General features: G+C 43.6%; 2 protein-coding genes across 11 annotated transcripts; both read right to left on the reverse strand.

Moving 5' to 3' along the window:
• Window positions 1-4,645: 4,645 nt before the first annotated feature.
• On the reverse strand, window positions 4,646-10,503 carry Bhlhe40 (basic helix-loop-helix family member e40). Its single transcript, XM_057786392.1, has 5 exons — window positions 9,870-10,503; window positions 9,632-9,701; window positions 9,254-9,361; window positions 8,234-8,357; window positions 4,646-6,457 (listed from the first exon to the last, which is right to left on the reverse strand). The coding sequence occupies exons 1-5, from the start codon at window positions 9,947-9,949 to the stop codon at window positions 5,604-5,606; spliced, it is 1,236 nt and encodes a 411-aa protein (XP_057642375.1). The 5' UTR covers window positions 9,950-10,503; the 3' UTR covers window positions 4,646-5,603.
• A 112,791-nt stretch (window positions 10,504-123,294) lies between these two features.
• Window positions 123,295-465,405, reverse strand: Itpr1 (inositol 1,4,5-trisphosphate receptor type 1). Of its 10 annotated transcripts, none has more exons than XM_057761405.1 (62): window positions 465,233-465,405; window positions 464,302-464,377; window positions 441,158-441,265; window positions 436,894-436,964; window positions 334,923-335,038; window positions 324,476-324,562; window positions 321,830-321,988; window positions 319,371-319,469; window positions 317,874-317,957; window positions 317,625-317,771; window positions 310,143-310,238; window positions 308,472-308,516; window positions 304,726-304,880; window positions 297,121-297,220; window positions 295,966-296,126; window positions 295,467-295,608; window positions 292,828-292,986; window positions 289,399-289,571; window positions 287,971-288,090; window positions 286,417-286,611; window positions 284,004-284,255; window positions 283,372-283,513; window positions 282,464-282,617; window positions 281,265-281,452; window positions 279,034-279,172; window positions 278,375-278,429; window positions 276,411-276,576; window positions 276,110-276,280; window positions 275,604-275,669; window positions 274,863-275,000; window positions 271,660-271,785; window positions 269,572-269,772; window positions 267,660-267,911; window positions 266,253-266,378; window positions 265,438-265,566; window positions 260,244-260,364; window positions 257,035-257,219; window positions 253,975-254,123; window positions 252,982-253,093; window positions 248,704-248,736; window positions 240,663-240,698; window positions 239,442-239,489; window positions 233,839-233,971; window positions 231,288-231,478; window positions 201,589-201,769; window positions 199,155-199,408; window positions 192,919-193,119; window positions 191,361-191,471; window positions 188,938-189,033; window positions 185,854-185,976; window positions 184,533-184,637; window positions 180,851-181,043; window positions 175,092-175,214; window positions 168,045-168,220; window positions 163,359-163,523; window positions 158,368-158,563; window positions 156,769-156,861; window positions 155,487-155,626; window positions 154,874-155,039; window positions 150,880-151,040; window positions 131,811-131,972; window positions 123,295-124,657 (listed from the first exon to the last, which is right to left on the reverse strand). In XM_057761405.1, exons 3-62 carry the CDS (start codon window positions 441,247-441,249, stop codon window positions 124,571-124,573), a joined length of 8,247 nt encoding a protein of 2,748 aa, XP_057617388.1. In that variant the 5' UTR covers window positions 441,250-441,265; window positions 464,302-464,377; window positions 465,233-465,405; the 3' UTR covers window positions 123,295-124,570. The 10 variants fall into 10 exon arrangements, with proteins under 10 accessions (XP_057617388.1, XP_057617379.1, XP_057617370.1 ...); XM_057761396.1 differs by having other exon boundaries at window positions 239,442-239,492; XM_057761387.1 differs by having other exon boundaries at window positions 282,437-282,617.
• Between the last annotated feature and the right edge of the window lie 17,641 nt (window positions 465,406-483,046).

Raw genomic sequence — 483,046 nt, forward strand, 5'->3', positions numbered from 1 at the left:
CTGGGATTGCAACTATCACCACACAGGTTTATGTGGTGCTGGGAATGGTACCCAGGATGCCGCACATGCCAAGCAAGCAGTCTATCAACTGGGCTGTACCTCCAGCTCCATGTTTTATTGTTGTTGGTTGTTTTTATTTTTGTTTTAGACAAGATCACGTACCCAGAACTTGCTGTGTCCTGGATGTTGACCTTGAACTTCCAATCCTCCTGCCTCTACCTGCTGAGTGCTGGGAATCTAGGTGTGCACAACCCTGTGAGTCTGTGTTTTAGTTCTTTAGGCAACAGTCTGTTCTTGGGCATGTGATGGAGCAGTGGGGGGTGCATTAATGTAAGGCACTGGGTGAAAAGTTGGGCAAATGACTTTGGGCTGAGCTTGGTAGTTTGATTCTTCCAGCAGGCATGCACAGGGCTCCTGTGAGGCTGAAAAGAGAGAATGCATGTCAGAGATCAGCCCTGTAGTGGCTCTAGTTAGAGGTAAATTTGGCTGGGTGCACACCTTTAATCCCAGCACTCAGGAGGCAGCGGCAGGCAGATCTCTAAGTTGAAGTCCAGCCTGATCTACAGCATGAGTTCCAGGACAGCCAGGGCTACACAGAGAAACCCTATCTCGAAACACCAAACAAATAAACAAGCAAAATAGTAAATCTGAACTTGAATGAGAATATGGCTTGTCCTTAACATAATAAGTCACCTCAGGTAACGTGTTTTCCTTCTGGGCTCTACTTTTGTCATTTGTAAAAGAGACATGTTAAAAATAACCAAACAACAACAACAACAAAAAAAACCATTGGGCTACAGAGATGGCTCAGTGGTTACGTGTACTGGGTGTTCTTTGAGAGGACCAGGGTTCAGTTCTCAGCACCTAATGGCAACTCACAACCATCTCGAACTTGAGTCCCCTGGGATCTGATGCCCTCTTCTGGCCTCCAAAGGCACTAGGCATACACGTGATACATATACATACACACAGGCAAACTATTCATATACATAAAGTAAAAATAAATGGGAAAAAAAGTTTTGTTTGTTTAAAAGTGGGCTCAGTGGATTAAGGCATTTACTGCCAAACCTGATGACCCAAGTTCAATGTTCAGGACTCACAAGGTGGACAGAAAAAGCCAATTCCCACACTTTCTCCTCTGGCTGCACCCCCCACCACAACCCGTACCTTGCCTAAATAAATAAATAAATAAATGCAATTTAAAAATTGTTAGAATTGCTTTAGCTGGGCACAGTGGACATATTCTAATCCCAGCACCTAGAGGCTGAGGCAGAAAGATCATGAGTTTGAGGCCAGCCAGGGCTACGGAGCGGGACCTTATTTTAAGTTTTAAAAGTCGGGGTAGTGGTATATTATTGCCCACTCTCCACAGCTGCTACGAGAAGTAAAATTCAGCCAGCTCATGGCTCTAATGCTGGTGCCAAGGAGCTGACACAGTCTTGGCTACAAGGAGGATAGAGAGCTAGAGCCAGTTTGGGCTACATGAGACCCTGTCTCAAAAACAAAAACCAGAAAGAGAGTCACACAAAAATGCTTAATAGAGGTCCTAGAACAAGGAAAATATTCAAAATAATGCAATGATTGTAATTATTTCTTTTACTATTTTTTATTTTTACTTTTTTAAACTGTTAATGTAACAAGAAGGACAATGTAGTTTTGTAGTTAAGCAATACACTCCACAACCTAAATGCTTAGGTTTAATTTGCATTTTACTACCGGAGCTGAGTGACTCTGAGCAAGTACTTAACTTCTCTGTGTCTTCATTTCATTCTCAGAATCACGAGGAGGATTGCACCTACTCCAGGCAGGTGCTGTGATCACTGTGTCCCTGCACTTGGATCATTGTATCTTTGTCCTTGTACTGGGAGTGCTCTGAAAAGTGCCTGCCTGGCACATAGTAAACACTACAGGCGCTATTCAGGACTAGGCTCTGTGAACGCTGTCTCTTTGATTCTCTGGAACAGTTCCACAAAGCCCACAGGACCACTACTCCACTCCGAAGCTGGGTGACCATGGGCAAGCTACCTCCCTTGTCTGCGCCTGCTTTGATTTATCTATCAAATACATTATTATGACTTCTAGGTTGTGAGGGTTGCATTAGCGAGGGATGAGCCCTGGGAAGCTTGTCGATCCCAGTTAATTAGGCCTAGAATCCAGAGCTCTGCCTGAAACCAGCTCCTGCCCCACCCTGCGCTCCCTCCCCTCCCTGCCCTCGGATTCTGTCCCGCTGCGCACCAGGGGGCCGCGGCCTTGCCCGCAGCCAGGCCCTATTTCTGGGGACCGAGCGATCCCGAAGCCTTGCCAAACTTCCCCGGGGATCGGGTTTCTGCTGACGCGGTGCCAGGCACGTCTGCTTCCAGGAACCGGCAGCCGCATTTAGCCGCGGGCCGCACATGAAAGGCTCTAGTCGGAAACGTGACGTCGTGTCAACAGGCGCGGCAGGTCAGCGCTGGGTGAGACCATCCCGGCAGCCCCGCCGAGCACGCCCTGACTGAAGGCGGCCAGATCCCAGGCCTCTGCGCTCCTTGGCCCCAGAGTCCATGCTTCACCCCTCACGGCTCTCTCTCTCACACACCCGTTTAAACAGAGGCCTTCTTTGTCCCCAACCGGGCTGAAGGCTGGGATGTGAGCCACTTCACACACCTTCCTGAACACCCTTGGATCCTCTCCCGAAACCCTGCTTTGGAAAAGTTCAGGACGCTCTGGAGGCAGAAAAACAGACGGGCAGCTGTGCCTCTGGGGGGCTTCACGTGGCAGCCTCTAGAAGAGACATTCTGGGTTGTCAGCCTGTGCAGCCCTCAAATCTATTCTTAGTTCAGGGTGCTCGAACCACTTCCTGCTGTCCACAGCTACTCCCTGAGTCATAGATTGGGAGAGAGTTGCGGGGTGGGCTTAGCGGGCCCGGGGGCTGCAAGAGCAGACTCCCTAAGGCAAGACTTAGGGACCGTCTGAACCAAAAGCTACTGTAAGACTCGGAGTCCTTAAGTGTCTAGTCAGGACAGGCATGAAAGGGTCTTGACAGAACACCAGGTTTTAGAGGCCTCGGTCCCCCCAGGTCCAGGCTCCTGGCCAGCACTGTGTGGCTTGGAGACAGTTGTGCTCTTCCATCAGGCACTGAAAACTCACTTTCATTTACAGACCCCCAGGAGTCAGAAGTGACATTTGAAAGGCAGGTGGTGCTGAGACTCCCTGGGGTTGGCTTCCCTGGAGGGGAGTACTCCAGACAGACGGTTCTGGATGATTCAGATACTCTGGGGCCTGGATCATGTCCATTGGGAAACCTCAGGACAAATCAAGATGATGAGAAGAAAGCAAAAATACTCAGCTAGGCCATTTCCCACCTAATTATTATTTTTAAATAAGAGCACCGATACTCATTCCTGCACACACCCAGAGAAGAAGTTGGAAGACGGTAGAAAATAATTATGGACTGTTGCCTTCAGCAGCACTGTATGGGGAATCCATTAGAACTTTCTAGATTTCAAAGTGTTAGCCAGCCTTGGGAAAGACGCACTATCTCCAACCAATTATTATTGCTTAATAATCCATTAAATCTTTCCTCAGTGTGCATAGCCCTATGGCAGCCTCCCCAGACACTCCAGCCCCTGAGCTCGTACCCTGGATTTTCTCGTCAAGTTCCAAAGCTGCGTGGGGTAAGTGGTTGTTGCTTACCTCTGGAAACAGGGATAGAATGAGTGCAGATCCCTGGCAAGAGTTCATGAAAAAATAATAAGGACTGAGGATGTGGCTCACTTAGCAGACTGCTTGCTTAAGATGTGTGAGGCCCCGAGTTCAATCCCCAGCACTACATAAAACCAGGTGTGGGGGTGGGGACCAGAGGCATGCCTCTACTGCTCCAGGAAGCCTGACTGTGATCTCCGCATTCAGAAGGTGCAAACAGGAGATCCGTTCAACACCAGCCGTGGCTACAAATCAAATTTAATGCCAGCATGGGTTATTACATGTGACCCTGCCTCAAAATGAGTGAATGAATGAATAAATGAATAAATAAAAAAATAATCCAGCATTTACCGATTACATGGACTTGGCTTATTCATAATGCCAGGAACATGAAAAGCTGAACGCAATTATACCGAGACTAAGTAGGCACTGTCTTCAAGCAAGGGGCGGAGGAACCATGACACTAGGGTATCTTTCAAACCAAGGAGACCATTTCTCTTCCACAGGAAAAAGATTATTTTATTAAGTATTTTTAAAACAACTACTTAACATTTACTTAGATAAAAATATTTACAGTTTCACACCTTCAGGAAGGTTCCAAAATATAAACACTGTAACCTCTCCTCTCTCTAGAGAAAAAGAATTATTCTTCTCTTCAAAAACAGGAATACATTCATTTTTCTCACTGTGTAGATCAAGTAATTATACAAATAGACCTCTGAAACATTTTCCTTTGTCATATATTTATATAATATATATTTATAACAGCTTTACAAATAAAGGCAACGATTTTTTATGCCCAAATAAAAATGGGAAAAGAAGTTAAAACACAAGCATAGTGCATTTTGAGAAGCTGGTGCAGGGCTGGCTGAGCAAGTCAAGAAAACAAGGACTCTGGATCAAAAATAAAACTTCCTTAAAGGAGACAGAATCCTTTTTAGCAATAGGGCCACTCCATATGCTGCCGGGCAAGAGGAATTAGCCTACAGAAAGGATCTCGGGATGCCAAAGCTCTGCCTTGGAGAAGCTCAGCTTGGTTCGAAGCTTGAGGAAGGACTTGAGACCCGAGTCTAGCTGAGGAGTAAGTGTAGCAATTGATGACTTAGCTTTGTACATTTTGGTACACTCAGGGCATTTGCCATCTCTGAGACCCTCCTTTGGTTTCCTGGACAGCTCACCGTAGAAGAGAGACCTGGAAAACAGGTGCCACAGGTCTGAGACCAGTCTGGTCCACCTTGGTTCCCTAGCAGCTCAGCTTGTACAAAGGGGGCCATTTTCAGTTCCGTACTAAGCTAATCACCACAAAAGCCTGAGTTAGGGAACTGCATTCATTGTCTTTATTCATCGGAGGCAGGGGTGGGGGAGGAGACCTGCAGAAATTTGCCCAAACCACTACCGTGACATGCCAGCGTCGCCTACCTCACCACCTTAGCAGAGAGCTCGGTCTGACCACTGTCAGTCGGCTCTGAGTCACCTCGACAATAAAGAGAGAAGGGTGGGGTCCTAACAGCTGGCTGGAAGCTGAGCTCTGGAAAGTCCTCGTTTGAAACTACCTTTTCTCAAAGCCACAGACAGACCCAGCTCCCAAACTGGAGTGACTCACAGATGGAGCTTTTGAAGCTTATGAAAATCCAACTGATTTGTATCAAAGGGGGCTCTTCTATGGGTAGGGAAAAGCCCAGAGAACTGACTGCTACAGTCCTGTCATCTGCTGTCAGGTCATCCCTTTCATGTCTTCCCTGTGTCAGAAGGAACTTAATGTCCTATACATACAAACACACACACACACGCAAGCACGCACGCACACACACTCACACACACATTCCGAATCTTTTATGTGGGTCTGCACGGTGGGCCGACCTTTGTGGTTTTGGAATTAGGGAGGAAGGAAAGCTAAGCAGCAGGAGATCTCTTTCAAGAGTTCAGTCTTTGGTTTCTAAGTTTAAAGGGGGGATCTGCTTCAGAGCCTGGAGCAAGGCTGAAGAGTCAAGGGACGAATGTGCCAAGGGAGAAGGGAGTCTCTGAGGCAGGAGCAAGGGAGTCGGGATTTTGTCTGGGTTCATGAAGCTGGAGAGGGCTGCTGCAGAGGTGTTGAGGCCTGGGTATAAGACCGGCACAGAGGTGGGGTACCAGCATTTCTCCAGCATAGGCAGGTAGGCAGTTGCCGACGGTGGGATGAGATAGAAGGGCAGGCAAAAGGGAGGCTGATGTGGGTGCGGTCCCAGAAATGGGGAACTCATCAGGTCACTGCCAGCGAAGTGGCCTTCCTCATCTGAGAGCTGCATTCGGCTCTTTTTGGTGGGGGGCTCTTCAGATTCTTGTTTAATTGTGCTCACTCGGTCTCCCATGGTGAATCTGCGACTGTGATCGCTTTTGAAGTATGACTGGTCACTGCGCAAGTCACCCTTTTCCAATTCCCCTCCGTAGCCACTGTCTGTGTCCGTGTCACTGCCGCTCTGCTCCCCACTCGAGGGGGCAAAAGTCCGCTGGATGACTGGCACACAGTTTTTCCCAGGCCCTTCCGACCCCTTGGCCAGGAAGCTGGGTTTCTCTTTGAAGTCCATGGCTTTGGGAGCCGAGTCCGATGGCTTCCTGGAAGTACCACCCTGCAGCAGCTCAGCAACCACGCGGTGGAGATGAGTGACAAGCTGCGAAGACTTCAGGTCCCGAATGTTCTCATGCTTGGCCAGGTACTGAAGCACCTCCCGGGCACAAGTCTGGAAACCTGAGCAGAACATTTCTTGTCCTGCTTCGATATTTCTTCCCGACAGCTCACCTGGAAAAAAAGACCCAGAAAGAAGACTTTTAAAAGGTTTGTTAAAAAAACAAAAACAAAAACTGTCAGTCAATTTATTTCCAAATCCAAAAGTAATATGGCTATAGGATTATGCTGAAAAGTATAAAACATGAAATCCACACATTCCTACCACTTAGAGACAGTTTTTTTTTCTTATATGCTTGGGCTTTGATACTGAGCACAGTGGGGTACCAATAGGCTCCATTCATTCCCCTGTCCCTAAATAAGATTTTTAATGCCTTTATAGTATTGCAGAGAAATAGACCTTGTTGACTTGTACGTTAGTATCTATAGGTTTCCTTGTGACACAAAACAGTGAACATGCTAGTGTATTTATAAGTTCAACAATTATACTTTTTTTTTCTTCTGAGGCAGTCTCATTCTAGCCTAGATTGATGTTGGGTTTACTCTGCAACCCAGGCTGGTCTTGAATTCATATTGAGCCTATCTTAACTTTCAAGAGTGCTGGGATTATAAGGCTGAGCTACCACACCCATCTCCAGTCAACTAGTATAGTAACCATCTCATGAAAGAAGGCAGCTAGCAGTCATACACAATACAGAAACGATACCACCTAAAGAAACATCTCCCCCTTGTAAAGACAGGGTTTCCCTATTTTGTCTTAGATGGCTTGGGAATTCACTATGCAAAACAGGTTGGTCTTGAACTTATGGGGCTCTATCTGTCTCTCAAGTGCTAGGACTAGAGACGTGCATCACTGTGCCGTAAAAGCTGTACCTCATGCCCGGAATCCTGCCACGTGGGAGGTTGAAGCTGGAGGATTGCTCCTGAGTTTTAGGAAAGCCAGGACTACAGATTGAGACCTTGTCTCAAAACAAGAACAAACCAGAGCGACAACAACAGTAAAAAAAAAAAAAAACCCACAAAACTAAAACTAACAACTTCCGTATACACAGAAACCTAACCTATTGAACAAATAGTTGCATTTCCCCTGTGAACTTTAACTGGGAAACTCTTTATTTGTAAGTCTTTTCCATATACTGTATCCATGACTCCCTAGAGATCAGTTCTGATCAACTTTCTATATTTAGAAAGAAAGCTGGCAGACATGCTAGCTTGGTTTTTGTGATTCTCATATTGGCCTTGGCCAGGACAGAGAATGCCTGAGGGGTGCGTGTAAGGATTCCCCCTGGCCTGACCTGTACGATCTGGAGGGGAGAGAAGACAGTGTCACCGAGTCTCTGAAATTCCGTGGAAATAAATGATGAAACCAGTGGTTTCGTTAGATTGTGCAATTTGCCAAGATACCTAGTGGCTATTCAGGGAACCACAACGAAATGCAGGGGGAAAAAACCTGCTGTCATCCTGTCAAGACTACACCCCACATCCAGAGGCAAGGAAACAAAGAAACAGGAAAATGCTGGGGGCAGACCTGTGTTCTGTTCACCTATCATCAAGGGCTCAGAAGACCAACTGTAAAACACTCACTCACAACACAAATCACGAGGTGCTGGGGCATTTTAAAGGGGAATGGGAAAGTCTCCCAGAATCTAGACACTCTCAGGCCAAAATGTCACAGGAACGTTTCATCACTGAACTAATATGTATTCATTCCAGGTGGCACACAGTGGCATTCCGAATGGAAAGTATGACTTTTAGGAAAGAATAAAAAAGCATCTCCTCCGATGAATGTGCAAAAGTGAACAGTGGCAGGCGGGTCAGAAGCCACAGTGAGTCCAGGGCTCTGTGTGCTGCCCTCTTGGGAGAAGATGCTAATCAGACCCCAGCACTTACCAGCTTGCAATCCACTCTGAAGGGCAATGATTTTTTGCTGCTGCTGATCAATTAGATTGGTCAGTGCTTTCACATGCTTCAGCGTAAGCTCCAGAACCACCGCTTTCTCCAAGTGACCCAAAGTCTGGGGAGGAACAAAGAACTCCTGTCACCCCTGAGGTCAGAGAAGTCCCCCGCAGACACTTACTTGTGATGAGAACTGGGTGTAAACAACAACAGAGACAGGAAGAGCTTTTCCTGCCTCACTGCATTTCAAGTTTGCAGATGTTTGAACATATACATATAGACGATCAAAGGATTCAAAAAACTAAACACGTGTCATCTGTCTTTGGGGGCATTTTGGTAGCTGTTACAGTCTCAGGAGTGAGCTGACAGATAGATTTCTCCAGCAGCTGGCCTGACCTTAACTCCGGGGACTCCGGAGATAACATTTCTCTGTTGTGGTGTCAACCCAGGGAGGGACGTCTACTGTGTCTGGCAATCCGGAGGCTTTCCCTCTGTGTGTGTGTGTGTGTTTCCCGGACACCCTTTCAGAATGTCCAGCTCAAGCAGGCTCTTCGTCTTCCTTTCCAAATCCTTTTCCCGAAGGAAAAGCTAGAAAGCTTTTGGCTACCACTTAAGGGTATGATGGGAAGAAAAAGCACACATTAAAAAGTATGTCATCTTAGGGAAGGAAGATGGAAAAGGAAAAGAGCTTAATTGTGTGTGTGTGTGTGTGTGTGTGTGTGTGTGTGGTTTGCTCCTTTAAGTCAGGCAAACTACAAGGCGGTGAAAAAAAATCACCAAAAGGAAGCTGTGCTAGTGTTGGAGCCAACTTAAAGAGGCCCCAGAGGGTTCTGGTTCTGCCTCTGTCTGGAGGTCCTGGGACTGGTGATAGGTTCTCTCCAATCCAGAGCTACCCGGAGCTTTGATCCGCCCGTCTAGCCTGCAGTTCCACGTGACGCCTGCAGGCGGCGAGTGACCCCCATCCGCCCTCTGGGCAGAAGAGCTGGGTTGGAGCGCAGCCAGCTTCTCACTTACTGTAAGTTTGAGGTGTTCAGGTAGGAGATCCTTCAGCTGGGCAATGCACTCATTAATCCGGTCACGTCTCTTTTTCTCAATCAGCCGATGCGGCAATTTGTAAGTTTCCTGCAAGGAGTACATGGAAGAGATGGGTGCCTGGGGAAAGGAACATAAAGTCTCCCTTCCTCCCCGCCCAGCAGTAGGAAAATAAATCCTGCAAGGGCGCAGAGACGCACCCAGAATCACCTTCTCTGCCCCGTCTTTCCCAAGTCACTCATTTGTGACAATGAGCTCACCACATCTTGAATCCCCCAGTAAACCTCCAAACAAGCAAACTTCTTGGAAACTCTGTGCACTTGAGAGGTTACGGAAGGGGGTCCCCAGGGATGCACCTACCTTACTGTCCTCGCTCCGTTTTATCCCCCGCCTGGACTTGTACACTTGGTACATGTGGGCAAAATCCATCCTGTTGGGAGAAGGGCCAGAAAGAGCCGTGACTCCCGAGTGCGCACTGGCTGCAGGCTCCCTATTGATGCAAGAATCCCCCTATGTTCCCAGAGGTGCCCCAAGCTGAGAGCGGAGCAGAACACAAGGCTAAAAGCGGAGACCTGAAGGGGTCACACTGCACACTTACCCTGACAGGTCTCCATGCTCCAGTCCTGGCGCTTTGGGCAGGCAGGTTGGAGGTGGTTGCGCGCTGGGGATCCGCTCCATGATGCGGCGAGCCGGGGCCACTGCGCGCTTCTGTCTGCACTTAGCAGAGCGTCTAAGGAAGGACTGTCCTGGAAGCGAGGACCCGAGAGTCTCAAGGGGTATGTTCCTCTGAGCTAGCCTGAGCTTCCTTGCAATGCGCTGGACTGACAGGAGCCGGAGCTTTGAGGCACCGCTTAGTTGGGGGCGTGCATGGCCGGGTGTCCCCGCGGCTTCTGGCTCCCGCTCTGCGCACAGACTGGCGGTGTGTGCTCGCTGCGCTGTCTGCGCCGTGCGAGCCAAGTGAATGAGAAGTGGGGCGGGCGGGGAGGCGGGAGGGAAGGGGGGTTGCTTAGGGCGGAGCGGGGAGGGAGGGCTGTTGGAGGGGACGAGCCGAGGAGTAAGGAGAGGCTGCGGGCTGGGTTAAATGGGAGCGAGTGGGTGGGTAGAAGCTACGTGTTCTACCCTGTGACTCCAAGCACGTCTGGCCGCTGCCGGGGAGGGAAGGAGCGACCTGCCCGCCCTCCCCCGGCTTCATCACATGAGTCTCACGTGTTGGACAACGCTCAGGCGGCTGCGAAGTGCCCCCCCCCTCCCCGGGCCCCAGGTGTCTGCGGCTGCGGCCTCCTTTCCCCGAAAGAGGGGGTGGCAGCGCAGCCCGAGTCCTGCCCAGCTGGGTGGGGGGCACGGAAGCTGGAAGGAACTGGGGGGGGTTGGTAACGTGGGCGAACCTGCCCCAGGGAAATGAAGTAAGTTCCCGTCTCCTGGGAGGGAACGGGGGAGGACGGATCCGCCCGCGTCTGACTCAAGCCGGGAGAGGAATATCCCCTCGGTCGCTCCAGCCCAGCCCTCTTCCTCCTCCCCCGCCTGGCCCGCTCCTAGGAACCGGTGTGCAGCGGAGGGAGTCGTCGTCCCCCTCTTGGCCTTCCCCAGAGGCTGGGGTTTCTTTCCGTCCCCGCTTCCCAGCCCCCTCGCGCTCAGCCCAGTGTCCAGGAATTGCCCGCCTTGGGGAGGGACCGAGGGCGGGGCGGATGTCACCCCATGGGAAGCAGGCAGGCGGCCAGGAGCTAGGGCAGCCGAGGCCGCCGCCGAGCACGCCGCGTGCACCTGACCGTGGACCGTGTGAGCTGCGCCGGCCTCTCACTCTCCCGGGAGCTCAGCTCCGGGGCGCAGCCTGCGGGTGGCCCGGCACCCGACTGGCGCGCACTCATCTCCTCCCGCCTTTCAGGGTGCCTCACTGCCCCCACCCACCCTGGCTAGTCAAGCACAGAAAGATACCGGGCACAGTGCCCGGCGTTCCCTCCCTTCTCTGCCCCCTCCGGAGCAGAGGCGTCCGGGTCGCCTCCCCTCCGGCTGCAGCGTTACACAACCGCGGCGACGGCGCCTGCCCTGCAGCAGCGCGGGGCGTGACGCTTCACGTGGCCGGGACGCGGGCCGTAGCTCGGCTCCCTGCAAGCCTCTCTGCGCCGGCATCCAAGCTGTGACCCCCGCGCACAGGGGCTGCCAGCCTGCATGGGATCCCGCTGCTAACCAGGAACTTGGGTGGCGCTGTTGGCGGTCTTTTCCAGGACAGGAGGAGAAAGAAGGGGGGGGGCACCCAAAAACCTCTTGGTCGATCACAGTGAAATCTCCAGATTTATGAAGTGCACGTTCGCTGAGCCCCTTTCCCATTGTTAGGAGTCGTGCTTGTGGCTAGAGACAGCGGAGAATCAACACGGATTTTGACCTTGAATTTACAGGGACCTTGGGAAGGAGCCAACGAGGCCAATCTTAAAACAGCCTTCAGAAGAAAAAAAGTCTGTCGGGGCCACTGGCAGAGAATAAAAGATGAGGTTTTAATTTAATACTAACCAAGAGGTAGTAGAGGTTAACTCGCAGGCCCGTGCGTGAGAGGCACAAAAGGTAGCTCCAGCGGCCCCAGCTCTCTGCAATCTCTTTAGCGGGCTCCCCCTCCCCCGCGGGGTCCCCCGCTCCCTCCCCCCACCTGCCTTGGAAAAGTCTGGTCTCTTTGACCTTCTAACAGCCCGGAGCTGGGAAAGCATCTGAAAGGCAGAACCTGCAGCGCTGTAAGCTACGCTGACACAACAGCAAGGGGCCAGTGGAAATTGATGACTAAAATAAGGCCTGGCTGGGGATTTCACTGACCTCTGCGCTCCCCTGCCCTGCAAACTCGGGGAGTTGAGAGATGACTGTTAACCTTCCCCACCGTGCTTGGGGTCAGTCACCCCGCTGCGGAGTGACCTGGCTTAGGGAACTGGGGGAAAATAAGGTCACTGCTGGGACGGGCTGCAGTTTTTGGGGGGGTCAGCCTTAATTGGCAGTTTTCTGACGACCTGGAGAACTGGGATTCACATGTTGACCAAACTGGGAGTGCATTTCCTTCAGGTCGCTCAAGCTCCCACTTCCTGTTTATGTTTCACAAGCGTCAAACCCATTAGCAAGTGTGAGAAATGATTGCTTTTCTAACTGTTCACTGGCTGACCTCACTTTGGGGCTTAGAGATCCATCCCTCCCTGGACGGATGTTATTTGGCGGGTTATCATCAATCTCTTTGGAGGGAATAAATGCTCCCACCTTCCTGTCAGGAGGTGGGCAGCAGGAGCTGCGGGTGGGGGTGGGGGAGTGCGACCTTCTGATGACTCTAATAAGGAGGAAGTGTTGTCATGGTTGCCTCAAAACCGTAGTTCCACCAGGAAATAAGTTCTCTCAGAGGAAGGAGCTTGAGCCCTCTCTTGCGCCGCCCGCCCTCCCTCTCCTTCCCGCCCCTCCCCCGCCCAGGAGTGAATCCCAGCAATCCTGCCTGCTTGGTTCTTGGCTGAGGAAAATATCATCCTTAAAATTATTTGAGTGATCGGTAATCTCTGTTTTTACTTGCGGTGCAGTTAGAAATAACAAAATGTGTGCATTGCCCTCTTAAAAAATTAAAAAAAAATATTTACAGGCTCTTTATACATCTTCAGGTAGGCCTCGACCTCCCAATTCTCCTGTCTCAGCTTCCTGAGTTTTGGGGATTATAAACATCGACTAATTTTTTCTTTTTACTTGTTCCATATATAGTCTCAGATTTCAGTATTATCCCCATCCTGCTGTGTCTGGATTTCTTTTTAAAATCTCAAAAAGAAAGGAAGGGAGAGGGAGAGAGAAAGAAAATGAAAGAGCAAGAGAGAGAGACAGACAGACAGTGTGGTTTGAGGCTGGTGTTGTAGCTTGGTAGAGTGCTCCCTTGTCAGGCAGTAGAGCCTGGGTTCTGTACCAAGCAGAGCATAAACTCAGGCATGGTGTCACCACTTGACTCTAATCCCAACACTTGGAAGGAAAAGTAAGGAGGATCATAAAAAGTGATTTTTTTAAAAAAAAAATATTTTTTTATGAAAATTTAGTTTGAGCTAATGAGACCTTGTCTCAAAAAATAATATAAAAGAGAAATCTCTTGCTTTTTCCCTTGCATAGTGTTAGCTATTTGAAAAATAAGTCCTCCCAATATGTACCTTTCCATCAGAAGAGTATTACTGCCTCAGACTCTCACCCATTTAAAACAAATAGAGACAGCTTATTAGGAAAGGAAAGAGGCACTCCCGAGGGTGGGCTAGCACTGGTGAGCCAAGACAGCCAGATGCTTAAAGTCTTTTTTAGATCCTTTCTGGGTATGTGTGTACCTACTGTGTGCTAGTTTTCAGGCCATATGCTAAGAACTTGGTGTGTGCTGCCATGTTCTTACACGGCTGATTCGCTGTAGCTCAATCCTTTTAGCACGTGTCCTTACTGAGAGAGCTCTAAGGCTCGGGACCAGGTCTTAAGGCTAGATAGCATATGCTTTGGGAAACTGAAGCTGAGGGATATTAAATAACTACCCTAGGTTATATGGTCTGGGATTATGTGGGGGTAAGAATCCAAATTTGTTAGACTTCAAAAGCTGTACACTCTCTATTAAATTTTGAAGTTGTACAATGACAAATTGACTTTATCAGTAAATCTGAAATAACATTCAGGATGATTAGAAAAAAATCACATTACATCGAGATATGAGAATTTCACTCTGCGATTTAAAAGTAGGCATTATAATCTGGTGTGGGGCGCACCTTTAATCCCAGATCTAAGGATCCAGAGGCAGGAGGCTCCCTGTGGCTGGTCTATATAGAAAGACCCTGTCTTAAAGGGAAAAGAAAGGAAGCATTATGACACTTCTAACTACATTTTAATCATCCAGCTTGAGAAAGATGATTTAAGTCAAAATACCTAATCCTGCTTGGTTGGTTTGGTTTGTTTGGATGTTTTTGTTTTGTTTTGTTTTTTGTAAAGGCTTTGTTCTCACTTAAGGGCTGCCTTGTGGAACTGTACCAGTTATGTCCTGCTCGACTCCAGGGGGAGCCATTCCCATTGTAGTCTGTGGGAGAGACCCTCCAGAATTGTCCACTCCCACACTGAACACACGGCAATCTTGCCATTTGTGTCTCTTCCCCCTCCTATCCTGTTTCTTATAACTGCGTAAAGGTGAGAGTTTTGCACAGGAGATAAGCTCTTTTATTTCTTGTTTGAGCAGATCACACAAAGAACACTGCCTGATTATGGAGCCTGATTTCTTTTCTTTCCTTTTTTCTCTCCCTCTTTCTTTCTTTTTCCAGTTCATGGCAACAAATACATTTTATAAGGGCAGTAGTTCAGTTGTTAGACTGCTTGCCTAGCATGAAGGAAGCCCTGGGTTTGGTCCCCAGAACCATATAAACTCAGTGTAGTGGCATATACATGTGGTCCCAGCACTGGGGAGGTGGGGGAAAGAGAATCAGAAATTCAAGTTTATTTTCTGTATGTAGCCAGCCAGAGATACACGAGACCCTATTTCAAATGGAATATATATGTTCCATTCTAATATACACATCTTCCATATATATGTTATCATGACCCAAGACACGTAAACATCCATATGTCTCAAATACAGTTAAACCAGAGTCGGCAACAGCTACAATTGAGTGATGGACTTTTCCTTTAGAGACATGTGTCCACTCACCCTAGAAAGGGGTCCAGTTTGGTGACTCAAAAAGGCTGCATCCCCAGAAAACCCGCCCCAAAATGGGTGACATTGACTCCCAGAAAACCTGCAACCCTGGAACTCTACACAGTTTGCAGACAGCTCAGGAGTCAAGTATTTCTTTCCGCTATTTGGCTGATCAGAATCTGCCCCCACCCCTTACCCCTCCACCCTCCACCCCAGTTGTTTACTCCTTTCCATACTGTTAAGGGAAAGCCCTCGAGCATTCTCCAAGTTTCTGTACTCTGGGACACGTGACCTTTTGTTTACCTGCAGCAAAAATTCAACCTGCGGGAAGGTTGCGATTTACAAGAGCCTGCCATACCTACTATTATGCTTTCACCGATAAAGCTGAATAGCCAATGTCTTGCTTGCTCTTTTGAGACAGGGTCCCTTGGCTGGCCTAGAACTCCCTATGTAAGCCAGATTGGCCCCGAGCTCATAGAGTTCTGCCTACCTCTGCCTCCTGAGTGTGCTGGGATTAAAGCCATGCACCTAACATAATTGTCCAACTATCTGTTGCTCCCCTCCCTCACCCCCTTTTTGGAACAAGATCTCACCATGTACCTGGAGGATGATCTGGAACTCACTATGAAATTCAGGCCATTCTCCCATGCCATCTACCTGCTTCCACTTCCTCAGTGCTGAGTTTATAGACGTCCACTCAATGCTTAATCTGCTGCTTACTTTGAGACATGTGCATAAGAAGAAGAATCCAGGCCAATGCATTTGCAGACAAGACAAACATATGTCATATAATCTGACATTTCTTAATCTAATTTACTTGATTTTTTTTAAAATAAGGAGATTATTCTGGCCTTACCTCATCATGTCGGTTTTGGAGCATACCAATAAATCCTGGTTTGGGAGTTTAGAACTTGTTCTGTCCTTGGGAAGAATATTGTCAGTTTGCTTTGTCCCTCCTCTCCAAATAAGAAGAGATGAGCAGTGTTTGCATCCTTGAAAATCTGTCAGGATGCTTATAAAAATATAAATAAGGGACTGGGGTTGTAGCTCAGTCAGGACAGGGCTTACACGAAGCCCTCGATTCCATCGCTCATTCAGTCTCCAGCGCCACACGTGTAAGGAGGTTGTGGTGACTGCACCATCCTTGGATACCAAGCAGACTTTGCTGCAGAACATGTCTAAAAAAAGTCACGGATGGGCTTAATGGTGTAGATGTCTCTATCAGGGACACATCTACTAATTCTGTATATGTTCGCCCTTTTTAGTCTCTCCTCTTAAAACAAACATTTCATTATTCCATTGAGAGGTAAACAGATAATAAAGTCAACAGCTTTTTAAAAGTTTGACTCCTGAATGGGGACTAAGTGTGTAAATCTGTCACTTGTTACTGGCTGCTATGCTTTTGATCTTATTGCCCGCCCCCCCCCACCTCTCAAGTCATATCCTTGGTTGCCAGCCATTACATAATTGAAAAGTCGCAGAACCTTTAAGAGAGCTGGGACCTAGTAGAATGGAATTAGGTTATTGGAAGATGTACTTGAAGCAGGTTTAGGGATGCAACCCCTGACTCTCTCTTTGGCTCCTAGGGCTGAGCAGCTTTGCTCCACACTCCGTATCATGGAGTTCAAACGCACCATAAACTCCAAAGCAACACCTCTGAAAACATGAACCAAAATATGACTGTTGTTTTTAAAAGCACATATCATCAATTCTGACAATGTATTTCGATCACACTCACATTCCAGACTCCTCCCAGATCCACCCCCACCTCTCCAGCTATCTGTAGCAGGCTTTCTCAGATGGCCAACAAGTCAAGACATAGACACTTAATATTAGTTATGAAAGCTCAGCCTTATGCTTGTCCCACATAATCAACCTGTTTGTCTTCATCTATATTTTGCCTAGAGGCTTCTTACTGTCCTTTCATTCTATATGTCATACTTTCCCTGTTTTCCTCCAACACTGTCTGTCTGTCTGCTGCTTGGTTGACTGGCCCAGGGCATCTCCCTCTCTTTCTCCCTTGTTTTCTTCTCTCTCCAGCCTCTAGATTCCTCCTCCTCCTCCTTGTTCTCTGCCCTCTAACCCTGCCTATCCCTCTACTGCCTAGCCATTGGCCATTCTGCTTTTCTATTAGACCAATCAGGTACCTTAGGCAGGCGAGGTAAAGCAGCAACACATCTTTACATACTTGAAGAAACGCAGCATAAACACGACAACACATCTTTACCTAGTTAAAGTACTATTCCTCAACACCCACCAGCTTCATGTTCTCACTCATTTGTTTTTAATCACCTTGAGTACAGTTTGTGTTACTTTTGGGTAGGGGATATGCTTTAGAGAGTGGTCAACTTACCATTAAGGTTACACCCTTAAAAAAACTAATTCTCCTCTCCAATCAAATTAGTATCAAAAGTCAATAGCTGCTCAGCTAAAAGTAGGACTTCATGCCAATCTCCAGCCCCATGCTGAGTTTTTGTCTGGTAAGAGCTGTCACAATCCCTGTGTGTTTATATGGACATCTGCTTGTGTCTAGAAAACACGGTTTCCTTATAGTCACCCACCTACCACCTCTGGCTTTTACAATCTTTCTGGCCCTTGTTAGGAATGATAGTCTCTTATTCTCTGTGCATTTGCCCATTGTGGTTCTCTGTTTGCAAGAAGAACCTTATTTGTTGAGGACTGAGAAGAATGAATCTACAGGTATAGCCATAAGTCATCAGGAGTCATTTTGATACTATGTCCACCTAGTCGAACAATAGTAATAGTTTCCTCTTAGGGCCCCTTTCCTGTCTAGACAGGTTCTTGACTCCAATAACAGTGCCAGGTATAGATTCCATCTTGTGGAATGGAACTTAAAATTCCAATTAGAAAGCTGTTAGTTGCTCCCATGCATTTTTCGCCACTATTGCACCAAGTGTGTGACTTGCCAGGGCAATCATCATCGTAACTCACAGTGTTTGCAGCCTGGATTTGATGATTAGTGGCTGCTTTTCTCCTCCAGTAGCATATGCAGCACCTTCTAGCACCATGAAAGCTAGACAGTAGGGAATGAAGCTTCCATTCCAAACCAGCTTTATTTTCCATGTTCTGTGTGTGACTCCAGTGTTCAGTATCTTCATTACAGAGTCCTACCATCAAGTTCTGGAGGATGGTAGCCAAGAGCAGTAGCAATATCCTGAAATGTTTGAGGATCTGTGAGACTCCATGTGCCAACATCTCAAAAAGAGGTAACTTACTTCTGGCACTAGAGATTTTGTTTGCTAGCGTGTAGCGTCTAATTGATACATTCTGCTCGCCACCATCATAGGGCAATACCATTTAAATGCCTTCTATCCACGTGTATATTTTGGGAAATCTTCCCCTCTTTTAAGATCTTTTTATTTTTAAAATCAGGGTCTCACGATGTCACTGTCACTCTGTAACTCAGAGAGATCTGCCTGCCTTTGCTGCCTGCGTGCTGGCATTAAAGATGTGCACCCCTATAACTGGCTTTAAAGTGTTTTTGAAGTTATATTTGCTTTGTGTGTGTGTGTGTGTGTGTGTTCATTCACCTGTGTGCGGGTGTGTGTGGGGGTGCATGTTCCACAGTATACATGTGAAAATCAGAGGACAACTTGCCGTAGCTATAGTGGTGTGCATCCCGGGCATTGAACTCAGATCATCAGGCTTGGTGGCAAGTGCCATTACCCACTGAGCCATCTCGTTGGCCTAAAGCTTTTTAATCTCAGACATTTTGTCACAGTGGAGAAAAGCTTACTGACACACCACCCACACAAGGTTCAGAACTTTTTCTTTTCTTGGCAGGTGAAAGTCATCCCAGAATGTTTTTTCATGTTCCTTTCATTTCTGTCCCCATAATCATCTTCTGAAGTCTATCACTATACATTAATTTTGCCTCTTGTTACAGTATGTCTTTGTCAGAACTCCAAGAATGGAGTCCCTCTAGGGGAATTCTGAGTGCTTGTGAAGAACCTCCAAGAAAACAAAACAAGAGTCTTGTGACCTCAGTTTCTTCAAAAACATGAAATTGTTCTTGTAGTGTCTGCATGCCCCTCCCGGGTGCAGCAGTTCAGAGTTTACTGTAGGTCATTCATCACATCTGGCTGTTGTTATTTGTTTATATGTCTCTGTGGAGAAACATGGTTTTGCCATGTTTGGCTTGTCTTTGTGATTGTACACTTTACTCATGTGATTCTTAACCCTCAGAGTATAAATTGTCTGATGCTCTGAATAAAGTTGACTACTGCATGAAACTTTACTCTGCCCTATGTTTAGGCTCTGTTTTCCCAGGTTCCGTGGCCCTTAGAGCCTTATTGCAGGGAGCAGGGCAGTGCACAGGCAGGCATGGTACTGCAGCAGTCATTGAGAATGGTGTCAGTGTTCTGAAACTGCAAAGCCTTGTCTCAGTGACATACCTACTCCAACCAGGCCACAACTCCTAGTCCTTCCCAAACTGATCTACCAACTTGGAACCAAATATCCAAATATAGGAGCCTATGGGGACCATTCTCATCCCAACTATCATAGACTATATAGTAATGAGTGTCCTCTTTTGATAAAATTTGTGATACGTTATGTATCATCAAAGGGTTTTTTTTTAATTACTGATTTCTTTTCTTGTATGCATTTAATACCATTTTTCTATCTAGCCTCTATTAAAGATGGGCTTTTGGTTTGTTTTATGTGTAGAACTGTTATGAATGAGGCTAATATTAACATTCTCCTACACATCTTTTTGTGAGTGTAGGATATCCTTTTTCTTAGATAGGTATCGAGAGTACAGTTCTTTAGGGGCATACGTTATATATGTGTTTAGGTTTACTACAAGCTGCCCAAGGATTCTCCAAAGAGGAGTTACCATTTTATAAAACTACCAGACATATTAGCTGTTGGATACCCCGCCTCCTCACCAATGTATCACCCACACATTTCATTTTCACAGCATTAAGGGGACTGAAAGATATTATATTGATTTTTTTTCTTTTTCCTAGAAACTAATGAAGTCAAACATATTTTCAGTTGCTTATTGGCTACAGATATGTCTTCTTTTGTGAAATGTCTGTCCAAATCATTTGCTCGGTTTAAACGTTGGATTAGTTCCCATTTAAAAATGTTATATATAAGAATCCAATTCAACAGGCTGTGGTGGCACAAACCTTAAATCCCAGAACCTGTGGTTCTGGCTGTGGGTGAGGGAGGCGGGCGTTCCTGTGAGTTCAAGGGCAGCCTGAATGACATAGCATTCCCCAGGCCAGTTAAGATTACGTAGTGAGACCCTGTCTCAAAACCAAGTGAACGAAACCACACAGAATTCAAGGCTAGTGATGAGTCTCAGTGTGGAAAGACACTTGCCATCAAGCCTAATGGCCTGAATTTGATCCTAAGAACCCACATGATTGAGGCAGAGAACTGACTTCCGCAGATTTTCTCCTAACCTTCGTGTGAAAGTGTGGCACACACACGTTCCTGTGTTCCCCCATATATACAAAGGAAATACAGAAAAAAAATAGAATAAAAAATACAATTCAATTTTGTGTGCTGACTTTCTCTCATGCAGCTTGAGGTTTTTTTTTTGTTTGTTTTTTTGGTTTTTTGTTTTTGATTTTTCAAGATAGGGTTTCTCTGTAGCTTTTGGTGCCTGTCCCGGAACTGCTCTTGTAGACCAGGCTGGCCTCAAACTCCCAGAGATCCACCTGCCTCTGCCTCCCTAGTGTTGGGATTAAAGGCATGCGCCACCACTACCCGGCACAGCTTGAGTTTTTATTATTGAATTTTAGGCCTTCTTTATATATTCGAAATACATGGCCTTTGTCGGAACCATGATTCTATTAAATGCATCTATCTTTAGACAGAGTCTCACTATGTAGGCATCACTGGCCTAGAGCTTGCTATGTAGACCAGGCTGAGCTCAAACTCACAGTGATCAGCCTGTCTCTACATCCTGAATGCTGCAATTTAAAGACATTCACTGCAACACCTGGCCTGCTGTGGGTACCTTTTAAGATTTATTTTTATTTATGTGTATGTGATATGTCTCTGTGTATATACATACATGTGAGTTCATGTGCCCCCAAAGACCAGAAGAGAATGTCAGATCTTATGAACACCTGACCTGGGTGCTGGAAGCTAAACTTGGGTCGCCTGGAAGAACACCTAGTGCTCTTAAGTGTAGAGCCTCTCTTCAACCTCCAAATGATATATTTTAATGAGTGGGATTGAGAATATTTGTAAAGTATATTTATTAGTGTGTATGTCTATATAACTATTAATAGGAGGGGAACATTCTACCACTGAGCCCTAGCCTTGCATGCTGCACTTAAAAAAAATTATTTCATTGTCTGATGTTGCTGTGGTGTTGATAATGGTGGTAGGGGGTGGTGATGGTGGTGGTGGTGGTAGGGGTGGTGGTGGTGATGGTAGGGGTGGTGATGATGGTAGTGATGGTGGTGGTGGTGGTGGTAATGCAGTGTGTGTATGTAGTAGGATTTTAATGGCTGCTCAGTGGGCTTCCCATGCATTAGAAGCACTTGGTGGTCTTATAAACACACAGAGGTGTGGACTGTACTCTTAGAGTCTCTCAGAGTAGGTCATTGATAGAGCTAAAAGTTTCCATCTGTAAGCAGTCCGTTGTTGTGTTGGTGACATACTCCCGGGGACCCTACTTTGGAAAACACTGCTCTAGACAAGGCATTCTGTATTTTAAAACATGGTGGTAAGGATGGAGCCCAGGGCCTTGCACATGCTAGACAGGTGCTTCTGCTGAGCTGCACCTCAGCCTGCTGCCCTGCGCCTTTAAGTTGTCACAGTCTCCCTTCGGATGCACACTGAACATATTACATGATGGCAAACAAATCAGACAGCAGCTCAATTCTGTTTCATCTCCAGCCACTTTTTCTGCTTTTATTATCAGAATTTTGACTTTTTTGTCTCCATATATTGCAAATCTCAGGATATATTTTTGTTTTAGTTTGTTTTTTACATTAACTAATCAAGAGTACGTGCATACACATGCGTGTATGCCCACGCACACACACAGATTTTATTTTTTTGTGTAGGAGTGTTTTGTCTGCATGTATATCTGCACCATGTGCATGCCTGGTGCCTGTAAAGGCCAGAAAGGGGGTTGAATCCCCCAGAACTGGAGTTATAGTTGACTGTGAACCACTACTTGGGTACTGGGAATCAAACCCCGGTCCTCTGTCAGAGCAACAACTTTTCTTAACCTTTGAACCATCTCTCCAGGCCTTTACTCCCTCCCACCCCCAGATAGGGTCTCACTGTGTATCCCTGGCTGGCCTGCAACTTATTCCATAGACCAGGCTGGCTACCAACTCACAGTTTCACCTGCCTCTGCCTCCTGGGTGCTAAGGTTAAAGGTGTGTGCTATCACATCTAGCCTCAATAGTATTTTAAAAGATCTGTGTGACACACACCCAGACAGAGATAAAGATCTAGATGTATTGTAAAAGGTTGTTGTCTCTTGGCCCTCTGGGACTCATTACAAGGCTGGGTTTTCTTTTTGGTATGTTGTCTTTTTGTCTAGTGTGAAAAAGTTATGCAAGCTTTTATTGTAGTGTGAACCTTGTAACATTTTTATGTTTTGTTTGTTCTTGTCCTGTGGATTGTTTGACTGCAAATGACTTCATTTTACTTTCTTTTATTTAAAAAAATATTATGTTTTCATTTGTCTATCTTGTGCACATGTGTGTGTATGCAGACAAGGTGGGGTCTCTCTCTTGTGCACATGTGTGTATATGTGGACAAGTGGGGTCTCTCTTGTGCACGTGTGTGTGTGTGGACAAGTGGGGTCATCTCTTGTGCACATGTGTGTATGTGAACAAGTGGGGTCATCTTTTGTGCACATGTGTGTATGTGAACAAGTGGGGTCATCTCTCTTGTGCACACGTGTGTATGTGGACAAGTGGGGTCGTCTATCTTGTGCACATGTGTATGTGGACAAGTGGGAACATCTATCTTGTGCACATGTGTGTATGTGGACAAGTGGGGTCGTCTATCTTGTGCACATGTGTTTGTGGACAAGTGGGGTCGTCTATCTCATGCACATGTGTGTGTATGTGGACAAGTGGGGTCGTCTATCTTGTGCACATGTGTTTATGGACAAGTGGGGTCAGAGAACAATTTTCAGAAGTCAGTTTTCTCCTTCCACCATGTCAGGCTGGGAACTGAACACAGGTTATCAGGGTTAGGGCCGAGTGCCCTTCCCTAGTGAACCATCCTGCCAGCCCTCCCCACCCCCCGACATTGCTATAGCATGGATGCTTTGTACTTTAGTTCGCTACTTCCTGTCTGCTTCTGTCTATTAAATTCTAACTTCAGCTATGCATAGGTGTTTAGAATTCTGTTTGTGTTTTGAGGTGGTGCTGGAATGAACCCAGGGTCCCGCATGTCCTAGGCTGCTCTCTACCCCTGAGCCACATCTCAACTCTTCTGTTCTTCTTCTTCTTTTTTTTTCTTGGTTTTGCGAGATAGGGTTTCTCTGTGTGGCCCTGGCTGTCCTGGAACTCACTCTGTAGTGCTGGTCAGACATGCCTCATAGACTGCATCCATCTGAGAACCCAGTCAAAAGGAACATCGGAAGTTGTCCTTGCCCTCCTTATGTGGCACATGCCCTGCCCGGCCCCCACCCCATCCCCTCTCATTCCATCCAACACAAGCACACATAGACAATATTTACAAAGATAACAATGATACTAATAAAAACTTAAGAATTCTTTATGAATGCTTGAATAGGCACATGATTTTACATATTTCTGGGACTCTGTGACAGCTGAACTTAATATACATACATAGTGTACAATGATCTGATTATGGAATTCAAATGTCTGTCTCCTTAAACATTTATCATTCTGTTGTGTTGGGACTCTAAATTCTTCTTTTAGTTCTTCGCACAAGCCCTATAATGACACTTGCTGCGAGTTAGTCACTCTGCTTTGCTGTAGAACACTGGAACTTACTCCCCACAGTATTTTACTGCCCATTATCTGACAGCCCCCTGAGCCCCGTGCTCCAGGTCCTTACTCTGTCAAACCTGTAGTGACCACTTCCTCGAGATGAACATTTTGGTTTCCATGTAGGAAATGCGCCATACTGTATCTCCCTGTGTCTGGTTATTTCCCTGAGCATTAACTTCTCTAGCCACATCTCTCAAATCACAGGATTACATTTTTTTATGACTGAATTGCAACACCAGGTATTATAACCAAGATATTAAATTACCCAAGGTGTCCTCAAACAGATGAATGGATAAAAAAATTCTCTCTCTCTCTCTCTCTCTCTCTCTCTCTCTCTCTCTCTCTCTCACACACACACACACACACACACACACACGAGTTGTTCTCAGCCCTGAAAAAGAATAAAAATCTCATCATTTGCTCTTCACTGGTCTGACTGGAGGGTCAATTCTTCAACAGAGCCTCTGATCTGAGGGGTGGGGCGGGATTGTCGCTCTTGTCTGTACTTCACAACTCAGCTGGCGGGTTTCACAACTGCGGGAGCCCTCGCCCAGCTTTACAGCCCTGCTGAGAGCCTTCTTATCCTCTTTGCCCTTTGCTCCTTGCTTCCTGCCTCACCAGAGATCACTCTTCCGTACCAACCCCTTTATAAGCTCTCCAGATTCCACGAAGGCCCCAAACACTCCAAGGAGCTTCCTTAAGTCCTTCAATTCTGCCTCTAACTTTGGGGAGTTATGCCTAGTAGCCCATGATGATTCTGGGAGGAGTGGGTAGGTAAGGTAGACGCACTCTGACTGGCACTCTTCAATGTTCAGGCAGCTGTGTTCGAATGTTCATGGCGATCACAGTTTTCTGTATTCCAGTCAACAAAGGTGAACATGACCATGGGGTCCTTTCTTGGATAGAGCTTGCCCTTTCTTGCATTTAGCTCATTTAAATATCTCTGTGCTTCTGATGCTTCTTAAACAGAAATCATTTTGTGCTTACCTGTCTTGTTTGGGTTATCAGAATGGAAGCAAGAGCCTCCTGGAACCCTACACATCTGCTCAGTCAGTAGAAACCTCCCAGATAATGATCTCCTACAGTGATGAAAAGATATGCTTGCAGCACCCACGCATGTGCGGCACCCATGCATGTGCAGCACCCGTGCATGTGCCACCAGGAATCCATCAATCAAACTGAAATTGGACTTTATCTTTAAAACTTTACTTCATCCATCTATCTATTTATTTTGAGACAGGTTCTCCTGATGTAGTAAGTTGGTTTTGAACCTGACATCCTCTTGACCTCCCAAATGATCTGATTACATGCGCTCATGGCAAGGTATCTGGTGCTGGAACTGAACTGTGAAAGGTTAAAGTTGAAGGAGAAAGTGGAAACCAGTGTTGTAAAGCATCTACTAATAAGTAAATAGTAAGATTTACTGTTGCGGAATATTTGTTTAACCATGCAAAGATGTGTTGTATTTGTTTAATTATGTAAAGATGTATTGCTACTTAACCTTGTCTGTCTAAGGGCATCTGATTGGTCTAATAAAAAGCTGAATTACCAATACCAAGCGATGAGGTATAGGTGGGACTTCTGGGCAGGGAGAGTAAGTAGAAGGAGGCTCAGGAAGAAAAGAAAAGGAGACAGCAGGGAGACACTATGGGCCAGGCAGACAAACATGGAAAGAGCGGGAAAGTAGGAGATACAGAATGAAAGAAAGGTAAAAAAAAAACCCAAGGAAAAACATGGACTAATAGAAACAGGTTAAATTAAGTTGAAAGAGCTACTGGGACAAACCTAAGCTAAGGCCGAGCATTCATAATTAATAAATCTCTGCCTTTATTTGGGACTGGTTGGCAGCCCAAAGAAAATGCCAACTGCCATCCACAGGAGTGGAATTCAGCTGAAGAAGCACCACCTGTGCCAGACCGTTCAAAGGCGCTGATTCTGGCTGTTGACTGCGAGTGGTTTTCCACTGGAGGACTACTAACGCTGCGACAAGGCAAGGATGGGGAAGACAGAGCAAAGCAAAACCCAATGAAGAACTGGCATTGCAATCTGACAGGTACTGAGATGCTCGACACACACACACACCACTCATACACATACCACATCACACATACACATACCACCCATACACATACCACACGACACACAGACCACACCACCCATACACACACACACACACCACTCATACACATACCACATCACACATACACATACCACCCATACACATACCACACGACACACAGACCACACCACCCATACACACACACACACACACCACTCATACACATACCACATCACACATACACATACCACCCATACACATACCACACGACACACAGACCACACCACCCATACACACACACACACCACACATACCACATACACACACACACCATGCATACACAAACCATACCACACACATACATCACACATACACATACCACACCACACACACATACATATACACACACTGCACACACATACCACATACACACAGACACCACACATACACATACCATACCACACACATGCACCACACATACACATACCACACCACACACACATACACATACACACACTGCTCACACATACCACATACACACAGACACCACACATACACATACCACACCACACACATGTACCACACATACACACACCACACACACATATCACATACACACACAGCACACATACACATACCTCATACACATACACACACATACACACATACCACACATACATACTATACACACACGCACACATAAAGAGAGGCAAAGAGAGGCTTTGAGTGCCAGCAAGCAGGATTTATTTTCAGAACATTGGTACTGTTCACACCCTACTCTGCCTGTTAGGGCAATGAATCTCTCATTCAATCTTTCACTCTGCATTCAAAACACCTGGGCATTACATTACAATTTAGATTATTAGACCTGCAGTTAGGCTAAGGATTCTCTACCCCCCCTCTCCTTTTTCTTCCTCTTTCTGTCTCCCTTGCTTTCTTCCGGCTGTGGATCGAACCTGGTGAATAGTAAACACACAGTCTACCACTTAGCCTCCAAGCCCCAAGATTCTGTACTTTTTCTATGTACTTTGTGATAACAAACATTCAGGAGACGATTGCTCAGGTCACTGGTGAGATTTTCCAGCACGTGCGTCATTTCCAGGTGGTCCGCACAGTAGAACTTGGTTATCCATGCTCAGCTGATGTGGTGGCGAATCTAGGTTGTTCACTAGACTGCATCCAGGACCAATTGAAACCCAAGCGCCTGGGCATACCCGGAAGGAGTTTTCGTGACTGGATCATTTGAGGTGGAAAGACCCCCACACACACTTTTTCTGGGCCATGCCTCTCGTTTGCAGCCCACATGAAAGAACACAGAATGAGGAAGCTTTTTCTTTTTGCCTGCTTGATGCCACTCTTGCTGGCGAGTTCATCTGACCACTGCTGAGGCATTCCTTCAGTGATATCATAACCTACTTTTTCAGCGTTTAGTGTAGACTAAAGACCAGCTGAGACATGGAGCCGCGTGGACTGAGCAATTACCAGATTCTTGGCCTTTTTATCAGGATACAAGCTGCTGTTGGACCAGCTGGACCACAACCTGTAAGCCATTCTAGTGAATCTCTTTTGATACGTATAGATTCATTCCTTAAGTTCTGTTTCTTTAGAGAGCCCTGTCTAATACAGATGAACTCAGTGGAAGGGAAATTGAGGAAAGACTTTATGGCATGAAATAGATAAAACCAACCATCAAGAACTAGAAATAGATAGGAAATGGTCTAGAGACACATGTGAGACATAGACAAGTGATGCTTTAGCACTAGGCTATGCAGGGCCTTACTGCTGTTTTTAAATTTCTTTCTCATTACCTTTAACTGTGTGTATATGTTGTTATGTGCGGGAGAGTGTGGCTACCCTCAGAGGTCCAGAGGAAATCTGTAAATTACAGGTGGTTCCTTCCAGAATGGCTGATGGGGACTGAATTTGGTCCTCTCCAAGAGCAGATGAGCTCTTAACAGCTAAGCCACCTCTCCAGTCCTGGGAGGCCTGTTGTGGCTTTGTGGGTGGTAGTTTGAGTTTATTTTGAAGTGGGCAGTTGGCACTTGAGCAGCCCATGGCCATATAAAACTCTTCCAGCACCCAGCACCCCCAATATTCATCCTCTGAAGGATATGTGAGACAGGACAAATACCCTTAGCCTCTTGCTGTAGATATAGACAAAAATTTCAGGAAAGATTCATTCAGAGTCTATACATTTAGCATCCAGACCTCACTACACTTTTCCCTACTAACAAGCCACATCCTCCCTGACTCTCATCTAGATGGGACTTAGCAGTTCAGGAAGCACACTTCTGCTATTAGGTGCTGGTTCTGTATTTACAGACCAATCATCATGTCCACAGAAGGTGAACCCCTGTTACCTCTTTGTCTGCTTGGTTGTGAACAGAGAGAATTCAAGTTCACAGCACTGTGCTTGAAAGGAATTCTAGAAGTTATTAAAAGCCAGATAAAGATAAAATTTACTCTCCTATAGCTTTACCTCTCAAAGACGTGCAGAGGCGGGTACTCCAAAGGCTTTTCTCTCATTTTATTACGTGTGTGTTTTTATAAGTGGATATACATGTATGTATGTGTACACATGGAGGCCAGAGGTGTCCTCTGCTGTTTTTCCATCTTGTTATTAATTTGAGACAGGATCTCTCACTACCCTGCAGCTCATGGATTGGCTAGGCTGGATGTCCAACAAGCCCACGAGAGTCTCCTATCTCTGTCTCCCCAACATTGGGAATCTGGACACATCTGGCAGCACCCAGCTTTTTATATGATTTCTAGGGATTTGAACTTAGATTCTTGTGCTGCAAGCACTTTGCTGACAGAGCCATTTCCTCAGGTCCTGTTTTGTTTTGTTTGCCAGATTGATGTTGAACTTACTATGCAACCTAGTCTGACTTTGAACTTGACCTTGGCATCCTCCTGCCTCGACCTCTTGAGTCCCAGGATTACCACTATTATTTACTAGGCATGTCCTGCTATAAAATTTTGGCAATGTTTAACTAAGGGTAGTTTAAGAATTTCATTCATTCATTTAATTAAAAGCATTTGCTGAGAACTTTCTCGATACCAAACACACACCGTAAATGACATTTTTATCAGTGTGTTCCAAGAGTTATGGTAGATGTTAACAAAGAAGTGTGGAAGGGCGAAGACCTGGACTTGGATTGCTGATGTTGTTCCCTTGGGACAACTGTTTAACAAGTAATGACTAAAATGAGCATTTTTAAAAGTATACAAACAGAAGTATTTTATCCAGGAATAGTTTATTCTTGTGGATGCCTATGTTCCCCAACTCATTTGCAACAGAGTTAGCTTCCTTAGCAGCAGCTTTTTAAAAATTTACTCACTTCTTTTGTGTGTGCGAGCATCTGTGCATAGGTGCTTGTGGGAGCACACGGTCACCTACCACAGCACAAGGGTAGGAGTGAGGACAGCTTGCAGGAGTCAACGGCCTCCTTCTCTCATGTGGGTTCTGGGAAGGGGATTCAGGTTCTCCTGCTCTGCAGAGAGCACCTTTTCTGGCTGAGCCGATTCAATGGCTCTGTAGCTCCTTAAGGCCTCAGTTTCCTTTAAAGTGACAGTGTCTCTCTCTGAGAGTCACTGCAAGGATGATGTTAAATTATCTATTTTAAATACTTAAACAGTGCCTGATCTCTAATGACCCAATTAAAATTTGTTACTGCCATTTATTTTTAGTATTAGGATGTTAGTAATTGTTCAGCATATCTGTTTGTATAGGCACATGAATGTAATTGTGATATCAGTTTTGTCACCAAAATTTTTCAACCAAAAAATGCATTGAAGGTGAAGTGGCTTTTGGGGACAAACAGCAAGGAAACTATAGGAGTCCTAAACTTTTGGCCCAGGGGAAAAATGGATAAAATTGACATTTCCCTGCACGATGAAGTTGCCCAGAATACCCTAGTAGTTTAGTTTAGTTTTTTTTATAAACAGAAAAAAATTAGAGTTTCAGTTTTCAGCTATATAAAATAAACAAATAGGGATTCCAAGGATCATGAAGTTACTGTTTCTAAGAATTGTGGTTAAACTTAACACAAAGTGATTGGGTCAGTTTTAAAAGTGTCAACCCTAGAAGTATAAGAAAAATTGTGGTACACATCTTTAATCCCAGTACTTGGAGGCAGAGATAGGCATATCTCTTTGAGTTCGAGGCCAGCCTGGTCTACAGAGTGAGTTCCAAGACAGCCAGGGTTTGTTACACAGAGAAACTCTGTCTCAAAAAAACAAAAAAAAAAAAACAAAAAGAAGAAAGAAAGAAAGATTGTGTAAAAATGTTAGAACTCCCAGCCCTCAGAAGTTCAAGATCATCCGTCACTATGTGGTGAGTTCAAGACCAGTCTGAGCTACTTGAGTCTCAGAAGCCATATGACAGATAAGGTTAGTTAACAGAGACATCTGACCTGGTAGCCAGCTGTTCACATGGACTTTGCCTGGATGTATGTTCCAGGAGTTTGGCAGTAAATATGATTTATGATGAGACTAGCAAAATAAAAAATAAAAAAAGATTAACTCATGTTTAATTAAAGTCTCTATCTCTGTGACCTGATACACTAGGCAACCCTAGCCAGTGAACTCTTGAGAGGAATCATCCAGGACTTTGAATCCCTATCTTAAAATGCAGTTAGATTTTCTTTCTTAAATTTCATTTCGTTATGCTGGGGGGCTTCAGCCTAGGCCCTTACCACACACTAGGGAAACACTTGAGTCCCTGAGCTATATCTACAGTCTTGTAAAGTTAACACTTGATTCTCCATGGCCCTTTCTCTGGTGAGGAAGGAATTTGTTTTCTCTGTCACGAAGTTGCTCTTTCCTGGGGCCCTCCCTCATGACCTCATCTGCGCCAATTCACCTCCCCAAGCCCCTTCTCCAAGTCCCCCATACACTGGGGACCAGGGCATCAGAATAGAGTTGGAGGTAGGAAGGGTATCATTCACCGCATAGCCAGTGCTTTCTTGTGCCTTGAACTGGAAATGCAAGCATAATCTCTGTCTATACAGACAATAGATGACTAAAGAAATGAACAAAATCACTTCATCCCTGCATGAAATGGCTGTGGTGGGAGAATTGAGCAAGGACTGAGCTGGAGCATAAGGAAATGAGAGATATGGAGACCACATGGCTCTTCTGATGGGGGGAGTTTGTGTGATGGTTCAAGGAAGAGGAAGGAGCTAGCCATCAAGACAATCCAGGAGAAGATCATTCCAGACAGAAAGGGCAGCAAGGGCCAGGCTTTGGGTGGGATGTTCTAGGGTCAGACATAGGGCTAATGTGATTTGGCAGGATTGTAGGATAAGCAGCACAAGAGGAGATTGTATTATAGCCAAGGGCTTGATTGTCATAGTTCTCTCTCTCTCTCTCTCTCTCTCTCTCTCTCTCTCTCTCTCTCTCTCTCTCTCTCTCTCTCTCTCTCTCTCTCTCTCTCTCAGTGTGTGTGTGTGTGTGTTTCAATCTCCAGCCCCTTGCCCTACTCGCGAACCCGTCCAGTAGTGTAAGCTATCCATTACAGGCATAGCACCATAGTACACGTAGTACAGGCGCCACAGGACCATAGTACATGTAGTAGTACAGACGTTACATCAGACCTAAAATCAGTGGGGGGGTTGGTCAGTGTAGCTGCTTCCTCCCAGTTGGACCATTCCCTTCTGGAGGAAGAAAGGAGACTCTGGAAGATGAGCAAGTGACAAGATTCACATCTCCCCTCCTCAAGACTATAAAAGCAATAAACACTATTGGCGAGGGGAGGCTTTCTCGGGAGGAGCCACCTGCAAGTTGAGCACCTTTTGTGGCCTTTTTGATGATGGGGTTGGTTGTTAACCACCCATGCTCCTGTAAGTAAGGCTTCACTTGTGTACTTGGAGGTCGCTCCAATAGTTCCTTGGTTCTCTAAACTAGACTTGGATGGAATTATTTCCTTGGTGTGTCTTGGTACCCTGTCTGGGGCAAAAAGGCATTTGTTCATATCTCCTCAGGAAAAACCAAACACAGGATAGATACTCAGTGGTGTCATCAACTAAAAACCACTGCTGGAGCTGGAGAGCTAACTCTAGGCTCAGGTGCAGGGCTGTTCCTAGAACACAGGCATCAAAGCCAGCACACAACGAGACCCCACATTGCTTGTCTGTTTCTCGAACCAAGCCAGTCCAACCTCAGCAGGCCGTTTACCTCCTTCCTCACACACAAGAACATTTGCCCTGGTTGGAGAGAGCCGAAAGAAGCCCTTGTAGGCATCTCTTATGTGATGCCGACGGCATTCTCAACAGGTAGAATATATCTATCTACTTTTCGATGTTTGTCAAGGTCAGAGCTTGCCCCGGACCTCTGAGTGTTTGGTCTCCCTGAGAAAGAAGTCCCAAGGCCTCCTTTCCACTTCTGTGTGTTGCAGAGGAAATGAGTCCTGGAAAACCAGTACAAACTCTGTGCTGTGGAATCAACAGTCTTAGACCTTGGTCTGCAATTCCAAGGTGAGGTTTCGTGACTCTAAAGGATATGATGCATTGTGTGTCTCTTCATCATTCAACCACAATGATACAGAAATCACTAGCCATCAACACCAAACCTATCACTTGAAATGTTTCTCTTCAGCAAAAGAAAATACATATCGGTACATATGGCTTCCTCTCAGGGTCCGATCTAGTGAAATGAAAGCTCTGAAGAGAGAGAGTTTAGACATTCACAGGCAGGACAAATAGATCCTTTCATGGGACAGCACTTGCATGGTCCCCACTCACCCAGTGAGTCAGGGAATCATGAAGAAACAGATTCTCTCATCTCTCAGAGCTGTGGTATTAAAGGCTTGACACCCATTCTCAGGAAACTGAGACTGCCCAGGGAGTATGCAGACAGCCACTGACTGCAGCAACCATCGTAGTTGTGGGAAGATGCCTGCTTTGGCTTTTTCAATCCCATGGTGAGGTGGACCATGATATACACCTATTTTCCTATCAGTTTCTTGTAACAGAGTCTAATTACATTAATGGCCAAATAAATGAAGCTCTATTTATTTTGTAGCCTTTCAGCAGGTCATCTGGATGGGCCAGTTATCATGACGAAGAGATATCTCAAAAGCCATATATTTTACAGTATTTATTTAGACTGTGTTTACCTTGAAATTTTTTTTAATCTTAAAATTAAAAAGGAAGGAGTTGGGTAAGCATTGTCACCGAGGTCCCACATGCTCTGGACTATATGCTTTTTGGATATGCCTCCTGAACCCCTCAAAATGCTCTTCATGGGGTCGTGAAGGAGCAACATGGTGAAGGAAGGAAAGAGCATTTGCAAGCCGACTGGACATATTTTCTGGAACAGTTTGTTCTTGGGCTTTTCGCCCCACCCAGCTTTAGTCATTAGCTCTAAGTTCAAACAGGACTTTACGTTGGGAGGGACGTTAATGAGGAGACTGTACAAATGAACATGGCACCACGTGGCACATCCGGCTGGGAGGACAGACTCTGACTACAGGACGGGCAGGGGCTCTCTCTGACTCCTCCCTGTTGGTCTCCTGGACTTCATTCATTCACTTTTCATTCGCTCATTCATCGGTTCCCCTTTATATGGGTCAGGCCTGCCCTGGCCATTGACAGCTCTTTATGGACGTTGTCATGGTCACTGTGCTTTTCTGTAATAAGGGAAATCAAGCAGCAAGTGACTTCAGTTACCTATCATTCAGAATTCCAACCCTCTACGAGCATTCTAACTGAGTTCCATTACCCTTTGGCAGACCTTATAGAAGGCTACGCCCCAGGGGCGGGTCCAGGGAAAGACACTATGACTCTAACTTTCACCCAGAACTACTAAAAAATGGCCAAAAAAAAAAAAAAAAAGGATTTAGAAATATGTGTTGTCTTGTTTGTCCAGCACTGGAGGTAAAGGCAGGAGGATCAGAGGTTGAAGGTCATCTTCAGAGGTTGAAGGTTCATCTTCAGCTACACAGTGAGTTTGAAGCCAGCCTATGCTACATGAGACCTAAAAAAATGTTTGTTGTGTCTCTCAAAATGATGACCCCTGACTGGCAATCTCAAGCAAGGTGTCACTACAGAACATTATGGGATGTGGCTTTCAAAGATGGCGGTGGATCGGTCTGGTCTAGGTCTGGGTAAGGAAAGTGAAGTGAGATGCTTGGGGTATGCCTTAAGAAAGCCTTGGGTCTCAGGGCTGTATAAGTGTTTCTATCCTGGTGGGTGCTTTCTTAAACTTGGGTCTCTACGGGCCTCATTTCTTTCATTCTCTCTCTAACTCTGCCCTAAAGACTCCACAGTCAAGTTTGGAAATAGTGTTTACCATCTACTGTATGTTCTCGAATATTCCCTACAAATCTATTACCAGCGGTGCAGCCTTCTGTAGTAAAGGGTTCCTGTAAGTCTTACTTCACCCTGCATTTACTGTGCGTAGTGGACTAGTGAAGTCTTTTCTCCCCTTTCACTTTTTTTGTTGTTGTTAAGTGTTTTTGTTGTTTTTGAGACAGGGTCTCACTCCATAGCCCAGGCTATCCAGGAAACCACTATGTAGCCTAAGCTGGCCTTAGTCCCCCGAGTCCTAGAATTAGAGATGTCTGTCACCACACACCCCTATCTTTCTTTTAGAAAAGACACTAGTCAGAAGTGGTAGCTGAGGCAGGAGAATTGCTGTGAGTCTGAAACTAGCTTAATGAGTTGTCTCGGGCAACATAGTGAGACCTTGTCTCAAGAATACCGGTCTAAGGGGTGTGTTCATTATTTTGAAGCTTTCTCTGCCTAACAATAGAGTATCGGTAAGCTTTACGTTACAGTAACACAGTACCTGAGAAAATCGCTTAGGAGGAAGAGATTAACTTTGACCCATGCTTTCAGTTCACGCTCTCCCGATTAGCGCTGTGGTCTGTGATGTTCTGTCTCCATCATGGTAGTGCATGTGCAAGAGGAAGCTGCTCTCTTTGTGGCCAGGAAGCACAAGGGAGAGATGGCGCCAGGGTCCCACTGGTCCTTTCCAGACTGCATCTCAGAATGACCGATTGACTTCCATCAGACCCCACTTCCTGAAGATCCCACGACCCTCCCAGGAGAGCCCCAGGCAGGTGGCCAGCCCTTTAGCACCTGGTCCATCGGAGGGCATTTAGAGTCATACTGACCAGTAGCTGTTTGCTCTTCTAGGGTAGAATCATTTTCAGGTTGCACTCACTGAGCCCATTAGTGTGAGAGAAAGGGACAGATTTGGATATTATTCGGGCTATACAGCCTCAAACTTATTGGTTCCGTGACTGAACCAATACCGAGTAAGGACTCATACTCTGTACTTGGAACACAGTGATGGACGAAAGGCATCTCTTACCCCAGCGGACTGGAGAGGAGTGCACGTTCTCTGTAGGTCTGAGTCAGCTTTGGTAATCATCATAAAGGACCAGTACAAACAAGGAAAGTGGCTCACAAAAATGCCCTTTGGCTGTCAAGCCTCCAAAGCCAATCAGCTGCCCAGGGAGAACCATTTATGATATTCTGAAGGTTCTCCTATAACTGAAAGGTCTCGGATTGGGGGCGGGGGGAGAACCTTGGAACAGATTGTCACTGAGTAAGAAGTTTATTGGAAAGTTACTAATGGCATGGACATACACACAGACAGCAGCATGGCAGGGACTCAGGTGAGAGTGCAGGACCATGGGGCTGGGTCATAGGTCAGAGGAAGGGGGGAGCTTCCCAGCACAGCACCAGCCTGCATCCAGGATGCCCTTGATTCCTGGGCAGCAGGAGAAGAGAAAGGGAGTCTGTGGAAGGAAGGTGTACCTCGAAGATGACGGGGAGCAAAGGCCTGCCTAGATGAGGTGTATCCTTTATACCCTGATTCCTCTAATGTCCTGGGAGTCTGGCAACCTGAGCCTGTAAATCTCTCTGGGAAAGTCAAACTGACATCCCTACTATTCTGGTATCTGAGCGCCTGGGGAGTGTGTTGGGGGCTAGAGATTCACAGCCAGACTCTAGGTAGGAAGTTTGCCATTACCTCTACAGCAGTCGTAAGAAAGACTGATGTGGGTATGGGCCCCCAAACATCCCCTAGAAAGGTGAGAGGTGTTGCCCAATGGTAGAGCCCTTGCATAATATGCACTAAGTCATGGGTTGGAAGCCTAACAGCACCCAACAAAGAAACAGAGGCAGCTGGCGTGTCACAAGTGGTTAACAGCAGCACAGTCATTCTCTGGAGCTTTATGCAGCTCTTGTTACCTGTTCACTGTTGGCTAGTAGTGTGGTTTTGAAGCCTCAGTGAATATATGAACTTTTACAAGAACCCAGGATAAGAAGCCAGAGATGCCTTTAATCCCAGTACTTGGGAGGCAGAGACGGGTGGATTTCTGTGAGTCCAAGACCAGCCTGGTTTACACAGTGAGTTCCAGGAAAGCCTCAAAAAAAACAAAACAAACAAACAAACAAAAAAAAAAAACAGAGACGGGGGAGGGAGGGAAGGAGAGAGAGAACACATACTACCCTATAGACACATTTTAGCACAGCACACACAACCCATAATACACTGCATGTACACCCCTGTACTCCCAACCACACAAACATAACATCCCCCATTGTCACATCACAACACAGTGTACACATCGTCATGGACTCTCCCTGCTTCCACCCTGCGAGGTGCAGCAGCACCCCCTACATGGTCCGATTTTCCCAGACCTCTGCTGTGCACTTGCCTGGTGGTATTCAAGCAGAGCTCTTCCTTGGAAGGCCTTAATTAAAGACACAAAGCAGGCATGATGGCCAGGAGGGAAAATGATCAGAACGAGCCAGCCATTCTTGTGAATGGTCCCTGTGCTCTGCTCCCTGCTACATACAACAGTTAGTTGAATTGTCTTCTCCCCACTAATCTCAATGCAGTCAATGAGATAGCTCCATATGCACCGTGACGTCACTGTCTGCCCCTGCAGTGTTCTTCGAACTGAAATAGACATGCAAACTTCCTGGGTGATTTGTTAAGCAAACAGATTTTGGGGGGAATGGAAAAAAAAGGCTTCTGTAATTGGGCCATAGCTAGCTGTGTCTGAGACATTGAGGTTATGTAAAAGGCCCTGTCCTGCAGGACTTGGCTCAAGGTCTTACTCACATTTGACTTTCCGTATTTGTGGAGAGAATTAAGGACTGATGAGGGCAGGGCCTTGAGCAAATAAAGACATTTGGCAGAGGGGCATGTACACACATACCTGCCTGTGATCTGCAGTAGACTTCAGTCTGAGACATAAGATGGTGTCTATACTTCAGGACCAGAGGACGGAACAAGCAAAAGGTCATTGGAAGGAATTGGTACAGCAGGACTGGAGCAACCTGTGGAACTTAAGAGCAAAGCTAATGGCTTCTCACTCAGCCTGGGAACAGAGAAGTGGCTGACTGTGGTCATCTGGATTCACTTCGTTGCGGGCTCAGGGAGCTCCAGGTTTACATCAGTCTGCCCAAAGTTCCCAAAGAAAAGAATGAGCACTGTAAAGAATCAAAAGAAACTCCATGAACCTATAGTGATGACCCCAACTAAGACTCCTAACACTAATGAATGTGGAGCCTGAAATGGTCATGCCCTGTGATCAGATTGGTGACTACCCCAACTGTAATCAGAGAGCCTTCGTCAAATAAATGATGAAAACGTTACAGAGACCCACAGCCAAACATTGGGCTGAGCTGCAGGAATCCTGCTGAAGAGAGGGAGGAAGGCATGTACGAACGAGGGGATCGAGGACATCACAGGAAAACCCACGGAAACAACTATCCTGGACTCATAGGAACCCACAGAAACTGAACCAACAACTAGGGAGCCTACCTAAGCCCTCTACCTATATGTGACAATTGTGTGGCTTAGTCTACTTGTGGGACTCCTAACAATGGGAGCAGGGGCTGTCCCTAACACTTTGGCTGGTTCTTGGGATTCTTGGGAACCTATTCCTCATACTGGATTACTTTGCCCAGTCTTAATACAAGGGGAGGTGCTTAGTCCTACCGCAACTTGATATGCCATGCAATGTTGGTACCCATGGGAAGTCTACCCCTTTCTGAACAGAACAGAAACAGAGGAGGAGTGGATGGGGGGAGTGCAGACAGGAAGTGGGGGGGAGGGAATTGTAGGAGAGGTGGGAGGGGAAACTGGTCAGGATGTATAAAAAAAAAAAAATACCAGCGACTGTCTAGAGAAAAAGTAGCAGGGTTAGGAAGCTGCCCTGCCTCCTTTACGTATGTGCGCTTCTGTGGGTGAGCGTTGTTACTAGGGAGCTGTGGTCCACTTTTGGCCTGTCTCAGATTTCCTAGCCCACAGTGATCAACAACTACAATAAAAGTATACAAAATGATAAGAGTTGATTTTTCTGAAGGTAGGGTTGCTAGGGCCAGGATGGATCTACAAGTCCATGACCTGGATCTGCTCTAACCAGCTTAAGTAGCCCGAAGGGATTCATCTTGTGTTTGAGGTCAAAGATTTTTCAGTCTCTGAATTGATGGCCCCCTCCTTTTAATTCGCCCATATGGGCATCATAGGCAAGCACTCTACTACTGAGTTATATTCCCAGCTCTTTTTATTTTGAGTCAGGATCTGATTAAGTTGCTTAGGTTGCCTTTGAACTTATGATCCTTTGACCTTAGCCTTCCAAGTAGCTGGAATCATATGCTTGAGTCATCAGATCATAGGCGGATCTTTCTTCTTGAAATATCTTTGAAGATGGTAAGTTATTTTCTGTGACCGTAGAGTCAGAGCTCAAAGTGGGTCTGATCAGTCTGAATTTCTTTAGGAATTCTTTGTTCAGGTGAAAACCATTTTGTGGATTTTATGTTATTCCCTTAGTGTTAAATAGTGCTTACCTCCAATTTTTTATTTTGGAAATTTTCCAGTCTTCATAAAAGTTGAAAAAAATTGTGCCAAGATAACCAGTTATCTCCCAGGTGTGGTGATGCACACCTGTAATTCCAGTACATTGAAAATCTGAGTCAGGGGGAGTGTGGCTATGAGAGTATCCGAGGAGACAGAGAGTTCTGGGCCAGCCTCAGCTACATAGATTTCAAAAATAGAAACGAAACAAAAACTCCATTAAGCTTCATAATCAACAATTACAATTTTACCACATTCATTTTATCCTTTTTCCTACACAGATGCATTCACAACACATATGTTTACTCTTTCTGATCTACACAGTTAAAGATTAACCATAGGTATGCTAACATGTGGCCCTTTTATATTCAAGCATATATTATCTGACCAAAAGGATATTCTTTACACCTTGAGTATAATTTTGAGTGTGTTTGATTGGACTGAAGATGTTTAGTCCCAATCTAGTGTATTATCCAGCATACAGCTCATATTTCCATGTGCCTCCATGATATCCTTTAGGGCATTTTTATTTATTTATTTTTCTCGCTTCCTGCTCTGGAGTCAAGGATGACATATTGGGCTTGGTTGTCTTGTTTCTTTGGTCCCACGATATTATTGGAAGCTGAATCCCAACTGTTTTGTCAATGGGCATTAATTTGAGACTTATGATTCTTTTTGGTTAGGATAGCTGTTTGTGGTTGGAATACTATGTTTTCCTTAGCACATCCCTCATCAGTGTGTGCAGTGATTAGTGATGTTACCTTGATCACGTGGTTAGCCATCCACATTGTCGTGTCCATTATTATAATAATGTCCTTTAACCATGTAGTTAATAAGTACCTCATGGAAGATCAAGTCCAAATTCTGCTATCCAAACCTTTTGCTCAATGGTGATTTCAAAAGCATTCATTTTTGTATGTATGCATGTGTGTGTGCAATATGTGTATGTATGTATTGTGTGTGTATGTATGTGTGTGTGTGCCAAAATGCTTGTGTGGAAGTTAGAGGACAACTTGCAATTTTCTACAGTTTAACAGGCTTATGCTCCAAACACATGTGTAATCATGACACCTCTTTCTTTCCTTCCTTTCTTACCTCTTTCTTTCTTTCTTTCTTTCTTTCTTTCTTTCTTTCTTCCTTCTCTCTTTTTCTTTCTTTCTTTCTTCCTTCCTTCCTTCCTTCCTTCCTTCCTTCCTTCCTTCTTCCTTCCTTTCTTTTCTTCCTTCCTTTTTTTTCTTTTTGCCTGAGAATGCACATTTGCAATAGCATTTTCAAGGAGTTGGGAGACCTAGAGTTTCTCAGGCTGGTGGGATAGAATTGTCTTAAAATAGTAAATCATCTCCTCTCTCAAGGAATACTAAGAAAAAGCTCTTAAAAGGATCAATGGGTGACATCACAAGCCACCCAGACTTCCCCTTAGGCAGGGTCTCCAGACAGGATGAAACACAAACTCACATAAGCAAAACTCTGGATTCTGTGGTTCTCTGGTAAAGTTAGTAGCTGCTATTGCTTCCTGGCTTTACATCCTCACATAAGCGCCTGTCTCAAACGTGGACTGTCTCTGAGGCTCACCTTAGCTAACAACGGAAGAGATGCTACACAAGTTTCATCCCAAGTCTGCCAACTTGTTCTTTCCACTCTTGGACTAGCCACCTTGCAGTAAGAAGCCCAGGCCATACGAACACCAGTGTGGCACTTCAGGAGTGAGCCATCTTAGATGTGCCAACCCAGACTGAGCTCCTAAATCAAGGGTAGGAAAAACTGTAGCTCTCAGCCGCATCCCACCTACCATCTGATTTTTGCCAAACAACTTTCATTTGAAGTTAGCTGTGTCCAATCATTTGTACATATTCGTTGGCTGTTCTCTTACAACAGCACTGAAGTCATGCGGCCCTGAGAAAGACCTTGTTTTTTTTTTCTTTTTTTTTATTAATTAATTTATTTAATTATTAAAGATTTCTGCCTCTTCCCGCCACCACCTCCCATTCCCTCCCCCTCCCCCAATCAAGTCTTCCTTCCTCCTCAGCCCAAAGAGCAACAGGTTTCTCTGCCCTGTGGGAGGTCCAAGGACCACCCACCTCCATCCAGGTCTATTAAGGTGAGCATCCAAACTACCTGGGCTCCCACAAAGCCATTACGTGCAATAGGATCAAGAACCCATTGCCATTGTTCTTCAGTTCTCAGTAGTCCTCATTGTCCATTATGTTCAACGAGACCAGTTTTGTCCCATGCTTTTTCAGTCCCCGGCCAGCTGGCCTTGGTGAGTTCCCGATGGAACATCCCCATTGCCTCAGTGTGTGGGTGCACCCCTCGCATTCCTGAGTTCCTTGCTCGTGCTCACTCTCCTTCTGCTCCTCCTTTGGATAGTGAGACTTCAGTCCAGTGCTCCAATGTTGGTCTCTGTCTCTGTCTTCGAGAAAGACCTTGTAACACAAGACCTGGAAGATGCGCTGGGTGGCCCATTACAGGAAGGTTTGCTCGTCTGGGCCCCAGATGGCTGCTGTACCAGCTGACGTCATCTGAAACAGAAGGGCTCACTTGAGCTTGATTAACCGCAGGATCCTGAGCAATAGTGAAAAAGATGCCATCTTCATTCATCCAGTTCAGGCATGGTTTGTTAGACAGCAGCAACTAAAACACATGATAACAGTATAGATCTGTTTCACAGGTTTGGCGAGTTCATTACTTAAATTCTTAGCTCCTTTTTCTAATCCTCTTCCCTCTGCTTGAACAGTTCTAACTTAGGCTGGCTATGTATGTGTCATTGATTCTCTCACCAAGCCCACATCCTTTGGGTTGCTAAACCCAACAAAGGTTTCTAGAGCACCTTCTTGTTCATTTGACTCTCGGCCAGCATTTGACACTGTTGGCTGCTTCTTGCCTCGTGAAACCTTATAATCTGCTTTCTTTTGTCTCACAGTGGACTAGATACTTTCCTGTTGCTGGGATAAAACACATGACCAAGTGGCTCACAGAAGGAAGAGTTTATTTAGGTTGTGGTTTCAGAGGGATAAGACTCTCTGGCCGTCCGACCCAGGAAGTATGGCAGCAGATAGGTGTGGTGACTGGAACTTAGAACTGCCATCTTAAACCACAGCCAGGAAGCAGGTAGCAAAGTGGGAATGGTGTGTGGCTTTTCAAAGCCCACCTCCAGTTATATACTTCCTCCAGCAAGGTCACATCCTATAAATGTACCCCAAATGAACTACCTGCAGGGGACTCAATATTCAAATGACCAAGACTCCAAGAGAGATGCCAACCGCAAACGTAGGAAAGGGCCTGTGTAGGAAAGGGCCTGTCGGTTTCCTTTCGGGAGTTCTGCCCAACAGTTGCAGCTCCTCAGGACTCGCTCAGATTTCATTCCACGTTCAGCTAATACAAGTCCATCCTAGTGAACATAGGATGTCTGCTGTCACAGAACCTGAAGGTGACAAATGCCTTGCTTGTTCTTACTATTGTTTGGCAACTCTAGGGATTGAATCTAGCGCCTCATGTGATTGAAGCAAGCACCATTGTACTGAGTTATTGTGCCAGGCAGCGACAAATGCTTTAAAAAGGAAATAAAGGAGAAGAATGGGGTACAGATGAGAGTAGGAAGAGGGGAGAACAATTTAAAGAAAGGTGCTAGAGAAGACATCAAGATGCTGATTTGGAATAAAAGCCTCAAAAAGGAAAAAGTACTGACAGATGGGTATCTAGAGGAAGAGGATTCCGGGCAGAGAGAACAGGAGGTCAAAGATCCAAAGAGGAAAATCTGAAAGGACTGAAAACAAAACACTAAGAATGCCCTGGGGGTGCCTGGAGTGAACTTAGGACCAAGGTCAGAGAAACTGCAGACTTAGGATATTGTAGAGCTTCGCAAATCATTATTGGCATTTAGTCCCTTCTAAATAGAGCCTATGAGGGAATCATTGTGGAGTTTTGAAAGAATCAGGTCATCTAAAGGACTCCTCTGACTGCTGAGGAGAAAGGAGGATGGAGGTGGAAGAAATGGTAGCCCAGACACAAGCCAGAAGGTTCTAGGAGTGACCTGGACTAGTAGAGCGACAGCGGAAGTGAAACAGAGAGCCCATCTGTGGGAAGTCCTCATCCTCCCATGGTTCTGAGGACCTACCAACCACATGTTCGCTCCCAGATCTTCTCTTTCCAGTCTAAATCTCTCTCTTGAACTAACCACCTGTGCCTGATGGCCTGCTGGTCACCCTATTTCAGGCTCCCATAGGCACTGTAGTAGTTGATCTTAACTTGATGGGATTGGATATCACCATGAAAACAAACCTCTGGACACATCTCTGAGAAAGTTTTTAGGTTGGACTAATTGAAGTAGAAAGATGCACCCTAAATGAAGGTGGTACCATTCCATGGTCAAGGATCACCAACTGGATAAAAACAACAACCAAAAAAACAAAAACAAAAACAAAAACAAAAAAAAACCCCAAAAAACAAAAAACAAACAAAAAAAAAACAAGAAAAACAACCCAAAACCAAAAATCCAAAATTACGGGGAAAAAAAGCTGTGTACCAGCATTCATCTCTGCTTGCTGACTGTGGATACAATATAATCAGCTGCTTTCCCCACCAGGATAGACTGTGCCCTCAAACTATGAGCCCAGATCAATCGTTTCATTGGCTACTTTATCACAGAAGCAATAAAAGTAGCTAAGATATTAAGACAGCACCTCAGTCCCTACTATCTCTCCTCTAACCCCTTTTCCCCTGCTCCTTTCAGTGGCTGCTAAAAGCCTGCAGCCGCATCTCATTAAGGCTGTCGACACACGTGCTAATGGGCAATCCACGCTGGCCCATAAACACCACGCTAAGACACGTCATTATGATTTAGTTTATTAGACTTTCGGCTTGTAATGGTGGCTTGAATGATTGAGCATAAGGTAGGGACGTTTTAATTAGGATAAGATGGTGACATACAGCCGTAGTTCAGGGCAAGGTGCCTCTTTGGTGGGGCATTAAAATCCTGAGGATGGAGGATGGGCATTAGAGAATTCTTTTTTTGTCACAGCTTTCTCCAAGAGAGCACTGCCACTGAGACGAGAATTTTCAAATGACCACTGTAGTTACAGATACTAAACTTATCATGTATCTAGTATGTACAAATTAAGACTCAATATTTATTGCAGGTTTTTCTTATGTAAATTCAGTTTTTTTTCATCTTAGGAATTTTGTTTAATTTTTATTTTTTAGAAACAAAGTCATCTATAGCTCTGACTGACCTGTGCCTCATGACGTAGACCAGGCTGGGCTCAGAACTGCCGAGTTCTTTCTGCTCCAGCCATCCAAGGGCTGGCCTTACAGTTGTGGAGCAAAGTGCTCACACTGAGGAACATTTTCCCACTCCCAATTGTAATTTTAGCTTTTCTATATTAAATATATATTTAAAGAGAAGGGTTTTTTGTTTATTTGTTTTATTTTATTTTACTTTTGAGACAGGGTCATATATATAGTATAGACTGTTCTTGAGTTAGCTGTATAGCAGAAGATGACCTTAAACCTCAGATCCTGTGCCATGGGACCACAGGTTGTATCACCATGCCTGGTTTATATGCTGGGCATTAAACCCAGGGTTTCATACATGTAAGGCATGAACTCTACCTACCAAGCAGTGTCCTAGCCCTTCACTCATTCTTTTGACTTGTATCAAAGGAGCTGTTTTTGTTCTGGAAAACGACTAGATTGTTATTTCTTCTTCTTCGAAGATCCTGGTTCCCCCACCCCCATAGTTTGTAAGTAACAGGAAATAAGAAATACCTTAATCTTTAATATCTAAATCCTGCATTTAAAAAAGTAATAGATACAAGGGACATGTGTTTTCCTAGATTATATTTTTAGTGCATTGTGCTTACATGTGGGAAAGTCTTGTAAAAATCATTAATGTGAAACTAACTAGGCCAATGAGAGCTATTAATTTTTATTAGAAAATTACCTTCAAAATGAATATTTAGATGTAAGCTTAACGTAGTTAAAAATGCAATTAAGTCTGGTTCCTTGAAACTTGAAAGCTTTTTATATATTTACCATTTATTTGCCAAGTATTTCTCAAAGCCTTCCTTTGTAGCAGGCTGCAAGCTGGTGCTGGGGATGGGGTATAAATAAAGACGAGAAGCTTCCACGAGAAGCAGCCTATCTTTGCAGGAGGCAGGCAATCAATACTTGAACAATAATCCCTGCTAGTAATAAGTGCTAAAAAGAAAATTAACTGAGTGAGGAAAGATGGAGAGCGACAGAGACAGACAGATTTATGGGGCATCCTGGAGAAGAAGCTCGCTCAGATGACTGCAGTGACAGCCCCGAGAACTGGGAAATGCCTCAGAGGGGCACAGGCACAGAAGGAACAAAAAAGAAACTGAGGTAGTAACAGGCAAGTCAGAGAAAATGAGACACAACAGGCTGGAGAGAGGGCAGGAACCAGCTCAGGTGGGATTTTGTAGCCCTTTCTTGGGAGTGAGTTTTGGTTTTGGTCTGAGTGTGATAAAGGGGAAGGAAGGATTTATGTATAGGATTTATGCATAGGAATGGTGGCTCCTAATGCCAACTTTAGTGTTTTGTTTGAAACGTGCTTTTTTAATGTAACCCGGACTGGCTTTGAACCCCTGACTCTCTTTGTCTGCACTTCCTGAGTGCTGGAATTATAGGTGTGCATAATTCTTTGCTTTTTTTTGTTTCTCGGCTGTTGAAAAAAAAACATATAAAACTTAGCATTTTAACTATTTTTTAGGTGCATGCACATGTGTGCCTGCCTGGGAGAGAACAATGGGCAGGAAACTTTTCTCTCTTGACACCATATGGGTCCCAGGGATCAAACTCCGAGTCCTCAGGCTTGGTGAAAGCACCTTTACCTCCTGAGACATCTTGCCAACCTCAGTGTTTAAATGTATAGTTGTTAATACTTGTTCTGTTCACATTAGCACTGCTGCCATCATTTTTTATCTGCAGAACTTTTCTCATATTCCCAGATTGCAACTTCATCCCTATTTACCACTCTCACCTCATCCCCACTGCCGACAGTCACTATGGTGCTCCCTGTTCCTATGGAAATGCATAGTCTGGTATCTCATGTGAAGAGAATAATACAATACTCTTTGGTTATTTCACTTAACCTCCTGCTCCTGTCTTCAAGCTTTGTTTATGTATGTTGTAGCGTGTCCTGGAATTTCTTTCGTTTTCTTTTCTCTTTTTGTTTGAGATAGGATCTCATGTAGCCCAAACTGGCTTCAGATTCAGTATCTGGCCAAAGATGATTTTGAACATCTGAATCTTTAGCCTCTACTTTCCAAGTTCTGGAATACAGGCGTATACCACCATGCAACTGTGAACAGACATTTAAGTCATCATACAAATATCTAGCTTGTCATGAAGTTCGCCCCATGTTAGTCACTTTCTTGTCACAGTGACAAAAGTGACATCTGAGACAATTAAAAAGAGCGTATTAGTTGCCATTCTGCTGCTGTGGTAAGACACCACAAGCAAGGCAACTTATAGGAGAGTTTATTTGGGCTTATGGATCCAGAGGATTAGAGTCGATAATGGCAGAGTACAGGCATGGCAGCTAGACCTGAAAGCTGAGAGCTTACATTTTGAACTGCAATCAGGAAGAAGACAGCAAACTAGGAAAAGCGTGAGACTTTGAAGCTTCAGAGCCCACCCCCAGTAATGCAGTTCTTCCTTCCTCCCAAGCAGTAGTAGCACTAACTAGACACAAATGTTCAGGACTATGGAGGACATCTCATTTAAAATAACAAAAAGAGTACAATTTATTTTGGTTTTTCTAGACCTGACTGTTCTGGAACTGGTTTTGTAGACCAGACAGGCCTCAAACTCAGAGATCCGCCTGCCTCTGCCTCCGGAATGCTGGGATTAAAGGCGTGCACCATCACTGCCTAGTAAAGAAAATTTATTTTGGCTCACAGTTTCAGAGCCTTTCCTCTTCCTTCCTTCCTTCCTTCCTTCCTTCCTTCCTTCCTTCCTTTCTTTCTTTCTTTCTTTCTTTCTTTCTTTCTTTCTTTCTTTCTTTCTTTCTTTCTTTCCTTCTTCCCAGGTAGCTCACTAGGTAACTCTAGTAGTCCTGGAATTCACTATGTAGACAAGGCTAGCCTTAAATTTACGAGATTTCCCGGCCTCTGCCTTCAGAGTAATGGGATTAATGATGTGTGCCTCCATGACCAGCAGTTTCAGAGTTTTAGGCCATGGTCACTTGACCTTAAGCACTGGGCTGGCTCAAGTGTAGCACTCTATAGCTGGAGTGGTTGGCAAAAGTGATCTGTTCACCTTATAGTGGCAGGAAAGAAAGACAAGGAAAAAGCCCCAGAGTCCTAATATCCCTTTTGAGGACACACTTCCAGTGACCTAACTTCCTTTTTCTAGTCCATCCTTCTCAAATGTCTTATCTGCTCCAAGTAACCCCGGAACACTAGAGGTTGGTGACCAAGTCTTTAAACCATGGGACTTTGAAGGACTGTTCAAATATAGCACTCTTTCCCCAGATTGAGCATCTGATGATGATTTCTGTCATCATTCACTGTAATCATGCTAAACACTAATCCTTGCACCCCATTTTTTACAGGACATTAATATTTCTACAGACAGAGCCTGCCTTGCTGACCACCCAAATGTTTCTGAGGTGAAAGGGGAAGCTGTGGTTAGCAGTCTGATAGGATGTTTCAGATAAGCATGTTAAAGACCAGCTTAGTAACCACTTAGGGAAAACTAGAAGTGAGGGGGAAATGGTATGTTGATGTTATTAAATGGAAACATCTTATTAGGGGCCCACCATGCAAATTGCCAGCAATACATCACAGACCACAAGTGGCCTGCTTGCTTTATCTCAGATCCGTTTTCTGTTTCTTAAACTCCATTCACCCATTAGTGCCCTTATTAGAAACTTTCCTCAGGCAGCTATCTTTTCAGCTGGGGAAAGCTGCAACTGTGAACGGAATGGCTGTGTCTTCTTTATTTATGTGTTCATTGTATTGTGGAGGGTATGTGTGCAGAGGTCAGAGGGCAGCTTGTGGAAGTCACCTCTTCCTTCTTTCCTCCATGTGGGTTCTGAGGATTGGACTTGAGCCATGAGACATTTTGTTCACAGAGCCATTTCACCAGCCTGGCAGTTCTATCTGCGAGGTGATTCTCGCAGCTGCAGTCTTGACTGAAGCCTGTGGAGGCTAGGAAACAGTGGCTGGATTTTAAGGCAGTTTCTCCAACCAAAACTTGGGATATGAAATTCTCTTCCCTGAATGGGTATATCTGCTGCCAAGTGAATTGATTGTTCCAAAGATTACCACTGAAGAGTTAGAATTTGTTTTTTTAAACTTTCTGAGAACATTTATGACTCAAATGGCTAAAATGTTGTGATGGAGAAGGGAAAACCTAAGGAAAAAAAATCCTTGGCCATTGTGTGCTAACATTTTCTGCTTTACTTTTTTTTCAAGTTAAACATGTGTGTGTGCGAGAGAGAGAGAGAGAGAGAGAGAGAGAGAGAGAGATCACCTTGCTTATGGAAGTTGGGGACAATTTATGGGTGTATTTTCTATCCATTCACTATATAGATTCCCCCAATTCATCTCAGAGCATCAGATTTGTAAACAAGTGCCATCACCTACTGAGCCATCTCTGGCCCTGTGATAGACTTAAAAAATATCTTCAAATTTGTCTGGGAAAATATATATGTGTGTGTGGGGGGGTGTGTATCTTTATTTGCTTTAATTAGATGGATTTTTTGCTTTTCATGTATGTCTATTCATCACATATGTGCCTGGTTCTTGTGGAGGTTATAAGGAGACATCAGGAGTTACAGGCAACTGTGAGCCACTGTGTGGGTGCTGAGAATCAAACTCAGGTCCTCTGCAAGAGCAGTCAATGCTCTTAGCTACTGAGCCATCTCTCCAGCTCCCAAATTAGTTTTAGTTTACAGAGCATGGGTAGTAAAAGAAGAGCTGCCTTACAAAAGTCTTTGTAACAGTGCATTGGGAAAAACCTTAAGAATGGAGATTAGAAAAACCATGCAAGGCTCTGTAATTCATGGAAGTCAGTTATTTAAAAATGGAAGCACCACAGAAGAGTCAGCATGGTTGGTTTGAAGATGAAGGAAGATGCTAATGAGGGAATGGTGGCACCCACAGAATTGGAGAAAGGTGGGATGCTCCATCTCACAAGTCATTTGTGAAGGGTTATTTTCATCGCTTAACAGAGGTGGGAAGACCCAGCCATAGTGGCAGGAATTCTAGACTACATAGGAAGGAGAATGTGTGCTGAGCATAAGCATTTGCCTCTCTGCGTTTTGGCTGCCTGTAGCATGTGGTCATCTTCCTCTCTGTGACTTCTCTGCCACGACAGAGGCTTCATTGATTAGTTTTATGTCAGCTTGATACCAGCTAAACTAATTTGGGAAGCAGACCTCTCAACTGAGAAAATGCCCCTATGAGACTGGCCTATAGGCAAGTCTGTCCAGTGGTTTCTTGATTAGTGATTGGTGTAGGAGGGACCAGCCCACCATGGGTGGTGCTACCTCTAGGCAGGTGGTTCTGAGTGTATAAGAAAGTAGGCTAAGCAAGCCATGGGGAGCCAGTCAGATGGCAGCATTCCGACTTGATTTCTGCTTAAGTCCTGCTGTAGTAGGCAGGAGGAGCGGGGTCCCTTGTTCTTGCCACCCAGCTAGCTTAACCCCCAAAATAACCACACAGAAATTGTATTAATTAAATTACTGCCTGGCCCATTATATCTAGCCTCTTCTTGGCCAACTCTCACGTCCTGATCTGACCCATTTCTATCAATCTGTGTAACACCATGAGGTCATGGCTTACCAGGAAAGATTCTAACTAGCATCAGTCTCAACAGGAGCTTCATGGCATCTGCCACACTGCCCTTCTTCCCAGAATTCTGTTCTGTCTTCCCCACCTACCTGAGTTCTACCCTATCAACTAGGCCAAGGAAGTTTCTTTAATAACCAATGAAAGCAACACAAATACAGAAGGACCTCCTATACCATTTCCCCTTTTTCTGTTTAAACAAAAAGGAAGGCTTTAACTTAGTAAAATTACATATAACAGGTATCAAGCAAGAATTACAATTACAATATTTAGATCTATTTTGTCTTTTATCATAATAAAGGAAAACTATAACTATCTATCTATTCTTCAACTCCATCAAAGACTCCAGAAAGATATAATATTACCTAAGTAAACAAAAAGTAAGAAACTTCCAAAACTTTAGAATTGACAGAGACATCTCACTGCCTGTACAGTCACCCAAAGTTCTTCTGTACTGTTGGGGCATCTATCTTGGGCCTTCAGGTCCATAGTATCCAGCAGACATTTCCATGAAGCAGGAAATTTTAAAGACAGTTCAGTCACTTTCTTCTGTATCCTGCAGAATGTCTAGCAGACTCTTTCATGAAGCAGGAACTCTGAAGGATCATCTCACCTTTAGGCAAGTTCAGCAGTCCTCTCTCTGCAGGTTCTTCATGTCCAGTTTATGCATCAGTCCAGGCAAGAGCAGTTTCTTGCCCAAATGGCTAACCAACTCCATAAGGAGCCTCTTCGATGCCCAGCTTCCTCTTGAAGTAGCGTGGTGCTGCCAGAAGCAGACATGTCTCATTGTCATGAAAAGCCCTAAGTTATTAAAACATTTTAAATGCCATATTCTGTGGTCTTTGAAAGATATGAAGAATGCCTATTCAACTGAAATATATCTCTATATCTCTGGAATATCTAACTAACATGACTACAAACTTGACTATTATAGATGATTATCACAATACCTTAATCAAGAGCAAAAATATACATATAACAAGATTGACCTTAAATTTATATCAACAAAGCAAAATCCATACCAATGCAAATTATTCATATCTATATCATCCTGCCTTCAGGTTCCTGCCACGAGTCCCTGCCCTGACTTCCGTCAGTGATGGAGTTTGACCTGAGAGCTGTAAACTGAAAAAACTGTGTCATCCCCAGGTAACTTTTGGTCATGGTGTGTTATCACAGAAGCAGGAACCTTGACAGAGACAGATTCTAACTAGAACTGTTAGCCAGAGTAAACCTTATCAGAACAAGTACTGGAAATGTCCTCATGTTTTTAACACAAATAATTGATACATATCTGAAGTAACAGATATGCAAATTATCATGCTCAGATCATTGGACATCATATCCCTGAGTTGATATATTCACCATACGCCACAAACATGTACAACTACTATATACCTAATTACCACCCATATTTTCCTAAGTGTCCACCAAGAACAGTGTGTACTTCTCAACAATGTTGTAGAAGTTATAGAAGGCCATACAGGTTCTTAGAACATTGAGAACTAAGAGGCCTCCATGTCATTCCCATGAAAAATGTCCTTTAGTAGTAACTTGTAACATAGTTGATTTTTCCCTACCTACATAATTCAAAATAAAGTAGAAACCATTTCATATTTTTTGGGTTTTTTGAAGTTCTTTAATCTTTTTCTTCATTCTTGAGAATTTCATATAGGTATATGTTGAAATTATATCCATTCCTCATTTCCCCTCCAATTCTTCTCGTGCCTCCCCATTTTAGTGTGGTTCGTGTGTGTGTGTATGTGCCTATATATATATATATGTGTGTGTGTGTGTGTAAATATATATATATACCCATATATAAATGCATGGGTGTGGCCCATCCACTGGAGGGGAACCTCCTGGTGTGCACATCCTCCAGAAAGAATGATTGTCCCTTTCCCAGGAACTATCAGCCACCAACGGCTCCTCAGTAAGGGGTAAGCCTGGAGATCACCTACCCCATCTGTCTGGGATTTCGTCTGGCTTGATCAAGGCAGACCTTGTGTGCTGTTAGTTCATGTGTGTGATAGCTACGCCATGTCCAAAAGACAGTGTTTCATAGCACTGCTCCCTATCCTCTATCCACATCCTTTTCTGCAGTGTTCTCTGAGCCTTTGGAGGGAGCGGGGGAGAGGTGTTGCATGTACTAGGGAACCACTCTGCTGCTGAGTCACACCCGAGTTCTCTCATATCTTCGATTTTACTGTCGCCTGTGTTATCAGCAGCAGCAGATACTGCTGAATTGTACATACTTAGGAAAGCAGGGCGGCAGGGTAGCTGAGTGGGTAGACTCTTACTACACCAAAGCTCATGGCATTTCAGCCATCCCTGACACCCGTGACCTTGAGGAATTTACTCAGCCTCCTCTCAGCTTGTTTTCATTAACAAATTGGGGGTCTTGGGGCAGGGAACATAGATCCCTGGTCAAGTGTTTGCCTTGTGTGAATTAGGCCTTGGATTTGATCCCCAGCGCTGCACGATTAAATAAAAAAGTTGGGAGTCATAATGATACCCTTGTTGCGAGGAGTAAACTCACTGACAAAATGCATGGAAAGCCCCGCACAGGGTATAAATGGGGGCTAGCACGGTGATGACGTCATGCTCAGTGGTAGGCTAGAGAGCAGGAACCCCTCCCAGTTGTGGTTATGTAGAAGTCTTCTATTTGCACTTTGATTATAAATTTTATGTGTTTAGTTAGCTTGATGTTGATGAAAATCCACATTTCTTTGAGGAAAGACTAGGAAATGCATGGCTTGGCCTTTTCTCTTTGGATATAAGGGCTGTAGATCTACAGAGAGTTTAACTCAACCACGTTCACCCCGCCACCTCCTCCCCGTGTGTGGGCAGCTCTTTTGTACAGTTTTTTCTTTCTCAATTGTGAGTTCGTCTTCGATTACCGAGAGTCTTCATGCTGCTTCTCATTGCAGTTTTTCCTTGCAGAAGGCAGAGTCTCTTGGTCCACACGTTTATCCAGGGATGGTCTAGGGTCCGCTGGCCGAAAGAATGTGCCGGAGGCTGGGGGTGGAGCTCAACAGTAGAGCACGTGCTTAGCAGGTGCAAGGCTGTGGGCTCCCTTTCCCGCACTAAAAACAAATAGTGCACTGGAATGTGCTAGAAATGATAAGATGCAAGTTCAGGAGCCTCACGAGGTCTGGTAAGAGGAAAGGGGCCCAGACACCCCTGGGTCCCCATGGAACTCCATAAAGTCCTACAGGCAGAGTGGGACACCCTAAGTGGAGCAACAATACAACCCACAGAACCGAAGTGCTACCACGTTTCAGGATGGTGTATGACTCAGAGAATTATAACTTATCCAGTCTCCAATCTCCTGAGCCCTCTTCACTACCACCGCATCACACATGCACGCACGTGCAAATACCTACTCAAGCACCCCTCTGTCTAGTCAGTTTAAGTCCTCCCTCTTCCTCCCGTTCATTTCATGGCGACAGTAGTTTGCAGTGATGGACATTGGACCTCTGGATCCTACTTAAAATACCACATTTAATTCTGTTCAAAAAGAACCTGAAATTCTGATCCCATGGATCTGAGTGTGCTGTTACCTTTCATCCCTGGTCTTAGTAACTCTGAAAACTATGTGTGCATGAACACATGTGCACAACACACTTCCACAAATGCACACATAGATACACACATATGCATAAGTACACATGTGCAGATATGCATATACAAACACATACACACTTTCAATATAGATACACACTTTCACATATACACTTTCACATACTTGCATATATACATAAATACACACATAATTTACACACACACACACACACACACACACACCTAGCTCTGAGGAAAGCACAGTGCTAGAAGTAGAACCCCGACCATGTCGTTGGATAGTAAGAAGGTGGGAGATCTGGATTTAATTTTATAACGTCTGACTATCTTTGCGATTGAATGGAGGAAGGGAATTGTTCCAGCCTGAAGGAGTCTGGATCTGGTCTCCATATTTATCTTGTTTCCTGGTAGTGTTGGCTGCCATCTAGGATCTGGGAGGGAGGCTGGTGATGCATTTCAGTGCACATGCATCTCTCTTGTCTACCCATGGTCAAGGCCCTAGAAGTCATCCTCAACACCCCATGCCCTCAAAAGGCTCTAGGGTGGATATGGAGATTCAAGAACTGCTCTTTCCTATAGAAGGGACAGCCTTGTCCCCAAGTCCTGAGACACTGTCCTGACTTGGAATTTCTGTAAGAAGACAGTCTTTGTTGCTCTTGTGTTTTATTTAAGAATGGGTTTTACATCATATTGAGTGAGGTAACCCAGACCCAGAAAGACAAATATAGTGGGTACTCACTCATACGTGGCTTTTAGACACAAAGCAAAGAAAAACCAGCCTACAATTCACCATCCCAGAGAACCTAGACAACAAAGAGGACCCTAAGTGAGACATACATGGATCTAATCCACATGGGAAGTAGAAAAAGAGAAGATCTCTTGAGTAAATTGGGCATGGGGGATCATGGGGAGAGGGTAGAAGGTAGAAGGAGAGGAAGGGAGGGGAGCAGAGAAAAGTATATAACTCAATAAAAACATAAAATAAATTTTAAAAAGAATGGGCTTTACATTTTTATTGTTTGAACATTTTTTATTTTGTTTCATTTTGAGATCTTTTGTAGCTCAGGCCTCATAGTCACCATGTAGGTGAGGACAATCTTTTAAAATAATTAATTTAAAATTTAAAAGTTCTTTTAAATCAGTTAATTTAAAAATTAATTTTAAATGAATTGATTAATTCTAAAGACAGGGCCTTACTCTAGTCTTGGCTATCCTGGAATTTGTTATATAAATTAGGCTAGCTAGCCTTGAACTCAAGAGATCTTCCTGCCTCTGCCTCCCAAGTGCCTGGATTAAAAGTGAGCATTGAGGATGATCTTAAATTCCAGTATGTCTTGAGCACCAAGGATGATCTTAAATTCCAGTATGTCTTGAGCACCAAGGATGACCTTAAATTCCAGTATGTCTTGAGCACCAAGGATGACCTTAAATTCCAGTATGTCTTGAGCACCAAGGATGATCTTAAATTCCAGTATGTCTTGAGCACCAAGGATGATCTTAAATTCCAGTATGTCTTGCCTCCCCTCAAAAGTGCCTGGATTACAGGCATTTATTACCATGCCAAGTTGGGTGATTTTTAAAAATTAACATTTATTAAGTAGTGGGTTTTATCCTGGATTTCCACACATTATTCATGGTTCCAAGTAGACAATTTTGAAATCCAGTTTGACCATCAATTCTCTGATCTGAAATTTATCATCTTCTGTCAATACAGATGAAAATAGACCAGTGTGTATAGTGAAATATTTCTATTTTATTCTTACCCCTCCATCATCTTGTTCCATTTTTTCAGAGCCTAGTAGGCTTTTTTTTTTTTTTTGTCTTGATTAAGATACAAGTCACATGCTGAAGCTCACCATTCATGTGTGTTCAGCCTGTAGCACACAGGTCACACGCAACCGTTTGAAGCCAATGACAGCTATGAAAATGTTCCCACATAAAATTGCAAACAGTGGCTTGAAATGAGGTTTGTGTGTGTGTGTGTAAGATTATATGGTTTTGTAGATGACAATGTTGTGTTGTGATGTCAAAGGTTGGACACTGCTGAACCGCCTTAAAGGGTATGCCTCATGCATTCTAATACACTCGCTGTTTTCTACATGCTCATCTCTAATTCTGAAAACACTTCCATCACCCTGAAGTAAAGCCCTCTGTCTCTCAGGTCTCTTTCTGCTGCCCTTGGCTACCTCCGCTCTCTTTCCTCTCTGTGGGTTTTCCTATTCCAGTAATTTCATAAAAATGGAACCACATGATATATAGTTTTTTGTATCACTCTTCTTTTAGTTAGCATGTTTTTTTTTTTAAGATTGATTTTATGCCTCAGTGGTGGCATATCCCATTAATCCCAGTAGTTGGGAGGCAGACACAGGCGGATCTCTGAGTTCGAGGCCAGCCTGATCTATAGAGTGAGTTACAGGACAGCAAGGACTACACAGAGAGAAGGGAAGAGATTAGGGTCCCATAAGGCCCCTTAAGGACATACCCCTAGTTACCCAGATCCTCTCACTAGACCCTGAAAGTTCCACAATCTTCCTACAGCAGCAAGGGCTGGGGGCAGGGCCTTTAGTACAGGCCTCTGAGAACCATTCCAGATCCATACTGTACCCACTATCAAGTTGAAAGGATCTATGTATTTTTTTTCCTTTAAATTCTGTTTTAAATAGTGTGTGTGTGTGTGTGTGTGTGTGTGTGTGTGTGTGTGTGTGCATGTATATGTGTTTGTGTGACTGTCTGTCTGTCCTATCAGTGTACTGTCCGGAATATATTAACTTATCCTTTCAATACATTTTGTCTTTTTGCTACCAAAGAGACAGATGAGAATTGTTTATTCTCTGGTTAAATTTGAATAGCTTTGTTATTTCCACATACATATGGCTACACTTATGATATAAAAAAGTTATCATCAGACTTTTGAGTAAAAGAAATCTCAATAATTGCTCATAATTCCTACCTGAATATCAGAAAAGCATCAGCCATAGAAAGTTACAAAGAAACTTAGTCACATAGAGAAGCCTCTGAAGGGCCATGACGGTGGCTAATTTGGCAAGGGCGCTTGCCTTCGAAGCTGACAACCTGCTTTCAAACCCTGAGCCCCATTGGTCAAAGGAGAGAACTGACTCCTGCATGTCGTCCTCTGCCCTCCACATGTGCCGCAGCGTGCACACACCCCAAATAAATTTTAAAAAGAAAAGGAAAAACAAGATGAAGATTTATCTGCTAAACATTTCCATTTGTTTCCAGGGTTTTCTGCAATCTTAGAATGTGGAGCACCCAACAAATGTTATGCCTCAAATAAAAAGTTTTTAAAACACACATACATAGGCTTGTTTCTGTCGGGTTTAGTTGAGGGTCTTTAGCCATTCATATGGAGCTGTGGTTTCACAGGAACTGGCCCCTCTTTCTGACAGCCTGACTCATGTGTTCCGCTTAAGAAGCAGTTCCTCACCTGCACCCCAGGAACTGTGGTGGTCCTTTCTGTTCGTAAAATGTGGTCAGCCTGAATCATGCTGTAACTTAACCTGCGCTGTTGTGAAATGGTCAAACATGATTCCTTTTATGGGTAACTTGCCAGTATAAAACTTCATCCATGATATTTTGTCAATGTATACATATCCCTCCCCATCCGTCTGTCCATCTGTCCGTGTGTGTGTGTGTGTGTGTACATGTGGCGGTTAGAAGACAACTTTTGGTAGTCCATTCTCCCTCCCTTTCTACCATAGGTTCTGGTAATCAAACCCGGGTTGTCTTCTGCAAGCACTATTAACCACTGAACCAACTCACTGGCTCTTGTTCACAATTTTTAGTAAAATCATCTTGCAAACCTATTAATTAGTCAGCTGTTTGACATTTTAAAAAATGTAACTGTTCTTCTTGCTGATTAGTGCTATGGTAAGAACTGGAGACTTCAGACTCACAGATATCATGGGCTGAATTGTGGCTCAGTGGTAGAATGCTTGCCTAGCATACGTGTGCCTCTGGTTTGAGCCCTAGGTCTACAAAAAATGATAGTTTTCTGGGGGTCATGATGTGCTCTGTGCTCATTGGTTCATGTGCTTAGCCACAGTGAACACCCTGAGAAATGTGAGCGCAATGTATTTAAATTTATCTACGCAAAAAGGAACTCATCTTGCAAAACCTAAGGTTTGAAAATAGCTCCGTTTTGCAAAAGTTGGAAGACTGATCTTAGTGAGAGACTCGTGCTCGTGTTCAAGACTTGGTGCCGTTTGAGTTGTTCCTGATACCGCAAAGGCTTCGACAAAACTCTTGCGGCTGAAATAGGTTTGGTTAGGCCTGCCGTTGACATGAAGTCATTACAACATTCAACTTCCACCCCGACACAGGACACCTGGCTGCCTCAGAATTTCTTTTTCAGAATGAGGAAGTTCTAAGGTCAAACAATCAAAGATCAAGATGGACTCCCTCAAGCCCAAGGAACGTAAGTGATGCTATCAACCTAAAACACTGTCTTCTCAGATCCCACAGGAGTTCTGATAAACGAGGTGGAATTCATCCAGAATTTAAATTTAGCTCGTTAAAAAAAAAAGAATCTTTTCTTTATGGATGCTTCTAAAACTATCAGCACGTATCTCACAAATGCTTCAGAACATGACTCTATAGGCCATAATTTATTCTGACAAGCAGGCACCATAAGAACCAAAGGGCAGTCTGTTTTCCAACCCAAGCAGGACAGATTTTCCTAATAGCCCGATGACGCTGTGAGATTTAAGTCACAGTTAAGATTTAGATCACAAGCAACCTAAGCAACTGACCTTTTAAATGGTTCGGTTTTTATGATCTCATTTCATGTCAGCCATCCTAGATCATTCGAGATGTCCTTAGGTGTACACGGAGCATCCTTCTGGTAGTTTGACTGGGTTTAGATGCACCTGTTTCTGTCATTACTGACTCTGCATTAGGTTCCTGGATAATGACAGTGAATTTCTCAAAGTTCACGTTCATGTCGAACAGAATGGTTTTGCCGTCCCAACCCCTCTCTTTTACTACTTATTTTCTAAGCAGTGCAGTCTGTTTTTTTGTTTGTTTGTTTTTCTTTTTTTTAAAAAAAAATAAAAGCCACCTGGGGCTTTGAAAGGCATGAAAGGTTGAAAGGGGCAGCTTATATAGTTCATGGGTTCTCTTCCGTTCACAGCAACAGTCTGTCTTAAGACATCTCAAGACATAGCCCGAGTTTGAGCCCTTCACTTTGCCAAAGCTTGCCTGTGTCGGAAGATACGCAGAGACTTGGAAAAGTGCCCAGACAGTACCAAACAAACAAACAAACTAACAAAGAAAAGCCCAAGGCTCCTAGGAGCAGTCCCTATCCCATCGGTTGATAGGGAATACAGTGAGGACGGTTCTCTTAAAGGATGGCTGAGGCAGGTGTCACTGCGCATGCTCCTGCAGCCTCCTAATGGGGTATGGATTGCCTAAATGATTTCCCCTCTCCTTTCTTTAAGGATCAGATTCCCTTCTGCTGGGAAGCCTTCCTTGAGTAGCCTAAGGTAGGGCGTGTCTCCTTGAGAGCTGCAGAGGTCAAGCTCCCAAAGCGTCTTAGGCAACCAGGTAGCTCTCCCACCTGCCCCTCTACCTGCCCTTACAGCGTCATTGGCTTCATCCTAGTGGGGGGAGTCCTTTCTATATTCCCCTCTTATGGGCAGGGATGTTATCTCCACACGGTGTGCTTGGAAAAGGCTCCAAAAGAACCCAAGCCATTGAACTGGGTACCTCTGTATCCTGCACCTTCTGAGTGGAGGCCAGTTTAGCAGTCTTGGTTTGGAAGAGGGGTACTTCCAAACCCATACAGGGGACCACTCCCTGGACCGCAGTGCCCTGTCAGAAGGGATCACATAAGGGGCTGGAGTGGGAGAGAGATGCTGAATTAAACCAGAAGCCAGGTTCTGCCCAGCAATAATGTTAAAGCGGCACTTCGTGTTCTGCATGTCCTTCTCTTTTCGATGGGAACCTGTCAGTTCTATGTTCAGTTCGAAGTGCAGGACACTGCATAAGCAGGAGGTTTGGTCTAACATTTATTTATTTTATGAGCATACAGTTAGATATATCAGAATTACTGGCATCGAAAGGATTGGTTCTGCATTGTGGAAAACAAAGCCTTCTGCTGTAGTACATTCTTCCGTTTAAAAAAAAAAAAAAACGTAATTTTTTTCCCCAAGAGTCTTGCCAACAAACAACACTCTAAATGTAAAAGCTAGATTTGCAAGAAGGTTTATATTCATATTTAGAGAATATGCATATTCAGAGGCTTATTATTCAGGAAATATTTGGTTATCTTCAGACTAAGTAAAACTTATGGCTAAAAATAAGGGAGGTAAAATATAAATAGTGGGAAATGTTAGGGAGCAGGCACAGCAGTCTCAACAAGAATAGGATGGCAAAGATGAGAACTGAGCCTTATTTTGTTTGGGTTTTGGGTCTCTACACTACCTGAAATTCCATCCCATTAAGTTGAACGCTGACTGGATGCCTGGCATACACGGGAGAGCAAAACTTAACTTGTACCCCATGATTTTAGCATTGGTTAGGCAAGACATAATAGACCAATAACGTGGCCCCCAAACAACTTCTCTTTCACCATTGTGGCCCCAAACAACTTCTCTTTCACCATCTTGAAATTGCTACAGAATTGAGGATTTGAAATCCAGTTCAAGGGGTAGCTTCTGACTGGTCTAAGCCTGTCATATTAGTTCCCATAGCTTTGCTGACAATTGGTGCACACAGTCAAGGTTAAATGTCAATACAGAATGCTTTCCCCTGTAGTGATCAGTTCAGGACCCATGTGGGACCCTCCCCACTGCTTAAGAATAATGAGAAGTAAAAGGAAGTTTCTTGAGGGTCCTAGGGAAGATTTCATGGTTCCTAAAACAGAACAGACAATATTCTACCCATAACCCTCAGGGGCCTGCCCCCAACATCTGCAGTCTCTGCTTTTTGTCACGACCTAAAAGTTTAATCAGAAACTGGTAGATTCAAGAACATCCCCAAGAAATGGATAAAGAATCCTACCTAGGACCAGTGATTCCTCAGGCAAAGGTACTTGCTACCAAACCTAATGACCTGAATTTGATCCCCTGGACCCACATGGTGGAAGGAAAGAACCGACTTTCATAAGTTATCCTGGGATCTCGCCACACCACCCTCCCCGTGAATAAATAAATGGGGGGAGGTATTTGTAAAAGGTTTTACCTAACAAAACCTCTCTAGTGGGGTAATGGTGGCAAACTCCTTTAATCCCAGTACTTAGGAGGCAAAGGCAGGTGGATCTCTAAGTTGGAGGCCAGTCTGGTCTATAGAATGAGTTCTAGGACAGCCAGGACTGTTACATAGAGAAGCCCTGTCTCAAAAACGAAAGAAGGAAAGAAGGAAGGAAGAAAGGAAGAAAGGAAGGGAGGGAGGGAGGGAGGGAGGGAGGGAGGGAGGGAGGGAGGAAGGGAGCGAGGGAGCGAGGGAGGGAGGGAGGGAGGGAGGAAGGGAGCGAGGGAGCGAGGGAGCGAGGGAGAAGCAACCTCTCCCAAACCAGTATAAACACTTCTCTTTTCAACAGTCAGCAGCTCTTTCCTGCTGTTTCGCCACCTTCGTTGATGGAGCGGGTAAGCATAGTGATGCTTTTTATGCCACCTCCAAATATGATGAGATTAAGACTACACTGAAGAAGGCAGAGGTCAGCAGTCCTGTAACGAACAGTAGGATGCGGATAATATCAGCATCACCTGATGGAATAAAAACCAGGCAGTAGACAATCGCAAAGCCGGACTACTTTTCTGAGTTCTAGCGCAAAGTAACTTTTCTCTGTCTCCTTTCTAGCTCTTCTTTGGTGCCCTGACACTCTAGGTAGACTTCCATTCCTGTCCCCTTACTTCAAAAGCCAGAGTCCTCTTCCGCACCTACTTCGCTCGGCACCTGCCAGATTGCCCTGTCATTGTTTTTGTTTTTGTTTTGGTTTTTCCTTCTTCTTCTATTGACTGCTCATAAAACAGTCATTCAACAACAACAACAAAATCCAAGGAAACAAATTGTGGCCATTTAGCAGAAGAAACCTGAGTCCCCAGTTAGAAACGAACCAGAGATTCCAGTCAGAAGAGATCTTAAATCTTAGGAGGACTTCTAGATTTCTCGTGTAGATTAAGTCCTGAGAGGTCAAGTGACTCGCCCAAAGTCTTACAGGCAAACTGAGCAGGCTTGAGAACCCGGTTTTCTGGAATTCAAACGGGTTCTTTGTGCTGCACTGAACAGTTTCCTTTCCGAAGCTGTGGAACGAAGCAGGCAATTGGTATTTGAAAATGTCAGCAGAGGAAGATGACTGAGTAAAACACCGCATTTTCATTTCGCAGGGATTTGGGAAACTCATAATAGAAATTTGGGATATTTTGTTTTTAAATAAGACTGTAGCCTTTACTAAAAGGTTGCGCATATGTGCCCGCGTGGAACCACCTGGGGAAGAAGTGACACCAAACGCCTGCTCTATGGAAGTTAGTGGGGTTCAATCCATCCTTGCCCCAGACTGTGACCTCCCTCTCCGCTCTCAGAAGGCTGGATCTCCTTCAAGTGAGACTCCGCAACCATAACCAACAAACGCCAGGACACAGTCAGACCCGTGATGTGTTTATCTTGGCTTCCCCGCCACACACACACACACACACACACACACGCACACACACACACTTTCTCTCCAGAGTGGCTTGCTTGCTGCTTCATCATATTCTGAGTTAGTCTTCGGAAGGAGAGACACTTCAAGCCCCGGTGTGCTAACTCTGCATGTGATTCATTCCCAGAGTTAGTGCTCTGTCTCAGCTGCTTCCAGCTCTGTCTCAGGTGTTCCCTTTTAATTGCTCTGAGATCTTAAAGTGCGGTGTTGAATCTCAGAGCCTCCAAGTTACTGTTACTAATAATTTCCCTGCTGGCCCCCTCCGTTTGCTCCGAAGATCAGAAAAGCTGAGGATTGTGTGAACAGCGAGTGAATTCTACAACCCTGCTCTCAGGATCTGAGTAAGGCCCTCAGTCTGTCAGGGAGCCAGAAGCCGTCCACTAGACTACCTTTCTTAGATGGCAGCTAGGCTGCTGGTGACAGGGGGAGCCTAACCCTTCTCTAAACCTGTGGTGTAAATGTTGATAGTGAGATGCAAAAATCCAGCCGTAAAATGCCTTAGATTTACCGAGCAATCTAAAACAATAGATCAACACTAGATTCTATCATCTCTTTCAAATTTGTATTTGTTAAGCCTGGCATGGTAGCACACATCTTTAATCCCAACACTCTAGAGGCAGAGGCAGGTGGATCTCTGTTGGAGACCAGCCTGGTCTACACAGTGATTTCCTGGATAGCAAGAGCTACATAGCAAGATCTGTATCAAAAACCAAAATGAATCGAAATTTTATTATTTTTTTAAAAGAATTTATTTCTCTGTGGTGGGGAGGGGGGTTGGTATGCTGCATGCCATGACAAGCATATAAAGATTAGGGACAACCTGAAAGGAGTATACTCTTTTCTCCCACTATGTGAGTGTCTCATGGATTAAGTTCAGGTTGTCAGGCTTGGCAGCAAGCACCTTTATCCTAATCATCTCTTTTATAATGATGCCCAAGATGTAATAAGCCATATAAAATGCCAAGAAGAAGCAGTGTAAACAGTCTAGATGAACGAAGTCCTATTCGACATTTTAGCTAATAGGGTGGGGTTGGGGAAGTGCCAAGAACTGCCCTGGAGGTTAACAAAGGACATGAACTGTTCCTTGAAGCTTGGCATTCATGTTCTGGCCAGTAAGTCCCTCTCTTCTCAGACCTCTTGTGAAGATTCTCTTACCATGAGTTCAAAAACCCTGTAGCTTGGAGTTTGTTTGTTTTTTTTTTTTCACTTAGGGTTAACCATTTACGCATGGGATGTCTGAGCTTTTCCAAAGCAGCGCTTGAGATCTACCCTCCACTGTATTCATCTGTTATTTATCCTGTGTTTGTATACTAATAACCTATTTGAAGGTATTTGGAGCGGTTTACACAAATACATGCTCTGTCCAAGGATGGGAAATTAATATATATATATGGAAAATATGATGATCTGGACAGGGACGCTAACTCAGGCAGTAAAGTTCGAGCCATGCAAGCATGAGGATCTGGCTTTGATCCCCTGAGCCCAAGTACAAAAGCCAGGTGTACCAGCACCCACTTGTGATCCCGGTGCTGGGGAGGCAGAGCAGGTAGATCCCAGGAGCCCTCTAGCCAGTGAGTTTAGCCTAGCTGGGGAGTTACAGGTAGTGAAAGGTCCAGTCTCAGAAAATAAAAACAGGGTAGATGCAGCAACTAAGGAACAGCCTCCAAGGGTGACTCCCTGTCTTGTCTAGGCTGGCCTCGACATCCTGGTGATCCTCCTGCTTCAGCCACCCAAGTGCTGGGATTACTTCCAGGAGTCACCATGTTAAAATTTGGATAGTCCCCTTGGAAACACCTGCCATTCAGCCACTGAGTCCAGCAGCCAGGTCGCTTAAGCTTTCCAGTGATTGGCTGATTTACTTGCTCACTGCCCCGTGTTTATCGGGTAATATCTAAATTCAAAGGCTGTATTTTTCTCTCACAGAAGCTACTGGGAAGTCTGCTACCCTTGGTAATTTGCTGCCCTAGGCAACTGCTTGTTTGGACTCCGTTCTCCCAGCTGGAGTCATTGTTCCAACTTATTTGTATGGTTAAGTTGTTTCTTAGATCCCTGGATGCCTATTCTCAGAGCTCACAGGGTAGGCCTTGGTTTTATTTTTATTTTTATTTTTGCACTCAGCAATTATGTTCTTTTGTAAACTAGCTAATCTGAAGAAAAGTGAGCTATCAGATGGGGAGAAAAGTGTTTAAGGTGTTGTCATAGCATGTTTGTGTGTAAAGTGCTTGGATAGAACATTCTAGTTATATATGTAAATGATGCTGATCTGAGCCACTCAGGAATGGGTCTCTGTCCTCAGCTTCCTTCTCTCTTCAGGTGTTCTGTGTCATTTATTTTTCTGTGGCTGTGAGAAAATACCTCCCCCCACACACACATACACACAAATTAGAGGAGACAGGGATTTTGGTTTGTAGTCCATCTTGTCTGGGAAGGCACGGCAGCAGGTGCATGACGCTGCTCTGGTGACCGCATTTCCTCTGCACACAGGAAGAAGAGAGAGAAAACAGGAAGTGGGGCCAGATGGAAAGACAAGAAGTAGTCAAAGAATGGCCAACACCAGAAAGGACACTTGACTAAGCAGTGTCTACTATCACTGCCTGTGAGTTTTCTTGTTGTTGCTTTTACCATCTGCTTACTAATAATGCTTTAAAAATTAAGACCTGAATTCAACCCCTCCAGATTGTTTGTTTAAAATTATTTGGTCTATCTAACGAGTGGTGAGAAATTACCAGGAGCTCAGAGTGAAAACTCTATAATTCATTCACACAGACTTGAAGGTTTAAATTAGCAAACATATCATCACGTTTATTTTAGTCACTTTTCTTCCCTTGTTTTGATCTGCTGTTTGACTTTTTGCCTTGCCAACCCAGATTCAACTGTCTGCGAAGGCATCTCGCTATCACTTAAAAAATCAGCACTTTCTCTTCAGCTAATCTTGTTCTCGGAAGAATTAAGATAATATTGTCTGGTTGTGCTGTTGATTCATGTGCAATTCACAAAGAGCTAAATTGCTTTAGTATGGCTGGTTGGGTTTTACAGCAATGTCCCCAGTAAACGTTTGTCCCTTTTAAAACAGCAATAATTCCCTCAGTTTACATTTTTTAGTCTCTGTAATACAGAATATACACAATGCACGGGGATATGCATTTTTATATATTTGGGGGGCTGATTTTCTTTTTTTGAGACAAATTCTCTTTATTTAGTCCTAGTTTACCTAGAATTCACTATTTAAACCAGGCTGGCCTAAAACTCAGAAAAATCTGCCTGTCTCTGCCTCCTGAGTGCTGGGATTAAAGATGTATACTACCATGCCTGACATTTATTTGTTTTGTTTTGATTTTTGGTTTTTCGAGACAAAGTTTTTCTGTGTAGCTTTGGAGCCCATCCTGGAAATCATTCTGTAGAACAGGCTGGTCTCGAACTCACAGAGATGTGCCTGCTTCTGCCTCCCAAGTGCTGGGATTAAAGGTGTGTGCCACCACTGCCTGGCTCAGTCTGTTTTGTTGTGGCTGTAACAAAATACCGAAGGCTTGGGTTATGAATAAAGAAAGGAGGTTTACCTTGGCTTGTGATTTCAAAACTTTAAGAGCACAATATCAGCATTGGTTTGGTTTTTTGTGAGGAGTGAATGTGTGTTGTCTGTGTGTGAAACAAGAATATGCAAAAAGAACAAAAGTACAAGACAGTGTGGTGGGGGTGCCAGGTTTGCTTTGCTACAGTCACCTCACAAGAGAACTAACCCCTCCTTATTGGAGCTACAGCAGTCCCTTTGTAAGGGTGGGCCTCACGAGGGCATAATTGACAAAGGTCCCACCACCTCACAGCACCGCTGTGCTGATGACCAAGTCTTGCATGAGTTTTGTCAGGCTGATCAAAGTCTTTGCTATGGATCCCCACCCCACTTTTTCCATCTGTTACCACAAACTTAGAGATAAGAAATAGCAACTACTATGAAGGCCGAAGAACTCAAGAGTGGCCCTTTCCATTTTTAAAATAGGTTCTAGAATGTTGTATTGTTTTATATGTACAGATAAGAAGATACTAAAAAGTTACTAAGTCCTGAAGTCCTATCACTGTGTCCTAAGGTAGGATTTTAAAATTCAGACGGAAGCACTGGAAGAACAATTTGCCACAACTTATAACAATAGACACCAAAGCCACATTTATTCAGTGTTAGGATGTTCAAGTTGACTAGCCAATTCGTTTTCTCCATTTAATCAAATACTATAGGGGCCAAAACCAGAGTTTCAGCTTTTTTTCTGTTCTCAAAGGTAAAACATATATTATATTATGAGTCTGAAGAAATAAGAAAACGGGAAGACCCTCCAGAGCTCCTAACTTAGACTACATGAGAAGTGTGCCTGCAGTGGCATTTATTTTTGGAGAGAGAAAGCATCTCTTCTTGCTTCTGAAAGGTTAGAAGTCAGAAAAAGATTCCAAGTTCTATCAATTGTTCTTATTGATCATTTGATATTATCCATCTTTCTCCTGCCTATAAATCACTCACAGATCCATTTCCTATCATTATCTGATTCTATCTTTTAACTGTTTTCTATTGCTATCTATTACCTTCCTAGCCAACAATAAAAATTTTATCCTGTAACTATTTCATTTACCCATGGCCAGTGGCAGAGTCAAAGACAGTACCACAGGGCTGACAGAGAGGAAATGCTCAAATGACAGCAAGACCACTTATGCAATTGCCAAAATTTGATGTTGCTCTTCCCTGAAGAGACAGCAATTTTGTACCATTCAACATGATGGCTGCTGACTCCAGATTCAGCCAGGTTAGAGGTGCGAAATCACAGCTCGGCCGCTCTCCACTTGCCCTGTCTCCTCGCAGGCCTCTGAGCTGAACAAGCACCTGGCAAATCATGAGAAGTCGGAAAGGAAATGGAGATTGAAAGTTCGCACTGTGTAACTGACTCTGCACAGAAAAACCAGTGTGTTGCCATTTCTACTTCAGAAGCACCGGGCTCAAGATGCATCTTCTAGATATAAAGTACAAGTAAATAGAAATGTATATGTTTAAAAATTATGGCTATTTTTAGTGTGAAAGCCTACTGTCTTTTAAGGACTCAAAAACATTTGTGATCAGTTTATCATGGATCAAACTATACAAGAACAGGCTATTTTTTTTTAGTAGAATTCCCTTTGGCCTTCAGCCATATTGCTTATGTGTTAGGAGGAGAAAGAAGCCTGATTTTGAAGAGTGTTTTAGCAAGGTAATTTTATACATTTCTTCTTTCTTTTTCTGCATCTTTGTTGGTCACCCAGCTGATGGAACTCTCTGAAGCACCGTAGCCTCCCCATCAAGAGCAAGAATATAACATACTGTAATTATCACTGTCTCTGAGGCCTTGGTTTTTATATTCCTATCTGTGTGACTTTCACGGTGCTCAGCAACCATCTATTACCAGCATGTAAGCCGAGACAGACTGGCCTTTGGCATGCTAATGAGAGCAGGGCATGCCCTCCGACACACAAGCCCTGCTCACTGAGGCTCGGAGGTGGTTCAGATGTGCCATTATTCAGACAGTTTTATCCGCACCGGTTTCACAAATCATACACTCAGGCAAATTATCGGCAATCGAGAGTCCGCAGTGTTCCCAGCTGGAGCTCCTCTGCAAAGCCGGCTCCAGCATTAACATGAGGGTTTCTGCAGAGGCTCCCCATGGCACCACCACTGGAGGGACGTTCAGCCAAACTGCTGCTGAGATGGAAACCGGCTGTTTGAACTATAACTCAGTTAGATATGTTAATAGAGGAAGGCCATGATAGCGTGATGCAGGAAATGACTAAACATTTAATGCTTATTACTCGGCAGTATTCCTGGCCTCCGGAAGGTAATGCGGCTGGTACTGTGTGGGTGAGTGCTGTAAACCAGGTCGGGGAGACTTTGAAGGGCCCGGGCCTTTGTCCTTCTAGCGTCTCAGACATGATAAATATTAACTGGTTCAAGCTCCTGCTTCATGGCGATCAACGGCAGGATGCGTGAAACCTTTTGCAACACATTTTAAAAAAACAGTCCTTCCAATATCTCAGAGCTGTTTATTAGCCCACTTCCTAAAAAGTCATGAGAATTCATCAGGCATAGAAGAACCTTCGCAAAGCTGATGGAATTTGGACCTTTAATGACGCAAAAGGATGTATGCATGGATTTTGCAAGTTTTGAGTTCCTGATACATAAGCAGTGACTTTCCTCAGTGTTTTCTCTGTTCTCAGCTTTTGTTTTATGATGATGATTTTTCTTTTCTGGAATGGTGCTGGGGATTGAACCTAAGCCCTTGCTTGTATTAAACAAGAACTCAATTACTGAAATGTATCCCCATGACTATAGTATTTTATTTTGGTGTGTGTGTGTGTGATGTGCTCATGTGTTGTCCATGGGGGTATCAGATTCCCCTGGAGTTAGAATTACAGGTGGTTGTGAGCTAGGAATCAAACCCATTTCTTCTGTAAGAAAATGCTCCCTTAACTTCTGAACCATCTCCTCCAGCCCCCATTTTCACACTTCAGACAGAATTAATACTGATACGACTTCGAGTAATTTTAGAGAAAAATTCTCTTAGAAGTAGTAAAAGTAAAGAGGATAAAAATCTATTCAGGCTGGGACTAGAGAGATGACTCAGCCGCTTAGAGTACATACTGTTCTTGCAGGCTAAGTTCAGTTCCCAGCTTCCATGTCAGGGAGCTCCAGTCACCTGGAGCTGCAGTAACAGGAGAAGCTGTCACTTGGTGGGAAACCCGTACTTACTTACATAAACCCACACACAGACCACACCCACCCACTTACTCAATAATAATAACAATAATAATAATAATTTTTAAAATCTATCTGGGCTACAAGACATCTGTGCTACATGCTGCAACTCCCTTTTTGTAATACTGGGAATTTATTCTGTAGCTGGCCTGGGAGCTAAGAAGGACTCCTATATTTTTAAAGGGTCATGAAGTCTCCACAGAACTCATATGAGATCAGCGGGAGGGGGGGTGTCCTAAAATTTAGGCTGATACTTTGCAACAGAAGCATGTTCACTGTGGTAGTACAGTGTCCCTTCTGTGAAAGGGCAGCATGTTTGTCTTGTCAGATGTTGCAAAGGTGAGTAAAACCATCCCTGTCCTGTGGGGCTGGAAAGGACACGAGACCAGTGAACAAGAGGTAAAGGGAAGATGGTGCTAGATAAGGGTTTCAAAGGAAGAGGGGGAGGGGTCATAGGGAGTGGCTTCCTCGGGAGACATTCTTAAGATGAACCTTGAAGATAAAGAGATTTTGAAGGATTAGGTGGGCAGGGTGGAAAGAGGTCAAAGAACTGGAACGAACGTAGAGTCCAGTTATGGAAACAGTAAGTAAGGTCCCTTTCATGAGCCCCCGCGGTAGCTACGCTTCACTGGGAGGCAGGAAAGGGGAAAGCAGGTCCTTGGAGGGGACTGCTAGGCAGTTTCAACTCTTAGAGGCCCCAGAAGGGCAGCAGTTCTCATCTTCCCTTGGTGTTTGATGTGACCATAGTCTCAGGAAATGACAAGGACTTGCTGAAGAAATGAACCTCCTCTCTTGTAGGCGGAACCCTGCTTCATCAGTAGCTTTTAGCTATCAATCTATGAACAGGGTCACTGTGTGCAGGCACTGTTAGCAAGTGGAGCACTCAGACTCTAACTAGTCCTTGGAAGTCTTGAAAGTCCTCTTTAGCAGCAGAGCGAACAGAAGCGAGGTGGTTCAACTTGGCAAGGGGGCCAATAATGCAGCATTCTGCCTTTGAATTTGTCCCTGACTCAGCCATCCGACTCCACCTGCTCATTGTCCCGGTTTCCTCTGCTCTACAATGAGTACATCAGTAGCCTCATCTCTGTTCATAGAAACTTCTCAGCATATTCTGAACCCTAAAAGGAGAAAATTCTCATTTCCCGCAATAGTTTTTTTTTTTTTCCCAAGGGGAGGGCGGGGCGGGCATGAGGTTATCAGAATTAAAATCGGAACATAAGAGCTTTGCAAATCAAATGATTATTTTTAATGTATTTAGTATTATTGTATGTGGTGATACATCCATGTGCCATGGTGCCCTGATGGAGGCCAGAGGACAACCTTTAGGACTCCTTTACCGTTCATGTATTCTAGAGATTAAACTTGGGTTGCCAGGCTTGTACAGGAAGTGCTCTTACCGTCAGAGCTATCTTGTCAGCCCTGATGGATGGCACAAAGTTCAGAGACTGCTCTCCCTCCTCCTCCTTCTCCTTCTCCTCCTCCTCTTCTTCCTCCCTTCTCCATTCCTTCAACTTTGAACTCTCAATCCTCTCTTCTCAGTCTTCTGAGTGCTGGGAATAGAGGTTAGCTATTAGTATATCAACCCTGTTAGTAGTTTCTAAATTAAAGTTAGGATTTGGGGGTGGGGGGACGTTCTGAGAGAGGATTTCTCTGTGTAGCTTTGGTTCCTGTCCTAGAACTCACTCTGTAGACCAGGTTGGTCTCAAACTCACAGAGCTCTGCCTGCCTCTGCCTCCCAAGTGCTAGGATTAAAAGCTCATGCCACTACTGCCCAGCTTGTTACCTTTTATTGTTATCGTTGCTAGAACTAACGGGGGACAGCACTGTCCTGGACCATGAGATGATATGTCCACATCTGCCCCTTTCTGTGTATTCCTCAGTGCTGGGAGCCATGTGGGAAGATTGTTCTGTGTCTTCCTTTGAGATGGGGTCTGCCTATCGGAAGTTCTGCTCCACAGTCTTTGCATGGTCTCTGCCGTTGGCTGTCCACAGCTGATGAAGATACTAAAGTCTTTAATGAAAGCAGAAAACAGGGCTGGAGATGTGACTTAATGGGTAGACTGCTTGCCTAGCACATTTGAAGCCCTGGGTAGGATCCTCACCACTGCATAAAGCTGGGTGTGGGGGTGTGCTCAGGAAATGGAGGCAGGAGAGTCAGAACTTCAAGGTCACCTTGGACTACTTACTCTGGTAACAACTTTAAGGGTAACCTGGCCTGCGACAGTCTGCCTCAAGCAATCAAAAGTGGGTGGAGGGAGCTGGACACACAGTCTCACTGTACCTAGAGTACATGCTGGGGTTCTTAGACATGCTAAACTCTACAAGGCCCAGGTGGTAACAGACTTCTTAGGTGCATATGTTTCTTCACTGAGAACCACTTGGTGGCTTGTCTATCTTCATATATCTCTTTCTGTTTTTTATTTTTGTTTTCCATATATGGGGGTTTTGCCTGCCTGTATGTATGTGTACCATCTGCATGCCTGGTGTCTGCAGGGCCAGAAGAGGGTGTCAGATCCCCTAGAACTGGAGTTACAGATGGTTGTGAGTTCAGTTCCCTAGAACCCATGTAAAACGTCAAGTGTGGTAGCCTGTGTTTATAATCCCAGTGCTAAGGAAGTAGAGATGGGTGGGTCACTGGGGCTCACTGGCTAGTTAGACTAGCCTAACAGGTGAGCCTCGGGCCAATTGGAAACCCCCATCTCCAAAATCAAAAATGAGGTGAGGGCTGTCCAGGTGGCTCAGTGGTGAGAACTGACTCCTGCAAGTTGTCTTCTGACTCCCATACTCACACCCAACCCATACCCCCCCACACGCACACTCTCTCTCACACACACACTCACACCCAGCCCATAACCACACACACACACTCACATACACACACTTACACCCAACTACACATACTCACATACACACTCACACCCAACTACACACACATACACACACACACACACACACATATATATATTTAGGTGGATGGACCTGAGGAGTGATGCCTGAGCTTGACTTCTAACATACATGTGAATATGAGTACACACATCTTCGCATACACATATGCATAGCCTTCCTGAAAAGTACACGCATCACCTGAAAATTCATACATTGGAAGCCCAACCTTCAAGGTGATGGTAGGAATTGGGAACTTTGAAAGCGGAGAAGGTTGTGAAGGTAGAAGTCCCATGAGTGGGACCTGTGTCCTTGTGAAAGAAGCTGACAGAGTAGCTTCTCTTGCATGTCGGGAGGACACAACCAAATGACCATTGTCTCTGAACCATAAGTGGACTTTCCCCGACTTAGAATCTGCCAGCCCATTGTTCTCCCACTCCCCAGTTTCCCTTACTGTGAGGAGAAAGTCTGTCTCTAAGTCTTCAGGTATGTGGTACTTTATAAATATGGCCCAAGAGCGAGTCTTTCTTTGGAGTGCCAGCTCCCAAATAATGACAAGAAGACTTTTACTAATTATGAAAGCTTAGTCGTAGCTTAAACTTGTTCCCAACTAGCTCTTAAAACTTAAATTAACCCATTTATATTAACCTACATTCTGCCACATGGCTCACTACCTTTCCTCAGTACTGTACATATTTTATTTATATATGGCCGTCCTCCTTATCTGACTGGTGAATCTCCTACCTCTGATTTTCTTTCCAGAGTTCCCATCTCTATCCAGAAGTCCTGTCTATCCTCTTCTGTTTAGCTATTGGCTATTTAACTCTTTATTAAACTAATCAGAAGGTTCCTTAGGCAGGTGAGGTTAAACAGAGACACATATTCACACAATGTACAAAAAAATGATCCCAACATGACCCAAATGGAATGAGACCATCAATCTTTAGGTACAGGTTAGTACTTTTTTTCACTGTTCAGTAGGCTGAAAGAGAACAGGGTCTACTGTCTGTGTTCAGCTAGTGGTAAGAGAAGTCTAAATATGCCTTTAAGCAGCAACTTGCTGATGAGTCCTTAAACAAGGTTCATATGAAGAAGCCATGAAGCCATATCAAACATAGAAGAATCTGTGTGAAGCTGATAGAATGTAGAGCTGGAGAGATGACTCAGTGGTTAAGAGCACTGGCTGCTCTTTCAGAGGACCAGGGTTTGATTCCCAGAACCCACACAGCAGTTTACAACCACCTGGGACTCCAGTCCCACGGATATGATGCCCTCTTCTGGACTCTGTTGACCAAGCATGCATGCATCACATAGACACATATGCAGGCAAAACACCCAGACATAAAAATAATACATTAATAAAAATGAAATGAACATCATGCACTTTTAAAAATATCTAGTGGATTGTAGCCCTTCAATAATGCAAAAGCATGCATGCATAGATGTCACAAATTTAGGGTTCAGAATGTATAAATGCATGGGTTTCACGTATTATAAATGTGGGGTTTCATGTATGCATAAATGCAGGGTATCACTCATATCCTATAGAAAAAGAACTAGGGAAAGCAGTAGGTTTGGATGCCATGTGGCATCTCATTTTCACTATCTGACCCTGTTTGGTAACATAAAAATAGCCATAGATAGTACAATGGACAAGTGTTCTAATAAAACTTTATTCATAAAAAATGGTGAACTAGAGTTAAAAGTTTCCTGACCTCCAGTTTGAACAATCAATTCTTCCTTTTTTACAAGTAACAAAAAGTTCCAGGGTCTGGTCAATACTGCAGCAGTGTGGTTTCTTCCAGGATCTGAATTCTTTCTCTGTGCTCTGCTCTTTGTACTCTATAGCTTTGATTTTGATCCCTGTGGGATGAGATACCCACAGCCTCCCCCCCCACACACAGCTCCTCCTACCGCCCCCCTTCATGAATAGGGTTCAAAGGCCACAAGAGTCTTTGTTTCCTTTTTAGGAGCAAGGAAATGTTTCTTAGCAACCTCCTAACAAACTTTCTTTACTTCCTACCCTGGGAAGGATGAACTGAGTGTGCCGGGGCATCGTCAGCTTGGCAATCTAGAACAGGGTCTGCGTTCATTTCCTGTTTCTGTGCAGCAAATTACCACACAAACCCTATCACAGGTTCTATGGGGCAGCTGTCCAAGCAAGTCACGGGGTGCTCCATTCAGGATCTTACAAAGTTACACCTGAGGCCACAGCCTTCATTCCCTTGTGAAGCTCAGAATCCCCTTCCAGACTCTTGTGATTGTTGGCAGAATTCAGGTTCCTGTAGCTGCTGGAATAAGTCTCTGCTTTTTTTCTAGCTAGATGTCATCTTGGGACAATTTGCAGTTGCCAAGAGCCCGTGGGTTCTGTGTCTTAAAAGACACCTCACTTATTTAAGGCCAATAGGAAAATGGCTCTCTTTGAAGATTTTCTATGATGTAAATCTACTCAAAGGAACAATAGTCTGTTTGTATTCATGGGCCCTGACCACAGTGAAGAGAACACTCTGGACCCCAGAAGACCTGGCACACATGGTTTAAGCCAAGGGTTGGTAAACACCCTGTAGGGAACAGACAGTTCAGATTGTAGGCTATCACCTGCCCTATGTACCCACATAAAGAGACCATATATAATGCATGAGCAACTGAATTTCCTGTGATCTTATAAGACTTTAGCGAGTGTGGAGGCCATCTTGGAATGCTGCCTACCTGGTACCAGGACTCCCCCAGTAGAAAATTATACATTCAAAAGACTGGAGAGATGGTTCAGCACTTCAAAGCACTTATTGGTCATTCAGAGTTTCAGAGCAACTCTGAATCCCTGCACACATAATTTCAGTTCCAGGAGCTCGGACACCCTCTTCTGGACTTCATATACACATAAGGACACATACCCAGACACAGACAAATACAATAATTCTTTTAAAAAGATGATAGGAATATATCCTATTAGATACTCCTTTTGTTGGGAGTATGTCTCTATCTCAGAATTTCTTTGTTTAATCTTGATTTTTTTCCCATGTTAATGTTCTAATAACCATATACAGTTTTTGTGTGTTTGACACAGGGTCTTATATAGCCCAAGTCGGCCACTTGCTATAGGCAGAGACTGCTTCCCAGTCACTCAGACCCATAGAATCTATATTAATTATAATACTATTTGGCCAATAGTTTAGCCGTATTCCTTGCTAATTCTTACATCTTGAATTAACCCATTTCTATTAATCTATGTATTGCCATGAGGCTGTGGCCTACTTGTAAGGTTCTGTCCAGTGCCTGTCTCCTTTGGCAACTACACGGCATCTTCCTGACTCTGCCTACTCTCTATATATATCTCTGTTTGTATTTCCTGCCTGGCTTTACTCTGCCCTGACATAGGCCCAAAGCAGCTTCTTTATTAACCAATGGTATTCACAGCCTGCAGAGAGGACTCCCACATCAACTTGCTTGCATTGTATTGATGACCTTGAACTCATGATCCACCAGTCTTACCTACCTTGTGTTGGGATTACAGGAATGCACTACCTCACCTGGTTTGACTTTATATAGTTTTTTTTAACTTAATTATTAAATCAAGTGCTTTTCTACCTATAGATTAATTTGGAAAGGACTGGCATCTTCATAGTTGCCTCTTTCAGTCTAAAATTACATGAATGTTTCTATTTGTCCAAATCTTTATGACCTTCAGTAGCATTTGAAATCTTTCTCACATGGCTTACCTCTTCTGATTGTTTCTAAGAACATAGTTTTTTATTTTTAATATAGATGGATCTTTTCTTCTATTTCTAACCTAATGTTATTTCAAGGATTCTTAAAAGCCAAAAGAGCATTTTTTTCTTGTCTCAAGAAATAAAATATTTTTAATGTTTTTACTTGTTTGATTTATGTTCTTATTTGTTTGTTTGGACAAGATATCACTATGTAGTCCTGGGTGGACTGGAATTGGCTGTGTAGGTCAGGCTGGCATCAAACTCAGAGACAGCCACCTGACTCTGCCTCCCAAGTGCTGGAATTGAAGGCATGCCCCACCACTTCTGTCAAACGAAATCTTTTAAACTACAATTAAGAACATATCATTTACTTGTAACCAAAACAGTTTGTAACTGATGTGTGCTATGGAGAGGGGAGCCTTTCACAAAATTCATGTAAGTAAACTTGCATTATGAAAAACACAAAATAACTTTGAAAAAATTATTTCTTGGCTGACATCTGAATTTTAGAATATAAACTATATTTTTCTTACTCTTGATATTCTTTGGGGGGAAATTGAACCCAGGGCCCTGTGTGTGCTTGTCACATGCTCTACCACTGATCTACTGCCTACTCCACCATTTTTCTTTTAATTAGCAAGGTATGTGTGCAGCTATCTTTCCCTAATTGGGCATGCATGTACATTGGTGTAGGAGGTCCTTCTGTTTATATGTTGCTTTCACTGGTTGAATAAAGAAACTGCCTTGGCCTTTTGATAGGGCAGAACTTAGGTAGGCAGAATAGAAAGAACTGAATGCTGGGAAAAAGGACAGAATAGCAAACACCATGGTTTTCTTGCCTGAGATGGACACTGGTTAGAATCTTGCTGGTAAGCCACAGTCACATGGTGATTGATACACATTAATGGAGATGAGTTAAACTAATATGTAAGAGTTAGCCAATAAGAAGTTAGAACTAATGAGCTAGGCAGTGCTTTAATTAATACAGTTTCTGCGTGATTATTTTGGGTGTAAGCTAGCCAGGACCAAAAGCAGGCCCGTTCCTCCTGTAACAGTATGTTCTTCACCTTAATACTAGTATGCGTGTATCTATTTTCCCCCAGCCAGGCATGCTTGTAGCTACTTTCCCCCCGCCAGGCATGCTTGTAGCTACTTTCCCCCAGCCAGGCATGCTTGTAGCTACTTTCCCCCAGTCCAACATGCTTGTAGCTACTCCCCTCCCCATCACGTATGTATGTAGCTACTTTTCCCTGGTCAGGCATGCATATAGCTATTTTCTTCCAGTCAGGCATGCATGTAGGTAGCTTCTGTGGTGTTCCACTTTTCACTTGCCCTCCCTCAAGGAAGGCTGGCAATGCAAATCTCCTGACTTCTCTCCAGCCTCAATTTTTGGAAAGGAACCAGAGAAGGAACTCAAGGAGAAGAACCATCTAATGCTGCTATGTGCTCCTATCTTCCAGTTCCCTGTGACAACCTGGGAAAGCAATGGGGGAACCATAGCAACCCTTCCAGTGCTGACTGGAAGATGGGCAAGGGTGACCTTTTCTAAAAGAGTCCTATACTTGTAAACCTAAGAGGATGCAGGGTATAAGTTTGAATAGTGTGGGTCAGGAGCCTAGGGCAGGAACCGCACTTGGGCAGTGGAAATTTCCTTCAGTCTGTGAACTCATGATGGGCTAGAAGAAGGAGATGAGTCGTTACTAAACTTGGGTTCACAGTCTGTACCCCAAGAAGCCAGGTACAGCCACTCATCCTCAAGAAAAGAATTAAAATAGCCAAATTAATGTAAAAGGCAGAAAAATGCAATGTGGTCACACCAAGAAGAGGGACAGAGGGATCCAGTGAACCCACGGCCCCATGCCCTGAGTTTATCTTCTGGTTCTGAAGAGAGATTAAATAAATGGCCATGGATAGATACACTTCTAAGCTGTCCCAGTGGAAGTGAGGCCCCACCCTCCACTGTTAGGTGACCTGACAAGTTGTTTGAAGTGTATCAAGTCTGTCTGGGGACAGGTTCTTCCTCCAGCTAGGGCTCAACGTCAAACCCTTTCCTCTCTAAGCTTGAAGTTCCTGGGGGAAACTTCCGTTTCTTTGGTCCATTGTTTTAATAGTCTGATAGTCAGCTGATGGATATGTGAGTCTAGAATGTATTCATATCTGCCGTTCATGTCTGGTCACAGGGTGGCTTGTCACTCTTCCTTTTAGTCAGGAGTGGATGAGAAGCCACAAATTTGTCTCACCATTCCAGCCTCCTTACTGCCAAACCCTCAGTCAAGGGCAAGTGCTAGAGTCAGAAACTGAAGCCAGATGCCTGCCTTAGCATACGAGGGATTTCAGGTGTGCAGTGTGGATGTGCAAGCACATGTGTGCGTGTGCCCACTTGTGCATGTAGCAGTCAGGTGGCCCCTTCCTCAGGTGTCATCAGATATCTTGTTTCTATGAGATAGAGTCTCTCACTGGGACCCGTGGTTCAACTAGTAGGCTATGCTGGCTGATCCCAGAGATTTGCCTGTCTCAGATTCCCCAATTGTCTGTCACCAGTAACAGCTTTTTATGTGAACTCAGAGACTTATATTTATGTTGCAATGGGCTGTGCATGCCCGTTACTGACTGAGCTATCTTCCCAGCCCTCAAGAGTCTGATGTAGATCATGCTGGATATTGTTACACGGGGATCTTATGAAAATCAATGGCTGGGGTGCAACTCAGTGGTAAAGTGTATGAGGCCCTGAGTCCAGTCATCTGTACAGGAAGAAAGGGAATAAAGAAAAGGAAGAAAGGAAGGGAGGGTAGGAGGGAAACAGGCAGGCAGACAGACAAATATTTGAAGTAAGGATTAATAGGTTAAAGTTGCTTTGTATATTAAATACTTATTCCTAGAATTTTAAATATTGTTGTACTCATTCTTTTAAAAAGTAACTTTGCTTATGTTGATGAAGGCTGTGTGTGGGATGGTGTTGTTGACTCATAGGCGTGAAGACCTTCTCCTTTGAGCCACAGGCTCTCAGAGACCTTGAAATCTCGTCACCCGAAAGGTTTATTCCGTGGTGCTGTGACACTCATTTCCCTTGTCACAGTAATTCTATCCTCACAGTTTAGACCATTGTCTCAAAGAAATCTGTGTGTGCTCATAGGGTGAGCATGTGTGTGTGTGTGTTTGTGTGTACATATGATTTCCTCATGGGTGTGAATTTTGTCCTCTCCATGATTCCTGTGCCTTAACCATATTGCTAGGCAACATTAAGCAACATACCTTTCACATTTCCCTAAATCTGTTTGATATTTCACAAACGGACTCCGGATTTTATCTACAGGCAGAACGACACCAGAGGGTCTCAGAGTTTGGCTTTTGAGATACTCAGATGTTCATTTAAACCAAACCTAAGTGGCCGTAAGTACCAGATACAAGCGAAAATGGGAATGAACAAGCCTAAGAGAAGTACATATGTTTGTTTTTAGACTTTGACCAATTGCTCCTCAATGGTATTGAATGAGATCCCTGCCATTCTGGCTTTGCAGGTGACCTGAAGGTCAGAGGGGGCTGGACTAGTTCCAAGGACTTGGAGGTGATTGTATATGGTGAAGACTTTTTCTGATATTGGTGATATTCTGTATGCATAATAAGCGAGATGAAGCTCGGGTGTACATATCCTATGAAAACAGAGGACAAAGCTTTCGGGTCAGGATGAAGAATTGAGTAACATGTGAAGAGTGGACCCCGGAACCCCAGATGGTCTGCTTTCAAATCTTCTTGCCTTCTGTGTTCAGGAAGTTGTCAGAGAAAGGTTCTGGTGGGCCGGGGGCTGGAGTGTGTGAGATCTGTTTCCACAGAAGACAGCTAATACGCATCACTATGCAAAAGATCATCAGAGTTTTCCCCATCTGCTCTTCCCAGCCTCAGAAAAGCAAAGAAAGCAAGGCGGGTAACCCCACCCCCACCCAGTACTCAGAACTGATGCTTACCCGGGGTTACCGGGGTAAACAGGTGGTTCAGATCTCCCTGACAGGTTTGAAGACAAATTATCCACGAGATGGGAGTGGGGCGACTGCCGAGAAATATAGTTACAGGAAAATAAGATTAGGTAAGAGAACCTTATATTTTCCCTAGCTGTGCAAAGAGGGTCTGTCTCTTCTCTCCCTCAAAAACCTTAGCAGTTTGAGAGGATAAATTCAGCAAAAAGCATTTATTATATTACACAGTGTCTCACTGGGACGAAATTGGCATGGCTTAACATGTGCTTTTCTGTGTCAGGGTCTCTCCAGGGCTGCTGTCCTCAGAGGGATGGACTGAGGGCCGAGACACAGTCAGTAGATTATTTTGCCTAGCATTTTACACAAAGTCCCAGGTTGGGTCCCCAGCACTGCCTACAATCCCTGCACTTAAGAGGTAGAGGCAGGAGGGTCACAAGTTCAAGGTCATCCTAAGATGCACAGTCAGTTTGAGGCCTCTTTGGGATGCAAAAAACCCCGCCTAAAAATAGATATGGACCTAAATAAATTGCTCAGTGGTTGAGATCACCGACTGCTTTACCAGAGGACCCAGGTTCAGTTTCCAGCACCCACATGGCAGCTCACAACTGTCTTTAACTCCAGTTCCAGGACATACATGCAGGCAAAGCACCAATGCATATAAAATTAAAAATAAATGATAGACATATAGATGGATGAATGGATGGATGGATAGACAGACAGATAGATAGACAGACAAATAGATAGACAGACAGATAAAAGAAGGCTAAAACAGAATTGAAGGACACATTCTTACTTATTCTCTTTGGTGGCACCTAAGTGCTGGCTATTATAGAAGATTTGGTCTTTTCCAGGGTCCTAGCACAGCACCTGACCTCTTCAGAGTGGGACAAGGCAAGAGAGAGCAAGACTGAAGCCACAGTATCTCTCATCGCCTGGAGCTGTCAGTCACAGGCCACCATTGCACTCAGGGAAGCTGGAGCTCTCTGATCCGCTTGACTGGCTGTCCACAGAGCTCCAGGAATCCACCTATCTCTGATTACAGGTCCATACCACCATACCCAGCTTGTTCTGTGGATGCTGAGGATCCAAATTCAGATGCATGTGCTTACAGAGCAAGGAACTTAGTTAGCGACTGAGCCCTCCGGCCCAAGACATGATTTCTACAGTAGCCTATTGCTTATGTGATGTGAGAGCAAACCACATAGGATTCAGATAACAACAGGTACAATTATTGGAGGCCCTTTGGCAGATTGGTTACCCTCAAGATAGAGATGTTTCCATGCATACATGGCTGAGGAGAGATTTGTGCAGTGGCTGGGCCATTGATCGTTGGTCTCCAAGCAAACTGGAAGTCAGAATCTCCCCAGCTATTGTGGAAAATCCTGGTCTTCCTGTCCCCTTCTGGAGTACATTAGATCAGGGATGATGCCAGGGTTTGGCAGCTTCTAGATTAGATCTCTAACGTCAAGTTCAACTTTAGCAGTTCCCAACCTTCTATGATTGTCGGTGTTAGGAGAAAAGTTGTTGTTGAAGGTGTGGATTCTGGGACTACTTCTGGCCTAGAAAATCAGGCCTAATTAAAATGTTTTTATTTTTAAGTTTTTTTGATCATATATACTCCTCATGATTAGAAGTTCTACAAGGTCTAAAATAATATGTAATAAAAGGTATCTCTCAATTTTGTTTTTCTGACACTTCAATTTACCTTCTGGGGTGATCAGATTTATTATTTTTCATATATTCATCCAGAATATATAAGACAGACATGGATATAGAGGCTACAGCTGAATGATAAAATGCTCACTTAGCATGCACAAGACCCTATGGGGTCTGTGTGGAGGAGGGTTACACAGTAAGTTTTGTTCTTCAGATTTGCCTATCTTTATACTAGCTTCTTATGTCTCTCGGAGATACAATTCCATTGTTTTGCAAATGACTCAGGTGATGCTTTTTAACAATGGATTTTTATTGATGTGTATTAATTGTATGGAGGATGGGATTTCATAGTGACATTTTATGCATGCATATAGGTATGCCGTGTGTATGTGTGTGTTGTTGTTTAGTGTTTTTAGGACAGGATTTCATGTTGTGTTGACTGAGGTTTCTGTCCCGCTCAGTCCTGCAGCTGTTTAGTCCCAAATAAACACACAGCGGTCTACATTAATCATAAACTAATTGGCTTATTATCTCAGGCTTCTTATTAACTCTTTTAACTTATACTAGCCCATTATTCTTGTCTATGTTAGTCACATCCTGCTATCTTGCTTCCTCTGTGGCTAGGTCACAACTGCAGACTGAAACTTCCCTCTTCCCAGAATTCTCCTTGCTCTACTTCCTGCTTGGCTACTGGCCAATCAGCATTTTATTAAAAATAATACAAGTGACAGGATAAAAGACCGTTGTCCCACAGCAATGTTGTCCAGACTGGTTTCAGGCTTGTTATGTAACCAAGGATGATCTTGAACTTCTAATCCACCCATCTCTACCTCCCAATTGCTGAGATTACAGAAGTGGACCACCACATCTGTATGTGGTGCTCAGGAACAAATCCAGGGCTTCACATATTCTGGGCAAGCACTGTACCAACTGAACTACATCCCTAGCCCTCAGATGATGATGATAATGATTCTTCTTCCTCTTCTCCTCCTCCTCTCTTCCCCTCTCCCTGAGTGTCTCTATGTAACCCTGGCTGGCCTGGGAATCACTGTGTAGACAAGACTGGTCTTGAACTTACAGAGATCTGCTTTTAAGTTCTGGGATTAAAGGCATGTGCCACCACACCCGATAATTTTTATAATTCATAATAAAAATTGAATTATTGGACCCCTTCACTGTTGCATGAAATGCATCAGTCAGGTCGTATCCCTGACACCTTATATTCAGTCATTGTCTACAAAAGAGCTTGCAGTCACTGGAAGGAGCAGCCACTTTCAGCCTAAGTGTTGTGACACTGGCATGCACAGGGCACCACAACCCCTCCATAGCATTGAAAGAAACTTCTGGAAAGAAGAGATTTAATACTGAGATACAGCAAAACAAAACAAAGGAAAAATAAAGCTGTAGAACTAAGTGGGGAAATGGAGAGAAAAGTGTACCTGTCAGGGAGAAGAATATAAATCTAGCACTCCCAAGTTTAGATCCAGCTCGGTGCTCTCCAAAGCACAGCATCCCCAAAGTAGAGCAGCTTGAAGTGTGAGCGCCTAAGCGCCTCAGGGAGAAGCAGCAGAAGCAAATGCACTGGCTGTGGATTAAGAATGGCTAGAGCTGAAGCTTCAAGCTAGAGCATTTGACTACTAAGCGGAGCTGTGGGCTCCATCCTCAGCGCTGCACTCTTCCCTATGCATCCTCAACGTAGAAAACAAAACACTACATACGAAGGCTCTCTGATGACAATTAGGGTTGTCACCAATCTGATTAACGGAGATGGCCAATTCAGGCACCCCTTCACCATTGTTAGGATTCTTAGCTGGGGTCATCCCTGTGGATGCCTGAGAGTTTGCCTGGCATCAAGTTTCTCCCTAACCCTGAAATGCCCGCCCCCATCAAGATATCTCCTTCAATATTCTCCCCTTCTGTCCTGCCTCCAATCCACCTACCCAGATTCCATCCCCACTCCCACCGCCATTGGGCCGAGCTTTGGGAGTCCTGTTAAAGACAGGGAGGAGGTATTGTGTGTGGGGGGGTCAAGGTCATGAAGGGGGAGCTCTCCCCACAGAGACAGCTGACCTGAGCTCATGGGAGCACACGGACTCTGGACCCACAGTTAGGAAACCTGTGTGGAACCAACTGAGGCCCTCTGCGTGTATGTGACGGTTGTGTAGCTTGGCCTGTTTGTGGCGCTCCTGGCAGTGGGATCAGCTTCTTTCCCTGGCACTTGAGCTGGCTTTTAAGAAACTGTCCCGCTGGCGCACGGCTTTAATCCCAGCACTCGGGAGGCAGAGGCAGGCGGATCTCTGTGAGTTCGAGGCCAGCCTGCTCTACAAGAGCTAGTTCCAGGACAGGAACCAAAAAGCTACAGAGAAATCCTGTTTCGAAAATCCAAAAAAAAAAAAAAAAAAGAAAGAAAGAAAGAAAAGAAAAAGAAACTGTCCCCCATGTTGGGTGGCCTAGCCCAGCCTTGATGCAGGGGAAGAGCTTGGTTCTACCTCAATTTGATGTGCCACTGGAGGCCTTTCAGAATAGAGGAAGAGTAAATGGGGGGAAGGTAGAGGGGAGGCAGGTGCAGGGGAGAGGAAAGGAGGGAGGGGAAACCATGACAATAAAAAATTAATTAAGATAATAATGAAAAAAAATAAAAACCTGGGAAGAACAAATGACTCCAAAAATGAGATACTATCCTTGGCATGCTATACTATACTTGGTGGGAGGAAAATGAATGTTGGTATTAAAAAAAAATGAATCAGAAAGACTACATGTGGAAGGAGAGAGAGAGAGAATTTTAAGACATTCTCAAAACTGGCCTGACCTGAATTAGGTGGCTGGGAACGTAGGTTAGTGGTAGAGCGTCTGCCTAACATACTCCAGGCCTGAGTTCCATATCTGGCCCTGCTTCCAAGGACAAGCAATTGGAAACATTTCAAAGTGTTCAGAAGGTAGATTCTAACACACTCCCAGGTTCCTAGCATGGCTCGTTTATCCCTTGCTGACTGCAGTAAGGAACGTGGGTGGAAGACACGGGTTTTGTGGCTGGATGAAAGACCAGGCTGACATTTTTTAATTGGGAAACAGTGGACATCCATGGCAAACAAAAGTTCAGTTTCCCGCTGAGAAATAGGAGCCAGGTGGTAGCTGGCAAGCATAAGACAAGTTTCTCCACTCTTTTCCTTCCTTTTCTTCCTCCCCTCTGGCTCTTCTTTGAGACAAGGTCTCACTGTGTAGTCTTGACTGGCGTCACGCTCCTTATGTCGGCTGGCCTGGATCACAGAGACCCACCAGGCTCTACTTCCTAAATGCCAGAACCAAGGGCGTGCACCCACCACCCTGGCCTCTGCTACTTTCTTCTTAAACCTCACTCCTTTGGCCCCCCTTTGCCTTGCCCACACATGCTTCCCCCCGCCCCCACCGCCCAGGCCCCCAGATTCTGCTGTCCTCTCTTTAAGCAAGTCGTTCATCAGTACCCTTCAGGCTTCCTCCACCTGTTGGAGTGGCGCAGGGCTGAGACCTAGAGAAACGTGTTCAGAGCTACGGTGCTTAAAGGAGAAGCCTCCCCAAATGGTTATAAAAAGTCTCATGCTCACAGCAGAAATGAACAAAACTGGCTCTAATGTGCTTCCCTTCTTTTCGTTTGCTCCAGATAATGGTCACAACTCTTGCGCATCGCACTGGCAGCCCACAGCACCGTGGCTATGTTTGTGCCTAGGTAAGCTGTCGTTTTCTACACTTTTTGGAATCTTGCTTGGAATGGATAGACATTAAGCACATTTGCCATTTGAAAGTACCTTTGTTTTATGCCTTGAGCAACTAGCCAGAGGCATTTTAAATCAGGATGGCAAAGAAGAGAGTAAGATCTATGCAGAGAAATCTGAAGATTTGATCCATTCTTAGTTCTTGTCAACAGACTCATTGTATGCCGTGTGGATGGCTTGGGTCTAGGACAGATTTCTCTCTGAACTTGACAGCATGGGGATACGAGTGGAATTTGGCCTTTCGTTTTTCCTGGCAGCCGGTGCCCGTCCATTTATATGGTATGTTCACAGGAGAGCTGACAAGTGTTGAGAGGTTTTATTTGATATGCAGTTTTTTTTTCCTTTTAAGATGAAAAAAATCCGCAAAAATAGGTACTTGTTAGCTAGTTTTCCTAGTTAGTCTTGTGATCGTAACCAAATGCTTCACTAAAGAGTTTCACCCAAGTACATTAGTGGGCTGAATGATTGGGCTGTGTTTAATATTCATGGCAAAGCTGTACACAGGGAGTTTTTAATGATACAAATGCAAGGCCACATTATTTTGCCTGTATGACTTGCAAAAGCCGTTCCTTCTAAAATAGGGCTATTTATGCTAATTTGCGATAGTTTCTGAATTGCAGGCGGCTCTGTGAATTTACTTTTCTTGGCAGATCTAGAATATCCTGCCATAACACATACTGAAAAACTGTTTGATGGGTTATGAAAATCTGGATGCACTAAAGGTATGTCTTGTGCAAACCATGAAATGGTGGTTACATTAGAAAAATATCTGGTATCTTATTGGGTTAAGGAAGCAGTTATTACTATAATCCAAGGAAAACCCAGTGGTTTTGGATTGGGAGATGGGTTCTGCATGGGTACAGCGACTCAATACGAAGCTTGGTGACTCTGAATCTGATGTGGTTTGTGGTACCCAGGCCTCACTTGGCTTTACTGGTCTTTCTGAAGATGCTGAACTGTGCTGCACATGGAACTCACCTGGGAGGTGGGTAACACGCTCTGTCTTCCGGTAGACATTCATTGGTGTTTTGAGACAAGGTCTCATGTAGCTTTGGTTGGCCTCAAACTCACTATGTAGCCCAGGACGAACTCAAACTCATCTTCCTAACTCTACCTCCCACGTCCTGGGATACAGATGTTCGTAATCATAACTAGCTTAATTGACCTTTCTTTTGGAAGAATATAGAATACAGTTTATTATCTTAATTATGGATGGCACAAAGAAAATGGAAAACGGCCTCTGCCTCCAGTGCTGGGATCAAAGGTCTTTAATATCATAGGTGCACTATATAACTAAGTGCATCTAAAGAAATAAAATAGGGAAAACAGTTCCAAACTCAGTAGACTTCTCTGTCCCATCAACTTTTTTGTAATTCAAATAAAATTTTTCTCCAAATAACATTTTAAAAGATTGTTTTGTTTGGAATTGTGGTAAATCAAGATAGGTATCTTGGGGGAAAGGACCTTGGATTGTAATTTAAACTATAAAAGATTCAACTTTTAGCTTATTTTAAATAATAAGCTAAATATTTCAAAATTGGTAGACAGGTTCCCTTGGCACATTAGTAAAAAGATATAAAGGCTAAAAAAGAGAAATAAATGATAGACCATTAGCAATGTGGATAACCTTTTATAAATAAACTTGTAAGTATAATAAAGATATAAAATATCACAGTGATGTGTCAAAACGAGTTTTTAAGCATGAGCAGTAGTTGTCAGAATTACAGGTGAGGAATAGATTTTGAGAATTTTGTTATTATCTTCAATTGAGCTACTTGAGCTGTTCTTCTCAAATGATAATTATTGGGTCTGTAACTATTTCACCAGTGATGTGTGATTTCTTCATTAATGATAGATAACCTTGGTGGATAGTATGATTCCACACTGTATTAGCTTGTCTAATCAAGTCCTTGGAGACAGTTTCAGAGCTGGGAGTAGTGATTCTAGCAGATGGAAAGATCGGGAAGAAACAGAGGTAGTTTATTTGTTTAACGAATAGACACGGAAGATGTCTATGCAAGGCCCTGCATTACCCTTTCTCCAGACATGGAGAACTCTGTAGTGAAGAAGAGAAAGGCTCTTTGAAGTAGGGCAAGAAGGTAACCATGAAGATGACTGAATGAGAAATTACTAATAACTATGGGAAGTGTTTTGAAAGACACTTGCAGCCTGGTTTTGGGCATATAGGATGATGTATGGTTTTCAAAAAGATTTCTTTTTGAGACAGGGTCTCGAGTACTCCAGACTGATCTCAGAGTTGCTACGTAGCTCAAGATAAACTCAAACTTCTAATCTCTTTCCTTCAGCTTCCTCCACAATGCTGGGATTGCAGGTGTTCAGCATCGATCCTAGATTTATTGAAATGATGATGATGATGATGATGATTGAAACAGGGTCTCAGCATAGAATCCTGGATGGCCTGGAACTCCCTATGTAGACCAGGCTAGCCTCTAACTCACAGAGATCTGCCTGCCTCTGCTTCCAGTACTGAGATCAAAGGCACGTGCCACCACACCCAGCCAAGAAAATGATTTTTTAACTCAAAGATAGAAGTGGTATTTTTATATTCCACTTCCGAAGGAAGAAAATAGATAAGAAATGCAGATGGTCAATTACATGTTCAGCCAACTTCATCCACATTACAAAGAATGCACACTTGAATATGAAATCTGTAACAGGCTTACACACTGAGAAGAGCATCGGATTGATTAGGATTTCTAGAGATAAGGTTGAATACTTGAACAAGGAATATTCCCACCTTCTTTTTTATTTTGAGCTTATTTTTGATAGGCTATCTTTTAATCTTTGAAAACTTCAGATGTGTAAATAATACATCTCTATCAGATCCAGCCCCAATGCTTCTCAGTCACCCCCAGTTCCTCTTCTCCCCTTTATGTCCTTTCAAGTTTTTTTAATCCACTGAGTCTAATTAGCACTGGCTTTTGGAATGGTTACTGATCTCGTTGGTTTGGTCTTGTCCAGGTGATAGTTGCAGTGAGCTTGTGAGTGTTGTGGCCATGTTACACTCACAACCCTCCTTCCCACCCTCCACTCTTTTGTTCTTTTTGCCTGTCTTCTGCAATGTTCCCTGAGCCTTGGGTGGGGATGTGTGTTGATACAGATATCCCATTTAGGGCCAAGTGACATTTATTTTCATCGCTCTGGTCAGCTATGTGTCTCTACATTAACTGCTGCCCACTACAGAGAGATGTTTCTGTGGATAAGATTGAGTAGCACTAATCTACAATATAAACACACGTATTTAAAAAGCAATTTGAGGACATTTCCACTTAGCAAAATGACAGTCGTAGGTTCCCCTCTACCTATAACATCCCTAACCATGGGCTTTTGACCAGGTTTACAATACCAGACATAAATTCCCTACTATGGAGTAGACCTTATGTCTAATCCAAATACAGTTGTTTGTATCCATAACTGTTGTGCCACCATTGCACCAGTGGGTACATCCTGCCTGGCATGTTAGTATTGTAGCATGAACAGTTCAGTACTGGGTAATACCTTTGATGAATTTTCCTCTCCAGTGTGGCCCCTTCCCACACCGTGGAAGCCAGTCAGCAGACAGGAGTTTTCAGGTCCGCCCCGCTTGATTTATGTCCTGCAACAGAAGTATATGGTATTTTTTAGCAATTGGATCTGGCCATCTAGTTCTGGTGAGCATCCAAGAGCAATGACAACAGCCTATATGGCTTTGGGGGCCTCAGGAGCCTCCCTAACCAATAATTCTGATAGTTCTTACACATTTCTAAGCAAAACAGAGTAATTATATTTGACGCTTTAATATGGCAGAGATGTCGGAAGAACACCTACATTGACTAAGGAAAGTCAAGTTCATGTTTATAATTTTTGCAACTTTGTCTTTCAATAATGAATTTAAACCAGACTTAATTTAAAATTGTTATTGCAACTTGTAGTTTGAGAAAGTCAAAAGAAGTTTGTAATCAGGAGTAAAGTAAATGTAATCGGTAGGCCCAGGTTAGGTAAAAGTGTTACTTTTGATTTCATTGGAAACATTGTATTTACTGCATCTTATAGATAATTCTTTATCACTATATCCTTCCATTTTCTCTTTCTTTGCCACACCCAACTAGTATTGCATTATAAAAAAGATCTAACTGGTCTCCAAGGTTGGATATTTGTGTTGTTCCTGGCAATCATCTCAGTGATTAATAACTTTGTGATGATCTTTTACAGGTCTGGAGAGAGTTAGACCATCCTGCTAATGGTATAATCACACTGAAATTACCTACATGAAGGCTTCTATAATTTAAGCTATTTTTTCATTTTTGTGTGTGCACTAGGCACATGAATATATGCATGTTTGCATGAGTGTGGGTGCATGTGGCGTCTGGAGGCAAGTCAGGAATCATCTACTGCTCTTTTATCTTATACATGAGACAGCATCCCTGAACCAACCCAGAGCCTTCAGATAGCTTAGTCTTGCTAGCCTTGTTGTTCTGGAGATCCCCCTGTTTCAGCATCTGGAAAAGGTGGATTGCCATGCCAACCTGGCATTTGCTTGAGTTATGGGGACCTGAATTCTGGTCCTCGTGCCTGTGCAGCAAGCATCTTAAACAATGAACCAGCTCTCCAGCCTTGGTTGATGTGATTTGTATTTCCACCAGGAATACAGAAAAATAATTATTTTTGACTTGGTGTTAGCCAAACTTTCATATTTTTCTTTTTTGCAAATTGTTGAGAGAAACCAGAGTCTCATTTCTTTATTGTTTTTCTCAAGTGATTCTGCACCCTGTTAGTCTTTTTCTCTTCAATTTAAAAAGGGCTTCTTTTATATTAGGGAGGTACGTTTTTGCCTACTAATTACAAGTTGGAAAAAAAAAATCGTGTATCACTGCTGGCCTTAACACTTGCTGTGGTAACTTGTGCCAGAGGGGGGTTTATTCTTACATAGCTGAATTTAACAAAAGTTTTTTGTGTGGCTTTTGTTTTTTTTTTTTTTTTTTTTTTTTTTTTTTTTTTTTTTTTTTTTTTTGGTTTTTCGAGACAGGGTTTCTCTGTGGTTTTGGAGCCTGTCCTGGAACTAGCTCTGTAGACCAGGCTGGTCTCGAACTCACAGAGATCCGCCTGCCTCTGCCTCCCAAGTGCTGGGATTAAAGGCGTGCGCCACCACCGCCCGGCCTTGTGTGGCTTTTGGACTTGACTCATAGTTAGAAAAAAATTCACTATATTTCATTTCATTATGGGGATATGATATTTTCCTTCTAGACTACAGCAGAGTTAAGGTAACTATTTGCCTTAACTTTTTTTAGCTGTTTAGAATCGTAAATAGTGTGTGTGTGTGTGTGTGAGAGAGAGAGAGAGAGAGAGAGAGAGAGAGAGAGAGAGAGAGAGAGAGAGAACTGGACTTCAGTTATCAGGCTCGTGACAAGCTCCTGCCCTGCTGTGTGTGCCAGCCCGTGTGTGACATTTGTCATGGTGTGTGGAAGGTTTTATTCCTGTCCTGATCACTATTCTACACTGATTTGTGACACTGCTTCCTCCTTTCCCTTCCTTCTGCTCCCGCGCCATCCACTGTCCTTCCCTCCCTCCTTCTCACTCAGTCTATATTTTCCTTCTTCCCCATTCTACCTTTCAGTAGGGTCTTGCTGTATAGCTTTTCTCAAGCAGTCTTCCTGCCTCAGCCTCCCCAGTGCTGGGCTTTCAGGCATATTCCACTATGCTGAGCTACAGGTTTTTTTTAAATCTCATATCTGTTTGGATCAATGTCTGAACTTTATTTTTTTCTATTTTTTTTTTAACATACTTATTTTAACATAAAATGTTCCCCTTGGCATCTGTTTTTAGCCTCTTTTGAGGTAACTGCAGGGTTTAACTTTTTATTTCATAGATGATGTGTTTTTTTTTTTCTGTTAACAAAATTTGTTTTAGTTGCTTCCTTGGGCAACATATTTAGAAGCTTATAAGGAATGAAAAATGTGTTTGCAATTATGTGAAAATATTATTCATATCGGAGCTAATTCTGCAAAAGCTGAAACCTCGTGAAAGAGACATATCTATTTCAAGTGCAATTCTCCAGTTGCAGAGTCCATACGGTTAGACCAGAACACACACACACACACACACCAGAGTGCGCATGCATATATACACTTGTGATGTATTATATATTTTGAAATGAAAGATGGATCCATTGGGCAATAAATTGCTACAAGAAAGTGTTTTAGATCCAACTCAGAATCTGCAGTGTGATTTGATAGAAAGTTGGTTTTCATCAACTGGTCATTCTGTGTGTGTGTGTGTGTGTGTGTGTGTACAAGCATATACATATGAGTGCATGTGGAGGGCAGACATAGGCACTGGGTGTCCTTCAGGTGCTGGCTACCTTATGTTTTGAGAGAGATTCTCTACTTGGCCAGGAACTAACTGGTTAGGCTAGACTGCCTAGACAGTGAACCTCAGGCAACCACTTGTCTCCACAATTTCAGTGCTGAGATTCAAAGTGCCAATCCACTGTGCCTAAGGTTTTAAATGTGGGTTCTGGGGTTTGAACTCAGGTCCCCATGCTTGTACAGCAGGCACTTTACCAGCCGAGCTATGTCCCAATCCCTGAGATTAATTTTAAATTGTGCCAGTTGGACAAGATGGTGCACTCCTATAATCCTAGCATTTGGGAGGCTCAGGAAGAAGGAGCTTGAGTTTCAGACCAGCTTGAGCTACACAGCAAAACCTTCTCTCACCAAGCTAGAAATACTACATTATTGTAAGACGGTTTTGTTACTGACAAAGTGTTGTATTTGGAACCAACTGCAGTTGGTTACACAACACTTGCGATTGCAAGGTTATGACTATGGGATGATCACTCCTGCAAGTCAATTGGAGCATCAGGCTCGTCAATGATTGCTATTGGACTATTTATGTGTACCCCATTCCCGATTTTCCATCCTTCCATAAGGTCCATTGGGGTAGCATGAAATTCATATTCAAATAAACACAGAAGAGGTAGACCACTAGGTGTTCAGAAAATGAAATTCATGGAGCAGGAACAAACCCCACCCTCCAGCATTATAAATTGCTCAGACCAAGTTCAGCTCTTTCTTCTTCCTGAGAAGATACCACCACTACCATTATACCAGTTTTAATGAAGGGTTTCTTCCACATATATGAAGCTGAATAAAAGCCTGACTATTTGAGGAGGAGAGGGTGGCAGGGACTGTGTAGCCCAGGCTAACTTTAGATTTGAAATCCTTCTCCCCCAGCTTCCCTAGTGCTAGGACTCTAAGCATGTGCCACCATGCCTGGCTAAATACAGGCATTTGTAAGAATTCAATAGCCATTCACACTTATGAAAGGGTTAATTCTTGTAATTTTGTTACTATCAGGCCTTGTAGTAGAATTCAGATGCTTTGTACATTTGAGATAGAAATAGAAATTGTTCTGTAAATTATGTTTAGATTTTCTTTCTTCTTGCAAATATGATCTTGAAATTAAAGCAAGTGTCTCAGATGTACAAATCTGCCATCTTCATTAGGGACACAATATGATCACCTGGGGGGAACCTTTATTAATTTTATACTGAGTAGTTTTTGCCTATGAATGACAAATTACACAAGTAAAACTAAATAAAATTTAAGTCATTTTTTAACATTTGCATAGTTCTAGTGACTGACACATTACTTTGTATGCTAACTTAAACAACAAAAGTATACTTCACTTTTTGTAAAGAGGAAGAAAAAAAGAAGCAAAAATAAGGAAATACTCAAATTTCCTTTAGTGAATATTTATGCAATATTCACTAAATAAGAGATGGCTCAGTTATTAAGAGCACTTACTGCTCTTGCAGAGGACCTTAGTTCAGTTCCCAGCACCCACACAGGCAGCTCACAACTGTCTATAACTCCAGCTCCATGGGATCTGACGCCCCCTTCTGGCTTCCGTAGACATCTGCATACACATGCACATACACAGATCAACATACACACACATAAATTAAAAAGAATAAGTCTTCTTTAAAAATAAAGTTATTTAGAAGAAAAAAATAAAGTTATTTCAATATAAATTATGTGTATCAAATGGTTTTCTGAGAATGAGGAAATAGGTGAATCAAAACTGGGACTATATGCAATTAATCCAAGCACTTGGGAAGCAGAGGCAGCCGGATCTCTGTGAGTTCAAGGCCAGCCTGGTTTACAAAGTGAGTTCCAGGATAGCCAGAACTGTTACCCAGAGCAACCCTGTCTAAAAACAAAACAAGGACAGTACAAAACTGGAATTAGAAAGTAAGATGATTTAAATCCCCAAACCTTGGGAAATGTTCTACTAACAAAATATCATCTTGTTGGGCTTGCCTGCACCACTGTGGAACAGAGAGATTCAGGAGGAATGATGGTCATTGCTGGTAGTTGAAGACACGGTAGCATAAGGCAGCAGCGAGGCAGCCTTGAAGATGCTCGTGCAGACACAGATGAGAGGGGACTGTAGGTGAACGTCCCCTGCAAAGCAGCAGAGGCAGCAATTAAAGCCATTATTTTAAAAAAGGAAATGTCAGTTCCCGGTAAGGCTCTCATTGCTTGCTGATTTTATTGTCCAAGCAGAGTGACTCTCTGTTTCATTGATTCCTTTTTAGTCGTTCTTCATAAACTGCATGTGAGAAATGAGAATTGAAAAGCCCTTTTGTAAAAGGATAAGACTAACAGGAGATCAAATCGAATGTAATTGTTAGTTTAAACTCCCTCATATTTATTGCGCACATTCTCGGTTTCTTGAATTTTAATGTCTATGTGTGTGTGCCTGAGTGTGTTCGTTGCCCGTGGGCAGCAGCAGCTCACAGAGGTCAGAAAAGGCTTCCGTTTCCCAGGTATTGGAGTTACAGACTCACTTCCCCTGGTATTGGAATTACAGGCTGTTGTCAGCTGCCCCGGGGGTAGTAAGAAATGAACCCAGGTCCTCTACAAGAGTGGTAATTGCTTGAGCCATGTCTCCAGCCCCCGTGCTATTGTTTTTGGTGGATTTACCTAGTGCCTTTCACGCTTCATGGAATAAGCCTTTATCCCTAGTTTTGTAGTGGAGTAGTTTGTTTGGGTGATGGGTTTAATCCGCTCTTCTATGTAATATTTAAGCCTGTATAGCAACTGTCAGAGATGATTCGGGTCGTAGAATTTCCAAAAGAGAAAGACTGTGAACTGTCACATAGGCAAGTTTCCTGAAAGACTAAAATTAGTTCTTTTCTCTCCTTCAGTGCACTGCCGTATATAATTGGCTGGGAACCAGAGAAGCGGATTATGAGCAGAGAAGCAAGGGCAGAGATGAGGGATGGGTTGAGAAACTCAGTACATAATCTTTGGGGGAATGATTTACCTTGTTGTTGAGGTCCCTTTGAGGATGCCCTTGTATTTCCCCCTTAATCTTTTACTATTTCCCTGGAATTTCCTTTTTCCTGAGTTAATGGCCAGAGATGGCAGATACAGAGGGAGACAGACAGGCAAAGAATGCTGGTCTTCGGTCTGAGGAGAGGGCTGTGGGTAAGCACTTGTCTAGGACAATGGCGTGAAAATGTTCATGTCAGGTATGAAGTTGAGACTAGGTCAGAGTCCATTAGAGCCCAGAAAAGTCATAGCGCCTGTTGCCACTGGGGGCAAGGCTAAGGGAAGCCATGGCATCTGGTTCTGAGATCTTGATCAGGCTCAGTGGATGGGTGGTTGTAGTGGCATTTTAATTATATTTTAATAAATAAAGACTACCTGAAGATCTAAGAGTAGAACAGTGCCACAGGTTAGATTTACAGACCAGATTATGGTAACACACACCTTTAATCCCAGTAGCCACACTAGTTGCCATAGAAACTGGGTGGTGCATGCCTTTAACCCCAGCCCTAGACAGGATTATAAAATGGAAGGAAACAGCTCTCAGATACACAGTCTCCTGAGATTCCTGGAGGCAGGATCGCCATTTCAGACTGAGGTTGAAGAGCCAGTGGCTAGCTGTTTTGCTTTTCAGATCTTCAGGTTGAACCCTAACTTCTGACCCTGAGTTTTTATTAATCATGCTTCAGGTGGTCAGGGTAGCTCAGATTCTCCTGTTTTATGCCTTGGATTTCATCCTGCAGCACACAGCTAATGGCGTAAGAACCCCTCCATGCATGTTTCTACCCACAGCCTCTCCTTTTGAAGAAGCACACCTTGCTGCAGCCCATTCTCCTGCATTCTTGCCTCATCTATGCCTAAAGCAAACCTGCAGTCCAAGGTTGCACTGGTTTATTTTATTTCAACTCGACACAAGCTCGAAAAAGGGATCCTAAACTGAGAAGATGTCCTTGCCAGATTGGTCTGTGGGCAAGCCTGTGAGACATTGCCTTGATTGAAGGTTGATGTTGGAGGTCCAACCCATAGTGGGTGGTGCCACCTTTAGGCAGGCGGCCCTGAGTTCTATAAGAAAGTGGTTGAGTAAGACATGAGGAGCAGTCAGTAAGCAGCACCCCTCCATGGCCTCTGCATAATTAGTTCCTGCCTCCAGGTTTCTGCTGTTCTTTGTCTTCCCTCAGTGAAGGACTGAGAAGTGGAAGCTTCAGATTAACCCTCTCCTCCTCAAGCTGCTTTTGTCCATGGTGTTTTATCACAGGCATAGAAACCCTGACTAAGACAAAGGTACACTCTGAACTCAGGGACTTCCCTGTCCCTCTGTTCTGGTTTCCACAGCCAAGATTTGCCTGCATCAGTACATCTGGGCTGTTCTTTGCAGATGCATACATTCTCTGTCACCCTGTGTAAATAGTACAGCTCCGGAGTCCCTCTTGTAGACCTGGGTTTTCTAGAATTGACTATTGCCTCAGGGACAATCTTGAGCAAATTGAGAGGCTCAATATGTTCTCAGACTCTTCCTCTGACTAGCATTTTGTGGCTTAGTAATTAACTCTTTAAAATCTTCTGAGGTAATTAATGCTGGGAAGCTATGGCTACTTGATATAATCTGTATGTCATCCCGGCCCTTCATTAACAAATAGCATCTACTGACTTGGTGCTCAAACGCCTTCTTGTTCTTTCCAGGAAAGCATTAAGATGGGAAATAGGAGTTGGGCCTTATTCAACATACTTCTCTGTTTGATCTCCATTTTATATATTTCTTCCTTTAGCTTAACTTTTCCCTGTTTTCTATAATAAGCACATAGTATTATTAATACTATAACAAATCAGGAAAAATACACTATATTTCTCCAAATCAGCAAAAATGAAACTGCTCAAAAAATGATAGATGCATATAAATACAGAAAATAAAGTATTTGAGTGTGTGTATGTGTGTGCATATATGTGCATGTTTGTATGTATGTGTGGTGTGGGATTCTGTTCTGTATGTGGTGCATATGTTTTATTGTTATTGGTTAATAAAGAAGCTGCTTTCGGCCAATGGCTTAACAGAATAAAGCCAGGCGGAAAACTTGAACAGAGATGTAGAGAGAAAGTAGGTGGAGTTGGGAAGATGCCATTTAGCTGCTGAAGGAGACAGATGCCCTGGAATCTTACAGGTAAACCATGAGCCTCATGGTGAAATATAAAATAATAGGAATGGATTAGTTTAAGATGTAAGAGTTAGTTAATAAAAAGCCTAAAGTATTAGTCAAGCAGTGTTGTGATTAATACAGTTTCTGTGTGGTTTTCTTGGGTCAGGACAGCCAGGAATAAATGAGCAGTCTCTGCCTACATGTGTGCATATGTATGTATGTGTGTGCACGTATGTGTGTGTGTGTGTGTGTGTGTGTGTGTGAGAGAGAGAGAGAGAGAGAGAGAGAGAGATTAGTTCTTGTTTATGTGTATACAGAGATGTACATGGGTGCCTCCCTCCATCATGCTTCACCTTACTCCTTCCCTTTCTTACTTTTTTCTCTGTTCCTCTCTTTCCTTCCTTCCTTTCTTCCTTCCCTTCTCTTTCTTTCTTTCTTTCTTTCTTTCTTTCTTTCTTTCTTTCTTTCTTTCTTTCTTTCTCTTTCTGTCTGTCTGTCTGTTTTTGACATAAGGTCTCACCATGTAACTCTGTCTGGCCTAGAACTTGCTACACAGACCAGACTGACTTCAAACACGTAGAGATCCACCTGCCTCTACCTCCCAAATGCCTGGATTAAAGGTGTGCACAACCATGCCCAGCTCCCACCTTACTGATTGACTGACTGACTGGTTGATTGGTTGATTGATTGATTGAATGAGACATTTGGGAACCATTTGTCTTTACACCCCTACCTCCCAGTGCTGGGGTTATAATCATATACTACTATTATCCGTGTTTTTAAGTGGATGCTGGGGACCTAAATTCAGGTCCTCATGGTTGTATGCAAGTTCTTTATTGACCGAGCTGTTTCCCAGCTCCACAATATAATTTGAAAATAAAGTTTCACAGCTTTGAAGCTGTAATGGTGGTGATAGCATCCGATGTCTATGTGATGTTTTACCAATTAGCAACTGTTTTCTGCATGTAGCATTGGCGGTAGAATAGCTTAGTGGTTTGACATCAGTTCAGAATATGGTTCTTCCACTCCGAGACACACAGAGGGTAAGGTGTTGACCTCTTCTTAGCCTCTGCTTGATCTCAGTCCTGGTCTCCCAGAGTCATTGTTAGGCTAGATCATGGGAAATGTTTCAGAGCATTACTTACTGTTCAACCTTTTTTTTCCTTGTGAAAAAGCAGGGCATGTGGGATTAACGTCAGTTCCCCAAAGGGGAAAACTGTGCTTAGAGATTAGGTGAATGACAGGTGACTCTTGCAATATTTCTGCCAGGACTGCAAAAAGCCATCGGTGAGTTTACAGGGCTCTCTCTGAAAGGTGGGGCAAACCCGGACCTGAAACACCGGTTGAACCACTCTATTGGGGTTAACTGACCCCATGTGGTCCCCTCAGTTCTCCCTAGAGTCCATAGCCAATGCCTGAAAGCCGGGCGGGAGCTGTCGTTCTTCATTCTCTTGTGTTTTGATGCTAAGTTGGAGGAAGAGGTGGCGATCGTTCCGGTAAAACTTTCTTATTTCAAAATGAAAAGAAGTCCCCTGCGCATTCCTGTGAGCGTGCATCCTGTCCAAGCTGCTCTGAGAGCCCGGCTTTGTGAGTTACTGTGGCTTTGAGAAAGGGCACACCGAAGTCTTCCGACCGCGGGGCACTAACTGGCCCTTGCCTTATTTGGTCAGAGATGAGTTGACACCTCTCATCAGCTGTGACTCTGCCATTTCTACGCAGCAATGACATCTCCTGCTCTGCGTTAAAGTTCCCTCCTCCCACCATCCTTTCACTGTCTTTTCTTCTAACACCCCCCCCTCCCGCAACAAACCATTTTAAAAACGACCCATTGCTTTTAAAAATGAACCAAAGTGTTAAAATGTTGGAGTTTGGAACAGACTCTCTCCTCATTCTATAATTGTGGGTTTTTTTTGTGTGTGTTCAGCTTTGAGAGAGGTAAATGATGAAAGCGAAACTTTCCAAGTAAATACTGTAAAGGGCATAATTCACTTTATAAAAGAAATGTTTATTCACATATGGGTTTGTTAGTGATAAGTTTGACTTAGATCTGTGAAATGTTAGGAGTCAGTTGGCCAGAAAATCTCTAAAGTAACATTGTTGAGAAGACAAATTAAAATGCAAACATTTGATGCATTCTAAAGTTCTCAGTTTTATAGCGAGTTGGCAGACTTCAAAGTTTATTGACTAAGAGGGTTTGGAAAACCAACATAAAAGCATTATAATAAAATCATGTCTATAGATCATGGTGAAAACAGCTTAATCCTAGAGAAAAAAAAATAAATCCTGAGGGGAAAAGATTTAGAGATTGGACCACAGATATAGAAATATTTCACATAGGCATTATAATCGTCAAGGAATATATGATTTTTTTTCCTCTTAGGGAGAGGGCTTCATGTAGATCAAACTGATCTACATGAGAATGACCCTGAACTAAGTCTCTGGCTTCTGCCTCCCACATGCTGGGATCACAAGTGGGGGCCACAGATCCTGGCTTATGTAGTCCTGGGGACTAAAGCCAGGGCCTTTTACTGCACTTTATCTGTATTTTAGTATTTGTAGAGTTTTAAGTACCTGTCTCACAAAATGTCCACAGGGATGCCGTGAAGGTGTAATAGCCCTCTCCAGTTTGCATGTGGCCTGGGACATTTCACAACCCTACAGATGTGACTTCTTCCTTCCTTTCTTTTCTTTTCTACACTTTTCTTTTCTTTGGTTCTTCCAAAATTATACTTTGAATGGATGTAGTAGTTCATGCCTTTAATCCCAACATTTAGGAAGAGGCAGTGGGTCTCTGGTATTAGATGCTGGCTTGCTTTACATAGTGGGTTCCTGGCTAGTCAGGACTATATAGTGAGATGCTGTTTCAAAAACAAATAAGCAAATTCGCCATGCAACTAGTGGCTGGAGAGAGGCTCCAGTGGTTAAAAGGGTTTCTGCTTTTCCAGAGGACCTGCGTTTGGTTCTCAGCCCCCATATCAGGCTGATCACAACAGCCTGTAACTCCATTTCCAGAGAATCTGATGCCTTCTTCGGGTTTCCATGGACACCTGCACACATGAACGACACACATGCTCATAAGTAAAAATGAAATAAGTAAAATTTAAAACATTTGAAGGGGGCCATCAAGATGGCTCAGTAGGTTAAGGTGCCTGCTGCCAAGCCTAATGACCTGAGTTCAATCCCCAGAGCCACATGACGGGAGAGCGCCGACCTTGAACCTCCACATGCATGTTGTGACATGCTCATGTAGCCTTTCCCTCAGGAAATGGAGACAGAAACATGTCATTTCAATGACTTGAAATTTTTTTTAAGAGAGGGGTTTGGGGCTGGGGCAATGACTCCACTGGTTGTTCTCGCAGAGAACCTGAGTTTGATTCCTAGTACCCACACAGCTGTTTACAGCTGTCTGTAACTCTAGTCTTATGGGACCTGATGTCCTCTTTTGGCCTCCACACATACCAGACACGCAAATGGTGTACAGACATACATGTAGCAACACACACACACACTTTAAAGAGAGAGGGGTTTACAAAAATGGCAGGAATAGTAGACTTTTCATATTTTCTACCAACTCAACTCAAAGGGGAACGGGAGATTGAGCTGGAGCCCTAAACCAAGGCACTTCTGAGGGAAGTGAGTTCACATTCCTAAGTACTGCCCTCAGCAATGGCAGTCTCACGATTTCACTCAAAGCTCCTGTAATTACCTTTTCTTTCAAATATTTTATTTGTTTGTTTTGAGACAGAGTCTGATATTAGCCAAGTGGCCTCAGACTTTGCCTAATCGTCCAGCTTGTCCCTCTCAAGTGTGAGGATTACAGACTGCACCATCACACCTGGTTTATCCGATGCTGGTGACCAAACTCAGACTTGGGGCATCCTACCAACTGAGGTCTCTCCTTATTCCTTCCATCTTTAATATATGCGTGCATGCACACATGGTAAGGTATGCTACAGTGCATACTTGGAGATCAGAGGACAGCTTTTAGAAGGTGGTTTTTTCCTTCCGTCATGAATGGAAGATCAAATTCAGGTTTGGGGATAGGCCTTCTTATTGAGTTTCTAATTTTTAGCATGAAATTCATAAATAAGTGTACCATCCATACTACTACGTTACAGTACGGTACTACTCCTGTATTGCGGTGCCTGTACTACACGACCATTCATGAGCCAGGCAAGGGCCTGGAGATTTAAACACACAAAGGCACACAGACAGAGACATGGGTCATCTTTGAAACAGGAATGCCCGTTTTATTGGGTCCGGGGGCAGCTTATATAGGGATCTTTAACTGATAGCCACGCCCCAGCCAAACCCAACAGAAACCACTCCCCTGACATCAGGAACTCCTGAGTGTCTTGTGCTCAGAGCAGCTGCAAGCATAACACATTGTTTACAAGCAATTCAGGATCTGGGAGTTCACAGGTCCCAACACATAAGAGCTTGGAACCTGGGTGAAATAGAGTTTGTTTTGCAAACATGGCAGATCCAATCCAGCCCCTTCGCAGTTACAGTGGTATGAATTGGCCCTCCTTTCTTAAGAGGTGGCCAGCACTCCATTTCCTTGGATGTGGATGGGCCAACGGCAGGGCAGAAAGGAAATCGTTAAGATTTACAAAGTAGAAGTCATAGCAACTGATGTAGTCTGTACTGGAAATTGCTTTCTCAGGATCCCTGGCGAGCATGTTAAAAGGGCCAGCCAGGCGGAAGTCACCATGCTGGAGACACCCTACGGAAAGCTCCACAGATGCCCTAGGAGCTCAGCCATCCTAGCCCCACCTGCTTTAGTCTTCTTCCCACTACCAACCTCCAGACATGAGACAGCCAGCCTTCAAATTATTCCACCCTCCAGCCTTTGAGCCAGCCCCAGCTGATGCTGTGTGGAGGACAGGACCACCTGTCTCCATGGAGCCCTGCCCAAACTGCAAAGCAGTTGGGAAAATAAGCACAATGAGTGTACCCTCCATAATCCATGGATTCTGAGGGCATGGATCTAACCAAGTGCACATGGAAAATCCCTGGGAAAGATGAGTCTGTACTGAATGCATAGGACTTTTGTCGTCACCATTCCCTAAATAATAAAATATAACTATTGTACACACAGCATTTACATGAAATTCTCGTGTGTGTGTGTGTGTGTGTGTGTGTGTGTGTGATGTGAGCAACTGTGGAGGCCGGAGGTCAATGTCACCTGTCTTCTTTAATTGTACTTTTTTGGGTGACAATTCTAAAGGATCCCAGAGTTTGCTAATTTGGCTGGACTGAATGGTCCTCGAACCCCAGGGAGCAAAGGAAGTCATGCATGAATGTGTGAATGTGTATCGTTGCCATAGGCACTGCCATGTGAAGGACCAAAGTCTCAAGCCTATATGGGGGATAGCAAAGCCCTCTTCTTTGAGTCTGAAGGCAAATGTTGGCAGGATGTGCAAAATCTTAGTAACTGCAGCTTCCTCTGCCCCAGGATGTTTACAGGTTGAGGTTTCTCCTTGCAGAGACCTTCTGCCGAGACTAGCTAACTCCTCCCCTCTTTGCTGTACAGAAGAAAGTTCCTGGGTTCCAGGTTGTGGTGAGCAGCTGGTGCTACTCTGTTAGATTATGCTTCGCCAACCTGACCCCAGGTTTTCTGTATGTGCCTGTGTCATTCCCTCACCAGCCCTAATTAGGTTTCTAGGGCCTGGCTTCAAGGGTTGGAGCACCCCTTTCTTTCCCAGTGCTGCCAGGCCTGGCTTAATTTTTTTCTTTACAGATTTATTTATTTTTATTCACATGTATGAATATTTTACCTGTATGTAAGTGAAAATGAGGATATGACTGTTCCAACCGTATGGTTGAAGAAAAGGATTTTTTATTATAGATATGCGGGCGGGTACAGTCAGAGGCAGCTGGAAGAATCCATACTGAACCCAGCCATGAGAGGAGAGAGGGGGTGGGGGACAATGTGAGAGGAAGAAAGTGGGGGGCAAGTGGACCAAGAGAGGAGCCAGGAGGGCAAAAGACAAACCAAGAGAAGAGAAGAACCAAGAGAACATATGTCCAAAATGGCAAGGCTATAGAGGAAAGAGAAGCCAGAGGAAGGGAAGCAAAACCCCTGGGATAGAGAGGTGTTGCTGGTTGGTTTTTGTTTGTTTGCTTTTCTTTTACTCTTGACTCCTTGGGGCCCCCCCGCTACCCAATTCTCAAATAAATACATGGAGTCTTTCTTATTCTTGCTTATAAATGCTCTGTCTTAGCTTAGCGTGTTTCTAGCCAGCTTTTCTTAATTTATCTAGTCTATCTTTTGCCTCTGGGCTTTTACCTTTCTCTATTTCTGTATGCCTTTCTTTACTTCTTACGGTTTGCTTTGCAGCTGGGTGGCTGGCTCCTGACACCCTAATCTCCTCCTTTTCTTGCTCCTCCATCTCCTCTTCCCAGATTTCCCTTCTACTCATTCTCTCTGCCTGCCAGTCCCGCCTATCCTTTCTCTTGCCTTGCTATTGGCTGTTCATTGGTCTAATAAATAGCTGCTTCACAGGTAAACAAATGCGACAGAAAAGAGTGCAACCATCTTTACTTCATTAAAACAAATGTTCCCCAGCATAAACAAATGTCACACATCTTAAAATAATATTCCACAACAGAGAAATATAGGGAAGGAGGCAAGGCAAGTACTAAGGAGTACAAGTACTGAGTGAGCTTAGAGGCCAAGCAGACACTTTGGTATGCTAATAGGCACCACAGCCATTTGTCCCAGGTACCCTTGGGACCTGACAGTATGTATGCATCTGTACCATGCATATGCAAAGCCTGTGGAGATTACAAAAGGGGGTCTGATCCCTTAGTTCTGGAGTTATGGGTGATTGTGAACCACCAGGTGCTTGGAAGCAAACCCAGGTCCTCAAGAGCATCGTGTGCTCTTAACTTTTGACCCTTTCTCTAGTCACTCTCTCCACTTCTAAAATTTGGAGTCCTAAGGCTTGGATTCAGGTCTTCATACGCTTGTGGTCAGATCTCTTAAGACGGCCTGAGCAAGGCAGTCTCTGAATGTCATTTTTACTGTGTCCTATTGGTCAGATGAAGTCACGGATTAAACCAAGGGATGAGGGAAGTGTTGCTGGCTCTGTATGAGCAGTGTGCTATACTCACGGAGGGTGACAAGAAACTGATGACAGCCACTTTGGAGACAGAGAGAAGAACAGTTGGTCCAGAGTAGGGAGAGAATGATGCTATCGTTGTTGTTTTTATAGACAACCTCACATAGTAGTTTACACTGGTCTTAAACCCATGGCAATCCTACCTCAGCCTTCTGAATTCTGGGATTATAGCTACCAAGCCTGGCGAGAGAAATGCTCCTTTTGCTTTGTCACATCCATCTCCCCAAGCAGGGCCGACTTTGGTAACACAGGGCGGCCTGGAGCTCACTGTCCAGCCCAGGGTAGTTTAAAACTCTCCACCCTCCTACTTCAGTCTCCCCAGAGTTGAGATAACAAAAGTGTGCTGCTATGCCTAGCCCAAGAGAGTGGGACTTTCTTACCCTGGGACTGCCTTTAGCTATGTGAGATTGGTTTAAATGATAGTCGAGAGGAATGGCAGCTGAGAGCCTGCCATGAGACAGGGCCCTGTTCTAGACGTTACAGCAATTACCCAGTAGAAACACATGAGCTTAGGAGCGTGGGTGGGAGAGAGAGGTTATAATCAGATGCCAGAAGGCTGAAATATTCATTCGTGTTCTTCTGGGTGGTGGTTAGCCTGAGCTATTGTTTAACATTGCGCTGTGGACATGGGTAACATCCTCATCGGTCATGACCTTAGCTTTTCGCCCACCTTCAGGACTCGGAGCCTGATGTACCCAAGTCGTCTTCAGTCCCACAGGATAGAAACCCAACATAGGGTCCCATTCAGTTTTGCTGTCTTTTACAGGGAGTGGGAGCTTTAGAGCTCTGCAAAAATCCGGAGGCTGGTTTATGCAATTTATATCAACCCGCTACAAGATAAGCCTCTAAGATTGTTGAGCTGGCTCCTTTTTTTTGTTTTTAATAGTCTTCTTGTGCTTTATAACTTTGAAATGTATAATTCTTTCAGGCAGTGTTCTACAAAACATCATTTTAAGGGAACTGTCTTCTGCTGTGTTAGTGAAATCTCTTTCTCAAGGTTCAGTAAGTGACCCAGAACATTCAAATCTGCAGGTCTAAGGTGGATCTTGCATTCAAGCCCTTTCTGGTTGCACCTGCTCCTGGAATTTCAGCACCAAACCCCAGGTTGTGGCAGACTCATGTGTGCCTGGCTCTAACTAGTTTCACCGGTGTGGTGGAGAATCAAAAGAATGTAAGCCAAGGTCCACCAGATTCCAGAGGATTTCTTTCGGGCACTAAACTACCACCTGTTCCCTAGGCCCTTCCTATTCTACTGCTGGGGTGTCTTGGACCCTGTATAATTAAAATGGCTCCCCAACTGAGGACACGGGACAAACATTACACAAATCTTCCATCGCAAGAACTAAACTTACTGCAAATATTAAAATATGGACTAGCTGGTAGACAGGGTTTTTGTTTATTTACTTGTTTTGTCTTTTTCCTCATTCTTTCTGTAAGTTCTTACTGGGTCTCCTCCGAATCAGCCCAAATCATAGTCTTTCTCCTTTTTCAAATACTTGGCACTGCCTTCCACTCCATTTCCAACGTATCTGGGCTGTCAAAATTTCAGTGACGTGCAATCCTGCAACCTTACACTTGGAAAGCTGAGGTAGAAGGTTAATGAGTTTGAGGCCAGCCTGGTCTATCAAGAAAAGCACCTTTGCCTTAATCAAAACAAAGCAAAAGGCCATAGTCTTGCAAATTAAGGGAAGATGTTCTTATAGTTGTTTGTTCCTGAGACAGTGTCTAGCTCTGGAGGCTATGTAGCTCAGGTTGACCCTGAATAGACGCCTCGCTTCCTTAGTGCTGGGATTTATTTTTTACATTATTTATTTATTTATTTATTTATTTATTTATTAAAGATTTCTGCCTCCTCCCCACCACCACCTCCCATTTCCTTCCCCCAATCAAGTCCCCCTCCCTCCTCAGCCCTAAGAGCAATCAGGGTTCCCTGCCCTGTGGGAAGTCCAAAGACCATTCACCTCCATCCCGGTCTAGTAAGGTGAGCATCCAAACTGCCTAGGCTCCCACAAAGCCAGTACGTGCAGGAGATCAAAAACCCATTGCCATTGTTCTTGAGTTCTCAGTAGTCCTCATTGTCCGCTATGTTCAGCAAGTCCGGTTTTATCCCATGCTTTTTCTGACCCAGGCCAGCTGGCCTTGGTGAGTTTCCGATAGAACATCCCATTGTCTCAGTGTGTGGGTGCCCCCCTTGCGGTCCTGAGTTCCTTGCTCGTGCTCTCTCTCCTTCTGCTCCTGATTTGGACCTTGAGATTTCAGTCCGGTGCTCCAATGTGGGTCTTTGTATTTGTCTCCTTTCATCGCCTGATGAAGGTTACTGTTCAGGAGGATGCCTATATGTTATTAACAGGCCTAAGCAACCACATCCTGATTTACATGGGAAGAATTCAGACATGAATCAAACCAATCCCTGAGCAGTCAGCCAGTTTTGAAACCTCGTGTGTGTGTGTGTGTGTGTGTGTGTGTGTGTGTAGGGGAGGGTACTAGAGGTGTAAAGAAGGCGTGAAGGGTTGTCTGTAACCTGTTCAGCTCTTGCTGATCTGCAGTCCTTCCTTCAGGCCCCGCACGCCCCTCTGACAACAGTATTCAGTAAAACTAGTCCCACAAGATGAGATGGAGAATAAAGCCAAGTTGCAGAGCTTCTGTAGTATTGAGATGAAAATGGGGGATGGTGGTACACAGCTCTGGTGGTACACAGTGCAGTGGCAGAGTATTTGGGTGGCGTGTGTAAGGACTTAAGACTTGGGTTTAACCTCCTATTTGCTTTTTTTTAAAGGAAGAAAATGAAAATTGGGGGCATGTATACCCACGTATAACAAAATAGTTCAGAAACTGACATTCATGCAAAACTGCAAGCTACCAAATGAGATAAATGTTGTGGGACACTTGTTCACCTAAATCCTTTCCCAGAAACCTTCCACCTTACTAAATGCCATTGGCTGGGTTTAAAGTGATGTTAAAAACAGAAAAATTGGGGTGTGCTATCCCTCATCTGTGATCCCAGCACTCTGCACTTGGGAGCTGGACCATATGAGACCATGTCAAAACCAAACCAAGAAAAATTTCCTGTTCTTAACGAACAGACTTTATTGAGTGTCTGCGGAATAAGAATAAGATCAAAGCAGTTTGGAGGGTTCTGGAAACTGCATGAATATACCTTAAGTTAGGCTGAGGTAAGGGGAGAAGTGTCAGCATTCAGACAGAGGAGGGGCCTGGCCTCTGAGTTGACAAGGCCTAACAGGCCCACAGGAAGCTTGGCCAGATGGCCACCACACAATGGATGCTCATCATTACTGGCTGCTGCTTGTTGAGAAGTCATGGGAATTGTAATATCCCAATCTTGAGAGTGTTGTGCATGCAGCCATGAAGTGGGAGGTTGCAGCACGTCCTGACGACTTCCCTCACCAGACTCCCACGGGGCAATGTGTGTGCAGCTTTTGACACCCACTTCCTTTTCTGCAGAAACGCCCTCTCCTAATGTTGCCGACCTAGACACACTGCGCCGCTGCTTCAGCCTCGCCCACCCACGTACTTCCTCCAACCCCTACAGCCTCCACTGGAGCCTACTCCGCTGGATCTGGAGCAGGAGAGGGGTCTCAGAGTGCTCTCGTGGGGGCGCGCCCCGGAGGGCGTGGTGACGACGAACTGAGCTGGCTGGCCCAGCAGGGGCCCACGTGAGCTGTTCCCCCTGCTTACCCTTGGCAGTTCGCAGACGGGTGCAGCGGGGCTGGGGCGAGGGAGTGCCTGGGAACAGTCAGTGAGTGCCTGGCTCTGTGCCTTGCAGCTGGCGGGAGGGTGGGGTCGCCCTGCCCTGCTGGGAGCTGCTGACCGGAAAGTGATTGGGGATGGGAACCCCTAGGCTTTTTCCGCTCAGAGTCTGGGGATATTGAACATAAGGCAGAGAAACTTTGGACAGCGCTGCTGTCTGGGAGCATGGGGCGACTCAAAGACGCTTTTCCAGGCTCTTTTCTGTCTGCTACCTGCCCTGTGACCTTTACCAAGCCGCTTGATCTGGGACATTAGTTTTCTCAGTTGTCCTGAGGAGATGAGGCCTGAAAGTGGCCAAGAAGGAAACACAAGTCATGTCACATTACATTCATTCCATGTCTAGTGAGTATTTAGGATGCTCGGCCAGGTCCTCATCCTAGGTCTGGTGTCTAGGGCCAGCGCTGTGCAAGTTAGATGCTGGCGCTCCCGAGTGGGCAGTGAGCAGGCTTGACCTCAGTGTCCTCACTGGACTACACACTGCCTACAAAGGTCATGAGAAGAGGCGAGGTTTATGACGTACTTCCTGTAGTCCCTGGCACAGAATGGGTTCCTAACCCAAGCTCCAGACTTCCGGCTGCACAGAGCGTTTGGAGACAGCTGATCCTCTGAGAGCTGCCTGGTCTGGAGAAGTGGAAACAGACCTCGCAAGCTAGGCGTGCACCGCGCAGAGCAGGGCTCAGTTTCCACGCTGCTGGCTAGCCAAGAAGGAATGCAATTACTCATTAAGCTCACTCCCATTGATCCCGGCCTTAGCAGAGCTTCTCAGCCTTGCTTTCAAATTCCTAGTCCAACCCCTACCTTAAAAATAAAGCCCAGTTTGTGAATGTTTCCTCCATTCACGCTTTCTGATGAATAAGATTGTGAACAAGATTCATCAGTGGTGCTTGCGTATTGAAATAACTTGGGGATGAAATTGCCAGCATTTAATAGCAGAGTTGGTAAAACCAGATAGTCTTCAACTGTAGCTGAGGCTCTCGGCTTAAAGTCTGGAAAATACTCCTACTTTGTGCTTCAGCAATAATATAAAAAATGCTGCTGCCCCAGGTGCCACTAGGTGGTCCTCAACAGCTGTCTCTATTTTGATGTTTGTCGACTCCTGTTTTGACCTTAATTTCACCTTTTCTTTCTGTTGGTAGCCACTTTAAGGTCCTGTTGCTACAAGAATTAAGGGAAAACCCATTAGCAATGAGTTATAACCACACCCCTGACTTCTGCAGAATGTTGAGTAAATCAAACTTCTGTTCTTTCTGGAAAAAACCTGCAGCTGAAACTGGGATCAGGGTTAAAGAAATGCAGCTGGATTTTGTGTTTGACTGCCACTGGTAGTTTCTGTTTATGATCTGTTTATCGTATAACATCTTTTGCCAGGATGTGACTAGCTTTTCTAAGTCTAGGGTGGTGACATACACTGTGTGATGCCTCACATCTAAAATACACAAGAGCCACCAATTGATCCTGACCTCCTGGCTTAATGTTTGTTGAAATCGATGATCTGCTCACATATATTAACAATTCCTCGTTAGAAACCAGTAGCTGTTTGGTTAATTTTATTTATGAATAACAACAAAAGTAACTAAACCATAAAGAACTTCAAGGGTCAACATTTTTATTTAGACTATTTTTTTTATTCCAATCTTTTAAAAAGTTGGTGAGTTTAGTTACTAATGTTTTGGGCTCTTAATATTGATATGAAAGAGCCAGTTGTCTGTCCCTGGATTCCCTCAGTCCATCATACTTTTTTTTTTAACAAGGAGTATATATTATACGACATCAGTATGGCATATTATCAAAATTCACTGAGAATGTTCTATATATAAACTTAGTGTGTATATGTGATATATATCACTCCATTTAGTGTATGATATATGTGCATATATAGTTATATCTATATAATAGTATTACTCACTCCTTCAGCATTATGGCATTGTCCACCCCCTTCCCTGCTTTCTGTAGCATTGGGGATTGAACCCAGCACCCAGTATTCACTAGACTAGTATTCTACTGCTGAGCCACATTCCTAGTCCATTACTGTTTCTAAAAGATTCCTTTTGTAAAGTCATGCTACACTCTACCCCTCGCCTTGTGCTGGGTAGTAAGGCTAGGGCCTTGCTGAGCAACACCTCTGTCACTAGAACATCTCCAGTAACTTTTACTTTTCACTGTGTTGTCAGTCTTGGTAATTACAATGTTTAAGAAACACAATTTGCTTCGGTTTTGTTGTTGTTTGGTTTTCTTTCAAGAAAATTTGATGGTGTTTTACTTTTTTTTTTTTTTTTGGTTCCTGTCCTGGAACTAGCTCTTGTAGACCAGGCTGGCCTCGAACTCACAGAGATCCGCCTGCCTCTGCCTCCCTAGTGCTGGGATTAAAGGCGTGTGCCACCACCGCCTGGCCTTGATGGTGTTTTACAAAAATCAATTTTTTTTTATTTGAATGCAAGAATGGAGAATCTTTTTTGACTTTTCGAGAAAGGGTTTCTCTGCATAGCCCTGGCTGTCCTAGAACTCATTCTGTAGACCAGGCTGCCCTGGAACTCACAGAGATCCACCTGTCTCTGCCTCCTGAGTTCTGGATTAAAGGTGTATGCCATAACCTCTTGACTGAGGGTGGAGAATTTTAATTTAAGACATACCAAGTACTTAAGAAACTGTTCAAAAACTTGGTATCAGATGATAATGTTATTTATTTATGTATTTATTATAAATAGATGGAATATTTTTTCTTGTTTTTTCTGTTTATGTGGAAATATTTCAATCTTTTAAGAAATTTTTTATTTAAAAGTTTTTTTCATTTTACATACAAACCACAGTTCCCCCTCCCTCCCCTACCCCCTTTCCTCCATCTCCTCCCACCTTCCCCCTACCCAATCCTCCCCCACCATCCACTTCTCAGAAAGCCCAAGACCTCCCATGGGGAGTCAACAAAGTCTGGCATATCAAATTGAGGCAGGACCAAGCTCCTCTCCCCATTGATGATTTTTTTTTTTTAAACAAAGGCTTTTAGATTTCAGAAAAGGAAAGGTAATTTGGAGCTTATCCTGTGCCTTAAGTAAATTTGGAAGTGCAGGAAGTTCCATTAACACGAAGAACACTGATGGGTGAAAGACATTAAGCGGGGCTTTGTCTAAATGGGTCCGGTGGTGACTTTTAGCACCAGGATTTTAATGATGTGTATGTAGGTATGGTGGGTATCATTCATTGCTCAGTTTACAAAATTTAATTCCTCTGGTCTCCTTGTAGTTCTCTTGAATTAGTTTGATTTGGATATTGCTTGATCGGCTTAATTAAGAAATGAGAAGATAATTATGAGAGGGTGAAGAGAAGCATCTGATAACTTCTGGGTCTAGGTCCTGTAGTGTCCTACACAACACAGACATTGTGATCCATGAGCAGTCAGGATGGAGCCACGGCCAGGCCAGTGGTCTGAGACTCAGTGTGCCGGGACGAGAGTCCCGACTTCTCCGTTGATTTCGTTTTTCTGCCTGTATTTTTTTTTTTCTCTGAATCAACTAGAGATGATTGGATTAGCAACAGTGGGAATAAATGCTAAGAAGACGGAGAAGCGCAGCCGCAGTGCTCTTGGAGAGTACAATCCAGTGGGAGCTGGGGAGAACAAGGTAATCAGGGTGCGGTCAGGGCCAAAGAGAAGAGGGGAAGTTATGTGGCAGGTCAGAAAAGAAGAGCTGCGATAAGATCTAGAGGAAAAGTCAAAGTCAGTAAAGGAGACAGAGGGAGGCAGATGTTCTAAGAAAAGAACAGCAAGCAAAAAGACACCTGGCAAAAGAATGTTCATTGTCCTGGGACTGGGCAGTTAACAGCGCTGGTTATTAGAGGGGTGTGTGTGTGTACGTGTGTGTGTGTGTGTGTGTGCGCGCTCGTGTGTGTGTGCACGCATATGAGCACATGCTGGGGACAGTGGCCCTCAGAAAAGAGGAAGTGGTGAGAGATGGGGATAATGAAGAAGGAATCAAAGGACTTTGCACAATCAATAGCGAGTAATTAATCACGACATGTCGTGACAGTCATAGCCCTGAATGCACTAGCATACCAGTAGCAAGTGCCCTGATTCCAAAGAGATAAACATGTTAATTAAAGTTGTTAACCTCTCTTTTAGTATTCATAGAATGAACAGGCAGAAAATCGGCAGAAATATAAAACCCCTAAGTATCCCAAACAATAAACTGTTTTTTTGGAAAATGCTCCATAAACAAATAAGTTCCCAGCAAAATATAGCTCCATTTTAAGGGTATATGGGAAGTTCACAAGTTAGATCAAATTCAGACATAGAAACTAATATAAATAATTGAGAACACTTAGATTATGTTCTCTGGACCGGGAGATGGCTCAGTGTTTAAAAGTGCCTGCACCTAAACCTGAAGGGCTGGGTTTGACCCTTAGGACCCACATAACGGAAGGAGAAACTGATGCTGACAAGCTGACCTCTGACCTCTCATACACTGTGGCATGATTCCCACTTCTCCCCTACAACATAAATACGGGTAAAATTATGTTCTCTGGCCACAAGGGATCACACTACAAATCAGTAACAATGTCGGGACAACTTGAAACTATTTGGAAACTAAGTACCATATTTCTGAATAATTCTTGAGTCAGAGAAAGGAATAAAAGAAATATAAAACTCTTTGGAGTTGGGATGGCGGTGAAAGCTCCCTGCATTATAGCGTGTGGGACGGAGCACAGCAGATCTTCAACACTAAGACTTAGAGGATTATGTGCAGATTAAATGCTCGTTAGAAAAGAGAAAGGTCTTAAATCAATGTTCTGAGCCAAAACTTAAGAAAATAAACAGAAGAACAAATTAAAACTTGACACCCTCAGAGCAGATGTAGAATTGAAATTAAAAGTAGGAAAAGTTACTAAAAGCAAAAGTTGGTATATGAAAGATAATATTCACAAACCTATAGATAAGCTTATGAGGGGAAAGAGGAAGCAGAGGTAAATTTAAATTTCACAATGCAGACTCTACAGGGGTGATCCCTTGGAGTGGCTGCAACTGCTTTAACTCTGCAGCTATACTCTACAGACCAAGGAGCTCTCAGGATGCTGAGGAAACAGGCAGTTAATAGTGCTCCTCCTGCATCCAGACCATGATAGTACAAATCTTTAATCCCAGAAGGCAGAGGGAGGTGGATCTCCAACTGCACCAGCCTGGTCTACAGAAAGAGTTCCAGGACAGCCAGGATTACACAGAGAACCCCTGTTTCAGGGTGTGTGTGTGTGTGTGTGCGTGCGTGGGTGTGGGGGATGCTTGCTGCTTTTACATAAGGAACTGAATTTCTAATACCTACATTGGGTGACTCACAATGGCCTATGTCTCCAGTTCCAAAAGATCCTATACCCTCTTCTGACTCCCATGGGCACCACATATGTACATGGCATGTACACACACACACATACACTTTAAAAACAATGAAAACACAACATAGATTCTACCTATCTAGAACCTTCCCATTTTTTAAAAATATTTATTTATTTACTTATTATGTATACAATATTCTGTTTGTGTGTATACCTGCAGGCCAGAAGCGGGCACCAGACCTCATTACAGATGGTTGTGAACCATCATGTGGTTGCTGGGAATTGAACTCAGGACCTTTGGAAGAGCAGGCTGAAAGACCCCGGTAGGGACCTTCCCTCAGGTGGAGACCCCCGGGCCCAAAGACCAGGCTGAGACCACGGGTCGGATGCAAACTGCAAGAGGTTTATTAGGTAGACACAGGTACCTGCGGGCGGCAAAGTCTTTCGGAGGACTTGCGCGCCTGCAGACTGGGAGGAGGTCTTTTTTATAGGAAAGAGGGCAGCAAAAGCAAGTTTTACAGAAGCAGAAGCATGGTTATCAGAATGAGGCCGGGGGGGGGGGGGGGGGGGGGGGGGCATGAATGGTTTTTCCTCTCCCAGCATGGATGTCTGGCAGCAGACATCCTGTTCTTATCTTATAGATATCCTACTTTGCAGTCATCCTGCTTTGTAGATGTCCTATCTTATAGATATCCTGTTTTCCTCTCACGAGAGCAGGCTAGCTGCTGATCCTGAGAATCTTTCAAGCAAACAGGACGTTCTTCCGGGAGCCTGCTAGCTGCGGGTTCTGAGGAGGGGGTCTGTAGGGTCTTTCAAGGCAATGCTCTTAACCACTGAGCCATCTCTCCAGCCCCGAACCTTCCCATCTTGCATGACTGAATATTTTTATGCCTTGACCAGAAACTGTCCACTCCCACCCCTGCTCTGCTTTTCTATGAGTTTGAGGTGTATGCTTTATGTAAGTAGGGGACTGAAGTATTCCTTCTACTGTGACTAGGGTATTTTGCCTAGCGGAATGCTTCCGTGGTTCATCCATGCTGTGGTCCATTGGCAGGATTCCCTTCCTTTCCATGGTTGCATGATATTTACACATGCACATATCACTGTTTATTTACATATCATCCATCAGTGGACACACAGGCAGTTTCTGCATCACGGTCATTTTAAAGAATGCTACAGTCAGTGTAGGAGTGGAGGCTTCCCTCGGAAATCCTGACTTCAGTACTTTTGGATAAATATGCTGGAAGTCTGATTTTTGGATCATATGTTAGCTGTGTTTTTAAGTGGTTTATGCTTTTCGTTTGTGCGTGTGCGTGTATGCGTGTGTGCATTATATGTGCATTTATCATATGTGTATATGGGTGTTCATACCCATGTGCATACAGGAGGTCAGAGGAGGATATTGGGTATTCTGGTTTATATCATTCTCCAATAATTTCTTTGAGACAGGGTATTTCACTGCACCCGGAGCTGGCCTGGCAGCCGGAAAGTCTCTCAGACCCTTGTAACATGAGGGCCTGCTTGTTGGGGTTTCTGTCTTGCCCGGTTCCCATAGTCGTTAGGTCCCAAAGAATCACACAGAAGGTCTACATAAGTTATAAAACTGATCGGCCCATTAGCTCAGGCTTCATATTAGCTCTTATAACTTATATTAGCCACATGGCTCAATACCTTTTTCAGTGGGGCGGGTCACATCCTGCTTCTTTGGTGTCTGGACAGGACTGCAGAGGAATTGGCTTCCTCCTTTCCAGAATTCTCCTGTTCTCATTGCCCCGGCTCTACTTTCTATCTGGTTATCCCACCTATACTTCCTGCCTGGCTACTGGCCAATCAGCATTTATTTAAAACATAATTGACAGAATACAATTGTCCAGCACCAGATCCTCCTGTCTTCACCCCCACAGCACTGGGGCTATAGGTTGCATGCTTTGAAGCATGGGTGTTGGAATTTGAACTTGGGTCCTCATGCTTCCACAGCAAATACCTGTACCCACTGAGCCATCAGCACGACCTCTGTTTCCACCCTTTTGAAGCATCTCTGTATTTTGGTTGTGCCTGCACTATCATACATAGTACAGAAGGACTTTATGAGTATATCCCTGTCTATAATTGCTATTTCCTGTTTTCTGTCTCTGTCACTGTTCTTAAAGTATTCACCCTAATAAGTGTGAGGTGTTCTCTCACCGTGGTTTTGATTGACATTTTCACTGTGATTAGCGATGCTTTCATGATGAGTTTTCCCACACACCCTCTGCCCATTTGTGTATAACTAATGGAAAATGGCCTCTGTGTGGTTTTGTTCATTTTCTATTTGTAGTTAAAATACTGGAATTCTTTACAGCTTTGAGCATTAGCCCCTTATCAGATTTTTGATGTGTAGATATTTTTCCCATTCTGTAGTTTGTTGTTTCGTTGTGATGTTTGTGGTATAGAAGATTTTGATTCTGACGCACACTCATTTGTCTGATTTTGCTTTTATTGCATCATCTTCTAGTGTGATGCTGAAGAATTCACTGAGAAGGCAAAGGCATGAAACTGTTCCTGTATGCCTTCTTCCAGGATGCTGGTGTGTGTGTGTGTGTGTGTACATGTGTGTGTGTGTGCGTGTGTCTGTGTGTTTGTGTGTATGTGGTGCATGCTGTAGATCAAATCCAGGCCCTCACTCATGTTGCATAAGCATTCTACTAATTCAGCGCCCAACCCCCTCACCACCGGCCAATGGACTTGCCTTTTATTAGTGCGTTGGTCAGACAGATGCAAAATCTGCTTTAGGATCCAAGGCTGTCTCTTAGACTACAAACTGCAAAGCCTTGGTTTGTCATGCAGATCAGGTTAGCTAGACCTGCACACTCCCATCTGAGACTTTAGCGACAGGTCCTGTTACTGCCAGTGAGAGGAAGAGCCGGGCATCTCACCCTCATTGAGAAAACTGAAGAGTTCTATGACATCAGCTTCATCCTAGGCAGTAGAGCACAAAGCAGCAGCTGCTCCATCCTATTTGCATTTGAGGACCACTATGGGACTCTCTGTGACCTTTGGGAGGGTCTGAGGGGTGTGATAGGAGGAAGGGATAAAAATTCGAAGCTGCAGGGGAAAAAGAATTGATGGCTGTACTTGATGGAACAGGCATAGTTTGGGCTGGAAAGAGCTGGTACAGCCCCTTTCTTGACTGTAACTGTTACTGTTTTTATCAGTTTGACCCACGTGTCTTGGAGCCAAACCCTCACAGTTATCTCTCTTTAGGTTGAGTTTCAAAGGTAGGGCCTTCTGCAGGTTTTTTATCTGGCTGAATGCAGCCTGGAGCTCTCCGTGCTGTTTGTGGGTAAACAAAGTCGTTCTTGATGCTTCTTTGATAATGTGGAATTGGCTAAATCCTGTGGTGTCAAATGCGTGCTGGGTTCACCCACATTGCTGAAGGGGTGTGGCTAGGACTCACCGGGAACACTATGTTCATCAAAGATATAAGATTATACCACACAGCTGGGTTCTGTGGTGTCAAGCTCATTGGGTGGAATCATTTGGCGCAATAAAAGCATCTGTGTTCTGTTGGGCCAATTTTTTTTTTCCAGGGTTCAGAAATAATTAGTACCCTGTGAGTGACCAATCTTGCTTCTTGGTTTTCTCTCTGTCATGCAGTTTCTTTATTCAATATTACTTTTGTAAAAGCTTGAGAATGATTGTATTGGAGTTTGGGAGAAACAACAGGACCAGCAAGTTGTAAACCTCAGCAGCTGCCAGAAGGGATTGGAATGAGAGAGACAATGAGCTCTGTCTATTGAGATAGGGCTCAAGCAAGCAGGCAGGTTTAGCAGTGTGGCCAGCCAGCACTGCATGGAGGAAGGAAGTTTTAGAGAAAGCAAATATGTCCAGAGGGGCAGGGCACCCATGCTTAGGATTTTGGCCAGGATCCAAAGGAGAGCTAGAGAACGGGGAAAGAAAAGGTGATGATTATTGAGTTAGAAATCAGAAATGGGTAGGCTTAGCACTGAGGATCTGCCATCAGCTGCCTCTCAGTTTTACTTATTTTTAAAAGCATCAATCCTCACAAATAAAACCACCCAAAGGGAAAGAAATCTAGCAACACACATACACACACTCTAACTACGTGTGTACGTGTGTGTTCCTAGTTCTCCAATATCAATAATGAATGCAAAAGGAAATGACTGGCTCTTACTCAGGTGTGCATAACTTTGTTCGTTTTGTTTCTGAGATTATTGCGGTGACCTGACTTGTTCAGCTTGTTTGGACCATAAAAAAAAATGTGATGTTCCTAATTGTATTCAGATCTCTTAGAAGTTGAAAATGCGCAGGCGATTTTCTTCTCCTGCTTGCAATATAATTTGCCTAGACTTTGCTCAGTCAGGTGTGGTAGGCACAATCGTGGCCCCTATGCAGATATCTGCATGCTAATCCTAGAGCCCTGTGAATATGGCACCACATGTGGTGAAAGGGGATTTGCAGATGGAGCTGGAGGAAGCCTTGGGATGCAGAGATTTCCTAGGTTATCTGGTGGGGGGGAAGCAGAATCATAAAAGATGAAAGAGGTGGGCTGAAGAGTCAGTGATACCTTGTGCCAAAGACTCAGCTTGCCATATCTGTCTTTAAATAGGAGCTGGAACCAAACCAAGGACTCTTCTAGAAGCCAGAGAATGGGTTTTCTTTCCTAGGTCCTCCAGGAAAGTATAGACCACCAGATTGTGAGATAATATATTGACATGATAATAAAAATAAAGTCAGGGTTCTATTGCTGTGAAGAGACACCTTGACCAGGGCAACTCTTAGAAAAGAAAGCATTTAATTTGGGGCTTTCAGTTTTAGAGGGTTAGTCCATGACCATCATGGTGCAGAGCATGTTGCTGGGAAGGTAGAGAGAGATACTGGGCTCAGGATGGGCTCTTGAAACCTCAAAACTCACTACCAGTGACATCCTTCAAATCCATACCTATTCCAACACGGTCATACCTCCTAATCCTCTAAACCTTTCAAACAATCCCACTCCCTGGTGACTAAGCCTTCAAATCTATGAGCCTATGGGAGCCGTTCTTACTCAACCACCACAGCATCTTATCCTCTATTTTACTTGGTCATTTGTTACAGCCGCAGGTGGAAATTTGAGTAAAATACATTTGCAAAGTTTTTATATTTTTTAAACAATTACAAGAATTGAAACAGGAGCACCACATCTTTTCTCTCCTTTCTTTCCTTCCTCCCACTCCCTCCTCCTCCCTCCCTCCAGTTCATTGCCATATCGACTAGACTCTCTAGCAAACAGTTTTTTGGTTCTTATTCTTGTCCTCAACTCTGAAGTAGTTAAAGTGTATACACTTAATGTGCGAAAAAAGATAAAAAGTAGGTCAGGCATGGTGGTCACCCTGGGAATCTCAAATTTAGGGAGATGGAGATGGGAGAATTCCAAGTGTGAATCTTGCCTAGGCTACATAGCAAGACCTTTTCCCAAAGACAAACAAAAAAAATGTGTGTGGCCCCACACTAACACCCACAGTGGTGCCCTCAGCATGGGAGCTGACAACATCCCAGATACCGTTAGGTGCACACATCACCATTCACTTACCCATTTACTGGTTGGTGGACAATTTTGTTGTTTCTAGTATTGGGTTATATTCATATATATAATATTCATATATGTACAGGTTGATTTTTTTTTCTTTCTTTTTTTTTTTTTTGAGATAGAGGCTCAGAGCCCACGCTGGGCTTGAACTTGCTATAAGTATGTAGTTGAAGATGACCTTGAACTTCTCTGATCATCCTTCTGCCTCCGTCTTCACAGTCCTGGGATTATGGTTATGTGTCACCATGGTTGGTTTTATGTAGTGCTAGGGATTGAACCTAGGACTATTTTCTATTGCTTTAACCAAAAGCAACTTGGGGAGGAAAGGGTTTATTTCAGGTTTACAGTTCCATGTTATAGTCTTATCAAAAGAAGTCAAGGCAGGAACTCAAGGCAGGAACTGAAACAGAGGCCACGGAGTGCTGCTTACTAGCTGGCTTGCTCCTCTTGGCCTTTTAAATTTGCTTTTTCTTTTCTTTTTTTTTGTATCTAGGACCTCTGGCCCAGGAATGGCAACACTTGCCATAAGCTAGGCCTTCATACAGCAATCATCAAACAAGAAAATATTCTACAGACAACTTGCCTACCGGCATTCAGATGGAAACATTTTCTCAATTAAGATTCCTTCTTCCAAGATGACCCTAGCTTTTGTCAAGTTGACATGAAACTAGCCACCATATGATACAAATATTCTGCCGACACACGATATCCCCAGGCTGCATACAGGTTTTTGTATAGACATATATTTTTATTTCTCTTGGTTAAGTTGTCAGAAGTGGGATTTTTGGATAATATATTGTGTTTAAATTTTGGAATCTGCTAAACTTTTTCCAAAATGGTTCTACCATTTTGCCTACTAACAATTGCCGAATTTCAGTTTAATAGTAGGCGGAGAGGCTACTGAGCAACCAGAGTCTTCCACCCCACCTCCAAGTCTGTTTGCTATTACTAGATTTCTTATGATTAGCAGACATTCTAAACCACGTTTGCTTTACCCAGTTGGGGGAAAAATGTGACTCAATAATTTACACATAGTTCATAAATAAACAAGACATAATTCTACTACCCCAGATGGCCTTAATTTCCTTATGCTACCTAAGATTTGCTCTGTCTAAAAACTGACTCAATCCTACATGAGGGAGTGGGGTGTTGCCTTTAAGGGTCCCTGGGTGTGTGTGGGTGGGTGGAGCAGGGAACATCTGGAGGTACAGGTGGGTAAGAATTCACACATTCATGGAGGCTACCATAAGAATTGTGTCTTGTTTCTTCTTAATAAAGAAGGTTGAGTGTGGGGGTTTGCTTGTTCAGAGGGACCAACTTAGCTTATGATTTGAGTTCTGAAGTCAGAGTAACTGGCAGTAACTGCTGGATCTTTGGTTCTATATGCTTCTCTTTGTGGGCAAGTGGCATATTCATTCTTCCATGAAATCTTGTTCTTTGTTCTCCTCCTGTCACCGAATCTGAAGGAGAGCCATGTCCTTATTATGGGTGGAGTGGAGTGAGCGAGATGGTAGGAAGGAATGAGAAAGGGAATAGGACTCAGGACTGAAGATCTAAAGTGGCCAGGATCATCAAGAGAGTGTGCGCACGTTCTTGGGCTCTTTGAAATTCTCGAGGGAAGTTCTGGGTCTTCACGGTTCCATGCAATATGGCATAGAATTTATATTTAAATGTTAAGTGAAAGACAGTGAAATCGAGGATGATTCATATGCAAGAGAGACGATAGCATTAACGGTGGGGAGGTTCAAATGATAATCTAAGTGAAAATTCTTCATAAACCAAATATATGATTTCAGATGTTAAATATCTTCGATATTTTTCAAAAAAAGAATTCAGATTTTAAATTCAACACTGATCACAAATATGAGAGTGATTATCCGGAAGTTGGGAGCTTTATGACTAAGTTTTTTTTTTTAATGAATTATTCAGTTCAAACCGATAGTTACAACATAGTTAAAATAAAAATGACTGGATGTGACCCAAACATGTCATGTGAAGACATAAAGATTTAAGATCCCCAGGAACAACAGCAGAGCAATTTAGCAGGAACAGAAAGTAGCTCGGTTGTGCAATAGTGAGCTGAGACTGTGGGTAGGTGTGAGAAGAAACTTTCAGACACAAGGGATGGCCAATATGGATGGAGAGGACAGCGTGGATTCTTGGCATATAGCATCTTCGTGTTCACAGTGCCTGTGGGAGGAAATGGAAGGATCTCTCCCTTTAGAATAGGGAGAGTTAAAAACTGAAAAGAGTAACTTTCTCAGAGTCACAACATATAGGAGCTTGAGCTAGCATGAAGGTTCTCACTGCCAAGAGTTATATGCTCTTTTGATCCCAGCATATACTCATGTGGGGTCAGACAACCTTTAGCCTCCAAGCCAGTGGTTTTTAACCTGTGGGGCTGGTGGTAGTTCAAATGCCTGTTTCACAGGGGTCGCCTAAGACCTATGGAAAACACAGATATTTACCTACAATTCATAACAGTAACAAAATGACATTTGTGAAGTAGCAACAAAAATAATCTTATGGCTGGGGGTCACCATAACATGAGGAACTGTATGACAGGGTCTCAGCATTAGGAAGGCTGAGACTTCAAGCAAGCCTTGTGAGTCCCCATCTTCTTGCCCAGTGTGGCACCAAATCTTCCAGACGGCTTCCACAGAAAGCTTCTAAAGAGACTTTCTGAGATGCTCTGAGTGACGAATACTCGGAAAGGAGATGGACTTGAAGACATCTGGTAAGGTGAGGGTTAAATTCCTGGATCATCCTGTTGAAGTACGGTATTGTCTAAAGTTCCAGCGACATGGCCCAGCCTATCTCTGTCTTCTGAGGCGACTACAGAAGTGCTGGCGAATTCTTTCCACCAGTGGGTCCTGCATACGGCACGCACTGATGTTGTGGGACTCTCTGTTGTTGTTCAGAATTCACCGTAGGGGTTTTCTCAAACTCTGCCTTCTTGTTCTATGGTGGTTTTCAGCTTTCTTTTTTCTTTCCAGGCTGGGGTAGATGATGCAGTTTCACTTCTGGGTGTCAGGATTCTCTTTGACACTGGCTTGTCCTGACCTTAAAGTGTGTTACGTTGCTTACTTGCTATTTTTTTTTCAAGTCATACCCCCAGTAATGTAGAGAAATTATTGAATGAGTTCAGAGAACCAGCATTAAGGGAGTCCATCTGATGGTCTGAGCTGTGCTGTGTATAAGCCGGTACTGTGCTTTTAAATTCTCCACGTTGTTAGGCTTGCTGATGCTGAGCTGGAGGCTGGTTATGTTTCTGAACTGGCTGTGGGATGCTACACATGGCCCATTGCTAAGGGTGGAAAAGTGTTTGTTATGATCGTAATTGTCTTAATTATAATTGCCGTCATAGCTCTCTCCCCTCAGGTAATTGAGCTCTGATAGCTGTTCTTAGCTAAGGCCACCCACAAAAACCACACGCATGGTGTTTTACTCAAAACTCAACTTTAACCACCACTTTGTGATGCAAAATCAGTGGAATTTTGGGTACTTTCTGTAAAATCGAAATCTTGCTGGGGGTTTTCCGACATCCCAGTTGGTTAGCAAGAGATCAGTGCAGTGAACAAGAACTCAGTAAAGTCGGCTAAACCCTGACTTCTGGGACAGCATGGGACAGTACTGGATGTGAGCACCGTCATCTCCAGGGAGCTGCTTTGACTGGGTTGATATTGGCTCTGCTTTGGAAAGCTGTGGCTAAGTAAGAGGTCTTCCGCTAGCTTTCCTGTGCAAGGCAGATATGTTAGAGCTTACCTGGTGCTTATCTCTGCCACAGGGTTTTCGGTCTCCACACAGCATCCACAGTTAGTCTTTCCTAGCTTCTAGACGCTCGTATGGACGAGATTCGAAAAGAAAGAAAGATCAATGGGTAGTGCTTCCCATGCAAGAGTAAGGGTAGGGAGGGTATGGCCGCTAAACTAGGCTAGCCCTGCTCTGGAAGGCAGGAAGCCCCTGACTGGGGAAGAACCAGCTCTGTGTCGCAGCAGAAGTCAGGAGATGTCTGTTGGTTTGGAGCCGTGGGCTCAGGAAGTTACTGTTCCTGCCAAGGCTCCAGGTTTCATCTTTTAAGTTTCATTGCTGCTCTGTGGTTTGACAGACCAAGCATGTTGTCTTTTAAGTGTGACCCTGTCTCAAAAACAAACAGAAAAACCAAACAGTCCTACCAGCCAACAAACAAAAAAACAAACAAACAAAAAACCCAAACAAAACCAAACCTTGACTTGGCGGGTGGCAAATGTTTAAGCACATGAAGCCCCAAGGCTTTCTTATTGCCCTGCTTAAAACTCTCCCGCCAGTGCTCCTTCCTCATCTGCGATCTGCAGAGGTAAATTTGAAGGTGACCTGGATCTTGATCTCCGAAATAGAGGTGTCAAAAAAGGTGGTGTGTGGAGAAGGTAGCAGAAGCAGTAACCTAGCAAAGGCCCGGGGAACTTCCCCTGCAGATTCTGTTGTAGCTACAGGGGCTTTGGTGTTGACACCCCCATTCCCAGGGTAGGAATGTAAGGCCGAGTGACACTCTAATTTCCATTATTTTCTGCTGAAGCTGGCAGCCTGAATGAAGATTTATATCTTTGGTGACAGGATTCAAATGAGACACGACAAACCTGTAAAAGCTGCCACCTGAACATGTCAATGCAGAACTTTCCACTGAACTGGATGGGACATGGGGAGACACCCCACACGCTGCTGGCCTCACTGTGTTGGGCAGCTTGAGAGATCAAAGGCAAAGCCCAAGGGAACGAGCAAGTCCTTGCTGGCGCACAGTATTGTGATATTGAGTACAAGAACCATTTTGGTTTCAGACAAAAAGCACGTGTCCCTTGAAGGCTTACCTTATAATGGAAAAATTTTAAACTGGCTGGAAAACTGATTTATTTTGGGTTGCCTGGTTTCTATAGTAGAAGCATCAGTTATGAAACTGCCCATTAAGTTGGAATTTAATTCTGACCCCAGTTCTCTGAGCTGGGTGGGAATTAGTTGTATTTACCAAAACACAGAGGAAATCGGCATCAGAAAAGAGCAGTCACAGCCAGCTTTGCTTCAGAAGGGAAATAATTTCTCTGTATTTGGATGGAAGAATGAGATCAAAATAAGTATCACAAATGGTCTATGCCAAGACCCTGACCATGGGGGAGTGACCCAAACAAACTTCAGTGGTTCCTGATACTTCCACCTGGTAGATGCCAAGTTAAAGATCCCCACACCAAACAGAGCACCCTGGATCTTGTTACAGCATGCCGGGTGCCTGTGACAGCCTGGTGGCACTCAGTCACCTAGAGGAATAAGTTCCGTATGAAGAACCCTCTGATATTTGTTCTGCTGGTTTCCCATAGAATATAAACTATTGTTCGTTTTCTAAAATCAGGTCAGCATTTCCGGAATTAATCTGGTAACCAAACCAGTTGTAGTTTAACTCTGTCCAACTCTGGAATCGCTCCTAAGACACAAGGAAATGCCAAATGAAAGTCACCAGCCAGTTGCCGTGTAGTATTCTGCATTGTTTATTAAATATAATTATGTATGCATTTACAAACTTGACTTGCTTCAGAGCGCCGCAGTTTTTCAACTTTTGTGCAGTGATGGTCTAGTAAAACGAGACCCAGGTACAAAACAAGGCAACAGTGGAAAACTGCCCCTGTTATACTTTGCACCTCTCCAGAAAAGAAATTATGTGACAAAGAAATAAAATCAAAACGTGGCTCTTTCAGAACAGCATCGTCAGTGTTCTGCTATGCCCGCTAAGGGGCAGCTATGCATCCTAAGGGACAGCTCCTACTTTGTCTTACAAGGACATACATACATACATATATATATATTCATAATAACCTCTTACTAGTGTATTGTGTTGGTTCAGATGAAAGTCCAGAAGCCATCGGCTAACTCATTTGACTACACTGTGACATTCCATTCACCAGGGAGATGACACTTAATGGCCAGCAATATGCTGTTATCCCAAACGTCATGTAGAAAGTTCCCTTAAAAAAAAAAAAAATCATCGATTTCCTTGCAAGCTAAAGTGTTAGCCTCTAACAGGGCTTCTCTTAAAGAAATACCTTAAATGATTAATTTTGAAGCTTAAAAGTATCTTTGAAACTAAAGTTGTTTTTCTTATAATGAATGCTGTCTGAACAGTTCACAGATCTGGAGTTATCACTAGGAGACAGGCGCACCAATGCCAGTAGCAGTGAGAAACAGCACAACCACAGGATAATTACAAGGTACAAAATTGCCCAGGGGCAAGAAACTCGCTATTAATATAATTTGGGCAGCAGCAGCATTTGATATTTAACCATTTATTACATAAGTATTAACATATCAGCTTCAAAGACACGCACTCCTTGTAGGACACTCAGGAGTTACAAAGTTATGGTGATTGCATAATTTGTATTGCACAGCTTTATAAAAAACATAAATACTGGCTATTCTAGTTTTAAATACAAAATACATGTCATATACTTTTAAATCTATAATCTGGTTCAAGTGCAAATCAGGTACTTTCTGTAGTCTTTCTAAAAAAGGCATTTTTAAATATTTTTTTGGCACTAGTGACAGGTCACCATGCCAACAGAGCTAATTACAATACATAAGTCCAAACCTCTGAGAGTTGCAATCATATACATACAATACAAAACGGAGTATTTACAAATGTACTAAGCACACATGGAACCTTAGTGGGCGCAGGAGAACTAATGAGCCATACCCACGCCGATAATAATTTAAAAAGGGTGAGCGTAGTCCCTCTGTCTCGTTTGCTTAGGCGGGCTGCTGTGGGTTGACATTCATGTGAGGAGGATGTCCTAGAAGGCCGATTCTTTGTTTCTGCTTCCTCTGTTCTGTCATCTGGAAAGTTAAAAAGTTTCATCATTACACTCAGACACTTCCTGTACGTCAGGTCACACACTGAACCATAGATTTACCTCTGTGGTTACGGGTTATACTGAAACCCACTTTCTACAAATAGTGTACACACACACACACACACAGAGAGAGAGAGAGAGAGAGAGAGAGAGCTTCAAAAAGGGCATCTTTCCGCAGAGTGGGGAATTCTATGGCCCATCATGCAGGGTGACATTTGTCACAAGTACTGCTTGCTACTTGTTTCACAGAGAAACAAAGGGAGAAGAAGCACTGGCTTAGAGATTATTTCTGAACACCATTTCCAAGTCATGGAGAGACTCATTGGAAAATGGTAGCTTGCTTTGATTCCGACACATCACTATACAGAAAAGCTGTGTTTTTAGAATCCCTGGGTCTGACACTTTGTACCTACATTCTTCAGGGGGTCTTGGGTTCCTCGCCTCAGGAAAGGTGAGAGGTCCTGATATCCCCAGGATGCAGGCTAACAAAAACTAACTAAACAGAGCTCTGCCACCCACCCCCACCCCCTGTGCTCTGAACAGGCACTCAATTTCAGATCTCACCAGGAGAGACCATTTCTCAGTGTGGGCTCCCATGAAAACTGTACTCCCGGCCCAAAGGTGAGGTTGGTTTTCTTCTGGTTGTGAGGCTGAGCTCTCCCTTTGGGCCTCTAGCTCTCTCCTGGGTATTTTAGGACTCAGTTCTCCGCTTGAGAGAGTTTTCTTAGCATTGTAGGAACCACTTCTGAACTTGAGGCTCCCAAGTTAACTAAGATACAAGGCTCTATGAATGCATATTAGATTAAGTTATGTGCGAATAGCGTAAGGCTCAGGGTTATAAACTTTGGAATCAGATAGCCATTTACCTCAATCTAAAACGTTCTTTATCTCCTGCCAATCTGCTCATTAGTCTGTGTAATGAAGGTAATTCCCGTCTGGTGGGTAGAAGGCTAAGGCATATGCAGATGTCTTAGTACATACAGGATGCTTAGGTTTCAGTTTTCACCTCAACTGATTTCCGGTACATTCCTAGTACACTTACTTTGGTTCAAGTTTAAAGTGGTGATATTTTGCTTTCTCAAAGCAGGGCACTTAACAGTTTAAGCCAAGATACTATTTTTGGACTCCCATGGAAATACCTTACTATAATCTAGACGAAAAGATGAACAAAGAATGAACACTTCCACGTGGAAGTGTTAAGTGAAAGTTTCTGGAAGGAACTGAATGAAGATATTCTAGGCAGCCTCCCAAGTTTACATTCCCAAGTTCATCCGAAGAAGGCGATGTTGCACACGGCACATGGGAAATACCCACTGTTTCCTGAGCATGCTAGCTACCTGCTCATCTTATTGGTTCACAGTTCAGAGAGGGCAGCTTGGGTTTGTTCACCTCAACTGCTCTCTAGATAGGCAATCTTGTGAGGGAATCCATTTGTAATCTTGATAATTTTAAGTATTTAAATGGATTTAGAAATCTTGGCAGGTTTACTCTCTATGCAAGGGCACTTCCTAAAGCATCCTTGTGAAGCTGCTGAAACCTTACAGTTCAGAGCTGGCCCACACAACCTTCTCTGCAACGCTTTCAGTAGCTGTTGGTACCAGAGAGAATGTTTACACAGACAGGCCTCGTCCCTGCTCAGTAAACCAGTTACTCAGTCTTTATCTTAAACTCACAATTTATAAAGCGTTCTGCCTGCTGGCGAGTGTTTGGCTTCACTTAGAGCCAGACGGCTCCCTTCTTCTTGGTCCATATTTCTTTTGGCTTATTGTAAGATGGCTGGCGCATCGTATTCCCGCTCTCACAAACCAGAAAGGTCCATGGTGTTGGAGGCTAGTGGTCAGTTCTTAAACCCTGATCATCTCAAGTCCTAATACATATGGATCTGGTTTTGATTGTTTCCATAAAATGGTTTTTCAATGGTTCAGCACCAAATCCACACAGCAAAAACATAAAAAGGGACCACAAACAATGTGATACAGGTCTGCTGTGGGGGCCTAGGAATAAGCATTTCTAGTGAGTTCCTAGATGCCGAAGATGTTTCTGAAGAGCTGAGCATATACATTTTGAGCATGTTTTCATATACTCCAGTACTTTCTTTTTCTTACATGAAGACAGGTCTTAAAGACGGGTATCTGTGGCTAAGAATAGAAAGCATACCATTTGACTGTGTGATCTGTGTTAACCTTGGCCTTTTAGACAGGAGAAAGCCATTTAACACAATGCCATTAGAAGAACTGGGTATCACTTAGTAACAGCTAGAAGGTAGTTAAAAACAAAACAAAACAAAACAAAGAACTAAACAACCCCCCCAAAGCCATAAAACAGCTAAAGGCTAAATCTGATTTGAAAAAAAACCAAGACCAACAGTGTTGGCCACTTAGCTTTCCTACCATTCCTGTCTGTTTTCAAATAGTTTCTGTCTTTCTTAGCTCCACTCAAACCTTTTACCATACCTATACACATACACGTCTATCTTACCATAAGGTACCACTCACTATGTGTAACCATGATTGTGTCAGGAAATAGAAATAATGACCAAAACCTATCCTACTCTCACATAATGTATGCACTGGACATCCAAAGCAAAATTGACTCCTGGTAAAAGTCTCCATCGGGTTCACACCTGAAGTACCTGAGTCATGGAAAATGTCTGAGCTGTAGAACATTAAAAATTCTCAGAGTCTCCATTTATCTGAGGATGGACAGCTGAAGCAATGCAGTGCCTCACAACTATACAAATACAGGAATTACCTGGAACGTCTGTGTTGCCTTTTGGCTCTCGTCAATCACTTTATAACCCAGTCAGAAGCAACGTCAAAGAGACCTTGCACAACACAAGAACACTAGATGCAGAATGGATGATCAGGTAGTGATTGAACGTTGGCATAGCGATGAGGCTTGCTGGCGGTACAAGGATACCTTAGTCTGGCTCAAAACAGATCTTCACACGCTCTGAAAAGCATTCAGTTACACATGGAGAAGCATCCTGGTCACCGAGAGTCCAAATAGCCAGTGAGGTCTAGTAACCAGAATTCCTTCCTATGGTTCTCTAGAGTCAGTCAGGCTCAAATGATGAGCCCCAAATGCTCAGACATTCAAACAAAACAAGAACAAAAACAAGAACAACCCCCCCCCCAAAAAAACTAAACCTTCAAACACAGCGTCTGCTGAATGCAACTACACTGCTTCTATATTACTGTTTAGCCCCTTAGAGGTGTCCCATTAATATTCTAAGTCCTATCTAACTGGCAAACTCTTTCTCAAACTCCGAATGAAGAATGAATAACCCCCAAGGAGGCTCTGACGCACTGACAGCAATCGTTCCCCTAAGCTCACTGTGAGGAAAGCCTCACTACCCTTTTTCCATTCCCACAGAAATCAGCTTAGACCTCTGCAACATATCATGTTTAAGTGTCATTCACCTGTCTGTTCTCTTGGAGGGGGTACAGCTAGTTCTAGAAGGCAGACACTAGGTCCTTTTTGCTTCTGTGTCCTGGATATCTAGTGCTGTGTGTGGCAAGTGTGGTTTCTTAGTGTTGGTTGAAATGAGGAGTTGGGTTGACCTGAATGTTTTGCCATTCCTTGAGCATGCCATGCACTGTCATGCGTTTGCGCATGCTTCTTCCTTTCCTGGAAGCCCCTACTGTAGTTCTCTGCCAGCCCAGAAACCACCTGCTTGGATGATTACAGAAGCTACACCCTTTCTCACTCTAAGCCACTGCTGGGCTGGCCTCCTCCGTGTTCCATGGAACTACATTCATGCCTTCTCTTTCTTTCTTGCTAAACATAGGTTTCTAGAAGGCAGATGTCTTGGCTCTCTTTCATTAAAAAGGCAACATGCTAACATAATTTAGATGTTCAAGCACTTCTTACATTCCTAGCATGACAGATAAGGGTCAGTGTCCTCTAGGAAGCCAGTCACATTTTCAGGAAAATGAACCTTTTGCTTAATATTTGCTCTTTTGCATTATGAAGGAAACATGCAAAAAAATTATGAAGTTCTTACATTAGTCTTCCTCCTTGGAATAAGGATGTAAGAGAATCACATTTAGTATTCAGAATCTCTTGGGAGGGGAAACTTGGAGAGGAGATACATCATTAACACTTAGAATAGCAATGCAGTCAGACGGAACACCTGACACCGCTAACCATGTTTTCACCAATATCCTCTCAAGGACTTCTTCCCAGTCGGTAGCTTAGAAAAATAACCACCAAAGACCTCGAGCCCAGTAAAGATGAAAACTAAAGTCACTCATACTCAAATGACTACAATTCCATTGCTGGTTTCTACAAAATAGCTAAGGGATGAAGCAATTTTGTAGGTTCCCCAGTGAATGGCAGTCTTTCACGGCTGTAGTAAAAATGTCTATGGCAGAGTTTCTTGTTCTTGAATCATTTGTGGGGCTTTTAGGTTTTAAGCCATTTTGTTGCCTTTTGTGGGCAGGAATTCTTGCAATGACCAGAAACCAAATCTGTAACATGCCATTATGAGTTCTTATACACAACAGCTTAAAATATGTTTAAAATTCTCCTAACATCAAACTTAATCACATTCAGACTCTTCAGGTTGGGTCTGAGGTGATTCATTGCAGGGTTGTTCAAAGTTAAGATTAAGAAAACAATTTCTACCTCCTTTTGATTGCAACAATCCAATCCCTCCCTGACCCCGAAGCAACTATGGTCTATGTTTTTTTTCCTCCCTGCATTTCTGAGCATCTCGAAACTTGAACAGTTTAATCCTGGTAAAAGAACTTCTAAATGTGCCACTGCATTTCCATGCTTCTTTGTAGCCTGTAACACTTTCCAAGAAAAAGAAAAGGTTCGATTTCAGAATCACTCACAGGGGAAGGGCTTTCTAAAGAGTGCTTCCAACTGCCAACTTGAAAACTGAAAAATAATGTAAGAAGGGCAAGGAACTGAACCGCTGAAAACGGCCAGGGTCTAAAAAGTCAGTTCAAGAGTCTTAGTCCATGTTCAGTCAAATATTAGCTCAATAGGACTAGCTCTACCCTGACCTGAGTTTACAAAAACTGAGTTTCTACTATGCTCAGCTGTGCACATGACAGTGAAGGCATCCTCACTACCATGAAATATTAAGGTTCTTTCTTTAAAAAAAGGAAAGGAAAGGAAAGCAAGGGAAAGGCAATTTAAAAAGTTAATCACAAAAGGCAAAACTGGATACAAAACAGAACAAACAAACTCAAAACAAACTACCCAGCACCTAAGAGCAGGGCCAGCACTGGAGGATTAGGGCTTCCCACCCTCACGCTGTGATCCACAGTGGGATACATTCCCTAAGAGCCTTCTGCGCTCCTCATCAAGACAACCAGGGACTGGTAAGATGACCTAGGCTTTCTTCAGTCTCCCTCCACCTGCCATTCTCGCTGTGTTTCCTCAGCCCAGCTCACACCGTGGACATGGCTCACTGGTTGGTGAAGTGGGGCTTGAAGCAGCCTCTGAGTGAGTCACCCTCTGTGACAACTGGAGAATGACAGGCTCAGCACTGCATGGGTAGGGATTTTCAGTGGAGCCTGAAGGGAAGGGCTGACTTGATTTTTTTTTCCCCACCACAGAACGCTCAAAAACATAATAGTTTTGTTTCAGACATATTTTAAGAAGCTCCCCGGCAAACTGGAGACACCCAAATGTTCACATTAGTTTAGCATGCCCCCACAGAACTTCCGAGGACCACAGTGAGAAACAGTCATGCGGAAATGAGATGCAGGGTAGGTGCACTGCGGAGCTAGGTGATCTCAGCAGTAGCGGTTCTGATAGCCTGGGCATGAAGGACAGGAAAGCTCTGAAGAATGGCATGGGGGTCACGTTAGTCCCTGTATTTAACTGTCTTGGATCAGCGTTTAAGATTTGCTTTTTTGCACCTAATTTAGAACATCTGCTTTGACTGAGCCTCTTGATGCCAGAGCTATCCCAAGTGGGAGAAGAAAAAGCTTGCTAGGGCCATGAAGTGCACCAGGCTCTCAGGGGCTGGAGGGACAGAGGCAGACACAGCCACTGATGTACTCAGAGTCAGCTAGGTCCTGTAAAACACCTGTTAGATGGCTCACAGCAGGGTGGGCAGTTAAAGAGCAAAGTGTTCCAATTAAAAGTTTATTAGTTTACTGATGTAGGTTATTATTCATTTTGGGTGGTTGCCAAGCTCGGGGATGCAGACAGCTCCCAGCGAGGACCCCTTTCTCACTGGTCTTATATCATCTGTATTTTAGAGCATTTCAAAGAAAAGAACTTGAGGTCAATACTGTCTTAGGGCACAGATGAGCAAAATTCAGGTAGAAAAGAAATATAATGGAAAGCAGAATTACTAAAAAAAAAAAAAAAATTGCTCTCCAAACTGTCTCCAGGAAGTATTTATTGTAGGCCAGCTCTTCTCTGGTTATGAAGCACATACAATAATAAGTCACCTGTGGATACATCTCTCCACTTTCCTACAGGGCAGGGCTGACCTGGTACCTGCCGCTGTGCACAACACAGCCTCTTGTCCACAGTGCCGGTTAAGATGCTTTCAGAAACTTAAGACACCGAGCTCTCCCTGTTGGTGTGTGGCTACCCCAGCGCGACTGTTCACTATCCCTGGCTCAAGTTCTTGACCCTGAGTGGCACCTGTGACTGCATCCCCTAGGACTGCTGTGTTGCTAAGGCATCAGAGGTGTGGGTGTGGAAGACAATATGTCAGGTTTGGTGTAGATCTGTCTCTGCCATCTCTGGTCAGCTTCTGTGTCCCAAGGGGCAGGGTGGGAGCTGTATGTCTGAGAGGACTGGACAGGCTTCCTAAGACTGGCAGCTTCTCTCAGGATGTGGAGTTTTAAAACCCCTGGGTGAACACTTGGGAAGTCCCAGGGCTAAGACGCTGAGTCAAGTCCCAAAGGACACAGCTTTAGGTACTGTGTTGTCGTTGTTGGTCAGGGCTTCGCTCAAGTAGTTTACATATTCAAATGGCACCCTTAGCAGCGCAGACCAGAGGGCAAGGGCAGCAAAGGCAGGAACTGGGCAGGTGTGAGGGGAAATGCTCCAAGAGTTTCACACGAACACTGCCGGCCTCTCCCTCAGGTCTGAGGTATATGGCAGTGAGCAGAAAGTGTGCAGGTGTGGGGACTGGGTGTGGGGTCTCCCGCCTTTACCTGGTCCTTTAGTTCCGACAGCTGGCCAGAAAGATTGGTGACCAGCTTCATGGTGGACTCCAGTTTCTCCTGCAGGTTCCTCAGCTCGTTCTGTTCTCCCTCAGAATCGCTGCTGACCAGGGACATGGCTCTCATCCTGGGGAACCAATCAAGGTTTCTTTCCTGCGATCCGCATAGGGAAAGAGCGAGAGTTACTTCTAAGGGTAGAAACGAGAAGAGCCATCTTTTCGTGTCATCCTTCCCATGGACTGCTCTCTCATGAAGCTGTCTACTTGGGGTACAGCAATAATGATTTGAGTACAGAGGCCAGAGGTTGAAGTCACGAGAGGGTGAGGTCACGAGTCTTCCCCATTTGCTCCCCTATTTCCCCAGGTCTCATGTAGTACTTACTTGCCTGAAGGTCACTATGTAGACCAGGCTGTCCTTGAACTCACAAATGCTCAGATTATTATTTTGAGGAATGGTGTCTCATTGCATGTGAGCTCACCAGCTTGGTTAGACGCCCTGGCCAGCAAGCCCTAGGGGTCTCCACTTCTCTGGAATTACAGGTAAGTGGCCCATCACCTGACTTTTATGTGGGTTCTGTCAAGTCCTCATGCTTGTGCAGCGAGTAGTTTACTGACCAATGCGACTGCCTAGCCTAGAAAAGCTGTAATGGACACAGCGGAACTCTCAGTTCCTACGAGAAGAAGCTGCTGTAGAATTAAATATGAGTGGGAAGTAGGCTTCCGATTTAAGGTCCCACCTGCAACAATGGACACCACCACCACGCCACGGCTCCCGCCTTTGCCACTACAGTGCTTGCTCTGCAAATTATATGGCTGGCAAGCTTTGCTTCAGTTTAGGACAAAACATGCACAGCAAACATCAGTAATCTAAGTTACATGCATTCAGGGGCACTGAATAATTCACACTGCTGCAGAGCCTATACCAGAAGGTTTCATTCTGCCCAACTGAAATCCCACCTCCCTTATACGCGCCTTGAAGGCACCATCTAGTTTCTGTACGTCTCTGAGCCTTTGACTGCTCATGGGACCTCACACCATGCTGTATTCAAAGAGAATTTACACTAGAAAGACAAAACCATCACAATTGCTCTAAAAGCAAAACACATGTTAACCTGTTAAACACCTGTTCTGGCATTTTAATGGACAGATGTATGAATTTGCCTGTTAATGGGCTGAAATAAGGAATGGGCTCCTCAGTCCATTTCCAGTTTGTGAGCTTATGGAAGACACCCCCGTGTCCTTTCCAGCTCGCAGTGGGTGACAGACGCTGCCCACTGTACAAGGCAGGGCCATTTGGCCACACGCCCCATCCAACGCCATCCTTTTGCTGTTTCAGCTTGTGCATGTACAGAATAGCTTTTCTCACCTCAGGTCAGCAGAGTGGGGCTTTTCCTCCTCTCACCTCACTTCCTTCTGCCCATGATGCCTTTCTCCTCAACAGCGTGCCTCATACTCAGGTTCTGAACCGAGGGGCAGGAATGAACAGCAAGAGCCAGGGGAACTGACTCATTTCGGATCTAGCCAGTGTCTTTCTCACCTGGACCACTTTGATCTTATCAGTACACATTGCACTCACCTTTCAAAACACCCCTGTAAGTAAGAACAGTGTTCTGTTGTTGCTCTGAGCTACTACAGGCTCTCAGCATTTTTGAGGGAGTCAGTCTTTTCTGATATTATTTTTGTCTTTGTGAAGCATACGGTCTCTGCTATAACTACCCCTTGCCCACTTCCCCAAATAGCTATAGGCATTATGCAAAAGAAAAGATGAAGGTGTATGCCAATAAAACATTATTTACAAGGGCTGGTGGCTCACTGGGTTTGGACTTTGGACTTGCACTGGCCAACCTCTTTTGTGCATAATAGAGGGCATTAGTGTGCTTCAAATAAAAATCAATGCTCTGTGAGACCCCCCAGTCTAGCTGTGACCATTAGACTGTCTTCAGCTAAGGTGACCTTGCAGGAAAAGCCCTGCAAAGCGGCAAGCTGCACGCTAGCTTCTTTTATTTTAGGGGTGGGAGAGGCTCAAACTCACAATGTAGCTAAGGTGACCCTGAATTCATGATCCTCCTGCCTCAACCTCCTGACTGTTGGTATAAGAGGCATGTACCACCATTCCACTTATGTGGCTCTGGGCAAGCATTCTCCCAGTTGTGCTACATCCCCAGCTCAGTCGCAGCTTGAGGCTCCAGGGAATCCAGGCACTCAGTCCCAGGAGCTCAGTCTTCTCTAAGGTGAGGGCTGGGGCTGCCTCCATGGAGTGACTAGACCACAGGAGGCAGTCAATGTTTGTGGGTGGGATGGAGTGATCCTTCATGGACTCTACTCAAAGGAGCTTAAATAGTAAATATAAAGTGCTTACAATTTTTCTTTTCTGCTGAAAGACAAAAATGGCAGTGTCTATCCTGCTGTACCGCATGATAAACATTCATGCTGCTCTACACTCATTTTAATCAAGTTCTCAACTGAGTGACAGGTAAAAGACCAAGCCCAGAAAACACACCGTTTCAAAGCCACTAGCTTAAAAACCAAGTGTTTCTCTGCCAGTAATCAGTTTTCTATAGAACAGCTCAGCGACCTGCTGCTGAGGAGGGTCTATACATCTGTGGCCATCATTCAGACATACAGCTCCACGACCCTACCAGGGCAGCAGCTCACATTCAAGGGTTGCAGTGCTGAGGGAGAAACGAACCTCATGTTTCAGAAGACAGCAAAATGGGGCTGGTGGGCAGTGAACTCTCTCTCATCAGTGCAAGCTAGCCTCTGTAAGGGGACAGAGGGATGTTGAGCCTGGACTGACAAAGTCATGAACCCCAAACTACAGAGGGATCTGACAGAAGTCCATCTTAGCCATCAAAGGCCCCAGACAACCAGGCTCGCTGCTATAGAGTTTTGTAGAATGACCCCTAGAAGGAGGACAAAGACCTCAAACCCTATTGCCACTGTCAAGCTCAGAAGAACGCATGGCTACACCATCAGCTGGAATGTGGCGGGGGTTACAGATCTTACCACCACAGACGTGAGCAACTGAAGCTCTGACTTGGGTGTAGGAGATGGGATTAAAACCCATTTGCAAGTCTTGAGAAATAACTTGTATTTACAAATTGTATACCACTGTAACTGAGTATATAGGTGGGCATCTTATAGTTATTTGAGCTCAAGTATGTATACGCATTGAAAGTATTCTAAAAGTCTAACTCATTCAATGTGAACTGTGGGAACCCTTATTTCATAAGCTTGGCACTGATGATGATGCAGTGGCCACACAGATGTGGTCACTGTATCTGGATCCTCGAACCTCTTTAAAAGTAGACATGTTTGCCTCGAATATCTAAGTAGGGAGCGGGGCTTCCATGACCAGGTCCCTGCAATAGAAATGAGGTCAGTAGATGTCTAGACAAGAAAGAGCTGTTGATGGAGCAGCGGGGCTGCATCCCCGGCACCCAGCCGCCCACATGGCTAGCTTATACCCCGAAATAATTACACAGAAATTGTATTCTTTTCAACACTGCCTGGCCCATTAGTTCCAGCCTCTTATTGGGTAGCGCTTACATATTGATCTAACCCATTTCTAATATTCTGTGTAGCATCACGAGCTGGCTTACCAGGAAAGATCTTAACCTGCATCTGTCTGGAGTGGGAGGATCATGGCGACTGCCTGACTCGGCTTCTTTCTCCCAGCATTCTGTTCTGTTTACTCCGCTTACCTAATTTTCTGTCCTATCAAAGGGCCAAGGCAGTCTCTTTATTTAACCAATGAAATGAACACAAAACAGAAGACTCTCCCCCATTAAAGAGCAGGCTGTGCTGAGTCAAATGAGCAGTGGAGAGAAACACTGAGAACAGAACCTGCTGTGGAACAATCTTTGCACACTGTAAATATGCATTGCTCTCATTGGTTAATAAAGAGTCCGCTGTCCTATAGCTGGGCAGGAAGAGATGCAGCAGGAGAGCCAGAATAGGAGGACGCTGGGAAAAAGGGTGGAGTCTGAGAGTCACAAGCTAGATACGGAAGAAGCAACATGGGAAGTTCTTAGATGAAGTAAACGAGCCTTGGGCAGCACATAGATTAACAGAAAAGGGTTAATTTAAGTTGTAGGAACTGGCTGGAGTCAAGCTTAAGCTATCAGCTGAGCATTTAATAATGTCTCTGTGTGGTTATTTGGGGAGCAGCTGGCAGGACAGAAAAGTCTGCCTACTGAACCCACTCCTAGTGACCAGCTGGCGAGCATCCTCTGCACAGAAGGCCTAAAGGAGGCCAGGTTCTGAAGGGAGCATGCGTGCGGGTGTCCTCAACAGGACAGGGCACAGGTGTAATGGATCCCCAGCATGCTGGGGAAGGAGATGAGAGCAGACAGGCAAGGTAGCTTGGACTGCAGCTGTACAGAGGCAGAAGGGAGGGTCTGGAGTAGGAAGAGAGACAGTGGCCAAGTGTGAAGGAGGAAATGAAGGGAGAAGAGGAAAGGAGATGAGAAGAGAATGCCCAGTGAGTTGCCACGGGCTCCTCTGTGATTAACTTATTGCTGTGCAAACAGATGCTCCAAAGGCAAACTGGTAGAGAGCTCATCTCAGGTCTTGCTCTCAGATCCCCCGTGTGCTCCTCTGCCTAGCAAACCTTCTAGACAAGGAGAAGCCAGATTTCCAAAGAGTCCATGTGAATGAGGTGTTCAGAAGACTCCAGCAGATCCACGCACGGGTGTGCACACAGCTTTGGGTTTAGGGAACGGTAACACATGACCGAACAGTGACAGATTACAATGAGATTGTGCTATGGCAAATTCCCACCTTCTGCAGCACATGCAATCTCACCCCCTGCCAGCTCCAGCAGTGACCGCAGTGAAGGTCTTTGAGCACATGCAAAATGCATGTTTTTTCCACTTAAGAGTCCTTGGCTGAACTTTTACTATTTTTTTTTCCTTCTCTGTATCCCTGGGATATGAAGGCCCTACTCAAGGAGTCCATAAAGTCACCCACGCACAGAGGTTACGCATCTTTAAACCACAGCAAACTGAAAGAGTGCTGTGGAACATTCTTTCAGACTTAGGTACATCCATCACACAAGGAAAGGCCATGCATTAGCTGCGGCTAGTATGGCTAATATAGGCCATGGGTTCTAACCCTGGCATAGCCTTCTTTCTCCATTTTTTAGGAAGTCTTCCACGGCAGGGAAAAGGGTTTTCTGTAAACTCTCCTTGACTGCCTTCTTAAATTTGTAAAATGAAACCCGGGCAGGAGAACCCCACGAAGATCCTAACCATACAAGACAAGCTGGGTGGAAGAGATCTGAGCTCTGTGGTGGGCAGACCCTGTCCTGTTTTGCACTAAAAGGGACAAATCCACAAATGTGAGACCTTTGGTATCACCAGTATTTTAATTAATCACCTGGCTGTAAGGTCAAATCTCCAATTACGCAGTAGTTAAAATTAATTAGCAATTCTAGCCAGACTCTTTCTCGGTTTCGTATGTGGCTCGGTAGGACAAGCTAGTGCTGGTGTAAGGTTCTCACCAAGAGGGTTCTGATCTACATGGAGAATCAATCCGAAAAGAAAATGTTCAGACTATTCCAATCACAGTCGCAGTGGAGGTGCTCTCCTCTCTCTCTCTCTCTCTCTCTCTCTCTCTCTCTCTCTCTCTCTCTCTCTCTCTGTGGTGAATTTGAATCCCGCGACTTTTTTATGTCATTCTAGCTTGTCATCCATAACTCCTGTCACCCACAGCTCTCTAGCCAGAGTGTGAAGCCCAGGTTTGCAGACTCTCACCCTGAGGTCTACTCGGGATCTAAAGCATTCCATTGTCTTGGTTTTCCTTGCATTTCTGGGAAAGCCATCTTTGACCAAGACATTCAGTTTATAAATGGATTTGCATTTTGGGGGATGTATGTATTTGGGGTGGTGGAGTCACACAGCATCTGCCACCCTGGCTCTGATATATTCCTCGTTGCTCTCCTGGCTCAGCTTGCTGCTGGCATCTCACATGCCAATGCTATGAGGCACCGTCTGCCCTGGTCCTCCCACAATCCAGTCAGGCAGTTCCCATCACGGCAAGTACTTCCTCTGTCAGAGAACACAGACTAACTGAAGCCGCAGCCGGAAGCAGGCTGACCACAAGTGCTAAAGCTCTGCTTACTTCTTTTCTAAGTAAAGTTGGAAAAGTCACTGTAAAGGCAAACACTGAAGTTTTAGACACGGGGGTGGCACTGACCAGCCACTTCAACATGTCCTTGACTGGAAAGAGGGAGAGTGTGCTGTATGGGGGTGAGGAGCAGAGCCAGGGGGAGGAAGAAAAGAGGAGAGTGTAGGAGGATGGACTGCCTGCTGCAAGCGCTAATTGTTCTGAGAAGCAGGTGTTTTCTTCCCAGGTTCAAGCGAAGTTGCTGTTCTGAGAAAGACTCCAGAGAATCCATCACCTCCTCAGAGGGAGCCTGCTCAGGTAGAGAATTCTGTTTACTGCCAAGACAAGGGAAGGTTACTTGCCACAACCCTTTGTTAGAAAGATTAGAACATGATGATGGGGGAGGGGTGAACGTAAGCCCATGGGTCCTGGAAGAGAGGACAAGTTCTAGAAAATAGAACTGTTGCTTTACTCCTAAGTTACTGCTGCGCTGGGAAGACTCTTGGTGCGGAGACTGTCTCCTAGCCCAGACGGTAGCTGCGTCTCTATGTACAAGACACGTGACATGACTCAAAGAGGGGAATGGGGAGGCCAGGAAACAGGCTTGAGTTCAGTCTTCACTCCCTCAGAATGCCTAGAGAGGAGGGAGACTGAGTCTGTCAAAGCAGATATGTAGGGTGCTCAGTAGACTTGGAATCAGTTGCCCCTTTGGTGAGTAAGGCTGGATCATCTACACTGAAGAAAACAATAACTATTGTTTAGACTCCATTTGCTCTTTACGCTCGGTGCCTTTGAAATGTATACATTAAAAAAACCCTAAAAAGTATATTCCAACCTGGTGCTAGAAAAGTCAGTGGACACTACAGCCTCAGCAGGGAGAGGCAGATGAGGCCCAGCTGGTTGTAGGGCCACGAAGCTATTTTGTTTGGGTTTGTAGCTATAAACCACACATTTGTCTAAACACACTGGATGTGCGACACCAAGAGCGATCGTAACGCAAACTAGGATGCTCACAACCGTGTCATAGCATCTGGATGACAGCTGCAATACATGTGCCTCAGGAACACACCTTTTCAATTGGGCTAACTAGAGGGAAGGAAGGGAGGGAAGGACGGGAAGAGAGGGAGGAGGTGAGAAGTGATACATGGGAAAATGTGCTTCCTGCTCCATTTCTCTGGAAATCTAAAATTGCTCAAAAAAAATAAAGTTTGTCAACTGAAAGAAAATTGATCTTCTACTTGGAATTTCATTGCTACCCCAAATAAGCCACCAATAAGAATCCAGTTAGCCTAAACCACATCAGCGTTGCTCCTTCATAGTTTCTGTACACTTCTTCCACAGATTTGTGACTGTCTTGGTCTGGGTCAGAAGCCAGGTAGAGTTACGGGTGACTTTCTCTGTGCGCATAGGATGGACTGAGGTAGCTCACAGAGCTCATGGTTTCCTCTCTCTCTCTTCTCTCTCTCTCTCTCTCTCTCTCTCTCTCTCTCTCTCTCTCTCTCTCTCTCTTCTCTCTCTCTCTCCTCTCTCCTCTCTCTCCTTCCTTTCTTAAAAAAGAGATCACCAGATATTGTACTTGGTGACTGTCAGGATCAAATGGCTGTGAATGTGTCCCCTAAACTGGATGGCATTGTGCAAATACATTACAAATCAGTAATATTATTTGCGTAAGCTGACGAAGCTCACTTAGAGGTAAAGCTGTATGTAACCTAGATATCAACTTGACTCCTACCTAAATTACTTTTTTCCTTTGGGGTAAGGTTCCAGAGACCCTGTTTTCTCTTTTCTCAGGAGGGTTGTCCAAGCTGCTCACAAGTTCAAGTGTCAGTCTGGCTGGTTCTGAGCTCAGAATGACAGTACCAAAACAGGCACATTATATCATCTTCAGCAGGGCTGTGGTGACCTATTACCCTTCCTAGACTCAGTTAAGAGTTGTTCTTGGATGATAGCGCACAACAGAGACCAGCTCGTGCCAGCAGAGAGGACCACACCCATTTCTGACGAAATTCCTCCCAACAGCCAGCTGCACAATCGACCTTTCAAGTCACTCTAGGGCCACAGGTGAAGTGTTCCCTGGGCACCCATGGGACTGTAGGAAGGGAGAGTTCACCACTGAGAGTGACACTTCTGGGTCCTGGGTACCTGGGGTTGCCACGTTGAGCAAACCAGAGATCAGAGAGGAGAGGGAGGGGGGATAGCTGCCCATGCCCAGCAAGGCAGGGCAGGTCCTTTTGAGACTCAATAAGAAACAATCTGGCAAAAATCACCCTTTTCCTGACTACAGCATCCAAGCTGGCTTCTGACAAGCTACTCAGGCAGCTTCCCTTGCATTTTCCACTTGCTGAGAACTGGCCAGAACATTCTTCTAGTTGTATATAGAGATCTTGGCAATCGTCACTGGTTTTCTGATTCTTTCAAGAGTCGATGAGTTTTCAGTGTTGACACAGTTAACGGAACCCAGTGTTTCCTTGTTTGTTTTATGCCTACTTTTATAACTACCTTCCTAAAATCTTTTGCTTTGTTTCAGGGGAAAGCACTCTATTCACCTTTGAACAGACACAAAGATACATAGCTGGGTATGGTGGTGCAGCCTTCAATCTTGGCACATGGGAGGCAGAGGCATGCAGGTCTCTGTGAGTTCAAGGAGAGCCTGAGCTACATAATGAGTTCTGGGACCGCTAGGGCTACATAATGAGACCCTGTTTCAATATAGGTGCGCGCGTGCGCGCACACACACACACACACACACCAGCTAATAGTTGCTTCATATACCATGGTGTTCCTTCTGAGCTCTTTCAATGGGTTTACAGAACAGAAAACTCAAGACTTAAGCTTTGTTCAGTGATGACTTTGTACATAAATACTCTGGGGGCAGGCTAGGAACGTGCTACCATTACTGCCCACAGGGTTTGGAAGGAACTGAAGAGCTGCCCTGCATCTACCGACCCCAAAGTGGTTTGCAAGGATGGTGCCACATCTGAAGAATGCATGCCAGAGCTCACCTATCAGATGCCTATTCCTAGTCTCCAGAGAGTCACAAGCTTGGTCATATAGGTCATCTCTGATACCACTTTGAACGCTGTTATGGAGTTTCAGAGCTAACAAGGCTACACAACACTCCCACCCCCACCCCCGTCTGGGCCACTGCCATCTTTTTCTTCTTTATGGAACAGACACTAAAGGAAAGGTCTGTGAAGGTGACAACTCAAAGTCTTGACCGCCTATATGACCTCTGCATACTAAGGTCCTTTCACCTTTCCCATGTTCTCTGCACGCTTTCTAGCAAGCTTCACTCAAAAAGACCATCTCAAAGATTTTCAAGGTATACACGAGATAAACAAAGTCCGTTTACAGGATTTTTCAGGTTGAGGTTTATACCTCTTTGTAGTCCTTTTTTTTTTTTTTTTTTTTTTTTTTTTAAATGGCTCCACACCCATGGTAGCAATTTGATACAATAGCCTGGTTTAGCAGACAAAGTCAGTACTTAGAATCACCAGGAGTAAATGCAAGACTTCAAGGAAGGGATGTGTGGCAGCCCAGTGCACTGTGCGGTGGAGTCAAAAACAGGAGGGTGGCTGCGTGTATTTCTGTGAGTTACTGGGGGATTGTGTATGTGTGAATACTTATTGTAGGCACATAGGTATGTGCTCTCCACGGCTCTATCAAACCTTTGCTGGCGCAGCCCTCACATGCTGCAGCCTGGAAGACCAGAGTCTCAGTCAGGTGCCCCCCCCCCCCCCCCCCCCGGGCCATGTTCTCCTTCAGCATTTCATATCCTTTAGGGCAGAGGATGGTTCCTGCTCCGCTTGTGGTCAGAGACCACGTAACATACGGACTATATTCAGAGCACGCTGGGGCTGCACACAGAGCTGCAGGCCGGATGCCACGTGCTTCCCAACACACGGAAAGGTGTCCATGGAGCACAGGAAGGAGGCGGTGGCCCCACCTCCTCTACGCCAGAGGACAGACATGTTATGAAGTTAGGTGGGGAAACTTAAGCTCAGCAAGTGCTTTGTACAGCTGCCACCAACAGGAACCCAAGCTCAAGCGCAGAGGGTGGGGTGAGAGCCTGGCTGGCTGGCTGGGAGGCACTGAATGGTGCTGACACACAGTTTCCAGTCACGGAGAAGTCAGTGCCAAATCCCTCTCCACTTCTCTTTTCACCCTGATATTCTTGAACTTGGCCATGGTGTCAGCTAACTCCAGGAGGCCTTCTGGGAATCGTATTTAGAGGGCAGCACAAGCTGTCTCCTCACTTACGGCATCTAAGGGCTTTCGACCAATGCTTATGGACTCCCGGGCTAGGCACAAAGCTGTTGCTATGGCACTGGGGATACCAGGTCATTGATATTGGTGCCCCAGGAATTTATCATGACACTCCCTTCCTCCAAGCGTCCTCCCTTGGTTTCCAGAATCAAAGTCCAAAACCGTTACTGTACGCCCGCCCAAATGGAGCAATAGGGTGTCAATGTCACGTTAGCAATGCCAGGACAAAGCAGAGCTGGTGAGAACTTAGGCAGACAAGTGAGGGTGGAGCTGGCTGCGTGTCCGTCAGCCTCTGCCCCCTCAGCTGTGTACTCTACATGGCTAGCAGGGGTTCCAATATTAAGGCACTTTAATTCTAAGTTCCCTAAGGGAGTCTTTTCTGGATGGCTCTGACGTTTTATATGTGCTTCCTTATGCTGGGCAGCCCTTTCTCCAGACATCCAGAGCCTTGATCTTATCTAGCTATGACACACAGAGTCTCCATGCCAGCCCTTGGACTACCCTTGGCAGAAAGCTACTGTCCGTGCACTGAAGAGTAGCCGCCTGCAGATAATGAGTACCACGCTCTCTCGGGTCAAGCAAAGTGCGAGACTTGGGTCAGTTCTGCTTTACAACAGAAGGGAGTGACACACAGGCAGAGGCGTGCGCACTTCCCATGCTGATCTTTTAACCTTGCTAGCAGTTGCTTTCTGACTGTTTACTTCCTGTGTCTTCTTATCAACTACAGACAAACAAGCTGGGGCTAGCTCTCCTGCTTTCCAGTGACTTCGCACGCTTTGCTAATACAATTTATTTGCTTGTAGACCTTTTTGGGGGTGGAGGGGGGGGAGAAAGAAAGAAAGAAAGAAAGAAAGAAAGAAAGAAAGAAAGAAAGAAAGAAAGAAGGAAAGAGAGAGAGAGAAAAAAGATTCTCACCTTGCTTTTTAGATTTTTAAGGGAAGCATTTCCCAAGAATGCAAAGCTCCTGGCCCCTCCCCTGCTGGGCACAAGGCTCCTTTACCTGAGAGGGGATTACTGGAGAAGAGTCCACAGCTGTGAGAAAGAGTCAGCGTGGGGCTTAAGGGATGCCAGATCAGACATTCTCCCTTTAATTGTCACTGAGTGAAGCTCCTGGGCTTGAGTCACCTGGGTGTGGAAGCTGGTCTGCCTGGTGGTTCTGATGATTCCTCTAGCCTCCTGTCCTTAGACTCTCCCCTCTCTCTCCCACCAGATCTGACCACCAGGGACTATTCTTCTGTGTCAGGTGTAAGTGAGGGTAGAGGTGTTTAGCATATATTCCGAATGAATATATACTCTCAGAGAGCTGTATACTCTCTGCCCCACCTCTTGTCATCTCTACACTAGCCCTTGAGGTGGTCACCTGGGAGCCATGCTGGCTGTCCACAGCGATAATTAAAGCCCATCTAACCACAAAGTTCTAGGCCTGCTGATTTATGCATTAGCCAGCCAGCATTACCTAGGAGATCCTCTTTCAGGCTCTCCTCCCTATCTCCCACAGGGCTTTTTCTGCCTGTTTTAAAAATGATTAATTCCATACGTTAGGGAGATGAGACAGCCAGATGACAAAGGCGGCAGGCTCCTGACCCAGAGGGCTGTGTGCAGGTGTACCCACACTCCTACCTGCAACTGTACCTGGATGTGTGGGTTGGGGCCACCTGTGGCTCAATTGTGGCTCAGCATCTCTGGTCCAGTTGTGTGAGCCTGCAGAGGCTGATTTAGTGCTATGAGCCTTAGGCTCCCACCTGTGAACTGTTTACATCAAGACGCTGCATATAGAGTGTGCGTCTTATACCTGCTGAATAATGACAACCTAGGACAGGCAGTGGTTATCCAACCAGCCCTGCTTCTGCCATGACAGAGCATCCTTCTGGGGGCAGCCTCAGGATACCCCAGTCATTTTAGTCACCTGGGGGTACACATTCAGTTCGGCCACTTCTGGACCCTGGATGACTATGCTATCTGTCACAAAGGAGAGAAGCACTCAGAACAACCCGGGGTACTCTATTCAGTCACCCCACTTTTATTCAATTCACTCAGAAACACTTCTGGAAAAAAAAAAACACAAAAAAACCCCTAAGACTACGAGGTGGAATTTCAAGACACATAAGTGAAAATCTATGTTTAGTTAGCAAAACAAATCAAATTATTTTTTAAAAGCATTTACCCTTTAAATGTTTCATGTGCTTCTAACATTCAAGAACAATTCAGGCTTCTATCTTGAGTACAGTAGGAAAGTAGGCTACTGTGTCTTTCTGGGAATCACGTGTTTTATCTCTTACCTGTAATGCCTCCATTTATGTGGTACTTAAATCCTCCTGGGCAGAGAGTTCAGAGTGGATTCCTACCCAATAGCACAGCCTTCCAACTTATCGTCTATAGAGAAGCACAAACCCTCAGTCCAGTGGGCACAGAACAAAGCAGCTGGTGTAAAACTTAGACAAAAGGGCAGGTAGCATGTATATGACTGTGGAAATGCACGTGTGGACCAAGAAGAACCAAACTAGTTAACCTATCACCATGACTGCAGTTCCTACGAGAAAAGGCAACTTATTTGTTGATTTTTTTCCCCATCTGAGCAGCCAGGGCCTATGTGAGGTCAATCTGTCATCAGCTTGCCTGGAAACTGAGGTGACAAAGGCAACATCCTTTCTATCTCTTAAGCTGCATCTGGGCAGGGAACAGAAGAAAGGCAGTTTCTCCAACGCTTGGAGTCACAGCATCACTTACCAACATGGGCTGCAACCAAGGGTCGGGTTTACTAGTGAACCAAGAGCAGTCCCAGGATTCAGTCCCAGAACCCGTAGACCATTCTCTGCATCAACAGAAGCCCCACTGACATAGAGAAGGGGAAGATATGGGTTTTTCCACATAGGATGATATTAAAATCAAGATGGTTTAGTGACAATGAGTCAGCAGCCAAGCGTCTCCGCAGGGATGGAACTGTAAGAAGGCTCCTGGCAGCTCTTCTGTCTGTCACCTTGTGGCCCTCTGTTTGCTGCCTTCTGTACTTAGGCCTGCCCGCCAGCTGTTGCCCTCCACACCCTCCTGCCACCCTTCTGGCCTTATCTGTCCAGTCACAGATGGATGTGCGAGGTGGCATCAGTGAATTTATATACCAGATGCTCAATGGGCCAGTGAGGTCCAATGACTTGCTGTGGATTGCATGCCTGTGAAGAAGAGAGTTGGCACTCAAACCAGGATCTTCTGTCCCCAAAGCTAATCCTTGGGAAGGGATGAGCTTTGCAGGAATAGCACTAATGAAATGAGAGAGGGCATGACCAAAAGGAGGGAGACGAGGACCTATGTTATGTTATACCTGAGTGAAATTTAACGTGTGGGTGAATGGCTGGGAAATTTAACTGCAAGACAGAGTTTTTTTTTTTCTTTTCCCTCTAGGGATAGCAAGAAATGCACAACTGCTCTTGATGGACAGGAAAGGTCTTGTTATCTGTGGATTGTTTCATGACTGAACTAGGAAAGGTGAGAGAGCTGACCTAGTGAGCCTGTCTCATGGGGCATTGTTTGTTTTGAGAAAAGGTCTCATGTAGCCCAGGCTGGCCTCCAATTCCTGAAATCTTGTCTCCACATCCTGAATGTTTGGATTACAGGTATGAGTCACCAAACAGCTGGCTGCCACGTTTGTGTGCAAGTTGGCCCTACCAAAGAGAGAAGTGTGCCATTGGGATATGAATGCAGGCAAAGGGGTCCTATGCTCGCACTCAGGCAACCTCCTCATCCTATGCATCCATATTCACTCATGGCTGCTCGACTCTCATTCTCTCTAAATCATAGCCCACTAACCAGATGGTAGCTTTGGGAGACGAGGCCCATTTTCTAGGCCTGTCGCTTCTGTCTGCAAGGGGCTGTCCTTGAGGTACCAGAAGTTCTTTGACATCCTGAATGGCCACCTGAGACTTTCCACTTGGTCTCCCGCATGGCCCTTTAGCAGATGGTACTGAACAGATCTTCTTGAAGCTCTGGAATCTTAACCAATAGGTTAACAGACAGCAGAGGAAGAGTTAAACATCACCTTCCCCTGTCAGGCAAGTGGTGTCCTTCCTGATGACCACATAGCACTAAAGAGCCTTTTTCAAAGACACACAGTGTACAGAAGGGGTGAGCCCTGCCAGGCTCAGCTTCCACCTCTGACAGCAGCCCCTTCCTGTCCTTTACTCTGCAGTAATGACAGTCCCCAAGGGTTGTCGCATGTTACAGCCTGGTTTCCTGCCAGTGAGTAGGAGGCTTGCTTCAGCGGAGATGTTTGGGAGGCCTCTCCTCTGGATCGTAGACGCTTCCACATAGCATGAGCTCATGGGGTTACAACATAGGCATGTGACTTGCTCCACTACAGCTCCAAGGGCCCAGGAGACTGACACCCCTGACTGGTGAAGCCAAGCACTCTCAGATCCTGTCCTGCTATGTCTAACTCTCCATGTCAGGGAGATTCATGTGGCAAACAAGTTGAAACACCAAACAGCACTGGCAAAAGGCTTTGGCTTGTGGCTCTAATACTCTTCGGTGCCACCTTTAGAGCATAAAGCAACAGATTCCCCAGCAGTGCTGATGTTCAGAGTTAAGGACCCTTTGATACCCTAGATTTCCATGCTTTCTGACAAGACATCTTAGCCAATCAAAGCACAGCAGACAGGAAGCATAATGAATGTCCAGGTCCCCAGAGCATTAAACGTAGAGGACTCTGACCAGGCTGTGTGGCAGGCATGGGGTCACTCTGGCATTTAATCGCAGTCAAGTGATGCTCACAAGGCTTCGTGAAGTCTCCACGATTGAGACGGAAGCCCCAAAGGGCCCCGGATTTTTCTATGACCATAATGTAAGGGATTGCTTCACAATCAGCCCTGGAAAAATGTCAAGCAAGGACACAGCCACTTAGGAGAAAAGTCCAGGTCACCATGCATGCATGTGGCAGTGTGCAGGCTGATAAAACATGGGCCGATTTGTCAGTGTCAAGCACTGGAGGAAGAGAATCAGAGGGCCGATGTCCTACTAGAGTGTCCTGACCCTGTGGGAACTGGCTCTGACTCTTGTCTGTTCCCACCCGACCAGGCCTCACCAGCACCCTGTCAGCTGCCTCCCATCAAAGTGCTACAGAAGGGGAAACCCACCTCAGCACCTTCTAGGCTAGGTGTGGGCAGGCATTGACTCCAGCCTACTTCTATCCACATTTATCCTGGTCCTGGTATCAGTGAAGAGCCACCTAAAAGCTCATGTGGTAAGGGCTTGGTCCCCAACTGCAATATCTAATCATTGAGAAGTGACCGTATTAGAAGCACTGTCTTAATCAATGGATCAATCCTTTGGATGGCATCTTTAAAGGTGGAAGAAACTTCCAGAAGTAGGGCCTAACTGGAAAAAGTTGGTCATTGGGAATTTCACTATATTTTTTGGTCTCTCTCCGTCTCTCTCATGTGTATGTTTGCCCATGTGCACTCAGCTGGGCATGTGCACAAGGAGGCTGAAGGTTGCCAGTGGGTGCCATGGTTAGCTCTGTCAACTTTGGCACAGCGGAGAGTCACCTGAGTAGGAAGTCTCAATTGAGGAACTGCTCAGGTCCAGTTGGCCTATGGGCATGTCCACAGGGTGTAGGAGGCCCCAGTCTACTGTGAGCAGCACCAATTTCTGGGCTTGTAGTTCTGGGCTGTAAGAAAGTTAGTTAAGTAGAAGCCTGTGAGGAAAGCAGTAAGCAGCATTTCTCTCTGGTTTCTGTTTCAAGTTCTTGCTTGAGTTCCTGACCTAAATTTTCTCAATAATGGACGGATTTGAAAGTGTAAGTCAAGCTGGCCCCTTGCTTTTGGTCAGTGTTGTAGCACAAACACAGAAAGGGAATGAGAACAGTTGTTCCCCTCTATTGCTTTTCCCATCAGCTTTTGAGCTGGCGTCTCTCACCAACCCTGCTCCTCATCACTTGTCCAGTTCATCTAGCCAGCAGGCTCCAGGGATGTGCCTGTCTCTGCGCCCCCAGCCCTGGGGTTACAGGCATGCACCACCAAGGCTGGCTTCTAACATGGGTGCTGGGATCTGAACTTGGGTCCTCATGTCTGTACAGGAAGTGCTCTGTTTACTGACGCCTTTGTGGCCCAGGATTGGCCTTTAAAGGATGATACCTCTTTCTGTTGTCTGGCCTCCATGAGGTGAGTAACTGCTCTCCCATTTCCTTCCCACACAATGCTCTCTCTGCTTCAGGAACCATGGACCAGAACTTCTGAAATGGAGCCAACACCAACCGCTCCTCCTTCGGTTGTTGACCAGGCATCTGTCACTATGATGGAAGAACGGACTACACAACCCTCACCCGACGGTGCGTCCTTTTTTGCAGTCTCTGTGTGTGTGCATGTGTCTGGGCGCACTCACCCATGTGTGTGTGTGTACACAGGCCAGAGGTTGGCATTAAGTGCTGCCTTCTGCTCTCCAGCCTTTTTTTTTTTTTAAAGCTTTCCTTGTTTTCTTTTCTTTTTTTTTTTTTTAATGTGAGTGCTCTGCCTGCATGTCTGTGTGAGCACCCACCTGGTACTCAGAAACTGGATCCCCTGGTACTGGAGTTACATGCAAAAATAACAAGTATTCTCAACTACAGATCTGCCTCTTCAGTCTCTTATACCTACTCCAAAACATACATTTACCATTTGTTTATTTCGTTATTTTGTGTGTACACATGGCATGTGAATCAGTTCTCTTTACACCGTGTTAGTCTGAGGAATTAAACTCAGGTCGTCAGTCCTGGCAGCAGGTGACTTTTCCCACTGAGCCTATCCCAAGCCCTTGGATGGTAACTGCTCATGTCAGTGTATCCTGTGTTCTCTGCTAGATTCTTACTACTCACTGACTTCCAGTGCGGCGCCCCCAGGAAGGCTGGTGATGGAGATCCAATCCTGGCGTGACTGCCGAGTCAGACTGGGATTCTACCTATACCTCTGGAAGATTTCCAAGTGCATTAGAATTTGTGCAACACGGATTAGACCCTGTGGTAGTTAATACTGACTATCAACTACAGGATCTAAGATCACCGGAAAGACAGACCTCGATGAGGGAGTTTCTAGGCTTGGTTAACTGAGGGGGGAAGATCCACCCTAAGTGTGGGTGGCACCGTTCCATGGGGTCCTGGACAGAATAAGAAGGAAGTGAGCAGAGAGTCAGAACTCATGACTGTGGATCTGATGGGAGCAGTTGCCTCTCACTCCTCCTTCATGCCTGCTCTGTCAAAGTAACTCTCTCCTCCCTTCAAGTTGCTTCTTTTCAGGTGTTTGGTCAGTCATGAACGAAGTAACTAATACAGACCCTAAGGATGTCAAGCTGCATATGGCAGTACCCCTTCTAGGGAGCCTTGTAGTTTGTAGGACTTGGGGTACCGAAAGTATTACCAAGTGATGTGGCACTCACGACTGTAGCACTGCCTGCACTATAGTTCAAACCCTAACCGCTAGCCTGTGAGCTTGCTGCTCACTGGGGTGCGTGTGTAACACTGCCGCTCACTGCAATGTGTGTGAACACTGTTGTTCACTGGGGGTGTGTGTAACACTGCCGCTCACTGGAGTGTGTGTGTAACACTGCCGCTCACTGGGGTGTGTAACACTGCTGCTCACTGGGGCACGTGTGAACACTGCCGTTCACTGGAGTGTGTGTGAACACTGCTGCTCACTAGGATGTGTGTGTAACACTGCTGCTCACTGGGGCACGTGTGAACACTACTGTTAACTGGGGTGTGTGAACACTGCTGCTCACTGGGATATGTGTGTATCACTGCTGCTCACTGAGGTACGTGTGTAACACTGCTGCTCACTGGGACAGACTGATTTGAATATCCTTACATGGAGAGCCTGAAAGTCACACACACAGAAACAACAGCAGAGCAGAGTCAGGGAAACTCATTGTCAGGCAGAGCCCTCCAGTCTTTGGCAACTGGGAGGACGGTAATCAATCCTGGAGCCTTTTCAAGAGCCAATGGCCTTTTCCAGGGTGAGGCCAGGCTAATCACAAAGGGTCACCTGCTTTCCCAGTTCATGCCTCCTCGCTTCGTCACACACCCCTGCACACCCTAACGAATTTGGAAAGCACGTGTCATAAAGGGCAGCTGGCTGGGGACTCTCATGTCTGGTCTCATGTCTGGCGACGCCTCAGAGCCCTGCTGGAGAAGAGTGATCAGAAAACCTGCAGCAGCCACTTTTCTGCCTCGCCAGGACACAGAAATACACTCTTCCCACCAGCAGGAAGATTCATCTGGGGCTCAGATTCTTTCCTTCATATGATCCCTTCCAGACACTTAGAGCACCTCACCGAAGGCTAGGCTGAGCCCAAACAAACAAGTCATGCTTAAAACTACACCTCCCAATCATTAGGTGTGTAAGGCGCCTCTAATAATCAAGGAGAGGATTCTGACACAGAGCCTATGCTGGGAGGTGGAGCAGGTGGTAAGTTAAGACCCAGCCCCAGCTGTTAGACAGCCCAAGCTGATTCAAGTCTCAGTAGCCCCTCCTTGGGAACAGGAGGACCGTGGTTGGGTCTGGATGAGCCCCAGAGATGATGGGTGAACAGAGCACTGGCATCTCCATCAATAGGTTTTTGGTAGTGGCTCCTCTCCAGGTGCCAGGACCACATATTGAGCTAAGAAGATAGAGCAGTGGTTACCACAGCTGCCCTGCTTTCAGGGCACCTCGGGGCATCTTTTCACTCACCCTGATCATCTCGGCCACATAACTCTCTGGTCCGGTGTACTCCGTGGAGTCCTTCACTTTCACCAGCACGATGAAACACAGATAGTGCCACATGTTGTGCTCCTCCTTGATGTGCTCTTCAAAGGTGACGGTCTTATTGTCAAACTTGTCTCTTTCTAAGCCTAAACAAGAAACAGAACATCCCAGATTCCTACCGAGCACTCGTGACACAGGAAAGTCAATATAGCCGGTTGTCTTGATTGATCTGCATGCGGAGTTGGAGTCTATTGGCTTTGAAACACACTTTCATCATGGCAGGAGGGCTCAGGCTGACTCTGACTCATCAGGGTTTGGTTTATTATCTTTCTGTTTTGTTTGGTTTTGTTTTGAGACAGGGTCTCACATATCCTAGGTTGGTCTCAAAAGCACTATGTGGCCAGAGGGTAACTCTGTACTCCTGGGTTTCCTGCTTCAAGCTTGCAAGGCAGTAGCATGTGAGGATCCTGTCTGGGTCTGAGCATCACTTCTGCCATTTGCTACTGGCTGCTAGACTTGCAGGTATCTTGGTCACTTCATGGGTGCACGGGAAACCTGCCTTCTAAGTTCCAGGTTGAGAATATGGGGATAGGCTCAGACACAGGAGATCAATGCCAAAATGCAGAGAGGGTAAAGGGAACTTTAAACCAATTTCTGTTGCTGGTTGACAACTATAGTTTGTAGAGGTCTGGGTTAGCCATTATGAAATGAGAGTTGGGAAATAAAGAAATATATTTCAGGCCATTAGTGGGATTTAGATTGCTCATGATAAAAAAAAAAAGGAGCACAAATATACAGAGTAAGGAGGATGCTATAGACACTGAATTAGAATTAGAGGTAGCCATTTTATTGTTATATATATGAAACTAGAGAAAAAGATGCAGGTGTGTGTAGATCCGTTTCCATGTGTCTCTATACAAACACCAAAATATACACATATACCAGTCCATATTTCTATAGCTTAGGCCGGGAGCGGTGGACACGAATAAGAATGAGGACTTAGACATTGGCTACTAAATGCCTATTTCACTATGAATAACTGGGGCATATGGAGAACTGGATGATTATATTGCTAGATTAGGGAAAGCACAGGTCTGAGGCCAAAAATTCTTAAGATGCCAGAAAAATAAGTACAAAAAAAAAATGACATATCGAAACACAGAAGCCAGCCTGAAGGGTTCTCATTGGCCAAATCCAAGGTAAACTGAGCATCAAAACAGAGTCAGGTACAATAGCACATACCTGTAAACACCAGAGTTGGGAGGGTGAGGCAGGAGGATCACACGTTCAAGGCCAACCTAGGCTACATAGTAAGATGCTATCTCAAAATTAATGAACTAATAAATCATAACAGAAAATAAATACATGAAGCAGGAATCATCACTGGATACTAAAGCTGGGCTGAAAGTCTAACGTGAGAAATACCAAGGTTAGTGCCAGTTTCCAAGCTTCCTGCCATATAGTGACTTTCTGATGCAGGAAACATGCCAATTAGGTCCTCAGCCAAGCGATCAAATGAGTATCAGCAGCTTTAATAAAGACTGGCTCCATGTGTTCCTGGTATGGCAAGCTGAGAGGGACAGAAAAGCATGTCTTTGATATTCACATAAAAACGCAGAAGCTCAGCTCTACCACAGGGAACTTCTGAGAAACTCAAACCAAGGGGCATCCTACAGCCCTCAGAAATGTCTGTCCTTGGAGTTAAGAGGGGTCTGAAGGCGGAATGCCACACATGGTCTGGGGCTTTCGAAGGGTGCTACCAGAATGAAGGGTGAAGTTTTAAAATTTGATAGGCAGATTTGTCTCTCTTTTGATTTCCCAATTTCAGTAACTATACTGCAGCCATATAAGAGAATGTCCTTGTCCTCGGCAAATATATTCTGAAATATTTGGGCACCAAAGGGCATTGTGCCAGTCGTTGACACTGAGATGGCTTGGAAAAATTGTGTGAGAGAGTGTGCAATTGTACGTGAGTGCACGTGGGGGTTTGTGTGTGTCTGTGTGTGTGTGTCACATGTGACTGAATAAAGTGTTAAAATTTGGAGACTCAAGACTAGGAGAAACTGTATTAGGTTTATGATTTCTATAACTAAAATTATATCAAAATAAAAAGCTCAAAAGATAGGTCTTAAAGAGGTTAAAAAGTATTTAAATGTTCAAAAGAAAAATGTTCATTTTTATTATATATACCGGGAAGGGACTCATAAATTTAGTAACTATATTATGAATAACCCTGAAATGATTCCTCATCTTCCAGATTCCTACATGATTAGCTTGCATCTGCATACATTTTCCTGCAGTTATGGTAACTTTTCGTGACATTTTTGGTACCCCAGGAAACTATTTTTATTTTGTTTTTTGAGACAGGGTTTCATATAGCTCAGACTGGCTTCAGGCTTTCTGTATCTCCTAGGTTGGCCTTGAACCCATGATATTCCTGGCTTATCCTCCTCCTAGACTGCTGGAATTCTGGCTGTGAGCACTTGTTTCATGCAGCAGCTCCCTACTTAACCTGCACTGTGAGGAGGGCTATGCCAGGAGCCTATCCAAGTCCTCCCTCCTAATTCTCACAGTGACAGAGAAGTGCATGGGAAGCCACCCACTTTACAGGTGGGGACAATGTTCAGCGAGTGTGAATGACTGAACACAGGTGTACAGCCTGTCAGCAGCTAAGGCTGGGCATGAGCCAGGCATGATGCACCAAGTCCAAGCCTTTAACTTTCACCTGACTGTAAGAGACCTTTTTCTTTCCTTCCTTTAAAAGATAAAATAGTCTGGGTGGTGGTAGCACACGCCTTTAATCCCAGCACTCGGGAGGCAGAGGCAGGCAGATCTCTGTGAGTTCTAGGCCAGCCTGGTCTATAAGAGCTAGTTCCAGGACAGTTAGGGCTGTTACACACACACACACACACACACACACACACACACACACACACACACACACACACACACACACTCCTATTACAAAACCCACCCCTTCCCCAAAATTATTAAATTGATTTATTTTATTTTTTTGACATAGGGTCTCACTATATCTCCCTGGCTGTCCTGAATTGGCTATGAAGACCAGACTAGCCTCAAACTCACAGAGATCTGCCTGCCTCTGCCTCCTGAGTGCCAGAATTATACCATCTTACAAACTCATGGCTCTTTATCTGTCTCACACACACGATATACATATATGATAAATATATAAACACAACCTACTGAGTCTATTAGTGTTGCTTATATGTATGTGCGCATGAGTTCAGGTGCCCATGGAGACCAGAGGTGCTGGATCCTCCTGCAGCTGAAGTTAGAAGCTGACACAAGCCACAACCTTGTAGATGGTATGGATGCTGGGAGCTAAATTCGGGTTACATGCAAGAGCAGCGCATACTCTTAGCCTCTGAGCCATCTCTCCGCCCTTCCTCGCACTCTCTGCTTTGAGACAGGATTCTGTTAGGTGGTCCAGGTTGACCTGGAAGTTGCAGTGAGGTCAAGCAAACACTGGACTCACAGCCATCAGCCTGCCTCGGCTTCCTGAGTGTTGTGATCACAGGTGGGTGTCAACATGCCCAGCTCTAATGATGGTATTTTTCCACAGAAGCTTGAACCTGCCAGTAGAGAAGACTCTCAGGCTGCAGCTGGACAATGGCTCTCCTTTCTAGTTGGCTTACAACTAGACCAGGGGATTCTCAGGATGCCCGGACACAGAAAGATACATTTGTCTTAAATGTGTGGCCATGTTTCTACTCTCCAGAACTTAATTCCTTGAGGCAAATTGACAACTACTGCACAGAGTTTATTAGCTTCCGATACTCCCCAGCAGGAGAGGCCTCAGAGACCTCTGCTGTTTGCCAAGGGAGGGCAGGAGATGGGAGAGAATAGCGTGAGCATCCCAGCCTAGAGTCTGTTCTGTGCCCACCCCAGAGTCGTGTGTCCACGTGTGCAACCACACTGGCCGGAGGCCTGCTAGCCTGACTGGACAGATACTTACCACAGATGAAGCATGTGGTCTTTAAGATCTCCTCCTTCTTCTGCTTCTCACTCCTCAGGTCAGCGAAGGTGTCAATGATGACCCCAAAGATCAGGTTCAGGACGATGATGATGACCATGAAGAAGAAGAGCAGGTCATAGATCACCCTCGCGGCAAACAGAGGCTCCTGTAGATGCGAGATGGCGCCCTCAGTGCCCGTCACCCTGAAGAGGTCAGAGCCTAGCTCCAGCTGGATAGGTATCCCCTTGGGTAGGAGTTACATTGGGCATCAGACTTTAAAACCCCCAACTATGTCTCTTTTTAATCCCCTGGATCTATACTGTGAATTCTCCAGCTGCTGAAGAAACACAACCAGGAAGGTTCTGAAAGTGTGTTGGGGTGGCCAGGTCTAATATTAAAGCAGACCTCTGTCAAGCGAGGAGAGAAACACAAAGTTGTCGTGGAGCCTGAACATGCCTTAGTGGGCATGTGTGGGGAGGGGCACTGACTAGTTCTTGCACAATGGCTTGTCACACTCCCAGCCCATCCTCCACACCGAGAGTTTACAATCAGCTCCACCACAGTGCACCCCCACGCACCCCTGTGTCCCTTCTTTCCCTTGGGATCCGTTTACCTCTTTGGATGGCTTCCTGAGCACATCTCCTACTCCACCCCCGCTGCGCAGTCCGTGACTCAGAACGGTGACGATGCACATGAGCAGCGTCTCACACGTGTGCTCCTTATCCTGTTCTGTTTCTTCCGCCGGGAGCAGCTCTGTGAACAGGGCGAGTCGTAACACAGTTAAGACAGGAGGGGGAGAGAGATACTGTGATTCTACAGTGACGTTTCCCAAATGCCATCTCTCTGGCCCAAGAAATAAAGCCACGGGATGAAGAGTCAGGTGTTTGCTGTCAGAACTCCAACAGTGCTGTCCCACCACTAAACCCTGCTCGCTTCTCAAGCCATGTCAGGACTGTCCTTTCTCTACAGGGCTTCACATGACACCTATTGTTTGAAGATGCTACACTGTCGTCCTATCTGCAAACAGAATATAGTCTTCGGCCCAGACTAGGAAGAGGGCATCTTGCTTCTCAGGTGAGGGATCTATCAGGTTCCAACTGGGCATGCTCAAAGGATGGAAGCATGGCTGGACCGTACAGAGGGGCCATGGCCTCCGTGGCTTTACATTAGAGGCTATCTATCCCACGTGGCAGCCTGCCTTGCTACCTCCTCCCTGCACTGCTGAAGCACCATCTCTTTCTTATCCTTTCACTTTTATTTATTTGTTCTGAATTCCTGGAGACTGAATCTAGGCAGGGCCTCACACATGCTAGGCACGTGCTAGCCCACTGAAGTGATCGTAAGCATCACTCCACTGCTGTAGCTTCTAGGCATTTTTTTTTTTAACATCTTACCCATTATCACAAGATCTATTAGGAGTCTTTCTAGAACCATTTCTTGCTACTGTCCTTGCACATGACTATTATCTCTTTAAAGGAGTTTTACCACAAAACCTTTAGAATATCCCCTCCCCTCCTTTGCCTGAGAATCCTCAGTTTTTGTTGTGGTGCCTTTACCAAGACTCTGATGGCTGCCTGTCTTCTTTCTAAATGGCACCGTTACTGAGGCAGCATTTGGTTCCATGATCACTCATTTACCCGTCTCCCTCCAGCTCCATTGCCGTTTCCCACATGGGCCCCGTCCACAGTTGGCACTCGCACTCAAATCAGCAGCTTGTGTCTGCACACATGGCTTCCTTTTCTGTTCATCTCCCTCATGCTTCCAACTTCTCCCCTTTGCCGCTGGTCTCACTCCGGAGCAATGTTTCTACTTTAATCTGCTCCGACACCCCCGCCTCACCTAAGTCGCTGAAGGAGTCTGATATTCACCTGGGGCTGGTGGCCATGCGGTCCTACCTTCTTTGGGTGCAGGGGAGGTACAGTTTTCTCCCGTCTCCACTCTGCACACATCAGAGTACAGGAAATCGTTTGCCAAACTCTCGCCAGTTTCTGGGAAAGAGAAGGGAGTTTTGTGATGAACAATCTGGCAGCATATGGTTAAAATGTTTGAAGTCCCCAGTTCACGGCTGATTAAACAATCCTTTACATAAATAACACCCTCCAATACTGCATATAAATTCAAAGCACAGATGCAATTTACACTTTTATTTGGTGAGCTGGATGGGAAAAAAGCCAGAAATTTCAAGTTCTGTAGGCTTACTAACAGTATCGCACTTAAATAGCACCTCTCCGACTTCAGAGACAAACAGCTGAAATGCTAAGAAAAATACTACAGGGTGTATGGATTCCGGCAAGATCCGGATCATGCCTGCAGGGGAAGCACCATGGGCATGAACAGCACCCCAGGGCTCAGGCTGGTTTAGGTCAGAACCAGAAGGTAGGTGACGTTAAGTGCCACTTGGTGTCAACCGAAGGCTGAGGTTCCGCATCAAGATACACTACTTGGGGAGAAGGCCGCCAGGGACAGTGCATTATAGCTGGTGTTCCGGACTCAGCCCGGTTGTCTTTATCCAGGTGCGGCTCACTAAGCTTTGGCAGCTATTTTGAGAAATAACACTCAGGTATCATGTAAACATTATTACTTTTTATCATTTGCAAATAGGAAGTCACTTCTAGTTTTGCTAAATATACAGGAGCTCATTGTAAAACTCACATTTTTTTTTTAAAGCCTTAGGGATAGCCACTGCTAGCAATGTGTGGGTCTGTCCACATTAAACATACAGATATTCAAGTGTGGTGTGCACGCGTGTAATTATAGCACTTGGGTGGTAGAGGCAGGGAGATAAGGAGCTCAAGGTCATCTTTGGGTACACAGCGAATCCAAGGCCAGCCTGAGCTATACAATCCCCTGTCTCACAAAACTCCATATACAAAACAATATATAAATGTTTCAATTAAAAGTATGATCTTATTATAGTTATTTTGTGTTTTCTTGTGTTATCAGTGTTTGTCCGTAAAGGTTTATAAGGATGCATGCTATGCATGGGGTACCACACCTCAGAGATATGGCCACAGTCCAGTGGAATGCTCCCAACTTCACACTGCGGTCCTAGAAGTCTGCTTTTTCACACACTTAACAGGTTACTCCCATAAGTATAAATTACCAGGAGTAGGTGTGCTAAGTCAAGGGGATGCTTTCACTAAATATAGTCAAAATGCGTTCTGAAAAAGCTGTGCTGGCTGAAAATATGGCATTAGTTAAATGTGTGTGTGTGTGTGTGTGTGTGTGTGTGTGTGTGTGTGTGTGTGAGACAGAACCTTGCTACTGTGCAGCCTTGGCTGGCCTCTAATATGTACCGGCACATATGCATGCGTCAGTCATTGACCCTTACAACACAGTATTCGGCATCACCTTTTGAATAACATGAGGATGACCTATATTCATACTTCATACTCTGGTGTTAGGGAGATATCTGTCTGCGAATGTAATGTATTTATTCTAGTCCAGTTAAAATCCTGTTGACATCTAAAAAGTCAAGAGGATCCCAAACCCACCTGGAACAGCCGTTTCATTGGGCAGCCTGTCTACTTCCAGGATAAAGTCATCCTTGAAGAACAGATACCCCACTATTGAGAACAGGTACACTAGGATGAGAGCCAGGACCGCAGTCAAGATGATGGATCGTCCATTGCGGGTGACACTTTTAATGACATTGAGCAAAGTCTCTTCTCTGTACACTAAATCAAAAAGCTTCAAATAACAAGAGGATAGAACAATTTTTAAGAAGCCTGTGTTTAGGTTTATATCAGCATCATTTACTCTCTTGAAAATTCAGAATCATTCTATAATTTTAACACATAACATGTTGCCTGTCTTACCAGTGAGAACTGAGATGGTAAAAATGAGGAAAAATAAACATAGAAGGGGGTAATCAGTACCAACTTCAAACAGCACACAAAACAGGTTAGAGGTTCCAGAAATAGAAACAGGAGCTTCAGAGAACAAGGGGGAGGAAAGTAAGCAGGGTCTTGGCATCCATCCATTTAGAATCTATTTTCCAAGCTTCTCCAAAGGCCCAGCTACTCTGGTACCTGCTTCCAGGAAGGGCAGTATCTAATGGTGAAGGCAGGCATGTTACATGCAAATTGTAAGATCTCTAGGCTGCTGAGGCTCACATCTTAGCTCAGCTACTGACAGCCACTGGGTCTTGGACTTTGTTCTGTCCCCAGTCCCTAGGCTCAGTTTTCTCATTTGTAGACCGGAGGATGGAGAGTTAATATTAAGAGTAAGCAAGCATCATCTATACAGTGCTTAACACGCAGGCATTCTTATATGCTGTGCAAGCACTCTGAGTGGTAATCAACAACTTCCCGAGGAAGAGACTGGAGCAGAGTCACACAGTACAGTTGTAAGGATGTGGAGACATACCAGGAAACCTAACCCCTCCATTTTCTCCCCTAGTATAGGAGAGACCCCTGAATGTCACACTAGGTTCATAGGTTAGGCCTGACCCCTAACTAAGGGACACACTCTCTTCATGAGGAAGGCAAACCTTGAACATCCATGTAGGCGTTAGAGGACGACTTGAGGTACCCACAATCGTTTGGTTGGGGGGCAACTAGAAGAGAGCTATGGGGTAACTCTTGGACTTAGAAACTCTTAATTATTATTATTATTTTTTAAGATAGAGTCTTCCTGTTTTGCCCATGCTGGCAGCAAACTTTTTATCCCCCTGCGTCAGCTTCTGGACCATCGAGGATTATAGGCACATGTCAGGCTTGGTTGAAAGCTAGCTTTTTGGTTTCTGTTAAACAGTGTGCCCTCTGTCCTCATGTCTAGACAGCCCTGAAAGGCTCGGTCTTCACTGTGGCTTTGGGTAACTGTGCACAGTGAAGTTAGTCATGGGGAAAGCACCTGGGCTCTTGACTGTGCTTTTGATTTACAGCAAGATGCTGACTGAGCCTCTCAGGACCGCCGTCTCCTCATCTGTAAAATGAGTGGATGGAAATGGCTGATCTCTCAATATCTTCCAGCTTAGAATTTTATATCTCAGGCCATTTTCTGGCCAATTAACTTCCCTCCTACCTAACTCCAATCTGTATCCTGAAACTTGCTTCCTAGAGGGTACTGGGCAAAGGAGGATCCTTAAAAGGAAGCAAGAAGGTAGCATTCAATCCAAAAAAAAAAAAAAAAAAAAAAAAAAAGACGGTTGCTGTTAATGCTGGTTAAATATTGTCTAGCAACTCAGTCTAAGAGAATGTCACACAGTGAACAAAGGGTACTTGTCTTCTGTGGGCAGGAACCACAGACATGAAACAGGTCAAAACAGAGAAGACGCTCTTATGGTTTTATTTTTTAAATAATTTTGAATTTTAAACAATAAACACATACTATTTATAAAATTGAGATGGTAAAATGAGGAAATATAAACATAGAAAAGGGGGGTAGTTTAATTAAATAAAAGAAAGAAACGAAGATTGACCCATGTTCAAAGTAGGAAATTTGGAAAAGACAGAGTACAAAGAAAAAAACCATAATAATTCCATCACCTATAAAAATATATTCATGTTATTCCTTTTTTAAAAATGTAATGTCTAATAAAGCAAAGAAAAACCAGCCTACAACTCACAATCACAGAGAACCTAGACAACAAAGAGGACCTTAAGAGAAACATAGATCTAAACTACATGGGAAGTAGAAAAAGACAAAATCTCCTGAGTAAATTGGGAGCATGGGGACCTTGGGAGAGGGTTCCAAGGGGAGGGGAGAGGAAGGAGGGGAGTGGAGAAAAATACATAACTCAATAAAAACAATTTTTAAAAATGTAATATACAGATATTATTAAAAATATTATAATAATGACATATAGGCACTCTCAGACAACATTCATAAACATTTCATGTCACAATGATCTCCTAGTAGTATATGGAAAAATTACACACAACATAGCCAATATTGTTTTTTGAATAATCAAGATGTCTTCAATTGTGTTATCAGAATATCTCTGGATATGCCTGTATATATACTCGCCTACTTATGGTTTTCTAATTTCCAGAAACAGAAACTTAGAGTTCCTGTTAGAATAGAAAAGTACTGCCTATTGTCGTTCCAGCAAGCTGCATCAAGTTACATTCAGTAGATAAAAATTTCTAACCATTGGGTCCCCATGGCCACCAGACCAGAAATTATTATGATTTTTCACCTTTCCCCAAGTGACAGGTTAAACTCAGAGAACCATGGATATTTTAATGAGCTTGTCTTGGTTTGGCACTTAGGGATGAGCATGTCTCCATGTTTAGTGACCATCTGGAGTCCTCATTCTGTCACCTTATGAACTTTGTACGTTTCCATCTCAGGGGTTGATATTTTCTTAAGAATACAACTAGGATGCAGGCATGAGGCCAGGTGCAGACAGTCTTTGGGGGCTGTGGCACCTTAATTAGGCCTAGGGATCATTGTCCCTTCCTCCTTCCCTTCTGGGCCGCCTGAGGTAAGGAAGATCTGACTACCCAGAGGCCACCAGAGTTCTCTGCTGGAGGTCTTTTTGTTTTATGGAAAACCCAGGTTTGTTTTAAACATTGGGAGTTTGCTTCCTTTGAGGGATAATTTGAACAGTTTCCACATTGTGTTCTGGGCTCTCATCAGACACATTCAGTATTTCTTTGACCGAGAAAAGGAGCTCACAGGCAAACCTAGAAACACACGGGGAATCATTCACCATGACCTAGACAGACCTCCCTGGGCTTCTCTGCTAGAAAGCTGAGAGCTCTGGAGCAACACAGATGTGAACTGCAGTGTGAAATACCCGTTTCACAGAGGCACAGGCTTGTCTATGTTTTCAAGAGAAATGAGGCTTGGACTTGGGGGATCAACTTCTTATGTGATTTAGGGCAGGAGTTACCTAACCTTACCATGCCTCACGATCCTCAGCTGTGAACTGAAGACATCATCTACCTCAAAAGTAGGGTGAGAATGTGGGAGAAGCATGGTCTCGCAAAGAGGTAGCAGCTACGGTCTTGTGGATGGTGAGGCTTGAGGTAAGGATGCTCACATCATCCCATCTGTCCCTCGCATTAGGAAGGGCCCTGGCTAGCGCCACAAATGACTCAAAAGAAAGGGATGAAAAGGAAGATAAAAGGAAGCAAAATCAACAGGAAGGAGACTAGCAGGGAAAGTACACTCCAGCAGGGAGAGACGGCATGGGTCAAAGGGGAGTCTGTCTCTTGGGAGAGACCCATGAGCAGGAACAAAAAAGAGGCCTCAGTGACCTCTGTCCCTCTACCCAGGGCAGGCAGGAGTTTGCTAGACTGGTAGGTATAGGTCTCCTTGGCTCACAGGGTGGAACTCTGGCCATAGATGTTCTTGCATGATACAGAAAGGCTCCGGAATAGAGACAGGGCTCTAAAGATTTCTAATGTAGAATGACCACAATAGGCCACATAATGGCACTCACAAGTATATCCTGCAACCTCATTGCCTAAAACCTCAAAGCATAGCCAGACAGATTCTGAAACTAGAGAAAATAATCCATTCTGTTTAGCCTGCCAACATCTACCACTAATGGAATGAGCTAATCCTGGAGAATTCTTTATGAGATTTTGTATGAGAGCAGGAATAGAGGATGACAAAGAATAGCGAGCCATTGTGAGGCCATGCTTGTCTAAGGTGCTGACATGAACAGCTGCATATGATTCCCTGCGAGGGAAGCATATCCTTCTCACGTGTAAGTGAGGAAACTGAGGTACAGACAAAAGCGAGCAGCTCAGAAGCCATCTAAATAGCACTTCCTTAAAGGAATTTCCCCACCTTTCTAAATCACTTCCTTTCCCTCCCTCCCTTCCTTCATTTCTTAAGCCAATACTGAGGCCTTGGACATTTTTGATCTTTATATTTTTATTTCTTGTGTTTTCATATAGTTTATGCTCTTGCCATGTTGTGTAGGTACAATGAAATTTCTTATCTCCAACTCTATAGATCTATGTTTACTCTGACTACTGGACAGGAAAGCACTATTTGGCTTGTAACTTAATCTGCTCACAAGAAAGGGAACAGAAGCAACTCACAGACTTTCAAGGCCATAACCACCTAGCCCCATGGGAACAAAATCACTTTTTTCTAGCAAGCTCATTCTCATGGGTCTTGAGGCTTTGCATGTTACTCCTGCTTTGGTCCTTGCATTGAGTTTGGTTTACTTTGAGAAGAGTACTTTGGTTTTCATTGAGGAAACAGATTCCAGGGGAAAGTAGTTGATAGTGCTACCTGAGTCAGAGAAACAGAAGCATATATAGAAAACATCTGAAGCACATGGACACCTCTTCCCTGAGTGGAAACTACAGATTGCCACACACGGGACACGATGGGATGATGTACTGTCAAGTTCCTGGGAGCTGCCTTGTTTCCTATGTCATTTTTCTCTCAGATCCTCCCAAGACCAGATACAATTGGGGTTTGACATGACAGGACCAGGTGCTGTTAGAAGGTGGGGTCTGTGATGAGAGCTGACACAGTTCTCCATGTGTGAGATATGTGAACACCTGCTACTCACCAGCAAGCTATAGAAGAATTCATGTACGAAGAGGCCCATGGCACAGATCAGCAGATACAGCAAATGATAGAGGAACTCGACATCCAGAATCATGGCTCGGTAGCCTCTGGTGAATGTGCCACAGTTACCCACAAAGCTCATCAGAAAGATGATTTTATTGCAGACCTGAGAACAGATGGTGGAGGGGACAGTCACGTGGTGCAGACCATACTCAACTGTGCATGAGAACTGGAGAGGGCCTCAGCACTGAGAGCCCACTAAGCACACTCACGCCTGTCTTTTGTCTCTAAGTCAGTCCATTTCTTTGCTTTTCAGGCATATTACGAATTACACAGGAGTCAAATAATTTCATGTGCACCAGTAATCAAGCAGTGCTTGTGTACGGCAAAAACAAAATTAACACATACTGAAATTACAATTTTCGAAATGAACAATTTCTAACATTCTTGTATGAGTCAGTCAAACAGAGAAGTCGCCTCTATCCACAAACTCTGTGATCGGCATGATTGATGCCTGTTGTCTAAGCTGGCTCCGTTTTAGACATAATAGAGGTAGAACTTAATGACAGTGGACAAGTCTCATCTTTCTTTGCTTATATGTTCACAACTAAGATGAACATTTTCTTGAGAAACAAAAATAAGGCTCGCCAGGATGAGCTCTTTCTCTTGTACTTCTTTCTGGGAATGACTTCTCATCTTCCCATGGGAATTCAGGCTTTCCAAGAACCAGTTCTTGGGTTCTGGAAGCAGCTTCAGCCTGGCCAATCACAGTGTTTTATTCTTATGGGTATAATGACTACTCAAGGATAGTCACTTGACCAAATGAAGCCAATGAAAATGTCCCTGGGATTATATCAAAAGACAATTTTGTGTTTTCTACTTACCTTGACCTTGAAGGGATATGAGCTTAGGACTGCTGGCCTCTTCTTACCATACCACAGTCATAAAAACACAACAGCACAGAGGACATATAGCCAAACAAAGGAACATAGGAACTAGGCCCTGAATCCACTGTCTAGGCTCCTATATTCAGCTATACCTGAAGTCAGGCTCTTGACCTCTATGACAAGATGAACCAATGCATTTCCCCCTCTGCTTCAGCTAGAATGGGTTTCCTGATACCTACTATTGAAGGGGACCGGACTTATCTACTGGCTAATACTTTTATATCCGCATAGAAACCCTGTGCCTGGAAGTCCATTTCTAGTAACATTGTAACAGAAAAGGCTGAAGAGAAAGCTCTTTGAATGCACTTGGGAAAACCATCTTCCGCTACTCTAGCTCCCTTGGCACCAGGTGCACAGACATCCTGCCAGCTAATCTGTCGGCCAGTGTAAGTGAGCTCCCGACAATCAGATAAGTGAGGACTCGAGCACAGACGGAGAACCTCTGGCTTTCTCAAGCAGGCTCAACCAACAACAGGCCAGGTTTCCCCTGAGTTCTAAGCCTGTGTGTAAGAGTCCTTCACAGGGTAGCAGAGCACGACTGATTCTGGATAGAGTTTTAGAAGAGGAGTTTGGAGAGATGAGGGACAATCATAAACCAGTTGATGTCACAGAACCGCCAAATATACCCAAGTTTTAAAAATCTGAACAGGCTGCCAATCCACTTCATCTCACTCACTCTTCTCTTCAACGTTCACTGCTTCTCCAGGAAGTATCTCCTGTTCATGGACTCAGCCCAGTGCCCTACTCCAAACTGATTCTGCTTGACCACTCTATATCCAATGGATTCTGCTTTGTCCCAACCTTAACCCTGGTGCTTCACCTTTTTGATACCACCCTAGTCTCCTCCCCCCAGCCTTCTGTCTTTTTAGTTACCCTTCCTTCTCCCATAGGTGGTGTCTCTGGCTAAAAACAAAATTAAAAAAATAAATTTCTAGTGCATTACAGATAGTAATTGTCTAACTTGAGTGTTCCTTGCAAGTGGTTTGTGTTAGAGATGAGCTGTCTGTGGAATGACTGAAGGGCAGAGCAAACAGAACTAGACAGTACACAGTAGACAATCTCTGAGGCACTAAGAGTCTTTCTATCCATCAGTCCGTCCATCCATCCATCCATCCATCCATCCATCCATCCATCCATCCATCATCTGATCATCCTGCATGCCCTCTTAAACTTTTCACTGCACGTGACACCTATGCCACCCTCTCCAGAACTGTCTCTCGTTGTCACTGTGCTCACTGATTTAAAAATGTCAGAGCTAACGTTAATGGCATGTTTTGTCACCTCAAGCATGGTAAGTGAACAATGTGACTACATTTTCACCTCAAAAACTTTGCTGCATCATTTCATTTTAGATGGTGGCCAGAGGCTTTGCCTAGTCATCCCTGACTGGAAATTTATAGTTAAATTTGTCTTTTTTTAGGCGAGGGGAATGGCCTGGTTGTTAAAGTGTTTCCTATGCGAGCCTGAACTTGATCCCCAGAACCCATGTAAAAAAAAAAATCCTTGTGTGGTAATGTGTGCTTGTCATCTCCATGCTGGGGAGGCAGAGACAGGCAGGTCCTTGGGGCTAGCCAGCCTAACCAAATCAGCAAGCCTTAAGTCAGCGAGACCTTGTCTCAAATAAGGTGAATGGTTCCTGGGGAATGACACTGAATTTGACACCTGGCCTCCATATGCACCAGCACAAGCATATGTACACAAGCACGTGTACACACATGAACACCCTCACCCCAAGACCCAGGTGGTTTTAACGAGAATAGCCCACATTGGCTCATATGTTTGAATACTTCACCCCCAGTTGGTAGACTGTTTAAGAAGAATTAGGAAGTGTGTCACAGGGTACAGGATGGGAGTGGAGGGAGGATTTGAGCCATTCCCACTTTGCTTTCTCGGCCTTCTGGTTGGGGAACAATTTGTGAACTCTCAGCTCTTCCTGCTGCCAAACCTTTGCCATCAATGGTCTCCAACTTTCTGAAACCATAAGCCCAACTAAATGCTTTATAACACATACAACAAATTTCTCCCTTTTACCGTCCACCCAATCAAGACAGCAATTCTTCATTTGCTTGAAGTAAAAGATCTTGCCATGGTTTGACAAAGATATGGCTCTGCCCTTTTGCCCACCCTGTGGAGTTCTTTCCTTCACCTCTGTGATATCTGTACCTTGCTTCTTATGTCTACACTATGATTCAGCCTTACCACACCTGATCAAAAGCACCGCCAGAGCCCCAAAAGGCCTCCCTCCCTGCCTACACTTCCCACCCCAGTTCACATAACACGGATGAATGAGTTTTCAAGAATGCCTTTGTAGAAATCATCTTGGCTCAAAACACTGCAAGCACTTCCTACCAAGGTGAACAGAGTCTTCCAGCATTTATTCGCATAAAGTTATTCCCAACGGACACGTCTACAAAACTGCAGGTTAAAACATTTGGGGAACAAGACTTTTCAGGTTCTCTTCCTCAGAGAGTCATGATCACTTCTGTAGGTCTCCGATAAATCTTACAACACTTCATTTTATTGAACCCAGTACTTCCTATATGGATTCCACCATGGAACCTTTTCTAAACTTAACACCTAATATACCACCATGGACTGATGTTTTGGAACATCAATGTGAACCTGGAAGGTGAGGCCCAACGGATTTCTCCTAGAGTTTAGTGTCCCAGGATCAGTCCCCATGTAAAACGCAAGTCTCTCGCCTGCTGTCCCACTTTGCTCTATGGGACCTAAAATAAGCAAAGTGCTTTTCCGAGTTTTGCACTTCTTGGCCTCACCTTTCCCAGTTTTTAAGGTACAACTTTATAGGGTGTGGTGGCAGACACCTGTAATCTCGTCACTCTAGAAGGCTGAGGCAGGAAGATCATGAGTTTGAGGCCAGCATGGGCTACATAGTGAATTTAAGACCAGCCTGGGCAACATAGTGAGTTCAAGACTAATATTGGCTACACAGCTGTCTCAAAATCAAAACCAAATCAACGAAACTCACAATTTCAACCCTGACTCCTTCTCTGAGCTTATCCTGCCAGAATCCTTGCTGTTTTTGCCATCTGAAGACCTAGGCATGGCTATGCATTACCCTTATTTTTCTGACACTTCCATTTCTGTACAGTTTTCTTATATGCTTAGAACAGGAACCAAAGCCAAAGGAAGGTACTTTTAGATTCCCATGACTCCTTTCATGTCTGAATTTTCTCTTTTCCTCTGCTAAGAGTCCTGTGTCACCTACAGCCTTCTATCAGCCATCACTTTTTTCTAAGGACCCCTGGCATCCCTTCTACTATAATGACTGCATTTCCCTGTATTCACTGACATTAGTGATGCCGAATTCTCTTCTTTCTCCACTTCCTCTGTCTGTTTTGTGAACAGTCCCTATGACCTCTCCCCTCTTTTCTATGTAAGACTTTGTTAATATTTGATCATTTGACTTACTGGTTAAAAACCTATGGTCTAAGCAAACCTTTGGCCTGACTGGCCAAACTAACTTAAAGTTACTCTGCTGCTACCATTACTATCTAGTTCTTGAAAGGGCTACTTCCAAGGAAAGGACCTGCTGAGGCCCAAATGATGTCTTTGGAGACTCAATTTACCCTGAATAGGTCAAAGAAAGATGCCAATCTAACAGCATTTTATTTTACTTTTCTGGATTGAAAACATAGGTCAAGATACTAGGGACCAAATGGAAGATATTCCCACCAATTTGCAAATAAGAACTGTACTACAAAATGGTTCATACTTACATTGAAAGCTCCCAGCAGAAACAGTGTAGGTTGTAACCCAACCGAAAATATTAATCGTAGGATTGTGGAAGCAATTAAGGCCCGGATGCCGTGGGGCTTGGGCAGAGCAATGACGATTGCCAGAGAAATGAGCATGGCTGTCCACAGAAGGCCTGACCAGTGAGGCTCTAGTGTTCCTGGAAAGACAAAACAGAGGTCTTTGGGCTTCGTGCTTTCATGGCATTTGGGTGACAGATTAAGGCAGGTCTGACGACATTTTCTTCAGTCACCTCTCTAAACTATGTTGTTCTGATTTTTACCTCAAATCCTCAGTTCCAATGTGTTTAGACTTCCAAGTCATCATTTAGGTTTCTTCTGCCTGGAATACTCCCTGGTCCTCCTGTGTATCTCAGGTTTAGCTGTCACATTACCATTTTGGGGGAATCATTCCTTCTCATAAAGAACAGGCAGAGTGTTCTCCTCCTCATGCTTCCAGGCCTTTCCTACAGGCCTGGTATGCTAGGGCAGCTCCCTACCCATGGAGCTACAACTCCTGGCTCAAATGTTGCTCATTTCTTCTTTTCTTTCTGTCCTTCCTTCCTTTTAAAAGATTTATTTGTTTTTACGTGTACTGGTGTTTTGCTTGCATGTATGCCTATTTGAGGATGTCAAATTGCTTGGAGATGGATTATAGGCAGTTGTAAACTGCCATTTTGGTTCTAGGAATTGAACCCGGGTCCTCTGAAAGAACAGCTGCTATGCTTAACTGCTAAGCCACTGACTAGACTCTAAATTTCTTGAGAAAAGTACCTGGAACAGAGGAAATACCAGATACTTCTTCAACAAATAAAACTGATCCGCAGGTCACAATTCATTTCTGAGGATGGAGGGACTGGAAGCCTAAGCTTGCTTTATATTAAAAATATGCAGAGGAGCTGGGCGGCAGTGGCGCACGCCTTTAATCCCAGCACTCGGGAGGCAGAGGCAGGCGGATCTCTGTGAGTTCGAGACCAGCCTGGTCTACAAGAGCTAGTTCCAGGACAGGCTCCAAAACCACAGAGAAACCCTGTCTCAAAAAACCAAAAAAAAAAAAAAAAAAAAAAATGCAGAGGAAAACCACAGGTTCCATGGCTGAACTTGATGTCCTCAAGGGAAGGAGGAAGGCAGGAAGGCAACTTCTGGCTCTTGAGCATCATCTCCAGTTAAATTACCCCTGAAGTCAACGAGCTTCTACCAGTTTTTGTCATCTTTTGCTATTTCAGGTTCTATTTAGAGTGTCCCACGAGATGTCTTGGTTACATAACATGAGCCAACGTGGCTAAAAATACAATTCTGTAAAACACTCATTAAAAAAAATAAAACACCCCTATTGCAAATGCTGTCACATTTTGAGTCTCCCTCGGATATAAACAAGCAGTGCTACATGATTCAGGACACTTATATAAAGGAGCTTTTCTTCTTTAGAATGGCCAGGAGTATAGCACAGTCCAAGAGGAGGTAACTATGCAGGTGGCTGCTCTTTCCCCAGCTACATCACACCCACCCAGAGGCATTTTCTTAACAATTGTCCTCCCAGAGTCAGCCACTTGCCTTTTTTCACTTTCAGTATCCTTGAGAAGGAAAAACTGGTTAAAAATGGGCACAAGGTGGCAGTTCAGATCTCCAGCATCCATGTTAATGTTGGATGGATTTGGTGGCTCTCTTGTAAACCCAGTGAGTGGGAGACAGGGACAGGGAATCCTCACAATGCGTTTTCTAGCTAGACTAGTGAGGCTCAAGTGAGAGACCTTGGTTTAATACACAAAGTGGAGAATGATCAAGACACATACCACATATACAGAAAAGGAAAGGAAAGGAAAGGAAAGGAAAGGAAAGGAAAGGAAAGGAAAGGAAAGGAAAGGAAAGGAAAGGAAAGGAAAGGAAAGAAAGGGGCACAAAGGCACATAAGGTTTGTGAAAACTCAAAATGCGGATTCTGGGGGCATATGTACCTTTCTGTGCACATTTAACAACTGTCAGGCATCATCGTCTTTCTCCTGCTCTCATTCATTATCATTTATTCATCCCCCTCTGTCAACCTATGGGGTTGGTACAGTATCTCTACTTTAAAGGTAATTCCGTTCTTATGTATTTTCTCCTAAGTAACATAGCAAACATGGCTAGAAGTTACATGCCTCTATTGTTAAGAGTCTTTAGCTACTATTAAAAAAAGAACTCGCCGGGCGGTGGTGGCGTGCCTTTTAATCCCAGTACTCAGGAGGCAGAGGCAGATGGATCTCTGTGAGTTCGAGACCAGCCTGGTCTACAAGAGCTAGTTTCAGGAGGGCTAGGATTGTTACACAGAGAAAACCCTGTCTTGAAAAACATAACAAAACAACAACAACAAAAAAGAAGTAAAGAAAAAAAATTCACCGTAAGCATAGATCAAGAATTTTAGCAGTTTGTAATCATATGACCATCACGAATGTTGTCACCACAATCAAGACACAGATTGCGCTCGTCCTGGCAAACATGAGCACCCTGAAGATTCCCAGGAGTTCTCTGAAGTTTATGTGTTGCTTATCCTACCCCCAGGTTACCATAAGTGTATTTGTTACTATAATTTTGCATTTCTCATGAAAATGGAGAAAGAAGTCTATTAGTAGTTAGTCTTTTGTGTGGGACTAATAAGTGTTTCAGAATCAGGCTGGTTACTCCTACTTCATTGTTTTTATTGCTGAATTACTATGGATGTACCACAATTTATTTATTTACTCAATAAATGAAGGGATATGTGTGGTCATCCCAGTGTGGAGACTCGGAATGATGCTACTGGAACATTCAAGTGCAAACCTTGGAGTGGGATTGATTGATGCTGTCCTTTCTTTTGGATAAACACAGAGAAGTAGATTCTTGGCTCTTGTATATAATGCACAACTTTGTGAGATACTGCCATATTGCTTTCCACAGAGACTGCACCTTTTTGCCTTTCATTGACCTTTGACACTGACAGTCTTTTGTAATTTAGTCATTCTAGCAATATATTACTGTTGTTCTCATTTGTGCTTTCCTGAAAAATCATGATGTTGGCTATCTTCTCATGTATCTACTGGTCATTCTTAGATCTTCTTTTGTTATTCATCTGAGCAAATACCTTGCCCATTCTTTTACTGGGGTATTCTTTTTATTATAGTGTTTTATGTGCTCATATTCTGCATACAAGTACTGATATATTCAGATATATTCTTTAGAAATGTTTTCTCCCATTCTCTAGCTTATCTTTCATTCTCACAAATGTTTAATAACCATTTTTAAAAGATTGTTTTCTTTCTCTTTGGGGTGGTGGTGCTAAAAACAAGGTAACACTATGTTGCTCTGGCTGGCTTAGAACTTTTTGGGTTTGAACTCACAGAGATCTGCCTGACTTTACCTTCCATGTGCTAGGATTAAAAACCCATTCAACCAAGCTTGGTTTTCAAAAGATTCTTAATCTCTTAACCATAAATGTGGCCAGTACAACACTTGCATCCCAGTCCTAAAGAGGTCAATGTAAGAACTTTCTCTTTCCTTCCTATTAACATGGTACTGAAAACTAGGGCTAGACTCCAAGGGATTGGGTCTAGAAAGAAATCTTGGAGATAGCTGGAGCTGGAGAAAAGTGAATCTGGAGTATTACAGGATTGACTGTTAGTTTTGTTACATATGATAATGTCATGGTGGTTATATATATTTTAAAATATGTTTATAAGTTAGATGAACGCTGAAATATTTATGGTCAAAACAACAAAATGTCTAAACTTCTCTAACATGTTTCAAAAATACAGTAGGGGGCTAGAGGAAACAAGTTTAGCAAAATGCTAATTGTCCAAGCTGGGCTGATGTACATGGCAGTTTGTCATGCTGTTCCTTCCAGTCATGAGTAAGTTAAAGCATTTCAATCATAGGAAAATTTAAGGAACCACAGTGTCTTTACTTGAGGTACTGTGGCATGTTCACAGACTGAGCAATACCTGACTCTGCACAAGTGCTGTACTTCCAGTGAGTGGCTCAGCAGGTTGGGGAGATGCCTTTGCAAAGGAGCTTTTAAGGCCACAGCTACCTTTGCTTGCTACAGTCTTATAAGCCAAGGAACTACAGCACTGCACACAAAAAAAGGTTGTTATGTACATCTAAGAGGTACATTTTAGCAATCCTGTTTTTAGGATGCAAGAAATTGTGATGCAAACATACACAGAAAATTTATTTTGAAAGTGCTGGAGATCAAATCCTGGCCTTGGTCATGCTTGGCGAAGATCGTACTACTGAGCTGCATTTATATAGCCAAACATATACTGATCTTACATTAGCACTTTCAGATTAGCGAACCACATCTATTTTCTGAGCAGTATGAATGCCACTATTTTCCTGAAAACAGTTGTTGAGCACAGAAAATTCCCATAGCACATGTTACAAATCCTGCTTCCAAGGTAACTTTAGTCTCTGTATTGTTAAAGGGGATTTGTAGGTTGAATCAGCCTCCTTTCATTCCTAAGAGCTCTGACATGCTTTCCATTTAATCTGCTGGCATGAAGTTGACCAATGATCCATAATCAGACAAGGAAACCTTGTATCCTTCAGGCTAATTAAGGTGAGTGCCATACACAGAGTATGCCACCATAGAGTTGGGAAGATCTCAACTATCACCTCATTCAAGGTGCCTCAAGTTTGACTGGTAAGGGTTTAGGCTTCTAAAACTATTTTGTTGGAACCGTCTAGGCATTTCTGAAGTTACACCAAAAGCCTCAGCATTCTGACTATGTGTCAGGATCCAGGAATACAGGCAATATCAACGAGTAACCAAAGAGGCTTGTACGAGTAGCCAGCAAACCCATGTCTAGAATTTCACAGTATGAAGGATAATACTGAAGGGTGTGTGTGGGGGGTGTCAACTTACTGTTCCCAGACACTGCCCTGGATGCTGGTACAAATAACCAGTGATGAAAATAGTTGGGTGAACTATAAAAGTCTGTTTGAAATATCTTTAGAGGGATGGAGGGCACATAAAAGTACATGCAAAGAAATGGCCGAGCAATCTGCTGGGATGAACACAGCCATTTCTCTGAGTTGGAAGGAGACCTGGGTAATCACCACAGGAGGTTTGTGCTTTATTGCTCTCACCCCCACGGATGAATGGATCTTGTTTAATGGAGATACTTTCCCAGATGAAAACTGTAGCCCTGTGTTCCAATCAAATCTTTTCAAACACAAACACTCATGTTTCCTGATTTGGCATTTAAAGAAAAAAAAATGCCTCCTCTGGCCTGTGTTTAGATTGTGCCTTAGGGAATAAGTGACTATTTAAATGATACCTTCAATGTAAGTCCAAACAGAAAAGTTAAGTCCTGGAAAGGGTATGTAGCCTTATACAACATGTTATCCCTTTAAAGTTGGTCCTTAAATATACTTTTATTACACATATGCTGCTTAGATCTACAACTGTAATATTCAGTTTAAATATTCTCAGTGTTTTTCTGGGTCTGATTGGGAGCTTCTTTATCCCATTAAGTTTCATACAGGATGCTGCTGGCAGGTTGTTTTACCTAAAGGCAAAGTGGTATGCTAAAAAGCTCTGATGAAAAATTTAGCTAGAAACTGGGCCTCCCTGGAGACAGAGATGCACGGGACTGGGCACATGGTTCCATGCTGGGGCACTTGCCTAGCATGCATGAGGCTTTGGATTGCATCCTTACTGTGGTGAGAAGAAAGAGGACGTGGATATCTAAGAGAGGAGGAACATTTCATGTCTGCCACCAGAACCCCAGTGCCTCTCAAATACCAGTTATCAAGTTGAGGATCCCCCAGTAGAAAAATGTTGTCTTAAACTGTTTGCCTTTTCTCATCAGAACAGTAGAAGGCTCATGCAGATGACTGGAAGGAGATGGTGGGCGGGGGAAATCCATGAATGGCTGCAGCCGCTCTCCAGTCTAAACATTCAAGGAGTACTGGCTAGCGTCTCAAGACGTGCCTTACCCCTGACCTTCAAAACGGGGAAAAAAGATTCCAGAGGTTTCTTAAAGTCTTTAGTCTAAAATCATCCCAGAAGTGTGCTGTGGGAAAACATACAGTGGATTGGTTACAAAATGTCTGTGCTGTAAGATCAGCTCCACCACTAACTAGCTTGGCACACTGTCTCTCTCAACTTCTCAGACACATGCTTTCCCCATATGTAAGACATGGAGTTTAAAACAATTTCTGACAGGCTCCATAGCTTCTCCTCCTCCTCCTTTTTCTTTTAAACTATTTTAAGTTTGATTTAAAATCAAATCTTGGGTAAAAGCTACTATTTCATCTTATCTGGAAGTGGGTAATTTGGAAACTGGGATTCTAAATGGCACCAATGGTTTCTATGATATAATTTAAGATCCACGTTCTAGCCTTCCTGTTGTCATCAGCTGTTTCCTTGAAATTAAAGATACTGAGCCAGGAATGATAGAATGTGCCTATATGCTGGCTAGTTTTATGTCAATTTGATACAAGCCAGCATGATTTGGGAAGAGGGAACCTCAATTGGCAAAGTGTCCCCAACTCTGACTGGGTCCTCAAAATTAGGATTCTCAGACTTTAGGGTATCTTCTTTCTTCTTTTTATAAATAATATTTTAATTATATTTTATTTTTTAAGCTGGATGCCAATGGGATTATTTTAGTATTTAATTTATTTAGAAAAGAGTATCTCAAAATGAAGTACAAGTCTGTGTTTCTCCCCAAGTTCCATTAGCAAAATCAAAAAAAAAAAAAAAATGAGCTGAGCAAGCCAAGAGGATAGTACAACAAGCAACCTGTGCCGTGACCTCTGCTTTATTCGATTCCTGCATCCAGGTTCCTGCCCCGATTTCCTTTGATGGTGAATTGTGATGTGGAAGCAAAAGCTTAAACAAACCTTTCCTTCTCCACGTTGCTTTTGGTCATGGCGTTTTTATCACAGCAATAGAAATTCTGAGGAAGACAGCCTGCCAGCAGAAGGCTGGAGCAAGAGAGGAGGATCCTGGCTTCCAGGTTAGTTTGTACTGTATAGCGAGACTGGGTCTCAAAAGATATAAAGATACGGTTACCTCCTCGCACTCCTTTAAAGGGGTAGAAAAATGCCACCAGCAGGTTCATTAGGACGGCCAGGTTGAAGGAAATGCTGCTCCAGAAAGACATGTTTCGGGCACACCAGTACAACACAGGCTGGGCTGTGGAAACAGATGAAGTCTGTGAGGCTGATGATGATGATGACACATCAGAGCGCTAGAGCTCAGCATGGCCCTTCCTCCTCCTAGACCCCCACAAGTCCACTTTGGTTCCCAGTTCTGACCACAACAGTAAGAACGAGAATTTGTTTCCAAGCTGGCACACAGTGATGTGACATTGGGTCATTGGAGAAATTGCTAACAGAAGATGCATTGGGGGACAAGGAAGAAGAGAAGGGCAAAGGCTGGGCCAGCTCCAAGTCCTGCATGCCCCAGTCAGCTCCACCAGTTATGGAATCTGAGGGTTACCCAGAGTTCACACACTATGGTTCTGGTTCTTGCCCAGACCTCCAGTACCAGATGAGAAGCTCAGAGAGACTCAAGAATTCAATCAGCCTTTTAGAAATGTCAGGGAGACAGAACATTCGGAGCTGGCCCAGCTGAGTCTCTGACTGGGCCTGGTACCATTTTCTTGGCTTAAAACTCTCCATTAATTCTCCAGTGCAGACCAGTTACCCCTTTCTCCCATTGAGTCGCCTGTCATTTCCCTCAAATGATACAGTTCATCTCAAAACCAAGGAACTGGGGACAGTAGGTAGCTGGCCATGGTCAGCAGTGGAGTTTACATTTTCAAAGGCTCCTGGAGCCTTTGGAAATTTGATCGTCACAAAACTATCACAAAGAAGCAGGGGACACTTTGCACATTGCCACCTTCTTAAGCCATTGTTCTGACTGATGATTCCATGCCACAGAAGTCATAGAATTAACTGAAGGGACCATGTAGGGAACAGCGTCCAAAGATAGTCTCATTGGATATCAGTCCCCTCCAGAGCAGGGCACAGGCTATGTGAACCAGCATCTCTATCATAAACCACCTCCCTACCAATGAAATCTTCATTTAACTTTAGGACAGCAGCCAGTGACAAATTCAATGACCCTATAATGATGCCTGCAACAGCTGCCAAGCCTTTGGAAACTTCCATCCAAAGAAAGTTATGGAACAATTAAAGAGGTCTCTGTGTAATTTAGTAATTGTTGATATCATGTTGGAACTTGGTCACAGGCAATGTTTCAAAACTGTTGAGTTACAGAGCTATGAGCAATCATCTAGTTTGAAATTCTTCATTTAAAAAAAAAAATAAGAGAAACCAATGCCCAGAAATTGGAGGAAGCATTGCCCATCTCATTTCCCCAATTAGTGATCATCTGGAGCCAGTGAAAGGGGTAAAGACAGATGGCCAATGTCACCATTCAATAGAGCTGACTGAATCCAGTTAACTTCCAAGTAGCAATGTAATATTTTGTAAATTAATTGTGGAAACAAAAAAGAACATACTTTTTGATACAGGGTCTCATGTAGTCTAATCTGGCCTCAAATCAGCTTGGCAGCTTAGGATGACTTCAAATTTCTTATCCTCCTGCCTCTTCTTCACTGAGTGTTGGGATGAGAATTGCACACCACTATGCCTAGTTTTATATGGTGCTGGAGATCAAACCCAGGGCTTCATGCGTGCTAGGCAAGAACTGAATATCTAAGCCACATCCCTAGCCTGCTGAAGCAAACTAGAGATGCAAATTCATCTGGTCTGGCTGCAATAGTCACCGGCACGTCTGTGGGGACTGACGTCCACTTTTGAAATCCATAACAAAAACAGGGAAAGAACCGGAGAGATTAATGGCAGAAAGCTGGTTACCGCTGAAGCTGAGTGACGGCTTTGGGGAAACTAAGAGCATCCTCATGTATGCATCAGGAGCTCATAAGAAGTCCAGGAAAAATCTAAGAAGCTAGCAGAGATCTGTGATGGTCCCTGGAAGTCAGAATTCCGTGCACAGGAACATGTCCCCTTCAGTGCAACTGCAATAAATGTTCTTTAACTAGGGCATACAGTTTATGACTAAATCTAATTTCCCAGAGCTAACATTCTTTATACTCTCATTTTGAATCTGAAAAATAAATAATCAGTTCTGTAGTTCAAATAGTTATTTATCCAGTTACAAGGAAAGAGTTAAAGACTACAGTATCTTTCCACTTCCTGTAGTACATGGAGCTATGTCCTAGCTTTCTCCAAATCTTTCTCCTGCATCCCTTCCTTACATGCTTTGCTCCTGTATCCCAACCTAGCGGTGATTCCCACGAACACATTGTGCCCTTAAGCTCCCGTGTGCTCCCTCCCTCTCTTGTGATAGAGACACATGCCACCAGTTTTGATACAATTCTTTCCTTAACAGAACACTCTAAGAGGGACCGCGGATTGCACTGTCCCGCGTATGGCTGTACCAGCGCTCTGCTTCCAGTACACTGGAGAACCTGCAGGTGCTGGCATGGGGTTTCTAAGAGCAAGCCACACAAGCTCTGCGGCTTTCTCCTCACACTTGCTCTCCCATCATTCACTCCGCAAAAAGCAGCTGATGTGCCATGAGGACACGGGAGACTCACGGAAAGGCCCACGTGCAAAGAGTCCCCTGATTCCAGAGCTGCTGGAGAGCACTGAGAACCTGTGTTCATCGGGGCTGCGTACACGCTCAGGTGACAACATCCCAGGATGGCACCTCAGTGGCCACCTAATGAAAGACCCTGAGTCATTAACTATCCAGCTAAGCATTCTCAAATTAGAAACTGTAAGAAAACGAATGTTTTAAGCCAGGATGTTTTGGGAACGATTAAAACAACGGACATACCTTCTATGATAAGCAAAATGATGCCCAATCAAATGTCCCCGAACCTGAATCTTCAACTTGCGAATGTGTTATGTTACATGACAAAAGAGACTTCTAAAGTCTGTTAAGTGAGAGGAGGAGGTAGAAGTGATATAGCCTGAAAAAGGCTCTCCTCAACATTGCTGGCTTCGAAGACAGAAAAAGGCTCATAACCCAGAAATACAGGCAGCTTCTAAGAATCTTAAAATGTTGGAGGTGGTAGCATGAACACATCCCACCCATACCTTGAGTTTTTTTAACTCCATGAGAACCTCCCCAGACTTCTGACTTCCAGAACGGTAAGATAGTACACATAGGTTGTTGTAAGCATTGGAGTTTGGGGCAGTTTGGGCAATGAAACATACCTCCCCCTCCCAAACGTTTAGGCTGTGTCTGCCAACTCTGCCAGATGCCACCACCATCCCTTTTCGTCTTTCAAGTCTTCATTTCCCATACTTCTGTAACCTCTCATTGCTTGATTATAGCCCTGGTCATAATCAGCTTTGTATTGTAGCCACTTAAAAATATGCCTGTGCTTTCTGTCTCTGTACAGATCATTAGTTCCCACAGGAAGAAGTATACGCATTGCTAACCCCCCCACTGTACCTTGCAGCGTGTTTTCTTTTACTAAGGACTGTAATTTAGCTGGACTGATAGACTTGTCACACAACAGCAAGGAGGTAGATTGCCAGCACCCAAGACAAAGCTATTTAAATAACTGCATCCAGGGTTAGGACTTAGTCACATTGGTTCCTGGTTGTTTTTAAAGAAACTGGGTTTTTCTGGATGACTGAAGCATTTCCCACCTCTAATGTGATAAGCACGAGGCAAAATTTGCAGCCAGAAATGGTCAGCATAAGCAACTTTATCTAAGCTTCCTCTTGCTCTGCCTTCTAGTTTCTACAGCCCAGAGTCTTCTCTTCAGCAGACATGATCTTCAGATATCAGAAAGGGATGGCCCAAGAAGAATTGCATCCATACAGAAGGAAGTGTGCATGAACTTGTATGTGTGTTTCAAGAATAAAGCAGGAAAGGGTTTCTGGAGAGCAAATCAAATTGGGTGTTTGATTGTTGCAAAAGATAAAACCAAATTCTTCTAAGAAACAGATTTACTTATCTTTATTTTATGGGTATGAGTATTTATCTTGCATGTGTGTTTGTGCACCATATGCATGCCTGGTACTCACAGAGGCCAAAAGAGGCTGTCAGATCCCCTGGAACTGGAGTTACAAATGGTTCAGAGTGGTCAGGCAGGTGCCAGGAAAAGAACTCAGTTCCTCTGCAAGAGCAGCCAGTGCTCTTAACTGCTGACCCATCTCTGCAGCCCCATAGTGATTTCTTAACATTAGAAAACACTAATATCAGCAGCTAAACAGACATTGAGGGCGAACTGGCTACTGATTTCCTATCACAGTAATCACAACCTTTGTAACTTCAGCCCAAAGTAAATCAGCTTCACTAACATGACAGCAAAATCTCCTCTGCACACTTGGTAGATGAGAGCTGTTTAGTGAAAAGAAGTGTGTTCCACTTTAATGCTGTTTCTAATGAGGGCATCTCTTCCCTTCCTAAATACTCGGGATGTTTAATTCATTCATTATTTTCCATTTTTCTCTTAGTAGATGGCTTTGAAGCCAATTAAAACTTTCAGATGACAAGTACAGTGGTTCTTAAACTTCCCTAAAACAAACACTACTTTTCAAAAAACAGAAATGAGAGAAGGCTAGTTGCGTTTCGAAGAAAAGTCTTGGAACAATGAGATGGCCTTTCTGGGGTAAATGATTCTTTACAGCCCACTGGATGGCTGAGGATCTGAGAACGGTTAGGCCATTTGCTCCCGCATCCCTTGAGGCAGAGGACCCGCTACTACTGTGGATTGCACAACTCTTTGCCAAGTGTGACTGCGGGGTGGAGGGCAAGCCTGGCGAGGAGAGCAGGCCTGGCTCTGCTCAGACTGGCAGGGACCAGAGATAGCACAAGAGGTCCCGGAAACTGATCTCTGATGCCGCTCTCCCTTACCCTAACCACACCCTGCAGAGAGCCTTCACCATCTCAACTGGAGCTTGACTTCAGAGTTTCAAGTTAAAAAACAAAAGACAAAAAAAAAAAAAAAAAAAAAAAAAAAAAACCTGGGCCGGGCGGTGGTGGCGCACGCCTTTAATCCCAGCACTTGGGAGGCAGAGGCAGGCGGATCTCTGTGAGTTCGAGACCAGCCTGGTCTACAAGAGCTAGTTCCAGGACAGGCTCCAAAACCACAGAGAAACCCTGTCTCGAAAAACCAAAAAAAAAAAAAAAAAAAAAAAAAAAAAAAACCTGGCTCCCAACTCACAGGCACAAATAAAGCACGATCCTTTCAAAGCTGGTCACAACAGCTGATGCCAAACACGATGCTGGTGCCGAAGGATCACATTAAAACCTAATGAAAACTGGGAGCCACGAAGCCATCTGGGGCAGAGCTATAAATGCGCCATTTGACTTGGCTGGGCTTTACCACGGGACCGGTTGGTGAGCAATGCTGCATCTTCCGTGGCAAACAATTGCACTGCCTATAAAATTACTGGGAGTTTTGAACCTGAGCTCCTCCATCAAAGGGAAGATAGGTGAGTCCCAGGAACAGGTGTGCCGGTCTGCATTCTCAGTGCAAAGGAACCATCCTGGGAAAAAAATGACCTGGTCTTTTCTGTGTCTAGTTAGTTTCCACAGGGAGACACCCAGACAGGCACTCCACATCATCCACAATGCCCCCCTGGGTCAATCAAATCAAATGCCGCATGAACACATCCCATTTTGAGCCCTTAGATTGGGCCCAACTACTGAAATACTAACATTCTCTATCTTCAAAGGGGGGCAGCATCACAGCTGCTCCTGAATGGCTTCTACCAGGCCAAGTGTGAAGCCCAGAGCTGTATGTTTCCAGAGCATGTCCAGGCACTACAACTCACCTCGAAGTTTCTTCTGCCAGTTCATTTCATTAAAGAGGTCCTCAGAGCGCAGGAAGAAGTCATTGATCTTGCTGCCCTGCTCATCCCTCTCTGTGGTGTAATATATTCGCAGTTTTGATTCCTTCGTCAGGAATTCACAGATGCTGGGCACAGGGAAGACAATCTGTTCCATCGTTCGGTCCAGTCTGACGATCTAGGGTGACAGTAAATGGAAGCTAAGCAGTTATCCTCAGATCTTTGTATAAAGACTCTTGCTTTGCTATTGGCAGTGAATTGAGGGTTCAAGACTCAAGTAGGATAATGTGAATCTGTCTGTTTTGAAAGGCCTGGGCTGGGATGTGTCTGTATGTGCATGTGTGCCTTTGTGCATGCACATACCAGACATAAAAGTTTTGTTAAGTCTGTAAGAATTTATCTAACCTCATACACCATTCAGTTAAACATTATCAACTCCCTTTATAATATCTTAATACTTCTTCACTTTAAAATACTGTTTTTAGCCGGGCGGTGGTGGCGCACGCCTTTAATCCCAGCACTTGGGAGGCAGAGGCAGGTGGATCTCTGTGAGTTCGAGACCAGCCTGGTCTACAAGAGCTAGTTCCAGGACAGGCTCCAAAGCCACAGAGAAACCCTGTCTCGAAAAACCAAAAAAAAAAAAAAAAAAAATACTGTTTTTAATTTTGTGACAACATGGAATATTCACTTTTTAAAAAATCATTAGAATCACAAAACTATAAGAGCTATATTCCACATACTTCCAAGGAACTTTAAAAAGATTCTGCTTTGAGACTGTAGATGAACAATGTACAACTTTTACTAGACACTGCTGAAGTGTTTGTCTGGATGAACAACTGATAAGCTTAAAGACAACCAGCACAATTTCACAAGCTAACCAGTTTAGCCTGTCTAAAACTCTCAGCAGCAACTGACATCAATACTGTAGAGAGTCAAAATTAGCTGAGGAAAATGAGCAGATGGGAAACCCATTATTCCTTTTCCTTTAAATACAATCAGTGTTCATCTGGAATGATTTATACTGTGTTTTGTTTGGGACAGTCAGCCGAGGCTGGTACTGTACAATGAAACTTTCTACAGTGATGGGGTCATTCTCTGTGTGTTCAAGAGGACAGTCCTTAGTCACAGGTACGACTGAGCACTGGGCACATGCAGTTACTGCAAATGGAGTCACAGGGACCACTGAGCACTGGGTACGGCAGTTTCTGCAAATGGGAAACGCAATCATTACTTGCAACTAATTGAAATATAACAGGTACGACTTGAAGGCTGTCATATTAGATAGGGCAAATTTGGGTCACAGTTTCAGTAAGTCTCAATCCACTATCTTTTCTCAGCAAAACCTGGGTTATCCCTACATCCGGGACTTTTAGAACAGACCTTTGCTTTTATATCACATTTGCAACAACTTGCAACATCTCATAATTTCCAGAAAGAATATGTGATATGATATGTGAACCAATATGCCTTTGGGAGGGTACCAGTGTTTTATAGGAATTTACCTGTCTCTGCCTCCTGAGTGCTGGGATTAAAGGTGTGTGCCACCAGGCTTCATCAGGCTCCCGGGGTGGATGCCTGCAGCCCCGGTTCTCTTCCTCATTGGGCTTCGTCCCCAGGGCTGCTTCCAATTCTAGGACAGTCTACTTAGTCACAGTTTCAAGTATAGAGAACTCTAAAGGGCCAAGGGCTGCAGTACATCAGAGACATGACCCCTTGGCCTTTCTTACCCTTCCCCAGAGGCTGGGGAGGTCAGGTGAAGCCCAGGGCTGACGCCCTGGACAGGAAGAGCTTGCTCCCTCTCTCAATACCTTTGTTCCCTGATGGGGCAAGAGAGGTGACTCAGGCCCAGCTGTGGTGGGAAACGTGTGGTGGTCAGGCAGGTTCTCACAGCTCTGACTCTGTAAGAGCAGAGGAACACGGTCTCCACACCAGCGCCTCCTGGATGGAGCTGGAGCTGGGGCGGGGGTTGGAATCATTCTGATGGCAGAATGGTTTTGGTTCAAAATCAACCTGTTTTAACTGGAAGTGTAGTGTGTGGTTAGCACCTAGAACCTGCTGGGGATACAGGCTCAAGGACCGGTTCTGAATATTTGCTATGAAGAGGCCACCCGCTTCACACAGACAACATCTAGGACGATTCCTTCCTTCACCTATGCACAAAAGAGAAGAGTAACAGGCTCTAGGGGGCAAAGGGAGGGGAGCGGAAGACCTGTGGCGAGAATTCCATTGGATGGCTTAAGTGTGAAGACTCCGAAGTCTGCTAGCAAAGCCCCAAGCAGCTATGACACAGTACCCTAGATCTGCATCTATAACCCTGCAGGGAATCCAAAGGAGGGTCCTGGCCAGCCAAGGGCAGGATTTGGAGGCTAGTGACAGTTTTTAAATTTTCACTGTTGAAACAGATTTAGCAGCAGGAGTCAGGAGACAGAACAGCATTCCTTCACTACCTCTAGCAGTAGGAGTATTTATCAGGCTCCAGTCTCCGCCCAACTGGGCCAAAGTTGTGCATATTCTATTTATATTTAACATCCCATACTGCCAAGCTTGTTTTCTAAAGGATGCATGGGACAGAGGTGGCCAAGATTCGGGCCACAATCAATAAATCAGGACTAAGTGTTCACAATACATTTGGCATGGCTGACAAGTTGATCAAATGATGCATTTCATCAGGTCGACCTGGAGAGGTAAGAACAGACTCCTGAAGAGCCATCATGCTGAATGTGTTATTCTGTCCAACAAATCTCTCTTCTGACACTGATATTATATTCATCAGCAAAACAAGGTGTAACATGCCGAGTAGCTAGATCCTGGGGCCAGACATGTTTCTCAGATGCTAAGAGACAATGCAGGTGATAGGAAAACTCCATCTGTGACACTGGCAGCTAGAGAAGGGTGCATCCTCACCGAGCCTTACTGAAGAGCTCCTCCATTTGCCACAGACGTGATCTACACACTTCGTAAGGACAGAGAGAGTGTTTTGTGCCGTGTAAAATTCAGAGGATGGCGGGGCTCGGGGAGTGGAATGCTAGCAGTTCCTATGATCTGAGGATGAAGTGCAGACTTCTTCCCGAAGTCTGTAAGCTTCAGATGTTCTGTGTTGCCTCCTCTCCTTTATCTTGCACCATTTCCCCCTTGACTCACCCAATTCCAGCCATACGCACCTTACCTGCAGTCTTCCCTATAGAGTTCAAAAACGCTCCTCCCTCTGGGCACCGCCCGTTTCAGTCCCATGCTCTTTCACTCTGTATCTGGATGCCATTAATCAGAACAGACCTCCTGGGTCACTGTGCTCTACAGCAGGTCCCTCCACTAGACTTTGGGTATATACATGTTCATATGTACAGGTGCTTCATCTGGATTACTCATGTGGGTTCTAAGGGGTGAAGTGGGTCCTTGTGTTTGCATGACAAATGCTTCATCAACTGAGCTATCTCCTCAGTCCTCCCTACTTGTTTTAGGTTGCTGGCCAGAATTTATAATTAAATCTACATCTGCTACCTAATAGAGGAACCTAGGAAACAGGAAGCACCCCAACATCTTTATTGTTGAGAGCAGTAAGAAGATGTCAACCCTGATAGAGGGTACCATCCACTGAAGGTCCAGGCCTTGCTGCCTGAGCTCTCCCTGCTCATGACTTAACTAATTTTTTGTTTGTTGTTTGCTTTACCTCGATTTGTGCCGTGTGCTTTGCGTAGAACTCTAAAGCTTCATCACCATCCACTTGGCCTCCAGGTTTCAGCATGGTTTGGAGTTCTTTGTTATGCCGAGCCAACTAGAACACAAGCAAAGAGAAAACGAGTGTTAAGAGCTATTTTTAAACTCTAGGTTTCTTTCTTTAAGTCAGGGTGTCATGTATCTCAATCTGGCCTTGAACTTGCTATGTAGCTGAGGATGATCTTAAACTTTTGATTCTCCTGCCCTTCCCTCCCTTGTTCTGGTTTTACAGGTGTACACCCCCACAACTAGGCCTTTGTGTTTGCTGGGCAAGCACTCTACCAACTAAGCTACACCCACAGTCTTTCTAAGGCTGAGTTAAAAATGCAAAATGACCAGCAGTAAGCCAAGGGCCACAGTACCCAGAGGCTTGCTCCCTTCTTCTCAGCTCTGCTCTGCACAGAGTCTGGCATACAAGAAAAAATGGTTGATGCTCATCCAGGATTCCCCCGCCCCCACTTTTCTCTGATTTCTTAGGCCAGGCAGGAGGGACATGAGGTTTTCCATGCACCCCATTAAGCCTCCATTCTAGGACTATTCAGAAACCCTTTTGGATGCTAGATGCTGAGAATGGAGGTGATGTGGGACAGGGGAGTGTTTGAAATCCTTCAGTAGATACGCAGGGGCAGGGACCTGGCAGCTTTAGGCCTCTTGTCTTTATTGTGCTACACCCAGGTACTGTACCCAAGTTTAAAAGGGGCTAAGGAAAGGGCATGTCAGTTTCCAGCTGGGCTACAGCTTGCCCATCCCCACCCAAAAGCTGAAGGCACACCAGCATACCCAAAGAAGAAGCAACTTCAAAAACCAAGCCACTTGGGAAGGGATTATGAAATGTGGCAGTTTGGTGTCAGGGCAGAAAATATCACCCAGAAAGGCAAACAAAAGGAAATTGTGAGGACAGGTTCCCACAGATCCCCAAATGTGATAGGCAAGGAGGCTCAAGTTTATTTCTTTAGGTTGTTAAGAGAGATTCATTAGTATTTATAAAATGCCTAAGACGCCCTTTCAGCGGCTCCAGACAAAGCACCCAGTGTCACTGCTCAAGGGTAGATGCGTGTACAGTGCATGGGGATTTCCAAGTTCCTGACTTGCCACACTGAGAAAGTGGCAGAGTCCTGGAATTTAGCCCCTTGAGGCAGACGGCCAAACACACCTGCAAGCCATGCTCCCATAGGGACAACCAGTGCTGGGAGAAAGCTTTCCAGGAAGACTCAGTGTCAGGGCAGCTGAGAATGCTGGTGCTGTCTAGACGGGCCTGAGAGGGAGGGCTGTACCTGGTGAGCGAGTATGTAGATGTTGTGGCCCACGTTCCTCGGGGAGGCAGCTCCATCCTCACCATTCTCCCCATCCTCAAATTCCACTTCACCTTGCATGTAGGCTTTCTTGATCACCTCCACCTTTGAGAAGGGACAAGAGAACACACCTGCTGACTCAGAGGTGACCCGTGCGGGACTGGCATCTACAACACCTAGCCAGCTGTCCCTGCTCACAAAGGACTATATCTCATCCCCCCAGGCTTGGATACAGCCCCAGACTCCTTAGTTAAAATGATGCCGACGGTGAACACCAGTCGACCTTCATCGACAAGACAAGCTCATTCTCTCCACTTGAACCAACCGATGATCAGTGGCTGGTTTAGAAGCTGATGGTGGTTATAAAAACATGTTGATGGGGTGGGAGGGAAGAGGGTTGAGATGATGGTTCACTGGCTAACAAGGGTCTTGCCCTTGAAGCCTGAAGACCCGAGTCTGAATCCTGGAATCCACAGAGGGAAAAGGGAACTGGCCCTTGATTTCTACACATGTAACCCCACCCACCCCACCCCATGGGTGCACACGGAGACGCCACCACCACCACTAGCACCACCAAAACCTGAAAAATGGCAAAACGTCACACACACACACACACACACCCCAAATTTTCCTCATTCCCCCCATTGTTTCCTCAGGGAGGAAAAAAAAACAAAACAAACAAACAAAAGAACTAGTAAGAAATTCATTGGCTTTTGGAAAAGTAGTACAATTCCTTTCTGGGTCCAAGTCTCCCAGACCCTCTCCCATGGGAAGGCAAATGCATGAACCAGCAGCACCTGCTGAAAACCTGCACTGCGTCAAGTACTGTACTCAGTGTGCTAATTGTCGTTAAGGTATAAGGCTCACAAACGTTTTATGAGGGCTCAGAAACTTCCATTCCTTTATAGATGCATAAATAAAGAGATAAAAGAACATTGCTAAGGTCATGGTTAATGAGCTAGAATTTGAACTTGGCCACTACCCGTCACAGCTGCCTGCCTGACTCTAGGACTCCTCATAACCTAGTAGTATACTTCTTAGGGCATTTTACTACCTGTTGACTGTTCTCACTCACTTAAGTTCCCGGGGTGCAGAGGCTGGTGCTGCTTATATCTGAATCTATCTCCTGGCACTCAGCACAGTGCACAGAGGTGGACCTGCCAAGTTTCCCTAAATAAACATACCATTCGGAATTTAATAATTCAAACACTAGGAATAAATATCCTCAGTTATACTAAGAATTAATCATTTCCTTTGATGATTCAGAAGATATTGCAGCCTGGGGGCACCTTCTTCATTGCCACTAGCCATTATTTGGGACTTCTTTATTATCCAAGATGAACCCTAAAGAGAGCTACACTTTCTGTACTGACAGTGGGTTAGCTGCTGTTTGGAGGTGAGACCCTCGTTCTCTGAGTTGGTTTTCCCAGCAGCTCTAAAACCAAACCCAGCATGTTACACATGCAAAGTACATGGATGGGTGCACGCAAGCACATGCATGCATACATGTGTACACACAGATGTGTTCTAGATATCTAAGCTTTTTTCCTATTTTCTTCTTAGAACTCTGTTTACTCCAAAGAAGACTTGATCCTTTCTATGAATAATGTGCTCTAAACACAAGGGGGAAACCCAGGAGATGAAGGCAACCATAGCAAGGGGTTGTGGCATTTCCTCTACCCAAGACAGTCATGAAGAGCCAGGGCATGCTCTTGATTTGTAAGAGCTGAAAAGGATTCTATCCAAAGGCTATTCTGACTGCACTAAGTAATGACGACCCTTAGCTACCCGGTTACCCCAGTTACATAAGCTGTTATGTAAACTTGCAGAGACTCCTGTCTCTGCTGAGAACTCATTCCCTGACCTCTGGGATCAAAGAGCCAGGCTTCTGTGAACTTTTATTTAAAGGAATACATAAAGGGACTTTGGTCTGGTCTCTAGTGCACATTCAGGTCACTGGGAGGCAGAAATGTTTTAATGTCCTCATTTAAATCTGTCAGTTACAGTTTATTTGCATGGGGGAAAGTCCAAACAGACTCAACTCGTATCACCCATCCTTGAATACTGCTCTTCTCAGAGTTCCCACCACCACCTCCCAACATGGAAGTCAGCCCATCACGAATGTTGCTCTTTGAAAATAAACCGGGTCATGTTTTAAGAAAACAAAACCAAACATCAACATTCAAAATACACTCTCCTGTTATTTAGACTGCTGGCACCAAGAACAGATGCGAACTTGTAAGTCCTAGAAAAAATAGCAGGGGCCTATGTATGGTGGCACTCACCCGTAACCCCAGCATATGAAGTAAAATGACCATGAGATTAAGGCCAGCTGGGGTACAGCAAATCATCATTTCAAACAACCAAAGGTGTCAGGGAACGGGGGTGCACACCCATAGCCCCGATACTTGGGAGGTGGAAGAAAAGCCAGAGTTCATGGACAGCCTCAGCTATGCAGTGAGTTTGAGGCTAGCCTGAACTCCATGGAATTGTGTCTTAACCTCCTACTCCTGTCCTCGCTGCCCCCCCCTCCCCCCCCCCCGTTCAACACAACACCACAAATCAAGGGCTGGGAATGTAGCTCTGTGGTAGGACACTTGCCTAATAATGAACAAAGAAAAGAAAATGGCCTTCAGTTCTTAAAGGACTACATGCCAGGTACTGTGCTATAGGTTTGATGACTTTTGTACTCTAGAGTTCAAAATAGCCCGTCAATGTAATATTACCTTCCCTTTTATAGACTAGGACCGTGCAGCTATCTACCTAAGGTGACACGGTTAACGCGCTGAGCTGTGGACCTGAACCCACACTCACCCACTGCCCTGTTCTCCGTGGGCGAGCAAAGGGGAGGGAAGCTTCTGTATGTGGTCTGTGATGATAGGACAAGGTGGAACACCCCGTGTCCACTGCTCTACTTCTGTACCCAGGCACAGGTCTGGATTAAATCATCCTTGATACTTTTTGGGGAATGGTTTCAGAAGATCAAAGAAGCAGGACCTTCATTCTGTCTTGAGTTTTGCTCTGAGGTTTGTTGGTGCTACTGTCAAAGGATCAGTCACAACTCACCAGCTCCTTGGGTCTCATGTTGTACAGAATCCTCTCTGCATTTTCACTATCGTGCCTGCTTTCCATGATGGCCAGGAGTAGCTTCGAAGCATTGTTCTAAATGGAGAGAACCAGGGAAAGAAATATGGAGGGGGTGCTTGGGTAGCCGCCTAGACATGTGTGCCCAGCTGCTGACATAAGTGTGCATCCTGGCTGGACAGACAGATTCACTCTATGGCCAAGGACATTCTAGAGTATTGTCACCAGGCAGAGGGTGTGCTACTCGGAACCTTAGAAGCATGTATGTAGAGTCTGACTCGGGTCTAAGGGTCTGCATTTGTTAGAACATACGTTATATTTCTGGAATCTTTTACAACTTCTGGAACCCCAGAAGAGGGGTAAGAGATTGGGGAGAAGCACACTTCAGACACTGCTCTCAGGAAAGGTCTGTCAGCTAGTAAAACCCACAACAGTTCTAGCAGAAACTGCTAGAACTGAATACATGGGTGCTAGAGGGTATCCACAGGGTACCCCAGGGTCCCCAGATTCTCAGCCTCATATATATATATATATATATATATATATATATATATATATATATATAGCATTTCCATATAATTTATGTATCTTTTTTGTCTGCTTCATCTGCATATTATTTGTAAGACCCGATGAGGTATAAGTGCTATGTCAAAACTCAGTCTAAACTATTTGTGAACTGAGAATAAGGTGAAAGATGTATATATACTTAGTACAGATACAATCTTTTTTTCCCTTAAATATTTTGCTATTGAATATTGTGAGCCAGAGATGACAGTCAATAAATACAATTTCTCCCTGTCTTAAAATCCATCAACTTTCATATTTCCTAATATCGTTGAGTACATATGGTATTAGTTAATAAAAGTGGCCCAGAGGAACACTTCACATCTACCAACACATACCTTCCCATTACATTAACAATACCCATGTGTCCACAACCTGGCGTTTCTTGGCTTAATTTCATTTGAGGCCCCAGGTCTACAATTTACATATTTCTTTGTCTATGGGTCTCAAAGTTGGTGTTTTCCTTCTGGGGATTGGAAACAGAGACATTTTTCCTCCTCAGCTTGGGTCACAGAAGTTCAATCCAGTGGCTGAGCTCTCACCGTTTCTATCCCAATCCTTAGACTGCTACTTTCATTGAAAAAGGCACTGAAATGCCAACTAGGAACACATGGATGATGTCTCAGTCTATTTCAGACACACATCATGTACCTTCTGATAAGTGATAGCCATACGAGAGCAGGAATGATATTCAAGTATAAAGTATTTATCAGAAGGAAAAAACAGCGCTAAAAAATTCCATTTAAACCATATGCTCAAATCAACCACGATTTGGACTCTCAGTTCTAAATGCTAAAGGAAAAATAAAATTGATCATGCAGTTTCTTGCGGACTCTGTTACTATCTTCCTAAGGCCTTGTTTTCCACTGTTGCCCACGCAGTAACTGCAGACGAGCATTTCAGCTGACCTCTGTAGTTGAAGACTGTCTCTCAGTTATGATAAGGGACCTACTCCTGCCTACGGGTGTGAGAGAGCAGGAATCTCAGCATGCCCTGACATGGGAACAGCAGAAGAGGAAATGTGCTCAGAGATGCTAACGCATTTCCAAACAGCATCACACATCAGGGTATGTTGCAAGGTCAATTCTCAGAACTAGATTATTTTTTGAGTCTTTGACAACCTCTAGAAACCCTAAACAGGGGCTAGAGACTGGGGGACTGGCCGATAGGCCTTCAGGAATGGTCTGTCAATTAGTAAACCCCACAGAATGAGCACCTTGAAGTCACCATTTAACTCCATAAAACTATCTTTACAAGGCATCACATGCTAGGGCTGCGGCAGGGTGGCAGCTCCAGGTTCTCATTCATAACAACGCAAAGAACGTATTAGAGGACCATACGGGTACATTCTTATTTTAAGCCAATATCATCAGTCATCCTCCTCCCACGTCAATGACTGAACAGAAAAAGGTGTCACCTGACTAAGTAAAAATTGATTTCTGGTGACACTGGAAGGGCCAAGTTGTAGATGCTTCACTGGCCCCTTCCCCAAAAGCAGCAAACTCAGAAACCAGAGGACGGGTGTTTCTCTTGTCCCTCCCAACCCCCACTGGATTTCCGATTTCAGGCTTTTCATTCTTGGGTACTTTTTGAATTTCTCAGTTCTGGTGACAACTCTTCATTCCAGGTGACCTAATTGAAAAGCTGGTACCCTCTCAAGGCCCTTCTTTGGAAAGAGCAAAGTTCTGCATTTTAGGTCAGAATGTGCAATGTGGGTCATTCGTTCAGTTAAACAGAACTGTCTTTGGTATTTAGTTTCACAATACCGTGTCACATGCCAGGCAAAGCATAAATGGACTTTTCCCAAAGTTTGCCGCCTCTAGCTCTCAGTCTCTACTTGCCTTCAGTTCTAAAACAAGGTCCATCCGTTTCTTTCCCAGTGGGTTGATGTCATTGAGGATAAGGGCTGTGATGATATCGATGCCATTGGATTCATGGGTGGCGATGCAGTTCTGTGTAAACAGACACACACACACACACACACACAGAGGCATTAACACAAATGCTGGCCATAAATCAGACGTCAAAGGGCAACAGGCTAAACTGCTATTTCAACACAATGCTTACCACTCCCATAATGTCATTTGGGGAGAGTGCAATTTTCCGTGAGAAAGTGGTAAAAATAAAAGACAGATGAAGATCTCTAGTTTCAGAATTAACAGTAAACAGTAGGAAAGTCCCCATACACCCTAACTGATAAATTGGCTGAGTCTGATCCAAATAGTGCCGTGCGATCGGCTTTGTTCTTATAGGAAAATATGGTGTGTGACTGATACCAGGATCAGAGCCCCTTTCCCCTTTAGAATTGTGTTCCGTTCTCTCTCTGTCACTCATCTTGTGAATTTGGTACTTCTGCTTAAGGCTTAAGTTTGGACAGCAAGCTTCTGCCTCAGTTCGCACGGTATCAAAATGGATCAGCCTTCTCCAAGTTGGATCCTTGACTGCAATGAAACTACCCTGGTCTGTTCCTTTCAATTGGCCTTGGTGTAGCAGGAAAGTGAACTTGAGGTCTTACATCCATAGTTCCAGAACCCTTGCATTTCTTTGTTCTTTCTCATAACCAGAGCTATTCTGCCTCCTTCATCGGGGAACCAGAAGGAAGTGGATCTCATAAAATGTCCTTCCACTAAGACTAGGGTTTCCACAGACGGTGAGTTGCTTAATTTAAACTGCTTCCTTGGAGCAAATGTCCTGCCTTCCTCAACTAACTCTGTGCCTAATACTTTCCCTGGCCTTAGGGTTAGAACTAACCATTTCAAGCCAGGATGGAACTACCATCTAAAGTTAAAAACCACAGTCGTTCTTGTCCTGCAGTGCAAACTCACAGAATCTTCCAGCAGCCATGAATGAGCAATGCTTCTACTTAAGAAAAAAGAAAAACATTGGGCTCCACTCCAGAATTACACTTCTTGGGAGGTCAGTCAAAACTAGCTGGGCTTTTCCTTTCCCAGAAGTCCATGATGTTATATCTCAGCTACAAATGTTCTCTTCTTGCTTCTGATTTATTTCACAGGAAGCAAGTGTTTTCTCTCTAGCTAGGTTTTAAGGAATCACTTTTTGATCTTTTCTAGAATTTAGAATAGGTCACTTTTCTCAGGGGCTAATTTAATTCCCACTTTATTACTTACCCCTAAATATCCAAGTTATGATTGGATAGTTAGACCAAATCAAATTACACTGAGCCAAGCCAAGACATAGTCACCCACTCATTCACTGGGTAAACTTCTGGATTATGAGAAGGCACCATGGGAACTTCCCCACTGCTGGAGAAAGGCTGCTTGTCTTATGAGTGCCCTGAGATTGACGGGTAGTTGTTACCTGGCTTCTGAATGGGTCTCTGTTAATGTTTCCAAGTAATAAATACGTCTTGCTTGCATACCAAAACATGAACAGAGTTACCTGGTTCTCGTGGCAAGGCCCTTGGCAGTATTCAGTCAGGCTCTCCAGGGTCTGGTTGATAAGGGCTACGTTCTTCTCATTGATATACAGTCCGAGGAGACCAAGGCCTCCAGTTGTGCTCCCGCAGATACAGTCCAGAAACTGAAGTGTCTCACACACCAAATTGTAGTTGGTCTTATTGTTTTGGCAACGAAGGAAATTCTACAATGGGGCATGTGAGAACAAAAGCAAAGAGAAGAGGGCAAAGGTCACCATCCTGCAACTTTGATTGTCTCTAATAGGCTGGTGTCCTGGACTGATCAGCTGCTAGGAAGACAGGTACAACATGGAACAGAAGACTCTGCGTGTCCCGGGGATAGTCAACCTGTGGCCTTGGTCTATGGCTTCAACCCTGGGACTTTTCCCAATGTGTCTGCATGAGATTCAGAGAAGGAGGCATTTTCTTGGAAATTCACTTCAGGTTCATTTGGTATGAATTCTCCTATTTCCATTTACTCTTTTAGCAAAGTTAATTTGGGTATATATGCAGGTGCGATGAGGGTATTCATGTATGTATGGCGGCCAGTGGTCAATGTTGGGGATCTTCCTTGACCGCTCTCTACTTTATTGAGGCAGAGCTCTTCACAACCTGGAATTCACCTATTTAGCCAGGCTGGCTGCCCAGTGAGCACCAGGGACTTTTGTGTGCTGGAATTAGAGGCATGTACTGCTATGCCTAGCTTTTTACACCAAGACCAGATCTGAACTCTGGTCTTCATAGTTGCAAGACAAGCATTTTACCAACTGAGCCATCTCCCCACCCTTCTGTTTATTTCTTCCTTTACCCTTGCCTATCACTTTCTCACTGGGTAGTTAGTGGGTTGTGGTTATATTTAAAGGTGACAGAGTGCACTGTGTGCTGGACACACAAGGCTAATACTAAGTAGAGTGCACCACAAAATGAGATGGTAGAGGCTGGTGTCAAGGCTCTTAGCTCAGAGGCAGAGAGCATACCTAGAATGCACGAGGCCCCTGGTTCCATCACTGGCATTGAAAACAATCACCTCACCTCCTCTACACACACACACACACACACACACACACACACACACACACACATACACACAGTTTGGCTCTAGGCAGGTGTCATGAAAAAAACCTGGGTTAACTTGCTTGACGATTTTTACTACTAAATAAGGGGTGTGAGTGAACGTGCGTGTGTGTATGTGCATGTACATGTACGTGTGCTCATGTATATGCGCCTAACTATGTATTCTCCAAGAGATATACAGCAAGCTCCTTCCTTAACAAGATATGGAAAGTAACACCTGAGTAACTTTGTAAAGCTGGGGATTTTGATGAAGGGGCACTTGTCTGAGACTCTGTAGTGAGACACAAATAAACTACAATATTCTTATATCTCAGAGTTAGAGAGTGGGCAGTATCTACACTAGAAACTTGGAAGTAAAACGATAGAAAGGCAAAGTGGACATAAGCCTTGATGTGGCAATTCCACTTCACTCTACAAAGTAAGCACTGGACATTCACGGGAACACTGTTTACAACAATGAAGAAATGGAAGCCACCTAAATGCCCACCAACCGGGGAACAGCTAAAAAATACAGCATTCCTATAAGATTTCATATTATAAATTAGAAACTTTGAGCAGGTACTGGCATACCAACATGGAAAGATCTCTAGGTCAGGCTGTAGGTTAGCAAAAAAAGCAGATTTATAATCTTGTAGATTACTGTATAATATATATTCAAATGTATGCCAAATGTTCCTAAACAAAGTAAGGAGGGGAACAGCTCTCTGTGGATAGAAGCTATACAATTCTTTATTTAAATACTTACTGCCATCAGAAAACTTAGGACGAGGATTTATTCATGTATGATTTGAGCAGCAGAAGCCCCATGGAAGCACAGATTAAAAGTTGGTAAGTAGACAGACCATTAACTCATCACCCCCCCCATTTAACCCCAGTCCTTTCATTCAACAACACAGTTCCAGTTCTGGTGGGACACAGAAGAAGGACAGATTACTGTGGGCTTTCCTGATGTAAGTAGCTCTTTGAGAAAGCTACAGGAAGCCAGCAGCAGGTTATACCCGGCTTCTCCCTTGCTGTGGTGACTGAAGGAAGGTGCTGCATTATCTTAAGGTCTGGCAGGATAAAGGTTCTTCAGGACAGGCATCAAAAGGATACAGATGCTTAATATATAAACTCACAGCATCCCCTCTGAGGCCCATTCTGGTGACACCACTGTTCCCAGTATGCTCCTCTCTGCTGTATGACGTCACTGCTCCTACCACAGTGTTCTCTGGCAGCAGCAATTAACTCCTGATTCTCTAAGGGCTCCCCTTTCTTGCTTCAGAGGCTCCCATTCAGTATTCCCTCTGTCTGACTCACTCCCCGGGCCTCCTTCTGACTCCTCTTCCTTCAGGATACCGTATAAAGTCACTTTGTCCCGGAAGTCCCGCCTGCTCTGAGGCACCCCCATCTTATGGGATGGGAGCCTAGAAGGATGCCTTTCTGTTCTCTATGAACCAGGTGGGCCGCGCGGGCTCCACCGAGAACCACAGCCATGGCTCAGAGTTGCAGGCAGCTCATACAGCTCTTTCCTAACTCTGATCTATTTCCTCTGTCTTTTACAAAACCAGACACATACTTTTCACTGAGAGGCCCAGGGACGCTTTGTCAATCCACCTTGAGCACGCGCCACTCTGTCCTGTTAGCATGAAGAAGCTCTGTCTTTTTGGGAGCGCAAAGGGTGGACGAGGATGGGTGAAGAAGGGAAAGGTTTTGGGCCTGTGCTCATGTATGTAGCCTTTGACCTTTAACCTGGGGAAGGGGAATCTCCGGCCGTGGCTCAGCAAACACTGCAAACCACACAAACTGGTGAAAGGGCAACCCTTCGTCAGGTTTCTGACTAAGCAGGCCTTGCTCAAGGCGGCAATGGCCCATTTGGCAGGGCCAAATTCAGTAGCTTTCTCTCCACTGAACGTCTACCAACAGGAAAGAAAGTCAAGGCTATAAATGTGACAAGAAACTGGCGCAAGCCCAGAGACTGCTGCCTTAGAAGGCTGGGGCTTCCTCCCTCTGAGCTGATCTCTATTTCCTTGCACCAAGGAGCAGACCACTCCTGCCTGGCAGTCGTAAGAAAAACTGCCAGTGCCCCACCATCATCTGCCCAGGGACTCTGCCAACAGGTAGCATTCTTAGTAGGTATATCCTACTTTATGTCATTTCGAGACCTGGTTTCTCACAAATACAATGCCAGTGGAGCAGGTTCCCACGATCTGTGGGGAACCATGCTTCTTTCTTTTTACTGTTTTAAAAAAATTTTTTTTTTGATTTTTTAAAATGGCCACATTCAGATGAGTTTCATTACAGCACTTCCATACACATCATAGGAGTTTTTAAAAGATGAATCTCACTTCCCCCAGCCCCAGTCAAAGCAGGGATCCAGGAACACCACAGGGCCCTGCAGACACCAAGGTTCCCAGAAATGACCCCTGTGCCCTCTCGGGCTCCTACAAGATGAGGGCTGGAGAAGGAAGGCTTGGGGACATTCCAGTTTCCCCTCTCCACAGGGCAGTTTTGCTCTGTTCTGCTTGGCTTAGTCCATTTCTACACAAGATATCTTCAAACAAAGGAGTCTACGGTCAGGAAAAAAAGGTCTAGAATCGCCTAATTGGAAAACCATTATGCACCTTCAGATGGTAAGTTGCTAGGTCTTTTAAAAATATGTGAATATGTATTGTGTGCATGCGCACGCGCACACACACACACACACACACACAATTTTCCCCCAGAGCAGTATATAAGGACTTCATTAAAAGCTACTTTTCCCCAGGGATCCTTAGGGAATAAGGTGGAAGGAGAATTATATGAAAAGATAAAGTATAATTCTGAAGACTTCCAGTAAAAAAGGGTGAATTTGCAATTAAAGCCTGGTTCCATTTTCCCACCCAAGGAACACTGGCATCAGGGAGAAGGAGGGAAACAGGAAGAGGGAAGACAGAGTAAGACCATGAAACCAGAAGTCAGCTCAAAACCCATCTATCAGCACTGCCCCATGACATGCAGGCTGGATTCTATATAAGGTATCCTGGATTGCTGAGCTGAGAACTTGGCAAATCTTAGCTGTGAAGACCCTTACTGCACTTAGCACATGGTACTGCAATCTCCGGTTGGCATGAGTGGCTCCTGTTCTAGACATGTGCCGGATGAGTGAGGTTCGGTCACCACTAGTGCTGGTTGCTGAACACGTGACCTCCAGTGTAAGTGACATATGACCATACATGCACACGAACTGCTGCCACTTATTTCCTCTGTGGAGCCTGAAGTTGGTGGTGACCCAGTGACACCAAATGTAAGAACAGCACAGAGCACGGATCCCTATGCTTAGCAGTACAGCGGGACCCCCGCCCCAACCCCCAGTCACAAAGGTGTTACAACGGATCACTCACTCTTCCCTTAGTTGATCTCCCCCATGACCAATGAGGCAGCTTGAAAGAGAGAGGGACACCTGACATCATCATGAGACACAGGGATAACAGCCAATGAGATAACATCCAGACTCTGGAGCTCTGGGAAGTAATGTTTTGTTCTACTTGAACCAAGACTCAGCTAGCAGATCTGGGTCTAAGGTGTCTAAGCCTGAAGCAGTAACGCTTGAGCAAGGAGCAACCAAAGGGTCAGCCAGAATCCAACACCAGATGGTGACAAGGTCAAGCCCAAAATGTCAACACCTGAAGTGAACCATTGACTGACGTATACACTTTGACATTTAGTGGGTCAGCATGGCCAATGGTAGGTCTTCGGGGGAGTTCCTTCATTTTTAGGTCTGGTTCCCGTTTAACCAGCTCATGACCCTGGAACCTAGATGCTTTTCAGAGTTCAGGATCTTCAGAACAATTAGATGAAAAATAAAAACCATCAGAGGTATTAATCTTAATGACTTCTGGTTCATTTCATTGTTCTGTATTGCTCTTCAACAATGTCCCTTCTTTATGACGGAGGTTGGCCGGGGGAAACAACAAATGGTCCATTTTATCCACAGTCACTTGGTGGATAAAGTCAGCAATGTAAACATTTAAAGGTGGTACCTTCCTCTGGCTAGATTTGGCCTGTATCAACCCCTCTCATATCATGACCATTTAAGCACATAGAACTATCAATGCAGACTTGTTTGGCTTAGGAAGAGCCATCCCATCTAAGAGCTGTGCAGATACACTTTTCCTTTCCATCCTAACACCACTCAAGCAAGGAGCGGTGGGTGCCCCAGGTTCAAGAGTTGACAGGAAAGCCAGGCAGTACACCAAGGACCACATACTCCAGCATGCTTTTCCTGAGTAGAGATTGGGAACAAAGAGGCAGATCTCCGGAGCACACCCTCCGCCCTTTCTAAACAGTCTTTTGTTACAAGAAAACTGCAAGGGAGATAACACTTTGTCTCTGTCTTAGGTCTGGTTAATATCATAAGCTCGAGTTCCAGACTGAAAGTCCAGCTTACTAAACTTCTAGAACGTGTAGATACACTGCTGTATATATGATCTGCCAAACACTGTAGTGTCATTGTAAAACACACAACTATATTCAGTTAGATCTATGTACTTGTTTTTATAAATGTATATGCTTCATAATTATACTTAACTGTCTATTCATCTCTCCAGTTGTTATCTGAACATCTACTGGCATTGGTGGCAAAGAGTAGTAGGCTGTAAGACATACACATGTAGGTACCTATGCACACTAACTACATATGGAGTCAGCACCCCTAATGAATGAGGCTGTTGTGTCTGACCTTGTGGAGATACTAGTGAAGATAAAAAGGGACAAATCATCTACCCATATTTTCATTATTAGTCACCCAGAACATCAGTAATGCTGGATCTTCCATTCAGGCATGGTGGTCTACGTGACAGAGCTGAGCCATGAGAAGTGGGACACCATGGTCCAAATACCCCCACTCCCTACTATAGGTGTTGCGGTCTCCATAGACCTCACCTACAAATGTTGGGACTTCCTGTGCTACCAGTCAGTCATTTACAAATCTAAGGGTCGCCCAATCCCAGGTTCTCACATCTAGGTGTCAGATTCCACAACCCAGAACCCTCTCCTATAGGCCTCAGTGACCCCACAATCTGGCTTTGCACCTGTAGGAATTTGGGTCTCCTAGACAGGACCCCTCTTGCAGATCACAGCCTGGCCTCTCTCTTGAAGGTCTCGGGGCCACAGCTCAGGCTCTCACCTGCAAATCTCGGTTGTGGTTTTCGCACAGGAGCTGCAGGAAGCGCAGGATGGGCTGCATGATAGTGATGACGGCGCTCATCTCTAGGTCGTCCTTGGTTTTGTCAGTTGTAGCCTGGGTGCCCTCCCCAGACTGGTAATGGTCATCCGGGTCAGCCTCCCTCCGGAAGGTGGTGAAGGCTTTCCTGGTGGCAGCAGATGCTTCCAGGAGCTGATCCCGGACCTCTTCTGTTATCTGTGTTGTGGGTTCTTTGGCTAAAAGGCAAACTTGTGACAGTCAATACTGCTACATTCTCAGAAGTTCTATTTCTATACTCCAGAGGACAGGTTCCTGCATTTGCTAGGGATCTGTAAGACTGGCAAAAAACAATCCAGGAAGCCACCATTTCCTCTCAGTCTCTAGACATGATGAACAGGGAGCCCAGCCCTGCTAACTTGGTAGTGCTTTGGACATGTCATTTAGGTTTGTGTTGTTCTACCGAGCAACAACTTTAGTACAGGCTCTGTCAACCTCATAACCTACGGCTCTGAGCCTCCGCTTCTTCCTCCATAAAATGTAAGTACGTCGGTGTCTTCTAGAAGGTCCCCAAGAAACCTGATGTAATACTAATCATAACACCAATTAATGTTACTCGACGGACAACTGACTGAGCCCTTGCCAAGTGCCAAGATAGCATGCATAAGCACTCTGTGTGTATTATCTTATCTGGTCTGTGAGGCAACTGTGGCATCTCAGACGGGAGCACAGACTGCATGGGCTCTGACGCTGGCTCACTGGATCTGTGCCTCAGTTTCCTTATCTGTAAAACAGATAACCCTTTTATCTAAGTACAGGGTTAACTTGAGCTTTCCCTGAACTGACACAGATAGGTAAAGAACTTTGAACAATGCCTGGCTACAGTCTGGATTTAGGAATGGCTTTCAAAGGCCCACGTGTTAAAGGCCTAGGCCCAGTCCTCTGCGGTATGGGAACTGATAGAACTTTTAGGTGGTAGGGCTTGGTGTGAAGTCATAGGCTAGAAGGAGGGTTGTGTCCCTGAAGGGGATTGTGCGACTTTCTTGTCTTTTCTGGTTTCTTCTGATTTTCTGCCATGAGGTGAATACTTTTACCCTCTGCTGTGTCTTCTGGTGGTTATGTGCTGCTCCAAGGTAAGTACAAAGTCACCAGACTGAGAACTCGGTTACTCAGATAGATGTTTTCTGGGCCTAGGTCTACATGCCTAAGGCATCTGTTGCAGAAACAGAAAGCTGACTACGCATGCCTGGGTCATACTCAGTACTCAGCAGAATTTGGTAAGTTTATGGTTCTTTTTTTTTCATTCTCCTCCTCTTTATTTCCCTTTTAGACCAGTGGTTCTCAAATAGGGTGATCTTTACTTCCTCCCTTCCTTTTTTCTTTCTTTTCATCCTTAGCTCTACGCAGCCACTAACTGGAAATGCCTGGAGACATTTTTGATTGGGAGTACAGGTGTGCTAATGGCATCTAACAGGGTCACAAACATTGCTCGATATCCTATAGCCTCTGCAAGGAACATTCTCGAAATGTCAACTGTCACTTGATTGACAACTCTAGTACTGGTCTTGAGAGGTGAAGCTCAGAGTGGTCAATTAATTTGCTCAAAGCTGTTTGACTCCTAAACTTGTGGTTTGTCACCCCTCTCCCCCTGAACATTTTTTTCCAGGGAGATTATAGGGGAAAAGTTTACAGTTTGGAAAATAAAGAGAAGTCACCTGACATAGATGTATTTTCCTCAACTATCTCTAACAATAAGCAGAAAAGCACAGTAAAAAAAAAATTATTCATGGATCTTAATTGTGATTGCGGACTTGAGAGGATTCAGAGTTGCCATGGGAACACACCTTTGAGCCTGTCTGTGAGGGAGTTTCTAGATTAGGTTAACTGATATATGAAGAACAGCCTTGAATATGAGCGGCACCATTTCCTCGGCTGGTGCTGAGGACTGAATGAAAGGGAGAAACGCTCAGCTCTGGCATTCCTCATGCTCTGCTTTCTGACTGTGGGTGCAATGTGACCTGCTGCTGCACGCTCCCGCTGCTGCACGCTCCCGCTGCAATGCTTTTCCGTCATGAAGGACTAGAACCCCAAACCATGATCTGGAATAAGTCCTTTCTGCCTTAGGCTGGTTTGGCTAGGTACTTGCCACAGAAATAAGAAAAGTAGCTAATACAACCCATACTAATTAAAACTGTGCATACAGATGAATATTTATGAGGTAAGCATGAAGACCTTCCCAGGTGTCAGGGCTTTGTTCTAGTCACTTAGAAGGAAGGCATCACAAGCACAGTGGTGGCTTCTCTCTAAATGCCCTGGTAAGGATGTATCTTGGAATCTGGAAGTCACGAAAAGCACGCAGTATACATAACACAGGGCTCCTCTGCAGGCTCCGGTCCAACGGGACCAAGAGCGCTCTTACCTTTCTTCCGCGATGGGGCATCTCTGTCCACCTCATCATCTTTCTTTTTGTTCCCCAAGTCGCTGGTGTTCACAGTCACTGTTGCCTTGATTTCCTGCTGGGCCACCTTCATTCGGTCATAAAAGACCTTGAAGAACTTCTCTGATTTCTTATCTTCCGTCAACCGGCAGAAAAAGGAGTGCTGCCATGGGAAAAAAACAAACAAAAAACAAACCCCAGTAGATTCTCAACACTGTGCCAGGCCCGTGAGAAAGACTCATGGAAGATCCGCAAATTAAATGGAGACCCTAGGCAGCCACGGACCTTCCAAATGATGAAGACCCGATTATGGACTAAATACCACTGTACACATTCATCCTCTGGGGTCTCAGGCCTGAGCTTTTCAGCATGGAACCCTCCAAAAAGCGCTGAACTTGGAGCAGCGCCCCCAGGCCGTGATTCAACCAGTGAAGACCCACACCTCTCACCTCTGCACAACACACACGGAAACTCCAGAAACAGCGAAAATGGAAAATGGTTTTAGTGATTACTGCACAGAGGTCATTTGTCTAAGGTCTTCCCTATACTCCTGTGCACATCCCTATAGACAATGAATGGAAATACACGCCATCTGCTCCATAGGGTCTATTCCTAGGTCAGGATGACCTGGAGTCCACAGCCAGACTAAGAGGTGAGAGTCCCATCATTTGATCACATGATGGGAACTTAGATGGGGGTGACAGTGGGTGGGAGCAGCCTCAAATTCTTCAAGAAAAAGGAGAGTCTCAAATAAGGCCTCGCAGGATAGGAAGGAGTAGTGAGACGGTGTTCAGAATTACCAGGTAGCTTGCCTCTTGGATGTGCATTTGTTTTTGGCCCCATTGCAAGCAATAGTGTATATTGTTGATGTGAAAACACAATATGGTGTCTCTACTTCATTTACGAGTGTTCGTTTTCACCCCCTTGCAAGAACCACACTGTTGTGAATTATTTACATAAAAATACAATACGTTCCTTTCTGAAGGACTGAGACAAAGCTCCAGACAATGTATTTCCTGCTCTCAGGAGCTCGTTCTGTCAGTTTCGTACCTGGTTCCAGCAAGATGGAGTTCCCACACGGGAGGCCTAGGCTTCCAATTCTGGAAAGCACTATACCCTTCCTTTCAGCCCCAAAGCCCCCTAACTCCTCTGTCTCCCAATTCCCAACTCAGCAAACCATCCCCCAGAGCTATGGAACCATTGGCTACCAGGCAGTTACTCTGGCTCTTCTGGCTACTGACAAACCACAGGGACCAACATCTGTCCAGTTCACTCATGTACTTTCTGGCTTGTGTCCTTTCTTCTTGCTCATTGTTCTTGAGTTCTGGTTAATTCTTGTACACAACACAGGAGCTGCCTCTCCTTCGAATACTCTCTGATTCTGACCTTTTCCCTTCCAATCATCCCGAGTGCCTAGCTCCATGTCTACCTCCTCGACTGTGTATTCACTGGATCCTCTAAGACCCTACAGCTTCAACTACGTTTACATCCGGAGTGCCCTCCACTGCCCTTGACTGCCTTCGAATTCCTTTCTGGTTTCTTCTCATTTCACGCAGTCACCCACCTTTACTGTGAACCGGTCATGAGCTGGACCGTGTGTTGAGTACATGAGATGCAGGAGTGAACACATAGGCACTGAATCCCACCCACCAAGGACACTGGCAGCTTGGCAAGGAAAAGAAACAGTAATTCAGCAGCCACCCCAAGGATCACTTCAAAACTTATCCTTTTGTCCCGAGAAAGAGATCCAAGGGTCTCCTGGAAGACAGCTCTGTGACAGACACTTGGTTCCACTCCTGGATCTTTCCATAGCTACGCCCTCCTCACCTTTTGGTCTCGCTGCTAAGGTTTCTTAATGAAGGCACCCCAAAACAAAGGCCAAATCAACTACTTCTTTTCAAATGCCCAGTTCTGTTCTCACCAGAACTGGATGCTCTGAAAGTTCACTATCATATTTTCTGTTCGCCTGCTCACTGGTTTGTGCACGAGTGTAAGCTCTACGAAAGCAGGTGTTCTAGACCGGTGACTGACAGTCACCTCCACAGCCCCTGGATGAGGCTTAGCATAGAGTAGGCACACTACTGTCATTTGACAGAAGAATGACAAGAACCTAATGTTCTGTCTCTTCTTTAGTCTAGCCCCCCTCAATGGGATCCTTCTTAAATTCAGCAAACTTGACAAAAATAAATGCCATCCAATAAATAAATTCTGGAAAACTGCTTAAATATTCGAAACCAAGTTCTAATGGTTCCCCCCAGTTAGAGCCAACACATCCACAAATAAAATGAGCCATGAGAGAATGCAGAACCAAACCACAGCTGCCTAATTCCTGGGACTGGCCTTCCCATAGACACAGGCCACACAACACCATCCACACTCAGGGTCACAGGAAAGGCTGCTCAAGGCAGACCTGCTGGGACTCACTTGAAGGCAGGCCCTCAGCAGAATTCATGCAGTTGCCATACCAGCAGGGGGCAACTTTAAAATTATTTGGGGACAATCTGGTCATTCAAAAAAAATCAAAGTACTTCAAGTAAGTAACGAAGTAAGTAAGTAAACGAAGCCTGACACCCGGCTCCCAGAAGAGTGAGAGGTGCACACAGCTAGCCAGTCTCCTGCAAACCGCAGGGCTCAGCATCCAGGGGGGGATAACCCAGCTGATGTCAGCCGACACCTCCAGGGTAAGGGAAGCTCTCCTGAAATGAGAGAAGGGCAAAGGCTTCTCTGTATGTCTGCAACCGGCCACTCTGTTTATTCTGCATTATTTATACCAATCCTTGGTCAGCTCCTCAAGGACCTGAGGCAGCTTTGTGAAGAGAACAAGAAAGAGACAGTTACTGCAGAAGGTGGGAGAGTGCATACCCCCTCCCCCAACACACTGTTTCAGTTGTGCATTTTCAACAATAGGAGAGGTGCAGTCAGTGCCTGCAGGGAAGCTTGTCACGGAGCAGGCAATGCATGGTGTGGGTCTCAAACCCAGGTCCCTCATACAGTCCCTCCAGGTAAAGGGGGTGCCACCACACACAGAGTACATAGCCCAGGTCCACTGTCTGGCTTGATCTCCACTACCCAGAAATAACAGTCTCTGATGTCTTGCTTCCCTTATCTGCAAAATGAGAATGGTAACAGTATGGTGGTCCTGAAGTCCCACATGGAGGACTGGAGCCACCCTCACAGGAGGTCAAGTTCACTGCCTTCTTCACCAGGTGCCAGGAAACCTTTGGCTCAGCATCTCAATCAAGGATCTGCTGAGTGTTAATTCTGAGGACCCTGTCACAGTTAGGAAGAATGTGACCTCACCAGGACACCCAGGTGGAATGGTTTAGGGTAGAATGGAGCACAGGCCCGGGCTCTCAGAAAGACCAAGCGACACAGACAGTTGGAAGAAGACTTCCTGTCTCACAAAGGAAGCGGTGGCATCTTCTGTAAGAAGAGCCATGAATACTGACGACAGAGAGAGTGAAGAAGTACAACGCAGTGAGGTGCACCATGTGGAGAGGACGGATGTAAAGCCATTCGGGCTCTGGGACAACCTGGCAGAGCCAGCTGGTGCCATTCACTTGCCTTCTCCCTGGTGAGATCCAGACATTATAGACTGGGTCCTTATCACTGCTCACGGGTAACCTGTCCATGGTGCTAAGAAGGGAGACTAGCTATGGCTTGTCACACCATATGGGTCAGAGCACCAGCACAAACAGATACACAGCCCCCAAAGTCTCAGCCCTACCTTGTCTCATGTTTACTTTCTTCTCTGAACCTATTTTAGTGAATTGCCTCTTCCCCGAGGCCAAGAGCTGTCAGACAGAGATTTTTCCCTTTTTCTGAATTTTTCCCTCCATACCACCTGACAGTGTCAGGGAACACTTTGATACAAATCTAGCCCAGGGCACGAAGCACTGGATGGCAGCAGAAATGAAAATGGCAGTTGTCTCTGTGGGCAGTGATGGGAAGTACTATGAAGGGACTAAGGTAACGCTTTGGTGTGAAAGATCCATCTTGATGACAGCGGCAGATGCACAGATGTTGTAGTAAACAAGGGACTTCTTGAAGACATCCATATCTGCATCCTTGTATCCTATCCATGTGTACTGTACCTTACACTAGAAATGAATGTGGCAGACAGAATGACTGCTGGTCATCCAACCTTCAACAAGGAGAAACCCTGGGTCACCACAGGGGCCGCTGTCATCACAAGACACGAAGGGATCCTTCAACATTGGAAAACGTGGGGGAGAGCGACCGTATGAGGAGTCAGTTCTTGCTGCTGGGTTTAAAGGAGGAGGCTGGGAGCCTAGCTGAGAAGTGTAATCACTTTGTAGAGGCTGCAAACAGCCAGCACGAGGAGTGTTGTTGGAGCCTCTATCTGGGAACATAGGCACCTGGACTGTGATCGAGAAAAATTCATGCTGAACTTGTAAGATAATGAATTTTATAACCCAAAGCCTCTAGGTTTGTGGTCATCTGTTATTGTAGCCATACAATAAGTGTAAAAACATTTTTAAGAAATCTAATCAAGTTCCACTCTTCAAATCTGTACATATTATTGTGGGTAAAAATTGCACCACAGTGAAGAGACAAGGCTGTTTTGGTTCCAGAATGCTAGGGAACTTCAGTAATATATACAGATGGGGCCACTTTCAGAACATCCCTGGTTACCCAAGGGAACGGCATCTGTCTGCCCCTCACTGACCTGTCCTCACCCTTCTGTTATCTCCAAGTCACACTGGATGCCAAAACCCTCTTCATAGATGCTGTCTCATCAGCATCTGAGGAGATCGCCAAGATAGATAAGATCGTTCAGAAACGCAGCACATTGCACACAAGTGCACTAGGGTCAGGGGAGGTCAGAGGCTTGTGGCAGAGCCACATTAAACTCTACCTCTTGCCCAACAGGAAGACAGCCTTGGTGGGTAGACATGAGCTGAGGCTGAAAAAGCAGAGGAAACAGGGCTTGTTCAGGGGCAGACACTCTCTGCCAAGCAGAGACAGGACATATGGCAGGGTTGCACGTGACATGCTTAAGGGAAGGAAGTGGGGTCAGGAGTAGGGTAAGGAAGTGGCTGCTGGCCCCAGCCATCTCCAGGCAGTGGGGTGGGGTGGGGGGTGGGGATGAGGACAGCCATTATTAGCCAAGGTTCAAAACAAAGGGGATGAGAATAGAGATGACAGGCTGTTACAGCTGGAGCTGGGAGAAACTGGCAGGACCCAGTGTCTTTCCCAGCATGACTCCTGTTCTCTCTCTTCCCCAAATGCTATCTCATGAGAAGACACCTTAGATAAGAGAGGCAGGCATAAAGGATCCCTTTGAGATGGTATCAGAACCACCCAAACTCCCTCTTGGAACTAACTCACATTTACAAAATATTCATTTAGCTATTCACATTACACAAATGAGGAAATGGAGGCTCACACAAGAACAGAATTTCATAAAGGTCACAAGAAGACCTCTGTCTCCTTACTGATGTGGGAGAGCCTATCCCATAGTGGGTGGTGCCACCCCTGGGAAGTTGGTAGTGGGGTGTATAAGAAAGCAAACAGAGTGAGCTAGTAAGGAACATTCCTTCATGGTTTCTGCTTTACCTTCTGCCACCAGGTTCCTGTCCTGACTTCCCTCGGTGACAGGAGAGTGTAAGATGAAACAAGCCCTTTCCTCCCCCAAGTCGCTTCTGGTCATGGCATTTATCACAGCAACAGAAACCAAACTAAGATGTTGCTCAGTTCAGTTCTTCAGGACCACAAAAGCTCGTGGTTACAGAGTCCTAGCTGGCACTCCTATTTTGTGATCACTGTCTTGGGGACAGTTTTCCCATCTTGGGCTGAGTGTGACAGGTGCTAAGGAACTGAAGGAGACAGGTCCCAAATCAAAAGAATAATACAGTTACCTGCTATTCTGGTCCATCTTGAAAAATAAACTGTTGCTTAATTAGCCTGTTGGCCACCTGCTACCTCCACCTGAGCTCTTACAAAGACATGCAGCTGGGCTTATTATATAACAAGAGGTGCCCTGAGGTGAGGGTCCAGCAGAGAGTGGAGGCACCCTGCAGAAAGCAGGAAGGTATCTAAGGTGTGGTAGAATTAAGTAGAAGAGGTGATATCCCTAGTTAAACCGTGGGCCCGAGGTTTGGAAAAGATCATCACAGGAGATAAAAGCCTTTCCTATAGACTGGACACATAGCCAGGAAAGTAAGTGAACGGGAGGCAGAGGTCTTCCTCGTCAGAAAGGAGGCTACAGAGCTCAGAACTCAGGTGAAAGGCAGGCTTTTCCACTATCACGGTGCTCACTGGAAAGTGAGCTATCTGCTTGTATCTGCCTAGGCACTGGGATCTTCAGTTTGGAGGAGCCTCTTTGTGGGATAGATGAATGCAGGAAGTAGAGACGCCTGTGATCCAGAAAGTCTCCCTGTAGGAGCAGCCCTTGGCCAGGGTGGTGGTAGGACTTCGATCCTTCTCCAAAGAAAGACATTTTCACCCTGTGGTGCCACCTTCTAGAAACACTCAAACTAGACCCTGAGAAAACCCAGAAAGTGAGTTTTTTTCTCCCTATTTGATTGTTTCACAAGACATGACCCTGACTGATAAAGCCATGGCATTGTGTACATGGCAAGGCTCACTTATCTGCTGCAGAATGAGTTGAGTCCTTGGGCTGAGTTGGAGAATTTGAAAAATGTGGCTGAGTGGAGAGCCAACAACGGTGTGTCAGAGAGCTGATGAAGAGTCTACCTTTACTCTTCGCTTTACTCTTTTTGACATTAACTCTGGGACTAGAGGGGCATCTTAACTGAATTTCTGCTTTCCCCAATGGAACAAGGTAATGACAGTGGCTATGCACCTGTGATTAACTGAGATTTTACCACTTTCTGGGGCCTTTCTGTAAATTATATAGTAGTCAACAGCAAAGGAAGGATGCCCGTTTGTCAGGCATTGCCCAAGCATGTGATATACACTATCTCCATTCATCCACAGCTACCCCATAGGTAGGTGTCATTATTAGCTCTACAGACCAAAAAAAAAAAAAAAAAAAAAAGAGCTTCCAAGAAGTTATATAATCTGCCAAGTCATACAGCTAGTGCTTGGTGCCCCCACACTTAGCCTGGCATGCTGTTGATACTCTTGCCTTCAACCACTGCTTTGTTAAACTTATCTCTGCGGAACAAGAGTCTGTCATAGTCTGGATACCTTGCAGCTTTTAATAAGCCATCCCACTACTATCCTCCAGCTCTGTCAGAGGTGTAAACATTGACTACTATCATGGTAAAGAATCACTGTGAAAGGTACCAAGGCTGGTACCTCCACAGGGAACAAGGATGCTTAGTACATTTGTTAACTCTCACTCCCAAATAATCCCTTTCTGACATCAAATATTACACTCAATTAGGCACACAGCCCTGTAGAACTGGAATTCAAAAATTAACATTTTGGCCTTGGCTCCTCACTAGCCAATCTTGTGGTCTTAGGTAGTTCAACAACCTCATTTGTGTCTTGAGGATTCCTTATCTGAAAACATGGAAAGTTGGGCCCCTGAGAGTTGGAGTTATGGGTGGTTGTGAGGTACTTAACATGGGTGCTGGGAACTAAACTTGGGTCCTCTTCAAGAACAGTATGCTTGCTTAACCACTAAGCCATCTCTCTAGCCCCTTAAGTCTTTTAAATGAACTGTTCTTCAGTAGTTCCAAGATGGATATATAAAAAGGGACAACTTCCCTTTGAAAAAGTTATTAAAACTCAACACAAACAGTCAAATTTTAAGCTGGGTGTGGTGGTAATGCCCTTAATCCCGGCACTCGGGAGCCAGAGGTAGGTAAAGATCTATATGGGCTCTAGGACGGCCTTGTCTACTTAGAGTCTTGGATAGCTAAGGCCTGTCTCAAAACAAAGAAAAGTCAAGTTTTTTTTTCAAGGTTTGATGGGTTTCAAATAAACACCTGAAGCTCTGACTTTACCAAGTTTTCTGAGGCTGTTTCAGGCTTGAATGAGCTAAGACATAAAATAAACTTCCACATGGGAAAGGAGGAAGCAACAAAGAAAACCAAGGGTGTACGAAAAATCATCAATGTCTCGACGTCATTTTTCTGAACTGCAGAGTCACCTCTGATGGCTTAAAGAGGTACACCAATATTCAATTACTCTGCCAACCAAGAACGGACAGAGGACATGTTTAGGCCCATCACTGACTTCTGATGCCTTAGAGAAGGAGTAAAGACAAGGAAACTGTCACTTGGATTCACTAGGTTCCTGCTCTTCAGGGCCAAGGCCAACACAGACCTTTAATGATGCTCTTCAAAGTAAAATAATTTATCTTTTAACCAGCAGTTAAGTCCACCCTGTTCTGAGATGCATGCTTTTTCTGAAGCAGGAGGCTCAACTGCTCTCTCCTTTATTTGTCTCTCAGTACCCACAAGAGTTAGCACTTGCTGGGAGATTCTACCCCATCTCTGTAGCATAGCATGCAGATCACCATGCAGATCAGAATAGGAATAGTTTCATACATATTCATCAACAACATCTCAGCCAACTAAGTATACTTTTAAAAAATTAGGCCAGGCAGGCATGGTAGCACACTGCAGTCTTGCAATTCCAGCACTCGGTAGACTGAGGCAGGAAAAAAAATACCTCTAAATTAGAGATCAGCCTAGGCTACATAGTGAGAACTTGTGTATAAAAATAAATAAGTGAAATGAAATGTCTTTCAAAGCAGCTGACTATACAGGTATGTCAGCAGCAATCACTCTCCTGTAAGACCTAAGAGCCACTCAGAAGGATTTGAGAGACAACGCCATTGCTTTGGAGAACCCTATGGCTCGGAGCTATCTTTTTCTCCTGATTTAACTACCAAAACTTGCTATGATTTCCAAAAGTCAGTACCTTTGTTGGGACACACCGGCCAAGGACATGAAGAGGAAGCTTAAAATCTCTCGGAAAAAAAAACAAAGATGACCAATGGAAGGTAAAATAGACGCAATCTATAAGAACAATGAAGCAGAGCCATCGAGAACTCCATGGTGCAGTGAAGGGAACTATGATGGGGTCTCTGCTAATCTCCCACAAGTGCACAAAAGTATTTTGGTTTGTGTCTGAGTGGGTATGAGCCTTGTTTTAAAAACAATAATAGTGCCTTTTATTAATTACTATAAATCCCAACTAGATCCTGGGACGACTTCTGTTCAAAGGATTTAAGGCCTCACAGTCTCAACCCATACACATCTTTTCAAACAGAGAGGAAGAAAATGGCCAACAATCTGGGATACGACTTTGGGACTGCCTTAAAGCACCTTCTGGGGCGATGATTCAAAGAGTCACTTCGGGCTGTTTATGTGAAACTCTCTGGTCCTGTCTTGGCTTGCCCACAGATTCCCTGTGGGATCTTAAGTGGGGTGTGCATGGAGGTCTCCTGCTCAGACCTCCAGCCTGCATCATGACATCACAAAAGAAATATGTGAGAAGTGCTTGGGAAAAAAAACAAGGAATGTATTCTGGATTAAGTGTGTTGGCACAGGTCTATAAATCCTATCTCTTGAGAGATGGAGGCCCTAACCTACATAGTGACGTCCTACCAAAGACAGGAAGAAGAAAGCAAAAGGAAAGACAAGACACACGCTAGGACATTAAAGTTCTCACACAAACAAATGAGCATTCCATCTTCCAACCCCTCAAGACCATTCTGCAATGAGCTTCTTCATCAGGTATCATCCTGGAGCCACGATGTTCCACAGTGAAACATGTAGACAGTGAAGGGACGTAGGTAGGCAGGATGAAAAGACACCGCCATCATTCATCTAAGTGCAGCTCAATATAAAGCAATGCACTCTTCATCGGCTACCGAGGGGCCAAGGGTGGCACCTTTACCCTGGACAGAGGAGAGCCCATGGTTGAGGCCCTGGTCATGGCTAGCTAGTCTTTCCCACATGGATGGGTGTGGTGATCCAAGACATTACAAAAGAGGCCTGAAGAAGTCAACCTTCTGAACAGACCCTTGTAGTCATATACCTGTTCTGTGTACCTGAAGGGACCATTTGTTAACCTAGACCAGCGTTTCCTGACTCACAGCTTCGAAGTTCCCAGGGACCTTGCCTTGAAATGTATAGCAGGATCAAGACTATTACTTGGCTCACATAATTTCTGTGTCTGTGCAGAGCCCCGGGGCTGAGAAAGTACTTAACATCCTATATCAATACCTGTACATGGGGAAGATCTGGGAACTAGATGGGTTTGGACAGGTCAGTTGTTGAAATCTGGCTGTAATTTCCTCATCTTCAGGAGAAAAGAGGAAGATTAAGAAGGTTTCAGGAGTCTATTAGGAGGTGTAAATAGGAAATACACGTGCTAGTTCCTGTGGTACCAGACACCTGGCGAGATTCAATGCTACCCCCTTCCACCCTTCCCTACTCTCAACACACTCGACTGTGACAAATCCACTAGACCATAAAATCCAAAGAAAATAAAATATACCTTCTCATGCCAAAGCAAAAACTGACCAGCTGATGGAGAACTGGATGTCACCTGTAGTCTTCCCTGGACCACCTGTCCAACTCAACTCACTCTCAGATACACTCCTGAGGCCATCACATCTCTTAGCCCAGCAGGCCCATGTCACTATGCTGACCCTTTAGGCAATGTCTCCATGACCAGGAAAGCATCTGACAGTGACATGTACAGATGGCCAAATGGACGGAGGTGGGCAGGTTGAAATTACATGGTGCTCATCTTCGTTAGCTCAACATATTCCAGCCCTGGCAGCAGCAGTATGTATCCAAGCAGGTCACTGACCTGAGCCAACTTGGTGCCCTTTAGAAGCACTGAGTAGGGGCTGGCAGGGAGCGTGGAGATCACCCAATCCAGCCTCCCACCTGATGACAGGCGTGTTACCATAGCTGAACAGTCACCTCATGCTGCTGCCTGCCCTGCACGGTGCTCCTGCCATCCTGGCCTCCGCGGCAACTCCGACACACCCAGCCCTGGGCCAGAATTGTTCTCGCCCAATTTCACCTGTAAGGTCTCAGGAGAAATGTCTCCTCCACAGCTGCCCTTGCCATCCTAAGGACAGTCTGCTTCCTTGTCTTGTTTTCCCAGTTTTGCTATACACTGGATGCTTGCTGGTTTTCTAGCCAACTCACCCACGGAATGGGATACTAGTAAGGTTACAACTGACACTGTCCCTGTCCCCGACCCACACAAGCATTTTGTTTAGTACTCAATATTTACTGTATTAATGAATGAATATCAAAACCCTTAAGCTGCTTGTATCTAGCAGCTGAGGTTTAATTCCGGGTATGTGAAGGCTCAAAGTTCTGCCAAGTGGGGAAGGCGGCACACTCAGGGGGCCCAGCTGCAGGCTACTGGTGTGCTGCTGGCACTTCGCAGTTTCTTGCTTCTAACTCTGGGATAGGTTCAGCCTGGTTGGGGATCTTTAATCCACCCAGTTAACAGTTAACCAACCCAGCCTCAGAGACACAGCTGCCAGCATCATTAAGTTGGGAGCAGGAAGGACAATTCTTTGTGGGCCTTCCGCCTCAGAAGCTCGCTCCCTCCCAGGGCTTGACAACTACAAACTTGGGGCTGAACAGTCTGTGGGCTCATGTTACAAGGACATTAATAAAAACACGTTTCTCAAATGCTGGCTGCTGAGGGCGACTGCAGCACATGCCCCTTCAAACCTTCAATGGCAGCATCCTTTTTTTTTTTTTTTTTTCCAAGTCTTGGGTTCTTGGAACAATGAAGTGAGGAATTCATACGCTCGACAGGACCACAGCCTTGAGCGTCTGAGCCACACTGATAAAACAGGCTCAAAGCCCAGGTGTGGGAGACTGATAAAAACAGGACAGAGAGCCACTTTCAGAGGGGATCTTAGTGGACCTCTGGAAATCTAAGTGCTCGCTCGCTCAGTAGGTTCCAAAGTGGCTAGGACAGCTGCTGCACCAGGCACAGAACTGCTGTGAACAAGAAGGTTCTCAGAGCGGAGGGCTCCAGGCTTGGGTGCGAGGCGACTGAGGAGCCCCACACCAGGGATCAAGCTGCTGGCTCTCTCCCAGCAGGAGCTCAGTGGTAGGACACCTGCCGAGTATGCACAAGGCCCTGCCTTCCAGACTCAGCACCAGGGAAAGAGAAATGTCTCAACCCTTAAGTTAATTCTGCTGGAAGGTTTCCAAAGGGAAAGTCCCTTCGGTTACTCAGAGGGAAAAAAAAATTACCTACTCAGTCTGGAATCTGGGATGTTTTATGCGGATGTCTGCAGCTCAAGTTAACAAAGGGAAGTCAGCCTGCCTTTGATTATTCAAACAGGCTACCTCTATTAAGGATTGCACAACTTGTAAGCAAGGCAGGGGTGGGTCTAACTTTTTAAATTTTTATTTAAAAAAAAAAAACTTAAGCCTGTTTTGCTGGAACTATTTATTCTTTTCTTTGGAGTTTTTCATGCCAACGTTTTCTTCTGTACTTAGGAAAAGCTTCCGCTCTGGTGAGTGTGTAGGGATCAACACAAAGTCAGCACAGAAATCTGGGTGGCTTCCCTCAGGAGCCAAAGTGCAGGGAGCATTCATTCCCCAGCCGCCCTATATATCAAGGTTCTCAGCCTGATATATCTTCCTGACTATATTTCAGAGAAGAGTCACCATGTGTTCGTGTGTGTGTGCGTGTGTGTGTGTGTGTGAGAGAGAGAGAGAGAGACAGAGAGAGACAGAGACAGAGAGAGAACATGGAGATCAAACTCAGCCAAGTACACTGTCCCACTTAGCTACTTCCTTAATTCCTCACTTTTTTTTTTTTTTTTTTAATATGGGTTAATTTCAACCTGTTAACTTTCAGGTAATAAGAGTCAACCAAATTATCCGAGAACCATTATTATGGGACAAACTTACGTTCTTGTTTTCCTATGAATCTCTTTTATAATATGTGGGATTCTATTTCATAATATGGCCAGAGAAGACAGATGTCACTCAGCTGAGGGCAAGAGCACAGACCAGGATGTAGGGAACACAAACAACCTCTCTCCTGGGGGCAAACTGCTTCGCTAGAAGCAACGGAATCCACCTGGTTCCGGAGCAATCCAGCAGCAGCTAGCCAGCCCCTTTCGAGCCACAGGGGAGGATAAGCCCCTGCAATGGAGGGAGTGGCTATGAAAAAATCACGGGAAAATAGACAAGGGAGGGTGGGAAAAGAGCACCTTAGGAAAAAACTCTTCTGAGGCCCTGGAGCTACACAATGGCGGTGTTTGGGGAAGGGAGGGAAAATATTCCTGTTTCCTGAGACAGCTCCAAGAAATCATGAGTGGGTGTGAGAAACAAGGAAGCTTATGGACTAAAAAGAAAGAAAAGAAAAAGGAGGGGGGTTGGGGAGTCACGGAAGGGGAGAGCAGGATCTGTGAGAGACAGGGGAATTAAAAAACACCATGGCAACAATGCAGTCCACCTACCCCTGGCCGCCCACCCACAGCCTGATTCTTTCCTGACGCATTTTGAGAACAAGCTGGTTCCTACCAGCTCAGGAAGGTGAGCAAACCCAGAGAGCTCATTAAATCCCAGCTCTGCGACTCTTGCCTGCCTGCAGATAGTGAGCAAGGAGGACATAAATAGAAGTTATGTAACGTCTCTTTGTTGATTCCTGTGCTCACCAAAAACATGCGGCATGACCTGGTTTTTCTTTAAAGTTCGCCTCAGCCTGCTGGTGGAGGGCTCTAATGTAGTTAGGTGGCGTCTTAAAGTTTAAACAGCAGGATACAGACGTCCAAAGTTAAAGGGACTCCTCAGGCCCAAGTCAGGAACCCTCTGAGTCAAGTACACTTTGAATATTAGAAAACAAACAAAGCAATAGAAAAGACAGGTGAAGAATCTTGTGACTTCCTCTTGGATCCTTTCCTGGTGGAAACTGAAAAAGCTGGGAGTAAACCTACCAGGCAAAGTCAGTCCCACAAAAGTGACTTCCTGGGTTTCTGCAAGGACCTGAGTATTTGAGACCAAGGTTTCCAACTAAGTGCTGGATTCTAACCACCTTCTGGGTACAGAAAGGTGTCTGTCTTTCTTTTCCTTAATGGGCAAGACAGTAAGAAACCAATAGACTACTTCATGAAAAACTGATACACACAAACTTTCCATTGTAAAACCAACAGGTCCCAAAACCTGGCCTGTCTTAGACCCTCCAGAGGCAGCGTCCTGGACTCTGTCACAGACTTCCCAAGGCTTCCTTCTAAGGAGCTGTACTTATGTTATGCCCAGATCATGGAGTCCCCCCAAAACCAACTAGGAGACCGAATCCTGTATGTAAAAGCAAAGGGCCTTTATTCTTACACAAGTTTGCAAACTTGTCTCTCCATGTGTCCAACATATTGGAGTGGTCGGAGAGCCCAGAGCTCAGTTAGAGTTGGGTTTTTATAGTATCAAAGGTTGGGGTGAGGGATTTCTAAGGTTTAGGACCCCTGATTGGCTGATATTTGTCTAGGAGTGTCCTGGTGCAAAGCAATGGGTGTGTGCTGGCAGGTGATCCTTTCTACGATGGTTGGAACGTTAGGAATTTCCTTTGGATGTTCTGTTCCTGGGTGGTGCCTGGGTAGTCTCAATTTGTGGTCTTTATCGGAACCAGATATTGCTTCACGGTAAACTACTGAGATTCAGGCCTCTATTGAGCTTGTCATGGCTGGGTCCTACACTTACAGTATGTGCCTGTGAGCCAGAAGACTTCTTGCTTAACCTGTTGATGCCATCCGACTGTTTCAAAATTGTTACTATGGAAACTTGCCCCTAGCAAGCATTCTTCAAGATGATACTACAGGTACTGGAGAATATAATGCCCTTAGTCTTAGGAAGCTTTTCCTGAATCTTAGAATGTAGAGGTACACTAGGGACTTTTAAACCTTAATACATGGGTTTCAACTGCCTTGTTTTCAAAGTCAGACAGGTAGGCATTAGTCAAATGAGGGGTGGGTTGTGATGACCCCAGAGCACATAAAGGCCCCACTTTAGTGCTCCGACTCTATATGAGCATTTTCAGTTCAGGGTTCTGGCAAGCAAAAACACTCTGCTGGGCTATAATCAGCTCAGTGGCTGCCCTTCAGCAAGAGATGCTCTGGTTCTCATTGTACTATGGGATTTCCTTCATTATCAGAAGTCACAGGTAGTCAGAACCATAACACTTAAATCAGGCAGGAGGCTGGGGATCAAATGAAAGCAATTAAGGCTATCTTTATTGCAATATTAAAATGGTCTAGATGACTCATATAATGACGAGGACATGGGGTGGCTGTTGTTTGTTTTTAGTTTAAGAAGATCAAAGATCATCAACAAGGATTCCGGTGGCCAAGTACAAACCCCTCACCTAACCCAGGAGGAAAGAGACACAAGATTCAAGGCAGTTGTTGCCGAGACAGGACAACCTCTGGTGCACGCGGAGCCAGTCTTTCTCTAAGTCCATCAGCTCTGTGCCTTCTCCTAGTCTCCATCCCTGCAGAGAAGCAAGCATTCCCCCTTCTACAGTACAGAGAGTGAAGAACTGGCAGAAACTGACACATCTTCATGTGCCGACGCAGCAGCGTTGCCAGGTAACAAATGTAGAAATGTACTCAGAAAACTGTATGTGACAATATGCAACCTCCGCTCTGCAGCTGATAACCAAGAGAGTGTTAAAACACTATGTTCTCTTAACACTTCAGTTTTAGTGTGAAAATAAAATTAAATGGGATACTTCCTCTTGTAAATATAAGACAGGCATAAATCTCACACATGCATGCCAAACTGGGGATAGTAGAAGAGGTGTATCCCAGCAATCCCTCTCCCTCCAGATGAAGTCCAGAAAACACCTAGAAATGTAGTGACTGAACAAGAGCTTTTATATGGCTGGATACACTAACCTCTGGCCAGACAAAGCTACGCACAATGGGAATACAAACACAAACGAAAGAAAAGCTTATGCAGCAATAAGAGGCCAAACATGCTTCCTTGTATGGGTTCAAAAGTCAACTTTTAAAGCTAACTGGATATGCCAAAGCAGTTAGGGTTTGCTTCTCAGATCAAAAAGGAACTATGGCCTTCTCTCACCTCCAAAGATAAGACAGACACTGCTATCTGGCATGGCCACGGTCAGAATGAATAGCGCACTGACGAACTTCCTGCCCATGTGACTGAAAGGCTGTGTCATGTGGAATGTAGGTGAGAGAGTGTGGAAGGAGGAAAGCTTGCATTCAAACCTTGCTTCTGACGTCTCAGGACAGCGATAAGACTGCCTTTGTTGGGCCTCAGTTTCCTCATCTGTAACTGGGGCCCTCTCATGTAACCCAACATAGTTAGGGACACTTGATGAAGCTAAGAAGTCCCTTCCCTTTCTTGTTGTTTCCCCAAAGAAGAGTACTCTTCAACCAGCAAAGGTTTGGATATGGGCTAAATTTAGTCTGTTTAACTTCAAAGCAAAATGGGCAAAAGCTGAGCTTCACTAAGCCCCACATATGCCAGTGAGTCTATGCTCTTTAGATGCAAGGGGAAAAGTCTCACTGATCTAACTTTTCTTAAATCCTTTATTTAATGATCTGCTTTCCATGTCAAGGAGGGGAGTCTCAAAGGAGAGCCTTTCTGTCACTAATTTTCATGGATCTGAGAACCGGACACTTGCTGAAGGGGAAGATGCATTTCATACACACAGGTTTTATTTGGCAAGTGAGTGATGGCCAAGCTGAAGGGAAAGCCTTTCATGGCTTATTCTTCTGTCATTTACAGTGAAGTTTATCAACAAAGCAAAGTGGTCAACCACACAAGCTACTTCTGAGGTTCTAGAAGGGTAGCACATTCTCCAAAGAGGGCCTGCCACCAAAACGAAGGCTCAGATGCCACTTGTCTTGCAAAAAGATAACAAAGGGGAAAATGGGCCCATTAGGGAAGTTGGCGGAGACTTCTCAGCACTGTGCAGAGACCAAAACTAAGACTCCCGCCAGGAAATGGCATCTATGCGACCACCAGCTACTCTGTCTTTCTGAGAGCCTTAAACCCTGTTTCCTCTTCTATAAGAAGGGGTCACAACAGCACCTTTCACATAGGACTGACAAATGAAGCAAAAACGAGCCCAGGTAGTAAGGGCCTGTAGCTGAGTTCCTGGCTTTTCGTATTCCTTATTTCACTTGGTAGTCATTATTATGAAAGAATAAAGGAAGGCGTTAGCCCATGAGATATTTCTTCATTGACTTTATGTATTTATTTCCTTTGGGCTCTGAAAAACCTAATTCTTTTTTATCCTTAAAGAAACCACTCCAATAAGATGTCAATCAACATTAGCAAGCTTTCCTGACATTGGCGATGGAACAGGTAAGTTGTTAAAATAACACAGTGGCACGAAAGACCAGGGTCAGAGCATCTCTTTCCTCGGGGAGGATTTCCTGAGCACAGACTGTGGTGCGCATGCTGGGGAATCAGATGGATTCCTGACCAGGGAATTATACTCTTGGGTGAGTGGGAGCGAGAAGAAGTACAGTCCGAAAGTAAAAGCTACTACTCATTAGCAAGAACTATGTGTCAGGCCCCATGCTGAGCTGAGTACCTCCACATATGGTCTCACCAAGTTCCTAGGAAAGACCTAGAGAGTGGGATCAAGAACACTGACTCATACACAGGGTGAGTGTGCTGCATCCATCACATGCAGAAGCTTCTCTGGCGTCCTGGGTGGGGCAGGAAGCTTGAACCTTGGTTCCCTTGGGTCTTCACCCAACCCCAGTTGAGGCTGGATCATTTCTATCCCAAGTAAGGCATTGACCAGAAGTAGAGACCACTGCTTCTGCTTCAGGGGATCAAAAGCAAGGTTTCAGAATAGGAGGCTAAGTGAAAGTGAGCATATCCCACACGGAGCAAAGGTATTTCAGTACATGGCCCCACCCAGTTGGCCAGCATGCAGGTGCAGGGAAAGACAGTGTAGGGAACGAGAAGGCAGAAACCCAGACACTGCCTTGTCTTGCAGGGCATTCACAGACTTCACCAGCATGGCAATGGAGTCTGTTCTCCATGGGGGGCTTTGAAAACAGGCAAAAGGATGACCAGGCTTCTCTTTGGAGGTGTAGTCAACGATACTGTTAGAAGATGCAGGGTAGTTGTGGCAGGCTTGTCCTACTGCTGAATGGGGTTAAGTACCAAACTGGGTCTCATGTAGTCAAGACAGGTAGGGTGCAAATCAAGGTGACAGAGAGGATGAGCTCCAAAGACTTAGGCTTGTTTTACAGCCCTACTCTGACCCTAGCCGGTCCACTATGCACATATTATTTACTCTGGAGTGCCAACTTCCTGGCTCAAGGGCATAACCGAATGCTGGCTGAAAACCACCAGGAGGTAAAATGGGCACAGAATTAATTCGTGATCAGTAGTAAGAAAGAAAGGTAATTAACAACTTCAAGGATTCTAGCTTAGGTGGCTGGGGGGGTTGGCGGTGGAGAGTCAGTCATGGACAAAGTCTTGACATACAAATCGCCTGGTAGAGAAGAGAGCAGATGGCAGCCTGAAGGGAGTCATGCTAACTTAAGAGTTAACTGAGGTAAAGATGCCCTAAAGGGATTTGAACAGGGATTTATAAATCAGTAAAGAGGTGGGACCCAGAGCTTACATCTTTGGGAGCTGTTGGCAGAAATGCTGGCTCGGAAGGCCTTGGAAATGAATGAGATCATGCAGGAAGTATACAGAAGGAAGAGACTATGGGAGACAAGTATTTCATCAGCTCAGGTATTTCAAAGGTAACTAGGAGCCATTAGGGATCCCTGTCTCTTTCTCTGTGAAAACCTCTGGGAGAAGCACAGAAATAGCAGTCCACGAGGCTACAAGGAAGTGACTAAACTTAAAGTGGGAGGCCCTTGGGTTAGATGGTCAGAGAGGGCCCACGTATCACAGTATCACACGTCTGGAATCTCAGCCACGTGGACAATCCCCTGAGGATGACTGCTCTACCCTGCCTTCTGGATCTAGGATAAAGGCAGCTAGCAGGGGTAAAGATACATAATAAAGAGAAAAGGGCTATTTCCTCCAGGGAGGAACCAGTGTTCTAAAAATAAACCCAGCCTTACCTCACTTCCAAAAGGAAGAAAGGAAGATAGGATGGTTGGTTGGATGGATGGACACATAGACAGAGAAGATACTTATTACCCTGGATTTCCTATTGTTTTCTGACTGAGTGGTTACAATATCTTGAGACTTAAGATACTGTTCATCTGATGAATATTGCTTAAAATCTGTAACTGTTGGTTCTGGAGTAGGGGCGAACTCAGAAGAAAAGAATAAAATCCATTCCTCTTTATTTAACGTGGCTTATGAGTCAGTAATAATAATCAAGCAAGTCGAGGGGTTGGCAAATGATTTTCAGGAAGATAACATGGTAAACATCATAAGTGCTAAGGGTCTTTATTCCAACTGCTCAGCTCCATCCCTGTGAGTGGGAGGCACCATGAAGAACACTGAAGGATAGCTTTGTTTCAATAAAACTTTATACAAACATGGTCAGGTGGTTATATGTGGCCGTTGGGCCATTGCTTGCCATCATGAGAAGGAAGATCTGGTGTCTGCTTGTATTCTATATTTAGAAGTCACAAGCACAAGTGTAGAGGAGTACAGACCTAGAAGTGAAGGGAGAGATAGAGAGGAGGAAAGTTGACTGCTGTGGGTTCTGGAGAGGCCTACCTTATGAATGATTCAAGAATTCTCTGATACCTTTTTCATCTTTATTTTTATTTTATGTGTGTAGATGCTTTGTGCGCTTGTAACTCTGTACACCACATGTGTGCAGTGAACACAGAGACCAGAAGGTGTCAGAACATCTGGAAGTGGAGTGACAGATGGTTGGTAGCTGTCATGTGGGTGCAGAAAACCAAACCAGCCTCTGGAAGAGTAGCCAGTGTTCTTAACCTTTGAGGCAACTCTCCAACCCCTTCTCTGACATTTTTATTTCCTTCCCTGTATACTTGCAGAGACTGCAAAATTTGAGCACTCCTTCAGAGCTATCTGCCCTTGGAACTCAGTTCCTGCCTATAGGTTTTACAGGAGAGAAGGAAACTGGAACTCTGCTCCTTGTGCTTTCTCCCCAACAATTTTCGTTTTCTCTGCGGATGGCCAGAAGAGCTGATATATACATGAAAGTCTACTTCTGTTTGTAGTGTCAACTTTGCTGCTCAGGAAAGAATATCGGACATTCCCCGCTCCCTGGATCTACCCATGATAATAACAACTGTCAGTCTTGGATGAATGAAGCTGGGATTCCTACAGCACTGTCTTGCCTTGAACTGCAAAACTGGGTGTTTTTAGGCTCATGCACTACCAGGTTGTCCCTTGGGCAGATCCATTAATGTTGGAACTCTGAGAATTAACATCTTCCTTTGCCAGGAACTTAGCTCAGTTTGATGTGCCCAAGTATGGTAACTACTGTGTGTTTTGTACACACATGGAAGCTGGGGAACGACATTAGGTATTCTTTTCAATCAATCTCTACTTTAATCCTTTGACAGTCTCTCTTTAAACCTAGAATGAGACTTGGTCAACAAGCCTAGGAAAAATGCCTGCTCCTGGCCCTCATCATGCTAGCTAAGCTAACAGGAGCACGTATGACTACATGTACATGAGAATTCGGGCTCTCATGCCTGCCCATACCCATTGAGCTACCTCTCTAGTCCCTACAGTAACTACTTTTGAATTACGACCTTCTATGAGACCCAGATTTAGAGCAATAATCCAAAGGACCTTTGCTCAATGGCAGCCTAGTTCCCTGGAGAGGGACAGGAGGACAATATACTCAAAACTCAAAGCACTGGAGGCAGGGAAGAGGACAGGCCAGGTCAGGAGCACAGTGCACCAGAAAAATCGACTGGGTTGCCCTCTGCCTTCTACTTCATCCAGCATGGCTACCAGTGGAAGAAGTGATACATCAAAGGTGATCGCATTTCCTAACTTTCTGGGTGTCCAAAATCAAATACACACCCAGAAAGGTTTAGATAGACTGAGTGTGACAATAGGAGAAAACAGCACATTCCACAAGTCTTTCTGGGTGACAACCATTTCACAAAAGTAAACAAACAAAACAAAACAGAGGAATTCTTGACAGAAATCAATGCCAGTGAACGAAGTCTGTCTTTACATGACACGACATTTTATGAATGAATAAAAACAAATATCCACACAGCGCAAGAGCTTTGCAGAAGCTGACTGCTCCACAAAGCCTTTTCTATGACTCAGCAGGCACCCTTAGAGGCAGCACCTGTAACCAGCTTGCTCTCAAGGCAAGCAACCAGGCAGGGAATGGCTAAGAAGATCCCTTGGGTCAAGCATCTTCCCCCCTTGCTCATTGTTTAATCTTCTGGAGAGTTCCACAACGGACTTTGCTTTCTAACCCCCATTACCAAAGAGAAACTGAGTTTCAAAGTCAAAGTTACTCAAGGATGACAAGGTCAAAGCTCGGATTCCAATGTCATGGAAGTCAAAGCCCTTCATATGGCGGGGCTCCCTGTCAAGGCTCTCTCCCAGATCTCTGAACATTTATGCATCAATTCTCCGAGGAGGGCCAGAACTTAGAGATGGACCCTAGATGTGTTTTCTGGCAAGTGTGGAGGCCTCACTGTTTAGACTCCTCAATTTTGACTGGCAGACGCTGCCCAGGAGGTGGGGGTGTCTCCTGGAGATGTCAGACCACCTTTATCAGTTCTTAATGGCAACAACACTAAATCCCTATGTGCTGGTGGGAGAACTGTCTAGACTTTGGGCTAGCTCACTTCTTTCCCACATGGATAAAACCTGAGGTTAGAAAACACCACTTGAAAGTGACTCATTTTTAACTTCCCTGCCAAAAACAACACCCATTTACATAACTCGCTCACATACCAATCCTTCTCCTCCTCAGGGTGACTGCCCTGTCAAACTGAGGCAGATCTCCTCACAAGCTGGCCTTCCCTTTGGTGCCAGAGAATCAAATACCCTACCTACCTGCAGCTCTCTAAGATGTGGGGGTCACAGGCAGCCAAAGCAATGTGTGCCTCCCATACTGTGCTCGGCAGTGATTGGTCGGGAACGGGTGTAATGTCATAGCCAAGACTGTCTGGGACCCATTTCTTAGCTCAACCTCCAAAAGCACAAGAGTGGTGGGGGAAAGGCCCCACGAATTAGGGAACTCTCTCTTCTCAGATGAGCTCGCAGCCCAGTTTCTACACTGAGTGTGCATCTCACATTTTCCATCTCTAGCTGCGTACGTGCAGAAGGAAAAGCTCTCACTGGGTGTGTCTGTAACCTAGACCTTGGCAGAGGAATAGACGTGGGCAGCCACTTGATACATGAAAATCACTGTGTTTCTGCAATTGGAAGCAAGTACTCCAAGAGGGGGGAAACATTAAAAAAAAGATTATTCCCTTACTTTGCTATGGAATGCTCAACAGTCAGGTTAGCATATATCTCCCCAAACATCTGTATTAGCTTTAACATTAAAAAAGCCATATATGTTCAGAGACAGATTTTCCTCCTCCACATTCCAGGTAAGGACAATCCCATCCTCTGCGGGGAAGAGGAAGCAAAGGGAACTTCCCCCGGGGGCTGGTGGGAACATCTTAGGAGGAAGGAACACAGGAGTTGGCAAGGACTTGAAGGACGGATATACAGCGCCATGAGGCTTACTGAGCGCTGTGTGTGTGCCAGAAATTAATTCATAAGCAAATGCTTATTTTATAGTTTCCCACTTGCGACAAAACATCAAGCAGAAAGGAAATATTTCTTCTGGGGGCTGGCACTGGAGCGGGGGACAAAGTAGCAGGAAGTGTTCTTCAAGCTAAGCCTGATCTCCCACTGCCTGACAAGTGTGTCACCCATCCAGAGAGCCCAAGGGCTGTGGCACCATCTCCATGTTCCTGGGAACAGATGCTTTGAAAGCCCCAGGCAGGAGAGTTACCACCATCAGAGAAGCCGCGGAAGAGAAAGAAGATTCTGGAAGCCTTGGGGACAGGATTCCTCCGAGTCTATTATGCCACACTAGGAAACAGACTGACTTTGGCCTCCAGCACTTCTCAAGGCTCCAGGTGATGACAGATCAATGATGGGGTGGGAGATGAGTGGGGTGGGGGGATGTTTCAGGACAAGAGCACTCAGCAAGTGTGGCCCTGTCATTAGGTCTGGTTTCCTACTAACTGAATCTTTTGACAGTCTGGCCAATTAAATCCAGGACTTCTGGAGAGCTACAGTCCCCAGTGACCCGATCCTCAAGACGGGACTGAATTTCCATACTTCATCCAAAGGGAGTGGATGTGTGTCAACACTTTCTGCAAAAAAGGAACTGCACTTCCAAAGAAAAACTACATTCACTTCCTGAGACGAGAGGGCCATCCTTTCCTGGCCCTGCCAGTTCACGGCTTTGACTGACATGTGCTGGAACGCACGGTCAACTGTAACTGTGTGAGGATGAGCGAGTTCCCAAGGGTGGCCCAACAATGTCCTCTCCCTTCTCCTCTCAATGGCAGCCCGAGTCCTTTTGCAACTGGGCTGGCTCATGGACAGAATGTGGTAGATAGGTCATCCTTCGAGTTCTGAGCCTAGGTTTTAGAAGGGTGGGCAGCAGGGTGGTGGTGGTAGAGGGCGGGGAGCTACAGCAATGCTTCACTGGATAAGAGTACTCCCTCATCTTCCAGAGGGCCAGATTCTGGAACCCAGGACTCCAAGTCTGGAGTCTCACGAGCGCCACTTTCTGGACTCCACAGGCGCAGACCCCCACACAGAGTCACACAATCACACACATACTTAAAAATAAAAATCAATCTCAGAGGGAAAAAAGGATGGACAGCTTCTGTTGCTTTGAGTTCTTCTCTAAAAACCCAGCCACCATGGTGTAGGAAGCCTCACTCACAGAGAGAACCAGTACCCGCTTTAGCTGAGAACCACCACCAGCTGCCATAGGCCATCAAGCAGCCATGACAGTGACTCTGACTCTCCTGAAGAGTGCAGCCCAGCCAAGGCCACATGGAGTGAAAGAGCCACCTAGCTGAGCTGCAGCCCACAGAGGCATGCAACTCGTAACAAATTGACTCTGGGGACTTGAAGGGGTTACTTATGATAGATAGCAAAGATGGCTGGCACGGGAAACTTGGCTCTGTAGCTCTGACTTACAGTATGGATGTTCATGTGTGCATACCTCACACATGAGTCTTTTCTTTTTTAAGTTTTTCAAAACAGGGTTTCTCCTGGAACTCACTCTGTAGACCAGGTTGGCCTCAAACTCACAAGAGATCCATCCGCCTACCTCTGCCTTCCAAATGCTGGGATTAAAGGTGTGAGCCACCACCTCCTGGCAGAACTCGGAGTCTTAAACAAGATATTGTCAATGAAAAGGAAGGCTACAGAGTGAACCGCCAAGAACACCAAACTGGCTGCTAGCTAGCTGTAGCTGCTTCTCCAAGACCCATATTTTAACACTTTTCTTAATTTTAACAACTGTCATACAATACCAAACTGACTCTTTTGGTATTCAGTTGGATAGATTTTCACACACATACCCAATTTTGTGACTCCCAGTAAAAGCAGAACAATACTTCCATGCCTCAAATATTCCCTTGTGCTTGACCAAATTCTCCTGTTGCTCCTGACCCTAATGAGGACTGATCTGTTCCCTATTACTACGCTTGTCCTTCTAAAGAATCATATAAACAAAAGTTACAGCATGTCACTGTCTGGGCAGTGCGGTCTTTCTCTCCATCTACCATGTGCGTACCCAGGCTACTGATCCATCACCAGCTTAGCCCATTGTCACTGGTGAGTTCCTGCCACATGGATGCACTATGGCTGATTTGTCCAATCATTACTCTTCCTAATAATTGTTTTCACCACTTAAGATGACTCCAGGAGTGCACTTCCTGGGGAAATACTTAATACTGTTTTACAAACAGCAAAGTCTTGATTGAAAGCTCCGAGGAACACCAGATGTTCCTGCCAGTCTCTTACTTGATGAACAGGGGAACAGGGACTGAGGGAGAGACTTTCGAACCTCACACAATACTAGATTTGAAAGCTGCTTTCATTTTGCTTGTTGATGTAATGCAGGCAGGAGAAACCCTTAGAGGAGGTGCCACGGTGCATTAAATGTCGGGGCTGTAAACCCGGCTCCAGACAGACCGTGTGTGTGACTCTAGAGCACACAGCCCAGCCCGCTTCCCTCCATCCTGCCTGCAATCTGTCACTGGCAAAAGCAACGCTCAGAAAACCCACCTGACCACAGACTGCCATCCTTTCATGAGAACGTGCACATCACGCTGAGCAGGAAGTGGCAATGGGCAGTGAGTTCCAGTTAGGGTGACCCTGTCTTTCATGGACCTCGGCGTTTGTTTGAGCAATCATTAATAGCTGCCCCTTCAGTCTTAGCCAGACTTGCCTCCCAGCTGGACGTTTACTACTCTGAACCAGTTTCTTTACAGCAGGACCAAACTCTGAATCACCCTCCCTAGGGCTTTAGGGTTCCTGTCCTCAGCTGGCCCTAGATGCAACCCGAGTTCTACATCATTTTCTCAAGAGAAAAAAAGACGTTTTGGGTAAAGTGTGTGTGTGTGGGGGGGTGAGCTTCCAAGTCAACTCCATACCAGAAGAACAATTCCTGGAACCATAGGCCTGATACCATGTAGTGGATCAGGCTGGGCCCCTAGAGGTCATAGGAGGGGATGGGGTGGAGGGAGCAGGAGACCGAAGGCTATGTCCTTGTATGCTGGCACGAAGCCTACAGGTTACCCACAACCCGAGCCCTTTACTCATCGGTGTCCTGGATCCTTGGAGAGGCAGGAAAGAAAGTGGTTCTACCCCATGAGTGGCTGACCAGGACTCTGTTGCAGCACCTCATCTTTAGCCAAACTGTGTGAGTCATGAGTGTGTGAAAACATGGAACTAATATTCATAATTACTGCATAAGATAAAGAACTGGAAGGAAAAACAGCTTCTGTCTGCCTCGCCGCCACTGTCAGGGGTATGCTGTGAAAAACAGGGCAGCTTGCCAGAAACCCCAGATTCCACCTCAGCAGTGAGCCTTGGAGCTGGCAGCCTCAGCCCTGTGAGCCGCCCCAGGCTTCCTTTATTTCCTCACCAGTGGTGGCTCGGAGCAGCTACTCATCCCAAGGACGGGAAGCCTCCAGAGACAGCAGGGACTTCTGTTCTCCCACCTCCTACAGCCAGTTAGCCAGCTTGGACTCAAGTGCCGGTGAGACCAGGCCTGGCCTCAGCAGATGGTATCAGCTTCACCCACTGGTATCAATTCCTCTCTTGCACCCAAGAAATCCTCCCCCGAGCTAGTACTGCTGCTATCAGAGAGTCACCAAGAGGTAGAGTGTTTACCACCTTGGCCACACGTCACTGCTATTTAACCTTTAAAATAAACAGATTTCACTGTGAATACTTACGGTAAACAACATGATATTGTGAAGTCTGTATAGGCAGTAAATAACTTACTCCAGTGAAGAAAACCCACCCATCTAACCATGGCCTTACTCACATATTTATTTTTGTTTCAGTGGCAAGAGCAGGTAAAATCAGACTTTTCATAGACATCATGCACACTGCAGTTTCATTACCTATATTAGCTCTCGTCTAGGACAGTAGACTTGTAAATTCTGCATATTTGCGACTTTGTAAATTTGTGTCCTGTTTTCCCCCTCCGTGATGGGGACTGAATCCAGGGCCTTGCGTATGTGTTAAGTGCTTGACCACTGAGACACATTAGCACGTGTTTTTCACCAAGACAGGTCCCACAGCCTTAAACTTTCTATGTAGGAGAGGTTGGCTTTGAATTCACCATGCTCCTGCATCTATTTCCCACATGCTGGGATTATAGCAAATTGACTTTTGTTGTTGTTGTTTTGAGACAGGGTCCTGGAACTGATGTGGGATTTCCCTTCTGTATGCTGTGAATGTGTTTTATTACCATTGGTTAATAATGAATTTGCTTTGGGCCTATGTCAGCTCAAAATAGAGCAAGGTGGGAATTCCAAGCAGAGATTGAGGAGAAAAAAAAGGCTGAATCAGGGAGACGCCGTGTAGCTGCTGAAGGAGACAGATGCTGGAGAACCTTACTGAAAACCACAAGCCTTGTGGTGATACATAGATTAATAGAAATGGGTTAATTTAAGATATGAGTTACTTAATAAGATGCCTGAGCTTACAGGCCAAGCAGTGTTGTACTTAATATAGTTTCTGAGTGATTATTTGGATCTGAGCAGCCGAGAAACAAAAGAGCAGCCTCCGCCTACATTCTATAAACCAGGCAGCCCTTGAACTCACAGAGTTCTGCCTGCCCTTGCCTCCCAAGTGCTGGAATTAAAGGTGGGCACCACTATGCCCAGTCAGCAAATTAATTTTTAATTTTTGAATGTCTCTTTCTTCCTTCAGTTTATCTGTCCTTTGCTGATGGATTTAGAGCCTTAAATGACAATCTGGAGCTTCCTTAGAGGGTTACATTGCTCCTCATATAAATTCCAGCTTTCATCTACACCTTGTACCCTTTACTGCACAGTGTTTTTCTGTCTTGAAGACCTATCCCTTGCTCAGGTCCCTCTGGGTTTTATCACCCAGGTATGCCAAAGTCTCCCTACATTGCAGGCCCTATATTTGCTTTTTCTCTTGCAGTAAAAGCTATGCCCATTCTTCAAAACACAGGTGACCAGAAAACAATTCATAAATCCCTTAACTCCTTATATTAACTGAGATCGATCTATCTATCTATCTATCTATCTATCTATCTATCTATCTATCTATCTATCTATCTATCTATCTAGAGATAGAAATATCTCCTTATATACCTCTGTCAACAAGTGGTTTTACTGGGAATCCATAAGCTCTGTTCTTGACATGTAGCTTTCTATATGGATGTATTTGTCTCCTGCATCCTTGCTAAACATTTTCATTGTTTTTTGAAAATGGCCTCAGAAATTCTTAGATTTCTTCAGCTAGTGAAGCCTTTTAAAACACATGTGGAGGTAGCATGGCTTACAGTTCAATTGGTAGAACATTTGTCTGGCCAAGTGGGCATTTAGATGAACTTGTCTGGTCACAGGTGACCCAAGACAAGGAGCATTTTAGCATGGCTACCGTCCCAATGCAGGGCCTGCTACTGCGAATCAAGCAGTTGAGGGAAAGTGGATCCCATCAAGGTGAAGGACCCACTAATCCAGCCGTTCTCATTCCCAGAGAGAACTCAACAGCAGTCAACAGAACATGACTCATGTGCACATGTGACGGCTCAGACAAACAGTAGACTTTGCCACCGGCACGGGTGAGTAACTTATTGCCACAAATCTCTGTGCATAATAAGGAACTTCAAAGTGTATGCTGGGTCAAGTAGGGATTGGAGGGCAAAAAGAAGGGCCCCTGAAGTAGGTTATGCAAGGCACAGGGTTCCAGGCTGGAAGAATGAGCAGAGGCCAAAGTCTAACACGTGCTGTGTTGGCTACATCAAGTGTCCTAGCCCAGGTCACATCTATCCTCAGGAAGAAACACCCTTTTCTGATGCAAGAAGAGCTGAGACTTCAATAGTACAAGTTCTCAATTTAAATGTAAGGCCAAGAGTATGTCAGGGCAAATATAGACATGGGAAAATCTTCTATTACATGGATTAATCTGAACAAAGTTTGGATCCAAATGTGTGTGTATATTTGCTCACAGATGCATACATCCAAAGAAAGTCTTATTCAGGGAGCTCGCAGCAAAAGAAAAACTCAGGCAGAATGAAATTTTAAAAATAGTTAAAGGGCTCAGAACTCAGGAGGCAGAGTCCTGAGAATCATCAGAGGGCTGAGGCCAGCTAGTCTACACAGTGATTTCCAGGCCAGCCTGGGATTCATGGAGACACACATCTCATGAGCACACAAACAATTCTTAAATCAAAAGGAATCATTTTAAATGGCATTTCTAGTTCAGCATGGTAGCCTAGCTGTGCTTGTAATCCTACTACAAGGGAAGCTGAGGCAGAAGACCAGTCTGAAGCCAGGAGGTCAGGGTCAGCCTGACCAACATAGCAAAAGCCTATCTAAAAAAGAAAGAAAAACTACTTATATGTAAAAACTGTTATATACATATAATAATTAAATTAAAATTACTTTAAATAGACTGGGGCTGGAGAGAGAAGAGGCTTACAACTTTTACAGGCGACCCAGGTATAGCACTCACAAAAGGTGGCTCCTAAGTGCCTTAACTCCAGTTCAACGGGATCGAAAAGTAAGTAAATCTTTTTTTTTTTAAAGTCTCTTTAAGGACAGTGCCAAAATTAATATTGTTTAAATATTTTTAATAATACATTATTTTAAATATTATTTAAGAATTTGTATCACACTTAACTAATTAAAAAATCCATTTATTCATCTCGGACTAACTAATCTGGCCTGAATCTCTTTTCCCCATTAGTCATTTGCTTTCATTGATCTTTCAGTTCACAGTAGTTACAGAGTCAACAGATAGGTAAAAGTTTTAGTGCTTCTAAATAGCACTGTGTCTCAATACTCTTCTGTCCGTTTAATGATGAGAACATCTATATTCCTGAGTAGAGACTAAACAGACTTTATTCAGTCATCTGACACACATTATGGCATGCCTATTCCATTTTCAAACGCATCTTATAATTTGAAACTATAGTTCCAAAGACAGAATGATCACAGTATGGAGAAAATGGTCTCTGCCTCATGAGACCATGTCTCCGTACCTCCTAGGGACCTGGTCCTCAGAACTGGGGTGCAGCACTAGCTGCCTTCCTACCTGGATGGTGGTGTTGCCTCCTTCCAGAAGCGCAATGGCCAGGAGAATGCTCTCATGGAACACTCGGTCACTGGATGCATTCATTATGAGGTCGATGACCAGATTGGAGGCTCCCTCCTTGTCGAGATGACATTGAACCTCAGCCAGGCTCATCTCACCCCTGCTTGTGGAGCTGGATCCAGGCCCTCCCCCTGCAAAGACAGAAAATTCCTCTTACTAAGGAACACTTAGCATTTTTGCATATTCACTAATTACTGACCTGGAAGCTGTAAAGGAAGCTCTAAATAGTCGCATTATTTCCTTTAACCCCCCCTCAACAAGCCCACAGCACAATGCTGATTATTACAGGGAGGTGCAGGCACTTGTCTAAGAACACCTGGACTTGCAAGTGGCAAAGTTGGTACTGAGTTCAGGCAGAGGAGATGAAGGAAATGATACATTTTCATCGAGTGACCCAAAGCCATTCAGCCAATATGGTCTCTTAAAATACAGTGACTTGGGACATAATTACTAAGAACTGGTTTAAGAGTCAAATCAAAAGGAAACCTCTCTTAGACTCCTAGAAAAGCATCCCCTACTACAATCACCACCAGCCCTCATTCTAACAAACTAATTCTTTCACATTGAGCATTTATTCAATCAACAAGTGTTAAGGCAGTGCTTGCCATGAAGGCAAGAACTGGAGACAGTTGGGGTGTGGTGTGGTGTGAACAAAATGAATGCAGTCCCCCATCTCCACAGCTCTTTAGACAGGATGAATACAGTGGAGAGGAAAGGGTTTATGTCATTCAGTGGAATGGTTTCTGGTCATTTTTGGAAAGTTCATATTTAAGAACATGCCTTCAATTCTTACTAGCAATAACCGAAACAATAAAACAGAAGAATAGTCTGAGTGAGTAATTTCAGAATGCAAAAGTCATCAGTTTCCCTACATAGGTCAACACAATCGCTGCTCTCACATCAGCCCCAATATCTGCATAGCATCTGCCATAGCTACTTAAGGCAGCCCGCATCTCCATAGCGATGCCTCCCGATTTCCTCATGCATCTGTCAAGCATCAGAAAATAAGAGAAACAGTTTTGAGCTGTTGCATGAGAAATGTTTCTGAGAGAATCGTCGTATATTTGGAGTTTGAAAAGCTGAATTTCATCTCCGAGATGGCCAAGAACTACACTTTCACTGAAGCCTGCAAAGCTCTATGAACCAGGCAGACAAACGTCAAGTTTTCATCAAGTAGGAAAGCCAAACACCCTCTCTAGAATATAGAATGAGTATATTCAATACTAGGGTTATAAAATAAAATTTAGATGTGTTTTATTTTATGTGCATGAAGAATTTGCCTGCATGTACTGAGGCACACCACATGAGTGACCTATGCTTTTAGATGTCTGAAGAGTGCACTGGATTCCCTGCAACTGAAATTACAGATGGTTGTGATCCACCGCGAGTGTTGGGTCCTCTACAAGTTTAACAAGTGCCTTTAACTGCAGAGCCATCCCTTATGTCCAAACAATATAATTTTTATGTTTTGCACGGAACTTTCTAAGAATCTGAATGAAGCTGTCCCACAACCACAGCTCCAAGATTATGCCTCAACAACCTGCTTTTGTGTCTTGAAGAGTGGGCTACTGATTCCACTAAAATCCTAAACTAGGTAAAATTTGCCACAAAGCTCAAAACGTTTAAAACTTTTACTTGCTAGTGTGCCTAAAATAACTTCCACCACCTTTAAAGATTTGTTTTTAAATGCCTTTACTTGTATTTTTAAAAAATTTATGGTCAACTCCTATGAGTGCATGAACACAATTTTATATATCTTTGAAACAAGTTTCCACTCCCTTGTTAAAACTGTGCTAAAAATAGTAATCAACATGTAAATGGGTAACTTGAAGAGTCTTTGGACAAGCCCTCATAGCATTCAGTAGGCACATAATAAAGGCTAACTTTCATCACTCTGGCTGCTGGTAGCCTCTTCCCTTAATGAGTAAATATAGCTGCTCACGAGCACAGGACAAGGGACAGTGAAATCTAGTTCCCCGCACCATCCTAGTATCCCAAGAGTGCCACTGCATGGAAAAGGGGAGACAAAAGATGTAGGGATGTAGGGAAATACTGTCCTTTTTTTAAAAATATTTATTTATTTATTTATTTATTTATTTATTTATTATGTATACAACATTCTGTCTGTGTGTATGCCTGCAGGTCAGAAGAGGGCACCAGACCCCATTACAGATGGTTGTGAGCCACCATGTGGTTGCTGGGAATTGAACTCAGGACCTTTGGAAGAGCAGGCAATGCTCTTAACCTCTGAGCCATCTCTCCAGCCCGGGAAATACTGTCTTATAGGGGAAGTTGTTCATGCAGCAAACTGATGGTTGGCCGAAGATAAAAGAAGGTGCAAAACAAAAACAAAAATAAACAAAACAAAACCATAACAAAAAAACTGCTAATACAAATACATCTAAGTTTCAAGTTGTCAGACAAAAGCAGACAGCTACATGTGACATGCTCAATTCATCCATGACGCTCATTAGCACAGCACATAGCCTACCTCCTCCCCCAGGCTTGCTGGGTCCTCCTGGTGACAGTGGGCCATTGCCAAAGCTCGTGAGGCTCTCTCTTCTTCCTGAAGGTCTGATGTTTCCATAGTAACGGTTGACCAAAATTTGCCTGAGTGCCTCACCCTTAATTCAAACAGGATAATGAAATCAGATCACAGATTTAAAGCCTAATTGAACGACTAATATTTAAAATGAAAAAAAAAAACCCACATATAACTGACCCAGTTTTACTCAGTGGAGGGGGGGAGGACAATGAATAAAAATCATTTTAAAAACTTTGAAGTCAACTTCAACTATTTTCTTAGGGAAGATAAGAGTCTTTATTTTTATTTTGAAAATCTGGTGGCAATCTAGACTACTACATTTTGAAGTAGCCTCTCACAAGGATAAAGATAAAGACAGAACAGTAATTCTGAAGGGCAACCACCACCAACAACAACAAAAATGGAAAGCCCTTTGGGTTAAGCTGATAAAATTTGGACAAATTGCAAATTTTACAGGTCAGTTTCCACAAAGCAGTATAAAAATGTTACTCAAGGCACGGGGTTTATCCAAAAGACCTGGAGAAGGGAAAAACTGTTTTGAGGGCTGGCCTTAAACTCACTACAGAGTTGAGAATTATCTTGAATTCTGGGTTCTTCAGTCTCTACTTGCCATGTGCTGGGAGTACAGATGTGAGGCACTATGCCTGGCCAAGAAAATAGTAAGATATTAGAGTAAGAGTTTAAGTTGACATGATAATTGACAGCAAGTCTTTCTTACAAAGATGGCAGATGGGGACAAATGGTAAAGACAAAAAAACACTACAGGAAATAGGTGGCCATTCTTAACTTGTGGGTCTTGAACCCTTTGGGGGACTGTCAAACAACCTTTTCACAGGGATAACGGTAGACCACCAGAAAACACAGATGATTTACATTACAATTCATAACAGTAGCAAAATTACAGTTATGAAGGAGCAACGAAAATAATTACATGGTTGGGGTCACCATAACATGAGGAACTGTATTAAAGGGTCACAGCCTTGGGAAGATCAGGAAACACTGGACAAGTGGGAGATTTCAAAGATGCTGGTCAAAAATCAGCATTATGGATAAAACAACACCCGGATTTACTTAAATATAACACAGGAGAAAAGAGAAATGGGGAAGAGATAAAAGAGGTAAGGACGAACGGGAGCTGAGAGCTGAAGCGGAGTTATAGACAAAAGCTGCCCAAACCCTTCCAGCTCCTTTAGTACGCATGTCAAGTTTACCTAATAAAAAGCTTTAAAAATATAAACAGCAATGGAATCCTGGAGAGTGGACATAATCATCTTTTTTTACAATTCCAACAGAAGCAATATGATTCGTTTCATAGCACTGGGGTGCTTGAACGAGTCACACAGGAGTAGAGTTTATTCTCAGCTCACACCTTTCCCATCCCAGTCCCGAGGGAGTCCTGGACCACCAATTCATCTCTTTCCCGGGGCAAAGTAGTAAGGTCTGGAGTCCCTCCAGGACAGCAAAAGAGAGCTAAGTGGGAAGTCTAGCAGAGGGAGGTGCTGAGAACTAGCAGGTCTCTAAAATAGCCTCAAGAGTTCTGAGGAGACCTGGAACTGAAGCATGAGTCAGTAGAATTTCAAGTGATTTGTTAAGAAGTGCTGAGAATAGGTCTGGAGACTTTAGGGAGGGGTGTTTGAGAAACAACCAAGCAGGGAGGGAACAGACTGGGAAGGTGGTATCCTGGGGAAGCAGGCAACGGGGGCGAAAGGGAAAAGGCAGAAAGCCTGGATCCTGCCAACTGTCAAGGTCTACCAAGCAGCAGAGCTACACTGCCCCGTTCATCTCCTTTGTTAATTGATGCTGGTAGCCTGAGCCCAGAGGGGCACAAGTGGATGAAGTAAACCAACAAGAGAAGGTGCTGAAAGCTTGCTACTTATTTTGAAATGACATTGCAGGAAATGAGGGAAAAACAAAAACAAAACTCAAAACTCAAAACCTCCCTTCTCCATCCCTCTCCCGAATGGAGAGCACTTCCTAGGGTCAGCTTATGAGACCTGTTTCCTACCTGGACCAACAGAAAACTCATGATGCCAAGACTGTGTCCAGCGAGGAAGTCCCTTACAATATTTAAAGTACTTTTGAAATAAAATGCTTGCCAGGGAGAAAAAGTTTAAGTATGAGGTTTCTTCACGGCTCAGAAAACCCCAGTTTGCCATAAAGACACAGCTTGACAGGCGCTCTATCCCATGGGCTTGGACAAGCACATCGGCATTCTCCAAAGCAGTCCCTAGGAAACCGGGGACTTAAAAGCTGACTTCAGGAGATTACAAATGTGAAAGAAACATTCATGAAGAACCACTAAGAAAGAAATGGGAAAGGCAGGTGACCTCTGCGTCAAATGAGAGCTTGTAATCTCCACTTTTAAAATAGCCGGATTCTAGTCCAAGTATTCTTAGTTTGAGTAAGAACAGGGTCTGAGTAAGGTAGGTCTTTAGTAAAGGTTCGGAAGCCCCTAACTAGATCCCCTCACAGCTGTGAAGAGACCTAAGACCAGTCACCGTGTTTTCAGACCATCTGTGTTACCATCAACAGAAGAGTCAGGAAGACAGCAGAGCTGGGTGGTCAAACCAAAAGATGAGTGATGGGAGCCAGTCAGCAAATATGCACGTCTGAGTCTCTTTATACAACAATTCTACTTTGGACCAGGGGGACCCGGCTTTCACCTCCCAGGGGTTGTTCTCTTCGGAACTCTTGGTTTTGAAGGGAAACAGCAAGGCTGGGGTCTGTTTGCGATTAAGCAGGTAGGAGGTAAAGAAGAAGGGAACATGTGGGCTCTGCACAGGAAGTCCGTGTTGATGTAGCCCGATGCCCAAGTGATACAGAGGGACTGCACATTTGCATTCTGCCTCTCCTCAACAGAAAAACCCTCGCAGTTTCCATAGCAACAGATGCATCAAATGGTACATTTTCCCCCATCGGAGAATATCATGAAATGTGATCATTATTGGGGGAGGGTGTAGAACACATCCCACCCATGAACTTTCCCCATTCTTATTATAAGGTCTGTGGTACATATTCATCTCACCATCAGTGTGTGTGAGTGTGTGCGCGCGCGCGTGCATGCGCGTGCATATGTGTGTGCATGCACATGTGCACACACAGAGAAATTTAAATATATAGAAAGAACAGAACAAATAGGAATTGTTTTGGCTTATTCTTAAATAATAAAGTTGCTCTGTTTTTTCTGTAAAAAATAAAGACAGGGTTTTAGATAAAAAGGAACAGGGAGAAGACATGAATAAGCATTATTAAAAGTTATGCAAATCTCTAGTGTTTTCCTGTGGTTTAATTTAAGACAAGTTAAAATCTTCAGAGAAAAGCCTTCCTAATCATCTTGATATAAATTACTCAACAGCACTAAGCTGTCCACCATGTACCAGGATATGGCATCTGAGTGCAAGGGAGAAAACAGCGACTTCCCCAGTATTGTCACTTCAGCTTTGACACTGAGCTGTGGGGGGGGTACACTTTCCTCCTCGCTCCTCGTTGCAGTTTTTGCATCTAGAGCAAGTAAACAAATACCCAGTGTTTGTCTTCAGGTAAGAAACTTCACACATAATAAGTATTACCTAAGACTGAGAAAAATGAAAAGTCAAAGAAAGTTTCATTTGTAGTAAGTGTCAGGTTCAAATAATGACAGCTGGTATATATCAGTCCTGAGCTCAGAGTTCCCCTCTATCGGAGAAGTGGCTAAGGAGGTATGTGGGAACACAGCTACATGCTGAATAAGGGACCCAAGAGTCAATACGTCACTTGCAAAGAAGATGGAGGTGGCTGGGTTCCCACGTTCCAGGCACCTAAAGAGCTTGTCCTTTAGGCAAGGTCACCCCTTAGACTTGAGTGGGTCACATCTTAGTACTTAAGACTGCATCTGAATTTAAAAACACCTCCCTTTTCCTAACCTTTCTGTCTACACAATCACTTAAGTGTTTCTAACTACAACATGAAACTGCCTTAAACACCTGAGACACTAGACACGGGGCTTTGTGCTTCCTGTGCGCAGCTCAGCTCCTGTCCTAAGCGATGGAGACTAGTAGCATTCCCATTTCACAGTGGAAGAAACCAAGACACAGGAACATGAACTAACTTACAAATCACACATATAGTACCTAGCAAAAGAGGGCTGTATCTGTTTCTAATACCATTTTTTTGTTGTTGTTTTGTTTTATTATGCTGAGTCCCTTGAGAAGCTTCAGGCATTAAAGGTGGCTGGGTAGTTTTGCTGACTACTTCTAAAATATAGGATAATTTTTCACTAGCTGGCAAAACCCGGGAAGGATGCAAATGTAAGTGACCCTAGCCAGTGAGCTGCAGGGGATATAGGCTGTTAAGGGGCATCATGTCCAAATCTGGCCCAAATACAAATGTCCCAGCAACTATTCCTTACCTAGAGAAGTCATAAAACTTATTTCTCTACCAAGGCAAGAAAATAGAGCAAAATCTGAGGACAGTGGGACAGGGCAGGGGCTGGGGTATATGAACAGAACATAGGTGCTCAGGTTACCCATTTATGTCAGGAATAAATTTTCCATGACACATAAGACCACAACCCTATGACAGTCTTCACAAAGATTGCTTATTTTGTAACCATGCGACTTTGGGAAATAAGTTAAACCTCTGAGTCTCATCTCTCTAACCTGTGCTATGAGGAAGAGGGCCTTGCCACTGGGTCAGCATACTTTGTTAAAGAGTGAGACATGGACATACATGGGAGTCTTAGCACACTCCTGAAAAAGTTCTCAGAACAGAGATACACAGCTGTCTTCCAGAAACGGCTACTGTGACAACAAGTGCTGGTCAGTGCGTATAGACATCTTATAGAAAATTCTTTGGCAGTACATAGTCAGCATTTTAAGAAAGTACCAATCCTTGGTCTTAGGTGGCATTCCTCTTCTTGGAATCTATTGAAAGATACACATTTGTTTCCTTTTCAGAGAACAAAAAGTGACAAACTCCTTCCTAATTTGGGGAGCTTTGTGTGACTGCTAGTGTTCAAAGACTTACTTATTGCTGTCCCACCAAAGGCTGACATGTAACATTAAATAAGGAAAGCAAACTACAAAAGCTGTGCCTCTGAAACAATCCAATGCTGAGAATGTGCCTGTGTTTGTTGGGACACGCGCTCTCCCACAGGTAAGACCCTGACCGATGGGAAAAGGAGGAAGTTAGTGGCTGGGTGGCTGGGCAGTGTAACTACACTCTGCTGGCAGCATGCTTTTGTGTTTATTCTAAGCCGGCCATAAGGCTCACCAGTCACTGTAGAACCACAAAGCTGCCCCATCAACCTGTTCAGAAAACCATCACGAGGAAGGAAGGTGTGTAATGCTTCCTTGGTTATTATTTGGAGCTTGGTTGTGCATAGTTCTGTTCAGGTAGATAACAGCGCTGCCAGCTAGTTTCACCTCTGTGCAAGGGGATGATTGGTCCTAAGCCAATTCATGTTTGAACAATATTAACACCAACAGAAGCTGTCTTTAAATCACAGTTGTGTGGTCGAGGGGGGAGTTACAGTCATTGGCTCCCAATACACGAGACTCAAGACTACATACCCTTTTATGGTCTTCCAGTTGCCTCAGGGGTGGACTTGGTTCAAGCTCCTGCTAAGCATGCAGAAATTCCATTTTAAGTATGGCACTAAGGAAACACTACCATCTTCAGCATCAGTCACAAACAAAATACATTATGAGCTCAGATACAGTCAAGGTTACATAAAAGAACTATCTTGTTTTGTGGTTTTCCCCCCAAGGTATGAATACTTTAGATTCTTTTTAGCAGCTGTCCCAACCCCTGATCCCATGACATTGTTTCAAATGAGCTTTGGGGCCAATATTGCCCTGTGCAAAGATTATGAATGGCAGTTCTATAGGATATGCTATTATATTAACCCAAGAGGGGCTGTAAAACAAGACTCAACTGGGAAAGTCCTTATGATTCATACATGCAGCACTGAAAAGCACATGCATAAGGACACTGATACATACAATATGGGTCAGACACATACATGAGACCAAAGCACTCCCTAACCCACCAGCACTTGAGTATTCTAATCAAACTGCTAGTGAGGAGCTCTGATTAGAATACAAGCTGATCGCTGGGAAACACCTGCACTGCACCTCAGGCCTTCTAGCATCTGTGTCTGATTTTTATCATTTCCGACAGACTTCTCTCTGATAAAGAACCTTCCATTTGAACTCGAACTCCTGTGATTTAGCAACAGTGTCCGAAAGGAACTTTTCCCACCTGGAGACATGCCGGCCCTAACAGTTTCTCTGATCTTACTTCTTAACTCCCTTAATATTAACTCGAGTCCTTCATTCAGCCAGTGGAGCTGGGAGCTGGGAAGGATGGGACAGACACACTGCCTTAGGCAGCTTTCTTAGTAGTTTCTGGGAAAACTATAGACTCATGTCCTGATTTTCAAAAGTACATGATCTTTGCATGTGATCTGAAGTCAATCCACACAACAGAAAGATCTTAACATTCCAGGATTCCTCACATCTAGACTAAAAAGGATTAGGAGTGAAGACCTCTCAGGGGTTCATCCTCTCACCTGGAGCTTGCTTAGTCTAGTTCTACCAGTGGAGGACTTTCTTACTACCGGCAAACAGCCAACACAGCAAGGATTAGTCCCCAACCTGCTAGATCTTGTCCCCCCCCCCCAATGCCCATCACTGCAGTGAACAGCTCATCATGACAATGCACACACTCAAATGGGAAAACTTAGAAGCACCCGTATTTGCTGGTACTGCAAATACAGGTGTGTAACACACCTCTGTGGAGTTCTCAGCTTCCGGGGCCTGTGGTAGCTAATTGGAAGTAAAACGAAGCATGTTAGTCATGTCATTTGCATGTTCCAGACCACAGAGAAGTCTGCAGACCAACACTGAGGGACAAAACATGGAGAGAAAGATCACAGGTCGGTGATTTTGCTGAATCACCCATTGCATGGGGCTGGGCCATTGAGGGCGACCAGCGGCCGGATGTTTAAAGTAAATGGGATGTGGTGGGGAAATGGCTGACTGATATGAGATACAGGATTAAAATTAGCAAAGACTATCGCTGAGATGACTATAACTTCCACTGTCACCATGACTCGATTTGAAGTCACCAGGGAGACACACTTCTGGGTGTGTCTGTGAGGGCCTTTCCAGAGAAGTCTTAGTAAGGAGAGAAGATGTTCTCTGATTGTGAGTGGCACCATCGTACAAAGGGAGAAAGGAAGAAACCAACAAAGCCAGGCATTCATCTCCTCTATATCTGACCTGTGGAACAGTGACCGGTCACCTGGAGTATCTGCCACAGCTAGACCCAATCTCACCAGTGTTCCTTCTGAGCCACGACGGTTGTAAACTGTGAGCCAAAATAGACCCTTTCCCACCTTACACTGCTCTAGTCAGGCATTGCATTATAGCAATACGAAAGCTGAAAGAATCAGTAGCCAGGAGGGAAGAGCTCCCATTTGTGGGTGTCCGGCTGGGCAATGCGAGGGAAAGTTGTGCTTTGGATACTAATGGAGGCTTGGGTAAGCTCAGCAATGGGCCAAGGGGGCAGCCAGCAGCAGGAACTCTCTGCAGGAACACATGCCTCCTCTGTATTAATGCTTCCTCCCATCTCTGCAATTCCTTGCTCCCTCCTGCAGTGGACGGCTCTGGCTGAGGCTTAGCAGGTGGAATGGCCTCTTCCAGAATCTCTCAACAAGCAGATGAGTTTCTGCGTTCTGAGCATGATTATTCTAACCTTATGGCTCCTTAGGAGTAGCACAGACAGGTTTTCTGGGCTTATTCCTGCCGTATCAGGTAAACAGCCCACACTCAACTTCAAAATTCCTACCTCGTAGAGGAAAGAGAGGAAGGCTCATCCAAAGAATACACAAATGAACTCTCTCTGTCTCTCATACATACACACACACACACACACACAGAGAGAGAGAGAGAGAGAGAGAGAGAGAGAGAAAGAGAAGGGATAACTCAAAAACGGGTGTGGCTAGGAAAATCTACCACTGCATATGAAGATAGTGCCACGTGTCTGGCCAAAGGACACGTGCAGAGAACAGGAAACTGATGTCAGACATAACCGTCAGATCCTACGTGGACTGCCCTGGACCCGAGTCATGCACCAGCAGCATGGCTGAGCAGTGCAAGGTACACTCTGGAGCCATGGACTGAAGCCGAGGTTCATGCTGGAACCGTATGACCTTGGCCTCTGCTGTTGCTCTCCCACACTGCACACTGTGCCCTGCTCCTTAGGCCAGAAGGTGGCTGGGAAGTGGCCAGCCAGTCTGGAAGATGGAAACTGTGAGACCTGGGGTGGGTGTGGGGCTTCAGTGCAGCTCAAGGCAAACACTTCAGTAACCGGATCACCACAGTGGAAAGAAATATCCTTAATAGAAAGCTCTTGTCGTGAAGTTTAAAAAATGGCCTTCTAGTTTGTCAACTGATTAAATCCAAACTGTTTCAGCAAAGGTAGAGAGGCACAGGTGGAGGATTGCTCAGTTAGGTCTAGACGTGTGTGTGTGTGTGTGTGTGTGTGTGTGTGTGTGTCTGTGTGTAATCCAACACTATCACTTCTGGGGAGAAGAAGTTGGTGCAAAGCACCCAGCCTCCTGAAGAGGGTGGGGAGAAACACGATGGCCGAAAGCCTTCAGCACAGCAAGGAAAATAAAACAGAGGTGAGGTGTGTACTGTCAAAATGGTAAACTTGGTAACACAATCCAAGATGCCCCTTTAGCTCTACTCTCCGCTCTGCCTGCTTTAGGCTAAAACAAGAAACTGTGAAAACAGTTTTGCTTTCTGTCCTCAGTGGAAAACAGACATGTAAGAAATGGCAGTGTGAAAGCAACTGTCCGTACACGCTAGCGTGGCCAGAGACGGACGGAAGGTACTGTCTTCTACCGTTTGTGTTGGCCACACTCCCGCGGGCATGTCCTTTAGGTTCATTCTATATGATTAGAACAAAAGGATTACAAGCAGGGATTTCCTGCAGGAACCCAAGCAGCTACCCTCTTATTCCCCTGCCAAACAAAACCAAAGCCAAAGGAAATGAAGAAGCTGAAGCCGGAACTGGTATTTTCTCCCCACCCTCACCCCCTTGTTTAACTGTCTACTTTGCCTTGGTTCTCTTTGTCCAGGGAGGCATCTTCAGTTCTTCTGCAGAGGCTATCAGTATTTCTTTCTTAGAGTGAGATCGGGAATTTCCATATTTCTTTTCCTGAGATGATTGTGCTTGTTCTAAAGTTAGTTTGATTTTTAAAATGAAATTTAAATTATCTTTTTAAGGTTTTCCCTGAAAATCTTATGAAGCTGTTTGGGACAGCAGAGGATGCATGGAGGCCTCGCTGTCCAGAAAGACAAGTTTTAGGTTTTTCTATTAGTGGATCACAAGGGAAAGGCCAGGAGCATTGGCTGATGCCACGTGATGAAGGCCTCTATCAGGCCTCTTTGGTCACCAAATAACTTCCCTGAGCTTCTGTCTCTTCACCTGTTCAGGGAGACTGGGGCATTATTGGAATTCCTTCCAGCTAAAGTATCAAATATTGCATCGTCTATTGTCAGTAAACTTCATTGTTAAAACCCTAATAGCCAAGTGCCCTAAACAATATAACTTGAGTTCGGGCATGGCAGAGACCTGATCAGACCAGGAATATAATTAGGTAAAACAAGCAACAGTCCACACCAGCACTTTCTTCTCTGATGACTGAAGTCACAGTTCCTTGGGGATAAGCTGATTCTATGGCAGTAAGATGCAGGTCTGGTAAATATAATAATAAAGGATACATGTTCCAAAAATAGCTATGTAAATACCAGTATCAGTAAACACAAGGAGAAACTGATGAATGCATTTAGTTTTTCTCAGTGGTTATTATTATCATTTGACTTGAATGGCAAGGTTTCAGACAACATTTTAAGGAATAACATTTTAAGGCATAAATATTCTAGGTCTTATTTCTCTCTCCTAGTGCATGCTGCTGACATCGCTAATTACAGTGAACTCTTGGAAGCTGGTGGGTGATTAACAGGCCTAGTTATGAACCTGAAAACCAAGCAGTGTACCAGACTGCTTCATCATATTGATCCTTTGATTTTAAGTCTTCCCAGGACATTCAGAGAAGCTCAGCCAAATGTAACTTAATAGAAACAAGCATTCAAATGACAAGCAAACATGTAAGTGGAACTCAAATAGTACCTCGAGTTTCTGGACCCTCAATGTCCTTCCGGGATGAGGCCAATAATCAGGGCATCCTAACTGATGTCAATCAAGTAATGGGCTGCGTGAATAGAAGATACTCATGTGCCTACTTTACATATAAAGTATCTGATTTCTTATGGAAGGATGCACATATGCTGTCATGCCTAGTAATTCTTAAAGAAGCCCAGAGACTTCCCAGGTTATTTCTGGTGTTTGCAATTTAGCAACCCCCTCACACCTGTCCATCTCTCCATCCATTCCTTTCATGTGTGTCTATTATTGGACCAGCACACAGCCGGGCCTGTGAACAGGCTTGGCTTTCTACTGTCCTTAACAGGAATTCTTCTGCAGCCCTACAGCATCCATGTTTCTGTTAAACACAATGTTCCCATGTGGACCATCCCGACAGAAATTGAACACAAGTCAAGACATGGATGATAGATTGATACAGCAGTACAGCAAAAAGAACTTATCATTTCTGGCCCCCTAAATCAGCACTCAGCTGTTTCTTAATCTAATCATAACCTCAGGGAAAGGAAACAAAACAAGAATGAATGAGCTTGCAACTATGTTAACCAGGCCCCATCTTTTATCAGTTTTACAACCCCTTCATTAAGAGAAAAGAAAGCTTTAAGAACACTGAGCCCAGAATAGAAGCTTTCTAACATTTACAAGAACAATTTTAAATATTCACATCTGCAAATACAATTCTCTTTTTAACTGTATTTGCTTTTAGAAACAAAAATAACTTAAAAATTATATGGCTCCACCCATGTAGTCTGATGCATATCTTACAGACAGACTTCATCAGAACTCACTAGTGTGGTCCATTATTTAAAAATGCAATCTGGCTTGACTCAATTACACTACTTCAGACATTCTGGAATAATCTCAGCATTGAAAAGAATGAAGGAAAGAAAGAAAAGAAGGAAGAAAGAAAGGAAGAAAGAAAGAAGAAGGAAGGAAGGAGAGAGAGAGAGAGAGAGAGAGAGAGAGAGAGAGAGAGAGAGAGAGAGAGAGAAAAGAAAGCCAAAAGAAGAAGCCTTGAGCAGACTCTGCAGCGGTTTCTGGGTGCTGTGAGGAGAGCTTGCTCTGTGGTTGCCAGTGTCTAAGAGTAAACACTCCTGCTGCACTTATTGGCAATTACTGCTGAAGGTCGCACATCAGCAGTGAGCCTAAATTCCAGGAAAAAAAAAGAAAGGTCTTATGTAACGGCTGCCTGAATGTTGGCAGATGCCCAACTCAGCAGTTCACAGCAATGTAAAAAAGTAGGGCGCCTCCACCGGGGTTGGACGTCACGAGCACGCCCCCTGAAGGTGAAATCTAACAATTTCTATGCTTCTCTGTCTCCCCCCTCAGCCTTCGCACATCCTCAAGTTTACAAAGTTTCTTGTCTGTGGCATCACTGGCTTGTAGGAGGAGCTGGAGGTGAGAGAAGATAAGGGCACAATAAAAATAAAACCAGGTTACAGCTACCCTGGGTGACACGAAATGTCTGTCTAGTATTTTTTTCATTTTGCAGTACAGGAAAGCAAAGTTGCTCGCTGTCACCAGAGGCCTGGAGTGACATTAATTCAGAGCAGATCACATCTCAAATGGAAACTAACAGGCATGTCCAGAGAACGTCAGTGCACACCCATCTCCTTTTTAAGGACACAATGAGGAAACCTAGGTGGACCACTCTGTTAGTCCCGACTTCTGCCTGAACTCCGAGCGTGTTCTCAACAGCTATGGCACTTCTTAGTTTAGAGAAGTGGGGGCTATCCTGCCTTGAGGCTACGAATTTTCACCTGACCTATGAAGTGACTACTTGACCTTCTGGCTTAGGGAACATCTCCGATGACATTTGCCCATAACTCCAGGGAATTTCTATCATGTTTTGTGACAGACTGGAGTAATTTTTATGTTAATTTGTATAGGCTCTCTAGCAAATCTCAGCAGGGAAAATACTGTGTGCATCCGGGGTCACGCTGTGACCAGCCTTTAACACAATGGCTGTAACCTAACAGGTTTACATCTTTAGCAACAGCTGGTGCCATTTATGACCAGTGATGGAGCTTTCTATATCTTGATGGGGAGGGTGTACAAGTACACACATGCAACAATCCATCAAGCTTGACATAGCTCAGGAAGTTTCCCTTTCCTGCCCTTCACCCCCTGTTCTTCCTATCTCTGGTGGACAAGACCGAGTCAGGGGTAAGGATGGAAGCTGCCTCTTTACTTACTAAGAAACAGAAACACAAACACCAATACCCTCCTATTTCTGGTGTCAAATGCAATTTTACTCTAGGAGGCAGATGGGAAGGGCCCATACAATGCACGTGCCTTATGAGGAATTTATGACTCCGCCCTCCTTTTACCCTCTTCCCCAAAGGTCTGACATGGATGGAGAAGCTTGGGCTTTTTCTTTTTTCCTACGTTGTTTGCAGCAACAATTTCCTGGCATGCTCAACTGGCCTTTATCACCAAAATGCATCTCCAATGAGGAGACGAAGGGACCAGGCATGCCTAACACTTCCCCCACCCCCAACATTCGGGATTCAGGGCTGAGCCAGCAGGAGCTCTCATTAAACTTCTGTAGAAGCTCAGCTATGGAAGCTGGCTTCCACTAGCATACTCTGGTGAAAGGTTTGGGGGGTGGGGAGCGTGCTCCACAGGAGCTGTAGTGGTTTCCAGAATGGGCTGATAATAAAGGCCAATCAGTCATCTCTGAGAAGAGGGCCAGAGCCAATAGCCCGAGGGACCAGGGACAGGGTGTTGGTGTCCCAGGGTTCTGACTGTTGCCAGGGGTAACTACGCAGAGGGGAGCCACAGTTGCTTCCTCAGGGAATTTTCAAAGAATCTAAGTGCCTGCCAGAACATTCTTCCTTTATAAACAGACAGTATTCTATTTCCTAGAGTATAATTATAAACACACCTGCTCCAACTGTGGAGTCTTTCCATAAGCAAGCAATAAAGTCCTAGCCAGGAGAACCAAGTTGTATCTTGAGCAAGCAAACACATCAACTGATCACTATGGTGCAAACAGTGACTTAATAACGCTACTTAGACTCCGAGGAGGAGGGTTTTCTTCCCCTGACTTAGTCTATACCTAAGCAAATAGAAATTCAGTTTCAGTAGCTCAGGGGGAGAAATTTAAAGGGATGCCTTCATAACTCTAGGTAGAAACAAGAGTACTGAAGGGACCAGCACACCAAGTTCAGCCCACAGCGACCTCCTAGCATGGAACCAATTCAGAAATGGGAAAACTACATAGGAAACAAGAAAAGACGACTGTGCTACAGGCAGTGAAGGAGGCTTGCAAGTGTCCGTCCCTCTTCACCCCTCTGCCATCCGACAAGCACATCTGCTTCAAGTGCAGGCATAATTGTGTCTGATTACAACAAAGACAAATGTGTTCACAGCGCATTCATCATAGAGAACTCTATGGAGCTAAACTGGCCACGTGTAAGCCCTGGCTGGCTGTGCTCTAGCTGGGTGGGCTGAGTGGCCATTTGCCTCTCAGAATGCCATTCCTGAGGCAGCCAGTTCAAATTCATAACCTCTTGTGTTGCTTCCAGACTTAAGTCTGCGGCATATCTTAACTTTCCTTAGGTGTATCTAAGCCATTTATTAAGAATTTTCAACAACAGTATATTAGAGTGAAAAGACACTGGATAACATGTCTAATCTGGTAGCTTCATTCCATCTAAATTAAGGTATTAATTAACTAGCCTAACAAAAAAAATCAAATATAATTTTATCCCGTGTACTCTATGCACCAGGCAATAAAACCACATATGTGTGTGTATGTATAACTCTCTCTCTCTCTCTCTCTCTCTCTCTCACACACACACACACACACACATGCATACACATGCACACACATACACACTTTTTCTCCAAATCATTTTTTTTATCTTGCTGGTACCCCCTACCAACTGCATATCACAGCCTAAAAACACTAAGGCTGTTGAAAATGCACAGAACAAGCAAGAGGTAGGAAGCCTGCAATCCACTCATGTACCAGTGTTTCTAGGACAGTACTACAAGGGCCACTTGACAGGCCAGTACAGGAACCACCGATTGCCATCTTCATTTCTGCACCTACTAGTAGTTCCTGCAGAAGAAAAGCCATGGCTACAGGGGTGGATTCACAATGACTTATGAAAATATTTACGTGACCCCCCCACCCCCACCACGTAATGCCTTTCAACACAAACAGCAACAGGGTAGTGGGATTGGTGTTTCGTTGTTGTATTTTAACTTCCCAACCATGTCAATCTATTCTCTCTCGTTTTGTCAAATGCTTAACACAAAGCAAAGCTCCTTCATGGTAACATCAAGAGTTAGCTTCACACCTAAGTTAAGGACCCAGGCAATAACTGAAACCTTGTCACAGCTTAGAAAGTCTATCCGGATGAACGGTGGGATATCCAAGGAGAAATGACAAACATTCTGGAGGAAAATACTAACACAGACAGGACCAACCGTGCTCACTCCAGAAGGCACACTACACAAAGCCAGACGCTAAACGCAGAGGCCAGAGGACACGGTACAAGGCTAATTGGAAGGGTATCATGGAGACATCACCATGGGACATTAAAAACAAAACAAAACAAAAAACAAAAACAACAAAATTAGGACCTCGGCATTTTCCACTTCATCAATGGAAATTTGCTGGAAAAGAAGAAAGGAGGGGAGAAAAAGAGATTTGTTAGGAAGCAAAACACAAGAATCTAAACGTTAGAAAGTTGTGTAAGTATGCTTATGCTCAACCATGTCACCTTCAGTGCTGTTAGACAGTGACCATTTGAAGGAGCTTACGCAACATGGTCACAGTCACAGCTTGGAATGACGTCTGCTCTGGAACAGAATACGCAGCATGTGCCACGCTTCATTCACACACTGGGCAACAAACCTCATGAGTCCATCATCCAAGCTTTAAGACAGTCTTGTCCTTGCTTGTAAACATGAGATCTTGAACTGAGTGGGACTGAGAGCCAACTCCCTGAGCTTTGTTTTTCAGAAGCAGAGAGGGAGGGACAGGATAAAAGCCTAGAGTACTATAAACTCATTTGACTGCTTTACTGGGAGTCAGGAGCCCAAACTGCAGTTGGGCTCAGTCAGATCTGGGATTAACTTCAGGGGGCAGAGACCAACATATCTCATAACCTGGGAGTGCGGGTGAGCGATAGTCACCATTTGCCCCAGTTGGATTAGTGACATGGATCTATTGGCATCAACTGCAGGGGAATTAAAAAATCAGGAGAGAATAACCTCAGTTACATTAGTCTAAGGATAGCAGGCTAATGCTCAGAAGCTCTGTCACATTCCATTTTGAAAAGTAAAGAGTTTGTCAGAAATGCTAGTAGCCGGAAAGGTCAACACTCTACTCATCTAGAACCAAGGAGCAGAGAACCGACAATTGGTAAGAATAAAAACCTTGGCATTACCTCGGGTGCTCTCTCTAGAACGAAAACAGGGATTATTCAGAAGGGCAAGTGGGATGTCAAATAAATTCTGAAATATCCTTTTACACAGTTCTTGGACTCTGAGTTTCTTTCAAAGCTCTTTGAATGATAATATAAACCAAGATCAGCATAATAAAATCCTATAATGAACAGCGAGAGGCCAACACTTAAGAAAACTCTGTTACTTTTTCAAGCAGGATCAAGGGGCTTGAAGATTTTCTGTGAGCTATAGAAAGATTCAGAGAAACCTTTAAGATTCCTAGCCATGGAGACGTTACTTTTTTTTTTTTTTTTTTTTTTTTTTTTTTTTTCCACAGGCAAAATGTATTCCAGATTCAAAGCAGACTTTAGTGGGCATTTCTCATATGTATATTCATATTTACGCAGTCCTGGTATCATTCTAAAGTCTGATCTCTTTGAAGATACAGGATACAAGATACTGTCAGCTTTATACCCAGTTGTACTTCAATACCATTTTGTGATAATTTTTCAAATATTCTTTACTTTTATATTTAACAGCATGAATAACACACACTGTTGGTTCTTTGCATTCAGGGACATAACAGGTGAAGATTAATTGCTCCTTTAATTCCTGAGTGCTTGATATGGTTTGGAGAGGGTTTGCATCTACCCTTGCAGATGGCACACTAGGAAGTTGGACCTTACTGGTGACATGCTGGCAGGTGGTAAGACCTTGGGGGAGGCCCTAGGTCACAGGGCTCTGTCCTTGTATGGAACTGACACTTTGTTATCTGGGTTGGTTTATTATTATTTTTTTGCTTGGTTTGGTTTGGGGCGGGGGAATAAGGTCTTATTCTGTACTGGAACTCTCTACATAGGCCAGGAGATTTTATATCTGGTGATTAAAACGTATGTCAGCTTTTGAGAGATTTTGGTATATTTTAATCTACTTGGTAATCTGAGTCATACTTCCCAAAGGTCTCTGTTCCCCTTTATGAAAGTAGATCCATATAAGCACACCATTTTTTTGAGCAGAATAGTAAGAAATTGTTTCAAATTTCCTTGTCATATATGACCTTGATAAGTCCTGAAGCTGAATGAAAACACCAAGATGAGCAAAGGCACGCAAAGCCTCTCTATCCATAGGGACTACAGCTTAGAGAAAGAGACCCACACTGGAAGATACAGCGTGAGAGAGGTGGGAAAGGAGATAATTGGGATGTGGGAAACTGGGGTTAGGCTTGAACCCATTCAGACTCTGCATGTGACCTTAGGCAGATACGTCATCCCAGCCCAGGTGCTTACGCTCAAGCGAGGGTTGATGAGGCAAAGCCCGAGACCTTTTCTAGATCTCATCCTGTGACAATAGAGACTCAAGAAAGGGCAGGAAAGAAGGACAGTATCAAATATGCTCGGGAAGGTGCCAGCCACGGGAACATTCCACACAAGGGGCAACCAGCAGGAAAACCGAGACGAAAGCATGGGAGTGTCCTCAGCACCAGGCCAAGGACAACCCCGTTTAGAAAAACCCAAGCCAACCTGGTTTCCTTGAGAAAAGAAGGTTAGTTCTTTGGCTGTGAGATTTTTCTGCCCTTGAAAATGTTGGCCCGTTAATGGGTTGTGTTTCTTCAACTCAGCAAGGACAAGCAGTGGCCATCAGAAATATCAAAGAACCTTGGTGAGACAAAGTTATTATCGACTGCCATACTGAGGGAGGCGGGAACCCTTTCATGCCCTCTGCCCGTTTCATAGTGCTATACATACACAGATGGCTAAGTCGCACTTTTAGTTAGCCAGAGCACCAGGGCCAGGGGTTTCGAGTCTACCGCAGGTTCCTAGAACATCTCCCTTGGTTTTGTGGTCTTCCCCAATCTAGTTTACAGTGTTTCTGTTTTCCAGAAGTAGGGATGACAGTCCCAAGCAGTCTAGAAAGAGATGTCAGTCTCTGGGATTTGGGGTGGCTAATTTCTTCACCAGCTACAAAGGAAAAGTGAACAGAGGCCCAGGAAACTCTTCTAGACTCTGGCCATCTCTTACTTCCTGACATCTGTCCATCCGTCTTTATCTATCCCCTACCCCTAAGCTACCCTTGGCTTTTCTCTTCCCTCTCTTTTCCCTTTCTTTTCATGAAAACCTGCCCATGTGTGTGTCTATATGAGCAAGGCATCATTTCTCACTGGACTAAGGCTCTCTGCACCTACTATTTAAATTTATACGCTTCTTCCTATTAGTTTTTGTCCACAAAATCCTGATTCCGTGACCAAGTATTCACCTTTACATAAACATTTAGAATGACGTGTACATATGGTTCTTTTGTTGGGTTGGTTTTGAGTCAGGATTTCATGTATCCCAGGCTGTGCCTGGAACACTCTACGTCACCAAAGATGACCTTGAACTTTGGATCACCCTGCCTCCACCTCCCTAGTGCCAGGATTACAGGCACGTACACTACATCCAGTTTAATGAAGCATAGTGTATGTCAAAACCAGGGTTTTACGCATGCTAGGTAGGCATTTACCAAATGGGCTTTAGCCTTGGCTAGCTTGATATTTAAAAGCTTAGTGATCTCAGGATAGTGGAGGGATATTCAGTACAGTAAAACTGTACATTTTCCTGTTTTCTTTTTTTTATCCAGGGAGCCTTGTCTGTTAAGTAAGCTGGCATTCATGAGAGACCATGCATAGGCTGAAAAGCAAGACTTTAGCAGTCTATTATACTTCTGATGATTTGGTTATCATCATCTATTCTTTTAAGGAAAGTCGTGGTTTAATTACCCAGGCTCTTTCTCAGAGCCAACCAGTGAGTTACTGGGTATTCTGACAGGCCAATGAGATCAGGAACCACTGGTAAAAGTGGCTAGCTGACAATTAGTGGGTGCTAGTAACTACTCCATAAAGGCTATTGGAATTGAGACTGATGCTCAAGGCTCTTTGCTGGAGATGAGAAGAAGCACTGGGATTACTCTTGCCACACTGTGCTTTTGAGACACGCGCCATAAGCCTGCTCTCTCTGTATACCAAGAAGTGTCAGGTCATGGGGATTGTCTATTTCACAATCTCAATCAGAAGTGGTGACATACTTGCTTGTCTTCCTTCCAGTTAGAACTGGATGGAGTTTCTTGAGGTGCTGGAAGGATTATGCAACACGGCATCAGAAAGAGGTAAGTCACCCCACAGGTATGCTTAGCTGGAAAGCAAAATTCAGGTACCCAGAATGATACATAAGAGAATTATGCCTCATTGGGAAGTTCAGTAGGAAAGATCCTACAAGTGTTTCCTTGACGTTGGGTTATATGGTGAGTAGTCTATGAGAGACAACTAATAATATTTGACTTGCAGGAAGACAGTCATATGATTCAGCTACCTTTAGGGACAGGAGAAACAGCTTTAAAAATTAAACTATCAGCTAGTAACTAAGGAGATTCCAAGCACTTTCAAACCTTAAGTTTAGTTCTACAGTGTAATTTAAACTTGAAAATCAAATGCAGTACCTTTTCTCCATAGCCTCTATCTTTGGTCATCATTTCCCTGAGGGTCTGTAAGACTTTAATGCACAGTTTCTCTTCATTCTCCTCTAATAGCTGCTTGGTATGCTTTATTAGCCTGAATGAAAGAAAAGCATAGGTCACATCCAGAAAAAATCCTCCAGCTAAAGACCTTGCATGAGAAACTTGGTTGAATTAGTCAGGTAAAGAGCAAGTTTTCTTAAGGGTTCCAACTTTAAATACACTTCAAGACATCCATGCGCTTAAGAACGAGTCAGCAGCTATGTCTCACAGGCGACACCTGCTGGCTGGGGACAGATGACAGGCTGAGAAGGCAGGAGCTGGCCACAGTCTCTGGAGAAATTATACCAAGCAGAGAAAGCAGACAGAGCCCTACTCATAAGTGTGCCAGTTTTTCCGTTGAGGATTGCTGCTGATATATGCCAATCGAATATTTTTAAAAACCTCATGAAGTTGGTGGTTGGGCAAACACACACTTTCTGTATCCATAGTCTCATCTTCAGAGGAGCTCCTAGGGCAGAGCCCACACTCAAGCTAGACAATTAATCTCACAGTGAAAATCAAATGAGGATGACTTGTCATAAAACCACCGGTTTCTTTTCAGATTATGCCCCATGGAATAAACTGAGAAGCTAAAATGTTAGGAAATGATAACGAGGTCATGGGAGGTCCAAGACTTTTGAGGGCCTGGAGGGTCACGACATTTTGTTTGCTTGTACTACACATGGTAGGTATTTGCTGTCAATTTGTTGACTGGAGAAAAACATGAACAGGCATGCAATTCAAATTGGCAAGGAGTGTCAGTAAATAGGATCTAATAGACAAGTTTACTTTGGGACGGTCAGAACAGGGCTCTAGTATCTGACTTGAATTCACAAAGTTAAAAACTGGCCAGTGGCTCCTCCTCCAGAACAGGGGGCTTGGACTAGTTATCAGGGCTTTCTGGCTACTGACCACTCTGGAAGGGAGACTGCTTACTTGCAAATGAAACCGCCACTTTCACATTTCCTCCTGGCATCTGTGTTCTCAGGGAAAAGCAGTTCTGGTCTGTGTAGAACATCCACAAGCACAGACAACTCGGCTTGGACCAGGGGCCTGAGCCGGTCCTCCAGGGCAGACACGATGTCCTGGAAGGAAAGCATCACTTGGTCAGCAGCTCAGACGGAAGCTGGCTAACAAGGTGAGACACTATCTCTGCCTACGCATGTGGCACGGGCAGGCTATGTTAGCTTAGCTTTCGTACTGCCTCCCATTACTTGCAGTTATCAGACACTGTCCACTGGGTACCAGAAGCATTGCCTCCCAATCCAGAAAACAAAGGACAAACAAATCAACACTTTCTCCACCCCTTCATCTGAGACAATTTTAGGCTACTCGAGGGCAAGCCCGCACATTTGTAAGTACAATACCCAAAAACAAGTTTAAGGATGTGAAAAGATGTCTACAGTATAAGTTTAAAATAGTCAGGGAATAGTATGGATTCTGTGACACTGTTTTCAAGAACGATAATCATATCTAAAAAAATACATACTACTAATCCACCACCACTGGGTTTCTCTGGGCGGTGGGATCACATGGGATTTTAATATTCTTCCACAAAGTTACTAGTGCTGTCTGATTCTTTACAATGAGCAGCATTTACACAATTAAGTTATATAAACATGAGCACACAAATGAATGAACATGCTGTATCAACATGCTAAATACATGTACCCTGATAGCATGATGGTCTTCAAATGCAAAACACACAGCTGTAGGAAAGGAAAACAGAGAGAAGTTGAAAGGGCTGCCAACCCAACACAACAAACACCATATAAAGGCAAATGATAGGAAACAGACAAGGAATCATCTTCAAAAGATGCAGCAGCCTGTGCCATGGCTTGTAGCCTGTCCCAGGGCCTGCCGAGTCAGAGTTTAACTGGCAGCATGCTAAGACGGGGACAACACAACACAAGGGGATTTGCATGGGAAGAGATGCCTCACTTCAATATTTTAACCTGTTGAGGGTTGCAAAAAAGAAATTAAAAGGAATTAAATTTATCCAATAACAAAAATTAAACCACATAAAGATAGTCTTAGCTTATGTTTAAGAGACTCCATGTAATGGTAACAGCTCAATAATATTTAGGACACACAGAAAGGGATGCAAGATTAGAAAATTTTTCCTGGTGGGAGGAAGGGTTTTCCAACAAAAACTGTAAGAAATCAGGGCACAGATTCTCTAACTCATACTGACTTTCATGGGAGTGAAGAAGAGGTTCTCACTAGCTTCCCTAAGAGTATGCCTTTGGGGACAATTCTTTCCTCCTCTATCCCCCTTCTCTTCACACCCTACTGGTCCCAAGTCCAACCCAAATGAAAGCACTGACATGGCATGGAAGGAATTCTCGAAAACTGTATAAACATACTGCGTGAAATCTTGCATCTTTTGAGAAGTCTGGACTTTACACTGAAATTTGTTTGCATTGTATTTTCAAATGTATGACATTTAGCAGAAAGAGAGGAAGAGCAAGAGAGAGGAGAGAGTGGGAGTGACAGCGAGAGAGAGAGATAGAGCGATAGAGAGAGAGAGCGATAGAGAGAGAGAGAGAGAGAGAGAGAGAGAGAGAGAGAGAGAGAGAGAGAGAGAGAGAAACGAAGATGCCAAAGCAATGAGCTGGGGAAGGCGCAAATGTCGAGGGAGCAAGCGTCTAGATGAGAATTAATTATAGACGTGGTTAACTGGCAAGAGCTGTCCTTATCACAAGTTTTGCTGCACGAGGGCATCTAATGATGACAGGAACTCGGGGATAATGTATAACTGCAAGATCAGATCTTTTCAAGCACTGACAAGTCTATACAGCAAGTTATGACCTACCTACTCCATTTCCCAGGAGGCAAAAAACTAATGTGTTTGCAGAAAATAACTGACATGGACCCTGCTGTCCAGAAAATACTATCTGATCACAGAGTGTTGAGTCTGTTATTCCTCACCTTTCTAAAAGCACAGAAAGTCAGGAAATGGTCCTACGGAATCAAAGTTACATTTGCTTAAGAATGCCTTTACCACAGGAAGGACCTCAATCCTTATCTTGCTCCGGAAGCTCTATAGGCCTCTTAGTTGCAAGGGCGGAAGTCGTACAACTCATGTATTCTGCACAATAGTCTTTACAAAGGATGTTTCCTACTCTTTGCCTCCTGAAATCTGATCTTGGCTCAATGTTACTTCCTCAGCCAAGCATCCCTCATCCCCTATCCTAACCACAGTCAAGATTAGGTCTTCTGTTGGCCCTTTAGGTTTTACATGTGTAATCAGCCGATTAATGGCCTTGTCTCCTCCACATCTGGAGGTTTCTGAAAGGGGGAGATCACTTAGGGCTTTTCTCACCACCGCACATCACCAGCACCCAGGCTGATGGGTCAATCGATGAATTTGTTTGTCTTTATGACAATTATGGACCCTCACAGTGACTTAATTACTTCTCCAAAGGAAAGTAACATTTCTCCATAGCAGTAACCTTAGTTATTGTAACAGAAGCCCCTGAGTGTTCACTCTACTGCATCTCTGGCACCGTTCAAGGACATGTGCTTTCCAAGGACAGACATTACCAAACACTCTACTTCACACACTGCATAACATGGCACTGACATCTTTCCCATGGTTTAGTAGCTTGACTTCCCCTCCTAGGAAATTAAGTGCACCTCTGAGGCTGCATTGACCAACAGAGGGCAGCAGAATTAATGTCAAGTACATCTTTAAAGTCAGGTGATAAGGAAAAAACTCTTTCAGGAGGCCCTAGAAATATTAATAGACTCGGCTGTCACGATGGGAGGAAGCCCAGGTCACAGGGAGGCTTCACAGGGATTTTGGACAATAATACAGCTGCTGCTCAGTCTACCAGGCGAGTGGCCTCCTTCAGGGGCTTTTGTTTACCAATGGCTTTGTCCTCCTGGCCTCACAGATCTCTCTCTGTAACCGAGTTTGTATATTTTGTGGCTTGAGAAAATACAGTTGTGATTGTCTAGTTAATCTCGACTTCCTTCAGCATCAGACATTACCTGCAATCTCTCGATGATATTTCGGTAGTCTCTAGAAGCTGCCAGAACAGAATCTCGACGGGCAGCGTTGCGGGCCGATAGCCGCCAGTTCATGGCCGTTTTCTGCACAATGTTGTGGGACTTCAGGAAGAGGTTGTTGACTTGGCTGTCCAGGTCAACGGGAATGGCTATGGCCCGGCTCTTGGCTGGAAAAGAGACAGATGACTCATGAGTCCACGGCTTTCAGAGTAGCAAGATATGGGTTTGAATCCTCAGCAGCCACCGGGCTGATTCTGCCATGCCTCCAATGGGCAGCGTGTACAGTATGGTGAAGACAGAGAGGGAGCTCAACCTTTAACTGCAGTTTAGTTCAGGATCTCCCAAGGTGAATCCTGGGGACAGGAGCAACCGTGAACACTAAAATGGTTCCAAGTGATAAAGCTTGGGGAAGACAATGTCAGTTTGCTTTTTGAACAAATGGCTTCCTACAAATGCCCACGTTTGTACATCTTAAGAATTATCCAGGTGATTTGCTAGGTCAAAGATTTTTTTTTTTTTTTTTTTAATCTGTTGTCCTATATCACAGCCTATAAAAGCTGACTTCTGCTGACCAGGACACAAATCTGCCCTGTAGGCTCTTCCTTCCCTCCCTAAAAAGGAACACAAGGAAACAGTGAAATCTACCTGAGGGGTGCTCGAAAGGACACCTGGCCAGTACTTGTTTATCAAGACTGTCAAGATCATGAATAACAAGGAAAAAGCAAGAAACTGTCACAGACCAGACTGGAGAGCTGACAGCTGCGTGTGAGACAGGTGTGAGGGTGCACCCTGGTACAGAAAAATGGCATTCATGGACACATTAGTGAACGTCAGAATCAAGCCTAGACTTCAGCTGGTGACAGTTGTGTCACTCTCGCTCTCTAACTTCTGACAGATGTACACTAGCAATGGAGATGTCGCTATCAGAGGAAAAGGTGAGAAGGACACAAGAACCCACTGCATCTTCTTCATAACTTCCCCAGGGATCTGAAAGTCACACTAAATAGGAGCTAACCTAAAAGGCTAAGATGAACACTTCTGTGTGGGGAATTCTCCCCAAATGAAAGGGGAACCATTTCCTGTCTTCAGTGCTTCAAAACACTGGAGATAAAGTGTTCTCCATCGCCTGTACCTAACTGTAAGAAGAGTTGCAGCATTCTGAAGGATACGCTAGAGAGCGACTGTTTTTATCTCAATAGAACACATAATGCACAGGGAAAAACCAACAGCCAGTCAATGACTTCCTAACAATTTACTCTATTAAATGGAAAACCACGGAAGAAAAATACAATATAAAAATAAAAAGCAGGACACCTGGCTTACACTCATCTCTGTTAGAAAACCTGTGCACTGGGACCCAGAGAGATGGCTCAGCGGTTAAGAGCACTGGGCTGCTCTTCCAGAGGACCCAGGTTCAATTCCCAGCATCCACATGGCAGCTCACAACTGTAACTCTAAGATCTGACACCCTCACACAGACATACATGAAGGTAAAACACCAATGCACACAAAATAAAAATAAATAAGTTAGGAAAATCTATGCCCTGGCCAAGCTATCTAAAAGTGAACAAGACACAAGGGGCGCCAGTCAGGTACAGTTTTAGTCAGTCAGGAGGAGGCCGTTGCCAAGGGGCACAGCACTGGTATTTGGGAGTGAATAGGATGGACTCTTTTTATGACTTTGCACAAGTATCAACTCTGTTTTGGTTTTTGTTTGCTTGCCTTTCTGGGGACTGCACCCAGGGCCTCGTGCAGATGAGACAAGCTCTCTACCACTGAGCTGTGTTCTTGCTTTCCCTGTGTTGTTACTGCTGTGGAGATGACTGAATGGTGCAGCCTCTCTAATCAAATGTAAACGGCTGCCAAGCCAATGGCTTCCTTGAGTTTGAATCAATTAACTTATGAAGCAAGGGCTCAGTCAGACATTTCGGCATGTCACATCTCTATAAACTGCTATCAAGTCTGAAGAAAGTAGACGGCCATTCAGGAACCCTCTCAGCCTAATCTCTCACAACACACACACACACACACACGCACGCAGACGCACGCACACACGCACGCACACACACGAGCAGTACCTGTCACATGAGAGGATAAGAGTACAGGAAATCAGGTAGGGCCTAAAAAACTCAACCCATGGAGCCCTCACAAACATACCCCTTGCTCGTCTAAAAGCTATATCACAAAACACAGAATTATTCTTGTGTTTATCTCCTGGTTACTATGGAAACTTTCTTGCCTGTAAAGCACCCATCCGTTCCCAAGGACACCCTTTCTGAGAAGTATTGCCCTTGCTGTTTGCCGGGGTCTGGGGATCTAGTTCAGTCCCAAGACTTCTCACCTGAGGTGGGAAGCCTATTCCTTTGCAAAGAACTTATGGAAGGTGGGGAAGGGTTAACATCGTAGGTTTGTTTTAAGTAGGTGCCGTAGAAGTAGGAGAAGAAAGATGGTCAGCGCGAGCAGAGGGAGAAGGCCCAGGATGATGGGTACCCACAGGGTAATCATAATTTATAGCAACTTACCAACTATTTCAAACTAATTAGGAGAAAGAAGTCTGACGTTCCCATCACATGGGGACCTAAATACCCGGACATGCTGTATCCCAGAAATATGTACAATGATGGTACCACTTAAACTTTTCTCAAAAGGGCTGGGGTGTAGTTCCGTGCTAGAGTGCTTGCCTAATACGGAACAGGCCATGTTTAATATTTAGCATCGCAGAAAGAAAAAGGGTGGGGAGGATAATTGCCTTTTAGGATGGGAATCTTGGGGGTTAGGGAGCGAAGGGAGGAAGGAGGACCAGCCACTGCACAGGGAGAGGAAAACAAGAAGGCACCATTTGTGGGAAAGGGTGCTCCTAAGGATCTGATGGGTGCTTTATGGGAAGAAAATTTCCATATAGCAAAATGCATCTGTTGGAGTAAACAAACTCAGGCTTTGAATGAGGGACTTCCCGGGGCCTTGAATATCTTCGTGGATTGTCACTTGCCAAGAACTGTCTGACTTTGAACTATGGAATCTTATTTTTCAAGGACTTACTGGCTCTTACTGTGCTGGCTTGGCAAAGACAGAGGCTGGGGAATCAAGAAGAACGGGGTCTGGCTTTGCAGCTTCCTTCCTTACAAGAAGCTCAGTAAACAGCGGGAAATTCATCTGCGTTCCATGGTATCCGCGCCGACTGGGGACCTTACCTACATCAGAGAGCACCCGGATACAGCTCTCCACGGAGGCCTTCTGGCTCGGCATCAACCAGTTGCAGTGGTAAACTCTGAACACACCTTGTAGGAGTTGCACAAAGACAGGCTGGCGCGTCTGTGAGAAGGAGGGCCAAGGTCAAGAAGATTGTGTGAAGCTCCAACGGCCTGAAACACAAGCTAGTGGGAAGACTCCAGCAGGGCAGGGGTTGGATTCCAGAAGCTGTTTGCAGCAGTGTAGATGTTAACTAGTCCCTAGAGAGCCACGTCCTAAAAGGTGGTACCCCGGGAATGAGGTGGGACCGAGGAAGAGGTCCTTAGACATCGAAAAAAAGTCTTGGTGAAAATTGTGGAACCTTGACCTCCTCTTTGCTTTTCTGTTTACGATCTGATGGATAGGTCTGGCCCACAGACGCTCCTGCTATGATATGCTCCCTCATCACATGCCCAAAGCACAGGACCAACTGATTGTGAACAGAAAGCTTCTCAAAGCTAATGAGGAAAAAAAAAATCAATCTTTTTCTCTTTGTAACTTAATTATTTCAGGTTTTTCATTGTAGTGACAGAAATCTGATAAACAAAGAACCTAGATAACAAGGACAATTTAGGATTATTTTAAAGCAACAACATATTATCACAAATGTGATGCTACTTATTTTTACACATTTTAAAAGTGATATTATCTAATTAATTCTGACCACAAGAATCAGTAGTGGAATCAAACTCCCAAAAGCCTTGTCCAGCTACAAACTAGCTGAATTACTCAAAGTCAGTGATTTCTCCATGGTGTTAGCTTCATCCAGTATATAAGGTTGATCACAGCAAATTGCCCCAAACTTTCCTCCAAGCACTATATCCTAAGAGCAGAATCCAGACTAGCCTTAGACTCATGATTCTTCTGCCCCAGCCTCCTGCTGGCTGCATTATAGGCACATGTCACCAAGCTCAGCCAGAATTTTTACATCCAAAACATCTTTTACATTTCTTTATTATTTATTTATACTCATGCATGCGTGCCATGGGAAGTCAGTTCCGTCCTTCCAGCATTTGGGCTCTAAGGATCAACCTTGTGTTACTAGGCATGATGGCAAGTGTCTTTACTCACTGAGCCATCTTACTGGCCCTACAAGCTGTATTGTCAATTCACAAAAACAAAATGCTAAGTGGATGTTAGCCAGAATCTACTCCCTGCCCTGTCTTCCCCAGCTGAGATGGGCAGTGTCTATAGGTATTTAACGCAGCACCCTTGGTTAAATACTTCTCTGTGAAGTCTAAGCATGTAATCCTTTTAAAGAGAGAGAGAATGCATACATCTACTGAGTTAGATGCCGACTTTCCAAACGCTTTTTAAGATGGCGATTTTATCTCTCCCCAGATGATAGCTCTGGACCTACCAGGCAAAGGTAATTGTCAGTGAGGAGCTAGACCAGTCATCTGTTCAGGACAGGTGGGCCACTCAGCTTCACTAAAAACCAGGGGATGCAGTGGAGAAAAGTCGTGGGAATTCTAAAGGGATTTCTGTGTTGAAAGAAAAGGAATCGTTCTGGAGGAAAAGAGTTCCTCTGTAAATGTGGTTCACATATCTTCCTTTTAGTATGTATGAGAATACAAGCCAGCATTTTCAGGCATGATCTCATTTAGGCCTGGATGACAATTATGTGACATGGAAGATATCTTTGTGTTATAATGAAAGACAATGGCTAGGGAGGGATAAAAAAAACCCCAAGAGCACTAAGGGGGGCCAGGAGGGCACTGAGTCAGCCGGTTCCTTCCATTCAGTTCACCTGGGACTGAAATCTTCAGGAAGCGCATCCTGTCCTGCACTCCCTCCATCCAGCACGAAGCTACATTACTCACAGAGGTCAAGGATGCAGGAAGCCAGAGGAATTGGCAGAGAAAGCTAAATTAGCTGCTAAGTTTGGTGGCTTTTTCTTAGCTCCTGAGTTTACATGGGGGCCCAATCAAGCCAGCCAGAGGCCGCCGAGTGCTTCCCCCTGGCCAGGCCCTGTGCTAAGTGCTTTACAAATGTCTCGACTAGCCTCGGTGTAACTCTGAAGAAGGAAGTGGCATTACTGTAAATGCTGAACTTTGGATGAGAACCTTAAAGGCTAACTCATGGGGAAGTGCTCCTCCATTGTTCAACTCACCTGAACAAGTGTTTATGACCATCTACTTGTTCCTGTCTGATACCTGGGGATAGAAAATATGACCTAACAGGTCATCAGTAGCTGTCTCCTAATTGCTAAATGCAACAGGCAACCTGGTGACATCAGCTCACTTAATGTCTTAGTCCAAATGACAGACAGGGCTGTTGTTTGATTGGATGGGTGATCGAGAGCAACCCAGGGATCGTGACAGTTGTAGGATTTGTCCACAAGGGGGTGCTATCTGAAAGGGGTGGAAGCTTGGATAGGCCAGGGAGGCACTGTGGAAGTATAGTGGGATAGTGGTTCCTCTCCATCCCTTTGTCCTTCTTTCCTTTCCTTCTCCTCTCTGCCCACCTCTCTCTCGCTGCCTCCAGTTCAGTTTTGCAGCTACACGCAATCCCATCTTCCATCACCAGGACAGAGCTGAAGCAAGAGCCTCACTGTAACGTGAAACCGATTCAGTCATCTAGCACCCCCTTCCTAAGCCTCCCCTTTCCCAGGTCCAGGGGTCCTACTTGGTTCTGAATCCTGCCCTTCCTGCATCTTCCCCTAGCCTCTTTCATCTCCTCCCTTCAACTATTCATGTTCTCCCCAGGCCTGCTGAAATCCCTTCCTCACTATGGCAAAGACTTAAGTCTCTTTTTAATCTTTGGTCATCACCGCTCTTCTGACTCTCAGAAACTCAAGTGCTCACTCAAAAATTTGCTAAGTGCCAGTCAACAAAGGACCCAGCAATATCCGGGGGACAACAGTCTGTGGACTGGTACTAGCGTCGCGTTTGAACCACTGTACTGCAGCAGGAGCACGGGACGTTGACATCATAGCCCTCGTGGGCATCTAAGAAAAGAAGTTCTGAGCCAGGTGTGCTGGCACCCATGGGAAGGTGAAGCAGGAGGCGCAGGAATTCAAGGTCAGCCTTGGCAACAGAGTGAGTCTGAAGGCACTGCAGGCTACATAAGACCGTATTTCAAAATAGAAAGAAGAACGGGAAGAGAAGACATGGGAGACGGGAGGGCGTTGGAAATTCAGTGACCTCTCCGTCTTAAAAGAGCTCAAATGGGACAGAATGGAGATTTGAATACAATCTGTTTTGCTCTAAAGTCTCCAAAATTCTCCTCTTCCTCCCTGGATTCGACATTTCCAAGCTGACTCTTGGACATTTCGCTGGCAGCTCAAAAGCGTAATATCTAATGCCAAGTTCATCAATTTTGTCCCTGGCATATGTGGAGGGAGGGAGACGACATGGGAAGAAAGACATGCCTTTTGAAAGAGAAGGATGGGGGCTATGGGACCAGCATAGGAATGTTCACTAGCGAGGAATGGCTCAACGAATGTGGAGCAATGTCGGTGATTTGACATTTCATACTACAAGGGAAGTAGATCTGGCCTCACTACCCATTCAGCTTTCCTGCTCGGCACTTAGTATTGCAGTACAAACACACTGGCCTGGCTGCTAATGGGTTCCTGCTCTACTTCTCAAGTATGTGCAGGCATTCAAAGGTAACATGCACCTACATTCCTCCGTGACTCAATTGCTGGTGTTGAGTTATTTCTAAACTAAGTTTCTCAACAGTGCTTAAGAATATACTTTACTGAAAAGCTCCTACTTAGCTTTAGGGTTAGACAGCACAGGGCTGAGATCATGGCGATGCCACTTGGCATCTGAGAGCATGGCTGGGGATGCGAGCTGAAGCATTGGGGCTGAGTTTACTTCAAGGCAAAATTCCATCTACGTTACAGCCTGTGATAAGTGCCATGAATTCTTTTTTCAATATTTGTAATTATGTGAAAGCATATGCATATGAGTGCAGGTGCCTACAGGGGCTCCATCCAGTCTAGAGACAGAGTTACAGCGTGTTGGGGCCACCTCATGGGGGCTGGGAATCAGACTTGGGTCCCCTGGACAAACAGTGCAAGCTCTTAAGTGTGGAGCCATTTCTCCAGTCCTAAAATAATTCTTTTCTACTTACTGAATACGGAAATCCATTATACAAATTTGATTAGGAATCATTCTTCTCTTGGATAATTTACATTACTTTTTAATTTATTTTTATTGGAGATTTACATTCTATAATATGTCTCTCACTCATCTACTCTGGTCCAATCGTCAGTCCATGGCAAGGACAATTGGTGACTTTCTGGCTATCAGAAATCGAGTGCTGCTTTCGCTCTGCAGCCTGGACAACAGGCCTGTGGTCACTGCTCTAGTGACCAGTTCAGACGTGAGTTGTAAAAAGAAAAGTGCTGTTTTCGATTGAAATAGCAAAGATGTCCCCTGGATCTACAGAGTTCAGGCTTTGACAAGGTAAGTATGGGCAGAAGCTCTGGCAAGACTGCACAGTTGGGAAAGGCCTCAGGGAATCCCACGTGAACTGCGCTGCAGAATGGGTGGTAGCGGCCCTTGTGATCTAAGACATCACCTCTCACCTCAGGCACCCGGCGCTTCTGAGGAATTCGAGGAGTATCATTCTCAGTTAGAAGAGAGTTCTCGGTATTTGGAGATTACCAAAGAGAGGTTGGAATTTTAGGACAAACCCCTATGTTTTCAGGTACAGTCAGTCTTGCATATCCTTAGGTTCTCTGTCTGCAGAACTAATCAAGGACTGGACATATCTGAAAAACGATCAGGTCTGTGTGGAATTCACATCCATTTTTTTGTCTCAGCCCCTGAACAATATAGTAGACCTATGACTCACGCAGCAGCTGCATGGTATAGCTCATTATAAGTCCTCTAGAGATGACTTAAAGTCTATCGGAGCAGTGGGAAGGTTTTATGCAAATTCTAGTAAATTCTATACAATTACCTCACCATTTAGTACTTAGGACTTAAGCACCCATGGGTTTAGGTACTTGAGGACAGGGGAGGTCCCAGAGTCAATGCCTATAGCTACTATGGTCAACTGTACTTCTGCACCCAAGCATCCCTGACAAAGCGACCTTCCATTCTGACTTTGCAGAGTGGCTCATTTATAGCAGCTACTCCACACTGAAGGTCTGGACTGCAGATGCACACAGGAAAGCACCACCACAGAGGCACTTCTCACCTGCAGAGTAGTACTCTGGTCTGAGAAGGGAGAGCTGAAGAAGGTCGTGACGATGCTCATCACGATTTCAGTGACGTACTTCTCCAGTATCGAGTCTGCGTGTTTCCTGTCGCTTGTGTTGTTACAGGCCTGGAAAACAGTTGGATGCTGGAAATGAGACACCCAAACCTACTCCAGAATACTGAGAAATCCACTGCCTCCCCCCACTGATCATCAATCACAGGTCAGAGGTAAGGATTTATAGGTCAGAATTTATCCAAGAAAGAATAAATAAATAAGCAAACAAATTCTGCACTGTGGAAAGAGAAGAAAACTCAGCTTAAGTAGCATGACATAACACAGATGCATAAAATTAGTAAGACTGACATGTCTATCCATCCAACTTCCTGCTTGTACCCACAAGTTGGAAGCCTTGAAGAACAGCAAATGGGACTGGAAGTAGAGTAGCCTATTTCCCTTAAAGGCAAACTGCCCCCAGATAAGTTATCTGTCAACTCTGTCACCCACATAATGAGAAGAGTGTATGCACCATGAGGCCTTATACTCTTTATTCATATAAGATTTTACTGAGATACAGTTTGCAATAGGAGGCCATAATGTGTAATAGCTGAGCTCACTGGTTTGGAATGAGAAAATGCCTTGGATTTTACCTATCTGCTACTTTAATTTTCTGCATAGAATAACAGCAGTCCTTTATAAGGTTAGAGAATAAATTTGAAAATAAATTAATTAGTTCTATACCTTGAGTTACAAAAATCACTTATAATACAAGGTGAAATAAGGAATTATTAAACACACACACACACAAGCCTCACCCTGCAGATGTCCACGAGGAAATTCTCAAACAATTTCCACATGTGATTGCTTGTGTAAATCTCCTTCATTTCCACCTCAGTGTCTACATAGCAGTGATTCAGGAAGTTAATGTAAGCGATTTTAACCTGCAGGAGGGAGAAAGCTTTTATAAAAATCCACTTGGTACCTGAGGAGTCCACAAGCTCCATCCCCCTCACAGTGAGGCTCAGTACGCAGTGTCACTCCACATCCCCTGCTAGCTTTTCTTTCTGTGGCCTTTTGATTTTCCAAATTTATAATCATAAAATTCAAAACCATAAGGCTTTAGGGAAAGAATGTTTTTATGGTCTCAAGATAAAATTTGGTGAAAAAAAATGCTGACCAAATGAGAGGTTCAAGCTCGACTGTGCTGTTCCTGTTTGTGAAGGCTTAAGTATCACACGGCTCGGGCTGGGAGGTGTTAATACATGACCTATGTCTGCACACACATGAATGTAAGTGTCTGCAGCAGCACTCTTTATAATGGCCATCATGTGGAAACAGCACAAGACTGTATCAGTGACAGCTGGAGAAACAAAATGGGGTATTTGGATATAAGGAAGTATCGCTTGGCAATAATCAAGTACCAATGCATGTAAAAGTTGCACGAGCTGTGAAAAACTATCTAAGTGCAATAATCCAGCCAGAGCAAGACATCCTGTGTGATTTCATTTATACCGAATGACCACAAGAGGCAGAGAAAAATAGGTGACTATTTAGGCTGAGGGAACTGGAAGGAAACGGAGAGGCTACACAGAAGGAAATGGAGAAAACAGGTGAAGAGATTTACTTCTGTGTTTGGCTGTTTGAGACAGAGTTTTACTGTGTATTTCTGCATGGCCTGCTATTTACCAAGTAGCCCAGGCTAGCCTCACATTCATGGCAATCCTCCTTCCCCCACCTCCTGAGTGCTGGGATAATTGGCATATACCACCATACCTGGTTTTAAAGGTCTCTTTCAGGAAGTGAAGTTATACACCATTTCTCTTATTTCTAATAATTACCAGTAGTTACCAAATTTTGTATCATGGTCACTCATTATTTCTTACTAAGAGTTTTTGCTTGAAAGAATTAACTTAAAGGTGAAGGGTATCTCAACCCACTGTTAGTCTCGGGGCACATCCTCTCTGAGCTGAATTTGTCCCACAGCCCTGAGGCTTTTATCCTATTCTCTGTGAGGAAGCAGAGACTCATTTGCTTCTTATTCTTTTCACACAAAATCAATACCCAGGAAAACACCAGTAGTGTGAAAAATTTTTGCACCATGAGCTATATAGGGTGTTAAAACCAAGGGCTTACCAGGCCAGCCACCACATCTCCTTCCAGCTATGGCCCCAGGTGCGGTACAGAGCCTGGGAGAAGGGTGCCCTTAGGGCCAAGCTGCTCACCTCGGGGATGCAGTCTTCATGAGTGACCACACGAACAATGTCATCAAGCGGGAGCAAGGAGTTGCACTTGATCTCTGTGTACACATTCTTGCCCTCTGTGCACACGGCCAAGAGCTCCACCAGATGGATGTGGTACATGAGAGGGCTGTTCTCATCCATCCGGTCACGCTCGGACCGCATCATCTGGATCAGAGTCTGGAAAGAGGCTCTGTCGTTGTAGAACACGAGGACATCCTCTCCAGAATTGACAAGCTACACAGGGAAAAGGGCTCATTGGTGTTCCAAGCTTTCAGGAGTGAGGCAGCCTTACAAAATTCTATGTGTAGAGTAAGAGAGACTTACTTTCCCAAGCAAGCCACGTATGTACCACTAAACTCATCTACGCCCCACTTGTTTCTAGATGGACCAAACAGCATTTCTTAACAGCATCATGTGAGTCCAAGGACACAGAAGTCATCAGGGTGATCATATAAATCTACTAGGGGAGACCAGGCTGTACACCAAAACACTCCATGGAACAGACTGCTAGCCTGCACTTTCGAGTTACTGTTTTCCTTGTTTAAACATTTCCATCTTTTAGTATAGTTTACAAGGCATCCTGATGCGAATCCATCCCATTTCTCATGTCTTTGATCATAAACTATTCACTTCTTAGATGTGTTCCTTTCAGCCCTCCAGTCATTCTAAGTATGGTGATGCATGATGATTTGTCTCCCAGAATGTATCTTCTAATAAATCTATGCTAATTTAATATACATCCATTTTATCACTATATGAAGTACAAAAGCTTTAAAAAAAAGGCTGGAACAGAAGTCAAAATAAACTCAGTCAATTCTATTCACTCCCTGCCAACATAGCTTCAACTCAGTAGGTACAGGATTTTATTTTTATTTTTTGGAACTACTAGGGACTGAGCCAAGGACCTCATGCATGCCATGGTCAAGCACTCGACCACTCTTCCCTTGACAGTCTACCTGCTCACTACCAACCAACTGTAATGAGCTCTAATCAAGGGTATAGATCCCAGGACAGATATTTTTGCTAGGTTATTTAACTTTGTTGTGCCTCAGTTTCTTCTCTAAGTAAAAATGGGGACAAAATATGACCCATGACTCAAGAGTTTTGCTGTACAGAATAAATAAGTCCTAACACAAAATTTTCTCAGAACAATATGCAGACTATTGTAGACTTCAAGGAGATGTTAGCTATTACTGTTATTACCTCTTTTAATCCATATAGTACATGAAAACGCTCATTTAACAGAAATGAGAAGTCTTGAGATATCAAGATAAGAGAGCCAGTAAACAACGCAGCAGACATTTGCACCCTAGGCTGAGTCAACTCTACTGCCCCTGGAGCCATAGGTGTAGACAGTACAATAAATCCAAACACGGGGTGAGTTTACTCAAATCCTGTGGGAGTTATCACCATGTTTGCAGGGTGGACCTTCCTAATCAAAGCCAATATTCATCACCACTTCCGCAAAGAAACAAATGAAACTCTGCCTCCATCCTGCTGACCAGATGCTCCTTGTGAAATATTAAGTCAAAACTGTTCAAGCTAATTAATTGGGTGAGTAATTAAATAAAAAAGTCATAATTCCTGGAGAGGAAGCTGTTCTGGCTTACTGCTTACGCTCACATTTAATCTCCACATAGATTGGTCTAGCATTCATCTTCCTTTTTTCTGTCTGAAGAGTCCAAGCCAAATTGCCTTACAAGTAATAGATTTACTGCTACCAAGAATCAATCAGACTCTCGCCTAAGTTACAAAATGTGAAACTACACACATGTACAAGTACACCCTTCCCTTCCATATGGCTCCTCAAGAGGGTGCCAAATCACACAGCTAGGACTAACTTAGCTTTCTACAGAACACCAGATGGAGGTAGATGGAAATACGTGGTTGTCACCTCAGCCATGACCATGTCTTGGCACTTTTTAATGAATTTCCCTTCTGCCTTGACAATTGTCTGGAGAAACTTGATGTACTGGACATTTCGACCGTGGGTCTCTATGCAGTGGACGAAATGCTGGACCACTCTCTCATTGATCTCACTGCACAGCTGGAAGTTGTTCATGAAGATGTGCTGCATGGTCACTGCCTCCAGGATCTGGGGAGAAACGAGGATTGTGCACAAGGGTGGGGTCAGAAAGAGCCCAGAGCAGGTTAAAACATGAGCTAACCAAGGCTACTAAAACCCAGAAGCACTTGTCCATGTGAGCATGCTTCTCACTCTTGTTTCACGCTATTCCGTTTGCTAGTAAACACCGTGTTTTTCCAAGATACTGTTAAACGGCTTCTGAAAAGGTGCTGTGTGTATTTTACAGTCCAGTCCAGCTGTTCTAGATTTATGAGTAGAAATGTTTTGTCTGCATGGATGCATGCACACTTCATGTGTGCCTGGTGAATGCCAAAGTCAGAAGATAGTGTCGGATCCTCTGGAACTGGAGTTATGAATGGCTGTGAGCCACCATGTGGGTTCTAGGAACTGAACCCTTGACCTCTGCAAGAGCAAGGCGTGCCCTAAGCACTGAGCTATGCCTTCTGCTCAATAGTTATTCTACACCCCTGTCAACAGTCTTTTTAATTTGAGTCCAATCTTATATGTCAATTTACATTTGTCTGATAACTCATAATAGTGTAAAGACCTTGTTTCATCAACTAGCTGTGTTCATCAAGTTTTAACCCATTTTTTTAAAGAAAGGCTCTCTTTCATTTCCCTACCTGACTTATTAAAAAATTAAGTGGCTTTTAAACATAAAGCAAAGAAAACCAGCCTACAAGTCACAATCCCAGAAAACCTAGACAACAATGAGGACTCTAAGAGAGACATACATGGATCTCATCTACATGGGAAGTAGGAAAAGATAGGATCTCCTGAGTGGATTGGGAGCATGGGTACCTTGGGAGAGGGTTGAAGGGGAGGGGGACAGGATGGGAGGGGAATAGAGAAAAATGTAGAGCTCAATAAAATTAACAAAAAATATATAAAAATACAATTAAAAGGATAAAGATGCTGGGTATCAATTCTTTGCTGAACATATGTAAAGCAAATGTCTTCTTCCACTCTGTGGCTTGATGGCATCTTGGGAATGGAAACTAATTTTAACGAGGTTCAATTAATTGATATTTTTCCTTATAAGTGTTCTTTGCACACTGTAACGTGGCTCACCACAGAGTCATGAAGACATCCCATGGTATGTTCTAGGAACTTTATTTTACGCATTTTATTCAGAGTTATTCATAGATACTGAGTTTTATGATTGATATAAGGTAGGTGCATCTATCTTTTGTCCCCCCTTTTTAACATAACAAAGAGCATACATAACCCTATTACCCAGAAATCCTTTCACAGAGAGCTCTAGTTGTTCTAAGTATGTGTATTTTCATATACAAAGATATATTTTGCAGTGTTATTTACAAACCCAAAAACTAGACAGCGACTAACTATTCACTAAAAAGGAAGTGAATTTTCACTTAGTTATTTTATTGAATGCCACTGAGCCATGGAAGACAGTGAGAAAAATACTTATCTATGGTTTACAAAGGCATCAGTGATGTGTTGAACAGAAAAAAAAGTGCAGTATGAAAAATAATGCATGAAATGTGAAGGCATCTTTAACAAAATGTGCTATATTCATGTACTGTATCGAGGAATATGTACTTCACAGACAAGCTATATAGAAATGTTTTGTGGGCATATTACATATTTAGCTAAGTACTAAGACGTCTCACTTTTGTATTAGTAATCGTGACACATTAATATTATTAGGAAAAGATAGAAATACACCTTCTTCGCCCTTACTACTTTCCTCCTTTATACCCATGGCATCCTAGGCTCACAATATGGGGTACTTATGTCCTGAGAGCTGGCCACAGTGCTCTCCTTTGGAATGAATGCTACATTCTAACAAGTCCCAGAACCCACGATATCTAAGGACAACTGGCTCCCCACAGTCCTCCCAATACAGGGTTACCCAGAGGCTTCCTAGCTCACCCCTGGGTTGAGAAACAGGTTTATGTGTTTATGCAGCAAGGCTTGATTCTGCTGGTTGCCTGCACAGAAATTCTGCAAGAATTCATGAGCCAGCCTCATTATCTCCTGCATCTTGGTGTCTTCAGCCTGTGTGGAAGGAGAAACAGGAAGCGCATTAATTGTAAGGCTTCTACTCCACGCTATTACCTTCTACCAAGGTGGCATCCAGAGGTGTGTGCCCAAGGCACTGTGGGTAGAGTGAGGTGCTTGTATGACGCCCTGAGAAGCAGCCAGGAACAGACAGATTCATGTGCCCTGTAACTGAAACCGAATTCTTTCCTACTGGTCACTAGCACAAACACAAAGATTTTGCATAGGAAAAGGCCATGGAGTCAAAGTTAATAGAAGGATCCCATTGTCTACTGTTGGCTGAATTTCTGAATCCCTACTTTGAACCCTGACTTTGGAGAACAGGTGCTGACTACAAAGAAGGACCCATTTCACTCCTGCTGCTAAGTCCTCAGCTTATCTGCTGACTTTTTAGAGTTCACCCATTGTCAAATACCTGGGAGGAGACGAAAAGTCCTCAGATGATAAATTAGGACAACTGCACCGGTTCATTCCCTTTGTCTGCAACCCTAGACATATCTGTAAATGAAGATTTAGCTTTCCCTTCTGAAAAAATGGGATAGTATCTGCCCTGATCATGCCACATGGTTGGTCATGTAACTCTTCCATAATTCAGACTCTGTGATTTTCCATTACCACCTTTACTGTTAGTAAAGAGTTAAATATTCTTACAAAACAGAAAACCTCCCAGTTCTCAATCACAAACATTTGAGGCAGTGAAAGGAGATTGAGACTTTCCAAAGTGGACGTCACCATTCACATCCTCCTGCCAACAGTCTGCTAATGCATCTCGTATCTATCACTTCCTCCTGGAGGCAGGAGACTGGCAGCAAGGATGAAGACCCTCACACTGTCTGCGACATGGACTTCCTAGCTGTGTGACCTGGAACAAGTTACTTCAATGTCTCCATTTTCTCATCCGTAAGTGGAGATAAAAGGAAGTACACACTGTACAGTCACGAGGAGGGTGAAATGAGAAAGTCCACATGGAGTGCTTAGGCAGGCACAGCAAAGTACAAGTCAGCTATGGCTTCTGGTTTGAACTGAGGTCAGAAAACTTAAAGAGCAAAGCAGAAAAATTTTCGGATTAGTGAGTCAAGAAATTAAACCCAAAACACTGTGGGTACTTATGTAACTATCTGGAAATGCGGCAGCTATTCTGAGCTGACATGCTAGGCACAAACAGGCAGTGGGTTGGAAGTGGTCCGTTCTTATAGCTTGTCAATTCTGGCCTAAAAAGTAACCCAAACCTGGGAGAAGACAGGACAAACCCATCAGGAACAAATGGCACAAGGATCAGGAGCAACTAGCTATGGTAATCTAACAAAACCACAAGAATAACAGGTTACTAATAACAAGTCTCTGTAGGTAGGAGTGGGTACTACGCCTACCTCTAATTTGGGGGCAAAGGTTTTAGATGTAAGACACTAGAGGACTCAGGAGAGAGGGACACTGCTGGTTGAGACTGGCAACCTTGAAAGTCCTGTTTTCTTTTCCTGCTTCCATTTTCTTCTACTAAAATGAAAAATCTGTTAAGCTCAAGGCAGTGAAGAGCTTCTGGGGTTTAAAGAGTATTTTCACAAGGTGGGCAGGCTTGGAAGACATTGTGTGACAAGATGTTACTTGCTGGGAATCTTTAGCATTCTCACAAACTGGGATGTCTGTGCTCTTTCCACAGTGAGTGAGCAAACACACACACACGGGGGGGTGGGGGGGTCCTGCCTTAGTGGCATCAACTCCAAATTAATCTGGCTGCACATACTTTAACATTGCCCTATGAATGTCTATCACTAAAGTCAAGGACCAAGCTATGGCCATCCAATCATCTCCCCATACTACACACTGGAAAAGTGTAGAAGGCATGCATATTTGTATTAACTCCAAGTTACCAAAAAGTCTGATGTCCCAGAAGGATGCACTTTGTGCTTTCTTTGTGGCTGGGAAAAGATATAACTCACCTGACTGATAAGTTCTCCCTGACTAAGATGGTAGCTTCTGTGTATGGCATTATCTAGAATGTCAAGTAGCAGACCCAGACTGCATAGGGGAGCAGAGCTGGCCCTATTCATACGGCTGTGTCACCCTGAACCTCCCTGGCCACAGTGTCCTCTGGACAGTAGGAGCTAAGCAGCACAAGAGGCTCAGCAAGGTGTTGGGCAACCTACAATCCCTCAGCAGTAGGCTCACTGCAGGAGATGATGCTTCACCAATGCATCTGCCTCTGGGGTTGTTATGGATGATCTAAGTACTCCAGAGTCACACACCAAACTTCCCTAGGCCTCGGTTTCATAATATGTCAAGTGGATAAACCACAAAGCCTCATTGTTATTGCAAGGTTTGAATGAATGCTTTCCCAAGAATCTTGCCTGTCTCCATAAATGTTGAGCAGTTAGCTAGCTTCCTGCCTGTTCTTACTGGGTTTTGTTAATAAAATCCAGACATATCTGGAAAGAGGGAATTTCACCTGAGGAATTACCACCATCAGATTGGTTTGTAGGCCACTCTGTGGGGCATTTTCTAGATAAATGATTGATGTGGGATAGTCCAGTCCACTGTAGGCAGTGCCATCCTTGGGCAGGGAGTATTAAAAAGCAAGTTGTATTAAAAAGCAAGTTGAGCAAGCCATGGCGAACAAGCCAGTAAGCAGCATCCCTTCATAGTCTGGCATCAGTTCCTGCCTCAAGGTTTCTGCCTTGAGTTCTTGCTTTGACTCCTCTCAGTGATGGACTGCGACCTGAGAGTTATAAGATGAAATAAACCCTTTCTTCCCCAACATGTTTTTGGTCATGGTGTTTAGCAAAGCAATAGACACCAAACTAAGACAGTGGTCTTCTAATGCACATACATACCTCTGGTATTGACCTAGTGGTGCCCATCTAGCAAGGGTTAGGCATGATAGAAGAATGGAATCTTCATTTCTTTATAGAATACCAACATTGGAGGTGCGGGGAAGTCTGTCTCGTATAAATTAGCTAGAACTGCTTTATGTCACAAGCTTATTTTGCTGTTCACCTACTATGTCCAATCCTGAAGTGTTGGAAGAGGAGAGTCAACCCACCCTGGGCAGCAGCAAACTGGGTGCAAGGCCCTCTCACCTTCTCATAGGGGATCTGCAGCAGTTCGAGCACCACGGCATGAGCGCCCATGTTCCTCAGCAGCCGCTGCTGCTGCTTCCTGCTCTTCCTCACTGAAGCGCTCTCTTGCACACACAGTTTGCTAAGTCGAATCAGAATCTGAGAGGAAGAAGTCAGTATCAGAAAGCAAACCTGGAACTGTAGTGTGGGGAGAACCCTGAAGGGGAGCATGTGACAATACATTAACAATGATTGCATGAAATCCAGTCAGTGTGAGAAAAGTGTGTCTTTCAGAATAAATAGCATATCTAGGTTTCAATAGCCAGTGAAGTGAGTTCATGGGTCACTTAAATAATCTGATCAGACAACAACTGCCAAGACTTAGGAAGGCTTTGCTGGGATAAAAACCACTATATGCAGAGACTTCTAAAGACAAGCATGGATATAAACTTAGTGACCATATGAATGAACCTTTGATCTGCTTCAAATGTGAGAATTATGTATTACCCATTGAAAAAACAAAACAAAACTTTGTCTATAAAAGGTGAGGGACTGAGAGCACTCAGTTAATTCACAGAGGAGCTGGGATTCAAACTCAGACCTGAGGCTAAAACCCAAGTGTTCACCCAAGGGTGCTGCTACTTTCTCCCTGGTCAAATTTTACACAAAGAAAAAGAGCTCAAGCAGTGTGCTTTCATCTTGTCTATGCTGATAAAGCTCCTTAGAGAACTGTCAGAATGAAGTGGACACGGGGCAGCTCACCTCCTTCACCACTCTGTAGTTGTAGCTGCTGGTGCTTTCATGCTTCTGTGGCTTGTTACTCCCCTCCTAGGGACCAGAAAGAACAAACATGCGGTCGGTGATTCTCATGGTCAACTTTTGGGTAAGTATCACCCTTTAAGAAAGTACACACATTCTGTACTGTCTTTCAACACTCAGGTGGCCCAAGACATTCACATATTCTTCAAGCTTTGGAAGGACACAGGAGGCCATGCCCTACTTACTGGGTCTCTGCGGAAAATGCAGTGCTACACTTGACTCAACTAGGCTCTTCTCTATGGTCCAGGGTTACCCAGAAATACATCTGAACTTCGATTTTGTAGCTAATTTCCTAGGAGAATAGTGGTTACCCTGGCTATGCAGCAAGCATCTCTTGGGAATAAGACCCACCCTATCATTTGTACTTATATTTAAGACTCGGAGAGGATGCTTCCTTGTTTGAAGATGCAGGAAAGCCACTTGGGAAACACAGCTTGGATTTTGCTCACCTCATTCTTCTTATGTTCATTTTCACCAGAGGCACCATCCATGGTCTCATCAGGACCCTGGCCTTTGTACACCCACAGCTCAGACTTTTCCACAATGGAACGCAGTTGGTCCAAGTCTTGCTTGATCTGTTTGTAGTTGTCCACATCTTGGCTGGTAACCAGCAGTTGAACCTTAATGAACACAATCCGTTAATTACACGAAACTTAAAATGTACACACACACACAAACACACACACAACCGTTTTACTACACATTACACCTCTTTTGATACCCAACAGCCATGTTGGTTACAGGAAGTACCTGTTTGAAGGCCTGAAGGACCTCCTGCCTTTGGCTGAAGTGCCGAAAGAGGAGCTGCAGGGCCCCAGACACCAGGGGTGGGTAGTCATGCATTGTCAAGTGGAGCAGAACACGGAGGAAGGTTCTACCACCATGATCATCCAAGTCCAATGGTGTGTTCTCCTCACTACAGGAACACAGAATTAGGGAGAAACCAAGTAAACCGCAGATTCAGGAACATGCATGTGAACCTTGATGGAGCAAACGCAGTTTAAACACTACTGTGTGCAACGGAACCTCAGAGTTCATCAACTTCTTAATGAGACAACTGTGCATTACCTTCAGCTATGCTGTGAGACAAGTAAGGGGTTTCAACAATACATTTTTAAACCAAAGTCCTTATGCTCCTAAGCTAACGGGACTGACGTTAGAGGACTCATGACACCTCACACAGTGTTCTTCCACTGTACTTCACCTGTGCTCCAAAATCTACGGCAGATGTGCGTCTTCCAAGTTTTTGTGTTTTGCTCACCATACGTTTTGATGATGGGCAATGTTAAGTGGCCACACAAGTGCTTAAACCACGACTCTGTTCTACATGGTCATTAGCATCTCCATGTATACTGCCACCAACTGGTTTGATCCCATGATTCCTGCTTCAAAGTGTTGGAACGAACCAATAAAAAACTCAGTCTGCTCCAAAGGAGATTCAGCCAACATATTTAACAGTGGTTACTTCAATATCTATGATAATTATTGTGCTACTTACATAAAGAAAATCAATAAATAGACACTGAATTGAACGGCAAATCACTTCACAAATGGTCATACTGGTCAATAGCTGTGTTAGCACCTATACTGTGTCTACAGATTCATGAATGACAAATGGTGAGACCTTCATGGCTGCAGGCTAGTAAGTACAGGGAGGACAAGACGTGGCAATATTGTAGTCGCACTGTGTACCTAAAAAGGCGTGATGGTTGCACTGCTGCTCAAGATGAGGTAAATGGCTGGAGAGCTGAGCTGTCATTTGATACTTAGTGTCATCACTGTCAACTGGATATCATATGATGCTTAGTGTCATCACTGTCAACTGGAAAAACTGCAAACAGATATGCCTCAAATTTCACGTTTTCTTATATGAAGCACTGAGGCAGACTGCTAACATTCACAGCTCCTATAAACTGGGCCTTTGCACTATGCACATCCTTATGTAGCCCTCTTTATTACTAACACTGGCCTTGGCCAATACAACAGTAAGCACAGTGCGAGCAGACGTGTAATTAGCACTTGCGTACTGTTGGCTTGTCTTCTTGGAACATTTGTTCTGGAAATCAGCCATTGTACTGTTAGAAGCACAAACTGGCCATGTGGAGCAAGGTTGAAACCTCAGCTCTAACATATTCTTTTGAAGGCACCAGAAATGAGTACAACAGGCAGGGTGTGCCATTCCCAGTTACTGTATTACTACAGTTGCATGGCAGACCTAACTGCTCATGAGCCCCAGTCAACCCAGAGAACTGTGAGAAATACTTGGTGTTCAAATTCTTGAGACTTTTGGAGATGCATGTTATTGAACAATAAGCAATCAAACCAAATCTGCTAATTGTAATTGCTTTGCATGTAGGGTATTTTTTCTTGTAGATATGTGAGCCCATTGTAATAATGATTTATGTTAAAACTAAGAGCTGTGATGATAAGAGGGGCTCACATTAGCAATAATTAAAGGACAAATTGTGGGGTTTTCTTTTATTTATTTATTTTGTTGTAATTGCTGCATAGCTTGGCCAAAGCTCAGGGATCTACTGTAGCATGCGTGTACCACCTAAATTCTATGACTCAGTAGCTTCAAACAGAGCAGTTCAAGAACCTGAACCTGAAGGCTAAATAGTGGTGTGCCCAAGAAATAACCCCGTGAGACTTATAGAAGGGCTGCCTGCCACACTCTAGAACTACCATGACATAGTCAATGAAAGCACACTTGCCTTCCTCCAAAGATGCCTTCTGCTTGTTCTTCAATGTGTTCAAAGTCGAGAGCACCTGAAAGGTGAGAGAACGGAAGGTGAGATACAACAGGGCCCGAAAACCTGCTTCTCACGGACTGACGCTAACGCACTTCAATAGCCATGCTCACGGGCGGCCCTCAAATCTGCCAGAATCAGGACCTACAAGGCTAGCCCAGACAACCCTCACACCTGTCATTTTTTGTTGCTAAAGAAGAGTAATGGTCTCAATCCAAAGAAGGCTTAGGCTGTCTGGGAATCACATCTACCCACTGGCTCTTAGCCTTCTCCATTATTTTATGGCTGAGCACAACTTCAAATATAGAACAAAAGTTACCAATGGACAACTGAGTTCTTTGGAAATATTTTTGGGATTCCGTTGGTTTTGGGTTGCTTTACAGGTAATCCCAACACTATAAACCTCAGCTATCTTCAGTTCCTAAAGACATAAGGTCTACCTCCCAGAAGCAATGTTTTCTTTTTTCTTTCCCAGTATGCTCATAATGGAAGAGTCCTTAAAACACAGCAATCCTCAAGAGTAGTCACATTTTACTTTTTCTGGAAGACATTGTTTTGAGCCTCAAGTGCTATTACACCCAGGTCCCACCCTATGGATGAATCCCCAGGCTGGCATCACTAACCTGGAACATTACTTGGCCCTTCTTGGTTGCTGTTTCCGGAGGATGTTTCTGATGACTGGGAATTGCTTTCATCAAACTCCCGCTTAAATATACACAGGAGGCAGGAGATCCTATAATCCAGCCTCACATTCAAAATAAACTAAAGATTCAAATAGAAATGGAAACACTTGGTTACATTAACATACCATCTTTAACACTTTGCCAAGCCGCTGCATTCTGGCAGGGCCTGGTATCAGCAGCATCAATTACCTTAGGCACTGAGTCAAATATTTGTCTTGGGTTTCAACAGTCATTTTAACAACCACAGACTTCTGAGGGGCACACGAGTCTGCCCATGAGGCACCTTAGCTTCCAGTGCAGTCTCTGGCATCCTGAAGATGAATTAAACACCTGGAATGCTACACCACTCAAGTCTCTATCCTCTCTAAAACAGGACTCTATTTCAGCAAAGACTCAAAGTCAATTCTGGGTCTAACCTAAGAAGTTGGCTGCTGTGAACTGAAAAGAACCGACAGAAATTTTGCCTTTACTTCTAAGAATTTGCTTCATTTGTATTTACAACCACTTTCGATCATCTCCTCTGATTTAGGTAGAGCCCCTGGGCTCTCATTTTGTTAACTTCCTATATTCCCTATCCCTCTACTGCTGCAGACACGTTCCAAAGGATTATTGTTAAGACCCAGAAGAAAAGTCAGCCAGCTGCACCATTTAAGCATCCTACCGACATCCTTCCTTCCCCTTTCTCCTAGCTTCTGCTTAGTCCTCTGGGTGACCTTACCCAATTTCAGGCTGTCACCAGTACCAGATGGAGACAGATGTTTGACCTGTCTCCAAGCTATTAGTCCATGTTCCCAAGTGACCGTTGTACATCCTGTTTGGTATCTTTCCAGAACCTCAAATTCAGTATTATACAAAACCAACTATAATCATTGCTTCTAGGTGTCAACTTGGATTTATTTAAAGGACACCCAGATGGCTGGCAGGAGGCTGGGAAAACACACAGAAAGGTGGGGAGATGGGCAGCAAGCAACTATTAGTGAGGAAGGAAAGGTTCCTTTTGTTTTTAATATTTTTCAGTTGTAGGAATACAGCAATTTATAGAGCACATGGAAACAATCAAGTTAGGGGAGAAGAGATGAATAATGTTAGGAGCAAGACAGCTCCTTGTGTGTGGAGGAAAGAAGTCTAGGCTTGTTCTCGGTGTGAGACTCTTGGCCTCATTACATCCCTAAACTCCCAACAGCTTGTGCAGCTCTCTTTCTGCTCTATGTATATGATTTTTAATGCTCAAAGAAGTAGCTTAGTGGGAAGACTCACATTAGCTCTGCCCATGCTCCTGCTGCATCTGTGTCTGATCAAGCCACCCTAATTACAGTGGCCTTCTCTCACAACTCCATTAAAAACCATTATCTTTGCTCCCTGCCTATGGTGTTCTCCAGAACAGCTGATCCTTCTTCTTTAAAATAATTAATTTTTATTATAAATGTATTGGTTTTTCACCCACATGCTTGTCTATGCAGCACTTGCATGCCTGGTACTCATGGAGGCCTGAAGACAGTCACCAACTTCCTGGAACGGGAGTCACAGATGGGTGTGAGCCACCATAAAGGGGCTGGGAATCAAATCCAGGTCTTCTAGAAAACATCCAAGTGGCTTTAACCATTGTCATCTCTCCAGTTGCCAGCTGGACTGTCTTTACGTGTAAATAACTAAGCATTGATTTTTAGATGATATGTGCCTATGCTCCCTGTTCAAATAGAGCTCTTTAGGACGAGAACTTTAATAGATTTTGTTCATTGCTTCCTTCCAAGTGCTAAAAGGGAGATGGAGCTGGTATCAACAAACATTCATGGATAGGTAGGTGGATGAAAAGAGCAGAACACTTATGGGGACGAGGAGGAGGAGGAAGAGGAGGAGGAGGAGGGAGGAAGAGGAAGGCTTTGCAATGCTAACAGAACTTTTGAGAAGCACAGTGAGAGAACAGCAAAGGCAATGGCTTGGACAGAGAAAGGGAGACCAGCTGGGATGTAAAGCTAAGGTACACGAAGGAAGCTCCGAGATGGCAGAATAGACAAAGTCATGACGGGAAGGGGTAGAAGATGACAACCAAGAATTAAAAGGAGTCAATTCTAAAGTGATACAGAGGGATGAGCTAAACTGCTGGCCCCTATCAGAGCAGAGAGGAAATATTGAGCAGGGACCCTATCAGTATCTTGTTCTCTGCACCACACCTGCAGGATTTCAATGATCTTCAGCTTGGTGTCCATGACCATGATGTCCTCCTTCTCTGGCTCTGCCTGCTTCACGTTTCCTTCAGGGGCAGTAGCCATGGGTGTCATGGGCAAAAAGCCTCCTCCGCGAAGCACCACCTGGGTCATGAGCTCCCCAACTCCGTGGATAGATCGCATGACATTACTGCCTATAAAGGGCAAAGACAGACAGATCATGGTCGTGACATTCTCAAAGACAGCTTGCAGCATCTGATTAGAAGTATGGCTTTTTTGAGACAAATTATTTAACACATCCCTGTTCTGATACACTCTCTCGACTCATGGAACCCAAGAGGTTAATACGCATTACCAATTTAAGGCTTCTGGGAGAAATGGGAAGAACAGGGGTTTGACATTTCCAAAGGGGCATGTTTGTTTATTAATTACCCCACCAAATTTTACTCAGCACCAATGATGTGTGCTTGTTATTGTGCACAAAACAAGAATATAAGTTAGCAGGGTACAAACACTACTGCTTTTAACAAAAACTGCTTGGTCTTGAATTACCTCACTTCTGAGACTCAGTCTCCTGAGCCTATAAAAAGGGCTCTATGACAGAATTCAATGCTATAAAATATGCAAAACAGCATCACACAGGACTTGACAAAGAGGGAGAATCAAGTCAAATACCTTTTCCATTCTAGCTGTAGGAAACCAGCTAAATATATGATACGTGGTAGTTATTCTATGTATATTTTGACCCCAAAATACAGGAAAAATAAACAGATAAACATGGATTTGCCTATTCACAACGTGAAAAGAAATACCAAGGTACACGTGTGCACTTTACTCCATCATATAGGAGTACCATCATCAAGTGTCTCAATAGCATCGAGACCAGACAGTAGGACTTAGGCTTCAGAGGGTTAAACATTCAAAGCACAGGGTCACTTTCAAATTATTCAATAAGACACATGGAAAGACTCAAGCAGATGCAAAGCAAAGAGTAAATTGCCGAGGATGACTGGAATGGCCAGCAGTGATGGCACTGGAGTCAATGGAACCCTTGCACATTTTATTTCTACTGATATGCTTGCAATGTTGCGACTGTACAAGGACAGGATGTCACATGATGAGGCACGGCATGAGTGATGAGGAGGGCATCTCTCAGTACAGACACTTCAGATACTCACTCTTCAGCTTCTCCTCATCATTGTTACCTTTATTCTCTTCTCCTTTCGCCATCTTGCTAATGGGGAAGATGGAGGTCACATGGACACAGTCTAATATTGCCAAGAGGATCTTGGTTAGTCGGAGAAGGTCAGAAAAATTGTAGAAACCAAAGTATATGAGATTCCTGGCTAAGTTCACAACCTGTTGCATTCGAAAGAAGAAGAAGAAATGGGTGTTCAGTGGCCTTTGTCCTCTGGTTCCACGCGATGCTGATTAGCCAATCACAACATATCATGCCCTTCTTTATGGTTAGAGAAGGCATACATCTAGTTCTCTGCTTCTGATTAAATTGCATTTTGTTTCACAAGAAAGAAAACTAAGAAATGAAAATTTGCAAAACCGGCCGGTGGTGGCAATGCACGCCTTTAATCCCAGCACTTAGGAGGCAAAGGCAGGCAGATCTCTGTGAGTTCTAGGCCAGCCTGGGCTACAAGAGCTAGTTCCAGGACAAGTTCCAAAGCTACAGAGAAACCCTGTCTCGAAAAAAACCAAACAAACAAACAAAAAAATCAAAGAAACACTACTCATCTGCTTTGCTGACTAGTTCAGAAAAAAAATGGGCTTAATCAATTGGCATCCTGACTTGCCAAGGGCATACCACATCATAACCAGTAAGAGCACAGATAATGATGCTGTGGTTCTCTGGAACATAATCTCTAAAGGATGATAGTAGTCTGGGAAATAGTTTAATGCAAAGGCAACAGGGTTTATGTTCCTCAGACGATCTATCTACCTGACTGGCAACTGTTCTGTTTTGTTTGGAGTAAATCTGACCCAAATTCCGTTTGTGTTTCAAAACTACAGCACTGTGATACAGTCACTGAGGATTAAGATAGTTTCTCCTTACTCCACAGAAAAATGACCACTGTTAACAAAACTTTTTACCATGCCTTACCTCAAATGTAAGCTTGTTTTTCTCCTTATCAGAGAAGGGGAATCTTTGACAAACCACATCTCTTAAATACTCCTCCACAAATTCCATCGTTTGAGCGAACCTCTCCTTAATTTCATCTTTGGATGCCCCGCTGCTGTCGTAGCTGAGAGGAGAAGAGAGAGAGAAGGAAGGAGAATGGCAAGCTCTTCCCAGCCAGGCACTTTCAGGCTGCTCAGCCTCCGAAGACAGCATCCCCCGCCCAGGGCTCGACTTACACTCCCTTCCTTAACACAGATGCTTACATAGATAGCCACGCATCATGTTTACTGTCTGTCTGTCCCCACTATCGCAGAGGTACTTTTCTAGATTCTGCACTAATATTTCAGACTCGGCACATCATACACTCTCAGATATTTGCAGAAGGAAAGGACTAAATAAGAGATAGAAAAACAGCGCTGGCATCTTACTTTCTCAAGAAATTCAACAATATTTGCTAGTTACACAGTTCTATTTAAAATGTGAAAGAAAGAAGTTCTTTCTCCTGTGATGTCACTAGGTCACACATGTGCTTTATCTGCTAGGACACAGAACAGTAGAATCACAGGATTTGTAAGTGATACACGATCTCTACAGAAAGCTGGACCCAGGCTTACTCATTAATGGCGATCTCGGAGGGAATTTCTGACCACAGACGGGCGTATTTCACGGGGGTCACTTGTTCCTGGGGATCTCGGTCCACATGCATGTGAAGCATCAGGCGGCAAAAGGACGCCCTGAGGTCGTATGGTAGGTTCTCATCAGACATACAGCGCAGAATAAGATCAACATCCAGCTGGCCAGAGATCTCATTGATAGCCAGGTACTGGCGGTCCAGACACATCCTTGCAAAGAGGTTAAGCTGATACCTGAGAAAAATCAACAGAAGGCTCGTGCTTCAGAGATCAGTCAATACGAGGGGAGACAGAAAGCAGGTGGCCTCAGATTTCATAGGAGTGACAGACAGCTACCTGAACTTACATATCAACATCCCTAAATGACTGTTGTATACCCAATTTTAGATTATATATTAGGGAGATGGAGGAAAAGTTCAAGGTCTGCCAGAGCCAGCAACCCATAGTCACACATCAGTTTAGCTGTGCTAAAACAATCATTTCATCATGTGATTCCATTTGTAATTTTATCTTATAAAATAAATAGGGAAAAATGACTAGGCCTGAAATGATTATCTTTCTGCCCTCTAAATCTCTCTCTGTTCTCCCCTGTATTTTATACAGACATCAAAGACCATTCAGGAAATGTCAAAGACACTGTTCATATAAGTGTAATTAAAATTCTATAATATCAGGGCTGGAGAGATGGCTCAGTGGTTGAGAACAATGGTTGTTCTTCCAGAGGACCTGGGTTTAATTCCCAACACCCACATGGCAGCTCACAACTGTCTGTAGCTCTAGTTCGAGGTTATCTGGCATCCTCACACAGATATTCATGAAGGCAAAACACCAATGCACATAAAATAAAAATAAGTTATTTTAAAACATCTATAATATCCTTAAGATCTTTTAACATGTAAGTTAATACTACTAAAACATAGATTTAGGATTGCTTAGTAAAGTTAAAAACATGAGTTCCCACCAACCCATCTCTTCATAGAGAATGGAAACTCATGTGTGAACATAGAATTAAGGATATACCCTTCATTTGACATGAAGAACTCAACTATGGCATATGATGGAATGTCAAATGTCAATAAAAATGATATATTAGCAAATTACTAATTTTTGTTCCCTTTTCTTTTAGAAGTATCTAGTAGGTAATGTTTCTTCTTTTTCTTTCTTTTTCCTTTGCTTCAGGTGGCAAGGCTATATGGCCGTGGGTCTGGGACCAGGACTAGGGACTGAGGGGACTAGCAGAATTGGTGACATACAATAGGCACAAGCAAGCAGATAAACATTCCAGGAAAGACAGCAGCTCAAGGGAATTATAAAAACTGGAGGGTGACAGCCAGAATGCATCTGTGGTGTTAGGCGGGAACAGACAGCACATGCTGAGCATCCTGCCTCAGAAATGCACCATACCAAGGTGCTGAGTACAAGAGTTACTCAGATTTTTGGGATTCTTGCATAAACTTTATCACTGTTGTTTTGCAAATCTGAAAATCTAAAATACTCAAGAATATGAATCTTTTAAAAGCATCCTGCTTAGGGTTCCAACAGTTCTGTATTGCAATTTCTGAATTTTTAGGTTAGGGCCGCATGACCTGTATTAGTGCAAATCCCTGGTTTTTATCAAGTATTTGATACATGCACACAGATAACTAGCATATGAAAATACAGGTATGTGCATACACAAGGGGAGACATTTTCTGTAAATGTTCTAGAGGATTGGCACTATTATCCCTAGTTTGAAGAAGAGGGCTTTGGAACATAAAGTCAAACTTAGCTAAAGTAACATGGCTAGTTAAGTAAAGGGAGCAAGACCTGAACAGATGCAGCCTGATCCTGCAGCTTGCTTGCTGCTTACTGCAGTATAGACAGGCTGTGCTGTATGGGTCAAGTGTAACAGAGGCTGAAGCAAGCTCTTGTTCTTCCTATGGCCAGGACACACAACCAGACAACGATGGACTATGAGTCTAGTACCTTCCACTCAAACCTCATCAACACACATCTGTCTTCTGTTGGATAGTCTTACTGTAGGCCAACACACCATTTCCCAGAACAGTGGTTCTCAACCTTCCCAAAGCTGTGACCCTTTAATAAAGTTTCCTATGCTGTGGTGACCCCCAACCAGAAAATTTTTTCTTTGCTACTTCATAACTGTAATTTTGCTACTGCTATGAGTCACAATGTAAAGATCTGTGTGTTCTGGTGGTCTTAGGTGACCCTGTGAAAGGGTCGTTCAACCCCTGCAGGTTGAGAACCACTGCCTTAGAGTGAGAAACAGAAAACCATATGTTCCCAAGTGCCACCACTGTGGGGCCCTTCGGCCCAAGCCCAGCATGCCCCCCACTCACCTGTAGTAGCTGAGGATGTCCCGGTCTAGCCCAAGCCCAGCATGCCCCCCACTCACCTGTAGTAGCTGAGGATGTCCCGGTCTTCCTTCTGTCCCTCTTTAGCATCCTGCGCCAATTCCCTGACACTCTTACTACGGATCTCTTTGTTGCTGTCCCTCCAGAACAGCCAAACCTCTTCCTCATCCTCTCCAGCTTCCAGAGCATTCTCTCCAGTGGCCACGCCTTCAAACTCAAAACGAGAAAGAACCAACCTGTGAGAAAAGGAGACAGAGTTAAGTTTTTATGAAATCCTTTGAAGTCTTGCCTTGCTTCCAGCCTAGAAATACACAGAAAACTACTTTGTTCTTTATTCTTCCCAGAGGCAGAGCAGCAAAGAATCTGTGTTGTCCTCATGTGCTTTAACCTGGGAATTCTTAACTAGGACAATTTCCCTCCCCAGTACACACCTGGCTACATTTTTGGTTGTCACAATGGCAAAGGAGGTACTGCTAGATTTGAGCAGCCACAATCCAGGGACACTTTTGCTAAACATCCTATAGCGACAGGACATTAGCCACCACAAAGTCACCTAGCCCCAAATGTCACAATGCCAAGGTTGAGGCACCTTGCAGTAACACAAGTTCTTTAACTTTTACAACTAAAAAAAAAATTGCACCATGCTCTTACACCTTAACTCTATTTAATACTGTCCATCTACACTGCTACAGTATAATTGCCAGGAAAAATGCTCCTTTGCTAAAAGTGAATTACTACTATTACCAAAGCAGTAATAATGGTAATTATGACTATTATCAACAATAATTATTATCACTACTTTACTGAGGACCAAAAAGCACTGCTTAAACATTTTTATTACATTTTTATTTGTTATGTGCTACAGTGGACGTGCAGAGGCCGGAGGACAATTTTCTGGAATCATTTCTCTCCTATCACCATGTGGTTCCAGAGGATTAAACTCAGGTTGTTAGGTTTACTAACAGGTGCCTACACTCTCTAAGCCAACTCACCAGTCCAACAAACTTTTGAACAATGATAATTTACAACTTTTCCCAACACTAATTAGTATTAACAATGATTATTTGTTACATTCTTCATGTTTTAATGAATGGACTTCAAGGCTCTTCAACTCTTTAAGCTGTGTGTTAAATGATCCCTGGTGGGTTTATACAATTTTACAATATACAGAGTAAGTGACATAGTATATTTTAAAGTATCTTTCTGCACAGAAGATCACACCAAAAGCAAGCTAAACACAAGCTCAACTGTTTTTTTTTTTGTTTGTTTGTTTGGTTTTTTTTTTGGTTTTTTTTTGAGACAGGGTTTCTCTGTGGTTTTGGAGCCTGTCCTGGAACCAGCTCTTGTAGACCAGGCTGGTCTCGAACTCACAGAGATCGCCTGTCTCTGCCTCCCGAGTGCTGGGATTAAAGGCGTGCGCCACCACCGCCCGGCTCAACTGTTTTTCTAAAATAGGCCTGTGAAACAAAGATGAAATTCTACCAACCAACATTAGACTAACTCTGTAAAGAAGGGCTAGGTTTATTCTCCATGAGCATACACATCCATTTAACATCTAAACTTATCTTTCGTGTCTGTCCCTAGATGGTACTCACTTGGTCTCAATCAGGATGTCAGCATTGGTGGGATTCAGCACAGCTTTACAAATGAGCTCCTGGGTCACAGGAATCGACTTGTTCATGGACACGCAGAGGTCGGAGAGGTAATCCAAGAACCTAATGAGGAAGAAAGAAAGCAGGATGTTGAACACAGAACAAGCAGAGGGAGCCTGACTCTTCCTCACACAGAAGAGTCCTACATTCCCTTCTCAAGAGAAGTCAGGTATATTGTAGACTTTGATGACAGTGACCACAAGAAATCTAGATATAGCAGATGGGAAAAAAAAAAGAAAATAAAGAATTGGGCAGAAGAGGAAAAATGCCTGAGGTTAATGGAAAGGCGACAGGACCGACAGGAGGACGTTCTCATCAGGAAGAGACAATGAAGGCGCTGGGACCAGAGGGGACAGGGCTAGTTGATGCCTTAAAGCCCAGGGTGGCAGGTTGGCTCTGATACTAACTGGCTATACTCTAGTATGGATTATCTCTTGGAGACATTTCTTAACCTGACCGCATGCCAGTTCCTAGTCTATAAGAGAAGACATAGCATACATTTCTAAGGGGTTTCCTGAAGAGTAAACAAGGAGACCCATGACTATGGGCTTCCAGAGATGCCAGGTATAGGTGGCAGTGGTCATCTTTACAGCAGCACTATGAGCTCTGTCTGCAGGGGGACTGATGCATGGTGCTGTGAACTGCTTCCCATGCCACCTGAAATCTCAGGGAGAACAAAGAAGGAGGAGATGGGGAAGAGGGAAAAGAATGGGGCCAGACCTGTGTGTATAAGAGGGTGGGAAGAACTCACATAGATACAGGAAAGCATTCAGGGATAACTAAACATATCAAAGGACATGGAGATAACATCGGCAGGAATTCTGAAAGCTCAAGGCCTAAAAACCCAATGTCATTGACTGGGTGTCAAGTGAGTGGCAACTCACAGGTATTTATAGCTGCTCATTTAGCAAATAAAGGAACTAAATCTTGGGGCGGGGGAGAAAAGTGAGCAGCTGGTAAACAATGAAGATGGGGCTACAGCAAGCAGTTCCAATACCACATCCTTGCCGGGCGGTGGTGGCTCATGTCTTTAATCCCAGCAGCCAGGAGGCAGAGGCAGGTGGATCTGTGAGTTTGAGGACAGCCTGGTCTACAGAGCGAGTGCCAGGACAGCTAGGGCTACACTCACTCTGTCTCAAAGAAAACAACAGCAAAGTTGGGGGGGAAGGAAAGGTGAGCAGCTGCTGAACCCTGAAGATGGAGGCTGCAGCAAGAGGTTCTAATAGCACGTCCTTGCCACTACTCATCAAAGGGTCACTGGAAACTGGCTGTCAGTCCCCAGGACAACAAGCCTCGTATATAACCCCAAGGGCAGTGACAGTCCCACATCTTAGATGCTGCGCAGACGCCTCCTCCTCTCTGGCGCCTCACCTGGGCTCCCTGTTCTTTCGCACCAGGCTGACAAACGTGTCAATCTCTGCGGCAGTGATGTGCTTTTCCAGGAGTTTCCGGTTATTGTGGAGCAGAGCGGTGATGGTGTCTTCAGCCAACACATCATAGCCAATCTGCTTCTGCATGAAGCCAAACTGCTTGGCTATGTACTCCTTTGAGGGAAAGAACCACAAGTCAACAGGAGAGATAAAGACAGTGTGATTAAATTAAACAGAAAAACTAGCAGCGGTGCATGAGGACTGTGGTTCAACAGGCAAAGGGCCTTGGACATCTTTCTTCAACCTTCTACCCCAGGGCAATGATGACACAGCCCTGTGTAGCCTTTACTAAACCTATCACACAATGTCAGCAAGGAAAAGAAGAGTCTTATCATCTACAGGTGGATATTTTCAATGTACAACATCAATTTTTGTTTACTGACTCTTTCTTAAAATAGTACTGGAAACCTAAGACCTGGATATAGGGCATTTTCTTAATTAGTGATTGATGCAGGAGGGCCCAATTAGTGATTGATGCAGCAGTGCCACCCCTGGGTTGGTGGTCCTGGGTTCTATAAGAAAGTGGACTTGGCAGGCCACGAAGAGCAAGTCAGTAAAAAGCATGCCTTCCATAGCCTCTGCATCAGCTCTTGCCTCCAGATTCCTGCCCTCACTGCTTTTGATGATGAAATGTTATATGGAACTGTGAGTGAAATAAACCCTCCCCCGCCCCAACAAAAACAGGGTTGGAAGCGGTTACACAGCTCTGAATGTATTACTAACTCAGGACGGCTTAACCTTCCCCTTTCCCCTGGAGGTGCTAAATACTGATAATCCCTATCTGGACATTTGGAATGTCAGCCCATAGAGTTTTCTTTGTCTTGAGTTAAAAAAAATCATTTTAAAACTTACTTTTTAATGAGTATTTTGTGATTATGTATGTTAAGTTCTCCACACATGTACAGTGCCCACAGATGCCAAAGGAAGGCATCGGATGCCTAGAGCTAGAGGCATAGGTCATCGTAAGCTGCCGTATGCGCGTTAGGGACTGAACTAGGTCCTATGCAAAAAGATCCAAAGCTGTTAACCACTGAGTCATCTCCCCAGTCCCCTAAAACTTCATTTTTAAAGTTGGTAGGTTTGTGGTATATTTTAACCTTAGTACTTGGAGGCAGAGAAAGGCAGATTTCTGTGAGTTTGAGCCCAGTCTGGTCTACATAGAGAATTCCAGGCAAACCAAAGCTACACTGTAAGACACTGCCGAAAGAAAGAAAGAAAGAAAGAAAGAAAGAAAGAAAGAAAGAAAGAAAGAAAGAAAGAAAGAAAATACCAATAGGTATAGGAGAGTCAGGAATATCTAGGATGCTCAATCATATCCATAGATGCATGGATCCATCTTGGCTTTGCAAATCAAACATCATATTTTACAAAGATATCTGCAGAACCAAGGAAACCCCTAAGACTGTTGGCTTGCTTAAGATTGAAGTAGTTCTTCAAACTGGATGTAAATTGTTCCCCTAAGTCCTAAATCCAGCAGCCACTCAGGTATAAGACAGAAGACACAGGTCGCATGCAGTCTATCCCTAAGGATGTATGATGGAGACTTCAGAGGTACAGTTCTGCCAACTGCCACACAATTCATAAACTAATAATATCCAATCTAGCAGCAGCAGCAGCAGCAACAAGGACTAGTTTGGCTTCCTTGTGTACAAGTGCTACATCCTGGCACACATTACAACCCTGATATTCCCTTCATCTAAAGAATGAAGACAGAGGCAGGCTGTATGTATTCTGGTAAGAATATGTTGGAGGTAGACTTAAAAAAAATCTGCAGCCTGCTGGCATGGTTATGTTTCTAAATCATCAGTAAATATTAATGTTATCTTCACGATAATGAAAGCCTTTAACTACAAAGAAAGTTCAAACTTAAAACCCAGACACAGTGGCAGATCTTAAGAATGGTAAATTTGCCAGTTTGTGCACCCTCAATGCTACAAAGATGCTGGCTATCCTGTCTTAGCACCACTGACATGAAGCTAGATCACTCTTTGTTGAGTAGGGATGCCCTAGGTGCTGCTGGGTATTTCCCAGTATCTCTGTTCCTACCCATTAGATACCATGAGTGCTCCCATGATGTAACATCCAGAAGGGTCTCCAGACACTGTCACAGTTCTGAATGGGACAGAATCACTGCTGGTTGAGAGTCAATGATCCATCAACACATTTCTCAGTGTCTTTAGAGTCTCCATGCTGTTTATTACACCATTAACTTCACTAGAGGAATGTGTATCATATTTGTGTGTATGTGTGACACAGAGAGAAAGAGAATGAGAGAGATACCTCTATTTTTTAATATTTTATTTATTATGCATACAATATTCTGTCTGTGTGTATATCTGCAGGCCAGACCTCATTACAGATGGTTGTGAGCCACCATGTGGTTGCCGGGAATTGAACTCAGGACCTTTGGAAGAGCAGGCAATGCTCTTAACCACTGAGCCATCTCTCCAGCCCGAGATACCTCTATTTATGGACAAAATGCAAATCTGTGTATAATATACACATAGACATATAGTCACTTTGTTAGAACATCAGCAAAAATTATCTAGAACCATAGTCAAGAAAAACTAACCTTCAACAGTAGAGGTCATGAAAGGAGGGTAGGAGGAAAACAATCTATTTCTTAAACATGAAATCATTTCATGCCTAAGCCTTATGGGAACATGGCACAAAAACATACAGCAGAGTTAGGGAAATGGCTCAGTGTGGTGAAGTGTTTCTCGCACAAGCATGAGACTGTAACATGAACACCCAGCACCCACACAAAAGCCGGACATTACCATAGACACTTGCAACTCTAGTTCTGGGCTGGGGGAAGACAAAGTTCACTAGAGCTTCCGAACCAGCTGCCAGCACAGCTCCTGGTCCAGTGAGCAATCCAATCTCAGAGGAGCAAAGAAGAGAGTGATGGAGTATAACACCTTATATCCTCCTCTGACTTCCACAGGCATGGGTGGACACACTCACAAAATGCACATATACCGCTCACAGAACACATATACATATGCTTCACATACATGTACTGCAAATTTAACACCAATCTCAGAAATATAAGTTTCACTGAAATGTGTTCACAGAAGAGATTTCTTGGTATCTTTTTTATTTCTTATTTGTAAGTTGACACCTGAAAATTACAGACGTTTACAAGGAACTGTGATGATTTTCTAGTAACTTTCTCAAGGCTCCTGTGATACATGTTCTTCCCAAACTTGCCAACCATCTGCTTCCTTTTTAGGGGCAAATTTAACAGTGGACTGACTATTCTCTGCCCTTTAAATGCAAAGGTATATATCACTTAAAACTCATGAGTAAAGCACATGAATGTCAGGGAAGAACCCAAAATTTATTTCCTAGCCATTTTAATCCCTACCTGGTTCTTCCTGTAGTCTTGCTGTGAGTGTCTCAGGACCCTGTAGCAGAGTCGGCAAATATGTCGGAAAGGAGCATGGCGCTGGTCCCCCAGCTCCTCCAGCCGAAGCATCGGGCCATCCCCACAGTCTGTGAAGGGGGCCTGCAACAGCTTGAAGATCTGTTTGTAAAAAGAAAGAGCAGTCTGCCATCACTGTGTGCTTTAAACTCTAACTCTCCCTCCAGGAAGGGCCACACCTATAGGAGTAGCAGGATTACTCGGAAAGGTTTTCTCTACTCAAACTCATCATGAGAATTGAAACCTACATCTGTCAATCATTAGGGCTGGGTTTCTACAAATTCAGCACACCTAGACCTCATCGGTCCTCACACACACGGTGAGGATTATTTAGCAGACTGTGAGGAGGGGATTGTAGGTTGAAATTATATACCTTTATGACTTCTGCCAGGGAGAAAATAAAAAACAGGTTAGCATTGATCCAGGCACTAAAACTGAAGTTGTGAGGACTTGCTAGGCCAGATTTCACAAACATCCACAGTCTAATTTTGACCTCAATTGTCTGTGCATGCCCACGCAGGCACAGGCTGACCTCAAACAGAGCTGGCATGCAATCCCTAGAAGGAGATTCAGTGAGTTTCATAACAGTTTGGAAACTATCTGCCTGGTTTCATGAGACTATCCAACCCTTTTCCTGTAAGACAGTGTGACCTTGGCCACACCAAGCACAAGGCTCCCCGGACAGGATGCAATTAGCCAACCTGCTTGTGGATTAGGCTATAAAAACAGCCATTATCTCGTAAAACTTTGAGTGCTTGCTGGAGACCGTTGGATTTGGTGCCTCCTGGATTACAATCCTAGTAAGACCAAAATGAATGTAATTCTTTGCTATCAACTAGATTGATTTGATTTCAGGGAACACTGACTAATAGTGCAGCTCATGGCCAAAGGAAACTACTTCTCTCACTGGGAAAAGTGCAGCATCTACAGTACTTAAGTTTTGTGAGGATTAAAATGGACAGCAATTGTAAACCTCAGAAACACAGCGTCCTACGCAATTGACCAACACTGTTTTAACCCCTCATGGGAGGCTACTGTGGGACTGAACAAGGACATTAAGCCAGAATTCTAATCTGGAATTCAACACATGAAACATCTGGATGTAATTTGTTGTTGGACTTCAAACCCTGCTGAAATATGAATTTTGTCTCTCACAGCCCAACAGGAAGGAGGATTTCCACACGCCAAATTCTCACGGAGAAGTATGGGGCTTTGTAAGGAGTCCTTTCATTTTGGTTACCAGCAGGTTTAAAGGAAACACTAAGCAATTCTCCCGCAGCTTTGGAGAATGCACTGCATGTATTCAGCGTGCGTCCTCTACCTGGATTTGCCATGCTCCTCCCTTGAATCTGTTTATTTAATACTGACAATATTCAGAATTTTAAAGGACCCTAGAAGCTCATGGTTAAGGCCTGGTCCCTGATGTGGCTGTGTTAATAGGTGAGTCCTTTGGGAGGTGACTGGGTCACGATGGCTTTGATCTGATTGGGTGGACTCACAGCTGAATGGGTTCCATAGAAGAGGCCTGGTCAGGGAAGCAAGTTCTCTGCTTCCTCATGCAGAGGAGAGCAGCTCTGCCCCAGCACAGGCTCCTCATGCAGAGGAGAGCAGCTCTGCCCCAGCACAGGCTCCTCACCATCATGCACTGCACCAGAGGCCAAGAGTGACAGGGTCAGTGACCATGAACCGAAACTTCTGCAACTGGGAATCACAGTAGACCTTTTCTCTGTAAGATTATTTCCAGGTATATTGTCACAGCGATAGAAAGGTGACTCATACATACAAAATGCCATCTAGACACTTCTGTAAACTAGCATTCCATGTTTATGGAAACATTTAGAAGTGATCATTACAGCTGTTCAGAAGAGTTAATATAGGCCCGCTGGGTTTGTCAAATATCGCAAATTCCCTAAACACACTATACTACTTTTGAATAACATAAAAGTATTACCTGAATGCTTCTTAGGGTGCCTAATAGATGAACACCCACATGGCTCATGCCTAGCAAGTACGGTACCTATCAGCTGGACTGGGGCACTCAGCCACAAGAAGACATGGAGAGCCTAACATAGCTGAAAAGCCTGCAAGCTACACAATTCCAGCTACATGGCAGACTGAATGAGGAAAACACGAACACAATTAAAAAAGGAGTGGTTGCCAAGGGTAGTGGAAGAGCAATGGATGGATAGGTGGAGCAGAAAATTTAGGGGACAATGAAAGTATTCTGTGGATTTTTAGGGCAATGATACTGTGATAGTACACACATACCAAAACAAAACAAAACAAAACAAAAAGATCAGGTACACCACCAAGAGAGGACCATAAACTATTTATCAATCTATGTTCACATGATATAAGCTCCACTCTGCTTCAGCATATTGACACTGTGGCAGGGGATACAGGAAGATACTATCTTGCCACTTACGTTTTGCTATAGACTGAAAACTACTCTAAGAAAGGGCTACTTTTTAAACAAACAATAATCCATACTACATCTTCTGGATGTAGAGTCATCCATGTCTCTCGGCATGAACACAGGCTTCTCACAAGGCTAACCCCAAAGGTCACCAAGGCGCACTGACCTGTTTGAGGATATTCTGTTCTCTCATCAGCTTCTGCCGCTCTCTGTTGGGCTTGGAGAAGACTACTTCCAGCACGTCTTGGCCCGAGTTCGTTCCACCCGTGACAAAGTAAACCAAGTCTTCCAGCAGCTTTGTGACAGACCTTAGGAGAGCAGAGCTTGCTAAAGGCAGTGTTCAAACTTCTACCGGCTAAAAGCTTTGCCTATAGGTTCAAGCGTTAGGAACAAGGTTAAGGGGAAAGGATTCATGCTTCCTAGCACCCTCGACACCACAGCTGAAGCCAATTGAGCTACCATACCTAACACGACTCTGAAACAAAACCAAGCACAGGTAAGTACAAAAGCACTGCTTCTGGACATCATACAGCGCAGCTGCCCAGAAAGCTCAGGCCTGCCTCTCTCTCACACAGTTCTTCAGAGTCCCGACCGTCTTGTTCCCCAAGGGCTTTTGTAAGTCACAGAGGAGGACTGCTGTGTTGGCACCTGTGGGAAGCCCTTACCTTCTTTCATTCTGGGTGATGGTGCCCTTTTCCAGCTTCCCAGCAATGGAGCCCAGCACCTTGCTGGCATCATTGGCAAAGTCCAGGTCCCGAACCTCAGCAGGAGAAACAGGAACGATGGCGAAGGCTTCCTTGTCCTCCTTCAGAGGAGAGGTACCAATCTGAAAGTCAAGGGAGTTGTCATATGGTAATCTTGATTGGGAAAGTAAGACGCTAATCAAACGCTTTGTTTACAGGATATTGGGCAATCCAAAGAACTTTGAGTTCTCTTGGCGTTAGTATCAAGTAGACACAGGAAACTTCTAGAAGGTTGTTCTCCAAATAGGAAAATAGTTTTGATGGGACTGATGAAGTAGTACGGGGGGTTATTATATTTTTAAACAATTTTGCTACATCTGCATTGTGTATATTCATTGCGCATGGTACTACTGTGTTTCAAAGAGATACTTCCATGTGAATATACACTGTGTGGTAAGAAAGGAAAAGGGCAGAAGGAAATATGAGGGCAAATACAAGCAATAGGAACAACTTATAATTAAGTAACATTTTATTAAGAGAAAAAGTAAATATGTAAAATGGCAATTACTGACTCATACTGACTTTAAAGAACATAGAGATTATGCCTTTCTTTTAATTTTTCTGCAAGCCTAAACATACCTATAAAAGAAAAAAGTTCTGAAAAGAAAAATCCTGCACATATTCATGACATAGAAGCTTCGTGGCAGGCAGGGAAGAGGAGTGATGGTAAACAGGGGTGGGGAAATCTCTTTTAGATGCACAAAAAGTGGATCCTCATCACATACACTGAGAGAGAAAAATACTGAAGATGCAGGGGGAAATCAACCAAATATCAATGTATCTCAAGACACAAGCAGGCATTCTCATAGCCAAAGCCATGGCAGACATGAAATGATTGCTCAACAACAAGGGAATAAAAGAAAAGGCCTGTTTTATTTTCAAATCCCTGAGCTGGTTTCACCCAGGTATTCGATCCCTTGTAATAAATTTTTTCATCACATCAAGTTTGGTCAAGACTGTACTCTTAACCAAAGCTAAAAGAAACAAAACAACAGGGAAATTCTCCAACGTTCCCTATCTCCCCATGCCGTCAAAGGAGCCCTTTTATCAGAGCATGAGGCCACGTTCTGGACTTACCTTCAGCATCACAGGTTTTTCTTCCTCCTTGTCTATGGGAATGTTTGTGCTGTGAACCCAGGTATTTGTGCACAGGTGTCGGAGACGGACATAGGAGTTTCTAAAGGGAAGCAATGAAAAACTTCAGACAGAAGGACATTTGGGGTCACGATAATGTGGTTACCATGCACCACGCTAAAGGAAAAACAGTAGCCTGGAAAAACAAAAGAACAAAACAGACTTTAAAAGTTACTGATCCACACACACAATGAACTCATACAAATTCGTAAGAAACATGAATAATGAAAATGGGACAGACACAGGCAATACTTTAATACTAACATATAAATTGCAGATAAACATTTAACTTAGTACATCATTAATACAGAAGAAAGTGCTATTTTTTTCCTATCCCATTCCTCAGATCCCAAGGCTGGGAAAAGCTAGTATATAGAAGGAATTCTCCTAAGCTTTTAGGGTAGGTGTTTTATTTTAGTGACAGGACTGCCCAAGGACCTGACATTCTAGATACGAGCTATACCACTGAGCTGCACTCCCAGCCCCTGAGCACTGCTGGCTAGAATGGAATAGTCACAACTCTAGAAAGGAGTCTGGTCATTGGGACATGATAAATGAAAAACAAACACATGAACATAAATGACTGCTTTTATTTACAAACTCCAACTTCAGATTTTTCCAGAAGAAAAACAGCCCAGGTGCAAGGTGTGTTACAAAGATGTTCAGTCAAGTGTTAGTTGTAAGACAAAACTGCGCCATCTAATGTCCATAAGGACCCAGTCCATTACAGTATATGGAACGTCAGTTTCTTAAAATGATAACAGGTGATAATCACTTATTTGAAAACACATCCACAACACAGAGTTCCACTAAGATCATTCAAAGTAGCTCACAGTTCCACATATGACAAATCACATGCTACAGTTGTACCCAGAAACCTGTCTGGAACCAAATGAACCCAGGATCTTATGTGCAGCTGATTTCTTCTGAAGAGTTGAATCATATATAGTTGCTACTTGCTTATTTTTCTCCACATGATTTATTTTATAGTTATTTCTTTATATGATGAACATGCATCATGTTTAAGACAATTTTCAACTGTCCTTCTGAAATAGTAGAAAACAATGGAAGGCGCTTCACCCTTCAAGAACTGCCATTCCTTTAGTGAGACAAGAGGAGAGGACACCCAGCAAGCAGCAGCGACAGGAAACGGGTGCTAATAAGCACAGTCAGGAGACAGGTGAGAAGGACTCAAAACACAAAAGCATTCTGTTACAGGAAACTGATGACTTTGGACTGGAATTTTAGACACTGGCAGACTGGGGCAGATCAGGTAAAGTGGAAATCATTCAAAGGAAGAGTCACTTAGGACCCAGGCATACCACATTCATGGAAGAGCCCAAGCACAGATGCGCACCTTCAGTAGACCTGGGCTTCTTTAGCTGAAACTGTCTTGAACATTTCGAGGCCAGAAGAGGGAAACCCTAGTGCTATTTACTGTGACTAACATGAACCGAACAAGATATTAAACAGGGGTATTTGCATTTTTTCCCTTTTGAGTGAGTTTGGTTCATTTTCTGTATTTTTAGAGTACAACCAAAACTCAAAGCATAGTTTTAGTTGGATAATTATAGTCCATAGAGTCCTATGACAAATAATCCTAATCCTTAATTCAAAAGCTATGTTTTTAAGAAAAGTACATAAGAGTCGTATAAGTAAATGTCCTTCCAATGCTCTTTAAATTATCTAACTCATGCATATTGCAACTTTATTATCTGATTCAATATATCCAAGATTGGTCTTTATCCCTTTTATTTGACTCTGAAAATTCTTTGTCCACTGACTATTAAAAAAATGTAATTGCTGATACTATTTGTGCACATGTCTAACTTTATATATTGCAATCTGTAATAAGAAAAATACAGCACAATTTTAAAATGACTTAATGTGTTAGCACACAGTCATGGATGGCATCTTAATACTTTTCTTTTTGGTTGTCATGTGTTCTTCCAACTGCCCTCCTCCACTGCAGAGGTTTTATATGCAGAAAAAGGAATGTGTTACTCCTAAGATCACTTAGATTTCACATGATCAATGGATAAGAGGCCCTATTTTCCTCTGGCTCTAAGGATGGCAGCTAAGGACGAGAATTAAGAAAAAATATATTAAGGCAACGATCCAGCAAGATCATAAATGAACACTCTGGCAGACCATGTCAGAGCTATTATCTCCCCAGGCTGAATGTAAGTCTTGCCTCTTGTTTCTAAGCTTAGAATCAGTGTGAGGAAACCTGCTCACAAAGAAAGTTGGCCTACAAGAAACAGTAATGAATGCACAAAACACAGAGGAGGGGTCTCAACCAGCCAACACCACTTAGCTAGTCGACTAGAAATTTAAACTCGCCTTCCCCCTGGGATTATGGGGCTTTCTAAGTCACTGGGGAACACAAGCAGATGAATTCCTGGTTCCCTCTTTGCCAAGGAATGCAATAAAGAAGATTCTCATAGAAAGTGTGATATCTTAAATCACATCTTTCAGTTTTTTATTAGCCTGACAATTCCTGAGCACAGACTTTCAATAATAAAACCTAAGAAAAATTCACTAATTGTCAGATCATGGAAAATGGAGAATTATTTAAGCTACAATGTTCCTGAGTTATGCAGACCAACACCTATTTACATGGAGAAAGGCAGTTTTTAGAATGCAGTATTTCCTACCTCAAAATATGTTTTAAACAATCTCAAAATGTATCAAAAATCTAAGTGTAAACAATGAAAATAAATAAAATCTTAGAAGAAAATATCACTATAAAATCTTGTGGTCATGGCTTTTTAGGTAAGAATCCAAAATAGAACCAAACTGAAAAATAACTTGAACCTGTTCAGGACATCATTAAAGACTGGAAAAATAACATGTAAGAAGACATTTGCTTTTCATGGATCTGGAAACATAACTCAATAGTAAGAGGATGTGTAACTAAGAAAAATGACGAGGAAAGGAGTATGAGAAGATAAACACCTGAAAAGAGGATCAACATGACTGACCATTAGAGAAATGTAAATCCCATCCTCAATGATATCTCACTTCACACTAATTAGGATGACTCAAAAAAAAAAATAGTGACAAATATCGGTGAGAACTGGAACCCTCACATGCTTGTTGATGGGAACAGAAGTGCTGTATGTACTTTGAGAGACAACCTGTCAGCTCATCAAAAGTTAAACTCAAGATTACCCTACAATCAACAACTCTGCTTCTAGATATGAATTCAAGAGAAATATGGGACCACAAAAATGTGCATACAAACATTCAAGAAGATATCCCTCCTGTGCAGGCCAGAGTACAAACAACTAAATAGTCACCAGGTAATAAACGGGGCCTACAATATATAGTATATGTGTCACACATAAAATAATTAGACCTTAATGGGGTGGATGTGGCAAAGGGGACTCTTAAACATTGTTGGTTGGAGTGTAAGCTAGTGCACCCATGTTGGAAATCAATCTGGAGGTTTCTCAAAAGACAAAGAATAGAACTAGCATATGATTAAGCTATATTATTCCTGAGCATATAGCTTTATAGCTTCCTAGAGCAGTGGTCCTCAACCTGTGGGTCACGACCCCCTCAGGGGTTGCATATCATGTTTCAATCCATACAGTAGAAAAATTAAAGTCATGAAGTAGCAATGAAATAATTTTATGTGTGGGGGTTATCACAACATGAGGAACTGAATTAAATAAAAGTATGCACATTAGGAAGGCTGAGAATCACTGTACTAGAGAGACACCTACACATCCATGTTCACAGCTGCCCTACTCACAATAACTAGAAAGCAGGACTCAACCTGGATGTCCATCAATAGATGAGTAGATAAGAAAAATGTGGTACATGTACATAAGGGAATATTAATCATCTGCAAAGAGAAATGATACCTAGAGGTAAAAGGATGGAACTGTAAAAGTTATACTAAGTGTGGTATAACCCAGACCCAGAAAGACAAATGCCTCATGTTCTTTTCTCCCATAGGCAGATCCTGGCTTTAGATCTTTTTGTTTTGCCTGTTTAATGTGGAGGTGGAAGGCAGGAGAGAAGAAAGAGGCCTTTTTGTAGGGGGAAGAGGAAGTTAAGGGAGAGGTAGACTCAGATGAAATGGAACTATGCGGTGAACGACTACAGGGGAGGAAAGGCTTAAGTGGGAGTGGGGTGGAGTGGGGGGCACATCAACATATTCCAAAGATTGGGGAGAAGGGGACGGCTAACCCCAAGAAAGAGATTATGAAATACTACATGAAAGCCTACCTCAACACAAGCCAACTTAAAAACAAAAAAGTGTACAGATAGCAGAACACTGTGAAATGAAAGAACAGGGAGTTTGAGAATTAAAAGACTGAATGTGAACAGGAGAGGGAAGAACATAAGAGAGAGGAAGTGGTGTAGTGGCATATAACCAAAACTCAAAATCGATGAAAAGGCCTTATGGAAGCCTGGCAGCTAGTGAGCTCATTTTAAAATCCAACTAAAAAAAAATAGTTTGAACAGAATTATCCTGTATAAGAGGACAATGTTGCTTCCAGAAGACTTGGGCTATTAAATGAACAAGGCATAGGATACCTCCCTGTGAGTTATTGATAAAGAAAAATCCCAGTGCTCTCTATTATCACAAATTATCGCCATTGCTCTTGGTTACCCCAGGATAACCACATGGCAAGAGTCTGTTGCTAAAGATACTACATGATCTGGCTCTAAGACAGAGGGAAATCAATCTCAAACCTTCCAGGACACATTCTCCCTGCTAGCCACTTTCATGGTAACAGAAAGTACTATCCAGGCTGTTACGGGAGAAGTCTTATCCGCTGATGGACCCTTCATGTTATAGTACCAACCTGACAGGGATGAAATGCCAGCATGTGCAACAGTGGCACAACTGTTATAGGCCAACCACTTTCTGATTGGATTTGAGGTCTGCTCCACAGGAAGAAATTTTATGCCTTGTACCCAGGTCAAAAGTTCATGATGGCTAGGAATGCCATAGGCCCTGGAGTAAAATCTGCTATTATTTTTTTTTTTTTTTGCTAAATGGTCATGTGATCAACATGCCTTCTAAATATTCATGCTTATACCAATAGACCTCCAGTAGATTAAAGCTATCCTCAACTTTGATCATAAAAGTTTCTTTTTGTGGTAGACAGAAGTTCATGGAAGAAGGTGTACCTGGTCAGAATGTTGAGGATAAGGGACAATGTTCACCCCAAATGGGATATCTGTCATTAATCCAACCACTACCAGGGCTCAGAGAACATCATGGTAGAGGAAACAGGAAAAAAGTCTAAGAGCTGGAGATTCTAGCCTCCCTCCGATTCTCAAAGGATGAACAAGCCAACAGAGCTTAATAACTAGGAAATCTGATTGAACAGCAAAGGGAGGCCATCTTACCTTGTAAGGTTTTGTTTTCTATGGGTAATGCCTTCCATTTCTCCCTCTTAGAAAGACAATAATAGCAATGAGCACAAGTCAAGGATTCTGAATTGTGATAGCCATCACACAGGGGGTGATGTTATACCCCACCTAGTCCACCCCAAGCTGAGCAGGAAAGTGGCAAGGCAGACACAATGAAACAGAAAGGTGTACTCAATGAGTGGCCTCATGGAAATCCAGTGACCACCAGGGAGACACCTGTCACCCGATGCAGAGCTGAAGAGTGAGATGTAATGTCCAGACACTCTGTCTCAGCCATTTACCAATATGGTTCCGCTATAGGACTCTGACATGATACTTTGCTGAAACTCACTGAGTCCCAATGTCTTTCTATAAAAGGGTGAATAATACCTACCTACCTCACAAGACTTCAAATATGATAAAACTATAAATTATGTAAGATGAGTATGGTATCTATTTAGCACTGTGCTTCATACATACGACTACTTAGTTGGAAACCAATGGATGATATAGTCATGAATAATATTGCTGAATTTAGTAAGAATAGATTTTGACAAGGTGTGTTGGTGTACAATTTTAATACCAGTACTTTGGAGGCAGAGGCAGGAAGATCTAGGTGAGTTCCAAGTCAGCCAAGGAAACATAGTGGAACCCTGCCTCAAAATAAATGAGTAAATGACAGACAGACAGATGGACGGATGGATAGATGGGTGGATGGATGAATATAGACAGACAGATAAATGGCTTTGGGGGGTGGTCAGTGAGATGGATCAATGCATAAAGCACATAGAGCACAAGAATGTAACGCTGAGCAGGCTGGAGCCATATCTCAGTGATGAAGAACTCCAGCAGGGTTTTGTTCCCAGCACCCACGTGGTGGCTCACAACTGTCTAAATTTTGTGGGCACCAGGTATGCACATGGTACATAGACATACATGCAGGCAAAAAAATCCATACACATAAAATTAAAATAAATAAACTCTAAAACTTTTTAAAATAGAAAGGATGGCCTCTGAGTTTGACCCTGCTCCCTGCAGGAAGACTGTCCTGATCACATACACACAACATACACACGTACACAACACTGAAAGTTGCTTAAAGTTTGGCTCTTCCATTCACAATGCAATATGAAAACACATTCTTAGGCAACAAAAGTAATAATTAAGTTGAATAAAATGCAAAAAATAACCCCACAGGTCTAACTTTTCAATATTTTAAATAAACTTATTATGCACACAGTGATTTTCAATTTTTAAAAGATTCTTTTCAATTACTTATAAGAGATTATTCAAATTTGGGGAAGGAGAAAAAGACATTAAAATACAGAACTGCCAGAGGTATGTATTAATAACCTAAATAGCACTTTTAAATTATGTGTGTGTGTATGTGTATGAGCGTGTGTGAGTGTGTAATGTGTACAGTGTGTGTGCCTGCATGAGTACAGAAGTCAAAGAACAAACTTGGGTGTCAATTCTCACCTTCCACACCTTGCTTGAGACAGTCTCTTGCTCTCCACAGATACACTAGACTACTGATATACTAGGCTACCAGCTCTTAAGCTTCCAGGTACTCTCCTGTTTCAACCTCCCATTTTGTCAGAAAAGCATTGGGATTACAGATGCATACAGCTTTACTTCAGATCCAGGGACTCAAGCTCAGGTCATTTAGCTTGAATGCTAAGCATGTTATCTCCTTGCCATCTCTCCAATCCCAATACAGGACTTGTAAATAAAGAAGTATCGTGTCTATGTGTATGTGTATGTTCACTTGCATGAGTTTACGTGCATCGCCCACAGAGGCTAGAAGAGAATATCAGCTCCCATAGAAGTGGAGTTACAGACAGTTGGGAGGCACGATGTATGTGCTGGGAACCAAACCTAGGTCCTTGATGCTCTTTACCCGTAAGTCATGTCTCCAAGCCTCATAAATATAGTACTTTTTACTCAACCACCAAGAACTTATTATTGATGAGGCATATATATATATATATATATATATATATATATATATATATATATATACAATGTTATGTTGGGGTCAGTCCAAATGCTTCACCAACTCCTTCAAAAGTGCTTCAAGAAAAGGCCACGATGCTTTGCATTTCAAGAAACACATCCAGACCATCAAGACTAGTCCTGATTCTCATAGGATAAGAAATTTTAAAATCATACCTTGGGACAAGGCTGTCACCTCCACGAAGAGTTGTGGGGTCTAGCTCAAAGATGGAGGAGATGTCATTGCCTTCGGGCACAGAAACCAGAGAGTATACCATTTTTTCTTGGGCATTTCTCAACCTACTCCTAGATGCATCCTGATCTGGGTCCACCTGAAAAGAAAAGGGATCAAGTGAGGAGCTCTGTAGGTGAAAGCCTCACTTACCACCATCATGCCACAGTCCACAGGAAGAGAGGAGGAGCAACAGTGAGTGTCAGCAGCTGGCAGGAGAAGGACCACAGTTTCAGAGTAGACCTATAAGGTGATCATCGGCCACTTGACCCCAAACTATTTATTCTCGACTTCTCTGTGTCATCATACAAAATGTACCAACCCTGTGAAGGGACAACAGCAGATGACTATGGAAAAAGCTATTGGCAACCAAGATCTTCACTCCATATAGCCACACCCATGTGCAATAGCTGGGGAGCAGAGCACTTGAGGAAGCTTGGTCCGTGAAACTGGTTATTTGTGGAGGTGTTAATTTATAACAATGGTTGTCTACCAAAAATATGACACAAGTATTTCCTAGGAAAAGAAATAAAATAAACCTGGATCTAAGTGTCCCTGAGTTTGACAAGTCACCCTAGTCCTGAAGAGCACACTGGTTTATTGATTAAGAAGGCTACTGAAGACAAAGCAAAGGGCCTCTCATGCTACAGTAAGATGTGGTTGAAATGAAAGAAAATCCTTCCCAGTAAAACTTGATGAACAATGATGACTGGGCAACTCTAAGACACATTCTCATCTCCAAAGCAAAGTCCATGTGCCAGAGAATGTTCGCAAGTGGGCTTAGCCTGAATGCCTGCTCAAATGGGCTCTGCTTCTCTTTCAGCTAGGAAACCACACAGGCAATTCTTTTCAATGCCAGACCACATGCCCTGCGCCTGCTGGGAAAACACGGTTTCTTCTGTCTGGCTGAAACGTCACTTCTTGCCCAAATGCAGAGGAAGACACTACCAGGAATACACAGCAATCAAGACCAGGAAGTCAACTCAAAGGAAACAGAGAATGTGAGAAAACTCAGCTCCACAAGGCTGAGATCTAACTTTCATTTCCACAAACAAATAAAAAAGTAAATAAGTAAGTGAAAGTTCTTTTACTCTTATAGATCTATAATCTCAGATACAAGAGCTACTGGAGAGATTGGGGGTTGGTAGAGGTTGAGGTGATGCTTGATCCTCAGAGTTCAAGACTAGCCTAGACAACATAGCAAGACCCTATCTGAAAAAAACAAACCACAAATAAAAACTTAATTAAGAAGTTCTCTTAATACTATATATATATATATATACTCTCTCTCTCTCTCTCTCTCTCTCTCTCTCTCTCTCACACACACACACACACACATATACACACACACACACACATCTGAGGGTTTTTATTTTCTTTACCCTAAGGTAACATCTGCAGCAGGAATACTCTGTGCCCTTTGGTTTGGGGAGAACACTTGGAAACTGTTCCCTCCTAACTCTCGCCACCTGAAGTGTTCTATACACACTCTCAACACAGAGTCTGAAACAGCTACAACTAAGGGCTTGGTTACAGGTAGTGGCAGCTCAGAGACTCCAGCAGGTCTAGAGGAAACTGTGGCTTCAGTAAGCTTTCCGTCTAGCAAGGAACCCAGCCACACACTCCGGTGTACAGTCGGCATATGCCACCTAGTGGGAAGAAAGGCACACATGTGATGAGCAGCAGAGAAGCAGCTCTGGGACCAGGCAAGTGACCACCAATTTTAGGAGCAGCACACAGCTAGTTAGATCTAACACTTCATTGATGCCAACTTCTAAGAAAACCAAGAGCAGGTGAGAGAAGGACATTTTTTACCCAGGTTTATATGACTCAAGACTTCCCATTCTCACTCCTGAGCTATAGAGGCAATGCAGAAAGCAGGGCTCTCTCAGAGCTAACACCTGCCTACAGAAACCAATGCTGTGCTTCCAGTCTCTTGGGTGCAAGTGAAACCCTCTCTACACACTCATCCTTCATATGCAGACCCAACTCCCAGCAACCGTGGGGCCATCAGAGCAATGCCGTCTTGGTCTACATCCATCCTGCTGGTATTTCACTGGCATGGGGAAATGAAAGACTCAGAAAGACCCTGAGATACATCGTGTTAGGACCATCACCAAGGCCTTTCCTACCCCTTGTGAAGTCAAGATGATCTGCTGGATATGAACACACTAAAGTCGCAACTGATCTCGTGCAACCTGAAAATGTTGCTTGTCCAGAGGAGGAAAGTGAAGCTCAGGGAAACAAAGCTATTTGTTCACAGTAACACAGCTTGTCAGTGATCAGTCTGGTATTTCAACGAAGCTCTGTTTTTCTTCCCTCCTTCCTGGACTTGTGATCACAGCACTTTATCTCACACTGAGAATTACCATTTTCTTTCATACACAGAACCCAAAGGAGCAGTGCCATCCCCCAGATCAACAGTGGTTCACTAGGGCATCTACCCTCAAATGAGCCATGGCTTGATATTCATGCCAAGGGTCAGACTCTCTCAGTGATACCTTGGCTGGCAGCACTGAGGTCACACACGTTAGTTTCCTCTCTAAAATAAAGAATGTCGAGGATAAAAAATGTTAAACAAGAAAATAAAGCCAGGCCAAGGATTCAGACTAGCGGGGAACTGGATTAGGTCTGTTTTCCAAGATGGATTAGCATTGGAGGATGAGCTTTCCAAATGCCTGTGAAAGCAAAAGTGACAGAAAGGCAATGGGAAAATGAAGACGAGGTACAGGCACCCTGTGGGGCACAGTGAGAGGAGGAGATGGACTCAATAAGTCGATGTAGCCACAGTCAGAAATCCTCAGCCACGATGGCTCAGATTCTTTCAAAGCCAACTTTCTACCCAAGCATAACTAGAAGGTTACCCAGCGTTCACAGATCTTCATTTGAGTTATCTTCACCTCACCTCCCTCTTTGATGTGCCGTTTCAATTTTACTAGAAAAACAAGTACCCTCAAGACCATCTACCAGACCAACGACTGAGAACAACGCATGCCAACAGACAGCAACTGTCTGGCATTCTGTTTGTTTGAATTCAGCATAATCAAGCACTCTACAAAGAACAATTTTGTGGAAGTCCTTATGCCCATGAAACATGACCACTGCCTTCTTGAGCCCCTAGATGGGTACAATCATACCCCAAGCATACACAGCTAAATCCATTTTGTACAGAAATTCCAAATCACATCAAAACCTAAAAGCCATTTCTTAACTTGTAAAAAGCAAGGTTAGAGGTTAGGCTCCTGACTGGCCCATGTGAGGCCATGTGTACCAGGCCTCATGTGTGAACTCTGAAGTTGAAAGGATACTATTCACTATCACTCCAAAATCTAGATTAGTCACAGGTCAAGGTCCACAGCATTAAGGCAATTGTTTGTAAGAGGCCAACTTTGACAAGGACTACCGCCATCTCCCACCCAGAAATATTCCAAGAGATGCTATGCACTTCTCCAGCTTAGAGGTGACTGAACATATAGGAAAAGCATCAGAACAGGAAGGTCCTGGACCAACCAGACCATAGGAGGACATGACTTCCTTTAAGAGAAGCACAGAACAAATCTTGTTGAAGGTAGCACCTGAGCCGTCCCCTTCCCCGACACTCAAAGGCCACTTGACAATTTCTTAAACGGATTCCAGAGGATTTGACCTCAGCCTACCGGACAAAGACACAAAGGCGCTTGCCTATACTTACTGAGGGCTGAAACTCCAGGCATTCTTCCTCAAAGTCAGGGTCTACCTGATGAAAAAGAATCATTAGGAAATTAAAACATCCATTGCTTTCTCCAGGACCAGGACCCATCTGCAGGAGACGTCGATGCCTGCAGCCATCCTTGAACAGCTAAGAACGTTGTCCCTTCCCTCCATTCACAGAACCAGCATGCCACAGTGACGACACAAGTCACACAGATACAATACACAGAGAATAATCCACCGGTCACTAACAGACAGTTCAGCTCTGAGTATAGACAGGGAAACACAACAGATTCTCTAGGAGAGCAACAGTAAAAGCCTAAGATAAAGATGATGCCAACACACAGTCACTGATGACCCTGCTTATTTTTAAATAAAAGAAAAAGAGGAAACAGGAGGCCTCTAGAAAGAGCTACATTTACCTGAAGACATAACAAAGAAGACAACCATCCTTAGTCTTTAACCATATAAACAAAGGTTTTAAAAGTTGCTTAGTAGGGTCTCTTCTTCCCAAGACTCCATTTTAAATGTCAGCTTAGACTTCTTCATGTTTGCTTCTTAAGCATTTCAAAGTCATCAGTTTGTACAAACATCAGACACCCCAGGAAGTTTACAAATTTATATTCCAAATTCCTAGGGCCAGTGGCAGAAGCAGTACTGACACCTATACAAATCCTTGGAAATCCTGAGCGAGTGGGGCCAGATAACAGAGGGGTCTTTTGACATACTACTGGAATCTGTATGTCCATCTTCTGTATGTGCATACTAGATTGTATGTATCTTCCATGAGATCAGAGTAAAACTCAACATCTGTTACACAGCAGGATGTTCCTTAATTTAAAACAAAAATAAAACTGGAAATTCCTCCTACCCTTCAACAGAGTCTTTCCTTTCCTAAAAGCACTTTCATAAGTTAGACACGGTGGCTCACACTTGGGAGTCCCAGTGCCTAGAGAATTCAAAGCCAGCCTGGGCTGCTGAGGGAGACCATGACTCAAAAAGATAATTCGAGAGCCTGGCACACTGTGGCACAAGACTTTAATCCCAACACTTGGGAGGCAGAGGTAAGTGGATTCACAGCCTGGCCTACATAGTAGTTTCCTGCTCAGCTATATAGTAAGGCTTTGTCTAAAAAAAAGAAAAGAAAAAAAGAAAAAGAAAAAAAAAAAGAAAGTTAATTTGATTCTTGATATTCTTTCAAGATTGATGATGCCTATGTCTTCCCCTAAACTCCAAGTAATCAGATTTCTCTATGAAATTCTCTAGTTCTCCATGCACTTCAACGCTTGATTTTATAAACCATATGTCCAGTGCAGACAACTATCAGACATGTGTTAAGAGTGGGTCTGGTAAGTACAAGCAAAGTACAAGTACAAGCAAAGAAATATACAACAACAAAACAGAAAAATCACTCTACAAACCTACATTACTTTCTAACTTCCTTTTTTCTCCCTACTTCATCAGGACGCCCCTGTCAAGTCCCACAGTGTGCCAACTATTTGTAACTTTCCTCTTCTACAGAAACGAGTTAGAAGAAAACAGAAAGGCAGAAGGAAAAGCGTGGTGGCTGAGTACTCCCTTGAGTTTCCAGGCGTCCAGCAGCTATAGGAAGTGAGGAAAGATAATCATAGTGACTTCACTTTCCAAGAGAAAACCATGTGCAGCTACTTACCTCTGCTGCCAAGTAATGCCCTGTTGCCAGGTGCTTGAACCGGAAGAGGCTGTTCCAGTATCCAGCTCCACCCCGACATGGGTCATGCTGGACCACCTGCAAGAGGAAAGTTAGTTAGCGGGTGTGGAAGAGCTGTCAGCCCACGCTGAGATGTCACTGAACTGGAGATATCACAAGTCACATTCACTAGTGGTATTTTCAAGCTGGGGGAGACGAGGAGGGTGGGTTTAGCTCCCTTCTATACAGCTGTGCCAAGCTTCAGGATGGAACATCTCAATTGGAGATGCAGAATCATTAAAATGATGCTTCTCCGTAGAAGAGATTGTCTCCTAGTTAACATACAATGATTAGAATAAGAACTGTAATGCTATTTAAATCTTCTGCCCCAATACTAATGAAATATAAGACTGTTTTGCTGGTTGTATATATGGGTGTGCATGTGTGTGCATTCATCTTGTGTTTGCACATATAGAGGGCAGAGGTTGACTTCAGGTATCTTGTTCTATTGCTCTCCCTGAACCTAGAGCCTTCCACTTTGGCTAGACTGGCTGGCCAGCAAGCACTTGGGAATCTCCCTGTCTGTGCTCCCTAATTCTGAGGTCAGGGTATGTGCCACTACATCCAGATTTTATGTGTAAGTGGGGATCCAAGCCCATGGCAAGTGTTGGGCCACTTCCCTTACTTGCAAATAAAAATTCTGAAACTCATCCATAAAACACACAAGTTGATAAAATGGAATTTCAGAGATCGCCCCCATACATGTACTTGTGTGCTGCAACATATTTGCAGATTGAGCTCTGAAATGTTAGAGTAAGAAGAGTCCAGGGAAATTGACCATGGAACTTTCAGCTTCGAGCCATGACAATGCATCTGACATATGTAACCACGGTGCCACAACATACAGATGGCATCACCACAGTGAAGGAGAAAATTGGGAAGATTATAAAACAAATGCACTTGTTAGACAGGATGTGGTGTATGCCTGTGTCTCTCAGAGCAGCAGCAGCCTAATAAGGGTATATATAAGCACAAGGCTCATGGTGTAATGGAGAAAATCAGAGCCGGGGAGGAAAAGCCCTAGAGGTATTATGCGACACCCAGAGAAAGCTCCAGAAATTTGCATAAGTGTTTGACTGAATATCAAACCACCAACAGCTGAAGACCCCATAATATATATCCCCAAAAATGATTAAGGCTGGCATAGGAATATAGTTCCGTGGCACTTCTAGCATACACAGAGCCCAGGGTTCATTCCCCAGCAACACACCCACACGTGTGCATACACGTACACATGAATGTGACTCATATACAGACACCTGAAATTTGAATACTCCCAGAGTTTTCAAGGGTTGAGAAATGGTTTTGGGAGGCAAACCTTGACAGAGAGATTCAGTGGACCATGTTGAGCATTTATCATTAATAATGGAGCCTCACAATATAGACTATTCTTCCTTGACCTAGGAATGTATGAAAATGAACCTCCACAGGACCAGGACCAAACTAATTCACAGGAATGTAACTCTGACAAAACAAATCTCCTTTTTTCTAAAAAGAACAACAAATACTATTTACCCAATAAAGTTACACTGCAGCTTCTATCAAGGAATTACAAACTCCTATACTGTAAAGCAATAAGGAGGTGACCCATTAACTCAGTCAGATGACATCAAATGATCCAGCTTATGTCAGGGTCAGTTGGTCAAAGCAGAAAGTGTATCTGGGAAATAATGACCCCAATATCATTATTGACAAATACTCATAGAGTCAAGAAACCAAGTAACTCTGACAGGATAAGCACACACATAAGAACACCATAGTTAGATTTATGAGATGCTGACCACAGAGAACAATGATTTCAAAACCATTGTACTCACATCACAAGCAATATAAACAAAAAAATTCAACAGAACTACTTTTTGGGAACAAAAGCCCCACGGAGAAACCAGAACTATGATACACTGATGGGAACTGATAGTGTGCAGACACTTTAGGAGGCAGCTTGGGTACTCTGCATAGAGTCCACTTAAACCTATCACCCACAATTCTACTCCCGAGACATGAAAATACTGCACACGACAATTAGCACATAAATATTCATAGTTGCATTCTTCATGAGAGCCAAAAAGTGAAAATTACCCAAACATTGTTAAATGATACATACATACATACATACATACATACATACATACAAAGGTAAACCCATATTATGAAATATTACTTGATTGTAAGGACATAAAGTACTCACACATGCTAATATGGATGAACTCTGAAGACAGTATTTGCTACATTTAAATGTGTGTAGCCCTCAAGTCCTACACTGACCTCTAACCCACAAAGCTAGGCTCAGAGCCTTATGAAGGTAAGCCACACCCTTACACAAGACTCCAGAGAACTCCCTAATTCCCTGTACCACATAATGACATTTAGAAATCAATTTCCAGTATTGTTAGAGCAAACCCAAAGCAATCCCCATGTAAAGGGAGTCACACACAAAATATAGCTTACAGGACTCTGCACTGAAGAAGCTGATTCCATCTCAGAGAAATGGAATGTAGTGGGGGCTGGAGGGGGAAAAGTGACTGCTAATGGGGACAGGTTTCTTTGGAGATGACAAAAAAAATACTCTAAAATGTATAGGGCATGCCCCCCATGAATCTATTAAAAATTATTGAATTGTATATTTTTCAATGTAAATATCCAGTGTGTGAATTGCATTCCCAAAATCTGTTAACTAAAAGAAGGGAAAACATTTTTAAATGAAGTTAAAACAATGGTATTTCCACAAATGAGACTATAGACAATTTGTCCATGGCAGGACTTTACTACAAGAAACAAGGTAAGTTCTTCTGAAGAAAGAAATACTTGATATAAACTTGAATCTCTGTGAAAGAACATAGAACTTAGGATGGTGACTATGCTAGCAAATAGGAAAGATTCTGTTTCGTCCTGTCGTCTTTGAAACATGAGCGACAGCTTCCCTGGGTGCTCAACATTTTTGGCTTCTCTGACTGACACCACGCTAGGGATTCCAGCCCACACAGCCTGTAGATTACAAGGGCATACAAATGTTTATATGAAGATCTAAGAACCACTGGTTAGACACCCCAGAGAGCAAAGCAAATAATAAAATGAAGTGATGTTTACGATCTGTGTATCAACAACATAAATGACCAGAACAACCCAAAGGGCAGTAGGGAGGAAATGGAAGGAAACTATTACAAATGTTAACTAAAGCTGGTGGCTATGCCAATAAATACATAATGAAAATTCAAGAGCTCTTTTAAAGTTTTTTTTGTTTTTTTTAATTTTACTTTATGTGTTTGAGTGTTTTACCTGATTGCATTTCTGTGTATCACGTGCATGCAATGCCCAAGCTGGGCCAGAAGAGGACATCAGACTCCCTGGGAATGGAGTTACAGATCATTGCTGGCTGCCTTGTGGGTGTTGAAAATTGAATTTGGTTCTTTAGAAGAGCAGCCGGTGCTCCTCTCTCCATCACCCCTAGATCTATTTTTTTTTTAAATCCGTAAAATACATGGTGTTGTTTTCCTTCCTTTATTATGAAGGAGCACTTAAGTTTCCAGTAAAGCAGAAAACAATTTAGAAAAAGAATAAACATTTTCATAGGAAATTCAGAAAAAATAAAAACCTAGCAGGAGACAGCTTTTCATGGAGTATGATATGGATAGCAGGTTGTCCTTACAGGAAAAATGGAAAATGCTCTCCAGTGGATTTTCAAGTTAAATCTCCTTGAAAAATTAGCATCTTTGATTCATCTCAATCAATTTTGAATGAGTAAGGCTTGGGAAACTGCCTAGGCCCTGGAGTTAGACACCCTGACTTCTGTGGGCTTATACACTTCCTTCAACGTAGGTTCAAACGGGGTGAAAATCTGTTTATAAAATGTCAACTATGCAAAAATATCCTGCCCACTGAAAAATGGCAGTGGTAAAGTCAAGGAAATGACAGTCTGTTTTTCCTCTACTTCCTAGATGCTCAGTTTTTTCTTAAAATGTTTGCATTTACCACTTCCAGTTAGCCTGGGTAGACCGCTGCCCTACCTGCCTCCTTCCTCTTCCTGCTTCCCTCCTACTCCCTGACTCTCTTCCTGCTTCCTCTTCTCTGCTTCCCTCCCACTCCCTGACTCCCTCTTCCTGCTTCCCTCTCTGCTTCCCTCCCACTGCCTGATTCTCTTCCTGCTTCCTCCACTCTGCTTCCCTCCCACTCTCTGACTCTCTTCCTGCTTCCTCCACTCTGCTTCCCTCCCACTCTGTGACTCTCTTCCTGTTTCCTCTACTCTGCTTCCCTCCCACTCCCTGACTCCCTCTTCCTACTTCCTCCACTCTGCTTCCCTCCCACTGCCTGACTCCCTCTTCCTGCTTCCTCCTCTCTGCTTCCCTCCTACTCTTTGACTCCTCTTCCCTTCCTGCTTCCTCTCTGCTTCCATCCCACTCTGACTTCTTCTTCCTGCTTCTTCCTCTCTGCTTCCATCCAATTCCCTGACTTCTTCCTGCCCCTTTCTTCCTCTGTCCACTTTGTTCTTCCAATGACATTGTTTTGAATGCAAAGGAAAAACACACAAAAAAGAAAAAAAAAAAACCCTCACTCCCTAGGGTGGGAACAAGGAGGATATCAGTGACCAAGGACAAAGTTCTAGCTCTCACAGGGTTTGTAATTCAACTGGATTGACTGGCCCTAAACAAATGTGAAGAGCAGCCAAAGAACAAATGCTACATATGTGGAGAGAAGGGAAAGAAAACAGAGAGAGATGAACAGATGGACAGAGACAGAGGTGTCTTTTCATCATAGCAACTGCAGCAAATTATCTATACAATACCAAAATGAGCCTATTTCTTTATCCAGAAAAAAGAAAAGAAAGAACATATTTAAATGGGCAAAGTATTTGAGCAGAGCCTTTACCAGAAAAGATGCACAGACAATAAATCAGAGGAAAATTAGCAGCATAATTGCTCACCTGGGGGGAGGGGGTGGGACACATAAGGAGTGTCACCTTCCTTCACATCTATTTCAATGGTTAACATGGAAAAGAATGATCATATTGAATGCTCATAGTTGAGAATTGGAAGGAATAACAAATTTTGTGCACTGCTGGCAAAAATATAAAATATTCTTTCCACTTTACAAAACAGTTGGGCAATTTCATTTTTGTTCTCGGTTCCCTTTTAGTTTTGGTTTTGGTCAGGGTCGCTATAGGTGACCCAGCTTGACCTTGAACTCACAACTATACTTGGCTTCCAAATGGTGGAAATAGAGAAATGTCACCACACCTGGATTCAGACTGGCAACTTCTTATAATGTTAAATGTATGCCCAATATAGGCTCCAATTATTTCACTTGTACGCATGTGAACACATGAAAGCTTACGTCTAAGCACAAATGGCTCTGAAGCTTTATTCAGCTCCCAATTAGAACCCCCTCAAATGCCATCAACAAATGGTACATCTGCAAGCTGCATAGGATGTGACAACAGAACACCCTGAGGCAAGACAAAAGAATGGACTGTCTGAAGGAGACAATGACACAGACTAAGTGAGGACTGCTTAGCCTAAAGGCTGCTCTGTGACATTCAAGAAGAAGCTGGCTACCTATTGGAGGCCACCTATCCAGGAGAAAACCAGAAGTGACCAGGAACATGCTGAGGGACCCCTTAGGGGCTACTCTTCTTCTGGCTTTTGATCTGAGTGCTGGCTCCTTGGCTGAGGAGATGTGTAAACAAACACAGAATTTTGTGTTTATGACTTGCATATTTTGCTGTATTTGTCTTGATTTCAACCAAGAATGACATAATCAAGGCCAGAAGGAGGGAGAAGGAAGAAAGTTAGCAAGTAGAGACAGAAATGCAGCCACTCGGAGGGAGATTTCAAGTAGGGAGGGTGGCTCTGCCTTCCTTCATGCTCTCAATATCTCTATGACCAAACATTCAAATAAACTTTTTCTTGGTCTTACAAGCCTATGCCTCAGGACAGAATTACCACCTTCTGTAAGCAGCATGCTGACTATACTGTTACTCAAAACACTTTGCCATGCTTCTTCCTGCCTGTGAGTGACATTCCCAATGCCCTGAAGTCTTGAAAGGTGCAATTTGAGGCTCTCTGGTCTCCGATGAGTTCATTTTCCCATGTTCATACTGTGTTGTCCCAAAGTCGGGTTAGCTGATGATATTATGCCAAGGCTGTATTGTATTCTGTTTCCAGTTCTTAGCCTTACATGACATGATCAACCCCACTTATCTCCCTTCCAAAATGCAGATCATCTAGTAGATACAAGCTCAGATGCTAATTCTCTCAATGACAATTTATTTGACAATTCAATGCATGCATATAATCCATTCGTCCTGTTTACTCCCTCCACCTGACTCTCTTCTCTACCTCCTTCACTATCAGCTCTCACCCCCTCTCCTCTACCTTCCCCTTTCCCAGATCATGACTGTAGGTTTTGTTTTGTGATGCATTTTAACAGGGCCTTTTGTGTGACCAGTGGATTGGAACCATCCGATAACATTTAGGAAATCTTAATCCTTATTCAATCAGTTCATTCTCCTTTACCAAAACCTCCAGAGCACATGAAATGCCCCTCCGGTCACCTAGGCCATCCTGCTGAGTATGCCTGCTATCAGAATGCTCATTTCCTTTGTTTTTAATTTATTTTTTGAGAATTTCATGCGTGCATACTGAATTACAAGATTTCCCTCCACTCTCTAAGTACTCTTCTCAAATCCATGGCCTCTTGCATTATTATTGTTGTTATTATTCATATTATTCTTGTTATTTGAATCCGCTGAGTTAATTCAGTGTTGCTCATAGGTATGAACACTTAGGTCTTGATCACTTAGGATTGGGTAACCTATCAGAGGGCTCATTCCTGGAGAGGACAACTCCTCTCTCTGTGGCTACTACTTTGCTGTAGCCTTTGAGGTGTGGTCTTTTGAGATTCTCTTCCATCCACCAAGGTAAGTCAACTGATGATGTCATTTTTTCAGATCTTCTTTAGGTAACCATATTGTTCAGATATCATGAGTACAGCTTCTTCGTTATCTATAGAAGACACTATCTCACAACTTGAGTCCTAACACCAGTGTGGGAGCCATGCATTGATCAATGCCAGGTGGATTATTTGATTGAATAATATTGTGACAGATAAACAAGCAAGAGAAGGTAGGAGGACAGAAGAGGAAAGGGGAAAGTAAGAAACAGCCACGTCTGGTGACTCAGGGAAAGAATGCGTAGATATTATCTTTCTCCATGGGGCCATGTACCATCCATCCAGTATATTACGGTATGCATGCTTTCCTGGGCCATTTCTACTCGGTTTTTGTTTGTTTGCTTGCTTGTTTGTTAATAAATGCTTGGATATGATTTAGAAGCACATCTGCAGAGAGGTTTACTCTGAACTCCAGCACTTGCATCCCCAGCCCCCTGCCCCACGCCACTGTCACCACACTTGTGCAGGCCAGCTCCTTACCTCTACCTCCCACAGGGCTTTGGAACTGGTGGCCGAGGTGGCTGACTGTCGGCCGGTTGTCCTCAGGAAGACATGCTGCTTCTTCCTGTGCTCATCGCATGTGAGAAACTTCTCTTGCTCAGCGTGGAAGAGTCTCACCACATCACCCTGTATGTCCATGCAAGATGGGAGTAAGGGGAAAATGAGTTTGAAAAGAAAACCATCCTGCTGTCCTAAGAAAAGCAGAGTGCCAAAAAGCATCCAACTTACTCCCTTTAAAATGTCATCTTTGTTATCACTCCATTTCATGAAAAGGACGATTTTCCAGCTTGTGTTGCAGTTGACAGAGTTGACCTAGAACGCAAAGCAGAGTTGATTTTTCACATAGCTCCTAGAATCACAATATCATTCAGTCCCAAAGTTCCTCATTGTAGCCACTGTACAAACCTCTCGTTATAGTTCAGATAGCTATGATGTCCCTGTACGCTCACATGCCCGAAAGCATGGTCCCCAGCTGGTGGAGCTGTTTTGGCAAATTTGGAACCTTCAAGAGGAGGGACCTAGCTGCAGGAAGTAGGGCTCTAGAGTAGAAAACTGTGATGTTTACGGCCTGGCCTAGCTTCCTGTCCTCTCTCTCTGATGCCTGTTCTATGGAGGAATGCACAGTCTAACACTATTTGAGCTGTGCCTCTCCCATCTCCATGTCCTCCCCCACCTGCCTGTGAACAACAACGCTTATTTGCTTTGTTTCAGGTGCTTTGTCAAGGCAATGAGAAGAGTAGCTAATAGGCCATGAATACAGACACCAAGGAGAACAAAGAACCTGAAAAGTCATCTGGGGAGTAAGAAATGAGCAACAAATTTGGGTAACAAATCCTATTTATACCCATCACTACAGATGCTCCAAATCCGACTTGAAGGTTCAAGCCCTGGTTTCCTCCTACCCCTTTGGGAACACTGCCTTCTTTTCCTCCAAGTCTCTGGTTCTACAGCTACAAATGTAAAGGCCAGATGAAATAAAATACTTTGAAGATGGAATGAGATACCAAGAAATGCGCCTGGGGCCTACAAGTAAAAATGTTAGTGGTCGTTAGCAGTTTGAGTTAGTTAGAGTTTGTAAAATCACACAGCTACGATGTACTAACACCATCTCACCTCATCCTTAGCGACACCCTAAGAAACTCTACCCTCCTTTCAGACTACAGATGCATAGAGAGAAATACTCACCAACGGATCAGAGCTCGGGAACCACAGACTGAGATTTGAACTCACATCTTTCTCAATCTAGAGCTCATGTCCTCTCTGTGACACAGACATTCTAGCACAAGAGAGTTACACACCCAGGTCTGCAACTGCCTGGTGAGAGGCTTAGCAATGTACAGCTAAAAACTAGATTCCTCCCGCCCCCAGCAGGGCTGTGCATGCCTGTATTGTCACCTCTTTAGGATTAAAAAAGGCACCCTACTTAGGGAGACAACATGGCAAACTGTGCCCCTACAGCTAAGCTAGGGGGAAAGTGGCAAAAGGACTTTTCAGGTATTAACAAATTAGAGAATGATTCTTCAGTGATGCGAAGTTTACAGATCTACAAAACTCATGCTACCCAACTGTGGGCCTTGGGCTCTTCCCTTGCAGAATGGGCTCAGTGTCCTGGGTTACTGCTCAAGTCACATGCAGTGCACACACACACTCTGGTCCCACAAGGCCTGTTCCTGGGGCACAAGCTCATCCATATACCAGGACATGAACTTTTTCAAATGTCCTTACCTCATTGCAGCCTGGGTTATCCACCAGTTGATGGGTGCTGGCGTGCAGAGGCTGGCCAGCGTTGACAGGGTTCAAGACCACCTTATCACCTATGACCACCTGGAAAGAAAGGAGCAACAGAGCTTTGCAAAGGGAAGAATGGGAGCACAGCATGGTCCTGGGAGGCCATCTATCTCGGGATGTACAGCTTTTACAAGCCGACCTGCGCAAGCACGGTTCGTGTTCTGAAAGACGGCTGAGGCTGGATTTCAATGCACAACTGTTGCTGCTTATACTTCAATACTTTGCAAGTTGGTCCAGGGCACTAAGAAAGGTTTTTTTTGGTATTTAGTTAAGAAACTTGTATAAATAAACTTGACTCAATTTTAGGGAAAGCAGGATACTATTTTGAGCGATCTTTATGCTTGAAAGAATGAAGGCACAGTCATGTTTCTAGAGCAATGATCTTCAGAACTGTGATTACAACATAAGAAATCTATTTTCTAATAAAATTCCTTTATATATGGCAATAAATGGCTTTTACGTTTTGAAGGTTTATTTTTATTTTATTGCGTGTATGTGAGAGTGCCCACCTTGTCTGTATACCATGGATATTCTGTTCCATGGAAGCCAGAGAGGGCTTTAGATTCCATGCAACTGGAGTTACAGGCCATTTCTTTGGTCCCCAGCAGTAGACACTTAAAGATAATGTTCTATAACTGAAACAAATGCCTGACCAGAGACACATACCTACCCTTAGGTGTCACACAGCCTGATCCTTTCTAGTCCGACCTCCTATCTAAACTGAAACCCTTAAAGCATGGAGGTATGAATAGGTCAAACCCTATTAGATGGGAGAAACTATTTTTAAAAAGGTAACTATTCATGTCATAGTCTCAACTAAGTCAAACACATTAAATGACAATGACAGAAAGCAAAGATTTGCTGAAAACAAAACTCAGATCTCGGCACATTATTAAGTGTGTGTGTGTGTAGTCCAGACAAAAATGTCAAAGATGTAGGACAACCTGTATCATTCTCTACCTCATCTCTTTGAGACAAGTTCTCTCAAGGAAACTAAGTTCTTTTTCTCAGTGAGTGAGTTCAAGGATCGGCCTGTTCTGCTTTCCCAGTACTGGGGTTAGAGGCACACACAGCCAAGACTGGCTTTTATGTGGAGACTGGGGATTTGAACTCAGCTCCTCATGCTTATACAGCAAGCCACCTCCTCAGCCCTGAATTTTCTTTTGACAGTGGGAGAAGGAAAGGAAACAAAAGAGATGTCTGCCTTCTTACAAGATAAAACCCACATATTTTGAGAATGATACATTTTAGAAATATATATGGTCATATTTTCTATAACCTGAAATGAATCTAAGTTCATGAAAAAGAACCTATCACTTGTGGCTCAATATTCACTGTAGGCCAGCAGTGAGAGACCAGCTTGCTACTGTTAGATGATATGCATACAAACACAAAATATTTGAACTGACCACAGATTATAAACTTAAATGGCATTACTAAAAAAATGTCAAAACTTAGGTTTTTTGGTGTGTAGGGTTTTTTTTGTTTTGTTTTGTTTTGTTTTTTGGATGGGAGCCGGGGAGGGGGGCAGTTTAAAACAAGGTGTACTCTGTGTAGCCCTGGTTATCCTGGAACTCACTTCTGTAGACCAGGCTAGCTATGAACTCACAGAGATCCACCTGCCTCTGCCTCCCAAGTGCTGGGATTAAAGGTGTGCGCCACCACCGCCTGGCTTGAAACCTAGTTTAAAATAAAGGGTAGGTGAGTATTTCCAGAACACTCATGCTGTTTAAGGTGCCAATTTCTTTTTAGTTTTTTTTCCCTTAAAGCATCTATTTTAGAACCTTAACAAGGTCAAGTGCATAGTTGATAGCATTTAAACATATTCACCGCTAAGTATGTGCCCACGTAATGACTGACTAATTTAACTAACAGATATCCAGAGTGTTCTCAGTTGTCTTGCAAAAGGATTCCTGTGGCTCTGTATTGTCCAGAATCCCAGGCGACTACTGCAGTTGCAAGAGATGGAGAAGCAGCCCTGCTTACTGACTCAGGAAGCATGGGGTGAGCATGCAATCCACTCCCATTCCCTACCAAGGCCTTTCCACTTTCTGTCCTTTGGTATCTCCAAAATAGCTGGATATTTCTGGTGCACTCATGGAAATGGAACGGCAAGGGATCCTCAACCAGGATATTAATTCAGGATGGCTGTTCTCATGGTAAAATCACTGAGGTAATGGGATTTTTTTCAGAGGCCCAGTAGGAAAAACATAGCGACTGTATTTAGGTCACACTTCTCTTCTCGTTTCCTTGTTTCCCAAACACCAGTTTCCATAGCAATCGGATCTCTTCTTCTGCCTGTGGCTCCAATGCTAAACTTCTCTTAGTTGAGCCTCAAGCAAGTGAGGGCTGGAAGCAAGGCGTGGGGCATTTCCTGGTGGGGAAGCCGCACTTACACTGTCACCGATGGAGCGCAGCTTGTAGAATGGTTGAATGTAAAACCAGGACCCTTCGTTTCCAGCCTCGTCCAGCGTCACTCTCATGGCGTTCTTCTCTAGCAGGGCCGGAAGCCTCTTATTCACGGTTAAGTATTTATTGCTTTTCAAATGCAGGAGCTAAAAATCCACCAAGAGAATAAGGCATGAGCAAGTCTGGGAGTTCTCTGCCATAGGTCTTTTGGTCATATAAAATACTTATCAAAATTCCTCCCAACACCGAGCTGTTTGAGAAGCAGAAGAAACACAAAGTATCTAACACTAGGAACAACAAAAAAAGGAACAGTGAAGGAGGCAGAGGAGCGGGCAGGAGGGAATGAAAAATTGTCTGCCTTTTTACCAGTGTGGCCTTGGATGAGACAGATAATGCAGAAGAGCCAGTTACACCATCATCTGGAAGCTGCTAGAGGGGCATGCCATTACCTTTGAACAGGGGCTAGGAACTGCGGTCTGACTAGTCACTAATACCAGAGGGGGACCAAGGAAGGTAATTATGTCAAAAGGCAATAGCCGGATTTAAAGGGCAATGCCATCAAGGATTGTTATTCCTTGTGATGAACGAGGTGACCATGGACATCCACCTTCAATGATCCCAGCACATTATTCTTTACTCTGGGATGATGATTTCATGAAGCATGGGAGGAGAGAAGAACCAAATAGGAAAGTTTGTCTAATAATCTGGACCAGTAAGTATTACTAAGGTTCCCTGTGTTGGTAGGTAAAAGAGAAAACAGGAAAGCAAGACTTCCCTGTCTCTAGAGAAAAAAAAGCCAGCTTGAGACTCTACCGCGGCTGCCACATCTCCTGCTTACATGAGAACACACAAGCACCCTTAAGGGACCCACAAATCTACTGATGGGTTTGCTGAGTGTGGAGGCATAATTTGTGAGTCCTGGAAAGCCTATGACCAAGAGAAATAGGAGCCAGTAATGCCCTCCAAGGCCTTTGATGAATGGCCTCTAACCCTCCACACACAGGTTCACTTTCCCACAGGTGAGCCTGAGAGCAGACATAAAACTGAGATCATTTCAAACTACCCTAGAAGAAGAAACCATTACCACTGGTTTGGCACACCATTCTTGAAACCTTACAGGCCTAGAGGGATTAGTTGTCAGCATCTCCCACGAAATTCTTTCATCCTTGGGGCCTTCCATTTCTCCAGCCTGACCAACTGAGTGTCTTCTACTCTGAGCCACAGAACACTGGCCTAGCTTGATAACAGAACAGAACTTCAAAGGGACAGGGAGGAGTGACAACCTGATCTTTGTAGTAATAGCTTTTGAGAGCTATGACTAAGACCGAACCCAAGTAAGCATTTAATCAAAAACCATTAGCCAGGAATGATGACCCCAATACCTGTAATCCTAGTAAGATCAGGGCAATCCTGGGCAACTTAGCAAAAGTATAAGTTAACTTCTGCAATTCCCATTTAAAAAAAAATCATAAAATTGTTTTTTTAAAACATTTTTTAGTTACACTGCTCTATACCTAATAGCAATAAAAATAGGAAAAAAATCCTTTCTAATTAGTAATTTACAAGGTTGCAAAAGCTGGAGCAGATAACAGATGGACAGGGTGCTCAACAGTTATAACTACTGTCACTGTGCCTGGGTTAAAATGATCTGGGGAGGAATGGACTGGGGGGAGGAGAAGAGGAGTGGGGATGGGGGAGGGGAGTGGGGGGAGGGGGCAATGTGTGGGAGGAGGGGGAGGGAAATGGGAAACGGGGAGCAGTTGGAAATTTTAATTAAAAAAGAATAAAAAAAAATTAATATAAAAAAAAATAAAAATAAAATGATCTGGGAACTGGGTATGTTAAGATGATCCCTATGATTTCCTCACAAACTCATCTCTACGACTGGGCCAGGTCTGATCACAACCTTCTGGGAAAGACCTGTGGAAGCCTCTTTTGGACTGTGTTATTCATTACAGGTTCAAGGGTACAGAGATATCAGGTGACTCAAACAACCACAAAATATGTCAACAGTTGTGAAATACTTTTGATTAATAAAGAATTTATAAAAGAGGGTACAGATGACTAAAGTTTTGTGAAGTAATCCCAATGCTTGGAGAGTGGAGGTAGAAAGGTCAAGAATTGAGGGTCAACTCAGCTACCTGGTGAGCATGAGGTTAGCCTGTGCTGCATGATACCTTGTGACTACATATATTCGCGTGAAGAACTCTTTTTGTTTTCTCTGGCAAACAGCTCTGAACAAAAGCTAAAATTTACAGGGCATTCAATTTTCACTAAACACAGAGAACTCCCACGCATCATAAATTAGGCCAAACCATTACAATTAGGGTCTTCTTCAGGCATGGTGTTTCCCATTTGAACCATCTGGACATAAGTGACCAGTAATCGGCTGAGAAAGAAAATGCTTACACCATGACACAAACCAAGAAAATGCCCAAGTGATACAACAAGAAACATGAGGGGATTGTCACTGTTTTTTGCTATTGTTGTTGTCTAGGTTGTTTTCAATAAAGTAGCTGCCTCTATTGGAGCTTCACTGCCAAGGAAATAGCACACCAAGCGACACGGCTGCTTCCTCAGTTTCTTTCTTCTTCATGCTTCAGTTTCAGAAGAGAAGCGCAGATTGCACCTACCTGGATCACATTGCCATACTGGATCACGGTCCCCAGCAATTTCCTGTTTTCTGTCTCATTCTGCTTCTTTTCCAGGTCTGCAGCGTGCTGTAACATTGACAAGGAAGACTGGTCACCAAGAGCAAATGGGTTCTAGTCCTCTGCAGCAATACAGAACCATTGTCACCAGAACCACGGAACAAGCAAATCCCTGGGCACAGCCCGAGGTTCTATGAAATGAGCCAAGAGCTTGTGAAGCTCATCTAACTTGGCCTAGCTTATGCACTGGCTTATGTCTCAGCTGTCAGGACCTTTGGGGATTATTAAAATGAGCTTTTTCTTCAGGGACGTCATGAACATTTGACTTATGAAAAACTAGTCAAGACCATGTATCTTTTAACAACAGAGAAAGGACAGAAAGAATTTTGCATTCCTCTTGTGATTTGGAAATATTCTTTAAAGTTTTGAAATAAAATAAAACTAAATTGGAAAGTCGATTTGGAGCAGCATGTGGTTTTTAGAACTTTATTATGAAACAGCTGTAAGCTTGTTTTCTTATTTGTAAAACCAGAATAAAAGCAGTACCTACACCTGGTATACATCTCCCTGCATAGTGACTACTCACTGTAGTATTTGTGGTCTATTATTGATTACTGTCTAATATTTATTCACCATAATTTCTCTAATTTTTATGTAGCTCCTTAAAAGGAAGATGATTACTTTACTTTTAAACAAGAAACAGTAAAATTTAAAGGTTTGGTCAACATCACACAGGTAATTGGATGTTGAGAACAATGGGCTTGGGTGAACTATTTTCTCCATTGTATATAACAAATTTTGCTTTATTTCAGTTTTAGTTTTTAATCATGAATTTATTAAGTGACAGAGCTAATCCACAAATGTGCATTTTGGTTAAACTCCTAATTTGCGGAGTTACAGTAAGGTTGGAAAAATTAGCAGTCAAATCTGGCATGCTTAGAAAGGTAGCAAGGGCAAATAGAAAGTACTTGAAGGGGCTCCTGGGACCACCACCATGAACAGCTTTATCTCATTCTTTTGTCCAAGCATTGTTAAAGGAACTACTGTATCACAATACGGCAATGGGGAACTACTGACACCATGGACAATAACCAGCACACTATCATCCTTAAAATGCATCAAAGAAACATGACAGGAAAGATTTACATACAGAAAATGACAGAAGGTGACAGCCTAAATGGCCAATAATGTATTACAACTTCAGAAACATTCGTGTGCCATGTTCTCGTCATGTAAGACACTGCCAGGTATCAATGGGGTCCCTTTCATAGGGAACACACCTTCATTTTCACGGGCCTTTGTAGGCATGTTATCATCCAACTAAATTGATATGTTAGCAAACCCTCGTTGGTGTTCTTACCACGAAAGGGAACTCACAAGCATTAACACACTACCACAAATATTACAGATGATTATGAAAGACATATCATAGCATTTAATAATTTCTCATTTTAATTAATTTTTATTTACTTATTGTAAACTAGGGATAAAACCCAGGGCCTCACTCATGCTGGGCAAATGCTTTACCACTAAGTTATATTCCCAGTCTTTCAATAAGATAATGTGGTGGGTAGAATAGCAATGGCCCCCCGTGGACTCATAGATTTGAATTCCTGGCCACTGGGGAGTGACACTACTTGACAGAGATTAGGAGGTCTGGCCTTCTCGGAGTAGGTGTGACCTTGTTGGAGGAAGAATGTCACCTGGAGGTGGCCTTTGTGTTATTAAGGCTCAGGAAAGGGCCAATCGTGCTCTCTCTCTCTCTCTCTCTCTCTCTCTCTCTCTCTTCCCCCTCCCCACCTTCTGTTCCAGATATAGGACTCTCAGCTATACTCTAGCATCATGCCTGCATGCCCTCATGTTTCCTGCCATGATGACAGTGTTCATGGAGTCTCTTCACAGCAATAGGACACAGACTAATACAGAAATTAGTACCAGGGGGCTGGAGAGATGGCTCAGAGGTTAAGAGCATTGCCTGCTCTTCCAAAGGTCCTGAGTTCAATTCCCAGCAACCACATGGTGGCTCACAACCATCTGTAATGAGGTCTAGTGCCCTCTTCTGGCCTTCAGGCATACACAGAGACAGAATATTTTATACATAATAGATAAATATTTAAAAAAAGAAAGAAAGAAATTAGTACCAGAGACTGGGCTATTGCTGTTGAAAGATCCAAGAATAAGAATATTAAAAAAAATACAGATTCCAAAAATAAGAATGTAGAAATAAAGAAATATAAAGCTGCAAGCCTAGGAGAATGAGAGCAGCAGCTTTCTCAGCAGCTTAAGGATAAACTATTAACAGTGGGTTACTCTGCTTTACAACCCAAGGCTGAAACATCTCTCTCCAAATTGAGAGTCTAATACCCCCGGCCATCCTTGATTACTGATGGATATGAGCTGAGTCAACTTTTAGGAGATAGATATATTATGACCTTTGGGTTATACATAATCCCTGCTATGTGAAACTGGCAGAATCAAAGGGGAGAGCACAGGCTTCAGTAAACACTACCTGGAAATACCAAGGAAGACAACAGATTAAGTACAAACACTAGTTTAACTGGAAAACTCTGTTAAGAAAGATTGTAAAGTAAGGCCATCTGTATCTGAATTTTTACCTTGAGATTGTAAAAATTCCTTTGTTCAGATCTAATGCTTGGTGTCCCTTCTATAAAAAAGGTGGGTTCAGAAATCGGCCTTTGACACAGCCTTACAAAATCCATCTCTGGCTGTGGTCTCATCTAGCTGATAAGCTTTTTGTGCCCCATGGAGTTTTTTTCCCCCCTGGAATCTAGTTTCTGGAATAAAGTTTGCTTCTGGTTAATTAGACTTTGGTGGTCTGTCCCCATCTTTGTGCGACCCCCGTGGACCCAACACTGTGATAGGCCTGACCATGCTTTTGTTTAGAAGAATGTGGACTTTGGGTTGTTGGATTAGAAAAGCACTTGAATGTTTTAAGCTTAATGGGTCATACTAGTAGGAACATGGAAGACAACGGTGCTAAGGGTGATTTGAACTATTGGGGACCAGGTCAAGAGATTTCAGAGGAGAAGAACACTAGTATGTGGCCTAAAAATGGTTCTTGTGATATTTGGGTGAAGAATGTAGCTATTTTCGGCCCTTGCACACACACAAAAATATTCCTGGTGCTAAACTGAAGAGTTTTGAATTAACAGTGTGGACAGAGAAAGTTTCAAAATACCTTAGTATTGATTGTGCCCTTGGTTACTAGTGGCCTGTCTTATGCAGATCTATAATGAAAAGGAGCAAGCTGAGCAAGGAAAAATATACAATGCAGAGCTTGAGGAAAAAGGGGGGAACCAGGAAGTGTAACAGAGTTAAGTCCCTTGTACAAGGAGATAAACATCTAGCACCCCATCCTTGTTCTCCCAATTTCCACCCTGTATTTCCTACTCTAGAGAGCTCCCTGTAGTCTCCACAGGTAGTTTTCCAAACACTGGCCTGGATTCATTTGGAATGAGAGTTTACACTTGTATAGAGTGGTTTGTTTTTTCTACTAAGCTGTTCTCGGCTAATACTGCATAGAAACTGAAGGGAGAAAAAAAATATCGATTGAGGAAAATAAAATATTTTCAAAAAAGAAAAATAAAACACCCAAGCAAATGGAGCTTTTCTATGCCCAAAATATCACAGTGGTGAGTTTCATGCTTACAGAATTCTTGAGTAGCACAGCACTTCTTGGACTCAAATGATTTGAAGATGGAAAATTCTCATGAACCTTTTCTTATTCCCAAGAAATTCCAAAAGCCTAAAATATTTAGACCCTATGCTGGCTGGAAGGTGCTTCAATTGAGGAAATGCCTCCATAAGATCTGGCTGTAGGTAAGTCTATAGAGCATTTTCTTAGTCATTGATGGGGGGTGGCCCAGCCCATTGTGGGTAGTTCCATCTCTAGGCTGGTAGCCCTTGGTTCTTTAAGAAAGCAGGCTAAGAAAGTCAGGGGGAACAAGCCAGTAAGCAGCACCTCTCCATGGCCTCTGCATCAGCTCCTGCCTCCAGGTTCCTACCCTGCTTCAGTTCCTGACCTGACTTCCTTTGGTGATGAACAGTAAAATGAAAGCTGAATAAACCCTCTCCTCCCCAACTCGCTTTGTTCATGGTGTTTCATCGCTGCAATAGAAACCCGAACTCAGACAGTTCTACCCATGCTAAGACTGAGCACAAATCAGTGTCAAGCCGACCATCAAAAAGGTACGACTATTCCAAAAACAGAAACTAATTACAAAGAAGTGAAACTGAAGAGCAAGGACAGCTGGCTAAAATAAAAGGAAAATACACAGGAAGTAAGTAGAGAATAGAACCAAAGACTACCTTAACGACACTGTGGAAGATCACAGTTAAAAATTTGTCAAACTATGAATTACAACTTTTTCATGTCTGCTAACAAGGTCACTGAACAAACACAGAAAGCAGTAAACTTATGGGCCATTATGTGAGCCCACTTCTAAGCTCCTTATCATATAAAGAAAAAAGTCTCCAATTCACTTTTTACTAACAGCATGAATTTAAAATATGTTTGTTTAGTGCAGGGACTGGGAAATGGATCAGTTGGTAAAGTGCTTGCCAGACAGCATGAAGACTCGCGTGTTCAATTCCCAAGACCTACACCTACATCAAAAGCCAGGCAGGAAAGCACAGGCTTGTAATCTCATTGCTGGAGTAGAGACAGATTTATGGGATTCTATGATCAGTCAAAGGCGAGCTCTCTCTCTCTCTCTCTCTCTCTCTCTCTCTCTCTCTCTCTCTCTCTCTCTCTCCCTTCCTCTTTCCCTCCCTCCCTTGCACGCACGCACACACACAAAACAAAACCAACAACATCACAGTTCTGTCTTCTGAAGATCATCACACAAAGCTGACCTGTGGCTTTTTTTTCCTCTCTCTCTTACACACGCACACATACCTGAACATGCATCAGTCGTTAAATAATCCCCTCACAAGACAAAAGTTAGTTTCTAGAACAAAAACATCCATCATGACTTTTAGGTTCAGTAGGCAACATAAGATATAGATTAAAAGGCAGCAAGACCTAGATTGCACCAGGACCCACAGACTAAGGTTGCCCACTTCCCTGAAAAGAATGAGGTCATGATTTGTTAAACTTTTCAAATTCATCTCATGAACATACTGCAACACAGTGAACTGACAAATTTTCCAAGGAATCTCGGCCGAGGGATGAGGAGAGGACTTGTCTCAATGTACATAACTTTACTCAGTAATTTTATTTCTGGGCATTTGTCTTTCTAAGACAACCGAACGAAAATAAAAAGTTCCAACATTTTTTCAAATGGCCAAAACAATTTGTCAGGATCTTGAATAGTATCCCTATCCTGCCCTCTCCATAAAAAATGTTTATCTAAAATTTCAATGTTGTCAAACAGTGGGGCAACCATGGAGTCATTAAAAGTGGAAATGAAGTCTTCCATTATCTTACAACCAAGTTGCGAAACAAACAAACGTCACTGAAATGAGAGAAAATGGCACATCCCCACCAATGGTTTAAAGTCTCTCGGGCGGGGCAGGGTATGAGCAAAGCACACAAGATGATGAAGACCAAGGTTAGTCTTCAAGGAAGAAGGTTCGGGGATACCAGCAATGAATGGTCTTTCCATTTCCTGTTCGTGTTTGCCTTGGAAGCTATAGCACTCATTTGTGTGATTTTTGGAGCTATATCTTCATTGTGTCTCTGGCAAATATCCTTTTAAAAGCCATATAATTTTTTTTTTATGTTTTCTTTAAAGATCTTGCCAAATGAAATAGCTACTATTCCTTTTCCTTTTATAATAGTGGGTTAAGGACTGTTTATCATTTCTAAGAACAAAATACTCCATCCCAGTTTCTAGACAACTGACACTACAGTGTGCTCTAAACAAGATCAAGGTGAACCATGCTATAGTCACCTGCTATTTTATTTCAGAAATAAAACAAGCATTGTTAAATCAGTACAGAAGGGACACTGGAAGAGTCGGGGAAGGATATTAGTGTAAGGTCAATGAGCTCTCAATGACGTAATAGGAAACTGAGTTAAGGATCCAGAAAAACAGCTACTCATATCTCAGACTTTAAAAAAACAATAAAGATTTGTCACTCCTCTGCTTGGCTTATGTCAAATAGCTTAATGACATGCTTATTCTCAAAATTGAAAACAGTATGGGCACCCATTTCAAGGTCACGGGCAAACCACTCTCAGGAAACATCAGCTAGAGAGTCTTTGTAACTAACATTATGATACGATAGTGACGCTAACTCATTTAGCCAAGAGACTTGGGGAAATCAGGACCTAAAGAGTCAAACAAAATCCAGCTTCTGCTGGAGGAGTAAGCACACAGTAAGCAGCCACTAGATGTCATTCTCCTTCAGAGGGCTGTGCACATCGCTTACCACAGTCAAAAGGATATTGAGTGGTCTAGACAACAAATTCCTTAAATGGCATTAATTAAAAATAGCCTGACCTCTGACTCCCGGGTGCTGCCCGGTAATTGACCAAAATAAGAATGAAAACCCACTGGAGACCAGCCACCAGTCCCCACAGGCAAGGAAGACTTTGACCAAAATACATTTCAATGACTGCACAAAAACAGTCAGAAGATTTGGGGATAAGGGGGAAAAACTCCAACTAAGCAAGAAAGAACCACCCACACAAAGTGAAGGGCAGACCATCGTTCAAGACGGAAGGGCCATGCCAGACAGTTCATATGGGGGCAAAGAACTGGCTTTCCTAGCATTAAACAAACAAACAAACAAATAGCATAAAGGACATAATATTCCCTCATCTTTCTAGTTCTCTTATCTCTTAGTATCTCTGTCTCTCTGTGTGTCTGTCTGTCTTATGTCTCTCTCTCTCACACACACACACACACACAGAGAGAGAGGGAGGGAGGGAGAGAGAGAGGGAGGGAGGGAGAGAGAGAGAAAGAGAAGCTTTTAATCACATTTAAGAATAGATTTAAAAGAACACCTCTTTTGCCCACTCCAGTTGCAGTGTAAACATCAAAAGAAGGCATAGATTACAGGTTGCAAAGGTCCTAAAGACTCACATCTGGCTTTAGCCCAGCCATCCTGAGTTGCTGCCGAGCATATGCTTTAAGCCTTAACTGAATTAGCTGCCAGCATACTTTAAAAATCCAAGCATTACACGTTGAAGCATCGATTTCTATCTTCACTTGTCAAAGCAGAAGCCATGTGCAACTCTTAGTCCACCTTCCCACACAGCATTGCACTGCAGGGGGGTGGTGCTGCTTCTGCAGACCTGCACGTATAGGAACCCCAAGTGCAGCACAACCCTACAAGCCCCTTTTATTCTTGTTGGCTTCCTGATGGTCTAGAGGAGTATTAATCTGAACCCCTGCAGTAAAAAGCACAGGAGAAAAAAGAGTTGGAGATGTACTGCTAAGATCTCACTGTACAGAGTGACCTTCATAGCAGAGATGCAAAGGCAAGACAACTAAAGACACCCAGGGCTTTCACAAAGATAATGCCCCAGGTCTCTGCACCCAGTAGCGCTCTCCTAGGAGCAAGGAGAATGGAAAGACCTTCCCCACCCCTTCGACGAGAGGCCCACGTTCCCACCACAGGCTTGCAGGAGTAGGGCTGGGGTTCTGACTGGCACCATGATTGGAAGAGGAGGAGTGGAGCCAGTGACATTCAGTAGACAGGAGTCAGGTAGGCTGGTTCCTATGAAATGTCGGGCTTGGTCCTGTGCAGTAAGCTTTCATTTCATCCCACACAATCTTAGGACTGCCTAGACATTTACCTGGGTTAAAAGGCACCTGTAATTTTCATAACTCAGGGCCCCACTCCACTTTACACCTCAGCAAAGGGCATAATTGTGTGTGTTTCGTTAGCACTGTGACCAGCATATTTCCCCCCCCGAAGTGCAGGTAGTGTTGAATGAAGCAAAGAGTGTGCTGTATGTTCTTCATAACATTACTGAGAGCCACTGGTCATTTTGAAAAGTCCCTTAACAGACAACATGCTTCCCACATCCCAAGTATTAAATATCAGTCAAGTCCTGCAAGTCCTGATTCCCTTGTCTCCCGGGACAGCTGTCACGACACATTAACTTAAGTGTACCATTTATTATGTAACTTATCGCTTTCCTTTTATTTCTCCTTTGTAAATTATTTTAAAAACCAATACCTAAGAATCTATTGAACATCTGCAAAAATGTACAGTATTTTCTATGGGGTGGGAGCAATGAGCCCATGGCGCCTAAGGCCAACATCACGATCACTATAATAGTGACGTAATCCCTTCAATCTTTAACAGTATCCCTAGCCTCTTCTGCTCTGTTAATCCAGGGAGATGTCTCACACTGAGGCTTACATGTTACTCCCCACTTCCTCCAGGAAGCTTGCACTGACCCCTGTGCCACATGCTCTTAAACAGTAAAGGACAGTTTGCCCTGTATTGCCTCTTTATTAATTGTAAGGTGGCATTAGCTCTTCGTTCTTTATTTGCTAGAAGCTACTAGATGGTTAAGGCAAATCCTACCTCTAGTACCTAGTAGAATGCTCAGGCAGCCAGTGTTTCTCATGTGTCCAGACACCATGAGAGAAACTAATAACAGGTGTGAACAAGAGAGGATGCCGACCTTGTACGGCTGCCATTTTCACGAGTGACAAATAACTAAGGAACTTATTAAACATAATTGCAGACTATACTCAGCACTGAGAAAGACATAAACAGGAAGCTGAAGTGGGGAAAACAGGAAGCATCTCTCGGAGGAGTATGTAGGGAGCACTCTGCTGAGAAGGATGCAGAGGTCCTAGCTGAAGAGCAGCCTGGCTGAGGATGACCCAAGCAGGATTAACTGGGAGTGGAAAGGTCATGTGACTGAGGTGAGTGTGGGCTGCTCAATAAAGTGAATAAATGCTCCTATAATAAGAGTACAGTACTGTGTACTGTATCATACTGTATTTTACAGTGCAGTATAGCAAGAGTACAGTAGCTCCAGAGAGAAGTTCAGAGTCTAAGCATAGACAACCACACACATAACAGGAAAACGTTTGGATTTCATTTCAGGCGCACTGGGAGGGACTCCATGTTTCACACTGGTCTCAACATGAGCTGACAGAAGGTAGGACCCCGAACACTGGATCTTGCCTGGAACACAGATCCCTCATTGCAACAGCGTAGGTTGAGGGAAGGACCCCTTCTCATAACATCAACCTCATCAAATGCAAATGGCTATGACACTGTCACATCTGAGCTAAAACAGAACAGGCTCAGACCAGAGACTCTGCGAGCTCCTCCAGGGCCCAGCATCCATCTTCAAGCTATGACTGAACACCAAGCAGCACCATGTTTATGTTTCTCTTGTCTACTTCCTGAGTACCTAGTGTATGTGAATCCTGAGTGCAGACACGAGGGGCTCAGCAAGAACCACGAGTGACACAAGGACCTGAGCATATGCAATTTACATTCTAAAGAGACACACAAGTGACGTGGAGAGAACTAAAACAGTGTGAGTTACGGAAGATCCACTAATTCAGTAATGTTAGACTGAATCTATTCAAGATCCGCCTTCTACACATCTCTCAGAGCTTCCACAAAGCTTAGCCTCCAGGTGTCAGATAGCAGAAGAATTCCATCATAATTTTATAGCATAATTGTCTCAGAAAGGCTCAGAGACTTGCTGTGGTGCACAGAAGGTCAGCAGTACTGTGAGCACTTCTCTTACATGTTTAATATAATAAATACGATGATAATTGTGAAACTCTATTAGAGAATGGACAAAAATTATTAAGCATTAACTAGGTGACTGGTGGTGTTCCTAAGACCTCCATGTATCCTTTACTGTGCTTCTCACAGCCTCCTTTTAAAGTGGACATGACCATAACTATTATGTTCATTTTATCAGTAAGGAGCAGAATCAGAAAGAGCTATATGATTTGCCCAAGTTCAAAGTCAATGAATAGTGGAGCCAAGATTCAATTCTAGCTGCTATTTGCCTTAAGCCACTCCTGGAAAGTTTTGTGGGTACAGGGCAGGTGGAGCCGGGGAAGAGTATCACTTCCCTGAAAAATAACTTAAGATGGCTATAGTTCATTTCTTCTTAGATTTTAAAAAAAAAAAGTCAGGAGGATGGAGAGAGAGTTCTACAGTTAAAGAGAACTGGCTGTTCTTGTTGAGGACCTAGGTTAATTTCCAGATCACAGCCATAAGCAACTCTAGTTACAAGAAATCCAAAGACCTCTTTTGAGCACTGCATACACAAATGGTGCACAGATATATACACAGGCAAAACACTAATACAATGATGATGATGATGATGATGATGATGATAAATTTTAAAAGCCATCAGATGGGGTCAGAAACTGACATAAACAACTCTGTCCCAGCCACCGTCAGCCTCCATCCAGATGACCACTCCGGACATCCCCATGCCTGATATTGTCATCTCCATACATACATGCAATTTGTTGAGCAGCACCGCATCTGTTGTGCTGTTGGCCCCAGGCTTAGCAGCTTTCCAGAACTGTTTCTGCGCAGAGTATCGGTTCATAGGACATAGCTTAAAGAGGCAATCTAGAAAGAAAAACAAAAGGCAAAAGCTGTTACTGGGGGTGCATAGATACTCAGCCTATAAAAGAAGGCTTCCCAGTTTTACTAAGGTTTTATAATATCTTACATATGTGTGTTGGTACAAAGCCCTTTTGCCATCACTGTATAAAGCTACAGATGAGGAAACTGGGGTTTACAGAAAGGTAATCAACTGTCTATTGCCACCAAGGCAGTTAATGGCAGAGCTGGAACTACATGTCAAAACCCAGTGTTCTTAATCTTTCACAATTACCACCATCCATCCAAGGTAGATAACCCTAAAGCCATAAAGTCCCCACAGAATACAAGAACACATACATGGATCTTTGGTCTTACTGAGTTTTTTTAAGTGCAAAACTAAAAGACACACACACACACACACAGCTTATCTGAAAGCACTTCCTAGAGCAAAAGTCTTTTAAGTGAAATGTGCATGATGACTCTCTGGGATATAGAAATTTCAAAAAAGCAAAATTCACATTGAGACCAATAGATGTGCCCTTGACCCTTGTGATCAGTGCATCCTAACTGCTCCCACTTAGTAGTCCCGGGTTTCTGTGACTTTACTGTACTGCCTTATACAGCATGGACAAGTGACTTGCAGGTTTCTGTAAAGAAACTGACACAATGGCTATAGCAGCAGAGCAACTGAGCCAATAACAGAAAGGCAGACGTGACTCTACTCTTGCTCCTCCTGTCAGCCACCCCAAAGTAAAGAATAAGAATTTAGTCAGATCTGAGTCAAAGTCACGCGGCAGGTAGAAACCATAAGAAAAACCTGCAGCATACTGTTTTAAAATGATGAACCTTACCCTAAAGCAGCTGTAACAATCTGAGTGTGAAATGTCCCTGACAAATTCACACTGAGCACTGACTCTAGCAGGTGACATTGTCTTGGAGGCCATGGAACCTTCGGACAAGGATGAGAACCATGGATGGGCCTTTTAGGTCAGGACTGATCCTACTTCTTGACCAAACCCTCTGCTTCCTATCTTCTGAGATGTAAATGAGCTCAGAGCAAGCTCCAGCCATCTCAGCTCGACCAGCATGTTCTCCTGGACCGAGGCATTGACTCTCTTTCAAATCAAAGAATGAAATAAATTCTTTCCCCTCTCAAGTGATTTCTCCAAGGTGTCCCCTTACAGCAACTAAAGCAAGAACGAAAACAAGTCCATGCCTATCTATGATGAGGCATAAAACAATGTGGCCACTGTGTTAACGAGACACTACATTTCTGTCTCATTGCCATCTTTCTCACTAAAGTCTCAATTCTATGTGCCTGCCTGTTTTGTCGTGTATTTATTTAAGTTCAGTAACACATGTATACACAATTTTTAAAATATCCATTTATTTTAAGAGGACCATGCCAAAATAAAAAGTCCAAAGGACTGGATGTGGGGGTAGAACATGTGCTTAGCTTGAACAAGTTACCCAGAATAACAAAAACAAAAATTCAGAAATAATTTCCTTAGGAAACTAGTTTTTAACATCAATACCACTGAAATTCATTTTGACACACTAGATATTCAAATAGTATGATAGAGACAGTAAAATCAATAAACTTGGAGCAAATGCCCAACTTGGAAAAAGCTCACCCTTTAAGTACATCAGAAGGGACAAATCACTTGTTCTCATCTGCTCATTAAAACAGATTTTCTTAGAAGACCTTCTCCAATAAATCCTGCTTATTCAAATAATTATCTCAACATAAGAAAAATTCATATATTGCCCTTGCAGGGATGGAGTTAAGTCCTGAGTGAATGTGTATTACTGACATGGGCACAGCCATGTCAAGGGCCAATGCCTCAGAGGATGGAGAAGTCTCACTCTGTCTGAGTGCAAATGTCCACTGTATCTTCACCCTTCCCAAGGTGCTAAAGCCTGAGGACTGCTTGTTAGAGAGACGGCTCCTGCTGAGATGAGCTACCCCTGCCTCCTTGTTCAGATGTACATCATACACCCCACCTACTCATTAATCTGTATGTAATAACCCCACCCTCCCTGGTCAATCATACATAAGAAACATGCCAAGCTTCCTGAGCACTGCAGGTTTCCTTCAGAGAGCCCAGAGCAACCAGTCCCAGCTGGTCTATGTGTCTGTGAGCTTGTCATCTCTTTGTTTCCTAGTTGCTCTCATCACGTCTAACCAGGGCTCTCTGGAGTCATGCAGCACAAAGCTGTGTCCAGTTTATAAACACTAAAACCTTATAATTCAGACAGTTCTTCTAGTGAGGCAATAAATTTTCTCTATGTACTATACTTGCAAATCCTTGATATCATCAAGAAAAAATCTTTTAATCAGAGAAGCAAAAGGAACATTTTCCATTTTACAATTTCATCAACTCAGTATTCTAGATGGTCACAAACAGTTCATGCCAATAAACATGGGAGTGTTGAAATCCATCTTTATCAAGGATCTGATTCATCTGCTATAAGTAATTTTTATTACATAGGAAAGGCACTGCCCAGGTCTTTCTAGAACAAAAGGCACGGCAGGAAAGCAGCGTAAAAGATAAGGCTGCTCTCTGTGCCAATCATCAAAGGAGTAAGTCATGGTCATTTACGGACTCAGTGGAAAGTGACGGCATCACTTGGAGAGACTTTTCCGACCATCACGATGGATTCAAGCTCTCCGTCCATCTCCTGAATAAACACACTACTGGTCAGGACCAAATGTTCTATCTTCTTCACAGGATCCAGGTGGCATCTAAGCTGAGCCAAGATGACTTCCTTAAGTTAACACTCCCTACCTCACCCTGGACCCCTTTAAGGAACTGGACCTGTGGCCAGCACATGTCACAGAACTACTCCACCACACGGCTGCTTCACAAGTGATCCTCCTGTCTCAGCCTCCTTTAGAAACAAACCCAGCTAACCTATCAATTAAATAAAATAAAAGGATTCACAAATAAGTCACCAGCAATGTTTTTAATATTTTCAGTTATTCAATGAGAATTTCATACATGTACATAATATGTTTGATTGTATTCACTCCTCCCGCCACTCCTCTCAGGCCTCCCCCGCATCCACATCCCCACTTCTTGTTCTTTTTTAAAAAAAGATTTATTTGAGCCGGGCGGTGGTGGTGTACGCCTTTAATCCCAGCACTTGGGAGGCAGAGGCAGGCGGATCTCTGTGAATTCGAGGCCAACCTGGTCTACAAGAGTTAGTTCCAGAACAGGCTCCAAAGCTATAGAGACAACCTGTCTCAAAAAGCCAAAAAAAAAAAAAAAAAAAAGATTTATTTGTGTCCGTGAATATATGTATGTTTATGTATGTGTGTTTGGACATGTGTGCAGGCACCCAGAGAAGTCAGTGGAGGGCCTCAGATCCCCTCGAGCTTAAGTTACAGCTCAACATAAATGAGGAAATCAAAGAACCAAACTCAGTCCTCTGAAAGGGCAACAAGTGCGTGCTCTTAACTGCTGGGCCATCTTTCCAGCCACTCCCACCTCGACTACCACCTCTCTTCTGCTTTGTTTTTTATGACCCACTGGGTCTGATTAGCAGCACCAATTTTCAACATATGACTTACTTTAAGGACCAATGGCACTAACAATTTAAATTTTCATCAATGGTAAGATATAGGAAATAAAATGGCCTGTTTTGTTTTGTTTTGTTTTGTTTTACCTCTAACATACTTCATATACCAACAGCTTGGTGCTATACATAACCAAAAACTAAACAACAACTAACAACTTGACTTAAGTTGATATGAGGAACAGGCAGAATCCATGATGCTAAGGAGTAGGAAGCAATGGGAAGTACCATCTTATGCCTGTGTATGCTGTGGCCAAGTCACTTAGCAATCAAACAGGCTCTGCCACGCAGGCTCAAAACTCAGCAGGAATCGAAGCAATGCACAATTGAAAGCCTTGAACAACTTCCTCAGCAACTATTTTCCTTGGATGAAATGTAGCATTGCATAGGCTGAAGTATATTTACAAGCAACTGTCAATGTAAATATAAGAGTTGCTAACACACTAGTAACAGAACCAAATTAGCCTTGCTGATTTTGCCCCATCTTCCTGGTTGCCTAGCAACGGATTCAAAGTGAAAATTAAATTAAGCACTCAAATATAATATTAAAGTACCCTTGTGGAATTTTGCAATTCCAAGGTTCCATGGTGCCCTTTGCTATTTGGATGGCACAGCAGAGCAAAATTAAAGTTCTGCTGGGTCCCAACACTGTGCTAAGTATAGAACCACTCAGATACAAGACATTGAGTAGCAGAATATATACATATAACCTATAAGGAGGGAAGTGAGCGTGTTTGTGTACATGTATGTATATATACACAAATACACCCACACACACTGTGGTTTGGTCTCATTCCAAAAACATGCCACAAAGGAAATCTTATATGACAGGTGTTATTTTAGGTCTGTGAGGAATAAACTAAATTAAACTTTCCAAAAAATCACTTAGGAATATTCCTAAAATTTAGCACACTGGACTAGGAGAGACCTCAACTGAATTAAGGGGTTGCTGAATGTTCTAGGGCTGGGTGAGTTGACCCCATAGAGATGAGGTTCAGCTATCTTCAATGGCTTAAATGCACTCTAGAGCTCAACTGGAGAAGAAATGATGAGCCACACAGTAGATGTGTGTGTTAACGGTGAAATGAGGGCTTGGAGTGGGCACTTAAGAGAAAACTGAAAGGAAGGGAAGAAGGAAGTGTTCTCTCAGAGGCTACATCAAGGAATAAAGACGGAGGCCTTGACCTCCACACCACCCATCTACCCCATGGCTAGAAATTTCAACTCCAGCCTAGGTCCATAAGGGCAGAAGCCTAGGGATATAACAGCTGCTCCACAAAGGTGCTGGATTAGTGATCCAAATGCGCTATGACCCTGGGCTCTAGAAACGAAGGCTGGGGGAGGGGTGGTCTTCTGAAGACACTTCCAGCTCTTGGCTTCCAGAAGACTCTTCACAAAATCAATTACTATTCAGGGAAGCCCTTGCTATGTGCAGGTCCTGGGTACGGAAAACAGAACTAGACACAGCAGTGTCTTAAAACACTGTCAGTGACAGACAAACAAACAGACAAGTTGAATCACATCAAGTTCACAGTACTTGAAAATTAAATGGAGCAGTTAACATGTAATGCTTTGCAATTCAATAGCTTTCTGTTACCCTTTGCTGTCTGTACAGCGGGGCAAGAATTAGTAGCATGAACTTTCTTTGGACACAGTCAGGTTCATGGAGAACCAGAGACTCCCACAGGCCATCAGCAAAGCATCTCCAGAAGCAGCACATCTGAATGTAGACCTGAAGGGCAGAACGGGAATGCTAACTTGACGGGGATCACCCAGGAGACAAACCCCTGAGGGTGTCTAACAAGGAGTCTCTATGCTTACGGAGCCTGGACTGAATAGAACTGAAAAGGGCAATAGATGGAAACATTCACCTCTCTCTGCTTCCTGACTGCTGATGGAGCATGACTATCCTCCCACACACACCTTCCTCATCAAGATGGACTGTACCCCAATCATGAGTCAAGATAAATCCTTCCTTTGCTCAATGGTTCCATTGTGAATTTTGTCACAACATGGAGAAAAGTAATTAGCATGGAGGAGACACTCTGTGGCGAAAGCATTCCAAGGAAAAGACACAAAAAAACACAAAGGCCCTGAGCTGGGGGTGGGGGTGGGTGGTGGATAATGCTTGAAACCTTGAGAGAACAAGAAACAGGAGACTTGGAGCAACATCTCAGTGGATTAGAACACTTGCTGTGTAGGCATGAGGTAGAATCTCCAACACCTATATCTAAAGGCAACACAGCTAAGCATGCCCATAACCCCAACTTGGATCCAAGAGTACTCACACACTCAGAGCATATTACACACACACACACAGAGAGAGAGAGAGAGAGAGAGAGAGAGAGAGAGAGAGAGAGAGAGAGAGAGAGAGAGAGAAGTAAGCTATAGGAGTTGTGTATCTAGAAGCTACAGCATGAAGAGTAGCAGAGAGCTGGGGTGGGGTGGGGGGCATCTGGGTCTTGGTAAGAGCAGTGGGAAGTCACAGAGGCCCTTAAGCAAAGACAGAAGAACTTAGTCTGCCTTATGAGTATATGGGAGCTCTCTCTCTCTCTGTCTCTCTCTCTGTTTATTTAGTTTTCATTGTGTGTACTTGTGTGTGCATATGTGTGGGTACATGCATGTGAATACAAGTGCCTGAGAAGGCAGGAAGACAGCATCAGATCTCCTGCAGCTGGAGTCATAGGTGGTTGTGAGCAGCCAGATTTGGGTGATAGGAACCAAACCTGGCTTCTCTGCAAGAGCAATGTGCTCTCTTAAGAACTGGGCATATCCCCAGTCCTACAGGAGAGTTCCTTTCCATCGTGGAGCCCAGGAAGAAAGTAAACTAGGCAGGAGTAAGCATTGGGAAAAGGAGTAGAAATCAATGACTTTATCTGGACTCTACCAAGATTGGGATGTGCCTAAAACATCCAAGCAGAAACGGTGAGTAATGTGCAGGTCAACCAGCAGCCAGCATGTGGAAAATACTGAACAGCAACCAAGGAGGTCAGGAGACAGAAAATGAAAAGGGATGATGGGAGGAACAGAAGGAAAGGAAGTCATGATTAGAATACATTGCTGTTGCCTATCAGGATCTAGGGACATCCCAGCTTCTCTACTGAAATCAAGAAAATACATGGATTTGAGATTTATAAAAACTTGAGCTTGATTAACAATTTTTATACAGACAGAATAAAGCCCTCTACTTCCATCTCCAGGGGGAAAATGAAGAAAATGATGGAATTTTTTTTAAAAAAAATTTAAATCCAGTATTATCTATGAAACCAAAATTTATCTTCCCAAGTTACAAATTAAGCTGGAGAGAGGAGGAGGACAGAACTTGACAGGTGAGGAAGAATAAGGCTTGTATTTCTCTGGAGGAAAACCAAGAGGCAGCTGGCAGAACTCCAGGAAGGTTTGGGAGCTGGAGGCTGCAGCCAGCAAGTGTGGGACAAGTTAGGCAGAGGGTAGGATGGACTGAAAGGCTTAGAGCAGGCCATTGGACTTTGATGCGCACCACCGTCATACACACACAGTCAAATATGTGTGTACTCCTCAAGGAGGGGGTACAGGTGGGGTGTGCTGACAGGAGGGGTTGGGTAGAGGTTCTGAAGTCTCAGACCCCAAATGTGGTAAAGGGGTAAGAGATGGAACTAGAAGTAAATGGATCAAATAGAAATGTACAGATGTGATGGTGAGGTTTATGGGCTCTCACTAGCCGGGACCTTCTCACCAGGTGAGAATCTAGAACAGGAAATGTCAATCAGGGTATCTTGGGCCAACTCTGGTCAGCTGCAGCCCACCTATGCATGGCTCACAAGCTAAGAAGGGTTTCACATTTTCACATAATCGGAAACAAAAAAACATGTTATTTTATAACATAACATTATATAGAATTCAAATTTCAACATCCATAGAAAAGATGAATGACTCTCGCTAATAGGAACATTTATGAAACATTCGTTCTCTTGTTATATAATATCCTTAGTTTTGTCTATTGAACTGCAAAGCTTAAAATATCGCCTGTCTCAAGGCTGCAAGCTTGCTCAGTGGGTAAAGGCATTTCCCATATAAGCCTAAAGACTTGGAGTTTAATCCCCAGAACCCAGAAGAGGGATAAGGGTGGGAGGAGAGAATAAACTCCTGGAAGTTATCCTCTGACATTCATACATACAATAAATAAAAATACAAATATCACTTTAAATAATATTTCCTGTCTCATCCTTTACTGGAAATATACGCTGACCTGAGGCTTGGAAGCTCCTTCTGAGAAGACACAGAAAGCCCCGAAGAGATGCCCTGCCTGAAGCCCTTGGTGAGAGAGGTGCCTTGCTATTGGATAATTTGTGAATAAAACTACCCATTCACAAGCCCTATGGTCAGACGTCTTTTCATATCTACACAATACCCAATTAGCTGCTTCAGGCTCCTCTTCCTATCTAATCTACAGAGATATTCAAGATCAACAGAGGTAGGACCCATCTCCCAATGCTACACTGAGGTACTTGACAACTGACAAAAGCAACTAACCCTGAAGAAGCAGAGAGAACAGAAAGAATGGAAGAGAGAAAACAGCAACACTGTAGTCAACAGCCTCACAGGTTAAGACTGAAAGTTATCATCCTAAATATGCATGACACCTTAATAGGTGACAAAGAAAAGAAATTTAAAACAAGGAACCTGAAATACAAGGACAATGCAGTTTTTGAACATAATAAGTTTTGGAAGCTAGGTTGGGAGACTTTTTCCAAAAGTAAAAACAGAGGGAAGAAGAGAAAAGGAACTAGCAGCTAAATCCCATAACTCCAACACCTAAGGATTTCAGAATAAGACACTGCAAGTGCAGAAAATTACTGAAGAAAAACATCCTGGGCTTGGAGAAGATGACTTTCTAGGTTGAAAAAAAACCTCACCAAATCCCTGCATGTCGTGAGAAACCATACATATAATGGAAATAGTTTAGAATAACAAGGAAAAAGATGCTTGAGTCTTTTAGCAAGGGGTGAGGAAAGCACCAACTCTTAAACAGCAATGTTAAAAATAGAATAATAATAATACTATCAGACACTTTATATTAACTTCATATTGTGATGCAACACAACAGTGCCTTTAAAATACTGACTTAATAACGATTCTCAGCCTAGAATTCTGAGTGTGCTAAATAACCAAGAAGGCTTGAGAGTCAAATCTCCAGTCAGGAAGCTGTCAGAGGGTACATTCTACCCAAAGGTGGAGAGGACACTTCTTGGGTTACGTCTATCTGTGTGGAGGTATATGCACATGAGCACACATTCTTGCAGAGACCAGAAGAGGGCATCAGCTCCTTTGGAACTGGAGGTTGCTGAGGAATCGTAAACGAGTGCTGGGAAAAGACATTTTTATTATGACATGTATAAACATTTCTTTGAATGTATGCGTATGTACCATGCATGTGGCTGTACCTGGGGGGCCCTGGACCCCTGTAACTGAAGCTACATGCCTATAATCGACCATGTAGAACTGGAAACTGAACCCAAGTCCTCTACAAAAAAAAAAATGCTCTTAGCTGCTAAGTCATCTCTCCAGCCCTAGAGAAGACATTTAAAAAATAGTTACTTGGTGTTTAAAAGATGGTACCATAGTTCAGCTTCACTTCTGTGACATGAATTAAATGTTTAACTATGACTTTCAACATCACAAACAGCGAGGGTAAAGAAAGTTGTATCATGGCACATAGTGCAGGGCCTTGTCACTGACACAAGCTGAAACAAAGAGACCAAAAGCCATAAAGGCAGTACAGTTTAAGGACAAAAGGAACAGGTAAAGGATGCCTTGCCAAATGGAACCATACTGTAGCTTTCAGAGTGAAAAGAGGTTCAGTAAATACTATGGGTGACATAGGCCAAAAACAAAACAAAAAAAAAAAAACAAGCCTTCAGTCCAGGAAAAAGTAGCACATGAAAATCATGCTCAACAGTAAATAATATATGCACAGTCATAAAAGCATAAGACAGAGTATTAATTTAGCTAAAATAAACTGGAAATGAAATATAGTAAAAGAGAAACAGAGAAGTATCATTAAAGCCAATGCCATACATAGCAGCGGTAAGCGGACAAGTGATATTTAAAACAGGCTAATAATCTATAGATACCAAAAAGTAGTGGTAAATACCAATCCAAAGAAAATGTTAAAGTATTTCAAACTGACCCTGAGAAGTGCAAGGTGTGAGCTATTATTGTTTTTAATTGTATTCCATCGATATTTGATAAACACGAAATCTATCCACATGACACAGAATCAATCATTTCAAAGTGTTCAACTTAGTGGCAATGAGTCCTTTGGCAGCATTGTACAACTGTCATATCTCCCGCCTTCCAAATCAGTGTCATCATTTTCCAAAGGAAACCCTGTCCGTACTACTCAGCTGCCCCACCTGTGATTCATATTTGAATTTTTGAAGGAAGTACATGTGTTAATGAAAACATTTATGACTTTAAATTACTTCTGGGTAATCAGTTGTTCACTCGGTCCTGGAATATTACTTTACCTTACGAATGTATGCAGAGGAGATGGTCTAGGAAGGCAAAAGGAGCGGTGACTAGGAAGCAACTGAAGACTTTCACTCATCGTCAGTGACCTCACAAGGCGGAGTAGCTAAGACATGGTGTTCAGCTGAGCCCCGAGGGAAGCACTGACAATGTGTGCTCCCTATGTGCCTACAGTTCTGTTACCAGGACTTAAGTTTGTCTGGAATCGATTCACTTGGTGCCTCATCGACTGGCTCAATCAATTAAACATAGATTCTTCCAGAATCATGATTCTTAAAAATTACATCACAAACAGGATAAGCAACCAACAAGCTACCACTGTTGAAAAAAAGGTGGGCTAGGGAAATGACTCCATTGGTAAAGTGTCTGCTGCGCATGCAGGAGGACTTGAGTCTGGACCACCAACATGCACTTAAGATGGGAGGCCAGGAGCCTGAGCCTGCAATACCAGCTGGGCACGGGGTCAGGAAGGTGAAATAAGTACAGTCCTTGGGCTTGTTGGTCAGCAAGCCTATCCAAAATGTTGAGTTCTTAGTTCAAAAAGAGACTATGTCTCAAAAATACTGATAAGTTGGAGAGCAATTGGAAAAGACACTTGACATCAACTTCTGAACACCATGTGCATACACGCCCCGTATTGTACACACATACACACAAAAATTTAAAAATGAAAAAACAAAACTCTTCATTCATCCAGTATATATAAAGGGAACTTTTATCTCTAGCATATGTGCGCGTGTGTGTGTGCATGTGTGTGTGTGTGTGTGTGTATCACAAATAAAAAACAACTGTCAATCACTCACAGCTTCTTATTTTGTGAGAAGAATGAAAACCAGCAGCATTGAGTTCAGGGCAAGGTAGGAGGAGGAGTATCAATTTCTCAACAAGATAATTTATCAATGAAATAGAAATACAAAATATCACATACTTAAGAATCATCCCAGTGGAAACTCACTACATGATTAAGATGAATGAGGATGGGTTTGCCTTACTGCTGATTCTGCCATACATGCATTCAATAAACATGGGACAAAAAAAGAGCAGTTCACAAAACCAATCCTGTGTCCAACAAACGCCTTTCAGTGAGCAAGTCACTTTAAGTGAAAGCCATTTAGACACTGTTGTGTCTACTGCATGCTAATCACATTTCCTAAACTGTGGCAGCAGCTTTTTAAAGTTAAGTGACATTTTTCGACTGGCAATGCCAGGCAAACCTGGTATTACCTGTCTGCAAAAGCATAAAGAGTGTCATTAAAAGATGAAGGACAATGAGGTACTGTTTTTCCCTTGGAGACACCCAGATAGATGCCTTCTCCAAACAGGAAATTCAAGATGACACCCCCAAGGATGATGCTTTCTGCCTTTTGCCACCTTTCCTGTATTAGATGGCCATCTTCACACAACCTCTGGAACTGGAAGTGCAGGAAAGGACTTCTTTTCTGGCCTCCAGCTACAGCAATCCCACTTTTATTTACCTAATGATTATTGTGTTTAGATTGGCACTGGCCCAGGGAATGGCAGCTGCTAATCAGCTGAAACAGCAACTCTCCCCATTGGAGAAGACAAACGCGCCTGAAAGTGTCCTCACCAACAGAACACAGGGCCAACACTTGTGCAGATACTGTATCCCGGCCTCTACACCGGGGGAGATGTCTGCAAGGACCGGGGTCTATTAAAGACTGCCTGGAATAGCAAGGTCACATGACCAGAGACGGGAAGGGAGTCACAGGACCAAAGGCACTGTCTCCTTCCACAAAGTTCTTCCTATGAAGCTGGCAGAAACATCACCATAGCACCCAAATATGGCTCCATCCTCTGTACTGAGTGTGCAGGCTAGTCAGCATTCTTAGTTTTTGGCCAATGCCAGTAATTTTTTATTGTTTGCAATTAAGAGTCCTGGGTGACTTGAGAATGATAAAAGATATTTCACTCAGCCGGTAATGGAACTAAGAACAAAAGTTTCACCTCATCAAAGAGAATGCCAACTGTGGTTATTCAGGGACCCACAGAGACAGGTTACGGGCCTGCTTCTGCCACTCACTGGCTGGTCAATCTCCCAGGTGGCTAAACCTTTTCCAGTCTTCATGTCTCCCTTCAATGGTACAGATCAATCATCCCTTGGTTCTTCTTGGCAGAGCTTTAGTCATATAAATTCCATTCAACGTCCTGTAACTAACAGGAAATTCAGATCTGCGCATCCTAAAATGTTCAGGGTAGTAGAGACTGCTCTATCACATAAGTTGTATAATTTCGGGGAAAATTTTCCTCCTTTACATATTTAAGATTCTTGTCTATACGGGGATAAATCACAAGTTAGCTTTCAAGATGAAATTAGCTGCTTCTCTTAAAGCCCTAACCCAGAGCGATGAGTCAATTAAATGCCATGGCTATGATGCAGTGGGCAGGCAAATGGCACAGTCACGCTACACTGAGATGCTGGGAGGCCATGCTGCCCTAAAAAGCAAACCAGTGTCACACAGAACAGCAGGAACGGATTTCACAAATGTTATATTATTTTGAGCAAAAGTTGGCAAAGCAGTGACAACAAAAAGGAGTCTGTTTGTACAGAATGAACTCATTTATATGAAGTTCCAGGTCAGGCAAAACTAACTTGGAATGGCAGTATCAAAACACTGGTCATCTTTGTTGGGGAATAGGATGATGTTTAGAGGGATTAAATGCTTTCTGGGGATACTTAAGGGAATATACTTATGGGAATGAAATGAGTGTGTAAAACTTAACCAGGGATACATTTAATATTTGTACATATATGTGTAAATAGATGCCTGTATACACACATACATATATGAAAAACCTCAAGGAAATATTTTTAAGGTTTCATGAAAAGGAGGAAGATCTTGCCGATAAGGAAAAGAAAGAAAAAAACAAAATTTCCCTTGATGGAAAAGGTCAAAAGTGTCTGATTTCTATCACTAGTAAAATATGTTTTGTTTGGTCAGGGTTCAGGGTCGGGAGTGGGAAGGGGAAAGGGAAGGGAGGGAGGTGACATTACCAGCTTCCCTATGGTCCCAGTCATCAGTGTCACCCCCAGGACAGTCAGGCGATACAGCTTTCCTGGCCCAATACCTAGTGGCCCAGAGGGACATAGGCAAGCTTTCCTGGTTGTTTATTCTACCCAAACAGCTGGACCACATTAAAAGGCAGCAACTTAAAGATGTCCTCTCTAATCAAATAATAAAATGTCTTCAAATTAATCAGGGTAATGAAGCAGGGGTTTGGCCAATTGCTATAGAAGGTAGGTGCTGTATGTATAGAGACCCTCACACAACTGTTCTCCCAATCTACAGGCTCCTGTCTCTGTATAATATAACATTTCCAAAATCACCTTTGAAATTTACTTTTAAGCTTACCCTTTTAAACCAAATCCAATATATTCACTAAGTTCAAGGGTTTTTGTTTTTGTTATTCTTGTGTGTTTAAGTCCTAATTCAACACAAAAGGAATGAGAGGAGACATGTCTTCCATGTGAAAAAAGAAAAGAAATGTTAGGTGGATCTATTCAATAAAAAAATCTGACACATAGAGTCAGGGTGCATTGAGGAAAGAGAGAAGTCAGATTTTTGATAAAACAGCACCGTAGACTTTGGGTTAGAAACTCTGGCTGTATAGAACTCACATCCTAAGCACCAGTTAAAGTCAAAGGCAAATAAATCTCACCGCACAGGCCTGATGTTTCAAAAACCACAGCCCTGGTCATGACAGGTTACAGCCACAAAAGGGCCTTCAGAAGGCGTAAGGCAGCTGGCATGAAAGGAGTTACATAAGTTACTGGGTTGGTCATTCCCAGCCTCCTGGAAAAGTACTTTCCCCCCCAGAAAGTTCCACTACACAAAAGGAAAGTAGGTTGTTTCTGCTCCAGTGCTGGGCTACGGCTTTCACTCAAACACATATTAAATATCTGTTCACTGGAGATACAAAGTCAGTAAAACCTGGTTGCAAGCATCATGGGAAGCCGCAGGGTATTTGGAGCACAGAGACACAGGGATGCAAACCCAGGCAGGGATACAAGAGGCATGGAGAGAAGGCCTCTGAGGTGCTTTGCAGGTAAAAGTCACTGACAGGGCAGGAAGAACAGAATGTGGCATACAAAGAATGAAAAGCCAGAGGAATTGGTTTCTTGAGAGCCAAGCCAGCAGTCCCATTTCGTTGACTCTACTGCGTAGCAGCCAGACCTCTTGATGTGGTCTGTGGAGTAGAAAGAGAAAGGATCTGTGGTCCTTCCTTACATAGAGGTACTGCCTTCCTTAATACCAGGTACACAGAGTATAAGGAAGGCTACAGGGCTAGCTGAGCAGAGCTGTCATAGCTGGGTTTGACAAGAGAGTCCATGTATGCCATGCTATTCCTGTCTTTCCTGCTTGCCACTAGAGAGGCAATAACCTAAGCTGGACTCCACTGTCCTGTCCTCCACCCCAGCCCTACCATCCAGCTCCTTGCCAGGGGGATGTGGGGCCATTTCCTTACTTTTAAAAGACTATGATTTTTAATTGGCACAGAAAATCATCAGTTTCACTGTGACATTTAAAGATAAATGTTTCATTGTACTTTCTTTATATCTACTTCATCTTTCTTTTTACCATCTCACTTAGTCTCCTCCTAAGCAACCCTTCCTACTTTCATATCGGATGGATTTATTTAAACATGGATTCTACATATAGAGAAAACATGATTTTGCTGAACATAGTGACCTCCAGAGCCACACATTTCCTGCAGATGTATTCCATTCTTACTGGAATGTTGACCACATTTTCTTTATCCATTCATCTTTTGCTAAGCCTTTATGCTGGTTCCATATCTTAGTCATTGTAGCTAGTACATCAAAATACATGTACCCAAGTATCTTGGTCATGTGCTGGCTTAGATCCCTTTAGGTATGCACGCAGGAGTGGAACAGCTGAATCACTGAGTTGTCCTATTTTTAGCTATTGTAGGAACCTCTAGACTGATTTCCACAATGATTGCACCAGAGATTACATTCCCACCAGTAGTAAATAAGGGTTGCTTTCCCCCACATCCTCACCAACATTTGTCATTTGTTGTCTTGACAGATAATCTGACCAGGGCGAGGTGTTATCTTAATATAGTTTAAATTTATTTTTCCCTTATGGATAAGAATGTTGAACTTTTTAATGCAGTTGTTAACTGCTCATACTTCCTCCTTGATGTCTCCTCATTCACCTATTTATCAACTGGGTGATTTTTTCAGGTATTTAAATTTTTAGTTTGTTATAAATTCTAGTTATTAATACTTGTCACATGTAGAGTTGGCAAAGAGTTTCTCGCAATCTATATATGCTTGTCTCTTGACCCTACTGCTTCTTCTACTGTGCCAAAGGGTTTCATTCCATGCAATCCCATTGCCAATTTTTATAAATATCTCCTGAGCTAGTGGAATTATTTCCAGAAAATTCTTGTCTCTACTTACAATAACTCCAAGTGTCCCCCTCTGTTTAGAGTTTCTGATGTCAGGTCAAGGCTGTCAATCCATAAGTTCAGGGATCTAGATGAAGATGAAGGTTCATTTCCCTACATGTAGATCTGCAGTTTTCCCAGCACCGCTGTTGACATTTTCACATGGAGAACTGGCTCTTGGTGGAGAGATTCCTCACTTAAAGACCCTAACACTGACCTTATGCCCAACAAAATAGAAACAATTAAACTGGGGCTCACTTTAATGGCACCAAGCATTTGCCCCGAGGATGAAAACTGTTTCCCTAATTTCCCTTATGACCTATGTTTCATGTGCTTACCCATTATTTTTATCCCAGCAAACACAGACCACCACTAAACTGCTTTTTGAAAACTCAAAAACTATCTGCCAAGAAGAATGCCTGTCATATTGCCTTTTTCTCAATAGCACCTACTCCAGTGGCACAGCACAGTGCTGCCTCAGATAATGACTTATAATCAGCCTCAAAAAGAAACTGCAAGCTAAGCGGTGGTGGCGCACACCTTTAATCCCAGCATTTAGGAGGCAGATGTAGACAGAACTCTCAGAGTGAAGCCAGCTTGGTCTATAAGAGCTAGTTCCAGGACAGGTTCCAAAGCTACAGAGAAACCCTGCCTCAAAAAAGAAAAAAAGAAAAAAGAAAATACCACAAATGATTCTAAAATTCAAAAGATGAGCTTAGAATAACAGGGCTGCTCAATGCCATATGCATTTTGGGGACTACTTGTAATTCCTTTTTGGGGAGTTGATTTCTACACAAAAGGGTGCTGCCATGCTTTCAAGACACTCCATCCCCCAAAGAATCATAATCTAGAATCTTGATACCTAGGGTAAAAGTTGTGGTGAGGTCATGGGGCTTATAATAGTTAATATTCACTGTCAAGTGGATTCAGAATCACCATGGAAACACACCCCTGGATGTGCCTATGAGGGTGTTTCCAAAAAGGTTTAACAGTGGAAGGAAAAGACCTACCCTAAGTGTGGGTGGTACCGTCCCACAGGCTAAGATTCCAGGCTGCACAAAACAGAGAACGTGAGCTAAGCACCAGCATCCGCCCTGATGCCTTATGCTCCTGATACCATGCCATCCTCATCACAATGGGCTGCAAACTTAGACCAGGAGCCAAACTCAACCCTTCCTTCTTTACGCTGCTTTTGTCAGAGCAATGAGAAATGTAACTCCTCGAGGGCTCCACTCTCCACGCAGCAGATGGATGAGTGCATCTCTTGGGAGTGGATCAAGTCTGGGAGGCTCGATTAGTTCACACTAGAGAAGGCCATTATGGATAGAACAAGGCTGGCCCCTTTCTAGTCTCCTGCTTTCTTGCCCCTTCTGCACAGGATATTGAGCCCTTACAGACACTAGAATCATGAGCCAAACATAGCTCTTACCCTGTGAGTTATCCAGTCTCAAAGTAGTCTGACACAGCAATACAGAACAGACTGTAAGATGTGCTAAGCATCACCTTGGGCTTTCTACAGTAGCTGTCAGCTTCACTCTGCTCCTATTTATAACCATTAAAAGTGACTCCAGGAGTTGGTCAAATGTCCTCCAAGGGATGAAATCACTTCCCATGAGAATTATAAAATTAAGCTTTCTTCTTTACTTTTCCTATGAACCAATGCCCTGAAGTTCTCAAAGGCAGTAAGTGACTGATGAATACAAGAGTAGGGGCAAGAGGTATTTTAGACCCCTTTGAAGAATGCCTCAGAAGCATCATGAAACCCATCATAATGGATGTAATTCACTCTCTAAAACTGGCTCCCCTGTCAAAAATCGTATAGGGATCTGATAGTCACTGGGGGAGCATTCAAACAACACAATGCTCAGGTCTAACGATTGCAAGGTGGGTCATGGAGAATGTTTCCCGCCCATATTTCCATGATGGCTTCATCTTTCCATGATAGTTTCTGCTGGGAGCAACTTCTCTGGGATTTCACATCACATGTGCTATGGCATGATAGATGGCACCCAGGTAGATGGAATGGACCTAGGAATCTTTATGTCTCCTAAGGTCTCCAGTTGACTCTGACACAAGAGGCCCCTGCACACTGAGAAACACTTAATGTGCAGGTTAGCTGAATTTTGAAAACAGCACTTCTCGCCTGTGACATGCAGGGGGCTAGCCCGGGATCTTGTAAAAATGTGGTCTCTGATATAGGCCCAGGGGAGCCAGGCATCTGAATTCCAAACAAGGTGCTGGTCCAAGACTCACAAGGAAGAGTGAGGCTGGAGCAGACTCAAGTCACTAAGTCACTGCCAGCAATCATGGTGGACTTGCCAGTCCAAGGACATCTTAAAGAGCATGGTGGTACAAACGAGCAGATCATTCGAATGTTTCTGTTACCTGCTGTATGAGGAACTTCAGCCATGGGCACAGGCCTTCATTTGGCCCATCTATTCCTCTGCTCCATTTTTCAAAAATGTGCCCCCTCCCAGGAATACACCACTCTGCCCATTTCAATGTCATTACAGCTCCCAAGTATGTGCCATGTGTCACCCTCCTGGGTCTCTACCAGGCTGTCCTCCTCTCTCCTCTTTGCAGCAACTATATTCCAGGATACCTTTCCACATCAGTACCGCTTCACCTCAAGGACTGTCTTCATCAATAGTAGTCTAAGCCCACCTCAAAGCCAGTTCTCTAGGGGAGACGTTCCTGTCCTCCACCTGTAGAGCTCATCACTCCATCCTCCAGGACCGCACAGAACTTTTTCCGCTCTAGAACTGCTTTATAATTTGCATATATGAATGTAGTTTAGCTATCAAGAACATATCTGATATTAAAAAAAAAAAAAAACTCTTTGACTCTGATCTTCCATACCTCTGGCGACAGGAAGAGTTGCTCTTTGCTCAGGTGCTAATTCAGACATTAGCAGTCTCCGGTGCCTCAAGCAATCAAAGCTCCCAGCATTTATCTCTACTACCTGCCTCAGTTGCTCTTTTCTCCCTTATATTTCTCTCCATTGTCCCAATCCTATTCCCATGTTCCCTCCCCTTATTCCACTTGGATGGTAGAACCCACCAGACCACAAGAGCAAGGAGGGCTGGAGGATTAAGATGGTTTCTCCCTTCTGGTCCCGATGCTAAGAAATTCAGGCTGACCTCCTCATTTGTGGACACACCGTCCTAACTTTTTATTTGGAAAGAGTTGAAAACTTCAAGAAAGCTTACAAGGAAAACAGCATTCTCAACCCAGCATCAACCCTTCAATATTTTACACGTGTGTGCAAGCACACGTTTGTGTATTGGGCTACACTGGTAGAGCATTTGCTTAGCATGTATGAGGCCCTAGCATTGATCTATAGCATACCAGATATATATATATATATATATATATATATATATATATATATATATAGAGAGAGAGAGAGAGAGAGAGATGCAAATGTATACATAAAATTATTTCCAGAACCTCACAGTGAGGTGTATCCATCTTGTCCTTATTACAACATGCATTAAGTGTAAAATATGTGTATTCCCGAACAGTTATCAGTTCCACCAAATTTAATGTTAATGGTTTATGTTACCTACGGTTTATACTCCCATTTCGTCATTTGACTCAATGCTGTTTTCCCCAGTGCTTTCTTCGGCCTCCAGTTCAAGATGCAACTGAGGATCAATATACCGTCTGTGGATACAATCTTTCCATTGCTAGTTTTCATCTTTTATGGCCATGACTTTAAAAGAAAACAAAAATAGAATGTTCTTCATATGGGTTTGTCTGATGTTTCCTTGTGCTGAGATTCCAGCTGGAATACTACATAAAGGATGTTGTGTCCTTTGCAGGGCCACCCATCTGAAGACTCACAGTACCCATCTGCTCTCACTGGCACCTCCGTAGGCTTCTTGGCCATCAGCCTGGCATTGCTAGAGGGCCCTCCCCTGCATTCCCATTTCTGAGGAAAGGCATCTGTTCTTCAGCAGCAAGCATCCCCCCTGAGCCTTTCGCCGTAGACGATCCACTCTGGAGCTTCCTTTACAGCTAAGAAGACTCCCATACCAGTTCCTTCATATGCAAGCCCGTATCTGAAGAAATCAGGAGCTCTTCGCTTGGTCAAACTGCTGCCAACATAGGACAGAAATGATTCTTTATTCCACTTGTCGAGCAGCTAGACAGTCCTGTCGATCCCTAGACATTCTCTTCTCACAGTCGGATCCCTCGATTGCTATGGGTCCATATCCCGGCATTAAGCTCAGAAGCTCAAGGCCAAGCTCAGTTATGTAACAAGTTGGAGGCCAACAGGATGACGTGAGACTTTGTCTCAAAACAAAAGAAGAAAATCATATACCCCCTTGTTTTCCCAAATAAAGGAAACATATCAGCAGTTCTCTGAGGAAACCACTTGAGGCTTTTCTACACCAATGACTCTACTGGCATAGAAACACTCAAGGGTGCATGAGTCCCAGGTTCTAGTGCTTCAGTGAAGACTCTGACTTCCATTCTGTCTACTCAACTTCCTCCCCCATCCCCATAACTCTATAAGCCCCAAAGCACACACTCTGGGTCCATTTTGTTCCAAAGGGCTTCGACTGTACATACACCTGCAATGATGCGCCCCCCACCTGGAATATATATTCAGACACAAACAAAACTCATTTCCAGAGCAGACCTCATCTTATTTCCCTCCCCCACACCTCACTCCTCACTGTCTTCTCTTTTCTTAGCTTCCCCAAAGGAGGTATTTTATTATCTTACTTCTCATGTCTCTGGTGTTCTATTTGTACGTACTATGACCAGTAAGCTTAAATATCTTACACATAGACATTTTTACTGATTTCATTCAAATCTAACAAAATGCATAATACAATTTAGCAGTTTTTAAACAATTCAGAGTTTATACCACTAGCACTACTATCCAATTATAAAGCATTTGTAGTATTCCCCCGGGTGGGTGGAGGTGGGAATTCTGTGCCCATTCGTAGTCACTCCCCATATTCCCATCTCTCAGGCCCTGCCAACTATACTTCCTAAGTTTATGGATTCTGCGCATGTCACATAAAGAGACTTAACTTATGTGTAGTCTTTTGTGACAAGGTCCTTCCACACTGTACCATACATCAGTACTTCTTTCCTTTTTATGCATGAATAATGTTATTGTGTGGTTATATTGTGTATTGCTTCTCCATTTATCAGCTATAGACCTCTGTATCGTCTCCATAATTCCTATCCATAAAGCTATTATGAATATCCATTCATTAGGTTATATATATAGGGTGGAACCGCTAGGTCATATGGTTTGGCTGTGTCTGACCTTTTGAGAACTGCCTATTTGTTTTACAAAGTCATTGCACAATCTTAAACAATCTAGCCAGTGTCATATGATTACAATTTCTCCAAACTCTTGCCAACATTTCTTCCTCTTTTGTCCGTAATAGGTTGTTTTGTTTTAGATAGTGTGTATGTAGCCATGGATGGACTCTATATCCCTAAGATCAGAAACTGCAGGCAAGTCCCAACAATGTCCAGTTCTGTACTGAGGATAGAACCCAGAGCCTTGTGCACACCACACAAACATTCTGCCACTGAACTAGATCCCCAGCCTATGACAACAACATTTTTATTGTGTGTGTGTGTGTATATATGTATATATGTATATATGTGTGTATATATATATATATATATATATATATATATATATAGAGAGAGAGAGAGAGAGAGAGAGAGAGAGAGCACCACCCTTGCTGACTTCTCATTATGGGTTAGATCTGCATGCATTTTCTTAATGAGTAACGATTCAGAAGACCTTTCCAAATTCCTACTACTTGTCTAATTTCTTTGGAAAATTGTCTTTTTTAAGTTGTTTTGTTTCTATTTTTATTCTTGAGTTGTGATTATTCTTTATATATCCTAAATACTAGTCCCCAATTAAAGACTTATTTATGTTTTCTCCCTTTCTTAGTTGTGTATTGGATTTTTAGGATGCTCAGTTTTTCTAAGCTTGTTTTTCCTTTCTTTGTTGTTTGTTTTATTTTGTCATTATCTATTCAAAGCCATGAAGTTTTAAAGCTGTATTTTCAACTAGGAGTCTCATAGTTTTATGTTTTCAACATTTGGTCCATTTTGAGTTAACTTTAGAAACAGTTAGGTGTTTGCTATAGCAACACAATTCATAACTATATTCTAAATATTTATCCCTTCTCCCACAGATAAGTCTAGCTCTCAACCCTCAAAAAGTAAATTTCTCTTTGAAACAGAGGACATTAAAGAAAGCGAAAACCAACAAAAATGCAGAGTTGTGAAGCCCAGGCCCAACTGATACATCCCCAACACAGCTCCTGCACCTAAGACTCGGGGTAAGGCTCGGGGATCATTCCAGAGGAGGGGCCGAGGGAACAGGAAGCTTTCTGTGAGACTGTGTCTCCCGAGAATGTCAGAGAAGTTATAACCATGAAGCTGACCACCATAGCAGCCTAAAAGAGACCCGAATAAGGATGAGGCCAATAGACATGCTAACGTAGAGGGGGGAAGTCCAGGTGGCTCCAAGCCTAGACAAAGACCTACAGGCAGGAGAAGTAGTCTTCTAGATTCCTTCACACATGGAAATCAATTGTATTCACAGTATTTGTAAAAAAAAAAAAAAAAAAAAAAAAAAAAAAAATGTTCTTGATGTAACTGTTTTTGGCATCTCTGCTAAGAATCAGTTGTCCATAGATTATAAGTTTCTTCCCCTTAACTTCCCCTTAACACATGATTAGAATCCATCAAACCCAACTACCACCCATAAAAAGAAAAGTAATTTCTCAACTATTGACTAACAAAAATTCTAAGTGTGAGGCATGTACCACACTAAAAGTGTGTACATAGCATGCATAAGCTATGTTTAGTTCTGGGCACCAGAGGGAAAAAAGGCTAGAAACTCTCCAGGAAAATTTAAATATATATTTAGGGATATTTGAAAATATTAAAAATATATATATAATTTCTCTGAAATTAGACAAACATGGCATATAACAATAACAAATGAAAAATGCTGTTCAGTATGAAGTGATATGCCTGGATATGAAAATCTAGCTTTTCAGAGACAAGAAGAGGAAGATGGGTCCTCAGACTGAGTCTAGTTGATACACAGACTGTGCCATGGGGCATTCCATGGCCACTTTTCTCTAAGGACTTTGAAGGCCATGAATACAATGCCATATTTGGTGAAATGCCTCTGACCAAGATGCCTTCCAGGAGTAAATGCAACTGCTAACAACAAATTCATTTTGCTGAAAACCACAAAATCACAATGTGGTTTCATATGGTACACCACACAGCCAAGAAATTAAGTGGAGCTCATGTTTCTACCTCTCCATTCCTGAGCTGTGAGGGCCAGTGGCGTTCCATAGGGCTTGCTTGGCGAAGCACAGCCTCAGAAATGAGCTCTTCTGACACAACCATGGCATTCCTTCCAAGGACTGCCTCTTCCATCACTGACTTCATGGTCTCAGTATACCACATTCCACATCATCCTCTCCACACTGCAGTTCTTCAACAGCCTACAGGCTATCCTCTTACGGGGCAGATTCATTCACTTATAATTAACAAAGGCCAGGAAAATGTTTTAATTGTGAAAGTAAAATGGAAACTAATTTCAATCGTTCTTTCAAACAGCACAAAATAGGAAGGTCCAAAGCAATGGAGTTCTTTCTGAGCTCCAGCCTGGAGACTTTCAATGAGCCTGTCCACATTTTCCCTAAAAGGCATCTGTGATGGTTGTAAGGCTTCTTCCAAAATTCATGTGGAAATGTAATTCCCATTGTGGTGATACTAAGAGACAGAACTTTTAAAGAGTTATTAGGTTCTGAGGAAATAAATTTATGGCATTGCTTCATGAGCATGTTCCAAATAAAAGCAATGACTGAGCCCCACAATTTTCTCTTTTCTCGCGTGCTCTTCTGTTGCATTGTGACACAGTGCAGTGGCTCTTACCAAAAACTGGTGCCAACCTCTTGGACTTCCAAAAGGGAGAGATAAAAACCTTATAAACTAGTGGTAAGCCATCAGCAGACAACATCCCAAGACAGTGTGCTTGTCACTATTCCATTCCCACAATACCCAAGACAGTCAGGAAATCGAGAACAAAGTTTATTTGATGAGAAATCTATCCATCTCATAGTCACCTCATGGCTGGGATTGGGGAGCTGGGGACAGAGATGAGGAAGGGAAGAGAGGAAAAGGAAAGGGAGACACACTGAGGTCCTACAATCCTTCAAGCACTTATCCTCAGTGACTGGAAAATCACAAATAAGTCCTATATCTCAAAAGTTTGCACCACCTCTGGATATCACCAAGTTGACAAATGAAGTTTTTGACACATGGGTCTTCCTGGAATGTTACAGATTCACAGCACAGCCAGGCCTGATCATAAACAGTTCAACAGTTTCCAGCACCTAAGTTTGCGCTCTCTGAGCTCTAACATCCCTTGATGCCTAAAATGGTCCTTCTAGACTTTGGGTCCTCCCCCGCCCCTTGGTTTTATGAGACAGGGTTCTCTATGTAACAATCCTGGCTGTCCTGGAACTCACTCTGTAGACCAGACTGGCCATGAACTCAGAGATCCATCTGCCTCTGCCTCCCAAGTACTGGGATTAAAGGTCTTTGCCACCACCATCTAGCTGACTTTGTGTCTTAAATGCCTCCCACAGGCAGTTTTGTTGAGGCTCTGTCTAGAGGATAGTGCTATTAGTTGATGATCAAACCATAGAGAGGTGGAATCTAGCAGACAGTAATAGGGTCCTCAGCTCCTTTCTCTTTGCACTGTGACTCATGAGATAAACCAGATTGATGACCTACCAGTCTCCACCATTGCGGACTGCCCTGCCATAGACCCTAAGGCCAACTGATTGTGAACTTCTCTCTTTCTAAGTTGGTTGTCTCTGGTATTTTGTTACAATACTGGAAAACTGCCTACACGGGGCCCCATCTGCCGTCTCCTTCCCAACAACCGAAATGACTCTTTTCTTGGTGATAACAGGCAGAAATTCTCTCTCCAACTTGGAAACACTCATCGTCCGTCTCTACAGTACTTCTTATAAATGGCCCAGGTCCCATTCTACTACACATGAGCTATGTGCTGACTGCCTACCTTTCCTTCAAGCTTCTCAAAATACTTTCCTCACTGCTGTGCACACACAAGCTAATATTGTTTCACTTAAAGAGACATGATTTTACGTAAAATTTGACTGCTATTAGACTTCATTCTAAATCCTCCCACAAGCTTCCCTCTGGCCTCTTCAATGTTTTCAAGAGACTCACATTAATTGCCACTATTTGGAAACTGGGCTATTTCACATTCAAACCCAGCTCTACAGCTTTTCGCTAACAAGCAAAGAAACCAAACAAACCAGTGTTTGGCAAGACTCTATGGCAGCAGCAGCTGGACGCAAAGGGCCTCCTTAGACAGGCCAGAGACTTGCTTTCTCATTTGCTCTGTCCTCATTGAGTTTATTTACTCACTTACTGCTCTTTCTACTGTCCTAACTCAAGCTTGTTGAATACGCATTAGCCACAAAGCCCCAGTGACACATCAGCACGCCGAGATAATCAGATTCTAAACGCCAGCATACTCCTGCTCGCCCAGAGAAACAATAAAGATCAGCGTGCTGTAATGTGAATTACAGTACCATCCACTCGGCCCAAGGAGTGCCTTGTGCCGTGTGCTATATAACCTGCATCGAGGACTCGCAGGCTTTGATGGTGATTATGGTACAGACGGGCAGGATGTACAGTCGCCAAGGAGTATTTCTGATCACAGGAAGCTTCCTAGGAGTTTATGAGAGGCCTACTGAAGTGTGCCCTAGCAAAGATGCAGCCAAGCCCAACCAGACATTTTACATCTCGATATGACAGCAACCTGGTTCGCGAAACTGAGAGCCCCCCATGACCAGTTGCTCAGTCCTTTGGAACATAAATAAACCCTGAGTTTCAACCTAGGCCCCTATAAACAGGGGATTGTCAAAACATAACCATCACTTCGCAGGGATAACAGGCTACTACTTAATTCTGCTAATAAGTCTGCGTTTGGGAATCAAAGATGACAAACACTATTAGGAACTAATACTTTAAAAGCAGAAAAGGAATGACTAATAGCAAGGCAATGTCTGTTTGTATATGGACTTGGCTTTCAACTGTTTGTCAGAACCTCTACAACACTTCCTTGGGAACTCTCTCTCTCTCTGTTCTTGGCTCACAATGCAGTTTTAACTGCAAACACTTGCATGAGATGTAGATACCAATTACATCCAGCCTACCGACTTTCTGAGACAGACAACATTGGAGAATAGTGCTGGTCTCCAACTTGGGCGTATCTCAATTTTGTGAATGCTGTTTGGGTTGATGGCAAAAGCCTCAAAAGTCAGCAGGTCTGACATTGGCTCGGGAGGAGGTGTTTGGCAAGATAGAGGCACTTGGGTAAAACAAACACACACACACACACGGCACAGTTCTTTGTATAGGAAAGCAGTCATACCTGGACTTTGCAGGTCCATAAAATTCTTACCTCTGCATCCTCCCAAAGCCCTCTGAAAGGTTGCTGGGATCTACATGGTAAAGTCAGCATACTTTGCAGGTCTCCCCTTCCCCATCTTGATGTCGTCTGACACCCCCATCACTCTCCTGAGAGGGGCCCAGCACTCTGGCAGTCCCCCTTCCACCCTCTACTCTACTAGGCGGTCCCTTTTTAGGTTGCGTTTCCATCTTCTCTTTTTTAATATCTTTTAAAATATTTCTGGATCTTGAGAAATTGCTCACTAGTTAGGAGGTAATGGTTGTACTTGCAGAGGACCCCTGTTTCAATTTGCAGCACCCATATGAGGTTCCACAACCATCTGGAATTCCAGTTCCAGAGATCTGATGGACTCTCCTGGTTTCCCCAGCACCAAGTACACATGTAGTACACAGACATACATGCAAGCAAAACAACCATGCATGTAAAATAAAAAATATTAGAGAGAGATTGCCGGGGAGATTGTGGTTCTCTTTAAAAAAAAAAAAAAAAAAAAAAAAAAAACCCCAAGGGCTGGAGAGATGGCTCAGTGGGAAAAGTGCCTACTAAGTAAGCATGAAGACCTGAATTGGAATTCCCAGCACCCATATAAAAAATACCAAAGCAAGAGTTGCCACCCACCCAAAACTCTTGGGTCTGTGGTGCCCATAATCAAGAAGGAGCTGCCTGAATTAGCAGTGTAGTGGGGCAGGAAATCTAACCCTGGCTCACAGCAGAACTCTAGCCAAGAGCCTATGCCATGCCAAACGCAGACAAACACACCAACCACGAGCCCACCCAGTAGTGTCTACGGCAACAAGTGGTTAGGTACTACAGTGATCTCCAGATGATGAGGAAGCATGGCCTAGTCCAGAATTGCGGCTACCTGAGTAAGACAGGGAGATCATACGCCGGTCTGGGGTTGCCCACCCAGGGCTCCAAGGTGAAAGCATGGGTCCACCCAGTACCTTGCAGCACCAGCCAAATGGGCACTATTAGAATGAGCAGAAGTACGGTATGGTGATTTACGGAGTGAGGGAGAGGGAAAGAGTGGGGAGGGTTCAGGCTCCGTGGACAGATGCATATCTGAACAGATGAGAGAGGAAGGGAGAGGTCTGAGATGGTCAGGGAGCTGACCTTTTAAACAAACCCTGCAATTTGTCTAGGTACCATGCAGAGTTGACCCTATTGATGAAAGCACAGGTGAGCCAACCCTGAAGATTTATGTGTGGGAAACCTAGCACCACCCCTCTTCTGACACATGACAAGGGCTATGTCCTCCCTCATGCCCATCAACACCAAAGGCAGGTGGGCAAGCTGGCCCTGTGGTCACAAGAGTGAGAGAGCTATCCCTAATCCCCACCAGCTGCAACACTCAGCAAGTTTCTGCACCTTGCTGTCAACAGAGGTGTGAGTGAGCCAGTCCCGAAACGGTAACCATGGGAGAGCTGTCCCTATTCCCCACCTGGCAGACCGACCCTACAGCTGCTCAGGTCAGGCCCAGACCCAGGCTTATGACTTGGTCTGCCCAATCTATAATCTGCTGGAGTATGTTAAGGGACCTGACCTGCAGGCCCAAATTTGTAGGATCTCCACAATACAAGGTAGTAGTGGGATGTTCAGGAAGACTCTTAGTGGGGTCCTAACATTGATTGTGTAGTGGAGACCAGGGGCCTCATACCGAACCAATGACTCCTTGCAATAAACACTTGCATGTAGAGAGTTTGGACAAAGGGGTATATGGCGTGACTTGTTGGGTTGCACAGCAACTTCCATGATGAGATTATTTTTTTTTCCTATCTTGTCAACCATACACCAGACATGGATTTCTTTTATCTAAAAAAAAAAAAATATTGACTTCTATATTGGGTTATGGTCCCTTGAAGGGGACCCTGGAAGACAGACTCACATCTAACTGACTAAGAAAGTGCTACTCAGGTAAACCTGGTAGGAGGTGACAGAAGCAAGTAGGGTAATGAGTAAAAGTGATCAGGGTGTGTTTCAGGCAAGGGTCTGGAGGAAAATCACTTCAGCATGCTCCATAACAACTCCGAATACTGCTTATGTCCCCTAAAGCCAGGCTGCCTCACTGGACTTTCAGACTTCTGCCCCAGTAGTCCCAGCCCTCTAGGCTTGCTGCATCTCAGGAAGAGGTGGTGGTTCTTTGATGGTGAGTCTGGCCTCTATAGCTAAAGAACCACAGAAACAAGAAGTGCATGGGAATACAGGCCAAGCACCCACAGCACCCACTGTAACATATGTGCTGTGACTTACATTCTTGGCCGTATCTGAGCCAAAGGCAGTTGCTCTGCAGCTCCACCCTCCATCCTACACCCCAGACTAGGCCTTCGGTGCCTGGTAAATAACCCCATAGCAGTTCAGACCTCAGGTGGTTCCTTCTGGGATCTGGATGGCTGTCATATATGTCTCTTGGACTTGTCTGCATTAACCAGGGTCAAGTCATTTCCTGCCGCTGCCTCATTTAGTACCTAGTCATTCTGACAACCATCTACCTTAACTCTTGCTACCCTTCACTTTTCTGGAAGTCAGGAAGGGCTGTTTATATGACCTTTGCTTTCCTCCTCAAATCTTCCAAAGCTAGTGAACAAACCCCAGAGATACTGCTTCCTACTTAAGACCACCCCCACCTTTTCTGCTGCTTCACTGGGAGCTTCGAACCCCCACTTATTGTCTCTCACCTGGACTCTCCCAGGCGTCTCCCTGGCTCCAATCTTTCAGGTGACTGCCAAAGTTCACTTTCTGAAGCACCTGCTGATTGACTCCATCCATCCCTACCCAGAAATCCTCAAAATCCTTTACTATTAAGCAGCAGATTCTGAACCCCATGAAATCATCCCTCAAGGTAACAGAGTCTCAACCCCCTTGTCTGTCTTCACATCTAGCCTCATCTTGCATGTCTTTACTAAGTGCCTTATGTTCTCTTTTACACTAGATTCACCTGATATGTTACCTAAATTTATTAAGCATTTCTCATGTCTTATAATGGAATTATACTAGAACACAGCTACCCCCACGTTTTACAGTATTCTATATGCCTAATGGGCAATAAGGCTCCATCTGACTCATTTTTTCCCAAGTAGCATCTGAACTTTACAGATAATTAATCAATGGATGACTCAGAGTCAAATTCAAAATTATTAGAAAAATAAGTCTGTCACCGATCCCATCGTTGTGCTTATTCTGTTCTGTTTTGTTTTCTACTGCTGAGGATGGAACCCAAGGATATACATGCTATGCATGTGCTCTACCACTCAGCTACATAAACCCCAGCCTACATTCATGCCTTTGCGATCCCATGTGTTCAATATAATGGAAATACTATTAGACAAATGATAAGTGCAAATCTGCTCTAGACGCTTACTCTCTTGGGTCAAATATTCTGTTTCTGAAAAAGCAGAGTCAAGTTTTAGGGCCCAAAGTGACTACTAGGTCTAAGCTTTGTGTTTGCAAATGAAACAGCTAATCAGAGGAAGGAAATAAGTATATGTTTATAAGCCATATGAACATGCCACATGTATATCCCATGGATGTTAGTAAGCAGACCCAGCAAGGTTCAAGACAACAGACGGAAGAGCTGAAATCAACCCAATGTTTTATGAGTTTAAGAAGTAAGGAGGGGACCTCTTGACATAGGCATGTTCTCTTACGGTGAACAGCACATCCTCAGTTATCAGACTATTTAACCATGTCCAATGATCATGTCAAGAAGTTCATTGTATGCCCAGGAAAGACCAGTGTCCGGGACTTCTAGTGCCACCACTCCCATTTCCTCAGGGAACTAGCCTTCTGTCACTCAGAGCCTATGTACTTGAGTGCAGCTACTGAATCTCTCTACTCTAAAGGAATTCTATGAGCTAGCACTAGGCAGAGACAGAACTCTGCCCTGGCCTCAGTGATAAAGTCTTTGACTCTACAGTTAGCGGACTGAACCCAAAGAGGAGCTAAGCAGAGTCTCTCTCCTTCCGGACAAGCTGCAAAAGGAAGGTTCACATCTAGAGCTACTGACAAGGATTTAGATATCATCAAGATAGGAATGGACACAGAATTGCTTCACCCATGGGAAAGCAGATGAAAAGTGGAGAAGGGGCAGAGTTCAATCCCTAAAGATGGGGTACCATCCCTTGAGTTTCTCTGCCCTGGCCTGTTACATAAGCCAGTGGAAGTGGAAGCTGTTTGTTTGTTTCCCAGCTGCCCAGATCTGAATAATCATATAAAACTATATTAACCACAACAACTCAGACATATTTCTAGATAGCTCTTATATCTTAAATTAACCCATTTCTATTATTCTGTATTTTATCATGAGGCTCCTGGTTTGTTACCTCTTGCTTCTTGGGCAGCTATATAGTGTCTGCCTCCTTTGGCAGCTACATGGCATCTCCTTGACTCTGCCTACTCTCTCTCTCTCTCTCTCTCTCTCTCTCATATATATATATATATATATATATATATATATATATATATATATATATATATCTTCCAGCCTGTCTATATTCTGCCCTGCCATAGGCCAAATCAGTTTTATTCATTAACCAATAAGAGCAACACATATACAGAAGATTATCACACATCATCTCCCCTTTTCTCTCTAAATAAAAGTAAGGTTTTAACTATAACATAGTAAAATTACATATACAAAACAGTTATTAAGCAAGAATTATAGAATATTTCTTTGTGAGTATAAAGTTTTATATCTAATTTATCTTTTAGCATAACTAAGGAAAACTATAAAACTATCTGTCTTCAACTATACCAAAGACCCCAGAAGGATATAATATGACCTAAGTAAACAGGAAGTACATTGTAAGAAACTTCCAAAACTTTAGAATTGGCAGAGACATCTCACTGCAGACAGTCACTGCAAGTTCTTCTATAACACTGGGGCATCCAATTTCAGCCTATAGGCCCATAGTATCTGGCAAACTTTTCCATGAGGCAGGAAATTTGAAGATCTGTTCTGCCTTGTAATGGCAAAGTTCATTAGTTGCTTTCTTCTGTGTCCTTCAGAATGTCTGGCAGTTTCTTCAATGAAGCAAGAATCCTGAAGAAGCATTCCATCTTCTGGAAAGTTCTGCAGTCACTTTTCTGTGGGCCCTGCATGTCCAGTTCATACAGTGTACCACCAAGCAGTCCAGGCAAGACCAGTTTCTTGCCCAAATGGCTAGCCTTGTCACACTGAAGGCAAATTCCATAATGAGTTTCTTCAATGCCCATCAACCTCTCTGAAGTAATTGATATTGCCAGATGCAGACATGTCTCACTGTCAAGAAAAGTCTAAGTTCTTGAAACATTTTAAATGCCATATTCTGTAGGTCTTTGAAGTGTTGAAGTTGAAGATTATCCATCTAGACTTGAAACATTTTAAACGATATATTCTGTAGGTCTTTGAAGCATTGAAAATTATCTAACTGAAATGTATCTCTTTATATCCAGAAAACCTAAAGTAATTAAAAGTTTGATTATTATAGCTAACTACCTATTTATCTGTATTTCTTATCTATAGATTACAGAGCTGAATAATACCTTAAACAAAAGTAGAAATATACATACAACAAAATTGACCTTAACTTTGTATTAATAGATCAAGATCCATACCAATACAAAGTATTCATTTCTATATCATATCCCTTTATAAATGAAAACAAACATTTATAAACAATCATTTTGTGAATTTGTGAATTGTTTTCTCCAACTGCTTCCTGCTGTCTGTTTGGTAAAGTATTTTTAGGGTTCATGAAGACCTTTTAGGGGATCTTGGTCCATCAAAACACATTAGCCTGAAAGAAATTTACAGGTTCTAATCTTCTGTGGAAACAAAAGCAGAACCTCTTTTGCAATGTAACATATACTTAGACTGAAATTTTGAAGTGAAAATATCTTTAAAATATATATGTTAGCTCAGATTAGCAGCCCCCAGAATCAAATGTCTCTCTGCATTCAAACATTCAAAGAAAACACAAAAATACACATAATCCAGACTCTGTGAATTTTCCATCTTTGTGTGGTTTTTATTTTACTCTATTGCTTTTTAATACTTATTTTATTATCTTTTTAAATCTATTACTGTCTATACCCTTTTATATTACTTTTACTGTTCTATAACTCTATATTCTTTTTCCTTTCTCCCAAGCCTACAGACATTTTTAAACACACTGTGACTTGTTCAGAAGTTCATTTTTGTCTGAATTTGTCTGAATCTGTCTTTATTGCATATCTGTAATCACGAATCTGACTAGAAGCACCTTTTTAAAAAAAATTTTTAAAGCTAAGCAGAATAGTACTAACTCCATGGCCCTGCCTGTTGGCTTCACCCCATCCAACATGGCAAAGGTATCACCTCTGTGAGCCATGCTCACCACCCCAGCTCCATGTACGGAGCAGGTCTATGTCACCATTAAGCAAACAATTCATAGCACTCTGCTCATAAACCCCACTCAAGTGCACCATAGCCAGACCTCACGAAAAAGGCAAAGCAATTCCTTTATGCTGCTAGTATGAATCATTAAACCATTATTTAAAGGAGCTATGCCTCTGCTTGTGGTCTGCAAACAGAGCCTATCTGAAAAATAATGTGGCTGCCAAGAAGCTGTGGTTGGCTCCCATTTTTGTGGGTAAAGAAGCCCTCTTTTTCCCCCTTAAGTTTTTAGAGGTTTCCATTTTGTAACTGGAGACTGTTCTTTCATTTCCTGGATGCCCAGACCTAAATAATCACACAGAAACTATATTAATTACAACACTGTTTGGCCAACAATTCAGGCGTATTTCTAGATAGCTTTTATATCTTAAATTTACCTATTTCTATTATTTTGTATTTTCCCATGGGGCTTGTGGTTTGTTAACTCTTACTTTCTGGGCAGCTCCATGGCGTCTGCCTCCTTTGGCAGCTACACAGCATCTCCTTGATTCCACCTTCTCTCTCTCTCTCTCATATATATATATATTTCAGCATGGCTATATTCTGTTCTACCATAGGCCAAAGCAGCTTTATTCATTAACCAAGAAGACCAACACCTATACAGAAGGACATCACACATCAAACCAGCTGGGGTTTTCGATGTTTGTACCTTTAAAGACTACGATTAATAAAACGGCCATGAAGAAAAAGCAAAAGGAACGATTCTCCAGGAAATCAATGACCATGAATTTTATATATAATGAGCAAATTTTGGCACAATGTTTGATGTGCATTTAATACCACCAGTACTCAAAGACAGATGTGAGACAGACACCATATGGTTTTACACTCAGCATCACCAAAGGCAGAGGACTGAGTATCCTACCTAGACTGCTCAGAGGCTGATCAAGCCACCTCTCAGCCTTCCCAGGTATGGCCAGCAGGCTGTGGTGGTGCATCTTTTAAAAAGATAAGATTGACATGATCTTCTGTACTTGCCCAAATTTTATTACACATAGACATTCTCTTTCAAAAGCCCAAGAATCCTTCAGAACCCCAGCTCTGAATTAACCACCTGAAAAGGCTATATCAAGGGTACAGGATCAAAAGCAGGATGCCCAAGGCTCAAAGCAGACACAGTAAAAGGAGTTCTAAAGCCTAGTTGCAAAAGCTTTCCAATTTGCATCCTTGAAATGTCTGATTACATAAGATGGTTATGTCAGCTCTGACTGTTCAACTGACACTGCTCTAGATGAAGGCTGAAAAAAAAAAATTTTTTTTCCACTAAGTCCAAGTAAGCCATCACGTTAAATTCATCCCCTCTATATCCAAGCTAGAACAACCTGTGACAAACATGGTCTGGTGACAAGTGCAAATGCTGCGTTCAATTGTGAAAGAAAAATGGCCAGGTGAAATGAAAAAGTCAGCAAAGACCTAGTAATCTAGAAACAGACACTCTGCTTTAGAAAGACAATGACATTGTCTTGTCTTGTCCTTCCTTCCTTCCTCCTCTTTATTTCTTCCCTAGGTTAAAAAGGAAAAATGCCATCTTGAATCAAAATACATGACTAAGTCCAGTGTGACGAATGACTACGAGCAAAGTATTCTTCCTCCCTTGTCCAGCCAGGGAAGCCAGAGAGCCAGTAAAGCCATTCTATATTCAGTCTTTTATGTTACTTCCAGCTGTTGGTTTGCAAGGCTGGGATGGAACCCAGGGCCTTAGGCATGCTAGGCAAGCCCTCTACCATTGAGCTTTACCCTGAGCCTGCTATTCCTGTTCATGAATAATGTGAATTCTGGCTGGGCAATAGTGGTACACATCTCTAATCCCAGCACTCGGGAGGCAGAAGCCAGGGGATTTCTGTGATTTCAAGGTCAACCTGGTTTACAAAGTGAGTTCCAGGGTAGCCAGGACTGTTACACAGAGAAACCCTGTCTTGAAAACACAAAAACAAACAAAAAAAGAAAGAAAAGAAATAATGCAAATTCTGAATTATCTTTGAATCAGACACAGTTCCAGATACTAAAAACACCGTGGCGAGCAAGATGGGCATGGTCTCTGTATAGTCTCACACACAGCTTAAATTCCAAAGGGAGGGAAGGAAAATCAGAAATGAAGCAACACAAAATACAGAACTCCAAGTAGAGTGGAGTTTTAAAACACTATGAAGCCGCTAATGAGGTAAAGGTGACAGAACAGGAAGGTCAGGAGGTCTCTGAGAGTTGATGTATTGGCAGAGAGACACAAAACAGGTGACGGAAGAGAATTCCAAGCAGAAAAGTATAATGAATGCAATGACCTGTGTGTGGAAAGACACTAGCTGTTTTCAAGTACTGGTAAGGTAGACAATGTGACTAGAGTCTAGCAGGCCACAAGCATAGAGAGGCCCACAGTGGAAGGGAGGCAGGGACCAGATGCTGTAAAGTTGTTTATCAGTCCTGACTACATACCCAGGGATTCTCATTCTTTCAAGTCTCAGGCACTGGTTTTGTTGCTATTTATGTGCTTTTAATTCCTCCAGATGATACTAACATGCAGCCATCTCCAGCAGTGGCCTGGTTGGATAAAGAGGCCTGCTGGATTTTGTTGAACATGAGGTGGGAGGTCATTATTGTGTTGGCAAAGCATAGGCTGGGTGGATCTACATTGACCACTGCAGCTCTGTCCAGGCAGCTGAGCTAAAAGCTAAAGGACCTATGGTGGGGCCACCATGATCACTCAAGAGCACGAGTGGGATCTGTCTCAGTGTAAGCTGTCTGAACAGACTCGTAGGGAGCTGACAACTACATTCCTAAGTGTTTAGGAGCAATGCTACTTACTTCACAGATTGCCTAAAACACCAACATTGAAAACCACTGCTCTTCCAACTACTCTTCCAATGACTGTCCACAGTTGAAACTGAGTCACAACATGAATTACATATATTTCAACTAATAACACACATGCACACTCCAATGAAATATCACAGTGCACTACAGAAACTAAAGGTTAAGTACTGTTTTCTGGCTTTTGTTGAATATGTCTTCTAGATTGCAGCATGATGTATGCTTCTTACTACAAAGGTCAAAGAGTTGTGGGAAACCGTGCTCTAGGAGACAGATGATGATGGCTCACAACAGCAAGAGGCTGTGGAGTAGACGCAGAGATACAAGCAGATCAGTAGTACCATCAAGGGTTAGAAAACAGGCCTCAGATGGCTGAAATGCAATGGATGATGGATGAAGAGGAGCCAGACAGTACAGGGTTCAGAGCAAAAGTCAGCTAGGAAAGGGCAGAGGGCACAGGCGACTACCAATTTGAGACATGGCATCACTGTGAGATGCCTCTGATGTCTGTTCCTGAGGAGCTGTCAACTCAGAAAGATGGATATACAGGTTTAGCACCTGAGAGAACAAATGATGATAGAAAAAAACCAATGTGCTCTAGTCATCTGCATATTCAACCTCTAGGGCTAGGTAAGAGCAGCTAGAGCGTGTTGTGTGAGTGGGGAAGAGAGAGAAGCAAGAATGAAGCCTGGGGTCATTTCTGAGGCCAGAAAGAGGCAGGTGGGGAGAGCAAGGGGACGGTGGTGGGGAGGTCTAGAAAATGGCATCTGCTGAGTCTGTGGATGAAAGGCCTTTCTTTATTAGACAGAGGTGGAAAAGCCACTGTTGAGTTGAGGAGGTGACTCAGTAAAAGAGTCTTTGCCTACAATGCACAAGGCCTTAAGTATCATCTTAAGCAGCACAAAAAGAAAAAAAAGAAAAATAATCACTCTAACCTTAAAATACACAAACAGACATACCCTCAGTAGCAGACCACACACACACACACACACACACACACACACACACACACACACCGTGATTCACTTCCCAGGGCACCCTAATAATGGTGGCTCTCTCTAGGGTCCATGTTATGGTTTGAATCTGAAATGTTCCCCTTGGGCTCAAGTGCTCAATGTTTGCTTGCCAGCTAGTACTGTTACTTTTGGAGGCTATAGAAACTTTGAGAGGATGTTCTTGCCGCCAGAAGTAGATTATTAGTGATAGACTCGGCTCTGGCTCTTTTGAGCTCCCTGCTCCCTGGACCACTCTCTCGAGCTTTGATCGCATATTCCTACAGTCATGAGCTGAGCTACCCCACTCTGCCTTCCCTACCGCAACACACTGAAACCTTCTAAAACCATGAGCAAAAGTAATCTCTCTGTCTTTGAGTTGTTCTCTGTCGGGCATTTTAGTCGCAGTGATGAAGCAAATTGAAACTTGAGCCTTTGAGGCTGTCTCTAACATTGCAGGAAGATATAGTATGTGTATCTACTTCATGTCTAACATAAAATAACATTCCTTTATCCTTAACTAACTCATGATCTGAGCATCAAGGGTGGAGAAGCTGAAGGAGACAGCCAAGCATCAAGTATCCACCTGAATGAAGTTTTCTTTAAAGTGTTGTACATGCACACAGAGACATGCATGCAGGATCACATATCAAAGTCAGAAGACAATGTCAGATGTTGGTCTTCACCTTCCACCTTGTGTTAAGATCCATTTTCTGTTATTTAGCATTGCGAATTCATAGCTGGTACACAGACTTCTGGGAATTTCCCTGCCTCCATCTTCACGCACGATACCAGACCTTGCTTTATTTGGGTTCTGTTTTGAAGATTCAAACTCAAGTCACAACACTTGCATGGCAAGTCCTTTACCCACTGAACTATCTCCCAAACCTTCCGTTTTGTGATTTTTGTCTGCCAACTGCATGCCAGGGAGGTGGAGAGCTATAACTTTAACCACAGCAGTCTTGGCAGCTAAGATCTGCATAAGGATAACCTCCCTACACAGCTTCTATTTTGGACTCCAGTAGGCTACTTAACAAAACCTCAGATGAAAGGTGTGAAAAAACCTCTGCACTTAGAAGCTGTCTTCAAGAAGACTCTGGGCAGTGTGATTTACAGCCTTTCCTGACAACCATTAGCTGCTTAGCTACCAATTAGGGTGGCCTGTCTTTTTAGCAAGTCCTACCCAGATGGCGGCAACTTCTCCTTCAATCCTTGTACATTTTCTTCCCCGTTCGCACTTCACTCTAGTGGCAGCAAAGCTTCCAGATGGCTGCTGAAGTCACAAATTCCAGCCACCACAAGAGACAGCTCCACAAATGAATTAAAAAGAGTAAAAAAAAATAGATAGCCAGGATGCAGGGCCAGTGTGCTCAGGCCCACAGACTCAGGGTGAGAAATGAGAACTCAGAGCAGCAAACCCTCCCACCACCCGGTGACATCCTAGACGGTAGAAATGTATACCCTTCGGCTCCAAAGCAAGTCAGACAGAAAAGAGGAAGTTCCTCAGTGTGCATTTTGATGACATCGCCAAACATTTTACGTACAACTTCCAAAGTATTTACTTGGAGCAAAGCTAGCTGATCATCTTGATCTCCACAGATAGGACTTTTAAAATGATTTCTAAGCCCAACTCACAACTGCAGACACAAGCACAAGGAAACGATGTCTTAATCTCCAAGGCATTTCCTAGCAACCAGCACCTGGTAGACCCTGAGAAATCTGACAGCTCCAACCAGCAGATGAACAAGGGTCAGAAAAAACACAGTAAAGTATCAAAACAGACGGAAGCTTAAGTAAAAGAGACGGTGGCAGGTGGAGACAGTGGTTCACTCAGTAAGTAACTGCTGCATAAATATGAAGAGAGGACCTAAGTTTGATCCACAGAACCCATGTGAAAAGGTCATATGGTTAACATGCGCTTAGAATCCCAACCCTGATGAAGAGATAGACAGATTCCTAGAACTCGATGGTCAGCCAATCTAGGAATCCAACTGGTAAGATCCAGGCTAAGTAAGAGATCCTATCTTGAAAAAAAAAATTTAAACAACCATGGATGGCTCCTAGAGACTGACACCAGAGCATTCTACATATGTATCTACACAATTGTATGCACACACACACACACACACACACACACACACAGCACATGCACAAAGAGAACCTGGTCTAAAGAAGGGTGAACAGTGCCTTTATAGAAGAATCAGCAAATACCAAAAGAACATGTGTGTTTCATGCAAGTAGAGAAGCACAAAAAGCTACTCTTGATGGGACAGTGACTTCAGATGTGAGAAGACAATGGTGCAAGCAGCTGGTTAGGCCACTCCCAAGTCTGGTGGTCAGCTTTCATGTCTCTGACTAACTGTAGGTCTCAGCATGTTAATTCTCTAGGTCTGCCTGCAGACAGGTAACTGGTGGGTTTTACGTGTTTCACCCAGCCTCAGGCAGCCTTGTTCTTGATGAGGCATCTAGAACACTGCTCAGAATCTTCTCAAGTCTGCTTGCTATTTTCTCAACAGGAAACAGAAATACATGAAGCAGATAGGAGGGAGTGCTCTCCAGCTACCAAGACAACGAGCAGGCCAGGAAACCCAGGCAACAACACACAACCCCACAGGTGGGTCACTCCAGTGTCCCTCTGCTGGCTGGACTGCGTGGGTAACCCATCCCAACAGTTGAGCTCTGATAAGTTTGGTAGCAAGCAGAGACAGGCATCCTTCCCTCCTATCTCTCTCTCTCTCTCCCTATACCCTAGCAAGCTGCCGGATGTCACTCTTTTGCCTTTCCCTAGGCCTTTCTTGGGGTGTGTATGAGGATGCTAGCTAGCCAGCTCTCTTAACCCAACACATACCAGAAAACTGCAGGGATCCGGGAAGGATAGGAAGTCATTCTGAGAAAGGCAGGTCTGGAAGAGGGAGGGGAATGCAGGCAACCTGAGAGAAGAGGGTTAACCAAGTTCTAGAAAACGAAAGTGAATTCGGAGCTTCAGCAAGTTCCTCACTGAGCTGCAGCCTCTGAAAGCTGGTGAGAGGGTAACATTCTCCTTGTAGGTAGGCAAATCCAGCTGTCTGCTTTAAACATAAACTGTGTGTGTGTGTGTGTGTGTGTGTGTGTGTGTGTGTGTCCTCCTCTGAGCCAGGAGCAAGGACTCTAACTCCATTAACCTTACTTCCTCTCCTCCCCCTTCTCCATCTCCACCTTCCATCAGGAAGAATCTAATTTCCACTGTACATACTACAAACTTCCTTTTTAGCTTAAAACACAAAATAAACACAGTCTCCAAGAAATAAGGCATGTTTTCTCATCTCTCTTATACTTAATCAGTTTTTTGTTTTGCTTTGTTTTGTTTGTTTTTGGTTTTTTGAGACGGAGTTTCTCTGTGCGTAGCCCTGGCTGTCCTGGACTTCACTCTATAGATCAGGCTGGCCTCGCAATCTACTTATTTTTAAAATGACGCTGCTTGTCTTACTTAGAAGGAAGACAGGAGTCTAGACCCCAGCAGGTGAAGAAGTGGGGATGGTAGTAACCGTGAGAACAAAACTTTGCGAACAGTGAACACGAAGATTACACACGACTATGTGTGATCGTTACGAGAATAATAAGCAATAGCTAAAAGCGATAGTTAGTAGCCACGAGCGCATTAGAACTGTGAATATGGATCTTTACTGCAATCAGTGTGTGGGATAGGATGAAGCTCCCAAAGAGGCAGAAAGAAAGCAGAGCCAGAAAGAATAATTGGGGAAAAGGCAATCTAGACAACAGGATCCTGGAAAATGCGAGGACAAGCCCTCTTTGGCCTCGGCAAAAGCCAAATAAAGCAGCACTCTCTGGAGCCCCTGGATTCAGAAGGAAGTTTATACTTAACGATATACATTATAGGTAAACATCTCATTAACCAGAAACCCAACCGCCACCAGCCCTGGAGCCAGTGAGATACCCTTAGAACCAGGAACCCCAAGCTTCGAGCAAGCTCTAGTTCTCCTCAGAATGAGATGCAGGGGGGAAACAGTGCCTGAAACGGGTGAAAAGGCCCTTTCCAGGAATAACAAACTCCATGTCTGCCCAAATAAGGCAAGTGAAAGCAAAAGGCCCCGGAGGACCTTCCTAAAGCAGCCAGCTGGATGACAGGGATGTGCACCCCCAACTCCAGCCTGCATTGCCTGGCTCGTGCATGGGCAGGGAAAACACAAGGGGCTCCGAAAGTGAAAATGTGGTGCTATGGAGAAGCCTGGGATTCACGGCTTGGCCTGGGAAATTTCAGATGCTCCGAGCTGCGTCCCTGCACATCCTGTGACACCGAGCAAACTGGCACGGTCTGGTACTAAAACTCAAAACTGACCATTTTCTTTCCCAAATGCCCAAATACAGACTCATCGTCCAAAGCTTAGATATGACCTCAGTGTTACATATCAGCCTGCATAATCAATTTTCAATTTTCAGAATGAAGACAATTACAAGACTTATCTCATGTAAGTATTTATTTCACTTTTTTTTTTTTTTTTTGGTTTCCAAATAAAGTCCAAACTTCATGTTTTAGGAAATCTCTTTATAAAAGAAATGATTTGGTTCTTTAAAATATATTTTTCTCCTCCCATATGCTAAGAGTCCTTTATATGCTGAGAAAATTTAAAATAAACACTATAGGAAAAGATTGCTATTGCTATAATAAAGGTTGGCTGTGGGAGAAAATAAAAAAACCTCTATATTGGGTTTAAGCTTAGATTTTGCCACCGTCTCTTGTGGGTTTTCAGCAATGTCATCAGACCAGAGAGTGTGGGCACATGACAAGAGAAGACAGAAGCATATACATACATAGTTGGGAGAAGGAGAGCACATTCCATAGATTTTTCCAGAAAACCTAGTAACGCTTTTCCCTTTTCTTGAGCAATGTAGGTTTCTAAAAGCAAACCAGCTCACCAGAAAATAAAACAGATGGTAAGAAACCGTCGCAGCCTGGAAAAGAGGCCCATGAAGGGTTAAAAGCTCAGCAAACACAATGTCACCTAAAACAGTATTGTCAGCTGTGCCAGCCTTCCAGGATCAGAGTCCTGCCCATCCACTTCCTCTTTGTGCAATGTGGTCTCTCACTTATCCTCCAGCATCTTTGTTTTGGAAGTCTGGAGCAAATTCTGCAAGCCTCAGCAGTGTAGAGAGGCACCCAAGGCTGTGTGCATCTTGACCCGGACCCAAGGCAGAAGAAGCTGAAATGCACAGGCTGATGAAGAGAGGGAGAAGTGACCATTCATTTCCTAAACACACTCAGAATTGAGTCAGCTGGCTTTCCCTGGACAGGCTGAGGGAAGTGGGGGTGTCCTAACACTCAGCAGAAACCCAGCCTTTAGGCTGTAAACTGACCAGCTATTCCTTTGGCATGTTTCAACATTTCTCCTTTGAAAGCTTCCTGGGGGTGGGGCGGGGAGGGGAGGCCACAAGGACACAGACATACTTGAAGCATCCAATCTCTAGGTTCAGAGGTTGGTGTCTGGGACTAGTTCTGTGATTGTGTGGAATATATTTGGTCTGACCTGACAGCTCAGTGCTTGTCAATGCATTAAGTCCAGAATTAGATCTTTTGAGGCCTGGTACACAGCACAAGCTTGCGAGACACTATCAGAAGCAGGAAATGAGCTGATCACTTTAAAATCCCTAGTGATTCTGATCCTCTCAGTGACTCTAAACTGTGGTTTGTTTATTCCCACTAATTCGTAATCCTACTTTTTAGTGTGTGTGTGTGTGTGTGTGTGTACCTTCAAAACCCAAGCAGATTTCTTTTAGGCAATAAGAAATATGAGAAAGTGAAAAAAAAAAATGTTAGCAGCTTGTGTAGGCAAGATGGCATTTCGAGTCCTCAGGGAGCAGTGTGCATCCCTCCAACACCAGAAACGCCTTGAAATGAAATGACCTAGCAAATGTAGTTCTAGGGCACAATTTCTGGCCTGTAGGACTGGGTTATATCCAAGGCAGAAAACAACATGGTTCCCCCCACAGTCATTTTTGCATCTCAAATGATTTCTGAGCATTTGATTATTTTTAGCACATCATACAGTGGATTCTGCACAAAGCAAAAATAGATGTTTGCTTCATATAAAACTTGTAATGAGGTGGGCGTTGCTTGTTGTCCCAGACTTATTTAATACTGAATTGAGATGGTCCCAATATAGATTACCACTATCATCTCACATTTTTCTAAAAGAGGCTTATGTAGAACATGGCAAGCCATCGAGATACAAGTGCAAAAAACCGACATAAACCATGCTTGTCTAGGAGTACCACAAGTACTGAGGCCAGCAGTTCTGAATCCGAAAGACAGTACAGTTCAGGAATGACAAGGGCAGCACAGGGAAGGGCTTCATCCACATAACGGCTCAACCTTTGACTGGCTGGACCTTGGCGTCTCTTCTTACTGGACTTCTGCCTTTGGCACTGGCCTGCTAACCTGGCTCTAAATGCAACCACAAAAGCACTCTCTAAGGTGACCAAGCTGTCAGGCTTAGTTGGGTCCCTTCCAAAGGTTCTCAGGAGAATTACTTGGAAATTTTGTCTACCTGAAACAGGTGGTATGTTCCCTTCCTGGAATGCTGAATGGGTCACCACAGTTAAATCCTCTGAGTTACATAATCCAGAGGGAGAGAGTTTAATTCAAGCTGCTCTGGCAGCTAACACAATGCTTGTTGTTCATGGAAAACAATGTTTGCTGGCTGGAAGGGGAACGCTTCATTCCCCTTCCCGACACTCCACATAGTGAGGAGGATCTACACTTAAGGACACCACTTCTGGTTTCTCTGACCACTCGATCCCTCTTCTCAGTGGGAATGCAATGATTGGCAGGTCTGTGCATGTTCAGTTCAGCTGCAACCTGCCCAGAGAGAGTCTGCCGTGATGAAATCCCCAGCTGCCACTCAAGGGGAAGTAGAACCAGGACAGCTGTGCGGAACACATCTGTGGGGCGGCAGAGTCACAGGCTCAAGCTATAACACTGAGGCGGATCACTCCCTGATCTGCTGTAATCTCTCTAGAACCTCCGGGGAACATTTGCTCTCAAACCACTGACAGAAGATTAGATAACCATGCTAACGGGAGTAACCAGCTCAGTAGCTCTTAGAGAACTGAACATGGAGATTTGTGGTGCCCTCCTGTTCCATCCCTTTTGTAACAAAAACAAGTGGCGAAGTTTTTAAAAATGTTTGTCTGAACTACTGACCAGTTTCTTATTTAATATGATGTTTCATTTCTTCATGCTAATGTTCTCTATCAGTATAGCTATAAATATACAATTGAGAAAATTAAAGACAATTTAAAATTAACTGATCAATCCCACCAAAACACACACATTTTCACATAATCTAGGTATATCATTCTGTACAGTTTAATGTTCTTGATTTTATTTGTAACAACATGCAGGGGAGCGAGGATGCTTGAGAAAACTAAAGGGAGGCAAGACCCAGAAAGACTATAAGACTATGTCTGCCCTTCTTTCGCACATCACTAAAAAGAGGAAAAGCACACTTGCTATTCGGAGATCGCCACTGTAGGTTCTCTCAAATAAAAAAAAAAAAAAAAGCACAACACACCATCTACTGTGAATCTTCCCCACAGCAAAGAAGCAAGAGCAGTTACAGACTTTCTGCTTAAAAGGAAAGCCACCAAAGAGGGATATGCTCAATTAATGACTCATTGAAATGTCTATTCTTTAAGCACACCTAGGCAGGCAACCAGCAATATCATAGCTAATTCTCCTGTAAGAAGAAATAATTTTCTATGAAGTCAGTTCTGGGTCATTACATAATCTATAGGACCCTTCCTCTACCCTTAACTTTGGTGCTCTATAATACATTTGTGTGTGTGTGTGTGTGACACATTAAGCTGACTAACAGAAATAAAGAATGCAGTCAGCCCTCTGTATCCGGGGGTTCCATATACAAGAATCAAATCTTGGCAGAAATAACCATTGGAAAAAGAAAATTGGGCTTATAATGAACATGTAAAGACATATTTCTTATTGCTCACTAAATTACCTCATTAATACACAGCATTGATGTGGTATTAGGGATTACAAACAATCTTAAAATGATTATAGTATACAGGATATTATGCCTACTTTATATGAAAACACTATGCCCAGTCGGATAGTGGTGGCATATGCCTTTAAGCACTCGAGAGGCAAAAGCAGGCAGATCTCTGTGAGTTCGAGGCTAACCAGAACAACAAGAGCTAGTTCCAGTACAGACTCCAAAACTACAGAGAAAGCCTATCTTAAAAAACAAAAGCAAACAAAAAATATATAAAAAAGAAAAAGAAAACACTATATAAAGCCTTGAGCAGTGGCTGATTTTGGTATCTCTAGAGGGTCTGAATTAATCCACTGTGGATACAAAGATACAACTCTATTTATAAAGAGTTTTGATAGTGGTAAGGTACTATCATTTTTGTTGTTGTTGTTTTTGTTTGTTTGTTTGTTTTGTTTCCAAGATAGGATTTCTCTGTGTAGCCCTGGCTGACCTAATATTGACTCTATAGACCAAGCTGGTCTTGAACTCAGAACTTAAGAGATCTGCCTGCTTCTGCCTCCCAAATGCTGAGATTAAAAGCGTGTGCCACCACCACCACCCCTGGCAAGATATTAACAGTACAAAACTGATAAATGCAAAGCAAAAATACCTACTTATATTTTAATTAACTTCCTGCAATGTTTTATGAGCTTTATACATACTTCACAATATTGTCTCATTTAATTATCAAAACAAGTATACTTTAGTAAAGTCTGAGGCTGCAAGAGCTTGAGGAATTTTATAGTATCAGAGTCAGAAACTAAACCCTGGCATGATGGAGGTGGGTCATCTTTCTATCTGTTGTTTCATTGGTTAATAAAGAAACTGCCTTGGCCCCTTTAATAGGACAAAAATTAGGTGGGTGGAGTAAACAGACAGAATGCTGGGAGAAAGAAGCCGAGTAAAGAGTCGCCATGATTCTCCCGCTCCAGACAGACGCAGGTTAAGATCTTTCCTGGTAAGCCAGCTCATGGTACTACACAGAATATTAGAAATGGGTTAGATCAATATGTAAGAGCTAGCCAATAAGAGGCTGGAACTAATGGGCCAGGCAGTGATTAAAAGAATACAGTTTCCGTGTAATTATTTCGGGGCATAAAGCTAAGCCATGTGGGCGGCCGGGTGCCGGGGACGCAGCCCGGCCGCTCCTATTACTACAGAGTGGCACCCAACGTGCTAATGAACTCCACGTAAAACCTGAGAGGGCTTAAAAAGGACACAGAGAGAATTTAAGACAGCTTTTTGCTGTTTCTGGGTTGCGTGCTGCAAAGAAATTGTCCTGACTCAGTGGCAGGAAAAAACTGGCTGTTTTAAAATGCCGGCTTTCTGAGCTGTGCCGCCATTGCGATATCTGTCTGGCTCCTGTGGGAGACAGAGCTTTTGAATGGAGCATTTGGAGTAAAGTGCTACAGCTTGCTTGATGGCAATGTGGACTGCTTTGTGCCTGGAACTGTGTGTGGCTCAGGGACACCAAATGGCTCTGAGGCAGGAGCAGCTCAACTCCGCCACGCTAAACTCTGCTGGTCTCAGGCAGGAACTACCGTAATTACCATAATAACAGCGCAGTTAAGGTTTAAACTGAGCTGGACACAGGTGGTACCGTATTACCCCTACATGGTGCAACTTAAGTTTTTAAGAACTGCTTAACATTTTAAGAAATGCTCCTGGAAAAAAAAAAATTACAGATTCACAATAAAACAGATTCAGACATAAAAGACCTCTATGGGTCACAGTGTAGGATGAATGTACGTAGGCTTGAGAGAGAAAAAATACATATATAGAGAGAATAAAGTTAATGCCCTTAAAAAAGGGGGATAAAGTCTTTAAAGAGACAGAGTACAGATAGTTATAGATTAAAAGAAATAAAGAAAAATAAGCCACGTAAAAATGGAAAATTCACAGAGAGTCTGGATTCTTTGTATTATTGTGTTTTCTTTAAAATTTTTGACTGTAAAGGAGCTAAGTACAGAGAGACATTTCATTATATGGGCTGCCAAGCTAAACCAGAATGGATATAAGGGTATTATGATTTCAGAATATGGGTCTAAGGATATGATGCTTTGGAGAGGGTCTTCTTTTGTTTTCACAGAGGATGAGACTCTATGGATTGCGTCTATCCCGATATGGTATGATAGACCACGCCCTCCTGAAAGGTTGCTATGAACACTTTCAGAAAATTACTTCACTCAACTGCCAACCAAGATGACCCTGACACACAGGTTACACCATGAAAGATCTGAATAACAGCGCCCCCATTCAGCAGGAAGCAGTTTGGAGAGAAAAACTGCGCCCATGTTCCCAAATATGGTTTATAAATGTTCTTTTATATTTAAAGGGGGATATGATATAGGTATGAATAATTTGCATTGGTATGGATTTTAAGGTCAATTTTGTTATATGTATATGTATTTCTGATCTTGATTAAGGTATTGTGATTGTGTAGTTCATTTTAAAATGTAATGTATAATTAGGAAATATAGGTTGTTAATGGATAATCATCAATAATAGTCAAGCTTGTAGTCATGTTAGTTAGATTTTCTAGATATATAGAGATATATTTCAATTAGATAGGCATTCTTCATATCTTTCAAAGACTACAGAACATGGCATTTAAAATATTTTAATAACTTAGGGCTTTTCATGATAATGAGACACGTCTGCTCCTGGCAGCACCAATCTACTTCAAGAGGAAGATGGGCACCGAAGAGGCTCCTTAAGGAGTTTGATAGCCATTTGGGCAAGAAACTGCTCTTTCCTGGACTGTTGCATAAACTGGACACAGAGAACCCACAGAAAGAGGACTGCTGAACTTGCCTAAAGGTGAGATGGTCTTTCGGGGTTCCTGACTCATGAGTCTGCGAGACATTCTGCAAGACACAGCAAAAAGTGACTGAACTGTCTTTGGAATTTCCTGCTTGACGAAAATGTCTGCTGGATACTATGGGCCTGAAGGCTGAAGATGGATGCCCCAACGGTACAGAGGAACTTTGAGTGACTGTCCAGGCAGTGAAATGTCTCTTTCATTTCTAGAGTTTTGGATCTCTTGTTTACTTAGGTAATATTATATCCTTCTGGAGTCTTTGATGGAGTTGAAGAATGGATAGATAGTTATAGTTTTCCTTAGTTATGATAAGAGATAAAATGGAAATAAATATTGTAACTGTAATTCTTGCTTGATAACTGTTATATGTAATTTTACTATGTCAAAGTGAACGCCTTTCTTTTTTGTTTAAACAGAAAAAGGGGAAATGATGGAGGTGGGTCATCTTTCTATCTGTTGTTTCATTGGTTAAGTAATAAAGAAACTGCCTTGGCCCCTTTAATAGGACAAAAATTAGGTGGGTGGAGTAAACAGACAGAATGCTGGGAGAAAGAAGCCGAGTAAAGAGTCGCCATGATTCTCCCGCTCCAGACAGACGCAGGTTAAGATCTTTCCTGGTAAGCCAGCTCATGGTACTACACAGAATATTAGAAATGGGTTAGATCAATATGTAAGAGCTAGCCAATAAGAGGCTGGAACTAATGGGCCAGGCAGTGATTAAAAGAATACAGTTTCCGTGTAATTATTTCGGGGCATAAAGCTAAGCCATGTGGGCGGCCGGGTGCCGGGGACGCAGCCCGGCCGCTCCTATTACTACACTGGCAATCTGCCCCCACCACGCCTCCCAAAGCACTCAAAGCTACTGCACTTGAGTCTGAGCGTTCAGACAGCGATGACCACAGAGTAGCTCATAGGATTAACTACATGGAACTAAACCTACGTTTCAACAGGTTGGAATCAGTGACATCGAGAGAGCCACTATTTTTGCTGTTTAGTCAAAACTGTAGAAGTTATTATTTTGACATTTTTATGACACTATAGATATAAAAGACTTTCCCATCCCTAGGGGTTCCATGTATATCTCTCTTAGGATTCTCCTTGCTACCTAGCTTCTCTGGGGTCTTGGACTATAGGCTGGTTATCCTTTGCTTTACATCTAATATCCACTTATGAGTGAGCACATACCGTGTTTGTCTTTCTGCATCTGGGTTACCTCACTCAGGATGGTTTCTTCTAGTTCCATCCATTTGTCTGCCAATTTTACCGCTGAGCAGTACTCTACAGTTCAATCTTATGGGGCATTTTGTCAATGAAGATTCCCTCTTCCCAGACATATGCAAATTTATGAGAAGCTGACAAAATACTAACCAGAGCAGAAACTCTACCCATTTAATCATGGCAGTCACAGGAACATCGCAACTCTTCAATCTCACACACAAATGTTGGTTGGAAGATCATGGCACACATGGCTCCATTAGCAAGAAGGACTCGACCACTAAAGAATCTCACCACAGTGCATGCACACGGAGCAGAATTAAGTCCTGGTGCCTTTCCCAGCTCTAAAGACATCTGGAATGCCACAATTCTCACTGGCAAGGCAACCTGGACTAGAAACTAAATTTGTAATCTGGTTATTTGATGGACTTCTCAGGTGAGCACAGGATGTGTGTTAGTTATATTCCTCACTGTGACAAAGTATCTAATAAAAGTGGACTAAACAGAGATGTGTTTCTTTGGGCTTATGGTTTTAGTGGATGCAGCCCACCCTGTCAAGGGTGGCATGGGGCCTGGGGGAGGCCGGTCGCATTGCTTTTATGGTTTGCAAAGCAGGTTTGAATGAATACTGGTGCTCAGCCTGCTTCCTCTTTTCATCGTAATTGGGATCTCTACCTTAGAATGGTGCCACCCACATTTAGGGTGCCACGATTAACCTAATCTAGAAACTCCTTCATGAACAGATGCAGAAGTTTGTCCCACCTGGATGCTACATCCTTGATGGAGGAAGGTCATTGGTTAATTAATAAAGAAACTGCTTGGCCCTCATAGGTTAGAACATAGGTGGGTGGAGTAAACAGAACAGAATGCTGGGAGGAAGAGGAAGTGAGCTTAGACGCCATGCCTCTGTTCTCCAGGGCAGACGCCATGAAGCTCTGACCCAGGATGGACATAGGCTAGAATCTTCCCAGTAAGGGCACCTTGGGATGCCACACAGATTATTAGAAATGGGCTAAATTAATATGTGAGAATTAGCCAAGAAGAGGCTAGATATAATGGGCCAAGCAGTGTTTAAAAGAATACAGTTTGTATGTTGTTATTTCGGGGCATAAGCTAGCCAGGCGGCCCGGGAGCTGGGTGGCAGGAACACCAGCCCACAGCTCCTACAACACATCCTGTCAAGGTGACAGTGTAAGTCACCACAGGGTCCATTCCACAATGGCAGGAAACTAATTGGAAGGGTTGGCATTGAACTCTCTGTTCCAACATTGCTACATTCTCCACTACTGTCACTCAAAAGAAAATAACAAAAATCACTGCAGAAAAGAAAAAAGAAACACCTAAAAAAGCTGTTTTCTATAAAATCTTATGTAATTAAAATTTTAACCCCATATCAAACAATTTTTGTGAGAAGAAAATACACCCACGTAAAAACTCAATGTGCTCACTTTACAACCTTTAAAAAGCCCAAGAGTGTCAAACATTAGAGCAATGAGAAAATAATAATTTTTCTCATTCTACATGCCATAAACAAATTGAGTCGGAAGGGCTAATATTTCAAGATGTTTGCAAAAATGTATAATTTTACTGTCACTGGTTATTGTTTGAGCTTCAGATAAAAAGGTTACCACCCTTCAAATCTCTGAGCCAGCTTGGAGTGTGTTAATTACTGCTGTAAGAGGGAGCAGTGGAGCTGAGGGGAGGCTTACTGGGGAGGCACTTGCTGGGAAAGCCTGGGAACTGGGGTTCAGGTGAGCAGGGCCACGTGTGACCTTGGGCTCAGGAGGCAAAGGATCTCTGGAGTAACTGGAGTAAGTGCTCTGTCTGAACTACCCATACCATCAAGCTCTGGGATCCAGTTAGCAACCTTGCCTTTATATACAGATGGAAAGTAACTGAGGTCAACCTATGAACTCCACACATGTATGCACGCACACCTGCACACACACAAGTAAGCACACATGTGCGCATACAAAAACTACAAACACACAAACACACACACAGAGAATTATTTTTTAAAATCTCGGGGAGGATGCAGTCTGACAAGCTGAAACGCGGCCATCTAAATGTATTGAAGTTAAGGGACTCTCAGCGCGTGCCCTAACGCCCTCTGGGCTTCCTTTATAGAGTCTGCCACACTTCAACTGCAGTCTGCACCGCTACAGTGGAACAGTTGGTGAACTCAAAAAAATCTTATCCTATCCAAAATGATATTATAATTTTTCATAAGGTCCAATAGGGTTAGGGATTAGAAGAGACAAGACTATCAATCAAGAAGCCCCTTTCCGAGAGAAATCTTTTTAAAGAAACAGTACCTCTTTCCATTATAAACTAGAAAAGTACAAACAACACAATCAAAACTAATGAAACAGAAACTACCACCAAGGAGATCTCTGGAGACCCAAAAAGTCCCTCATAGCTCTTGATATTGATAATGTTGCTAGACTTGGATGCACCCACCGGCATCAGCAATACTGGGAGTATGCTGAGGATGTGAGACCTCTGCTTATCGTGTATCCACAGAATCTTCACTTTTAACAAGATGCTTGAGAGACAGCCTTGTACAGTAACGTCCAAAAACCAACTGTGAGCATCATCCGACTCACACCAGGGCAGACTGCATGACGAAAGAACTCAAGGGCAGCTAGCAACCTGCACCTCACACAGTGTGGAGAGCACAGGGCTCTTTGTGTCTCCGGGTCCCCATTTCAACACGGGAGGGACCTATGGGACACAAACATTGTTTCCTAATAAACCAAGCTGCTGTCACAATTAGCTAGCATCTTGCGAACACCGCTGGCCACAGAAGAGCTTCCTGTGGTTGTTCTATTACTGCCCACGAGGACAGTCAAGGGAGGATCTGACTGGGAGGGAATATTTGCTGCGGCAGGATTCCAGGGCCTAGCCCAGAGCTAAGCCCATAGGTGCTTCAAGTATTAGTACTTGAAGAATAAACAAATAACTGAAAGGATTTCCCACGCAGTTCTCAAGTCGAGCATGGGGGCACACACCTGCAGTCTCAGTACTGATAAGTCTGAGGCAGCAAGGTCCAGACTGAGTCTGCCCTGGGCCACAGAGCAAAACCCTGTCTCCAGAGACAAACCAGCAAACAAACCAGAGAAATCTCTGAATTGCAGCCCAGTCTCTGCTCACCCCAACAAGATACTTCTTAGTCTCTAAGTCCTCTCCTAAACGACGGGTAGAAGATCATCTGTAAGGTTTATTTCTGTTCTTGAGCATTAGTGAAAGTTCCTCCCGAGTGTAATTTTCATTTAAGTACTGAAGCCACCTCCAGATAAAAACAGTAGCTGAGCAGTGGCGCAGCGGTGGGCGGGAAGCTCATCTTTTGTCAGCTCCTGACCTACTGTCCCCTCTGCAGCCACAGTTGGTCCTTTCAGGGACCCCTTCTGTCTCTGGAATTCACCTCCTTCCTCACAGAACACTGCCACTTCTTCCTCCAAGTACGTGTGTGTCTTCCTTCACTGTTGCTGATTCTCCCCAGTAATCTTTTCTACGTGACCCCTCACAGCTGCTCAGAAAGACTGTAAGTCTAGCCACGTTCCTGGAATCTGGCAGACCTCAGGAACGCCACTGTCTACTCAATTGTTACAGTGTCTCTCCTGTGCCCTCCAGTCAGGAACTTGTGTCACTGCCAGCCTTGCCCCAGTAATGCCAGCAGTCTGAGCATCCATCCATCAATCCTATTTGTAAATACAATTGTTCCTTGCATTTCAAGGAACTTCAACCTCACTTGCTAGTTTCTACCTAGTATAATTTCATTTATTCATACATCAGGATGCAATTACATAATTCTGTGACCCAATAGACTATAAAGCAAATCAGCACTGTGTGTGTGTGTGTGAGTGTGTGTGTGTGTGTGTGTGTGTGTGTGTGCAGGTATGCTCACCCATGCAGGTGAATGTTGAGGCCAGAAGTAACATTGAGAAGTCTTCTTCAATCATTTATTCTTTCTTTTTTTTTTTAAAGACTAAGACTCTGGAGCTATACATTGTATTTATTTTTGAGGATTTTTAATTAAAATATAATTACATCATTTCCCCTTCTCCTTTCCTCCCTCCAAGCCCTCCCATTCTCCCACCCTTGTGCATGCTCTCTCGCACACTCAAATTCAAACAGCATAGAGAACCCTAAGCAATATAAAAGTAAATCTACCATGTGTTCCAGCTCTGCCATTCCTTGTCAAATGCACAAAGGTCTGGGCATCCTACTCCACAGGTTCAGCGATACTTATCATAGTGCTATTCACAATAGCTAGGAAATGGGAACAATCTAATTTTTCCTCAACTGATGAAAGAGTAACAAAAAATGTGGTACATATTCATTTCATTTTTTCAGACAGTTTCTCGATGAACCTGGAGATCACCATTTCAGTTATATGGCTGTCCTCCAGCCCTGTCTCTTGCTACTTCCTAGTACTGGGGTTACAGGTACACATGAACACACCAAGCATTTATGCAGGTGCTAGAGATCTGAGCTGAAGTCTCCATGCTGGCACAGCACATACTTATCTGCAAGCTACCTCCCCAGCCTGGTACCCATACCATTTGAAAAAGAAACATCAGGGGCTTTTAGACATTTCCACCATTCTTGATACACATACAGACAAACACCAACATCAATCTGCTTCAATACAAGGCCATTGTTCAAGCCTGCAATTGTTTTTTTTAATTTTATGAGTATTTTGCCTAATGTGTGTGTGTGTGTGTGTGTGTGTGTTTTATGTGCACCATGTGTGTGCCTGATACCCAAGGAGTCCAGAAAAGAAATCCTATCCCAATCCCAAGAACTGGAGTTACAGATGGCTGTGAACCACGATACGTATCTATAGATCTGGGAACTGCACTTGGGTAAGGTGGAAGAGCAGCAAGTACTTATCTCACTTGCTGAGCGAGCCATCTTACCAGGCTACTGTTGAATCTTAAATACAACACATTAACAAAATGCAGCAATGGTTAAAACTCACTCTTGGTTCGATGGATTCACCAAGCCATCTTCACTAACAGTGAAGAACACACTCCCTGAGGGCAATGATATCTTTATGTAGTTTTCAGGTAACATTTTATCTTCCACGCATACTACTATAGGTCTAGAATCTAGCCTGTTTATTCTGGTTTCTTCATCCTAATCACTCTTCTACAGAAGAACTCAAAATGATAAATAGATAAAAATTCTGTTTAAATCTTCTCTGACTTCTCTCAATTCTCCTGCAAAAGATGAGTTTGATCCCATTAATGTAAACAAAGATTGTACTTCTGTTTCCCGGCCACCTAGACCCAAATAATCACACAGAAACTATATTAATTACAACACTATTTGGCCAACGGCTCAGGCATATTTCTAGCTAGCTCTTACATCTTAAATTAACCCATTTCTATTAGTCTATGTATTGTCATGTGGCCATGGCTTTACCTCATTTGCTAAATGTTTTGTTTCCTCTGCGGCTAGTTAGCATTTGCTTGATTCTGCCTACTCTCTCTCTCTCTGTTTGGATCTCCCGCCTGGCTTTACCCTGATAAGCCATTGGTCGAAGCAAGTTTCATTCAATCAACTAATAAAAGCAACATATATAAAGATGGACATCCCAAATCAATTTGCATTGCTATAATATGTTGTTGTTAATGTACTGTTGACATTACTGTTAACAGTGCATTACTGTTAACAATACTGTTAAGACTAAGCTGGTGATCTTCTATTGATTCTCTCTAGTAGAAGGAGAGGCCTGCATGTTTGGTTTCCTTATGAAGACTTCTTCAATTAGGTGTGGGATGCAAGCCTCTGATCTAAGATTTAGAAGGATAAGGCAAGAAGTTTTTAAGATAGGGTTAGTCAGGACTACATAGTAAGCCCTCCCCCATCTCAAAAAAAGGGGAGAAGAGGCCAGTGAGATGGCTCAGTGTGTAAAAACACTTTCCATTCAAGCATGCCTGAGTTTGACCCCAGAACCCACATAAAGGAGGAAAGAAAGAACCAACTACACACACTTGCACACTTGTCCTCTAACCTCTAATGTGCACTGTGGCACACACATTCCCACACAAATCACACAGGGACACACAAAAATAATAATAATACAGCAATTTTTAAATGGGGGGGGAGTTTTTTACTGAAGTAAAAACATATATGTAGAAATTATACAAATTATTTGGTAATTTTAAAAGGAAACTCATTTATGTGTCCCCAGTCCAAGAAGTTAAATGACACTAGTACCTTTATGCTCAATCATCACTGGGTCTCTTGTAATGATTAGGTCCCTGGTTACCTGTCAAGATACTTGCAACCTGCATCAGAACTAGCAGACTAGTAAGACAGAAATGGTTCCGGGCTGTGAGGGGGCATAAACAGGCAAAGACAATGCTCCAGTCCGATGACAAAATCTCTGTGGTTGAGGCATCAGCAGCATGCTTCCCCAGAAGGGAAGGCCATGGAAGGTAGATGAGCTGTGCTTACAACCATAAATCCTTACCATAAATGAATAACTTCATCATAAACTAAGCCATGCAATTATACATGCTCCTAGCCCATAGCCCCCAAAGTTTAGAGCAGCAGATGGGAGGATACCAGAACTAACCCAAGCCAACTGGGAAGAAAAGCTCATTGTTTGTGGTTTTATATTTTGGTGTCTTTAAGGAGGAGGGTCAGAGGAAATTCCACTATGTAATCCACAGACTTGTCCATGGACCATCTCCCCTGAAGGAGAAATTTCTGGCTTTGGGCTATGTTGCTGACTTCCAGCAAGCAGTCTGGACAGACAAGGCGCTGCTCTCCCATTATAACAGGAAATGGAGCTGCAGGTGATAACACGCAGCAAAGATGATCAGAGGCCAAGAGGACCAAGACAGACAATTGTACTCAATCCCTGGATTGTTTTCAGTTAGAGGAGATATCTGCACTTTCCTGCTCAAAGCTCTTGACAATGACCCAGAACGCAAGGAGAGCTGCAGAAATCACGAAGTGGATTCCAGACAGAGGTGCTTTTCTTGAAAATCCCGACAAAGAATGCCACATGCGCACGCACAAGGAAACTCAGTCAGCATGCCAAAAGCCGTGCAGATGGAAGAGCATACATCATAATAACCTTTTATTGGTTATCCCACAAATATTTACTGAGGCCCTTTGTGTGTGTGCGTGTGTGTGTTCTCTTCTCGAGACAGGGTTTCTCTGTATAACAGCCCTGGCTGTCCAGGGACTCATTCTGCAGACCAGGTTGGCCTTGAACTCACAGAGACCTACCTGCCTCAGTCTCACAAGTGCTGGGATTGGAGGTGTGTGTCGCTACCACTGGGCCTACTAAGCACTTCTGAAATCCAAGCCATCTTTCAACTGCTGAGATGGAATTTCTAGATTCATGAGGCTTACATTTGCTCACGAGAGATGGTTATTAAAGTCACAAAGACAATTTGATATCTGGAGGGAGCAAAAACACACAAAGAAAGCAGAGAATCTAGAGGCAGCTCACAAGGGTTGTCTTTTCAGAGAAGGGTTTGGGGAGCACTCTGAAGAGGTTATAACTCAGTCGCACTTAAATTACAGGAAGGTGTGGATCAAACCAAGTTCATGAACACAGCCCCTGAGGCTGAGAGCACAGCAGGTACAAAAACCCTGAAGCAGGAAAAACCTTGTTGTGCTCAGGGTGGGTGACTAAAGCCAAGCCACTATGGGGATGGATGCTCTGGATGTTACAAACCAAGGAAACAATTTTGGGTCTTCTCAGAGTGATGGCTGTCAACTGTGTTTACTTAAAAGAGGAGGGGAGTGAGCCAGACTATTGTTCAGTTTATCACTATGCAAAGCTGCAGAGAGAAAGTTCCAGCTAGAAGACCAGAGTGATGGTTCAGAAAGAGTCGATCATGACAGGGAAGGGTGACATGATGAAAAATGACAGGGATGAGAAACTATAAGATGTGGGATATAATGTGTATGTAAATTAAGTGGGTTTGCTATGGACTAGATAGGAAATGTGGGGTGGGGGAAGGAACTGGGGACACAACTTTGCACGGCCTATCATGTGCATCTTCAGTTTGATCTTCGGCACAAAAGAAAAAGAAAAAACACTTGTTTTCTATGTGGGATCCTGTCTCTAAATAAATAAATACATACATAATAGATAACCAAGGTCTCAAGGCTTGAGTGGATGTGGGGAAGTTAGAATTCTTTACATTTTACTGGGATTGTAAAATAGGGCAACTACTATGGAAAAGACTGAAAGCAAAAAGGGAACCCACTGACTGGGAGAAGATCTTCACCAGCCCCCCAACTGACAAAAGTCTGATCTCCAAAATATATAAAGAATTCAAGAAACTAGAGCATAAAAGGTTAATCAACCCAATTATAAAATGGGGCACTGAGATGAACAGAGAATTCTCAACAGAAGTTCAAATGGCCAAAAGACACTTAAGGCGGGCGGTGGTGGCGCACGCCTTTAATCCCAGCACTTGGGAGGAAGAGGCAGGCGGAGCTCTGTGAGTTCGAGGCCAGCCTGGTCTACAAGAGCTAGTTCCAGGACAGGAACCAAAAGCTACAGAGAAACCCTGCCTCGAAAATAAAAAAAAAAAAAAAAAAAAAAAAAAAAAGACACTTAAGGACATGCTCAACTTCCTTAGCGATCAGGGAAATGCAAATCAAGATAACTTTAAGATACCATCTTACACCTGTCAGAATGGCTAAAATAAAAAACACCACCAATGATAGTCTTTGCTGGAGAGGTTGTGGAGAAAGGGGTACACTCATCCATTGCTGGTGGGAATGCAAACTTGTGCAACCACTTTGGAAAGCAGTGTGGCGGTTTCTCAGGAAATTCAGGATCAACCTACCTCTGGACCCAGCAATACCACTCTTGGGAATATACCCAAGAGATTCCTTATCATACAACAAAAGTATATGCTCAACTATGTTCATAGCAGCATTGTTTGTAATAGCCAGAACCTGGAAACAACCTAGATGCCCTTCAATGGAAGAATGGATGAAGAAAGTATGGAATATATAGATATTAGAGTACTACTCAGCAGTAAAAAACAATGACTTCTTGAATTTTGCATGTAAATGGATGGAAATAGAAAACACTATCCTGAGTGAGGTAAGCCAGACCCAAAAAGAGGAACATGGGATGTACTCACTCATATTTGGTTTCTAGCCATAAATAAAGGACATTGAACCTATAATTCGTGATCCTAGAGAAGCTAAATAAGAAGGTGAACCCAAAGAAAAACATATAGGCATCCTCCTGAATATTAACCTTCATCAGGCAATGAAAGGAGACAGAGACAGAGACGCACATTGGAGCACCGGACTGAAATCTCAAGGTCCAAATCAGGAGCAGAAGGAGAGAGAGCACAAGCAAGAAACTCAGGACCTCGAGGGGTGCACCCACACACTGAGACAATGGGGATGTTCTATTGGGAACTCACCAAGGCCAGCTGGCCTGGGTCTGAAAAAGCATGGGATAAAACCGGACTCGCTGAACATAGCGGACAATGAGGACTACTGAGAACTCAAGAACAATGGCAATGGGTTTTTGATCCTACTGCACGTACTGGCTTTGCGGGAGCCTAGGCAGTTTGGATGCTCACCTTAGTAGACTGGGATGGAGGTGGGTGGTCCTCGGACTTCCCACAGGGCAGGGAACCCTGATTGTTCTTCCCACTGACGAGGGAGGGGGACTTGATTGGGGGAGGGGGAGGGAAATGGGAGGTGGTGGTGGGGAGGAGGCAGAAATCTTTAATAAATAAATAAATTTAAAAAAAATAAAAATCAGTTAACCTATGATCCAGCAAGCCCACTTCTGGATAAATAATCAAGTAAATGAGAGCAGGATTCCATGAGAGATGTGCATAGCCATAGTCAGAGCAGCAACAGTCACATCATTCAAATGGTGCAACTGGCAGATGAGTAAACAATGAACTCAACCTGCCCACAAAAAGAAGAAATCCTGCCTGTTATGTGCTACAACACAGATAAGCTCCATAGGACTATGATGTGAATAAACCCATCATAAAGCGCCAATACCTTACAATGCTACATACATGAGGTATCTAATGTAGCTGGGTACAGTGGCACACTACTGTGATCCTAGCATTTGGCAGGCTGAAGCAGGAGCATCCTGGTGAATTCAGAGACCATCCTGAGCTACACGGCAAAATCCTGTCTCTAAAAGCAAAGTAGGAAAATTCAGAAATGGAAGTAAGTAGAGCTGTAGTTACTCAAACAAGGAAAATATTAAAAGAAAAAAATGGTTGTCAGATAATGTTTTGGATGCAAACTGGAAAAGTTCAGCAATGTGAACACACTTAGCGGTGCCAAGTGATATACTTCAAAATCCTTAGGCTGGAAATTTTCTGCTGTTTTAGAAATCATAAATAAATAAATAAACAAACAAACAAACAGAGCATATCTGTGTGTTTAAGATGCTCGTAAATGGTGAGGCGGTGGTGGCGCACACCTTTAATCCCAACACTCGAGAGGCAGAGGCAGGCGGATCTCTGTGAGTTCGAGGCCAGCCTGGTCTACAAGAGGTAGTTCCAGGACAGGCTCCAAAGCTACAGAGAAACCCTGTCTCAAAGAAACAAAAACAAAAACAAACAAACAAAAAAGATGCTTGTAAATGAGAACACAAAACATGGTAAAGAACAAAAATGTAAAGCTGTATTTAATTTCATCTGCATTAGATTATATTTTCTGATTTGCTTTCCTTTATAATATACACAGTATATTAGATAGATATTGTATTCATACAACTTAAAATGATTTAACCAATAAGTAGAAAGACAAGTTACTGATTTCTTGACTTTTTTTGGTAAGTGTTCATTAAAATTGCTTTCAAAAAGTATCACAATAAGCCATTACCAACACCCTGGTATGTGAATTGTTCAAATCTAGCTGTAATCTTCTTACCCACTCTGAAATGCCCTTTTGCTTAATCCATAGCTGACCAAAAGAATGAACAAAATTTGGAAAACAGTATGTTCCTATTAATGAACTTTGTTATTATTTTTATTTGTATTTGCTATTAATAAAGACTGACAGGGGAAGACTCAAGAGTCACTCAGGACAAAAAAAAAGAAAGAAAGAAAGAAAGAAAGGAAGGAAGGAAGGAAGGAAGGAAGGAAGGAAGGAAGGAAGGAAGGAAGGAAGGAAGGAAAAGAAAGAAAGAAAAAGACTTAGCCCACAGTCCCAAGGCTTACGCAAGGAAAAACTTGACATCGATGATTGATAAGTGCAGGTTTATAAGGAGGAATTAAAATGGTCCAGTTAGGGTACAAGTTTGGATATACACAACTGGAGCTATGGAATAAACATAGTAAGCTGAGTCTGTGGTTCACGGGAAATGTCAAGGCTATAGGAAGAAACTTCTGGGTCTTTGGCATCATGGAAATATAAAATCATGAGTCTTCAACTATGTAATGAATAACTGGAGAGAACGAGATGAAATCATGAGTCTTCAACTACATGATGAGTAACTAATGAGAAAGAAATGAAAATAAGACAGCTCTGCTCAAGACTGGACAGGGGAAGAAACAGTCCATAAGCCTGGAGTTGGGAAGATGAATTTTTACCAAGACAATGAGATAACTGTGAGGCTATCACAGAATTGAGTCTGAGGTGGTCATAGTGAGCTCTACAAAAAAAAAAAAATACTGAAAGAAAGCAGAAATGAAAGAAAGTTCACAAACCCTATGCACAAAAGACAACCGCATGGAGTCTAAAACATTAGTGTCTGTCCCATTGCCCCTCCTTCCACTGGTTCCTACTGTCATACAGCTGTGATCTTGCCCCTTATATGTATGGTCATCTTGAAGCAAACTGTCCTTATCACCAAATAATTCCTGATAAAGACCAAAGGAATAGAATCACAGTATGATATTAAGATGTAAAATCAGCTGCTCTGGGTAAAAGTTACAAGGTAAACAGGGATGTAACTCAGTGGTAGACAACCTGCCTAACATGTGTGAGGCCTGTGTTAAATCCCCAGAGCTGCAAAATTAATTTTAAAAAATAACTTAGGAGGTGAATTGCATCAGTTGGTCTCAGGTCTCATTCCTTCCTGTGTCCATGCCCTTTGCCTTGGAACTTTTCAGTGCCAAGCTACCATGGGTGTAGTGACCTTGTCTATCCTTGATTGAAGGTTCTGCCCAAAGGGACATGCTTTGGATCGGTTGGATAGGTCAGCTGATCAAGCAGTCAACCCCAAGGCACATGAGCAGACTTATGCAACATGAGCAGAGACGTTGCGACCCCAGACACATATAACAATGAGCACCATGCTATCAATTACTAAGGTTTTGTGACTATCGTGTAGCAAAGACAATATGAATGGATGTGGTCAATTTCTTCCCTATTCATGGTTATCACTACTAGGCAAGCCCTCCCCCAATATGAACTAAAAGTAACTGACACCACAAAAAAATGAACATATGGGCATGTCCAACCTGCAGCCAAGGATTAAACTAGAAAGGTAACCCAAAACAAAATATTTAAAACATTATAAGAATTTTTCTTAGCAATTTTGAGGGTTTTTTGGTTGCTTGTTTGTATTTTACTTGAGTTTGTTGTTGTTGTTTTGTAACTCAGCCAGGAAGTTCTCAGGCACTAACTTTGTAGATGACAGTCGCGTGTCACAATGTCAAGTCTGGACATACCTGAGAGATGATATAGGATCTGGTTGATCTGTAAGTTACTGTAACAGATGAAGGAAATCAAATAGAAGGCTCGCGGGCATTCAGACTCTGCTACTTAAGATTTGCAGTCCAGGTTGCTAGAACACCAAACACAGGCTCTTTTTTTCTTTCAAAAGGCCTTTGAATCTTTCCTCATAAACACACCACTCCTCTTCAAAGAGTGCTTAGAGCGCTGCTTGTCCTTTTAGGTCAAGCAGCATTCTGACTTCCAAAGGCATTGATTCTCAGAATGTGTTAAATGTGCTCACGTTAGCACAGCTTCCATAAACGCTGCTCAGACACTCTAACAAATTTTGAAGGGAACCACTATTCTCCACGAAGTGTTAAAGTTGTCAATAAACCGCAATGAATGAGCTAGACTATTCATTTGATGGTGTTACTATGCTTGGGAGGTTATGAAATTCAGAAGCCGCCTGAGTAATAACCTCAGATACATCTGTGCCAGAGCCGGACCTCTTGCCACTGTCTATCGAGTGTTTCTGTGTTGTCCATCAAACTGTTAGTAAGCCTCCAAATGTGAGAGGGAGGCTGGTGAGAGATGCCCCATGGGTGTAGGGGCTTGCCACACAAACCCGGCAACCAGACTTCAACCCTTGGGACTCACACAAGGGTAAAGAGAAGTGACTCTACAAGGATGTGCCCTGACCTCCACGCATGCCCTGTGCCATGTGCACCACACAGCATCATGCATGTACATTCAGAATTGCAGGCACAAAGTTTAAAGAGTTTTATTTTTTAAATGTGTGGAAATATTTGATGCTTCCAATTACAGAGAAACTCAAATGTAGAGTTGAGAGAAGAGAGGAAATGAACAGCAATAGAACCGTTAGCTATTATGCTGGACTCAGGAACACAAGAATGCCGGTAAATATCAATTTGTGGCCAGCCAACAGTTTAAAAATATTAAATTCCCATAGGAAGTCCTTTCCTTGAACCTGAATATAACTGTCTTTAGCTCTTTAGTAGCCATTCATAAAAGTCTTTATTAAATACGTATAAATGCATTCAACAGTTGATCTTTGGAAACAAGACTAAAAACTCATTTCAAGAACTATGCAACTCCCATGACAGGCTTTAAGACCCATTCTCAAACACCAAAATACCCATGTACCCACTGAAAGGTGCTGTAAAACAGCTGTGCGTGCTTCCCTGGTCTGGAAACCTGTAGATTCACCGCTTCCCAGCCAGAGAACTCTGGAGTCCATGAATCCTACTGATAGACAAGAAAGTGTGTCTTCAAACGTGCGGCTGGCAGGAGGGCACCAGAGGTCTGGAAGGCCCTCTGGCATCTGGAGGGGCCAACACAGAAGACAAAGCATAATTTCTCACACATTTGAGCACTATCCTGTGGCATCAACATTCTTTATTCCGAGACGGCGTGGACACAAAAAGAACTGCACTTCTAAGGCTCTAAAAGGTGATTTGCTTTTAAGTTTAGAAAATTAATGTGATAGTTTTGGTTTTTGTACTTAGAAATACTGACATACACAACTATAACATTAGAATTTAAACAAAATGCTAAAAACAAAATATGCTATTTTGTGTAAAGACTGAGCATAAGGGAAAATACATCTTTCACACCAGAACTGACTTTTTTTTAAAGCCAATTTAATGACATCGTTTTCTGACATAAAGGTTCTCATGACTTCCTTGGATTGTACAAGAAAAGGCCCATATAATTTAAATATAGCAGGAAGAAAAACTTTTCTCTATAGAGTCTTCATCAACATTTGCAGCCTTATGTGGAACCTGTGCTGCCTGCTCCTGGGGACCCACTCCACGCTGGCCACACAGAGAACATTCTTCACTTGAGCTATGACCTTTCACATCTCCTTGATTGTGCAAGCTCCCTGAGTTTGCTGAAGTGACCTTATCCAATAGGTCAATACCCATCCATGTGTAAGACTTCACTCCCCTTGAAGGCATCTCCCTTCTCAGACGAATGCCCATTCAAGCCTCTCCCATACATCGTTCTCCACATGACCACCCACACTAAACACTGAGCTTAGTTGTTCACTCAAGGAACACTGGAAAAGAAAGGCAGGAATCACATCTTATATATGCTGGGATCTTCTCCTCCACAGGATGTAACAGGTCACAGCAGAGCACTGTGGAACAGGAAGTGGAGAGGACGAGAATAGGAGAGAAGCTGAAATAGAAAAAGAGGAAAGTGTACACACACCCTGAGAGGTAATCTAGATACCAGCAGCACAGTATGACTGGAAGTAGAGCACTGGCTTCTGTAGTTACCATAAGAGCACTGCTAGCCATTCGAGTGTGAGATTCCTATCACTATCCACTCTTCTAAAATACATACTACTAGTACCAACAGCTCACACCAACACACAGGACCATCAAAGACCTTCCTGGGTCAGGAGTGGCAGGCGCTGTATTCAAAAGCAGACTTCTTACCCTGCTTTGCCTTGCTGCTCAAAATGCACATCCCAGAAGAGGGGTTGGGAAGTCCCTCAAGCAGGAGGAGATGAAGATGGGGAGGATGTCACCTAGCAAGCACTCAGGTCACATGACAGTAGAGGAAATAGAGAGAAGAAAAACATCTTCACTGCTCCTGGTACAGAAGAGTATGCAGCACTGGCCAAGGCCGGGGGCAAGCTGGTTATTGTTAGTGCAGAGTCATATGGGTTTGACAGGTAGAGCACATAAGGAAAGGTGATGGAGAAGGAAGGTATATGTGCTGCATTAGACACATAAGGAACTTAGGAAACAGCTCTGTTTCTTCAGCGTGTTTAAAGCTGTGCATATATGTGTGTGTCCTGGCATAGACAATACTATTTCTCTCCCTTTCCACTTTGACATGGCCTTGAATTATGATATTGCCTAGCCTCATTCTTGCCTCAGCTGCTGTGTATCTGTATTTCTTACCTTTCAACTGTATTTATTTGGAGCTGAGGTTCTAGAAGCTGATACAACAGACACAAGCCTGCTTGCAGGGGAGACAAGAAAAAAGGTCACTGCATTCTGGAGAAATCAACTATGGTGCCATAACACACGACTCACACACAGTGTTCCTTAATTCGCCTCTTGAAAAGCAATTGTTAACACTCTTGAGTTGAAAGAACACAGCTTTAAAAGAGTCAAGATTCACTTTCCAATTTGGCTTACAAATTCTTACAAGTCGTTGACATTCCTATTTATTTATCCCGTGAACTTATGACTATCCTCTCTCACCTCCAACACACTTTTCTGAAGTTCGTTTGAGGACACAGGCAGCTCACTGTGCTGGGACTTGGCTATCAGGAAGAGCAATGGGCAAGATACAGTCAACCATTATGCTGTTTGGATTCATGTCGAGCAACTCTAGACTTCCTGGTACAAGCCTTAAGATAAAATGGTAAAAAGGAGAAGAGTGAAGAAATTACTGCACCCCAACATTCCTGAACACTAGGGCCAATTTTCAAGGTAATACACCTAGCAAAATGTGAGAATTGATTTTCAAATGACTTTGGCATTGATCTTTAAATTTCTCAAGTTACATTCAACTTAATTTCCTAAAAGTTCAAATTTAAAATCTATCTTAACATCACATTTCCACCCTAGGGTCTCCTGTGTTCAGTGGTCTACAGAATCCTACCTAGTCAGTCAGCAACTATTCAGAAGTAATCATTTCCTCTTGGAAAGATGAGCAATGCAGCCTTTCACCTTGAGAGAAACTCTGTCCTGCATGCCAAGGTTGCTTCCGCCCCAAAAGGATGGAGAGAGCCTGTTTATTCCTTGGCAATAGGTTAGAAAATGCAATTTAAATGATCACGAGCATTTCATCTTCTGATTGCTGAATGACTGAGCCTGAAGGTTAAGTTACATAGTGCTGCTCTGTACCACATGAGAGGATCTCTTGGGGGTAAGGACCATGGGAGTCACTAAAGGAGCTGGGACTGGAACAAGAAAGACAAGAAACATCTCCAACAATGAGAAATGCCTTTTCCTAGTGGACTGGCAGCTACAGGGTACTCTTGTTAGTTCTGGCTACTTCGTCCACCTACCAGTTAAAACTCGGTATGCAGAACAGTGTGGAAACTAGAACTGATATGACAGGGAGGGCAAAGTTTCCTCACAGAAGTGAGGCTGCGTTCCCACAAGTGCAAAGGGAAAGGGGTTATAATGCCACCTCCAGAAGGTGCTTTGGATGAGTTACAAACACCCGAGGAGCTTTGAGTCTAGCACAGCTCAATAACTATTAGTTGCTACTGATTAGAAAGGGGGCACAGTCCCCAGAAACCCACCCTGAAAAGCAGGCTCAAAGGAATCAGCAGGTAGCGTCTCTATCTCTTTGTAGATAATGAATTCTGCCAAATCACACATACTTTTGTTGTGGGCTGAATCATACAACAAAACACCATAAACAAGATGGTTTAAAAACAAGTTGATGGAGGAAGGTCATTGGTTAATTAATAAAAAAACTGCTTGGCCTCATAGGTTAGAACATAGGTGGGTTGAGTAAACAGAACAGAATGCTGGGAGGAAGAGGACGTGAGCTCAGACGCAGGGCAGCTCCTCTCAGAGCCAGACACGATGTAGCCAGCCGCCAGGTCAGACATGCTGAATCTTTCCCGATAAGCGCACCTAGTGGTGCTACGTAGATTATTAAAAATGGGCTAAATTAATACGTGAAAATTAGCCTAAAAAAGTCTAGATATAATGGGCCAACAGTGTTTAAAAGAATACAATTTGTGTGTTATTATTTCGGGGCATAAGCTAGCCAGGCAGCCGGGAGCTGGGTGGCAGGAACACAGCCTGCAGCTTCCCACAACAACAAGTATGAATTTCTCACAGGTCTGGAGGCTGAGAAATACATAATTAAATTGCTGACAAACTTAGTCCAGTTCCCCAAGGGTTCTCTCTTGGACTGCATGCACATGGATTTGTGTGTGTGTGTGTGTGTGTGTGTGTGTGTGTGCCCCTGCATATATGTCTGTGCACCATATGTGTCTGGTACCCACAAAGGCCAGAAAAGGACCTCAGATCCCCTATTACTAGAGTTACAGGCAGCTGTCAGCAGTCATGTGAGTGCTGGGAATTGAACCCAAGTCTTCTAGAAGAGGAGCCAGTGCCCTGAAACAACACTGAGTCACTGCCGCATCCCCATGTGCCTCTTCTAAGAGGATTATTATAGTAATGTAAAATGTCCCCATAGGCTCATGTGCTTGAACACATAGCCCTTAGACTCCTCAGACTATCTGATCCTGGCTTCTGCCCACACTTTTTGCTTCCTAATTCACCAAGATGTGACATGCAGGAGTGGCTAGCTCCCATCACCTCACTCCTTCTGCCATGTTGTGCCAACATGCCTTGACCTAAAGGGCAGACTCTAATCCTTGAAAACAAGGGCCAAAATAAACTCTTCATCCCATAAGTTGTAATACATTTTGAACAGAGGTCTATTTAGAGAGTAACATGTCACATGAATGTCAAGGAGGATACTGGGACAAAGTAGCCAAAGCCAACAAACAACAAAACAAGCATCCTGTCACAAAATTGAGAACCAATCTCACCAATGACACGGCAAAACCCTCATGACCTAATCATTTCCCAAAGGCATCTTGTCCTGATATCATTACCATGGCAATTAGGCTTCAAAAAAAGAATTATTTCATACAAAACTTTACACACTATATTAAAATAGGATATTATAGGGTCCCTGCAGATGCAGATAGCTATAAGTAGGCCAAACTGATGCAGAGTAGACCCTACTTGACATGACTGCTTTAAAAATAACTATAATTGTGCGTGAAAATATAGATCAGTGGTTAAGAATTTGTACTACTCGCATAGAGGACCAGAGTTTAATTCCCTGTAATCATAGGGCAGTTAATAATTGCTTTTAACTCCAGCCCTAGGGAATCCAACACTTCCATGAGCACTCTCACGTGCATCCATATATGCAAGTAAAAGTAAAAAAAAAAAAAAAAAAAAAAAAAAAAAAAAAAAAAAAAACTTTTAAAATAGTTACAGGGCCATTGAGATGGTTCAGTGGGTAAAGGCACTTGCCACCAAGCCCAACAGCCTGTGTTCAATGCCCTGACCTAGATAATGCAAGGATAGAACCAGAAAATATACTCCAGCAAGGTGTGTCCTCTGACTTATAGACACATATTTATACACACAAAATAAATGAGTTTAATAAAGTTTTAAAATTATAATTATATATTGCAAAGGGACTTATTTAATAGTGAATTCCATGTTATACGAATATCTAGGTAGATGTTGATAAAAGCACCCAAAGCCAATGAACAATAGAACAACACTACCACACCAGACTACCACAAGCTAGCCTATAGCAGAATGTGGTGTCTTTCTCATTGCCTTTGAGTGGAGGCTTTCCTGCAAAGACTTTAACTTAGGTGAGACAACAGATTTCTGTCTTCCAAACTACTTACATCAGCCCAAGTAAATGAGTATGACTTCTAAATAATATTATTTTAATAAACACTCATGCTCATGAACCCACCAAATTTGACATATATATTGTTTGTTTGGTTTCTTTCCCCTACAGGATCCTAAAATAACCTGAACAATGCATGACAAAGGGTAGCTAAGGTAAGAAAGGGAGCAGTAGAAATGGGAGCAACTGCAGGGACCAAGGAGACATGCTCTAAAATCTGCCGGGAAAAATCCAGTTCAGCACATGACTCTGATCCCCTGAATAGAGAAGAAAAAGAACTGGACACATTCTGGACTCCACACTCTGTGACTGCATCAGAGTCACTGTTTGCTTCTCTGATGCCCTCCTCCTTTCTCCAACACTAATATGTGCATGTCCTGGCTTATGCATGTGGTCCCAGGACCTTGCATGCCCTTCTTCTATAAGCTCACAGGGGCAGCTTCCTAAGAGACTAGTTAGCAGCAAGCCTACATCTAACCTCTATAGAAGAGGTCCCACACCAGCAAATTTAGTGCTGGCTTCAGCACACTCCCTCCAGCCTGACTGGATCCTATCTCCATGCTCCATGCTCAAGGCCTTTCTCATTCGTGGGTGGGCTCTTACAAAGGTCTGTTTACTTGTGTGTGTCTTATCCCGCCCGGCTAGGGTGTAAGCCCTAGAAGGGCAGAAACAATATCACATCTCTGGTGCTTAGCACACTGCACTGTGAGCACTAATTTTTTTTTTTTTTTTGAAAGAGAATACCACCTCCAAAGGTCAGCTCTCTTCGGCTAAGTGCAAAATCCTACTGTCTATTAGAGGAAGAACAACTGCTGATCCGGCAAGACTCTGGAAAATCTCAACATACGGGGCTGGCAAATGTAAAACCTGAGATATTGGTAACACATTTAAATGATCTCTACTGTAAACAATTTGTTCCATGCAATATAAACATGTCAGAACTCTTTTCCTAAGTAATCTCAGTTTAAACAATTAGGCCAACTGCTTCGCCCACTCAGTGTTCCCCCCCCACACACACACACACTATCAGTAAAATGAAAATTAAAAATCTATGGTTATCACAAGCCAAGATTTTAAGACAAATGGGAATTATCATCATTTAATGCAAGCCTATTTAATGCAACTTAACTTTACAATCTCACAATTTTTTGTACAAAACATGAGACAGAATGTTTTCTGAGGTTATCAAGATCCCGGGATGTGTGTTTAAGTTCCAGTCTTTTACAGCGTTCAGACAACGACAGCTAAAGAGCAGATTGAATAAATGCCAGAGATGCTGGAGCTATCCAGTTCAACTTGTCTAAATTATTCCTCTAAGAAAAATATGGCCATTCTAAGAGTCAGGAGCACTGAATTTTGAATGTGACCTTTAGAACAAAACAAACAGTTATCTGCTTTTATTTTAAAATATTTATCGGCAGATCTACTGCTCATGTTCTTTTAACCCACATTCAATTTTTTAAGGCCTTTAAGTTATTCAAGCTAGATCATAAATATTATACTCTTGTTCTGTGACAGAAGAGGAAGGAGCTGGAAGGGGAAGGAGGTAAGACAGAGCAGGAGGAAGGAAGGGAGGGATGGATGCAGCAGCAGCAATAGCAGTTATACCTGCCATTTCTAGACAAATTTAACACTATCCAAAAGTCATTTCAAATTCAAAAGCCAGATGTAAAAAGTAGGCAATATAAATTATTTCCCTCTGTTACACTCAGTGCATCACACTGGGCCTCCCAAAATCAACACATTTAAACCCCAGAAATATATTATAATGACTCCTGGTTCACAAGAGTAAATAAATTCTAGCTATTCATTCATCTGCAAATTTCAGGATTAAAAAATTCTGTCAAGATTTCTTGAGCCACCATTATCATTATCAGCGGCTACTACTGGCTGAATCTGCTTTGCTGCTGCTGCTGTTGTCGTCAAGAGACTCTAGGCGGTCCCATGTGGTCCTTCTCAATTAGAGAAATCCTTTGCTAAGAAAGAATTCCACTGACATCGTTATCGTTATAGCAAAAACCAAATACCCAGCCAGGCAGGGTATAGCCATCCTTCCAAGACTCCTCAGCCAAGACTAACTGACATTTACACCACAGGAGATTAATCGGCAAATCATGGCCAACCAGGTCAGGTGCAGAAAATGCCCTAGATTTGGAATAGAGTCTCCACGTCATCCCATGGACACTTCCAGAAGAATGAATAACTACCACAGCTAAGGCAATACCCTGAATCTTCAAAGTAGTCAAATTCCAACCTGGAAGCAGTTCACAGGTCTCCAACCTCTCTAGTCTCCTGAAGTCCAAACAACTATAATAGCAACAGTCAGACCAAGAGAGGCATTCTGGAGCCATCACTAGCGACTCAGCCACATTATCACAATCCACCGTCACCTCTCCTCTGCACACCATGAGATAGTTTACATGGGCAATGAAAATTTACTGCTTGTTCTACCTGTGCAGTCAAGCTACTCTGTTAACCTAGACTTTTTTTTAATTAATTATTTTATTTTATTTTCATTAGACTTTTGAGTTTTGAATGCAGTAAGAGGATTAACAGTTTCTGCAGCCCTCTCTTTGACAGAAAGGCCCAAATCCATCTTTAATTTCTCAGGAAGTTTAACATGATAGTAGCCTTTAATGATTCCTTCTAATTTATATGATTTTACCTGTGGCAAAGTAACTCTTAGCCACTCAACCTTCAAGTTACTGGGGACCCTGTCACCTTTCCACAGTCTTCTCTACTGGACTACCATGCCTCTGTGTTTTTCTTTTACATAGTCAGGGTTGATTGATGTTACCGCTTCCTAACCATGAACTGATTGTTAATTTATATATAACTATCACCATGTAAGTATTGGTCAATGCTATCGAGAACATATTCAGGAGTAGAGAATATCCTCGTAGGAAAGAAAACAAGAAAGGATTCATGCGGCTACAAGGAAGAGCTCTGCTACATTTAGATGAGTTTATGCCATGATACCATGACTGCTGCTGGATTTACAGTGAAGCTGAAATCACCATACAAAACCCCAAATTCACAGTTACACCGAGAACTGGGACTAACCCACTTCACTTGGGCTTTGAGTCATAACCCTGTACTCTTCCTCTGCAGGAGGGAAGAGGGACACCATGAGTAAAAGGAATAGAAAGGAAAAAGCAAACTCAAACAGGATTCACATGTACGCATACACACACACACACACACGTACACAAACACTTTTATTTCTTTAAGCTGAAAGGAAAAAAATCACTACTTGCAAGTTAGGTCAAACCATCTGCTATCACAGTTTATCAAATTAAGATGGAACTGAACACAGTCAAAAAGAAACTGAGGGGTGATTAAGAGTTGAGGCTCTGGGTTCAAGTCACCAACTGTCACTCACTGAATGAGTATACTGGGAAGAAAAATGTTTTACGAAATTGTTGATGGTTTCTAGCTGACAAGAGGCTGGTAGTGCTAAGCTTGGAGTACACTGTCAAAGACTATTCACTGACACCATTTTCAACAGAAGCCATCTTGTGTTAATCCTGGTTATTTTTGTATTTAAAAAGTAAGTTTATCTGATGTTCTTTAGGGGCTGAAAACATGTCCATACTAAACTGCACATGGGTGTTTCTAACGTCTTTCTGTACAATTGGCAAACTGAATACAGCCAGTATGTCTTTCAGGCAGCTGGTGGGTGAGATCTGGGTATAGCCAAACAACTAAATCTTGCTCAGTGCTGAAAAGAAATGACCTGTCGTGCCATAGAAAGACATAGAGAAAATGCAAAGGTATATTAGAGAGGAAAAAAACGAATGTGAAAAGACAGCATAATACTTTAATCTAACTACAAGACTTCAAAGTTCAAAGATCAATGATTCTCAAACTATTCTGTAAGATGCTCCAATAGAGGATACAGGCCATTTTAAATGTGTCTAAAGCCACTGAATACACCTCATGTCAAGGATGAAACCCTCACACTATGGGTTTTAAGTGACAATGACGTCAGTGTAGGTACAGCTATCCTAAGGGGTACACCACTCTGAAAGGTGCCACAGCAAACAGAAAGACTGCATGTGTGGAACACAGAGTTGATGGGAAATCTCTGTAACTTCCTCTCAATTTTCTTTTCTGGAAACCTCAAATTCACCTAAAGAACAGAGTTTATTTTTAAAACTACATTAGGAAAAAATTCTTTGATATTTCTACCGCTGGGGTACTCATCATCCTTATAAACATTTGCATGTGAGAACAAACAGCTACAGAAAGGTTATGATTGCTAAAAGGCAGCAGAGTGCTAGCTAAGAGCACAATGACAGTGCTGAAATTCAGCCTGGCTTGAAATCCTGACAACAAGCCACGGGACATTAAATAATTACTTAACTTCTTCTCTGACTTGGTTTCTTTGTCCATAAGACTGACAAACATCATTATGCAATTATAAAAAAATTAGGTTACTCAATATTTATACAGCCTTTAGAGAAGAGTAGGGAACAAAGTAAGAGCTGTATAAATTCTTGCTTAGTAAACTGGTAGTACTGCTGATAACAGTAATAAATGAACGACTTAAATGCATACTACTCAGTGTAGATAATTCTGCTCTGGCATAATTATACTATGCAACGAATAATCCTCAACACCTGAAAAGAGCTAGGTAGTAAATGTGTAGGCACTGACTCCAAAGGATAAAAGGAAAAATGTCAAAGAAGCACTAGGAAGTGGAAAAAGCGAGGTGCAGAAGAGTCATTACAGGAGCAAGAAGGCTCCCACAATTGTTGTGTCGTATAGATTCCCATCTGTCTTCAAATGAGCAGATGTTTGGGGAAGACGTACAATAAACCACTAAGCATGATCATCAGATGTCTCTCAACAGTTTTAGTCCAGTCTCCATACTAACTAACCAGCTGTATGTCTTGGACAAGGTGCCTAACTTGGATTTACACAGCTAAGGGATACTAGGATTCGGCAATTTCTCCAAGTGGTACCATTCTCCCAAGTCCCCTGAATCTGAGTACAAGACCAATGTATTCTATAAATAAAAACACTAAATCTCTCAACGCTCCCACCCTGCTAAGCATTTATCAGCCTCTATAAATCATGGAGCATTGTTTCAAAAGCACAGCCCAAGCCAGATGGAAACTCGCTCTGCGTGGGTATAGTTCCATCCCCGGATCATGCTCCCAGTAACAGACTCTTCCCTCCCTCACTCCCAACTCCCACATCCTACCATTGGCTGCTACAGAAAAGAACTGCTAATCAATTGATGCATGAGCAGCGGCTCCTTGTTTTATTGCCACTTTTGCTCCTTCTCTGGATTGTCATCAGAAACATATTTATACTATCATACATAAACACAGGCAACCCAAATCAGCAACCCGCAGACAGGAAGGCAAGAAACTACTGTTTAAAATCAGCATCATGTTCTAATCACCTCCTCAGAGACATCACCTCCTGCTTTCCCTCTGTCCCTCTCCCAGTCTACCATTGAAGATATCATTGGAGAACAGCACCTACATTCAGCTAACATCAAACAAATTTATCAGTGGCATCGATACTTACGATTACCAGGTTCATGGTACTAAAGAGAAATAGTAACTAGACCTGTAAGTGGGCAAACCACAGATTACCTGGAATGTGGCAAGCACGGTGCCCATTCACTTCAGCATGAAGAATGTTACAGGACTGAGGAGACACATGACTTAGGGGGTAAAGCACTTGCTACACACGCATGAGGACTGAATGTCAGAGCCCCAGCATCCACAAAATTGTCAGGCGGGCACAACAACCCACCTGAAATTCTAGGATTGAAGACGGGCAACGCCCAGGGCCAGCTGGTTAGCTAGACTAGTTATATTTTCAAGCTATGGGTTCAAATGAGAGATCCTGCCTCAGTGAATAAGTTAAACAGGAATTGAGGAACACTCATGGCATCAGTCTCAGGCCACTACATGCAGGAGTGCGCACACACTTAAAGATACCTATGCACACACACATATGCAAGCATGCAAACACATACAAGTACACATTCCCACAGATATGCATACAAAAGTAAAAGGGGGGAATACGTCCCACTTCCCATAGTCACAAAGAAACGCTCGGCTCTGTTCCTATCAAGGAGAATGGAATTCACTGCTAACTATAAGGGTGGGATGTTTCTTAAACTCTTCAAGCCCTTAAGACAGGACGTTCTCACTGTAGCTAATAGGACTGCCCTGCTGGCTAAGTAAACTGAAGTATATAATCCATTCGTCATAGCAACTTATCATGATATTCTATTTTTCTTAAATCAACAACAGTAGTAGTAAGAACAAAATTCAAATGTCTTTGTCCATCAAGAGCATCAGTTGCTCCAACTTCAATATCACACACACAGTCTATCCATATAATATAATACCTCTGGACTTTGCCCATCTGTGACTTTAGTCTTAAAGTGGGCTGGGGATATAGTCTTGCCTAGAAGGTTCAGTCCTCTGTACCTAGGTCAAAAGGGATGGAAGGGATGGAGAAAGGGAGGAGAAAAAGAAAAGATTTCTGTAATAGAATGACCCTTCCTTTAATCCCAATCTCACTGGTTCCTATCATCTTTATTCATCTTTTATAGCTCAACTCAATCTTCTTTGTAAGATTTCCTAATAATGACCATGCCTATCTCCCAGTAGACTTTAGGCATGCTCTATGGCTGATGTGGGAAGGTCATTTGTCAATCTGTTGTTTCATTAGTTAATCAATAAAGAAAACTGCTTGGCCTGACAGGTCAGAAAATTAGGTAGGTGGAGTAGACAGAACAGAATGCTGGGAAGAAGGGAAGTGAGCCAGATGCCATGCCTCTCCTCTCTGGACAGACGCAATGGAGCCACCCGCCAGGTCAGACATGCTAAATCTTTCCCAGTAAGACACCACCTCGTGGTACTACACAGATTATTAGAAATGGGTTAAGCAAGATATGAGAGTTAGCCAAGAAGAGGCTAGATATAACGGGCCAGGCAGTGTTTAAAAGAATACAATTTGTGTGTTGTTATTTTGGGACATAAGCTAGCCAGGTGGCCGGGAGCTGGGTGGCAGAAACGCAGCCCGCAGCTCCTCCTTCTACATATGGCAGCTCATACAGCAGGAATATAGTACTAGTCTTGGCTTTTATAACACACTCATTCAATGGGCTTTGGTTGAAAAGCAAGTTTGCTGAAAGATGTTCTATTTTGTGCCAGAGATGCTGAGGCAACAAGAAAGACAAAGTCTCTACCCAGTCTACCAGGAGAGGCAGACAAGAATAAACTATCACTCAAATAATGTCTTCCTTAAAATTATGATAAGCAACTTAAAATAATTTTTAAAAGACACAAAGGGGGCTGGTTAAATGGATTAGTGGTTAAGAGCACTGGCTACTCTTGGAAAAGATCCAGGTTAGATTCCTAGCACCTCCATAGTGCTTTACAACCACCCATAACTCCAGTTGCAGGAGACCTGATGTCCTCTTCTGGCTTTCACAGGCAATGTATGCATGTGTTACATGTACATATATGCAAGCAAAGCACCCATACACATCAAAGAATTTTTAAAATATTTTTCAAAAGCTACCTTGAGACACAAAAACAAATCTATTTCACCTTTTGGTACCTCCAAAAGGTAATAGTTGAATTGAGTCTACCAAACTATCTTTTCCATTAAAAGTTGTTTGAGAGTACAAATCATGCATCAGAAAGCAAAGAGGGAGTAAGAAAGAATAAGTGAAATCCCAGCTCTTTGACTTGGGAGTCACAGGACTTAGCTGCACCTTTTCAGTTTTTGGAGTCTACGCTGAAATAAAGGAATAGACCTTCCAGGGAGGGGCTGAGGGGGAGGGACTTTGGTCAGGATATAAAAACAAATTAGTTAATTAATTAACTTTTGAAGAGAGAGAGAAAAAAACCTTTGCAAACTGTCAAAAGCACTATAGGTGGGGTATGATCTTCGTATCCACCCCACTACAAAGAGCACAGTCTATAGATGTGGCAAATGTTGGAGGTATGTTTGCTGAAGGGGTGCTAAGTCACCAACCAAAGCCATGGCTACCTCTACCATGATCTTGTTTTAAGAGGCAAGGACTCATGCCAGTCCTGAGACATCTACTAAACCCTTCATAACTAAAACACAAGCTAAGCTCTTGATAAAAGCAGGGGCACTCCGTAGCAAAGCTGAGCAACAAGGAGCATCCTGGGATTTGTTTTTTCAAAAAGTAGCGATCAGAAGACTGTGTTTACAAAAAAACGTTTGAGAGTTCATGTTTGCTCAACTCTCAAATGCTCCCAAATGAAGTATGAGTAAAAGAGTGCACCCCATAAACACAGGCAGGCTGGCATGATCCTAACACTCTCTGTTCTCATTATTTTTCCCTTCTAGACAACAGATGGTCTTTTTTTGTGTTTTTGTTACACGCAGAACAAAATCAGAATGAGACCAATGAGACACATGTAGCACAGAAGGTCCTTCTCTGACCTTGGCCTCCAGATATCCACTGTGAGAAGACCCAGCTGGAATCTCCACATTGTGGCCCATCTGTGTGCACATGCCAGCACTTCCACCAAGCCTGCTAGTGCAGAAGACAGCAGCTCCGGGACCATGTGAACACAAAGTCTGGTTATCTCTCTCTTCTTCAGCCACTTGGGTCTTATTGGAGTCATCTTCCTCTTAAATCAAACAGGGCTTCCTGTTAACTCCTTCCACCATGTACTGGAAAGCATGTGACTCGCAGCATGGGTGAATTCTAAACTGGGAGTGAATTGGTCTCATTACATTCCCAAGTGCCTTTTTTTTTCATGCAAAGCTTTTAGAACATGTATCATGTGCCAAAGCACAAAGATAACTTAAGTTTGCAATTATTTACCAGGCACTGCATAACATCCACAGAGTGCCCAATGACATCATCACCATGATGCTAGACAGTAGATGTCAGCATGTCTGTGAGGGTGGTGGCTACCATATGTTCTGAGGTATATGCCCTTACAGTGCTCCTGCTGAGAGGACCCAGCTTGTCACAGTCCCTGGGCCTATTTAAATAAGCCATATAAAAATATTATATGAAAAAATGTGATAAAAGATAAACTGATTAAAATAGCTCATGTGCTGGAAGTCTCCAGTATATGCTTGGAGGGGCCTGGGTCCTCGCAAACTCTTCAGTGCAGGTGACCAAGCCCACCAAGACCTGCCTGTCAGCAGATTCACTGGCAGGTAAAGGCGCTAACAATAAAGAGACTGGAAGCACAGGAAATGCTTCAGATGCTGATTCTAGGAGCAGAAGCAATCCTCCAGGGAAAACCAGGACACTGAATGACTGTCTCCAGGGAAGACTTTTGTTTTCTTGGAGGAAGGGAAAAAAGACTCAGCCTTGACTTTCCATTAATAGAAGGATCCTGGTCTCTTTCTTTCCTTGCAACTCCTTCTTCCAAGGGCTATCACAGTATGAGGCCTTTGAAGGAAAATCCCCCACTTCCCAGGAGGAGACAAAGATGGGGAAAAATAAAGAGTTAAAAATATGTCATTTCTCAGCAGCCTAAGTTACAGCTTGGAAAAGAAAGTGCCAGAAGCTACTGATAAGGACCCAAGAAGGGGCTATGATGCTTTGGGACAACCAGACTTCAGCTCTGACTCGAGAGGGGTTTACAAACCTCGACTCTGGGAAATCCAAGAACCCAAGTTTATAGAGGAATGGAAGACAACACCTAAGACCCTTAAGAAAACCACCCGTTCAGAGACTCCACAGTAAGAGAGGGTGAGAGGCAGAACTGAAAGGAGGCCAAAAGTTAGACTGATGTTTGTAAGAAATGAATAGAGCACTTCTGTGCTTCATTCATGATGGAACTGTTAAGAGTTTAAAAGCTTGAGGGAGTCTTTTAATTATTTTATATTTGTTTATATATATATATATAAATGGTAGTATAAAAAATAATTTTTTCTAGAGAAAAAAATACCTGAAATAATCAGCTCATGCCTTGCGACAGGGCTGTCTGGTAGCTGAGCTAATGCTATTTGATTTTGTGACTGTCTGTTTTCATTGAATATTTGAGGAAATTGGGACCCAGAGATGTCAAGGACATTGTGACCCACAGAATCTGCATGTGTATTATCCCAGACACATATTCCTGGTGAAAGTAGCAATATATTGATTTCTTTAAAATGGATCATATGTTTGTTTATTAAAGATTATCTTTGTTTTCTGTGAAAAAAAAAATAACATGAAGCCCCTCTGTTTAAAAAGCCACAGTGTCTCTAGACACTGTGACTAAGCCGGGCGGTGGTGGCGCACGCCTTTAATCCCAGCACTCGGGAGGCAGAGGCAGGCGGATCTCTGGGAGTTCGAGGCCAGCCTGGTCTACAAGAGCTAGTTCCAGGACCGGCACCAAAGCTACAGAGAAACCCTGCCTCGAAAAACCAAAAAAAAAAAAAAAAAAAAAAAAAGACACTGTGACTTTGATTTGCAATCTCCTCATACAAAGCTTAATGATTCCTAGCATTCCTGTCAGTGCATTAGGCCATTATGGTATTTTTTTTTTTTTGAGATGGTTCTGGCAGTAAAATGAGTACAGTACAAGAGGAAGGACCTGAGTTCAGATTCCCAGCACTCATATAAGAAGCCAGTGAGGCAGCATGCGTCTGCAAACTCAGCTTTGATGGGTCACAGACAGGGGCGTCCCTGAGGCTCACTGTCCAGCGAGTCCAACCAAATCTGTGAGCTTCAGCTTCTGTGAGAAACCTGTCTCAAAGAACAAAAGTGGAGGGCAATTGAGAAAGACACTCCCCTTCCCCAAACATGTGCATGTACACGGACATATTAACACATACAATAAGCAAGCTCCATTATTTTTACATTTATTTATTTGTGTGTGGGGGTATTGGTGGGGGGTCTGCCTCCCCACCCCCACACATACACGGCAAACATATGGAGGTCATAGGACAAGTGTCAGTAATCCCTTTGCTCCTTCCAACAAGTGGGATCTGGGGATGGAACTCAGGCTATCTGGGTTGGCAGGAAATACCTGTACCCACTGAGCCATCTTAACAGCCCCCATGGTATTTATTTAAACTCATTATGCAAACTGGTATTTGGAATAATTTTACAAAACATTTACACACTATAATTCTTTAAACAGCCAACAATTTCTAAAAATAAACAAATAAATGTTTAAATCAGCCAGGCATAATGGCATAAAATATTGACTGGATCCCAGCAGTCAAGAGGCAGAGGCAGGCAGATCTCTATGAGTCTGAGGCCAGCCTGGTGTTCATAGAGGGTTTGGGTCCACCAGAGCTACATAATAAAGCCTAGTATCAAAAAACAAAACAAAACAAAAACAACAACACCAAAAGCCTCTGCAAAGACTTCCTCTGCTGACTTCGAGCCCAGACTGCTTAGTGTTATTTGAGCTCTGGGACAGAAAAGAGAACCCAGCCCCCTTCTCTTGAAAGTGATTGCAGAGTAACAGGAGAACACACATCAGTTTCTGCAACAAGGAGTCCCTTTTTGCTGAGGGGAAAATAACAGCCCAAGTGTTCTAAGGGAAGGTGAGAACTGGACCAGCTGCTCTCCAGTGTTAACTGCAACTTCTGTAGTTGAAACTGCTTCTACAGTTTAAAGAGGTAATACAGGGTCCTAAAATCTCACCAAATCTGCAAGTCCACTTAGCCGTAGCCCTAAAATGAAGTTCGTAACCTAAGTCAGGCATCCCCCTCCATAAAAATGACTTTCATGTCACCTCGAAGGGACATGGAATATGATCACTGGCACAACCCCAATGAACAGGACAAAGAGTTCATTCATGGCTGCCTGTCCATTTCATAAAGAGGTAAACGGGCTGCAGGGAAAGGTGCTGAACTTTATTTTCTGCATAAGGGAAATTAAACATCTGCTAAGCCTGACGTAAGTTAAACACCAGAGAATGAGAAGTGTGTGGCTGAGCGTTTACTAAAAGACAAGAACATCCTACTTTCGTATGCATACATACAACTTAATACTCGACAAGTTCTTGGATAATGTTGTACAAACACCTCTGGAAAAGTTAATCCAAACGTGTAACTAACCAGACTTGGTGTTTGCCTGGCACAAGGGTGGAAATATGAAGATGAACACAGGCTGAGATGTAATTCTCAATTAATTAGACAAATTCAATTGCACTGGTTTTAATTCAACTGCAATTTAATCTTGGCAGTGTCTTTCCACTTACAGTCAGATCAAAGTCTTATTAACTTTATCCACTACTGCAAACAAACCAGTGCTGAGCCAAGGAGAGACTCCATTCAGAGGGAGTTTTTAATGACAACGTCTAAAAACCTCTTGGCCTGTGCCTACTCAGTCACCCTACAAAGCTCTGACCTATGTTCGGAGTTGAGAGGCAATCTGATTTTTAAATTCAAGTGAAAAATAGCCAAGGGGGATACTTTGGCAGAAGGTCAAAGCCCCCTATTGAGGTGGTTGTATGGCAATACTTCATAGGTGGGTTTTTAAAAAACAATCTAAAATACTAGAGTGAAACAAAATTATCTAAATGATTCCCTTGCCCTCAAATAACTGCACTGTAGAAGTGGTTCAGTGACAGAGCTCTTGCCTAGCATATAAAAAGCCATGGGTTCAAAGTCCAGCACAGAAAAGTAATGAAGTTAAAAAATGTGCTGGCCACACATACACAAACACTCATGCAGACACACACAAATAAATAAGATACAATCTTTAAAAAAAAATTCTAAGACAGAAGGGCTAAGGAGATGATTCAAAGGTTAAGAACATTTGATACACAATTAAAAGGACCAAAGTTCAAATCTGAATGCAAGCCAGGCTTCCTGCAAATGTCTCTAACTTCACCGTGGAGGGGTCAATGCCCTTTTCTGGCTGCCACCTGCACACAGGAGCACAGGTGCACGTGCCCACTCAGGAGCACAGATGCACATGCCCACTCAGGAGCACAGGTGCACATGCCTACTCAGGAGCACAGGTGCACAGGCCCACTCAGGAGCACAGGTGCACATGCCCACTCAGGAGCAGGTACACATATCCACTCATGAGCTCATGCCCACTCAGGAGCACAGGTACACATGCCCACTCAGGAGCGGGTGCACATACCCACTCAGGTGTGCACACCCACTCAGGAGCAGGTACACAGCTACTCATGAGCACATGCCCACTCAGGAGCACAGGTGCACATACCCACTCAGGTGTGCACACCCACTCAGGAGCACAGGTGCACACACCCACTCAGGTGTGCACACCCACTCAGGAGCACAGGTGTACATACCCACTCAGGTGTGTACACCCACTCAGGAGTGCAGGTATACATACCTACTCAGGAGCATATACCCACTCAGGAGCATAGGTGCACACACCCACTCAGGAGCACATGCCCGCTCAAAAGCACAGGTGCATATACCCACTCAGGAGCACAAGCCCACTCAGGTGCGCATACCCATTCAGGTGTGCATACCCACTCAGGTGAGGATACGGCTCATGCGTGCATGAATTCATGCAGAAAATTCAAAGAACTTAAAACATAATCTTAATTTTTAGAAAAATGAATGGGCTTGTATCTTTTCTTAGGTCCTATCTATCACAATACTACATAAACTCTAGGGCAATTACAGCGAATGCTTGTGACAGGTAAATGGATTATATTTCTGGTATAAGTAGATGGGAAAGAGGATGGGAATGAACAGTTACTGTCTGCCTATAAGATATATAAAAGACCAACTCTGCTGGAAATGGTATTTTACAGCATACATAACTAAACAAACACTACTCACTTCTAGTAAATGGTGAGTAGTAGCTGACTCTAAGTCTCACTATGAAATCTTTGATATTATCAATGTGGCATTTTGCTTTCCTGCATGCCAAAGTCCTTTGAAGCTGTGAAGTAGAGGTTCTGGGAGCACTGACTTCGGTCTTTTCGTTGCTTATGTTAGAGCTTCCCATTGTGGGTAAGTATAGAAAAATGTTTCAACTTCTTGGCTAAGTAAGTGACTTTAATAAATGCTGGTGACTCATATAAATAAATATGAAGGAAAGAAATGGGCTAGTCTAATTTGAAGATTGTGTGATTCTTAAAACTGAGGAGCAAGAAAAAAATGCCAGGCTTAATTCTTCATAATGCAGAGATTAAAATTTACCAGGAGATAAGAATGACTGCAAACACTATCACACTGTAAATTATTCCTGGCCCAGGCCTGGCATGGCATAGACTTGCAGGAAGTTATGTTTTGCTTTATTATCAATCCAATATACTATCACATTATGTATGAAGAAGCGAGGGTCCAGATAGGTCAAGGGCATTAATGAAGGTCAAGCTGGTATTCACAGACAAAGCAAGCTCTTAAAGCCAAACTGTTTTCAGAACACCAGAAGTCAGTCTTCTGGTTTCCTTGTCCTATCTTATGCGCTCACACTTCCTTACACAGCACTTCCTCCAGGGTGGTCATACCAGACTTACATAGAATGCAGCACACAGCAATTCTAAGACAACAAAGCAGCATAGTTCTCTCCTTGCCTGGTTTATTTTGCTGAGTCTGAAACACCATCCTACACATCTGCCATTAAATTATCTGTCTATTCTTTAGAAAGACTCACAACCTTTCAGCATAGTACATGATGTTTAAAGCAAGACCACAAGCACAATCATGCCTGAAGGTTTCTGGTGATGAACACACACGTTTGCCACTGAGAGGCGGGGCAGTAGAAAATGGGCCAAACACAAAAAGCTTTGAAGCAAGAAATTTTGGAAAAGAGGAAAGATTCAGAAATGGCCTCTTGGACTCAAATCTCTGCTCTACATTTTGCTACCATTTTTAGCCGACTCGAGTTTCACAAACCGTTGGTCACCTCATCCCTCACCTAGGAAGTGGGCAAAACCCACCGGCTTCAGCGAGCTGAGATGAGGGACAGTGGAAGACAGGGAGGTGAGTGGAAGGTTCTGGAGCACACATGCTCTAATGCACCAACAACTAAAACACCTAAAAGTACCTAGAGAAGATATTCCTGCTGGCTAACTCTACCACCAGACAGTTCTTCTTCCAACTCGGAGGAAGAACCGAGAGAGGGAGACGGACATCTTGATCACCGTGGTGATTTGGTTGAGTGAATACCCACACGTTTACAATGTGCTGGGCATTGTTCTAACCCTCTTGAACAGTGAGTCCCAAATAACATGTTTTGTTTCGCTTGTATAGCTTTGTTATCCTGTTCTGGCATGGCGATAGAAAAGTAACTAAGACAATAACATTTTGAAAGATATAGTTGCCTGTATTCATTTCAGATGTTCTTTTACAGGCAACTTCAACTAGAAAAAGACCTGTTTGTTCTTATGGATGCTGCTGACAAAGTCACTGCTCTTCAACTGACAAAACATTAAAAACTAATGGACAGAAACTCACATGGAATTGATATGGGATTTCCCTCTGTATGTTGTGAGTATGTTTTATTGCCACAGGTTAATAAAGAAGCTGCTTTTGGTCAATGGCTTAACAGAATATAGCCAAGCTAAAAAGGATATATAGAGAGAGTAGTAGGCGGAGTCAAAGGAAAAAGCCATGTAGCCACTGCAGGAGACAGACACTGGATGCAAACTTACCCGTAGGCCACAACCACATGGCAATACACAAATTAATAAAAATGGTCTAATTTAAGATATAAGAGCTAGCTAAAAATATGCATAAGCTAATAGGACAGGCAGTGTTTTAACTAATACAATTTCTGTGTGGTTATTTCGGGTCTGGGTGGCCAGAAAACAAACAGCCACCGCCAACAGAAGGTCCTCGAAGTGTAATCAATATGCCACAAAGATGTACCCTGTTGTCCATGCTAAGAACTTCCAATTCCTTTCTGATTCACTGCTTCTTATCACAGTGTCATAGAAAGAGGCCTACTTCCCCCAAACTCTGAGAAACTTAGAGTGAGGCTGAAATACAGCTCTGATCAGCGAACGTAGACTGCTGTGGGAAACACCTTGGAATAGAAACAGGAATGAGACCAGAGCTCAGGGAACTCTGAGCTCCCTCACTCTGACTCACCTCTCACTCCCTGCTTTAATAAATACAATGGCTGGGGTGGCCACTGCACTCTATAAGCAACAGAAGTGACAGGAGTATAAAAAGAAGAACTCATGCCAGGGAAATGAGAAGTAAAAAGAATAATACCGAGCCTATCACTGTAGCTAATGCTTTCCATCTCAGTTAACAACAGAAGTCCTTATGTTTTTTTAAGCCGTTGTTTCTTGATTGTAGTCAAAAGCACCCCCAATAAATATAAGAATCCTTCTAAGTCCCTCATCCATGGAAGAGGATATTTTATCTGCCTGGCACCTTTTGGAAACCTAGAACCTGTTTGTTTGTTTGCTTGTTTAATTTAGATTAAACTGATACTAATCCAATGGTTTCCATGTGAGCTTCCATATTAACACAGAACATTCCTAATCCTTATCCTAACATTCCTAATACTTGAGCGTAAAGCAACTGCAGTACTGGAGTAAATCTGACCCAAGCAAGATTAACTTGAGTCCCCTTCCTATACTTTGAATATTCAAAACCAGAGATCAGTCTCTTCTCAATGATGCATTTGAGGGCTCCTGGTAACCACATTTTCCATCACACAGATAATGATTTGTTGTGAACAAAAGACTTGACTCGTTTCCATTTCCTTTCTTTAGCGTGTAACAGATGGGATACCCTGAATGAGCCTCTCAACTAAAACATTAAAATCTTAAGGAAATAGTAAAACGCATTTGAAATGCATTCAATGAAGCTGTTACCCAGTCACGGAATCAATGAGGCCAATATCATTGATCAGTAGCAGGGGCGCCTGTCCATTCTTAAGCAAGCATCCTCCTGAAGAATTCTAGAAAACCCAGAGATCTGTGGCAGGACATCAAACACCAGACAAGGCTTCAGCCCACTCAAGGTTGAAGTCTGAATACAGCTCAGATGACTAACTCCTTGCAACGGTAAATACCAAACAAGTCCACCCTAAATGATGGGGGATAAGGCAACTTATTTTTAATTCAGTTCATCTACAGGGGAAAAAATGACATAATAACTTAGAAGAACCAGGGTAAGACTTCATATTGGCTTGCCACTGTGTTTCATGCCAAACTGAAAATCTGTGGATTTTATGTAGAAAATAAACAGAAAAAAAAACATTAAAAAACCTGCTAATAATTTGACTTCAAGAAATTTTGAGGTGGCAGCACTTCAGGCAACAGGCAGCAGAAAATCATTTCCTCTGAAGGAGTATAACATCAAGCCAGGCCTCAATGAAACTCCACAGATGAAATGTTAAAAAATACATAAGCACATGATCAGAATCACCACACTCAATGGAGAATTATGTTTAGAAATAGCCAACACAGAAAGAGAGATCTGGAGGCACTGTAGCTATTAGAACTTTTACAGATAAACTACTTCAGGAAAATACCTTATGGAACAGAAAATAAAACAGAGGCTTCAATGTAGGAAGGAATGAGATCAACCAAACATATGCAGAAGATCCAAAAGTAATTTTTTTGGAACAAAAATATAAATAAAATTACTCTCTCTAATGAGCGTAGCATAGACTTAGTCAACAAGAATATGGTCACACACGTCTTTAATCCCAGCACTGAAGAGGCAAAAGCAGGCTGGTCTCTGAGTTCAAGGCAAGCCTGGTTCACATAGCAAGTTCCAGGACAGCTAAGGCTACAAAGAAATCCTGTTTCAAGAAAAAAAGAAAAAAAAACAAACCAAAAAGAATAGATGATATGAAATAAGAAGGTCCAGGCTAAATAGCAAAATTGTAAATAAAAAAGTAAAAAAAAAAAAAACAAAAAACAAAAACCTGAAGTTCCAGAAAGTAGCATTTGCATAGTTCTTAATTCTCCATAATTATTTACAAAAGCCAAATAAAATCTGGAAATCTAGTAAATATTGGACATAATTAACAGAGGGAAATAAACACTTGGATTCACAGGAGGAAGACTGTAGAGACCAAAGGCAGAGAGAAGATCGGAAAGTTAGCAAAAGGAGAAAAGACACAGGACATTCTGTCCTCAGCACTTGAGCAGACACAAAAAAAAAACCAAAGCTGAGGGGGAAGTGTCCATAATCTACAAACCTATATCAAGCAAACTACCAATTACAAATAAAAGTAAAATAGACAAAAAATGAAGATATTTTCAGAATTCCTCAAATTTAAGGCAGCTTCTTGAGGCAGGAAAAAATTATCTGAGATATAGACTGATTAAATACAAAGGTCAGGCCAATTTTTTTAAATGGAATATGAAACAAACTTATACTTACTTAGCAAAACTAGACAAACAACAAAAGAGCTCTACCTTTAGGGACAATAAAAGCAAGTACTGAGAGAGGAGAACAAGAGATTAAACATTTTAATATCTTGACACTATGGGAAAGAATGACAATCATCAATTTCAGGCTTAATAAAAGATGTGGGGTAACTACTAAGACAAACACAGGACGTATGACCCGCAGTCCAGCACAGGTGAGCCCAATGGAACAGACGCAATAGCAATCCTTTAAAATCTTCAAGCAATGAAATAAAGCAAGCAAACAAACAAGAGAAGAACTTATAGAAAATTACTTCAAATATACTGGTATCTTCAGCAACTCTAGATGAGCTAAAGATTTCAATTAATAGACAAAGCCAGAGCAACGTTTAAATATCTGCTTAGCTATGGCTTACGGCATATATCTCTAAAATATGGCAGATCATTTAAAACTTAAGGTTATACCCATAAAAAATTAAAAAATGATTCTGTTATCAATGTTTTATTTAGCATAAACTAAAGTGAGCCTTAGTACATAAAACATTAACAGACAAAAAGAATGTGTCCTACCATAGTGATAAATAGCTTACTGCCAAACTAACAGTTTCAGCACTTTCGTCCTGTATTAGCATAACCTCACTACACATAAAAGAAGAAAACAAAACTATAAGGCAAACTGGTAAAATCCACTGTTGAAATTTAACTTTTATGAATTTTATTTACATTAAAATTCACATTCTTGCTTGGGACACAGTTCTTTGACCCTAAACACTTATATAAATCTATGTCGTTACTACTGTAGTTAGGATGTTGAGCAGTTGAACATGCCCAGAACATTAATAGCAGAAAAGCTGAACAAACAACTTTCAACAACTGTTAGATCCAACAGACAGAAAGAAATAGTGAAACTCAGACGCCCTCAGATTATTAAAAAAATAATAATAATAATAACCAAAAACACTCTATGCAATAGGAAATATAAACACACCCCTGGGGCTGCACAGATTCAGCAAAGAGCGAACGGTGCAAGCATCAGAACCTCACTTCAGTTCCCAACACCCCCATGAAAAGACAGACATGGTAGCCACACTTTAATTCCTACAGTGAGAAGATGCAGAAAGGCAAATACTTGAGGCTCTTGGGCTAACCTGCCTTACTGAATGGGTGAGCCCCAAGTCCCACTGAGAAACCCTATCTCAAAAAGCAAGGTAGCTGGTATCTGAGTAACCACACCCAGGGTTGAATTTCTGGCCTCTCCATGGTCACATACACGTAAAAACAAACAACCACATACAAATAAATACACATACACAAACACTTCTAAGTAGTAATGGACAAAAACTGTAATTAATATATTAAAATAATTAAAATTCAGTAACAGAAAATCTCTTATGGCAAAATGTGTAGAATACAAGTAAAGCAATATTTAAAGGCACTTACAGCTTATAATGCTTAACAACATAATTTGAGAAGTAAATTAATTTGTATATTAATTATCCAACTTAGGAGAGCAATAAGAAGGGTTGAGAGATGGCTTACTCTCTAAAGAGCCATGCAAAAAGCTGGGCATAGCATCCTGTACCTGTAGCCAGTCAGGCAAACCAATCAGTGAGCTCTAGGCTTGGTGAGTGAACCTGACTCAGAAAATAAGCTATCCAGGAAGATACCTAACATTGACCTCTGGCTTTCACAAGAGCATGCACTGGTGCACCTATGCACATGCGTGCACACACACACACACACACACACACACACAGAGTAAATTAAGAGGTGGGCAGGAGAGTTCCTTTCAGCGAAGAGAAAGCTTCCATGTGCTTTCAGTTCACCATTCTGTTGTTCGTGGCCACATAACTTCAGACGCTTGGGATCCTCACATCTCTTACCGACTCTAAGCACTTAGCTTCCCTTGTCATTTATCAGGAACAACTGGAAACGAGAGAATTCAAGGTCTTCTCACATCTGTTGGGTCTCTTGCCACAACAGTAAAATATTCACAGGTTCTGGGAATCCAGCAAGGGGGTATCATTGAGGAATATTGGGGAATAAGTTCCTTCAGCATTAACAAAATAAGAATGCAAGATGACACAGTACATTTTCCAAAAATAAGCTTACAACATTGACTTAAAAAGAAATAGCCCTTTAAAGACAGAAAGACTCTCAGCCAGTAGTAAGTCTTCACATAAGGAGAAAAGAAAATGAATGGCTGAGACTTCTTGGGACTTTCCTCCAAAATTCCAGTCACCGAAACCACAAGATCACAGAACAAGGAAACAAAGCAAAAGATGGACAAAGAAACCAAAATGGGTCACAGAAAATAAGGGTGTGCCCCCAGACCATTCCCTTTCATCCTTCATGTAACTTAGTCGACAAAATCTTTGGGACAGGCCTATCACCCCCAAGTCAGAGTCCTTTCTAGTTTACCATTCCACCAGCCAGCCGGTTATTACAACTCACCTCTCAGATGGTTTTGCTAAATAGCAACGCGATCCATATTAATGGAAGGGCCTGAGGATATATGTATAACGAAAACCAGGAAGTGCTTTATAGAATGCCTAGCTTTTCCAGCGAGCTCTCTTACTCATTTTTCTTACGCTGTTATTACTAAGATGAATTCAGATTATTTGGACACAATGACCTAAAGGAATAAAAGCATGTCTGAGATTCAGCATTCTCAAGAACAATCCACTAAGTAATTCTCAGTTGTCTCTCCCCTTCTAGACTATACATTCCTTAAGGGCAGGGGCCATTCCTTTCCATCCAGGTAGATGATTCAGAAGCAGTCAAGACTCCTTTACAATTCACTAACCTTTGGGGCTGCTTTTCTGAGAGTCTTGCCAAGGATGCATTTTCCATTGCAATAGTTAAGATTCCAGTACAGAAATAAGCAAACTGGCAAGAGGCAGGAAAGGCAAACAAATAATTCATCTTCCCTCAAGTATACTTCATCCTTCGAATTCTATTAAATAAACATCTTAAGGTAAAATTACAAAGCTAAATCATAAAAATTATATGAGAGAAAACTTCCTAAAATGTTATGGACATGGAGCTGTGATGGTGGAAATTCATCAAAACATGGGGATTAGTGATAAAGCCAGCACTCAACTGTGCCTTGTCTGGGCCTGTTGGCATAGGCCTCTAATCCCAGCACTCAGGAGGCAGAGGCAGGCCTTTGAGTTCAGGGTCAGATTTTCATGACAGTTAGGGTTACATTGGGAAGATCATGTCAAGGAAAAAAATGGCAAGAAAGTCAACGAAGGATCAGAGAATCTCATTCTTACCTACAAAACCTGAAAGCTACTTGACCATTTTCAAGCTAACATAAGATTAATGGTATTTTTAATATTTCCAATCAAGTTCGGAAAGATAAACTACTGTAGTTCTTAACAGGCAGTTAATGGGGAATGCCAAATTTTACATAATCTACATACAGATCATGGTTTGGGGCTCTATCACTACTCCATGACTAATGGACTACAGAGCCGGAGGGCTGGGGGAGGCGGAACACAGCTGGATTGAAACAAGGAGATGTTGGCTCCATTTAATGACATGTTAAGCATTCAAAGTAGTAGGAGTCTAAAAACAAGTTGGAACTGCTCAAAAACACCAAGATTTCACTCAGGAAATACTGCCCTTCACACCCACTAACCAGACCTCAATGCATGACCATGCCAGCTCCCGCCTCGGCATCACTTTCACGCCATGCCTTGATTCTGTACCTTGCAGGAAACAACCAGAAATAACGTGGGATGTGATGTTTTGCTCTCTCAAAAAGCTGTATAACCTCATTCCTGACAGTTCTGAAAATAAAATCAATCCTAATATTAAAACAAAACAAACAAACAATAACAACAGAAGAAAAAACACTCAAATTCTCCTAGTTTGCAAAAGACCAATCAAGACGGATTATGGGTTTCCTTCCTCCTCAGCCCAGGTCAGAGGACTGCATTCCCTTGGGCTTTTATAGCCCTGGATAATATTTAATTAAATACTCTGTTCTGACTGCTTTATGTACTAGAGAATACTAATTTTAGAAATCCAGTTAGTTGTTTCTCTCTAACTGTATGTTATTATAGCGAAGGTCAAATTTTTCACTGAAACTATGGCAATGACACCCCGGTACTTTTTTGCCGACAAGACTAAAACAAAATTCTCAAGACAGTTTTCCGCTTAATGGCTGAACCTGTACTGGATTATTCTGTTTCTCCTCTTTGCCTCGAGTACCACATTTATGGGATGGCTGAGGGGTGGGAAGAGGCCTCAGTTGCTGCAATTCACTAGCGTGAGTCCGAGTGAGCATATATCTAAGTGTCATCGCTAGTAACATTTTTAGATGCATATCATTTTAGCAGCATAAAACACTGAGACATTTCAGAGGCACCCAAATTGGAACATAAATATACCTGGAAAAATACCAGACCCGAGTGGGGGCATACACTTTTACATTTTAGTAAAAGGAAGAATCCTGAACTTATCTTCTTAAATATTGCAACTACGCAGATTAATTTTTTTTCATACTGCTCTGCAACCACTGGCCTCACGAGAAGAAAAGAATGACTCTTTGATGAGGTGCGTCTAGTTCTCCACACCTATGGATGCTCTCCTTGTACTACTGCCAAACCAGTACTATTGAGAGGAGCGTAATTTTGGCCTCATGTTTGCACGCCTGAGAGAGAGTGGTCACTTTTGGTCAATGCTACAGAAGTAATCTATCAGCATCCCTTTTAGAAGTGTGATTGCCCTTGGAGACAAAAAGCACAAGCCAAATGGTCTCAACCTCACCAAACTTGCACCCCCTGGGGGTAGAGACAAAGAGGTGGCTTTGGAGAAAGACCAGACTGGCTTTATCTTCCTTGTGTCAACAGTCTCTGCAGGACTGCTGCTCAGATAAGGGAAACACAACTTCCTCTTCTCTCTGCTAAGCTTGTAATGGTAGACAGAAGGCAGGATTGCCATCACAAGCAAAGGGCCTATCAGTTACTGAGGCTGATCAAGACTTGTGAAGGAAAACACCTGAGAACTTCCTTTCCAAAGGCCAGTGTCTGTCAGGAATATCCTCCCAATGGCTGCCACATTCAGTAAAACCTACAAACCTGAGAGGTTAAAATTGGCCTACCTATGGATACATGAATGTAGTTTTTAAGTACAAACAGACCAGTGTTATAGAATATGGCAAGAGGCGGAGCCATACTGGGTCTTTCTAAGAAATGTCCTAAAAGCTGCTTACATATTCAATCACTATGGCTTTTAGGTATTGGGCACTTAGGCTTCGTCATACATGCTGGCAGTGGTTCATGTGCACTGGGTCATCCTGAGACAGTATCACCATGTCTGTACTATTTTATGGATCATCACCGTCAGTAGATGGGGAAAATGAGGCTTGGAAGGTTTACTAGACCTGTCCACAGCCACCTCACTAGTAAAAGGCAAGGCAAAGGTTTGGATCCACGTCTGACCCCATAGCCAGGCTCCAGCCACTCCATTCCACTGACTCTCCACAGCCACTTCCTTGCTTGCTGCAAACACATTCAGCAGGACCTTAACTTGGCAGGCTTTTGTTTTTGCCATTTGTTGATCTTTACACATATTCAGTCATTCCATCTCTCCACCATTTTGCAACCTTCTCTACCGACTAGACTGAACCCATTTGGTTTCCCAAGAACCTCTCAGCGTGACTGCTGGATCTACACTCTCTCCAGCTGTTTGCTGATCCATGGCCCAACCATAGGGCTTCCACAGGAAGCCGAGCAGAAGAACAGCTGGGTCCTTTGGTGCAAAAACAGACACTGTCAAAGGAGAGCATCTACCTAACCTCTGTCCTAGAGCAGAAATTCTATCTCTGAGCCCCCAACAGATGCTCAGTACCAATTGACCAGAGGAAACACCTAGATACAGGAGTCTTCAGGAGTGACCAATCCAGACTTACAGTCAGGACCAAGCTCTTTACAGCTAAAGCACTCTGCTCACTCTTGGCCAAGTCCCACAGACCTGACTAGGAAGAGGCACCTATCATTGTCTCTGTAGGAACCCTGCAAGAGCCAGAGGGTCTGTTTAAAAACACAATGCCCCAAAGTCTCACCTCCTATTTTCTGTTCCTGGGATACAGTCTGTCTATCAAAAGCAGAGTTAGGAAGTCACTAAGCAGCTCCTCAGCCCTACACTGACTCCCCTGGTGGCAATGACTGTGATAAACCAGTCCCTACACCTAGGCATAAAGAATGCAAAGGTGGGAGTGGTGCGTGCTCACACACGTGATGAGAAGTGCTACTACAGCTTGATTACAGTGTGGTCTCGCACTCTAGAGTTGAGACCTTGCCTCTAGCTGACCTGCTGACCCTGCGTTCGCTCGATTTCTACTGGACAACATGCCTGTTTGATTTGGTTTATAGCAAGAGGCCCCAGGCAGCTTCTGAGCAGCACAACTCTACCAGTTCTCCAGATGTGGGTTCAAATCCAGGTCCAGTCTGGCTCCCCACACTCTCTAGAGTCAAGGCACCCAACTGTCAAATAGAGACAATAACACCACCTGCATCATGGGGTTGCTTTAGCCATTACTCATCAATAAACATATGACCCTGCCAGAAGGCCAGACACAAGACAGTCAAGGAATCTTGAAATTGTAAACTTCACAGGGGCAATAAAAATTCAATGTTAAAAAACCAAACCAAAACAAAACAAAAATAACCTCTGAGGATGGATCAGTTTTCTCTCCTGGTCACAAACACCTAAGATTATCAATCTATAGAGAAAGGTTTGTTGGGCTAACCATTTTGGAGCTGGTGATTGGTTGTCCCTACAGCAAAGCAGCACAATACAGTGAGAGCATGTGGTGGAACAGTCAACTCAGTAAGAAGGAGAAAAAGAAGTCCAGGGCATCTCCTACCCCAACACAAACCCTGCAAAAGGCCTAAAGTCTTCTCACTAGGCCAACCTTTTTAAGGTACCACCACATCCTTGCCTAAGTCTTTATACTGTGAGTCTTTGGGGGCCAATCAAGATCCAAGATGTAGCCAAAAAATGAGACCAACTGCAGCCCACTTTCCAGGGAGAAGACAAGCCTTTTTGGAACTGCCAGACTCACATCTTTTGGAAAGAGATTACGGCATGAGACAGCATACTAAAAAGATCGGAGGCCAGTTGACTTGAAATGTCATCAATGAAAACACAGTTGGGCTGAGAACCACGAAATATCAAACCAGGAAAAACACTGACTCCCCTTCAACCGACTTTTACTAAGAATCAACATTATAAGCATTGGGTCAGACAGGCTAGGCAATGTATGGTACTTCCACATGCCCTGAAGTCTAGGGGAGAAGACAAAAGTAGAAGACAGTTATAATAAACACTATACTGGAAGGTCAGGGTTACAGAAAGACCGTATCTCTAGTCTGTAGATGGTGCTCAGAATGGCATAGTTGGAGAGCTCACAGCAGAGGCAACTGAGAAATGGGATGATTTTCACTAGGACAAAAAAAAAAGGCAAAAGTTGTATTGGAGCCAGACAACTTCTGGTTCTCCCTTCTGGTTCTGTCATTTCTAGCTATATCATCCTGGACCAAACATCCCACATCCTGTATGTCAGTTCCCCATCTATAAAAGAGCACCTCCTTTTAGAATTGTTCTAAGACCAAATGAACTGATGTATATAAAGGACACTGTACAAATTAAATAAACTGATTTAACTAATTTAATTAAAGACTGTGCAAAGCACTGAGAACCATTTATTTGTATTTATAGATGGCAGATTACTCACAAAGGAAGATGAGACAAAAGGGGTGTGTGTGTGTGTGTGTGTGTGTGTGTGTGTGTGTGTGTGTGTGCCTTTAATCCATGATCCTGAAGAGAAAAAGGAAACTCCAGGCAGTCTGACTCCAATTTTGACACAGCATCATTCTCTGCCCCAGCAGACTAGTTACACAGCTCTAACTTCCTCGCTTGTCAAATGAGGTTATCATAAGCTCAAGTGATTCACCTCGTGTTTGTCTTCACTGATGCCCTGAAGACAGGATTATAAGAACCCTCTGCCAAAAGGAAAGTCCTTAATCAACCACTACATACTGCTGTCAGAAGAACCATATAATGATATGACAATTTGACCCAATTACACTGGCTGGGATTTCAAAATCCATTTGTTCTTGAGTGAAGGAAGCCACATCGCGTCAGTGAGATTGAATTAGATGACATGGTAATCATATTTATTTTGCTAGGAACATTTTCGGTATACACAGTTGAAAATTATTCTCCATTAGCAAGGGATTAACTATTAGGGTAACTGAATATGAAACAGACAATGTTGTCCTGTTTTCCAATAGGTGACTCAAATATTCAAGAATGAATGGACTCAAAGCATGAGAATACCCATGCTCACTCATTATGCGAGGGACATCTCATATTTTCCAGAAAGTGGGTAGAAACATAGGGAGCTGCTCGCAGGAGTGTGTGGGACTCCTGCAATAATCAAGCTACAGGAACCAGCCCCACTGATTGTGTAACACCCTAGAAGCATTCTAGGTTGCCCAGGGAATTGACTTAAATTACAGCTTTGTTCCCTTTAAATGGAGTCTGTTGGTACAAGATTGAGATAAGCTAGCAAATCTGAAATGAAGATTACAAAAACCTACTAATCTTTTTATTAAATTTGAATTGACTTTGTGAATAAAGAACAAGTTGCAAGAGCCTCTCCTACAAGGCAGCTTCAAGCATGCGCAATATCGTCAAAATGCTCCGTGGCTTGTATCTGACAGGTCCCTTAAATAGACTGATTTTTCTCCACTACTTAATAAGACAGGCAAAAAATAAATTCTGTATTCCCATCATGGATTAGAATTAGAAGAACAAACAAAATTTAAGTTCAGCCCTCCCCTTTACATGTAGGTATTTAAAACTAAATAAGATATGGGTTCATTCCTTGGATGCCTTGCCAAAAGGAGGGGGGGTTGCTTAGCAACAATTAAAACAATGTGCAGCAAAGGAGCAGGGTTTGAAAGAAACCTAAGCCAACAAGCTTTCTTTAGTCACCCTGGAAGACCTCTGTGACCCGAGATCCTGGCTGTGACTCCTTCTGGCCCCAGGGTGAAGTCTGGCTGTTCCCTTCTTATCTTGACAGAGACAACTTGTAATCCCAGGGAGATTGGGACCTACTTCTCAGCAGCATGAGGCTCCTGAATACCAGCGCTTTCTTGTGAAATATTAACCTGCCCATTTCCAGTCCTGGCTGCAATGTTTGGAGTTGGAAGGGATTGGAGGAGTTACTTCATTTAAACTGCACTTAACAAATAGGGAAACGGAAACATACAGACAGAATGATCCCTCCAAGATAACGAAGCAGCTTTTTCTAGCTTTGGCCTCAGACGGTATCCTTTCCTCAACGTCCTACCTTAACTGCGGGCAAGTCTATGATCTAGTAAGTAGGTTTAGCCATATATGTCACTGAGCTTGAAATATGCTACTCTTGGTAGTTCAACTAGCGAAGTTCCCAGGTAGCTTCAAGGCCAACTACAAAGCACGTGGACCAGATATGAAACACTTCATTCCTTCTTTCCCCACTGAGCCAAACTATTAAATCTCCAAGACCCCTCGCAAAGGGACCGACATCCTTCAAGTACTCTAGACATGAAGAACAGGGGGATCTGGCAAAAGCAGAAAGGCCACAAGCCTGCATCTCAGACCCATAGCTATGCATTGGGCCTCAGAGGGACTCACCCTGGAAAGCCACGTGCTCTTCTCCAGGATCATCCCAAGAGCTAGACTCCCAGGCTGTCAATGTAGGCCCCAGGCTGAGGGACAAGACATTTTCAGCCAACACCCAAGATAAAATGCTCAGACACTGGGCTACACTGGCCTGGACTGGGCCCTTAATGGCACTACAAATAGGCCCCAAATCCTATAGAGAGTATGTGTACTCCTGATACTGTGTTGGGTACAACTAAGAAGTCATTATGCCAAAGGGTCCAGGCCTTCCTTCCTTCTTAGCATTCCTTCTCATTGAAACAACCCTCAGTAAAAGCTAGGAAGAATGTAAGAACAGAAAAGTTACATCTTGTCTGTTCTCAATTAGAAATTATGCCAGTAACAGGGGTCATGCCCTTAGAGAACCCCTGAGCCAGGGGTTGAAAATGATCTACAGGGCAAAGAAAGGAAAAGCAGAGTTTGCCCTCAGGACTCTGACATTCAGGCTCACCGTAACACTGGAGCCAGCTCCTAACATCTGTTAGCCTAAATAGCATTAGGTATGAAACAGATGTGCCCTGCTCTGGGGAGGCACTGTAGACAAAGGTACACATGAAGAGTGTCACTATTTACTCTGCTCTCATAGGACACAGGAAAGTACTTTGCCCACTACCCTTCTGCTTACATACGGAACTGCTGTGGTGTGGGAACAGATGACTTCCCAGAGAATGCAGATAACTTTTATCCCTGGAGTATAAATGGCTGACATATGGAAGGTAACCAATAAATAGTTGAATGAATGATAACCAGCCTAGGAAGCGGCATCTGACTGTCTATGGGCAAGTTACTCAACTTGGAGCCTCCATTTCCTCTGCTGCATAATGGAAACATCAATATCCACCCCCAAGGAAGTGGATCACACACACAAATTAAAAGGCGTCATTCACCAGAGCAATACTTTGCATGAAGGAAATGGACTTTCAATGTGATCAACTGTTAAATATTAGACGGGTCTGTCTCTCCAGAAAGCCCTAAGATTCTTAAAACCACACGAAACTATGTCCTAATCAACCTGCTGCTCATCATCCCGCCTACCCCCATCAGCAGAGCCAGCAGTTGGTACACCATGTTGTCTCAGTCATACACGAGCTTAGGTGGGATAACAGTGTTCAAACTCCATCACACTGTGGGAAGAGAAAGGGAATCCAGGGGCAGGGAAGACACCCAGAACATGCTAGCACACTGCAGCCTGATGCAAGCCCCTCCCTCATTGATGTATCTACTTAAAGGATGTGATTTTTTTCCTTTCACTTCAGTTCTTCCCCACTCGATTTCTCTTTCTCCTTTGCTACTCCTCCTTTCCCGTTCCGCCCTTCCTCTCCTTCTCTTTCTGAGTCAGGGTCCTCCCTCAGTCGTCAACTCACCATCTTCCTCCTGCAGTCTCTTAAGTGCTGAGATTACAGGTATGGACCACCCTGCCTGGTTTTCCCACCTTAAATGTAAACTCCTCTTCTAAAAGATTTTTTTCAGAAGCTCGACGCTTTCCATAAATTTAAATGCTGCAGTTTAGCGACACTGATATACTAACTGGTCACTGGTCCCAAGGTCAAGAATATGAGGCCAAGGTTGTTCTCTTACAGTGAAAGTTTCAAGGATAAAAATTTGACCATTGCCCCAGTGTGGGAAAGAGATTACACAATAGATGGTGTAACTCTAAAGCCTGTTTGATTCCCTCAAAGCCTGAATTCCCTTCTTTCTACTCCAACAACCCTGGAGGTTATGAATGTGAAGCAAGCAGAGGCCCAAGATGAAAATGGTGACTAGCTGTCATTCCATCTTTCCTTTCTAGAAAGTGCTTTTTATATTTAGTATCTTGAAGGGGGAGGGATGTGGAGAGATGGGAAGAGCAAAAGATAATACAGAGAAAGGAATTCACTAACCACAAAGTTTCTATTCCTGGTTTCAATCTGATGTTTTCTTCCTTATTCTTCCTAGATTGTGGGCAAAGCTAAGATCTACCAGAGAAAACAGTGATTCTGCACCCCCGTGCACAGACTCTAGCACATTCAAATGGTACCATAGTGTCTAAAGAACCAAGGTACCGAAATAACTCCAAATCTCAGCTATTTCTTGTCATTACACAGAAGGAGATGACACAGTTCAAATTCATTCAGATATAAAAGTTTGTTTATCCCAACAAAGTTTTAGGTCAAGGAAATGACATGCATGAAAAGAGAAATTCATTTTGGAAATGCACTTACAAGCATCAGAGAAAATCAAGGGCACTTAATACTTAACCCTTCTGCTTTCACTGTACAAAAGAAAAGCTAGTGCTATTAAGGCGCAACCCATCCTAATCACTGTTTGTCCATATTATCTTCAATTCTACTACCTTCGTAAGGACAGAAAGCCCCTATTCTACAGTTTTCTGGGGAAGCTCAGAAAATTATACAGTCTCTCAAGAACACTCAGCTTATACAGGACAGCAATGGACCTCAAATCTAGGCATGGAGAGTCCATGTGTGCACCCTTATACACATAACATACTCTGTACTAGAATACACCAGCTCCTATTTCTCCTAGCCTTATAGCCGCTGACTAGTCCTCTCATCTTCACTCCTTATCATCTCTGTGACCTCTGTTTTATTTTCAGTTCTTGGAAATCTTTCAAGACTCCCCATGAGTGAAAACACAGTCTTTTTCTATCTGTCCTTGTCTTCATTCATCGCCACAATGCCGTCCAGGTCCACCTACCTTGTCATAACTGACAGAATTTCCTCAAGTACTAAATTCTTTACACACATTTATCTTATATTCAAGATAGCCAGATTCAGAGGTTAAATAATGTGGCCGTGTCATACAGGTAAAAAAAAAACATGGAAATTCCATTTGAACCCAGAAAAACTCACTGGTTTAAGGTTCCATATTTTAAACATCAGGGTTGCAAATCTCAGAAGGAACTCCCAAAATAAGAACCCCAAAGTCAGAAGTCATGGGGAGTGGAACATAAACAGGCACCCTCCAATTTCCATCTACTAAAGAATGATTTAGAATTGTTCTCTATATGGGAAAGCGGTTGGCAAGCCAACAATGCAAACTAAAGCAAATCCAAGTGACTCAACGAAGCTCTGCTGATTGCTCGGATAAAGGCCCATCATTCCATTGAGCTGCTTGCCAGCATCTCTTTTTTCCATATGTGTTTGTTCAATGCAGGAGAAAAGGATCCATGAAGAATGGACTAGGAATTCCTGCAAACTGCCCATCTGCCCCATGCACAATTTCTAAACCACCAAAATAACCTTCAACTTCAAGATGTACTTATAGCTGGAGAGGCAACAATCTCTTCTGAAAGAAAGATCTTTTACTTCACTTCTGGGGGAAAGTTCTTGAAGCAGATGACATCACAGCTGAAGAAATGCTTTTAAAAAAAAACTATTAATTTTTTAATGCTTTAAAAAAAAACTATATCCTCCCCAAGTCCCAAGGTAGAAATGTCCCAAGCAGATTGGCCAGGCTTCTTATCTGCATATGGGGAGCTCAGACTCAGCACACAGAGGTCAAGAAGTTCTGACCTACATTCTCAAAATCTGCAGCTCAGCTTATTTCGAACTAGATTTCCCCACTACCACAAAACAGCTCATAACCTAGAAACTACCTAGAAAAATTAATAGACCAAGTCACTGTCTCATTCCTACCTGTACAACTAAGTCAGGACATAAAAAGAGATTGGTTGTTTCCAAATGGCCTCTTCCAGACTGTTGCTCTGATTTCAAAACAGTCTCTTCAAATCAGCCACCAGAAATGCATCCAAGCAAGAGCTACCCTGACCCTACTGCCAGGGAAACGTACATGGCTCTGGACTTCCTCTGTACTGGTCCTATTTACTTTAACGTCCTAAACCTGTATTCAAACAGCCACTTGATCATTCGTGACTTAAAAAAAAAAAAAAAAAAAACCTGGGAGACATGAAATTAGGTAAGCACAGAAAAATATATACTCTTATTTGTTAAATCTTAAAAACTTAAACTCAGAGAGGCAGGCTGAAGAATAGAGGTTACTGGGCCAGGAGGTTGGAGAGGGTCACTTAGATGGGAGGAGCAGAGACAAAAGATTTATTGTACAACATGGTAACAGCAAAGCAAACACTGGAAAACCTCAGAGTAAATTTATAGAACTCAGATCACAAAAGCAACATGAAGAAATCCATGTTAATTAGCCCAATGGAGGCATTTCACAATGCCTGCCAATTTCAAATCATACATATGTACAATTTTGTTAGCTTAAAAATGAAAAAGAGTATTTGACAATACTTTTATAAAGTAATTAATAAACATTGGTTAACTTCATTCATTGCCTTAAATTCTCGTGCATCTTTGTCTTGGCCCCCAAGGCTGAAATGGAATATGAGGTCCTGCTGGACCCAGGACCCAGTCCCCTGCTTCTGTCCAGCATCCCTTTTCTGTGTCCCAATGGCAAAAGCCAAGCCTGGATTAGCCCTTCCCTCAGCAAGGAAATTGGTAGTTTGTACTGATTAGCAATGATTCGTAGCCGTGGTTGCACAAGAGAATAACCCAGGGAGCTTTAGAAAACCCCAGTGCCCAATTAAGTGAGGAACACGGCAGGTGGGAGCAGTTATTAGCATTTTTCATAGCTCTCCAGGTGATTTCCTTGTGCAGCCGAACTGCAGATCCAAACTCCTATTCCCATCTGCCTGAAGCTATGTGGCCACAGGTGAGATACTCGGGTCTGAGTCTAATCAATGTCTTCCCATGCAGAGGAGATATGACTCTCCAACTGAGCTAACACAGGCAGCATCCTCTCTCAGCACGGTGACCAACACAGTCAATGTTGGCTTGGGAATTAATTCTCAATGTCACTCATTAAATGACATTATGGTCATTAAATAAATCCTTCATTTCTGCTCTACTCAAGATTTTGCTTTAGAATGACCCATGGAGGAGGAGCTGGCTGTGGAGAAAAAAAAAAAATACAGCAGAAGCAATAGCAGCTTCAAGTTTCTGTGACTCATTTTTTTAAAAATAGTTTTCCCTCATCCTCAGGTAAAAACATTCTCCTGATAGCCCCGTGCCAACTGGAAACAGCTCAACACCATGCTGCATCCAAATGGCTCCTTTCCATCTGAATGCCTGCCTTCTATTTCATCCTAATTTCTTTAGCTTTCATCCAAAGGAGTCAAACAGTGTCTAAATCGCTCAACACAAAGAATTTAGAAGTCAGATGATAGAATCTGCAACTGGTGACTGCTGAACCCTCGATGACTGAGGCTGTGAGTCAAATCCCTAAAACAGTGGGTTCCCAACCCCATTGCACAGAAAAATCACTACGTCACCAGGATGGTCAAGTGGTTAAGGCACTCAAGATCCAACAGACATCAGTCTGCAGTGGTCTGAGCCATGCTCTCGGTAGGACTTCTTTATGTTACATTTCTCCTTGTTGTAAGGGGTAGGGGATGCCTATGGGTCCCACTGACCATTGGAGTCCGTGCACTCAAACTCACATGCTGAAAGGAGAAAACCAACTCCAGCAAATGTCCTCTTACCTCTCCCATGGTACACACATGTACATACACAAAATTCATAAACAAATAAAAATAGTAAATGTCATTCTTAAACCACCTTAGAATCTTTTTTAAAAAAAGATGCTAGTGCAGAGCTGTGTGCAGTGGCACACACCTTTAATCCCAGCACTGGAGACAAAGGAAAAGGAGGATCTTTGTAAATTGGAGGTCAGCCTGGTCTACACAGTGAGTTCCAGAACAGCCAGAACTACATAGTGAGATTTTTTTTAAAACAACCAACCAACAAACAAACACAAAGCAGTGCCCAATCTTAAGGGTTAATTTAATTGGCCCAGAGCATCTATGGAATTGAAAGTCTTCTTTTGATAATTCTAAGATGTGGTTCAAACTGAGAACCAACACAACAGAAGTCAGAAACAAAGAGATGGCATCTAAGATGCCAACTACCTTTTGAGAAAAATTAAAAACACAGGACTACAGAAGGCGACATTAATAGGCAAGTTGCCCTGCTGTACCTTTTAGCTTAACCTCAAGTACAATAATCAAGAATATAAGGCAGCTAAGAATTACCAAGGCCCTAAGAGGGTTCATGAGATCTGCTGAAGTAACCCATGCTCCCTGTGACTGGATCCTTAAATCTCATCTGTTTGAAGAAATAGCTTTGCTAACAAAAAGCTTTCAGATGAATTAGCACTTGGCAGCACATATTCTGTAGACAAACTAAGGCCCTTATAAAAGGCATGCCAATCTTGACTAAGAATTTATTTACACATTTTTTTCAGGAAGTTTTAATGCCAGGACTTGAATCTGATTTTGAAAAATATACTTAAGTAAATAAACCTCAGGCTGCTATAGGAAGGAAGAAAGGACTGGAAGCAGGAAGGGAGGGAGGGAAGGAGGGAAGGAGGGCCAGCTATCCTCACAGTCAGAGGAACACCCTTCATAAGTTATCAAGGAAGCCCAGGTAACCACTCCATCAAAGCCACTACTTTACCTCTGAATTTCTTGGGTGGATTGTTAAGGTCCCCAGCTTCTGGCTGCACAACACAACGATCATCAACCAGGCTGCAAAAAGAAAAATAAATAAATGATGTATCACACCAAGCCTACGGAAATACAAACATCAATAAGCATTATGCAAAAGCAGACTATCCCAGGGCTTTTCCTATGTAACATTCAGAATGCCATGTTCCTTTGCCAGGGAGTGTTGGCTAAGAAGTGAAATATTCTATGCACTAAGTGAAATAAACCTAAACCCATGGCCCAACAATCTGCTTCTGTGATGGACGTGTTACTGTTTTCTGTAGCTCCTTTTCCCAGAACCACATCTGTGACAGATTTGCACACCAACATGCAATGTTGCTGAGATCTGAAAAGCTCAGCCAAGGGTCAATGCATTCGATGAATGGTAGGTGAGGAGCCAACCCTGCACCAGGAACTATACCAAGTCCTAGGATGTAGACTAGAGTCAACCAAGCCCCAGCACTGAAAGCTCAAGGCTTGGGTGTAGAAGCCATAAAAAGAAGCTAACAAGTAAGGTGTAAGGCAAAAAGGAAGAGAAGAGAACAGTCAGGGGCTATCTGGGCCAGATGCCTTCTGAAGCTGCGGGCAGAGGAAGATGTTTCAGAACTGTTCAAAAGCTGAAGTAAAGGTTGAAGGATGAGGACTGGAGCAGCTTCTGGTAATGGGAACCCAGTACAGAAGCACAGAAATGGGAAGAGCTTCGGGCTTCAAATGCACAATGATGTTACAAATAAGTAATAGTCCCAGATTACATTAGGACTGATAAATCAAATTCTGACTTCATTAAAACTTAATTTAACTTGCATAATTCTTTTCAGGAGAATCACAAAAAATATAAACGTATTTTTGAACTTCTGAGACACTAAGATACTATGAAGTTACATGACCTACCCGAGTTTCTAAAACTAGGAGAGCCAGCTCATTTTCCACACGACCATGGAACTTGATCCCAGGTACCATGCTAGGATTTTTAGAACCTTTTCCATTAACCTATGCTGCCTCTTATTCCAAATGCAAGGGACCATTAAATATTCAACTTTGACCTTTCCTATTCTCTCCTCCAAAACTGACCTTTACCTCCTGAAGTCTGCCCTGTTTTCAAGGCCCTAATTCTGAGTGTCATTTCCTAAACTAAACTATATATCCCCACAGAAGCCTTTCTTGCTTATAAACTCTCTCCTCCATTCTCCCAACCAAGCTGTATGGATGCAATGGAGTAGGTTCCCTGCTTTGTGGCTCATTAAGATGCCCAAGGCTGAAGTTCAGTATCTGCCCAGTGAACTGAATCAAAGTGTGAAGAGTATCCCACCTTTGCCCTCGATACACAAGATCCCACTAGGCATCAACTAGAGGCACAGTGTGGTCAGTGGCCTGGGGGTTTTCTACAAAAAAATCAAGAGTACAATGTACACATATAAAATCTCTTCCCTGTGCCCTTGTATGGACAATACAAGTTCAGTGAGGTCACCAAAGTTAATCCAATACTTAAAAAGGTGGACCCCGAATCCAAAGTAAGTGCTGGTGACGTAGTCCAGTGGGAGAGTTCTTACTTATTATGTATAAGACACTGGATTTGGTCCATACACAATGCAAAGCTGCACTAATGGTCAAATTCCAACAAGAAAAAGTGATAGGAGGAAGGGGCTCATTGAGCATAGACTGTAGATAACATTACGGTACCAGCTAAGGGCATGTTATTATGTGATTTCACTGGCCCCTTGTCTCAGAACTTCATCTGTAAAACCAAAGAATTGCTTTCAAGAGTCTCCACTCAGGCAATGTTTAGATACTTTCTGCTTCTAAATGTATCAATTCCAGAGTCCTGTCACAAGCCCAGCCCTCCTACCCAGGCACACTGAAACTCTGTTCCTAGAAGGGATCTAAGAGCCTTTGTTCTTGACAAGCTTTAAAGGTGATTTAACGGCACACCATGCACACCAGTGTAGATTCCCATACGCACTGGTTCTCCACGATCCTGCTGGAATGCTAAAGTTCAGTGAGTTGTAAAGCCACTGAGAGGTACCCACCAACAGTCTATAAAAACAGGATAGACACCTGTCTGGGGGCTGAACACCAAGTCCCATGAAGAGACTGACAGTCACTCATTTGTGTCTATGACTGGTACTTCATAAATGTTAAGCACATCCCAAGAAGGGGGAGGGAGGTCAAATTTAACTTTCTAGGTTAATGTTTATGCAAGCTACTCTCAAGTATGTGGGAGTGTAACGGCAAATTATCCTCATCTAAAGGAAGAACCAGTATCCAAAGTTTAAAAAACACACACCTGAACTTTATGAGGGACTCAACATAGAGCACTTTAGAAAAATGTTAAAGCCAAAGAACATGCCCCTCTAAGAATTTTAAGAATGGTGCACACCTACAATTGTGTACTTAGAAACTGAGGCAGGAGGAATGAAAGTTCAAGGTCAGATTAGGTTCAAAATAATAATATAATGCCGGGCTGTGGTGACAGATGCCTTTAATCCCAGCATTTGGCAGGCAGAGGCAGGCAGATCTCTTCTGAGTTCGAGGCCAGCCTGGTCCACACAGTGAGTTTCAGGATAGCCAGGGCTACACAGAGAAACTCTGTCTCAAAAAACAAACAAGATTAATAATAATAATTAATAACAATAATATGAAATAATAGATATCCTCCTGAAAGGGAAAATAGGAAAGGAAGCTAAGATTTTAGGGACTCAGCATCTGTGAGGTCAGAGGCCACAGAGGAAACATAGGTATATGATGGGGCTGAGGCTGACAGGCACCCAGATAGGCTGTGAGCAGACAAGGAAGACAGAAGAAACTGCCCTACAAAGGTTGTGTGTTAGGACTCCTGGCCTTGGAGACCTAAGTCTTCTGAGCTCTGAAACTTGGGCAGGTGACTGCCTGCCTGAAGCACACAAGTGTCGTCTCCATACACAGTGAGGATGGCGGTGCTCACCATGATGAGAGTGCTTGGGAGCTAAGGGGATAATGGAGGCACAGGACTTAGAACAGCCCCTGGTACACAGTGAACACCCACCGGGCTCAGGGAGTGCTTACCACTGCTGTACCGTATTGTAGTCAATGCTGAAAAATAAGAAGAGATGAAAATTTTAACCGCAGGTGATAAAGAAAGATGGCCACCATCGGAGAGGCCCAAGTAACAGGAAGCCTGTTGCCCAAAGCCACAGAAGATTAACTGTTAATGGTAGGTCTGCTGGGCAGAGAGACCAAGCATAGAAAGAAGCTATGGGTGAGTTCTGAAAATAAACTCTCTATAGAGTGAGAGCACAGGTCTAACTGAGGTATAATTCTGCTATCTGAAATAATTTCCTCATGAGGGGGTGGAATAACCTGAATGAACGCTTAACAATACTTACTTTGCACAAATACCAGAAAATAAGCACGCTTCCAGTAATAGCTGTAATTACAACGGACATTCTAGCTGCTGTAAGAACGGGCTTTTGGAAAATCTGCTAGCCTGCCTTCTGCCCCCATTTATTTGAGACTAGGTCTTGCCAAAATCAACAATGCCACCCAGGCCTAGCTACTCCTTCCTACACAAAGACAGCAGAGCATTCCTGACTATTCTGGAATGAGCCATCTTGATTCTCCATTCTGTCTCTGTCTGCCTTTGGGGGCTACTCTACTCTACACTTCTGGAGACAACAGGCGTGGGAGGGGAAAGGAAGAAAATGGCTAGAGGCACGCGATGGAATATATTCATATCCTTCACAGCTGAGTGACGACCGAAGGGAGCACAAGTGAACAAAAGTGATTTCAGAACTTGGTACAGTTTCAAACTTTCAAATGCATTTGGTTATTTAAAGTTGGAAAGGTTCTGCTTCAAAGAAGACAGATAAGCATGCAACGTTAGTAACGGTCTTCTCTCAGACTACACATGAGCCACTGGGTGAAAAGACAGCCAAGAAGCTTTCCCACAAAGCCAAAAAGCACTTCTTTGGGTCTGTCTACATGAATCTTTAAACTGCACTCCCTTTCTTAAACCTTTTTCCTCTCATATAAGAGAAGACTACAACAAATTCAAAATTAATAGAGCCTTAACTACAAAGGTGTTGTTCTTTTGAGACTGACAGAAACATTTCTGTGTAAAGGTGACGTGACTAATACGGGATCCGCTAATTTCATGATGGCCTTGGGAAAGCCGAGTAATGGGACAGCATTCTTAGCTTACAAAAAGCAGATGTTATGATATCTTAAACAACCCCCCATAAGGACTTCCCCACTCTTACCCCAAGGTGCTGATAAATCCATTCGTAGATCCCTCCGCATACAGAGAACAAATGTCTCCAATATGTAGGAAACTAGACATTTTGTCAGACATGTCTTTGTTGAAAACCCTAGACAAAGTAAAACATGCAACATTGTTAGCAAAAGAGAAATGATGAGGGAGGGAAAAAAGTGTCACAGAGATTTGGCTTAGCTCCTTTTCCCCCAAGTGCATTACTTAAAATTCAAATTTAAATAGGCATTTGACAAGCAGGCGATTCCATCAGGCAAATGAGGACATACGCAACTACATTCTGTCCTGTGTGCTAAATTCTGGATATTCCAATCACTGTGTCATCTGATTCCAACAAAGCCACTTCCGAGTCAGGCTCAGCACTTGGAGGACCCCTCAGCAAAACTGACTGCCCAGACATTGGGGAACCCAGCCAGGAACTCCAGCTACTAAGGATCTGGAAAGTCTGACGAACGACATATTAACATATCCAGTGTGCCTCATGGAACATGAACTCAGAAGGAAACACCTTGCACAAAACTTAGGACTGGCAAAGCCGTGGGGCCTGGGTTAAGGGATCAAAGCAACAAAATGACATTAATCAAAGGAAACTTGGGAACAAGTCTCACAGGGCCTTAGAGGTCTTTTCAAAGGCCAACAACAGCGCAGTCCCACACAAATGCTGCTACATGTCTTTCCTTCTTTATCAGGAAATACTCCCGGATGGAGCAAGACCCTTGCCCAGAGCCAAGCCCAAACCCTTTCCCATTCAGGCGCTAATTAATAGTAAATGTCCCTGGCTAGATTACATGGCTAGTTAGAAGTAGTTTAAAAAAATATATACTCCTCAATTCTAGGAAGTGTCTACAACGCCCAGAAACTATTAAATACACACACAAACAAACAAAAATATTGAAGTGATTCCTAACAACAGTTTTCACAGGGGCCAGCCATGAACACTAAGGAACGGGAGCCAACTGCATGACGTTAAACTGACATTTAGCAAACAAACTCAGTCATGTGGGAAGCAACAGCGCTGGTGTGGACCGCAGAGTTTCCCAATGCTTCCTCAGCATCTGGTGTGTAGATGCATGAAGTGTCGGGGTTTTCCTCCAAGCCAAGACTCCTCTGAACACCTTTCCCCCTCTACTGACTCAAATAAATCATTTACTCCACAGGGCCATGAGAGCTGTAATGACGTGCAGGGGTAAAAGGCCCTCTCTTTTTTCTAACCTCTCCGGGTGCCAAGTTTTCCTCTGCAAACTTCTGGAAGCATTCTCCTCCCTCAGCAGGAATGCCAGATGCGGCAAGCAAACTGTTGAGAGAAGCACCTCCCCTGCCTCTGAGAAGCTGCAGGGAAAGCTGCCCACCGCTCCAACGACCCAGACACTTCAGGAGAGGCAGACGTGCGCTTATTTATAGAAGAGTCAGCAACCAAGAACATAATCAGCTCTCAGACAGAACAGCCCTCATCTCTAGAGCTGGAGGAAGGACAGTCAAAGAGCATGCAGAGGAACAATACGCCAGTTACTGCCCTAGAACTGTGTCAATCACATTGCTATTTCTTCCTAGCGACGTTGTAGCTAGAGTCAAATCAATGTTCTGAACAACACACACAAAGGAGACACCAATGGAAACCACACAGCCCCAAAAATCACTATCACTTTTTATGACCTACAATTTAAAGGCTTTGTCATCAGGAGCCAGAAAGTTAGTATACTTCTGGGAACAATATCTCCTTTCTTGTGAAAATGGAAGAGTTTTGAGATGCCATTGTATGTTGGCCTTGAACCCAAGAGTCTACTGCCTTGGCTCAGCCTCTTGAGTGTTGAAATTAAAGCCGGCACACCACACCTGGCTCATAATTATACAGAACTGTATGTATGCTGGGCACGTGCTTCACCTCTGAGCCATACCCTCCATCCAAAACTGTGATCTATTTTAAGTGAAACGGGAGACTGTATATAATAAAAGCACAAGATGACTGCTTTGCATCCTTGGCACTAAGGATTGAACCCAGGGTTTTGATATGCTAGGTGAGTGCTCTGTTATATAGCTGTATCCCAATTGTGGAACTAATTCTTAGAAAACATTTCTGTTTGAGTCAGACCAAATTTATGTACATACTGGCCTTCCAGAGGACCAGTGGGGAGTTGATGGATGCAGGAGGGCAGGAATGTGCTTAGGCAAGACAACCAGGGTCATATTTATGCAGAGTGACTAACGCTCTTCTCCCAGGCTTGTCCTTCTAAGGGGCATTTGACTCCAGTGAAGACCAAGCCAGAAGACAGCCATGTGAGGCTGTCCTTCAACTCTGCATCATCTTCTGGGTATCCTACTGAAAAGTTCCCTTACTGAAAAGCAGCAGCTATAACCCAGTGTTCTATAACGGCAAAGCATGGCAAAACTAGTAAGGTCTGCAACCTGTCAGTCGCAATAGGATCCTGTACTGCAATAGGACACTAAGAGTCTATGTTAGTGCTACTTGGCCCATCCAGGTTCTAACCAGACCTTACCCTGCTTGACTTCCAAGATTCAACAAAATAGGACAATGAGTAGTGTAGACTAGACTTCCTCAGTCACTGCTAAGCCAAACAGCTAACGTCTGTCAAGGACTATCACGTCCACCACTGTTGAGAATGTAACAAAAACTCTTTCAGAACCCTCAAGACATGTGTGGCATGAGGCAGAAACCACCACTGCTACCCTATGCTGTGGGACAATGGTCTGTACCCTGTCACTTGTATTTTAAATAAATGCTGACTGGCCAGTAGTCAGGCAGGAAGCAGAGGCGGAGCAATGAGAATTCCAGGAAGAGGAAAACAGTCTGCAGTCACAGAGCAAGCAAGATGAGAATGCCTTGCCGAAAAAGGTACCAAGCCACATGGCTAACACAGACAAGAATTATGGGCTAATATAAGTTATAAGAATTAGTTAATAAGAAGTATGAGCTAATGGGCCAATCAGTTTATAATTAATGTAGACCTCTGTGTGATTCTTTGGGACTTAATGGCTGTAGGACCAGGCAGGACAGAAAACTTCAGACAACAACCCTATTCTGTTGTTGGGGAAGCTGAGCAACAGTAAAGTTCACATGCTCATCACAGATAATTAACAAATCAGGAGGTACAGAGTGATACCAGGTCTACCAAATTCTGAAGAGGACCTTTCCTTCAACAGTAATCCCACGGAAGAGGCATAAACCTTGACTGTTCTTATCATCTATGTGGCAATGGAGAATTGTTTTTTCCCCTTTATGGATAATTCTACTCAGTTTTTCCCTACTGAAGAATTTCTCATTTTCTACCTTAGCCATATAACACTTTTGTTCAGTCAGAAGAAAGGTTAAGCATCTTCTTTCTTACCCATATGCTTATTAAGTAGACAAGATAATTGAACAAGTAACCTTTTGCCATGGTTTACATTTTTCCGGAAAACAGAGGCCAGTACACCCACCACAGTTAATGATCCTCAACTAGGCAGTCTGCCAAAGGTCTCAATTTTTTTTTTTTTTTTAAAAAACAACCTAAGGATCCTTAGGGCAGATTCTTCCCCAGGGAAATCAGCAGTGGTTCCCGTTTTACACAAGATTTGAGCAGACAAATAGCTTCCAGGTCTGGCTGGCTAGAAACTTCTGGGTCTCCCCTGGTCTGCCTTTAATGGCAGGGGGTAAGTACAGAGGACCAGAGACCCTGAAGCAATTATCAGTTGGGTCCTGAAAGAAAAAACCCAGGCCAGCAGAATCAAAAAACAGGCATCTGGAGCTGGAGGGGAGAGGTGGGAAGTGGGCCTGGCAACAATCTTCAGGAAGACTTCCTGTTGTTTAGAAGCAGGGTGGGAGGCCACTTCTTTATCTGATTGTGGGCCATTTGTGCCTGCAGGTTTCTACCAGCTGCACTCAGGGCTCCCAGTATCCCTCACACACAATGACCAGGGTCACTATGAAAAAAAGAGCAGGTATCGACCTGCTATAGAACTCTGTCATAACTGTGCAACTTTCAGTACTACAAAGACACCCAGGGCTCCGTGCCAACAGTTCTACAAAACAGGCTTACTAGTCAGCCTAAGACTCTAGCCCAGCTCTCTACACATAAGCTATTCCTGTTAGCACCGTTTCTCAGTCTCTGTAGACCTCTGTCCACATCTGTACACTGCAAATCTACTTCATAGGGAAAGGATAAGATCATGCATGCAAAGTGTCTGCAACAGCAGCTGACATGCTTTCAGCGTTCACTGCTAGCTGTTTTTATTATTCTGTAGGTAAGAGGTAAAGAATAATTTGGAATAATGGAAAAGGTCCTCTGCATAAAAAGTCAGCAAGGCATTGAAACAAATGACCTCCTGTAAGACCCGTGATTTGTATTTCACTTTAGGGAAAGATAATCAGCTTCTCTAATTCCCCTATCAGAAAAAAAGCTCAACAATACAGAACAACTCTCAGCTCCTAATCATGCATCATGCGGACCTTTCTGAAGACAGAGAACTGCAGACTGCGCAAGGTACGAACCATTGGCTGAGCATGTCATGCGATCTCTTATTCATTGTTGGAATCTAGCAAAACGCTTGTCTGGAGGGTCTCAGCTCCTGCTAAAACACGCTATCCTGCTAGAAAAATTACTGTCATCCCCACAGTGAGGCAGATGCCTCCCAAAACTTTTCTTTCTCGTCTGTCCACTCAAGTATCAATGGCCTCTAAATCTGTGACTGCACTGTAACCTCTTCTGCACAGAGGTTTACCATTCTCCTTCCACCCCAACAGGGTATGGTCTCAAGAGCTCTGAAGACAGGCAGAAGGCTCCAGGCTCAAAGCACCTGCACTGAACCCCAGATCTGCCGATTACTCAGTGTAGGAATTCAGGCCTTCCCTAAGCCTGGCTGTCCCCAGCTATATGCTAGGTCATTCTGAGGCTCAGGTACATGACTTTGATAATCACCAGCAAAGCCCAATACCATCTCCATGACCTACAACGCCCACCACCCTGACTGACTGCTGGCTGAGGTACCTGTCAGAACAGGATTCTCCCAGAGAAGCTGGGTCAGAGCAGAGGGAGTAAGCTGGGAAGCATGCCTATACACTGGGGCCACCATGGCTGGATGAGGCTCCCACTACCCACTGTCTGAGTTTCTCACTGACCAAGCAATGGGTAAAGAGAAGGGGATATTTGACTCCACTCCTAAGGGAGGAGCAAGTATAAACACATGAACATAGAGATCTGCTCTCAGAACAGATGCCAGAGGGGACGGCACTCGCTGTCCATGTTGTTCTCTTTCTCCCGGACACATTTCCTGGGTCTTCTCATGTGCTCTGCTGGCTTCTTTACATAACTGGGATTTCCACATCTGTATCGCTGGCAACAGCTTCTAGGGTTCTGCTCCCGGCTGCCCATAGCATCTTCCTAAGCTTATGAAGCTGCCCGCCTAGCCCACCCCTTCTCCTCCACACAGCTGAGCATTACCTCCAGCCCGGTGACACAGTGACACTATGACTCCCTGCTCTCCTCTCATACCTCCCACAGCTCTGGCTCTAGTGAGAACCAGCCCTTCAGATCTCAATTCATTGTTATTCCTACCAGGCCATCACAGGATGGGGATAAACGCTTTGGATACTTGCATGGACTCTGCCCATGAGCTCTCTCCTCCTCAGCCTGCATCTCTGTTACAAGTTCACATCTATCTGTGAGATGCATGTCTGACACCCTTGAGGGACAGGCAATTCTAGAGCTCTGCTTTGTGCATAACTGCAGCTCCAACACCAATGCTTTGCAGAAAATGTTTGTCAAATACAAGACTGAAGAGGTTGAGTTGAACATGATGCCTCAATGCTAAACTTCAACATCACCAAACCCTTCAATTCTTTTAACCTCCCCTCACTTTCACCAGGGTCTTGCCCAGTATCATTTCTTTTCCCATGTCCTTTGTGTGTGTGCCTGTGACAAGCATGTGTATACACACATTTGCATATGTGGGGCACACATGGATGCATGTGCACCTCCATAGGGGGCTGAAGCTGATGTTGGGAAATATCCTCAGTCTCGGGATCTTTCACTCAAACTTGGAGTCACTCAAACTCGGAGCTCTCTGATATGTCTAGTCTCACTGGCTGTCTTGCTCCAGAGATCTGCTGTCTCTATTGTTCAAAGCTGAAATTACAGGCAGGTTGTATGTGGAATCCGGCCTGTAGTCTCTACCTTATCATGGCAATCACTTTAACCATTGAGCCATCTTCCTACTCCCAAATGTTACTTTTTAATTCATTTTTTTTATTTAAATGTATGCATGTGTGACTGCTTACCCATATGTGCGCTACATTCATGTAGTACTTTCAGAGACCAAAAAAGAGGCAACAAATCTTCTACAACTGAGTTACTGTCAGCTGTGAACTACCATATTGGTGCTGGAACTGAAACTGAGTCTTCCACAGGAGCAGCAAGTGATCTAACCACAGAGCCATCCTGCCAACCCCAAGTTTCATTTCTTAACTAGACTCTTGAAAGGGTGTAGCCTTCTGACCTTTCAGCACACAGTTGGAAGCTATAAATTTCACACTCAAAAACAGCACAATTGAGTTATATCAAAAACAAAACTGAAAAACATACCATGTTTTAAGTAAATTTATGATTTTGTGTTATCCTGAGGCACATGTAGGGTGTGGGTTCAACTCACCTGGAAGTCTTATTTTTCTAAAACCATGGGTTTCCCCTTAATCTATTCTGAACACAGACAGCATAATCATTTAGAAACATCAACCAGATCATTCTTACAACTTTGCAAAATCAGGAACAGGTGCAGTACACACACCTGTGGTCCTAGCTCTTCATGAAGCTGAAGCAGGAGGGTCGATGGACACATTAAGGACAGGGTATATAACAGAGACCCCCATGACCCCATTTCAAAAAAAATTAAAATAAAACACCCCAAATCTCTTCCAGTCCTGTCTGCCCTCCCTTCCACCCTCAACATGACAGCCGGGGTGAATATTTCCTAGGCTCCCCCTAGTTCTTACAGCCTGTGACACTGCCCCCCCCCCCCCCACACACACACTACTTCTATGGCTAACCCCCACACCTTTGCAGCCCGGCTACCACATCTAAGAAGCTCTTCGCTCCCAAAACCGGAGTTATTTATACGCATCCACTCGTCCCCCCAGTGCAACCCTGTCATCTCCTGGACCTTCTGTCATTGTCAACCCATCGCCTGTCTGCTCTCTAATTTGTTTCCCTCACATTGCAAACCCACAAAAGAAGGACCACTGTTGTCTCACGCTCACTGCAATCCAACACCTGGGACATGACAAACATGTCCCAAACTGGGATTCCATGTCACCATGGTGCCATCTTATCTATGGCCAAAATTGTCTGTTACTATTTGGGGATGGATGTTTTCTAAAGTTAATTAATGCTAAGTGTGTAAACTCTTAGATCAATGATATATAGAACTTAGACCTAAAAAGTGGCTCTTTTTAAATTTCAATGGAAAATATAAGGACAATCTTCTTTTTATTCCTGGACAGCTGCTCTGATCTCAACCATGTTGACCTCCACCCCACATGTCAGAAATGGCATATGAACGCTGACAAGAGTGTACACTTAGAAACAGACTCAGATGCTTGTGTGCACTCTGGCTGTGCGTCCTTAAACACCGGGCCAGCTTCTCTGAACCTCGCACCCTTACATGTTAAAGACAGTGGAAGAAGGGAGTAATTTTTGCATCTCTTGGTTTTATTACTTGTATAAACCAATAAACAATTCCCCAAAAATGGCTCAAACATAATCCCCGGCTCTCAGTGTTCATTTCTGCATCTTTGAACAAGATTAAAACAAACACTACCTCCAGTTACTTCAGCATGTTCCTTCACCTCTGCCCTCACCTTGTGAGTCCTTTACTTGAAATACATTTCTTACTTGGTTGATACTGCTAAGAAAAAGGCTGGAAAAAACACAGGCCCAGAGATATTTAAATCCTCTGCAAGCCCATGGGGCGCCTGTTGCCAGTACAGCATGTCTCAGGTACCCGAATTCACACCACCCAGAGAGTCAACCCACAACTCCACTCCCTCTCTCCCTCTTCCCACATCAAACCAGAGGCCCTGCTGGGAAGGGGGGGGGGGATGGTAGAGATCTCTTCAAAGGGCTGATAATTTAATTATTTAAAACCTCTCCCACTTTGCTGTAAAAACAGGCTGAAGCTGAGCCTGACTGAACGAGAACGATGTTCATTTCCTTTTAAACAGCTCCAGATAGGTTTTACATTTCGTTTTCTAAAAGCTCTGATTATGGGGAAGAAAAAAAAAACCTCACTTATTATCATTTTCTCATCCATTATATCTCTTGCACGCACTTAAATAATAGCACTTATATTCTTTTCCTTAAAAAAAAATTATTTTAACTTTCGCCTACACACAACTCAGAATTTAAAAGTTAGGAACTCTTCAAACTGAGTCTAAATTAGAACACGTTTATTAACCAAGGAGGAATCACCAGAATACCACAGCTGTCATTTGTCACAGGCTCCTTACAAGTGGACAGGGTGCTCGAGGAAAACAGAAAGCAGCTCAGCACTGGTCTGTGGACCTCAAACCACAGGTTCAAGCCTGGGCTTCAGCATGAGGGTCAGGCCAGCCTAGGCTACACAGTGAGTTCTCGGTCTGCCTAGACCAGAGAGCAAGGACTACTTTCAAAACAAGATAAATCCACATATTTGCACATTTGTGCCAAGAATAACACACATTTTCTGTGCTAAGATGAAAGCGCCTGGCTATTGGAGCTGAACAGTTGCCTTTCAATAACTGGGAAGGACACAATGTCCACTGACAACCAGACCATCAGCTAGGCCTTTAGCAGCCTCCCCAGCACACCATCCATTTCCTGGTGATCAAGCCCCCCACAGATGCTTTGATACCCAACACCTTCACAGTGACACAAGTGTATGCCACCAGCACAGGGGTACACAAAGTACTCCCCAGATGTCTAAACAGGAACCTCTCAAACACGTTCTCAAATACCTTCGCAAACACTTCCGCAGCCCAGTGTATTATCAACAGCATTCACCTTGCCCCTTGTAACTACAATTGCAGCAGAACCTGTCAACAATAAGACCTCAAGTCAATAGAATTTCCACTGGACTTCTTGTCCCCAGTTCCGGGGACAGAACTCTGTGCCCCCGGCATGCTGGGCAAGCATCCTACCAAGGAGCTACACTTCCAGCCAAGACAATCGAATTTTCATGGTAGAATACTACGTAGCCAAAGCTGCAAGAAGAGCCCAATAGAGACTGTGGAGTAGCTGCTGTCAAGGAAGATACATTTCCTTCACGCTGCTATTCTCAGTCACCAAAAGACCCTACCCACTGCACAGCTTCTAGGCCCTTTGCTTTGTTGCTCCTTAGAAACTGAACAGAGACAAGCACTACTCCCAAGTTCTCAGAGCAATTTTGTTTCCCTAAGACTGCTGAAATACATGGCCATGCATCTCTTCCTGAACAGGAAGAAATGATACATAGTCTCTAGACTGAGGGATGTTGGGTTGCCTCCTGCCACCAAGGCCTTCAGCGCCTCCCAATTTCAGAAGCTCCCTGTCATACCCAACATCTCAAATGACTCATCTATCCTGTGTGGCAGTAGCCTAAATGAAGTCCCCAAGGCCCTTTCAGTTAAGATTCAAAGGCAAAATTAAATTGTCAACACCATGAGGGCATTTGTTTGTCTCTTTGGTCTGTCTCTTTGCCCAGTCTCTTGTGTGTACATTAGAGTTATCCAGAGACTGCAAGACATGACGTCACAGCAGACAGGAGGCCAATAAGATGTGTGCCATGTGCATCTCTCATTCAATCAGGCCTTAAAATGATCCACAAAACTACTCAACAATGCCACTTCTCCTTTTAAAATATATATATAGTTTTTGAGACAGGGCCTCAATACACAAACCTGACTGGGCTCAAACTTCCTAAGTAGACCACACTTGCCTCAAACTCCACAGTGATCTATGGTGCTGGGATTATCACACCCTGCCATCTTGCTAAATTTTGCTTTGACTTATTCTAGAGGCCATTATCATTTTCTCATTTGAGAAAAAAAAACTTACTATGCTCATGTGTAATATCTAAAAATGTTTATAATATGATAAATATAAGCAAACATATCTCATAACAATGTTAGTTTCTGGTGTTTCGTTTGTTTGTTTTTAGCTGTTTTTAAGCTTGTAAAGAACCCCTGGGACTCAAGAATTTGAAAACAAGACTAAGTTAAACTTCTTTTTGAGATTTGATCTGATTCAACCCACAAAGACACTGAAAGATGGGTAAAAACTTAACAAGGACCCTGTCCTAAAGACATACATTATAACCCTATCCTAAAGACACACATTCAAGTTCAGGCAGACAATAAACAAATGGGATGAATGAAAACAAGATGAATAGGGTCAGTATAAATACATACAAAAAATCAAAGCCAGCCTAGGGGTTTGTATCAGTGGGAGACCACCAGCCTAGTATTCATAAGACCTTAGATTACGCTCCCAACAGAAACCCCCTCAAAAGAGGAGAAGTTTAAACTAGATCACACAACTGGGTGGCAGCTTAATTTTGACTGGTCAGAAAAAGCAGATGGCACATTTCAACTGAGACCTGAAAGTGAAGAAAGAGGGAAAAGGAGTGGGAATCAGGCAGAGGAACACTGTGGAAGGGGGAAGTCCTGGTACAATGGCACTAAGGACAGGAAAGAGGTCAGTGGGTTATGACCTCAGGCCATAAATTATACAGTTGTAACAGAGAGAAGCCTGAAGTTGGAGGACTAGAGCCAGGTTCGAGGACACAAACCAGAGTAAAAGCTTTTTTTTTCTTTTGGGTGGGGGGTGGGCGGGCAGGTGCATGTGCTCTTCCATTGCTCACGCTCCAGCTCCAGTCCCGCTCTTGCCTCTACTCACGGTAACATTGACAGAGTTACTTAGTTACCACAGCCTCTTCTTCTGTAAGGTACCGTACATAAGGCTATGCTGCGGATTAAATGAAAGGAAGAAAAGAACGTGTGTGCTTAGCACACAGCAAACAGAACAGGGAGACATTCCTGCCCATCTTAGAGTTAGGGAGGATAAGCGCTTCTGACCAGCAGCTCCAAATGATGAGTTTAGGAAAGAGACATTGCAAGTTACACACACCCAACCATGCCGGCAGCAACTCCAGCAGAACATTCTCCGTGCTATTCCTAATAAAACCAAAGGTACCATGCGTGGAGGAGGGGAGAGGATGCTTACATAGCTCTTACACGGCACAAAAACAAGGAGTTCTTGCCAAAGTCCTCCAGCGCTGATTCCATTGCAGCACTGATTAAATGCTGCCTCATTTAAAAATAACTACATCTGAAAGATTCGGCTAAAGTTAGACAGGTAAGAGGGGCTTCTGCGTGAAGACGTGTTTAAAGGCATCTAGAATACAAGCAGGTCTCAGAACTGAGGTCGAGGATCAGTTCAAGAAGACACCATGTCACTGTCAGGCCCAGCAGCCTCCAGATGGGAGGGGTTAACAATGGGCAGAGTCAGGCAAGCCATGAGGTCTTTCAGAAGGAAGAGAAAGGGATGCCCCAAGAAGGAAGAGTGGCTGGCATGTGATCAATCTCCTGGCCAGAGGCCAAGGAAACTCTGTCCAGAGGAGAAGTCTCCTCGCCATGTCCTCACCCGGGGACATATATGGTAATATGGCTGTAAACCCAGGGTAGAGAAAGTCCAACACTTTTATGGTTGGCTCTCCCAAGACAGAGAAAAGGGTTTTCTTTACAACTATCTGTTTCTGTCCCTGGGCTCTCTCAGGGTTAATTTCGGAACTTCCTTCGGGCAAAGACGCTGGATGAGATTTGTACTGTGAAAGATGGATGAGCCTCAGAATATTCTGGAGTTGGACACAGTGCCATCTCAGCCTCCCCACACATTCACCCAGGCCACTCCTTGTCTTGTCCTATCAGAAACCATCCTTGCAGACACCACAGTCTGTCATCATGTAATTGATTCTGTTATATGAGCCACTGCTCGGGACATAGGAGTCATACTCCTATGCTTTCATTTTCAGCCCGTCCCAAAGGAAGTGATCATCTCGGAAGAGCCAAGGTCCTTTCAGACAATCTCAGAAACAGTTACTCGAAATCTGAAGCTCAGAGCAACAGTTAGTTTAAAAGATGTCTCTTAGGGCTGGTGATGCATTTCAGTGGTAGAGAGCTTGCCTAGTATGCACAAGTCCCTAGGTCCATCTCCAGCAGGCTGCCCTCACAGGTACAACTTCTACAGTGAGCTATTCTTCGAGAAAGGGGCTAGGACCAATATCTGATCATATGTCCCCGCAAGACTGTGTTAAGAGAAGGCGGCCACAAGCTCAGAACTGGCCAGGTAAAGTACTGGGGTATTGGTGGTGAACAGCAGCGAGCTAACAGTCCTCATTTTACATGTGAGAAAAACCAACCAGTCAATACAACTGTCTGGCGATTTTGTGAAGGTTGCAGAGCCTATGAGAAGTCAACGGAAGACCACAGGACTTCGGATACCAGGCCCAGCACTTGGGAGAGGAGAGAGAGGGCATTTATTTTGGTAAGAAGTTCCAACCCCACCGTGGGATGGTTTAGCAAGTAAAAGCACTTTCTGCCTCTGCCAGGGCTGACAACCTGAGTTAGATCCCCAGAGAACTGATCGCTCCAAGTCATCCTTTGACCTCCATACATGCAACATGGCATGCATGTATACATGCACATATGAAACAAATAAATAAATGGGATTTAAACATTTTTTAAAGTGAAAGTCAACCCCAGCCTCTGAAGAAAGCTCTGCTTGACTAGCCTGAACTAGTAAATTAAGTCAAATCAGTCTCTTCAGGGAGGTAATTTTCACTGGATCTGAAAATCTACTCTACTACAGGGTTCTTCAACCCTGGCATAACTGACATTTGGAGCAGTTCTTCATAATAGAGACATTTTCCTCAGCACTATAGTACCGTGGTTCTCAACTTTCCTAATCCTGTAATCCTTTAATACTGTTCCTTCTGCTGGGTTGAAAACCCTAACAATAGAATAGGATTTTATTACACTTCATAACTTTAATTTTGCTACTGCTATGAATCATAATACAAACATATGATATGCACCCCCCTAAAGGAGTTGTGACCCCCAGGTTGAGAACCATTGCCGCAGCACAATGATTACCAACCTCCATACATGCAACCATCCATACATGCAATAACTCGACATTGGTTACCAACTGGAGCTCACCCTAAGAGCCACAGGTGTGACAAGCAAAAGTGTCTCCTGACAAAGTCAAATGACACCCCTAATTGAGACATATCATGACCCCAGGGATAGGTCTGTAGTTTTGTTTTGTTTTGTTTTGTTTTCCTGATCTGATTATACAATTTGGTGGCAGGTGTTTTGGCTGAGGAAGAATGGTATGAGTGTGGGTACACGTGCAGAGTCCGGAAGTCAGCCTTAAGTGCTGCTCCTGAGGAGCCCTCCGCCTTGTTCATTTTTTGGTTTGGTTTGATTTTTCGACACAAGGTTTCCCTCTGTAGCCCTGGCTGTCCTGGAACTCACTCTGTAAACCTGGCTGGCCTTGAACTCTCAGATCCTTCTGCCACTGGCTCCAAAGTGCTAGGTTTAAAGGTCATATGCCACCACTGCCCGGCTTCTTTTTGTTTTTGAGAGAAGCTCTCACTTTGACCCGCGGTTCCCTGATTAAGAGCTGACTGGCCAGTGCTTTCCAGGAATCTCCTGCCTCCCACTTCCCAGCGTTGGGATTACAAGCCTGCACCACCACACTTAGCTTTGTGTGAGGGCTCTGGGGACTGAACTCAGGCAAGCACTTTCCTGACTGAGCTATCTCCCAGCCCCCAGCCCCAAGCAGGTATTTTTATACCTAATCTACAGAGGAGGAAACAGACACACAGATGTTCCATGTTTTGTTGATCTCTAAGGAACAGTGAACAGGAGGTCGCCCAGGAGCCCCCATCCTGTGGTACAGCAGGGTGCAACAAGAGCACCAGCAACTTTGTCTCGCTACCCCGCTCTCGGTTCCACTCTCCTATTCTCATGGACAGCAATTCCCCTAGCTGCGTGTCCTCTAGAGAGCTGTAGTGAGCAAGAGCTCAAACCCCACCAAAAGAGCAGCTTAATGCATCTCTCCATGTTCTTCACATCTCTCTGCACACCAAAAGGGCTTTCCAGAGTAATACGGCAATTCAGAAAAGATTTAATCGGCACAGAGGTACATAGTGTTAGTTTCTTCTGAGAAAGCACCTGCAACCCTCAAAGGCAAAGTGGGTATGGATTAGTTCATTCAACAAATATGGTTTGCGCTCTTTTAATATGCTAGGTACTCTTGACAGATAAGAAAACAAAACACCCCTGCGAATAAAACAGAGTTTAAGAGACAGAGTTTCAAATGACAGAAGTCTCAAGTAAAAGGAAAAAGAACTTGGGCAAGATCCTAGGGAATAGAAGGACTTGACAACATGGAGAGGGGTGAAGTACACAGCAGGCAGAATACACAAAAACACACACATACACACAAGGCAAATAAATGAACGTCCCTAAGTCTTTTCTATTCAGAAATACATATGGAATGCTTTTAAGCTATCTTTACAAAACAAAAATCTTTTCCCAGATTAAAGTCCCACCCCCACCCCAGTGCAAATGAACCAGGACACTTGGAGGCTGGTGTTGTTTTCCTTCGCTCAGGTTTTTCTGATGAGGAACTTTACACCCAGCGGTGCAGATGTTCTGTGATGAGAGAGGTCCTCAAACATCAATTCCTCCAGTGTCTATGGACAGCAGGTTAAAATGCAGCTGCACTTGTTTCTTCATGTGACTACAGGACCGCTGGGCGCACAGGTAGCCACTGGTCTCTTTCTGCCTTTACGTCCAAGGCCATAAAAGTGTTCTCAAACTCCCCCCCACCTCTCTCCCTTTCTCTGTGTCTCTCTGTCTCTCTCTCTCTCCCTTCCTCCCTCTCCCTCCCTCCCTCCCTCCCTTCTTCTTCCTCTCTCTCTCTCTCTCTCTCTCCCTCCCTCCCTCCCTCCCCCCCCCTCCCTCCCTCCCTTCTTCTCTCTCTCTCTCTCTCTCTCTCTCTCTCTCTCTCTCCCTCCCTCCCTCCCTCCCTCCCTCCCTCCCTCCCTCTCCCTCTCAGTCAGAATTCTGCCTGGTGAATAGGCCTGTCTTTCCATTTACCTGAAACGAAGAAGGCTGCCAGGGGCATGTACGAAGGTGAGCTTCAACAGGTGGGAACTGGCCATGAAACACAGGGACTATAAAAAGGCCATTGCTAACAGGACTGGGCAGGCATCCTTTAGGACAGACTTTCTCAAGCATGGAAGGGTACACATCACCTGAGGGTCTTCCTAAATGTCAGCTGATACAGGTCTAGGCAGGACCCAAGAGGACAATTAACAAGTTCCCAGGTGACACCCAATGCTGAGCCTTGGACAACATGGACAGAAAAGTGTATTTCTCAAACCTCTGACTGAATCCAACAGCAAGAGAAATACTGAGCTTAGCAGCAGTGTCCTCTTGCATGGTCCCTCTCTCTGCGTGTGTATGGGAGGGGGTAGGTGCTGCAATGAACACATGGGTTAATTTTGTTGTTGTTTTGGCACTGAGCTGCTTCGCACACAATAAGAATAGTCTGTCTCTGCGCTATCCCCACAGCCCAGTTTCAGTATAGGTTATGCCAGGATAATACAAAATTCAAAATGCTCAAAATTCCATAACTTCTTGAATGCCGACATGATACCACAAAAACAAACAAACAAAAAAATTCCACACCAAAAACTATTTCCATGCACAAACCACTGAAGTTTTGCCTGACAGTATCGTCAGACGATGTGTATAACATGAAGAAAATGCAAGTGAGCTTCAGGGTTTACACGTAGGAGCTATTCCCAAGATGCCTCCCATCCACATCACTGCAGTACACTTAGATGGCTTCTATTCATCCTACTACATTGCAAAACTTGAGCAAGATCCACAAATTTGACTTCCCTATCTCTAGATGGAGTGCCACTCAGGAGTGTCAATAGCATTTTTGCTTATCCAGGAATACACTGAAAGTCAGACCACTTTTTTTTTTTTAAAGTTCAGATTATTGGGGCTGGAGAGTTGGCTCAGTGGTTAAGAGCACTGTCTGCTCTTCCAGAGGTTCTGAGTTCAATTCCCAGCAACCACATGGTGGCTCACAACCATCTGTAATGAAATCTGATGACCTCTTCTGGTCTGCAGGCAAAACAATGTATACATAATAAACTTAAAAAAAAAAAAAGTTCAGATTATTTCCAGGCTCCTTTGAGATAAACACAGACATATCAAAATGGGCTGTTGATCAAAATGTTGTTATTACAAAACACTCAGGTGAATCAGGTGCAGTGGTACCAGTTTTTAATCCCAGCTCTTTCTTGGGAGGCAGAGGCAGGGAAATCTCTGTGAGTTAGAGGCCAGGCTGATCCATACATTGAGTTCTAGAACAGTCACAGCTACATAGTAAGACCCTGTCTCCAAAGAAGGGGGAGGGGAAGAGAGTCAGGCGTTAAGTTTTCTTCATTTAAATTTTGTTTTATCACCTACAAGATGAGGGCAAGAATGCTCATGCACTCCTAAGCAAAGGTGTCTCATTTCATTTCCCTCTCAAAAGAACAAGGGCTTTCTGACGAAAAGGCTGATTGATGGTGTAGGACAAGCAATAAAAAAGATAAGCCTGGAAGATCTCATCACACACAAAGGAAGAAAACTATGAGAACTTTCCTGGTTTTGTCAAAAGCCTCGGGAGCCAACTTGAACTCTCTCACTGAGATCAACAACCACAAGGCTGAGGACAGTGGCATACAACTACATCTAATCCCTGCACTCAGGAGGCTGAGGCAGGAGGATCACCAAGTTGAGGCCCACCAGGGCTACACAGTAACCTGGTCTCAAAATTACAAGAACCAAAGTGGGTTGGAAGGAGATAAAGAAAAGTAACGCCATGAAGAAAAGCGTACAAAGTATGCTTCAGTCTGCGAGTTCACAGTGGTACTTTTAAAGGATGCCATATGCAGGGATGCCCAACAGTGGCACTAGCCATATTTTAAAATGAAAACATTGTGCCCCTGAAGGCAAAAACAAATAAAAATAAAAAAGAATCTGACTTGGACTATACCTCTGTATATAACTACCAAAATATGACAGACTGTAGGTTGCTGAGTTAGCAGCCACAGTTTCTATGCAATGAATGCCAATAGCACTCCCTCCCCCAGCACGGGCACATAAGAGCAGCCAGTGCTGCAGACTTTTAAGTACTTCGTTATGTACCTACATAAAGAATTCAAACCCTAAGGATTCATGATAAATACAGATGCAGTGATATGTCTAAAATGGGCTTCCAAATAATCAAAGACTAAAGGGGTGGGGAGTGTGTGAGGATGCAGATGGGACAAGATGGGGGTGAGCTAATGATGCTGAATGCAGAGTCGGATGAACCAAGTGGGTTCCGTGTATTAAGTAGCTACTGCTGGGGCTGGAGAGATGACGCAGTGGCTGAGAGCAGTTGCGGCTCTCGCAGTGCAGTTCTCAGCACCCACACTGTGCAGCTCACAATGTGGCTTGTAACTCCAGGTCCAATGAACCCAGTGCACCTTTCCTGGCATTTGCAGGTTCCACAATATGTAATGTTGGCTTACGTTTGAAATCTATGGTAAAAATTTCCCTTATAATCAAACAGGGCTGAAAAGACGGCTCCAAAAAACAGTTAATTTAAAACTTTGAGGACTTAGGTCAATCTCTAGAATGAACTATATTTAAAAGAAGAAAAAAAAAAAAAAAAAAACAGGAGAGAGTACCTGTTTCACAGGGTAAGGTCAGTTTACCAAATGAGAAATGCTATAGTTATTTACAGCAAGTACTAGGCTTTTCTTCTGTAATAAGACAGCTTTCATTTTCTTCAAAGGACAAAATACACCAATTGAGAACATTTGGATTGTGCAACAAATGGCGAACTCTGAAGAATGTAGTATTTCTGTACCTACTCATTCCATATATATTACTTAAATAAAACCCCAGTGAGGGGCCAGAGATGGCTCAGCGGTTGCTCCTTTTCAGATTTTCAGAGGACTGTGGTTTGGTTCCCAGCACCTGCATGGTGGCACACAGTCCACCTGCAACCCCAGTTCAGGGTATCCAGTGCCTGTTCTGTCCTCCGAGGTCACCAGGCAGGCAGGCACTGCACTTCCACAAATGCAGGGAAAACACTCACACACATAAAATTAAAACTTTTTTTTTTTTTTTTTTAGTGAAATAAAATCCCATCAGAGGGACAGATCTTTGGAAAAATGAAAATGCAGGTATCTTCATGTTAACAAGAGACTCAACTGTCTGCGTACCAAAGAAAAGTCAGCAAATGGAAGGGTGCAACCGTGAGTCTTAAATACACAGCTAATTTTTACACATGGCGAGAAGCTTGGGGTCTGACTCTGGGATAGCTGAGACAGAGTTATTCTTTTGCTGTGTGACTTGCCTATTGCTTCCTAGCATTTGATGATGAACATGGAACCTTTGCAGTACTACAATCAGGGACTTTAGCAATGCTCCCGTGAAGGCCTCTTTCCCGAATTTTCAAGAAGAATCACTAATATGGAGCGTCTCACGCCCAAGACGATGAAAACATAGTGCCCAGGGTCAGGTCATTCCCCCTCAGTGAAATCTGATGTCCAGCAGGGTGGTGACAGGGCAGAAGGCTGGTGAAAGCCCAGGACCAGCCGATGCTTCTTAGAATTCGCTGAAGAAGAAAGCAAAGATGGATCTACTCTTCAGCAAAGGAGACGCCTTTGCTCCTTAAGTGAACCTCAATGCCAGGAAATGTCACATGTCTGGAAATCTAGGTTTCCCTCATGCCCCCTGGATCAAGTTTCCAGCCCAGCTAGTCTCTTTAGAAAGCACAGCTGAGGTCAGCAAGGCTGAAAACCCCACTGGGGACCCTGTCAGGGTTCAGAAATCCTCAGAACTGCTGGTGTGCAAAATCTGGCTCCACCATTGGACCCTGACCGCCCTCCCACCCGAGGTCCTACCTGCTCCCCACCTGCAGCCTTTCCACCATTGGACCCTGACTGCCCTCCCACCCGAGGTCCTCCCCTGCTCCCCACCTGCAGCCTCTCCACCATTGGACCCTGACTGCCCTCCCACCTGAGGTCCTCCCCTGCTCCCCACCTGCAGCCTCTCCACCATTGAACCCTGACTGCCCTCCCACCTGAGGTCCTCCCCTGCTCCCCACCTGCAGCCTCTCCAGTCTCCTTGCCCTGCCTCCAGCATGCCCCACCTCCTTCCACCTCAGGGCCTTCACTTTTTATACTCTGGACTTGAGGAGCTCTGCTCAAAATGCCACACAGTTAAGACCCCTGCCTTAACTCCCAACCACAACACATCCTTCACACCCCTTGAACTTTTCTTTTTTATTTCTTATTTGGATAATACATAAATAAAATTTTCCAGTATTATCCATTGCCAGAACTTTTTAATTTTTACAAAGAGAAAGTCTGTGTTCATTAATCCAACTTCCCCTTCCTTTAGCCCCTGAGATGGTACCAATCTACATTTGGACCCTATTATATGACTAAGCATACGGGACTTCCTTCTATGAGAATCATACACTATATGTCTGGTGATGGCTGGCTTCTTTCAGTTAGCATAGTGTTTTTGTGGTTTCAATACACTGTGAAAAGAGTTTCTTCCTCTTCTGGGCTGAATAATAGCTCACTGAACACATAAGCAGCACTTTGTTTTCCATTCATGTATTAATAGATACTTCGGGGGTTTTGTTTCAGCCTATTGGCTAACATGAGTGAGGCAACTTTCAGCATAAAACAAACTGCATAAGTCATTGCTTTGAATTATTTAGATACGCCGGGCGGTGGTGGCGCACGTCTTTAATCCCAGCACTCGGGAGGCAGAGGCAGGAGGATCTCTGTGAGTTCGAGGCCAGCCTGGTCTACAAGAACTAGTTCCAGGACAGGCTCCAAAGCTACAGAGAAACCCTGTCTCGAAAAACCAAAAAAAAAAAAATGAATTATTTACCTAAAAATGGAAATTTCAAATCTTATGATAACCCTGTTTCATATTTTCAGGAGCAACCATTCTGTTCTGTTAAGCGCTACCTCTTGCATTTCCACCAACAATACACAAGGGTTTCAATGTCTCCAAATCTGGCCCACACTTGTTCTCTGTTCATCCTCTCCTTGCTTGATTTTTCCCCAGAGCACTTGGCACCTGCCATACTGTAACACCTACTTCTTTATTTACAGTGACTGCCTCCCACCAGCAATTGAGAAAGACAACCAACATCTACCTCTGGCTTTCACATGTACACACACACACACACACACACACACACACACACCAAGCAACAACCTCTGAGGAACAGACTTGATTGCTTATTGCTGTACCCCAAGCACCTAGAACACAGCTGGCACCTAGCAGGTACTCAAGAAATCTGCTGAATAAGCAACATAGCATACTTGAATCATAACACTTTTGAACAGGGGTGACGGTCTGTTAGGTACATATGTCACACCAGCTGCCTCTAACTATGTCCAGTCTAGAAAACCACAGGGTTTAACAGGTGATGGCTTCAGGAGTTCATTCAACTCATTCCTCATTAGCAATCACCTCAGAACCACAGACACCATGACAACTAGAAAGAGTCAGAAAAGTAAAGTCATTCATACCGTTGACTTCAGGCCTTCATTCATCAAACTTCAACAGCAGAAAATGACCTAACACAACGGCATGCAGTTCTAGTTACCAGCAATCTGCAGATCCAATGCATTTTATTTTTAAAAAACCAAACCAATAGCAGACAAGACAGGGCACTGTCCTTGTGTAGATTCCTTAATTAGAAGTATCCAAGGACAGCTTGACCTAGAAACCTAACTCCAGGCCTGCTTTTATTTTGGTGGATTTTTTTCTGTTGTTCATATTTGGTATCTGTTGTTTCGTTTGGTTTGTTTTTAAAGAGCGACTTATATTTAACAAAAAAAAAAAAGTCAGACAGAAATTCCATGAGATCATTATTAGCTAAAAAAGCCACGTGGATTTTTTCAAGTCAGTTCCTTGCACACCGTTGAATTAGTCCAGAGTATCCCACTACCATCCTCACCTCTATAGTCATATTCTTGCAGCTAAAAACACTTTGAGGGCAAAGTCAACAGATCTTTTCTGTGACGTTTATCTACTGCTTTTCTAAGCAACCACTGCACCTCATATTCTTCAAAGAAGGCTGGCAACAGGAACCACATTGTCTGAATGGATGATAACACCCAAATGACTTTCGTGGAGAGACCGGAGTGATTCATTTGGAACATCAAGAACTTTCCCTGCTTTCTTTAGAAGGAAATCTTGATGGGATTTTCTGTTCCGATTTGATTTAGTCAAAGAGCAGATTGTACTTTCAATACACACGCTCACAAGAACACACCAACACAACTGATAGAAAGGAAGAAATCATTTCAAAAAAAAAAGAAATAATGAAGAAGAAAAACATTGCTACCAGGCAAATCAAAGGCCACAGGCCAAGCTACCCAGCATTCCACAGATTGAACTGAAGCAGTTTAAGGTCTCCAATTATTCAGGCAGAGACACACCTGACTCTTTCAACCTGCACAGATGCCTTGATGTGAATGGTCAAGATATACTTCAAGCAAGAGAAAGGCCTCATGCTGCACATGGACACTGGGGTTTGTTTGGTTTTCCTTTTCCACTATCCTGACTCAAGCTTTCAGCATAATGCTTTCCAAAATTAATTAGGCCCAACATTAAATCCTTCTACAAATATCTACATTCTTTTATGATATCAGTTCCTTCATACATCAGGGTAAGTATGGTCAGTCTATCATTGGTGGGACCTAACTAAGAACTCTTACATTAAGAGCAATGTGTTTACTATTTTTCCTAGGGTCTCGATCTCCCCCAGCACTGCACAAACTTCAGCACAAGTAGTATACATGACTCTCTGGGTTGCATCTCGGTTTATTTACCCGTATGTAAGGCCTTCTGTGAGCCACAGTTCTGTACCTGGCTTACTACATCCTAACAAGGCAGTCTCATTATTTTTAGGCATCAGGTAGAGAAGACTATGAGGACCAGTTGTCCTTTGTCTGCAATATACTCTGAAGAGTGGACTGCCCCCAATCTTTGGTCAACATTAGACCATAGAAAAACTAACCTTCCCATCCGAAAGCTACCCGCTTCACCAGTACTCCTGAGGATCTTATCAGCAGGAAACAAAAGCATTATACTACCATAATGAAGTATCTGGCTTTTATTCCCTAATTAGAAAAACCCAAAGATTGTAGCCCAGGGAACAGCTAAATATTTAGGACGTTAAAGAAGTTACCAAGAACCAGCTGCCCACAGCTCCCCAGCCCCTATTAACCTGTTGTTTACTCGGTTCACAAAAATTTCACAAGAAAAAAAAAAAAAAACCTGTAACTATGAGGGTGTGTGTGCCCCTACAGAGGCTATACTTTCTAGAAATGGAGTGGGACCATTTTAGGGCATAAAAAAATAAATAAATAAAAATAGGAGCCACTGTATTGACAGAGAAATGCTGCCCTCAGCTCCGCTTCCAAGAACACATATCAAAACAAGAGAAGCAGTCTGGGTTCCTTGACGTTCAGGTGGCTCCAGTCAAATCCTGGAAGCTATTGTGTTATTCTTTTAAACTCTAACTTCCCGTTTATGAAGTTCTCATTCTTTCAATTCGCCACTTTCATTTCTTACAGCCCAGCCCCCTGATTACGTTCGTGTCCACCACAGAAAAGAACAAAGTGGCAATGTGCGAAGGGGAGGAGTATTTCACTTTTGCTTAAAGACCTCTGCAGAGGAAAAGTTCTGCATCGTTTGGAATTTAAATAATCAGCATGCCTCTCCCATAGACCCATTTTACTGCATTTTGTTGTCGTTTGGTGCCTCCCCCCTTCCCCAAACATCAGGCAGCTTCAATTCTGAGCCACCTTCAAAAGTGGTTGGCACTGGATCTTTACTCGGCAAAGATCATGACCAATTTTGACCACAGTTTCTTTCTCTCCGCTTCTCTATGGCTGCTACAAGAGGACTTGCGGAAAGGCTTAGGACAAATACCCCTATTGACTTATTGACTCGACTTCCACACTCACCTGACCCAGATCAGGCACTCTGTAGTCAAAGCTCGCCCAGCCAAGGATGCGAATCCTGCTCCCTTGCAGTCAGCTCCTAAATATTTACAAAGAAAGAAGACTGAGTAGGGAACCCCGCAAGGGTCTATAAGAAATGTTCCCAAATCCGGGTTTCGACCTTTTTGCCTCCGTTTCCTGCAGATCCCCACTCCTCATCTCCCAATTTAGCAGCCAAATCGGCGGGATCTCTTGCCCCCAGATAACAGCAAACCCAGCTTGGTTATTTCCAGTATGTAGCTGACCAGAAAGATCAGGCACGCAGAAACTTCGAATACGCTGGAGGTGGAACTAAGGTAAGTGTTGAGGAGATCCCAAAGCACTTGTTTCCCCGCGTGGAGGAGGCCAAGTATACAAATCCTGCATCCTCATTGGACACGAGTTGGGTCCACACTTCTTCCCTCATCACTCCCCCCGTCCCCCGGTTTTCTTCCGTTTTTTAACCCCCCCCCCCACACACACACACAGGGGCCTCCACGCATGCATTATTCTACCAGCCATGCGGCGCAACAGGACTAGCTACATTTTTAGAAAGATTATGTCCTTGAGCAAACTCATATGACACCCCCTCAACTGTCCCCTTCCCAACAGGAGAAAAAAAAACTATTTCCTGCAACCACTCCAAGAGTTTCCAACTTGGGGGAATGCCATCTCAGTACAGGGAAGGGGGTTGAAGCTGGTCACTAGAGTCGAGGACATTTGGGGTTGTTTAAACCTAAAAAATAAATAAATAAATCAGACCTCCTCCCGAAATTGCTCGCAGGGAAAGAAGCCAAAAATACACGCCAAGTGCATGCAAAGCCACCAAAAAAACTCCCAGAGATCAGGGCAAAAACTTCTGCGCACGGGAGCCAGTGCCAACTCCCCGCGCCCTCTGCCCGGCCCCAGCAGCTACCTTGGTGACCGGGGAGCCACGCCGGTTTGGGGGAGCAGGACCAGGAGAGGGGTTAGCAGCCGCTGGGCAATCCCATATCCGCGAAGAGGGAGCTCGTTCCGTTAGGATGGGAGAGAAACACCCACACCTCCTCTCGGCGTGCGCTTTCTTTCTCTCCACCCCCTGCCTCCTCCTCCTCCACCACCACCACCTCCTCCTCTCCTCCCACCCCAGCAGGCTTGAGGAAACGCTTCAGCAGAACATCCACATGGTTACTGCACTTTGAAGCGGCGCCCGGCTGCTTATATAGGCCGGGAAGCTCCCTGGGCAATGTAGTCCGAGTCCCAGGTCGTGCCGGCGCCTGGGGCTGTAGAAAAGGACTACAAGTCCCAGAAGCTCCTAAGCTCTGGGGCTGGGTTCTAAATAGACACGCGCGCGCGGAGACGGGGGAGGGGCGTCCAGAGGGACCGCCCGGCTGGCGAAACTGAGTCTGAACAGCCCACTTGCCTGGTTTGGAAAACGCGACCCACAGTCACCCCAGAGGTATCTCCTAGCCCTGTGAACCATTCTCTTTGCCTGTCATATCTTCCCTTTCCTAAAATCCAGGTGTCACTAGGGGCCGGAGAGAGGGGAAGAGCTCGGATTACTGTTTTGGGAAGTTTTTACAAGCTTCCGCGCGCCCTGTGTCCTGGAGCCAAGAATTTCAGAAATCCGAGGCACAAAAACGCCAGTGTTTGCGGTCAAGGATTACCGAAGCGAGTTTGTCTTATTAAATCTCTTCTAATTCTTTATTAAATCGTGCTAGTGTTTGCATGAAAAATTAAGTCTGGGAATGGAGTGGTTTCTGCTATTGGGGACGCGGGCTTATCGTGTGAGAGACCTTTTCTGAATCCGAGCTGTGTCTTGTCTTTCTTCGCACGGTGGGGGGTAAAAGAAACGCAACCCTCTCCAACGAACAAATAAAGGAACCGGTGCTGTCACTTGCCTACGCTGCGATTGCGAAGCAGAAAAGAAATGCAAACCGCGACCTCGGCCCTGACCCGGTTTCTAGAAGCCCCTTTGCTCCTGGAATTTGTAAACGCTTAAGTAAATAAACCGCAAACCAGAAAAATAAGGCTTTCGGAGAGAGCTGCTCACACTGAGATGCTTGCGTCCAGGCGAGGTGTGCTCCTAGACTTCAACCCCTGCATCTGGGGTGAAGTGGGTTTCATCCCACCCCCAAGTAGTGTCTAGGCTCCAACTGCAAAGTGCTTAGGGCTTTGACTTTTGGAAGAAGTCCTTGGATCCCAGGCCAAGTCGTCCTACTCTCTCCTTCCCTGCCCCACACCCCAAAACCAGATTACAACGTATTCATTCCACAAACGTTACCCAAGTGTCATCTGGTGCCAGGCCAGGAACTGTGCCAGGGTAGGAGAGCGCGCCAAAATATAACATCCTAAGCAGGGTCTGGCTGCTCCCGCTAAAGACCTGCTACTAACAGTAATCCTTGTAATGTTAACAAATGCTTCTACTGAGCTCAGCCTGCATGCATTTCCTACGAGTCATGTTATTGAGTTTTACCAACTCTGGGTTTGTTCTATCTGCGTTGCAGGTGCATGGCTCAGGACCAGGAGAAACCAGGTTAACTTCAGTCTCCATTGCAGCTCAAGCCTGTACCTATACTAAGCATTTGCTTTTAGGGACCTCCATCACCATTTCCTTAAAGGACCCCTCACCACATTTTTTAGGAGCAGCCCCTGAACTGCTCCTAAATAAATAAATCGCTGTCACTTCTTCGCCAGTTTTGCTATCTAGAGAGGGATTCGATGTTTGTTAGTACTTGCCTGCTGTCTTTCCCTATTGCTTAGTTCAAGTCTTGCCTGGAGCCTTGTGAAACTTCAGGAACAAAGGAGAACAAAATAGCTAATAATTACAGACATCTCATGGATTCATGTTGTGTCCCAGGCATTGTTTTTTTAGCTCTTCAAGTGTATCATTTCATCAATTCCTATTAAGGAAGCTTTGTTTTTTTAGCCCATGGGAAGCTAAAGACATGCAGTTGCATTACTTCCTAGAGGGCACACAACTGGCTGGTCTTAGAAATCTAGTATGTTTCAAGCTGGTTTTCTCCCTTCTCAGGAAAACCCCCAAATTGCCACAGCAGAAGAATCCACACCTTTTCATATCTGTTGTTTCTCTTTTCCCCCATGGTAACAGTTGGTTCCGTTTTCCAAGGACCTTTGACTCTACTTTCCAAGCAATCCCAACAAATTGGTCCATGATGATCTAACTGGTGAAGGCAGAGAGGGTTAACTTCATGAGCATCTTCCTGAGACTCGATGGAGTTGTGATATGGGTTTCCAAAAGAATACTTTGTTGAAAGGAACAGGTCTCATTTTCATATTCACTACATGGTAGACACACCCTTCCTACCTGCTTTATCCACGGTCTTCCCTCCCCAGGCACACTTTTCAGTGAGGGACCATGCCTCATTTATGTGTAGTTCTCTGGACTCAAAAGGACTGACTCTTCTGTCTTGCACATCCCTGTAGATGTGGCAAAAAAAGTTTCTTAAACCTTTTAATGGAAGGTGTGTTGAACTTATGGAAGGCACCATAAACATGTTTTCTGAGCATGCAAGCCTTTAGCTGTCCGGATCATTATCTATGTCAGTGTGTGCACGTAGTATTGTTCAACATTTAGCAAGTTCTGGAAGCTGCTGGAGCACAGAACGATACTTCTGCCAGAAGAGGCTCCTTACGATGCACACACATCCCTATTGATGTGTGGTAATGCTGACAGTGATGGATGCTGAAACACGTGACTTGTTCTTTATGACCAGGGGTGGGGAGGGGAGCTGCTGCTTCTCTGTTTTATTTTTTTTTTCTTGGGAAGAATTTTTCTGGACCTGCATCTCCAATCCAGTAGCTGCCAGCCATTTAGGTACTAAGATGTGGCTACTGCTAATGAAGATGTGAAGTAGTTGTAAAGTACATAGTTTCAAATACGTTGTTTAAAGCCAAAAAACCCTCAGTAATTCATGTTGATTACATTCTATAATTACAATAGTTTGGATAGACTAGATTTCAAAAGTGAGAGGACTGTTTTTCCTAGTTTTTACTTTTTAAATTGACTAAACAATTAGTCTGCAGCTCATGTTATATTCTATTAGACAATGCTAATCCAGAAAAAAATAAGAGTTAAATCCCTAAAGTAACTCAAAATAATGAGGACCAGACCTGGGAGACAGTTCAGAGGCTAAAACCCTTACTAAAAAAGCATGAGGACCCAAGTTCTGATCCCCCAAACCCACGTAAAAGCCTGGCAGGTCGCGACCTGTGATTCCAGCACTCCAAAGGCAGAGACCTGATCCCCAGGGCATGCTCACTAACTAGACTAGCTGGAATTGGTGAGTTCTGGATAAAGTGAGAAGCCCTGCTTAGTAAATAAAGAGGAACTTGACAGAAGATACTCAATGTCACCTTTGGACCTTGACATGCACGTACATACATATGTGCCATGAACATATGTGCCTATACATGTGCAAACATACATATACACATACTACATGTATAACACATGCCCAGTAAAAAGAAATGATAATTCACCATAAATGTACCCATGTGTGACTTTGCCCTTGAAATGCCCATACAGGGAAGCCAGAGAACTTTGCAGTCAAGACAGTATTCTGGACTGAGTCTGAAGAAAGTCCAAAACTAGCACAGCAGCTTACTCCAGGGAAGCCCTACAAATAGAAACAGTGTTTGTCAGCAGCACATGGCTGCAGACTTGGACTAAATTCTAAATTCGTCTGCTGAGAAACCCACCCACAGGTCCCCTCCTACTAAAGAAAGCAGGATGTACCAAGGAAAGCAGGATTCAGAAAAAGAAGGGTTGACATGCAGTTGCACCCTTAACATCCAAGGTGTGTGTTTGTGGAGAGAATAATGTAATTACTGGCTAATCCTTGGCTTGCTAACGGGCTGGGTCATTGAGTTACAGAACATGAAAACACTTTCAAACCTCACCTGAGCGTTACCAAAACAAGAACATGATCCCCAAGGCCAGGGAAATATACTGGTTCATTCTGTGATACCATGCTTAGCCACAAAACAAATGTCATCTTGTTAGAACACAGCTATTCCCAATTTTCTTCTAGGCATAATCTCCAATCACCCATAACTGTCACAGTGAGCATTGAATGTTTCTGTTAATAGCGTCTCCACATCACCCGTAAGTGGCATGACTCAAGCTAACGAATGTGTTCTCTCTTAGACCTAACTTCTTTTTACCTGGTGTGATGAACAACCATTGTCCGTGAGAAATATCAGTAAAGAGAAATTGATATTACCTGCATAGTTACCAGATCATCTTTCCTAGTCATTTGTTAATCCTGTGTGGTAGAAGAAAGAAGATATAGCCCTTTTTGATGATTTTCTAAAACCCATGACACTTGTCCCTAAACACCAACAGACATTCAAAATGGCAGCGGGGTGATCTGAAAGAAAATGCCCCCCGAAGGGAATGTCACTTTTAGAAGGTGTGGCTTCGTTGGAGTGGGTGCGACCTTGTTGGAAGAAGTGCAACTCTAAAGGCAGGCTTTGAGGTCTTATATATGCTCAAGCCACACCCAGTGTCTCAGACCACTTCCTGTTATCTGAAAGATGTAGGACTCTCAGCTACCTTTCCGTGTCTGCCCGCACACTGCCACATGCCCACCAGGATGATAATGAACTAAACTTCTGAACCTGTAAGCCACGACTTCAATTAAATGTTTTCCTTTATAAGAGTTACCATGGTGTCTCTTCACAGCAATAGAAAGCCTAACTAAGACAGGTAGTATCAGCCCTTTAAGTTTGTATACTAAGTGGTCCAAAGCCCACTCATAAGCATACCCAAAAGACTAAATTATCTTTGAGCTCCCTGTGTGATCTTTATTCTATTATCTAACTTGGCACTGAGTGAATAGGAGGTGTTCAACACTTATTGGATCATGAATTCTTGGGACTCCACAAATGGCCAGAAGAAATGATGACCTGCAGACTCAACAGCCTGCATGAGATGGAAAAGTAGGGCTGGTAATCAAACAAAAAACAGGAAAGAGGCCGGGCGGTGGTGGCGCACGCCTTTAATCCCAGCACTCGGGAGGCAGAGGCAGGCGGATCTCTGTGAGTTCGAGACCAGCCTGGTCTACAAGAGCTAGTTCCAGGACAGGCTCCAAAACCACAGAGAAACCCTGTCTCGAAAAAACAAAAAAAAACAAAAAACCAGGAAAGAGAATAAGTTGATATGGAACTTAAAAAAGGAAGGCATTTCCTGACTTCAGATGTTTCTCTGTCCTGCTCAGTTCAGCAGCCTCTTCCAAATAATCACTCAGAGGCTTATATTAATTAAAATTGTTTGGCTGATGATTCAGGCTTATTACTAACTAGTGTAAATAGAGGCTGCTCATTCGTTTCCTGGCTGCCCAGACCTGAATAATCACACAGAAACTATATTAATTACAACACCGTTTGGCCAATAGCTCAAGCTTCTTATTAACTAACTCTTATATCTTAAATTAAGCCATTTCTGTTAATCTGTGTATCACCATGAGGCTGTAGCCTACCAGTAAGGTTCTGGCATGTCCTCCTCTGGCAGCTACATGGCTTCTTTTGTCTTTCCCTACTCTCTATATCTCTTCCAACCTGGCTGTATGCTGTCCTGCCATAGGCCAAAGCAGCTTTACTCATCAACCAACAAGAACACACATACAGAAGGACATCCTACATTAAACAAGCTCTTACATTTAAATTAACCCATTTCTTTTAATCTATGTATCACCACGTGGCCGTGACTTTTACCAGTCTGCTGGCATGTTGTTTCTTGGGTGGCTGCCAGCATCTTTCCAATCCCACCTGTCTTGTCCTGTATCTCTGCTTGAATTTCCCACCTGGCTCGATACTGCCTTGTCATAGACTCAAGCAGCATTATTTATCAACAAAAATGAGAGCAACACATATTCACAGCATACAAAAAGACTACCCCTCACAGCATCCAAACTCAGGGCATCCTGTGCAGCCAAGAGAAAATATCATAAGTGGAGGCCCCACATTTGTTGTCCTATCTCTGGATTTTAGAAGAGTTTGCTGTTTGGTCACCTGGTGACTGGCATTACTTCTGCTTTCTTTCACATGGAAACGAAGTTGTGCTGTCTTTGGCGGTAGCATTGATAATAGTATCTGGAATCCCACAAACATAAGAACTATTAATTTCTTACACATTGTTTCCCTGTGAAACGTGCAGAGTCGGGGTTACCACAAAGTGGGACATCCACCCCCACCTCCCGCCTCCCATCTACAAGACTGTTATCCTTAACCTGCTAGGGTTGACAAACTGGGCCTGGACCCTTGAAATGCTTTGCTGCCGTACTCTATTATTATAGCAGAAATTAAATGCAGGTGTCAAAGAAGACACATGAAGTTAGTTTGTTGTTGTTTTGAGGTGGGGTCTCACTATATAGCCCAACTTACCTGAACGCAAGATCCTTTCCCCCCTTCCCAGTACTGAGATTGCAGGCATATGCCCCAGTAGCTGTCTGAAGCTCAACTTTATATAAGAATTTAAGAATCTGTGTTGTAAAAAAGCATATATGTTTTTCAAAAAATCAATTATTTTGCAGCTTCTGGGACAATGATTTATTTATATTAGAATTTCACAAAGTTCCATGGTATCTGAAACTCAATCTCAAATGTTTCACAATTATGTAACCTAAAAAAATATTACAAACTTCTTTACTTATAGTTATTTAACTTATTAAAAGCTATGATGAAAACCCTATGTCAAATATTTATAGATAGTTGATTCACTTTTTTGATACATTTGCAGTTATGTAGGAGAAGATTGCATTTCAATAGATTGTTGAAAAATATATACGAACTAGCAATAACTAGCAATTTCCATGCCAATAGTCTCCAAGCTTTGAGTAATTCTACATATTTCAGTATAGCCTTCTGAAGACTTTTCCAAATCGAGACCTGTCCTTTTCTGAAGAGAAACTGAGGATAGAAAACGTGAGAATTTTTGCACACCTCAGTAAATATAATTACTAACCCAGGTATTCAATTTTACTTAATTCAGTCACCAATCAAGTGAAACCAGCAACTTTTCTCACTTCCTGTCCTATGTTAGTATATCCAGATTTAAGTAAATCAACTACTTGCTTTCATTCCCAATTTATTACCTTCCCAGATTTTAAGACCTGTTTTTAAGTCCACATTTTAAGTCTAATAGTGAGTAAAGGCTTTGATTAACTTGTATGCTGATAGAGTACTTTAGGACCATGTTTCACAATAAGGGCCATTTAGGTAGAAACAGCCCAGAGCAGCAGTGCTAAGGGTGTAGGGCTCAGTTAATTAGTGCTGGACTATCAATCAGTACCGAATAAGTAGTTTCCTGTTTTACCGTGTGCTCTGTGGGGCACTGGGGACTATGGAAGACAATGGAACTCAAAGAGCTTTTGCTGTCTGCCTTTTTGTTCATCACAACCTTCCTTCCAGAGGAATTTCTTCATGCGGTTTAGAGGACAATAACCAGGAAGGCTGGCTTCATTTAACTCACAAGCTAGACACCCCTGGGCTTTCACCCCTACCCTTTTGGGTTTCCTTCCAGGGGGTAGACTGCAGAGTGTTCAGCTGTGGCCTAGAAAGCAGCCCAGATGCTGACCAGCCCTCGGCCATCCTTAGTTACTTACCTCCAGAGCCACCTGTCAGTTCAAGCAACAGTGTTTCTTTGTTAACATATTACATATTACCAAGATGGTCCGAAGTCACTGAACCGTTTCTATTGACTTTAACAGAGCAGTGAAGGAGTGGTTCTGAGTGGTTTCAGTCCATTTTCCCTTCAAAACCAGCCCTTGCTTTTGTTTTGTTCTCTGTGGATTTATACATGGTGCTGCCTTCTTCAGAGGATGAAGAAAAAAGGGAGGCAAAAGAGGAGGAGGCAGATTGAGGAGAAGGAAAGTGAATCTCTTTAAAGATAGTCTAAGCCTTCCTCAATATTTGGGAAACTTTAAGAAACAGAATAGATCATCTATCCTCTATACCAAACGAGTAGTTATTCTGTAAAGAAAAAAGTTTTAAATATATCTATGATACTTTTATCAATGAAAGGCTACTGAAAAGAAAATATTGATTGTTTTCAGAAGAATTCTACTTCTAGAAAAAGCAAGGCCTTTTCTACCAAGGTTCTTTCTTTTGTTCGTGAGAGAGAAAACATTACAACACAATTCCATTTAGTAGTCAGTAAATGTATTTGGCCTTTAAGATGAAAGATTCTGGTAAGATGTTACTAATTATTTTAACTTTTAACTGGTATGTTATCGGATGGTTGTTTGGCCTTCAGAAAAGGTGTATGTGTGTCTGGTTTGGGTTTAGGAAGTAGGAGGAACAGTTCATTAGAATAAAAAAATCTTGCTGTTTCATTAACCATCTGTCCTTGCTTCTGACTTTTTATTTTTTTAGACCGTGCTCACCCTGACCCCAAATCAGTATTAGAAAGTAGGTTCTCACATTAAATTAGCGTTTATTTCTCCTCTGCTTCACTTATTTTCAGAGCATATCACAAGGGAAGAGGCACCAATATTGAAAGGAAAAGGAGGGGGGACCTGCTAACCTATTTTCAAACTATGTTTTGAACGAATAATAAGTCTGGTGACATGTCACTCCATCTACAAAGTAAAGGAAATAAAACTCCATATGCTTATGGAAAAATGCCCAGTGCCCAAGTAAATTTGATTAACATCAGTCATTAAATGACAAGTCTCATTTTACGTTTTTATTTCTATTTATTTATTTATTTATTAAAGATTTCTGCCTTCTCCCCGCCACCACCTCCCATTTCCCTCCCCCTCCCCCATCAAGTCTCCCTCCCTCATCATCCCTAAGAGTAATCCAGGTTCCCTGCCCTGTGGGAAGTCCAAGGACCACCCTGCTCCATCCAGGTCTAGTAAGGTGAGCATCCAAACTGCCTAGGCTCCCACACAATATTTCTTTTATAAGTGAAGTAGAAGCAGAAAAATCTTGAGGTGGAGGGAAATAGAATGTGTTTTAAAGGTTTATTGGCAGAGGGGCTCGTGGTCTTCTAGAATTCTCCAGAAAAGCTGAAGCGTGGTTGGGAGGTACTGAAGACTTCACGCTCATAAGATGGGATGCGCTTTTTGAGGCATGTGCTTGACAAATAGCAGCACTCACAAAGCACACAATGAAGAGCTCTGAGTGGAACTTAGGATGTATCGGCATGTAGAACTTAAAATTATTGCTGGACCTAGATCTTGTTTCTCTTTACGTCCCCTGTTCCTAACACTGTGTCTGCCGTGTCGGGGATCCTTGGGGTATACATGTTTTTTAAACACATGGAGTCAACTTATTTCTTAGCACCATTTATCTGCATAGAGTATCCATGTCTCCAAAGTTCAGACAAGGTGACAATGTGGATCCCTGAGGATTTTAAACAGGCTAGTTAGTGATGGTTCTTTAACACTGAACCATGTGTGTTAAGACAAATTTGTTCATTTTAAATAATTGTTGAATTAAGATACAGCCTATAGTACTAAGTCATTTGTATCCTAGACAGGTCAGAACTAAGAAGCCTCATACACAGAAGTAAAGAGGAGCCAAAATGCCTGGGTCTTTTCATTTCTAGATGTCTACCCGAGAGAAATGAAAGCTTGGCAGAGTGGCAGTTACATAAGAGCTTGTAAGTGACATTAGTAAGAACGGGCAAAAAGCGGGAACGGTCCAAACGGCCACCTGGGTCTCCGTGCTCTCTCTCTCTCTCGTTCTCTCTCTCTCTCTCTCTCTCTCTCTCGTTTTCTCTCTCTCTCGTTTTCTCTCTCTCTCTCTCGTTTTCTCTCTCTCTCTCTCGTTCTCTCTCTCGTTCTCTCTCTCTCTCTCGTTCTCTCTCTCTCTCTCTCGTTTTCTCTCTCTCTCTCTCGTTTTCTCTCTCTCTCTCGTTTTCTCTCTCTCTCTCTCGTTCTCTCTCTCTCTCTCGTTCTCTCTCTCTCTCTCGTTCTCTCTCTCTCTCTCTCTCGTTTTCTCTCTCTCTCTCTCGTTTTCTCTCTCTCTCTCTCGTTTTCTCTCTCTCTCGTTTTCTCTCTCTCTCTCGTTCTCTCTCTCTCTCTCTCTCGTTCTCTCTCTCTCTCTCTCTCTCGTTCTCTCTCTCTCTTGTTCTCTCTCTCTCTCGTTCTCTCTCTCTCTCTCGATCTCCTGTATCTTTATGTATGTGTATGTGTGTGTATGTGTGAAATCAACCTGTTTCTATTAATCTACATTCTGCCACATGGCTTTTTACCTCCCCTTCATTATGTATGTCTGACTTGCTCCATGTCTTGCTGGCATTTCCCAAGGGACTCAGATTCCTCTCCAGTTCTTCTCTCTCCCTGAAAATCTGGATTATTCTACCTAACAGAATGTCCTCCTGATCTAGTCATGTTGTATCAAATGGCATTGCTACATTGCAATGTAGCAATTGCATCCTTTTTAATGGCTAATATCCCATTGAAGTATGTGTCACATTTTTTTCTTTCCATTCGTCTATGTTGGGTATTAAATGTGATTACAAATCTTGTCTGTTGTGACTAATGCTACAGTAAACATAGGGGTGCAGATATTTTCTTTACATTTTCATTTTCATTTCATTTCAATGTGAGTGTGTGTGTGTGTGTTGCATTCCAGACACAGAGCACATGTACAGATCAGAAGGCAACCTTCATCAGTAGGTTCTCTCCTTCTACCACTTAGATCCTGGCACTCAAACTCAGGTTGTTAGACATATCAACAGCAAGCACACTTAGTTACCTACTCTGCCATCCCACCGGCTCTTGCAGGTCTGTTTCCAATAAACTTATTTCATTTCCTTTGGATATATGGCTGGTTCTTAGAATGCTAAATTCTGTAGTAATTGTGGTGGTGACGTGTTTAAAAATGTTTTTAACCTTTCTTTTTGTCTTATGTGTATGGATGTTCTGCCTACCTGTCTGTCTGCACAGCATGTGCATGCAGGACCCACAGAGGCCAGCAAAGGATGCTGGATTTCCCTCTGGAAAAGCAACCAGTGCTCTTAAACACTGAGCCATTTTCTAGACTCCTTTTTTTTTTTTAAAGTATGTATAAAATGTTTGTTAATACTTTGAGGTTTGTTTGTGAAGAAACTTCTTATGGTTTCCAAATAGCTATGCTAATTTATATGCCTAATGACAGAGGCTAAGAGTCCCTCTCTCTTCCCAGGCCTGACCAGCATTTGGTATTTCCTGTCTTTCCAAGGCAGCTGTTTGATCTGGTCACTGTGAGTGACATCTTGCTAAAGTCTCAAGTCTTCAGCTTTGTGTTACCTTGATGACCAGTGATTGAAAAGTAGTTTGCTTTTTTGTGACAGGTTTTGACTGTGTAGCTGTGACTAAAGTGGAACTTGGCGAAAGTCACGGAGATCCACCTGCCTCTGCCTCCTCAGTGCTGGAACTAAAGGTGTGCCCCACCATGTCTGGCGAACTGAAGGTGTGCCCCACCATGTCTGAAGAGGATATTCAAGTCAGAAATGACTTGAATGTAGCTAGAATCCCAGAACTCAGGGAAGACTAGGGAGGAGGGTCCTGAGTTCAAGGCCAGTCTTGCCAAAATACTGTCTCAAAAGATGAAAAAATATTCAATAATAAAAATGTTAGAAATTTCAGTAATTCTACTGTACCTATTTTTTTTTTCAATAAAATGTGAAAAAGCTACCATATAGGGACTGCGGTGATAGCTCATTGGGTAAAGTGCTGGCCTGGTAGCTCAGAGATTTAAATTTTATCCCCAGAATCCACATAAAAAATTCAGTTAGGTAGCACATTTTTATAATACCAGTCCTAGGGGTAAAGACAGGAGGATCCCTAGGCCAGGTGCTCAGGCAGCTTAATCTACTGTGAGATTTTTCAGGACAAAGACAGACCCTGTTTCGTAAAATAGCCAACAAAGAACAGAGCCTGAGGAAAGACACCGGAAGTTGTTCTGTGCCCTCCCCACCACATTCACACAGGAACCATCCACAAAAGAACTGCACCTTTGAACATGCAGACACACACACACACATACACACACACACACACATGCACTCACGCACGCACGCATGCACACACACGCACGCGTACACACACACCATATTGGAATGAGAAGCCAAGCTGGAAATCTAAACTACTAAACTAACTTCCTAGCCCTTCCGGTTCTGCCCATTGGCTCTTGGTTATTCTGTCCTGAAACAGAAAATGGGATTAACGTTCGGATGCTGCTTCTATCACTGCATCGCTATTATCACATTGTAATGAATCGGCCTTTCTATTATAGCAGCATTTTATCCCCCTGACTTATTTGCTTGTCCATCAGTATGGCCAGTCCTCACCATGAAAACTTTCCATGAGGGATCACAGGAATATTCTTCTTTCCCAGTGACCCAGACAAAGAATTCCACACAGTCACAAGAAAATGGAGTCTTCCCAGGGTGGCGTCTTTTTTTGTTAACATAATGGTGATATCAATTTATTTTTTAATTCTAGAACAGGAAAGCAAAGAGAGCCCAAACCCAGACTTTCTTGCTAGATTTCCCAAAGGAGTGTGGCACAGTTCCTTTTTCTTCTCTGCAATTATGTTTGAATTAATTTGCTCCTGGCCCAGTTGACGTCTATTCATTTCTGCAGCCATTGCATCACAACCCAGAAGAGCTTCCTCTTTCTATTGTTGGACAAGTTTTCACAAAATAGTTAAAAACTCTCTGCTTCCTCTTTATTCAGTGGCATGTGTCAAGCATTTTCTCCAGACTCTTTCCTCTGGCGTCTCCCTGAGGAAATTGAAGTGACAATCCATTACGGGCAGAGCGTTCTGACTTGTGGGGAGGAGCAGACAGGGAGGGCACATTTACTAACTGTGTTTGGCATGCCAGATGGCAGTGCATCTATGGCCTTTTAGGGTTCTTACACTAAGTAATTTTTTATTGGTCATATCAACACATTACACTAGAGATCATTTATTTTAAATTTTATTTTTATTGTGTGTGTGTGTGTGTGTGTGCGTGTACGCACACATGCCACAGCAAGTGTGCCAAGGGTCAGAGAACAACTTTGTAGAGTGGGTTTTTTCCTTCCACTGCTATATGGGTTCCAGGGATCTAACTCGGGCTATCGTGCGTTCACGGTAAGTGCCTTTACCGACTGAGCCATCTCGCCAGCCACAGAAACAACATATTAAGGTCTCACAGTTTGCTATGCACTCCATATAGATCACCCTGCTGAATCTTATCATCATCCTCACAGATGGGTTTATTACCTTCTTTGGTAGATGGCGAACTTAAGTTCTAAATTTCAAAGAAATTGCTTAAGATGATTCAATTGAAAGAGTGAAGGTTGATTGACTCCTGAGGAATACCCTGAGTTCTCACAGTGCGGCCCTCAGATCAGCAGCCTCAGCATGGCCTGTCACCCAGGAAATTGCTAGAAATGCAAATTCTCTACTGTACTTCAGATAGATGGAGTCAGAAGTCCCAGGCCAGAGGTGGCAGGTGGGAAGCAATCTCTGTTTTAACCTGTCCTGCAGGTACCTCTGGTGGATGCTAGCTTCAAAGACTCAACTGTGCTTTGCTTTCTATATACAAAGGCATCACACTTGTTATTAGGAAACTGTGAAGACCACCTGGGAAATGATTTCAGAAATTTCGGCTGAATGACCAGGAACTGGAGAGAGCCTGTGGCTTTTTGCTGTGGAATAATCCTTTCGTATTCTGTAAAGATTTGTCACTTGAATTGGCTTAATAAAATGCTGACTGGTCAGTAGCTGGCAGGAAATATAGGCAAGACAACCAAACTAAGGATGCTGGGATGATGATGAGTTGCCAGACAGACGCAGAATGAGTCAGACATACAAAATGGGATAAAGATAAAAGCCACATGGCAGAATGTAGATTAATAAAAATTGGTTAATTTAAGTTGTAAAAGCTAGCTAATAATAATCCTGAGTTTTGGCCAAACATTTATAATTAATATTAAGCCTCTGTGTGTTTATTTGGGAACAGCTGGTGGGAAAGAAACTTCTGCCAATAGCTTTCTGTTTCTCAGCCAGATACCTGAAATATCCCATGGTTTATGAGACTCTTCCCTGAAGTTTACAGGAACTGGGCAGTTGATATTCTTCTAAATTCCCCTAAGTAACTGGTATCTGAGTTAGACTCTATCTGGTCCCTAGCTGGTTGTTACCACTAGCACCCCATGGAAGATCACTCTCATCGTTTCGGTGGAGGAGGGAGAGCAGAGATAGAGGGTGGGGACCAGAGTCCCTCCCAGTGTGTATAAGTTGCCTCATTCTTCCAAGGATGCAGTTCAATGGTGAACTGTGCACCCGCTGGCCTTTGCCTGTGAATTCAATCCTCACCCTGTAAGATGTTAGAACTGAAATGTACATTTGGCCCAATTCCACCTTGTTGTACAAAGGATTACACACTTAGCAACAGTCACAAATACAAATGTATTATTTTAAAGTTCCATGGAACAGAAATATAACATGGATTTTTATTGGGATAAATTCAAAGCTTTAGCAAGGCTGTGTTTCCTTCTGGGGCTCTTGAGAAGAATCTGTTTTTTGTTTGTTTGTTTGCTTGCTTGTTTGTTTGCTTGTTTTCTTTTGCTTTCCAGCTTATAGCGGCCATATTCTTTGGCTCTTTTCACAACCAACAATGTTGTAGGCCATTGTCTATTTTTTCATAGTCATTTATCTTTCTAGACACAGTTTGAACACTTGTGATGATATTAGAGAATCCAACTTAATGCCTTTGTTTCGGGTATTTAACTTAAATATACCTGTACAGAGGAGGCTCTGGAGGTCACAAGCCTTTGAGGAAGCTACCAGTTCCTTAGAAGACCCCAGCCTGAGTAGATCTGGGCCCACAAGCCCCATCCCAGCTCTTCAGAACTTGCCTCTACTAGTTGTTCTGACACCTCCACCTCTGGAAAGCCAGGAACATGGTCCTGGAAATTCCTTATTGAAGGTCCAGACAGGGCATCCCCAAACAAGAAGATAACAAGGACAGGTGGGCCAGCTAACTCCCAAGATTTGGAAACCACAGTTCCAACTTTTCCTAAGAACCTGTCTCCTAAGCAGGAGAAGCCACAGTCACCTGGTGTCCCTGGGCTGACCCATCCACTTCATGTGGTCCCCAGCCAAAACTGGCTATGGGAGTCTGAATCTGAACAAATGGATAAAGAGGAGACAGTCCTGATCATTATGGAAGTGCCTGATGCTTCAGGCAATAGGAGGCAGGACATTCCATAACCTACACCGTCAGCCCAGAAACTGGGCCCAGTCTGCTCTGGAGAAGCCACGAACGTGGGGGCCAGCAAAAGCATCAGAACTTGGCACTGGCATTAGATGAGCTTTAAAAGCCAATATAGCAGTTGGGTTTGCTTTCCTTGCATTCACCTGTGTAATACATCCTCCTGAAAACCAAAATAAATAAATAAAATAGAATAAATAAATATACCTTCAAAGTTCCTTTTGCCAATCAAAGTCATGTACTTTCAAGTTCTAGAAAACAGAATGTGGACATCCCTGGGGAGGGGGATTACCCTGCTTACCAGAATCTTTCTCTATTAATAGGCAACTTTTTATTTAAGTAACTGTATTTTCAAATTGCAGGGCATCATAGCAAAAAAAAAAAAAAACAAACCTGAGTTTATATAACCTTTGCTGACAAGAGAAATATGGAAAGTCATTTTTCATTTTCATAAGACTAATTACTAAAGTAAGTATCTGTATTTGTATGTCTGTGAGGAGACACCTTGACCAAGGCAACTCTTATGAAATAAAGCATTTAATTGGGGGTTTGATTATGGTTTCAGAGGTTTAGTTCATTGTCATCATGGTGGGAAGCATGGTGGTACACATGGTGCTGGAACAAATAGCTGAGAATTCCATCCTGTTCTGGAGAGAGGAGAGAGAGAGAGAGAGAGAGAGAGAGAGAGAGAGAGAGAGAGAGAGAGAGAGAGAGAGGAGAGACTCTGGACTTACCACAGGCCTCTGAAACCTCAAAGCCCACCACCAGTGACATGGTTCCTCCAACAAGGCCACACCTCCTAATCCCTATAATCCTTTCAAATAGTGCCACTTCCTGGTTACTAAGCATTTAAATATATGAGCCTATGGGGGTCATTTGTATTCATACCACCACAATATCTATATATAAAATGATTTTTGAGAGTAAATGGAGTGCTAACATAGCATAGGTATCCATAGCTTGAATGATTACAGAAATCCTGAGATTATCTCAGAAACAAATTATACTCCAGGGATATGACTGCAGTGTCTGATGAGACCAGAAGAGGGTGCTAGATTTCCCAAGAACTGCAGTGACAGTGGCTGTGAGCCATTCCAATGAGTCTAGGAAATGAACGTGGTTCCTCTGGAAGAGTAGAACTTGCTTTGAACTGCTGAACCATCTAACTACCTCCCCCCCCCAACTTTGACTTACTTGATATAGGATCTTGTCTTGGTTAGCTGTTTTTTTTTTTAAAATTTTGTTTTGTTTTTGTTTTGTCAACTTGATACAAGCTCGAGTCATCTGGGAAGAAGAATCTCCATTGAGAAAATAGATTAGGCCGGGCACACCATGGGAGCACATTTCTCCATGGCCTCTACTTCAGTTCCTGCCTCCAGGTTCCTGTCTTGAATTTCTTCCCTGACTTCCATTCATGATGAACTGTGACTGTGAAGTGTAATCTACATAAATCATTCCCTCCCCAAGTTGCATTTGTCGTGGCATATTTTCAATAAAAACCTAAGACAGGTCTCATGTATCCCTGGCTAACTCTAAGCTTATTATATAACTGAAGATGACTTTGAACTCTGATCCTCCTCCTGCTTCCACATCCCAGTGCAGAAGTTACAGCCTCTATCTCACGATCACTGGGATTACGGGTTTGCATCACTAAGCCTAGCTCAGCTAGTTTATTTCTCTTCTCATACTTGTATATTTGACCTCAATAAAGTAGAACAAGGAAGCAGACACAGGCAGGAAACAGGGTTACACAAGTTTAATGAGCAAACTTAATCTGATCTTTGCCTCCATCTCTTTCTACTCCACAAGGTAAGACAGCTCCAAGCAAAGCTCTGGGCCCACAAGCTGTGGTCACATATGCTAGTAAATCAAAGAAGGATTGTAAGAGCTGGAGGTTCACTGTATGCTTGGCATTGGCTGATCTTGGGGCTGCAATGGACAATAGCAGCTCTCAAAGATGCTTGTTGTAAAAGGAATGGCGGGCTGCGTTCCGCCGCGTGGCTGCCACCTGCCTGGCTATCTTATACCCCGAAATAACAACACACAAATTGTATTCATTTAAACACTGCTTGGCCCATTAGTTTTAGCCTCTTATTGGCTAACTCTCACATATTGATTCAACCCATTTCTAATAATCCGTATCTCCACTTGACCGTGGCTTACTGGCATCAGTCTAACCAGCGTCTGTCTTGGAGAGAGCCATGGCATCTGCCTGACTCTGCTTTCTTTCTTCCAGTATTCTGTTCGGTCTACTCTGCCTACCTAATTTTCTGCCCTATCAAAAAGCCAAGGCGGTTTTATTTATTCAACCAATGAAAGCAACACATAGAAAGAAGACCCTCCAATACCAGATGCGCTTGTGGTGTACTTGGAAATCTCCATGGCTGATGCATAGTTTTTATAGCAGTATCTTGACATTTCATTTTCTAAACAAATGGGTACCAAAAGTCAAACTGCTGCTGTGGGAACATCCAGGATAGCCATCTGTCTCTTCCTTATTGAGCACTCATGCCCGGAAAAGTCAGGCCC

Source organism: Chionomys nivalis, chromosome 1 (assembly GCF_950005125.1).
Source record: "Chionomys nivalis chromosome 1, mChiNiv1.1, whole genome shotgun sequence".
Classification (NCBI taxonomy): Eukaryota; Metazoa; Chordata; class Mammalia; order Rodentia; family Cricetidae; genus Chionomys; species Chionomys nivalis.

Excerpts from the sequence above, each read along its gene's own strand:
- Itpr1 (XM_057761379.1), bottom strand. The coding sequence starts at position 441,249 with ATGTCTGACAAAATGTCTAGTTTCCTACATATTGGAGACATTTGTTCT. Across the intron at positions 324,563-334,922 it reads TGCTGCTCAACAAATTGCAT|CACGCTGCAGACCTGGAAAA; the intron begins GTATGTATGGAG and ends TCAATGTTACAG. Across the intron at positions 155,040-155,486 it reads TCAGGAAGCCATCCAAAGAG|GAGCCTCTGTTTGCCGCGAG; the intron begins GTAAACGGATCC and ends TCGCATCTACAG.
- Bhlhe40 (XM_057786392.1), bottom strand. The coding sequence starts at position 9,949 with ATGGAGCGGATCCCCAGCGCGCAACCACCTCCAACCTGCCTGCCCAAA. Across the intron at positions 9,362-9,631 it reads AACGGAGCGAGGACAGTAAG|GAAACTTACAAATTGCCGCA; the intron begins GTAGGTGCATCC and ends TACTCCTTGCAG. Across the intron at positions 6,458-8,233 it reads TCAGAGTGGATTGCAAGCTG|GTGAGCTGTCGGGAAGAAAT; the intron begins GTAAGTGCTGGG and ends CTTTTTTTCCAG.